At 38.7% G+C, this 419143-nt stretch overlaps 9 protein-coding genes and 1 pseudogene across 34 annotated transcripts; 5 read left to right on the top strand and 5 right to left on the bottom strand.

The window, feature by feature from the left end:
- Positions 1 to 2137: 2137 nt before the first annotated feature.
- LOC123835588 (lanosterol 14-alpha demethylase) lies at positions 2138 to 21931 on the bottom strand. Of its 3 annotated transcripts, none has more exons than XM_045864733.3 (10): positions 21896 to 21931; positions 20046 to 20144; positions 17336 to 17512; positions 16002 to 16128; positions 13795 to 13969; positions 11758 to 11877; positions 11153 to 11348; positions 9825 to 9920; positions 9079 to 9247; positions 2138 to 3115 (listed from the first exon to the last, which is right to left on the bottom strand). In XM_045864733.3, exons 3-10 carry the CDS (start codon positions 17486 to 17488, stop codon positions 2937 to 2939), a joined length of 1215 nt encoding a protein of 404 aa, XP_045720689.1. In that variant the 5' UTR covers positions 17489 to 17512; positions 20046 to 20144; positions 21896 to 21931; the 3' UTR covers positions 2138 to 2936. The 3 variants fall into 3 exon arrangements, with proteins under 3 accessions (XP_045720689.1, XP_045720688.1, XP_054361281.1); XM_045864732.3 differs by lacking the exon at positions 21896 to 21931 and adding an exon at positions 21480 to 21820; XM_054505306.2 differs by lacking the exons at positions 2138 to 3115; positions 21896 to 21931 and adding exons at positions 8007 to 8971; positions 21480 to 21822.
- Positions 21932 to 22051: 120 nt separating this feature from the next.
- On the top strand, positions 22052 to 116437 carry LOC123835587 (CUB and sushi domain-containing protein 1-like). 6 transcript variants are annotated; one of them, XR_010406541.1, is made up of 7 exons: positions 22052 to 22165; positions 27951 to 28063; positions 67081 to 67249; positions 68866 to 68952; positions 85048 to 85200; positions 110176 to 110279; positions 116183 to 116437. XR_010406541.1 is itself a non-coding variant. In XM_064575296.1 (5 exons), exons 1-4 carry the CDS (start codon positions 22314 to 22316, stop codon positions 110214 to 110216), a joined length of 303 nt encoding a protein of 100 aa, XP_064431366.1. In that variant the 5' UTR covers positions 22227 to 22313; the 3' UTR covers positions 110217 to 110231; positions 116183 to 116437. The 6 variants fall into 6 exon arrangements, 2 of the variants coding, with proteins under 2 accessions (XP_064431366.1, XP_064431367.1); XR_010406540.1 differs by lacking the exon at positions 22052 to 22165 and adding an exon at positions 22227 to 22375; XR_006788781.3 differs by lacking the exons at positions 22052 to 22165; positions 67081 to 67249 and adding an exon at positions 22227 to 22375.
- On the bottom strand, positions 38276 to 83819 carry LRRD1 (leucine rich repeats and death domain containing 1). 4 transcript variants are annotated; one of them, XM_045864731.2, is made up of 6 exons: positions 60062 to 60149; positions 56620 to 58615; positions 52282 to 52480; positions 41714 to 41875; positions 39285 to 39402; positions 38276 to 38650 (listed from the first exon to the last, which is right to left on the bottom strand). In XM_045864731.2, exons 2-6 carry the CDS (start codon positions 58534 to 58536, stop codon positions 38464 to 38466), a joined length of 2583 nt encoding a protein of 860 aa, XP_045720687.1. In that variant the 5' UTR covers positions 58537 to 58615; positions 60062 to 60149; the 3' UTR covers positions 38276 to 38463. The 4 variants fall into 4 exon arrangements, with proteins under 4 accessions (XP_045720687.1, XP_064431362.1, XP_064431364.1 ...); XM_064575292.1 differs by lacking the exons at positions 41714 to 41875; positions 60062 to 60149 and adding an exon at positions 83705 to 83819; XM_064575294.1 differs by lacking the exons at positions 41714 to 41875; positions 60062 to 60149 and adding an exon at positions 67863 to 67904.
- Positions 60110 to 61802, top strand: LOC123835806 (mRNA turnover protein 4 homolog; annotated as a pseudogene).
- Positions 79966 to 118218, bottom strand: KRIT1 (KRIT1 ankyrin repeat containing). Of its 2 annotated transcripts, none has more exons than XM_045864729.3 (17): positions 117808 to 118218; positions 114080 to 114208; positions 112987 to 113146; positions 107414 to 107506; positions 106156 to 106285; positions 104383 to 104626; positions 104056 to 104171; positions 103680 to 103823; positions 97113 to 97269; positions 95706 to 95813; positions 93521 to 93677; positions 92596 to 92747; positions 89625 to 89791; positions 88812 to 88899; positions 88072 to 88278; positions 83705 to 83821; positions 79966 to 83089 (listed from the first exon to the last, which is right to left on the bottom strand). In XM_045864729.3, exons 2-17 carry the CDS (start codon positions 114179 to 114181, stop codon positions 83021 to 83023), a joined length of 2211 nt encoding a protein of 736 aa, XP_045720685.1. In that variant the 5' UTR covers positions 114182 to 114208; positions 117808 to 118218; the 3' UTR covers positions 79966 to 83020. The 2 variants fall into 2 exon arrangements, with proteins under 2 accessions (XP_045720685.1, XP_045720684.1); XM_045864728.3 differs by having other exon boundaries at positions 117770 to 118217.
- A 319-nt stretch (positions 118219 to 118537) lies between these two features.
- ANKIB1 (ankyrin repeat and IBR domain containing 1) lies at positions 118538 to 264961 on the top strand. 8 transcript variants are annotated; one of them, XM_064575290.1, is made up of 22 exons: positions 118538 to 118827; positions 167926 to 168204; positions 181041 to 181341; positions 192633 to 192815; positions 201197 to 201247; positions 202641 to 202758; positions 209813 to 210021; positions 211452 to 211540; positions 216930 to 217074; positions 219180 to 219346; positions 234769 to 234857; positions 242636 to 242766; positions 248880 to 249014; positions 250005 to 250091; positions 250182 to 250248; positions 252401 to 252546; positions 253561 to 253739; positions 254674 to 254725; positions 259090 to 259204; positions 260594 to 260727; positions 261062 to 261837; positions 264647 to 264961. In XM_064575290.1, the coding sequence occupies exons 2-21, from the start codon at positions 168017 to 168019 to the stop codon at positions 261803 to 261805; spliced, it is 3330 nt and encodes a 1109-aa protein (XP_064431360.1). In that variant the 5' UTR covers positions 118538 to 118827; positions 167926 to 168016; the 3' UTR covers positions 261806 to 261837; positions 264647 to 264961. The 8 variants fall into 8 exon arrangements, with proteins under 8 accessions (XP_064431360.1, XP_064431359.1, XP_064431357.1 ...); XM_064575289.1 differs by lacking the exon at positions 264647 to 264961 and adding an exon at positions 262397 to 264231; XM_064575287.1 differs by lacking the exon at positions 264647 to 264961 and adding an exon at positions 155435 to 155575 and having other exon boundaries at positions 261062 to 264231.
- A 10976-nt stretch (positions 264962 to 275937) lies between these two features.
- Positions 275938 to 296997, bottom strand: LOC123835805 (protein lifeguard 2-like). Its single transcript, XM_045865026.3, has 10 exons — positions 296733 to 296997; positions 296019 to 296200; positions 292457 to 292535; positions 292199 to 292277; positions 286515 to 286662; positions 285561 to 285598; positions 285390 to 285477; positions 283295 to 283384; positions 280509 to 280556; positions 275938 to 276107 (listed from the first exon to the last, which is right to left on the bottom strand). The coding sequence occupies exons 1-10, from the start codon at positions 296995 to 296997 to the stop codon at positions 275955 to 275957; spliced, it is 1170 nt and encodes a 389-aa protein (XP_045720982.1). The 3' UTR covers positions 275938 to 275954.
- An 8904-nt stretch (positions 296998 to 305901) lies between these two features.
- GATAD1 (GATA zinc finger domain containing 1) lies at positions 305902 to 317628 on the top strand. The gene is made up of 5 exons (XM_045864720.3): positions 305902 to 306348; positions 307137 to 307262; positions 309097 to 309156; positions 314152 to 314335; positions 316245 to 317628. The coding sequence occupies exons 1-5, from the start codon at positions 306097 to 306099 to the stop codon at positions 316433 to 316435; spliced, it is 813 nt and encodes a 270-aa protein (XP_045720676.1). The 5' UTR covers positions 305902 to 306096; the 3' UTR covers positions 316436 to 317628.
- Positions 317629 to 346769: 29141 nt separating this feature from the next.
- Positions 346770 to 417495, bottom strand: PEX1 (peroxisomal biogenesis factor 1). 5 transcript variants are annotated; one of them, XM_045864713.3, is made up of 28 exons: positions 417317 to 417495; positions 410026 to 410181; positions 408363 to 408467; positions 402809 to 402960; positions 400221 to 400325; positions 383700 to 383843; positions 380648 to 380731; positions 380119 to 380233; positions 379317 to 380023; positions 377867 to 377986; positions 375035 to 375158; positions 374721 to 374821; positions 373731 to 373813; positions 372441 to 372573; positions 366861 to 366957; positions 365479 to 365649; positions 363674 to 363828; positions 358973 to 359162; positions 358604 to 358770; positions 357056 to 357190; positions 353792 to 353856; positions 352749 to 352891; positions 352566 to 352669; positions 351759 to 351935; positions 350334 to 350564; positions 349263 to 349460; positions 348860 to 348990; positions 346770 to 347092 (listed from the first exon to the last, which is right to left on the bottom strand). In XM_045864713.3, exons 2-28 carry the CDS (start codon positions 410051 to 410053, stop codon positions 347008 to 347010), a joined length of 4050 nt encoding a protein of 1349 aa, XP_045720669.1. In that variant the 5' UTR covers positions 410054 to 410181; positions 417317 to 417495; the 3' UTR covers positions 346770 to 347007. The 5 variants fall into 5 exon arrangements, with proteins under 5 accessions (XP_045720669.1, XP_064431340.1, XP_064431342.1 ...); XM_064575270.1 differs by lacking the exon at positions 417317 to 417495 and having other exon boundaries at positions 410026 to 411975; XM_064575272.1 differs by lacking the exons at positions 377867 to 377986; positions 417317 to 417495 and having other exon boundaries at positions 410026 to 411975.
- Positions 388843 to 404668, top strand: RBM48 (RNA binding motif protein 48). 4 transcript variants are annotated; one of them, XM_064575275.1, is made up of 5 exons: positions 388843 to 389091; positions 390075 to 390265; positions 391913 to 392058; positions 400084 to 400144; positions 403147 to 404668. In XM_064575275.1, the coding sequence occupies exons 1-5, from the start codon at positions 388981 to 388983 to the stop codon at positions 403175 to 403177; spliced, it is 540 nt and encodes a 179-aa protein (XP_064431345.1). In that variant the 5' UTR covers positions 388843 to 388980; the 3' UTR covers positions 403178 to 404668. The 4 variants fall into 4 exon arrangements, with proteins under 4 accessions (XP_064431345.1, XP_064431343.1, XP_045720675.1 ...); XM_064575273.1 differs by lacking the exons at positions 400084 to 400144; positions 403147 to 404668 and adding exons at positions 393735 to 394108; positions 396791 to 397517; XM_045864719.2 differs by lacking the exons at positions 400084 to 400144; positions 403147 to 404668 and adding exons at positions 393540 to 394108; positions 396791 to 397517.
- Positions 417496 to 419143: the final 1648 nt, after the last annotated feature.

Genomic DNA, 419143 nt, shown 5'->3' with positions numbered 1-419143 from the left:
AGAAGTATTCTTGCTGTCCAAGCCAAATTCCAGATTGGGAAGCTCTCATAGAGATAATGTAAATCTCAGCATTTCTGAACCAGAATCCTCCCTGAAATACGGCATCTCACTGAAACAGCAAGAGGAATAGCATTTAATGCTTACATCCTGAAGATTTTGTCTTACCCCTGGACATTCTATGAGTTTATACCAACAAACAGGCTATGGTAACAAATTCTGCATTCTCGGAGATTTCTAATTACTTAATTTTTCCATATTAGCAGCTGGGTTCCAGTTAAGGAGTTCCAGAAATAACGAATGTATCCCAAAGCATTTAATTGAGTAGAACCTTTTTTAGTTAGTATAGCTTGCCATTCAAGGCCCCTTCTGCAGTGAGAGAGAATGGAGAAGGTAGCAGATGGACAGGTGTCCCATCGTCTGACCATCAGCCCTCCTATGACATCACATCAGGCCTCTCCAGTCCAACTTGTCGATGCTTCTCAGTCATGAGTCAGTGGTTAAAAATTAAGTCTATTCAAAGCCAAACTACGGAAAGAGCCCAGATATCATCGACGGATGAATGGATAAAGAAGATGTGGTTGTGGAATATTATGCACCCATCAAAAAAACGAAATCTTGCCATTTGCAACGATGTGGATGGAACTAGAGGGTATTATGCTAAGCGAAGTAAGTAAATCAGAGAGACAATTATCGTATCTCACTGATATGTGGAATTTGAGAAACAAGGCAGAGGATCATAGGGGAAGAGAGGAAAAAAGTGAAACGACGAAACCAGAGAGGGAGACAAAGCATAGGAGACTCTTAATCTCAGGAAACAAACTGAGGGTTGCTGGAGTGAGGGGTGGGGTGGGAGGGATGGGGTGGCTGGGTGATAGACATTGGGGAGGGTATGTGCTATGGTGAGCACTGTGAATTGTGCAAGACACAATTGTGAATTGTGCAAGACATAATTGTGAATTGTGTTGAATCACAGATCTGCACCTCTGAAACAAATAATACATTATATGTTAATAATAAGAAAAAAATTAAGTCTATTCAAGTCTAAAACAAACTACTCACTAAACACAGACTAGCCTTACTCGGGGTTTGCGCTTTTTTTGTGCCATGAACCTCTCTAGAAGTCTTGGTGAAAACTATGGGACCCTTCTGAGAATAGTGCTTTTAAACATGTAATATGTATGGGGTTGCAAAAGAAACCAATTACACAGAAATAGTACATTTTTAGGGGTGCCTGGATGGCTTAGTCATTAAGCATCTGCCTTCAGCTCAGGTCATGATCCCAGGGTCCTGGGATCGAGCCCTGCATCAGGCTCCCTGCTGCGCGGGAAGCCTGCTTCTCCCTCTCCCACTCCACCTGCTTGTATTCCCTCTGTCTCTCTCTGTCAAAATAAATAAAATCTTTAAAAAAAATAAAAGTACATTTTTAGAAATAAGATCTAGCAGTTGATCTAATAACTCCCATCATTTTAAAGTAATGATGGAAGTAAAAGACATTTCAGGAGATCTGAAACATCTTAATGTGATACAGAAAATCTGTGATTTTTGTTCTCAAAATCATGGGTACTGCTAATACTAGTAGAGTTTGTTGCTTCATAAATAAAGGAAATACTAAATTACAGTTTGAAATTAGTACAAAGATGGAATTTTTTTTTCCCCATCCAAGTTGCTAGATTCCTGAATTCTATTCAGTGAAGCACACCACTTTACAATTAGTGAATTAGACTATATTTTTTTTCTCAGAGATAATGTGAAAAACTCAACAGCAGAGATTTCACCTTCACAAAGAGTTTAACATGAGTCCTCTAGCAGCTTTCCCGTATATATAAAGGAAAATATTTTGGCCTCATCCAGTAAAAACAGATTATGTGGTCAAATTATAACAGGTATATATAGTCAGGTCCCCAGTTATACTTTGAATTGATTCTTGAACACAGGCTGCAACAATGCGACCAATCATACTACTCCCAAAGACCCTACACTTCACATTATCTTAAAGCCAGAGTTCCTGGTCTCTGATTTTGTATTTTTTTTTTTAAATAAAAAGGTTGTTAACCTAAATTAAGTTTTAATAAACAGAACTAATAACAGAAACATCCCTAATTAGATTCTAGAGAGGAAGCAGGAAACCACCTAGAGCCAAAGAGAACAAAACTATTCCTTAAGAACTTTATTTTGGGCTTTCACATTATGTCACCACGTGGAACCAGATAGAAGTTTATCAGGTAGATAAATATGTAATATTTAGTAATTAGATCAAGATACATGTGCATTCTTTAGTAGTAGTATTTTTTAGGAAATGTAATTAGTCATTGTCAGATCTCTCTGTTTCCTGGAGACAAAGCTCCTTCCAGATAAAATTTGAAAGAACATTTTTTTTTTCTACAGCATAGCTCCATCATTGCTAGGTTTCATCATACCAAAAAAATTGATGGGATTCTTTTTTATCCAAGGCTTTAAATTAGATTATTCTTTACCCACCCATCCTCACTCACACACACAAACATTACCCAGTAAATAAATAATCTGAGCTTTCCAAGTATCTCCCTGGGCCTCTAGGCCTTTTTATACTTGCAGCTCTAGTCCAAGATGTAAATACCCTGAACTTACTTTCCAAGAGCTACGTTTGTTAAGATTAATACCTGGAAACTGTTTAGAATCTGTCAATTACCACGATCCCCCTAAATAATTTCATACTAATGAGTTTGGTTTCCTTAATAGCCACCATAAAACTATTAAGAAATATCTGAAATGCGATTAGATTTGATGGAACCACTCAGTTAAGAAAATAAAAAAACCGTAAGTTAAGCTAGCTGTCTTTTAAAATTATACTCAAAAAAAGAATACACCAGGAGTTGTTTCATAAACTTCATTCTCTTCGAATGCTTTTGCAGTTTACAGTGATGTTTTACATGTTTGTTAGTTCCCTGCAGCCCTTTTCATTTTGATCTTCGTTCGTATCGGATAAGTGGATTTTCAGGGGTGTGAATCATGGTTGTATAATTCACAGTGGGAAAATATCCATCAATGAGATCAAATTCATATAAACGAAGCATAGTGGACCAAATTGTCTTGATTTGAACATAGGCAAAATTCTCCCCAATACAACGATGACGCCCTGTTAAAAAAAGAAAGTTTTCTAAGAATCAATTGAAATTCTTTTTCCCGTCTTTTCTCCTGGAATGATAAATTTGTTTACAGTTTGGAGGGACAGCAGATATAGAGATAATATAGGAAAAAGATGACATTCTTTTCACATAAAAGAAGAATGTAAAATAAAATAGTTAAAAATCTCAGGAAAAAAAAAAGGGGCGCCTGGGTGGCTCAGTCATTAAGCATCTGCCTTTGGGTCAGGTCATGATCCCAGGGTCCTGGGATCGAGCCCCACATCGGGCTCCCTGTTCAGTGGGAAGCCTGCTTCTCCCTCTCCCACTCCCCCCACTCTCTCTGCCAAATAAAAATCTTAAAAAAATAAAGTAAAAATCTAAGGAGATTTTCAAGGTTTCTTTTTAAGGGAAATAGCACTTGGATAATTATATAATCACTTTTCTAATTACTTTTTTTGAAATGTCACATCTATCTAAGTTTAAATATATGTAAGATTTGAAATCTATGATGACAATCTACTTTGGGAATATACTAGAATATTCTTAGCTTCTGTCCCAAGAGAGCCCTAGTCAAAAGTCAATGTGAACCCGCCAATCAAAATTTTAAATGCCAGGGGCACCTGCCTGGCTCAGTCAGTGGAGTGTGTGCAATTCTTGATCTCAGAGTTGTGAGTTCGAGCCCCATGCTGGGTGTAGAGATTACTTAAAAATACAATCTTTAAAAAAAACTTTAAATGCCATTTCAAAATAATAATGGAAGAAAAAGGGATTTAATAAAATAGCAACACAAGATCAAAATTTAAAAGGTTATATACATGTAAAAACTGACAAGTTGATTCTAAAATACATATGGATAAAAAACACTAATTCAAAAGGATACATGCACCCCAATGTTTACAGCAGCATTATTTACAATAGCCAAATTATGGAAACAGCCCAAGTATCCATCAACTGATGAATGGATAAAAAAGATGTGGTACATATATACAATGGAATATTACTCAGCCATAAAGAATGAAATCCTGCCATTTGCAACGATAAGGATGGAGCTAGAGACTATTATGCTAAGCAGAATAAGTCAGAGAACGCCAAATGCCATCTGATTTCACTTGTGGAATTTAAGAAACACCAAACGAGCAAAGGGGAAAAAGAGAGGCAAACCAAGAAACAGACTCTTAACTATAGAGAACAAACTAATGGTTATCAGTATGGAGGTGGGTGGGGGAAAGGGAGAAATAGTTGATAGGGATCAAGGCATGTAGTTGTTGTAATGAGCACTGGGTGTTGAATGGAAGTGTTTAATCACTATACTGTACACCTAAAACTAATATTACACTGTATGTTAACTAACTGGAATTCAAATAAGAACTTTTTTAAAAATGCATATGGAAATGCAAAGGAGGACCTAGGATATATGGAGCAGTCTTGGGGGGAAAAAAAAAGTTGTAAGACTTAAACTGACTTCAAATTTGACCTCAATACTAAAGGTATAGCAACTGTGATACTGTGGTTTGTAATAAATATATATTTGCTCTTTCTCCCATCCCTGGCACAGAGCTCCTCAAACACCTTGGAATTTCTTAAGAGCAAAGAGCAATAAAAGAAGTCAGAAGACTTTTGTTATTCATAACAAGCCCCTTTCAACCACACTTGAGTTTGTTAATGAGGGGACTTTTGGAAATCCCCTCAGGGTAGGGCCTGGCTGCCAAGGGAACCAACCATGTGCTTAAAGGGTTAGAACTTATAGCCCTAACTCCTGACCTCCAGATGGGAGAAGGGGCTGGAGGTTGAATTACTCACCAATGATTTAATCAATCATGCCTACATAATGAAGTCTTCACAAAAGTCCCTATAGTATGGAAAATTGAGAGAAGTCGTATTCAGAGAGCTTTCCAGGTTGGTGAACATATGGAGATGGTGGCATACCCAGAAGGCATGGAAGCTCTGTGCCCTTTCCCCCATACCTTGCCCTATGCATCTCTTCAATCAGCTGTTCCTGAGTTGTATCCCCCACCTTTGTAATAAACTGTTAATCCAGTAAATAAACTGCTTTCTGAGTTCTGTGAGCCATTTTAAGAAACTGTGGAACCTCAAGGAGGGGATCAAGAAAACCTCTGATTTACAGCCCACTGGTCAGAAGAACAGGAGACAACCTGGACTTGCAATTGGTATCTGAAGTGATGGGGGGCAAGAGGGAATCTTGTGAGACTAAGCCCTTAACCTATGGGGTCTGTGCTAACCCCAGGTGGATAGTGTCTGAACTGAGTTGAACTGTAGGAAACCCAGTGGGTGTCCAGAGAGAATTAGTGTGAGAAAAACAACATTTGGTGACCAGAACTGTTGTCAGAAGTGTTCTAAGTGAGTGTAGAGTAGAAAGTGGGGTGGTTTTTCTTTCACAGCAACCAAGACAATGTGGTTCTCGATAGGGCTCAACAAACAGAACAATGGAACACAGCAAAGAGCCAAGACATACTTTTATAGTTATTTGATTATCAAGAAAGGCAGTAAATAAAGCAAGCCAATGGAGAAAAAGTCTTTTCAACACATGGTATGGGAATAACTATGTATCTAATATTAAAAGAAAGCAGAGGTGGTGCCTGGGTGGCTTAGTCAGTTAAGCGTTCGCCTTTGGCTCAGGTCATGATCCCAGGGTCCTGGGATTGAGCCCCGCATCAGGCTCCCAGCTCAGCCTTCCCTGCCTTGTACATGCTCTTGCTCGCTCTCTCAAATAAAATCTTTTTTTTTTTTTTTTAAGATTTTTATCCATTTACTTGACAGAGAGCACACATGAACAGGGGAGGGACAGAGGGAGAAGGAGAAGCAGGCTCCCCGATGAGCAAGGAGCTCGATGCGGGACTCAATCCCAGGACCCTGGGATCATGACCTGAGCCAACGGCAGACACCCAACCGACTGAGCCACCCAGGCATCCCAATAAATAAAATCTTGAAAAAAAAATAAACCAAAAACCCTCAATTCCTGTCTCACACCAAACTCAAAAACTAATTCCAGATGATCATAGGCCTAAACATAAATGCTAAAACCATCAAATTTTTTTTAAAGATTTTATTAGAGAACAAGAGAGGGCAGAGAGCACAAGTAGAAGGGGTGGCGGAGTGGGGGAGCACAGTGAGAAGGAGAAGCAGATGCCCTGCTGAGCAGGGAGCCCAATTCAGGGCTTGATCCTAGGACCCTGAGATCATGACCTCAGCCAAAGGCAGACGCTTAACCAACAGAGCCACCAAGGTGTCCCAAACCATCAAATTTTAATAAGGAATAAGAGATGAGAATGTCTTCATGACTTGGGGCCAGACAAAGGTTTTTAGACAGGACCAGGAAGCTAACAATTTTAAAAGTCAATAAATTAGGTTTGATTGAGGTTATTCATTTGTCAAAACAATACTGACTTGAGTATTTCATTGTAAAATTTTACATCAAAACTAGAATACTGAACTTTATTATATACTTGCTGAAAAATTCAGGAAGACATATACTGATGTATGCAGTTTACTTTGAAATGCACCTGAAAAATAAATGGATTGATGGACAGGTATGTGATAAAACAAGTGCAAGTAAAATGTTAATGGCAGAATCTACATAATGGGTATATGAATGTTCAGTATAAAATTCTTTTGACTTTGCTTTGAAATTTTTATTAAAATGTCAGAGAAATTTTAATAATAAAAAATATAATTCGTGTATTTTTAAAAAGTTATATATAAAAGCCAGAAAGACAAACTTAATAAAAGATGGTATCAGAAATATTTAAGCCAGAAAGAACTAATGCCTTCCAATCTCTACAGCCTACCAAAACCTCATAAAGTAGTAAGCTCAATAACAAAAGATGGCTTTTCAGGGAATACAAAAAGATCAAGTCAAATTATTAGAACTGAAAAAAGCCTTACTAAGCCTTGGTTTCCATTTCTGAAAAATGAATAAGACAGTCCCCCTTCCTCATAGTGTGGTTGTGAAGATTAAATAGAAAAAAAATTAACAAAAAAATGCGTATTATTAAGCACAGTGCTGTGTGGCCCATAAATGCATTTACTTCTAAGAGCCCTATTTAAGAAGGGTGTTTACAAACCATTCCATATTCAAATATAACAACTAAGGAGAGGGTTGGCTTACTCACAGGGAGATTAAAGGATTATTTTTAATAGCAGGAAACTAGAACTATCCTAACTATGAATTAATAGAAAAATGGATATATTCTGATGATTCACAAAAGGTAATAATATGAAAATGAATAAGCCACATGCTACATGCACCAACACAGAAAAAATTACACAAAGTCATGATTGAAGAAATTGGACATACTTAACATGATGATCAAATGGGGTAGAACAGTGTCCCCCCAAAATTCATGTCTACTCAGGAATCAAACTTTGCAGATATAATTAGTTACGATGAAGTCATACCAGGTTAGGGTGAGCCCTAAATCCAGTGCTGGTGTCCCTCAAAGAAAGCCATGCACAGACTCAGACATACACAGGGCAGATGGCCAAGTGAAGATAGGCAGTGATCAGAGTGATGTACCTACAAGCCAAGGAATGCCAAAGATTGCCAAGAGCCACGGGAAGTTTGGAACAAAGCAAGGAAAGACTCTCCCCTAGAGCCATCAGGGAGAGCAAGACCCTGCCAACACCTTGATTTCAGACTTCTGGCCTCCAAAAATGTGAGAGAATAAATGTCTATTGTTCTAAGTCACCCAGTTTGTGGGAGTTAAAGTAGCCCTAGGAAACTGGCACAATGATGAAAAATTTGAGGGAACATTAGATCTTATATTCAGATAGCTCAAAGATATACAATATAACTTCAGAGAACACAATTAGGAGATGTTTAAAACACAATGGGATGTTAAAAGGAAACAGATTACAGCTTTTTTTTTTTTTTTTTAAGTAGGCTCCACACCCAACATAGGGCTTGAACTCATGACCCTGAGACCAAGAGTCACATGCTCTACCAACTGAGCCAGCCAGGCGCCCCCAGATTACCGCTTTAATGTAAGTTTTTAAAAATGGGAGCTGTTCAAAAAACAAAAGGAGCTGCCATAGAAGGTGACTGAGAATCTATTACCTAAAAAAGTTCCAGTGCAGTCCAGGCAATTACCAGTTTAGAAATGATTCCTCTTTGGGGCAGATTTTGGGCCACAGAACTAATGCCCCTTCCAACTGTTTGAACAATCTATGACTCTTTTATATGTGATGTTATATACCATATTATTAATTTTTTTATTAGAGTTACTAAGATCTGAAGTTCCTAAAGGACTTTATACTTTCCTTTACATGTGGAAACAGTGTGACCAGTGACAAAAAAGTTGTGCCACTTCAAATCTCTTTGGAAAGACTAAACAAGAAGTCATAAAATGTAGTTTAATCTGTAGAGTACCAATGAACAGAGAAATTACTGCAGGAACAAGGGTCTGCCTGCATAATTTAAGAGTGGTAATTGAAATGCAGAAGTTTGCAAACCTATGTAAGACCTGCCCAAATTTAAAGACCCTTTTATCCTAAGGATACAGACAGAGCACCAAAAAGTTGACTAACAATCCAGAAAAGCTTCAATTTTAACAAGACTGCTTTTGCTCTTTTCTGAAACACTGATAATCTGTTATCATATTTAGCCTGAAATAATTGCCTAAATGGTGTGCTAATTCCCGTGGTTCTTTAAAACAATTCACAAAGAGCTTAAAATACTATTGTAAGGGAAAACAGGGTGGACTATTAAAATTAACCCTGAAAAAACTAAATTGGTTAGAAGGTAATAGAGCTTTATATAAGGATTCACAAAACTATTTCCTTTAGTACAAACAAAATACTTTTCCAACTTGGCAAAGATTATACTCCTACAAATGTTTACAGCAATGTCCCTATGAGGAAAGGAAAAGATATTTATAAATAAAATTCATATGGATTATTTTGACAGACATAAATATATTATCAGAACAAACATTTCAAATGTAAAATGGTATCTTACCAGCTCCAAATGGCACGTAAGCAAACTTCTCTCCTGATGCTGGATTGTCCTGTAAGTAGCGATCAGGATTAAAGTCCAGACGTTCTACCCATGAGTCTTTAAGTCTTTGATTGACAGTGGGAGAGACACACACCTGATGTCCTGGAGGAATGGTATATCCTGCCACGGTCTACAAATGAAAGCAACACATTTCATTAGATAATATAAAACGATTCTACCAAATAACCAGACTATTGTGTAATAAAGCATTAACACACATGTGATATACATATATTTAAAAACTAGCTAGATGATAGGCCAGCTGAAAATTATTTTAACTCAAGATGATTTCCAAGTGACCCAACATTGGGCTGGAAACTTAAAAAAGCCATAATGCCTCAGAGGTAGCAGAGGGATATCAAGGAGCCTTTCACAATCTGATTTGTTTATTTCCATACTATCAGAATTTTTAATAAAACATGCTTTTTTTTAAACCAGGAAAAAAATACACTACCATTTTTAAAACCCTAACTGTTAAATAAAAATGCAGGGAACAGATTAGCATGTATACTCTCTAATTATATAAAAATATCTATATAAATAGAATATATAATTACATATCAGAGTTCGAATATAAAAAATTGAAATTATGTGGAAACGATTATTCTACTGTTTTAATTTAAAAAATTCTCTTTGCTGTTATATTTCTTCTTTCTGATAAATAAAAACTGGGGGAATGGAAGGGGAGATCTAACCAAGAGACTCACCTGAGGAGTTTTGGCCATTCTCATCATGGTCATTATAGGAGGTCGAAGTCTTAATGTTTCTTTTATACAGCGATCAAGTAAATTTAGATCCTTCAGCTAAAAAGGGAAAGCATTTCCGGAGTTTTAGAAATATTTAACTTACTTCAGCAGTATGTGTTTAAACTTATGGGTTATAATAAAATAGTTTCTATTGTGGTAGAAGGGCAAAGAGGTAACTGGTTCAGTATCTGAGATTATCTTGTTCTGTCACTTTCCATGGTCAACAAGGGAAAGAGGGCAAGATACCATCAGTACAAGAGGTAATCACTCTGAAGAGTGGCATAGTAAGGGCCTGCAAAAATCCACTTGTCTAAAAAGTGAAAACACTAGCAAAAATCATGCTACCACACAGATGAAACTTGAAAACATGCTAAGCAAAAGAAGCCAGTCACAAAAGACCACATACTGTATGATCCCGTTTATACGAAATGTCCAGGATACAGCAAATCCATACAGACAAAACATAGATCAGTGGTTGCCAGGGGCAGGGGAAATGGAGCGTGACTGCTAACAGGTACCGGCTTTCTTTTGGAAGTGATTTAAATGTTCTAAAATTGTGATAGTTTCCACAATTCTGAATATATCAAAAAACAGTAAGTTAGATCCTCTAAATGGACTGACTCTATGGTATGTCAATTATATATCAATTAAGCTATTACTTTAAAAGTTACAAAATCAGGAATGAAAGAGACATCACTGCTGGCCTTACAGAAATAGAAAGGATTGTAAGAGAACACTGTAACAATTACAAGCCAACAAATTAGGTAACCTAGATGAAAATGGACAAATTCCTAGAAGGACACAAACCAAAGACTCAAGAAGAACCAGAACGTAGGAATAGATGTATAACAAGTAATCAAACAACTTCCCACAAAGAAAAGCACAGACTCCAATGGCTTCACTGGTGAATTCTAACCAGACATGTAAGAAAGAATTAGTATCAATCCTTCACAAACTCTTCCAAAAAAATAAAAGAGGAGGGAACACTTATAGACTCTTTCTTTGAGACCAGCATTACTCTGTATTACCAAAACCTGTCAAAGATCTCATGACAAAACTACACATCAGTATCCCTCATGAACACAGATGCAAAAATCCTCAACAAAATACTAGCACACTGAATCCAACATGAAGACATTTCAAGGAGGGCCATGGGGACTTTTCTAAAAAAAAGCTAAGCAATTTAATCTATAGTAAATAGAATATATCAAATTGTCCCCTTTAAAAACTAGCCACTCATTAGATACTCAAAGTCATAAAGCAGCAGTGAAACTAAAAATCCAACAAACCTGGTCATAAGTTAAAGGAGGCAGATCTTCTCCACAGACTGTTTTCTGTTCTAAATAACATTTTTCTTGAAGTGTTTTGTCTCTGGCCAAGAAGAAGCCCATCCAGGCACTAGTAGTTGAGGACGTGTGCTGGCCTGCCAAGAGCAGTCCAATAAGCATGCCTGCTACTTCGTCATCTGTCAGAGGGCGCCCATCCCTAAGGAAGGAGTCACACACAAATTTAACAGTTTGGCAGACCACTTCATGCCTTCACATTTAAATAAAGGGTCGTAGTGAATAAACTTTTCAGGTGTAATAGTCTCTTGCATTTGCCCATCACAAGTGAGAATTTTTTCCCCTGCGGGGAAAGAGACAGACCAAAGAAATGTATGATTTTCATTACAAAAGATGTTGCTGCAGTTTGTCAGCAGGCGTTGCCCCATGCCTGGTCCTTGGGCTCCAGGAAGGCAATGGGATCCCATTAATTCGTGTCTCATCCATTTAACAAGCCCAAGGCTCATAGCTACTAATTTTGTCAACATCACTACTTTTTAACTGGACATATTTTTTAACTTTGTATTGAAATTGCCTGCTTCAGCTTAACATGTGACCCGAACAGCTCTTACTTGTAAGTAGAATCTAGTAAAGTTTGGAGAATGTCATCAATTTTTTCTTCTGACTGTCTGCGCTTCTGGATTGCTTTATAGAAAATATTCTTGATCTCTCGATGAGCTCTGTCCCTGCGTCTGCAATTCAAAGACAAAAATGACTAAAAAATAATGTCATACTTTCTGGCATCAGATTCATTTTGAAAATAACCAGGACCTAGCTTAAGAATGACTCAAATAATTGACAAAAAACTCAGAACCAAAAGAAAAAAAGAAGTCAGACAAACCATGAGAGACTATGGACTCTGAGAAACAAACTGAGGGTTCTAGAGGGGAGGGGGGTGGGAGGATGGGTTAGCCTGGTGGTGGGTATTGAGGAGGGCACATTCTGCATGGAGCACTGGGTGTTATGCACAAACAATGAATCATGGAACACTACATCAAAAACTAATGATGTAATGTATGGTGATTAACAAAAAAATAAATAAATAAAATCTTATACTGTTAGAAATTTCTAGCATCCTAACATATATATCCCTGATTCTTAACATACTTCCTATGTTCTAACAAAAGGTCTAAAGCAAGACTGATTATTCCTTTAGAATCATTTTCCAGTTTAACAGAAAGCAGAATACTTTAAATTAATGAAATTCCAATTTTAACCAAATTAATTCTTGAAGCAGATGGAGAGTGATTCTGGTTTTTCTATAGGATTCAGAACTTGAATAAACCTAAGATTTATTTAGGATGACCTAAATCTAGGATGTAGAACATGATGACAGTATACAGGATTTGATTCTACTTTTCATCTTCTGAGACAACATGGTTTTGTAGGGGGCAAAAATACTAGGAGGCAGAAAACAAACTTCAGCTCCCCAAACCTTCCCTTTAAAGGCGGGTGCTCACTAGGTAACAGGTACTCTAAGTGTTTCGGAAAGTGAACTGGCCACTTTGACCTCCCGTGAGGTAGATGCTCTTAGCCTCACTTCGCAGGTAGCTGCACAGTTCCACACAGCCAGAAAGCAGCGGAGCTGCGACTTCAAACCAGGCGATCTGACTGCCTAGCCCCTTCACAACTGGGCTTCCAGTAAAACTGCTGCTCTGCTGAGACCATGTGGGCAGAAGATGTTTACTGACAGGAACACAGCAGTGCCAGGAAAACGTAAGGCCTGTTTTAAGAAAGGGCATGGACTAATTCGGTTCAATCATTTGGTCTGGGCAAGGCAGAGAAAGACTGGGCTGAAAGGAAGTCAGGAATTTCTGATTTCATCCAGGAGATAGAAAAGGTAAAAACGGGCTTGTTGCACACTTCTGGAGAACCCTCTACAGGCTACGGATGAAAGCATTTTGAAAAATGCAAAGCTCCTGACAAATATCAAGTATTACGAGTTCCAGAGAATTCCAGAGAATCTCTCCTGGCTTTCCCTTTTTCTCCCCCTCTTTATCCTGTAACTATATAGAAGTAGCAGAACTAGAAGGAAAAGGGAGTACCAATTTAACTCCTCCCCATCTCTCACCTGAACGGAAATGAATCAACAGGTAACAGAAAGCCCACTAATATGCAAGACACTAAACTATATGTCGAGTCCTATAAGCAATATTTCTTTGTATCAGATGGTCCCTGACCTTAAGGAAATCACAGTATAGTTGTAAGAAAACAAAGAGAAAAGTAAAGAAAGGTACTTACTACTTCAAAACAAAGAAATTTCACAATAGACTATAAAACAGTCAAATATTTTCAAATAAGTACCTAGAGGGGTGTATCACTTTTAGGAAGAGTCCAGAGACTTTCCTGAGTAGAAGGAATATGTGAGATAAGTAGGTTTTAAATTAGAATAGCTTGACAACAAATGACCTCTTTTATAAACTGAAACTGAGCTTAAATGAGCTCACTATATAAAGAAAACCTGTCTTGAATTCTTATAGAAGAATTGGGGCTCATAATCTCCCTAATTTGTCTGTTTTATGTTTATTTTTTATCTTGGTTAAAGCAAAGCATGCCAACACTACAGCAATTCTACAGTTAAATAGCAAGTATAGGGTCTTTAGCCATACCTGAAACTAGGCAAAGGGAGCCAGCCTGGCAGTAGCCAGGCTGCGTGGCTAAAACCTCCATCCAGATCTGCATACAGTTGTGCCACTTTCTCATTGAGTTGACTTCTGATTTCCTTTCCATGTAAACAATGGCTAGCTGTTAAAATTATGAGCTCCGAAAGAGCTTCAAACAAATCTAGAGGAAAAGAGATCATTCCCATTACTATTGCCAAATATTCTTTTGAAATTTTCTGCTTAGAGATATAAAAGTATTACAAAGGAAAAGTGAGAATAAAAATTCAAGAACCAACAAGAACCTGTTCATATCATCAAAAAAAGCCTACAGACATATGGATACAACAAAGAGAGACAAGAAACTCATAATGGGAAGCACCTCTGTACAGCCAAAAGAGAGGCCACAAAGGCATCTCTAAACCTCACTCATGACTCTTCAACTTGAAAAGATATACTGAAGATAGGGCGCCTGGGTGGCTCAGTTGGTTAAGCGACTGCCTTCGGCTCAGGTCATGATCCTGGAGTCCCGGGATCGAGTCCCGCATCGGGCTCCCTGCTCAGCAGGGAGTCTGCTTCTCCCTCTCCCGCTCCCCCCTCTTGTGCTCTTTCTCTCTCTCACTCTCTCTCTCAAATAAATAAATAAAATCCTAAAAAAAAAAAAAAACCCTAAAAAAAAAGATAAACTGAAGATAAAAATGAATATAGTGAGGGGCGCCTGGCTGGCTCAGTTGGTAGAGCACGCGATTCTTGATCTCGGGGTCGTGAGTTCGAGCCCCGCACTGGGTATAGAGATTACTTAAAAATAAAACTTTTTAAAAAATGAATAGAGGGGCGCCTGGGTGGCTCAGTCATTAAGCATCTGCCTTTGCTCAGGTCATGATCCCAGGGTCCTGGGATCGAGCTCCACATCCAGCTCCCTGCTCAGCAGGAAGTCTGCTTCTCCCTCTCCCGCTCCCCTTGCTTGTGTTCCTGCTCTCGCTAACTCTCTCTCCGTCAAATAAATAAATAAAATCTTTTTAAAAAAAAAAATGAATAGAGTTACAGAAGTTCCAAGTCGCAGTGTAACAAAAGCAGCAAGAAGGTGATTTAGTGCATATGAGGTGCTTCCCAAAGAACAGCAGTCCAAAAACTGAAGAATGGATTGTTTCACAGGTCAAAAGCAGGAAGACCAGGACTAAAATTTGAGGTCTTGACTATATATAAAAGAAAACTGTAGCTAATCATCAACTGGTAATATCCCAAACTAGAGACAGATACATCAGGGAAGCACATTTCGATGACATTTAAAAGTCATAAAAATTACCCAATTAATGCCTTGTTCTTTAATTCCGTGTTTACCAAATGAACTTCCAATTGTCCCTTGGCTTTCCAGTTAGATTTGCCAATGAAGTTTATCAAATTCTGGTGTTCTCAATGCTGTAACTTTGTCTCACTTGTATTTATTAAGTTGGCATTTTAGTTTGTTTATACATCAGCTTCTTGTATGGTTAGAAATATATCACATCAGCTTTCGGTGGATTACAGAAACTGAAGACCACACCCAGAACATGGGGACCCACACAGAGGTCTTAATGCCCTATGAGACAGATGTTGCGTCCTGCTTTGGGGGGGCAATTTTCTCTGAAAGGAACACTTAATTGTCCAATATAAAGAATGGATTCACATAAATATCCAAAGAAGATCAAGTTATACTCACTATACTCTGTACATAATGCAAGAAAGCATATAGTTGGTGGTAGACTAAGCCTATGTATTTAAATTTACTTTTTTCATGAACTAAATCATTCCCATACAATATCAGATAGATAGGGTATTACATACAAAATTAAATCATTTAGACTTTTACTTGCTCATGGGGGTTAAAAAAAGTTATTTATTGTCTTAAAATGACCTTGCAAAAAGCCTTAATTCAGTTTATTTCAAAATTTAATGAGTTATTTTGATATTATTTGTACAAATGAGCTGAATAACATGCACATTAACTAACCCATTTTAAGGTTTTGCTAAGTGAACAGCAATAATCACTTCCTCTCAGGTCTTTTTAACTCTGTGGTTATCAAAACATATTCTTTCCATTAAATCTAAGGTGATTTTTACATATGTTGCAGTTGGTTTTTCATTACACACACAGACACTCACGTATTCTTATATTTCTAGTCATAAAAAAAAGTAGAAATACTAGGACAAATGCAAAACCAAAACAGTTTGCTTACTTTTTTCTCCACTTTCTCCCCAACTCTGAAAGTACTCCTTTGTTTCTTTCTCAATTATAGAAACGTGCTGTCTGAAGTGGGCTATGTTAAGGCCACTTTTTAACATTTTCTTCTGCTCCAAAAAAACCTTCAAAATATTAACAGTATAATACCAAGCATTAAAACACAATTTTGTTTTATCAGAAGATTCATTTGGGTTATTATATGTAACACTCAAAGAAAAGAATATTTTTAAAAAAGATATTGAAAATAAAAACAGTAAAAGGGTTTTTTAAAACTATACCAAACATGGGAAACTTAGAGCATTTATATGGATCTGAAGTAACATGTAGAGGTAACCTGGTATGCAGGCGCTCAACTAATGATAAATTAGGAATCCCACTGCCTTTCCTTCCTACATATGCATTTTCCCACTCCAGACCGCAGGGCTTCCCTTTCCTGTTATCTTCTAGCATCCCCAACCCAACCCAGATACCAACACAAGCCCCCAAAGGTTCATTATGCTTCCATATCATTTTTACCCCACTTCACATACTCTCCCATTCCATTCCCAAACAAGTATCATTCCTCTCACTATCTTCCAGAAGTTTAATGAGAATTCAATATAGTCTGATTGAAATAAATTCACACTAAGACAACTAGTGGTTTTAACCCATTGGGACATTTCTATTTTAAGAATCTGATTAGCAGTGTGAAAAAATGAATAGATAGATCTGACCAGAGAGATTTTCTAGGGTTCTTGCTTTTGGCCTTGAGGAGCCACTCATTCCCCACACCTCGCTCATCCCCAGAAATAACACTTGATGTCAACTCTTAACTGCTACACTAGGATACTAGGGCATGTGTGGTACGATCTCAGCCAGAGCCCACACCAAGCTATTGAGCCAATGATCTCATTTGTGTTTTGCATCAATTTGCAGCACTCTAATATTTGACTTCAGGAGGGGAAAAGAAATCACACGAACTTCCAAAGCCAACAATCTTTAGCTCAAAAGAGCTCTTATGCTAGAATTTCAGGCAGGAGTAGAGGCATAGGAGGCCTTTTGATGAAATAATGGGATTTTCTTGTTACCCACTCGAATCAATGCCCTAAGTTCATCATTGATTCTCTTTCTTTGTACAGGCAACCTTTAAAATTGCTTAGCCCATGCCTGCAGCTATAAAACAGAATACCCATTCTTTGTCAGTTACCAGGCCTTTTCTTTTTAATGTCTCATTCTTCAGATTTCTGAACCAAAGAATAAATTGTTTCTACATTCTAAATGTACAATATTACACTACTAGCTGTAACTATTATATCATAGATTTTTCTTGAAGGTAACAGGGTCACCTACTGGATTTGGCACATCATATGCAACTCCCTTCCCAAACACAGGTGTTGTCAGACGACTGTAGACATCTTCTGCATTCAGGTCCTCATTTTTACTATTAAAAAGCAGTGCAGCAGCATCACTCCCCAGAAGGTAAGTAAATGTCTTGCCCACCATGGTAAAACTAAATACAGGTCCATACTAAAGAAAGAAAAGTAGCCACAGTGATGGTACTGAAAAATATGTATCACTAAAAGAAACACTAATTTATTAATTCACAAAACATTTTTGAAAATTAAAACATGCATAAACCTTAATGCAATTATTCACCCAGTCTTTGTCCAAATTTTTAATTATTTTCATCCAGTTGCAAGTGAAATATAAACTTTTTATTCTGTTTTCAATTTATACTGAAAATATTTTCTATCCTTTACACAGACATTATAATTTTAATAATTATTCTTTCATTATTGGACATATGGGTGATATGTCAGTTCTTTACTTATTATGGATAATTTTGCAATGAGTTTCTCTGAGAATACAGATTTTTTACCCCCTTGGTTAAGGATAAACTTATAGGAGTCACCAAAGGTTATGACCTGTCCTATTGTATTTGCTATGTGAAGACATCAGAAGTTTATTTAGTTATCCAGTTTACTACTATCTCACCAACACCAAATGATTTCTTTTTTTTTTTTTTTTAAAGATTTTATTTATTTATTTGACAGAGAGAGACAGAACAAGAGAGGGAACACAAGCAGGGGGAGGGGAGAGGGAGAAGCAGGCCTCCCGCTGAGCCGGGAGCCCGATGCAGGGCTCGATCCCAGGACCCTGGGATCATGACCTGAGCCGAAGGCAGACGCTCAACGACTGAGCCACCCAGGCGCCCCTAAATGATTTTATTTTTAATTTTCCGTTAATCTGGCTGAGTGTTAAATGCTTTACCTTGCAGTTATCTGATTATTATTAAAGACCAGGCTCTGGGGATACAACTGTGAACAAAAATACTGTCTCTGACTCATGTAGCTTAGTCTATTGAAAAAGATACAACTTAATCAAATAATCACATTAACAAATGTAAAATTGCAAATGTGACAAGTACTACAGGAAGGAAAGCAATTCTGGGAGAAGAGAACTGATAAAAGAGAGACCAAAGAGAGGAAAGGCCACCTAAGCTGAGGCTTGAAGGATGAGGAGGAGTCAGCATGGCAGCCAGGCATGCACAAAGATCCTAATGGGGGGGAGGACAAGATGAGAGCTGAGTCTGCAGGGCCTAGACCATACATAGTCTCATAAGCCATATTCAGGAAGTGTTTTCCTTACAAGCAATAGAAAGCCATAGAAGATTTTCAACTGCATGGGAGGGACACACTGCTATATGCATATTTTAAAAGAAAGATCCCTCTGGCTGCTATATGGAGGGGGGAGGAACAGGAGCAGAAGGAATGTCAGAGGACCAGTTAGAGCCTATGCAGGAACCTGATGATGAAAACTTGCTACATGGTAATGATGGGGCAGTGCAGAGAGAAGCAGATGGATACTGTTTTCCAGGCCTCTGGAAAACAGAAAAATGATGAGAAGAGAAAACAGGACAACCAGGATTGAAGAGAGAAAAACCAAGGGTTAGCCTCCAGAAATGTTGGACTTCAGGTGCCTTTGAGACAACGCAGGAAAAATCATGTGGGAGTTGGGACATCCAGGTCAGGAGCTGGAGAAGAGACCTGAGCCAGAGACATTAATTTGGGTGTCATCTACCTATGGCTGATAACTGAAGCTGCAGGTTAGAGATGAGATCACCTAAGAAAGACTAAAGGCCAAGGACCAAACCTCCATGAACCCCAACAGTAAATGCCCAGGCATAAGCCCACTACTGAGTTAGAGAAAAAGCAGTCAGAGAAATAGGGGTCAGGGGGGGATGAAAGAAGCCACATTTAAGGAGGGAGGAGTTACCAGTGACAAATACAGCTGAGGGATCAAGTTCATTGAACTAGGACACGGAGCTCATTAGTGAAGGGGCTGACAGGCAGACTAGGGTAGACTGAAGAAATGTATGGTACTGGCCACAGTGGAACTGAAATGATGGACCACTGTCCCAAACTGGAAAACGAAGCAAAGAAAGGAGGCTAATAGATCAGGAGAAAGTAAATGGGACAATGGACTGGAAGATCTAATGAGGTCAAAGAATGGTTCTAATGGAAGTTGCTGCGGAGGCAAGAGGCAAGCCAAGAAAAGAAGGGGTCTAAGACTAAAGCGTCTAAATTTATATTGTGGAGCTGAAAGAGTTAAGAGTGACAACAATTCATAGTGGGACTGTGGAATAAATGGCTGAATTGGTATCAGAAAGCTCATGAGAGAGAAGAGGGGCAAAGATCTGACTTGGCCATGGTATCTTGTGGGTCATCCAAGTGAAACTGAAGTCACAGATGTGTAGAGCAGGTTAGAAAATTCCACAGGTGACTGGTTAAGAAAAATAAGGGTCAATCAGTATCAATCTTAACTATGATCAGTAAGAACAAAATTTAGGCTAGTGATGTCTCAGAGATCACCCAGGACACAGGAGAAGTTACGAGAGTCTCCAAGACCCCTCCAGCTCTTAAATAGGAGTAGCTCCAATTTAATTGGTTTCCTATACTCGGGATAAGCCTAAGATTACACTATTTTTAATGTTCTGCCATTTAAAGAAAAGTTTGAAAAGCACTAATTTTTTTTTCCTATAATTATTTGGAACACTTACCTTCTCATATGCATTTTCTAGGAATTCAATTGGACTTTTCCCAAATGCTATGGCATGTCCAAGGAATGGAACTGGAGAGAAAATGTATGGTGGACTTTTCTGCAAGAGAAAACAAAAAATTGGGGGTTCACATTTCATTTTGAGATACCCAGTTTAGTTTCCTGACCAAACAAATGAAATTTACCACTAATACTAAAAAGTTACCAAAAAATAAAGCATCAGCAGTAACTTAAAAACAGCCAAACTGCAAGTATCTTAGGAGAGTGGCCATAGTCAAAAGAACAGAAACTCAAAACATGGTATAAGTGACTAGACAAACACAAAGGTGTTGTAATTACACATGCTGAACACTATCCAGAATATGTCCAATATTATTTATTGGTGGGCTCTAGGCAACTTAAACATTAGCAAAAAAAAAAAAAAAACCACACAGGAAAATCAAACTATATTGTCTTTACCACTACCACTCACAATTTTAGTTCCGGAATCTTGCCTAAAGAAGGTATAGAAAAAGACGAACAGTAACTTGAGGTATAGAAAGATGTGAAATGTTTAAGAAGCTACATTTATCAGGAAAGAGAACACATCTCATCCACTGATTTTATTTTTTAAAGTAGGCTCCACACCCAGCGTGAGGCTTAAATTCACCACCCTGAGATCAAGACCTGAGCTGAGATCAAGGATCAGATGCTTAATCAACTGAACCACCCAGCGCTCCTCATCCACTGATTTTAGAGAGAGTAGATCAGCACTAGCAGGAACTCCTCCACACTCCTTGTAAAAGGTACTTTAGATGCCCCAGGTTTTAAAAACGACTTGGGTCAATAGTTCATACATTCCATTGTCAGTAAAAGAGCAGTTTTAAACGCTACCTGGTGTATGAAGCTAGTGGTCGATAAAGACACTAAATTAAAGAAACTGATACTTCTTAGCATCATAAGAAGGGACAATCCAGTTACTCCCACCCTGCCAAACACTCCCCGCTTCATACAGATATAAATCGCCATTAGGGGCGATACGACAGCCCACAGGATGCCCCACCAGGGCAGTCCCCAAGATGACGGCCACCAGGGCGCTCAATGCCACATCCATCAGTCTGGCCACGGCCATTAGGAGCACCAGCACTTCGGCCAGCACAGCCGTGACCGCTACAAGCACGACCCCCACCAAGACCAGACACGCGGCCACCGCCAGAATCGCTACAGACTTGAGAGCCCCCAACACCAAGGCCAGAAAGGCCAAGGAAGTCGCGACCACAAGCTGCAGAGCTGCGGCCACCTCCCCGTCCCCAGTGCGCCCGTCGCCGCCGCCCAGCTGACCACGGCTTCGGCAGCCACTCCCGCTAGCCCTTTGGCCGCCTTTGTCGTCGCCCCGCTAGCCGTTAGACCACAGTAGTCCCTGCGTCCCCCCCCGGATCCCCCAGGGTGCACGTACCGCCCCGGCGGGCAGGGGGGCCAGGTGGCCGACTGCGAGGCGGAACAGGTAGACCAGGCCAAGCGTGAAGGCGCAGGCGATTAGCAGCATGGATAGGAGGTTGCCGCCGGTCACCCGCTCCATCGCCTGCCCCAGCACCGACCCGCCCGCCTGCAGTAAACCCAGCAACATCATCCTGACCGCCGCAGCAGCCACTACAGTTCGCCGGAGACGCTGGAGGCCGAGGTCGCCGCCGCTCCTCCTAATCGATGGAGCGAGTAAGGCCGGCAGATGGGCGTCGGGAAGCGGCCCCGGCCTCCAGGTCTCCTACTAAATCCAGTCCCACCCCCTACTCTCGGCTCCCACGCGCGCCACCCTGTATGTCACAGGACGGGGCGGGGCCAGATGCTGGCCACGCCCTACGTGGGACTACTTACGGCCGAGGTCTCCTTACGCCAGGAGAGAGGCCCTGAAAAAGCAGGTTGCACCTATGGTACCAGTGGTACAGAGACAGAGGAGAACGAGAACTTAAGAGGGGATCATCCCTCTGAGAATCGCGGGCCACCTGAGCCTGCGTGCCCGGGTGCGGAGCACCACGACGCGGCGCCGGCAAAGGGCGGGCGGAGGGATCTCAGAGCGAGGTTTGCGACGGGACGGCAGCGGCAGCAGCAGCAGCGCGCTCTGTGATTGCACCGCTCGCGCGTGAGGTGATCTCAGCTTATGTGGCGTCAGCCGGGCGGGTGGCTTGAGTACCGCCCCGGTGGTGCGAGCACCGCCCTCTCGCGGGGGCATGCGGGCCCGCTGCCGCTGAGCCTCTCAGGGCCGGCGTCCTGAAGCGGTGGAGAGATCCCCAACATGGTTGGGGAAAGGGAGGTTGTGAAAGACGCCGTCTGCCCACGGAAGGGTGGGACGATGAGGTCAGTCCCCTGCCACCCCAATTAAAAGCAGTCTGACAGGTGTTAATATAGGGCATAACGTTAACAAAACTTGGTTGCTGTCTGGATTATACGGAAACAGGTTTTCCGAAATAAATTTGAATATTATAGGCCGTCGCGGCCTATTTGAGACAACATTCCCCAAGAACGGCACTTACTCTGTCCAGAAAGATTTTAAAGCGGAAGTACAGTCCTAAAGCCACAGTCCCTTGGCCGCCCGCTCCTGCGGTCTCAAAGAAGCATGTATATATAATGACCACCGAAGTAAATTCCCCTTCTATATTGCTCTCACGAGCCCCCGACCATATTCATGTATTTATTCAGTCACTGTGAAGAGCTAGGGATTGTGCTAGGTAGGCACTGGGAATACAGCAGTGGGTGACAAAACTGCAGGGCCCTCAGGGAAGGAGCAGGAGTGTCTAACTGCCTGCTCAACACCTCTGCCTAGACGCTTAACATTTATCTCATTGTCAGTAAATCCCGAACTGAATTTACCTCCTCCCACCCCGCTGCCATCCTGCCCCTCCTGTAATGCCCATGTAGGAAGGGCACCACTATCCACCCCATTGCCCTCCTTCTTCATTCCTCATGTTTAATCAGTCACCACATCTTATAATTCCACCACCTTGAACGTTTCTCCATTCACCACTACCTTAGGTCAGATCTCATCGTTGCTTGTCTGCCTTTCCAACGGTACATCTGGTACTTGTCCATTCTCGTCCTTAATCTGGCCTCCCCACGGTTGCCATTTCTTGTATCTCTAAAGCATGTTGTAATCATCTCTGTAGGTTTCCTCTATTAGAACATGAGCTTGAGAAAAGGGATCACGTCTTAATTGTTTTTATATTCTGCCTTTATTCTCATACCTACCATAGCAGTTCTCAAATTGTGGTCCATAGCCTTCTGGGTATCCCCAAGAGCCTTTCAGAGTATCTGCAAGGTCAAAGCTCTTTATAATAATACTGCTATTTGCTTTTTCACTGCTGGAATTTGCCCTGATAGTGTAAAATCAGTAGTAAATAAAAACTTCTTGGGCCTTAGCACAAATCAAAGGCAATGACACCAAACTCCAGCAGTCATTATTCTTCACTGTCATGCACTTGCAATAGAAAAATAAAATTATCTATTTCAGTTAAGAATGTCCTTGATGAAATTGTGAATGTTAGATTTATTAAAGTTCAACCATTGAATACATGTATTTTTTTTTTTTTTAAGATTTTATTTATTTATTTGAGAGAGAGAGACTGAGAGACAGAGAGCATGAGAGGGAGGAGGATCAGAGGGAGAAGCAGACTCCCCGCCGAGCAGGGAGCCCGATGCGGGACTCGATCCCGGGACTCCAGGATCATGACCTGAGCCGAAGGCAGTCGCTTAACCAACTGAGCCACCCAGGCGCCCCGGAATACATGTATTTTTTAACTAGCAGATTTTTTCATGGAATAACATTTTGCTTGAAAGAATGACTGCCAAACTCTAGTCTTTCACATTTGGGTATTTGACATTTTCTTGAAAATGAAATCAACCTGTCCTTTTAAAGAAAACCATTGACAATATTTGTTGTCAGTGATAAAATTAAAGCTTTCCAGGGCGCCTGAGTGGCTCAGTTGGTGGATTTCGGCTCAGGTCATGATCTCAGGGACATAAGATTGAGCCCCATGTCAGGCTCCATGCCTGCTTAAGATTCTCCCTCTCCCTCTCCTTCTGACCCCTTCCCTCCCCACCCCTGACACTCTCTCCCTCTCTTTCTCCAAAAAAAAAAAAAAAAGCTCTCAAATAAAAATTAAGAATTTTAGAAAACATATCTACCACCGTAAACTTGACAACATACTAATTCTTGAGACTTTTCTGCAGAGGAAAATTTAGTAACAAAAGGATTTTATATAATAAAATGTGTCAACATTAGAATATTTGCATAATTCATTGAACAAGTATTTTCAAATGACCAATGCATGATGTTACAAAATCATGTGTGGGTAAAACATTCATTCAAAGTACAAATTAGACCAAAAGATTTTCATAGAATGTAAAATGTTAATTGATATACCTCCAGATTCTACATTGCCACTAACTTTTAAGATACACCACTTATAAAAAAAAAAAATACCTATAATTATCTGGAAAAGTTATTAAAATATTCCTGCTTTTTCCAACTATACATCTGGGTGAAGTTTATGTACTTCAACCCAAACAATGCACATGATTGAATACAGAAACACATATGAGAATTCAACTATCTTCCATCAAGCCAGGCATTAAAGGGATTTGCAAAAATCTAAAATAGTACCATGTATCTCACTTATTTTTTTTTTTTTGAGAGAGAACGAGCACAAGCAGGAGGAGGGAGGGGCAGAAGGAGAGGGAGAGAGAATCCTAAGCAGGCTCCATACCCAGTGTAGAACCCCATGGGGGGGGGCTCGATCTTTCCACCCTGAGATCATGACCTGAGCCAAAATGACGAGTCGGAGGCTTAACCAACTGAGCCACCCAGGTGCCCCACTCACTAATTTCTTTTATTTGAAAACATAACTATGTTCATTAAAATGCATTTTTTATGTTAACATGGGCTTGTTATTTTTAATAAACTAATATTTTTATTTCTCTACCTTAATTTGTATTACTGTAAATACGTATAGATATACACATTTTTTAAAAGTTCTGTAGGACTCTTAATAATTTATGAGATTGTGAATGAGTCCTGAGGCCAAAAAGTTTGAAAACTGCTAACCTAGAATATGAGTTGTGGGGCTTTCAATTTTTGTTCTGTGTGGAATCACATCGCATACCATCAGTATGACCTTCGTATGAAATAGTTTTAAAACAAGACGTTTGATTCATTAAAACTCCAAGGTAGGCCTCATTATTATATAGCCATAGCTTTTGTTATTTTAATATGAGTTTTCCAAAGTGATGTTTCAGAAGCACATCATAAAATGAAAAGGGAGATTCACCATGGATTCAAACCTACTATTATCTTATTAGTTGAGTATGGTAATTCATCTTTTTCCTATGCTGCCCATACTTTTCATGAGACCACTCTTAACGTTATTGAAATTAAATTTAATTTCTTACTGTGAAGTGAAATGCTGGGTGATAATCAAGCATTTGTGAACAAAACCAAAGTTTTTTTGTTTAAATATAAGGTTTAAATAATAAGATGCTTGACTGAAAATTAGCTAGGATAATTTTGTTGGAAAATGTTTTTCTTTTCTTTTTTTTTTAAGATTTTATTTATTTATTTGACACAGAGAGGAGGGGCGAGAGAGCAAGCACAAGCAGGGGGAGCAGCAGGCAGAGGGAGAAGCAGGCTCCCCTCTGAACAGGGAGCCCGATGGGGGGCTCAATCCCAGGACCCTGGGATCAGGACTGGAACCAAAGGCAGCCGCTTAACCGGCAGAGCCATCCAGGCACCCCAGAAAATGTTTTTCTTAAAAAAAAAAAAAAAAGAATGTTTTTCTTTCTGTAATCTTCCTCAGATATATCTGGGAGGGGGAGGAGGATTATATTAAGTGCAGTACAAATTGCAGGATTATATTAAGTACAGTACAAATTGCAGCCATTTCTCCAGAGAGCTCTTCTCCCTCTCAGCTTGGCCTTGAGCCTCTGCTCACTTTCCCGTAATTCCTCAATAAAATGCTGCTCTCTGACAGGAAAGGTGATTCTCTTTTTTTTTTTTTTTTTTTTAAAGATTTTATTTATTTATTTGAGACAGATAGAATGAGAGACAGAGAGCATGAGAGGGAGGAGGGTCAGAGGGAGAAGCAGACTCCCCGCTGAGCAGGGAGCCCGATGCGGGACTCGATCCCGGGACTCCAGGATCATGACCTGAGCCGAAGGCAGTCGCTTAACCAACTGAGCCACCCAGGCGCCCCAAAGGTGATTCTCTTAAAATCCCCAGAACCACACTTTGGACATACGACCTTACCTTTACAACTTTACTGAAGGATTGTAGATAACAAAGTAAAATTTTAAAACCCAAGAGAACTAAAACCATATGCTAAACATGACTGTTCCTAAAGTAAAAGGAAAAGAACAAAACTTTAAACATGTCATGGGGACTGGGAGTTAGTTCCCTTCATAGACACCGAACATTATCTGGTTTTCCTATAGAAAATTTACTTCTATGCTGCTCCTCACTGAAGGGGGTTTCTTTATTCTTTTTGAAGATTTATTTATGTATTTTAGAGCGAGAAAGAGAGCGAGAGCAGAGGGAGAAAGAATCTCAAGCAGGCTCCACACCCAGCGCAGAGCCTGACACAGGGCTTGAGCTCAGGACCCTGAGATCATGACCTGAGCCAAAATCAAGAGTTGGTCCCTTAACTGACTGGGCCACCCAGGCACCCCTAACGGGGTTTTCTTTAATCCCTAATGTAAAAAAAATCTCCATTTCAGAGAATTCTACTCCCTACCCACAGAAACTTATTTCACCCTAGGATCCACAGCCCACCCACACCCAAACCCCAATCTGCCCCTCCCCAAAAGGGCAGTTCACAGGACACAATTACACAAAACATTTCCCTAGGTCTGAGTTTTTCAGTAAGAGGCAGTTAAGCAAAACTGTCTGATTTGACACATCAAATTAAGATCCCTCAAGTTTCTACACCAGTGTGAAATGAAATGTACATCTTCATTTCTCCTGTAGTTTTGTGGTAACTTATTGGACCAAACACACACACCAAGGACAAATATTTTTCAGCTCTGGGACAATGCAAGGACAAATAAAGGAAGAGAAACATTTTCCTAAATGCAGCTAAATTCACACAGATTCCGTTGCTCTTAACAGAGATGGTACTATATGTGATTATGCAGAGAGAAGTGGTTTTCCCATTGTGCATCCTCAGAATTTCAGACCTTGCTAATTAGCGCATTTGAAATAATCGGATTATCTATTGCTGATGGATACTTTTCAGTGACACCAAAGATTTGGCGTAGCTTTGAGATTATATCTTTACAATAATAAGTCAGAGAAAATTATCACTATTTCCTCTTTGTTGTTTACACTTGGGTGTCATATGTAGAAACTGTTGCCTAACCCAAGGTCATGGAGATTTATGCCTATGTTCTCTTCTGTGATTTTTATAGTTTTACTTCATATGTAGGAGTTCAGTAGATTTTTAATTTTTGTATATGGTATGAAATAGGGCTTTAAACTCATTCTTTTGCATGTGGATATTTGCCCCAGCACCATTTATTGAAAAGACTGTCCTTTCCCCATTGATTTATCCGAACACCCTTGTCAAAAATCAATTGGACTGTATATGTTAGGGTTTAATTCTGGACTCTCAGTTCCATTCCATTCATCTATATGTCTATCCTTAGCTTTTGCTTCTCAGTAATATGCACACACATTCATAAATAAATGTATATTTATATAAACTTACAGCAATTTCTTTGAATGAGTGACTTCTAATTAACATGTCATAATTTCATATATTTGTGTGTGTGTATTTGTGTACTTATTTATACAAAGCTTGGGGGCTTGATAAAATAACTTTTAATGCTCTTTCAGCTCTGTTAGATAAAATATGACTCTAACAATTAATTTTATGTATGTTTTTAGGTTAACAGGATTCCATCTGCTGCCATCAGAAACAAGTACCAAATCTGTGTTCTCACTATATTTGACCACTGATTTTGCAGTTAGTGTTCATGGGTTTAAAGTTTATTGTGAAGGTAAGTGATGATAATGTAAAAGGACCATTGCCCAGTTTAATGTGGTCAAACCAAAATTCTCCAGGGTGGAAATGGAAGAAGAACCACAAGGAAGGAAGATACAGTTCATCGTCTTATTTCAAATCTTGTTCTAAGATTCACCTTCTTATTAATTATTAATATATAATAAAATGTTAGAATTAGTGGGCTTTAATGTTTTGTCATAGTGTGCCTAGACAGAGGAAAATCTTTCTTAGGAGAAGAGACTATGAAATCACTATAGACCTAGAGATTAACAAAAGGAAATGAAATGTGAGACTAACAGAAAACTAGGCCTGATTTGAGATTCGGGCCTCACAAACTCCACCTTATTCTTCTCTGTGCTCTACCTCTCAGCCAGGATCCTTACCCGTAGGAATATCATACCCGATTTCAACTCATCTCCCCAGGACTATATTACCAGAATGCATCACATCAGGTCTGATATCATCTTAAGAAACACACAACTATTACAGAAGGGGTGGTTACTTTCTAAAGCACATAATTCAAAATATGAGGGGGTTTTTTGGCTGAAACAACAGAATTTAATATTCTCACAGTTCTGGCTAGAATTCCCAGATCAAGGTGTTAGCTGATTGAGTTCCTGGCAAGAGCTCTCTTTCTGGCTTATAGATTACCTTCTCACTGTGTCCTCACATGGTTGAGAGAACTCATGTGTCTCTTCCTTTTCTTATAAGGGCACCAGCCCTGTTGGATTAGGACCCCTCCCTTATGACCTCAGTTTACCTTTATCAGCTTCTTACTGGCCCTCTTTCCAAATATAATCACATTGAGGTTTAAAGGCTTCAACATATTAATTTTTTCTTGAATCCTGTACCTTTGTAGTAAGTTTGAAGTTGGGAAATATGAGTTTTCCAACTTGGTTATTAATTTTCAGGTTTGTTTTGACTTTTCTGGGTCCCTCATTTTTATATGAATTTTAGGATCAGCTTATCAATTTCTACAAAAAGCCAGCTGTCTTTTTGATAGAGATTACATTGAATCTATGAATCAGTTTGGGGAGTATTGCCATCTTAACAACATTAAGTCTTAGAATCCATGAACATAGATGCCTTTCCATTTATTTAGGTCTTCTTTAATTTCTTTGAGTGATGTAAAGTACTCTGTTTTCAAGCCTTCCACTTCTTTTGTTAAATGTATTTATAAGTGTTTATTTTTTTTGATATTATACATAGTGTTATACATGGGATAATTTTCTTAATTGCATTTTCAGATTGTTCACTATAACTGTATAGAACTCATTTACTAGTTCTAATAGGTTTTTAATAGTTCATCAAGATTTTCTGTATATAAAATTATGTCATCTGCAAATGTAGTTTTATTTTTTCCTTTCCAGTATGATTTCTTTTATTCTTTTTCTTACCTAATTGCTATGGCTTGAAACTCCAACACAGTGTTGAATAGAAGTGGTAAGAACAGACATCCTTATCTTGTTCCTGAAACTAAGAGGAAAACATTCAGTGTTTCACCACTAAGTATGATACTAGCTGTGAGGTTTTTTGTAGATACCCTTTTTCAGATTGAGTTAGTTCCCTTCTAGTTTTAGTTTGCTGAGTGTTTTTATCTTGCAGGAGTATTGCATTTTTTTCAAATGCCTTTTCTGTGTCTGCTGAGATCATGTGGTTTTTGTCCTTATTAATATGTCATATTACATTGATTGATTATCATTTGTTGAACCAACCTTGCATTCCTGGAATAAATCCCACCTGGCCATGGTATATAATTCTGTTTGTATGTTGCTGGGTTTGGTTTACTTGTATTTTGATGAGGATCTCTGCATCTATATTCGTAAGGGATATTGATCTGCCCTTTCTTGGGATGTCTTTGTTTGGTTTTGTTATCAAGATAATACTGGCCTCGGGGCGCCTGGGTGGCTCAGTCATTAAGCGTCTGCCTTCGGCTCAGGTCATGATCCCAGGGTCCTGGGATTGAGCCCCACGTCCGGCTCCCTGCTCCACAGGAAGCCTGCTTCTCCTTCTCCTACTCCCCCTGCTTGTGTTCCCTCTCTCACTGTGTCTCTCTCTGTCAAATAAATAAATAAAATCTTTTAAAAAAAAAAAAAAGATAATACTGGCCTCATAGAGGATATTTGGATCTAATAATTTGGCCTGCTGTTTTTTGTTTTGATTGTTGTAGGCTGTCTATGCTGAGGATCAGCCTGAGGTTTAAAATTAATGTCTTTTCTGAGCCTTTTCCTAGGCATATATGCTCACTTTCTAAATTTCCTAGTATATGCAGTTGTTTGTTTTTAATGTCTGGCTCCCAAAAGAGGAAAAAGAGAAAAATGAAGGGAGGAGGGAAGTGTACCAGGCCTTTAAATCCCAGGGAAGTCACTTCAGCCAGAGGGGGAGGGGCTTGCAACGATTGGGGGAGGTGCAACAATGGCCACCCATTTTTTGTCTGCACCTCTCTGTTTAAAAGCAGCAAGCCGGGGTGCCTGGGTGGCTCAGTTGGTTCGGCATCTGACTCTTGGTTTCAGCTTGGGTCCTGATCTCAGGGTCATGAGATAGGGCCCCATGTCAGGCTCCAGGAGCCTGCTTAAGATTATTTCTCTCCCTCTCCCCCTCCCCTGCTCTCTCTCTTAAAAAAGAAAAAAAAAGCAGAAATCAGCAAGAAGAGCTCAGATATCTGATATTTGGAGGACAGGGTCCTTTTACTGCCCCCTGGCTCCTGCAGGTTTGGTGCAGGCTGCTCCAGGAGCATGTGTACAACTGCCAGTCAGGGCATTGGAATGGGGAATGGTAAATACATGGGTTACTTTATTTTATTTTTATTTTTATTTCAGTATAGTTAACATAGAATATTATATTAGTTAAGTACAACATAGTGATTCAACAATTCTATATATTATTCAGTGCTCATCAAGATAAGTATACTGTTAATCCCCTTCACCTATTTCACCCATGCCCCCACCCACCTCCCTTCTGGTAACCATCAGTTTGTTTTCTATAGTTAAGAGTCTGTTTTTGGGTTTGTCCCTTTTTTTCTCTTCAATTGTTTGGTTTCTTAAATTCCACATATGAGTAAAATCATTTGGTATTTGTCTTTCTCTGACAGACTTATTTCACTTAGCATTATACCCTCTAGATCCATCCTTGTTGTTTTAAATGGCAAGATTTCATTCTTTTTTATTGCTAAGTAAAATTCCATTATAGATAGAGAGATAGGTATAGAGATAAACACATACATATATACTACTTCATCTGTTCATCTAGTGATGGACACTTGTGCTGCTTCCATAATTTGGCTATTGTAAATAATGCTGCCCATAAACACAGGGGCGCATATATCCTTTCAAGTTAGTGTTTTTATATTTTTGGGGTAAAAACCCAGTAGTGCAATTACTGGATTGAATTACTGGATCATATGGTAATTCTATTTTCCAATTTTTTTAAGGAATCCTGTTTTCTACAGTGACTCTACCAGTTTGCGTTCCCATCAAAAGTTCATGAGGGTTCTTTTTTCTCCATATCCTTGCCAACAGTTGTTGTTTCTTGTGTTTTTTATTTTAGCCATTCTGACAGGTGTAAAGTGATATCTCATTGTGGTTTTGATTTGCGTTTCCCTGATGAATAGTGATGTTGAGCACCATTTCATGTGTCTGTTGGCTGTCTGTATGTCTTTGGAGAAATGTGTGTTCATGTCTTCTGCCCATTTTTTAATTGGATTGTTTGTTTTGCTGTTGAGTTGTATAAGTTCTTTATAGATTTTGAATACTAAACTTTTATTATTTTTTTTTAATCTTTTTTTTTTTTTTTTTAGATTTTTATTTATTTATTCATGAGAGACAGAGAGAGAGAGAGAGAAGCAGGCTCCCAAGGAGCAGGGAGCCCGATGCGGGACTCGATCCTAGGACCCTGGGATCATGACTTGAGCCGAAGGCAGACGCTTAACCATCTGAGCCACTCAGGCGCCCTAAACTTTTATTGAATATGTCATTTGCAAATATATTCTCCCATTCAGTAGGTTGTCTTTTAGTTTTGTTGATTATTTCCTTCACTGTGCAAAAACTTTTTTTTTTTTTAAAGATTTTTTTTATTTATTTGAGAGAGAGAATGAGATAGAGAGCATGAGAGGGGGGAGGGTCAGAGAGGCAGACTCCCTGCCGAGCAGGGAGCCCGACGTGGGACTCGATCCCGGGACTCCAGGATCATGACCTGAGCCGAAGGCAATCACTTAACCAACTGAGCCACCCAGGCGCCCTGTGCAAAAACTTTTTATTTTGATGTAGTTCCATTAGTTTATTTTTGCTTTCATTTCCCTTGCCTCAGGAGACATATCTCGAAAAATGTTGCTATGGCCAATGTCAGAGAAGTTACTGCCTGTGCTCTCAGATTTTTATGATTTCAAGTCTCGCATTTAGGTCTTTAAGCCATTTTGAGTTTATTTTTGTGTATGGTGTAAGAAAGTGGTCCAGTTTCATTCTTTTGCATCTCGCTGTCCAGTTTCCCAACACCATTTGTTGAAGAGACTGTCTTTTTCCCATTAGATATTGCCTCCTTTCTCAAAGGTTAATTGACCATATAATTATGGGTTTATATCTGGGCTTTCTATTCTGTTCTGATAATCTGTCTGTTTTTGTGCCACTACCATACTATTTTGATTACTACAGCTTTGTACTATATCTTGAAATCTGGGATTGGGACACCTCCAGTTTTGTTTATCTTTTTTGAGATTGTTTTGATTACTTGGGGTCTTTTATGGTTCTATACAAATCTTAGGTTTGTTCTAGTTCTGTGAAAAATGCTGTTGGTATTTTGATAGGGATTGAATTAAATCTGTAGATTGCTTTGGGTAATATGGACATTTTAACAATATTGCTTCTTCAAATCCATGATCATGGAATATCTTTCCATTTGTGTGATCTTCAGTTTCTTTCATCACTGTTTTACAGTTGGTCTTTTCACCTCCTTGGTTAATTTTATTCCTAGGTATTTTATTATTTTTGGTACAATTGTAAATGGGATCATTTTCTTTTGGGGGGATAGTTTTCTATTATATGTGCTGCCGAAGCGAGCACTGGGGGGATTGTTTTCTTAATTTCTCTTTCTACTGATTCATTATTAGTGTATAGGAATGCAAAGGATTTCTGTATGTTGATTTTGTGTCCTGCAACTTAATTCATTTATCAGTTCAAGTAGTTTTTTGGTGGAGTCTTTAGGATTTTCTATATAAAGTATCATGTCATCTGCAAATAGTGAAAGTTTTACTTCTTCCTTACCAATCTGGATGCCCTTTATTTCTTTTTCTTGTCTAATTGCTGTGGCTAGGACTTCCTAGTACTATGTTGAATAAAAGTGAGAGTGGACATCCTTGCCTTGTTTCTGATCTTAGGGGAAAAGCTCTCAGTTTTTCACCATTGAGTGTGATGTTAGCTATGGATTTTTCATATATGGCCTTTATTATGTGGAGGTATGTTTTCTCTAAACCTACTTTGGTAAAGGTTTTTATCATGAATGGATGTTGTACTTTGTCACATGCTTTTTCTGCATCTACTGAAATGATCATATGATTTTTATTCTTTCTCATTGATGTGACATATCACATTGATTGATTTAATACTCTGGTTTCTCTTCAGATCGTATAAATCTTTTGCCTTTTATATTGATTGATTTACAAATATTGAATCCCCCTCACATCCCAGGAATAAATCCCACTTGATAGTGGTGAATGTATTATCGGATTTGATTTGCTAGGGATTTTTGCATCTATATTCGTCAGAAATATTGGCCTATAGTTCTGGTTTTTTGAAGTGTCTTTATCTGGTTTTGGTATCAAGGTAATGCTGGCTTCAGTACATAGGTTAGTATTATTATAAATTTGGTTTGTGACTCTACTTTTTGTTTTCTATATGATTTAAGAGATTAATACACTTTTAAAAAATTAGTCTAAAAGCTAGTATTATTGTAAATTTGGTTTGTAACTCTACATTCTGTTTTCTAGATTAATGCTTTAAAAGAATTATTAGTTTATGTTTTGGGGCACATATTGTGTAAATATGTAATTTTGTGACATAACAACCAAAAGCGGCAGGGATAGAGCTCTAAAGGAGCAAAGTTTTTGCATGTTATTGAACTTAAGCTGGTATAAATGGAAATTAGAGTGTTACAACTTTAGCATGTTAAATGTAATCCCCATAGTAACCATGAAGAAAAAAATAGCTATGGAACATGAAAGTAAATAAAGGGAATTTAAACATTTCACTGCAAAAAAAAATCAGCTAAACACAAAAGAAGACTGTAAGGCAGGAAATAAGGGTCAGAAATGCTCTATAGCATATAGAAAACAAATAGCAAAATGATAGAAGTTAAATCTCCCATCAATGATTATTTTAACTGTAAATGAATAAGCCAGTCACAAAAACATAAATACTTTGTGATTCCACTTATATGAAGTACTTAGTGTAATCAGAATCATAAAGACAGAAAGAATGGTGGATGTCAGGGGCTAGGGGGGAGGGGGAATGGGGAATATTATTTAATGAGTTTCAGTTTTATAAGATGAAAGTCATGACGATGATAGTGATGATCACACAACATTGTTCAGCATATTTAACACCATTGCACTGTATATTTTTAAATGTTTGAGATAGTAAATTTTGCTATGTGTACTTGCCCAACATTTTTAGACTACAGTTGACCTTTGAATAACATGGGTTTGAACTGCATGGGTCTACTTACATTTGGATTTTTTTTATAAATACAGTATAATACTGAAAATGTATTTTCCTTATGATTTTCTTAATAACATTTTCTTTTCTCCTAGCTTACTTTATTGTAAGAATACAGTATATAATACATATACAAAATATGCATTAATCGACTATGTTATTGGTAAGGCTTCTGCTCAAAAGTAGGCTATTAGTAGTTAAGTTTTTGGGAAGTCAAAAAGTTATATACAGATTTTCAACTGCGGGTCTGCTGCACTTTATTACTATATTTCATAATGGAATATTAATGGATGGAATAGCTACCCAAATAAAACTATGAAGACCATATAGGAAAATGGGGAAATATGATAAAAATTTTAATATATATTAATAGTTGCTAATTATAAAAACATATGTGCTAAACACTGTTTTGATTTTTTTTGCATTTAATACGTTATATACAGTAAATTCTCATTATAGCACAACACCTTAGGAATTTTTTTTTATCAGAAGGGAAAAATCAAGGCACAGATTGACTTTCACAAGACCAAGTAGCTAATTAGGGGCAGAGGCAGGATGCAAAATTGTTGGTTCCAAAGCCCAGTATATTTACTGCACTGCTATTATATAAAACAAACTATGTGCGTATGGTTATAAACACCAAGGTAAAAGATAACTTGCAAACATTAAATTGGCTGTGTTAAGAGAATAGGATTATGTGACTTCTTTTTTACTCTTTTTGTAACAAATACTCATTGGGAAAAAGGTGGAAACTACAAATAAGCAAAAAATTAAATAAATAAAAGTTAAGTGTTATCTCAGTCCCCCCAGATTTAATCACTATTATGTTGTTTCCTGTTTAAAAACTTATTTTACTGTTGTTTCACCATGTTTTTAAATTAAAATATAATAAAATAGAGGTATAGTGCACATGATAATAATCCAAGGTACACTGTGGAAAATTCAGCTACGATTTCTTCACAGGGCATAATAGGCAGTCGTAAAGATTAACAGGGCTTAAAATGTTTAAATGTTAAATGGAACTCTATTAATAGCTGCTATTGATTAAGTATCTTCCATATACTAAACACTTTTCTTTTGGTGACTTATATAGAAAATTCAGCCTTCTCTCAGTTTTTCTAATTCTTCCTTTAACTCTACCAATAAGGAGGAATGCTAATATAAATGAAGGTAAGGTAAGGGTATTTACTGCATCATAGAACCCTTACAAATTTGTTTCTTTTCCACAACTTTGGCACTAGGACAGTCCTGCATCTGCCCTATGCCCTATGCCATCTGCCCTAAGCCTATGGTTAGGGTAGGGTAACTGTTAGAACAAAACACCCGAAAACCTCAGACCCTCACTAAGAGTTTATTTCTCACTTATTCAGCAGTGCAAAATAGCTATGCCTGGTTGAGGGGCTGTCTTCTGAATTGAGACTCAGGGAGCGAGACTCCCTAGTTTTGTGGGTCTACCACGCCCAGGACCTCCAGCCAGACAGGGAATGGAATGTCTATTTAGGAGCTAGGTCTGAAAGCAACTTACATCATTTCTGCCTACATTTCATTCAGAGAAGTCAATCACAGGAGCCCTATATAATCACAAGGGAAGCTTGGAAATGTAGTCTGGTAGGATGCCAAGAAGGAAAAGAGGATGGGGTTTGTTGTAGAGGTAGCAGTAGCAGTTACCACATACGCCCTAACCTGGCCTGGGGTGAGTGGATGGATTATGCTATGTTCTAGGCTTTAGGATGAACAATTTCCTTTTGCTGGTATTTAAATGTTTCTTTCTTTATCATCAGCATTGTGAAAATAAGGTTAGGGATTAAAAGATACTCACCTGTTTTGGTTATAATCCACTAAGATATATCAGTACAAACCAAACTAATTGGACTCCTTTTCTAGAATACCATATACAAAGAAAAAAATCAACTCTTTTTTTATGAGCTGCCAACAGGCATCTTATGTCACAGAGAAGAGCCTGAGAAAATGAAGCTAAAACATAGACTCTGAGACAGGAGAAATGCAAAGCATCCTGATTCTGCTCAGTTTCTGAATGTAGTTGTGAAACAAAAGCAGAAAGCCCTCATTCTTTAGGAAAAAAATATTAATATTAACTTCCTCTTTAAGAATGGAAATTAGCCTTTTATCAGTAAAATTTGTTAGCTAGATAGGAAGCCAAAGAAATGCATTTTTGTTTTGAAAACCTACTTTTCACAAGATAAAAATTTTCTTAGTGCAACTAAGTTACTAGTTTACTTTTCTGTTACACAAATGAAACCTTTAATTGATTTCATTGCTTCAAATGTTTGTGAAAAATTGTTTAGCTAAATTAGAAAAGCCACAATAATAATTGTGAAAATAAGATAAGGTTTTGAATTGTATCTGTTTATGTAAATTATTCAACAGTAAGCCTCCTAAGCTATTTTTAAAGATGCACTGTATTCACTGACTCTAGAAACTACAGTTTTAACTATTCTCTTTTCCTCCTACTACAGCAGAATTTTATTTATTTTTTTTTTAAAGATTTTATTTATTTGTTTGACAGAGAGAGAGAGAAAGTAAGAGAGGGAACACAAGCAGTTAGAGTGGGAGAGGGAGAAGCAGGCTTCCTGCTGAGCAGGGGGCCCGATGCGGGGCTAGATGCAGGGCTCGATCCCAGGACCCTGGGATCATGACCTGAGCCGAAGACAGATGCTTAATTGACTGAGCCACTCAGGCACCCCTAAGTAGAATTTTAATAAAATGATTTTAAACAGTTTTTGCCTCCAGAACCCAAACACAATGCAGTGTTTTCTTCCTCACAGTTAACAGAAAACTAGTTTTTCACCTGGGTCTTCTCTGGCTTCAGTTACATGAGCAGGGGTTTTTTTGTTTTTGTTTTTGTTTTTTTTAGCTTAACTAGATAAAGTTTCTATCTTTTGCAATGGAAAGAGTTTTGACAAAACAGTGTTTGCTTGATGTCTAGGAACCCTTATCCACTGTTGGTGGGAGTGCAAACTGGTGCAGCCACTGTGGAAAACAGCATGGAGTTTCCTCAAAAAGTTAAAAATGGAACTACCCTATGATCCAGTAATCACACCACTGAGTATTTACCCAGAAAATACAAAAACATTAATTCAAAGGGATACATGCACCCCTATGTTTATGGCAGTATTATTTACAGTAGCCAAATTATGGAAGCAGCCCAAGTGTCCACCAATAGATGAATGGATAAAGAAGATGTGGTATATATTAACTACTTTTTTGACTTTTGTTATTTTTCAACTTCAGTGGGTTTACTGACCTTGGCTCTGCTTTATGCTTAACAGCGCTATCCCATTCCTCATGGAGAAACAATAGGTATAGTACGTTCATTTCAGCTTCTAAGCTGGCATCTAAAATGAAATTGCTCTGCTTTCTAACTCCAATGCAAGGTACTAATGACGTTATTACCTATAAATCTTGGGTTGTATAAAGGCATTGTATAACAAAGAATTTTTAAATGGAATCATTACTTTTTAAAAATTATTAACATAATTACAAGGTAACAGAACGAGTATACAAAATAGTGTCTCTGATATTTTATTATGATAACATTTAAGTGGTAGCCATAAATTGTCATTATCTCTTAGGAATGCATGAAAAGACACATGACATGTAATTCTCTTGTATCCAGTGTCAATTATATAAGTACCTCATAAATTTTCAGTTTTTATTATGGGTACACTGTTCAAAATTTAATTGCACATGTAAAAAGTTTTAAAGCTGTTATTTTGTCCATAATTTCATATGCTCCTATCATAGTTAGTGCCCGAGTTAGTTGGTCTCCTAAAGCAGCAGTAGTTAGTGACAAGTTGTTACTTTCCATTTTCCACCTATCAAGTGCTTGGCGGACTCTCTCATTTAATGAAACAGTGCTGAAAATTTTAAAGATAATATTATTTTAATCACCAATTAAGAACATTTAAGTTACTTAAATATTATATACCTAAGTTTTCAAATCAATTTACCAGGTTGAAGTGAAGATTAAATTATTGGTGAAGATTGTTCGTATAAAATTAGCACAGAGCTTGGCAAATAGTGAATGTTAGCTCCATGCCAACCCTTGTTTCCTTGTAGAAAATCAATTCAATCAACATTCAGTTCTAAGAGAGATTTACTCAAGATCTCACAACAATAATTGTGGGTTATTTATCCTAAGGCAGTATATTACTGCTACAGTACTACGTGCTTTATAACTTGATCTCATGACAACTCTCTTAGGTAAGTATATCCATTTTACCAGTGGAGAAACTGAAGTACCTATAGGTTAAGGGACTTATCCAAGGTCACAAAACTAGTTGTAATTTAAAGCCAGACAGTCTGCCATGAGGGCCCTTACTCTTAACTACATTGTCCACATGGTTCTCAAATATCTAATAAACTAACGTCAGTTTTTTACAGCAAATTAGAATTCATGTTAATCTGATGTTTCAAAACCTTATAATATCAAAGTGATATAAATCAGAACATAAGAATAAGCTTATACCACATGTTGTTCTTCATACATACCTCTTTGCAGACATATCTGTTTCTGAGATGACCAGGTTTAATTTTTGACACAAAAATTTAAAACTTGTTTCAGTGATGTTATTGGCAACTATGTTGAAGATCTTCTCTAGGATTTTCTCTACATTTGAACATAAAAAAAATTTAAGTCCTTTCTTTTGAAAAACATACTCTATTTTGAGTTATTATTTTATCTGAGCCCCTTATTCTGTGCTCCTATCAAATGTCTATGTCAAGTAAAATTGAAAAGTAAGATGCAGACCTAATATACAAACTGAAATTTGAACCATTTGTTCTATTTCTTCCAAAATCTGAATAATCAACATGTAATGGCCGTTTAAAAGTGTATCATAAGCAACTACAAAATGATTTTCAAAAACTTTCTTAAATTCTTTGAGGATTTGAAATGAATTTAACTCTATCCTTTGATTCAAGCTTTTTAATGGGCTTCTTTATGTACCATCTTAAAAAAACCCAAGTTTACATCTACTATAAATATAGTGTATATGTATATATTTTATTTTCAAATCACTTTAATAGAGTGCTGGCTTAGATATAAGTAGAGAGTTTTTAGTTTTTTTCGTTTTTGTTTTTTTAAAAAGCTTCCAGCTAACTTGGACTAGATCTATTTTTTGTTATTGATTAAGGTACTTTGGGAATTTTTAAGAACTAGCAATCTCCCACCCCCCTGTAGTCATCTCAGCCCCTCAGGCTAGATTGTATGCTAATGATATAAATGAAAGTCCAATATCCTAAACAAAATTTTAAGGAAGGAACCCCATGTTTTTTGCTAATTGGAGAATAAATGTATCTCCCATGATGACTTCCTTCCCCTCTCTCTGTGTACCTGCAGTATGAAGGCCCCTTGGGTATAAAGAAAGGATATAAATGGCTAGGGTTCTCTCATTTTTGCCAACTTTGATCTGTTGCCACTTCTCTAAAGTCTCTTCCTGCTTTTTTTTTTTTAATTTTCTTTATTTGCCAGAGAGAGAGAAAGAGAGAGCACAAGCAGGGGGAACAACAGGTAGAGAGAGGAGAAGCAGGCTCCCCGCTGAGCAAGGAGCCCGACGTGGGACTCGATTCCAGACGCTTAACCATAAAGTCTCTTCCTGTTACCTAATAGTAATACTTTATGGATTCTTGGAAACTTCTAAAAACTTTATTTTATACAAGTAGGTATCACAGGAGTGCCTGGGTGGCTCAGTCAGTTAAGCGTCTTCCTTCAGCTCAGGTCATGATCCCAGCGTCCTGGGATCAAGCCCCACGTTGGGCTCCCCACTCAGTGAGAAGCCTGTTTCTCCCTCTCTCTGCTGCTCCCCCTGCTTGTACTCTCTCTCTATCAAATAAATAAATAAAATCTTAAAAAAAAAGAAGTAGTTACCATAAAATATTCCTTTTTAATGATAATGAGTAGAAACAACTTACATAGCAAGTTAGAAAAAACAGCTACTGTGACTTTTAATTTTATCTCTTAGGTTCCTTCCATCAGTGAGGCCCAAGTCTTAGAGAAATTTTTAACTGGTAGCCATGCATGGATGTATATTGTGACTTAAAGAGAACTGTACATTTTTAGTGACCATCTCACTAGATTATGAAATTATGCTGATATAAGCTCCTGATTACAGACAGGGAACATAATAGAATGATATAGAGGGATGGTTTTGTATATTTCCCCAAATCTGGATCCATACTTATTAAATTGACTTAATACTTTATAAGTACTCATTGAATTGGAGGACCAGACTCTGGATCCAGTCTAAGGATTGACAGTGAGAAGCAAAGTCAGAGTCCCGGGAAAAAGCTTAGTTGTTCAGAACTTAGCCCCAAGGCAAGAATTGGACAGTGAAATTTCCCTGCCAGAGGTTTGGAGAAACCAATCTCCATCTGATCCAGTGGAAGGATATTTAAAGAAAATGGACCTGTTATCTGAAACAATCAGGGACAACCAAAGGAATGCTTAGGGACGAAGAATGAAGACTACCCATGACTGCAGACAGGTGATCATAGTGGGCCAAAAGCTGATTGGCTTCATTGGAAAAGGTCTAAGTACTTTCTTCAAGGCCAGATGAGAGTTTTAGAACAACTACATGTGGTGATACAGATCAGAACCCATGAAGAAGTTTTTGTGTGGAATATCTAAGTCTGGGCACAACCATGATGAAAAACCTGTGGAAGGGTATTGAGGCCAATAGGTGGATAACAGGCTACTCCTCCACTTGGGTTTGCCTGTTTCCAATGGTTTAGTTTGTGTGGACCCAGATTAAATAATCTGAATTATCAAAATAAACTCCTAATCCTCAGAAAAGGGAAGATGATAAATATTTTAATGCCTCTGCCAGATTGAAAACTTCTATAAAGCATACTATCTTTTAATTTATAGATGATACTAGAAAATGACTTATAAGCTAGTAGGTCACCTTCTCATCACCTACCATCTCTTTGATCTACCCTCTGTAGATAGTGTGCAATAGTATACAATTGTTTTCCTTTGCAGATTTCCATTGGAGGTCTCAGCAAAGGGTTATCATCAAAATTTATCTCCTTCAGTGAAAAAAGGTTGTGGATACCATTAGGCAGAACTGTCAGATTATTTCCTAGTAGAAAAGAAGTTATAATTGAATTATACCTTTCTGTATAAAGAAAAATCTGAAGATAAATAACAACTACTTATGGGGCATTTACTGTGTCTCGCTGGCAACATACCAGATACACCAAATATAAATTCTTGTCATCGTTTCCTTGCTAGGAGTGAAAAGAAGGAAGTATAGAAACAGAGCTGTGGTTCTTTTCTCTCAGAGGATGGCAAAATGAGATAGGAAGCTGTTCTCTTATAGTACAGGAAATGACTTTGTGATGGTAATCTTTTAAATAAACTTTTTATTTAAAATAATTTCAGATGTACAGCAAGTTGCAGAAATTGTAGAGAATTCCTGTATATTCCTCATCCAGTTTTAGTTTCACCTGATGTTACCATCTCACATTATTGTATTACATTTGTCAAAACTAAGAAACATTGGCACATTACTATTAAATAAACTTAAGACAATTTTGGATTTCATTAGTTTTTTCTATCAGTATCCTTTTTCTGTTCTAGAATCCATTCCAGGATAACACACTGCATACAGTTACGTCTTCTTCGTTTCCTCTGGTCTGAGACAGTTGCTCAGTCTTTTCTTGTTTTTCATGATCTTGACAGTTGAGTAGTACTGATTAGGTATTTTTATAGAATATTCCTTAATTTGAGTTTATCTGATATATTTTCTCATAATTAGACTGGGGTTATGGGTTTCTGGAAAGAATACCACAGAGATGAAGAACTCTCATCACATCACAGCAGGGGTACCTGATACCCATATGGCTTAACTAGCAATGTTAAGCTTGATCCCTTGGCTAAAACAGTGTCTTGCCAGGTTTCTCTGATATAATGTTTTGATTTTTTCTTGTCCATACTCTATATTTTTTGGAACTGAGTTAAAAGGTCTAGTCCACCCTCAAGGAGTGGGGGTTAAACTCTACTTCCCTAAAGTGTAATGTTTTCAAGACACCTTAATCCAATATAAACTGACGGTAAAAAATAAAACTGTGGTGACTAACAAGGTAAGACTTTGTAATCATTTAGAGAGGAACTGACCTATAAGTTTGCCTTTCTATTATTTATACATTTATAGTTATATTATTTATAGTCATAAAGGAACCTGGTTCATTTCAGTGAAGAGTGGCATTCAGAAACCAAGATCAGGATACTAGTTTTTCTCATTGCTTCTGGGAGTGTGTACGTGTATATATATATATAGGTATGTATATATATATATATAAGGGGTTTTATAATGTACATTATAAGCTCATAATTATAAATATATATGTGTTAATGCATATGTATACACAACATATAGTATTTAGGGTCTGGCTTCTTTCATTCAGCATAATGCATTTGAGATTTATCGGTGTTTAATGACATATCAATAGTTTGTTCCTTTTTATTAATGAGAAATACTCCATTATATGGATGTACATACATCATCCATTCGCTAATTAAAGGACATTCTGAATGATTCCACTTTTTGGTGATTATGAATAAAACCACTCTATATATTTACACTCAGTTTTTTTATTGAATATACATTTACATTTCACTTGAAAGAAAGTGTAGTTGGAGTGTGATTGGTGGGTTGTATGGTAAATATACATATAACTTTATAAGAAATTATGAAACTGTTTTCCAGAGTGTGTATCATTTTGCATTCCTACCATCAATGTATCAGAGTTGAAGTTATAGCTCTTGGTATTGTCAGATTATAATTTTAGTTATTCTAAGAGAAAGATTTCATTGTAGCAGCTCTTTCTGCCCACAGGTCCTGTCCCCATGCTTTAATAAGGGCTCCTTTTTGCATGCACACATACAAAAAAATCTCATTGTAGATTTAATTTGCGTTTCTCTCATGACTAATGACTTGAGTATATTTCCTTGTGCTTATTTGCCATTCATATACATTCTTTGTAAAGTATCTGTTCAAAATTTATGACAATTTTTATTGAGGCAACTGTTTAATATTGACTTTTGAGAATGATTTTTTATGTATTCAGCAAATATTTTCTTCTGGTCTGTGGCTTTTCATTCTTTTAACAACACCTTTTGAAGGGCAGAGGTTTAATTTTGATGAAGTCCAATTAATTTTTTTGTGGATTGTGATTTTGGTGTTGTATCTAAGAAATCTTTGCCAAGGTTACAAATATTTTCTTCTATGTTTTTATCTAGCAGTTTTATAGTTTTAGCTTTTACATTTAGGTCTGTGATTCATTTTCAGTTGTTTTTTTATATGGTATGTGGTATGGATCAAAGTTTTTTTGTTTTTTTTTTTAATGTTGCAGTTTGTTTTGTTTTTTGGCTTGTGGCCATCTGGTTGCCCTAGCACCATTTGTTGAAAACACTACCTTCTTGGGATGCTTGGGTGGCTCAGTCCATTAAGCGTCTGCCTTCTGCTCAGGTCATGATCCCAGGATTCTGGGATTGAGCCCCGAGTTGGGTGCTGCACTCACAGAAAGCCTGCTTCTCCCTCTGCCTGCTGCTTGTGCATGCTCTCTCTCTCTCTGGCAAATAAATAAAATCTTTAAAAAAAAAAGAAAAGAAAAGAAAAGAAAAGAAAGTACTACCTTCTCCATTGAATTACATTCACATATTTGTCAAAAATCAATTGGCCATATATGCATGGGTCTGTTTCTACACTCTCTATTCCATTGATCTATGTCTGTCATTTTGCCAATTGTACACTGTCTTTACTACCATAGCCTTTCATAAGGCTTAAAAATCAGGTTGTATGTATCCTTCAACTTTGTTCTTTTTTCAAAATAATTTTAACTAGGGGCACCTGGGTGGCTCAGTCGTTAAGCGTCTGCCTTCGGCTCAGGTCATGATCCCAGGGTCCTGGGATCGAGCCACGCATCGGGCTCCCTGCTCAGTGGGAAGCCTGCTTCTCCCTCTCCAACTCCCTCTGCTTGTGTTCCCTCTCTCATTGTCTCATTGTGTCTCTCTCTGTCACAATAATTTTAGCTATTCTATTTCTTTTGCCTTTTATATAAATTTTAGAATTAGCTCATTGCTTTCTGAAATAAAAAACCTTGCTGGGATGTATATTGGAAATGAGTTGAATTTAAAAATAAGTTGGGGAAAAGTGACATATTAACAATATCAATTCTTCCAATTTATGAATACTATATTTCTCTCTATTTAGGTCTTGTTTGAGTCATTTTGTCTATGTTTGTAGTTTTCAGCATACAGACCTTACATATACTTTGTCAGATTTATACCTATTTTATGTTTTTGTGTGTGTGTTATTTTAAATGGTACTTTTAAAAGCATTCAATTTCCAGTCATTCATTACTAGTACACAGTTACTAGAAATACAACTGACTTTTGTATATTAACCTTTTATATGGCAGTCTTGCTAAACTCACTAATTCAAGAAGCTTTTTTTGTAGATTCTTTTTGATTTTCTACCTAGACAGTCTGTGTCTATAATCAGAGACCGTTTTTTTCCTTCTTCCTCTCCAATATGTTTACCTATAATTTCTTTCTCTCCTTTTTTTTTTTTGTTGTTGTTGCACTAGTTAGGACTTACAATATAATGTTGAAGGGGAGTGGCAAGAAAGAGCAGCCTTGTTTAATTCCTGATCACAATGGAAAATAGTTAAGTCCTTTACCACTGAGTATACTATTAGCTGTAGCTTTTTGCAGATGCTGTTTCTCAGATTGAGAAAGTTGCCTTCTATTCCTTGTTTTCTGAGAGGTTTTGCTCATTTGTTTTGTAAAATCATAGATGATACTGTATTTTGTCATGAGCTTTTGCATATTTACTATGACGTACATATGGCTTTTCTTTACTCTATTAATGTGGTGAATTACCTTGGTTAGTTTTTGAATGTTAACCTAACCTTGCATTTCTGGGATAAATCCCACATAAGATATTGGTCTGTAAGTTTCCTTTCTTATCATACTATCAAGGTAATGGTGACCTCCTAGAACAAGTGGAGAAGTGTTTTATCATCACTTTTATTCCTTCTTTAAATACTTGATAGAATTCACCAATGAAATTATCTGGGCCTGCTTTAACAAATTTGGGCTATCTGATAGCCCCAAGTGATGCCTCTTGTTACTCACCACCTTGTATCGTCCCTTCCCATATTATAACAAGATTGGTCTATGTGATCCATAGAATAGAGTAGAAGTGATGGTATGTCACTTCCAAGATTTGTTTTAGTAGCTTTGGATTTTTTTTATTAAAGATTTTATTTATTTGAGAGAGAGAGAGAGCGTGTGGGTTGGGGGCGGGTGGGAAGAACAGAGGGAGAGAGACAAGCAGACTCTGAGCTGAGCATAGAGCCTGACACCAGGCTCCATCTCATGACCCTCAGCCCAAAACCAAGAGTCAGATGCTTAACTGACTGAGCCACCCAGGCACCCCAGCTTTGTATTTTTTTAAAAAGACTTTTTAGGTTCACAGCAAATTGAGTGTACAGAAATTTCCCGTATACTCACTGCCCCCAGACATGCATAGCTTTATAAAGCAAAATAGTTTTGCTATTTTGGTGTAAAAGAACCCAACTGCTTCTGCTTGCTGCAGTCTGCCTAGTCTGCGGGGTGGGGAGGGGCTCTGATGAGCCTAGCACCTCCTGAGGCCTGGTGGTGGCCACTCAGGATTGGGGCCCAGTGTTGGCTTTGCCAGGTGAGCCACCAAGCTTCCTCCTTGTGGCTTCTAGAGCCAAGTCACAGATGATTGTGCCGCTGGAGGCCTGGGAAGCTTCCCAGCGTAGCCATGAATGGGAGAGTAGACTTCGCAAAAAAGAAGCTTGCCCACCAATGACCCAGGTCAGCCTTGGGGGAGACCCAGGTGGTGAGGGATGGTTTTCCCAGGATACTCTGCACTTCCGCAGGAGCTGTTACTGGAAGTGGAGCCCAGGCAGTGCCAGTAATAGTTGTGGGTGGCCACAAGTGAGCCGCTGGAGGGGATGGCTGCCATGCTGTCATTTGTGGGCTGGTGGAAACCTCGGCAGAGACCCCTCAAGGGCCTCAGGGCACTATCACAGGTAGCAGGGACAGGGACACTTATCACCAGATTAGGTTTTTAAAGACAGTGCTGATTCTGTCTTGGGCATATTTCTTGGACGTATTCTCTCTCCTACTCTCTGGTATCACTGGCTGTGGGGGAAACGAGTTGCCATGTTGTGAAAAGGCTCATATGGAACTAAAGCCTTCTGCCAGTAGCCACATAAAGAAGCTTTGAAGCCAATCTTCCAGCCTCAGTCAAGCCTGACTAAAGTCTCAGCTTGACAGGTTGGCTACAGTCCCATATAAGATACTGAGATAGGACAAGGCAGCTGAATTGCTACTGGGTCACTGACCATCAGAAACTGTGTGAAATAGATGTTTATTTAAGGAGATAAACTCTGTAGAAATTTGTGGTACAACAATAGATAACTAATATAACAACTAATGGCTAAAAGAAAGAAAGAAAGATATAGGAGCTGCCAACTGCAGGGAAGGAGTTTATATTTTTAGTCAAAACAACTTAAGTACCTGATGAAGCAACAACAACAAAAATCATCATTCTTTGGAGAGAAACAGAATGGAGTATAGGGTCCAGGAGCCATAAATAGAGAAAAAAGAAAATGTGGCTCACCCCTAAGAGAAAAAAATGACATTTAAGAATTTTAAAGCAGCTAATATAACTATGCCAAAGAATCTAAAGAAAGATATGCATCATAATCAATGAATAAAATAGGAAATCTTAGGGGAGATATATAAACTATAAAAGAGAAATAAATGGAAATTCTAGAACTGAAAAATACATTATCCATAATAAAAAATTAACTGGATGGATTTAACAGGAGAATAGAGATGGTAGGCAAGGCAGTGAAATTGAAGACATGATCGCTAAAGCTTTGTGTACACACACATGCGCACACACAAATTAGGGTTTTATTTTATTTTTTAAAAAAATTTTATTTATTTATTTATTTATTTATTAAAGATTTTATTTATTTACTTGACAGAGAGAGAGCGAGAGAGGAAACACAAGCAGGGGGAGTGGGAGAGGGAGAAACAGGCTTCCCGCTGAGCAGGGAGCATGATGTGGGCCTCAATCCCAGGACCCTGGGACAATGACCTGAGCCAAAGGCAGACACTTAACGACTGAGCCACCCAGGCGCCGCCCCCAAATTAGGGTTTTATAGGACAATATGAAAAGGTAATTGGAGTCTCACAAGGAGAAGAAAGAGAAAATGAGGTAGAAAAAAATATTTGGAAAATATAATGGTTGAAAAATTCCCAAATTTGATAAATTACATGACTATACAGACAAGATGGGGCACCTGGGTGGCTCAGTCAGTTAAGCGGCTGCCTTCAGCTGAGGTCATGATCCCAGGGTCCTCAGATCGGCCCGACATCGGGCTCCATACTCGGCAGGAAGCCTGCTTCTCCCTCTCCCACTCCCCCTACTCTCTCTCTCTCTCCCTCTCTCTCTCTCTCTCTCTCTCTCGCTGTCTCTCTCTCTCTGTCAAATAAATAAATAAAGCCTGCTTCTCCCTCTGCCTGCTCTGCCTGCTGCTCCCCCTGCTTGTGCTCTCTCTGACAAATAAATAAATAAAATCTTTAAAAAAAAAAAAAAAAGCAAAGAGAAAAAAGAGAAAAAGAGAGGCAAAACAAGAAACAAACTGATGGTTACCAGAAGGGAGGTGGATGGGGAATGGGTTAAATAGGTGATAGGGGGCGCCTGGGTGGCTCAGTCGGTTAAGCGACTGCCTTCGGCTCAGGTCATGATCCTGGAGTCCCGGGATCGAGTCCCGCATCGGGCTCCCTGCTCGGCAGGGAGTCTGCTTCTCCCTCTGACCCTCCTCCCTCTCATGCTCTATTTCATTCTCTCTGTCTCAAATAAATAAATAAAATAAAATCTTTAAAAAAATCAAAATAAAATAAATAAATAAATAAATAAATAAATAGGTGATGGGGACGAAGGAGTGCACTTGTGGTGAGCACTGGGTGATGTATAAAAGTATTGAATCACTATGTTGTACACGTGAAACTAATATTACACTGTATGTTAACTAACTGGAATTTAAAGAAAAACTTAAAAAAAAAAAACACTACAAGACTAGCATAGGTTTGACATACAGACCAATGGAATAGAATTGAGAGTCCAGAAATAAATCCATATATTATGGCCAATTAATTTTTGACAAGGGTGCTCAGACCATGCAAAGGGGAAGAATAATGTTTTCAAAAAATGATGCTAGAATAACTAGAGATCTGCATGCAAAAGAATGAATGTGGATCCCTACCTCACAGCATATACAAAGATTAACTCAAAATGAATCAACAACTTAAACATGAGATAAAATTTTTAAAACTCCTAAAACATGGGGGGGAAGTCCTTGGATTTTGATAATGGATTAGTAGTTATGACACCAAAAACACAAGCAACAAAAGAAAAAATAGCTAATTGGACTTACCAAAATTTAAAACTTTTATGTATCAAAGGACATTATCAAGAAGAAAAAACAACCTATAGAATGGGAGTAAATAACTGTAAAACATATATCTAATAAGGGTCTAGTATTCAGAATATATAAAGAACTCTTTCAACTCAATAACAAAACAACACAATTAAAGCCCAATTTAAAAATGGGCAAAGGACAGGCACCTGGGTGGCTCAGCTGTTAAGTGTCTGACTCTTGGTTTCAGCTCAGGTCATGATCTCACGGTCCTGAGATTGGGCCTTGTGTCAGGCTCAGAGCTCAGTGCAGAGTCTGCTTGTCTGTCTCCCTGTGCCCCCCACCCCATAAATAAATAAAATCTTAAAAAAAAAATAAAAATGGGCAAAGGAATTCAATAGCCAATTCTCAAAAAAAGATACACAAATGGTCAACAAACATCTAGAAAAGATGCTCAAATCATTAGTCATTATGGAAATTCAAATCAAACCCACAATGAGATACCACTTCACATTCACTAGCATAACTGTAATCCAAAAAAATGTAAAACAAAATATTGACAAGGATATGTAGAAATTAGAATCATTGTACATTCATTGTGGGAATGTGAAATGGTTCTACCTCTGTGGAAAACAATTTGACAGTTCCTCGAAAAATTAAACATAAAATTACCATATAACACAGGAATTCTATCTCTAGGATATACCCCAAAGAATTGAAAATGTACTGAAATAAACACATGTCTGCACATGTTCATAGCAGCACTATTCACAATAGCCAAAAGGTGAAAGTAGCCCAAATGTCCATGAGAGGATGAATGGATCATCAAAGTGTAGAAGATTCATACAGTGTAATATTATTTAGCCATAAAAGGAATGAACTCCTGATACAAGGTACAACATGGATGAAGCTTGAAAACATTACACTAAGTGAAAAAAGCCAGTCCAAAAAAGTCATATATTGTACAATTCCATTTGTATGACCTATCCATGGTATTAGGTATGTCCATAGAGATGCAATGCACATTGCTGGTTACCAGAGGGAAAGGGGAAGGGGAGAAGAGAGAGCAACTGCTTAATGAGTAAGGGTTTCCTTTGGAGTTGATGAATGTTTGGAACTAGATAGAGTTAGTATTACATTGTGCTACCTTGTTAATGTGCTTTAAAACTGTTAATTTTAGATTGTGTGCATTTAACTTTAATTATAACCAAAATAAACCATACTTAGGCATGGCATAGTCAAACTGCTGAAAACCAAAGATGAGAAAATCTGGAAAGCAACAAAAATTTCCTTCTTTTTTATGGCTGAATAATACTCCATCGTGTGTGTGTATGTGTGTATATATACACCATATTTTTTTCATCCATCAATCCATTGATGGACACTTAGGTAAATAATGCTGCAATGAACATTGGGGTGCATACGTCTTTTTGAGTTACTGTTTTCTTTTCCTTTGGATAAATACCCAGAAATAGAATTGCTGGATTATATGGTAATTCTACTTTTAATTTTAATTTTTTGAGACAATGTGTACTTTTTTCAGTATGTATTTATACTTTAAAAAGTGTTTTAAAAAACTGGCAACAACAAAGGGCAGAGAGAGAGAGAGAAAGAGAGAGAGACTATAGGTAGGAGTCCTTTCAGCGGCTGTTAACGTTAGTACATGTGAGCAGTGGTGCTATTCAAAATATTTGACAACTTGTTTGGCACAAGCACTGACTCATCGGAATAGATGCCATCTGTAAACAAAGGATACAACAATGATACTGTAACTAGCTGTTACAGGTAGAAGATGAAAGCCTGCCTGATAGCATTATCAGTGCCTGTAGAGATAACTATGAGGCAAGAGAACTGTCTGTCCTTTTTCCAGCGACAACCACAAGCAGTCTGCATGTCAATCTACATTCCTTTCTTTTTCTTTTTTTTTGGCTCCTTGGAGAGAGGCTCTCACATCTATTTAAAACCTACATCGCTTTCTGTGCTTAGTGATTAACTGTTTAATCCTCACAGTTCAAAGAATATAAATTATTATTTTCATTTACAGATTAGGAAAGAGAAGATTAACATTAAAAAAAAACCAAACTTCCCATTGAATGATGGAGCTAGAATTCTAAGATCTGTCCTACTCCAAAGCCCATGCTATGAGGAAAGAAAGGAATCAATCTCTAAATCCCTTTCATTGGTATATTCCCTCACATTTGTGAAAATATTTCCATAAATTTTATTTAATTATATTCCCACAAGTCTGTGAACAAGCAGAAGTTATAGCTTTCCTATCTTGCTGATGAAAACACGGAGGTTCAGTGTTTTCAGTCTTCCTAAATTCACTAGTAACAGAGAGAATTAATTCACAAGAGTATATGAACATTTTTTTGCTTGAATGATGTTTTCACATATGCTACCTGCTTTCAAAGTCTCATTCAGTTCGCACACCAAATCTACAGCATGGGTATTCTGGTTAGCTTCACTTTATAAATGGAGGAAGCAGACTAAATGAGAAGATTGAACTCAGCCCTTCTAACTTCAAGTCTGGCAGTAAAAGCTGGTGACTTGTAGCATACTAATTGTTTAGTGATTGTCTCTTAGCTCCAAACCTACTTCTGTGGGTTTCTTGACTGTTTTTCCTTTTAGTGTCATCCCAGCAACACTCTTACCCCACCAGCAGCATGAACCGCAGCCTATAGTTTTCCCAACCCTCCCAGAACTATGGCCAGCCCTCTCTCGTGCTCTCACCCCTCCATACTGCCTCTGTCTGTCTGTCTGTCTGTCACTCTCTCTCTCTCTGTCTCCTCTCACTCACATGTTCAGGTTCCCCACGTGGGTTATAACCTCTTTCAGGAAAGCAACTGGACCTTATGCTTTGCTCTCATTTTCTGTACCTAGGAAAGTCATTTCCTTCCACTGCGCACTTAATACATTATGTTGGCTGCTGTTCTGTCTTGTCAGCAAAATTTGCAACCTAGACCATGAATACTCTAGTTGTTGATTATGCTTATTGATTATGCTTGACACTTACCACTCAAGTTTAGTTGCTGGAGATCATTTAAACATAGAAAAGATGGTGGCAGGTAACTTATTTGATTGTTGCATGCATTTAAACTAGCCAAGCTTCTCAATTCCCCTATATTTCTTGGAATCTCTCTGATTGCATTATTTGAGATATCAAGTCTTTTAAGTTGAGTCATGTTAGACAGCTCTTCTGGAAGTCTTGTTAACTGTAACAAAGATTAAACAATTACATTTTTAATAAATGTTTCTATGACTAAAACTTTGTCTAAAATTAAATGGAGGGATGGTTTTTTGGTCTTAAAAAGGGATATTTTCACTATGTCACAAATTCTTTGTGACTTCCTTCTTTGCTAAAATCCATAACATATTGTGTGGCATCCAAGTACCTCCCCAGTCTAACCAATGCTACCAATTTAACCATATGGCTTATTAACCCACTTTCCTTACTCTCCCAGCACTTAGTGTTCCTTACCACCTATCCCTTTCTTCCCTCCCTGAATCTGACCTGCTCTGGTTTCTTCTCCTCCCTGAAGTCTTTCCCAACTATTCTGTCCCATATTTGATAGTTTTATTCTCATCAACAGTGCTTTTTATTACTCCCTTGTGTGTATTTTCCTTGGATTTTTAAATGATGTGATATATGTTTTATACTTTTTTGTGTACATGTTCCCAGTCAAGATGCATTTTGAGTAAGTGCTCAGTAAACCCCTTTAGAATGGACTCACACAGCTTGGCATTGTAGCCTCAAAAAAAACTCCTAGTACAAAAAGTGTTGCAAAATAACAGGAATTAAGATACCCTGCTATGGTGAAGAACAAATGCACATATTCAGAGAAAATATGGCCATCACAAATGGCTTTTGAAATAAAGGAAGCTCTATGAGTGAACCAAAGAATTTTGAATAAATGGGCCCCTCTGAAATAACCAAACAACAATGTAAATACTGAATATTGTGCTCAGTGTTCTTCCATATATAAAAGAAGCATAAGAAACAGTCCCTATGGGGCGCCTGGGTGGCTCAGTCGGTTAAACATCCAGCTCTTGGGGCGCCTGGGTGGCTCAGTTGGTTAAGCGACTGCCTTCGGCTCAGGTCATGATCCTGGAGTCCCGGGATCGAGTCCCGCATCGGGCTCCCTGCTCGTCAGGGAGTCTGCTTCTCCCTCTGACCCTCCCCCGTCTCATGCTCTCTCTCTCTCTCTATCTCATTCTCTCTCTCAAATAAATAAATAAAATCTTTAAAAAAAAAAAAAATCCAGCTCTTGATTTCAGCTCAGGTCATGAATTCAGGGTGAGTTCGAGTCCCTCATCAGGCTGCACGCAGTGTGGAGTCCACTTAAGGATTCTCTCTCTCCCTGTCCCTCTGCCCTTCCCTCCTCTCATGTTCTCTCTCTCTCTCATTCTCTAAAATAAATAAATAAATCTTAAAAGGAAAGGAAAAGAAAAGGAAAGGAAATAAAACAACCCCTAACTTCAAGGAGATTAAAATTTAGTTCAGGGGACAAAATACACACATAGGAAGCCATCAGGAAACAGTATTAAACAATAGGTAGTCCAGTGCCAAATAGAGAGTTAGAATGGCTATATGGAAGTTTAGAGAATGTATATCAGTACACGTCAGAGCACTAAAGGAAAGCTTCATGTAGCAGATGGGACTCGAATGGCCTCTCTTAAGAATGAATAGGATTGAATGGAAGTTACAGGACACTTAAGGCAAGACAAATATCATGCATAAAAATGGGCCAGTGAGGAGCTGAACAGTAAAAAGAGGTCCTAGGAAGCAGAGGGAGATATGTTTGGAGAAAGAATGTGGAACCGGGCCTTGGCAGCCCTTGACAGTTGGCTCTAGGACATAAGAGTCAGGTCAAGACAGGTGAGTAGGTTCATAATTTAGAACATAATAAAACAAATATTCTTTTAACTATTTGCTCAACATTTATTAGAGGATGTACCTAAGAACCATGTGATAATAGAGCTACTACAGAAGGAAAACTCATGTTGGGTACTCTTCACTTAGCAAAATAAAAACTCTGTGATTAACCTGAGCTCATTTTCTTCAAATGACTGTTTAGTGACTATCTGCTGTTATAAATTAACCCTTTGGGCATCTTATCTCTACCCCAAGTGGGTTATCAAAGTGCTTTTTCTTTTTTAAGGGTATCCAGCTTTATTTTACATGGTTGCCTACTCTTTTTCTCTTTAAAAAAATTTTTTTTCTGTTTCCTGTGATCTTTGTTTTCTTTATTATGTTCAGTTAGCCAACATACAGTACATCATTAGTTTTTGATGTTCTTTTTCTTTTTTTTTAAGTAAGCCCTATGCCCAACATGGGGCTTGAACTCAGGACCCGAGATCAGGATTCACAACATGCTCTACCACTGAGCCAGCCAGGTGCTCCCATCTGGTGACCTTTGAAGTGAGGTTGTAGTGATGTGGACTGGTGCCTTTGACAACCACTTGCCATGAGTAGGCAATAGATAAGCAATCTGGGTTCCTGAGAACAGTTCTCCATAGTAAAATCTGATAACTTTGACAAGTCCTGATGAGAGAAAGGAGACTGAATCAAAGAGAATAGTCAAGAGGCTCCTAGGCATGAGGTAAGTGATGACCATGGACCAGGTTGGAGATAGTGACACTGGAAAATGAAGGAGTTGATCCAAGAGCTTTTTCAGAGGAAAACGTTTCAGTATAACTAGTGATGGAAAGGGAAGAAAGATGATTTCGTGACTTCTAGATTTGTAGATCTGAAGAAAGTGACATCACAAACAGAAATGGAGAAGTTGTGAAGGGAGTTACGTTGGAAAAAAAGATGAGTTTGATTTTGAAATCATGTTGAGTTTGAGACAGTAGAAGAACAGAGAATTTCCAGGGAAACTGGGAACTGTGGGACTAAAACAGGGATGAGAGATCAGCTCTAGTTATACAAAGTTGAGGGTCATGTGCATGGTATAGTAAGAAGTTAATAGAAAAGAAGAATTAAGGATACAACCTTGTAGACTTGCACAGTAAGATATAGGAGGAGAAAGTGAGAGGATTATAAATCAGCCAAGAAATTAGTTGGTGATTTATAATGCAGAACCAAAAAGTATCCTTTAGTGCAATAACAACTTGAAAAACACATATATCATTTTCAATTCCAGCTACTTAAGCAGGTATTCCTTGGAGTAGCCTTTCTGGAAATGTATTATATAGCAAGTGTTGGGTTTAAAAGGGTAAGTAAGTTTGGGAAATGTTGGTTAAATAGAGACAAATCAATTTCTTTAGTGCAGAACGCTTCAGAGCTTTTAATACACTAACATTCATTGTGATTCTCTAAGAGAAGAAACCAGTGCTTCTCAAAGCTATTTGATCACAGGAACCACCCCTCCCCCCCTTTTTAAGGAGCAATTCATGGGACTAGGTGTTTTTAAGGACAGACTTTGGGAAATCTTGTTCTATATAATAGTCCAGCCTCTATCAAATGATTTTGATTTGACTATAATGACCAAATTAAACATAGCCAGATAATAGCTCTAGGGCCCTTTTCATTTAAGATCTTAATATAAATTAGCAATGTTTGATTTTTTTAAACTATTTCCATAAAATTCATTCTTACAGTTCAAGTAAAATGAAAAGCTAAACTATTAACATTCATGTTGATCTAGCAATTCTTTAGGGAAAATTCTCTAAGAAAATAGTAAAATGTGAAAAAGGCTGTATTTATGAAGAAGTTCATCACAGCATTTTATATGATGATGAAAAATTACAGCATCCCTAAATGCTTAACAACAGATGATTAGTTACATATATCATGTATTAGCTATAACAATTATTGGGAAGATTGTGTTATATTATGGGGAAATGCTTTTGTTAAGTGAAAATAGGAGAAACTAAAATTAAAATTGACTGTAGAATCTTTTTATACTTGCTTATAAAACCATATACATAAAAAGAGTAAAAGTAAGTTGTATCAACATATGACCAGTGACCAATAGTTATATTACAATGGTATGCTTCTGGAATGATTTTTTTTTTACTTCATTTCTCAATTTCTTAAATTTTCAATAATGTGTTTATATTATAATCCATAACTTTAAAACTACTTTTACAATTAAACTGAAATAAAAAGGTATCTATAAAATTGTCAACTTTAGTTACTTGGAATTTCATTTTAATGAAATATTTTCCCTTGAAGCTTTCATGTTGAGAAATATACTTTAAAGCCATGTTTGGGGTTAAAAATTTAAAAACCTATTCTTTAAAAAATAAAATATTCCAGCTAAATTTAAAACACACACATGCTACAGTTTAGATTCTAATCCCCTCCAGTGCCAACTTCCCTCCAAAGCCCAAAATATCAATCTCTTACCTTTCTTCCATTTATCTGACTTATATTCAGCTCTTCCAATGATTGAAGTTGGCACAGTTCAGTAGGAAAATATACAAATTGATTGCTTGAGATGTTTAATTTCTGGATTCTTTTTAGATTACAGATATCTGAAGGGATATTCTGTATTTGGTTTAGTGAAAGATCAAGTACTTGCAGATTTTCTAAAGTACACACTTCTATAGGGAAAGCTTCAAATTTATTACAGCATAAAATAAGAACATGGAGTGATACCATATTGGAGATAGATGGTGGAATTTTCCTTATTTGGTTTTCACTAAGATCCAGGTATTCAAGATTAATAAGAGAACATAAGTGTTCAGAAAATATGAGGAGTTTATTTTTATTTAACTCTAAATTAATTAGTTGTTTACTAAAAGATATATCCACAGGTATTTCCGAAATATAATTTCCATTAAAATTCAAATAATAAAGAGAATTTAAAGCACACAAACCTACTGGAAAAGAAATTATTTTATTATAACTCAATTCAACTTTAGTTATTTTTTTGCAATTTTTCACTTCAATGGGAACATCTGTGATTATATTTCCTGAACATTCTAGAATGAACATATTATTAAGATGGGAGATCTCATCAGGTATTCTCACTATATTATTTCTGTTTACATAGAGTTTTCTTAAATTTTTGAGCTTATAGATGTTCTTAGGAAGTCCTGTTAATTTATTATAACTAAGACTAAGACATTCCAACATTACACAATGGGAAATTTTCTCTGGAATTTCTTTCAATAGATTTTTATCAAGTATTAGAATTTTGAGTTCCTTAAAATTCTCAATTTTGTGTGAAATAACTTCCAGTTTATTGTCAGTTAGTTGGAGTTCTTTCATTTTGAATAATTGAAAAATTTCCACAGCCAAAAAGGTAAGTTTATTATGATCCAGCAGAAGTTTTTCTAAATTTTTAAGCTCCCTAATTTCTTTTGGCAAACTGCTTATCAGGTTTCCAGTAAGGATTAGTGAAATTAACTTTGGAAGGAAGCACAGAACTTTAGGAAATATTGTTAACTGATTATATTCCAGATTGAGAACCTTCAAGTTTTTAAAACTAGACAGAATATCTGGTATATGTCTTAACTTATTTTTAGCCAAACTTAAAATTTCTAAGTTTCCAAGACTTTCTAAGCCAGAAGGAAAATTCTCAATGTAATTGTTATTAAAAAAGAGTTGCCTGATATTCCCGAGCTGTGATATTTCTTTAGGTATATGTGATATTTGATTGTGACTGACATTTAATATCCTTAAATTATGAAATAACTGAATTTCAGGTGGAAGTGATGATAACCCATTTTCTTGCAAGGATAGAATTTCAAGTCCCAGCAGGTCACCTGAGTCTGCCCCTTTAAAACTTTTGATTTGGTTCTTGTCCAAATATAGATATTTTACATATTTGATTTTTAAAATGTCCTTGGGGAATTCTTGTAAACCCTTGGCCTTGAGGTTAACTGTAAAGTTATCTGATCCTAAGCCAAGTCCTTTCTGATTTTCTTCAGAGGGTTGTGGACTAGTTGTTTCTAATGTTTCATGAGATAAGAAGCCAGTGAAAGCCGGATACTCAGCAACCATCTCAGTTATTGATAATGGTGGACTTTGTGGAATATCACTTTTTAACCACAAGCTGTCATATATAGTGATTGTTTCAGAAAATTGAAGAGTTTTCCTTTGTTCTTCATCTCTCTTAGACTTATTTCCAGGGGACAGTGTTGATGTATCATCATGTATACCTAATTCATCATTTCTAGGATGTGTTTCACAAGCTTCCTCTAATGAATTTGATGTTTCTTTAATAAATTCAGGTTCCACTGACCATGATGTAGATTCTGTCCTAAATTGACTAGTGATATCTTTTAGCTCTTCTGAAGTACCATCATTTTCAGACATCTTATTTGCTCGTATGTTTTACATCAATACATGATTGTGACTCAGTTTTAATTTTCATGTTTAATTTCCTCCTTTGAACCTACAAGACAAATATTGATATTAAAAGAAGACATAAGATAAAGATGTTGAAATTACAAAAGAATTTTATAATAATTTTTATTCTGTAGTGAATAATTTAAGATATTAAAACAATATATTTATAATTTATTTTTATTTTATAAAACAATATACTTATAATTTATTATTTATTTATAATAAGCTAATTTTATATATGATTACTAGTTAAAGATAGTTTATTGATTGCATGCATTTATCACATGATACTCTTGAAATCACATTAAAATTATAGAAAATGAGAAAGGAGGCATAAAGGAATGGAAGAACTCAGCAAACTTTTGGAAAACAGAAAACCAGTGGCTCCCTGACATGCAGAGGGTGCTGTTTGCATTGTGTATATTGTAGGTTTACATATGGTACTGGAGTGTCTTGTCCCAAGACACTGATAATTTTCTAATAGGTAGAAGTAAAATATCTTATGAAAGAGATGCTTTCTGTAAGACTAACTAGAAGCGGGGCGCCTGGGTGGCTCAGTCGGTAAGTGTCTGCCTTTGGCTCAGGTCATGATCCCAGAATCCTGGGATCAAGCCCCGCATCGGGCTTCCTGCTTCTCCCTCTCCCACTCCCCCTACTTATGTTCCTGCTTTCACTATCTCTTGCTCTCTGTCAAATAAATAAATAAAATCTTTAAGAAAAAAAAGTTAAAAAAAAAAAAGACTAACTAGAAGTAAAACAACTTTTTCAAGAACTAAAGCCTGACTGTAAGTCTTTTGTGTGACTCCTGAAGTATCTGTGCAGCTGTGCAGCACCCATCCTCAAAGCTCTGGATCCCAGCTTTGTCAGTGTATCTTCCAGGTCTGTAGTTTTTAATAACCCAACCTCTTTCCTTCGTCTCTTCATCTTAGGGGTGGTATTTACTATCTCTGTGTTACTGAAGTTCCCCCTTTGCCTTTTTGGTTCTCCAATACTTGTCTACACAACTCACTATATTAAATCCTTTCTATTAAACTGGTATGGTTTCAGTATTTCACAGACTCTCAAAGAGAATAGAAAAAGAGGGAACATTTTCCAGCTTGTTTTACGACATTAGCACTAACCTTGACAACACATAATAAGGACAATATGAAAAATTACAGGCCAACTTTACTCAAGGCAAAAATTCTAAACATTACAAAACTAAATATTATAAATATTATAAAAACCAGCAATATATTAAGAGAATATTTTGTGACTAAGTTGCATTTGTCCCAGAAATTGAAGGTTGGATTTTAACATTAAAAAGTTATGTGATTTGCCACATTAAGATTAAGGAGAAAAACCATATGATCATTTCAATAGATGCAGAAGCACTTGATAAATTGCAACATTTTTCATGATTTTAGAGAGAACTTTTAGCAAACTAGGAATAGATGGGAATTTCTTTAAACTGCTAAATGGTGTCCATAAAAAAAATCCATAAATATCATACCTAGTGGTGAAACAGTGAAAGCTTCCCTTTGCTACTGGAAGCAAGGAAATGTTGCCCTGTATCATCACTTCTATTCAGTATTGTACTGGAGATCTTAGTCAGTGGCATAATGCAAGAAAAAAGGTATAAAAATTATTAAAAAATAAATAAAAATGTCATTATTCACAGATAATATAATTATGTATGTAGGAAATCCAAGATCATCTACAGATACATTATTACAATCAATAGGAACATTAAGTAATGTTGAATATAAAGTCAATATACAAAATTCAATTTCCTTCCTTATGTTAAAAAAAAAGATGTTAGAAAATGAAAGTTTAAAGAGGTATCATTTATAATCAAGAAGTGTCAAGTCCTTAGGAATCTAACAAAAAGTATATAATACATCTACAGAAAAATACTACTTCATATAAGTACAAATGTAGTGAGAGATATTAGAGAAGTCCTAAATAAATGGAGTGGTATTCTTTGCAAATTGATCTCTAAAGTCGGTCTTATTTTTTTTTTTTTTAAGATTTTATCCATTTATTCGACAGAGCTAGAGAGCACAAGCAGGGGGAGCAGCAGAGGGAGAGGGAGAAGCAGACTCCCCGCTGAGCAGGGAGCTGGACATGGGGCTCGATCCCAGGACCCTGGGATCATGACCCGAGCTGAAGACAGACACTCAACCATCTGAGCCACCCAGGTGCCCCTATAAATTCAATCTTATTATAAATTCAATTCTAACCTTATTTTTGTGGAATTTAAGAAGCTGATTCTTAAAAGTCTTTGGACAAAGGGCCAAGAAGAGTCATGATATGCTTAAAAAACGGAAAACCAGGTAGAGGGTTTGTTTGTTGAATATGAAGACTTCTTATGAGGCTATAGTAACTAAGGTGATATGGCACTGGCACAAGAATATTCAAATAGATCAATAGAATATATAGAAAGCCCAGAAACAGACATTTGATTATGACATATGGATACTTGGTTTTTGAAAAATACGAGACTTCAGAGCATTGAAAAAAAGATAGTCTTTTCAATAATGATGCTAGAACAACTGGATAGTTACTACACTGTAAAATATGTCTGAAAGATATATCCAAATCCAACCACAACAAGAAAGTTTCCTTAATCAAAACTGCCAAGAAAGGCTTAGAACTGAAACAGAACCTGATAGAAGGGCTTCAGAAATGTGTGGACATACACAAGTACCTTTTCGTCTTCTCTGTGGCCAACAGAGAGGAACAGCAAGCTGAAAGACATCACATCACAACACCTGGAAGCACAGCCAGATGTTCTTTGGCAAAAACAAGGTGATGATGGTGGCCTTGGGTTGAAGCCCATCTGACGAGTACAAAGACAACCTGCATCAGGTCAGCAAGAAGTTGAGGGGTGAGGGTCAGTCTCCTTTTCACCAACTGCACCAGGGAGGAAGTGAATGAGTGGTTTACAAAATATACGGAAATGGACTTCGCTCGAGCTGGAAACAAAGCAGCTTTCAGTGTGACCCCTGGAGCAGTTCCCCCACTCCATGGATCCTCAAGAGAGGCGTGATGACCCTGCTATCCAACAATGAGGTGTGCAGGGAGGGTGATGTGCTGACCCCAGAGCAGGCCCATGTGCTGAAGCTTTTCGGGTATGAGATGGCTAAATTCAAAGTTGCCATCAAATACATGTGGGATGTGCAGTCCAGAAGTTTCCAGCAGATGGGAGATGACCTGCCCGAAAATGCGTCCTAGTAGGCAGAAGAATTGGGCTCGGGGGGCGGGGGAGAAAAAGGCTGACGGGCACTTGGGGCCCAGATGTGTTGGACCGCCATCCTGTGGGCCAAACAGCAGCGAGGGCGAGAGGGACAGATTGCTTTTCTATAAGGAATAAAACTGTCTGCAGGGTGGCTCCCTGTGAACAGCAAAGAGGACTTTTCCTAGAAAAAAAGGCCTTGACTTCAGGCTTTTGTTTGGATTCCCAGGGTTCCTTTTGTTCACCTTGAGCCAGCTTTCAGCACTGGTTCCTGCATGATGGTTGGGGACGTGAGAGCCACCATCAGAGCTGGGGCTTCTCTCCTCTGGTCTTTGTGCCCCTACTGGAAATGGGGTTTGTCAAAGAATAGAGGAACCCTGGCCACCCTTCCTACCCTTTTCTTTCTTCCCCCCTTCCCCCTGCCCCATCCCCCACCCACACCAGGGCCAGGAGTCTTAGACGACAAGACAGGATGCTTTCACTAAGACAAGAGAAAAGCCACTTCTGAAACCCAGAGCAGATATTAAAACTGTTCCACAGGAGGGAAAAAAAGGGAGGGGAAGGAAAAATTAAAAAGTCAATAAAATAAGATATATCCAAATGTGGTAAAGATAGAGAAGGAGATGGAAAATATAAAGAGAAGGAGTAACATATATTTAATTAGAGTTCCAGAAGGAGAAAGTGAACATAATTGAGCAAAGGCAATATTTAAAGAAATACTGGCTATGGATGCTCCAGAACTAATGAAAAATATGAATCAAGAGATCCATGATATACAACATATCCAAGCAGGATTAATAAAGAGAAGTGTCATTCTCAAACTACAAAACAGTAGAAACAATGAACAAATCATGAGAGCAGTCAGAGAGAAGGGAAGGAACACCTATAGAGGAATGACAAGATGAGAACAGATGTCCTAGCAAATTAAGTGAAAGCTAGAGGACAGTGGAATAACTTATTCAAAATATTGATAGAAAGCCCCTATCAACCTTGAATTGGGATCCAGCCAAATTATCATTCAAAAATAAAAGGAACAGAAAAACATTTACACATAAACAAAACTGGGAACTTCAACCACCAAGGGACTTGCTCAAAAGGAACTTCTAAAAGATATACTTTAAGAGGAAAAAGATACCAGAGGATGGTCTGAAATTCAAGATGGAATAGTGAGCAAGTAAAATGGTAGTCACATACGTAAATTCAAAGAAATAATGGTCTATATAAAACAATAACAGTGCTTCATGTATGGCATTTAAAAAGAACTGGAATATTAGGAATAATGTATGAGTCAAGAATCTCCCTGAATATTACAGAGGATAATGATAACTGCAGTGCAGAGACCTTTGCCAAGTGATTAAAGTCAACATCATCACTACATTATGTACTTCAAGATATAGAGGACTGAGAAGGGCTAATCACTTTGTGGTTTTCTTGCCAAAAATGCATAACCTCAATCCAATTAGGAAAAGACATCAGACAAATCCAAATTGAGGGACATTCTGCAAAATAACTGATCAGTTCTCTTCAAAAATGTTGAGGACATAAAAGACAAAGAAAGACTCAGAAACTGTCACAGATTGTAGGAGACTAAGGAGACGTGACAACAATTTTATATGAGATCCTGGGTTAGACCTCTGGTACAGAAAAAAAAAATTACTGTAAAAATGTAAATTTCAAATAAAGTCCATAGTTTAGTTAGTAGTATTATACCAATGTAAATACTGCAACTTCTCTATAAATCTAAAATTATTTCAAAATAAAAACAAAACCTGAGCTAAAGTGTTCTAAAGTCTTTTTTATGTGAGGTGGATGAGAAGTTGTTCAGCTTTAAGAATGTGTTGGGCATGCTTGATAAAATTTGATAAATTTTTAAGAGTTATTAACAATAAAAATAGAGGGAATAGATACCAGACTTATAAAGAGAAAAACTTTAAGATGAAATACACAAAAGAAGAACAATAACAATATTTAGAGAGATTTTTTAAGTAAAAAAGGAGAGAAAGAAATTAGAAAAAAATTTAAAAGAAAGTATAAACAAGTCCAAATATAATCAAAATAAATGTGAATGGACTAAATAACCAATTAAAAGTCAGATAAAAAAAAAACCCAAGTGCTATTTATGAAAGATGACTCTAAAGCATAAGATCACAGAAAGGTTGAAATTAAATGGAGGAACCCATGTTATATATGGACCTTGATTTATGACAAAGGTGGCACTAAGATCACTGTGGAAAGTATGGCTTTTGATTCTGGGTCAACTAGGAATCCATATAGAAAGAAAAAGATATTTGACCCCTATCTTGCCATCCACAAAAATCAATTTTAAGTGGACTATAGATTTAAATGTAAAAAGTAAAACAATGAGAAGACATTAGGATAGAGAATGAATTAAGTGAACAGAAAAAATATTGTAATAGTAACAGATTGGAAATAACATAAATGTCCATAGTAGGAAACATATTAATAAATTATCTTCTATCCATGCATAGAACTAACTCGAACAGAACCTTAACCACACCAGGCCAGGCTGGGGTTTAATCAACATATTTTTAGCTTTTGCTTTAACTTAGTGTTAAAGATTATTAAAATTACTGTGTCCAAATCATCTCCACTCAAAGTTTCTCAAAATGTATGGCTTACGGCTTTCATTTTAACTATGGCTGAGTCAAAGCATTTGGTTGTATAATTTTCTATTTCCACAATATGTTTTCTCATATTTTAATTTTATGGTTTTTGCCATTTGTGCCTTAAGAAGTTCTTCTATATTTACTTCTCTGTTGGTCAGGATCCCACAGGAGAACATGCTTCCCTCACATTGAGTAATTTGAGGAAAGTTTACCAGAGAGTTTATTTACAAAGGTAGAATGTAGGGGAATCACAGAAGATAGTGAGCTCCACTGTTACTCCTAAGCCTGGTAGGGGACAGAGAACCCAGACAGTGCACTGTGGACAAAGGCCACCTGACTGGAGCTTGGACTTTGGATAAATAAATACAGTCAGCAGCAAGGCTGCAGCAGAGAGAGCTAGAGGAATAAATCCCCACTCTCACTCTCCTCCATTCTTATCTTATTACAAAAATGACCACAAGTTTTTCCAGTGTTTCATGTGTCTCAAGAAGTAGAGTCTATTTCCTCACCTCTTGAATCTCACTTTGGGCATGCGACTCAAACTTTGGCCAATGGGGCATTAGCAAACATACACAAGCAGAGGTTTGAAAAGCACTCGGACACCGCACAGTTTTTGAGACCCCTATCAACTATGCAGTGTGAAGTCTAGTTAGCTTACTGGATGATGAGAGACAGTTGGCTCATTATTCCAGCCTTAAGCCAGCCAACACACAGAAGCAGAGTGACCTAGCTGACTGTCAGCTGACCACAAATGCATGGGTGAACCCAGCCACCACTATCAGAAGAACTGCCTAGCTGAGCCAACCCTAAATGGCTTAGTCACAGAATTGGGAGCTTAAAAAAGTGTTTGCTGTGCAGCAAAGACTAACTGGTGTAAGTGGCAAATGGAATATATCCAGCACAAATGTTTAAAAAATTTATGCTTTGCCTTTCACAGTTAGTTCTTTAATCCATATGGTATGGATTATTTTGTTTATGGTATGAGGTAGGGATCTAATTTAATTTTTCTCATATGTCTAGTCAGTTGTCTCTGCAATATATTCAATAGTAAATTCTTTCTTCACTGATTTCTAGTGCTGCCTCATTTATATATATGTGTAGAGCTGTTTCTGGAATTTCAGTTCTATTCCTTTTACCTATTTGTCTAAGTTTGCATCAATACCACATGTTTTGATGATTATAACTTTATAATGAATCTTGGTATCTGGTAGAGAAAGTCTTCTCCCCTTATTCTTTTTCTTCAAAATTATGATGGTTATTCTCAACCCTTTACATAGCCAGATCAATTTCAAGACCTGTGCATCAAGTTCCACAAAATGTCTTGCTTGTATTTCAATAAGAATTGAATTAAACTTGTGAACTAATTTGGGAAAGAAGTGACACATTTATGATACTGATTCTTCCTATTTAATAACATGGTATATCTCTTTTGCTATTGGGAATGATATCTGATTTCTATGTCTTTTTTTAGTTTTTAAAATATTCATATATAGGAACACTATTGATTTTTTTTAAATATTTTTTTTTATTTATTCATTCAAGACACGGAGATACAGAGAGAGAGAGAGAGCATGAGCAGGGGGAGAAGCAGAGGGAGGGGGAAAAGCAGACTCCCCGCTGAGCAGGGAGCTCGATGCAGGCCTCGACCCCAGGACCCTGGGATCATGACCTGAGCCAAAGGCAGACGCTTAAGCATCTGAGCCACCCAGGCACCCCAAAACACTATTGATTTTTATATGTTGATCTTGTCTCCAGCAATATGACTGGGCTGTCATATGAGTTCTAATAACTTTATACATTCTACTAGATTTTCTATAAAGACAATATTACAAATATTGGCAGTATTTATTTCTGCTTATCCAATTCTCTGACTCATTTATTGTCTTATTGAATTTGTTAAGCCCTTCAGTAAGAACAATGTGGGATAGAAGGAATGATAGCAGCTATTTTTGTCTTATTTTTTAATCTACTAATGTGGTATATTACATTAATAGGTTTTCTTTATTGAACATCTGGCATTTTGAGGGTAAATCAAACTTGGTAACGATATATTGCCTCTTAATTCACTTTTGAATTAAATGTAACAGTTACTGAGAATTTTTATACCTGTGTTATTAGTAATTTTGTTGATAATTTCCTTTTCTGTAATGTCCTTATCCAGTTTTGTTGTCAAGGTTAACCTCATAAATTGAGCTGGGTAACTTACCCTAGTTACCTGTTTGTTGAAATATTTTATATGTTATAGGGATCATCTGTTCCCTAAAGGTTCTGTAAAATTTTCTTTTTGATCTCTTACTCATTAGATTTGATGGTTACTGGTTTGTCCAAATTTTCTTTCTCTTTTCTTTTCTTTCTTTCTTTTTTTTTTTTAAAGATTTTATTTACTTATTTGACAGAGAGAGAGAGAGAGAGTTAGCGAGAGCAGGAACACAAGCCTGGGAGTGGGAGAGGGAGAAGCAGGCCTCCCGCTGATCAGGGAGCCCGATGCGGGGCTCGATCCCAGGACCCTGGGATCATGACCTGAGCCGAAGGCAGACTTTTAACGACTGAGCCACCCAGGCGCCCCCTTTTTCTTTTCAAGACAGATGGTGAAGTAACTACTTTCTCCTGGATTCATGTTTCTATATAGAGGAAATTCTAACCCTTATTTTTATCTTATTTCCACAGTATCTCCTCTACAAAGAAGACTTGAATACCTGATAAGCTCATCTCCTTCTGGGTTCCCCCCAGGTCTTTCTGCCTGCCAGATTTGTGTTCTAGTGAGCTGTCTTCCATAGAATAAGAGGGTTGACTACCTGTTGGGGGAGCCGAGATTGTCCATCTGTGTGATGACAAAGTAATTACGTTGAATTCAGGGGGGAACTATCACAAGTCCACTTAGCTACACACCAAAGCTCCTTTCTCTAAACTGTTTTATCAGTAATACAAATACAAATACATTTTGACCCCCATCTGCTTGGTTATATTTAATGATAAGGAACTTGGGAGGAGAAGAAAGGGTGTTATTCTTTGACTGCTCCTCAAATGGCAACATCTGGTGCCTTGGCTGAACACTTTGAAAATAAATACAACTGGAGAAATTAAGTCTCTAGGGTGGTAAGGGTTCATGGCTTATGGCTGTAGAGTTTTGACCTCAACATTTTGTAGCAGCCCAGATTGTGCTTTTGGCTTTTGTGGGGATGGCGTTTTCAGGTGGCTTAAGCCCTTGGGCCTTCTTTAGTAAGCATGGCCTACATGGGATTGTGATCTTGATGGGTTACCACAGTTTATGGTAGTTTTGTCTCCAGGTGTTTGGTGGTTTTTCTGCAAAAGGGTACTTTTTGTTTTATTTTTTTATTGTGGTAAAATATATATAAAATTTATCATTTTAATTATTTTCCAATGTATAGTTAGTAGCATTAGGTACATTCACATCATTGTGTAACAAGAGTGTAAGATGAAAAACTTACTAAACAAAGGCTGCTCTGGTCTCCGTGTCTGGGTACCTACAGACTGACTATGAACGCTGCATCCAATTGGGACTGCTAATAAAGGAGAAACAGAGTCAAAGATGAGATCTCCTATTCTATTGGCCCAAATTAGTTCAAGTGCCTAACCTTGAACCAGTGACTGTGGCTAGGAGTCAGAGTAATACTATTTTAGATAGTACTACATGGCTCACCCCTACAGCCAGGGGTGGCATTTGCCCACCCCAAATATCACAGGGGAAATATATATATATGCATGTATATATTTATATATATATATGCATGTATATATTTATATATACATAACTGAGAGAGCAACCCAAACCCAAAGGAAGAACAGATGCTGGAGAAGCAACTATGATGTCCCCTTTAACCACTTCTTAGAGATAACCAGTGATAAATACCATACATATTCTTTTTTTTTTTTTACAAAATTGAGGCCTTACTATGCAGTATCCTTGTCTAATATGGTAACAGTAGCTATATGTGGCTATTTCAATTTAGATTAAATAGAATTACAGTTTAGCCTCTCAGTCACACAAGCCATACTTCAAATGCTTAATAGCTAAATGTGTCTAGTGACTACCTTATTGAACAGAGCAGATACCGAACATTTCTAACATCACAGTATATATATATTGTAGTTAACATACCGTGATTTGAAATAAAATATTTGAAAAGCTTATCTTTCATGCCTGCAAAATATTCCATTGAAGTCTGTGTTATCATTTGTATGACCATTATGTGAACATTTTAAAGGCTGATAAATAACATTCTAAAAATGTATAGGAGAAAGTCTTTTTCCCTTCGTCCTCACAAGCACTGAGAGACTCATTTAAAAGTAAATACTGCCAGTCGAATAGGCAAAAACAGATCCCAACTCTGTTTTTATAAATATTAGTTAAATTGAAGAACAACCCTCTGTAATTTGTTACATATCTGAAAGACACAGGTATTAACCACAAGACATTTTTATGTCCTGCAGTATCAACAAATTGTTTCCTGGAGTGTAGAATAAAGGCCACTCAACAGAGGCTAAAGCAACGCGGGACAGGGTGCACACACGCCAGAGGTGGGTATCCTTGGGGCATCAAGAGGGAGGACGTAAAGAGCTGTAGATGTTGAGGGGAAATGGGAGAAGAAAACCTGGGTTTGGCTTGTCGGGTGGCCTAAGTAATAGTGCGCTTTGCTTCACCTGGAGCCTTTTGCAGCGACTGCAACTCGGGTGGCGGGCAGGGCGGGGATGCGCTCAGGGGAGCATCCAGCACCTCCGGCGATAGCGGTGGCCTGCGGCCCCGCATTGACGCGACCCTGTGCCGCGGCGACCGTGGCCGAGCGCCTGGGATGGGCCGCGCCCCTGCGCGTTTGTGAGCTGGCCCCGGGTCACACTAGGACGCCTGCGGGGAGGCGTGGGGGGCCTCCATTCAGTTCCCCAGGCGGGACGCGCGCAGGCGGCCACGTATGGGGCAGAGACCTCGATGTGCTCCTAGATGTGCTCCTACCGAGCTTTGTTTTCCTGCCTGCGAGGCTAACAGCAGGTGATAGAGGCATGGTGAAAATGGCACTTAGTGACGTGGAGGACCCATTTCATAGAGCCCGGCCTTTTCTGTCTCGGTTATCCATGGGGCCATTCTTCAGCGCCTGCGGGCTCCCAACCCACTAATCAGTGGGGGCTGAAGGTACGCTGCCCGGGCCCAAGAATAACCGAGCCTGCTCATCTCGGGGAGGTGGCGATTGTGCCACTGTTGAAAGGGATCGCCAACATCCGGAGGATTGGGAGATTTGCAGGCAGGAGTTCTGCCTTTGCATTTACCAGGAAAAGTACTGGGAAGTGAGTCTAGGGACAGGAGAGGTGGCTGTGCTTTGAGAAATCTCCCGAGGTGACTGTGACTTGCCTTCTCCCATCATCTAAACAGGACAAATTGAAGTTCCAAGACTGTTTTAGTCCTAGCCTAATACAACCAAAAACACGGCATTTATCAGAAACAAAACAAAACAAAACAAAACAGGAAGTCTTTGTAGAATATGAGGAGGTAATTGAAAACCAGATATAGAGCTTTTAGAAAAAAGAAATGGAAAACTTAAAAAGGATCTTGTTTGATTTACTAATACAAATACCTAAAATATAACAAAATTGAAAAATCAATGAGTTTTACCATGATTGAATAAAGTATTCTAAAAATGCCACTTGAATTCATTCATATCTTTTGATAAACACTATTGCATCCTGTTAGAAGGTGATGGTTTAGAATATTCTTTTTTTTTTTTTTAAGATTTTATTTATTTGAGAGAGAGAATGAGAGAGAGCACATGAGAGGGGGGAGGGTCAGAGGGAGAAGCAGACTCCCTGCCGAGCAGGGAGCCTGATGCGGGACTCGATCCTGGGACTCCAGGATCATGACCTGAGCCGAAGGCAGTCGCTTAACCAACTGAGCCACCCAGGCGCCCTACCTTCTTGATAAAAAAAGAAAAAACTTGTTTCTCTTTTATTCTCCTGTGATCATCTTTATTAACTCTACCTTGCCATTTTCTGATGGACATTCAAGAAGTCTATGAACCAAGAAAATTAAAAAATGAGAGGTTGCAATATACACTTATAATCTCATTGTAAGATCTTTTATAAAATACATAATTGGCTATAAAGTAGCATGAGGTAGTTTGTTTTTGGTGGCCTTCCTCCAGAAGCATTTAGCAACTGTACAATACTAAAAAGGCCTGTCATGTTGGTCTGGGCTCAACAGTTGTATTAATCAGTATTTATTCAGTTTTAGGTGATAGAAACCTAAATTATACTGCCATTAGTTTAAGAAGGTATTCGTTGGCATAGGAGTACAGCTAAGTTTGGGTAAGACTGACTTCCAGTGGCCGAATGCTTTCATTAGAAATTTCTCTCTCCATTTTTTTTTTTAAAGATTTTATTTATTTATTTGAGAGAGAGAGAATGAGAGAGAGCACATGAGAGGGGGGAGGGTCAGAGGAAGAAGCAGACTCCCTGCTGAGCAGGGAGCCCGATGCGGGACTCGACCCAGGGACTCCAGGATCATGACCTGAGCCGAAGGCAGTCGCTTAACCAACTGAGCCACCCAGGCGCCCGGTTTAGAATATTCTTATTAGAGTACTAAACTAACAGAAAACCTCCAAATATATTATCCATAGACTCATGTCAAAGGCTTTCCTTTCATTTGCAGAGGACCTTGTCTGCAGAGTAGGGCACTTGACCTTGGTGAGGAGTCACAGCCCTTCTGGTTATCAGGGTGGTTGGCGCACCACTTTCCCCAGCCCTTTTCCATAGCCTGCAACTGTTATCAAATTGTTTTAGTATATGGACCTCCCAAACCCTCGCATCACCACCAAATTCCAATTTGAAATTTAAAGTTGAATAATGGGCAGCAGCAGCTCTTTCTGCCCACGGGTCCCATCCCCGTGCTTTAATGAAATCACCATTTGCACCAAAATAAATAAATAAATAAAGTTGAATAATGAATGCAGTTAACTTCTCAGAATTTATGAAAAGCAGTGAGGTTCCCTTTTCTATAATTCTACATGTGTAGCCTTTTCATATCCCATTCTATGGATTGAATTTGCAAGTTGTCATCTGCCTAGTTAAGAACTTTGTGCCTAATTGAAAATACATGTAATTTGCTGGTGTTGCAGAAGTCCATGTTTTGTCTTTTTTTCTAAACTGAGATATAATTGACATATAACATTAGTTTCTGGTGTACAAAATAATGGTTTGATATTTGTATATGTTGCAAAATGATTTACCACACTAAGTCTAGTTAACATCCATCCCTATAAGGTTACAAAAATCTTTTTCCTGTGAAGAGAACTTTTAAGATCTACTCTTTTAGCAAATTTCAAATATACAATAGTATTAACTATAGTCACCATGCTGTACATTGTATTCCCATGACTTATTTATAACTGGAAGTCTGTACCTTTTGGACTGCCTTCACGCATTTTCACCCACCCCCTCACCCCCTGCCTCTGGCAACCATCAATCTGTTCTCCCCATCTATGAGCTTGTTTTTGTTGTTTTTTAGATTCCACGTGTAAGTGAGATCATATGGTATTTTTGTTTCTCTGTCTGACTTACTTCACTTAGCATAATGCCCTCAAGTCCATCCATGTTATAGCAAATGGCAAGATTTCTTTTTCATGGCTAAATAATATTCCATTGTAAAAATATAAAAATATGGCACTTTTTTTCCTATCCATCCATGGACATTTAGGTTGTTGCTGTGTCTTGGCTACTGTAAATAATGCAGTGAATATGGGGGTACATGTATTTTTTTTTGAGTTAGTATTTTCATTTCTTTTGGATAAATACCCAGATATGGAATTGCTAGATCATATGATAGTTCTATTTGTAATTTTTTGAGGCACCTCCACACTGTTTTCCATAGTGGCTGCACCAGTTTACATTTCCACCAGCAGTGCACAAGGGTTCCCTTTTCTCCATACCTTTGCCAACACTTATAATTTCTTTTCTTTTTGATACTAGCCACTGTAACAGGTATGAGGTGAGATCTATTGTGATTTTGATTTGCACTTCCCTGATGATTAATGATGTTGAGCACCTTTTTATGTGCCTGTTAGCCATTTGTATTTTTTGGGAAAATGTCTATTCAGATCCTCTGTCCATTTTTAAATCATATATATATATATATATATATATATTTTTTTTTTTTTTTGCTATTGAGTTGTAGGAGTCCTTTATATACTTTGGATATTGAGTCCCTTATCAGATATATAACTTGCAAATATTTTCTTCCATCCCATGGGTTGCCTGTTCATTTTGTTTATGGTTTCCTTTGCTATGCAGGTTTTAATTTGATATAGTCCCATGTTTATTTTTGGGTTTTGCTGCCTTTGCTTTTGGTGTCAAATCCAACAAGTCACCCAAGACCAATGGCAAGGAGCTTACCTTCTGTTTTCTATTTAGAGTTTTATCATTTCAGGTCCCATGTTCAAGTATTTAATCCACTTTGTTAATTTTTTTGAGTAGGCTCCACACCCAGTGTAGAGCCCAACGCAGAGCTTGAACTCATGACCCTGAGATCAAGACCTGAGCTGAGGTCAAGAGTTGGACACTTAACCGACTAAGCCACCCAGACACCCCTGTGTTAAATTTCTGTGCATAGTGTAAGACAGTGGTCCAGTTTCCCCAGCACCATTTATTGAAGAGTCTTTTTCCCATTGTATATGATTGGCTCCTCTGTTGTAAATTAGTTGGCCAAATATGTATGGGTTTATTTCTGGGATCTCTATTCTATTCCACTCACTCATATGTCTGTTTTTATACTAATACTATACTGTTGAAAATATATATAATTTGCTGATATTCCAGAAGTCTATACTTTTTCTTGTTCTCTTAATTGAGGCATTAAAAGCTGCTGCTTAGTATACTTAACTTTCTTTACTCAGAATAAGGTAGAAATGAAAAAAGCTTCTTAATTTTAATATGGCAATTTATATTACCTTTGGTCTTTGGACCAAAGTTTTCTTATCCTTTTCTTTCTTTCTTTCTTTTTCTTATAGGGAGTTTACAAAGTTTCTGACTTGTGATTTAAACTCCACATTAAAAAGCAAATTGGATTATCTTTTCTTAAGAACTGTCTCAAAGTTTATTCATAACTAGAAAATAAATTTCAAAAACATTTTGTCGTGCTCTCATCATAATGTTTATCTAATCTATCTTGGAATTTTAAGTGTGAATGATATATTTTACCATTCATTTCAATGACTGATTATGACTAAGAAAGATGGGAAACTTACTAACTTTATAGCACTCAGTAAAGCCCTACTTTTACACTGTTGCAACATAAAATAATATGTGGTGTATGCACATCCATCTATTTTAAAGTAGTAAATATCAAGTAAGCCAAAGTTCAGATAAAGTTAATTAAAATCTAACTTTTTTTTAAAGAGGACTCTTTTTTTTTTTCTTTTAAGATTTTATTTATTTGTGTGTGTGAGAGAGTGCGAGCAAGAGCGCAAGAGCAGGGGGAGGGGCACTGAGCAGGGAGTCTACCCCAGGCTCTGGCTCTATCCAGGACCTTGAGAATCTTGACCTGAGCCCAGGGCAGACGCTTAACCAACTGAACCACCCAGGCGCCCCTAAAACCCCACTTTTAACTATATACAGTTAGTTACTTCTGAGTAAAATGGTTGAAATAAAAGCCTAAACTGGCTTTTCTTCCTCCTAGGGTTATGTGTACAAAACTATTCAATATTAATTGGGAACAGACAATCTAGAAAGGAAAAACAGCACACATTCAACTTAAGTGAAAATTGTTTATCCATTTTTGTCGGCAGATGACTTAGATTCTTTCCCTTTCACTGCCCTACTGGTATATATTCAGTAAATACAAGCAAAAAGTATTATCAGCATCTGTAAAATATAACTAGGAAGGAGTGTTATTAAAACATCGCATAGCACATTCCAAAAGTCAACAAATGATTTGCTAATTACTGGTGTAGGACTGTACTTGTGTTATTTGCTCGTATAATTGAGTTGATGACATAATTACATGATTTTATAACAAAGCATTTCGTATGCTCTGAGGGAGACTTCTTTAAAAACAATTGCTTTGGATATGTATTATATTTATTTAAAGGTTTTATTTATTTATTTGAGAGAGAGAGAGAACAAGTGGGATGAGTTGCAGGGGGAGAAGCAGGCTCCCCACCAAGCAGGAAGCCCGATGCAGGGCTCGATCCCAGGACTCTGGGAACATGACCTGAGCTGAAGGCAGACGCTTAACCAACTGAGCCACCCAGGCGCCCCAGGATATGTATTATTTTTAACTGTACAATTTTGCTACATTTTTACAGTAATGTTAGAAAACTATTATTTTTCCCCCTGCTGAATTGGAGTACATATAGTCTACTCCCTAGGCAAGTAGGGGAAATTATACCAGTAAAGCAATGCAAATCAGAAAGTGGGGGCAGCGGGCTCAACCTTTGAGTGTCCTCAATGTAGGATCATCAGTTCAAAGGGGGTACGAATTTTCTAGACTGTTTTGCCAAACAGTCTAGAAATTTTCTTCAATCTTCAATTTTCAGTTGCAACCCAAAAATATTCTCATATGTTGTCTCAGTCCTGTGCCAACATTAATTTTTATTAATGTAATTAGTTGAGTTTTATTTCATATAATTTAAACTAATTTAATAAGGGTTTACATTTTTGTTAGCAAAGTTTTATTTTTATTTAAATTCAATTAATTAATCAATTTATTATTAGTTTCAGAGGTAGAGTTCAGGGATTCATCAGTTGCATACAACACCCACTGTTCATTACATCATGTATCTTCCATAATGCCCAACACCCAGTTACCCCATCCCACCACCCCCCTCTCCTCCAGCAACCTTCAGTTTATTTCCTGTGGTTAAGAGTCTCTTATGGTTTGTCTCCCTCTCTGATTTCATCTTGTTTCATTTTTTCCTCCCTTCCCCTATGCTCCTCTGTTTTGTTTCTTAAATTCTACATATGAGTGAAATCATATGACAATTGTCTTTCTCTGACTGACGTATTTCACTTAGCATAATACCCTCTAATTTCATCCACGTCATTGCAAATGGCAAGATTTCATTTTTTTGATGGCTGAGTAGTATTCCATTGTGTGTGTGTGTGTGTGTGTGTGTATATACATACACACCACATCTTTATCCATTCATCTGTCGATGGACATCTGGGCTCTTTCCACTGTTGGCTATTGTGGACATTGGTGCTATAAACATTGGGGTGCAGGTGCCCCTTTGGATCACTACATTTGTATCTTTAATTATTTATAATATATATATATATATAAATATAATAAATGTATATTTCCCCATATTTTAAAGTTGTCTGCATTTCTGAACATAGACTCTCTGTTAACCTTTGACCACTCCCTATTGGAATGTGGATACTGACTTAAATTTCTACTAAATTTTTATATATTTTTAGTGAATTTTCAACACTTGTATAGCAAGTTGTGATCTTTTCTTAAATATGCTTTTAAAATTTACATATAGTAAAATTTCCTTTTTTGATGTACAATTTCATGAGATTTGACAGACACTATTTGTCAATCACAGTCAAGATACAGGTTTTTTTGTTGTTGTTTTAATATTTATTTATTTATTTATTTGCCAGAGAGAGAGGGAAAGAATAAGCAGGGAAAGTGGCAGGTAGAGGGAGAAGCAGGCTCCCCGCTGAGCAAGGAGACCAGTGCAGGACTCAATCCCAGGATCCTGGGATCATGACTTGAGCTGAAAGCATGCACTTAACCAACTGAGCCACCCAGGCATCCCAAGATACAGTTCTTTTACTTCCCCAAATTCCCTCATGCTTCCCCTTTATATTCCCACATCCCCTCACTCCCATCCTTACCCTCTAATAACCACCATTGCTTTCTGATCCTATAGTTTTGCCTTTCCCAGAATGTCATCTAAATGGAATGTTGTAGTATATAAACCATTGAGTCTGGCTTCTTTTAGTTAGCATAATGTATTTGAAATTCATCCATATTGTTCATCAATATTTTATTCTTTTTTGTTGCTGAGTAATATTTCATATTGATATATCTGAGTTTGTTTCACTCACCCATCAAAGGATATATGGGTTGTCAGTTTGGGGCAGTTATCAATAATTATATTTCATATGAATTGTGAAAAAATGAAAAGTGTATCCTATAAAAGTCTGAATACAGATTTTTGTGTGAATATGTTTTTTTCTTCCTTGATAAATACCCAGGAGTGGAATGACTGGGTTCCATAGTAGGTGTCTATCTAACCTAGAAAACTACCAAACTCTTCCAGGGGCATCTGGGTGGCTCAGTTGGTTAAGCATCTGACTCTTGTTTTTGGTTCAGGTCATGATCTCAGGGTTGTGGGGTTGGGCTCTGCCCTGGGCATGGAGCCTGCTTAAGATTCTCTCTCTCCCTCTCCCTTTGCCCCTCCCTCTCTCTAATAAGAAAAAAAAAAAAATTAGAAACTACCAGACTCTTCCAAAATAGTTTTGCCATTTTGCATTCCTCTTAGCCATATATAGCCAAATGTTAGCCATTGTGCATTTCTGTTAGTTGCTCTAAACTCCTTGATTCTTTTGCCTTCCTTTATATTGTATACATTTAAAAGGCATTTTAAACACCTGTTATCTCTCATGATACCCATAAATGTACTGTCACTAAAATATACTAGTCTGTTTTTCTCTAGTGATATTAAAGATTTTTTTAATATTTAATTTTTGGCCATATGAAATTTATTGAATATACAGTATGCAGGATGGTACCAAGCTATTTCTTTTGCATACTGATACCATTTGCCTAATGAGATGCTTTGGGGCTGCTCTACTTTTGCCCATTTCTCAATGGAATTCAGTACATTTCTTCAAATGGGATCCTCCATTCCTTATCTTAGGCAGTTTATGATACCATTTTCCCAGTTGCCCAGGATGGAAAGAGGGGATTTATGATTCCTATCTCTTCCTTAGTTCCCATATCCAAAAGGTCACTGGGTTTCGTCAAAACATTAATCCACTTCTCCCCATTGTCTTATACTTTCTTGCTCAGATCCCTTTGAGCCCTTCTGTACACTGGCCCAGGGTGATCTCTTAACATACAAATCTGAGCTAGTCAAGTCCCAAAGGCTCCAGTGGCTCCTCATTAGCAGGAAACACAACATCCTTCAAAATATGGTCTTTTTTTTTTTTTTTTTTTTAATCCTCCCCAGCTTCTTCTCCTTTACCTGACAAATGTCTGAATACAGAAGCCAGGCTGCCAGATTTTAAACTATGACTCTACCACTTACTGGTTTTTGACCTTAGACAAGTAACATAACCTCTCCATATACAATTGTATTCAAAGTAATATAGTGTATGAAAATGAAAGTATTTACAACACTGTGTTAGAAAAGTTTGACTTCTAACCTTTTTAGAAGAAAACAAATATCTTGTTATGTTTTTATTACAATCACATATCATGTTCCTGATCCATTAATACTCTGGAGCCAGACTACCTTGATATGAATCTCAGCTCCACCACTTAAGTTATATTCTCTTTGGCAAGCTACTTAACTTTGTTTCTTCATCTGTAAAATGGGAATAACAGTATCTGCTTCATCGTGATTATTGTAAGGGCTAAATGAATTAATATATCTAAATGAATTAATATATCTAAAACAATGCTAGTAAGCACCATTTTAAGTATTAGCTATTGTTATTATTTAACTGATGGGTAAGTCAGTCCCTAATTTCCCATCCATTGTTGGTGTCCTTCCAATAAATCCCGAACAACCAGTGCATCCTTCTTTTTTTTTTTTCAAAGATTTTATTTTTTGACAGAAAGAGAGACAGTGAGAGAGGGAACACAAGCAAGGGGGAGTGGGAGAGGGAGAAGCAGGCTTCCCACCGAGCAGGAAACCCAATGCAGGGCTCTATCCCAGGACCCTGGGATCATGACCTGAGCTGAAGGCAGACGCTTAACGACTGAGCCACCAGGCGCCCCCCCCCCTTTTTTTTTAAAGATTTATTTATTATAGAGACAGTGAGTAGGGCTGGATGGGGACAGAGGGAAAGGAATCTCAAGCAGACTCCCTGCTGAGCATGGAGCCCACAAAGGGCTTGATCTCACAACCCTGAGATCATGACCTGAGTAAAACTGGAGTTGGAAACTTAACCAACTGAGCCACCAAGGCGCCCCCAGTGCTTCCTTCTATCATAGAAATTAGTACAATGTATTGAAATTACTTTTCTCACATTTTAAGATGTCTTAAAGATATTTCCTTTGCCTCAAGCACTCTTGCCTCTAAGAACTCCCAGGGCTTGCCCTTCTTTTGCCTTAGGGCTTTCTCAGTCAGCCTACCTCTGCCTCTCCAAATACTCTAAAGGCATTTGACCTTATGAATACAAACTTTAAATGAGAATCATACCATCACAGATGGATTTTTATTGAGAAAGTATTTTTTGCATGAACTCAAGCCACCTTAATTCATCAGTTTTCTACAAAGCACAGCAAAAACTATATTTTTTCCATTTCATTTTACTGAAATTATTTTCATTGGGAGTATTTTTCTGTATAAATTATAAAGCAAGGAATTGATTCATCAATCAGTTTTTTTTTGCATATATTTAATACTGCCAATTAGTTTTTGCTATTGAGTTCCTCAGGATCAAATTAAATTCTAAATTTTATTGATCCAGTTCATCTATTAAATTTGGTCAAGAACTGTGGCCAGTTTGGGGCACCTGGGTGGTTCAGTCCTTAAGTGTCTGCCTTTGGCTCAGGTCATGATTCCAGGGTCCTGGGATCGAGCCCCACATTGGGCTCCCTGCTCTGCGGGAAGCCTGCTTCTCCCTCTCCCACTCCCCCTGCTTGTGTTCCCTCTCTCGCTGTATCTCTGTCAAATAAATAAATAAAATCTTAAAAAAAAAAAAAAAAAAAGAACTGTGGCCAGTTTTACTTTGTTAAATATTTCCATCAGGTCTAATGGTAGGGGTGGTCAGTTTTGGCAACTTTTAATCTTAGGTGTTCTTCAAGTTTTTTCTAATACGTTTGTCTTTGCAGTGTTAGCTGTTCTGGTTTTATTTCTTTTATTTTTTTCCATTTTTATTTATTTATTTATTTATTTATTATGTTATGTTAATCACCATACAGTACATCATTAGTTTTTGGTGTAGTGTTCCATGATTCATTGTTTGCGTATAACACCCAGTGCTCCATGCAGTACGTGCCCTCTTTAATACCCAACACCAGGCTAACCCATACCCCCACCTCCCTCCCCTCTAGAACCCTCAGTTTGTTTCTCAGAGTCCATAGTCTCTCATGATTCATCTCTCCCTCCAATTTACCCCCCTTCATTTTTCCCTTCCTACTATCTTTTTTTTTAAACATATAATGTATTGTTTCAGAGGTACAGGTCTGTGATTCAACAGTCTTGCACAATTCACAGTGCTCACCATAGCACATACCCTCCCCAGTGTCTATCACCCAGCCACCCCATCCCTCCCATCCCCCACCACTCCAGCAACCCTCAGTTTGTTTCCCGAGATTAAGAATTCCTCATATCAGTGAGATCAGAGAAAGACATGTATGATATGATCTCACTGATCTGGTTTTATTTCTAAAATGGAAACTCATTTGTTGTGATTTGGATAATTGTTTGAATTTACTTTTTAGCTAAAAATGAGAAAATTTTATCAATTCTTCAGGACCATTCTTGGGCTCAAAACATCTCACTCCATTTCCCTTCTCCCTTAAATGTCTTTATACCCTTCTTTCTCACCCCTCAGATGCCAGCTCAAGCATCACTTGCTCAGGGATGCCTCTCCTGATCTCTAAGGCTAGATCAAGTTTCCGACTTTATGCTTACATAATACACTTATTTTTCTTTCATCACTTATTGGACTTTATAAATATGTATTTCCATGAGTATTTATTGTATCCCTCATTAAACTTTGTTCCCTAAAGGCAGGAGCTTTGTTTCTCTTACCACTGGATCCCTAGCACATAAATGGCACTCAAGATTTATTGAAAGAATGATGAAAAGGAAAATGGTATGGACATACAATGTCTGACCAATACTAGGCATTCATTAAAACCTGCTTGTTTGTATTTCTATTATTGTTTATTTCTGGTTATGCTCTGACAGAAAATGATCATTTTTTTCCCTCAATACTATATTTGAAAATTGACTTTCTAATGCTATGTATTTTTAAGCCTTTAATACCAAGCTACTCTAATAGTCTTCCCTTCTCTACTGGGTTGCCATACTGTGTAAGTCCAGGAGGGTACACTGTATTCTACGGAGCAGGGAGTTGTTTGATGTAGTATCATTGCATCCTCACCTCCCTCTGAGAAAGGGAAAGCATTTAGCTAATTCTTCAAGTTGGTTATAAGAGCAATTCTAAATCCTAGCTGTACATCAAAATTACATGGGACACTTTAAAAACAGAAATCCTGGGGCGCCTAAATGGCTCAGTTAGCTAAGCGTCTGCCTTCGGCTCAGGTCATGATCCCAGGGTCCTGGGATCCAGCCCCGCTTCTCCCCCTACCTCTGCTGCTCCCCTTGTTTGTGCTCTCTCGCTTTATCTCTCAAATAAATAAATAAATAAAATCTTTAAAAAAAACCCCACACAAACAAATCCTTGAGCCCCACCCTACATTTATTGAGTCATTATTTAGTGAAACTCCCCCCATGACTTCAGAACCAGGGTTAGGAAACACTGGGTTGGAGCACAGGATGAGTGTGGGAAAGGTGGTTACACATTAATCTGGATAGGAAGGTTAGAGACCATGTAATTAGGGGCCCTGTATTCAATACTAAGGAAATGGAATTTAATTCTACATATACTAAGGAACCATGAAAGGTTTTCAGAAGGTAATGAAATTATCAGATCTGTAAGAAAGGTGAACTTGGCACCAGTGTGGCTGATACGCAGGCAGGGTGTAGAACCTCAGCCAGGGAAAGCCAGGGAGGAAGTTAAACAAACTTAGGAACAGGTGGTAAGGACTTGAACTAGGGTAGATACAGTGCAACCAGGGAGGAAGGGAATGGGAAAGCACTCACAAGACATTTGATAAGACCCAATAAATGGAATGTCTAGGATAAGAAAGGAGAGAGAGGCTGAAAACCACTCCAGGATTTCCAGGCTAAGCAACTGGATGCAATTTGATGATGCCACTAACCAAACAGAGAATTCAAGTGGAAGGACAGAATTGAGCAAGCAGAGGAAACAGATTCTGTTTCCAGCTATGATGAAATAGAAGTTCCTTTTGTACGCCATTTAGGTAGAGCTAGAATAGCAGGAAATTGGAAATTAAGATCTAGAATTCAGAAGAGAATCTGAGGCTGAAATTTTAGGTTTGGGAGTCATCAGGGTATTTCAGTTGAGGCCATTGGAATGAATGAAACCGAACAGGGCATTGTCTATGTAGAATCAAAAGTGCTTAGCACAGAATTAGAGATAAAGCAGGCTTTCTCATTCAATTTACTTAACCATATAATTTTAATAAGGCTCAGAAAGAGCACCATTTGAAATAAGCAGAAATTAATGTGAAGTGTAAATTACGATGTATAAAAATTATCTGCTATCTTTAGGACAACTTCAAATATGACTACTGTATCTCTGTACTTAGAATACATCAATCTGCTAGCTTGGAAAAACTAGTTTCTAAACTTATTAAATAGCAGATTAGTCAAGATGAGTCAGACGACTCAGATTACGAGTCAGTTAGCTCCTCATCTATGGTATCAGTACTCCCCTAAATGAAACAGATACTCGGTGATCTACTTCCTACAATGTAAAGGCAATATAATTCATTAAGCCAAATCATAAAAATACAACATTTATGTAATAAATGCAACCACTTATATCCAGAGATTGTCACTTAATCTGTGTCTATATATGTGTATGCTTGTATGCCAGGCACTTTTGTGTCATTTATTTTCATACAAATTCATGACTGGGTCTGGAATTATTTCAATAGAAAGCAAGCCAAATTTAAGATTCCTAGGACTGGCTACTTTTAGACAGTGAATGAACTTGTATATACTTAGTCCCAGAAATCTTTGTTTAAAGAGGGATCCAGGTTAATTATGAGGCAGGGGGTTTCAAGAACTATACTCTGGGAAATACTAATTTATACTAGTTACACATTTTAACTAAGACTTTTAAAAACATGTTGAGAAATTTTCTTGGATTACAGAAAAATGTTTGAAATAGCAGTGTTATGTGGTTTAAATAGGAAATATATTTTCTTTATTCAACTTTGTTAACTTTCAGTATATTTTGAAATGACACACAAAGTTATACCAAAGCTATATTTTAATTTCATTACATTGCACTCCAAATTCTTTACCATTTACGAAAAATAACTTTTTATAAAGCATACTGTTTTGTCCATTAATATACAAGTGATCAATCTACACTTTTTTGCATGTTTCTCTCAAAAATTAGAATAGCTTATGAGGATATTATATAAAACTAACTGGTATATTACACACCAAACAGAAGTACAGATTCTGTACAATGTAATAGTATACATATATATTACAAGAGACTAAATGCCTTGTTAAAAGTAATAGTTTAAGAAATCTTTCATGGAAAAAAATCTGCATTACAAAATTTGTTGGCTTAAGTATCAGCTGCTTTCCTCTCATGAATTTCTTTCGGTCGGCATTAACTGTCCATTTAGCTTCATTAATAGTTTTACCACAAGGCCAGCCTACAAAGTAAAATATATGTCGGCAGTAAATATGAAACACATAAGAATGGGTAAATGACATACATGACAGTGGGCAGTTCCCTATCTATCTGAAAAGGAAGGAACATTCTTAGTAGGAAGCAGCTTGTCAAGAATAAAGAGAATACTTAGACTTTGAAGGGATTTAAGAAGCAACCTACCGGATGCAGCTAGTGGCTCAGATACAATACTGGTTAAGAAGAGGTAAGGACTACCTAATACCTTGATAAAAGAGATAGGGAATACTGACCAGACTTAAAGGAAATGGCAGAAAAAAAGAGTTTCACTGTTATAAAACCGAAATAAATTATTCAGATAAGTTTCTGGCTTATTTGCTTAGGAAAGGCCTGCCTTTTTCCCCTTGGTCTTAAATATCTTAATTTCATACGATATCAAAGGTTTTCCTTGAAGCAAAATGGATTGTCACTTAAAAAAATTTTTTTCCTTTTTTAAAAAATTCAATTAACCAACATATAATACATCATTTGTTTTTGATGTAATGTTCAATGATTCATTAGTTGCGTATAACACCCAGTGCTCATCACATCACTAATACAGTAGTTCATTAGAAGTCCAAAGTAAATGATAAGTACTTACCTGTTTTGTGTGTACTATAAAGCTCATTTTATTTTCCATACTATGGATCTGAAAACATGTATCAGCATCCCCCAATTGCCACATAAAACAACCATACTTAAGACTGATGAGTAAAGCCTGCAACATAATTAGAAACTGTTTTATTAAAATATATATTAAAAACAACACCTATCTTCTCTTACTATCTACAATGTCTAACTATGTCTTACTATCTACAATGTTTAGTCATGTCTAAACATAATGGTTTTGAATGTTAGAATAAAATCTATTCGAGGTACCTACATTAACTTCACACAGCCTAAAGTACAGAGCCACACAGATGGTAGACTCTCAGGAGACTGTCTTAAGCAATGATAAATTGTTTGTATCAGACTGACAAAATATTTTAAAGATGCCTGTTCTGTGGTATGTATACACACACACACACACACTCTCTCTCTCTCTCTCTCTCTCGGGAATATTATTCAGCCATGAGAAAAGAAGAAAGTACTGCCATTTTCGACAACATGGATAGACCTCGAGGTCATTATGCTAAGTGAAATAAGTCAGAAAAAGACTAATATTACAGGATATCACTTAATTCGGAGTCTAAAGAAGCTGAAGTCACAGACACAGAAACAGAATGGTGGCTACCAAGGGCTGGGGGATGGGTGAAATGAGGAGAAGTTGGCCATAGAGTACAAACTTGCAGGTATAAGATGAGTAAGTTCTGGGGAATCTAACGTACAGCATTGTGACTATAGTTAACAATACTATAATATATACTTCAAGTTACTGAAAGAGTAGATCTTAAATGTTCTCATCACAAAAAAGATGGTAATTCTGTAACATGATGGAGGTGTTAGCTAATGCTATGGTAATAATCATTTTGCAATATATAAGTATACCAAATCAACCCATTGTATACCTTAAGCATACTCAATGTTATATGTCACTTATGTTTCAATAAAGCTGAGAAAAAAGATGCCCATTCTCTCAGTGACTTTCAAGAAAATTAAATGTACAGGTTTTTACTTTCTGCATATTAAAAACATTCCCTTTAACTTTATTCAGTACCTTTTGAATATTCACATGGTACTTTCAGATCTGAAATTTATGTAATGAGGTAGCATGCTGACTTAGGCAATTCCATCTCACTGAAAATAAGTACAGTGATACAGCTATTGTAAAAATAAGTATAATTTTTAAAATAACATACCCTTCATAAATTCATCAAATTATTTAAAACAAATATTAGAATAACCTATTCCTATATTTTCCTAATGAAAAGCTATATTTAAATAGGCATTCAATGTATCTTTTTGATTTTTTTTTTTTTAAGATTTTATTTATTTATCTGACAGAGACACAGCAAGAAACAGAACACAAGCAGGGGGAGTGGGAGAGGGAGAAGCAGGCTTCCCGCGGAGCAGGGAGCCCGATGCGGGGCTCGATCCCAGGACGCCGGGATCATGACCTGAGCTGAAGGCAGACGCTTGACCGACTGAGCCACCCAGGTGCCCCTCTTTTTGATTATTTTAAAATAAGTCTCTCCTAGCAGTAACTTTCATTTTCTGGCCCTAAAAATATATTCTTTATATACACATGTACAAAGAAAGTATTTGTGCATCCTTTAAAATACATGTCTAAGAACATCTGTATTCTGACTAGCAGTGCTTAACATATTGATTATAAGCAATTGAAGTTATATGAAAAAGATATGGTTTAGGGCATTTTTAAAGTGAGGTTCTTAAATGAAACAGTATAATTAATTTTCACGAGTGTACATTATGTATAATGGGAAACTAATAATATCTTCTTTAAAATTAGCCATCCACATTTATACTGTAAAATACAGCTTTATAGATAGGGTATGCTAAAATAGCTATTTACCAAGGTACACACTGAAACACTGAGTCAAGATATAATACCTTAAACTGTCTATCTTTTGGATCAGTTGTTTGAAATCTGTTTAATCAAGATGCAGAAAATGTTCATTAGTATGGCCTCAAAACAGTTTAATTTACAGAAAAAAAAAGAAACTTGTGCTACAAGCCCTCAATTATATGGCCAACATAAATTCGTATCAGCAAAGGGTAATCTGTTGCCTGGGTGTGGCAGTAGTACTATTATGGTTAAAGATAATATTAACAAGTACAGTTCAGTGATGAAACAGCAATACATTCACTATATAAAACACTGATCTACAACACAGTGTACTATACATTCAACAGTGTCTACATTTTATGTAAGTAGGACAGAAAAATCTCTGATGAGCATATGAAATTGGCTGGGCTATACTTTCCAATGGGAATCTCTCATTATTTCAAAGAGAAACAAGATATAGATGATAGAAGTAACTGATACAAAAAACACAGCTATATTCTATCTATGGCTTTTCATAGATTTAATCTCTGAAGCTATTATATCCCAAGTAGAGTTTTAAATGTAAATGAAGGTATTTTTGCAAATGAAGATGTTTATTCTCTTAAAGTAAGCTTGTCAAATTCACCCCTAGCCTATCTTGATGACTGTAAGACAAGGGAAGACAAGCTGACTGCTCCCACCTTTGATGATTAGAAAATATAATCAACTTAGAGCTTTCATAGGTGCTGTAAATTTATCAGTGGTTTACAGAGCACAAGGTAATAGTTAGATGGACAGAAAACATTGTTACCCTTTGGTTTAATCCCTTCTTATAACCAAAGACAGTATTTTTATTTATATTTCTAGAAATCAAACATCTTATCCTAAAAAAGCATACTGTTAACTAATAATATTGTTATCCTCTGCCTGCTACTGCAATCTCACTTACTCCTGGACCAGAATATTATTCATAATGTGAAATGTTTTAAGATAATGCTGACCCATCATATGGGAACTAAATAACACATTTTATCGTTGCCTAAACTTGGGATGCTACCAAAAGTCAAACATACACTATAGCTTACAGAAGAGGCTTGGTGTCATACCCACAGCATCACATTTAGTTCAATAAAGGATTTGTAAATGTTGTATAAAATGCTCTGAAATAGCAGAGGAAAAATTTCTTGAAATGCTTGTAAGGGGAATTTCTCCTTCAATTTCCTTTAACAAACTTAATACAAAAGAAATAGAAAAATGATTACAAACTAATAAGAAGCAGCCTATTTTGTATGAGTAAAGTAGCTTAAATAGAAAATGATAATAAGCAAATGACCCAAAAGCAAGCTGGTATCAGAGACTTCAAAAAAATCAAGTTCCAGATAAACTCCTGAAGTCAGTCCCTATTCAGCTCTATGTCCCTATATATTCTCTGTCTCCATTCACAGGCATATCCAAGAGCATGGGAAAATAGCTGTGTCTGGAGTTATCACAAAATGACTGAACTACTTTCAGAAGTTATGTGATTACACAATAAAAGCCTATGAAAATGATGAAAATAAAAATTAGGCTTATGATAAAATTTCCTAATCTAAAATGCCTTTTCTAACATATAAGCTTAGTTATTACCTCAACTGATCTATTCATAGACAAATCTGAATGAACAAAATTAATGATTTTTCTTAGCTTCCTATTACAAACTAGAAAGCTGTTAATCCTGATAAATGTGTTAAATATGCTGAAAATAATTGATAATCCCAAATTTTATATTATAATGACTCTGATTAGAAAAAGGAGTATAGAAGAGTAACAAGCCTCTGATGGAAAAGCTCTGAAGTGATCTAAGAATAGTCCCTTCCACACTTCATCTTGCCTGTTCCCCAAAAGGCTCTTACTACTAATTCTGATTTTCAAAGTGAATCCCTTGTATCAGATATTATATTTTTCTTTTTTTAATCTGTATTTTTTTCATTTAAACTTAATTGAATTGTTTGAATAGGTAATATTATCACGGTTAAAAAAATTTTTAAGTTGCAAAATGGTACATAGTAAAAAGTCTCCCTTCTACTCTTGTTCCCAGTTACCTGGTTGCCTTCTCTAAAGGCTTTATGAATTTTTACTCATACACAAGCAATATGTATTTATGTAAATATAGTCTTCACTTCCCCCATTTCTACACAAATAGTAACCTATTACATATGGCTCACCACTATGCTTTTTCACTAAATATATCTTGGAAATCATTCTATACGTTCTTCATTCTTTTATATGGCTGCACAGTATTTCAACATAGAAATGTACTATAATTAATATAATTATATAATTAGTATATGTTAATAATATAATTAACCCTTACTGACAATCATTTACTTTTCATCCCTCATCCTTTGCTATTACAAATGAAATTGCAATGAATAGTCTTATATATTTGTCATTTCTAGATTTTTCATATAGGCTGGTACCATTTTTTTTTAGACATTATAAAATGTAACTGGTCAAAAATAGCTGAAAAGCTGAAAATCTACCTTAGTTTCCATGTTGAGGAGATGAAGTCCTTTTATATTCACTCCTACATACACAGGGATGACTTTATGATTGCTGGGGCTTGCCTTTGTAAATATCTGTCCTGTGAAAAAAGCTGCTCCATATGTAGGAATTTCCCAACAATTCTGTAAGAACATGCGCTGAAGGTGATGCATTTCTTTACTGACACCCTCACTTGTACTAAGATTCTAAAAACAAATAAAGTAAAATAAAAGAGATGTGAAAAGAGAACATACTTTTGATAATCCAAATAGGTCAACTAAGCAGTTTCTAAAATCATGGCTGCCCCCAAAGAAGAATAAAATTGTGACATTATCCCAAGAACAAGTTTTCTTTTGAGATGTTAATATTTAAAAAAGTAAAGAAATATCATAATCTAAAAATACTGTTTGTCTATTCTATTAGGTTTTAAGTGCTCCTTGGACAGGGATAGTGTATAATTTCATGTGTGTGTGTGTGTGTTGTGTGTGTGTGTGTGTTTAATCTCTAGTCCTTACCACAGTATCCAGCATACAGAAGGTGTTCAGTAAAAGATTCCACATTATTAAAAATAAAAATATGCTACTTCCAGTTTCATGTGAACTAGAAAATCCATTTTTAATTTCAGGACTGTAAATTTAATGTACTATATTTAAAACATATTAAACAATTTCAAACAATTTAATTTACAAAATTTCAACTAGGATATAAAATGTCTTTTTATTTCTATTAAACAGCTTACCTTGTATTCATGAAGTATTCGGTTTGTCCAGTGAGGTGCCTTACTTTTTAGTTTGGTAACAGGTACAATGGATTTTAGGTTTTCTTCACTGTAAGCAAATATGCCAACATGCTTTAAATAAATCATTTTTAGCAGTAAGTACATAAATCATCCAGAAACAAACTGCTTTAAGTAACATGATTTTTGAGCTGAAAAATCTATATTGTACAATAACTCTCAAAATTTTAAGCAAAAGGCCACAATCCCAACATTCTCATTTAAGAGAAATGTTTCTTCAACAGCCACAAAATATTTTTGAAAATTGAAAACCACGATAAAGCTTCAGTGTTTAAAACTTCAGTGTTTTCTCTCAAAGACTGAACATGTAGCTAGTTTTTGTGGTAGATCTTAAATACATCTACTTACCGAGTCAGGTTTTAATGAACTTATTTAATGTAATAAAGAGAGATAAAGAAGAAAAAAATATAAGGTATATCAAGGGGTGCCTGGCTTGTTCAGTCAGTAGAGCATACAACTCTTGATCTTAGGGTTGTGGATTTGAGCCCCACGTTGGGTGCAGAGATTACTTAAAAAAATAGAATCTTTAAAAAAAATAAGATATATCAAACCATAGTCAAATATAAGAAAAGTATCTTTGCAGAGAGTATAACTTTAAGAATGCTTTACTATTGTTCTGTTTTTTCCTTATTCCATGCCTTGTATCCTTTAGTTCCAAACCAAAGTATAAATATTTCTTAATAACATTTTTAAACTTTCTCAGTTAAACAGAATCTCAAGCACAGCACAAGACCACATGTTGTATTAAATACTTACTTTAGGAAACCTTGCTTGTGTTTCTTACTCTCATAATTTCCATAAACTATTTGCAACAGTAGACTTGCCAATGTTATCAGTTTAGCATCAGGAGCTGTATAAAAGCCCTTCAATAAATTATATCTGGCTTCATCAAAGAGAATAAGAATAGCTAGTGGGTCTTCAATCTTCAAAGGAAAAAGTATAATTTGGTTATTGGGCTATAATTTCCTGTTACAAAAATACAACTTATCACTTTCTAATATATATAAATGAGCTGCTATTGATTTAGAGCAGAGGTTGACAAATTTTTCCTGTTCAGGGCCAGATAATAATATTTTAAGCTTTATGAGTCACAAAGTCTTTCTTACAACTACCCAACTCAGCTACTGTAGCACAAAAGCAGCCACAGACAATCTAGTAAGACACGGGTGTGGCTGTGTTCTAATAACACTTTTTATATATGAATACTCAAATTTAAATTTCATAAAATTTTCACATGACATGAGATATTATCCTTTTGATTTTTTTCAACCATTAACAGCTTGTGGGGTATATAAAAATAAACAGCAGGTCAAATATAGCATAGGCTATAGTTTGTTTATCTCTGATTTACAGTCTAATAAGAGATTATCATTGGTTTATAGGTATGGATAACTTCTAGCACAATTTTACCTAAATTATATTTATATGCCTCAAACATTATTCTACATGTTTCACACAATATAGTAGTGAACCTCAAGGAAGATAAAAGGAAGCAAGTTAATTCCTAGAAGGGCACACGAAGTTTTAAAAAACCTTATTTAAAAACTTTTTTTAAAATTTTATTTGGCTAAAAAAACTTGGCACTTCGAAATAACACTAAAGGAGAGCAGAAGACTTTTTTTCTAAGTTTCGAACTCTATAAAGTTTCATTTTATCCAATAAGATTAACAAAGATTGAAAAGCTAGCCTACAGAATATACTTCTGCTCCAACTGGAAACAGTTACATAGAGTTTCTGAATGAATACTTAAAGTAGTTCCAGGGCGCCTGGGTGGCTCAATCAGTTAAGTGTCTGCTTTCAGTTCAGGTCGTGATCCTGGGGTTCTGGGATGGAGCCTGGAGTTGGGCTCCCTGCTCAGCGGGGAGTCTGCTTCTCTCTCTCCCCCTGCCCCTCCACCCAGCATGTGCTCTCTCTCTTGCTTGCACTCTCTCAAATAAATAAATAAAATCTTAAAAAAGTATTTCCAAATATAATTCAAAGTGATCTCAAATCCTTATGGTAAAAGTTATTTTGTCTAACTAAAATAATCTTATAATGCTCTATATAATATGAAAAAAAAACTGAAAGAGAATTTCATGGGGAAAAAAGATGAGAGGATTATTCTAGATTAAAAGAGACTAAAGAGATAACAATCAAATACAAAGTATGAACCTTGACTAGATCCTACATATGGGAGCTATATAAGATTTTTAAACAATTGGGGAAAATCTTAATGTGGATCACATATTAGATATTATTATGTACTTTTTTAAATTTAATTGCTCTGGTTAGAACTTCACTACTATGTTAAATAGCAGTGCTGAAAGCTTGCCTCCTTGTCTTGTTCCTGATCTTAGGAGGAAAGCTCTCAACATTTCATCGAGTATGATGTTAGCTGTGAGTTTTACATAAATGCCACTTATCATGTTGAGGAAGTTCCCCATCTATTCCTAATTGTAAGAGTTTTATCATTGAAAGGGTATTGGATTTTGTCAAATGCATTTTCTATGTCAATTGAGATGATCAATTGTGGTTTTTTTCTTAAGATTTATTTATTAGAGAGCATGAGCACAAGTGGGGGGGGAGGGGCAGAGGAAGAAACAGACTCCCCACTGAGCAGGGAGTCTGACGGGGGTGGGGAGGTGGAGGGGTGCGGGCTCCATCCCAGGACCCTGAGATCATGACCTGAGCTGAAGGCAGCTGCTTAACTGACTGAGCCACCCAAGGCACCCCTTCCTCTGTTCTATTTATGAAATTCTAACATTTTTTTATGAATAATCTAAATCTGTTTTTGGTAAATTTCATACAGATTTTTATGTAACTCCCAGTATATGTCACTGAAAGGATCATATCTATCTTTGGTTTGATAATATAAGAGGGACAATATGAGTGATCAGGTATAAAACAGTTACCAAGTTTGTACATGGTCGATGAACCTTTTATATACTAAAATTTCCTTAACTTTGTTTAATATTTCCTTGGATAAGAATCAGGAAATGCATTGTATGTTTTTTCTTTGCCAAAGTTACGAGCCCTTGGAACTTTTTTTTTTCAATTTTAAAAAATTTTTAGACTATCACACTAGTTTAACTTGTAATATCCACCTTAAGTTTCTTTGTTGTTCATTCATCCTTCAGATAGCATTATCCCACCTCTCCTCCAAAATCTACAGTAATTCAAATTCAAATGTACTTGTCTGGAACAAATCTTTTTATCACATGTAAATTCTATCCGCATTTTTTACTATCTATATAATTCTCTGCTTGATTTGGAAACTTACTAACTATTGAGAATAACTTTTTATGTCCCTTTTGCAAATATAATCTTCTCCACTCAGAATGTATTTTGTTCTCCTCCCACACCAACCTATCTCTTTGCTCCTTTGAAATTTACACACTGATTAGCCCTTTATTAAGTTTATCTTTGATAGTATACTTCCTAACTATTCTAAAATTCTTTTTGGTATAATCTGTCTTCCATCTGGTTGTTAATTCTCTTTAGGATAGACTCTCTATTTCTTTTGTTTCTAAAACAATGGAGGTGGAAATAAAAAAAAAAACAACTAGGGGCTTTGTAAGTAGACTAACTCAAACTCTACCATTTACCCTAGGGATGTGAGGATTAAAAGAAAAACAAAAGTAAAACCTCCTCATATAGGAAGAGAACAATTTCTGTTTCTAGTGCCTACCACAGAAATTCAATAGATTCTGTGCATTTATATGACTATAAATAAGATTTACAAGCAAACCTTTTTTTCAACTTCCAAAGGAAGTCTCACATCTCTTCTTAGGAAAAGCTGTGGTGTTTCCCTTTGGGGATCCAAATTAGTCAATTCAGCAAGTATTTCTGGCCAGTCACGAACATGTTGCAAGGGTTTATGATAAGGCTTGAGTTGAAGGCCTGAAAAACATCTTTCCTTTTATAAATAATAATGTAAAAATAAGTTACATCAACACATAGAAAATTTGTATTGAACTATCTGTACTTAAGTGCTGAATACACACAAATTAAATGTCTAAATTTAAGTCACTGACTTTATAACCAATTATATCACAACCCAATTTTAGGTTAAGAGCTTTTGTTTTTAAGAGTATAAGAATTATGAGAATTCCTAAAACAAATAAAACATATCAAATGTATATAAGATCTTTAATTCCATTATAGTCTATTTAATTATGATCCAATCAGTAGGATCTGGTGTTTTAAAAAAAAATACAATTAAACATTAAATAACCAATCACAATAACTTCAATGTATTTGCAATACTTTGCTTGAAAGATAAATCTATAGTGGCATCGGGTTGGTCTTAAAAAAAGAATTTGATGGAAAACTAATATAAAGAAAAAGGAACATTTACATTATTTCGGGTGAAATGAGCACTGAAAATAAAGGCAAGTTGGATGAGCACTACATTTAGTGGCATTCAAATCAAATTCCATTGCCAGAGAAGAAACGTTTTCAAATACTTAAAAAATGCTTTAAATGAAGGGGGGATGAGGGGTCCCAAAGGCTTACCTGTTTCAACAGTTGGAACACTAGTAATTTATATAAAAGAGAAGATCATTGTAGCACTTCAAAATTTAAAGTCATTAAGAAACTGATGCTATACTTAAGTTTACCAATCCACTCTCACAAAGGAATAGGTTTACACAACAGAGTAACAACTTTCTTACTGAGGTTTTCTGAACAGATCCAAATAGTGAAGTATTGCTGTGTTTCTTGAGAGAGACGCATTCCTTCCATTATCTGCTGCACTGTGGTATTATTTCCATGCTTCAGTTCAACAGAACGGTATGATCCATCCATTCTGTATATTCGAACCTTTTCATACTAGGACAAAGAACAATAATAAATTATGCAACCTGGTTAGAAGTTATATATCCCAGCCTAACAAAATGCTTCAATTTCAACTTCATATGTTTTATTATAGATTTCAAACATGGAAAATAACAGAAAACTGCTTCGAGTATCTGTTGGCACGGTTTAAAAAAATTTTTATTTCCATTATGTTTTCCAATGTTTTCCTCTGGATGTTTCAGGTCATATATAAGGCAAATGGCTCTTAATAAATACTCAACTTCAAATTCTTCTGGGAGATGTTTTAAAGCTGTTACTGAACTAAGTAGGTATCATATGGGACACAGAGACTTGGTTACCGAGTCTAGTGTTAGTCAGGTATCTCATGAGTCTACTGGGCCACAAATAATACTGTAGAAATGTGTACTAGAAATAATTTTTCCTAAGAGGAATCTGTGATGGAAGACTGCCTGTGAAAGTTATGGAACAATGGACCCTGAGCCAGTTTCTTTCCTCTTGTTCAGAACATCTCAGAAAGTAGTAATATTCTCAATATGTTTTATTAAAAATCCCTGTCACCTATTTTGCCCATCCCTCACCCATCCCTACTCTCTAGCAATCAACACTTTGTTCTCTATATTTAGGAGTCTGTTTTTTTTGTGTTTGGTTTTTTAGATTCCACATACAAGTGAAATCATATGGCATTTGTCTTTCTGTCTGACTTATTTCACTTAGCATAATAAATACCCTCTAGGTCCATCTGTGTCGTTGCAAATGACAAGATTTCATTCTTTTTTTATGGCTGAGTAATATTCCATTGTCTATATATACCACCTCTTCTTTATCCATTCATCTATTGATGTACACTTAGGTTGCTTCCATATCTTGGCTACTGTAAATAATATTGCAATAAACACAGAAATGCACGTATCTTTTCACACTTGATCTTAGCCAAAAGGCTGAGGAGCAATTGCATGTATCTTTTCAAATTAGTGTTTTCATTTTCTTTGTGTAAATACCCAGTAGTGGAATTACCAGATCGTATGGTACCTCTATTTTTAATTTTTGGGGGAACCTCCATACTGTTTTCCACAGTGGTTGCACCAATCTACATTCCCACCAATAGCAAGGGTTCCACTTTCTCCAGCACTTGTTATTTTTTACCTTTTTGAAACTAGCCATTCTGTCTGGTGTGAGGTAATATCTCATTGTCATTTTTCAATGTAGTCTCTATACATTTTATTGCCCAAACAACTTCCAGCTCAGTTCATTTTGGATGGAAGTACTAATTCCTCTTATCTTGTTCATTTAGAATATAAAAATTATGCCAGGAATAATAATGTGTCCTATACAATTAAAAATAAATTGTAATCAAGTATAATATAAGGGTGCCTGTACTGCTTTCCTTAACTTTGTCTTGTGCTCATGGAATAGTATTTTGACAAAATCTGTTGAGTGTGTGGTGAGTGTGTATGTTAATATTCCTTAAAGGCAGAGATCACATATTTATTCTTTATCACCTGTCACTTTCAGCATTTCAAAGTGTTAAATTTACAGAAATACTCCATAAATACTTATTGCCTAATTGATGGAAATGTCTGGAAAGGCTCAGAGATTATATCTGTTGATATCAAGTTTTAATACTTTGGTATAAATCCTTTTATCTGGTTTGCAAGTTTTCATACAGTTTTTAAATTGATGACAGTTTTCTTGTCACTGTAACTTTTAGGTGAACTGAGTTTTTTCTAATTGTTAATTCTTCTCTATCTTAATGTTACTGCTTATTATTTCAGACAGCATCAAGTATTACGATTATACTAGAAATTAGGTTAATATTAAATGTTTTAAGGATTTATTTACTTATGCAATTTTTATTTTGGTATGCAAGAATAAATGTCTGAATGTTAGGGATGATAACAGATTTAATACTTAAGAGATCTAACCATGAGGTTTTCTAAAAGCAGTAAAGAAACCATCCATCCATTCCTCTTGCCACAAATACTCAAATTACTTATCAATTTAAATATTTGGGTTAGTTCTATTCCTGAAGGTAATTCTTACTGGTTTGTTAATGGCTTCCTTCAATAGCTTTGCAGCTTCTTCCCAGTTATTTTGTTTGTTTTCTTCACAAATATTTAAAGGGGATCTTCCTTGTTGATCTGTTATGTGCTAGAAATTTTGGAAAAAAATACGAAGAAAAAAAGCATTACAAATATATGGCATTATATGTGAAAATGTTATTCAATCAAAATTTCATAAAAAATAGACTTTTGTCAAATATTAAATATTAACCATACTTAGCATATACTATACTTAAACATTACTTGATAAAGATGAAAGACTGAAAGCACTAATAAATGTGATTATTTTTTAAAAGTTCTGATTATAAGATCCAACAAAGGTTTTGTTTAAAATTATTTAAATGATTATTTCCCCCTTTAAAAATATGTATTAAGGGCGCCTGGGTGGCTCAGTCGTTAAGCGTCTGCCTTCAGCTCAGGTCATGATCCCAGGGTCCTGGGATCGAGTCCCACATCGGGCTCCCTGCTCGGCAGGAAGCCTGCTTCTCCCTCTCCCACTCCCCTGCTTGTGTTCCTGCTCTCGCTGTCTCTCTCTCTGTCAAATAAATAAATAAAATCTTTAAAAAAAAAAAAAAAATGTATTAATACAAATTCTGGAAAAATGCATAGAAAATCTTTTTCCTTCTTAAGGATGTTTTTTGAGGAAATACAGTATAACACAAAAAGAGGTTAAATTTTATGTATATGCAGGAGATGGATGATAGTGATGATTGCACAACAATGTGAATGTATTTAATGCCACTGAACTGTACACCTAAAAATGGTTAAAATGGTAAATTTTATGTGAGGTACATTTTATCACAATAAAAACAATTATAAAAGCAAATTTATACATAAATATTACTCATACTATATAGATGGTATAATTTTTTAGTTGACTTCTCAAGTATACAATTGAACTTTTTTTTTTTTTTTTTTAAAGATTTTACTTATTTATTTGACAGAGAGAGATATAGCGAGAGAGGGAACACAAGCAGGGGGAGTGGGAGAGGGAGAAGCAGGCTTCCCCCCAAGCAGGGAGCCTGGTGCAGGGCTCGATCCCAGGACCCTGGGATCATGACCTGAGCAGAAGGCAGATGCTTAACGACTGAGCCACCCAGGCGCCCCTACAATTGAACTTTTTTTTTTTTTAATTTTTTTTATTTATTTATTCATGAAAGTCAGAGAGAGAGAGAGAGAGAGGCAGAGGGAGAGAAGCAGGCTCCCCGCCTAGCAGGGAGCCCGATGCGGGACTCGATCCCAGGACCCTGGGATCATGACCTGAGCCGAAGGCAGACGCTTAACCATCTGAGCCACCCAGGCGCCCCACAATCGAACCTTTTAATGTCATTACTTGTTATTCATTGTCTGAACATAAAAAAAAAAACAAACCTGGAAAATAACTTACTCTGTCAACTTCTGGATGGTTTAGGAGAATCTGTACTATTTCAGCATGTCCTCCTCCAGCAGCAAAATGAAGAGGAGAACTAAGCTGTCCATTTAAAAGATTTGGATTGCACTTTCCTTTTTCTAACAAAATGCGAGTGGCCTCAACTTTTCCATACCTATAAAAAAAAAAAGATAAAACTTACCCAAAAAAGTCATATGAAATGTTTTAAAAATTCAAATTTTAGATGATTATCTCAAAGAAATCTAAGATTTTTTTTTTTTTTTTAGTAAGACATTGACATAGATGTTTTCAGTGCCTAGGGATTTCTTATGAATTCTTCTGGTTCAGTTCAACTGTTTCTGTTTCTCATCAAGTGGGAGGAAATATAACTTCAAATACAAGATAGAGCAGATGACAAAGAACTCCCCCCACGCAAAGTACAAAAATTATGAATTAGGGAGATAAAATTTTTAGTCAAAAATAGGTTTAGAATCAGAAACTTCATAATGCTTTCACTTAGGCCTGATTGTGATTTGCAAAATAGGCCCAAAGATAGAACTGGATATGTAGCTGCTGTGTTGGGCAGCTACATATCCAAAGATTTTTGTGTCTCCCACACTGCAGTATTTAAATACTTAAATATTAAATATTAAACATTTAAACCATAAGATACATAAGACCATAAGATACATTAATAAATCTTAAATATTAAAATTTAAATATTAAATATTTAAACCATAAGATACATGGTTTCTGCTCTAATAAAGGCTTACAATGTAATAAGAGAGATAAAACAAAAACATGGGATAAGTTACATTATGCTGTAAAATTTAAGTAACAGTTTAGGATAGCAATCAACATAATAGGCGCTATATATTTGTCAAGTCAAAATAGTATATAACTAATGCTTTTAAAAATGTCAGAAAAGATAGGACTTTAGTCTATGACTCCCTGAATTGATAGAACAATTTGAAGTGGATTTTAAGTAGGAAGGAACCAAAGAGATGTTGAAGAGAGGTAAAAATATTTTAGGTAGGGGGGAAAGGACTAAGCAAAGCAAGGACCCAGTAGAGTACAAAGCATGTGTCGGACATAGTTGAGTCCACCATTTCATCAGAGCCAAAGACTTATATAAGGCTGCAATCTGAAGCAATGGTGGAAAAGTAATTCACTGTTTGTAAATAAATGGGTGGGAGGGGGGGAAAGGGGATAGGAAATTTGCTTTCAGATATGGTACATTTGAGGGGAAAATAATACATCTTTAGAAGTTATCTGATTTGCCATCAACTTTCCTTTCTTCCCCTCTATATACCCTTATACCCTGAACCTGCCACTTGTATGCTACCCTTTCCGGTTCATTTGACTTTTTGCTCATGTTCTTTGCTGAGATGTCCTTTTCTCCCTATCTCATTTTGTTTAGGTTAAATTCTGTTATTTCTCTGCAACAGTTTAAAATCTACCTCTTCTATAGTTCCACTACATGTAGCATGTTTTTTGCTTCTTTTATGGGACTTCTTTTATCTACTTTCACCCTTATTTATATACATCTCTAATAGCCTGGAAATTCCTTGAGGGTAGATACACTGTCTCTGCATTCTCTAAACTGCCTTATAGACAAAAAGAGAGTGACTAAACTGTTCAGTAGGTATTTGAAAATGCAAGCTTAGTACTCAGGAGGAAGGCAAAGGCCTGGAGTATCTATCTGAAAATAAGCAAATTCATCTAACTGAAAAGAATTACTGTTAAGGCTGGGAGAATTTAGGACACCTGGGTGGCTCAGTCTGTTAAGTGTCTGCCTTCAGCTCAGGTCATGATCCCAGAGTCCTGGGATCGAGTCCCGCATTGGGCTCCCTTGCTCAGCAGGGAGTCTGCTTCTCCCTCTGTCTGCTGTTCCCCCTGTTTATGCTCTCCCTCTCTTTCTCTCTCTCAAATAAATAAATAAAATCTTTAAAAAAAAAAGGGGGGGTGCCGGGTGGCTCAGTCGGTAAGCATCTGCCTTAGGCTCAGGTCCTGATCCCAGTGTCCTGGGATCGAGCCCTGCATCAGGCTCCTTGCTCAGTGGCGAGCCTGCTTTTCCCCCTCCCTGTCCCTCTAACTCCTCCCCCTGCTTGTGCTCTCTCTCACCCTCTCTCAAATAAAATCTTTTTTTTTTAATTTATTTATTTGACAGAGAGAGACACAGCGAGAGAGTGAACACAAGCAGGGGGGAGTGGGAGAGGGAGAAGCAGGCTTCCCGCCAAGCAGGGAGCCCGATGCGGGGCTCGATCCCAGGACCCTGGGATCATGACCTGAGCTGAAGGCACACGCTTAACGACTGAGCCACCCAGATGCCCCTCAAATAAATAAAATCTTAAAAAAAAAAAAAAAAAGGCTGGGAGAATATGAAAAATGAGTATCTTAGAACAATGAACTGCATCTTGAAAAATAATCTTTCAGGACAGGAAAAGATACTTCTAAGCAATTCAACTAATAAAAATAATATAAATGTACATTTTGTATGATGCTTTTAAGTTTTCAACATACTTTCTTATATAATTACTTAATATAATCTTCAAAACAACCTATAAGGCATGCAGAAGTATTTTTATGACACAGTTAAGAAAAATGAAACTTGAACCAGGTAAGTAACTTGCTGAAGGTCCCATGGTTACTGACTAGTGTTAGAATCCAGGTTTCTCAATCTTAGTATAGCAGTTTCCATACCATACCACATGCTTAGGTCACAGAATGGAAGCCAATATTTCAATAATGATCATGTAACAGTAATATCTTGCATTCGTACTGACCTTCATTATAGCTCCATTATGCCCCTTCAACTCCAATTTGTTCTTAGAATGAAGGGGTTGGTCAACAGTATTAATGCTGTAGAGCGGTGAAAGAGATTATAAACTCAGAAAAGTTTAAGAAGGTTCATGAAGAGTGAAAAAGAGACAACAGTGAGTGTGGCCCACTCACCTTTGAAGTCTGGCTGTGAAAGGAAGGAAAGAAACAGGACAGTGGCAGAGGAGGGAGCAGGGTCAAATTAATATTCTTTTCAAGAGGAAGAGAACCATGTATGTTTGAAGGCAAGAGAAAAGAAAGTGCAGAGAGTGAATTTATGGTAAACAAGGATTTCTACTTGCATACCCCATGATACAGGAGAGAGATGAGAACAAAAACGACAGAGAAGAAAGACATTTCCGATGGCTTCAATTTTCTTTGAAAATAGGAGGTAAAGCTATCTGATGAGAGTAGAGAAAGGAAGTAGTGGGAATTTAAGTGCTTAAGAGGAGAAAGGTTCAGAATAGCTCATAGGGGAGGACTAAAAGGCTGACAGGATGAATGAGACGAAGAGGATAGACAGCTAAGCTACAGTGAAGATGGGATAATTTGAAGGGAGTCCAATCATCATAGCTCTAAAACACTCTCTAGCAATAACACGAAGCCTAAAAGTAGGATCAGAGAGTGAAGACACTGATTTGAGAAAGGTCAGAGAATATGTGATGTCAGTGAAACATTTACTGAGTGGCTGATTAAGTTGCCCATATGGGGAGAAAGCCAACTTAAATAGTTTTGGAAAATGGTGATTCTAGTAAAGAATGGTTTTCAGGTACATGGCCACCAATATGAGAATTTTAAAAGCTTGCAGCAATCTTAGGGGTTGTCCTCAAAAAGTGATCTGGGAAGCCCTAAGAATCCCTGAAATCTTTTCAGGGTATTCTCTAGATGAAACATATTTTCATAATAATATTAAGATGTTAATTATCCTTTAAACTCTTTTTTGATCGTAAGTGTACAGTGGGGTTTTCTAGAAGCCATGTGCCATATAATGTTGCAGCAAATTAAATGCAGAATCAGATGTGAGAATCCAGCTATCCTCTATTAAGCTAGAGAATAAAGAGATTTGCAAGAATGTAAAATAATACTATTCTAGTTAAATTTTTTTATTTTGGAAAATATGGTATTTTTCATAAAATTGTTATTTATGTTAATATGTTTATTGTTATTTTTAAATGAATTAATACTTAAAATATTTTTTGGGTATAACTTCTAACATGTTAAATGACATTAGATATAATTTACATAAACAAAACTCTTTGGGATCCTGTAACTTTTAAGAATGAAAGGCGGTCCTGATACCAAAAAGTTGGAGAACCACCAATCTAATAAAACCCTCACTTTAGGGCGCCTGGGTGGCTCAGTTGGTTAAGCGACTGCCTTCGGCTCAGGTCATGATCCTGGAGTCCTAGGATCAAGTCCCGCATCGGGCTCCCTGCTTGGCGGGGAGCCTGCTTCTCCCTCTGACCCTCCCCCCTCTCATGTGCTCTCTGTCTCTCTCATTCTCTCTGTCTCAGATAAATAAATAAAATCTTTAAAAAAAAAAAACAAAAAAAAAAACCCCTCACTTTAAAGATGAGAAAACAGACCAAGAGGGGTAAAACATCTTGTCTAAACTTATAGTCTCTAATCTCAGTCTCTTAAGAGATGGCCTATTATTCCCCTCCTTGATCCTTATACCAATTAGTGAATAAAAGTACATTTCCAAGATAAAGTAATTTAAGTTCTTACTAAATGGTTAAATCAGTCTTCATTCAAATTCACATTAATCAAATGATCTGATTAAAAGTATTGCAAGATGACCCATATTACTCCTGGTACATTAAACTTAGTTATTTCCAACTGACAAAATTAATTTTATCAAAGGATAAAACTCTTTTCCTTGGTATACTGTAGTAGTAAGATTTTCTAATTAAAAATACTATGAATTATGAATTTCAGATTTAGACATCAAAATCTTTAAATTTTTATAATACCTTAAAATAATAATAACAGCCAACATTTATTGAGTGCTTATTATGTGCCAGGTATCCTCAAAGCACTTATTTGCATTTTCCCCTTTAATCTTAAGAAATGTACTATTATTAAATCCATCTCATAGATGAAGACAGGTCCTTAGAGACATTAAATAACTTGCCAAAGGTCATACTTTTAGGAAATGAGAGTTATTAGGACTGAAACCTAAGGACATTTCAAAGAACATTAAATACCATACTTCTGTTTTTATGTAATATGTACTTAAAAATACTACCATTTTTTTTTTTTTTAAGATTTTATTTATTTATTTGACAGAGAGAGACACAGCGAGAGGGAACACAAGCAGGGGGAATGGGAGAGGGAGAAGCAGGCTTCCCGCGGAGCAGGGAGCCCGATGCAGGGCTGGATCCCAGGACCCTGGGATCATGACCTGAGCCGAAGGCAGACGCTTAACGACTGAGCCACCCAGGCGCCCCAAAATACTACCATTCTTAAAATATAAGTATTACCATTCTTTTATTAGAAAATAACCAATGCCACAAAAAAAGGGACAATATTAACCAAATACAAATTTGGGATTCCTAAACTAAAATTCTCTGCCTCTGTCTTCCCAGTTCCACAGTTTACTTTTTGTTTAGCTCCAGGTAGGATATGTGATTCTTTCAGTACTGCTGCTACCAATATTTACTAGTAATCTGAAGAAACAACTATAAGTTCAGTTTAAAAAGATTTAGGGTAACTCCAAATATGAGAAGAAAATTCCATGTTAACAGGAAAACAACTAAGAACACACATACAGAATAAAGGAGCCTATTTTTAAGGAAACAGGAAAAAATTAAGAGCATATTTCTTGAATAAAGGAGCCTATTTTTAGGGAAACAGCATATTTTTAAGGGAGAAAAGATGGATATTAAAAGCAACTATATTTAGCTACAGGATCACAAATTTTGGAATCAGTGAAATTAAAAGAATTTTGAGCTGAAAAGAACTCTAGCAATGATCTAATTAATGCCTTTACATATGGATAGACTGAGATATAGAGAAGTGAAGTATCTTGCTAAATGTTGCTCAGCTAAGAAGTAACAGACATTTAACAAGCAGTGAATAATGTAGGCACTTCTTAAACTAGCCAAGGAAGATCACTTTAAACACTAAGTCAAAAGCAACTTTTGCATAAGAAATAATGGTAAATAACTTCATTACATCCCTTCTAGAGGATAAACTATAGCTGACAGTTAACTACTGCTATGAACACAAATATAAGAACTCAGATCAGCTGAGGGGAAGAGTTACTATCATGTGGGAAGAGTAGGAGAGCAAGAGCTAACCCCAATCTTGTGAGCTAATCCCTCTCATCTTAAAAAAAAAGAAAGAAAGAATGGCATTCATTCTAATTAAGGATTTGGGGAGTTTCTTGATGCCACAGCTTCCCCAAGAACTAAATGAATATTTTTCCAACATGATCAATCAATGTCAAATCATAAGCAGTTACATCATATAAATTTTATAGTCAGGGTAAACAAACTTAATATAACTCCAATACAAAACAATAGAAATTACAAGGGTGAATGAGGGACCTAGTGCTGTATAATGATACTTTTCCCATGGGGCAGACCTTGTAATTCTGAACAGTGGTACATACAAACAGTAATCAAAGATCTAAATAGAAAGCCCGTAAGGCAAAATGTAGTAGAGAAAGGTGGCTGGAATGACAACAGTTCTGAAAAGAAGCACTAACATTTATAACTAAGGATTCATTCCTTCTAAGAAAAAAAAAAGTAATCCATTTACCAGCATGCATAATGAATGGGCGCCCAGTGGTCACTATCTAATTGGTTGACAGAAAATCTTTCATTGAGAAGACGGTTTAGTAATTCTGAATCTCCTTCACAGGCACTTCGATGGAGAGGAAAGTCATCTACCCACTGTCGTTCCCTAATCATTAAAAACAGATAATTTTTTTTTTTAAAAAGCACTGTTGAAATTCAAATTGTTTCAAAATAAACATGACATATCTATGAAACCCATATATCACTTAGCAGCTGCAAACTAAATCTTTTATGCAGTGGTTACATTGCATACTAACTACATATATCATTTTAAACAATATTTTAACATTATAATATAAGTTTTAAAAAAGCAATGTGGAGTAAAACCAAAACAGTACTTGTCTTCTGTGACACTGCTCATACTTCTCTGCCATTTTTCCTGTTTGGGAATTTGGATTTTTGAGTAGTCTGGAGCTCCTAGACCAAAGTATGGATTTATTACCACTTTATCTACCTAAAAAGGGAAAATAGAAAAAACAAAAACAAAATCCCCTTAAGAGCTTTAGATACTTGACTTTCATTGATAAAACACAACTAAATAAATACAACTAACTAGATGTCATCTTAACATTTACAATTAGTAATAGGTATATTTACTTTAGAAAAAAATTATATTTCAGATAAAATGTCCTTGAAATCAGAGCCAAAATTCATTCAACTCTTACCCGGTTTGTATATTGAAGATCTGATCCAAACAAAGGGTTGTAAATACAAGTATCTGCCTTCTCTAGGGCTAACATTTTACTCTTTATTTCTAGTGCACTGTAGCCCATATGTAGTGAGTTTTCTGTCTGACCTGATTCAGTTGCATATGCAGGGTTTATGACATTAGTTTTTATCCGCTCAAGAGGAGAAGGTCGGAATAAAGCTGGAATAAAGTGAGATTGTGCATGACGTTCATCTAACCACCTGGAAAAATAGAAAGAAGAGGTCACAGAAATATTTGTTCAAATATGAAGATGAAAAAAGACCATCAAACTCTGAGATGTGATACGTTCTAATATTACATTCAGATTTTTAAATTTTTAACTAGTGTTCATTAAGTACTTCATTTACTAATAATAAGTTAATAGACTCAGCAAACTATTTTTAAAATGCATATACCATTATAATAAAAACCCCTTTCAAAAAACATGAAGTACTTTTAAAATTAGAACCACTGAGACAGAGGTGACATTAGCTCTGTAGTTACAGAAGGACAAAGGCATGATAGGCTAAACAACTTGTTCACTGCTAAGAGTAACTCAATACTAAATCTATCAGAACTTGAGGAACCATGTGACCCAGCATCAGGGAAAACAGAAAGAGAACTTTAGTCATTCGCTTACTTAACTATTTTTTTTTAATTTTATTTTATTATGTTATGTTAGTCACCATACATTACATCATTATGATTCACTGTTTGCGTATAACACTAGTGCTCCATTCAATACGTGCCCTCCTTAATACCCATCACCAGGCTAACCCATCCTCCCACCCCCTCCCCTCTGAAACCCTCATTTTATTTCTCAGAGTCCATAGTCTCTCATGGTTCATCTCCCCCTCTGATTTCCACCCCCTTCATTTTTCCCTTCCTACTATCTTCTTTTTTTTTTTTTTTAACATATAATGTATTATTTGTTTCAGGGGTACAGGTCTGTGATTCGTCAGTCTTACACAATATTTAACTATTTTTTAAATTAACATATAGTGTATTATTTGTTTCAGGGGTACAAGTCTGTGATTCATAAGTCTTATATAATACCCAGTGCTCATTACAACATATTCACTCCCCAATGTCCATGACGCAGTTACCCCATCCACCCCTCCAGCAACCCTCAGTTTGTTTCCTAAGATTAACTATTTTTAAAGACATAATTAGTTCTATTAAAATAGTGGAGGAAGGATGGAAATAAGGGAACTAGTGCGAAGTAGGAGAGGATATAAAGGCAGTGGTAACTCAACTTGAAAATTTAAAAAAAACCCAAAAACGAAATCTAGTTGTATAACAAGGAATCTTAATTCTTTTTTTTTTTTTTTTTTTTTTAAGATTTTATTTATTTGACAGCGAGAGCAGGAACACAAGCAGGGGGAGTGGGAGAGGGAGAAGCAGGCTTCCTGCTGAGCAGGGAGCCTGATGCAGAACTCAATCCCAGGACCCTGGGATCATGACCTGAGCTGAAGGCAGACGCTTAACGACTGAGCCACCCAGGCGCCTAGGAATCTTAATTCTTAATCCAGGGCAGTCTTTGTCATTTTTGAAAAAAGATCAGCTATTGCAAGCAAACCAGGACAATCTTATCTTTGGGGCTTTTCATTTTTATATCGTACTTCAAAAACATAACATTATGTTACATATATTATTAATTTTATTATTTTCTTCTGTTCTATCAGAGCTAATTTCTACTATGAACCTGTATTTGATTTATTAAAAAAATATTTTTAGTGGCATTTCTTACTTATCCAAGGCTATTAACATCCTTGCTGTAAGTGTAGCAAAATGAGTGCTGGATTCACTACAGACTCGCATAATATCTTGTAAGCAGTAAAAAATTGGGCATCCTGGAGTATACGTATATTTAGTATTATCTGAAAAAGAAAATGAATAATGCCATCATATAAAAGGTTTACAACTGCATGTTTTTCATTTAAAACTATATATTTTAAAAAGTAGTTAAATGTAACATGAATTCTTTTAGATTTGGATATAGAAAACCTTGATTAAATTGATGACCAGTTCTGTGACCTTATCCATTTGGAATTAGAAGACCTATATTCTTGAAGGATTGCAGAAATTGTTTCCTCTTTCTCTTCTTCAACAATATTGTAAAACTCTGATTAATAAGATTTCCAACACCATTTTAATATATTGTACTTTTTAGCCTAAGTATGGCTGGGGAAAAAAATATGTATCTGGAATGCTAGAGCTGGCTCATAAAATACATATAAGTACCGTGTGAGCAGCAAGATGATGGCATATCCACACTGGGTCATTAATTTATCTTCAGTCTTATTGCTGCCTTATAGGAGGCCAGTACTCTAAATTTAGTTTCCAAAGTGGTTTTCATATCTAATACCTCATTGAATTCTTCGAGCACAATGAACTTAGTAGAAGCAGATACCTATCTTACAAATAGAGCTGAGGCTTAAAGAGGTGATTTGTCCAAAGGCACAAAATTAGTAGGCTGAAAGGTCTGCACTGAAATTTAGTATTTTTCAATTATTCCAGGATGTCAAAGGCTCAAATTAAATTTTTTACATTAGATCTAAATTCTTTATATATTACCAATGCTGTCAGGCAGAGTATTTTAGAACTATTATTAACACCTTCTTGTGCCAAATACCAGATAGGTCCTGATCATAGTCTGTTAATGTTCTAAAATACTGAAATATCTATTTCTAGTCATATCCTTTGAAAAATCCCTTATTATAACCTGAAAATTTTTAATTTCAATTATGGCTTCCCTCCTCACTTCTTTATTCTACTTTTAAAACCAGAAATAAAAACATTACTGTTTAGTCCAGAAGGTGAATATTACTTTGAAATCAAAATACCTTTTTTTAAGTAATAAATTTCCTCATCTTAACTACTAACTGAAAAATAGGTATTTTAAAACAGTACTATAGTAGTAACTATGAATGTGAGTTACTAAATTCCTCAGTAGACTTTAACTTAGCATCAAAAGTACATAAAGATTCATAAAACTTAGACTTTACCTTTGACAACTGATGGAACAATAAATAATGCTGCTTCTCTGCCCATCTTCTCCCCATCCAGAGGAAATTTCTTCATTAGTACCACTCGCTTTCCTAACCATTTAAAAAATCAGTAAAGATAAAAATAATGGGCTTTTAAATTTTATAAATTTCCTTGAGAATTAGAAAAAAAATTATTTTAATTCCAGTGCAGTTAAAATAGTGTTGTATTAGTTTCAGGTGTACAATATAGCAATTAGACAATTCCATATATTACTCAGTGCTCATCAAGATAAGTATACTTTTTTGTGCTCACAAAATTTTTTATTTTATATTTTATTTTATTTTTTAAGATTTTTTATTTATTTATTTGACAGAGACACAGCAAGAGAGGGAACACAAGCAGGGGGAGAGAGAGAAGCAGGCTCTCCGCCAAGCAGGGAGCCCGATGCAGGGCTCGATCCCAGGACCCTGGGATCATGACCTGAGCCAAAGGCAGACGCTTAACAACTGAGCCACCCAGGCGCCCCTGTGCTCACAAAATTTTGTAAAGTTCTGCATGTTATAAAAACATCAAATGAAAGAAGAATGTGTAATATTTAAAAATGCATCAAAATAACAGATCACCATCCTCACTAAAGAAAACACAATGATTAAGAAAAAAAATCACTAAATAGATAAAGAAATTCTATAGAGGCAATTCACAAAAGTGGGCAATTCCAAATTTTAACAAACATTTTAGAAACACCATCCTCACTAGAAACCAAACAAAGGAAATTAATAAGTAATGATATAGAATGTTTTAACTTGTAAAAGACGGCAATTTAAAATATAAGGTACCCTGGAAGAATGTTTGCTTTTTCAGATATTGCTGGTAGAAGTGCAAATGGCTATCTAAACTTTTGGAAAGGAATATGTCAGTATGAATCAAATACTTTAAGAAATACATAATAATAACGTAACCAATAATATTGTATAAATTTGAGTACATTTATGTTGAATGAGGTTTCAAAAACTATGAAGCCACATATATGCGAGTATATAAAAGTAAAATCACATTAAATGGAAACAATATCTATTCCCATAATTGGCTAGCATAGTGTACCTGGCATGTAGAATTCAGGCAATAAATATTTGTTGGATGAGTGACATACAGACATATTTTAGCAATGCACAGGACCAAAAAAAAAAAGAGGCTAGAAGGAAAATATATGTTTATTAAATGCTAATTTTGCTTTAAAAAATCAATTTCATTTAAAATAAAAAGTAGCATAAGGAAAAAAAAAATCACCCATAATCTCACCATACTAAGATAAGTATACTCTTAATCCCCTTCACCTATTTCACCCATCCTCCCACCCACCTCCTCTCTAGTAACCATTGGCTTGTTCTCTATAGTTAAGAGTGTTTTTTTGGTTTGTCCCCCCGCCTTTTTTTGGGGGGGGAACTAGAAAATGTTTTAAAAGGCAGCATTAAGAGGAGTTAAAATATAGCCAATTTTATTATATGCCCTAATAAAAACTGTTCATTCTGATAATAATGCAAATCATTCTGTAGACAATGAACCAGTAGATTTATGGTACTGGTCTTGACTCACTAGAAGAGAAGCTTGCTTGCTTGCTTTTTTTCTTTCTTTTTTTAAGATTTTATTTGAGCGAGAGAGCGAGAGTGCGCGTGTACGAGCACAAGACGGGTCAGGGCAGAGGAAGAAGGAGAAGCGGACTACCGGCTGAGCAGGGACCCTGACTTAGGGCAGGATCCCACAATCCTGAGATCATGACCTAAGCCAAAATCAAGAATCGGAAGTTCAACTCACTGAGCCACCCCATAAGTTGCAAAGTCTTAAAGTTTAGTAGCCCTTCATTTAACATTCAACCTCCACCCTCAATTTCAGTTGTTTTTTTTTTTTAAGACTTTTATTCGAGAGAGCATGAGAGAGAGAGAGCGTGTGTGCCCGTGCGCACACATACAAGTAGGGGAGTGGGGCAGAGGGAGAAGCCGGCTCCCCGCAGAGCAGGGAGCCTGACATGGGGCTTGATCCCAGGACCCTGAGATCATGACCTGAGCCAAAGGCAGACGCTTAACAGACTGAGTCACCCAGGTGCCCCTTCAATTTCAGTTTTTATTAAAATCTGATTGGGCTATGAACTACTGTTCTGAATTGTAACCTCCATTCTTAATCTGTTTTTCCTGATTTGGCCGCAAGGGGGATATAAATAAAAACCTACAAGTCATGCACTTTAAAACTTCTCATCTAGACACCTTTACCATTATTTTTGTCAACTCTTCCAATCTTCCCACTCCAAGATAGAGAACCTTGTTCCTGACCCAAGTAGGAATGTCTGGCTGGATGCCTTCTATGGACAAGTAGATAATATAAGAGTTCAAGCAGCTTCATTTATGCACAAAATAATGGAGTCAATATTTTTATTATGGCCATTATTATTATAGTCCCCAAACAATTATTTTACAAATTGGACATTTGTAGAAAATATAAGTGTTAGATACAGAATAACAACTCATTTCAGAGGCAATTTCTTTTGTCTAACCCAAGGCATTGTCCCACTTAATCTTTCCTGCCTTGCTGCATCCCTAAACTCAGTTCTGATCCATTGCTTAACTGCCTACTTTGCAAATTATAGATGTAATGAGATTTTTTTGTGGGGGATAAAAATAAAAGCACTGACTACAAGTTGGGAAATGAGGATTCTTGTCCTAACTCCTCCACTAATGGGAATACGATTTTAGCAGATAACAACTTATATGTGCATTTCCATTTACAGATGTGAAAATGACCGTATACCAACTCACAGGACCAATTTGAGAATTTCATTAATAAGTAAGTGTGGTGATGCTTTATAAACGATACACAGCACTACACAAAAAGGTAAGGCATAACCACTGCTATTATAAAGTCATTTGTGATTTTTATGTGATGCTTATATAAGGTATCCTATTACTCTATAAAAATATTTCATACATTACTCAATAAATAGGATAGTCAGGATCTGGTATGACTCATTAATATAACTAGTTAGTTTAACTTCTCCATTTTAATTTCTTTTATTAAAAGCTGCCAGAAAATCTTCTAAGAGTACTACCCCTTTCTCTGGGCCAGAGGACATCTTTGTTAACACTGACACCACTTTCATCCCCCTTCTGGGTGAATGGACCAAGTGATAGATTTTGGCTAATTGATAGCAAATTATGACTTGTCTGTCTTAGCTCAAATATATGATTTGGGTATATGTCTCAGGAATTTGATCTAAGGATATATCCTGGTAACTATAACAATTTAGCGACAGTAAAACAAGTCTAGATGAAAATTTATCAGAAGGCCAAGACTGAGGTAGAAAAGACTGACAAATTTGTGGCATCCAAAAACAGCCTTTTACATGCCTGGATCACCCATAAGGAGAGTCCCCTTTTTAGCTAAGATCAATTTCTAGACCATTTTATTAAAAAGTCAACCTGATAATTAGGGAAAGGATATTCTCTTTGTGGGACTCAGAATGTTATCAAGGATCTGTAAATTTATGCAGTAACTTATTATAATGTTGAGTTATAATGATTAGAGCCCCAACCATTCAGGCCCTATTGGGGAGGTTACCTATTGGAAAGGTTTAAAAAATGGTGAATGATAGCTCCAAAAATTATGAATCAGAGGCTTACAGTTCAGCTATCTCTATAGAACAAATACCCAAAATAATAACTTGAATCACAGGATTCAGCCCTATCTCTGCAACAAAAACAGACTCTTTACTGAAACAGATAAACTAGACAATCTCTAGAAAGATTAACAGAAAAAAAAAAAAAAAAACACTAAGTTTTAAAAAAACAAAAGGTAGGCATAGAGAGGTATGCTTTACCTCATTACAACTGTTTTCAACAGCTATTTGACTGAAATTAGCTTTAGCATCTTAATGATAATGTCTGAATAGTGGATACAGTTTACAATTTCTCTAACTTTTAACTGCTATCCACTTATGAGGCTACAGCCTGAGAAAATTATCATTAATTTTTAAATAGTTCCCTAGGCTATATATTACCTAATATTTTAAATGGGGTCTGAACCTTTCAAGGTTAATACTTCAATAATTCAGTTTGGCTCTTTGAAAAGGGTCTTCTTCCTGTGACCAAACAGGAAGAAACCTCTGTTGCCTGGCAGCTTATAGGATTCTAATTCATGAATCTTAACTTTCACTTAGTTATGAAGCAAGGTTTTTAGTTCCCTCTGTCCTAAAGTAGAGAAATAAAAATAGTAGTTCAAAGATACTTAACTAGAGAACTATACTTCTAGCAAAAGTGATTTGTATTTTCTCTTTGTTTTCAAGCTACTCTTTGGTTTCCCATCTCTGCTGAACAAATCATAACACTGCAACTTATTTATTTTTCAACTTAAAAAAACATTATAGTCAAGTTATTTCTTTCTTTTTAAAAATTTTTATTTATTTGACAGAGACACAGCAAGAGAGGGAACACAAGCAGAGGGGAGTGGGAGAGGGAGAAGCAGGCTTCCCAGTGAATGGGGAGCCCGATGCGGGGCTTGATCCCAGGAGCCTGGGATCATGACCTGAGCAGAAGGCAGATGCTTAACAACTGAGCCACCCAGGCGCCCCTCTTTTTTTTTTTAATTTAAGATTTTATTTCTTTATTTGAGAGAGAGAGAGAGAGTGAGCTGGGGGGGGGGGGGGTGCGGGCAGAGGATGAGGGAGAAACAGGCTCCCTGGGGAGCCCAATGTGGGACTGGATCCCAGGACCCAGGATCATGACCTGAGCCAAAGGCAGACATTTAAAAGACCGAGCCACCCAGGCTCAGTCAAGTTATTTCTTGAAAGGCTTTGCTATACCTTAAAAGATGTTTTCTGAGTCTTTTTCAAGTTTTCTTTTAAAGATTTTATTTATTTGTTTGAGAGTGAGAGAGAGTGCATGCCTGTGAAAGCAGGGTGTGGGGTGGGGGGAGGGAGAGGCAGAGAATCTCAAGTAGACTCCTTGCTAAGTGCGGAGCGGGAGGCAGCTGGATCTCAGAACCCTGAGATCATGACCTGAGCTGAAACCAAGAAGTGGACGCTTAACAGACTGAGCCATCCAGGCACCCCTCAAGTTTTTTTTATTTTACTTTTATTTTTTTAAAGATTTTATTTATTTATCTGACAGAGAGAGACACAGCGAGAGAGGGAACGCAAGCAGGGGGAGTGGGAGAGGGAGAAGCAGGCTTCTCACCGAGCAGGGAGCCCGATGCGGGGCTGGATCCCAGGACCCTGGGATCAAGCCCTGAGCCAAAGGCAGACGCTTAACGACTGAGCCACCCAGGCGCCCCTCATGTTTTTTTTTAATGGAAAGGAACATAAAAAGAAATTGATCCCCTCCCTTTAAAAAAAAAAAAAAAAAGATTTTATTCTTAAGTAATCTTTACACCCAACATGGGACTTGAACTCACGACTCCAAGATTAAAAGTCTCACAGTAATGACTCTGAGCCAGCCAGGCAAACCAAAAGAAACTGATCTTAATACATTTTTAAAAGTATCTTTCTCTACAAGTATTTAAAGCAAACTGTATTTAAAAAATAAAAAACAAGAAAAAAGTTTCCTACCTCTAATACCCTGGTTTGCAGGAGAAATTGGCTTGGTGGTTTCTACTACATAATCCAATATGCCTTGTGTTATTTCACTGTTGCCTTGAAGTTTAGTTTCCAACAAAACTTTCTTTCTCTTTTTTTTCTGTCCTTCAATGGGAACTTCATGCAACAAAATCTTAGATGAGAAAAGTTTAAAGAGAGAAAGTTTAAAATAAAGTTTACTTGCCCTAGAATATAATAAGTCAGCAGTCTTTCTTAACCCCAGCTTCATATTAGAATATCCTGGGAAGCTTTTAAAACAATAGCAATGTCTAGCTTCATCTTAGACCTATTAAATCAGAATGTCTGGGGAGGGGGGCCCTGGTACTGCAAGTTTTAAAGTTCCCCAGATGATTCAACAGTGCAGCCAGGATTGAGAACTAGTAAACCAGAGCACTGCTGAAGCAGCAGCCTCCTGAGAGTCTCTGCAATATCCTTTAATAGGTTTCAGATAACTAACCTTAAAAAAGCAATTTGAGCAAAGTGCTAGAGCAATTAGTTGGAGTTAGGTTAGAGTAGAAGTATTCTATGATGCTTGGAATCTGTTGCATAAAAAAGATAATTGTGTTTTAGGGTTTTTCGGGGGTTTTTTGGCTTCAATCACATCTACTAATATATTTAATACAATTCAGGACTACAGAGAAGTAACTTAATTGCCTAAAACTTTAATTAAAGGTAGAAAGATATTTTAAAATGAACTGTTAAAAAGAGTTCTTTAGGGAAATAACCAAGAACAATATTTACAGTGAATTTGGAATGAGCTGACTTTTGCAATTTTTTTTAATTTTTGAGAGCCATTTCATAAATTGTACTAAAAACTAAATCTATATAAGGAAAACTCAAATGACTACCTTTTAATATCTAATAATTTATACCTATCAATCAATAGAAAAATGGTCAAAAAGCATGCAACAGACAAAAAGACAGTGTTGGGCAAAGATCTAGGAGCATAATTCTACCTTTTCAAGATCTAGGTTGTCAAGAAGAATTTAGAGGATATGGTAAGACTTTATGTAAATGAAAATGACATTCAATGGTAGCAAATAAAATGTTAGTAAATTGTTCTCACTTCATATGACTTAGCTCTGTATTCCCGAGAATTGAGACTGGCAGTATTCTTTGGACGAATAACAGCAACATACGCATCTTCTATGTTTTCTGGATTTCCCATTGTTTTACAAAACAAACACAGAAATCCCTTGAAATATTAAAAGACACATAATCAGCATAATCACTTTGAAAAACAATTTTAAAAATAACATGTTTATTTTTCTATCTTGGAATATATATACTACCTAAAAGACAAGCTAGTGATGACTATATCTTAATCCTGAACATTCAAACCCTTAGCTTATAATTTTAAGATTTCCTCTTGGTCCTTTTTTCTTTTTCTGTGAAAGGTAAAAAAATTTTAATGGAGATGCATACTTTTGTATGTCTAAACTGCATAAGAATCTGCCTTTTGGACCTAAAAAAAAAAAAAGTGATATGATTATAAATACTAAGCAAATAATGACCTGAAAGAGTGATTTGGAATATTACACACTTATTTTCCATAAATGACACAAGTAAATGTCATATTGTTAATAGTTTGGAAGCTGGAAATAGGCAGCTGCCATTGACATTCTTTCCAAAATCTTTTGAAAGAACTTTGATATTTAACATGTGGATAAGCTAAAGTATACCTTATGATTTTCCTTGGAGATGCCTACCACAGAGTCAAAAACATGTGGTCAGTGGATAAAATCTTTCTGATGTTGACTTACAAATATTCTCCACTTCCATTACCAATTCCCCAGGTAACTCCCAACATTTTCTTCCAAATATGTATTTTATACACACACACACACACACACACACACTTTTCCCCCAGACTAATTTTAAGAATCCATTGAGGAATTTCCAACAAGCATCTGTATTTCAAGCACTACCTTCCTTGTTTAAAAAAAAGACCTTGTATTGTGAATACACCGTATAACATATGTAGCACGATTACACAAACTTTTTTTTTCTATTAAGCACCTAAAAGAGAAATCAAGTAATCCTTAGTCTTCTAAACACAATTTAAAGCAATCAATCCCTGTGAGGGTCAACTTACAATAAAAAAAAAAATCTGGGACAATGCTTTATTAATACTCATCATTTCTCTGGAATATTTAGTACTGCACACTACACTCAACTTTTAAAAGATAAACAAATATGATTAATAGAAAAAGGCATAACCATGAGGGTTATAGTATTTTGTTTTTATACCATTTAATGTAAACATATCCCTGAAAGATTCTAAAAATTGATTTTCAAGAAATATTCATACTTGAATATTTGAAATATACATATACCCTGTGACATGAAAGAAGAAAACAAAGGCTTAAGTTAGGAAAAGAATGAAAGCTACTAACGTATTAAGGCAAAACTGCTAAGGCAGAAACACATGCAGGGGGACTGGAAAAGACAAACTTCAGCTAAAAATAATAGAGAAAGGCAGCACTAAAGTCAGCAATATGTTTAGACTGAGTTTTAGATAAAGGTTCAAGTGACTAAGTATAGGAAATAGGTAGCATTTTGTTATGGCTCATTCTATTCTGAAAAATGCTTAGGCATAAATGATAATGTTCCAAGCAATGAGGCCTTACAAATATGCAGATGTGGTTCTCAACTGGGGGTGGTACCCTACATGGGATCATTTGAAAATATGTAGGGACATTTCTGGTTATCACTATGCCATTTAGTCCCCATGGGGCAGGCTTGTTAACATTTCTTTGCTATACCAGACAGTCCTGTTTAACAAAATGTAAATAATATCTTCAATAAAACCATTTGCTGTATTGAGTACTGATTAACAAACTAAAGCCTTTTTACACCAGAGAAAAAGAAAAGATTCAGTATGTGAATATGGGTATTGTAAATTTAATAAGCAGAAGTCAAAGTGGACAAGAGGATTTACCAGTCTGCAATGTGCATGCTAATAGAAATTACCAGCAATGATCGGAAAGTGTATCTTGATAAATAAAAACTAAAAAATGGGACATTATCTTAGGTCTCTGTAAAATGTTCCTGAGACAGAAATGATCCACCTTCTTCCATCCTTAAGCAATGTTCCTCAATCTTTTAAACCCATGTCAACTTTATTTTTATTTTATTTTTTTAAACATTTTATTTATTTATTTGACAGAGAGAGAGAGAGAGAGACAGCGTGAGGAGGAACACAAGGAGGGGGAGTGGGAGAAGGAGAAGCAGACTTCCGGCCCAGCAGGGAGCCTGATGCGGGACTCGATCCCAGGACCCCAGGATCATGACCTGAGCCGAAGGCAGTTGCTTAACCAACTGAGCCACCCAGGTGCCCCATAAACCCATGTCAACTTTAAATAACCAAACCAAGCCAAACCCACAAAACCTTTCTGTCCACATAGTTGAAAATCATTAATAAAGCATATTTTTATTCCCTTGATTTTATCAAGCTGTCCTTAAGTTTTTATTGCTTTTGTTTTCTGAATACAACATTGAATGTTTGTAAAATAATGTGAACAGCTAACACTGACAGTGCTTATTATGTGCTAGACGCTATGCTAAGTGCTTTACATATATTAATTCATTTTATTCCCCCTAAACTTAATGAAGGTAGATATCATCATCATCCCTGTTTTACAGGAAAAAAAAAAAAAAAAGCTGAGGTGGAGTAGCTAAGTTACTTGATCCTTCCGCATTCTCCTAGAACAATTCACTATTTTAAAGCATTATAACATTAAAAGAGATGGAGACTAAATGTCAGTAAGAATTCCTCTACAGGGATTTGCTGACCATAAAAATCTTTTATTTTTTGCTACAAAGAGAGTAAGTATTAATAAAGGAGAATAGGAAAGAACCATCGGTGCTACTTCTAAGTTAGCTTGCTTTCTCCTTGTCCCTTCAACCAATTCTACTAATCATCACTTATCAGGGTCAACAGGTGTCACTGATAATTTTCAAAGATTTTCTTTCTGTTAAGTGACATTCTGTTCTGTAATTTAAGATATTTAATAATCTTCAAATTGCTTTTGAAGGCAATTACAATGAATTTGGCTAATACAGAAGGAACTATAAGTAATACTGGCATTGGGAACCAAATGAAGTCCTATGGTGAATACCAAGGTTATTTAAGGTTATTTGGAGGAGCATGATTTCATCCTTAGCATATCTAAATATGCTATATATCCAGCTGCTGCTGTAGTTCTGCAACCCAATTTTAAGGGAACGAACTAATACAGTAGCATGGGGTTAAGGGGCAAAGATCATGGAGTGAATTGTTTTTATATTTTTGTATGGAAACATATCTGTATTTTTGGCATTTCCCCCAAATAAGATGACGCCATCAAAGCAGTTAAGAGACTGTAGATGCAGAGAGAAAGACGCATTTGCAAACAAACTGAAGGCACAGAAGCTCTCCAAGAGAGTGCAAAGGGAATGGGAGGGAGATACTGAGTCAGGCCAAGCTACATGAAAGATTTCTTTTGAAGATAAAAAACACCATGAATAAAAAGCAAAGAAAGCCAAAAGCCTCAAAAGATGGAAAGAAGTGTAGAGGCGAGTTGAACTGGAATGACAAGTTGTGAATCGCTTTCCCTGAAATGACAAAAATAAACAATCTGCCTAGGTTTTTCCTCTGCCACCACCCATCAACGTCCACTGCCAGGAAAGGACGTGCACGCCTCTTTGCTCAAAGAGCTGCCACCCCAAGAGTGGCTCTGGCTTCTTCGTTACTAGTAAGAAATAAATTCCTTGCCTGGAGAAACTAGATGTGGAGATAGTTCAGCCTCCCACCTCTGTTTTCTCTCGCTGTAGTCTGGTTCTCGCTCCTCCTCGTCTCACCCGTGAGGGCGGCCGAGCACCTCCCGGGCCGCTACATTCAACTCACTGGGTGGGACAGTCACCTGCGGGGCGGGGTGCCGTCACCGCTTTCTCATTCCTCCTTCCCTTCTGTTTCCCAGCAGCCGGGCCTAACTTCCTGTGACAGGAAAACCCTTGGTGGCCACCAGAAGCCGCCTGGCGTGTTCGGCCGCGCTTTCCAAAACGCGCCTCAAGAGCCCGGGTCTCTGGACTCGGAGAAACTCTTGCCGACTAGTTCTTTATTGTCCTTCCCTCTCCTCGCACCTCAGCACGATATTACCCTCTCCCGAAATTAGGGGTTTCCAGGTCTTCAAAGTCCTTTGCTTTCCATCCCGCCGCTACCGGGGCGAGAAAATCACTTCCGGGTTTACACCCCTTGCAGCGTCGCGGTTGGCGGCGGAAGAGCTTCCGGGTCGACGGACGAGCTGCTGCCGTTCCTGCTGCTTCCCGCTGGGGCTGCGGGCTGTCTGGGGTTGGTGGCGGTGCCTCGAGGACAGGGGTGGCAGCGGCCGGCACGCCAGCGGCTGAGCCGGCAGCGGGGGAGGGGAGGAGGACGGCCCGGGCTGCGTGCGCGCGCGCAGGGCTTGAGCATGAGCCGGACTTGACCGCGAGGCGGAGGCAAAAGCCACCGCCCCCTCTTCCCCTCCCTTGAGTGAGGCGGCGCGGCGGCCAGAGAGGGATGGGGGGCGCCCGCCTAATCTGAGCCTCGTCGCGGGAGCCTCCGTCTCACGCAGCGTTCCTCGCGGGCCTCTAGTGCGCACCCTCAGCCCCAGCAGCCTCTGCCCGGCGGGCGCACCCGGGCGGGCGAGGAGGGGGCGCCCGCCTGGGTGGGTGGGGTGGGGAGGGTACCTGAGGTCACCTGCTCCGCGCGAGAGGCAGAGGCGGCCACGGCGGTGGCAGAACTGCAGAGCTGCGGGGTCCACCCGACCCTTACCCTCAGCCCGGGAAGTAACCGTAAGTCTCAGCTTCACCATACGAGTGTGTATGAGGCTATCTCAACCCTTTTTGGCTCCGAGTTCAGCGCTGCCTAGTTCACGCCCTCACGGGTCTTCCACTAATGTGTCTCCTTCCTCTTGTGGAGGATTGTACCCCTCTCTGTCCCCATCCCTGAACAGGCAACATCCTCTGTCGGTCCCGTGGGGCTTTTCTCCTAGCGAATTTGCAAATCTCAGTGGCGCGTCCCATCCTCCCCAGCCAGATGCATCTCCTTGTCCCTCTGTCCTCAAAGATCTGTGTCCTCCCTCCCTCTCTTTCTCTCTGTATCCCAGACCTCGGAGCCTCCCCCGCCCATCTTTTGAGACGTGGAAAGCCACGGGTTCGGCGGATCTGGTGGGCTAGAAGGTCTTGAGCGGATGGATGAAAGTGCTGTGCATCGTTGTGATGGGTGGGGATAGGTGCAGATAGCTCTGATGGACCTTTATTTTTGCAGCGTCTGCCACCAAAACAAAAGAATGGGTCGCTCCCTGGACCTTCATTCCTCTCCCTTCTTAACTGTGTATAAGCTCTTTTCTGTACATTGCTGTTAGAGTCGCAGGAAATTGGAACTAGAGCTGTAATTAAGCATCTCCTGAGGAGGTTTTAAGAATCTCACAAGCTCTATTCACACGGAATTGACATATTAAACAATCTTGTATTGGAATGAAGACCCATTCCAGAATAGCTTTGCTAGTAGATCTAAGAAATGAATGTAAAAAACAAAGGGCTAATATTTCCAATATGTTTTTATGTCTTTAAATAATTTTTGGTTTTTTTGGATTTACATTTAGTTCTTAATTTACGAAGTGTGTGTGTGTGATGTGGAAAATTTTGCATTGGAAAGTTTTGTTAGTGGTTAAAAAACACTAACCTGATTTTTAAAGATCATCTCAGATTGTATTTGGTAAGATATTATTTTAAGTCGTTCATTTCAGAGAGACTTTTTTACTGATTTAGATCAGCCTCCTACAGATGTTACACACTTGTGCCTATGACCTTACTGCTTCTTAGTTTGAAAAAGGAATTAACTGTGGATATCTTCAATTGTATTTCCAGATTAAAGGCTAGGCATTTTTTCTTTTTGAATTTAGTTTGCTTTTTAAACTGCCACTGCAGAACTTTCCAGAAATTAGATTTAAAAATAACTGTAATGCTGTCAGTGCCTGAACAATAGCTCTTAACACGACTTCATGCTGATGACACTTTCCAGGACACTATAGGAAGCAAATAAGTTTTTTTCTAAGATTTTATTTATTTATTTATTTATTTGACAGAGAGAGAGACAGCGAGAGAGGGAATACAAGCAGAGGGGGTGTGGGAGAGGGAGAAGCAGGTTTCCTGCAGAGCAGGGAGCCCAACGCAGGGCTCGATCCCAGGACGCAGGACCCAGGGATCATGACCTGAGCCGAAGGCAGACGCTTAATGACTGAACCACCCAGGCGCCTGGAAGTAAATAATAATTTAAGAATAATTTTACTCTGCATATTGCAGTTCTTTGTTACTATTCTGTAAACTGTTCTGTAATGTACCTGGTAGCCTTGGTTTATTTTTTTTCTGAAAACATAGTCATTGTGTTAAGAAACGTAGATGTGTTTAATGATGATTTTTGTCGTTGTTTTCAAAACTTTCTTTTAGCACTTGATTTGGAACTGTTACTTGATTTATAACTTCGTATTGTTCACAGATTTTAGTTTAAAGTAGGCTCAGGAGATGTAGCTCCAGCTGTCTATCTGGAAGTATACTTTACTGGCTTGTTTCAGAAGCCAAGCTCTGTACAGAGTTGAGTGTATTATTAAAGGTATGGTTTTGCTTTTCAGAAAATTGATGAGTTTCCAAATGTGAGGTAATTGGCCATAACTTGGAAGTCTTTTTTTCCCTCTTCTTCTTTTTTAAAAAGTCTATTGATCCCTGTTATCTTTGGAAGTAGTGGGGAAGATAGCACTGTATTTTCATAATACACTTTTTCCTTTGCCAACTGCACTGGGAATTTTGAGTTTTCAATCTGAAAATGTTCCCAAACCATGCAGATTATGCCATAAGGGTGAGTTCTAACAGGTGGCTGCTGAAACAAAAGTTTTTCTGGTTACTCTTTTGTACTCCTATAGCACTGCCCACTTTTGAGAGAGCTGATTTTCTTTCTTTCCTCTTCCTTTACTGGAGTGTGCAGTTGAACTTGTGAAAGTGAAATCTGTGTATTTACAATGTACTTGTAAGTAAAAGTTCAAGCTAATTTGCATATATAAATAGATGGAAGAACTTGAATTAAGCTCATCTGAGTCTCCTTGAGTGGAAGTTAGAAAGATTCCTCAGTGTTTTGGGTACATTTTTCCTGTTTGAGGATGAACACAACATTTATTTAGATGAAATTTTACAATACTTTTCTGTAATATTAGACTTATATGTGACACATTTGCCAAAACAGATTTGAAAGTGGCTCAGTCATTATTTAAAAGAGTCTGAGGGGAGTTTCTGTGCATGGTTTTAAAAATGCTTATGTATTTTATTTCCTTTCTCAAAGTGACTTGCTTAGGGAATAATAATTTTTGGACTCTAAGTTTATTTTTCAGACAGTCTCAGACTACCGTTTTTTCTCTTTTGAGTTAACTTACTTTCATACTCAGTTCATTTCAGTAAATCTTTATTGAATGCCTACTGTGTATGCCAGGCAGTATGTTAGATTCTGGGACTGCAAGTATAAATAAATTACAATAGCTTTCCTCATTGAATTTGCCAGTCTAGATACTTGACTGTGATTATATCCATTTGCCTTTACAGACATCTCTAATAGGTTTTGAAGTCACTTTACTGTATTTGGGGGTTGTTTCGTATCCTTTCTATAAGAATAAATACATTAAATGCCATTTATGAGTGCTTAACTTGTACTGGCCACCATGCTAAATGCTTTATATACATAATTTCATTCAATTCTTACAACAGTCTTAAGGAGTTTTTTATCTCCCATTTAAAAACCACACAGATTCTGATGTATAGTAATGCTGAATGTTGTTTTTACTCGAAATATGCTAGAGAAGATTCAACCTTAAGATTCCTCTGTAAGAAAAAAGTTGTAATATAGTTATAGCAATTTTTAATTCTCTAATAATGCTTTGCATAGATTCTCATTTCATAAGGTATTAATATTGTTTATTTTCTAAAGCACATGAATTATATTCTATCAATGTAATATTCAGTAGTTGTTGAAACCTTAGAAAAGACAGTTCTGAAGTTCATTATGGTTAACTGTAACACAGATCTTCAGGCATATAGAACTTTTTTTTTTCTAGTTCAGCAATGGGACCAATACTGCATTTCTTCTTTTGCCTGCTTTCTCTCTGTTTCCATACATACATTACATACATGTGTGCATATGTGTGTAAAAACACATGCATACAGGGCGCCTGGGTGGCTCAGTTGGTTAAGCGACTGCCTTCGGCTCAGGTCATGATCCTGGAGTCCCGGGATCGAGTCCCATATCGGGCTCCTTGCTCAGCAGGGGGTCCGCTTCTCCCTCTGACCCTCCCCCCTCTCATGTGCTCTCTCTATCTCATTCTCTCTCTCAAATAAATAAAAAATAAAAAATCTTTAAAAAAAAAAAAAAGAAAAAAAAAAAAAAAAAAAACACATGCATACATACCCATGATTATAGTCTTTTTCTGAACCTTTTGGGGCAAGGAGCAGACATGGTGTATTGTCACCTGTAAACATTAGTGTCTATTTTTTCCAAAAGCAAGGCACTCTCTTATATAACCAATGTATAACTCTCTAAATAAAAAAATAAGCATTGGTACAACACTATTGCCTAGTCCACAGAGCCTATTCATATTTCATCAACAGTTGGAACAATATCTCTTTCTTTTCTGGTCCAGGATTCTATCCAGGAATACATGTTGTGTTTAGTCATCATGCTTCTTCAGACTTCTTCAACCTCAATTTTCCCTCTTTCACGTCCATGACAGTTTTAGAAAGTACAAAGCCCTACATTCTGTAGGATGACCCTCAACCTAGGTTCATGTAATATTTCCTCATGACTCCAGTCAGTTCATGCATTCCTGGCAGGAGTACCACAGAAATGAGTCTATGTTCTCTTAGCACTTTGCTTCCAAAGGCATATGATGTCAGCCTTGCCACTGCTGGTGATTAAAACGTCGATCAGGGGTGCCTCGGTGGCTCAGTGGGTTAAGCGTCTGCCTTCAGCTCAGATCATGATCTCAGGGTCCTGGGATCGAGCCCCGAGTCAGGATCCCTGCTCAGCGGAGAGCCTGCTTCTTCCTCTCCCTCTGCTGCTCCCCCTGCTTGGGCACTCTCACTCGCTCACCCTCTGTCAAATAAATAAATAAAATCTTTAAAAAATAATAATAAATTGGGGCGCCTGGGTGGCTCAGACATTAAGCATCTGCCTTCGGCTCAGGTCATGATCCCAGGGTCCTGGGATTGAGCCACACGTCAGGCTCCCTGCTCAGCGGGAAGCCTGCTTCTCCCTCTCCCACTCCCCCTGCTTGTGTTCCCTCTCTCGCTGTGTCTCTCTCTGTCAAATAAATAAAATCTAAAAAAATAATAATAATGTAAAAAATAATAATAAATAAAATGTCGATCATTTTGGTATCCTTTTGTATTTGATCAGTATTTGTGGAGAGGTATTTCAAAATTACGCCAGCATCTTGTTTCTCATCAAATGTCTCTAGTCACTAGCCTTAATGTAAGTATCAGTGAAGACTGTCACCTTAATTAACCACTTCTATGATGATTGCCAAATGATATTACTCTCTTATTTCTTCTACTTGTATTAGTTGGGATTTTATCCTTTCTCCCCCATTTAATTGTTTATTTATTAAATCAGTAAGGACTTGTGGATTTCTATCTTATTTAATTTGTTGTGATTTGTTACTATTATTACTTATTTTGCTGTTTAAATTGTTCCTGATATAGCCTGCGGGAGCCCCTTCAAGCTGGCTCCTATGCCTATTTATCATGCTCCCATCTCATTCATTGTGCATTTCTGGCAGAACATGCTGTTCCTTGTTCATTCTGTACTTTGCCTGGTCTAGCCCTGGAATCAGCCATTTCTCCAAGGAATCCTGTTTGGTCTTTGTTATTGTTGTTTGTTTTTGTAAAAAATGGTATTTAAAAACAAAGATTTAGGGGCTTAGTGTGCTCATTGCTACTGGGGTGTCATTACTTACAGGAACTAGGAAATGTATGACTCTGAGTATGGTTTGTATACTCAGACATATGTAACAGACACATATATATTACCTATAATTATTTCCGTACCTGGGTGTATATATGAATTAAACCATAAGTTTGTCCCTATACTTTCAATTCCAGTCTAATACTCCAGGGTTCTTTCTAGCCTTCTTCCTTTCCACATTTATAAATGCCTTCTCTGGCAGTAGGAAACTTGGCTTCACATTAGCCTCAGTGTAATTATCATTTGCCCAGTTGTTTGACTTAATTCCTCAGTGTGCTACCATTCTCCCTGCCATGTAGACCGTCTTCTACCACGCTGCGTCACTGAGTGCTGGGCCTGCTGGCCTGTGCCTTTTTGTGGATCTACAACTCCTGACTAGGCCTACAACTCTGCAGCTGCCCATCTCTACACAACACCCATTTATCCTCGCCTCTGACTAGTTGGCTCACAACTCTGCTGGCCTTCCTAACATGCCCTCAGTGCCCTTTATCCTCAGCCAGCATGCAGACTACTTTGTATGGCCCAGTATTTCATTAGTTTAATTTTTAAGTGTATTTCCAGGGTTTATAAACATACATATATGTGATGAAATGTATACATAATTTTCCCACATAAAAATGATAACATACTATATTAAATGTTCCACACTTTATTTTTTAATGACAATATAATATTCCATTGTGTGCGTGCATGTGTGTGTGTGTGTGTGTATCCAGACACACACACACATACACCCCTACCTACCTGTGGTGAATGATTAACAACCATAAATTCCTTTCATCCTGGTCCATTCTCCTTTGTAGTGTGGCTTTGCTGCTTCTCTCTAGGGGCATAATCTATTTCTCCATCTCTTGAGTCTTGGTTGACCCTGTGATTTGCTTTGACCAATGAATATGGTAGAAGTGATGTGTGAGATCTGGAGGTTAACCCTTAAGAGACCTTCAAGGGATGATTTCCGGCACCTGCCATGTAAGGAAGCTGGTCTAGCCTATAGGAGGATGAGAGGTCTCTTGGAAGTGAATCAAGACTCCCCAGTGGACAGCATCTACCAACAGACATGAAAGTGGACTCTTGGATCTGCTAGCGCAGCTGACTCTTTAGCTGAATGTACCCACAGAGGAACCAGAGGTGAAACCAGCAAAAAAAAAAAAAAAAAAACCCCTGCCCAGCAGCCTCCCTAATTGTGAGAAATAACAAAATTGTTTTGAGGCATTAAGTTTGGAATGTAGCAATAGATATCTGAAACCATATCTGTGTTCATTTTGGACATCTAGGTTGTCTCTAGTCTATTATGAACAATATTGCAATGAGTATCTTGTACACAGTACATGCTATTTTAATTTTAAATAATGCCAGATTATTTTTCAGAAATGATATAATTCTTATTGCCATCATTAATGTCCAAGAGTATTTCTCCCACAAACTATTGCTGGTTTTTGTTTTTGTTTTTGTTCTTGCAATAAAATGAGTAAAAAGTTTCTTTTGGTGCTTAATTCTGCATTTCATTAACTTGAAATGAAGTTGAGCATCTTTTGTGAAGTGAAGCTGAGCATCTTTTGATATATTAGTTGGTCCTTTTGATTTTTCAATTCTATGAATTGCTCATTCATACCTTTACTCATTTTTTCCTATTGGATTTTTTTCCTTATCAATTTTTTGGTTCTCTTTGATATGTTATCAATGTAATCCTTTAGCTTTCTTTGCCAATATGTTTTGTCAGTCTGTCTTTTTTTTGGTCTTAGTGTATGGCATCATTTGCCATACATTTGGGTGGGGGGTATTTCATATAATCATTTGTGTCTGTCTTTTTCTCTGTGGATTCTGCTTGTTCCTGTCTTGAGAATATCTCTCTCCTATATTAGGTAATATAAACTTTTTTCCTAAATTTTCTTCTAACTTTGTATTGTCTTAGGAATCATGTTCAGTTGCTCTAGAAATCCAAAAAAGAGTGATATAAACAAATTAGGGGTATCATTTTCCTTAAATAATGAGAAATTAGCGATAGGCCATCCAGAGCTGTTATGGTGCTTCCACAATGCTGTCAGGAATTCAGGCTCATTTGTCTTTCTTTCAGTCACCTTTTGGTCTCAGGTGGCATTCAGGCTGAGAAATAACTTCCTTCTGTTTTTTCTTTCATCATTCATTGCTCTGCTTGTTTTAACTGAGGATCAACTCCAGTTTGGTGACTGTAACTTCTGGGGGATGAGGCCAAGACAAAGCAGGTCCCCCAAAATAGCAAGTTCTTCTGAAATATTTTCTCTGTTCTTTGAAAATAATAATACTGATTTTGCTTTCTGTTTCATAATAAACGTATGTGCAGAATAAGGCCCCAGAATCTTTCTCTTTAACCCATTAGGCAACTATGGGCTTTTTTCCAAAGTTATTTATAGGCATACAGGGAAATAAACATTATATTCTCAAATTGGAAACTAATGATTTTTTTTTTTTAAAGATTTTATTTATTTGACAGAGAGAGACACAGCGAGAGAGGGAACACAAGCAGAGGGAGGGGGAGAGGGAGAAGCAGGCTTCCCGCTGAGCAGAGAACCTGATGTGGGGCTCAATCCCAGGACCCTGGGATCATGACCTGAGCCGAAGGCAGCCACTTAACGACTGAGCCACCCAGGTGCCCTGGAAACTAATGATTTTAAGAACATAGGACTTTATCCTTATGTTCAATAAATAATATTAATTAAAGGCATTTTATATACCAGTAACTATGGTAAACAGTGGATATAAAACTCAGTATGATGTGACCCTTGTTATCAGAAAGTTTACCAGATAATTGGAGAAGCAGATTAAATATTTCATTATAATATTAGGTGGTAAATTGACTGTTATCAACTTAGGGAGGCAGGACATCTAACTGTGTTAGTTGAGGGTTGACCAGCTATGATCAGGGAACTTGATGGAGAAAATGGCTTTTAAGTTGAGACTTGAATGACTTGTAGGAGTTAGCCTATTAAGGAGGAGCTTGTTAAGGGTATGGGAAGAACTTCCAGGAGCTTTAGTAATTCAGACGTGGGTCTGAGTTGTAAGAGATAGGCTGGGATAAGATAAATTCTGGTTTGGGCAGGGACTTTTCCTTAATTCCAGGGGCTGGAAGTCTTGGGAAGGTTTTAAAATGGAACTGGGCAAGATCAGATTTGTCTTTTGATAAAGGTAAGCTAGTTGTAGTTGGTGGGAGGTGCTTTGGGTATGGGATCTGGAAGCAAGGGCACCTACTAGGTAGGAAGTTTATGTGATACATTAACATCTGTTCCATATTAGGAGCGACTGACTGGCTCAATGGGCAGAGTATGTGACTCTTGATCTTGAGGTGGTGAGTGGGTTTTTTTTGTTTTTTTGGTTTTTTTTAAGATTTTATTTATTTGAGAGAGAGAGAGAGACAGCGAGAGAGGGAACACAAGCAGGGGGAGTGGGAGAGGGAGAAGCAGGCTTCCCGCAGAGCAGAGAGCCCAATGCGGGGCTTGATCCCAGGACCTTGGGATGATGACCTGAGCCGAAGGCAGACGCTTAACAACTGAGCCACCCAGGCACCCCGAGGTTGTGAGTTTTCATTCCCATGTTGGGCATAGAACTTACTTTAAAACAAATAATAAAATTTATTCCATATTAGTTAAATAAATATTTATTGAACACCTATGTGAATATGATGTGGGTAATACAGAATTATATAAAACATAGTTCCTTTTCTCAAGGAGTTTATATTTTAAGATAACTAAAAATAAATATATCAACAATATGAGGCAGTATACTAATATGGTTTCTATCCTATAAAATGAGGGCAAGTAAGGACTCGAATTAAAACTCGAACCCAGTTTCATGGCTCCAAAGCTCATATTCTTTCCATGTGGAAGGCTGTGCTACCTTCCACAGCACTTATTTCCCCTTAGCTTATTTAATTATCAGTATGTTGCTTGTAAGTTACCTCCGAACCCTTGTGAACTAAGATTAGAGGACAATTAAAATGGTTTTCAGCTTGGAACACAAAATATCAAAGGAGCTACACTCTGGCTTTCTCCAGGCAGTCTCCGTGGTGAATGGAGTATAACCAGGAAGATAGAAATGTTGGTTAGAAAAATTGCCACATTATCTGAACAAAACAGTTGTTATAAACAGTCTTGAGATTTTTTTCTGGGAAATTTAGTATTGAACTGATAGGACAGTGGAGGACAAGACTCTGGCATGGCATGGCATAAGAATACAGTATATAATACATATAATGTACAAAATGTGTGTTAATCAATTTTTTATGTTATCAGTAAGGCTTCCACTCAACAGTAGGCTGTTAGCAGTTATGTTTTGGGGGAGTCAAAAGATATATGTAGATTTTTTACCGTGTAGGCTCCAGCACCCCAACCCCCATGTTGTTTAAGAGTCAACTGTAATCTTCTGAGGGTTTTTCTTGCTCTGAAATGTGACTTGACATGACATCTACAAAATTACTTGAAAAGTTAGCATATGATATTCTGATTGAAAAAAAAAATTACCTTTTCTATAGAATAGGGAGGACAAGAAAGGAAAGATAGAGGTTGCATTGAGAACTTGGTATCATAGAATGAAGAAAAACATTCTCCAGAAATTTGGAGGGAGGTGTTACTTCTGATTTTTTAACTATTTACAACTTAGAACGTGGGTTAAATGCCAGATACATAAGGCAGTCAAAAGTGCAAAATAATAAGGTTGTTATACTCAAGGATTATAGTTTAGTAGCCTTTTCAACTGATGCTCCTTGAGAAAATTAAACCTTAATGTTCTGAGCTAGAGGTTCTCAAAGTTGAGCATGTATCATAATCACTGGGAGGGCTTGTTAATACACAGATTGCTGGCCCCACCCCCAGAGTTTCTGATTCAGTAAGTTTGGGGTGAAACCTGAGAGTTTTCATTTCTAATAATTTCCCAAGTGCTGCTGATGTTGCTGGCATCTATTGTGTGAAATTAATTTATTTCTCCCTTAGGCTTCTAAAATAGTACTAGTTGTATAGAAGCACTTGGAGAATTTTAAAAATTGTTCTTCAAATCATTTTTCTGTGTCCAGAGTTCTTTAGATGAGGAACTCTGATGGGGGGAGATAAAATGAAGGAAACTATAATTCCAAACCTTATCTTAGAAGGTAAAAACACAGTTGCATGGACACAGGAAGATTAATAGGTGCAGGTTAGATTAAAGTTGGAAAAAATAGGGTTCAGGTCCATTTAGTTAGGAACTTCTCTTATCCACCTGCTATCTAGAATATGACTTAAAATTTTGAGAACTCTCTTCATTTGGAATTTTGGGCCCTTAAACCTAGGCAGCATCAACTACATGTCAAGGACCAGTTTTAAGTAGAGTATGTACCATGATGTCAGTGTGCTGATGTATAACCTATAGCCTAGGGGCACCTGGGTGGCTCTGTCAGTTAAGCCTCTGAATTCAGCTCAGGTGTCCTGGGATCCAGCCCCACATCAGGCTCCCGGTTCAGTGGGGAGTCTACCTTTCTCTCCCCCTCTGCCCCTCCATCTGCTCATGCGCACATTCGCACTCTCTCAAATAAATAAATAAAATCTTAAAAAATAAAAATAAAACTCATATAGACTAAAAGTCTCTGTGATTCCTTTCACCACCTTCCTTTTTCATACCCTTTACTCCTGATGTCATTTATGTATACTTCTTTCTCCCTAATTGGGTTTCTGGCTTCTATGTTTTTGTATCCTTTTTAACATTGTATATACTAAATAATTTATCAGTCAGTAGTCTCCATTAGATTGGCTGAAGAAAATTTTCAACATTTTAAAATTGGGAAAATACTGTAGAAAACGTCATTGGCTTTATATCTTAATATTAAATTGCTTACCCAAAAAGCATACAATCTATACATTGTTAACTTCCAAACTGTATCTCCAGCCCAGACCTTTCTCCTCAGCTTCACACTTGTATAGCCTACCTGACATCTTGTTGGCCTCTCAGATGTAACAGGTTCAATTTTAAGCGGATCCCCCACCTTCCTTCCCACTTGTACTTTCACCGCCTGCAGTCATCCCCTCTCAGTTATGGTCATTCCACCCTTCCAGGTGCTCAGGCCAAGAACTGTGGACTCCTTTTTTCTTCTCCCTCACTCCCACTTCCAGTCTATCAGCAAATCCCATCCTTACCTTCAGAGTACATCCAAAATCTGATCAAGTATTCACCACCTCCACTGCCACCTCCCAGATCCAAGCTACCATCAACTTTTACTTGGATGACCGCAGCCACTTCCTAAATAGTCCCCCTGCTTCTAGCCTTGCTGCCACTCCTGTTAGTCTTCTTAGACAGCCAGCCAGGGTGGTCCTGTTAAATATAAGTCAGGTCTTTCATTCCTCTCCCAAAAACACTTTAGTGGCTTTTCTTTTTTACCAGAATAAAAGCCTAGTGATTTATGATGACCCTATAAAAGACCCTGAACAGTCCATTTGCCCCCATTACTTCTCTTGACTTCATATCCTACTCCTTTCTTCCTCACTGTACACTACGATAATACTGGCCTCCTTTCTGTTCCTTGAATGCATAGGGCATGCTCCTTTCACTGGCTTTTTACCCTGCCCGGAATACTCTTTCCCCTAAGTATCCCACAGTTCACTACTTTACCTGTTTTACTCAAGTGTCACATTCCCTGATCATCCCAAAACTCCATCCCCTTCTTGGCTTTGTCATTGTAACACCTTACCTGAATATATTGTAAACTCCATGGGGACAGGGATTTTAGTTTATTTTGTTTTTGTTCTCTTTCCCTACATGCCTGGCAAATGGCAGGTGCTCAGTAAATACTTGTGACATGAATTTATGATTTTATCTGCCTAGAGGAGTATGCCTTTCCTTTGAGAAATGCATCCAATAATCATGTGCTTCCAGCATAGGCTACCAATCTTTGCTTCTAGCACTTATTATTCTGCTGGTCCCTCTTCTAAAAATGATACATTCATGCTTCTCTTGTTCAATTTGAAATTACTGTTTGATTTTTATTGCAATATACAGTTTGCATAAATTGTAATTCCTAAGTTCATATATTATCTTGGGAAATAATTAAGCATTCTTTAATCCTCTGTAAAGTATATGAATTATTCATTGTCATTGATTGTGGTGTTTCCCAACAGTCATAGTGCTATTTTGGTATGCATGTTGCTTTTACGTGACTCTATATCATGACTTATAACTTTATACCATAGCCAAGAAAGGTCAGTACCTGTTTCCCCTTGTAAACCTGGATTGAGAGTACGTGGTCCTGTTTTGATTTTTCTTTCTTTCTTCCTTTCTTTTTTAAAGATTTCATTTATTTATTTGTCAGAAAGAGAGAAGGAGGGAGAGAGCACAAGCAGGGGGAGTGGGAGAGGGAGAAGCAGGCTTCCCACTGAGCAGGGAGCCCGATGCGGGACTCGATCCCAGGACCTTGGGATCACAAGCTGAGCCAAAGGCAGACACTCAACCGACTGAGCCACCCAGGCATCCCCCTGTTTTGATTTCCGAGAGTTTTGTAGGTTTTAGTGTTTTTTGTGTAACCAGTGCTTCATAACTACCTTTATGGGATCAGGTAGGTCCCACAGACACTCCTTGCTCTCTTACTCATTTTTTCTGGGCTCAACAAGATTTGACTTTTATGTACTTGTTATGGAAGTCCTACACTTTGGATTTTTCATTTCGGATATTGTACCCTATTGTCGGGTCACGTTTGGAATCATGGAATCATTTGAATCTAGCTGATAAGTTTTTAGTCTGAAATCAGAGTCACTGCAGCACTTATGTTCATCCAGTTGCCGTTTCTTCAGGATGCAGGAAAGCGTAAGTGGCTCAAATCTCAATTCTTCGTATCTTTTTTAGGTGTTAAATTCATTTAGGTGTTAAAGGTTGTTATATTCCTATGTCCTTCATTACTTCATTAAGATATGTGGAATATAAAATGAATTTAAAAACATTAAGTCAAATACATAAGACTCAGTTTCTTGTTTTCTGATATTGGAGAGTTTCCAGTCTCAGACTGCGGGTGGCTATGATTTGGAAAACAGGGAACAAACATGAGGAAGTCTTTAACCTTAATTATATTTCATTGCTGTGGCAATAGAATGTAATAGAACTTAGTGCTAAGATTCACTATCGGTAGCTAAAAATATATAAAGTATAAATGAATTCTTTCTTTCAGATGCAAACCAATACTTGAATGTCAACATGTAGTAGTTGGGGCTTTGCTGAGAACACATATTGCTACATAGCTTAAGACATCCGTGGGGGAAAAAAAGCATAGGTTCAAAGATACACATAAGTTTATCCATAATAGTGGACACATTAGAACCAATTTAATATAAAGCAATGGAGAACGGACTAAAATATTATCTGTCAGATTTTGATATTACTAAAATTATGTATTCAAGGAATATTTAATCAAATGAAAAATGCTCGTGATAAAACCTAAATACAAAAGAAAGAAGTTCCAATTTTATTATATGCCTTGATCCAGTTCTTCACTTGAAAGAAGGCTCTATACATATAAAAAACATGCCAGTGTGTGTTTATTGTGATTATTACAGGGTTTGAGGATTATAGTGATCTTTTTATTTTATTCTTTATACTTTTCTATTTTCTATACTTTTCTTTCCAATTTTATGCTCTCTGTATAATCTTAAGTATTTTTAAGGAAGGAAAGAAGTTTTTAGAACTAGACATAGCTATGATCCTAGGCAAGTTAGTAATAACGATGATGACTACATTATATTGAGTACCTACTATTTAGCAAATATTGGAATATGTTTTATGTATTTTTGTCATCCTATTTTATTATAGTCCAGCAATGGAAGCTTAATTATCTACTTTTACATATTAGGGAAGAGTCTCAAAACTTTCGAGTAGCTTATAAGCTAGTAAATGTTATAGCAGGATTCAAACTGAAGTTTATACAATTTTCTAAATATACCAGAAGGCCTCTCCAAAATAATTTAACTCTCAAAGCCTGTGTTTCTTTACTGTAAAATGTAGGTGGAATTGTTGTGCAGCTTAAATGACACAGGGTACATAAACCACAGGACAAGTTTTTTTCCATGAGATCTTCTTATAGTTATAGCCTTCTGGCTTTTTTTTTTTTTCCCCAGTCTGCTTCTGCACATGTATTATTTAAGCTGTTGTTAAATATTTCCATTAACAACATTATCTGAAATTTAACTCTATACAGTAAATCTGTAAGTTGCATTTCCTTTTTTTTTTTTTAAGATTTTATTTATTTATCAGAGAGAGAGTGAGTGAGACAGAGAGAGAGAGAGAGCACAAGCCGGGAGGTGGGGGAGAGGCAGAGGGAGAAGCAGACTCTCCACTGACCAGGGAGCCCAATGCAGGGCTCGATCCCAGGACTCTGGGATCATGACCTGAGCCCAAGGCAGATGCTTCACCCACTGAGCCACCCAGGAGCCCCTGTAAGTTGCACTTCTTTAAAGAAGAGCAAAATTAATCCATTGATTAGCATTTTGTCATTATAGTTTTAATGTTTATATACTTCAGTTTTGCAGTCGGTTTTGGAAGTTTCATTTTCATGAGAATCAGTGGTACTTTGTTAAAAGGGATAAAGCTTAGGTTTTTCACCTTCCTTAAAAGATGTTTTAAGAAACTTGGTGGGGGGTGTCTGTGTGGCTCAGTTGGTTAAGCCTCTGACTCCTCATCTCAGCTCAGGTCTTGATCTCAGGGTTGTGAGTTCAAACCCCAATGTTGGCTCTGCACTGGGCGTGGAGCCTAGTTGGGGGAAAAAAAAAAGTTTGGTATTTTGTTGAGTTTGGAAGGCTCTCTGTTCCTTGCCTGAGTTCTGAACCAGGTGAGAGGTCAAAACAGTAAACATACCCAGTTTTTTTCTCTCCAGATTTTTTAAAGTCCCTGAGGTAGATAAGGGACCAGTTGCCTTGCAAATGGAGGAAATCATTAGGAATGGAGGGAAAGTGTACTCTCAAAACCTTTTTCAAGTTTCGTACTTTTGTTTAGAAGTTAGTGTAAAAGGCTGCTGAAACACCTAAGTTTGGTGAATTGAGTCTAGCTGATAGCTATTATTGTCAGCAAAATGGATGGATGGATGGATGGATGGATGGATGGATGGATGGATGGATGGATGGATGGATGGATAGAGTTTGCTTACTGTGATGTTCAGAGTTACACTGTTGCTTATGGGTACATTAAACAACTTCAGAAAATCCAGGATAAGTATGATTTCAAGTATTACATTTTAGGCTCTGTATTTTTCTCCTCAAGTGTCTTAATTTTGGATTTAGAAAATATGGATACTCTTATCTATAGGAAATGCAAGGAAGTATGAAACTGTACTTAAACCACAAATTTACATTTTTGACTGATTAAAAGAAAAATTCCTTTAGACAGTGATCATACGGATTTTACTGTATGTTCTAGCTACTACATAGTTTTCTGTTATATGATTAACCACCATTTATTTTTCTGTTCTGCTGATAAATAACTAGATTATTCCACAGTTTTAAAAAACCAACTTCAGGGGCACCTGGGTGGCTCAGTTGTTAAGTAAGCACCTGCCTTCAGCTCAGGTCATGATCCCAGGGTCCTGGGATTGAGCCCCACATCGGGCTCCCTGCTCCGCGGGAAGCCTGCTTCTCCCTCTCCCACTCCCCCTGCTTGTGTTCCCTCTCTCTCTGTGTCTCTCTCTGTCAAATAAATAAAATCTTAAAAAAAAAACAAAAAACAACTTCAAATTGGTTTTTCCTGGAAGAGAGAGGGAGGGAAAGACTTGTGGCAGTGGGGATACCTAATTATGTGTTATATCTTTGAAAAATAAAGAGATTTGAAACAGTTATGGAGGAAAAGACATTGACATTATAGGCAGGAAGTAAATTAATGTTAATGTCTTGTTTAAGATATCTTTATTTACCCTGCAGTTATGAAGATGTTCCCCCATATTTTCTTCTGAAAGCATTATTGTTTAACTGGCAATTTCACATTTAGATCTGCAATTCATATGGAATTTGACTTTTGTGTGGGGTTTTAGGTAGGGTTCAAAATCCTTTTTTTTCCCCCTTGCGTATACAATTGGCCAAGCCTTTATTGAGAAGACCATTCTTTAAAGGAGGAGATTTTTAACGATGGAAAATAACAGAACATGTTTGCTTGTTGAAAGGTGATCTAGGCCTTCATGACTTTCTAGATTCTGGGGAACTGATGGCATAGGAATAGGATAAGTAAATGAAAGAACATAGTTTCTAAAGGGGAAAGAAACATTTTTGCAAAGGAAGGGATCCATAGCATATTTGTCTCTGCTTTGAAAGGGATGCACTCTCATGCTAAGAAGAGAAAATGAATGCAAATGCAAGTTGGTTTATAAGCTTGACTATGAGAAGATGAAGGAGTTCCATCTGTGTGTTCTGCTTTGTTCATGAAGTAAGGGTGTTGAGATGGTAGGTGTAGGAGGGAAGGGTTGTGGAGGATTAAAGAGAAGTAATAAAGTATGAAAGACCAAAGCCCAATTCATTCAGTTCTTTCTTTCTCTCTCATACCTTCAAATTCTGTGAGAGAGAATTTGATTGGTTAAGTTAGTCACTATTCAGTATAGAGTCCCCTCTTCGGGTATGAAACTCTTGAACCAGGCCTTGTAATAGGCAACTAGCTTGCCTAAAAGGTTCATTTTGGATCAGATGTCCATCCCTAGTCCTAGGTATCTCTAGGTCAGTGGTAATGGGGGAAACACACATGTCTATCTTTTGTTCAGAAGGAAGCACTCCTTTCTTGGTCCCTCCGACCAAAGTCCTAGATTTAAGTCAGTGATCCAGTTTGGATGACATGAACAATGGCTGTGGTTAGGTGAATAGAACTCATTAGCCAGATTTGCTCCTTATAACCTTCTGCCCCCTAGTGGAGTCAGCCCCATCTAAACCCTGTCTTGACTGACGGAAGGGAAAGGTTTCTCTAGGAAAATTGGATTGCTCTTACCAGAGAAGGATGAACAGCTGCCAGGGAAATAAAAATATATTGGAATTTAATGGAGAAAAGTATTCATAGACCCTTGATCTTTAAAGGAGTATAATAGTCTCTTAGTAAATGCAGTGAATTAAGAACTGAAGCAATTCTACTGTAAAAAGCTTTAATCTTGTTTTAGAATTTGTCTTCACTGTTAGTCAGTGACTTTTGACTTAATAGCAAAACCACCACAATGGAGTGTGGGTATTTCCACTCAGCTTGCATCTCTTCCTTCTTTATCTTACATTAGGTTTTTGTTGTTTGTTTGTTCAAAGGATTTAAGGAAGAAATACCTTTCATTATTAGACCAGCTTGCAGTAGGGTATTTGGGGAAGGACATTACTCTAAAGTATAAAGTACTCATCGCAAGAAGATACGTTTGCACACATGGCAATGAACCACACAGTGTTTGCCAGACTTAATGTTTGACTTTAAGCACAAAGAACATTGGAAATGGTTATCTTTCATCTTACAGTTGAAATACTTACAATACCATTACGTGTAAGATAGTTTAACTTTCTTCTGAAATCTCTTCCATAATAGCATCTTTTTAAGATTGAATCAGTAGGAAAACAATAAAATGTCCCCAGATTCTAAGCCAGTTTCCTTAAGTTGAGGGCTATAGTTATTTAGCAGTAGAAGAGTTTGGCTTTCACCAGGTATGGGTATGATTCTGAAATGATCTTTCATTTAGAAAAAGGAAGTAGAACCAGATAGAAAAACAAATGTTTTTGTATTGTGATTTACTCGGTAAGTAAGAGAAAGGAAGTAGAACTAACCACATAGAAAAGTATCTTTGTAATATCTTGTGCTTTGCTTGACACATAGTGATTGTTCAGTAACAGCATCTAAATTTGTAAAGAATGGGTAAATATGTGAATTTTTTGAAAATCCTTTTCCTATTAACATTTTATTTGGTGGGATCCTGTAGCCCTAGTATGGACAAGAATTTTTCTGACTTTATTCTGCATAAACCTAAGTCATCTAGGTTCATTGATAACTTTCCAAGGTGTTAGCCATCATCCCCCAAAATATATTGGTTACATCAGCATCATATTCTTTTCCTTTCCCACAACTGAAAGCATTTCACTATTTTCTTGCCTAACTACAATTTCCACTCTTAACTGTGAATAGTGAGCCAAAAAGACATTTGAGGAACGTGTGTACCATAATAGACGTAGGGGAGTCCAGATGACTTTTCCATAATTCAGAGAACAGAAGAAATCTTTTAAATTTAATTTTTAAATTATCATATAGTAATATTGACTTTTTTGGGTATACAGTCTAACATGTTAACACATACATAGATTGGTGTAACCACCATCATAATCAGGATGCAGAGCTGTTCTGTCACCCCCCAAAAACTTCTTTGTCCTGTCCCTTTATAGTCTTACCGTCTTCTACCCCTAACCCCTGGCAATCACTGATCTGTTCTTCACTGTAGTTTTGTCTTTTTGAGAATGTTGTGTATATGGAATCATATCGTATGTTGAACCTGGCTTCTTAAACTCAGCATAATGCCTTTGAGATTCATCCACTTTGTAGCATTTCATTTGTTGGGTAGGTGATTTGTGAATATTTTCTCCCATTCTATAGTTTGTCTTTTCAGTCTCTTAAGAACTGTCTTTTGCATAAACTATCACTTTTTCTCTTTTATAGATTATGCTTTTGGTGTCTATAAAGAACTCTACTTCAAATTTCAGCTCATGAAGGTTTTCTCCTGTGTTTTCTTCTTAAAGTTTTATAGTTTTTAGTTTTACTTTTAGATCTGTGAACCATTTTTAGTTTTACTTTTAGATCTGTGAACCATTTTTAGTTAATTTTGTGTAAGTTGTCTTTGCACCTTAGGTTATGGTTCTGTTCTTTTCCTTTCTTTTCTTTTCTTTCTTTGTATGTGGATATCTAGTTGTTTGAACACTACTATTTAAATAAAAATCTCTCTTTTCTCTGTTGAATTGCTTTTGCACCCTTGTCAAAAATGAATTGACCATATTTGTATGAGTCAGTTCTGGACTTTTGTTTTCTGTTCCATGAATCGTTTTTTCTTTCTCTTTGCCAGTAGCACACTGTCTTAATTATTATAGTGTTAGAGTAAGTCTTAAATTAGTATTTTTCCTACAGCTTTATTCTTTAAGAACTGTTTTTAATTATTCTAGTCCCCTTGCTTTTCCATATAAATTTTAGGATTAGCTTGTTTAAATCCATAAAAATTCCTGCTAAGATTCTGCTAGGATAATTCCTGCATTGACGCTGTAGGTCAGTTTGTGGAGAATTGATACTCTAATTCTGTCGAGTCTACAAAAGTTTTTAAAAAGACTAATAATCTTCATAGAGATGAAATGTTACATCCATGATCCAAAAATAGAATACTAATAGAATACTATAGGAAAAGGAACAACCAAATGACAAGAACGAACTATGAGATTTAAAACATGATAACTTAATCCCATAAAATAGCTGGAAGATAAAGTTAAGGAAATCTCCCTGAAAGTAGGACAAAAAAGCAGAGGTAAAGGAGGAGAGAAATATTAGAGAATTAGAAGATATAGCTAAGAAATCCATTATCCAAATAATAGGAGTCTAGAAAGGGAGAATAGAAATGGAGAGACAGAGATGATCAAAGAATTTGTCCTAGAACTGAATTAAGGACATAGATCTCCATTTTGGAAAAGTGAATTTAAAAAAGAACCACACAACTTTATAGAAACAGAAAATAGGATGGTGGAAACTGGGGAGAGTTTAAGGGGGACAGACTTTCATCTTGGGAAAATGAAAAAATTCTGGAGATGGATGTTGGTGTTGGTTACACAGCAATGTGAATGTACTTAATGCCACTGAACAGTACACCTACAAATAGTTAAAATGGTAAATTTTATATCAAAAAGAACAAGAAAGGAAGCAGTAGCAGATGAAAGACTTCACAATGTTTTAAAATCCAATATTACAGTTGTGAAAGAAAAAAAAGGACAAGGGGCCCCTGGGTGGCTCAGTCGTTAAGCGTCTGCCTTCGGCTCAGGGTCCTGGGATCGAGCCCCGCATCGGGCTCCCTGCTCCGCGGGAAGCCTGCTTCTCCCTCTCCCACTCCCCCTGCTTGTGTTCCCTCTCTCGCTGTGTCTCTCTCTGTCAAATAAATAAATAAAATCTTTAAATAAATAAATAAATAAATAAATAAATAAATAAATAAATAAATAAATAAATAAAAGGGTAAGCTGATTTGTGTTACAGCACACCCAAAAAGTACAGGAATTGGACGCACAGGTAGCTCAGAATGAAGAAGGGATATGGCTAAAACAACAGCAGAGATTTAAAAATCTTATGAGGAGCAAGAACCAGACAGATCCTCTGTCCATTCTGTGCAGCTATTGCTCCGTTTCTGTTCTGGAAGAACACAGGAGATACATCATCTACACAGTTTGCCAGAAGCACAGGGACAGGCAGCAAAGGGTGATGCACCATTTTGGAAATGGCATTAGGTGGAATTATACATACTAAATGGTAAGACCTCCCCCAGCTTCCTTCCTCCAATTAGCCTGAAAGAATAGACCTAAACATTCTGTACTTGGGGTCCACAGTGAAAAAGCCCAGCCAGATTCATGCTACACTGCAGCCTGCTTGTTGCCAAGCCTTACTACTATAAATAATGCAAAATAAACATCAATGTATAAGTCTCTTTGTGTACCTTCCAGGGGTTATCCTAGGACAATATGTTAAATGTTTTATAACCATAACCCACAGGAAGAAGTAATTTTATATATCATAACTTGGGTATACACACACACACGCACGCTTCATACGTTTGTATGTGTATATATTTATTTATTTGAAACAAAAGTTTCACAGAACTACCCTTGCTACATACATATGCTGTGGTATTTTTAGCTTTTTTAAAAAAATAAGTTGGCCCCGTTGTACCTCATTTAAATATAAAAGTAAATTGTGGTCATATACAGATGACTATAGATAGAATTCCTAGGCCTACAATATATTCATCCTCAAAATGAAAAAATATTACAAAATTATAAAATCATTTTCCAAATTGTACTTCCCACCAGTAATGTTTAAGCATTTCAGCTTGTGTTTCCAGACTCTTCTTTTTTTTTTTAAGATTTTTTTTTTTTTTTGAGAGAGAGAATGAGAGAGAGAGAGCACATGAGAGGGGGGAGGGTCAGAGGGAGAATCAAACTCCCTGCTGAGCAGGGAGCCTGATGTGGGACTCGATCCTGGGACTCCAGGATCATGACCTGAGCCGAAGGCAGTTGCTTAACCAACTGAGCCACCCAGGCGCCCCTCCAGACTCTTCTACTAATCTAATAACTAGAATGGCATCTGTGACAGATACTGTGTGTATGCTGACAGTCTTTATTTTTTAATCTTTTCTTTCTTCCTGTGTCAATTAAGGAAATGTTAAAAGGTCAAAACTCTATTCCCTAGCTCTTCTTGCAGTTAGAGGTAGTTGTGTGACCTAATTCTGACTAATGCAACACGCCAAGCTTGCAGTCTGGAGCTGTAGCAGCCATTTTATGACCACATGGGTGAAAACAGCATGCTGAGAATGACAGTATAAAAATGGGAGGGGGCACTCAGGACATTGATGACATTGTCTAGCTTATATAAGAACTCTGGGTTATCTCCTTCTGAATTTATAGTTACACTATTAAGGATAAACCCTTACCTATTTAAGCCACATTTATGGGTTTTGGGGGTTCACTCCTCTGTCAATTGCTTGTTAGTTCCTGTAATAGTTAACTTAGACTAAATTATTCTATGGCAACAAATGACCACAAAATTTAAGTGACTTATAACAAGAAACATTTCTTTTTTCATTCACTTAAACAAGTCAGCTGCAGATCTGCTTTAGATATGCTCCCATGTCTTCATTCTGGGACCCAAGCTAAAGAAGTTGCTGCCTGTCTCTTGTGACGATGAGAGAAAGAGCAGTGGTCGAACCACAAGATGGCTTTTAAAACTTTGGTTCAGAAATGTCATACTTCATTTCTACATACATTTCGTTGGCCAACGCAAAATAAATGTCCAAAAGTGGTGTAAATGGGCAGGGAAGTATAATCTTTCAATAGGGAGGGCAGTGAATAGTTGGGGACAGTAATACAAATATCACTGTATCCTTTTGCATTTTTGTTCTTACCAGTATTTAAAAGTTCTTTATACATTCCGGATACTAAACTTGTGAGTTTAGCTTTTACGCTTAGGTCTGGGATCCAGGCTTGAATTAAGTTTGCGTATGTTCTGAGGTAAAGGCCAAGGTTCAGTTTTTTCCATATGGCTACCCATTCATTCCAGTGTCATTTGATGAAAGGACTTAACTTTCTCCCATTGGATTGCCTTGGCACCTTTGTTGAAAGTCGTAGTGCTATTTAAGTGTAAGTTGATTTCTGAGCACTTTATTCTTTTACATTAATCTATTTGTTGAACCTTATGCCAGTACCACACCATCTAAAGTAAGTCTTGAAATCAGGTGATAAATTTTCTGATCTGTTTCATTTTTCAAGATTGCTTAGAATATTCTGGGATTTTGCACTTCTATATCCAGTCTTCTAGTCTATGAACATGGTTTCTCTCTCCATATTTTTAGGGCTTTAATCCCACCAATACTTGTTTCAGCATAGAAGTCTTTCACATCTTGTGTTAAATTTGTTCTTAAATACATTTTTTACACTAAATGTAAATAAAATTTAAAATCCTTTTTTTCTAGTTGCTTGCTGCTACAATTTGTTTTTTTTTTCTTTTGAAGTTTAATATTTGCGATTTTTATTTTGTAGGAAGTAAATTACTAAGATTGTGTCAAGGTGAAAAAATGTGACCATCATATTTACCAAATAATCACCTCTATTTGGTACATTTCTTTTTCTCCCTCTCCTCATGGCACTAAATAATTAATTAATTTAACATTAACATTGTATATGTTTAAGGTATACAGCATCTTTTTATTTTTAAGATTTTATTTATTTATTTGAGAGAGGAGAGCAGGGGGAGGAGCAGAGAGAGAGGGACAAGCAGACTCCATGTTGAATGTGGAGCCTGATGCAGGGTCAGTCCCCCGATTCTGAGATCGTGACCTGAGCTGAAACCAAGAGTCGGACGCTTAACCAACTGAGCCACCCAGGTGCCCCAACAGCATGTTACTTTGATACATTTATATATTGTAATATGATTGCCAATATAGTGATGTTTATCATATAATTACAGTATAATTATTATTGTCTGTATTCATTATATTGTGCCTTAGATCTCTGTGGCTTATAGATTCCTCATTACAGGTTTGTACCCTTAAGTACCATAACTCTTATCCCCCACCCCTGTAACCACTATTTTATACTCTTTTTTTAATAGGTCCGTTTTTGGGGATTCCATGTATAAGTGATATCATACAGTTCTTGTTTTTTTCTGTCTGACTTACCTCTCTTTGGATAATGTGCTCAAGATCCATCCATGGTGTTGCATATGGGAGGATATCTTTTCTCATGGCTGAGTAATATTCCATTATGTATATATAACACATCTTTTTTTATCCATTTTTCCATTGATGGGCATTTAGGTTGTTTCCATATCTTGGCTATTGTGAATAATGCTGTGGTAAAAATAGAAGTGCATATACCTTATAAAAATCCTATTTTCATTTCCTTTGGTAGTATATACCCACTAGGGGAATTGCTGGTTGTTCTTTTTGTGTAAGTATGTGCACTTTTCTTTAAAATTAACTAATTTTAATCAAACATTTTCAAATGAAGTAAAATATCTCTTGAGTATAGAAACTATATCACATAAACATACCAGTAGCAAACATGGGTTTGGATTGATAGTTCTATGAGTTCCCTCTATATTATAGAAATCTCATTTAATGTTACTCAGATTCCTTAACTTAGTCGATGTAAAAGACCTGTTTTAAATTTTGGTGTATGCCTGGCATGTATTTTTTTGTCTATTTATTTACCTTATTTTAATGCACATGTGTATTCAGGTTAGATTAAGTAACTAGTTTCTAGGACTATTTAAAGTGAATTGAAAGGAGGTAATGAACACACAATTGGAAATTGTTGCACAACTTGGGTTTGGACAGTCATTCGTCATTTGTCTAGTGGTCAGATTTTGAGCTCTTTCAACTGTCCTAAAGTTATGAACCAATAAGCAGAAAAGTTTTCTGGGAAAAAAAGCAGGCATGGGGAGTATGTATTTATTAAATGCCTTCTATATTAGACACTGTGCTAACTACTTACAGTTTTGTGGGGTTTTTTTGAAGATTTCATTTATTTATTTGACAGAGAAAGAGACAGCGAGAGAGGGAACACAAGCAGGGGGAGTGGGAGAGGGAGAAGCAGGCTTCCCACAGAGCAGGGAGCCCGATGCGGGGCTCAATCCCAGGACCCTGGGATCATGACCTGAGCTGAAGGCAGACACTTAACAACTGAGCCACCCAGGCGCCCCTAAGTACTTACAGTTTTATTTCTCACAACTCATGCCCATTATATGGTCAAGGAAACAAATGCAGAGAGATTAACATAAAGATTAGGATTCAAGTTGGTTTTTTTTTTTAAGATTTAACTTTCTTAGAGCTTTTTAGGTTCACAGCAAAATTGAAAGGAAGATACAGAGACTTCCCATATAGCATCTGGCCTCCTCCATCAACCTATAAGGCTTTCCCCATTATCAGCATTGTGTATTTGTTACAGTTCATGAATCTACATTAAAATGTAATAATCACTCAGTGTCCATAGTTACCTTAGGGTTTACTCTTGGTGTTGTGCATTTTATGGATTTGGATAAATGTATAATGATATGTACCCATCATTATTATATGCAGAGTATTTTCAGTGCCTTAAAAATCCTCTGTGGTCCACCTATTCATCCCTCTCTTGCACTCAATCCCTAGCAACCACTCATCTTTTTCTCTGTAAGTTTGCGTTTTCCGGAATGTTACATAGTTGAAATTGTACAGTCTGTAGCCTTTTCAGATTGGCTCTTTCACTTAATAATGTGCACTTAAGGTTCCTCCATGTGTTTTCATGGTTTAATAGATCATTTCTTTTTAGTGCTGAATAATACTCCGTTGTCCGGAATAGCACAGTTTATTTATCCATTCATCTGTTGAAGGGCATCTTGTTTGCTCCTAGGTTTTGGCAATTATGAGTAAAGCTGCTATAAACATCTGTGTACAGGTTTTTGTATGGGCATAAGTTTTCAGATCCTTGGGGTAGACACCAAGGATTGTGATTACCAGATCATATCCTAAATGTATGTTTAGTTTTGTAAGAAGCCACCAAACTGTCTTGCAGAATGACTGTATCATTTTGCGTTCCTACAAGCAATGAATGAAATTCGTCTTGTTGCATATCCTTGCCAGCATTTGGTATTGTCCATGTTCCAGATTTTGGCCGTTCTAATAGATACATAGTGGTAATTAGAGTTATTTTAATTTGCATTTCTCTCATGACATGATTTGGGTTATCTTCTAATGTGCTTATTTGCCATCTATATATCTTTTTTGGTAAGGTGGCTCTTAAGATCTTTAGCCTATTTTTTTAAATCAGAAATTTTTTTTTGTTGAGTTTTAAGAGTTCTTTGTATGTTTTGGATAACAGTCCTCTATTAGATATGTCTTTTGCAAATATTTTCTCTTAGTCTATAGCCTGTCTTCTCATTCTCTTGACTTTGTCTTTCACAGAAGAGAAGGTTTTTATTTTAATGAAGTCTAGCTAATCCATTATTTCTTTCATAGATTGTACCTTTGGAGTCATATCTAAAAAATCATCATTGTGGGGCACCTGGGTAGCTCAGTCAGTTAAGTGTCTTACTTTGGCTCAGGTCATTATCTCAGCATCCTGGGATCTAGCCCAGCATCCAACTCTGCGCTCAGTGGGGTGTCTGCTTCTCCGTTACCCTTTCTCTCTCCTTCTGCCCCTCCCCCTGCTCATGCTCTCTCTCTCTCTACCCCCTCTCTCTCATATAAATAAATAAAATCTTTTTAAAAAATAAATATAAGTGGCGCCTGGGTGGCTCAGTCGTTAAGTGTCTGCCTTCAGCTCAGGTCATGATCCCAGGGTCCTGGGATCGAGCCTCACATCGGGCTCCCTGCTCAGCGGGAAGCCTGCTTCTCCCTCTACCAGTCCCCCTGCTTGTGTTCCCTCTCTCGCTATGTCTGTCTGTCAAATAAATAAATAAAATCTTTTTTTAAAAAAAGAAAAAAATATATATATATAAAATAAAAAATCATCACTATAGTTCATCTAGGTTTTCTCCTATATTAAGTTCTGGGAGTTTTATAATTTTGAGTTTTACATTTAAAATCAATGATCCATTTTGAGTTAATTTTTGTGACGGGTGTAAGGTCTTTGTCTAGATTCATTTTTTTGCATATGGATGTCCAGTAGTTCCAGCACCGTTTGTTGAAGAGACTGTCTTTGCTCCATTGTATTGTCTTTATTTGTCAAAGATCATTTGACTATACTTACGTGGGTCTGTTTGGAGTTCTATTCTGTTCTGCTGATCTATTTGTCTCTTCTTTCACCAATACCACAGTTTTGGTTTTTTGTTTTTTTAAGATTTTATTTATTTATTTGACAGAGAGAGCTCACAAGCGGTGGCGGGAGTGGGGGTGGGGAGGCAGAGGGAGAGGGAGAAGCAGGCTTCCGGCTGAGCCGGGAGCCCGATGCAGGGCTCAATCCCAGGATCCTGGGATCATGACCTGAGCCGAAGGCAGACACTTAACAACTGAGCCACCCAGGCACCCCAATACCACACTGTTTTGATTACTGTAGCTTCATAGTAAATCTTGAAGTCGGGTAGCACCAGTCCTCCAACTTTTCCTCTCCTTCAGTATTGTGTTGCCTACTCTGGTCTTTTGCCTCTCCATATAAACTTTAGAATCATTTTGTCAACATCCACGGAATAACTTGCTGGCATTTTGATTGGGACTGAATTGAATCTTATAGGTCAAGTTGGGAAGAACCTACATCTTGACAATATTGAGTCTTCCTGTTTATGAATATGAAATATCTCATTGTTTTTCATTTTTTTCTTTGATTTCATTCATCAGTTTTGTAGTTTTCCTCATATAGATCTTGTCTATATTTTGTTAGATTTATACCTAAATATTTCATATTTTTGGGTGGTTCTATAAATAGCATTTTTTATTTTAAATTTTACTTGTTCATTGCTGGTATATAGGAAAGTAATGGACTTTTTTTTTTTTTTTTTTTTTTTGAGAGAGAGATTGCATGCACGCATATGGGAGAGGGACAGAGAGAATCTTAAACAGGTTCCATGCTCAGCATGGAGCTCAATACAGGGCTTAGTCTCATGACCCTGAGATCATGATCTTAGCTGAAATCAAGAGTTGGATGCTCAATCTACTGAGCCCCGCCAGCACCCTAGCAGTTGACTTTTGCATATTAACCTTGTATCCTGCAACATTGCTATAATTGCTTATTGGTTCCAGTAGTTTTTTGTCCATTTTTTTGGTTTTCTGCATAAATGATCATGTCATCTGTGAACGAAGATAATTTTCTTTCTTCACAATCTATATACTGTTGATTTCCTTATCTTGTCTTATTTGCATTAGCTAGAACCTCCAGTTTGATATTGAAAAGTACCTGTTCTTAGTGAGAAAGTTTCAAGTATCTCACCATTAGGTATGATTTTAGTTGTAGGTTTTTGTAGATGTTCTTTATCAAGCTGAGACAGTTCCCCTCTATTCCTAGTTTATTAAATAGAATTTTTATCATGAACGAGTGTTGGGTTTTGTCACATGCTTTTTCTTCATCTCTTGATATGATGTGTGATTTTTTTTTAGTCTGTTTCTGTGATGGATTACATTAGTTGATTTTCAAATGTTGAAACATTTTAAAAGCTTTTTTAATATAAGTGTGTCCAGTCTCTAAGACAGCATATAGGTTTGGTGATATGCTAGGGGGACTCACAAGACTAAGCTGTACTCACAGCTAAGACTTATTATAGCAAAAAGATTCAAAGCAAAATCAGCAAAGGGAAAGATGCATGGGGCAAGCTTCCAAGAGTCCTCTCCTTATGGAGTCAAACAGGATGCACCTAATTCCTCCAAGATCAAATTGTGACATGTGTGAAATGTTGCCTACTAAGAAAGTTCACTAGAGGGGCGCCTGGGTGGCTCAGTTGTTAAGCGTCTGCCTTCAGCTCAGGTCATGATCCCAGGGTCCTGGGATCGAGCCCCACATCGAGCTCCCTGCTCCGCGGGAAGCCTGCTTCTCCCTCTCCCACTCCCCCTGCTTGTGTTCCCTCTCTCGCTGTGTCTCTCTCTGTCAAATAAATAAATAAAATCTTAAAAAAAAAAAAAAAAGAAAGTTCACTAGAGACTCAGTGCCCAAGCTTTTACTGAAGGCTGGTCGCATTGGTACCTTTTGCCTAGCATATACCAAAATTCCAGACTCCCAGAAGAAAAGGAAGTGTTAAGCATATACTAGTGTTTTTAGAAACAATTTAGGTACACTGAACCACTCCTATCAGTTAAGGAATGGTGTGAAAGCTCATTAAATCTAAGTTTCAAGACACCTGTCAAGGGCTCTTCCTTGCAAGCAGGCCTTTATAAGGATAGCGGTCTCAAGCCTGTTATGTTAACTTTTTCTACACAGTCCATGCCTTTGGCACTTGGTCAAGGCATCTTTATACCTATGCTTTTAAGATGTTCAGAATTTAGACTGAACCTCTAATTGGTAAATTTAATTAACCAGAAAAGTCTGTCTCAGAAAGCTAGGTGGCTTCTCCTTAAGTTTTTGTATTTAAGTTTCTTTTTTATCTAGCCCAAGGCATCAATTAAGACACAGCACAAATCTGATAAGTTGAAGTGACCTAAATGCCTTTTAGGGCTGAAGCAATGTCCTCAATAGTCAGCATACACACAAAGAAGTGCAATTCTAGAGGCCATATGTAATACCCCTAGAAACAAAGAATTCACAGTTGTTAGGATAGTCCCAACAGGACATTTTTAGGCAGTACAGGGCCCCTAATGTGACCGCCTACTCTCTGGTCTTTCACCCTAAGGTTCTCCATCCAGTCCAGTTAATTCAGTCCATTATTTGGTCTCAGGACTGCCTGAAGGCAGACAGTTCCAAACAGATTTGCTTGACCATGACATCAGTTTATCTGCCTGGTTAAGTATGGACCACATCTAGAGGTATTCTACATGGAAAGTACAAGAAATAGGGTACCCTTTGCTTTCTTGTCAGGACTGTCGGGTGTGATCATAGCTCAGCAGTCAGTTTGAATTGAGTATGCTCATAGCCTTTTGGAAAGGCAGCCTCCTTCAGAAAGAGGAGAACACCTCCAAGTATAGTTCCCAGAGACAAAGATCATGATACTCTTTCCCAGACCTCCCCAGGTGCCAGATTTTTGTTTTGTCTCTTTCATTACAAAATCAGTGTGTCTCATTTAACAGTCATAAGTTTACATTTTTTTCAATCATTCCCTGTTCTCACCCAGTCTTTTATCCACAAGGATTGGCTACAAGGACAAAAGCATTTTTATATAATTTGACCAGAAAGACATATTATTATGTTCAGGAATTGGTCAGGATTTAAATCCGGACTTTTCAGAATTTTTCAAAATGGGATAACTTTCCCTCTCTTTTTGTCCTGGCTAATTAACTAGTTAGCAGCCTAGAAAAGATCAATCCCTTTTTCTGGACAGCTGTATTTAATAATCAGAGTGCCTCATTGGGGCGTGTCTACCAGGAGAAAGGTGATGGAATTAGAGTCAGACTCTTAGTCCATTGTCGTAAATTATAACTAATTTGGAGGCCTGAACACAAGTCACCAACAGTGGGCCATCCTCCAGAGGAAGTCCAGAATCCATTCTGTCAGTACTGAGTGGTGGGGTCACACTCTTTGTGATGTGCTCTCCTCCAGCTTGCAGCTTTTGGCAGGAATCACAAGTTAGGAATGCAATTAGCCTCTCTGCATCAGGAATATAGACCCGATTAGTAGCCTAATTTTAGATGGTCCCATCAGAGAATAAGACGTTTATTGTGGGCATGTGGATGTGACCCAGACAATCCAGCTGGCATCCATTGATGTTTTCATAGTTTAGGGCCCCACAGAGGAGTGTCCTAAATCTACAGCACTCCCAGAGTCTGAGTTCTGTTCATTGAGCCTCTGCTTGCTTTCAGTTTGGTGGAGCTTGTGCTGAGGCTAAAACAGCCTATATCAGACAGCTTCAGGTTTTACTAGGGTCAGGCTCAGGCAATTAGGGCCTGTAAATTCAGAATTCCAAAAAAGCTAGTAGCTAGTCTTTTGCAAAGGAATGACTCTACAAGGCCCAACAGCTATGCTCCAAATCCAAGCAACAAGCAAGGCTTTCTTTTTTTTTTTTTTTTTTTAAAGATTTTATTTATTTGATAGAGAGAGAGAGAGCACACGTAGGCAGAGTGGTAGGCAGAGGGAGAGGGAGAAGCAGGCTCCCTGCTGAGCAGGGAGCCCGATGCTGGACTCGATCCCAGGACCCTGGGATCATGACCTGAGCCGAAGGCAGACGCTTAATGACTGAGCCACCCAAGCGTCCCAAGCAAGGCTTTCTTATTAGCCTTTTTATCTTATCAATCTTAGAGTCCAAATTGACCCACTAAAAAATATGTACATCAGTCTGAAAAATCATCAGCCTCTAATGATCAGAAATTTTATTTCATAAGAGCTCATTAGTAAGTAAAAACTGCCTTTTAAAACTCCAAAATTGTACCTACATCTAGAGATTTCTTCTTTTATGTTGTCTTCTTTTCTGCAGAGCTTCGAATAGGCAAAATCATTAGTTATGGAGATTTAGTCTGTTCCTAATATTCAAAGAGTTTAAATTTGATCTGCTCAGCAGCAGCAAAAAAGCAAGGAAATTTTGTTCCATTACCATTTTTTCTTTGCAGCTTTTCCCGATTGGGATGATCTCTCTAGCGTATGTGAAATTACAAGCATATAACATATACATCAGTGTTATCATACATCCATATAGATATAATACCCACAAAATACAAAGGTATTTTGTAAAAATTTACCTGTTGTCTCATTGTTAATTTATTTAAATATTCCTAGAAGGAAATTTAGCATTTACATAGTTAACATTATAGGGGTGTGTGTGTTGGGCTAGGGGTACATCTGGGAATGTAGGGGTACATCTGGGAATGCCAGAGGATTTGGTTGCTGCAGCAGCAGCTAGGTTAAAGAAACTCTTGGAAAGCGGCCCCCTACCCCTACCCCATTTTCCCCCTCTAGGTTTATCTAAAGCTTTGCTCCAGTCCTGGGAGCTGATGTAACCTTTTTTCCTCTCATTTGTAGGAGAGAACGCTACAAATTTTAACATTTTTAAGCTATCCAAAGCTCACCTTTGGGAATATTTTGGGGCCCTTTATCCTCCAACCTGCAGGAAAGAACAAAAAAGATATCTCAAAAAAAAAAGAAAGAACTAGTGTTGTCAAAGATGTGGATAAAAAGGAACCCTCATACACTGGTGGGAATGTAAATTAATGCAACCACTGTGGAAAACAGTATGGCGGTTCCTCAAAAAATTAAAAATAGAGATACCATATGATCCAGTAATTGCCCTACTGGGTATTTACCCAAAGAAAACAAAAGCACTAATTCAAAAAGATATATGCACCCCTATGTTTATTGCAGCATTATTTACAATAGGCAATAGATATAGAAACAGCCTAAGTGTCCATTGATAGACAAATGGATAAAGAGGATGTGATCTCTCTCCCACTCTCTCTCTCTCTCTCTTTCTCACATACACACACACACACACACACACAGAGGAATATTACTCAGCCGTAAAGAAGAATTAAATCTTGCCATTTGCAACAACATGGATGGACCTAGAGGGTATTATGCTAAGTGAAAGACAATACCATATGATTTCACTTGTAATGTGGAATCTAAAAAACAGAAAACAGAAACATCTTAAATACAGAGAATAAAGTGGTGGTTGCCAGAGGAAAGGGGGTGGGAAGGATAGGCGGAGTATTAAAAGTGGAGTATTAAGAGGTACAAACTTGTAGTTATAAAACAAATAAGTCATAGGAATAAAAAGCACAACACAGGGAATTATAGTCACTAATATGGTAATAACTTGTATGGTGACAGATGGTAACTACACTTAACGATGAGCAAGCTTAATGTATAGAATTGTCAAATCACTGTCATGTATCTGAAATTAAAATAACATTGTGTGTCAACTATACCTCAATTAAAATTTTTTAATTAATTTTTTTAAAAAAGGTATTACCTGGGATGTACTCCTCTTCTTCCCTTTCCGTGCCCACCCCTGGTCCCCACCCTTTTTTAGCCAATATAGCCAAAAGCACCCAGAAGATCAGTGAGCCAACTTTCATGGGGATGAGTCTATAATTTTCACATTTCTTAGGCAACCTTTATCTCTCACAGTGCTGAATAATCAAGAGACGCCAAAGTTGCAGAAATTAAGCTATTTGCTGACAGCACTATAGCATTAGAGACTGAAATGTTAATTTTTCAGCACTGTGAAATTCTGAATTCAAAGTATGAAAAGTAGTGGTGAAGGGGAAGTTCGAATATAACACATTAACATTTTAAGTAGTTGGAAAGTCAAGTATATGAAAGCTGAATATTGCCTAAGAAAAATTTCAGCTATCTGAAAAATTTACTTGTGTGGAGAGTTCTGAGTTCTGTGATCATTACAGATAATTATGTTTTAATGGGAATAGAAAAGTAAAAGTAATGTTTTATAGACTGGTTATATCCCAAGTTTGGACAATTTTCTGCTTGACCTCATGCTGTTTTCAGTGTTCATTTGATGGTTTGGCAAAGAGAGGCAGTCAGGTGCTGCCCTTGGCAGCGATGTTCATTTCTGCCTTTTCTGACTGCAGCATCCTTTTCCACAGTGAAAGCTGTATGGACATAAAAGTTATCCAAGAGAGGCCAGAATATGTTGGATTATCTCCTTTTCCTTGGTTGCTGAGAAACCTCAGGCAGCCAAACTAACACATTGAGTTTTTTAGTACTGTCATGATAATACTTTTGCATTTATATAGCCATTGTATTTTGAATGCTGCCATAAGAAGATACTGTAGTAACACCAAAGTGCATTTTTAATTCAGGAATGCCTATTAATGAGAAGTTGCTTTCTTTGTTAAAAGATTTTTCTCAGCTCAGATCATTTTCATAACACTACTGTCTAATACTCATAAGTTTTCCTGTAAACTGGAGGTATTCATGAACTTCTGGGAAGCCACCAAAGGTAAAGCCACATTTGACTTTGACTTAACATGCAGTTAGGCAAGCTAACCCCAAAACTCTTAAACCAGACTTCATTTTTAACAACATTTTAAGACTAAGACCGCTTACTTCCTGCCAAAGATAGGGGTATGTGTGTATGCATGTTTACAGTAATTTCTAATGTGAGATTCTCTTTCCTGGCTTTGTACTCAATTCTATAACCCTTTCACTTAGTGTTTGTAAGTGCAGTTACATAGGAGAAACCTTTATTAATATTGGCACTGACTTACAAATATAATGAAAATGGAATTAACCTTGGTTCAGAGGAAATTGAAAAAACAGAGGTGTCTGTTGGCAAGTTTAAATTTATCAGGTGTCTGTTGGCAAGTTTAAAAACTGATAAAGTCTAGACTACCGGTTATGTATTATTCCTGATATAGAACATAGAGTTGGTGACATTTTTCTTAAGGTTTCATTGTTAAAAAGAATGAGTATTGAGTTCTTTAAAGGCAACAACTGAATCTTTATTAATGACTTACAGATCCTGATAGAGGAAGGGAGATAAAATTTATTGAGTACCGAGGGTCGTGGTATTGAGCCCCGAGTTGGGCTCTGTACTCAGCAGGGAGTCCACTTGAGATTCTCTCTCCCTCTCCCCCTTCCTCCCACTCTCTTTCTAAAATAAATCTTTTTTAAAAATCTGTTGAGTACCTACCATGTGACAGGCACTGTATTACATACTTTACCTAGATAATCATGACAATGCTGCAAGGCAGGTGACCTTATGCCTAAGACTTTAAGGGATTTGTGCTAGAACTAGGAAATAGTAAATATGGGATTCCAACCCAAATTGTTCTACTGTGCTGTACTCCTTCCATCAAATCAGGCGTTGACAAACTACAACCCATAGGCCAAACCTCCTTGCCTATTTTTATAAATGAAGTTTTATTGGAACCATTCTATGACATACTGCCTAGGGCTTTCAAGCTACAGCAGCAGAGTTGACTAGTTGCGACTGAGATCATATGATTCACAAAGCTTAAAATATCTACTGTCGGGCCCTTTACAGAAAAAGTTTGCTGTGGGTAGAAATATTAGGGAAACCAACTTTTGAACAGTAGGAAGGAGGAACTACCTGATCAAGTCTGCCAGCAAAGGTTAGAAAGCGTTCTTAGATGTGGTGCCATGTTAACATCCAATTTGATAAATATTTGTGCTGGGCACAGGTATAGGTCCTTAGCAATAAGGAGAAAGCAAACATATGGTTGAGGTCTTTGAAGCCCATAAGTGATTAAAGAGGAAAAACAGGTAAAGTAAGTAGACTACCGTGATGATCACTATGATGGAAGCCTATGGAGTAGACAGTTATTTCTGAGAGATCAAGGAAGGCTTCACAGAAGAGGTGATATTTGAGTTGGACCTCAAAGATGAGACATTTGACAACTGGGAAAGATAAGGTATTTGGCAGTTATGAAGGGGAATCTGTACCTTCCAAGCAAACAGACCAGTGAGGGCAAAGGCACAGAAGATTACCTGGTGTCCCCGAGAAGGATAAATAGTCCACTATAGCCAGAGTAGAGGATTTTTTGGAAAGGAGTATGGTCAGAATTGAAGTTATCAATGTAAATTGGGATTAAACTGTATAAGGACTGATATTCCAGGCTAAGGAAATATTGTGTATGTATTGTGTTTCACACATAGCATACAATGATTCTTGAATTCAGTGATATTTGTCTATTTGTGCATGTGTGTGGCTGTGGTTAGGATGTGTATGTTACATTTGGAGATGATTTTTAAAGGTCCATTAAGGCAAGGCAGTTATCAAAAATTGGAGCCAAAAGGGGCACCTGGCAGAGCATATGACTCTTGATACATGACTCTGATCTACAGGTCATAAGCTCGAGCCCCACGTTGGGCATAGAGATTACTTTAAAAAAGAAAGAAAGAAAGAAAGAAAGAAAGAAAGAAGGAAGGAAGGAAGGGAGGGAGGGAGGGAGGGAGGGAGGGAGGGAGGGAGGAAGGAAGGAAGGAAGGAAGGAAGGAGAGAGAGCCAAAAGAACTGTTTAGACCTCAGGCTCAGACTTGAACTTCTGAGATGTTCACCAATTCCACAAGCCCATAATTTAATCATAGCATACCAGAATTGAAAAGGGAGCTTAGGAACCATACATACATACATACACTCAATTATCCATTCAACAAATGCCTGATACTACTCTTGGGGCTGGATATGATAGTGAAGCAAATAAAGACTGCCTTCATGGAACTTGTTTTAGTGGAGAAGAGAGGAAATGAGTAAATCATTAGTTACTATATCATTACATATGTTTTATGAAGAAAAGATAAGCAGGGATAAGTATTAAAAAGTGGCCAAGGAAGGGCTCTCTGAGGAAGATCATTTCCGACTGTGAAAAGGCCCCAAGGCCAAAGCATGTTTGTAGAAAAACTAGAATGCAGACAGTATGCAACTAGAGCAACACCCTAAGGGGAAAAGAAGCAGGAGATAAGGGAAGAGAGGGGACAGATGAGGCCAGAACACACAGGGCCCTAAGGTCCATTTGGCTAGTGAGAAAATGAGACTGACTGATAGCCAGGACCACATAGCAAGTTAATAGCAAGGCCAGAATTGGTACCATCCTGGTTCATCCTCCTTTCCTTTGCTGCCCTCGTTGCTGGGGTCATTGAGAGATTATTTAAGGTATTATGTGTGTACACCTCAAGCATTCTGCAGAGAAGCTGTTCCTCAAAGGCCCATTATGAATGCTTTCTTCCTTTTTTCTAATTACCTAATAGCTAACATTTGTTGAGTGGGTTTCTGTGTGCCAGGTACTGTGCTAAGTGTCTTTTAAAATTACTTATTACTGTATGTGAATCTACAGTTATCTCAAAATAAAAAATTAAGAAACTAAAAAAGGAAACATTTGCTGACACCTGCACCACTCCATACATTGCTTAGAAGTACTGTGAACTGATTGTGCATTCAGTAATATAAATTTGAATCTTACTGAAGCATTAGACTTAGACAAGAACAATAAAATAGGTTCCCCATAACCTAATGAGGAAGACAGACAAACTATTGGCTGTCCTTTCTATGCCTGTGATTCCATGCATTCGTTAAAAATCAGTGCTTGTAAATCATTTCAGTTTTCTTGTGATAGCAAGCCTAAATTGCTTTTCTTTCTTTCTTTCCTTTTTTTTTTTTTTTTTTTTTAAGTAGGCTCCACATGTGGAGCCCAACAGGGAGCTTAAACTCACGACCCAAGATCAAGGCCTGAGCTAAGATCAAGAGTTGGACACTTAACCAACTGAACCACCCAGGCACCCCCTAAATTGCTTTTTTTTATTGTTTTGTTTATTGGTAAGTATAAGTTAACAAACATTTCAGTAGTATATTTATGACATTTAAACTGTATCCTTAGTTGTGTTAATTAATGATTGCATTCAGAGTTTTTTGTTTATAATAAAGTAATATAGCTTTCGTTTTTTAAAAAATTATTTTATTTATCTATTTGAGAGAGACACCGAGAGAGCACAAGCAGGGGGAAGGGGCAGAGGGAGGAGAAGCAGACTGCCCTCTCTGCGGGGAGCCTGATGCGGGACTCGATTCCAGGACCCTGAGATCATGACCTGAGCCAAAGTCAGAAACTCAACCCACTGAGCCACCCAGGCACCCCTAGCTTACATTTTAAAAATCTGTTACAGTAACAGAATTAAGATAAAGGGATTTATGTTGAGGGGTCAAGGGTGCATAGAAACCAGCTGCTACAGTGAGTCGTAACCTTACAGGCGGATGGAAGATTCCTTAGTAGATTCTCACTAGCTTGACATCATATTTCTAAAGGCCTTCTTTATCGTCATTTGGGCAATCATATTCAGCCTTTTTATCTCAAGTCATTTTTCCTAAGGAACTATGCCAGTTTCATGTTACTGCAATACTTTCTATTGTTATTGTTGCTAGTTGCTAAAATCTGCATGGATTTTTAAAAACGGCAGTTTGGCATTCCAGTTCTTAAAAGAATAAAACGTGAACATTAAGTCATGTTAAATTTTAATAAGTCATGTTTTCCTGGCATTATCTTTTGGGGCAACCTGTATCTCATTAAATGCCTATGATATTCTAACATCCATATGAAGTATGAAAGAGTACTAATTACATTTCATACAGGATTTCAGTGATCATCTTATGGTCAATTTCAGGATGGGCTTTTTAGGTTATCTAATGTGAAAGGCATTTACTTACAAGCCATTAAATCTTTTATGGTTAAATCTTGGGAGTATACGCTGATAGGATTTAAATGTAGTCCTTTCTATCTCTGATCTTATGAGTTTCATTAGTAAAAATTCAATACTACAAACATTCTTCATATAGAGAAATATAAGGTATTTCTTGTATGGGTGTACTTTATAGTCTTTAGTGGAATAGAGGATATGTTGTGTCAATTATTTCTTATGAGTTGTGGAACTTTATGTACATTATTACGTTTAATCTTTACAATGGCCCTCAGAAATGAGTATTATTTTCTTGACAAGAAAATGGATGTTGTCATTAACAGACTTGCCAAGATTCTAGGTCTTTCTAGCTTAAAAGCTCTTTCACTACACCCCATTGCATTTAATCGGTCTGTCAGAGCAAACAGGATATATATATAACACTAAATTACACTGGCCAAGTTTAAAGTCAAAATTATTATTATATTAATATCATATAATAATCCTATCATTTTCAGAAGTGCGAAATATCATTAAGAACTGTGATGATCTGAAATTAAGTTGAAAGCTGAAGCCAAACTTAGGACAGGAATCTAAGGGTCCTGTCCTACCTAGCTATTCAGCCTTATCTTAGCTTATTTCCTTATGCAAATCCCCAACTCATTGTTTTTGAAAACGATTTTATGGTACAGCCTTAGGTATGCACTTCCTGAGAATTTGACTATAATCTGTCATTTGTAGGAAGCCATTGAAGATTTTACAGAAAGTAAATCCAAAAGACTACCACTACCCCTTCACCTGCATACTTCTATGATCACATCCTTAAACCCTGTTATCACTGAAGCTAACTCTACACCTTAGGCTCTAGAAGAGGGCAAGACAAGCCTTTTTCCTTATTCCTCTAAAAGAAATGTTTTAACATCAAGGAATTTTTAGAGATATAGTTGGGCCTCTAGGGTTTGTACGTTTTGGTACAAAGTGACAGGAATGTAATGCATTCAGACAGCTAGTCTTAACCTTTTTTCCCCTTTCTCTTTCTCTTCTCACCATCAGAGAAATCTAAGCTAGAGGGGCCAGTGGACCTTGTGATTTACACATGGCACAGCTAAATACTCTGGGTTAAGAGACTGGGTAGGGGTTAGACGTTTGGTACCAAAATTAGTAATAAATAGCATTGATTTTTCTTGGAGTGTCCTTTCTACTCATTTTCTAGTGGGGAATGGTTCTTCAAGGATTTGGGAATAAGACGTTGTCCTTATTTTATTCCTTTTGTTATTTTATTCTATTGGATAATTAATATCCGAGACTCTTCTGTTTCTACACTCTTTAAAGCTTTCTTTCAGGAAATAATATTCAAAATAGATCTATAATGCAAATACTTTTCATCACCTCAATTTGTACCATCCTGATCTATGAAACTAATTTGTTTGTTTTAAGATTTTATTTATTTATTTGCCAGAGAGAGAGCGAGCACAAGCAGGGGGAGTGGCAGGCAGAGGGAGAAGCAGGCTGCCCACTGAGCAAGGAGGCGGATGCGGGACTTGATCCCAGGACCCTGGGATCACTACCTGAGCCAAAGGCAGACGCTTAACTGACTGAGCCACCCAGGCATCCCGAAACTATAATTTGTTAACTGGATTACCCTAGCATCCTCCATATCATTCTCCCTATTTCTGTCTGTGCCTTCCTGTGGTCTATTCTCAACCCAGAAGCTAGGAGAATTTTTTTTTTTTCACCTTTTTATTTTAAAGTAATTTTAGACTTACAGAAAAGTTGCAAAAATAAGACAGAAAAGGGCGCCTGGGTGGCTCAGTTGGTTAAGCGTCCTACTTTAGATTTCGGCTCAGGTCATGATCTCAGGGTCCTGGGATCCAGCCCCATTATGGGCTCCCCACTCAGCAGGGAGTCTGCTTGTCTCCCTCTCCCTCTGCTTGGTCTGTGTCTCTCAAATAAATAAATCTTTAAAAAAAAAAAAAAGCAGGACCTAGACTTCCTGCCTACCCTTTACCCAGCTTGCCCTAATGTAAACATCTTGCATAACCATGCTACAGTTATCAAAACTAAGAGATTAACATTGGTACAATATTAACTAAATTATATACTTTATTTGGTTTTCACCAGTTTTCCGTTTATGACTTTGTTTTCTGTTCTAGAATTCAATCTCAGATCCCACATGGCATTTAGTTCTCACATTTCCTTAGTCTCCCCTAATCTGTGAACAGTTGTACAGTCCCTTCTTGTCTTTCATGGCCTTGACACTTTTGAAGAGTACTGGCCGGTTATTTTGTAGAATGTCGCTCAATTTGAGTTTATCTGATACTTGCACATATTTAGGTCAATGTTAAGCTTTTTTTTCACAAGAATACTACAGAAGTCATGTGCTTTTTTTTTAGTGTACTAAGAGAAAATGATTTATTGGTGATGTTAATCTTAATCACTTGGTTAAAGTGATATTTCCCATGTTTCTTCATTGTAAAATTGCCACTTTTCACTTTATGATTATTAAATATCTCCCCTGACATATTTATATACTCTGTACAAATAATCCTGTTTTTCCTTAAACTTTTGCTAACTAAAAAATCAATCTACCCAGTATAATAAAGCAAGAAAAAGAAAAGTCATGTAGATGTTAAAGGAGGAAATAGAACTGCCTCTATTCATAGAAGACATGAGCCTACTTTAGACAATCCCAAAATATCTACCAAAAAACTTCTAGAATAAGTGAATTTAGGAAATTCATAGTTTTTAAGGTCTAATCTGTGAATTCAGTTGTATTTTCTGTATACTAGCAATGAACAATAGGAACTTCAAAATTTTTTATAGTACTATTTATAATAGCACCCCCCAAAAATAAATACTTAGGTATATATCTAACAAAATATGTATGCCATTTGTGTGATGCAACCAACTTACAAAATACTGACTGAAAAATCAGTCAAAGTAGACATAAATAAATAGAAATACCATGTGCATGGATTGGGACAATCAATATTGTTAAGATGTCAGTTCTTCCAGTAACCAAGATAATAGAGTGTTGCTGAAAGAATAGACACACATAAAAACGAAAGAGTCCAGAATTGGATGCACATAAATATAGCAACTGTTCTTTTTTTTAATTGAGGTATTATTGATATACAGTATTCTATTAGTTTCACCAGTCTATTGTCTATATCTGTGAGCTTGGCGTTTTTGTTTGTTGGTTGATTTTTAAGATTTCACATGTAAGTGAGATCATACAATATCTTTCTCTGTCTGACTTATTAAACTGAGCATAATGCCTTCAAGGTCCAACCATTTGTCACAAATGGCAAGATTTCATTTTTTTTATATGGCTGACATATATATATGTGTATATGTATATATTCACATTTTCTTTATGTATTCATCCATTGGTGGACACTTAGGTTGTTTCCATATTTTGGTTATTGTAAATAGTGCTACATTGGGGTGCATGTATGTGTTCAAGTTAGTGCTTTTGTTTTCTTTTGGGTAAACACCTAGAATTGCTGGATCATATGGTAGTTCTATTTTTAATTTTTTGAGGAGCCCCCATAGTGGTTTCCCTAGTGGCTACATCAATTTGCATTCCCACCAGCAGTGTACAGGGGCTCCCTTTTCTTTACATCCTCACCAACACTTGTTATTTCTTGTCTTTTTCATAATAGCCATTCTAACAGATATGAGGTGATGTCTCTTTATGGCTTTATTTGCATTTCCCTGATGATTAGTGATGGTGACAATCTTTTCATGTACCTGTTGGCCTTATATCTGTATGTCTTTGGAAAAATGTCTGTCCAGATCCTCTATCCATCTTTTGACTGGATTGTTTTTTGTTATTGAATTGACTGAATTCTTTATACATTTTGGATATTAGTTCCTTATCAGGTAAATGATTTGCAGATATTTTTTTCCATTATTTAGGTTGCCTTTTCATTTTGTTGATGGTTTCCTTTGCTGTATAGGAGCTGTTTACTTTGATATGATCCTACTTGTTTATTTTTGCTTTTGGTGTCTGTGCCAAAAAATCATCATTAAAAGTGATGTCAAGGAGCTTGCCCCCTGTTTTCTTCGAGGAGTTTTACAGTTTTCAGGCTTTATGTTCATGTCTGTAATCCATTTTGAGTTAATTTTTTGTGTATAGTGTAAAATAGTGATCTAGTCTCATTCTTTGGCATGTGGTGGTCCAGTGTTCCCAAAACCACTTATTAAAGAGATTATATTTTCCCCATGGTATATTCTTGGAGTCTCTGTCATAAATTGATTGACCATATTTGCATGGTTTATTTCTGGGCTCTCTATTCCGTTCCATTGAGCTGTGTGTCTGGTTTTTTTTTTTTTTTTTTAAGATTTTATTTATTTATTTGACAGAGAGAGACACATTGAGAGAGGAGCACAGGCAGGGGGAGTGGAGGGGGGAGAGGCAGGCTTCCCGCCGAGCGGGGAGCCCGATGCGGGACTCGATCCCAGGACCCTGGGACCATGACCGGAGCTGAAGGCAGACGCTTAACGACTGAGCCACCCAGGCGCCCCTGTGTGTCTGTTTTTAACGCCAAGACCATACTGTTTTGATTATGTAGCTTTGTAATATAGTTTGAAATCAAGAAGTGTGATGCCTCCAGCTTTGTTCTTTTTTCTCAAGATGGTTTTGGCTATTTGGGGCCTTTTGTGGTTCCATACAAAGTTTAGGATTGTTCTATTTCTGTGAAAAATGCCATTGGAATTTTGATAGGAATTATACTGAATCTGTAGATTGCTTTAGGTAGTACAGATATTTTAACAATATTAATTCTTCTGATCCATGAGCATAGAATGTCTTTCCATTTCTTTGTGTCATCTTCAATTTCTTTCATCAGTGTCTTATAGTTTTCAGTGTATAGATCTTTCACCTCCTTGGTTAAATTTATTCCTAGGTATTTTATTCTTTTTGATGCAATTGTGAATGGAATTGTTTTCTTAATTTCTCTTCCTGATAGTTCATTATTAGTGTATAGAAACAGAACAGATTTTTATATATTGATTTTATATCCTGCTATTTTACTGAATTCATTTATTAGGATAGTTTTTGGCAGAGTCTTTAGGATTTCCTATATATAGTATCATATCATCTGCAAATAGTGACAGTTTTACTCCTTTGTTTTTAATTTATTTCTTTTTCTTGCCTAATTGCTTTGGCAAGGGCTTCCAAAACTATGTTGAATAAAAGTGGCCTAGAGTGGACATCCTTGTCTTATTCCTGAATCTAGAGGAAAAGCTTTTCAGCTTTTCATTACTGAGTATGATGTTAGCTGTAGACATTTCATATATGGCCTTGTGTTGAGGTATGTTCCCTCTGTACCCACTTTGTTGAGAGTTTCTATCATTAACAGATGTAGAATTTTATCAGATACTTTTTCTGCATCTATTGAGATGATCATATGATTTTTATCTTTCATTTTGTTAATGTGGTGTATCACTTTGATTGATTGGCAGATGTTGAACCACCATTGCATCTCTGGAGTAAATCCCACTTGATTGTGGTCTATATGATCCTTTTAATGTATTGTTGAATTCAGTTTGCTACTCATTTGGTTTTTGATAAAGGTACAAAGGCAATTGAATGGAGAAAGGACATTCTTTTTAATAAAGGGGGCTGGAACCATTGGATGTCTGTACATAAAACATAATGAACCTAAATTCATACCTCAATCTTTTATAGAAATTAATTCACAATGGATCATGGACTCAAATGTGAAACCTAAAACTAAAAAACTTCCAACAGAATATATAAGAGAAAATCCCTATGACCTGAGTTAGGCAGAGTTTTACATATGACTCCAAAAGCACTGTCCGTAAAAGGAAAAAAATGATAAATTTTACTTCATCAAAATTTAACACTTTTGGCCTGTGAACACTGTTAAGAGACTGAAAAGAGAAGCTACAGACTAGAAGAAATATTTGCAAATCACATTTCTAACAGAACGTTTTTTATAGAATATGTAAGGAACTCAAATTCAACAGTAATCCATCTTAAAAATTGTCAAAAGATCTAAACAGACATTTTAGATATAGAATCAAGATACATTCGTGGCAAATAAGCATATCAAGGCATGATTCATATCATTAACCATTAGGAAAATGGGTATTAAAACCATTATGTGGGGCGCCTGGGTGGCTCAGTTGGTTAAGCGACTGCCTTCGGCTCAGGTCATGATCCTCGAGTCCCTGGATCAAGTCCCGCATCGGGCTCCCTGCTCGGCAGGGAGCCTGCTTCTCCCTCTGACCCTCCCCCCTCTCATGTGCTCTCTCTCTTTCATTCTCTCGGTCTCAAATAAATAAATAAAATCTTAAAAACAAAAAAACCATTATGTGATACCATAATACATCCGTTACGGTGGCTACCAAAAGAGAAAAAAGGGAGGAAAAAAAAAAAACCAACTCCCAAAAAACTGATAATTCCAAATGCTGACTGAGATACAGAGCAGCTGTAACTCTCATACATGGCTGATAGGAATGAATTGGTACATCTGCTCTGGAGAACAGTTTAGTGGTTTCTTTCTTTTTTTTTTTTTTAAAGATTTCATTTATTTATTTGACAGAAAGAGACACAGCAAGAGAGGAAACACAAGCAGGGGGAATGGGAGAGGGAGAAGCAGACTTCCTGCTGAGCAGGGAGCCCGATGCGGGGCTCGATCCCAGGACCCTGGGACCATGACCTGAGCCGAAGGCAGACGTTTAACGACTGAGCCACCCAGGCGCCCCAGTTTAGTGGTTTCTTATGAAGTTAGACAAATGACTTACCACATATCCCAGCAATTCCATTCCTGGATATTTGCCCAAGAGAAATTAAAGCATACATTCACATAAAACTTGTACGTGAATATTATGATAGCTTTATTAACAGTTGTCAAAAACTGGAAACAACCAACATGTCCTTTAATATGTGGATAATCAGTGGTACATCCATGCAGTGGAATACTACTCAGCAATAAAAATGATTGAACTATTGATTCATGTATCAACATGGATAAACTATGAATGCAGTTTCTAAAAATGCTAAAGCCTGAGAAAAATGTAGCTCCAAACCTGTAATAACTCCTTGTTGCACACAGAACAAAATCAAAGCCTTACAGTGCTTATCTCTACTCCCACTAGAATATAAACTCCATAGGTGCAATGATATTTATGTTTGTTCATTTATATTTGTTGACTGAAGAAAGTAGATATTAATACTACTGGTTTGCAGATGAGGAAACATATCAAAAGTTAAGTTACTTCGTAATATAAAAACAGAATTTGAGCACAAGTCTTTCCAACTCCTACACTTTTCCTTGCCATCACACTGCTTACCAGTACCTTTGGCTTAGCATAGTTTCAAAACTAACCCATGGTCCTCAAGTCTGACCTCCATGTTACAGTCAACTGGGAGGTTTTTTAAATTCTCTTTCTGGCCTTTTGGTCCTTAGACCAGGTGAAATCACCTCTCCAGGTGATTCTGGTGCCTAGTGACAAATGAAAATAACTACAGATTAATAGTGCTTGTTGAATTAGTGAATGAACAGAGTTGATAGCTTAACATATGACTTGCCCACGTTTTTTGTCTGCTGTGTGTATTGACTTTTCCTGGCTTTTTTCTTCTGTCCTTATTTCTTGTTTATTTTTTAATTTTTACCTTACCCTTTGAAAATTCTCTTAGAGTCTGTTTTTAAACCATCCTCTCCTCTAAGTATTATTGTGATAATAATTAAACATTTCTGTGGATGTAGAGAGTTCTGGAATCTTCTTCCTTGAGGTACATCTCCCTGATTTCAACCTAGAGTGGAGTGGGCTTGGGACTTGACTGGTTGAATGAACTTTCTGCTTGTTTCTATTCTGGCTAAAGAGACCTTTAGTTGTAGAATTACAATTGTTATTCTTATCAGTAGTGCAGACAGTTGCAGAAGGATGAATTAGAAGTAGATGGTCAATGTGTGTAATGGGTTTTCTTCTAGGTAGGTGAAGAATGGGAACCAATTATTTCATTTAAGGCAACAACTTCAATCCATAATTATGACTTTAAAAATAATTTACTTCTGTGGAAACAGAGAAGCTAAGAGCAAGTTATTTCTGAAGAATTTTATATTCTATAAAAGATTTCTGGTAGTAGTTTATTAATTTAGGTGCACTTGAAGTTTTGTTGCAGATTATTAACCTGTGAAAAGGGAAGCTGAGAGACAATGATTTAAAGCAAGAGTTACAGAGCCCTTCACAATTAAAAGTTAATCAGAAATTAGGGAAAGCTTTCTAGAGTCCATTGATAAGATACATTTTTCTTACTTTTTTCATTAAGTGACTTATCAAGTGCTGTATTTTACCACTGAAAAATGATGAATTTTTGCCTAGATTTTCCTGTAAAACTTAAAAGCCCCAAATAAGGAATTATTTTCACCTCTTTGATAACCCTTCACCTGCCTCATGAAGAGAGAGATTTATCTTAAGTTGGGGAAATAATACTTAAGAATTTGATGCAAAGAGGGAACAGTCACTTCAGGTTATACTAGCTGTGGCTATGAATAAGTTAAAAGACACATCTGGCAAATTTCTAGATAAGACTTGTAAGAATAATCTGAGGGAATGGACCTGTGACTTTTAAATGATGCATTTCCTGCTAACTTTCAGGTTTTATTGAACTCAGATTTTAAAAATGAAACAGACTTGAGAACCACAAAAAGGTTTCTAGATGCCATTATGCTTTTTACCATGAGTGACAGTAATGATTAATGCACATTTAGAGTATTATTGATTTTTTAAAAAGATTTTATCTATTTGTGAGAGAGAGCACGTGCATGCGAGAGAGAGCACAAGCATCAGTCAGAGGGAGAAGGAGGCTCCCTGCTGAGCAGAGAGCCTGATGCAGGACTCCATCCAAGGATCTTGGGATCATGACCTGAGCCAAAGGCAGACACTTATCCGACTGAGCCACCCAGGTGCCCCAGAGTATTTTTTTTTTTTAAGTATCTTGTTATTTAAAATAAATACCCCAAGATAGCATTGATTTCTTAGATATTTCTTTTTTCACATCTTGGATAGAATTTACTTTTCTTATAGAACATTTGCTAAAGTATAATGTAAATCAAAGAAAATGTGGTGTTTATTAATCTATCCAAACTCCAAAAATGTTTATAATTTGAGCTACATTCTAACAGGGAAGAAAGATAAGACCAAACAACTATAAGTTTTCATATCCTGAGGAAAGACCTTTTAAAATCTACATGATATGTTTTATGTTTGGTTATAGATTGAAATATATAGTAAACTGAATGGAGTTCTCATTCAGAATAATAAGTCCTTAAAATAGTTAAAGCAGTACTACAGAACACAGATTATTTCACTGAGAATAAACACATGGCTCCTAGATCTGAAAAACAAAAGAAAAAAAAATACAAGGTGTCCCTGAAAAATCCCAAAAGTGTCTTTAGTATAAGTGTAAAAGTTTCAGAGGGAAGGATTTTCTTCTCTCATTTTAGATGAAATGATAAAGGAATAGTACTCTAAAGATTCAGCAAACCTCTGAAAAATTAAATAAAAAATTTAAATTATGGGGGCACCTGGGTGGCTCAGTCGTTAAGCGTCTGCCTTCAGCTCAGGTCATGATCCCAGGGTCCTGGGATCAAGCCCCGCATCCGGCTCCCTGTTCGGCGGGAAGCCTGCTTCTCCCTCTCCCACTCCCCCTGCTTGTGTTCCCTCTCTCGCTTTGTCTCTCTCTGTCAAATAAATAAACAAAATCTTAAAAAAAATATATTTAAATTATGTAGTGATCCAATTTATATATATACATACTTATACAGTATATATTATGCATAAAACAAATATTTATATACATTATAAATAGGGTGGTTATTTGTCAAAATGCTGTGATTATCTTCCAGTTATCTTTTTCTTTACTCATTCTACTATGCATATGTATTTGCATATTTAAAGTAAAAATGTCAGTAACAAAGAGCCCTTAAAAGACTCAAATGGTGACCTTATCAAGTATAGATGTGGGCCAGAAAATACACTACTATAGTAAGTCAGTGGTTAACACCCATCTCTAAAATAGGCTTAGCATTTGTCTTATCCTGCCTGTTCATCTTCGTCTCCATACTCAGATATAACCATTTGGCTGGAGGGAGTTAGGAGCTGAAATGCCAGTGCCCTTGTGCCACCCCCTAGAAACGGATTTAATTACTCTGGGGTATATAGCCTGGCTAATGGGACTCTTTTAAGTTCTCCAGGTTAGTCAATGTACAGCGAAAGAAGGATGAGAACCTCTGTTTTATAGGAAACTTAAAAAAAAAAAAACTCAGGGGCGCCTGGGTGGCTCAGTCGTTAAGCGGCTGCCTTCGGCTCAGGTCATGATCCCAGGGTCCTGGGATCGAGCCCCGCATCCGGCTCCCTGCTCTGTGGGGAGCCTGCTTCTGCCTCTCACACTCCCCTTGCTTGTGTTCCCTCTCTCGCTGTGTCTCTCTCTGTCAAATAAACAAATAAAATCTTTTAAAAAAAAAAAAAACTCATTTATTTTTCAGTCTGTTAATTTGTATTCTGTTGAAACTGTTACTACCTGTACAAAACTTGTGTTGAACGAATTACATTATTTTCAACTGTTTTCTTAAATAAGCTACGTTTTAATGTCCAGCCTGCCACTGAGTTAATTGGGTAACATGATGGACTGTTGTATTCTGCCTCTATCTTTTCCTCCCTCCAGTCTGTCTTCCATGCTGTCCAAATGGTTAATTTTCTAAAGCATAAAATAATTATATCACTGCCATGCATAAAAGACTTTAATTATCCATTCTTTACAGATTAAAGTATAAGTTTCTTAGTTGGCCCCAACTTGTTTTATCTTCTGTTAGTTCAAAACTAGAGATCCTGAACTCCATGTGTACTGACCATTCCTTGAACAGTCCTTTTATTTCATACCTGCCTTCACATATGCTATGTCCTTTATCACTAATTTCGATCATTGTTCAAGAGTAGGTTCAGAAACATTTATTGGAATGGAGCGAAAGTAGCATTTATTATTGAGCATACTAGCCAAGGACTGTGGGGTTTTTTTACTGTAACTTAACACCTATTCTGAAGTTCATATATGAGCAAAATTTCCTACATTTTCACTCTCCCACAAATTGGCTGCATCTATTTTATACATAATTTATACAGAGATTTAAGTGTATTCAACCATAAAATTCAGTCAAGTAATTTCCTGCCCATGTGAAAGGGAAAATTGAAAGGCTCATACATGTAGATAACTTTCATAGTACAAAGTGCAGCCTGTGAAAACTTAACAGTCTCTGTGTGGATAAATGTTACAGTTTAACAAGAAGTTAGTTTAGGCAATGTTAAAAATTTGAGATTTTTTTTTTTGTCTATTAAGATAAATTTGGTAAAATGTAATTTAGTTTGTTCTTTTATATATGCTTCCTAGGTTTTCTTAGTGTTGCTAATTGTGTTTTTTAACTGATGTTTTACAATCTTAATTTGATAATTTTTTTCTTCCATTAGAATGTGAAACATGGTGCAGAAACATTCAAGAAGTGGCTGAAGGGAGAAGGAAAAAAGTGCCACTGCCTATCAGAAAAAAACAAAAGAAAACATGGGAAATACAACCACCAAATTCCGTAAAGCACTCATCAATGGTGATGAAAATCTGGCCTGCCAAATTTATGAAAACAACCCTCAGCTGAAAGAATCCCTTGATCCAAATACATCTTACGGAGAGCCCTACCAGCACAATACTCCATTACACTATGCTGCTAGACATGGAATGAATAGAATACTAGGGTAAGTATTATTCTAAACCAGTTAATAATAAATTAGTGAAAGGGAAAAAAATCCTTGATCTTTGAAAATATATACATACATATGTGCATGTTATATGGTATTATAGTGAATTATATCCACTTTTTTTTTTAAGATTGATTTATTTATTTTAGAGAGAGCTCAAGACAGGCCCTCAAGTGGAGGGGGGAACTCAAGCAGACTCCACCTAGTGCGGAGCCCAACATGGGGCTCTGTCTCACAACCTGAGATCACAACCTGAGCCAAAACCAAGAGTCGGATGCTTAACCGACTGTGCCACCCAGGCGCCCCAGTGAATTATTAAGTATGATTTTTTTTATTATGCCTAAATTAGACCAAAAGTTTTAATAGTAAGGTTGGTTCACATAGTCTTATGGCTGTAAATACATTTTGATCCTCAGTATGTTTCATAATATGATATCTTGGAAATATTTTAGTGTTTAATTTATAGCATTTGAATTCTAGAAAAGTACTTATCAGCTATCAAAAAATTGCAGGGAATTTTGCCTACAGCGAAGTTTTCAGCTCCAATTAGTTTAAGTTGAAAAAACAGATGTATTTGCCTTATCTAATCATGATCGGGTTTGAGTTTCCTTTCTTTTAATGGGGTTCAGCTACTTGAAAAGACTTCTAAAAGCAAAACATTTCCTTAAAACCAAAAATACTGAGAAAACTTAGAATCTCTCCAACAAGAAAGCATTAGTTGACAGCAAACACGTTTATATGAAGATTCTTACCTCATTGCATGAGAATTAAATTTTATGTTTACTAGCTTATAAAATGACAGGAGCAGAGGATAGTAGTTCTAAAACAAATTTAGTGTTTTAAGAAGTAGATTATGCAGCTGTAAAAGTCTGATGCTGGAAGAGAAGAGACATTCCTTTGCTTACATAGTGAAATAAAATTCATAAAGCAGTATTTGAAGCTCTTTAGAACTTGATAAAAAATGTTCAACCTTTTCCATATTTCTTTTAATACAAATTGTTGTTCAAATTAAGCTGCTCCTTTCGGTTTCTTTGAAACATGTCATGTATGCTCTTTTTGCCATGTGCATGCTGCTATCTCTGCCAGGAGTCTCCTCCCCCACCCCTCTCAGCTTTCTCTTTCTTATCTAAGTCTTATCCTTCCTTCAAAGCCCTGTGCAGGATTTATCTGTCTTCCTAGCCTGTCACAACCCAAAAGAACCTCAATCTTTCTTTTTAGCTTCTGTGGCTTTTTTTGTTTGTATGTATTACTTATTTGCTATATACTATATCATTGTGCTTTATAACTTTGTGTATCTTCTCTCTACCTAAATTACTACTTTTTAAAAATGTACCTTTTTTGTACTTCTAGCATCTAGCATAGTGTCTTACACAAAGTAAATAACAGTTTTATAAAATCATTGCACAAGAAAATATTTTATGATCAGGATTTGTGAATGAGAAAAATTCCATGAATGAGCTAAGTCATCCAGACCCATGATTTTATCAAGTAGGAATCTCTGTAACCTCTTAAAAATAAAGTAGGTAGGGTGCCTGGGTGGCTCAGTTGGTTGGGCAACTGCCTTTGGCTCGGGTCATGATTCTGGAGTCCCTGGATCGAGTCCCGCGTCGGGCTCCCTGCTCGGCGGGGGGTCTGCTTCTCCCTCTAACCCTTCCCCTCTCATGCTCTCTGTCTCCCATTCTCTCTCTCAGATAAATAAATAAAAATCTTAAAAAAAAAAAAAAGTAGGTATTTCTTGACTTAGTATTTCCATAACCTCTCCTTTTTGCATTTAGTTTTTGTTTTCATTTCTCTAAAGATACCTACTTAAAAGCCACCTCCAACTCATCTTGTTTGAAATTTTTTATATTTTTTCTTCCCAAACTGGGTTTTCCCTATGTTAACAACACTAACATATTGTGCTGATATGATAATTGCAAATGTGTGAGTGCTTACTGTTTTCTAGGCACTATTAACAGTGTCTACATGCATTATCTTATTTAATCCTCATCACAACTCTGTGAGGTAGTTTGCTGTCTGCATTTTAGAGGTGAGAAAACTGAAGCACAGAAAATTAAGCCACTTGTCAGATCTCTAGCAGCTTTTAAGTGACAAAGCTAATTGCCCAGGCAGATGACTTTAGGCTTTAGGCTTTTTAACCACTGTGATAGCCTCTTCTCTCTATGGTCAGATAAACCTGTGTGTCAGGGCTGCCTAAGCCACTTATTAGCAAGGCAAGTTATTTTATCACTCTGGGCTTAAGTTCCCGTATCTGTAAAATAGATATCTATTACATACAGCTTGTGGAACGATTAAATTAATTAATGTGTTATATGTCTGTCATGCTGCCTAAGATACAATATGTACTCAGTAATGTTATTGCTTCTCATTTCTGTAACCTTAAATATCTTCAAATTGTCCTTGACTTACTCTTCTCCTTTACCTAACCTGCTACTAATACAAAGTTCACTAAGTTTTATCTCTGGAATTCACTTCTTTCCATTCTCATTGCCCCAAGCTTAGCTCACTCTTATCAACCTGTGCTCCCAACATTGAAAATATCTGATTCCTGAATGTTCTTTTTCCAACCATTTTCCTCTCATAATCTCATATCCAGATTAATCTTGCTCAGTAATATCCTTTTTAATATTTTTTCTATCATGGCAAAACTGTAACAATACCCTATTGTCTGTATTATTCTGTTTGGCCTCTAATGCTCCCTTGACCTTGCCCTGATTCTACCCAGTCAGCCCAATTTCTCATTACTCTCTAAGAAGCTCTTATCAGTGAGACTTGTTGATTGACTTCCTTTGTGCTCTCCCCACCTTTAGAAATGCCACCACCACTGCGTTAGTTTTATTCCTGTTGCTCCTTGATTCTCAAATGTCTTCTTTCTTCTCTGATTCCCTCTCCTTTAAATCCTAACTTGGTTTCTGCCTTTTTCATGAATTTACCTACAACTACTCTGACCTGCAGTATTTTTTTGTTTTCTGAAATTCCTACAACTTAGATTTTAAACCATCTTATTGTTATTAAACTCATTTTCTCCACTCGATTGTAAAGATTGTAAATACAATGCTAGACACTTAGTAATGTTCTCAATAGATTAACTATTGAATGCTTAATCCATTAAAGCTTTTTTTTTAAGTTGAGTATTGTCAGTGAGATTACAGAACTGTTGTATTGCTTTAGCTTCCTCACATTGAACGCTACAGTATTATTTAGTATCAGGTCTTGTTATATGATTAATTAAAACTTGCTTGAAATACTAAAGTAAAATATATTTAAGTATTATTATTACTAAGATAATATGTATATATATATATTTTTTTTTTTTAATTTTATTTATTTATTTGACAGAGACACAGTGAGAGAGGGAACACAGGCAGGGGGAGTGGGAGAGGGAGAGGGAGAGAGAGAGAGAATGAGAGAGAGCACATGAGAGGGGGGAGGGTCGGAGGGAGAAGCAGACTCCCCGCAGAGCAGGGAGCCCAATGCGGGGCTCGATCCCAGGACCCTGGGATCATGACCTGAGCCGAAGGCAGACGCTTAACGACTGAGCCACCCAGGCGCCCCGATGATATGTGTATTTTAACATAAAAGAAACCAAGTAGCAAAATGTTTTTAACCATTTATAGTATAATTTACAAATATACTTTCTAAAATTGGAAAACACTATTAAGAAAGTTATCTAATGCAGTGATTCTTAAAGTATGTCTGAGGACTCCTAGATCCTGAGATGCTTTTAGGAGGTACATGAAGTCAAACCTATTTTTGTACTAATACTGAGGTATTACTTGCCTTTTTCACTGTGTTGACATTTGCAGTGAAAGTGCAAAAAATGGAAGCTAAAACTACTGATGCCTGTAGATGAATTAAGATTGTGGTACCCAGCCTTCCTAGTAATCATTGTATTCATCACTGCCGGCCACTTGCAGTTTAAAAAAAAAAAAAAGGCCAGTTTCACTTAAAAGTATCCCTGATGAAGCAGTAAAAGTTATATCTTTTAATAAAAGTTACTATTTTTAATTAATCTCCATCCTTGAGTACAGTACAAAAAAAGTTCATTGATGTGATTTCAGTTTTTACATCGCAAGTAACCTGAGAAATGGCCACTTGTTGAATTTTTGGTATAGTATCGAATACGACTATTCATTTAGCTGAAAAGGCATTTTATTTTATTTTATTTTTTTTTTTTAAGATTTTATTTATTTATTTGAGAGAGAGAGAATGAGAGAGAGCACATGAGAGGGGGGAGGGTCGGAGGGAGAAGCAGACTCCCTGCAGAGCAGGGAGCCCGATGCGGGACTCGATCCAGGGACTCCAGGATCATGACCTGAGCCAAAGGCAGTCGCCCAACCAACTGAGCCACCCAGGCGCCCTGAAAAGGCATTTTAGAATACTACTTCTTTTTCTATCTATATAGAGGCTGGATTTTCTTCATATGCTTTGAACCAAAACGACATATCACAACAGATAGAATGCTATGAGAATTCGTCTTCTATTAGCTAGACATGAAAAGAAATTTTTAAATGTGTAAAACAGTGCAATTCCTCTCACTTAATTTTTTTTTAAGTGTAGTGTTTTTTTTTTTTTCCATTTTAACATGTCAAGAATATTTAATATGTAATGGGGTCTTTTTATGAATAAGTATTTTTTAAATGTCTGTTTTACTTTTTAATACAAACATAAATATACATAACCCACATAAACAAAAGCTCTTAGGAAACTTCACTGATTTTTAAAGTTGTAAGAGACCAGGGGTGCCTGCGTGGCTCAGTCGTTAAGCTTCTGCCTTTGGCTCAGGTCATGATCCCAGGCCTGGTCCTGGGTTCGAGCCCCGCTTCGGGCTCCCTGCTCCGCGGGAAGCCTGCTTCTCCCACTCCCACTCCCCCTGCTTGCGTTTCTGCTCTCACTATCTCTCTCTCTCTCTCTGTCAAATAAATAAAATATTTTTTTAAAAAATAAATAAATAAATAAAAATAAAGTTGTAAGAAACCTGTGACCAAAAAGTTTAAGAATTGCTGATTTGGTCAATATTCTTGACTCTTCGAGGCCAGAATGTATCTCTTTCTCCGTCATGTGGTTATCATTCTATTGAATGAGTAAAGACCTATAGAAAAGATGACATATATTCTCTTTAGTTACCAGTTTGGACTACTTTTATGATTTGGCCATGTGTTTTATATTTAACTTTATACTTATGTTTACTTTATACTTTCAATTTCAGCCTAAAATTTTTGGGTATTTTCTTCTTTATTTCCTTAAGTGGCTCATAATTTCTTTATTAAAGCCTTTAATATCATATACTAGAATTAGAAATTATTGTTCTCCTTTCCTAAGAATAAACAACTCTGATTTCCTTAATCTGTATTTTTTTTGTTTTTTTAAAAATTTATTTAGATAGTTAAAATCACAAATCAAATTATTATATTAAATGTTTCATTGCTTTTGGAATTAAGAAGTTACTCCCCCTTTTTTTAAGATTTTATTTATTTATTTATTTGAGAGCTGGTGAGCACATGCGAGCTGGGGAGGAGCAGAGGGAGAGGGAGAAGCAGACACCATGCTGAGCAGGAGCCCCAGACAGGGCTCCATCTCATGACCCTGAGATCACTACCTGAGGTGAAACCACTAGTCAGACGCTTAACCAACTGAGCCATCCAGATGCCCCCAAGAAATTGCTCTTCTTAACACTGTCATGTAGAATAAGGATAAATAGCATTTGTTCATCAGCATTAAATAAAATAGCAAGTCTCTTAAATTATTTGTGGTTTTTTTTTTAAAGATTTTATTTATTTATTTGATAGCAAGAGCAGGAACACAAGCAGGGGGAGTGGGAGAGGGAGAAGCAAGCCTCCTGCAGAGCAGGGAGCCCGATGCGGGGCTTGATCCCAAGACCCTGGGACCATGACCTGGGCCAAAGGCAGAAGCTTAACGACTGAGCCACCCAGGGGCCCCTATTTGTGTTTTAGATAGCTTCAAATATTTCACTGTATTTAACCTTGCTAGACTTTCTAACAAACTGATGGCCATTATTTTCTTATGATGTCTCATTTAATTTCAGGTGCCACTCTACTGGCTTCAGTACAGTCCCTTGCTCAGCTTGACTAGATTCCTAATGCATGAAATATATGGATAGACAAAGGTGTATATATATATATATATATATATATATACTTAGTCAAGGACCTAGTGGCCATAGAGTAAAGCCTCCATGTGGGATAATACCTTGATTTTATCACGTTTCCTTTAGCTTTATGGTACCTGCAACAGCAGGCATAATTTTCCTCTATTCTTAAGCAGATAATATGGTAAAAGTAGTTTACAGTTTAGCAGCTAGTTTGCATCCATGTCTCTCTGAACCCAAATGCTGTTTATTTACATTATACCACACCATACCTCATGCTTCCTTCATGAGAAACTAAATCCATATTCATAAATAGTTACTACTTAATGTAGCAAGAAGACTGTTAGATTTTGTAATCAGTGTGTCCTAGTTGGGATACTTTTTAGTTATATCTTCTGGAAAGTCATGTATAAAATGGGAATTATGGGACGTCTGGGTGGCTCAGTCGTTAAGCATCTACCTTCAACTCAGGTCCTGATCCCAGGGTCCTGGGATCAAGTCCCACGCTGGGCTCCTTGCTCCCTGGGGAGCCTGCTTTTCCCTCTGCCTGCCTTTCCCCCTGCTTGCGTGTGCTCTCTCTCTCTCTCTCTGACAAATAATAAAATCTTAAAAAATAAAATAAAATGGGAATTATAATACTTAGATTTTACAGAGTAGCTTCTTTTGCTTCTTTGGAAATGAAAGAGACCTGTCTTATACTATAAATAAAATATAAAACCTTCATTAGAACATACATTAATATCAAGCTTTAGGAAGTAATAGAGTTCCTAATTCTTGATTTCTGTTTTTTGACTCTTATATTTTAGGAGTTATTAAGTTCTTTTAATGGGTTAAATGGATTTAAAGGACTGAAATTCTCCTGTCCTTCCCCTCCTTGCCTGTAAACTCCATAAGGACAGGAACTTAATTTGTTTTCTTCACAATATGCCTAAGCTTTAGAGTAGTACCTGCCAAATAACAACTGCAGTACTTGTTGCATGAAAGGGAAGATTTAAAAGGAAGTGAAGGTATATGTATGTGTTAGTACTGAGAGAATAAGAGTGTTGATGGCAAGAAATTGAGGCTGTGGCAGAGCAGACTGTTATTTTGGAGGGAGCTCAGTTGAATATGAGATGATAGTGGAATATGCAAGAGAAAGGGGCCTATAAGGAGTAAGAATATGGTCTAGAGGTCAGATGAGAACTCAGACAGGATGATAGAGCATTAACAATTATCACAGAAGTAATAATAGAAGACCTTTAAGAGAATCATGATTCCACCACCACTGTCTATAATTTGGATTCTGTTAATAACTTTATAGTTTACAAAGTATATTCATAGAAACCATTGAAAGATAGATGGCTGTGAGAATAGATTTGCTCTCTAAAAGGAGGGCATATGTATGAAGAGGAAAATGGATTCAGAACTGAATTTTCTTCCAGTAAGGGGTTAGGAAGTGGAGCTGTTACCATGGGTAAAGAGAAGTTGTGCTAAAAAAAAAATTAAGAGGTATTTGAGAAGGGTGTACTTATGGAAACCAAGGTAATAGAAAGGTCAGGATATAAATGGATAGTCAGGGGTTCCCGGGTAGCTCAGTTTGTTACGTGTCTGCCTTTGGCTCAGGTCATGATCCCAGGGTTCTGGGATCGAGCCCCACGTCAGGCTCCCTGCTCAGTGGGGCATCTGCTTATCTCCCTCTCCCTCTACACCTCCTCTCCCCCCCACCCCGGCTTGTCGCTCACTCTATCTGAAATAAATAAAATCTTAAGGAAAAAGAAAAGAAAAGTCAACTATTTCAAGCTGAAAGCAAAAGTTAAGGACAATGATGATGAATTTAGCTCTTAGGAAATTCCTGGGGATGTGAAGAGTGCCATTTCAGTGCTGTGATAAGCATAGATCATTTTGAAGTGGAGATTACAGAAGAAATAGAGGTAGCAGTGATAAACTGGCCATTTGGGAATTAACAGTAAAGAATCTAGAAAAACAAATGGCTCCTGGATAGGTCAGTAGGGTCAAATGAAAGGGATTATTTTCCAGGCTAATGTTTTTCTTACTCCACCTTTCTACTAGTTATCTTCTGCCCCTATTCCAAAATTAACCTGTGCAAGTAGTAAAATACACTTCATAATTACTGACATAGTTACAGAGAGGGGCCTATCTAAAACTTACATATCAACTAGTTATTATTCTATTATGCATTCATGTACATTAAGGAAGACTCTACTTTTGATATTAAATAGGTGATAGAAAAGAAGTAATATGAATCAATAAAATTAGAATATCCAACTTTTATAGTTTTAGCACAAAATGTTTATGCAGGTGTGGTATTATGTCTAATAAATTTAAGAATCTTTCCTGAGTAAATATGTATAAAAGCTATTTTAATATTTTCACTTGAGAATAATAAACTTTTTGTTTGATTAATCAGAGTCTGGCAGATTGGATATGAGAACATTTGCAAAATTATTTATCTCTTCTCTATATTGGGGAGGATCTAGAAATGTTTAATATGTGAAAGAGAGAGCTCTCTCTGTATTAACAGACATCTTTCCAACTTGCATTAAATCCTTTGGTGTAAAGGACCCGAGATCTGAAAGAGAATAAATGATATATTGAGGGCGCCTGGGTGGCTCAGTTGGTTAAGCGACTGCCTTCGGCTCAGGTCATGATCCCAGCGTCCTGGGATCGAGTCCCACATCGGGCTCCCGGCTCAGCGGGGAGCCTGCTTCTCCCTCTGACCCTCTCCTCTCTCATGCTGTTTCTCTCTCGCTCGCTCTCTAATAAATAAATAAAAAAAAAAATCTAAAAAAAAAAAAAATAAATGATATATTGAAAATGGGAACAGGAAGGGCTGGATAAAAGTGGTTTACACAGAATCTTACAGAATCTGAATTAATTTTAATAATTTCTTCCTAAATTAAATTTTTAAGAAAATGAAATCATTTTTGTTAATTCAGTGCCTCCTAGGAAAGGTTTTAATTTTGAACACATTTTTAGAGTATCATTTTAATTTTAGTTATCCACTACAATCCCACTATAATTCAACCATTATAAATACATACTATCAACAGTTGTTGACATGGGGAAAATATTGTGTTTTCCTTTTTTTTTTTCACTATTAAGCAACATTGTGGTCATATAAGGAAACAAAACTAACCATATTCCTGCCTCCTTTAAACAACTGTTTGAATTATTCTGTGTTCCCTTCTAGTTTGAGCTGTAAACATTCATAGACTTTGTAATGACTTTATAATTTTTTATTTTATAGATATACTATGATTTGTTTCCCATTTCTCCTATAAACCAGACATCTAAGTGATTCCAAATTTTTTTATTCAAAGTAACACCATATTGAATGTCATTGTTCCTATAGATTTTTATTTCTTTTTTTTTTTTTTTAAGATTTATTTATTTAGAGAGTTTGTGCACGTATGTGTGTGTGTGCAAGGGGGGGAGAGGGAGAGAGAGACTCTCCAGCAGACTCCCTGCTGAGGGAGGAGCCTGACATGGGCCTCAGTCCAGTAACCCTGGGATTATGACCTGAGCCAAAATCAAGAGTTGGACACTTAACCAACTGAGCCACCCAGGCACCCCAAAATTTTTATTTCTTTTAAGTTACTTCCTTTAGGATAAATTCTCAAAAGTAGGTTTACCTGGTCAAAGGATATGAACCATGTATTAGTTGTTAATGAGCTATTTATTATGTAACTTGCCCAAGATCACATAAAGAGTGACAGAATTAGGATTAGAGCCTGGCAGTCTATACTAGATGCCATGTTCTTGATCAGTCTACTGCACTGCTGTCTTGAGAGATCCCCAATGCTATGTCATCAATCTAGACCATAAGAGTAAAATGTATTCAGTTCATCTTGTCCACGTTATAGCGAGAAATTGGTGTGTCTGACAGTATGTTGAGGATTTCAGAAAGAACAGGATGTAGACCCTGCCTTAGAAACCTATGAACTAAGTGGTAGAAGGAAACAGATATGTAAGAAAGTAACTGTGATACAGTGTAATGAGTTATATAATTATGATGCTCTATGAAGACAAAGAAGGGAGTGGCCAAACTGGAGGGGGAAGCATAGTGTAAAGAGACTTCTAAATAGGATTGGGTTTGTTTAGATAGTCTCAGTCAAAACAAAACAGCAGAGCAAGCAATGAAGAGCCTACACATGTACGTGGGGATCAGAAGGCCATAAAGGCTATGTTGGATTGTAGAGAAAATATGTACAATTAGGACTTTCTGAGGAAATTTTACTGGAACTTGAGACCTGGGCTAAAAGAGAAGCTTTGGAAGTTAAACAGTGACTGAATAGAGATTGAGAACTCCAGAGAGATTTACCTCCCAAGAGATAGATAAGTTTACATCTGAAGGGTTATGAGGAGTGGGTAAGACCTGAGACCATGGAGACATTCCCTAAATCATAAAACTCAGAGACACTAGTCTTTTCATCTCCCTAGAGATACTTTACATTTCAAAGGTAAGAACCCAAGATCTTCCCTAGGATCTTTTGTTTACACTCCAGAGGGGAGGAGTCTGCTACATAATCCTTCCAGAATCTTATTTTCAGGGCTCCTTGCTATGTTAATTTGCTATTGCTGCTGTGACAAATTATCACAAACTTAAAGACTTAATACAAATTTTATTATATTAAAGCTCTAGAGATTAGAAGTCTGACGTGTTCCTACTGGACTAAACTCAAGGTGTTAGCAGGGCTACGTTCCTTCTGGAGGTTCTAGGGTAGAATCCCTTCCCTTTCCTTTTCCAGCTTCCTAAAGCTGCCTGCACTTCTTGGCTTGTGGGTCCTTCCTGCATTTTTTAAAAGAAACAGCTTAGCTTCCTTCCATCTTCCAATCTCTCTTTGACTTTTGACCCTCCTATCTTCCTCTTAGAAGGAAGGACTTGTGATTACATTAGGCCCACTTGGTTAATCCAGGCTAATTTCACATGTCAAGAACCTTAACTTAATCACACCTGCAAAGTCCTTTCACTGTATAAGGTAACATGTTCATGGGTTCCAGGGATTAAGACCTGGATCTTTTTGGGGTGGAGGCATTATTCTGCCTGCCATACTCACCTGTAGTGCAGACACCAGTACATAGAATGATGTCTGGTCTGGCTTTAATTGCAATTTCTGGTGGGAAGAGTTGAGGTATGAGGAACTGACCTAGTTATTATAAGTACTAATAATTTATTTGTTTCTGCTTCAGAGACCTCATGTCTACTTTCAGGACAGTTCAAATCAATGTAGTGCTAAAAACCTAATAGCCTGGTTTTGAAGGACCCTACAGCTGAGCTCTCTAGACTCCTGAATGATAAGAACAGGAAAAATCCAGAGTTGTATGGGACTTTCTGCCTTAGGACCTCTTCCTCAACCTTTTCCTCATAAAAGTTTTCCAGCTTGGCTAACTCATTCAAATTGAAGAGTCTATCCTAGCTCCTTTATGGTGAGTTTTTTCTGTCAGACCCATATGTCTAAGCTAAAACTAACCTAAACTCAATCCAGATGTAACTAGGGGTTAGAGTTTGGCTCTGCTGCCTTCCCATTGCTGTTCTGTACTTGGGCATAGAAATGCAAATGATACCAGCCCTCCACAGTAAATGTAGGCACTCATCTTCAGACATTGGGCTTATATTCCTGTTCCTCAACATGTATTTGTATGTTTTCTAGTATAGGCTGACTGTATTATAGCAGGGTTTTGTTGTTGTTGTTGTTGTTTTTCAACTCATTTTCCAGTATCTTATTATAGCCACTGAGATGGCTCAACTATTAATCCTGTGATCCTAGTTCAAGGATGTATTAGGGAGTTGGGCCTAACTGTCAGATCTAGGTTTGGCATTAGTTAAGGGAGCTCACCTAGACTTATCATTGGTAAAGCCTACCTCTTTGGAATTAGATCTTGGTCTTCTAGAACTGACCACAACTTACTCCCCTCAAAAAGTATTACACTGTGGGGGCGCCTGGGTGGCTCAGTCAGTTAAGCAGCTGCCTTCGGCTCAGGTCATGGTCCCAGGGTCCTGGGATCGAGCCCCACATCGGGCTCCCGGCTCCGCGGGAAGTCTGCTTCTCCCTCTGCCACTCCCCCTGCTTGTGTTCCCTCTCTCGCTGTGTCTCTCTCTGTCAAATAAATAAAATGTTTAAAAAAAAAAAAAAGTATTACGCTGTGTAAATAGTGCTGGCCAATGACTTTCAGGTAGAAAAATTTTTTTCTAGATTTAAAAATTAGTCCTAGACTTATGCACTACTTCCTGTGCTTATATTAATTGTCACCCTCTTTATTAAGTAAAGATGTAACTAAGAGAAATAGGGCAGAACAATAAAGAAAAGATAAAAGCTGGTGTGGAATGTTTAATAATGTACCCTCAGGCATTCATGTGATTGACATATGAGTCTCATGTGGCCCTTCCTGTTCCTTTCCTCCCTCTGCCCCTTCCTTTTTTCTTGTCTTCCTTTTTTCTTCACTTCTCCTTTATTTTTCTTCCCTTTTCTTTTCTCTTCTGTCCGTCTTCTTTTATTAGCAAATACCGTAAAGATATTCAGCTTTCTTTTTCTTAGTATTTTGTTCTAGAATGGAGTTTTTTATAACTGTACGAATTAATCATTCGCCTTATTTTGAAACAGGACTTCAATAGACATTTTATTAACAGCTTAGAAGTAGAGTTTATTTTTTAAATTTATCTTCTGTGTGTTCTTATTTCAAGACAAGGAGACACTGATTTTCATTTTTTCCTTTACCATTTTAGGACTTTTCTTTTTGGTAGAGATGGAAATCCAAATAAACGGAATGTGCACAATGAAACATCTATGCATTTGTTATGTATGGGACCTCAAATTATGATATCTGAAGGAGCCCTTCATCCTCGCTTAGCACGGCCCGCAGAAGATGATTTCAGAAGAGCAGATTGTCTGCAGATGATCTTAAGATGGAAAGGAGCAAAACTTGACCAAGGAGAATATGAGAGAGCAGCTATTGATGCCGTTGATAACAAAAAAAACACACCCCTGCATTATGCTGCTGCCTCAGGCATGAAAACCTGTGTCGAGGTAAAACTTTGTTTTCTCGTGTTTTTCATTCTGTAAAATTTGTGTCTTGGTAATATGTAATAATCAGAGTTTTCTTTGCTTATCTTAACAGTTACTTTAGTCCTTTTTGTCCTCTTTGTGGTTCTAAAAGAATCTGGATCCCTTTTAAATAAAGTCATTTTTGGGCAAAGATTAAAAAGAAACCCATAGTTAAACAGTCCACCTTGGGGATAAAATGGGATCAAGAGCAATTAAAAATTGGCTAACATTCCTGAAGATAACAGTCCTCAATTAAACACTTGTCACTTAGAGTAAGGGTTTTAGTAGAGATATGTTCTACTTTTTGGCTGATTTTTAGAAGCCAATTTATACATACTGGATATGGCAAATCTTAGCAAGTGGGACTTAAAGCCATGTTACCTGGAATTGATCAGTTCCCTGAGCAAGGGATAAGTATTAATGAATATATTTATTTTGGTCTTTTAGAAAACCTTTGTAATTTAAAATGTGCTGGTTTTTCTGTTTAACCTGCATTAATGTTAAGGTTAATGCATTTGAATTTTTCCATTTATATATTTCGTATATAACAATAGGCTTAGATAAAATCAGCCATATAATACAGGATCTTAACTAAACTAAGAAATCCTTACTCTTCATGTTATCATCAGTACATACAACAGAATGGATTTTTCTCAACTACATTCATATCAATCTATACTTACTTATAGAAGTTCTTTCGTATAGATCTATGAAAGCATGAGTGGGGAGCATTATAGAGTGGATCACAGAGTATCTATGTTACCAGAACTGTAGACTTTGATGGAAGAGCAGTGATCCTAATCAGATTAAAATATGTATCTGAAAATTTAATATTTCTTTAATGTTACTCATATATATTTTATACTTCTAAATTGATAAATATACTAAACATATGAATGTCTTTCATTTTCTTACTCATTTTAAAAGATTACAGCCACTTACAGGATTTCTTTAGTGTATCTGAAGTGACAGTTCTTTTTATTTTAAAAATCCTTCTGATCTTATTTTTAGTTTATTGCTATTATTTGTGACACTGGTTAATCTTTTAGAATCGTAGTCATATTAACTCTTAGGGTTGTGTCACCTTTGCCCACTAGTAAGTTAGTGACAGTCATGAACTTGAAACTCTTTATTTAAGCAGTGCTTTCTAACATTGATTTACAGTGTGATAGAAGGATGTCCTAGGATTGGGGGATACGGGGTGCCTATTGGTAGAAATCCTAAGGCTTTTTACACAAATCTTTTTGTATATTCTATGCTCACCTCCTATGAAAGAATTTCTGCTGAAGTGACTCATCATTATTGATGGGGTTGCATCATATTTCTCAAGTGAGTTAGAGTAGAAATTAGCTTATTCTTGATAGTAGTAATAATTTTATTTTGCTGCTTTAATATTTTGCTTCCAAAAATTCTCTGTAAGCATTGTTTTAGTACTTGTTGATTTTGAAATATGTTTACAATGACATGCTTATTAAATTGTTCCCAAAAATTGAGTGCAGTGTTTTTACCGGTATTATTTTTTGCTCAGTGAAGGAAATTAGTGCTAGGTTTATTCTGAACTGACAGGCCTGATGATTTGCTTTGTGTGAATGAATGTGTGTGTATGTTTTAACTGTTTGGACTGTCAGCATATCACATTCAGAAACCACACCATTTGGTAACTTTTCATTTTTCTGTATTCAGAGGAGCTCTTTGACTTAATGAAACATGCCAAATAGAGCCCTGTAAATACCTTAGTTGCATTTATTCTAGTTTTCCTCAACAAATTCCAGCATATCCTTTTACCTATATAAAGTATAAAGTTCTCTTTAATCTCTTACGTATACTTGACTATACACTTACCCAGCCTTAGGCCTTGATTGACTTTTGATAATGTTTACTATTCATTAAACTAGAAGAGTTTCCCTTGGAAATGTACGTTAATTAATTTCCTGAGGTCTTAGTGTGTTTCCTAATACTAGTGCATAAAATAAATGCATTGAAATTTAGAACCTAGTAACTGTACATCTTAGAGTATTAGTTTATAGGTATCTTCATGTGGTATCATACTCCTTGAGTTAAAAGAGTGTTATCAGGTATTTATTAATTTTTTCATAAAGCTAAGAGGTCATAGTATAGTAAAAAGGGTACTGGTTTCTAGTCTTGGTCTTCACAGTGACTACTACTAAACCTTTTTGAGATTATCAATTTCAGCCATCCAAGAGAAAACTATCTCCAAAAGACCTCTTTTAATATTAATTTTCTGTTGATCTTTGATTGCTATAAAATATATCCCATTTTCAGTGTATAGGCTTTAAGGCTAAATTGATTACTTTATTCCATAGTTAAGGCCAACCTGTTTTGTTTTGTTTTTTGTTTTTAACTCTTATATCTATGGAAATATGCCTTCTCTAGTTGTTCAAAATGTTTTTCTCTCTGTGTTTATTTAAAGACAGACTTGGTAAACTCATCGGGTGACAATTTCATATGTACATTTAATAATTTAAACAGTTCCTTATGGCTCGTTATTTTGAACCATAGAAGTGAAATATTAACTTTAAAACTTCCCCTTCTCCTTGTAGTAATTGTGTTCCATAGTAAGCTAACGGTACATATCACACACAGACACACACATACACAATATATATGTATATAACATAGCAAAAACCTCTTAATTATGAAGTTCTTCTGGAAACTTCCAGGTGTGAAGGTATCAATAGTTTCATATAGGTTATTGCAATGGAATGTCTAGCCCTGAAGTTCCTTGTGTTATATTGCTGCCTAGTTGACTTCCTTGTATTGATATTCCAAGAGTCTGTCAAATTCAACATACCAGAAACTACTCGGTCTTTCTATCCTCTAGCCCCTCCTTGTGACTGCCTCTTTTCTATTACTGATGCCATCATTATACCTATATCTAATCTTGATACCTCGATTTACCCTGGCCTGGTTTTTGTCTTTGTTTTTGTCTTTTTGCATCAAACTCATGCCACTCATTTGCATAATAGAGCTCTTCCTTTTCTCTTTTGGCCAGCCCTCCTATTTATCTCTGTTGACTACTCTCTAACACCAAGTGCTGACGTTGAATCCTCACTTTGGTGTATAAGCGTCTGCCTTGGGCTCAGGTCATGGTCCCAGAGTCCTGGGATCAAGCCCCACATCGGGCTCCCTGCTCAGTGGGAAACCTGCTTCTCCCTCTCCCACTCCACCTACTTGTGTTCCCTCTCTCACTGTGTCTTCCTCTGTCAAATAAATAAATAAAATCTAAAAAAAAAAAGAACTTCCTTAAGTAGGAAAATCTGGCGTTTCACAAATATTAATGATTCAGAATTATTTAAGAGATAAAAGTAACACAGAGAGGAATGGGCTGCAATTGTTTGAAAGTTAAAAATGCTTATATGTTAAACATTTATTAAAGACAAACTAAATTAAGCCCATCTAATTCTAATTTTTTCGTATTTTAAAGAATCATTCCAAAGGTCTGCAAACTTTTTTCTGTGAAAGTCAAATGGTAAATATTTTAGACAGCTGCTCAACTTTGCCATTGTAGCCTGAAAGCAGCCATAGACAGTACGTAAACAAATGAGTATAGCAGTGTTCTCATAAAACTGTTTATGGATACTCCCACTTGACTTTCTTCTGATCTCCACATATCATGAAATATTCTTTTGATTTTTCTTTCAACCATTTAAAATGTAAAAGCAGTTCTAGTTCACCGACTATATAGGAACAGGCATCAGGCTATATTTGGCCCACAGTTTGCACTGGACCCCTGTATTATGCAAAGAATTGGAAGAGGAAAGCAAAGATGACTCCACACTTCAGAAGCGTATTTTAAACATATAAAATAACATTTATGCATTAAGTCCTATATGCTTTAATTATACAAAAATTTTTAAAATGCCGTGTAATAGATGCCCAATGCATAAAAATGGAACTCTGTTAAAACAAATCTTAGAAGAATTTAGTATAGTAAATAATACACTTTTTTCTTAGTTGCTGAGTTTTTGTTTTTCTATTTCTTTGGAATACAGATGGACTTTGGAGAAGAATGATGGGTTAGGTCTATTAGCATGGCCCAATTAAAATCCCAGTGATTTTTCTCCCCTTGGCCAACTTCCCTAAGAGCCAGCCTAGTCATTAAGACTCATTTTATTTATATTAGTCTTTTTCTGTCATAGTGATTCAATAAATGGTTGATGTGCAGAGGTTATTGCTTTTGATAGTGTTTCATTCTTTGTGAAAAGCATTTTTTAAAATGAGCATTATCTTAGATATTTCCTGTGCACCCCAGTCCTAGTTGCTTATTCAAAGCTTTAAGTGTAGCTTCTTATTGTCAGATCAAATAGAAGTCACTAGAAAACTAAAAGTGGTAAGTCACTTTTCCCATTACAGCCATAAGGCCTATTTGACACTTTGGCAGCTATCAGAGCATTTCACACTTCAATGAAAAGCCATAAAAACCATTCACAGGTCAGACTGAAGAGTTTGTGTGTTCTTAGCACCTGGAGTTTTAAAAGTGAAAAGAATACAGAAGTTGTAGTCCCAGCTCAACAACTTAGTAACTTTGCCTATCTGAGCCTCAGTTTTCTAATATTTATTCAAGAAAGTTATGACTTCATTATTGCCTCCAAAATATTAACGATGCTAAGGGCTATATTAATTATTTGGGCAGTAAATATTATAGGCATTGAAGGGAAAGGAAGACCATTTTAATTTTACTTATCCTGGAAGATTTAATGGGTACTAGTATGATTTGAGTGGGTAAGATTTCAGTATTTGGAGGAGAATACTTAAAACATGCCCCTCAGACCTGCAACATCAGTTACTCCTGGGAGTTTGTTATAAATATGAAATCTTGGACCCACCAGGCCTCCAGATTCCAAATCAGAATCTGTGGGGGTAGACTCCAAGATGTTTTAAGCAAGTCCTTCTGGTTATTTGTTTACGTGTCAGAATTTGAGAAGCACTGTCCTAGGTCTCAGACATATGCAGGTTAAAGTATTTTGCAGAAGAATGATAAGAAAGATGACTTAAAATGAAGATAGAGACCATACCAAGTAGAAAATACTAAATGTCAAAGTCAAGAATTTAGAATTTGTTTATAGCATATTGAGCCACTGAATATTTTTGATTAAAGAAGTACTATTATGAAAGCAAATATAGCAAGATTAGCCTAATGGTTGTTATGTACAATAGATTTGAATGGGGTACTTGTAAAACTGTTTCTTGAAGCCTTGCTACACAAAGGATGGCCCTCAGACTGGCATTGGCATCCATTATTTAGAAACTTCTTGGAAATGCCCAATCTCAGGCCTCATCCCAGACCAAATGAATCTGAATCTGTAGTTTTGTTTTTTTAAGATTTTATTTATTTATTTTGGAGAGAGAGAGCAGGGGGAGGAGTAGAGAGAGAGGGAGAAGCAGACTACCCACTGAGCAGGGAGCCTCATGTGGGGCTCAATCCCAGGACTCTGCGATCATGACCAGATCCAAAATCTAGTTGGATGCTTAACCTCTGAGCCACCCAGGCACCCCCTGAATCTGTAGTTTAATAAGATTCCATGGTGATTCATATTCACATTAAGATTTGAGAAGCCCTGGCTTAGAGCATAGTCAGTGGGACACCTACAATGGAATCATACCACTTTTTATAAAAAAGTACATATATCTAATCCCCACCCTGGTTCCCCCCAATATGACTATCAGGCTACCCGGATGATTCTTACACAGTGCTGGAATAGTGGTTGTAAACATGGCTGCACATACAAAAAAAAAATCCCGTAGTGTAAACCATATCTCAGATCAATAAAATTGGAATTTCTAAGGTTGGAGCTCAGACATTAGTGTTTGAAACTTCAGATGATTCCAGTGGGCAGCCAAGGTTGAAAACCAACATAGTAGAGGGAGTGATAGGCATTAGATTATTGCACTGGTCCTGGTAGGAACTGATAAAGAGCCTCGATTTGTGTGGTAGTACTGGAAACAGAAAGAGTAAGGCAGATGCAAGGGACATTGTGAGGACCTGGTAGCATTTGGTGACTTGGTCAATTGATACAAGAAAGCGGGGGAGACTGAGGATTAAAAATGATGGAGGCTTTGGGGCGCCTAGGTGGCTCAGTCGTTAAGCGTCTGCCTTCCGCTCAGGTCATGATCCCAGGGTCCTGGGATCGAGCCCTGCATCACGCTCCCTGCTCCGCAGGAAGCCCTTCTCCCTCTCCCGCTCCCCCTGCTTGTGTTCACTCTCTTGCTGTGTCTCTCTCTGTCAAATAAATAAATAAAATCTTTAAAAAAAAAATGATGGAGGCACCTGGCTGTTTCAGTCGGTAGAGCACAGAGCAGATAGAGCACAGAGCACGTGACTCTTGATCTCAGGATCATGAGTTCAAGCCCCTCATTAGGCTTAGAGCTTACTTAAAAAAGTAAAATGTGTGCATTTAAAAAAAAAAATGGAGGCTGTCTTTGCGTGATATAATTGTTCTCTCATTGGTTTTCCACATTTTCTATAACAATCTGCTATCGTTGTTTGTACTTAAGGTAAAATAAATTATTTTTAAGTAGAATGAGCATGGTTTTGAACCTGGGTCACTTTAAAGCCTCCTGACAATTAACAGACATTTAAAAAGTAAGATGAGGTAAAGGAATTAGTTGAAAGGAAGGGAGACAGTATTGAGTTTTCATGTAGAAGGATGGAGATTGAGGTCTTAGATGAGCTACATGAAATGGTGTTCAGGCTATTGAAAATTAATACTAGTTGTTTGGGAGTAAAGAATATAGATTTAGAATTGAGTGTCTTCTGCATGGAGTTGGTAACTAAAAACAAGATAAGGCAGAGATGAGAAATCCAAGGAAAATATTTTAGATTATAGAAAAATTAGAATTAAAGTCACAGCACCCATTTGGAGAATGCCTGTGTTTAAAGCGAGTGAAAAGAAGTGGCCTATAAAGCAAATAGAAAAAGCAGAGAAGAGAACTGAGATAATACTGTCAGGGATGCCAAGAGAAGATTTCAAGGGGAGGAGGTAATCAGTCATGTGACATGCTGCAAAGAGGTAAAGCAAATAGAACACTAAGAGAGGCTGTTGAATTTGAGAGTACTAATGATTTTCAGAAATACTGTTTTAGTGAAATGGTCAGGGTAGACGTCAGACTGCTGGGAGTAATTGAGTCTTTTGCTAAGGAAGTAGAGAGACAGTGGGTGTCTGTCACTAATTTGAAAAATGTGGCTGAGAAAGAAAGGAAAATATTAGGAAAGTAACTGGAAGGATAACAGAATTAAGATAAAGAACGCCTGTACCAGGAGCCCTTAGAAAGTCAGAGAGTGGAGATAGAGGGGTAATGGAGTGCTCGAGGTCACACAGGAAATAGAGATGATGAAATGGTAATTTTCAACTAGAACAGACTTCAGCAGTCATCTTGTTTTGTAACATCTTTTCTCAGGATTATATAAGCCTCATTTTACAGATGGACCTGTGTAAATTGAGACTTAAAGAAGTTAATTGATTTGTCCAGAGTCCCAGCTCTTTAGATTATGGATCAAAGGGGTGGAAGGGATTTGTCTTATGTACTAGGGGCTGTCCTACCCCTCTTTCTCTGAGATTGGAAACAGAAAGGAAGGCAAAATAAATGAACAGATGTGTTGAGATAGTGATAATTGGATGTTTCTTTTAAGGTAGAACATTTTATGTACCACCGAGTGTGCCAGAGAGGCTAAAAATCACATTTGAATATTCAGTTCTCCTTGCTTTAAGAGTGAGGAAAATGATAGTTAGAATGTTTTGGTTGAAGCATTTAAAAACTCTCTCTTCAGAACCAGATATAACTCCCTTATTATATCAAAGCAAAACCCCTGACTTTTGCAGCATCCAGTTCACTAATATCCCTACCTAATACATCTTTCACTTATTGGTGTTCCCAACTTCATGCCCCAAATGTCAGTAAGCTGAAGCCCTTTTTTTAAGTACTGCTCCAGTGTCAAGCTCTACTGCCGTTTAGCTAGCTTCTGTACCAGAGGTACACAATGCTGATTTTCCTTGCCGAAACAAATGCTGCAAACGTGGACCGTGCATTTCATCACCAGTTACGAGTTTCTCTCCAGGTGCCAGTTGCAGCAATGAGATACAGGTCTTTGTAGTCACTTCACCTCCACTCCAGTCATTTGAGGACCCCTTTCAAAGACAGATTATCAATGAAGTCAAGAAATCTCACCCAAGTTCCAAGTATGTTCAACGGTGACTCTCAACAAGGACTTCTCACACATACCCTCTTCACACACCCATTTTTTTTAAACGCCAAAGAATGCAGTCTATACTCCAGCATATCCTTTTAAGAAGGTTCCCCTTACCAATATTCCAGAATGGCACAACCTCTTAAATTTTGTTGTCTTTCCTTTTGTTAAAGACTGGGGCATTAAGTTAAAGATGATTTATCTTCTTCGCTAATATTTAGAATCTCTTCTGTGGTAATATCTGTTGTAAAGTAAACCAAATCATGGCTTTGAAAGCTTTCCCAGTGTGCATTTCAGAAATCATTTTCTGCTACTCTAAATAAAGAACCAGAAAATGAAGTTGGCTCTCCTAATTCCATAGTAGTCAGAAGCAAATAGTTAATTCTGTTAGGATTGGCTAAGCTGTGGAGCAAGCAGAAAGGCTAAAAACAGTAATAGACTCTGCTAAAGGTATGGTAAGTCTGTGGACTTTCTACAAGTCCCCAGTACCTCAGTATGTTAGGTCATATAAATATATCCATTTCAACAGCAACATAGGTAGTAGTCTAGGGTCACTGCTTATCAAGATTTTTTTTTTTAAAGATTTTATTCCTTTATTTGAGAGAGAGAGAATGCGCGTGCAAGAGAGAGCAGGGGGAGGGGCAGAGGGAGAGGGAGAAGCAGACTCCCCGCTGAGCAGGGAGCCCAACACGGGGCTCGATCCCAGGACTCTGAGATCACAACCTGAGCCACAGGCAGACGCTTAACTGACTGACCCCTCAAATTTTCATGTGCATAAGAATCTCTTGAACATCAGAATCAGATTCGGATTCAGAGGCCTAGAGTGGGAGGGGTTTGGGTGGTTATGCTGAGATTCAGCATTTCTTTTTTTTTTTAAAGATTTTATCCATTTATTTGAGAGAGAGAGAATGAGAAAGAACACATGAGAGGGGGGAGTGTCAGAGGGAGAAGCAGACTCCCCGCCGAGCAGGGAGCCCGATGCGGGACTCGATCCAGGGACTCCAGGATCATGACCTGAGCCGAAGGCAGTCGCTTAACCAACTGAGCCACCCAGGCGCCCCTGAGATTCAGCATTTCTAACAAACTCCCAGGTAGTACTACTGATCCCCAGACTTTGACTAGAGAGGTTCTGGGTGGTAAATAGCATCTAATATGACCTTGCCCTCAGGCTCTAGAATGTGGCTGCAACAGTGACTGCTTAGAGCTATGCCTAGCAAGTTTGTTTTTTGTAAAGGGCCAGGTGTGAAGAGTAAATATTTTGCACTTTGTGGCCATTAGCCATATTCTTCTTGATTTGTTTCTATGCTTGCTTTTACAATTAAAAAAAAATTTTTTTAACCGTTTTAGCTCTGAGGTATACTCTCAGCCTCAAGCAAGAAGCTAAAGTCATATCCATTGGGCTTGTCAAATTAGCCCATGGCTCTCAGCCCCGACATTGATAGAAGTCCCTTATTTCATCAGGCCTCTTGGGATGACTACAGAGGAATCGTAAGGATTCCAATTCCAAAAGCAATAAAGGAACTTTGTAAGAAGAAGATCTCTATGTTTATTGGAGGGAGGGGAGATAAAATTATATGGAAGAAAACTACCTTTTTATTTGATGCCATAATAAATGAAAACTAAAGCTATTCATATTTAGATCATAAGTAAGATCTGAGTAGAACTTTACCGTGGACCCAGGATACATTTGACCTATTTTAATTTATGTGATCAGCCTATTCTGTGTGGCGGTACAATATCCAGTTACGGTTATAAGAAATTGGTCCAACTTGGGTGTGAATCCCAGTTCTTCTGCTTAATAGGTGGGTAGCTTTGGTTAAGTTACTTAACTTTTCTGAGACATCATAATGTCCCTGGGGTTGTTTATAAATAAGTGTGTGTATTTGAAATACTTAACATAGTGCTTGGAACTTAGAAGACAATAAATGGTGGCTGTTACTATGTTATTATGGTCATGACTGAATTGTATAAAAGAATCAGCTCCATGACTAATTGTCAGGATATTCTTTAAGGTAGATTATGTCCTAGATTATGGTCCTCATGGCATTTATGTCCTTCCTAATGTCTCTGCAGACATAATGGGGAAATTTGAACCGACAGCCTTTAGTAACAACATATTAAATTTTGCAAAACCATCAGAAACCTCAGTAGTAAACAAGTCAAGTCACTCTTCCATGTTTTGTTTTGTTTTGTTTTTACTCTTTCATGTATTTTTTTTTTCTTTCATGTATTTTTAAGGTGAGATTTCTTTGGGCAAAATCCCACCTTTAAAAATTGAAAGATTGGGACACCTGGGTGGCTCAGTCGTTGAGCGTCTGCCTTCGGCTCAGGTCATGATCCCAGAGTCCTGGGATCGAGCCCCGCATCAGGCTCCCTGCTCAGCAGGAAGCCTGCTTCTCCCTCTCCCACTCCCTCTGCTTGTGTTCCCTCTCTTGCTGTCTCTCTCTCTGTCAAATAAATAAAATCTTAAAATAAATAAATAAATAAAAATTGAAAGATTGTTTGATATAGTGTCTTCCCAGCTTGGTTATTAGTGCTTATTCTCATCACTTATTTTGAGGAATGTTGGAAACAGTTTTGCTTCAGTGATTTGCTCATCCTAATTTCAGTTCAGTGTTGGACTGGATAATGAGGATACAAATGAAAACTTTTGTCTGCCATGTCAGGCATTCAGGCATTAGTGGTAAAAGTAACAGTATCAGCAGTGTTCTTGTTTAAGAAAATTTATGGAAATTTATAAAATCTAAAGCATTGAGTAACCATAAAATGTTTTTATTTTTAAGTAAAACTTTATTTTTTTGATTGGACAGAATGTTTAAGTATTTCTTTTTAAAGTAATAAATTGGCTTTTGTTGTTATTGTTTTTAACCAAAGGAAATCATCCTAATAAACAAGACTTGCCGTCTTAAAATCAAAAGCCACTGGTATCTAAATAATTTTTGTCATTGCAAGTACTTACTTTTATGTTTTTGTTGTGTTTCATTATATTGTTAATTTTTTCAAATATGTGGCATGAAATAACTTGTTTAAATCTGTGGTTGCAAATTTTTGAAAAAATCTTTTTTAGCTTTTAGTAAAACATGGAGGAGACTTGTTTGCTGAGAATGAAAATAAAGACACTCCTTGTGATTGTGCTGAAAAGCAACACCATAAAGATTTGGCTCTCAATCTAGAATCACAAATGGTATTCTCACGAGATCCTGAAGCTGAAGAAATAGAAGCTGAATATGCTGCATTAGACAAACGAGAGGTAAGGTTTTATTTGTTTTTTTTTTAATAAAAAAATTATATGGATTTTTTTCTTTTCATAAGTACTAATCTTATTATATGGCTTTCATGTTAAATTTTATTTTTCTACTTTAGAATCCAATTCATGTGGTCTTTGCAGTGTGCTTAATTAACACCCTGTCATCTACATAGCCATGATATGAAAATACAGGTAGAAAACCTAGAAATGGTAACTGTCCTCTAACATATGTAAATATGTTTACTTATTTATTTATTTATTTTTAATTATTTGAGAGAGAACCCCGTGCACAGGGTAGGGGGAGGGGCAGAGGGAGAGAGAAATTGAAGTAGACTCCGCGCTGAGCGTGGCACCCTACACAGGGCTCAATCTCACGACCCTGAGATCTGACCTGAGCCGAAACCAAGAGTTGGACGCTTAAGTGCCACCGAGGCATCCCTGTTTACTTACATTTCAATAGAGAGGCTGATGTGTGCGAAACATTGTTCCCTTAGCTTCTGGGACATTGTTCTTTGGTTTCCTTTGGGTCTTTCTTGTTTCAATAAATAGTACCTCCGTACTGAGTTGCTCAAGCATAAATGGTCAAGCTTTCTTGATTCCTCACTTCTTATGTCCAGACAATCTGGGAATCTTGTCAGTTTTACCTCCAGAAGTATAATCTAGATCCATTTACTCTTCCTGGTCTCTACTCCTACCTTCCAAGGCCCTCTCCATCTGAGTTTCCTAACTGGCCTCCTTCTTTCTGTTTTGGTCCCCTTAGAATCCATTTTGTACACATAAGCCAGAGAGACATTTTTAAACTTAAATTAGATCATATAAATCACTTAAATTACTCAGTGACTTTTCATTGTACTTAGAATAAAATGCAAACTGTTTGCTCAGATACAAGACCTTATATGGTCTCACCACTACCTACCTCTCCCAACATCATCTCAGATCTTTCTCCCCAGCTCATTTTGCTCTGATTATAATACGTAGAGTACACTGAGGCTTTTGCATTTGCTGTTTCCTATATCAGAAATCTTCTCCCAGTTTTTCTCTTGGCTGGCTCAGTAGTTCTTCAGAGAGGCAATCTTGGACTATTCTTTCACAAATAGGTCCCTCTCCTTCTATTATTCTTTACCATAATACCCTGTCTATTTTTTATAACACTTAACACATGCTATAATTATTTTATGTATTTATTCATTTTTTACTTTTCTTTCCTATTAGACTATCAACTCCATGAGGGCCAGAATCATAACTGCCTTAATCAACAGAGTATTTTCAGTGTCTGACACAGTGGACATCCATAGAAGTATTAAGTAAATTATAAGACACAATAAATGTTTTCCTCCCCAAATTATTCTGGTTCCTCCATGTTCAATGCCAACTTGATTCTAAAAGGACTTATACTAACTATTGTTTCTATGTGTTCAGAAAAATAATTGTATTGTTTGGGTTTTTTCCCCAAGAATTCCCAACAGTTTTTGAACTTATGTATTCCAGATTGTTAAAGGAACTGAGTTTCTTGGAATTCAGAAATTTATATTTCTTTACCCTTTGTGTTTCTTAGGTTAGGTTATTTTATGGGAATGCTTATTCAGATTAAGTACACATAGAAAGGGAGGCAGATGTCCTAAGCACTTTCACATGGTTGTTGAATCTACACAGTAACAGTCAATAACAGTTATGCTCCCTTCTTTTTTTAAGTGAGGAAGATAAATCAGAAAATAGTTGAATAATGTACCAGGATCAAAGTGAGCTAAACCTGATTCTTCTGACTTCTCTATTTGCTATACTGCCTACCTTTTCATAATCCATCATCTTGAGTCAGACATAAAAACTATTACTGTAATAATATAATAATTTAGTCAGAAGACAACATTTGATCAATAATATTCTAGAAATAATGTGATGTGATTAAATTGAAAGACATTTGTGACTATATTCAGGCTTTTTTATCAAAGATACTATCTTAACATAAGTAAATCAGAAAATAATAGTATTCGTTTTCAATTGATTGAAGATCTAAATGAACTTAATATAACTATAATAAACTATTGAGTTAAAAAGAAGTTACAGAATAGTTTGATAAGACTAGTATGTATTGAGAGAAAATTGAAGTATACCAAAATGGTAATCATGGTTATGGATAATTTTTTTACCATTATTATTTTTTCTATTTGCATGCATTTCTTAAAAGTTATAATGAGCATTTATTGCTAAAAAAATATAAAAAATTTCCTCCTTTCTGACTCTACCCCCACAGTGGTAACAGTTTCTTGTGTGTGCTACCAGACTTAAGCAAACATATGTGATATAGAATGTTGAATGCAAAAGTAAGGTCATATAGTATATTGAGTTCTGCTAAAATATTTTTAAATTTTTTTTAATTGAAGTATAGTTGACACACAGTGTTACATTAGTTTCAGTTCTACAAAATAGTGATTCAACAAGTTTATGTATTAGGCTGTGCTCACTACAAATATATGGTCACCATAAATTGCTACCATGTCACCATACAATGCTATTATAATACCATTGACTTGATTCCCTATACTGTACCTTTTATTCCTGTGACTTATTCATTCCACAACTGGAAGCCTATTCCTCCCACTCCCCTTCACCCATTTTGCCCACCGCCCCCCCAACATCCCTCCCTCTGGCAACCATTAGTTCTCTGTATTTATGGGTATTTTTCTGCTTTTTGTTTGTTTATTCATTTGGGCTTTTTTTTAGATTCCACATATAAGTGAAATCATGATATTTGTCTTTCTCTGTCAGACTTATTTCACTTAGCGTAATACCCTCTAGATCCATCAAAGTTGTTATAAATTGCAAGAGCTCATCCTTTTTTACAGCTGAGTAATATTCCATCAGGTATGTATATGTACACCACATCTTTACCCATTCATCTATCAGTGGGCACTTGGGTTGCTTCCATATCTTGGCTATTGTAAGTAATGCTGTAGTAAACATAGGGGTACATATATCTTTTCAAATTAGTGTTTTTGAGTTCTTTAGGTAAATACCCAGTAGTGGAATTACTGGGTCATATGGTATTTCTATTTTTAATTTTTTGAGGAACCTCCATACTGTTTTCCACAGTGGCTGCACCAATTTACATTCCTACAAACAGTGCACGAGGCTTCCTTTTTCTCCACATCCTCACCAACTCTAAAATAGTTTTTCAACTTAACAATATATCATTAACATCTTTCCTAAGTCAGAACATGTGATCTACATATTTTAGCCATTTACTGACGAATTTAGATATTTTTTATTATTAAAAACAAGGCTAAAGTGAATATCTACTTGTTACATACATATCTTTATCCAGTTGTGTGATTATTCTGGTTTAAAACATGGATCTAAAGCCACACTGACTGGATTCATATCTTACCCCCATGACTGACTTATTATATGACCTTGAGTAGTTTATTCAGTCTCTCTGCTTCAGTTTCTTCTTCCTTAAAATGGAGATTATAATGGTCCCTACTTTGTACAGAGTTGTAGTGATCCTTAAATGAGTTAATATATGTAAATACTTAGAACAGTACCTGGGTCATTATGTGTGTTATCTAAATGTATGCTATTATAATCATGATCATCATTATTGTTAATGGATGTGTATACACACTTTAAAAGTATATTCTCTATAAATGTGTAGAAATTGGTTTGATGGATCTTGAAATATATACATTTAAGATGCTGTTAAACTGTCCTAAAAGATTATATCAATTTATTTTCTTCTAGTAGCTTATTAAAGAATATTAAATATTAAGATATTAAAGAATATTAAGAATATAAATATTAAGAATATTAAAGAATTTCCTCACATTTCTGCTAGCATTAGATATTATCATTGTTTTTATTTTTTGCTAGTTTAGACAAATGGTACCTATTTGAATTTATTTATTTGATTATTCTGTGAATTGATTATTTATTTGCTTTTTTCCCTATGGATTGTGTTTTCTTAATGCTTTCCAAGAAAACTTTGTGTATTTTTCTGTATCCTACATTTTTCACTTAGGATATTCACAGATGTAAATTTTTCTTTCTCTATGGCTTCTGAATTTTTTTCATGTTAATATTATAATATATGCCCCTATATTTTTTCTAGTTTTATAGTTTTGTTTTAATCCATATTAGATTATTTTAGTCTATTATTTCAAAATGTAAAAAACAATACTTTTGTAACTACTTACACACAAATGTTTATAGCAGCACTATTCATAATAACCAAAAGTTGAAGACAACCCAAATCTCTATCAACAAATGACTGGATAAATAGTGTGTGGTATACATATACAGTGGTATATTACTCAGTCATAAAAAGGAAAGAAGTACTAACACATGCTACAATATGGGTCAATCTCAGAAACATTGTGCTATGTAAAAGAAGGCAGACAAAAAGGTCACATGTTAAGTAACTCCATTTATATGAAATATCCAGACTAGGTAAATCCATAGAGACAGAAAGCACACTAGTGTTTGCCAGTGTCAGGGAGGAGGAATGACTAGGGAGTGACTCCTTAATGGGTATGGAGTTTTATTTTGGGATGGTAAGAATGTTTGGGAATTAGATACATATGGTGGTTGTACAACACTGTTGAACTGAATTGTACATTTTAAAATTGGGTTTTTTGGGGGGCGCCTCGGTGGCTCAGATGGTTAAGCGTCTGCCTTCGGCTCAGGTCATGATCCCAGGGTCCTGGGATCGAGCCCCGCATCGGGCTCCCTGCTTGGCTCTCTGTCAAATAAATAAATAAAATAAAATCTTAATATATTATAAATAAATATAATATAAAATAATATATTATTATTTTATAATATAAAATATTATATATTTATATTAAAATTATAATATTATATAAAATATAATATTATTTTATAATATAAAATAAATAAATAAAATCTTAATAAAATAAAATAAAATTGGGTTTTTTGGGGGCGCCTGGGTGGCTCAGTTGGTTAAGTGACTGCCTTCGGCTCAGGTCATGATCCCGGGGTCCTGGGATGGAGCCCCGCATCGGGCTCCCTGATCACCGGGAAGCCTGCTTCTCCCTCTCCCACTCCCCCTGCTTGTGTTCTCTCTCATGCTGTCTCTCTCTCTCTCTGTCAATTAAATAAATAAATAAAATCTTTAAAAAATAAATAAAATAGGGTTTTTTTTAAAAAATGTTATTTATTTGAGAGAGAGAGAGAGGGAAAGCACAAGTGGGGGTGGGGAAGCAGAGGGGGAGGGAGAAGCAGACTCCCCGCTGAGCAGGGAGCCCAACATGGGGCTCTATCCCAGGACCCTGAGCTCATGACCTGAGCCGAAGGCAGATGCTTAAATGACTCCGCCACCTAGGCACCCCTAAAATTGTTATTTTTAAGTAATGTGTGTTTCATAACAATTTAAAAAAATAATACCAAAAAACAATGCTTTCTTTAAAATTCATTTTATACCTTCTGCTTTGACCCTAATCAACTTTTGGATTATCCTGCCTATGCTAATAGTTTTACATGGCCTGCTATGTAATTGTATTAAACTACATAATTAGGTAGTTTAAAAGATTCATATTCCCGAGGTGTCTATTTTAATTAAGTTTCTCAATTCAGTTAATGATCTGGACACTGTATAATATTATATCTCTATAATTTCTTCTTGATACATTTTAATTCTTTCCTTCAGATTAGTTTATAAATGGATAAAATCTATTTCTTCATCCCATCACTGAACAAAACTCTTGAGTGACTGACTGCTCTGCCAGACACTGTTTTAGGAGCTTGAGGATACAGTGAAGAACAAAAATAAGCCCCTGCCCTCTAGGTGCTTATGTTCTAGCATCGATATAGACGCACATAAATAAGGTTAAAAAGTAAATACAATTTGTGAGAGTGGTAACTGCTATAAGGAAATAAAAACAAGGTGATGTGTTGGAGTGATGGCTGGGAAGAGTGTATTTAATTTACATAAACCTTTACAGACAGAACAGAGAAACTAGTGAGTGTTGGACCTAGTTGGGGTCAGGCTCTGTAGGAGTAGACTGTGTGACTGTATGTGGGTAAATGAAGGGAAGACAAACAATATGTTGCTCTGAAAGCCATCGAAAGAATTCCCGCCTCCCAGTTCCTCTCCCAGTTTATAACTCAGGAAAACTCAGGCTCTTTTTCTGACAGGGAACGCATATGGTGGACATGGCCTTAGCTGGCTTCCCTGGTGTGCAGGTCTAGCCTACTGTGCGAGAGCAGCTGCCTTCCTCTTAGATCAAAGTACAGATCAGGGTGGACCAGGCCTTAAGTCCAGGGGAGAGCAGCTGAGTAAGAAGAGAGGAAACTGAAAGAAGGGGAAAGGTCTGAGAATCCTAAGACTTTCTCTTCCAGGCTAAGCTCATGGATCAGCTAATGAGAGATTGATATTAGGAGGAATTGGAAATAATTCTCTTTGTTCCAAGTGCCTTTCACATCTTCTAAAATTAAAGCAATTACTAATACATTTAGGTAAATGAGTACCTGTTTTTCGTTTTTTAACAATAAGTATGTTTTACCTATATAATTGGGGAAAGCTGTTTTCATTGTGGAAAGAAATAAAAACAAATTCTTCTTTCATAAATACTTTGTCATAGTCTTTTCTGAAAGTTTTTGAAGATGCTATCACTTTATACATGATAGTCAAAGAGGTACAGTTTTTATATTGGGATCTTTCACATTTTTTCAGTGATATTTTTTCAGTGGTATTTTGGTAGCAGAAGTATGCACGGATGCAAAAGAGGTACTTTTATTTGCTCTTACCTTTTTAAATTAGTTTCCGTTTTCTTTCTATGTATCAGTACTGACTGCTTTGAAGGTTATTGCTAGATTGTGTTTAATCTGAAAATAGAAGCAGTTTATCTTTGCAACAAGAAAGAGAAAGGCACCTTCATTTTAATCCTTCTTACAGAAGAGAGGGCTAGTGCCCACTTGGGACTGAGCAATGTATTGAAATGCTTCACATGACCTAATTACAGTTCTGTTGCAGAGATTTCGGAGTGAATATGTTATGTGTTCATGAAGGCAATATGTCTTTCTCCTTCAAGAACTATTTTTCTTCCATTGTAACCTAAATTTAAAACTGAATTTTTTTAAACTTAAATCTATGTAGATTGCTTTATACGATCTCTTTTTTAACCTATCTAGAATCAAATCTCATTTGGCTCACATAAATAAAGTAGAATGATAGCTAATCTAAAAAAGAGCATTTAGACCGGGTATTATAAGGAAGTGTTGAATCACTGCATTGTACACCTGAAACTAATATTACACTCTATGTCAACTATAATTCAAATAAAAACTTAAAAAATAAAAAGAATATTTAGGAAATAATACCAGGAAATATACAATTGCCACCACTAGGAATATCAAGAAATACCTATTCTCATTGCTGAGGCAGGAGAGGTACCTGGAATCCCAAGTCTGAACTTGGAACACATTTTTTAGAAGTAATGTTCTACATAGTATGTAAGTTCTATACTGGAGTGAGTACTATAAATTTAACCATAAAAGGATTTCTTAGATTTTTGCAAGGGAAAGTGTGGTTCATAAATTAGCTGAAAAGCAAACTGTACATGGTAATTTGGGGATTATAAAGGTCAGGAAATTTGTCAGATCAACTGAGAAAAATTATCCCTATTGAATAGAATCCTATTCATAAGTGGTTAAATAAGAATTGGTGAAAGGAGGGCGCCTGAGTGGCTCAGTCGATTAAGCCTCCAACTCTTGGTTTTGGCTCAGGTCATAATCTCAGGGGTATGAGATCAAGCCCCCTCCCTTCCCCATTGGGCTCCCCATTCAGTGGGGAGTCTGCTCTGCCTCTCTCCCTCTCCTTCTGCCCCTTCCCCTACGTGTGCAGTCTCTTTCTCTCTCAAATAAATCTTAAAAAAAACAAAATTGGTGAAATGGTTTCCACGATACCCCCCCAAAAATGAAGCAAGAAATACAGTATCTTATTCTAAAATATCTGTAAATCAGCTAAAATGGATGAGGTTTGCTAATTGCCCAGAGTTCTCTGGAGACTGTGATACGTGCTGCAAGAGGACATCCTCAATTCTTGGGAATTTCTACTGTTTTTTAAGCTTTCGTCTTTGTCCTTTAGTCTATGCTTACTGTAGTAAGCTGGTTAACAACTGTTTAAAAGAATTGAAATAGATAATTCATCAATGTTAATAACACAATATTGAGTAAAAATAAAAGGAAATTGTCTAAATATATATAATGTTATGCTATAATGTTATGACAACCATACATCAAATTCATGATAGTGATTTCCATAGGCAAGGATGGGGAGACTTAGGGAAATGTAATGGGGAAAACATGTCATGGATTATTTTAGCTTTTACATAATCCTCCCCCTTGTCCCCTCGGTCTGTTACCTGCAGCCAACTGCAATCCAGAAGCAAATGATCTTCCTTCTGACATATCCTCAGAAGGTCAGTAGTAGCCTAACACTATATCATAATGCCTATGTTATTCACCTCACTTGATCTCATCACACAGGCATCTTATCATCTCACTTCACAAGAAGGGTGAGCACAGTCCATAAGATATTTTGAGAGAAACTATATTCGTACAACAATTACAGTGTATTATAATTGTTCTGTTTTATTATTGTTAATCTCTTACTGTGCCTAATTTATAAATTAAACTTTATCGTAAGTATGTATGTATAGGGAACAACAGTATACATATATAGGGTTCAGTACTATCCATGGTTTCTGGGATCCATGGTGGGGAGTATTGGGACACACATTCCCTAATGGATGAGGGTGGAGGGGAGACTACTGTATAAAATTTTGCTTCTTTTGTTTCATTTTGTTTTAAAAAGGACTTGAAACAAGTATGACCAAAATGTTAACAGTAATTGTTTCTGAGTAGTGAAACACTTGTAATTTATATTCTTTATATGTTTTCTGTTAAAAGCAAACAAAGATAAAAGATAACAAAAGAATAAAAAACTTGAGACAATATAGTACCTATATAAAGAAAACTATATTTATAGTACCTATATAAAGAGCATTAATGAACACATGAATAAAGAGAGATAATATGTTTACGATAAGAACTCTGAATAGTATGGCATAGTCACATTTCCCCAGGTTAATTAAGAAGTATCATATAATGCCACTAATAATCCAAATTAGATCTTAATAAATGTAAATGTTTGGTGGTTCAGTGGTTAAACTCAATGAACAGGGCGCCTGGGTGGCTCAGTCGTTAGACGTCTGCCTTCCGCTCAGGTCATGATCCCAGGGTCCTGGGATCGAGCCCCACATCGGGCTCCCTGCTCAGCGGGGAGTCTGCTTCTCCCTCTCCTACTCCCTCTGCTTGTGTTCCTGCTCTTGCTGTCTCTGTCTCTGTCAAATAAATAAATAAAATCTTTAAAAAAAAAAAAACAAAACTCAATGAACATATATATTTACATATATAATTGGTTTGTAAAAAGCAAAGACTGGATAAAAATACTTGAGAACTTTAGTCATGATTATTGCTCAATGGTGGTATTACAGGTTTTTATTTCGAATTATTTTTTGTATTACCCAAATTTTTAAAATTGTAAGATGGTTTGTCATTATAGTATGGTGCCTTTATTTTAGAATAATAAGGTTGCATGAGCCTTGGCATTCCACTTTCTAGCTTATAAAAGACTTGTGAAACAGTAGTTTGAGGTCCATGATAGTGGAGCACACAGACCTTTTTAACTTCAGTAATCAAAGTGAAACAGGAAGATTGAATTAAATGATTATCATATATATTTGTTTATAGGCATTTAGGATTTCCCAAGAGTATAACAGCCAACTTAACTTGATTTTCTTCTTTTCAAAGCCATATGAAGGATTAAGGCCTCAGGATCTTCGTAGATTGAAAGATATGCTTATTGTGGAGACTGCAGACATGCTTCAGGCTCCACTGTTTACTGCTGAAGCTTTACTTCGAGCTCATGGTAATGAAAAATGTCTTATGCTTCTGATAACATGAGTGCCTTTTGAAACTTTTCAGAGTTAAAATATGGCTATTTTACTATTTCAATATAAAACAAAATAGTTTGTTAAACAAGCCTAAATTGTTTTTTGTGTAGTGGTTACTGCGGTACCCAGCATCCTCAGAACATTCTGTATTTTGGAGTGTGAATTGGCTATAAATCATAGAGGAGAAATAGGAAATTTGTGTTTAAAAACCAAGCTACTAAATGATCTTATGGATTGTCTAATTTTAGAAATGTGCCTGACTTAAGCGGGGTTGAAAGTTGGAATCCATAGTCCTAATCCTAGTTTTAACATTCATTTTTACTAAAGTCAATTAAATACCTAACAGTTGTGTTATTAGTACTGTCAGTTATATTCATTTTATATAAAAGCTGTTTCTCACCATGAAGTGTACAAAGCGAAATTATGGAGTCAATACAAGAATGTACTATTCCTTTTAAGTTTTTTTTGCGAGGGGGGGTTGTTGTTGTTGTTGTTTTAAGGACATTAACAACTTTACTTAGGAAAACTACTCAGCTTGTTTTAAGTTCTCTGTGATACTTAAGGCAGCCATTCTGGTAGTTGTCACATGCTGAATTGGACCCTGTCATTGCACAGTTCGTATGTGATATTTTGGGTGGTTTCAAAGATAAGTTTTTTCTGATTTAAAAATTATTTTTAAAAAGAGAAAGGTAAATGTCTCTTCTGCCTGGTTTACCTGTCTATTTGAACTATAAGTCTGTCACCTATACTAAAATAGAATGTCGGGGCGCATGGGTGACTCAGTCATTAAGCGTCTACTTTCAGCTCAGGTCATGGTCCCAGGGTCCTGGGATTGAGCCCCGCATCGGGCTCCCTGCTCGGCCGGGAGCCTGCTTCTCCCTCCCCCATTCCCCCTGCTTGTGTTCCCTCTCTCGCTGTGTCTCTCTCTGTCAAATAAATAAAATCTTTAAAAAATAATAATAATTTAAAATAAAATAAAATAGAATGTCAACTTCTAAAATTTTTTATATAATTGTTTGATCAGAAGAAAATTTAAAATTCCATATTTCATCATCCCTTGGTCATCACTGTGAATAATTTGATATATAACTTTCTAGAATCCCTACCTCAAATATCAAATATTGATATTTCCCAGGGTTCTGTACTTGAGATTATTTCCACTTTATATACCAGTGGCTCGTAAATTTTAGTATAAATAAGGATTACCTGAGAAACTAACCGGAGAGTCCTAGACTATTTCTGGAGAGTCTAGGTCATTAGGTGAGGGGTGAGGCTTAAAAATACAAGTTGTAAAGACGCCTACAAGTGGACCAGTCTCAGAGAAGCATTGCTATACACATTTATCTATTGAAACCAAAGGTTTCAAAAATCATCCAAACAATAAAGTATATCTACAACCTGACTTTAATAAAGTATTTGAGGTTGGGTTTCTAAATGTCTGTTTAACATTTTTTCCTCAATCTAAGGATGTCCACACCTAAACTCCTCTTTTCTCCCACTGTCTTGATGCACGAGCGTCACATTCATCAAACTACCCTGCCAGAAATGTGAAAGTCATACTTCACTCCTCCGTGCTTGTTACATTTGGCCACGGTCTCATCATTTCTTAAGTGTCTCTCATCTTCCCATCCCCGGCTCCAGCTCCCTCTCCAGCTCTTTCCATTCCCATTGCCACTGAGTTAAATTCAGGCTGTCATTAGTTTCCATCTAAATCATAGTCTCCTGAGTCGTGGTCTCCGGTGTTGTCATTCTTCTTTTACCCTATTAATTTTTCATATTGCCATTAGACTGTTCTTTTAAAATGCACATTGGAGCATGTCACTCCCTCGCTGAAAAACCCTTCACTACCTTTCCACAGACTTAAAACCATCTAAACTCTTTAGTAGACCTTCATGACCCAGATTTCTTTACCTGGGCTGTCATCTCCCCCTTTCTTTAATTACCCACTCTTGCTTGTCCTTAGTAACCACATCTTCCAGGAAACCTTTTCTGCTTATGTGTTCCCAAGTCTGCACTGAGACCCTTCCTGTCTATTCCTACTACATCCTGTGTCATACAGTTAGAATACAGTTTTATAGTAATCTCTTTATTTGCTTTTCCTCTAGATTAACCTGGGAGGTCTTAGAGGGAAGCTTTTAATGTTTTTTGTTTCCACAGTACCTGACATACATTAAGCTCTCAGAAAAAGGTTATAGAATGAATAATATATAATAAATAATATACCTGAAGTGTTATTTATATATACGTTACTCCTGCACACATTCCATTGTCCAGAATTCAGTCAGTTGGCCACACTTAACTGCAAGCAACAGTTCTACACTGAAGCATTTTTTGTATACTTATAACCATTTCTGGGTAATGTATCATAACTCTGAGTAACAATATATAGAGAATCTAAGTTATATGAAGTATCACAGTCTAAGTTACAATATATAAAGAATCTAATCTAACTTTACCAAAAATTTTTTAAAGGAACATTTTCATCTCTATTTGTTTACATTGTGTCATCAAGTATTATTAAATGATCAATTCCAGGGGCACCTGGATGGCTCTGTTAAGTGTCCAACTCTTGATTTGGCTCAGGTATGATCTCAGGGTTGAAAGATCAAGCCCCACGTCAAGTTCCATGCTGAGCATGGAGCCTGCTTAAGATTCACTCTCTCTCCCCCTCTGACCCTCCCTGCCTAAAAAAATTATCAACTCCATTTTTACTCCATTGATATTTTCCTCAGTTACTTCTTTTACATAATAGGGGTCAGTTCTAATAAGGTGATAATCTAATTGAATTTTCTTATTTGGTATTATCTATTCTGTGATAACTTTTTTGATAACTTACTTAATAGGTCTATATTTCATTTCCCTATTTAGGCATAAAATAGAGGCTAGCAGGTTTTCAAATGGACATCTCTTCTATACTATTTGGATAATACCAGTAACAGTGACATTTGATAATCAAATAAGATAGAGATAACTGATGTTAGTGAATAAAATAGTGCACAGAACTACAATTTCTACTAATTGCTCTCAAAACAGGGATAGGCTGTGTTTCAGAGTTATTAACTGAACTACTTAGAAGATTTATAGATTATATCCTGGGTAACATTCACTCAGCTTTACACAGGAAAGTAGATTTGAGTATTATATATTATCTGTTGTCAAATGTAGTCCCAAGGTAATGAAGTTGATCTAGATTAAGCAGAAGACAGAAATGTTTGGCAGTATTTACTGAGCAGTAATTGAATTTTAAGGAAGACTCTGTTAGGAATACAGAGGTCATTCTCTGAGTATTTCCTCAGTAATACAAGTAACATAATGGAATGCTACCTAATAAGAAAATAAGTAAAATTTACAAAATACGAGACCAAAGGTAATTTGCTTATGCTTAGAATTAATTTATATTGAAGTATTCTTTAAGCTCCTTTGAAGACTCATCATCTTCTCTAGGTAGTTAAACATCAGTGGTCTATATCTTCTCACTCTGCTCTCTTCCTGGGAAATGATATCTTCTTCCAAGGTTTCTATAGGTAAAGATTTCTCCCTCTGGACTAGACTTCTTTTCTTAGCTCCGCACCCTTGTATATAACTGCCTTTTTTTTTTTTAAGATTTTATTTATTTATTTGACAGAGAGAGAGAGACACAGCGAGAGAGGGAACACAAGCAGGGGGAGTGGGAGAGGGAGAAGCAGGCTTCCTGCAGAGAAGGGAGCCCCATGCGGGGCTCGATCCCAGGACCCTGGGATCATGACCTGAGCCAAAGGCAGACGCCTAATGACTGAGCCACCCAGGCGCCCCTATAACTGCCTATTTTAAAGCATCTCTAGGATATCTCAAAAGCATCTTAAACTCATTATGTCTGAAACTAAAATCATGCTCTTCCATCTGTACCTGATTCTTTGGTATTCCCTATTTACATAAATGGCACGAACCAACCAGGTGGGTAAACCTGGGACACCAACCTTGATATATCCTGTCCTTCAGACTCTATGTCCTATTGTCGCCAAATTGTCACTTCCACCTTCCATGTGTTAAACTCCTCTCTTTCTCTATCTCCACTACAACCAACCACCTACTTCTAGCTTCCATCATCTCTCACTTATACTACCCATTCCCCTCCTATTTGGACTGTGTTCCCTCTACTCCTGCCCTATCTAGTTTCTTTGTTTGTTGTAGTCAGAATGATCTTTTCAAATCTGATCGTGACAACCTGTCCTTCCTAACCCCAAACTCAGCTGCTCAGTGACTTCCTATCACTCCTGAGCTGATGATGGAAGTGTTATTAAAAAGTCCTGCATGATCTAGCCCCTGCCTATTTTTTCAGCCTCATCTCATGCAGTGCTTTCCTTCTGCTGTCCGTGCTACAGCTACATTGACCTTTTTAACTTCACAAGGATGCCATCTTCCCTCCTACCACAGGGACTTTGAACATGCTGTGCATTGCCTGTCTAGAATGTCTTTCCCCCTCCCTTTTACTACTTAACTCCCACTCATCTTTCATTTGTCCACTTCAAGCTATTTCTCCAGAGTCAGACCTTCTCTGACTTGGGATTCTCTACCTGTCCTTCATGGCACCCTGACAGTGATGATTCTTTTACTTAACGTCTTTCTCCTTGCTAGACTGTAAGTTTCATGAAGGCAGGAATCTGCCTGATTTTTCCTCCCATTGTATCCCTACTGCCTGACACAGTGCATGGCACATAAAAGACATTCAGTAAATATTTGCTAAGTGAATGATGTGATAGAATCCAAGCAAAAGTTGTGCTGAAAAATATTTATAGTAAATAAGATTAAAATTTAACATATTTAGTATCTGTTTATAGAAATTATAGTAGTTCTTTTTTTCCTTTATTAAACAGTGATATAATGGATACTTTTGAAGAATAATCTTACTGTGCTAAGAAAAGTAATTTTAACTTTTTAAGTAAGTAATGACATATCAAAACACTAACATCCAGGACACATGGGTGGCTCAGTCATTAAGCGTCTACCTTCAGCTCAGGTCATGATCCCAGGGTCCTGGGATCAAGCCCTGCATCAGGCTCCCTGCTCCGCGGGAAGCCTGCTTCTCCCTCTCCCACTCCCCCTGCTTGTGTTCCCTCTCTCACTGTGTCTCTCTCTGTCAAATAAATAAATTAAATATTAAAAAAAAAAAAAAACTAACATCCATGTAGCAGCATTTCCTGGAATGCACCCATGCAGTTTTTTTCACTTGTTGGATTTTTTTCCTCTTTGTAATCTGACCCCTTTCCCAATCTTATTTCCCATCTTGTCAAACGACAACATGGTATGCTGTAACTTTACAGAAATGCTCACGTCTCTTCTTTATATTTCTGTGCCCTGCTCATATGGTTTACACAGCTGGAAATATACTCGTTCTACCTGTATTGCATGTCTAAATCATAGTCTGCTAAACCACCAAATACACTGATTTAATATGGTTGAGAAAAGTCTTGCATAGAACATTTCCACAGCTATTTGTATTAGAGATGTAAAATTGTATAGAATGGGCCTATGTTGAATAATTGACTCTATACTACTCATGACCCTATACTTCATTGTGCTACAGTGGAAAGAAAACAAGTTTTAGAAGCACAGAAATTGGTTTTAAATCCCTCACTATCTGTGTGAGCCTAGGCAAGTTATAGAATTTTCCTGAGTCCTCATTTCTTCACCTAAATAATGATTGAAACATTTGTTGGGAGGAACAAATGAAATAATGTATGTAAAACAGCAAAATAATTGGATGTATTTATTTATTATTTTTAATGGGTTAGGTTTTTATGGCTCTGAACTATGTAACAACATGCATCACTTGTCTATTTTAAAAGTGTTCATATTAGGAAGATCATCTTTTTTAGTTAAGTCAGATGTGAACTCACTTAATACAGAATGTATACCTAATGCACTAAAACTTTATAACCATAATCCCTTCAGAAGTTTCTTCTGCTCTCAAGCTGTTTATCAAATGATTTTTGGACTCGTTGGCATTTTGATGTGTTTATAGTAAGCTATGTAATCATTTTACAACTTGACACCAGTGAAACAAATTGCAAATTTTACATATTTTTCTTGAAAAGAGTAAAATGGCTAAGTCAAATCTATGCCATGAAAAATTTAGTAACTTCCAGAAGTGATGTGTGAGGCACCTCTTTTGATTATTAGTAGAAATGACTGGAAGTTTTGACAATATTTTAGATATTGACACAGTTGTAAGTCACAGTAGATTATAAAAGTTTAAATTCTGTTTTAAAATATTCGGGGGTGCCTGGGTGGCTCAGTCGTTAAGCGTCTGCCTTCGGCTCAGGTCATGATCCCAGCGTCCTGGGATCGAGTCCCTCATTGGGCTCCCTGCTCAGCGGGAAGCCTGCTTCTCCCTCTCTCACTCCCCCTGCTTGTGTCCCCTCTCTCACTGTGTCTCTCTCTGTCAAATGAATAAATAAAATCTTTAAAAAAATAATAATAAAAATTCAGGGTGGAGCACCTGGGTGGCTTAATCGTTGAGCGTCTGCCTTCAGCTCAGGTCACGATCTCAGGGTCCTGGGATCAAGCCCTGCATCAGGCTCCACACTTTGCAAGAAGCCTGCTTCTCCCTCTCCCACTCCCCCTGCTTGTGTTCGCTCTGTCACCATATCTCTCTCTGTCAAATAAATAAATAAAAATCTTTAAAAAAAAAATATTCAGGGTTTGGGGTACTTGGGTGGCTCAGTCAGTTAGGCATCCAACTCTTGATCTCACCTAAGGTCTCAATCTCAGGGTCATGAGTTCGAGGCCTGTGTTAGGCACCACGCTGGGCATAGAGCCTACTTTAAATAAATAAGTAAATAAAAATAAATATATATTTACTTATTTATTAATGGATATAATATACCTGAATATTCATTTGTAATTACTAATTTGGTATAAATAATTTTCCTTCCTTTAGGTGGCCTATATCTCTTTAATTTATCCTCACTTTATTTTGTTATATGAAACTCTTAAAAAACATCACCATATTTCCTGTTTTTGAGAGATATCATTCCATTTTTCTTAAAGACTGGGATAGGGAGAAATTACTTGAAGCTTGGATGTCCAACCCAGAGAACTGCTGCCAACGATCAGGTGTTCAGATGCCAACTCCACCACCAAGTGGATATAATGCCTGGGACACACTCCCTTCTCCAAGAACTCCAAGGACTACACGCTCTTCTGTCACCTCTCCAGATGAAATAAGTTTATCTCCTGGGGATTTGGACACCAGTTTGGTATGGTCCAATATTCAATGTACTTCCCATAGTTTTGTGTTTAGTCTTTTAACTTTTAAATTACTTAATATTGTTTCATGGAAGGGGCACCTGGCTGGCTCAGTTGGTTAAGCAGCCAACTCTTGGTTTTGCCTTGGGTCACTATCTCAGGGTTGTTAGATTGAGCCCCATGTCAGGCTCTGTGCTGGGTGTGGAGCCTGCTTAAGATTCTCTCACTCTCCCTCTCCTTCTTCCCCTGCCCTTCCCCTTACCCCTGTGCTTTCATTGTCTCAAAATATAGGTATATATATAGTTTCATGGAACCCTTGTAATTGAATCCTATACCCCTCTTAAAGGATTCAGTTATTTCACCCTTTGGTACAAATATTTATTATCACAGAATATTTTTGTTATCTCTGAATTACAGATTGAAAAACAAAGGGTTTTCTTTTCTCATTTCAAAACAGAAAACATAAAAGAGTTTGAGAAAGCCATCTACTATATTTACACTTAAAATCTCTAAGTGCCTAAAGTTTTAAACACACCATACTGAAATATTAAAAGTTGAGTTTGTGATAGGCACCTTAAATTAAAAAAATATGAAAAAATTTTTATGTTTTCTTGAAAACACTTATAATGTATTGATAATTATGTATTTGTTTCAGTTAAGCTTTGGAGTATATCATCTAGATATATTTGTGGAATAAATGTTTGCTTTTTATTGAGAAATAGTACTGCCATTGTCTACATTTTTAATTGGCATACCATTGGTATACTGTTGCAGGAAATTTTGACGTTTCTTTAATGGTTCAGCCACTCAAAATGTGTGATAAAAATGAAAGCATTCTGGGTTTTATCTAGGCCTTCTTGGAAAATAAAATCCAACTTCTCTAATTTGCATCTGTAACATTGGAATGTTTGCTTCTAATAAGTTATTGTTTAGAAGATACATAGTTTTGTAGCAGAGTTCCTTGGGTAGAAATCCTTAAATTCCTACTCTGAATATCTGGGAATTTTTATCTTGAAAACACAAAGTTGCTCTGTTTTTGTAGATTTTCTGGGATGAGAAAAGGCTAAAGAACATGATATTGAAGTGGTTATTTTGCAGTGGACAATTTGATCTTGACCTGAATAGATTTTAATGGTTTGTTTCTTATACTTTTTTTCCCTAAATGCATAGTTGCTGATTAATACATAAATTTGGAATTTAAGAGTTTGACTTGTGCATTAAAACATTTAAGTCCCTTAATAGTTTATAATGAAGTAGGCATGGTATTTGTTATTCAATCAGAAGTAGGCACACTAACTTTAACTTCCCTTATAACTTTGAAACACTTAACTTTATAGTTACTATAGTAGTATTTTTGCCTTAAGCCAGTGAATAAATAAATATATCATTCTCTATCCGAAGTATGACTTTTGTTTAAATCATTGCTTTTCTTCATTTCCAGTGTGACATTTGTATGTGCAGTATTTCTGTATTTGAAGACCCAGTGGATATGCCCTGTGGACATGACTTTTGTAGAGGATGTTGGGAGTCGTGAGTATATGTGCAGCTTAGTATTTCTTACTGCATGATAGCACTCTGATTTGGTAATAAAATTGTCTGCTTTTGATATTTAATGATATGGATTATTCATACTGGTTTCAGAGTTGCGCTAAAATATACTTTTTTTCCTCATTTTTACATCTTCCCATTCAGTAATTAATATTCTTTAGCTTAAATGGAAGGTACTTTTGGTAACAAAGCAGGTATATGGAAGTAAGTTTTCTTAGTATTTAATTTACATTACAACTAATGTAAATTTCAAGCCTACACCTAAGTATTAAGAATAAGGTTTTTTTTATACTCTTAAGAATTTGTAAGCATTGGGGTGCCTGGGTGGCTCAGTCGTTAAGCGTCTGCCCTCAGCTGAGGTCATGATCCCAGGGTCCTGGGATCGAACCCCGCATGGGGCTCCCTGCTCGGCAGGAGGCCTGCTTCTCCCTCTCCCACTCCTCCTGCTTGTGTTCCCTCTCTCACTGTGTCTCTCTCTGTCAAATAAATAAATCTTTAAAAAAAAAAAAAAGAATTTGTAAGCATTTGTTTTATGCTTTCTCTAAATTTTTTTGTGACAACCAAATAAATAGCCTTTGAAATCTATAAGAATACATATAAAATTCCTTTTCAGTCAATTCATAGGTTAATGTCTCTTCTAGACATGGTTGGGTACAAATGGGAAATTTATTTTGTTTCTCATGTTTGTCTCTATTCTCCTTCCCATTATCTTGCCAAGATTTATACTCTTATACCATCCATTAACTTTGCTCTAATGTTGCACTTTTCAAGGGAGGTTTATAAACAAAACAAAGGAGAAGATCAATGTAATTAATGAGCAATACAATATCATGTTATCTCTGGAGCACAAAAGTCTACTGACTAATGACCTAAGCAAAGCATGTCATTAGTAATTAAGGAAATCTTAAAACTCGGAAGATTTCAAACTATTCTTTTCCATGGAGTTTCAGGTACCAAGTGTAGGGAGCTGGGGAATACCATGTTGGGTGAGAGAACAAGAACCTGAGCAAATTTTCTGTTGCTGTCTTAAGCAATTTTGCTGAGTATAATTGACATATAATAAACTAAATATTTAAAATAAATAATTTGATAAGCCTTGACATATGTACACACCCATGAAACCATTACCACAGTCAAAATAATGAATATATCCATTACCCCAAAAGTTTCCTCATTTCTCCTTGAAATCCCTCCCACCCTTCTCTGTCTGCCTCCCTCATCCTCCCACCACCTCCTCCCTCCAATTTTTTAGACAACCACTCATCTTTCTGTCATTCTGGTTTCATTTTGAGTGCATTTTCTTTGTTTTCTAAACCAGGATATGGGGGAAGATTTCATTTGGAGGGGAGAAATATTACTGCTTCTTAAAAAGTCAGAATAAATGAGAATATCTTGTCTTTTTTTTTTTTTTAAGATTTTATTTATTTATTTGACAGAGAGATAGAGAACACAAGTAGGCAGAGAAGCAGGCAGAGGGAGAGGGAGAAGCAGGCTCCCCGCAGAGCAGGGAGCCCGATGTGGGACTTGATCCCAGGACCCTGGGATCATGACCTGAACCGAAGGCAGCCGCTTAACCGACTGAGCCACCCAGGCGCCCCTGTCATTGTTTTTAAAACATAGACTAGACTTTACTCTGAATCTAATTAGATAAGATCAAATCGGTACAGCTGATACAGGTTAAAGTGACTGGCGAGGGGCAGGTTTACAATCCAAAGCTAACTTTGACCTAGTTGTAGATGCAGAAAATTTTCCACAGATGCAGTAGTTTATTTAGCTTAAAATTGTTAACTCTGTTGTATTGGGGAGTATTTTCTGGGTTCTACCAAGTTTGCTACTGTTGACCGTGGTTTCTGTGTGAAAAACTAAGCCTCCCCACGGGATTTACTTGAATTTTTTTGAACTTCCTTTACCTCCCTCACCAAACTTATGTCACAGGAACCATCTCCCATACTCAACACAGACTAGCCATGGGAAGTTTATGGTAAGATTTAAATTTGAAAGATCTAATGATTATTTTCTCTGTTACTTTATCAACCTATCTAGGATTCCCCTCCCATCATCCTGCCCGTAGTTCTTGTCAAATCAAGCAGCAGGAAAACCAAGTTCCAGGTTGGGTGATTTATACATTGATAAAACCATTTTTAAATGAATTGCAGTCCTTTCATAGGCATATAGAAAAGAAACTTCTTTGTTTAAGAAGCAAGGAAAAAACGTTAAAGGTCCTAGATTGTTCAAAAACTCTCAATTTATTTTACTCTTCCCTACTCCGTAATGTCATCAATCCAGCCAGATGCTTTGAAGCATCTACTCCAAGGGCTTAAATGAAAGGGAAATTATTATTTTCTACCCAGCCTAGATTATCCTTCCTGCTACTTATTAGTTGTTGATTTACGTAAGTGGTAACCTCCCTGTGCCTCAATTTCCTTATCTATAAAATGGTGATAATAGTAAGTACCTCATATTGTCAGTATACTGTTAAATGGCTTAATATATGAAAAATATTTAAAATGAACAGGGCCTGGAGCATAGTCACTACTCAATAAATGGTAGTTATTATCCTCTTCCTAAGGATGGCTGACCTACAAGATAAAAACATAGGTAAAGTCTGCCCCAGAGTTCTCTCTGTCAACCTTTTTCCTTGACATGACAAGCTCACTTAATTCATTTTCCAAAAAAGTCTATTATAAACCCAAGTCCAACTAATCATTGTTTGTGGCTGCTATTTCAAATAAAAATAGTGTTCCATGATAAACGCACATAGGTCTACTTGTAGCTTGAACAATTTCCTGAGTGCTTTCCCTCGAGACAACCACCGTGCTTTGGTATGCAGCAGCAGAAGTTCATTATGCTTACCTCCCATTTCTTTGCACAGAATACTCAAAAGATGTGTACTTGTGAGTTAAGATTTAATAAAATAAATCAATAAAATGTATTAATAATTAACCAATAATTCATATTTTTATTACTCCATCAAGGATATTCTTAAGTGAAACTGGCTTTTTTTTCTTTAACTGCAAGTGCAAAGCAGTGAAGAATATAAAGTCTACCAGTATAGTTTTAACACCACTGCCATGATTCATGCTAAGGCACTAGCAGTTTTACCTAAAAAATAAAGCAGTTTTAATACCATTATGAAAATACTTTTGACCTCATAAACCCCGTGAAAAGTCTCAGGTCCACAAATCACATTTTGAGAACTGCTGCTCTATAGTATTTCCCCTGAACACTTCATCCATCTTTATTTCTGCCAAATTGTTTTTCTCGACACAGAGTAATACAGGTCATTTTTCCCTGGTAACTAAGATACAGAATGCCTTTCTGTTGGGATATGTCAGAGTTTTGTGGAGCGTGTGCGGTTTTTAAATCATATTGAAAAATAGAGGGCAAGATTTTAAACATGTTGAATTTTAAATGCATATGAGACACTTAAACAAAAGTATTGTGTGTGGTCAAGATCTGTAGCTAAGGAGGGAGATCTGGGCTTTAAACCTCAGAGTCATTAGTGTATAGGTGGTAGTTTAAGTTGGGACTATTTAGATCACCCAGGAAGAGTGAATGAAATGAGAAAGGGGGAAGAGTTTTGGTGTGAAAACCCTAGAGATCAGTAAAACATAAGTGATCAGGAGAGTAAAAAGCACTAGTGAAAAAGATGAATAAGGAGCAACCAAAGGTAAGAAGAATGCCAGGGGAAAATTAAGTCCCAGAAGCCAGAGAAAAGAGAGAATCTGAAAGAAGGAACTGTTTAGCAGTGTCTAATGCTCCAGAGAATTCAAGGCAGATAAAAACTGAGAAGTCTTGAATTCTTGGGCTAATGGGTAGTCTTAATGGCCTTGTTGAGAGCTGGCTATTCAGTGAAGAGGTGACAAAAGCCAGAGTGTTGCCGATTGAGAAGTGAACGGGATGGACTTGAGGAAGGAATGACAAATCATCAAACTATTTTGTCAAGAAACTGATGTAAAAAGGAAGGGGAGCTAGAAAGGATCATTTAGTTGAGAAATGTTTCAGGGTAGGAGAAAACTTGAGCATATTGATAGTGCCGAAGAAAAGACCCATGAGAGAGACAGACAAACAGAAAGACAGAGACAGAGAGAAAGGATAGGTTTCTGGACTCTGCAAGTTCTGGAGCTGGCCAGAGTACGGATTTGCTTGGGGGGTAAAGAAGGAAGCCTCTTTCACTGAAGTTGAGTAGTGAGAAGGCAAAGATAGCTAAAGACATAGCTAGGTTCAGGGTGTGATAGGGAGGATATTAAGAGAGGTCTCTGTTTTCTTCGAAGTGCCAAGATGAAATTGTCGAAGAAGGTGGAAATGGACCAGAGGGAGCAGATCTGATGAGATCTCAGTTAGCTTGATTTTTTTTTTTTTTAAGTGTAGTTGAATTAAGACACTGAGAGAACCAAAGGAAAAATACTGCAGGTAGAATAATCAAACTGTTGATGGTGATCACTAGAGAATGGTGACTTAGTTGCCTGGTTTTCCATTTATTTTCTCTAGGTTTAAGTGTTAAATCACACTTCAAAAGCTAATTTGTTTCTTGTTTTTCCATGGGGAATAATAATAAAAATAAAGCTCTAGCTAAAATTTATAAATTCTTATTCTATGCCAGGCACCCTGCAGATATTCATACACATTATATCTTATAATCTGTGTAACAATCCCAAGAAGTGCTTATTATTATCTCCATTTTACAGATAGTGAAACTGAGGGGCAGAGCAGGTAAATAAATTGCTGAAGATCATATGACTTGTTAGTGGCAGACCTGGAATTCTCTAACTCAAAATCCTGCTCCTTAACCACTTACTTCACCTTGGGCTAGATTCCTGCCACTCTCCAGGATACCTTTTCCCTACTACCTCAACTAGTGTGCCTAGAGTAGGACATGCACCTTAATACTCGTCTAAATGAAATATAAGGGGATAGTCTTTTCTTCAAAAAGGTATGCTATCTTCCAATGCCACTCCCAAATCTCTTGGATTAGCCATGATTTAATTCTATATAATTGTTTCTTTTTCTCGATAGAATATCGAGAATTGAATATGATCTTTCTAAACCACTCATTTCTGAAATTTTAATGTTAAAGATAATGTTTCAGATTTTTAGAGAGGATAAAGCAAAAGAAGAACATTGTAAAAAAATAATGTGTATATAACAAACACAAGTATATGTGTGTATAAATGAATGAATGAATGGTTGGGCAGGTAGTGAGTGTTCAATAATATTTGTAAATTATATGAATCAGTGTATTACAATTAATATTTCATACTTTGTTCATTGGTTCATTTCTAACAGAAAATTCAGCATAAAGAAAAAGTTCTTAGAATGTGCAAATAAATTATATTCTTCCTTTTTTTCTGTCAATTGATAATTTTAACAGGTTTTTGAATCTAAAAATTCAGGAAGGTGAAGCTCACAACATTTTCTGCCCTGCATATGATTGCTTCCAACTTGTGCCTGTGGATATCATAGAAAGTGTAGTTTCTAAGGAGATGGACAAACGATATCTACAGTTTGATATTAAGGTATGCTGCCAGTTATCTGATTTCATTTTCATTTTAATTTTATTAAACTGTATAACATTTTATTTAATTTTTTGTTTTATTTTTGAAAACACATAGAACAATGACTGACTTTTGTCTCCCAGAAAAACTGCATGAAGGAATGATGGCATTAATTAAAGTTTTAAGCTAAAGCATTATTTTTTTTAAAAGATTTTATTTATTTGAGAGAGAGAGCATGTACGTACATGCGAGTATGGGGAGGGCAGAGAAAGGAGAGAGAGAATCCCAAGCAGGTTCCACGCTCAGCACAGAGCCCAACGTGGGGCTTGATCTCACGACTCTGAGATCATGACCTGAGCCAAAATCAAGAGTCAGACACTTAACTGACTGAGCCACCCAGGCTCCCTAAAGCATTATTTTATGGTCATGATAGATAAAATAAAAATAAAAATAAAAAATTGAAATAGTAATTTACAAAAAAAAAAAACTTGGTCAAAACTATTTACTGATTTGCCTGTTGAACTTTTAAAACTGATCAAGGCAGTGTTCAAAGTAAATAGTACCTATTTGCAGTTTCCCAAAAGGTATATTTTAGACTTCTAAATGTAAATATTCAGAAATAAAGATTATCAACTTGGAATGGGTTTTTTTCAAAAAATAGTTTCATATGATGAATTATAATGTTTCTCTTTTTTTCTATATTTATTTGCATTTAAGAATTGTCCAGGGGCGCCTGGGTGGCTCAGTCGTTAAGCATCTGCCTTCAGCTCAGGTCATGATCCCAGGGTCCTGGGATCGAGCCCCGCATCAGGCTCCCTGCTCAGCGGGAAGCCTGCTTCTCCCTCTCCCACTCTCCCTGCTTGTGTTTCCTCTCTCGCTGTGTCTCTATCAAATAAGTGAAATCTTTAAAAAAAAAAAAAAAAAAAAAAAGAATTGTCCAGAAGTATGCAAGTTACTTTCTTGTGTGGTTTAAAAATTATACTTTGGGAGTGCTTGGGTGGCTCAGTCAGTTAAGTGTCTGACTCTTTTTTTTTTCTTTTTTTTAAGATTTTATTTATTTATTTGAGAGAGAGATAGTGACAGAGATAGCAAGAGAAAGCACAAGCAGGGAGGAGAGGGAGAAGCAGGCTCCTGCTGAGCAGGGAGCCCAACGCAGGGCTCAATCCCAGGACCCTGGGATCATCATGACCTGATCTAAAGGCAGACACTTAACTGACTGAGCCACCCAGGCGCCCTGGGTGTCCGACTCTGGATTTCAGCTCAGGTCATGATCTGTGGGTCGTGGGATTGAGCCCCATGTTGGGTTCTGTGCTCAGTGGGAAGTCTGCTTAAGATTTTCTCTCTCCCGGGGCGCCTGGGTGGCTCAGATGGTTGGGCATCTGCCTTCAGCTCGGGTCGTGATCCCAGGGTCCTGGGATCGAGCCCCGCATCGGGCTCCTGGCTCGGCAGGGAGCCTGCTTCTCCCTCTCCCTCTGCCTCTGCCTCTCCCCCTGCTCATGCTCTCTATCTCTGTGTCTCAAGTGAATAAATAAAATCTTTAAAAAAAAAAAAAAAAGATTTTCTCTCCCTCTGCCTTTGCCCCTCCCGCCATAGGCATGCACACTTGCTCTCTGTCTCTAAAAAAAAAAAAAGTGCAGATTTTTTTTGTAGTCTAAGCCATATGACATACAGACTTTTCCAAAAGATGTCCTGCTGTTTTGTAACGAAGCATCATAATCCTGATTTTTATGTATTATTGGGGTGCCATTTAGAAATTTACAGTACCAATGCAACTAATAATCATATAATTATTTTCCATCAGAAAAGCAGCACATTGTATGAGAAAACATTTTTAAATTACACATTTTCTGTGTGAATAATTGCATTTTTACTTCATCATCTACCTGGTTTTTAGATTAAAGAAAACATAAATTTAAAAAGTCACATTGTTACTAAGGTAATTACCTCTTTTTTCCTTCTTACTAAGTTCCATACTTTCTGGTACTATTTTAAGTATCTCTTGAGACTGATTATTCCTTTTTTTTTTAGTTCACCCTTTTTTCCCCTCTAAAGTAAATTGACATGGGATCACTCAGAATTAAGAGTTCAAATAGTTCTGTTGTATTTTATTATTGCTGTTTCAACAGGCCTTCGTTGAAAATAATCCTGCCATTAAATGGTGTCCTACTCCAGGCTGTGAAAGAGCAGTCAGACTTACAAAACAAGGGTCAAATACATCTGGGTCTGATACACTCAACTTTCCCTTGCTCAGAGCTCCTGCTGTGGACTGTGGAAAAGGACACCTCTTCTGCTGGTCAGTATAAGACAAGTTGGAATCAGCCTAATCACCTAACAGTTTTTAAAGAGACTTTGCACCTTGAATTAGGCCTTTGGAGTGTAGTATATTTGACATCATTCTTATTAATTTAAAAAATGTGTGATGAGTAGTCATAATTTATATTTATTGTGTGCTTGATTTGTACCAAATTTGTATGCCAGATATTTTCACATATTGAATTCTCCCAATAACTCTATGAGTTGAGTGTTATTATTATACCCATTTTACAGATAAAGAAACTTAGGCATAGAGAAGTTTCCCAGGGTTATGCAGCTAAGAAATGGCAGAAATGGGATTAGAGCCCAGCCTTGATTCCAGAGCCCATGCACTTAAACTCTAGTAACAAATTGCTGAGAATAGATTAGAACATGTTTAGAACTTTATACTTGTTTTCTTAAAATTGAAGACTCCGGCAGTGATTCTTTTTTTTTTTTTTTTTTTTTTTTTAAGATTTTATTTATTTATTTTGAGAGAGAGAGAATGAGAGAGAACACATGAGAGGGGATAGGGCCAGAGGGCAAAGCAGACTCCCTGCCGAGCAGGGAGCCCGATGCGGGACTCGATCCAGGGACTCCAGGATCATGACCTGAGCCGAAGGCAGTTGCTTAACCAACTGAGCCACCCAGGCGCCCTCCGGCAGTGATTCTTAACCATGGATGCCCAGAATTAACTAAGACCCGTTTTCCCAAATTTTGATCATAGGCCCCAACAAGTAAGATTTTGATTTAGTAGGCTTTGGAGTAGGGCCCCCAAAAAGAAGCTTATAGGTGGTTCTAATGCACAGTCCTAGTTAAGAATCACTTTGTGTGTCTTGTGTTTTTTAACTATATGTCTGACATCAGCATTTAACTGTATGTCTGACTATCAGCATTCTGCATTATTCAGAGTAGATTCAATGATAATTAGCTGTTGTTGTTTATTTAGGTAATTAAATGATCAGAAAAAGAAATAGTATTTGTTCTCCTTTTTTCTCATTTCCAGATTTATCACGTATGCAAGGGTATGCCTTAGATGAATATAAGACTCTACTTATTTACTTATCAGAAACCAAAGTCAAATTATAGCACTGCTAAATAGTTTTAAAAAGGCATAGTTATGGAAATATTCCTACCCTGAAAGGTCTATTTCTTACCCTCGTCATCATTATCATTAGCTAAAAATATTTCTTGAATTGCCAGGCTATGTATAGCACTGAACTCTCTAGGTCAGGTGTCAGAAAACTACTGTCCCCACCAATTTTTATTGGAACATAGCCACACCCGTTCATGCCAGTTTATTTTCTGTGACTGCTTTCAGGCCATGGCAGCATTACATAGTTCCGACAGAAACCATATGGCCTACAAAACCCAAAATATTTGCCATTTGGTTCTTTACAGAAAAAGTTTGCTAGACTCCTCTGCCAAGTGCTTGAATGAAGTGATTAATGAAAGGAAAATCATATTGGCTACTTTGATGGCTAAATCAGACTCAGCAAGGAAAATAGCAACAGAATATTGAATAATAGATTATATCCACATGCCTTATAGTAATTTTTCAAAACATTTACAAGACAGATTCATAATTTTTAGTTTTACATGTTTTACTATTTGCTGATTGGTTCTTAACTCCACCTCACTACCTCACTAGAAGAGTTCAGGATCCAGCTCAAGAGTGACAAGTGAGTTAATGAATACACATAAGCTTAATTTTTCATAAATAAATAGTCCTTAGAGGAATATGAACCCACTTTACTATAACATAAGAATACTACAGTAAAAAAAAATAAAGGAGCAAATAAATAAAATCTTTAAAATAAATAAATAAATAAAGGAGCTTCCTCTTTTGAGTTAGTGTGGAGTTTCTTCAAAAACTTAAGCTCATGTGCCCTAAGGTACCCCACTGTGTGCACCCTGTGCATCTAAGATGGTACTAATCAGAGGTGCCTAGGCGGCTCAATCAGTTAAGTGACTGACTTTGGCTCAGGTCACAATCTCAGGGTCCTGGGATGGAGTCCTGTGTCATAGGCTCCATGCTCAGTGGGGAGTCTGCTTGCCCTGTCCCCCCCGCTTGTGCACGCTCTCTCTCTCTCTCTCGTTTTCTCTCAGGTAAAGAAATAAAATCTTTATTTAAAAAAAAAGCCTGAGGGCGCCTGGGTGGCTCAGTTGGTTAAGCGACTGCCTTTGGCTCAGGTCATGATCCTGGAGTGTCTGGATCAAGTCCCGCATCAGGCTCCCTGCTCGGCAGGGAGTCTGCTTTGCCCTCTGACCCTCCCCCCTCTCATGTGTTCTCTTTCATTCTCTCTCTCTCAAATAAATAAATAAAATCTTTAAAAAAATTTAAAAAAATTTAAAAATTTTAAAAAGCCTGAAAGGGGGTGCCTGAGTGGCTCAGTCAGTTAAGCATCTGCCTTCCACTCCCATCATGATCCCGGAGTCCCCAGATCCAGCCCTGCCTGGGGCTCCCTGCTCAGCAGGAAGTCTGCTTCTCCCTCTGCCCTTTACCCTGCATGTACTCTCTCTAGCTCTCTCTCAAATAAATGAATAAAATCTTCAAAAAATAAAAAATAAATTTAAGAAGCCTAAAAAGTAAATAAAATAAAATGGTACTAATCATGTATTATCCTTGGGAAAATTTAGAAAAGTTATCACATAAATCGATTTCTGAGTTCTCTGTTCATGTAAACATCCTGATTGAAAAAGGCTAATTTAAGAGGATTGGTGGAGAAGCTACAAAAATAGAAAATATAAATATAAATTAGTAAAACACTTAGAAGATAAGGAGAAGAAAGCATTTGCTAAGATCAGAGAATAATAAAGTTTTGAAGGGAAAAGAAGAACCTGTGATTAGCATTGTCTTCTTAAGCTCTGTGGTTTCTATGGTCTGGCTTTTACTAGTTTTTACTACAGATGAGCTTTCAATTTTTTTCACTTTTCACTTATTACTATAAGGCATGTGGATATAATCAATTATTCAAAGGTATTCTTCCCTACCTTTGTGCATTACAAGTAATAAGTTTGGTTTGACTAAACATGACAAAACTAGTGGAAAAACCTACCAATATAGGTTAGACTCTAAAAGCTATATGAATGAGTCTATAAATATATATGGTGCTATAAATGTACATTTCTAGACCAATGTTTGGAGAAATATATTCACTTATTTTTTCTCACACCCCAAAATATCGGGCTGGTTATACTCAAGATTCACTGGAGATGATATATCAAGACCACAGGCCCTCTTTTGACTTTTATCCCAGTTCAGGGGATCTATGAATGGCCACATGGATTCAAGGTCACATTTGGTAATTATTTACTCTTTCTCCTGTTCATAAGGGTAGTAGAGAGCTTAGCAAATAAAACCATCATTTACTGGACATAACAATTCTAGTTCTAATTCTAAATCCTATTCTAGGATTTTTACATTGCCTGCTTTAACTCTCTAGGCATTAATTTGCAGTCTCTGTTTTTAAAAACATTCTTATCTTCCTACTCTTATTCATATAGTATAAGAGCTTTGCCTATAATCAGAAATTTCTTTTTTTTTTTTTTAAAGATTTTATTTATTTATTTGGCAGAGAGAGACAGCGAGAGAGGGAACACAAGTAGGGGGAGAGGGAGAGGGAGAAGCAGGCTTCCCGCCGAGCACGGAACCTCATGCGGGGCTCGATCCCAGGACCCTGGGATCATGACCTGAGCCGAAGGCAGACGCTTAACGACTGAGCCACCCAGGCGCCCCTATAATCAGAAATTTCTAAAAATTAAAAAAAAGAAATTCTAGGAATTCTGCTGCCCTTATCTACTATTTCAAAGAGAGGCAAAATCTGTATGCAAAAGGAGGCTTTATAAGAGATATCTTCATAAAATAAAGGCATATGATTCTGGGGTTTGCTTCTTTCTTTCTCCAGAAAGCTCAGAACTATTCTCTAAAGATGATTACAAAAAACACAAGAAAAGGCAATAATAGTTCTTTCTTTTTAAGAGCTGCGTGCTATGTGTGCCTGGATATAACTGAACGTATTTATTGATAGGAGGGAAGGTAGGAGTAGACATTCCCCTTCCCACCACAGTATAGCCCTTTCTCTTTTTTTTTTTTTTAAAGATTTTATTTATTTATTTGAAAGAGAGAGAGCGAGAGAGAGAACACAAGCGGGAGGAGTGGGAGAGGGAGAAGCAGGCTTCCCGTGGAGCAGGGAGCCCAATGTGGGGCTCGATCCCAGGACCCTGGGATCATGACCTGAGCCGAAGGCAGACGCTTAACAACTGAGCCACCCAGGCGCCTCTATAGCCCTTTCTCTTGTAACTTGTTCACCCACCACTTCTGTGCCTTTATTAACTAAACCTAGAATGTTTTCTCCCCCTAGCCTATATAATTATATTTTGTCTGATTTGACAATATTGTCCCTGGACAGTGTTCATAACTTGAGCCAATGACCATCTCCCCTCTGTTTTTATTAAGTAGAATATGCTATTGTGTAACATCTGTGCCCTCTGAACAAACACAGTCTTTCTTTTCTGAGGCATCTCTTTAAAGATTTGCTCTTGGGGGTGCTTAGGTGGCTCAGTTGGTTAAGCATTCGACTTTTGATTTTTGCTCAGGTCATGATCTCAGGGTCCTGGGATCAAGGCCCACATCAGACTCTGCACTCAGCGCAGAGTCTGCTGGTCCCTCTCCCTCTGCCCCTCCCCCCGTTTGTACTTTCTATCTCTAAAATAAATAAAATCCTTTTAAAAATAAAAAATAAAGATTTGTTGTCAAAAATGCTTCTTCATACCACCCAAATTCTAATCTAATCTAATCTGAGGAAAAGAACTCAAATTTAACCTTATGTATAGTGGTCATTTCTCTCCTGTTTCGCCTCATAGTGTCCCCAGTCCCTTTAATCTCTAGCGTTGCCACTGCAAATGGAGAGACTTAAATGGAATTCATCTCTTCTAAATCCATAGACAGTCAAATATAAGAGTTATTCAATAAAATTGACTGGCATGAATATTCTAAACAATAATATTGTGTGGTTTTTAATATATCACCCAGCTGTGGAACATTTATTTACTGAACTATGCAAAGAAACCTTTTAATAGTGTCACCATCACCATGAAACAAATTGAACCCAGTAAGATTTGGATTACAGAGATACAACTGATGAGAAATCACAGCATCAGGTTTCTAGTCCACTGAAGTTTCCAGTGAATCAGAGTATAATGTGCAGACTTGTCGGGTATTTCGGGAAATTTCACAAGTGAATGTGCATTAATACATTAATATTGTCATCAACTCGTTCTGTTTTCCTCCAATATCCACAATAAGGATTTTGATAAAACCTACTCTCCTGTTAGGATCATGAATCTTGATTGAATTAAAGCATAGCTTCATGCTTCATCTCCTTCACAGACTTCACAGACAGTGGACTCTTTAAGAGTCCTCTGGGCAAAATAAATGTTGTTCTTGTTTGTGGGCCCTAATAGTTGAGTCTTATCTTCGCTTGCAAAATTAGTCTCAGTTCCTTAGCTTAATAGCCCTGGTTCTGGAAAAAGATTTTTCCAGACTGGCAGTATTTAGCTATTTAAGTATCAGAGCCCTGCCAACAAGCAGAACCTATTCTCCAGCTTGTCCGTAGACCCAGAAATGAAACATGATATTTATGTGATAGAAATTGATCATAAGACCCTGTTTAAATATCATGTCTACTCTATACAAAGTATCATACTCATCTAAATAAATACTGTTGAAAGTTCAATTTATCAGGCTTTAGTGGAGCACATGATTGACATTAATCGGGAGACACAGGGCCTACCTTTGAGACTTAACTGCCACTAACTAGCTGTGTGACTTGATGATAAACAAGCATCCTCTCTTATAATACAGTAATACAGTTGAAGCCTTTGTAACTGATGCAATCAGCACAAAATGTACTAGTTCCAAAGCCAAACTATTTGGCTTCAAATCTCAGCTCATCTGCTTGCTATCTGTGTGACCTTTGGCAGAGTACTGAGCCTCTCCATGCATGTAAAATGGGGATAATAGTACCAATTTCAAACAATTGTTATGTGGATTAAATGAGTCGGTACGGGGCGCCTGGGTGGCTCAGTCATTAAGCCTTCGGCTCAGGTCATGATCCCAGGGTCCCGGGATCGAGCCCCACCATCAGGCTCTGCTCCGTGGGAAGCCTTCTTCACCCTCTCCCACTCCCCCTGCTTGTGTTCCCTCTCTCGCTATGTCTCTCTCTGTCAAATAAATAAAATCTTTAAAAAATAAATAAATAAATAAATGAGTCGGTACATGTAAGGAATTACAGCATTGCCTGATATACTCAAAAATATTCTTGTTTAGGGCGCCTGGGTGGCTCAGATGGTTAAGCGTCTGCCTTCGGCTCAGGTCGTGATCCCAGGGTCCTGGGATCGAGTCCCGTATCGGGCTCCCTGCTCCTTGGGAGCCTGCTTCTCTCTCTCTCTCTCTCTCTCTGTCTCTCATGAATAAATAAATAAAATCTTTAAAAAAAAAAAATTCTTGTTTAGAGCGAGAGAGGCAGGGGGAGGGGCAGAGGGAAAGGAAGAGAACCTTAAGCAGGCTCCACACCCAGTAAAGAGCCAGATGTGGGGCTCAGTCTCACAACCCTGAGTTCATGACCTGAGCCAAAATCAAGAGTCGGATGCTTAACTGACTGAGCCACCCAGGCACCCCAAAAATTTTGTTTTTTTTTAAATTATAATTCTTAATTTGTTAATTAAGGGAGAAAGTTGTCTAAAGGAGGAGAATCATAAAATGAGGATATCTACTTAGGATGGGTCATTAATAAAGTTCTAAAATGGCAGTGAACTGAAATTGTCAACATTTTTTTTAAGAGGGAGGCGTTACCTTTATTTTTTTTTTTACTGTACTATAAACATGTAATGTGATAAAAATTGTTACAATGGCAATCCTATTAACAGTGCATAAATGTATCAAAGTGGCACACGTGTATACTTTAAATTCACACAGTGTTACGTGTCAAATATATCCCAAAAAAATTGGAAACAAAAAAAACCCTTTTTTTAAAAATTTTGTCTCTTTATTAGAGAAAGAGAGCACAAGTAGGGGGGAGAGGAAGGGAGAGGGAGAAGCAGGCTCCTCGCTGAGCAGAGAGCCCAATGTGGGGCTCAATCTCAGGACCCTGGGATCATGACTCGAGCCAAAGGCAGACACTTAACTGACTGAGCCACCCAGGCACTCTAAGAAAAAAATTTTTTAATTAAAAGCTTGCATAAATGAAATGTTTCAGATCATGCTTTCAAAGTATTTTATAACATTTTATAATAAATTTTTCCCACCTACTTGGTTTTTTTAATTCAATTAATTTACATATGTATTATTAGTTTCAGATGTAGAGGTCAGTGATTCATCAGTCTTATATAATACCCAGGGTTCGTTACATCACGTACCCTTCTTAACGTCCATCACCCAGTTACCCAATCCCCCTACCCACCTCCCCTCCAGCAACCCTGTTTGTTTCCTATGATTAAGAGTCTCTTATGGTTTGTCTCCCTCTCTGATTTTGTTTTATTTTTTCCTCTCTTCCCCTATGATCCTCTGTTTTGTTTCTTAAATCCCACATCTGAGTGAGATCATATGATAATTGCCTTTCTCTGATTGACTTTTTTGCTTAGCATAATATCCTCTAGTTCCATTCACATCATTGCAAATGGCAAGGCTTCATTTTTTTGATGGCTGAGTAGTAGTTTAGAGTGTGTGTGTGTGTGTGTGTGTGTGTGTGTGTACCCCACATCTTTTTTATCCATTCATCTGTCTACGGACATCTGGGCTCTTTCCATAGTTTGGCTATTGTGGACATTGCTCCTATAAACATTGGAGTGCAGATGCCCCTTTGGATCATTGTATTTCTATCTTTGGGGTAAATACCCAGGAGTGCAGAAATTGTCAGCTTCTTGGTAGGAATTTCCCATCAGGTTATGAAACTTTAGTAGAACGTTTTTCCTTTTCCAGAATCCTTTGGAGCCAGTGTATGTTCCTGCCAGTGGTTGTGCATAGTCACAAATTTTCAAGGAAAGAGCCATTCCTTTAATCTCTTGATATTAGTTAACCATGATATTTGGACAGGGTTAAGGATTTTATATTAGTCTTTTTTTTCCTTTATAACGAAGCACTTTTTCCCCTTAGTGAACCCACTCTACTGGTGTGTCTAAATTTCAGTTGACTGTGTGGCAAAATTCTTCTTCCAGTTCCCTTGGTTTTAGTGACATTTTGAGGTACAGTCTCAACAACAGGTACTAGGCCTCTCAGAATATTTGTCACCAGTCATCTGTGTCTTGGTTAAAACTTTGTTCAGGAATTTAGCTTTCCAGTATCTACAGAACATTCCAGTCTCTTTATTACTTGTCTCAGAATAACATCTCTCCTTACACTTGGCATAATTCAGATTATCAATCACATAATGTCTGGTAGCATTGTTATTACCATACTTTGAAGTAGTTGGGCTTATTTTCCCAAATACCTTAGTTTTAAAAGGCAACCTCTAGCTCCCTTTTTAATTTATAGGCCTTGCTTCTTTTTTATATAAAAAGCCTCTCCTTTTTATACCCACTCTTAGCATTGCATTGGAAACTGCCATCAAGTTACAACCTTCAGAAGTGATCCTGCTGATTGGGCTAGCACGTGAGGAAGCAGCAGGTCTGTGTCCTCCTGTGAGGTTCTGGAAAAGAAAATCTGTTGCTGTGTAATGCAACACAGCCTCAGAGACCAAGCATACCAATAAACAGTTAGGGCCTTTTGAAGAGACAGCATTTATTTTTTCAGACTCCATTTGAAAATATTGGGCTTTCCTCTCCACCGCCTCCTCCCCTGAGTATTTTCTCGGTTCTGTCAGAAAATGTCCTAACACCAGAGCCAGTCATATTTGGTATTGATTCTAGTAGGAAAAAATACCCAATGTGCTGTTTAATCTTCAGGGGGAAAACTCTTAAAATTAATGGAAATAATTTATTACGCTAACTTCATTTGTTTAGGTACTGCAGATAGAGAAGTCTATTTTATACCTAATTTTTTTTAGTAAGTCATGAGAAGTCTAGGTTCTGTATTCCTGCATGTCATCTCAAGCACCATGTGGAAACACTGTTCCTAGATCTGTGGCATATTTTTTACCCTGGTGTGTACTAGTGAATGTGCCAAATTAAAGGTAACAGCTACCACATCTCTCCCTTACATTTCTGGGAGCAGAGTTCATTTTAATACGTACTAAAGGGAATGTAATATATCTACTTCCATTTTTTTAACTTCCATTTTTAATCAACTCAGTACTTTTTGAATGACTGTTACCACTAAGTTACTAAGAAACATTATAAAACCTCAGTTATGGAAAAGATTTTCCAAATGCCAGATTCAGTAATGTCAGGAATTGAAGCAAACTAAATTACTCTTTCAAGATAATTGGGTTTTTTTCTTCAAAACATTTTTAAGTATATAATTCAGTGGTATTAAGTACATTCCTAATGTTGTGCAACCATTTCCTCTCCATTTATAGAACTTTTACCTCATACCAAACAGAAACTCTAACCATTCAGCAATAAATTCCCCATCGTCCCTTGCCCCTTAGCCACTGGTAACCACCATTCTCCTTCCTGTCTCTGTGAATTCCCTGTTCTGGATATTTAATGTAAGTGGAACCATACGATATTTTGTCTGACTTATTACACTTAGCATAATGTGTCAAGATGCATCCATGTTGTAGCATAAATCAGAATTTCATTCCTTTTTATGGCCTACTAATATTCCATTGTGTGTATATGTACCACATTTTATTTATCTGCTCATTATTGATGGACACATGGGTTGTTAACCGTATTCTGGCTATTGTGAATAATACTGTTGTGAACATTGGTGAGAAAGTTTGTCATTGCTTTCAATTCTTTTAGGTACATCCCTAGAAGTGGAATTGATAGATCATGTAATAATTCGATTTTATATAGTGAAGAACTACCAAACTGTTTTCCATAGAAACTGCATCATTTTAGATTCCTACCAGCACTGCATAAGGGTTCAAGTTTCTCCACATCCTTCCCAACACTTGTTGTCTTCCAGTTTTTTGATAGTAGCTATTTTAATGGGCTTGAAGTAGAATTGTTACATTCTTTTTAAAAAAAAAGATTTTATTTATTTATTAGGGAGAGAGAGCACAAGTGGTGGGGAGAGGGAAAAGCAGACATCCCACTGAGCAGGGAGCCCGACACAGGGCTTGATCCCAGGACCCCGAAATCATGACCTGAGCCAAAGGCAGTTGCTTAACCAACTGAGCCACCCAGGTACCCTGTTACATTCTTAATACAGTAAAATGTTACTTCTTAGTTTGTAAGACTACCTGCATCAGCAGGTGTCTTAACAGACTTAAACTTTGCAAATAAGATCTTTGTTTAAAATAACACATCATGGGGCACCTGGGTGGCTCAGTCAATTGAGTGTCTGTCTTTGGCTCAGGTCATGATCTCAGTGTCCTGGAATCGAGCCCTACATCGGGCTCTCTGCTCAGCAGGAAGCCTGCTTCTCCCTCTGCCTGCCGCTCCCCCTGCTCGTGCTCTCTGTCTCTCTATCAAATAAAAATCCCTTAAAAAAATAAAAAATAAAAACAAATTTTCTTTTCCAGAACCTCACAGGAGGACATAGATCTGCTGCTTCCTCATGTGCTAGCCCAATCAGCAGCCTTCCTTAAACCACTCAAACTAGATTTTAAACCAAAGACTGAAATAAGAGATGAAGAAGGACACTATATCATAATAAAGGGATCTATCCAACAAGAAGATCTAACAATTATAAATATTTATGCCCCTAAGTTGGGAGCAGCCAAATATATAAATCAATTAATAACAAAGAAACTCATTGATAATAAAATAATAGGGGACTTTAGCACCCCACTCACAGCAGTGGACAGATCATCTAAGCAGAAGATGAGCAAGGAAACAAGGGCTTTGAATGACACATTGGACCAGATGGACTTAACAGATATATTCAGAGCATTTCACCCTAAAGCAGCAGAATACATATTATTTTCAAGTTCATGTGGAGCATTTTCCAGAATACATCACATACTGGGTCACAAATCGGGTCTCAACCAATAAAAAAAGATTGAAATCATACCATGCCTATTTTCAGACCACAATGCTATGAAACTTGAAGTCAACCACAAGGACAAATTTGGAAGGACCACAAATACATGGAGATTGAAAAACATTCTACTAGGGGCGCCTGGGTGGCTCAGTTGGTTAGGCTACTGCCTTTGGCTCAGGTCATGATCCTGGAGTCCCGGGATCGAGTCCTGCATCGGGCTCCCTGCTTGGCAGGGAGTCTGCTTCTCCCTCTGACCCTCCCCCCTCTCATGTGCTCTCTCTCATTCTCTCTCAAATAAATAAATAAAATCTTTAAAAAAAAAAAATTCTACTAAAGAATGAATGGGTCAACCAGGAAATTAAAGAATTCTTAAAAAACGTGGAAGCAAATGAAAGTGAAAACACAACGGTTCAAAATCTTTGGGATGCAGCAAAGGCAGTCCTAAGAGGGAAGTATATAGCAATACAGGCCTTCCTCAAGAATCAAGAAAAGTCTCAACTACACAACCTAACCTTACACCTAAAGGAGCTGGGAAAAGAACAGCAAATAAAGCCTAAACCCAGCAGGAGAAGAGAAATAATAAAGATTAGAGGAGAAATCAATGATATAGAAATCAAAAAAACAGTAGAATACATCCACAAAACTAGGAGCTTGTTCTTTGAAAGGATTAATAAGATTGATAAACCCCTGGCCAGACTTATCAAAAAGAAAAGAGAAAGGACCCAAATAAATAAAGTCATGGGGGTGCCTGGGTGGCTCAGTTGTTAAGCATCTGCCGTCGGCTCAGGTCATGATCCCAGGGTCCTGGAATCGAGCCCTGCATCGGGCTCCCTGCTCAAGAGTGGAGCCTGCTTCTCCCTCTCCCACTCTGCCTGCTTGTGTTCCCTCTCTCGCTGTGTCTCTCTCTGTCAAATAAATAGAATTTGAAAAATAAAATCATGAATGAAACAGGAGAGATCACAACCAACACTGCAGAAATATCAACAATTATAAGAGAATATTATGAGCAATTATATGCCAACAAATTAGGCAATCCAGAGGAAATTAATACATGCCTAGAAACATAAACTACCACAACGGAAATAGGAAGAAATAGAAAACCTGAACAGACCCATAACCAGCAAAGAAATTGAATCAGTAATCAAGAATCTCCCAACAAACAAAAAAGAGTCCAAGGCCAGATGGCTTCCCAGTGGAATTGGAAATCCCAAACATTTAAAGAAGAATTAATACCTATTCTTCTGAAGCTGTTCCATAAAATGGAAATGGAAGGAAAACTTCCAAACTCATTCTATGAGGCCAGCATTACCTTGATCCCAAAACCAGACAAAGATGCCACTAAACAGGATAATTATAGACCAATATCCCTGATGAACATGGATACAGAAATTCTCACCAGGATACTAGCTAATAGAGTCCAGCAGTACATTTAAAAGATGATTCACCACAACCAAGTGGGATTTATTCCTGGGCTGCAGGGGTGGTTCAACATTTACAGTCAATCAGTGTGATACACCACATTACTAAAAGAAAGGATATGAACCATATGAGCAAAAGCATATGACAAAGTATAGCATCCTTTCTTGATAAAAACCTCCTACCATGTAGGGAAAGAGGGAACATTCCTCAACATCATAAAAGCCATATAAGAAAGACCCACAGCAAATATCATCCTCAGAGGGGAGAAACTGAGAGCTTTTCCCCTAAGATGAGGAACACAACAGGGATGTCCACTATCATCACTGCTGTTCATCATTGTAGTGGAAGTCCTAGCCTCAGCAATCAGACAGTAAAAAGAAATAAAAGGCATCCAAACTGGCAAAGAAGTCAAATTTCACTCTTCACAGATGACATGATACTCTATGTAGAAAACCCAAAAGACCCCAGTAAAAAATTTCTAGAACTGATACAGGAATTCAGCAAAGTTTCAGGATACAAAATCAACACACAGAAGCTTGTTGCATTCCTATACACTAACAGTGAAACAGCAGAAAGAGAAATCAAGGAATCGATCCCATTTACAATTGCACCAAAAACCATTAGATACCTAGGAATAGAACCTAATCAAAGAGGTAAAAGATCTGTACTCAGAAAACTATAGAACACTTAATGAAAGAAATTGAGGAAGACACAAAGAAATGGAAAAACATTCCATGCTCATGGATTGGGAGACCAAGTATTATTAAAATGTCTATGCTACCCAAAGCAATCTACACAATCACTGAAAAATCCCTATCAAAATACCACCAGCATTTTTCACAGAGCTGGAACAAACAATCCTAAAATGTGTATGGAACCAGAAAAAAAGACCTCGAATAGCCAAAGGAATGTTGAAAAAGAAAAAGCTAGTGGCATCACAATTCCGGATTTCAAGTTCTGTTACAAATCTGTAATTGTCAAGACAGGATGGTACTGGCACAAAAACAGACACATAGATCAATGGAACAGAATCGAGATCCCAGAAGTGGACCCTCAACTCTATAGTCAACTAATCGTTGGCAAAGCAGGAAAAATTATCCAGTGGAAAAGTCTTTTCAACAAATGGTGTTGGGAAGATTGGATAGCCACATGCAGAAAAGTGAAACTGGACCACTTTCTTACAGCATACACAAAAAAAAAATTCAAAGTGGATGAAAGACCTAAATGTGAGACAGGAATCCATCAAAATCCTAGAGGAATTCACAGGGCAGCAACCTCTTTGACCTCAGCTGCAGCAACTTCTTGCTAGATACATCTCCAAAGGCAAGGAAAACAAAAGCAAAAATGAACTATTGGGACTTCATCAAGATAAAAAGCTTTTGTGCAGCAAAGGAAATTTTGGTCAATAGAACTAAAAGGCAGCCTACGGAATGGGAGAAGATATTTGCAAATGTCTTATCAGATAAAGGGCTAATATCCAAAATCTATAAAGAATTTATCGAACTCAACACCCAAAAAACAAAAAATTGTCAAGAAATGGGCAGGAGACATGAACAGACATTTCTCCAAAGAAGACATACAGATGACCAATAAACACATGAAAAATGTCAACATCACTCAGGGAAATAGAAATCAAAATGACAGTGAGATACCACCTGACACCAGTCAGAATGGCTAAAATTAACAACTCAGGAAACAACAGATGTTGGCCAGGATGCAGAGAAAGGGGAACCCTCTTACACTGCTGGTGGAAATGCAAGCTGGTGCAGCCACTCTGGAAGACAGTATGGAGGTTCCTCAGAAGGTTGAAAATAGAGCTACCCAACAGCCCTGCAATTGCACTATTAGGTATTTATCCAAAGGATACAAACATAATGATCCAAAGAGGCACCTGCACCCCAATGTTTATAACAGCAGTGTCCACAATAGCCAAACTGCGGAAAGAACCCAGATGTCCGTTGACAGATGAATGGATAAAGAAGAGGTGGTATATTTATACCATGGAATATTACTTAGCCATCAAAAAGAATGAAATCTTTCCATTTGCAATAATGTGGATGAAACTAGAGGGTATTATGCTAAGGGAAATAAGTCAGACAAATACAAATAGTATATGATTTCACTCGTGTAATTTAAGAAACAAAAAGAACATGGGGGAAGGAAGAATAAAATAAGATAAAAACAGTGAAAGAGGCAAACTATAAGAGACTCTTAACTGTAGGGAACAAACAGGGTCGCTGGGGGCGGGGGGAGTGGGATGGGGTAACTGGGTGATGGGCATTAAGGAGGGAACTTGAAGTAACGAGCACTGGGTATTGTATGCAACTGATGAATCACTAAATTCTACCCCTGAAACTAATAATACACTGTATGTTAACTAAATTGAATATAAATTTTTTAAAAAATTTTAAGAAGAATGTGATATAAAATAGTTTTCAAACTTTAAAATGCAGAAGGGTCATGTGGTAATTTTGATAACATGTGGATTCTAATTAGTTGGTCTTATGGGCCTGCTCTTCAGCATGTTTAACAAGTTCCTGAGCGGTGGCAAGGCTGCTCGCCCAGAGAACAAACTTTGAGTACAAGAATTTAAAGTATTAGTGAAGACAGACCCTAACTGATAAAAATATTACAGCTCTTCTGGCATGCAAAACTAAATTACAAGTATTAAGTAATCTATTTTGAACGTTTAACAATGTGTAAATGAATGTACTGATTAAAAAAAAAAAAATTGGACCTGGTGATATGAAGCTCTGGAATCACATTTTCAATTCCTCTATTGAAATGTTTCTCTCACTGGTCATTGTGCCTCAGTTTTTTCAACTTTAAATTTGGAAGAGTACTTTCCGTCTATTACCTTGATGTTGATAAAGAATTTTTTTAAATTGCCTCTTCTCTGTTTTCTTCCTTAGGGAGTGCCTTGGTGAAGCACATGAGCCTTGTGACTGCCAAACATGGAAAAATTGGCTACAAAAAATAACTGAAATGAAACCGGAAGAACGTAAGGAGAATCTTAGATAGCTATACTATATATATTCTAATAGCATTCAAAAGATAATGTAGTCCTATTACTTAGAGTCTTCATTAAGTAAGTTTTCAAGTTGTTAATGCTGTAGCTCTCCAGTTTAACATTATACCTCTCACTAACACCCTTTTGGACATCACAAGGTTTTTGCAGCGGGGAATCACAGACAGGTTCCATGTTTCTAACTAACTGTTTTCAGTTAAGATAAGCAGGGTAGGGCGCCTGGGTGGTTCAGATGGTTAAGCATCTGCCTTCGGTTCAGGTCGTGATCCCAGAGTTCTGGGATTGAGTCCCGCATGGGGCTCCCTGCTAGGGGGGAGCCTGCTTCTCCCTCTGCCTCTGCTTCTCTGTCTCTCTGACTCTCATGAATAAATAAATAAAACATTTTTAAAAAAAAGATAAGCAGGGTAAACAGGATCACATTAAAGCCCTCCTCCCACGGCTGGGTGGAGGGCTTTACCCTGGAGTGGACCACCTAGCTTTTTTATACCTTAAGGAAGAAATGTATACACTGTAGTGAGAGGAAGCTTCTTATTTCCCTGGAAACTTCAGTGGATGATAAGACAAGTTAATTTCTTGACATTATGTGGCTCTGTAGATTTACTTAAGTGGCATGTCTAACTATTTTTACTGAGATTTCTATAAATACATATTAATCCTACGGAAATGCTATGAAATTGGTGTTAGTAATCCCATTTTGTAGATGAAGTAATTAATACTTAGATTGGATTGAGTGACATCAGGGACAGGGCATGTGCCTGGAAACAGAATGGATTTTAATTAGCCTTCCTAATAGTAATTCCTGCATTTAACAGGAATTGCTTTGCAGTTATTTTTCATCCCCTGAAGTGTTTTATGACAACTGTTTTCTTTCGAATTAATACAAAAGTTAATTTCATTTTTTAACTTTTTATATAATTGAGTTAGTTTGAGGTATTACAAATCAGGATTAAGAATTCCCTCAGTGATTCTGCACTTACTATGAACAAAGCACATGATGATGATGATGATGCCAGCCTTCAAAAGTATATAAGCTAGAAGGGAAGCAGTCAGATCATTGCAGTATGATATGATAACTAATACAGTTGGGTAAAGATGAGAGTACAAAAACAGGAAAACTAAATCAGGTTGGGAAAGCAAGAAAACTAAATCTGGTTGGGCAGGGGGGTGTCGGAATCCTCCTGAAGGCAGTGAGATAGGAATTGGGTTTTAGCATACCTGCAGGGCAGAAATGTGGTAGGTATTCCTATCAGCAGCTAAAGTGATGCTGGGAGAGCCTGGCTGACAGCTCTGAGACCCTACAGACTTGTATTATATCGGGCAATATACCACTGCCCAAGAACTGGTCATTAGCATTTTATATTCACGAGATTCATTTTGTGCACTGACTCAGGGTTATTCAAATCCGTGAAGAAGAGACTACTATGTAAACCAGAATATCAGTTTATTAATTGATAATGAGGGGGATCCCTTTCACATGATGAGAAGGTTTATGTCCGTTATCCAGGAGCAAAAGGAAATGGATAATCTTAGGATATTTTATAGGGAGATCTGATTAAATATTCTTGCCCTGTACATTCATCATTCAATCAACAAATATTTTTTTGAGTACCTGCTATGTGCTAGGAACTTCCCAAATTAAAAACAGCCACATGGATTGTTTTTGTTCCCCAGGTGCATTGTGTCTCTTGAATGCCAGATATAGCCTGCCATTGCTCCCTTGACACCCACCCATTTTCCCTATTCTCCTGATATGTATGGGTCTGTGTATACGTGTGAGTTCCATAAACAGATTAATACCATTATCCTGCAACGCCTTTAAACATGACAAGACCATTGGATTTTGCTCTCTTGTTTTGCTTCTGGCACCAAGAAACATTTATATTTCTATTAGACATGGTTGGCTATTGCTCACCTACCTACATTTCTTTATACCTTTATATGATGCTTAACATTAAGGTCCATGGGAGAAATTGCAAGAGATGAGGCTGGAAAGGTAGGCATTGCCAGATTGTGAGGATTTTTGCCAAATTGTCTGAAGCTATCTTACTAACAGAATAAGCTGTATGATAACATTTTTTAAGTAGGAAAATAGCATTATCTGAGATATTTTTATGAAGATAACTGATGACTGGGCAGGTGAGACTGAAGGATAGAGAGATCAAAATAGGGAGGTAAATTTTTAGTTTGAGTCAAAAGATGGATGATTGGTCAACGTAGGAAATTCAGATATGAGATTACCTTTCAGGGGAAAATAAATGACTTGTTGTGGACATTGTGAACTTTCAGGTACTTATAGGACATATATGTGGAGGTGTGCAGTGGGATTTTAGAAGTGCTTGTTTGCAGCCCAGAGAGATGCTGAGAAGACTTAGGAATAACTTACTGCTTTTAAGTGGTATCCATATTATTTATGTAACATTTATTGAGTGCTACTTTATATTAGAATATGGAAATAAGGTGCTGCCTACTTTCTTGAAATTTACATTTTAGAGACGAAGACAGCAATATACAAAACTAAGAAAAAGAAGTATTATTAATGCTGTGAAAGAACAGCATACCTGTGGTACATTGTGAGAGAGGGGAGAGATCAAAGAGAAGATCAGTTTTCTCTATGAGAGGGTAAGGAAAAACATTATGAAAGAATTGATGCACAAGCTGCATCTTGAGAGCTGATAAGATGTTCTTCGCACAAACCGGAACAGGAAGGGTATTTGGGCTTCAGGTGAAAGAGAGCTGTGAAATAGCGTGGCATGTTCAAGGACTGCAGATTCTGCAGTACAACCAGCGCAAAGAAGGTGCACTGCCAGATGAGACCGCACAGGCAGAAGTCCCAATCCGGTGTCAGGGCGGGGGTTCTATGGAGTGCTGGGAGGTCTGACTTCATCCTGAGACACTGAAAAGCAGTTCTGAGGAGGAGAATGAGAATTGAAGATGCTTAGGTCACTCAGGTAAAAGTGTGGACGGTGAATAGAGACTATTGAGAGACAAGTAAGAATGCTGTTTCTTAGAAAACTTCAGAATGTTTCTTAGAAAACTTCAGAATGAGAGGATAATGAGGGTTTGAACAAGACAGGGGCAATGCAAACAAGAGAGGAGAGGTATACAGGAGAGTTAAAGAAGATGCAGTTTTATTTAGTTGTAAATATAGTGTACTTACCAGTTGCCTGGAAGTGTAAACGCACCACAAGAAATAATTAGCACAATATATTATTTATTAATTATTGAGCAGAAAATGGCTGTAAGTGTCCGATTTAAGATATGAAACAAACATTTTGAAATGGGTGTTTTTACTTATGTCTTACCATTGTAAAATTGGTCATTCATTCCATACCCACGAATAAGTTTTTACTAGGGCGAAAGAGAGAGAGAGAACAACCTGGCTAGTAAGTACAGATTATCACTGGGACTGTGACAAAATACCCTTACATATGACCATGATCCTGATAATGAGGACAGAAGAGAAATAGAAGAACTAGAAAATGGTATGTATGGTGTATACACAGTTACTTCTGGTGGCCAGAGACAGGGAGACCTCAAGTGAAAAACAAGACTTCCTCAAACAGTCCTAAATGGGGTTTTAATTCAGAAAGACAGAGGAACTTGAGAAAATTGGATAGAAGATAAGGGACTGAGGACACCTGAAAAGTTGTCTGCCATAGAAGGACCAAAGCCAAGACTGCAGAGTAAGTTCCCAGTTGCTGAGAAAAACCTAGGAGTTTTCTCATTGTCCTCCAGACAGAAATGTGATGACCAGCTGACTACTATTAATGGCCACTTAAGTTTATGAAATTTAGGGTGAGGCTTAAAGCAAATAATACTAGGCCAACTGTAAGGCTTAAGCGGAACATCATCATTAAATACATAAAAATAATATTCCAAGAAAGAAAAGTATGATTTAATGCTGTATTGTTTACATATTAATTTGGGTCATGGTCACATACATACTTTTGGCATAAGCATTTACAACTGAACTTGTCGATTCATGAGATCATTTTCTCCCTTATGCCTAGTTTTCCAAAGTCTTTGAATTATGAGACTCAAAAGGAGTGACAAAATCTAATTAATGAGAAAAAATGCTAAGTGCATAGCATTATATACTAAGATTCGTTCAAAGAATTCCATATAAAGATTCAAATACTATTTTTCAGCACTGAAACTGCCTCTGTTATGTCTAATCAGACAAGAAGAGGGAGTGATTATATTTTCTGTGAAACTGGTTATTTTATAAAAACTCTGAGACCAGTTTTTCCATAGTACATAATAAATGATTACTGAACGGAATTCAAATATTCTTCTTAAGAAGTCAGTCTTTAAAATCAATTTTGTGAACGCCTGGGTGGCTGTCGGTTAAGCATCAGCCTTCAGCTCAGGTCATGATCCCAGGGTCCTGGGATCGAACCCCACATGGGGCTCCCTGCTCAGCAGGAAGCCTGCTTCTCCCTCTCCCTCTGCTTGTGCTCTCTCTGTCTCTCTCTCTCTCTCTCAAATGAATAAATAGTATCTTTTTTAAAAAATTTAAAAATAAAAATAAAATCAACTTTGTTTTGGGCAACACTGTCAGGACCCTTCTCACTCCTGAGAGATTTTTCTGTATCCTTTTTTAACAAACTTCTGTCGCTTTACTCACTCTCAAAAAAATAAATAAAAATAAATAAACCAACTTTGTTTTCACTTGCACACATATTGATTCTATTAGTAGATCTTAGATTGTTAATGCACTAATACTTGATTAAATGAAGCTAATATTTCTTACAAGGAGACCTAAGCACACTAGATTATTGAAGAAAGAAGATCAGGATACAATAGACATATAACTGAAGTCAAGGGAAGAGTCTGGAACTCAGTAAGGGTGAAGAAAACTCACCAGGTCGATGGAAGGGGGAGATAAGGTAATGTAGGTATGAAGCAAAGTGTATACAGAAGGCAGATATGTGAAATGACTTTGTTTGGAGAACTAGAAGGAAAGGCATTTTTTCCAGTACAAGTTTTTGTTTTAATAATAGTAAAAAAAAATAATAGTTATTTCCTGAACACAGTTTACTTTATACAATCCTCTAGAATGCAGTTAGGAACTAGCATTCTCTCCAAGGGTGGGAGAAAAAAACTGTTACGTTGCAAGTCACACAAGCTGCTTTGTTTTAATGGCTTTGTGCTTTATTTATTATAACAATGGACAATAAAGGTCATAAGAATATATTAGAGCCTCTGAGCTAAAAATAATGTTGATGCTGAAGGGAGGAGACAGGCCACTATTTAAAAAAAAAAAAAATTAGACATTATACTTAGTGATTAGGTTTTAAAGCAGTACCCTCTGTAAATGGCATTACCTCCACAGCTTGACCGGATTAGCCGTAAGTTAGTAAGTTCCTCCTGAAACTCCTGTTCTCCACCAAATTAACTGAGAATTCTCTAGCAACACCCTAATCAAACCATCTTCTATCAAGTGGGTTTAGAACTGAAGTGGGTCTGATCACTTCATTGCTGCAGTTGTTTCTCTTTGCTGTATGGAACTGAAAACCAGTGCTTCCCAGTCCAGCACTGCTGTTCTGTTGTTGAACAAACTTAAGTGTGTAGGCACCTTGGTGTTCTTTGTGGCAAGACAGCCCCACTCCTGCATTGGTAAGGCTCCATCAAAGGGCTGCTCCTAGTGCTCACCTCTTCCAGTTCATGTACTGAGCCACTTTCCAGGGGTCACTCAACCCAAATGCTTGTCTCCCTTCCCTCTCCAGGGTTGGGTCACTTTTCCTTTTAAACCTCAAAACTCGGGGCGCCTGGGTGGCTCAGTTGGTTAAGCAACTGCCTTCGGCTCAGGTCATGATTCTGGAGTCCTGGGATCGAGTCCCACATCGGGCTCCCTGCTCAGCGGGGGGTCTGCTTCTCCCTCTAACCTTTCCCCTCTCATGCTCTCTGTCTCCCATTCTCTCTCTCAGATAAATAAATAAAATCTTTTAAAAAAAATAAAATAAAATAAAAAAATAAACCTCAAAACTCAAGGAGTCTGATTTCTCACCTGCTTTTAACAGAAGTGCTAACTCCTTTCCCCATCCTTTTGAGAGTGTCTGCATGTAATCAGGGCCTTGATTGGATGGGCCACTTTCAGTGATTTCAAAGTAATTTTTGGACATCTCTTTCAGGAAAGAAAAGGGAGAGCTTTCCTATGCACTTAAAGCTAGAAAACAAAACAAATTCGATTACTGACAAGGAGGGAGAAAGTAATTGTGCCTCTGGACCTCTCTCTAGTACCTAACTCGCTCCACTTGGGGTGCTGGGAAGGGTGTGGGTTTATGAGATTTAGAATCATTTAAAATCATGACATTCCTTAAGACTGCAGATCTCAAATCAAAATAGAATAAATTGAGTTTAAGATGAAGAATATAAGATTGGCATGGGGTTAGAGGGAGGGAGAATCTTGCCAGGTGGACAGTGGCCAAATCATGAAGGTATTTTTTGCTAAAACAATTTGATTTTATCTTGCAGTCAGTGGGGAGCATCTAAAAGATTTCAAGGAGATACGTATTCCTCAAAGATCACTCTAGGCAGTATAGTGGAAGCTGGGGGCATAAGGAGCTGGGGAGATGGGTTGGTTTATTAATTGTCAAAGCAGGAGGTGTGGAGGACCCTAGCTAAAGCAGTAAGAAGTAGAAATGGAGAGGAGACAGATAAGAAAGAGAAAATGGTAGAAACTATGGAATGTAGCAGGTGAGGGAGAAAGGAGGGTATCCAAGATCATGCTCTTCCTGGATTGATTCTGAGTAGATGACCATATCATTTACCAGGACAGGGAATAGAGAAAGGAGCAGGTTTAGGGGAAATGGTAAGTTTAGTTTTAGACATGTCACAGTGGATTCATTTTTAGTTTATCTGAAATAATCATGGGTAAAAAAAAAAGATAGTGAGGGCGCCTGGGTGGCTCAGTCGGTTGAGCGACTGCCTTCGGCTCAGGTCATGATCCCGGAGTCCCAGGATCGAGTCCCACATCGGGCTCCCTGCTCGGCGGGGAGTCTGCTTCTCCCTCTGACCCTCCCCCCTCTCATGTGCTCTCTCTCTCTCATTCTCTCTGTCAAATAATAAATAAAATCTTCAAAAAAAAAAAGTGATATTTCAATATAATTTTCGTGTTTTTTACTATGATGAAGAGTATCTGGTCATTATGTTTGCAGCTGACCCATTTAAGAAATTATTGTCTAAAATTACCATTCTTTCTGTAATTCTCTTTGATGCAAGTTTTTTTTTTTAATATTTTATTTATTTATTTGACAGAGAGAGACACAACGAGAGAGGGAACACAAGCAGGGGGAGTGGGAGAGGGAGAAGCAGGCTTCCCGCTGAGCAGGGAGCCCAATGTGGGGCTCGATCCCAGGACCCTGGGATCATGACCTGAGCCGAAGGCAGACGCTTAACCGACTGAGCCACCCAGGCGCCCCGATGCAATAGTTATTTTAAACAGACAATAATATATTGCTTTTTGTTAGCTTTAGTTCTTTTCTTCCCCAGTTTATTTGGACACAACTTTAGAGAAAAATCTCCTTTAAATCAGATTTCATAAATAGAACTTTTGGAATACAGCCCCTTATCATACTATAATCATGCTATTCAAAATGAAGCAGTTTAAAAACTTTGCCATATACCCTAATAGGAAAATAAATATATAGTTAAAATTGAGAGACAATCTGCAAAGAAAACTTTGTGGGGGACGGGGTTCCCTCTGAAGTTATACAGTAACTCATGTGTTTTGTGTTTGTGTCCCAAAGTTGTAGGAGTTAGTGAAGCTTATGAGGATGCTGCCAATTGTCTCTGGTTATTAACTAACTCTAAGCCTTGTGCTAACTGTAAGTCTCCGATACAGAAGAATGAGGGATGCAATCACATGCAGTGTGCTAAGGTAAGAAGCTTTAAAGAGGATTTTGCATGTTTGTAGTTAGAATCTTAATTTGACTTTAATCCAAAGAAGAAACAAGCATAAAACTGTTGCTGGGTTTCAGATGGATTCCAGGAGATTACATTCTATATTCTTTGTTGAATAACGTAAGTATTGCTTTATACTACTACCTTTTACACTCATAATGAATGTTAAAAATAAGTTAAGGATTCAGTGGTATTTGGCCTGAAGGTGAGAAATGCCTGAATCGCTTCCCTGCTAATCTCTCCTAGTGAGGATCCTGAAATCTTACCTGCTGATCAACAAGCCCCTCCCCACCCCTGCCCAGTGAGGATCCTGAGAGAGTTTTGTCTGTATATAAAAAATAATATTAGGGGCGCCTGGGTGGCTCAGTCGGCTCGGGTCATGGCCCCGGGATCCTGGGATCGAGCCCCATGTCAGGCTCCCGCCTCAGCAGGGAGTCTGCTTCTCCCTCTGACCGTCACCCCGCTCATGCTCTCTCTCTCATTCTCTCTCTCTCAAATAAATAAAATCTTTAAAAAATGATAATATTAAAAGATAAAGTGCTATTTTATATGAGATCTCTTACAAAACTGGCTTTTGAGCACACAGCTTAGATTCAAGGCCCAAGTCAGGCCCCAGGCAATTCCCCTAAGTCCACATCTAAGTTGGTGTCTGTGTATAGGTGGCTATATAATAAAAGTACCCAAAGCAGTGGACAGACTTAGGTCTGCTGTGAAATCATCAGTTAAATAAATAATTCATTCATTACAGTATTGAAAATGCCAACAAAGATCTTCTTGACTGAAACATAATTAATATAAATAATTACTTGTGGAAGGCTACCCTCCTGGCTTAGTTGCATAGAAAGAAACTGCCATATTTAAAACAAATATTCTGGGGTGCCTGGGTGGCTCAGTCGTTGGGTGTCTGCCTTCCGCTCAGGTCATGATCCCGGGGTCCTGGGATCGAGCCTCATATCGGGCTCCTGCTCTGTGGGAAGCCTGCTTCTCCCTCTCCCACTCCCCCTGCTTGTGTTCCTGCTCTCGCTATGTCTCTCTCTCTGTCAAATAAGTAAATAAAATCTTTAAAAAATAAATAAAACAAATATTCTGGAATTAGGTTAATATTTTATTAATCCATGCCTACATTTATGAACACTTTTGTTTTAAAATTATAATATTCCAATTTTTTTCTTTTTCATTGGAAGTTCCATGTATATAAAAATAATTATTTAAAATTGAAAGAACAATGTAACTTTCAATTTACAATGTAAAAGAAACCCAAATAGTTAAGAATATTCCAATAACAAAAATCTATATCTTCTAAGTATTACTTGATTTTTAATGTTAAAGCTAATGATCATTATCACTATTACATTTAAAAAACAGCAGTTACCAGATCATTTTTATAAGCCTATTATTACTATAAAATTAACATAAATGAATTCGCTTAGTGAGATAGTAATAACGACTTCCTAAGAGAGAAGAGGAAAAACATAGTACAGTGTTCTGAGCAAAATGCTCAAAGGTGCTTATTAGTTCAGCTGATCAGGCCAAAAATATTTTATTTGTGGTCTTATCTCTAACATCATTATTAGTTTTTTCTTGGAAAATCTGATATAGACTATATAGATGTATAAAGAAACACAGGTTGACCATAAAAATCGGCCATTGGGCTACTAATAAAAAGGGCAAGATCCAGTTATCCAGTTACCTTTATTAACTTCAAAGCACCTACCAGTAGTAAGTAGTTGATAAATACGAATATTTTTATGAATTCATCAGGCTCATGATATAAGATAATTTATCTTAAACAGATTTTGCTTAAGCTTCTGTTGCATTTAAAAGAAACATTTCACAGCGCTTACCAGAGCACATACCCTCCCCAGTGTCTATCACCCAGTCACCCCATCCCTCCCACCCCACCCCCCACTCCAACAACACTCAGTATGTTTCCTGTGATTAAGAATTCCTCATATCAGTGAGATCATATGATACATGTCTTTCTCTGAATCTCAGATCTGTACCTCTGAAACAAATAATGCAATATATGTTAAGAAAAAAAAGAAGAAGAAGGTAGCGGGAGGGGAAGAATGAAGCGGGGGAAATCGGAGGGGTAGACGAACCATGAGAGATGATGGACTCTGAAAAACAAACAGGGTTCTAGAGGGGAGGGAGGTGGGAGGATGGGTTAGCCTGGTGGTGGGTATTGAGGAGGGCACATTCTGCATGGAGCACTGGGTGTTATGCACAAACAATGAATCATGGAATACTTCATCTAAAACTAATGATGTAATGTATGGGGATTAACATAAGAATAAAAAAAAATAATAAAATAAATAAAATAAATAAAAAATAAAAGAAACATTTACTTGCACACTATGGAAATGTAGTAGTCTTATCTGATATACCATCTGAAGTATTTGCATTGAACGAAAGAAACTATCAGGTAATTCTTAGGACATAGAAGAAAGACATCTAGAAAGTAATAACCTTGCTACAAAAAAATTTCATACTTTTAGAATTTTTTTTATATGGGAAGGTGGAACAACAGATCATATGTAATTGAATCCATGCTCTAACACAATGACTAAATCATGATATACTTTTATTACTGCCACAGTGTTGATTATGATTCAATACAGTTTTTACTTTCTGGAATCAAATTATTAAACATTTTAGAAGAATGACAAATTTGGCCTTATAAAAATAGTTTTATTTTTAAAAACTTTATTCATTTCCCTTTAGCTAATTTTCAGGAACTATTTAAATTTTGCATTCTTACACATTTTAAATCACTTATAATAAGTAATTTTCCTCATCTGCCTCTGTAAAACTGTATGCTGCAACTAAAAAATAAAAGTTACTAAAGTTCTGTATTCTTTTTCTTATCATAGAATATAAAATATGGCTGTTTTGTAGAAAGTTCTGCCACTAATTTGAGACATCAGTAGAGATGTACTGAAGGGTAACTTGTATCAAACCAGGCACAAAGTTTGCTTATACCAAGCAATAAAAGAACTTGCATGCTCTCAGAACCTTGATATCTACAATTTATTGTATAAGTACCTGTTAGTGAAGGGCTAATGAGGACACAAATTTTAATTTAGTTCTCTGTCTGTGACCTATCAGGTAGAGAAAAAATTAATAAAGATATAGAAGACTTAGCATAATGACTAAGATATATCTGATTGCTATATATTCAGACTTTGTATCCTGAAAACATGGATTACACCATGTTTGCAAGTATCCGTGGAGCAATAGCAAAAAATTTGACCATTGATCATCAAAGAAAATCTCAGTAATACTTCAGAAAATAGAAATGGTAATAGCAACATTCTCTGATCATAATGGAATAAAATAGAAATTAATAATAAAGTTATAAAAGGCCTCTTCATTTGGAAATACTACTTTATCAGACCCTGAGCACCTGATCTAGAGCAATGCTCAGAAATGTGCATAGCCTCATTAAAACAATACAAAATAAGGAATGAGTTAAGGATATGACTCAAAAAATTAGAAAAACAGAATAAACTTGAAGAACACCAGGAGGAAGGATTTATTTTTTTTTAAAGGTTTTATTTATTTGACAGGGAGAGAGAGCACAAGCAGGGGGGGCAGCAGGCAGAGGGAGAGGGAGAAACAGGCTTCCCGCTGAGCAGGGAGCCCAACATGGGGCTCTATCCCAGGACTCTGAGATCACGACCTGAGCTGAAGGCAGCCGCTTAACCAACTGAGCCACCCAGGCACCCCAAGAATGGTTCACTATTTAAAAAGCTATTGCTGGGCGCCTGGGTGGCTCAGTCGTTAAGCGTCTGCCTTCGGCTCAGGTCATGATTCCAGGGTCCTGGGATCGAGCCCCACATTGGGCTCCCTGCTCCGCGGGAAGCCTGCTTCTCCCTCTCCCACTCCCCCTGCTTGTGTTCCCTCTCTCACTGTGTCTCTCTCTGTCAAATAAATAAATAAAATCTTTAAAAAAAAAAAAAAAGCTATTGCTATACCTCATCTTATTAGTAGATCCAAAGAGAAGAATCATACATATGTTCTGTAGTTGCTAAAAAGGCATTTGACAAAAAATCAACAACCATTCTTTATTAAAACACTCAAAGATGGACTCTTCCTTAGTATGATAAAAGTAAATCTAGTTCAGTGCAAAAGTTAGCATGATAACTAGAGGTACTCTCACTAAAATCAAGAACAAGATAAGGATACTCTCAATCACAAATATTGTTAACATTGGACTAGAGATACCAGTCAGCATATTTAGACAATAGGAAGAAATTAAAGATGTAAAAATTAGAAATGAAGTAGTAAATTTATTTTTTTGCAGATAGCATGATTAAATGCCTAGAAAACCCACAAGAATCAGTTTAAAAACTAGTAACAACAAAATTCAATTAATTAGCAGAGTACAAAGTTAATATGCAGAAGGCAATAGCCTTCATTTGTACCAAAAACATCCGGACAAAATATGTACTGAAAGAGGGCGCCTGGGTGGCTCAGTTGGTTGAGCGACTGCCTTTGGCTCAGGTCATGATCCTGGAGTCCCTGGATCGAGTCCCGCATCGGGCTCCCTGCTCGGCAGGGAGTCCGCTTCTCCCTCTCCCACTCCCCGTTTGTGTTCCCTCTCTCGCTGTGTCCTTCTCTGTCAAATAAATAAATAAAATCTTTAAAAAAAAAAAAAATATGTACTGAAAGAGAAGATCTCATTTATCTAGAAAAAAACTTAAATGTACGAAATTTTTATAAAGAAAACTTTAAGACCACTTTCTGTAGGACACAAAAGATGACAAACAAATGGAAAGGTACCAAAGTTGTTGGATAGAAAGTTTCCAGTGAAAATACCAGCAGGTTTTGTTTCTGCATCTAGATAATTCTAATTCAAAAGTTCACGTGGAAAAACAAAGCAAGAAGAGCTAGGAAAACTCTGAAAAAGAACAGTGAGGAAGAACTAGCCTTGTCAAATAGTGAGCCTATTGTAAAGGCTCAGTAATTAAAACAGCATTGTGCTGGCACATGAATCTAGAGATTAATGAAATTATAATAAAAAGCCCAGAATATAGAAATATGTGGGAATTTAATATATGGTAAAGGAGGATCTCCAGTAGGGGAGAAACATGGACTGTTCAATAAATAGGATTGAGACAACTGGGCAGTTGTGTGGAAAAAAATAAAGTTGAATTCATACTGTATACTGTATACCCATGAACAGCGCAAATATTTAAATGTTTAAAAAGCAAAGAAACAAACATAGAAGTACCAGAAGAAAACAGATTTGAAATGGGAAGATCCCTCTGACCCAAAATCCATAAGCATTAAAAAAAAGGTGTATTTTCATACTGTAATGCTCGTATTTTTGGTATTATTGGCCAATTATGGTAATAAAATGAAATTTTCTTAAAAATAAGAAACAGATTTTATGGGGCGCCTGGGTGGCTCAGTCGTTAAGCATCTGCCTTCGGCTCAGGTCATGATCCCAGGGTCCTGGGATCGAGCCCCGCATCGGGCTCCCTGCTTGGCGGGAAGCCTGTTTCTCCCTCTCCCGCTCCCCCTGCTTGTGTTCCCTCCCTTGCTGTGTCTCTCTCTGTCATATAAATAAATAAAATCTTAAAAAAAAATGAGTTCCTTTAAAAAAAAAAAAAGAAACATTTTATGTCAGTCTTTCTACTTGGAAACCTTTTAAACTTGTTCCTAGTTTCAAAAACAATTTATCAAAGTCATAAAAAAACTTCTTCTGATGAAGACTGGTGAAGCTCTATGTACCAAAGTAAGATTACCATGCACTTGAAAAATGAAACATTGTCAGTATTTGTCTTTATTGTGGGAAAGAATATCCTATTGATATTTTTAAAGATTCCTTGATATTACTTCATAATATTATGATTTACGTTTTAATATATCCTTATAAGTGGTCATTTTAAACTACCCTCCACATCTTTCTGTAGTACAGATAAGGTCTCCAGAGGAAACATGAAAAAGACGGCATGTCTTTAAGATTTGTTCCTGGTCACACAGGCAGAATTGCTTGATCTCTACAAAGTGGTTGACTAGAAATCAGAAAATAATTTGAATGTTAACACAGGGCAATGTTTGCATATATGTTTTCTTTTGAAGTGCAAGTATGACTTTTGCTGGATTTGCCTAGAAGAATGGAAAAAGCATAGTTCTTCCACAGGAGGTTATTACAGATGTACTCGCTATGAAGTCATTCAGCATGTGGAGGAGCAATCCAAGGAAATGACTGTGGAGGTGAGAACTGTTTAAATTAAGGCCTCTGGCTAAACCACTTAATACCATTGGGAATATTTTGCATTTCTTCATTTTCCTATCTTTTGTAGTAATGAGGCATTAAATTGAATACACTTTATTTTTTTTCCTTACCCCCCAGATTGAATACACTTTAGAGTAGCCTTTAATTTAAATAAAATAGGTCTGTCAACTTGAGAGCTTTCTTTTTTTTAATTTTCCCTTTTTTATTTTGTTAAAGTCTTATATATCCCTGTCTCTATAATGACGTAAAAACAATTTTAACATAATATCAACAATACAGTATTCTGTTACAGCATATAGTAAGTCTCTTCGTCTGCTTGGCTTCCGTAACAAAATACCATAGACTGAGTGGCTTAAACAACAGAGATGTATTTCTCACAGTTCTGGAACCTAGGAAGTCCAAGATCAAGATTCTTGCCAATTCAGCTTCTGGTGATGACTCTCTTGCTGGCTTGCAGTGGCCTGGCTCTCTTTGTGCTATATCCTCACATGGTAGAGAGCGAGAGCTCTGGTGTCTCTTCCTTTTTTTAAAAGAGCAATGATTCTACTGGGTTATGGCCCCACCCCAATGACTTTATTTAACCTTTATCACCTCATAGGCCCTATCTTCAAATCCAGTCATTCACATTGGGGGTTAAGGCTTCAACGTGAATTTTGGGGACATACAGTTCAGTCCATAGCAAAAGCAATATAATAAAACATTGAAGATCTGTTAAATGTAGGTCTTGAGGGGCATCTTTGCCTTATGCTCTGGGATCATAGGTTCAGTGGTTTATCATAGAGAATACAAATGCAAGACTTTGTTCTGGTAGCCTTAAAAATCTACTGTTGGTTTTTTTTTCCTCAAAATAATGAAATCTGTATGCACAGCTACCTATTAGTAATAAAAATTTTAAGTGACAAAAAGTCCCCAATTTTAATAGCTAGTACCTTATTTATAAAAGTCGTTTATGGACTTTTGTTTCCTAGGCTGAGAAAAAACACAAACGATTTCAGGAACTTGACAGATTTATGCACTATTACACAAGATTTAAAAACCATGAGCATAGCTACCAGGTATGTCCCAAATCATTTCAAATGCTCTGACTTATACTGTTGTGTATAAATAAAGAAAATTATATAAATTATTTATTTCTATTCCTTTAGTTAGAACAACGCCTTCTTAAAACAGCCAAAGAAAAGATGGAGCAATTGAGTAGAGCTCTCAAAGAAAGTAAGTTATAAGTGGTATGTGTGATAATTAATCTAAAATAACCTTACATGCTTAAGTCACTTCATTGGTAGGAGGTTAAGGCCCTTCAAGGAATACATTATTATCTGCGCTGCTCATTCTGGTACTGCTTGGAGTTCTCAGAAGCCCAGAGTGCAGCTTAGCATTTGAGGCCTCTGTAATGAGATTTTCTACCCGGCTTAGCTCATAATGTTCCTCTTAATGCAGCCTATATTGTTAGCAGATAAACACACATCATGGTTTTGCTTACTCTGTGCCACCACTGATGCTCTCCAGTGTCTGGAACAGTGCATGAGCCCTAAAAGGCATCCCTGACCTCGTCAAAAGAGCAAGATTCATGTATCACCCAGTTGTAGTGTGACTAAATTCCCAAAGATTCTTGAGAAAATTGAGCAGACTGCTTAATGGAATGGAAGTCAAATACAGTTTGGGGAGAAATCTTCTCACTGATAAATAAAGGACATTAGAGTCTGAAAGCAAAGACAGGAGATGGGGCTGACTTATGGATCCTAAAATGGAAATTCAGAAAGAACATTCCTAAAATGTATTGAGTATTGATTGCATCATTAAAATATAATATCTCACAATGACCACACAGAGTATAGGTTCTACCATGTTTGTTTTAAAAAGTCACATTTTAAAATAATCATAGTTTATATATAAAAGGTTTTCAGCCTAAAAATGCAATTATATTTGCTCCAGTTTGTAAAAGTAAGACCCTTTTCATGAGGGTAATTCCCTAATTAAGATAGTAAGCATAAATGAAATAAATTAGAGTAGGAGAAAAAGTATTCAATAGCAGCTTTGTCTCCTTGCTAATATTTAGTTTTTAGACTTTAGGAATGATGTAACTATATCGCCATTATCAAACTCTTGAAGTACTGTCCACAGTAAAAATGAAAAGGAAAAAACCCTCACCGGTTCTACAGTTCTTCAACGGGGATTTTTGTCTCTTACATCACTGGGTTGTCCCTAATGCTTAGAACAGTGCCTGACACATAGTAAACATTCGATAAATATCTGTAGATGTGAATTACTGCTTCTTTTCAACCTTCTGGAGGTTCGAGACGGAGACCACATAATGAGATATGAAAAAGAAATGTTACAAGGATTGGAAAGGAAGAAACAAAACTTCACATACTTCTCACACATGTCATAGTGGGTTTGTTTTGTTTTGTTTTTCTTTTTTTACATCTTCTTAGTTCAGATCCCTCTGCTAGGGTAGATATTTGGGGATGGTCTGTACATCAATGTGTGTATATACACATGTAATTTCTTTCCACAAGCCTGCAGAATAATGTTACTTTCAAAAGCACTTATGAATCTAGACTCTACTCCTTAGTTTCCCTTTATTTGCAGTTAAGGAGAAAGCTAGAATGTTATAATGATACTTGGAGAAGGAACGGTCTCAGATAGTAAGGCAGTTTCTTCTCCCCTCTTCCTCAGTCTCCCTCCCTTTCTTTCTCTTCTTGATATATTTACTAGCATTAGTTATCCAGTTGTTCCCCAGAATGTTGTATCTTTTTTCTTACAATGTTTTTGCAGAAGCATAATCATAATTTGGTGGGGGTTTTTTGGTTTTTTGGTTTTTGTTTTGTTTTTTGGCAAACAACTGAGCAGGGCATTTGTTTTAATTCTTTTTTTTTTTTAAGTTTATTTTTTTTAGTAATCTCTATACCAAACATGGGGCTCAAACATATAACCCCAAGATCAAGAGTTGCATGCTTTTCTGACTGAGCCAGCCAGGAGCTCCCGTTTGTTTTAATTTTTAATCAGCAAAGTTTCACTAGAGATAACCTGAAAAATATAGTAAAGAAGAGCTGACCTAAAGCTAGATTTGTTTAACCAACAGGGTGAGAACAGAATCCAGAATCAGGGTATGCATTCCTTAATGACTACCATCAGTGCTCCTGGGCAACTGCAGTGTGTGCTTCATTTATAAATGCAGACAAGCCACGCATGAGTGTTTTGTGTAGGTGTTTAGTCTAGTTCAGATAATTACTATCATACAGTTACTTCAAACAGTTTTTTCAGAGAGATCCTTTGTTGTTGTTTTTTAGGAAAACTCAGTCGTTTAATTATAACACATATTTGCAAAACAATTTTTTTTCACTGTGCCTGATTTACTTTATAGCTGAAGGAGGCTGTCCAGATACCACTTTCATTGAAGATGCAGTTCATGTGCTCTTAAAAACTCGACGCATTCTCAAGTGTTCTTACCCATATGGATTTTTCTTAGAACCTAAAAGCACAAAGAAAGAAATTTTTGAACTCATGCAAGTAAGATATCTTCTTAAAATTAAATTTAAATGCAATTTTTATAAAAAACAGATTTTGTCCTTTTTCAACCACTTAGCTAAGTTTTATCTTATTTGGCTGTGACTAGAAAACAATTTTGTTTTCATTTTTAGAATGGTTTTTAAGTAAAGGAAAAGTTACCAGTAATAAACTGAAATTTTTTTGTATTTAAATTTACCACTGCAGATCCGAGTGAGTTCTGAGCGATGTAAACATTTCCTACCACATTTGTTTATTTGTTTTAAACTGGCTGATGTTGAAATCTGGCCTAATTCTTAATATGTAATTCCAAATTTTATCTTCAAAGATGAAACAAACCACATTACATACTAGATGGGAAAGTTGCTGTTTACTAGTTTATTTTAAAAGTACAACTGAAAAAGTTACAGTATTTAAAAAGAAAAACACCTAAGCCAACTGACATCACTATAGCTGAACAACTTCATTGTACTTCTTTTTTTTTAATCCACCAAACTTTCTTCTCTTGCCACAATTTCCTTGTCATCCCTTTGAGCTGTCCTCTAGTAATTTATATCCTACATCTCTTTTTAAAAATGCTCAATATTAATTTTCTCCATGAAGCCTTTCAGATCTAACCCCAGATCACAGGGATCTTGCCTTACCTCAAATTCCTTTAGCATTTACATATAGTTTACACTACACAGTCATGTATTTGCATATACAATGCCTTGAAATTTACTTTTTTTTTTTTCTACATAGACAAATGGTAAATTCCCTGTAGACATTTGGCATACTCACTGTCTTTGTAATCTGTACCAACTACATTGTTATAAATGCCTTTCAAAAGAGTGCTATTTTCCAGAAATGTACAAAATAGAAGTATATATTAAATAGGAAGTTATTTTATAATTTGGATTAATTTTTTACTTCAAAAGAATTAGATTTAACTGAGAAACCATAGACAGGGGATTTGCTGCTGACTAACCTACTCAGCCTATAATCCTTCTTTTTTCTCTCTTTCTTTTCTTAACATAGACAGACCTAGAAATGGTCACTGAAGACCTTGCCCAAAAAGTCAATAGGCCTTACCTTCGCACACCCCGCCACAAGATCATCAAGGCAGCGTGCCTTGTACAGCAGAAGAGACAAGAATTCCTGGCATCTGTGGCTCGGGGAGTTGCTCCTGCAGACTCACCAGAAGCTCCAAGGCGCAGGTAAAAAGGATGCATGCTATGGAAATCATCCTAGCTCCAGCCACAAATGCCACCAGGTTTATTTTTTTATCTAACTAGGGTTCATATTCCTGGAAGTTACTCATATCTAAAATACAGAGAGCTGATAAAAGCATGTTAACTTCTTTTTGGGGATTTTTCCCCCCCAGTTATATTTCTATCTTTCTTATATTTTGTTTGTCTTTGTGTAGTTTCTTGGACTAAATTAGGCTAGGTTAATTTCATACTTCAGTGAACTCGTAATTCAAAGTATTCTAATGCATCACTTCAAATATGTAATATATGTAGTGATCTGATAGTCATAAATATCTTACAATGTTGAATTTGGAAGCCTTGCCAACTTATTATGGTCTTATTTATATTTTTATATAAGAGGTTATGAAGAAATTAGAAATCTGATATTAATAAAGTTATTTAAGTGATTCATATTCATCCATTAAAGAACAGTTGAGTTTTAGTTGTTTCTTTCAGATACTTATACTACTGCCATTATAAATTGAAGCCTATTTCCTTATTCATAATAATTATAAGCATTAGAAATTCCTTTGACCCTATTTTCATTACATAAACATTTATAAAATAAAAATAGAAGGAATCATAAAATATTCTGATATGGCATGATGAATTTTATTTTTCTACCATTTTACACAAACATAAAGCAATTCAGAATTTGAAAGAAAGTATTTTTTTTTCTGGAATTTTATTATGTTATGTTAATCACTATACATTACATCGTTAGTTTTTGATGTAGTGTTCCATGATTTAAAGTATCATTTTAATTATATTCAGCAGTTGATCTACTATGGTTAAGCAAGTTCCAAGCAGAGGACTTAAAAGTAATGTTCATTGGGCGAGGGTCTGATTGTACTTTGTAGTGCTGATAATAAATCAAGTGGTATGTCTAATTTCTTTGTAGCTTTGCTGGTGGAACATGGGATTGGGAATATTTAGGATTTGCATCACCTGAGGTAATTGTTTTATGGGGGGAGATGGGGTTTGTTTTGTTTTTTAATTATATTTTTCCTTCATGAAATCCTGCTTGTATTTCCACCCTTATCTATTCTAAAGTCTATTGAGATTGTCAGCAGTGTTTTCTCTTTCGTATATAATAAAAATGCCTCAGCAGAGTCTACATTTAGCTATTTGTGGTATCGGATTATCATCACATTTTTAATGCATCCCCTTTTTATTATTTTTAATTACTGAGGAGTCAGAATTAAGGCCAACTTACAGCATATATTTTGGAACATCACTTCACATTGGTTAATGAGATACAAGTTTTATTTATCAGAAATGTATTTTTTGTTGTAATATTATTTCAGTCTGAATCTATGAAAAACCTGCACAATCTGTTTTTTTAAAGTTATTACAACAACCTGATTGAATTGATTTATAATCAGTTTCTAAGGTGGAGACTTGACATTAATAATGTTTATGCAGAAAGAAATGCTTTGCTTAGTTGCTTTCTGTTTCTCTTTAAGATTTTCACCCTCTTCTTGGGTTTTTTGGCTGTTGTTATTGATAGATTTTAAAATACAGTCTAAAGTACTAACACTGCAAATAGCAATTACCACAAATAAAAATAAGATAGAGTGAAAATCTTAATCACATTGCTATTTTCTGAGATTTAAATTGCCACTGTCACTGGTGAGTCTGATTTTAAATGGTTTTAGCAGTTCTATTTCTGTCTCTCCTTCCTTACTCTTTAAAACAATAGTATATATCTAATGTTTATGTTATAATAACCTTTTAACTTAGTTCTTGGAAGGGAGCAGGACAAACAATGAAACCTTTGTTTATCATTTACAGCCCATTTGATATCTGAATGAAATCGCTTATGATCCAGAAATGACTGTGGCTTATTTAAATCAGATATTTTCTCTTTTCAGCTGCTGAGGATACTTGCAATCACCTTGTGGCCTTTTGTATTGGTAGATATATCCAAGAAAACATTGACTTGAGAAAACAATTTGTGCTTTGGAAAATTTTAAATTCACTTAAATTGCAAAAGGAATTCAATATATTAATGAAATTTATGTTGTAAAACAAATTATGAACCTTTTCTTTACCTGATCCTATGCTTATTATTCTGTTACAATTACAGCTTTGAGGATAATATGGAAAATTTCCACCTAAAAGCATAAATAAAGAAGCTTCAATTATCAAAAAAAAAGTACTAAAGATTTCAGTACTTCAAGGTAGAAACACAATTTAGCTTTATTTGAGCAAAAATGAAACCTTTACCACTGTACTCAGAGTCATGTATACATCATCTTGCAGCTTCTAGCTCCGACAGTAACTTTAGGATTCCTAAATATTTGTCCTTGAATATTGAAGGCCTGCTAATGTGACTGACACAGATTCATTTTATAAAAAAAAAAAAAAGGGAAGCTTGCCACCTCACGTGTGAATATTTATAAATAAAATTATTGAACTATTGTTCTCCAGAGATTGAGAATTGTGAAAGTATAAGTGACTTTTCCTTCTTAAATTTATTTTTTATGTGTTAATAAGTTTTATAAGAATTATTTAACTACTTTTGTTTTTCTCTTCTCTGAAGTCTTTGGCACACTGAAACACCAAGCTTTTATGTAAATCTTATTGCAAGTCTAAAGAATTAACATATAGTGTGAAACTAAAATTCTGCATGTGTGTGACTATCAAGTAACTGCCAAAATAATATCTTGAAAAATTAGCTCTTCGCCTTCATATATACTCTGAAAAAAAATAATGTTACCGAACTCCAGTAGACTTTTAGGTTGAATTTATATTTTTTCCATAAATTCCATCTTATTCTTTTTTTAATTAAATTGAATGAGTTAGTGACAATCGTAAGTATTTTGTACCACTTTAAAGGCAGTGGAGCCCAGAGGAAAGAGCATAGTGTTAAAGTCTGAGGACACCTGAATTCAAGGTCCAGCTTTGTAACTTACTAGACTTTAGGCTATATTCTTCCTTAAATTTCTCCTCTTTAAAATGTGGATGGTGCTATCTACTTCGTGGAAGTTCTGGAAGGATTAAAGCGTCCCTTTAAGTCACTGACAGATTTGGTGCTCACCAAAAATCTCCTGACCGCTTTTTTCCCCTATGAATCTCAAAATTTCTCAATCTTCTCGGTAACCTTAATACTCTCGAACCATTTGGAGTATACCAACTAAAGCCTTTTCATGTATTTCCTTAAAAATCTAGGAATTTGGGGGTACCTGGGTGGTGTAGTCAGGTGGGTGTCCCACTCTTGGTTTCGGCTCAGGTCATCATCTCAGGGTTGTGGGGCCCTGCACGCAGTGGGGAGTCTGCTTGGGACTCTCTCTCCCTCTCCCTCTGCCCTCCCAATACATGCACTCCCCCCCAAAATAAATAAATAAATCTTTTTTTAAAATCTAGGAATTCGGGCGCCTGGGTGGCTCAGTCGTTAAGCGTCTGCCTTCGGCTCAGGTCATGATCCCAGGGTCCTGGGATCGAGTCCTACATCGGGCTCCCTGCTCAGCGGGAAGCCTGCTTCTCCCTCTCCCACTCCCCCTGCTTGTGTTCCTGCTCTCACTCTCTCTCTGTCAAATAAATAAATAAAATCTTTAAAAAAAAATTAAAAAATAAAATAAATAAATAAATAAAATCTAGGAATTCTTAGGAATTTTCTGATAAGTTTAATTTTATGAGATCAGTTTTTTAAGCCTGTTGCATCATGAGAGAATGCCATTGAGTTTTCTGTCAGAATAATTATAAATAAATCAAGTTTCTTTTATAGTTGTTTTTAAACCAAATTTTAATTTTCTTAAATTAGGAATGTGTATATTCTGTGGTCAATAATAATTTGTTTAATTCAGAATAACTTTTTGTACCATCATCAAGTGTACAAAGTAAACGAATTCTCCTTAAATATAAGCCTTGAGGGGCTGCTGGGTGGCTCAGTCAGTTAAGTGTCTGACTCTTGGTTTCCATTCAGGTCATGATCTTGGGGTCATGAGATTGAGCCCCACTTCAGGCTCTGCACTCAACATGGAGTCTGCTTGAGATTCTCTCTCCCTCTCCCTCCCCCTTGGTCCCTCCCCTGCTCAGGTGCTCTCTCTCTTTCTAAAATAAATAAAACCTTTAATTAAATAAATAAACAACAAACACTGAACTGAAATAAAATTTTCATGCCATCTTTGTCTAAAAAATGTGATGTTCCTTAGTGGTCCAGTGAACCATGATGACATGTGATAGTCATCCAGTTTGGGATCATGGGCCTCCAGGAAAAGAGGAAATCATACTGCAGCTCAGCAGGAAAGTTTAAAGAACCTAAATAATCCCTCTGAGAACCTGTAGTATCTTTCTTGGTTTCTAACCTGGTAGGATGCCTTCCACTTCTTATTAGAGTCCCAACTGCTTATTTATACAGATGGAGTTTAAATAAATTTAACTTGAATGGTATGATGTGAACATTTTATTTGTGATGTAAAACTTCTCTTCGTTTATTGCAGTACTTTCCTAATATAAGCATATTGAATATCCTAGGATAACCAGGATGATCTTAAACCTGAGTATCTTTGCACTTACCACTGAAAGATTCTATAATGGTTCTCAAAATTAGCCTATTTATGCTGGTGTCATGCACACCACCTGGCCTCTCTTCTAGTCTTTTCTGTCTCTAAAATGTGGAAAAGTATGTTTGTACCCAAGTAATAGCAGGTAGTCACAGGTTCTGCCTCTGCCCAAATCTGTGTTCTTCCCATATGCTACACAGAAAACACTCCCCCCACCTGTGTTATAGATAATCCCACATATTAGCTAATATAGGAAGGAAGCCAAGTAACATCTTGTTTTAAAGCTAACTTCACATTTTTCTTTTAACCTAATCATTTAACTTCTGAGTATGGTATGTGGTTGTCCCAAGGAATACAAAATCTAATGGTCTGACAAGTACTTGACAGTGTATGCTCTTCGTTTTCTTTTTTTTCTTTCTATTGCACATATCACAGTCACTTTTTAAAAACCAAACCTCCAAGAGCCTAGCTTATATTAGTAAAATCATTATGGTATTAGTTATAACATTATGTGACAAGACCCAAGCATATGAAATAAGGCTCAGTTACGACCAAGCATTGGAGCTTGCAAGTATTCCCAAGTTATCCAGGCAATCATAATGACTATTTAAAATTTTTCTTTTTCCATTTTACCTTTTCTGTTTTCTTGGCATGGCAAAACCTGAAGTTTCTTTTGTTAAAGCCAAGTGATTTTATAATATGTTTATAAAATCACACATTTTTTTCTTGGAAAAATGTGTATTATTTGTTTTATTTGCATCTAAAAAATTGCATGCTCTCCTGTATTTTATAACCTTTGGTTTATGCAGGAATATGCTGAATTTCAGTATCGGAGGAGGCACAGACAACAACGCCGTCGAGGAGACGTGCACAGTCTGCTCAGTAACCCTCCAGACCCTGATGAGCCGAGTGAAAGCACTTTAGGTAAGCTCTTGAGTTGGCTATGTTTTCGTCTCTTCAGTCTCCTGAATTCATTCTAAAAACTGGCTAATCTAAATGTTTGTGAAATAGTTTGTAGTGCAGATATACAATCAATGTTCAGATGCTTCAAATGTCACAGGACACAGAAAACCAGGGAGATTAAGAACTTGGGCTGTGGAGTCAGCCAGACCTGGATTCGTGACCCCTTCTCTGCTGTGTGTCGGTGTGAAACTTCAGTCAAGTTCACTTAACCTCTCCAAGCTTCAGTCTCCTCATTCCAAAGAAGCAATAATAACAGTGACACTTTGCGGGCTCACTGTGAGCATTAAATGAGAGAATGCGTGTAAAACCCTTAAACACTGGTAGCACCTAGTGAGCACTCAGTAAATTGTAGCTCTTGATCACTGTTACTATGTTCATGAAATATTTTTCTCCTAGCCTCAGTCCTCCTCTAAAACATTCTTTAAAAGAGAGAAGATTTCTGGTATTAGAGATAAATGATTTTAATTATCAACTTTTTAACTTAATGTTAAATTGTTAATGGAAAATCTTCAAACTATAATGTCAGCAGATCATCTTTAATAAATCAGGATCAGGGGCGCCTGGGTGGGTCAGTCATTAAGTGTCTGCCTTTGGCTCAGGTCATGATCCCAGGGTCCTGAGATTGAGCCCCACATCGGGCTCCCTGCTCAGAGGGAGGCCTGCTTCTCCCTCTCTCACTCCCCCTGCTTATGTTCCCTCTCTCACTGTCTCTCTCTGTCAAATAAATAAAAATCTTAAAAATAAATAAATAAATCAGGACAGTGAGCCTAAAGATTTGTTCTTCGGGCTATTGTAATTTCAAAATTCTTTAGTTTTAAGAACTCTGAGAACTAATATATCTTTATTTGTTATTGCTTAAGGAAAAAAAGAGGAATGGGTAGTAGCACTTGCATTTATGAATAGAACTATATATAGTGTAAACAAAAATGTAAAGAACAATCATGTGTTTGAAGTAGTAGTATTAGATATATATATGTATATAGAAATATACATACATATATATACATAAATATATAGAGAGAAACATATATATATATATATATTTTTTTTTTTTTTTAAATAAAGGAAGCCAGTTAGCACCCCCTTTTGGAGCCCAATGTAGGACTTGAACTCACAACCCTGAGATCAAGACCTGAGCTGAGATCAAAAGTCGGATGCCTAAATGACAGCCACCCAGGTGCCCCGGTATTAGATATATTTTGATGAGATAAATATGGAGGAGAAATCTCTGAAAGATTAAGTGAACACAGGTTTTCAACAGCACTGAAAGAGAAGTTGTTGGCCGAAAGAAAAAGATGGGTGAAATCTTGTGTGACTGACTTGTCTCTGGTTCCACTTGCATTGAAACAGACATCACAGATGGTGGCAGTGGCCGCAGGCCTGGCGCCTCAGTGGTGAGCTCCGCGTCTATGAGCGTGCTGCACACCTCTTCCCTGCGCGACTACACCCCTGCCAGTCGCTCGGAAAACCAGGACTCTCTTCAGGTAGCCTTCCTGGGCAGCCTCGTCACCCTGTTCATGCTCTTTCTCTGTTTAGCCCGGCTTCCTATTTTTACTTTCCTTGTTTTCCTTTTTCTTCTTTTCATTCTAAAACCTTTGTTTCAGAGATGTAATACCAGAGTTCTCTTAAGGAATTTTTTTTCTCTTTAGCATGGGCAAGGAGAAAATTAAAATAAGATTTGAGTAGATAAAAAAATAATTCTGTATAAACAGAGGTAATATTTATTATCTTTAGCAAAAGAATAGTTGGTAAACCTCGTTGAGTTAAATAATTTTTCCTTTTAAAGTTTAAAGTGATTTTTACTTTCTGTCACCTCAGGCTCTGAGTTCCTTGGATGAAGATGATCCCAATATACTTCTTGCAATACAGTTATCACTGCAAGAATCCGGGCTGGCCATTGATGAGGAAAATAGAGACTTCCTCAATAATGAGGCATCCTTAGGAGCGATAGGCACCTCTTTACCTTCTAGGCTAGACTCGGTCCCCAGGAACACAGATAGCCCTCGGGCTGCGATGAGCAGCTCTGAGCTGTTGGAACTTGGTGACAGCCTCATGAGATTAGGAGGAGAAAGTGACCCATTTTCAACTGACACTCTGAGTTCACACCCTCTCAGTGAGGCAAGAAGTGAATTCTGTCCCTCATCCAGTGACCCTGACTCAGCTGGCCAGGACGCCAACATCAATGACAATCTTCTTGGCAATATCATGGCTTGGTTTCATGACATGAACCCTCAGAGTATTGCCCTGATTCCTCCAGCAGCTATAGAAATCAGTGCAGATTCCCAGCTCCCCTGTGTCAAAGATGAGTCAGAAGGTGTGAGGGATGTGGATCTGGTGCCACCGGAAGAAGATTCAGTGTTTGAAGATGCTGTGGTCAGTGAAGGTAGAAGAACCCAAATAGAAGAAGAAAATCCTTTGGAAGAAAATACTCTGGCTGGGGAGGCAGCATCTCCAGCTGGTAATAGTGGTAATGAGGCAGCCAACAAGGGGGATGGTTCAGATGTTTCAAGTCCAACACCTCAGACCTCAAGTGACTGGCTTGAACAAGTCCATTTAGTGTGAACTGAAGACCTTGGGCTCCAAATGAATCACAGGTACAGATGGTATTCTAGTGGAGTATGCTTTATAGAGACTTGATCCACTCAATTCCAACTCAGTTTTAAACCACTGACGTTAGGGTTGAATACGAAGGAGTTCCTTGAACGGTAGCTTCATTTCTGATATTAACCTTACAGGGAATTTCTTTTGTATTTAATGGGATAGCTTTTCCCCTTTGTGCTGACAAAAAAGAAGAGTAAGAGAAACACAAATGGAATGAGTAGGCCAGATTCCACATTCTGAGAAAATGCAGTCCTCCGTTTAGCCTAAGGTTGACAATACTTAAATTGAACATTTAAATTAAAGGCTTACTCCCTAATCCTTGGGTGGTTTTTCCTCTTTTAAAGAAAAAAGTTTTCTTCATTTTAGAAGTTACTTTGAACAGATCTGATAACATTTCGTTCCTCAGTCTGTCTGTGCTCTGCCATCACTTTCTTCCTTCCTGTCTGAGCAGTGTGAATTGAGGTGTCCAAGGCTTCTCCTTAGTGCTACATCGACCACAGTGTAGTTTTCATATTCACATGAATCAAAAATTTCTTGTCATGTCTATTACAGTCCACTTGTGCCAAAATGACTCATGCGCTGAATAACGAGGCGGTAGGCGTGCGGTGTCCTGAAGGGCTCCAGAGGAGTCTCGGCCTTCTCAGGAGTTAAAGGTGCCACTTGGTAGCAGTGATATTCCAGAATTGAATGGGCTTTTGTTGCCATGGAGACTGCATTTAAATAAATGTAGCCTGTAGCTTAAGTTAACTAAACCTAATGCTGCTGTTAAAAACAGTTTATTTTAATATTAAAATACAGTTGATTAGCAACAGCGGTGCTGTATTTTAAGAGACACTTTATTGGAAGTGCAATCATAGTTCTTTGTTTTCACACTTTTACAGTGCATTCTAATTACTAATGGGTGCAATTACTTTTAATGGTAAGTGTTTTATAAAATAGAAAAAAACGTGGAGTTTTCATGAGTTATAATAAATCCCACAATTATTAAAAAATTCAATAAAACATCCTGCGCAACATGTTACCGTGCCTTTGCCTAACTAAATGGATAGTTGCCAGTTAAATAAGTGAGTAATTCAAATTTCAGTGTCTCTTCTGAAGTAACTATGCTATGAATTGCAAAGACCTCCATAAAACCACCCATGGCCTTGCCTTTACAGTAAATATAACAACTAAATGTTCAGTTTGTTTGCCTAAATAGCAAATGCTGACATGTGTTTGTTCTATTGCACAATACTCATTTGCTGTGTGATTACTGTTTAGTGTTGAAAAAAATCAATTTCCTAGTTATCAGTGTCTTACTGTGAAGAAAATACTGGTCATAGTTGTAATTAAGATACAATGGTACAGTGTGTAATTAAAACTAGAGTAAACTGTTGGAATGGCTGTTTTACTTACATATTATCAAAACTAGCATAACACAAACAAAATAGATATGCAACATTCCGTTTAATGTTTTGCCAGATTCTTACCAGAAATCTACAGATACCAAAATTTCAGTACTGAGTGTGTACAGGCAAGTCCTGGGCTAGGTACAAGGTTATATTAGTATTGATATCCATGTGAGTTGTGATTATGGTTTTTGATTAATTTTTTTCTTCTCCAGGAACTGCTTTTGAAATTCTTGTCCTTTGAATTCATATGGCTAGGACATTATATTAGAGTAGTTAATATTCCCCAGGTTCCCTTGGAATAAACTGTATGTGAATTGCTCCTATGCCATGGATATCAAAGATCCACATTAGCTTTTATTTCCCCAATTATCAGAAATGTCGATATCAATCCCCATTAAATTAGTTGGGGAAAATATTAACTTTGTCTACAGTGTATTACTGTATATTAAACTGAAACAGTCCATTAAAGGATTTTTTTACAAATTTATTTTGGATTAAAAATAGCGACACCAATCAGTTTTTAGACCAAGTTGTAATTTTTCAATAGAAAGAGTCTTTGTATCACATTGAGCATCTAGCAAAGCTGCAATAAGGTGAGGAAGAGTGGTCCGTGTGAAGACAGTGTATGTGATGGGTTCCGGCTCCTTGCACCTTGTGCAGTCCCCTTTGTTTCTGTGCTTTTATCTCCTGAGCATGAAAAATGATCATTATTCAATTTGTATTTCCTTGGTACATATTTTAAAAACAACACAGTCATTGACTTTACAATTCAGAAATAAAGTTTGGCAAAGCCTATTTTGTAAACAAGTTAATTTTATAATGTAAAAAAAAAAAAATTACTCTAACCTTGACTTGTTATTTGCACTTTCATAGTCTATACTTGATACATTCCCACTTTATATACAGTAGGATTCTACAAACGTGTAGATGTCTGGCCAAATGAATGCTGTTAATAATATGTAAAATTCTTTGATTAAACATTTATTACTTAAACTACTTCACTTTTGTCTCATTACATTATAGACTTTGTTTTAACCAAGTCAGGAAGCTGATTTTCTTCAAATTAAATTCCCTCCAATATAATGGGATTAATTTGGTTCTGACATGTAATTGATTAGTGCCTAATATTTTTTTTACACTAGCCCACTTCCTGAGTATTTTATACCCCAAAGATAAACTCCAAAACACTGCATGACAATGTGTTAAAACATTGTGACTTCATTGCTCCTTTTATTTGCATCACTGTAGCTTTCAGGAGAAAAGTGTTATGATTTTTACTTGAAATTTCCAATAGAAACACACAGAAAAAGATAGAATTTTAAGGTATTTTGTAAAATTGCTTAGGACAGGAAACATTTTGTATGCCGTATGAATAGAAACACCATCATTTTATTATTCTGTCCCTTCTCAGTTACCGAAACAGCCTTTGCATCTGAAGTTCCAGTTTCGTGAAGTCTGCCGGTGAGAACCACTTAGTCATGTCATTGTATTTATGCTTTTCATTGTGTGGATCTGAAGCTTAACCACTAATGTCCATCTGCTGAATTATTCTTCAGATGTTGTTTACTGCAGCCACTGATCTCATTTTTGTTCTTTTAGTCCTCAAATATTGTTGTTTACCTGTCATGAATTAAAACCTAAGACTTACCGAAGTTTGCTTGTAATCTTAAAACAGTTATAGTGAGTGTGTCTCTGAAGAGTAAAATCTTGGAATCTAAGTAACAAATTTGGGGAGTTTTTTTAAGGCTGAAATAAAAACTCCATAGGAAAAAAAATTGTCATGTGCTCTGCACTGGGGCTGAGTGGTATTATCTCAGCATTGGGCCATCGGGATAATCACTGGGTCTTCTCCTTAGCAACAGTATGTTACTGCCTTGTCAGCCATCACCCTCTCACCACAGTAGTATAATTCTTTCTAGAAAAATAGAAGTGGCTCTTTCTAGACTATTGAGTGGCCATCCTTATTTTAGGAACGGCAGTCATCATAGTTCTTAAAGAAAGATGGGCCAGAAAAGTTTTCTTTAGCTCTCTGTTCCACTTAAGACTGACAGATGGCTGACAAAATGTGAGTGGTGGGCAAATTTTGAAGGACTTATCCTTCTTCAGTCTTTGAAACTATAGTTTGAAGATATTCTAGATTGGGCTGTATATCATTTTGTACTATTGCACAAGGCATCGGTTTACAGAGTGAGAGATACATACATGAAAGGACAAACAGAACACAATATAGGAAAGGCTAATTGTCAGACAAGACAGTCCAGTTCTCTTGCACCTCTTCTGCGCCCACACACTTTGCTGGGTGTCCCAAGACTGCAAGGCCTGACAACAGTTTTACCTGGGTATTTCTCAGGGTTTATGCAGTTAGTAACCTTGAGGACAGGGAGCAGGTATGCTGTAAAAGCAGTGGATTCCTCACCCTCAGTGTTCCTCAGCTGGATGCTTGGCATCCATCCGGGCCCATTGCATTGCCCCTGTGGAACTAGGGACAAGGGGAACTGCCACAAACATGCCGATGTTCATTCTGCAGGCTGTGTCTGAATGCGAAATGAAATCCTTGGCCTCTGACCCAAGAATCTTGTGTCTTCTGTCAGCATCCATGATACCGTGACAGGCCAGCTTACTTACTGGTTCTTACTGATAGGGTAAAAATCAAATCCCAGACCTGACAGTTTTGGCAGTGGGGATGGAATGCTGACAGAGACATGATTTTTCTGGAAGAGGGACCATGGGTCAGATTTGGGAATACGAGACTCCCTGGAATCTATCTGGTAGTGAATGCTTTCCTCCAAATGATAGATGAGGGGTTAGGGGGAGAGTAAGGGTTCCCACTGTCCTACTTATTACTGAACAGAAGTTGAGCTAATATTTAAAGGCTTAGCCAGAAAAGCTAAGATTGAAACAAGCTGCCCAAATGGTGCCTTGATGGTTGGTGACTTCTGCAGGTAGGCAGGCAGAGGAAGGAATATTTTCATGACAAGGGATCAGCAATTCCTGTGACTATGCGAAACGCAGATATAGTTCCTGAATCAAGGAGTCCCCAAACATAAAATAAATGGTATCAGCGATAAGAACCTTGCTTTTTGATTGAGAGCTTTGGGTGGCCCAAAAACTTTAGAAGTTGATTTGGTTGGGCTGCAAGCAATCGTGGCACTGTTCCCATGCAAAAGTGCATGCAGGACAGGTGGCCCTCACAGCTGGCGATGACGACAAGGTGCTAAGTGCTGGTGACAGAGTGGTGCCAAAGACTGCTGGGTGGGTGTGGAGAAGAAAGAAGCCCCTGAGCCCTGGTTCTTTCTGGATGCTGACGGGCATCAGCACCGCCATGGCAGAAGTAGTTGGGGCACTGACTCTGGAGAAAGGGGCTGAAGGAGAAAAAAGCCAACAGTTAAGTTCTCTCTCCACAGGCTAGCCTCCCCCACCTCCTCAGGTTTCCCACCCTCTTGGTTGGGGGGTAGCAGGATCTGGCACCCATATGCCGCCTGCTATAGCTCCTGACTCACACATTTTATACTCCTCAGTTGAGAAAGGCATTTGGACGAGCTCCGCAGCAGAGAAGGCAGGCTTCCCTTGTGAGTGAGGCCCTTTGGGGGATTCAATGTAATGTCACAACTTCCAAAACCGAATGTCTATTGGAACTGATGTGTTATGTGCCCAGAAGTACCTATCTCATAATTTTCATGGGGTTTCTCCCATTCAAGGACTGCCATATGTAGAGAAGTGACAGGGACATATAAATCACTCCCCAGTTAGCCTCCTTGTCCTCCCCTCTCCAGTGGTCCGGCAGAAACAATAAAGAACCCAGGAAGAGGGGCGCCTGGGTGGCTCAGTCGTTAAGCGTCTGCCTTCAGCTCAGGTCATGATCCCAGCGTCCTGTGATCGAGCCCCACATCGGGCTCCCTGCTCCGCGGGAGGCCTGCTTCTCCCTCTCCCACTCGCCCTTGCTTGTGTTCCCTCTCTCGCTGTGTCTCTGTCAATTAAATAAATAAAATCTTCAAAAAAAAAAAATTAAAAAAAAAAAAGAACCCAGGAGGAGAAAGGGAATGCACTCCTTCGGTTAAAGTACTTAGGCCATTTCCCAGCACAACATTGCCACCTGTCTGATGCAGCCACCAAGTACACCCATTTTGGGGAAATTCCACTATTAACCAGCTCCTAGGCTTTTGTTTGAAACTGAATGCCTGACCCATGGAGGCCTTGTGACTCACTGGTATGACATCTCCAATTTGGAGTGAGTCAACTGTACTTAGAATCTAATTAACCTGGGCCCAGCAGACCTTGCAAGTCAAATAGAAACAATGTTAGAAGAGGTATATTTGAGAGCGCGGCTAACCTGACTATAGCATAAATATCTCAATTTTACATGAAAAAAATTAGTAGCTACCCCTTCAGGAGATATTTTGAGCCCAACTTCACTGCCTGAAGCAAAGTCACTGGCTTAGTGGGGGGGGGGGGGAGGTCTCAGTTCATAGAATGCCTGTACTTGGTTCAATTGCTTGTCAGCAATTTCTACCAAGTCCCAGCAAAATTTTTTTTAATTTTTATTGTTATGTTAATCACCATACATTACATCATTAGTTCCAGCAAAATTTTCTTAAAAACTATAGATAACAATTCTAAAATTTATCTGGAAAGGCAAAGGAACTAAAATAGCTAAAAAGCTAAAACCTACTTTGAAAAGGAAAAATTAAGTGGAAGGAATCATTCTCAATTTCAAGACTTCAGTAGTCAAGACTGTGATACTGGTGGAAGGATAGACACATAGATCTATAGGAGATGGAGAATCAAAAACAACCCCACACAGATACCATCAACTGACTTTGACAAAGGTACCAAAACAATAAACAGAGGAAGGATAGTTTTTTCAATAAATGGTGCTGGAATAATTGGTTTTAAAACAGACAAAATTATGAACGTCTACCTAAAGCTCACACTTCACATAAAATTTAAAATGGATCACAAATTTAAATGTAAATATAAAACTTTCAGGAAAAAAATAGTAGAAAATCTTCATGATCCAGATTAAGCAAAATATTCTCCCACTTGATACCAAAAGCATGATCCATAAAAGAAAACATTGATAAACTGGACTTCATCAAAATTTAGCACTTTGCAAGAGATCCTTGTGAAGGTGAAAAGCTGCAGACTGAGAGAAGATTTGCAGACCACGTATCTAGAATATATAAAGAACTCTCAAAACTCAACAGTAAAAAGATAATCCAGTATAAAACGGACAAAAGACATGAAGAAACATTTTGCCGAAGAAGATACGTGGCTACCAAATGAGCACATGAAAAGTTCAACACATCCACCAGGAAATACACATTCAACAACATCCACCAGGAAATATAAAATCACAGTAAGACACAGTATGTACCTGTACAGCTGGCTAAAATAAACAGTATCAACACCAAATGCTGGCAAGCATGCAGAGAAACCGGATCGCCCAGGCACCACTGGTGGGAACATGATGGCACAGCCACCCTGGAAAATAGTTGGGTAGTTTCTTTAAGAACCAAGCGTCCACTTCCATAGGTCCCAGCACTTGCACTCCTGGAAGGAAAGTGAAAAACATGTCCACAGAAAAACCTGTGCATGGTTATTCATAGCAGCTTTATTTGTAGAAACCAAAAACTGGAATCCACCAAAATGTCCTCTAGTAGAGGAATGGCTAACCGTGGTCTCTCCATGCAGTGGAATGCTACTCAGCAGTGAAAGGGAATGAACAACTGACACGACGTGCAACAACGGGGATGGACCTCAAAGGCATTGTGCTGAGTGAAGAAAGCCAGTTTCAAAATGTCACCTACCGTATGATTCCATATATGTAACATTTTTTGAACTGACGAGAGATGCAAACAAATGAGTGGTTATCAGGGGTTAGGGATGGTGGGGGGCAGGGAGGGGTGTGTGGCTATAAAGGGGTTGCACAAGGGACATCTTTGTGGTGATGGAATGGTCTGTCTTGGTTATGCTGTCTACGTGAATCTACACGTGTGGCAAAATCACGTAGAACTACACATACATACTCTACTAATGTCAGTTTCCTGGTTCTGATATTGTACCTTATGTAAGAACCATTGGGGGAAACTGGGTAAAGAGTACACGGGGCCTCTCTACATTTTCTTTGTAATTTCCTGTGAATCTGTAATTATTTCAAAATAAAAAGTTAAAAAGAAAGATAGGCCAAATTTGGCATGCGGGCTATGTTTTGCTGACTGCATCTTTAGAGCAAAAATCAGATAAATAAAAGGTTATCTTAGTGCATTATGAGCTGCAACTTGGGAACCATCGATGAGATCTTCAGCAGTGGCTTTGTTTCAAAGACTGTGATTAAGTAAATATACTGAAACTGCCAACATTTGTTCTTGACTGTAGTGCCAAGTATATGCCATGGACATTTTGGCCACTGATGTTCCTTTGAGCCTCTGAGTGCCGGGGGGCATACTGATTTCAAAAAGAACAAGGCCTTTAACATGAGTAGTTTCACCAAGGCCCTTTTGTATTAGATAGATACGTGTGCTCATCGAACCTCACCTAGAGCTAGAGGAGGGAATACCCGTTTGGGATAATATAAGAACAGAAGTTAAAAGTAAATTATAGATTGCCCCACATTTGTGGGCATTATAGAAAGTATAACCTGAATTCTGTGGATTCTCCTGTTTCTTTTACTGTAAGCTTCCACTACCCTGTTGTGGACATCCAAAGTTGATGTACAAAGGTGCTGCGTATCACTGGATTTGAGGCCACTCCTGACAGATTTCCAAACTGGGGACTCTTCTCAAAAGATAAATTTCTTGGGGTGCCTGGGTGGCTCAGTCGTTGAGCGTCTGCCTTCGGCTCAGGTCACGATCCCAGGGTCCTGGGATCGAGCCCCGCATCGGACTCCTTGCTCAGTGGGGAGCCTGCTTCTCCCTCTACTGCTCCCTCTGCTTGTGCTCTCTCTGCATTTATACAAATCTTAAGATTTTATTTATTTATTTGACAGAAACACACGAGAGAGGGAACACAAGCAGGGGGAGCGGGAGAGGGAGAAGCAGGCTCACTGCCAAGCAGGGAGCCCGACGCGGGGCTCGATCCCAGGACCCTGGGATCATGAACTGAGCCGAAGGCAGACGCTTAACCGACTGAGCACATCCAGATGCCCCTCAAAAGACAAATTTCTAATATTGGGAATAAGTTAATCTCATCAGATAGACTGTTGCCAAGAGGTGTGGCTTAGAGTCCTTACTAAATGCAGAAGTAAAAAGATTGCCATGGATGTATTAGAATTTCTTTTAATCAAGTCACCGCTATGTAACGGCAGATACAGTAGACCCTAAATAGGCTGTGTGTGGTTGAGAACATTACCGAGACAATGGAAATGCCTGATGTGGTGCTGGGACAGCAGAAACTTAAGAATGAAATCAGCCAGCATGTCCCTGTTATATACAGGAAGGTTTTCTTGATGCCAGGAGAGTATGCAAAACCTCAAGCTTCCCAGCTGAATTTTCTTCTTTTATGGAATTAATTCACCAGGACTCTGGTAGCAAAGCGTTTGGCAGGTACACACATGGCAATGTTTGTTAATGTATCCAGACCCAGGAGCTTTAGAGGGTCCTCCCAGATTGTAAAGTCCCTTTCTCTTCTACTTGCTCATATTTCAGAGGTTACGCCCATCTTCAGGACTTTGCCAGTAAGTAATCAGAGATTATAAACCCAGTAAGAAACTCTACTATGGAGGTAGGGGCTAATCTGAAATAACAGGTTACCAAAAAGTCAGGTATATGTGACTGTAGTGCTTGTACTTAAAATTCAAATATCTTACTTGAGATCTGTAAATTCAGTTAAATCTAGAAATGAAGCTTTATGGTAAATCATTCCAGAGACGAGAAGAGACCATCTAATTTCCCCCATCCTACCCCTGCACAATTCATTCGTGCTGGGAACAGCCCCTTCTCGTTAGCGTGCCAGATACTGAAGGGGTTCAGACTCAAAAGGCTTCCCTGGGAGCAAATAGATTGCTTGAGATAGAATTTACATAATTACGGTATTATTATAAAGTATTATAATGATTCCTATAGAGTCAATTCTGTAGAACTTGAAACCAAAAATTTCCTACACTTACCAGGTGCTATATTTGTAAGAGAAAATATATAGAAGCATTCCCTGCATGTATATATTATACATAGCAGAAATCTCAAAAATTCAACTATGCGTATCTGGTAGTTAACAAAAACGTAACTTCCCAAAGCAATTTATGATAGCTTTTATACTTCAATAATATTACTTCAAACACGCTGTGCTTGTCAATTCATCCATTAGGATCTTAACATTTTAATCATGTAAATGATGGGTTGGCAAACCTTTTCTGTAAAAACCCAGCTGGTAAATATTTTAGACTTTGCAGGCCACACAGTCTCTGTGGCTACTATTGCATTCAGCTGTTGTAGCACAAAAGCATTCATAGACAATAAGTAAATAATGGCTGTGGCAGTGTTCTAACAGAAAAACAGACTAGATTTGGTTCAGGGGCCTTAGTTTCCTGAACTCTGGTATAAATGAACTGTCCATATGTATAATGTTTGTATTAGGAGCAGGTGCCAGGGCATTTAATACCTTGATAATATTTTCCCTGTAAGACCCTTCTCCAAAGCAGGCTTGCTTTCCCCCCAACCCCATCTCCGTAAGATTCCTTTACAGAATCTTTAATCTTCATTTTGCTCAAGATCCAGTTCAAAGTTTTTCTGTGTTTGTTGTTGGTTTACTGTATAGTTTCTGATCTAGGCTCAGTCTGTTTTCTTTCTCCAGTGAAGCTCTCCCCACATTGGGCATCTCTTCACTTCTGTGGCAGTAACAGGTTAATCTCATGTCAGGAACCTACCTCCCTTTGTACAAGTGGTAGCTTTTTGAGTCAGAATCCACTGGAAAGAAGGCAGAGGAATTTGGCTCAGCAAACCTCTGGAGATTCTAACTGAAATTAAAGTCCACTGTTACCTCCAGGCTCTCCTCAGTTCCACATCTCTCCAATTGGCTACAATTTAGGAAAAAGGGGAGGATGGGCAAGGGTCTTCTAGGTGTCTGGGGCTTGGCTTGCAGCAATTTGAGAGACATACACCCCCACTAAGAATTTCAGAATTGCACGTTGAAGGTTCAGCTCACTCAAAATTTGTCCCTACTGGCACCTGCTTTTCCTTTAGGAGACAAGGAAATGGCAGAAACTTTCTAAAGCAATGGTTAGGATGGCAAGGAATCCTAGAAAAGCTGCAAGATAAATGTCTGGCCCCAGCAAAAACAGGTGGTATTTGCAAATTATTTTGCCCAGTCAGGTTCACTTCAATTACATGTTAGTCTAATTTATGATTAACTTTGGACCTCTGGAGAACCAAGACTAACCTCCTCGATGGAAGGAATCAAACTTCCTTCCACAGTAAGCTTTTTATCCCCACAGCCTTGATTTTTCAATTTGATTCTATTTTATTTTATTCTATTTGTCTAATTTGCAATGCCGTAGCATCAAAACCAGACTACACGGGGGAGCCTGGGTGGCTCAGTCATTAAGCCTCTGCCTTCGGCTCAGGTCATGGTCCCAGGGTCCTGGGATCGAGCCCCGCATCCAGCTCCCTGCTCCGTGGGAAGCCTGCTTCTCCTTCTCCCGCTCCCTCTCTCGCTGTGTCTCTGTGAAATGAATAAATAAAATCCTAAAAGAAAAAAAAAACTGTACAGACAACGCTCGCCGAAATCTAAACTGCTGGCTAACTGATCCATTTCCGATTGATGATGAAAGAATTATGCTATCATGATCTGCAGCCATCACAGAATTATAATCCACTGTCATTTGAAAGTTTCCCAAACTAGAATTCTTTGCTCTTGATTGTGTCTATTTGGAAAAGCTCATTTGCCTTATTCATAGCCTTCTTTTCTCTAATACTTTCGATAAATGAAGTTTTCCCAGTCCTCTCATGCTGACTCCCGCATGCACAACCCTTGGCAGCCAGATCAAACCTCCTCTGCTATTCTCTGAGTCCTGATCCCCACAGCACAGCCTCTGCAGACCCTACTTCCTCTGCTTCACATCTCCCCTCCATTTCAAAAGAGGCTGCCACAGATAAATGTTCCAATCCCTCTCTCCAGTTTTATTTATTTATTTTTAAAGATTTTATTTATTTATTTGGCAGAGAGATACACAGCAAGAGAGGGAACACAAGCAGGTGGAGTGGGAAAGGGAGAAGCAGGCTTCCCGCCAAGCAGGGAGCCCGATGCGGGGCTCGATCCCAGGACCCCGGGATTACGACCTGAGCCGAAGGCAGACGCTTAACCACTGAGCCACCCAGGCGCCCCTCTCCAGTTTTAGAAAAAAGGGCCCTGGGCCTGTCAGGGGCCACCCCTCTTCCCGTCCCTACTCACTAGGATTTTTCTCCATTTCTCGTACCTTCATTTCCTTCTGCCTTCAAACATGCTCCAAATGTCCCCTGTCCTGGAGAGTGAAAAACCAAAAAGTAAAAAATGTACCACCTTTGCCTGCCTCTGCCGTTTCTCTCCTTCCAGAGGTGAAGCAACCAGACTTCTCTCTTGGGGTCTGGCCTCCCCTTCCACGATAACCGTTCCTGCCTCCATGAAGTCTGGACTCGGTCCTCTCTGTCCCTCCAAATCAGTGATCCAGTCACTGTCAAATCCACTGGGCTTGCTCTTGCTTTTATTGTGAGTTGCTTGACTTTTGGGTATAGATTTAATGAAACAGTGTTGTGTGTTCTTAAGGGTCTGAGACACCACAGCCCTAAGTGAATTATAGCCACACCTCACCAGTGCCTTCCTGAAAGGCTCTGCCAGCCTCCGTAATGTTACCCTCTCACTGTTGTTTTCATGACCCATATTCTTTTTCTTCCTTCCATCTACTAATTACGGGTATTTCTGGAATTTGGTCTTTGGACTCCCCTCTATATGTCATTCCTGACTATCTCATCCATTCTCCCTGCCTCGCTTCTCGCCTGTGATGGCCCCCAGTTACCTCTAGCCCCAAGCTGCAGCTCTTGAAACTGCCGGATTCATGTTTCCTGTTTCCACATATTCAAAATATCTAAACCTTTTATCACATCACAACTCCCCAAGCCATTTCCCTCTTTCTCAAGATGGCTTTATTTTAGTAAGTGACAATTACCCGCAGTAAATATGGGACATCCTTATTTCTCCCCTACCCTGAAGAGTCATCCAATCAGAGATCAACTTCCATCAGCCTTTTTTGTCCATTATCACGATCACAGGTGATTGACTCATTCTACCCCATTTATCATCCCAGGTCTGTTCTTACAGTGCCTTCAGTGTATGTGATTGCATTAGCTCTGATACAGCCTTCCTCTCTAACACCTCCCTCCTCTACCCTAACCCACCCACAATGACCAGACTAATTCTACAGCAGTGCCTTCACCGTGATACTGCAGTCGAAACCTTACGCCTACAAGATGGTCTGAAATCCTGAGCCTGAAAGTTGAGGTCCTCTGTCATCTGGCATATACCATCCCTCTACATAAATCTCTTCTCTCCAGCTCCCTCCCTGAACCACCTAAAGCACACCACAAGTGGGCCTGCCTCGTGCCTGCTCATCCTGCAGACGTGACTTATATGCTTCCTGCTGGGGCAAACACCAGAGACTGGCTGGACCAACGCTTGGAATTAGAAACAGGTGAGGCAAGGATGTAGCCATAGGTTCCTTTGGATGGATTTGAAAGTGTGAACTTTTATATCTCAGTGAAAATCTTCTCATCAGGCATCTCACACCAGCAAGGTATGAGACTCCAGGAGGGATATAAAGATCTGTCTAATCTATGACCTTCAGGACCATAATCAAACCAGTTATATAAGATGTGTATAAATAAATAAGTCATGGAAAATGTTATGAGACTTCTTGTTGATCAGTGGGTATGGAGTTTCAGTTTTGCAAGATGAAAACATTTTGGAGATGGGTTGCACAATACTGGGGATGTACTTAACACGACTGAGCTGTACACTTAAAAGTAGTTAAGATGGTAAATTTTGTTATGAGTATTTTATCACAATTAAGATCATTTTCTTAGTTGTTCCAGACAGTCAGGGGAGGCGGGCGCTGAGTTAAGCCCAGAAATATAGGTGAGACGGTGACAATATAGCTAACCCTCTATCCTGAGCCCTTTACGCACATTAAGTCTGTTCATTCTCTCTAACCCCTACTAGGGAGATGCTATTATTCTCCCCAGTCTGACCCTGGAATACAGGGAAAAGGTGGAATTCTTAAGTTTATCTTACTCTTAAAAAAAAAAAGTCAGATGCGAAAATATTCAAGAATGTCCACAGAATGTCCAAGAAAAGAGAATGGGTAAATATAGGTTTCTGTAATCAAATTTATTCATGTACAGAGATGTTGTTTACAGCTTTAAAGACTGCCTGGAACACTTCAACAGTGTTATGGACCTCTTGCAAATGTTTGTTAGTATGTAATTATGATACTCATCTTCTGAATTTACGAAAATCAGAAGTGTCCCCCAGAAAGTTTTGCAATGGGACAATGGAACTAAAAATATCATAGCTACAGCTACCATCTACTGAATGCTTGGTTTCATTTGACAAAAAAAAAAATAACTATCTTTAAATATTTTTTTGTACTAAAAGGCTAATGAAGTGGGGTAACCTCCGCATGTCTGAGCCTGGCAACATGTTCACAGGCATCCCTCCTTCCCTCTTTTCAACACGAACCAGTCTTGGCCCCATGACTACCGTCCCAGTCCAATCAGTTGCAAAATAAAAAGGAAGAGGTTGATGATATCCAAGTAGATGTTCAGGGCAGCAAAAATGTACTCTTCAGGGTGCAGATCAGAGTGATGGTGGCGCCCTCCCACCATGAGCTGTACATCCATCACCAAGTACTTAAAGAAAAGAAAGAAGAATTAGCTACCTAAATTGTACATTTCTATCAAGTAGGTATCCTAAATTACCTGGAAAAAATATTTTAGCATCCGTAAATATATTGCAGAAACTCAATTTGTGGCTGTATATATGTTCTTTTTACAGCCTCGACCATTCACTCTGTCCCCAAGTGCATCTTCTATCTATTACAGCAAGTGCTCCATCCTCCTGATGACTGGCACCAAGTCCATAAGCCTCCTTTTGCTTTCCAAATGCGGAAACCTTTGGGCCTTTAGCCAATGAAGTGGACCAGGTGGAACGATTGGACACAGAGATAAACTACAAAATTCCCTGTATTTGTGATTTCCCCACACGTTCTTGCTGAACAAAGAACGAAAATAAAGATGGTCCCTGACAATTAGATTCACACACAGCAATAATTCTGAATTCCTGGAGCTTTGGATGATAGCGTTTTTCAAACCTTGACATTGGGATGGTTTTATGATGCTGTTGGTATTTCCAAAACAGAAGGAGGGGAAGATGGGGTTTGTATATGGTGAAATATTTCCCAAAGTAAACGTTTTAGCTCAGCTACAGTAGGTAAAATTAGGAGTTCCTAAAACATCAAGGAAAAAATCAGGGAGCCCTCTTGCCCTTGTGCTTGCTGCCAGGTCAGCGGCCCCGGGCAGCAGGAGTTCATTAGAGGAGGAAAAGAAAACAAGCGGCCCCTCACTTCTTTGTATCCAGACTCTAGACGGAGTCTAGTGCTGTGGGGCAGAGCCACAGAGCCCCACCGGACAGATCAATGCTGGCACGACAGAGAATTCTTGGGGTGTTAAGGATGCTTTAAAATAACTCGTTTACAACAATATCCATTTCAGTAAGACCCATCCCAAGTGATTCTGGTATCAGCTCTCCGTGGGCCCCAGTTGCCACTCAGACTGGGAGAGACAAGGAGGAAGGGAAAGAAGACCAGGAGGAAAGGAAGTGGGCACTCCTGGGTGGCTTCATTCCAGCTCATTACAGACATCATCTCGTGTAAAATGTGACCCACCTGGTGGAGGCAGGGGAGATTAACTGAGCCTCCAAGAAGAGAAAATCACACTGTGGCGAATGGCAGAGAAGGAAGTCCAACCCAAGGCTGGGCAGGATGCCAAAGCAGGTGCCTCACCTTGACACTGAGTCCCTTCTCCTCACTGCTCCCCTCTCCCTCTGACTGATTCCAGCAACTTCGGGGGGTGGGGGATAAGCTAGGGTGACCAATCATTCCAGTGTGTCCTTGGAAAACGCCTCAGTGCTGGGCGAACCAGGACAGTTGGTCACCCTAGAAAACGGGCTGCCCAGCAGCTGAGCTTCCAGCCTTCATTTATCACCCTGGCGTCCTGACTTCTATGGAGAAGCGCTTTCTCTCTTCCTCTCCTCCGAGAACTCCTGACTTTATCTTATTTCTTCTTATATGAGGGTAATAACTTCTAATCATTTCACAGACACGTCTTGGTGGTTAGGAGTGCACTTCCCAGGTGAAATGTTTTTGAAAGCAGACAGAAGTGAGAGAGTAAGATGAGCTGGGATTCAGACCCCCAGGAGCATTTGGGGGTAACACCCTGCCTCACCCCTCCCTACAGCTCTCATGGTTAACCATCTCCTCCCCACCTCCCTGAAAAAAATTTTGATTTCCCTCTCCCATTATTTGTTTAGTGTTGGGTAGACCTGTCTGAGTCTACAAGAGTATTTGTTCTGCCTCCAGAAAGAGAAACAACAATGTACTTTTGCATGGAAACAAACTATGCCTGAAAACAGGACACAAGAGATATAAAGGCATGCATTAGTATGCAAAGGATGAGAGCAAAAGAGTAAAGGAAAATGAGCACAAGTCAGTTCTCTTCATATCAGCGGAAGGAGTAAGAAAACTAAAATGTGCATACGTAACATTAGCCTCCTGGTCTAAATTTTTCTGACATTTGAAAATAGGACATAATTCTAACAAAAAGGAACACAATGAAGCAAAATGTGGATATTTTTAAGCTGGGTGATAATGTGTGGAGTTTATTACTCCATTCTCTCTACTTCTGGGTGTGTTTGGAAATGCCAAAAATTAAAGAGAAAACCTAAAATATGTGACATGATAAAAGCATAAAATGGAATATCATGCAGCCTTTAAAAAAGAGTGAACTCAATCCATGTCTGCTAAAATGTGGAGACCATTATTTTTAAGTGACAAAGCAAAGACAGAACAGTCTTTTTTTTTTTTTTAGGGCCAGTCAAATTTAGCTGTGGGGGGGGGGTTGTATACCAACTTTAGTGTTAACAAGTTCTGAGAACCCACTATCATTGGACCAGCAAGACAGAACATTCTATATAGTATGACTACATTTTTTTTTAAATAAATGTGTGTGAATGGCCATCACAATACTGAAGGAGAAGAACAAAGTTGGAGGACTGATGCTACCTGACTTCAAGACTTACTATGAAGCTACAGTAAGTAAGACAGGGTGATATTGGTGAAAGAAGAGACAAATAGATCCATGGAACAGACTGGAGAGCTCAGAACTAGATGCACATAAATATAATCAACTGATCTTTGACAAAGGAGCAAGGGCAAGACAATGGAGCAGACATTCTCTTCAGTGGTGTTCAAACAACTGGACATCCATGTGCAAAAAACCCAAATCTAGACAAAGACCTTACACCTTCACAAAAATTAACTCAAAATGGATCTCTGGCTTAAATGTAGAACACAAAACTATAAAACTCCTAGAAGATGACATAGACAACCTAGATGACTTGGGTATGGTGATGACTTTTTAAATATGACCCCAAAGGTACAACCCATGAAAGAAATAATGCATCAGCTGGAGGTCATTAAAATGTAAAACTCCTGCTCTGTGAAAGACAAGGTCATGAGAATGAGAGAACAAGACACAGGGGAGAAAATACTTATAAAAGACACATCTAATACAGGACTGTTATCCAAAATATACAACAAAACAAAACAAAACAAAACAACCCTCTTAAAACTCAACAATAAGCAAACAATCCAATTTTAAAATGGGCCAAAGAACTTAAGAGACCCCTCACCACAGAAGATATACAGGTGGCAAATAAACACCACTAGTAGATACCCTGCATCATATGTCATAAGGGAAATGCAAATTAAAACAACAATCAGATACCACTATTAGAATGGCCAGATTCTGGAACACTTACAACATCAAATGCTGGTGAGGATGGAGAGCAACAAATTCTCAGTCATTGCCAGCGGGAATGCAAAACGGTGAAATTACTTTGGAAGACATTTTGGAAGTTTCTTATAAAACGAAACATACTTTTACCATCCGATCCAGCAATCATGTTCCTTGGTATCTACCCAAAGGAGTTGAAAACTTACAAAAACCTGCACACGGATGTTTATAGCAGCTTTATTCAAAATTGCCAAAACATGGGAGCAAATAAGATGCCCTTCAGTAGGTGGACGGAGCCATAAACCGCAGCACCGTAGAAAATGGAATGTTATTCAGCACTAAGAAGAAATGAACTATCAGGCCACGAAGACACACAGGGACTTTAAGGGCACATCACTAAGTGAAAGAAGCCGTTCTGAAAAGGCTACAGACTAGATTACTTCCGCTATATGACATTCCAGAAAAGGCAAAATTTGGAAACAGGAAAAAGATCAGTGGTTGCCAGGGGTTAGAGGTAGGGGGATGGGGATCAAAAGGTGGAACTCAAAGGATTTTTAGAGCAGTAAAAAAGACTCTGCGTGGGGCGCCTGGGTGGCTCAGTTGGTTAAGCGACTGCCTTCGGCTCAGGTCATGATCCTGGAGTCCCGGGATCGAGTCCCACATCAGGCTCCCTGCTCGGCAGGGAGTCTGCTTCTCCCTCTGACCCTCCCCCCTCTCATGCTCTCTCTCTCTCTATCTCATTCTCTCTCAAATAAATAAATAAAATCTTTAAAAAAAAAGACTCTGCGTGATGTCATACTGATAGAACATGTCAGTATATATTTATCTAAACCCAGAGAGTGTGCCACACCAGGAGTGAAGTCTGATGTAAACTCTAGGTGATTGTGATGTGTCCATGTAGGTTCGTCGTGGAACAAATGTATCACTCTGGTGGGGGATGTTGATCATGGGGGAGGCCATGCATGTGGGGGGGCACGGGGGGATATGGGAAACGTCTGTACCTACCTTCCTCTCCATTGTGCTGTGAACTTAAAAGTGCTCTAAAAATTGTCTTCATAAAGAAAAAGAAGAAGGATAGGAGGGAAAGGAGGAGGGGGAGGCGTAGGAGGGAGAAGTCTCCCGGAGGGTTTTCGAGTAGATTCCTGACTCTGCTAGACTCTGGGGCCAGCACAGGCTTAGGGGCACTGTTGATGCAGATACCATATGCACTTTGTCAAAGTGAGGGAGAAATGGACTTACAAGTGAGAAGATTATAGTTCCAAGGCCAGCGTACAACAGATGCAACCACTGCAAAGAGAAGAAACAATTGTATGTTAAGAACAAGATTCAGAATAATGAAAGGGCTCACCTGGGTCACTGCTGTCAGATAAGGACCCAATATTACAGAAAGTCAAATCTGTGGGGAAATTCATCTTTTTGAACATCGTGGTCCACAGCATCCACTCCATTCCATTCAGCCAACAAATGAAAACAACCCTTACCAAATCAGTTTTTTTTTTTAAAGATTTTATTCATTTATTTGACAGAGAGAGACAGCAAGAGAGGGAACACAAGCAGGGGGAGTGGGAGAGGGAGAAGCAGGCTTCCCGCCGAGCAGGGAGCCCCATGTGAGGCTCGATCCCAGGACCCTGGGATCATGACCTGAGCCAAAGGCAGATGCTCAATGACTGAGCCACCCAGGCGCCCCGCCAAATCAGTTTTATCAAGTAAGTGTTAAACATCTCATGCATGGTAAGGCAAGTAGAACATACTGGATATGTTTCACTTTCTGCACCATCACATAGCCCTTTTCCAGCACCTGCCCCTACACTCAGCTCTTGGAACAGGTCGCTCTGGGAAAATAGTGACCCTCCAGCGCCCTCGCTAGAGCTGATTGACAAGAGATGGAAGACATCCACTCCAACAGCAGTGACTCTCTTGACTGACCAGAAACCTTATAGGTGAGTAGGATCAAACAAATGCACCAGGCCGGTCAGAAATTCCCAGAGGCTGTTGTATCATCAGCTAGTGCTGGAGCTATTACTATCCAAATAGAGTTGGCCAGTCAGCTCAGGCCAAGAGAGGAAGGGGAGGGGATTTCCATTTCTGTGAATCCTGTCGCTTCTTCCTACCTAGGAGTTCCATGAACATCCCCTGAGTCTTTGCCTCAAGCTAGTCTGTTCAGTGCAACCAAAACAGCCCTGATCAGAATATAGGACTGATCTGAATGCCAAAGGGGTTGGCTTTACATGGGGGAGAGGATAAAGAGGTGGTGCATAACATATGAGAAAAATCATGTCATTCACTTTTCAGGACAAGAAAGCTCATCCTAGATAAAGAGAGCATTCTGCTAATCAGGGAAGATTCTTGGTGAAGGACATAAATTAGGAGTCAGTGACACAGTGTGGGAGGGGCAGTGTTAACACTAAGAAAACACCTGATGACTGGAGTCTGAAGAATTCAAAATTGCCCAAGTCAAACAAGCATGTATACTTACAACAAGGTTCTGTCAAAGTCTTCCGTTTAAACGGGTGTGTAAGATTATATATTGTAGATATTTGTGAAAGGAAGTTTACAGTGGGAACTGGAGTTCATCTATCTAGTAGGAAACACAGTTCCTTAACTGCACCTAGATGGTATTGTAAAGACCTACAGAACCAACCTAATAAATATTTGGGTTATTACTACCAGTATCTGGGCTACCATCCGTAATAATAATTGGAGAGCTGTATGGCCTCTTAAAGAACATCTTTGTGATATCTTTGAGTTTTTATCTCTAAAAGATAGATGCTAAACATAAATTAAAATAAATAAAATATAGATGCTATCTCCCTAGCTGTAAGTCTCTACGGTCATTCAGAAAGCTAAACCAATTCAGGCAGAACTGCTGGTTATGTGTCTGAAGATGACTGAACAAGTCCACTTGTTATCAAAGAAACTCTGATTCAGCAGTTGGGCCAAGCTGGCCTTGGGGCTTTAGTCCAAAGGTCACAGGCCGCAGGCCAGTCCCCAGTGGACCCGGCCGCCTGTCTCCACACAGGGGCCAATGCCAGCCAGGCCATAGGCCCAGACGCTCTGCCTCCACTTCCCCCACAGCCCTGCAGCCTCAGTCCGCAGACGGTGCGCAGTGCGGGAAAGGGCGTGGCCCTGGTGTCACACAGATGGGGCTTTCATCCCACCCCTACCACGTACTCCCCGTGTGAACTTGGAGGAATTATTTAATTTCCCTGAGCCTGTTTCCTTACCTATATAATATGTGACCTATGTACTTTTCAGGAAGGTCGTGAGAATTCGATGTAATGCCTATGTGAAAACCACAGGCTTGTGTCTAGTAAGAAGTCAGTGAAGATATAAAAGGAAGAAAGGAAGGAAAGCAGCAAGCAAAGCTGGAATTGGAAAACAAGGAGCCTCCTCTAGGCTGTTGTCGGGGAAAGTCTTAAAAAGCCCATGTCTCCACTCCTATCACTTCAAACAAGCGGCACCTAAGGATAGGAGTCGGAGTCTGACCTGCCCCGTGGGGAGATTCACCCCCTACACTGTCTGAGGGAAAGACATCTGTGGTCTAGAGAAGGAGCTCAGTCTTCATGCCCCACACTTCATGTCCTTGGCACACTGGGCAGCCACAAGGACAGGCCTCACGGACCTCCAGCTCCAGGGAGGGGCCTGGCTGCCACTTCTCAGTCACTGGGAAGTGACTTCCTGGGAGACACAGGAGTGCAGTCAACTTTAGCTCAAGGGCGCCCTGAAGGCCTTGATGAACCTGCCTTGACTTCCTGTCTCGAAGGCTCGAAGGCTCCCGCCACCCACCTTCCCCCTCCTTCACTTGGCGTCAGATACGCTACTGGGGTCGAACAGGTCTTCCAGCCACCAGCGGCTCCCCGGCCCCTTTCCTCCCAGAGACATTTCTCCCGTTTCAGTCCTCACGTGCTTCACGCATTTCAGGTCTGCTTCTCAGAGGATCCAGGCCAACACAACCTACACAACACAACCACGTCACCCTACATTTCTAACGATTCTCTGAGGTTCCCAAATGAGATCCCACTTACATATGATCGTATGAAGAGTAAGAGAATTCCATAGATAATAAGTACGAAGAGTAAAACAAACAGCATTCCATTGAGCATGGTGAAATCCCACTGAGGAAACACAACACAAAAACAACTCAGTTATCATCCATAAGGAATTTCAGGATGTTTAGAGACGCATTTTATACCCATAGATAGACACTGACCCGTTTGCTAATATTAACCCAGGACATTTCTGAGAACCATGGAAATCCATTTGCCCCACCACGGAAAAATGCTACATTAAAAAGCGTGCTGTTGACTGGAACTTGCTTCAGGAGGGAGGAGTGGGTCGGAGTATGGAGGAAATCACAGGAGCCAAGGATACATGAGGGTTCATTATACTATTCTATTTTGTATTTATATGAAGTTTCCCCTAATAAAAAAGGTACACTGAATAAGTAGGATGTAAATTTATATGTATAGTATGATCATAATTATTCATATCTTTATTTTTTTATTTTTATTTTTTTTTTAAGATTTTATTTATTTATTTGACAGAGAGAGACACAGAGAGGGAACACAAGCAGGGGGAGTGGGAGAGGGAGAAGCAGACCTCCCGCGGAGCAGGGAGCCCGATGCGGGGCTCGATCCCAGGACCCTGTGATCATGACCTGAGCCGAAGGCAGACGCCCAATGACTGAGCCGCCCAGGCGCCCCTATTCATATCTTTAAAAGTGTTGTGCATAGAATACAGTAATGGAATGAAATAGACCAATGTTAACTGGGCACCTTTTTCATGTTTGTATGCATATGTTTTAATAAAAATACACTATGCTGGGGCGCCTGGGTGGCTCAGTCATTAAGCGGCTGCCTTCAGCTTGGGTCGTGATCCCGGAGTCCTGGGATCGAGTCCCGCATCCGGCTCCCTGCTCAGCGGGAAGCCTGCTTCTCCCTCTCCCATTCCCCCTGCTTGTGTTCCTGCTCTCGCTGTCTCTCTGTCAAATAAATAAATAAATAAATCTTTTAAAATAAATAAATAAAAATAAAAATACACTATGCTTTAAAAAATTACTGCTAATGATTCTTTTGCAATTTTGAAATTTATTAATATGCTTTTTGGTTTTGCCTTTTTAATAAATCAGGGACCAAATCAGCCTGGGAAAGATGAGGATTCTTTTTTTTTTTTTTTTTCATTTGTCAGAGAGAAAGAGCACAAGCAGGGCGAGAGGCAGAGGCAGAGGGAGAAGCAGGCTCTCCGCGAAGCCGGTAGCTGGATGCAGGACTCGATCCCAGGACCCTGGATAAAGGACTCGATCCCAGGACCCTGGCTCCATGACCTGAGCTGAAGGCAGACGCTTAACTGACTGAGCCACCCAGGCGCCCCCAAAAGATGAGGATTCTTTTAAAGGAAGGGTAATATCATCTTCTGACCTGAATAAGGTTATGCAGCAAAAGAAGACCCTTGAAATCTCCGATATTTTGTCAGAGCGTTTTCCTACTTCCTCTATTTCCCCCCTCACTCCCTACCCTTTGCACACCAAGAGAGTAATCTGAAGTATTAGGTCTCCAAGGGTGGTTCCGCACCATCAGCATCAGCGGTGCAATGCAAATTACTGGGCCCAGCCCCAGGCTTTCTGAAGCCGCCACCCCAGGGTGGAGCCCACGGAACCTGCTTTCGCAAGCCCTCCAGGTGATTCTGATGGCTGTTAAAAAAATGTTTGTCTGCAGCGGTGCATTCAATACTTGCGGCTGGTGGGCATTTGAAGGGTGGCTCAAGTGAAGTGGGCTGTAAGTTTAAAACACACTGGATTTGAATTTTAGTTCAAAAAAGGATGTAAAATAGTAAAATGTTTGTTCTAGCGATTACGGAAACGGTAATCCCTTGCATATATCCGGTTAAATGAAATATATGATCAAAATTAATTTCACCTGGTCTTTTTTTTTTTTTTTTTTTTTGCCTTTTTAACGTGGTGACTAGCAAAGTCAGACGCCAGAGGGCGGGGAGGCCACGGAGGCGAGGCCCGCAGGACCGCAGTGAGCAGGAGGGAGGAGGGGTAAGAGCGGGTCAGCAGGGGCACCGGAACACACACCCGCACACTCGCCTAGGACGGTAATCGGAGCCGGTGATACATACTTTCGTTTGAAGAGCAAACAGAGTGAGCGATAACGTCACCACTGCGGTTGCAGCCGTTGCCCATAACACTTCCTCGGCGTTATAGAAACTGAAAGCAGAGACTGTGATTACTGTTGACATACATACAAGGAGAAGCACGCACGGAAAAGGAAATGTGTATCCAAGACTTACACTGATACGGCTCCGAGCAGCAGACCTTGAAGAACCGTCTAAAAACAAAATGCACAGTAAATCAGACCCCCGATTCCCGAGGCGCAGAAGCCAGAGGAGACGGCTTAAGGGGCGGGTGTTCGGGGCAGGGTCGAGGGAGCGAGCGGGAGCGCGGATAACGCCAGCGTGCAAAACTACCGGGAAGATTAATTACGGGAAACGGTGGAGCTAAACATTTTCCTAACGTTCCCCCCAGACTGACAAGATTCTTTTATTAGTAAAAATTCTTAGAACGCAGGAGTAACTTTCAACGTACTTAGGGAATTAAAGATGCATTCAATAGGAATACCGAAACCGTAATAAAAGGTTTATCTGTAGACCATATTGCCGTTGATCCCATGGCGCCAACCACACAGAATCCTAATTTATCAAAGCAGGATATGCTATTTCCACTGATGCTTCGCCAGCAGCCTCGGTACGGACCCTTCCTACAGTGGGTGAGAATTAAAAGCTTCAGACCTCAGAAGAGGGGGGAGGATGGAGGCCCTTCCAGCCCCGGGGACGGGGCTCGAGGGCAGTTCTCCACTGCGCGTGGAGCTGCACCTGTAGGTGCCAGTCTCAGGCTCAGAAGCGGGCTGCACCGGGGCCGCACCGGGGCTGCACGAGGCGGGAGCGTGGCCGCCGGCTGACCGCAGCCGGGGCGGCGCCGTGAGCCAGAGAGGCGCTCAAGCCAGAGGAGGAGCCCAACAAAGGCAACAGGGAGGGCCCCAGGGGCACAGCCGGGCTCCAGCAGCAGACAGGTGGAGTGCGACAGCAGTGAACAGTGGCTGAAGGGCCTGACGACATTCCCCAGCTGGTAGGGCGCCTCCACCAGAGGCAAGGCCGGAGCCTTGGCTCACTCTCTGGCCCGCGGCAGGAGCCAGGAGAGAATCCGCTAGAGCCCGGGAGTAAAAATGAAGACGCAGCCTAACCAACCGCGGGGCGAGGGCTGCTAGAGCGGCTTTGAGCTTCTCCAGCTGGCCAACGGTATCCGGGACGGGAGAGGAGAACGACCGCGGCCCCCAGAGTCCTGGATTGCGTCTCCGCGTGTCCCAACCCCGGTGAGTAGCTGCCTGATTCTCTACTTTGTTAAATTTCCCAGAGCTGTCTTTATTTCCGGTATAGGTTTAAAAAGCTCTGTTTGTTCCATGTACACGTGCTATTTGAAAAACGTGCTTGCTTCCAACCTTCCTCTTAAGATTTTCTTCTCCTACTTGCTCGATTGCTGCGTATTCCTCCATCTTTTGCAGCACGTGTGTGTGTGTGTGTGTGTGTGTGTGTGTGAGAGAGAGACAGAGAGACAGAGACAGAGACAGAGGGAGACCGAGAGAGAGGATGGCGGGAGGAAGACAGAGGTTGGAGGGAGAGGGAAAGATTTAAAGCGGGAAACCAGGGGCGCCTGGGTGGCTCAGTCCTTAAGCGTCTGCCTTGGGCTCAGGTCATGATCCCAGGATTCTGACTCCCTGCTCAGCGGGAGCCTGCTTCTCCCTCTCCCACTCCCCCTGCTTGGGTTACCCCTCTCGCTGTCTTTCTCTCTGCCAAATAAGTAAATAAAAATCTTTTAAAAAATAAATAAATAAAGCGGGAAACCACTCTTTCCGTCTTCCCAAGAGGAGAATGAGAAGTCAGACCCGCCTAATGGCTTCAAGAGCACAGAACATGGGCTCCAGGGGCTAAAATGCTATGGGACAAAAGGTGTCCTCAGGGGCGCCTGGGTGGCTCAGTTGGTTAAGCGACTGCCTTCGGCTCAGGTCATGATCCTGGAGTCCCGGGATCGAGTCCCGCATCGGGCTCCCTGCTCGGCGGGGAGTCTGCTTCTCCCTCTGACCCTCCTCCCTCTCGTGCTCTCTGTCTCTCATTCTCTCATTCTCTCTCTCGCAAATAAATGAATAAAATCTTTAAAAAAAAAAAAAAAAAGGTGTCCTCAGTGTGTGTGTTTTCATTTTCCCCTCAACTCCTTTTCTGAAATGGTTTTCTCCATATTTTTCCTAATACTTAGTCAAAACATAAAGTCTAGAAGATATAACTAATTCTTTGTCCCTCCACAATATTTTCTTAAGCTGTTACCTGCTTTGGGATACACAACAAAACCTCAGAGATGAGAGCTTCTTTTGAGACCAATAACTTTGATCTCCTGTAATAATTTAAATTTTTTTCTTGGAAATTTTTAAAATAAAAAATTCGGGAGTTTTGGGGAAAAACTTCCCCACCCTATTGCCTCTGCTCCAGGATTCCCAATATCTTTCTGTGTCTGGCTTTTAGCCCCCACTCCTTCCTGAGTGTGGTCTCTGTAGGAACTGGGAGAAACCACCTGCTCTCCTCAGCAATGAGCAGGGTATCCACGCCAGGTACGAAAGGCCTTTCAATGCTCTGGCAACCAAGGAAGTGCCCACATGTAAGCATCAGAGAGCTAGTCTTCTCCAGCCTCGGGATGAAGCTATTCTTTCCAACATAGAAATCACACTGGACACTGCACTATATGGATGCTGAGAATCTCGCCATTGGCATGTGTCCTTCCTCTCTTTGACCACCAGAAGGCACAGACCCAAATCCAGGTTTATCACACTCAAGTGTGTAGGACGATGCATTTTTTAAATTTTTAATTGAAGTATAGTTGACATACAATATTGTATTAGTTTCAGGTATACAACATAGTGATTTGACAATTATATACATTACAAAATGCTCACCACAGTAAGGGAGGTATCATCTGTCATCATACAAAGTTATCATGATAGGATTGACTACGTTCCCTGTGACTTATTTATAACTGAAAGTTTGTACCTCTCAAACTCCCAACACCTGTATCTCCTACTCCCTCTCCCCCCGCCGCCCTCCCCACTGCCCAACCTCTCACAACCACCGGTCTGTTCTCTGTATTTATGAGTCTGTTTCTGTTTTGTTTGTTCATTTGTTTTGTTTTGTGGATTCCACAAATAAGTGAGACCATATGATATTTGTCTTTCTCTGTCTGACTTATTTCACTTTGTACTTACCCACTAGGTCCATCCATGTTGTCATAAGTGGCAAGATTTCGTTCTTTTTATGGCCGAATAATACTCCATTGTATATATGTACCATCTCTTCTTTATCAATTCATCTATCAGTGGACGCTTAGGTTGCTTCCATATCTTGGCTATTGTAAATAATGCAGCAATAAACATAGGGGTGCACATATCTTTTTCAATTAGTGTTTTCATTCTTTGAGTAAATACTCAGAAGTAGAATTACTGGATCGTATGGTATTTCTATTTTTTAATTTTTGGAGAAACTCCATCCCATTTTCCACAGCAACTGCACCAATTTATATTCCCATCAACAGTGCAAGAGGCTTCCCTTTTCTCCACATCCTTGCCAACACTTGTTATATCTTGTCTCTCTGATAGTAGTCATTTCTGACTTGTGTGAGGTGGTATCTCATTGCATTTCCATAATGACTAGTGACGTTGAGCAGATCATCTGTTGGCCATCTTGTATGTCTTCTTTGGAAAAATGTCTATTCAGGTTCTCTGTGCATTTTTTCTTAGATTTTTTTGGTGTTCATTTGTATGAACAGATAGATAGATAGTATATACATATATATGATATTAACTCTTTATCAGCTATGTCATTTGCAAATATCTTCTCCCATTCAGTAGGTCACCTTTCTGTTTTGTTCCTTCCCTGTGCAAGAGATTTTTAATTTGATGTAGTCACAAATGTTTATTTTTGGTTTTGTTTCCCTTGCCTGAGGAGAATGATCCAAAAAGTATTGCTAAGGCCGATGTTCAAGAGTTTATTGCCTGTGTTTCCTTTTAGGAGTTTTATAGTTTCAGGTCTCACATTTAGGTATTTAATCCATTTTGAGTTTATTTTTGTGTATGGTATAAGAAAGTGGTCCAGTTTCATTCTTCTGCATGTGGCTGTCCAGTTTTCCCAGCACCATTTGTTGAAGAGACTGTCCTTTTTCCATTGTATATTCTTGCCTTCTTTATTGAAGATTGATTGACCATATAGTTGCGGGTTTATTTCTGGGCTCTCTATTGTGTTCCATTGATCCATGTGTCTGTTTTTGTGCCAGTACCATACTATTTTGATTACTCTAGCTTTGTAGTAGATCTTGAAATCTGGGCTTGTGACACCTCCAGTTTTATTCCTCTTCCTCAAAACTGCTTTGGCTGTTCAGAGTGCATAGGACTATGCATTTTGTATACAATCTAACCACTGGCATTATTTTCCTACCCTTATTTTATTCCTTTCATCAGATTCCCCCACCAATTTATCTTATCTTCTTATATTCATATTCTGGGTATTTTTATAAGCTCCCTTAAATCTGATGAAGAATTAATCAGTTGGTAAGTAAATCTTCACAATGGGAGGGTGCTGAGATCCTGGAATCCTGTGAGCAGCAGGGAAAGGAACTGGCAGCAAGAAAAAGAGCCACATGTTTTCTGTGGCCCAGAGCAGCACTGATCCACAGAGAAAGGACCAACGTGGCAAGGACTTGTGAGTAGAAGCCCCATGGGAGGCGCTGTGAACAGGGAACTAGACCATGCGTAAGTGAGGGGAGGAGAGCCAAGGACCTGGACACCCCCAACCCCCAACTCTCCTGAACTGAGATGCAAGGTGAGGAAATAGGGAGAAGCTGCGCTGAGATGGGTTTCTGCTCCCGGTGAGACTTGAAACAAATAAATCTTACAAAAATAAGGAAAATTACACTTCTCACCCACGAGTTTGTGAACCAAATGTGAAACCCACTTTCCATAACAAAATGGGTTTGTGGTGCCTGGCAGAGCGCCAGAAACAGTCAAGTTAGCTATTCCTAAAATGCAGCCCAGACTCGGAGGGGGCTCCCCCATGTGGCCTCTCAAGGCAAGTTTGCCCAGGGTCCCCAGATACTCTCTCTCAGTAAAGGGGTGTGGATACTGTCTCATAAGTAAGTTTATGACTTCATTACAACCAGAATCCAGCCAAGAGAACATCTCACAAATACTTTATCTGTATTATTCCACAGGAAGATTTTCCACAATAAAAGGAGTGGAATTACTAATGTGACAGGAATAGATTTCAGAGGCAAGCAACAAGGAGTGCTAACAAAGTCTACTTACAAATAATCCCAGGAGAATGTAATTCGCAGGCACCTGGCGGCGGAGCTTCCCGCAGCAAGCAAGTACAATCAGTACAACAAAAAATGCCGGCCTGAGGATAATTTAAAGCCACGTGTTATTTGCTTCCAGTGATTATATCACATGATATAGGAAGATAAATAGATAGAGATAGAGATACGTTATTATATGTTATCATCTGATACTAAGTATAAAGTAAACAAAAATATATGCAGATGATTACCTTTGCTTCTTTTTTTTTTTTTAGCTTTTAAAACTAACTTTGCTCATTGCCATCCATGGAACTTTTTAAATTTTATTTTGAAATAATTATAGATTGACAGGAAGTTGCAAAAAGACAGAGAGGTCCCATGTATCCTTCACTCCGTTTCCCGCAGTGGTTACATCTTACATATATATAGGATAATACCAACACCATTAATTTGACATTGGTACAATGTGTGTCTAATGCTATGTCATAGACCTATGACACAAGTCCGTGTAGGTATGTGTAACCAGCACCACAATCAAGATTTGAAACTATCCCATCATTAAAACATCAACAAAGATCTCCCTCATGCCATGCCTTTATGGGAACACACAGACACACACATACCCTAGCTCCTACTAACCACTAATTTGCTTGTTTCTCATCTCTATAGTTTTGTCATTTCCAGAATGTTATACCTTTACTTAATTTTTAATAAAGAACCTCAATCAATAGCTGGTAGAAAAATCACTTTTTATGAAATCCAAGAATACTTACAAGATTGCATAGGTGAACCAGGCATTCATGAGCACCCAAGATTTTAAACCCGTCCTGATTAAAAAAAAATTAATATAGTTTTAAACAATAAATTGTTTAATGTAATACTTAAGTAGAAATAAAACAATTTCATGAGAAAGGGGTAAATCCTAAATGACTGACAGTGACAAATGAGGAGTGAAATAATGAAACCTAGAACTATACCTTGCTTCTTAAAATAGACTCATAAAAAGACAGTCATGTAAGTCAAATTTGTATGAATGTACATGTTCTGGTGACGTTTTTATTTTTAAAAAATACTGAGGTCTCTAGGTGTACAAAGCAAAAAAAAAAATATCAACTTCTCATAAATTTGTTTTGTAAATAGAGATTTTCATAGGCTAAGTTTAAGCAGTGATGGATCATAGCCCCGAAATAATTTCTGCATTTAACCGCGTTCCAAGTCTCCAAAGCCTCCATAATCTCCTTCTTCCTTTTATCCACTTTTATCTGTGGAAATAGCTCAGGGGAAATAGAAAATGAAATAGTGCCCCAAATAAGAGTAAGACAAAAAGGTCTCGGCTTAGGAAGTTGAAGCAAAACCATAGAAATCTACCAACACCTCGGTCTAAGAGTTGCCTCAGAAACCACAAAGCTATAGAAATATCATATCCTATGGATGTTTAAGAGAAAACAGATAATGTTTAATGATCAGAATTAAGTCGAGTCGATTCAATAAGAATTAATGTGAACAACTTAATATTTAATTTACATTAGTAACAAAGACTTACCAGAAAATAAACAGGCTGACAATTGCCCCAGTGACCACCAGCTGAGCTGACAGGATCAGGAACACTTTGATAATGAAAGCTGAAGAGACAGAAACATTATTTTCATGACACAATATTCAAAACTAAAAATAGAAATGTAATTATTTATTTTTGATACTTAACAGAAAGAATATTTCCTCTGACTTTTTGAGGAGGGGAAAAGGAGCACTAGTTTAGGCTCAGCAGATGGAATAACCACAGAGATCCAGCTCTGCAGACCTTGTGGAAAGTATCCCGTTCGGATTGTTACAAGTGTTTTCCTGGAGATCTGAGGGTTTATCTGCGGAAGGCCCAAAATCTAAAAGACAAACAGGAATTTAATTCCTTATTATGCACACCCCATCCTCCTTAGGACTAAAAGTGACCTGAAAGTCCCTGGCTGTCACAGGCCATCATTAGGGGTCCGGGTCCACCCGCAGAAGAAATGGAGCGCAGGTAGAGAGGGCAGCTAGCCCTCAGAGACAGATGCGGGCTGCCAGGTGTTCACAGAGCCTTCCCACCACTTCTCTCGCCAGCCTGCCTCCCTTTAGCAATTCCCTTCCCTTCGACTTGAGCAGAAACTGGATAACATGAGGAATCATAAGAGCACAGAGGTCCCAGCGGCATGCCAAAGCTGAGTGCAGAGGATGTCAGTGTCTCTTTTTGCTTCCTTCCTCCTGCACAGCTCTTCCCGGAACCCTCTGAATATGGTGCTGAATATGATGACAGTGAGCTGTTTGGTAGCTCTGTCTCAATTTTAAAAGAAAAAAAAAATTCTGCTTAGAGTTGTCAACTGTGTCCTTTGGCTAGGTGGTGTTGATGCGTTGGAAGGGTGACAACAAAGAAATGGGATTGAGCTATCTTAATCAAAATACCAGAACATATGTGCCCCAGTGGGGCCTGCCTACGTTAAAATATTCATGTAGTCAACATTTATTGCACATCTACTATATATCAGAGACTGTGAGGGAATAAATATTAGATGTGGCCCAGCCTTATAAGACTAGACTAGACGTAAGATCGCTAGAATAGAATTGACAGTCCAGAAATAATCCCTTACATTTATGGCCAACTGATTTTTAACAAATGTGCTAGAACAATTCAAGGGAGAAAGAATAGTCTTTTCAAAAAAAGGTGCTGGGACAACTGGACATATACATATCAAAGGATGAATCTGGATCCTTTCCTCATGTCATACACAAAAACTATTAGTTTAAAATGGATCATAAACATAAACATAAAAAACAACTCTTGGGGTGCCTGGGTGGCTCATCTTAAAGTATCCAACTCTTGGTCTCAGCTCAGGTCATGATCTCAGGGTCTTGAGATCACGCCCACATCGGGGCTCCTCGCTCAGCAGGGAATCTGCTGCCCCTCTCCCTCTGCCCTTCCCTCCCTCCCCACCTCGCGCTCTCTCTCTTTCTAAAATAAGTAAGTCTTTAAAAAAAAAGAAAGCTCTTGGAAGAAAGCGTAGATGTAAATCTTTGTGAGCAGGAATCAGGCAATAAATGTTTTAGATATGACACCTAAAGCATAAGCAAAGAAAGAAAAGAACAAATTGGATTTCATCAAAAGTAAAAGCTTTGTCCTTCAAATGACACCATCAGAAAGTGAAAGAAAACCCCAAACTGGGAGAAAATATTTGCAAATCATGTATCTGATACGGGACTTGTACCTAGAATACACAAAGAACTCTCACGATTCAATAACATGAAGATAAATAATTAAAAATGGACAGAGCTTGGGCGCCTGGGTGGCTCAGTCGGTTGAGCGACTGCCTTCGGCTCAGGTCATGATCCTGGAGTCCCGGGATCGAGTCCCGCATGGGGCTCCCTGCTCGGCGGGGAGTCTGCTTCTCCCTCTGACCCTCTCCTCTCTCATGTGCTCTCTCTCTTTCATTCCCTCTCTCAAATAAATAAAATCTTAAAAAAAAAAAAATGGACAGAGCTTGTGTGGTGCCCCCCCCAACTGACACTGGGCTTGGCCACATGACTTGTGTTGGCCAATGAGACATCAGCATGCGTGAAGCCAGGAAAGGCTTGACAAACTTCTTGGCACAATGGGGCTTGTCTACCTGGTACTTGGGACCCAACTCCCAAGTGATGAGAAACTCAAGTCATAAAGAGAGAGCCATGTCAAGGAGTCGGAATGGCCACTCAGCCTCAGCTGCCATCTGATTACAACTGCATTAGAACCCCAATTCAAGACCAGCACAAGAACCACCCAACTGAATCCAGTCAACCCACGGACTCATGAGAGATAATAAAATGGTTGCTGTTTTTTAAAAAGTGGGCAAAGGATTTGTACAGATATTTCTTCAAAGAAGATATTCAAATGCCCAATAAGTTTGTGAAAAGATGCTCAACATCATTAGTCACTAGGGAAATACAAATCAAAACTACAGTGAGATACCACCTCACATACACTAGAATGGCTATAATAAGAAAGACAGACAATAACAAGTGTTGACAAGGACGTGGAGAAACAGAACCCCTCATACATTGCTAGTTGGAATGGAAAATGGTGCAGCCACTATGTTTAACATTCCTCAGAATGTTTATATTTAACATATAATTGTTTAATATAAACAATTCCTAGGTATCTACTGCCCAAAAGAAATGAAGACGTATGTCTACACAAAAACTCAAATATGAATATTGATCACAGCATTATTCCTAATAACCAAAAAGTGGAAACAGCCCAAATGTCTGTCAGCTGAAGAATAAATAAACAAAATGTGTTCTAATGAGGCGATGGAATACTATACGAGCATAAAGAAGGAATGAAGTTTGGACACATACTACAACACGGTGAACCTTGAACATAATGCTAAGTCTAAGTAAAAGAAGGCAATCGCAAAAGATCACATATCATATGGTTCCACTGATATGAAATATCCAGAATACACCAATTCATAGAGACAGAAAGTTAGTGGTTTTCAGAGGCCAGGGGGGAGGATGGGATGGGGAGTGACCGCCAATGGGTATGGGTTTCTTTTTGTGGTGACGATTGCACAACTCTGTAAATATACTAAAAATCATTGAATTGTACACTTAAAAGGGGTGAGTTTTATGATATGTAAATTGTATAAAGCTGCTTCAAATAATGATAGCCCCCCAGTCCCATAGCTTTTCATCCATTACCCTGCTGTGCTTTTCCTTTGTTTCCATAAGACTTTCATCTTTTTGCACACCATATTAATTTTTTTTAAGTGGGAGAGGGCCCAGCCTCTGCCCTCCAGGAGAGACAGACGCAAATAACTAACTCTAACAGTGGTGGGGAGGCCTTCAACCTGATTTCCTCATGTGTTAAATGACACTACAATGCTTTCACTTACAGGGTTGTTGTAAGGACTAAATGCAAAACTCTTCCTCTCGCGCAACGCCCGGTGCTGAAGGACTGGCACCAGGGGCAGAAGTGGCTCATGTGGTGCCATCCAGCCTCCCTGGCTTCCTCACCACCCAACCCCAATCTGGTTAAAGAGGACAATGGGCCCAACCAAAAAAACTACAGATGGAGGTGGCCGTGGGATCCTGGTAGGGTCAATGACGAGCAAGTGGAAATTCCTGGGTGTGGTTTCTAGGAAAGCCTCTGAAAAGAAGTCAGACTTGGCTTACTCTCAGGCCTCTGTCCATGAATAGCACCTCTTGGAGCTGTCGAGGCAGCAGACCAGGTTTAGCCTTTCTTTGCCTTTGCCTTTGCCTTTCCCCGCCTGGAAGGCTAGGGCTCCAAAAGGCATCTTTCCAGCCACAAGATGGGAAGTGAGGGCCACAAGGAGACAGCAGTGGGGTTCAAAACTCACAGTCCACCTGTAAGTTGTCCAGGCCCTAAGAGGGTCTAAGGATGACAGAGTGGTCACTCGGGACCGGTCGCATTTGCCTTGAACTGCATAGTTCATGAAAGAAAAAAGACGTTCATCGAAGCCACAGATTTTTAGGTTTCTATTGCTCACAGCTGAATGTATTTCCCATACAGCATTAATATCTAGGGGGCATTGAATTAATATGCTTTAGAACTAAAGCCAGTATAATGGGGCGCCTGGGTGGCTCAGTTGGTTAAGCAACTGCCTTCGGCTCAGGTCATGATCCTGGAGTCCCGGGATCGAGTCCCGCGTCGGGCTCCCTGCTCGGCGGGGAGTCTGCTTCTCCCTCTGACCCTCCCCCCTCTCATGTACTCTCTCTCTCTCAAATAAATAAATAAATCTTTAAAAAAAAAAAAACTAAAGCCAGTATCATAGCATCCCCTTGTAGGGAGGTGAGAACATTCTACAGTCGGTGGGTAGTTCATATTTCCCCAGGGAACCACACATTATTTACCATAATATATTTATTATGAATTTCTGAATACCCTGGACAACTAAGGGACCACCTACTACAGCAGCCCTACATCATGTTTCATGGTAAAGCGTAACTGGGAAAAACTAAAGGCAAAGTTAAAGCTTCTAACAATCCACTCTGGGAAAGCATTTTGAGAGAACACTTGCTTTTCTCTTCCAAAAAGGTAATTTTATGCTCACCTCTGCGGACCGATGAATCTGAGAATGGATTGGCTAAATTACTGCTGTCATTTGGGGTGGTCTCATCGGACATTTGTACCACATAGCTATCCACTCGCTCTTTCGTCTTTGAATGTGGATTCCCGCGAGTTTTTTGTGGCTCAGAAGGTGAAGTTGTGTAGGACTGACCGGACTTGATCTGGACGTTACTATCTGCTGCCTTCCGAACCAGATGCTGATGATCTCCAGAACTAAGGTCTATTGGTTCACTGACCTCCAAGTCCATTTTCCTGGAGGAGGAGAATTGTTATTCAAGTCCTTGTGCTCATACCACTACAATTTTAGCATCCTTATAACATTCAAATGAGTTTTCTATTTTTTATTTTTTTTAATTAAAAAAATTTTTTTAAGTTTTTTAGTAGGCTCTACGCCCAACATGGGGCTGGAACTCACAACCCCTAGATCAGGAGTCACATGCTATACCCGCTGAGCCAGCCAGGCACCCCTCAAACGATGTTTTCTTAATTTAACTCCCTTAGCTCAGGACTTACCAAGCCAGTACTTAACAAATAGTTATTGGGTGAGTGATGAACCAATACTTTTAAGAAGAGGCCTAGAGAGTAAAGTAACTTGCATTTTATAATGAAATGAATATGTTTATAAATTCATCTGCAAGGAGTTCATAAGCTCCCTCTTATGTGCCCGATGTGGAGCTCCCCTCATCACCTCTGCCCTCAAAGTGCTTATATTTTGGAGGAGAAGATAATCAAACAAGCAATAATATGAAAGCCAAATTAAGCAGGGTCAGGAACGATGGAAGATGATAATGAGAGCCCCTCATAACGTCTGGAGGAACATGCAGGAAGTAGAAGAGGTTGTCACAAGCTTCCAGAGAAAAGGAAGTTTCAGCCAAGGCTGAAAGATGAGTAGGAGGAAGAGGTGGGGAAAGGTTTTCCAAGGCAGGGGAGTCAGCCTGGACCAGAATGGGAAGAAGCAGAGAGGGCAGGTTCTGGAGCAGAATGAGGTTAGACAGAGGGCCAGTTAGGGCAGGTCAGTGAGGGACCGGCAAGCAAATTCATCCTGAAGGTCATGACCACGGTAGGCAGAATGAATGGCCCCCCAAAGATGTCCACACCCTAATCTCTGCGACTTGTGAATGCCCCTCACATGGCAAAGGGAACATTGCCGATGTGATGAAGCTAAGGACTCTGAAGTGGGAATAGGATCCTGGATTCTCTGGGTGGGCCCAACTGAATCATAAGCATCCTTATGATCATACTTATAAGAGGGAGACAGGAAGACCAGAGTCACGGAAGGAGAGATGACAATAGGAGCAGAGGTCCCAGTGACAGAGTTGCTGTCTCTGATGACGGAGGAAGGGGCCATGAGCCGAGGAATGCAGGAGGCCTCTGCAAGTTGGAAAAGGCAAGGATATGTATTCTCCCCTAGCACCTCCAAATCCTAGTGCTGGCACTTGGATTTTAGGCCAGGGAGACCGATTTGGGACTTCTGACCTGCAGAACTGTAAGAGAATAGATTTGTATTGCTTTAAGTCATTATGTCTGTAGTAATTTGTTACAGCCATAGGTAACTGATACAATGTGGAATTACTGAAGGTACTCCAGTAGGGGACCAGGGGATCTAACTAGAAAGACTGCACTAGGGCGCCTGGGTGGCTCAGATGGTTAAGCGTCTGCCTTCGGCTCAGGTCATGATCCCGGGGTCCTGGGATCGAGCCCTGCATCGGGCTCCCTGCTCGGCGGGGGACCTGCTTCTCCCTCTGCCTGCCCCCCTGCTTGTGCTCTCTCCTTCCCTCTCTCTCTGTCTCTCATGAAGAAATAAATAAAACCTTAAAAAAAAAAAAAAAAAAGACTGCACTAGGCGCAGTATGGAGAAAGGGCCAGAATAAGCAAAAGCGGAAGCAAAGAGACCAGAAATCCGGGTAAGAGTCTACGGTGGCTCTGGCACAGTGCTTTGGAGCAGAGCCCAGTTCTTAGAAAACCAGTACGAAATGAACCAAAAATGGCAAAGAAAAGCCCCCCGTTAGCTTCACGGGGACATGAAGACTCAGACAAGCCCCTGTTGCTGACCTGCTTCCCCACAGAAGATTGCTGAGAGGACCAGGGCTTGGTCAAACCATACCCCACTCGGGAATGGCATAAAAAGAAGGTCTGAACAGAACACCATGCTCTTGGAGAGGCAGACTCCATTTTACAAAGATGTCCTTCTCAAATTAACCTCTAAATTTTGCAAAATTCACTGGGATTTTTTTTTCAGTACTTGAAAACATAACTCTAAAGTTCATCAGAAAGAGTAAATATATGAGAATAATCAAGAAGAAAATTGAAAGAGAAGGAGCTGGGGAGTACTGATTTACCTTATTAGAAACCAAAATACCATGAAGCTACAGGATTAAAAGTATGGTTGTAGCACGTCAATAGATAAATGGATGGATGGGATGGAAGAGATGTAAGAAATAGACCCATGTGTATGAGAATTTAAAATATGATAAAGGGAGGTGCCTGGGTGGCTCAATCGGTGAGGTGTCCGACTCTTGATTTCGGCTCAGGTCAAGATCTCAGGGTCATGAGATTGAGCCCCACGTCGGGCTCTGCACTCAGAGGGGAGTCTGCTTGAGCTTCTCTCTTTCTCTCCCTCTGCTCCCCCACTCCCGCACTCACTCTCTGTCTCTGTCTCAAATAATCTTTAAAAAAATTTTTTTATAAAGGTGGCATTTCCAATTATTGTCCCATAGTGTTGGAACAAGTAGCTATGCTTAGAAAACAAAGTTCAATAACTATTTCACATCTTTTACAAAAATGCATTCCAGATGAATTAAAGATATTATCATAAATAATAATAGCCATAGATACTCTACAAGAAAATATCAACGATTATTTTTGTAAGCCTTTGTAAGAATGCTTGGAAATGCTTGCCAGATGTGTACAAAAAGCACTTTTAATATCATTACAAAATATACCAATAACTCTGAAATGCAAATTTGTGAAAATAAAACTTGCAATATTTACTATACTGTAAGAAGAAGCTTTTAACAAGGAAAAGATGAGCAACTCTTTAGAAAGATGAAAAAAGAATATAAATAGGCAATTCATAAGGGAACTTTAAGTGCTCAATAAACTTAGGAGATAATACCTCACAAATATCCATGCAATAAAAACAATTGTGTACTTTTTTCCCCCCCAAAAACTAAAAAGCTAATTCTCAGAGTTGCAAGGGTGTAGAGAAATGGATAACCTAGGGCCACATTCCAACTTGTGGGGGTCCTACATACATTTGCCTTTGGGGATCCCGTCTCTATAAAAAAAATATTTACATGTGCATTTTTTGGCTGCACTGGAATGAAAAAAATACAATCCAGGCTGGATTCATTGTACACTATTCATTATTATTATATTCACTTTTTTTCTACTGATTTGAAAAGAAACTGAAATATTTTCATGACCCTTAAAAGTACGTTGGGCCCTAGGCAATGTGCCTACTGTGCCTGGGGGCTAAGTCAGCCTTGAGAAAACCTCAAGCAGTTGGCAGGTGTGTAAACCTTTCTTTCATCAGTAATTTGGCAGCATCAGATTCAAAATGTGCATCACTTTACGCCCAACAATTACATTTTCAGGAACTTGCCCCATAAAAATACCCACACAAACAGGCAATGAGACATATATATAAGGAAGCTCATTACATTATTCACTGTAACTGCAAAAAAAATTTCAGACAGACTAAATATCAATCATTAAGGAATGGTTAAATTGATTTTGGCAAAGAAAAGTTCAATATATATATATATATGGATTCATGTCAGAAGTTCACTCCAACACACTTTTGAATAAAAAAAGCTAGAGAATAATAAGTAGTAGGATCACACTCATGTTTTATACACCGCACACGTACGCATTTTCAGAGGCTGAAGAGATATAGGACAAACCGTTAACCTGGGTATCCCTAACACTGCAGAGCTGGGGAGCATACTCTGAGTTGTATGAATTTTTATAATGAGCATTTATTATTTATATTAAAGAAGATATTTACATTTTGAAGAGAAAAAGAAATATTTCTCTTTTTGGTAAAATCTGGAGCTCCTCTGAGGGGAACTGTCCTCACACGCAGCTGAGGAGCCCCGCAAGATGCCAGAGTACCCAAGTTGGTCTCCTCCCCGGCGGTCCTGCAAATCAGAAGGGGGAGAGGCAGCGAGAGAGTTTCAAAGCACTCGGTACGAAAAACAAACAAAAATCAACGGCAGCTGAGCTTTCCTCCCGAAACTACAGTGGGCTGGTGCCTTAACCATACAGTGAGGCATTCACCTGGTCTCAGAATGCTTCCCTGGCTCGGGAGCCAGCGGTCATCCGAAGGGCAGGCAGGCCCTGGGGCTAAGAGGGAAGTTCTGCGTGACAGTTGGGGGAGTGGCAGTTGGAGCTCGGGGTGGGCTAGGCATCCTGCTGCTTCCAGAAGACAGGGCGTCATCACCTTCTCCCAAGCAGGAGGAAGACCCCCACAATTATTTCAAATAAGGAAGATTTGTTTATGACAGAGCAGGCGCTGGTTTTTCTGGGGGATGATAACGCGCCCCCCCCCCCCCCCCCCATGATATAGGGAGATGCCTTCCCGGGCCGGCAGGCCAGTGAGGAGCCGGGGAAGCCGGATTCGGGCTGTTGGTGAGAGAAGTCAGATGACGAGGTAGGAGGGCAGCAGGGAGAGGCATGGGAGCAGACACTTGTCCTGAACGGAGAGTGTTGCTGAGAACAGGCTGACTGACCTATTAACCCACTCACTACACTGCTCATCAGTGCGTGCCTACTGTGTGCGGGGCATGGAAGAAACCCAAAGAGGAAGAAAGCAAGCTTCCTGTTCTCAGCACGCTCACTGTCCCGTGGAGGCGACGTGGGTGCCAAGGTACACCGTGAGGTCGAGGAGGGAAGAGTCAGAGCGAGGAAGGAGTCGAGTGAGAGCAGAGTCGGAGAATGGAGTTGTGTCTTGAGCTGATTCTGGAGGGGACAGGGTGGGGTTTGAAGGGCTGGGAGGGAGCACATTCCAGGCAAAGGGAACACCCTGAGCACAGGGCACGGGGCTGGGAGCCGTGGGACACCCGCACAACAGAGTAATCGCGTCAGGTTCTAACACGGAAGGTATGTCCACAGAGGGAGATGGACATGATGAAGCCCCTCCTGAGGATGAAAAAGGGGACGGTCGGCAAGCTCATCTGCCTGGGCTCCCCTCTCCTGCACCTGCCCGCTCTTTCATGGGTCTCACTCACCCTCTGTCCCGACCACAATCTCTCTCCCTAGTTTGAAGTCAGTAGACAATTTGAGTTAATTAACGTTTTCCCAAAGTTGCATGTCAGGAGGGTATAATCAGTGACTTGACTATGATCAAAAAAATGCTTCCTGGGCGCCTGGGTGGCTCAGTCAGTTGAGCGACTGCCTTCGGCTCAGGTCATGATCCTGGAGTCCCGGGATCGAGTCCCGCATCGGGCTCCCTGCTCGGCGGGGAGTCTGCTTCTCCCTCTGACCCTCCCCCCTCTCATGTGCTCTCTCTCTCTCATTCTCTCTCTGTCAAATAATAAATAAAATCTTAAAAAAAAAAATGCTTCCTCCTCCTCTCTAACTGACCTCAGAATCAACCTCAATCAGGCACTTACCGAATGTAGACGTTGTTTACAACCTCACCCGCACTAACTCACCGACTCCTCACCTCGACCCTGTGAGGTGCGTGCTCTTGTCATCCTGGTCGGCCCGGTCAGTAAGCGGGGACACGGGCTCTGCCCTGGAGCTGCACAGGACAAGGGCGTGAGTGCTCAAGGAGTCCCACGCTGCCCATATCCACCAGGACACAAAATGGGATGAATAGTACCCTCTTTGAAACCAGACTGTGATATGTTCTATGCATCTGCTCTCCCCCCCCTTTTTTTTTTTTTTTTAATGTTTTATTTATTTATTCATGAAAGTGAGAGAGAGAGAGAGAGGCAGAGGCAGAGGGAGAAGCAGGCTCCCCGCCTAGCAGGGAGCCCGATGCGGGACTCGATCCCAGGACCCTGGGACCATGACCCGAGCCGAAGGCAGACGCTTAACCATCTGAGCCACCCAGGCGCCCTCCCCCCCTTTTTTTTTAATTTTAAGAGTTTTGATTAATGAACCATGCAGCACCTAAATCATGCAAATTAGCCTGCATGGCGGCACTGATAATCTCCTGGGGAATTCAGCTCTTTCCCTTGGTGTTAATTTGAAGACCCTAGGGGGTATTTATTCCTGTCTTCACAGCACACACTTGCTCTCTCTATCACCCACCCACCCCCCCACACACAGTGAGCAGAATTTTCTCAATTTTCTCAGGTATCCCCACAGGCACAGATCGTCTCTGTCTCTGTGTGCAGTTGAACCCTTCCTCTGCGTCCAGGCTGGTCTCTCTCTCTGTCTTTGTTTCAGTCTGAGATCTCTCCCTGGCACCTGGGCACCAGGGAGCCCAGCCCAGCCAGTTGTGACTCATGCTCTTCCTGAGGCCCCAGCAAGGGAGCAGGGGATTGGGTCACTGACTTCATTGAGTTGCCTTCCTGAGTTCTGTCCTCGCATCCATTTCCCTCACCTCCTGACTTGCCCCTCCACCCCTGGCGCCATCACCTTCTCTGCCTAGCAGCCCTGTCTGTCCCCATGGCACACCACTCTGTTACACCCTAGTGTGGTCTGCACAGGACTTGCGGCTTTGCTTAGAGAAGACCCACTTACTGACTTAAAACTATGAACCAAGTTTAAGAACAGATCAAATCTTCACACAGCCCTGAGGTGGGCAATACCGTCCTCATTTTACAGACAATGACCCGAGCTACGTGTGGAGGCCCGGCTGCCAGTCCTTGAATGAGACCCGAGCCACCATACACTGCTCTCTCCAGCTGGGAGAGGATTTCTAAGGCTGAAAACCTGCCGGTGTTTCCCTTTTCCCATTTGTGATATTTTCTTTCTTCCTTTTTTTTAAATAAAAGGAACACATGATGTGAAAAAAATTCAAACAATACAAAATGAAAAGTGAAAGTCTTCCTCACCGATTCTGTTACCATCAATTGACAACAGTTTTCTGTCTAAAGGACTAAAACAAGTATTCCATCACACACATACAGCTTTTATATTTCCATAAAGTGATCGTATTTTATACATTGTTCTGTAAATTGCTTTCTTTCCTTTATCTTTTCATTTCTGCACGCAGAAGAGCCTCAAATAGTTTCCTGTGTCACTTGGGATGTAATCCAAAGTCTTTACTTTGGCCAACATAATCTTGACGAAAAACTTGACAAAGATATTACAAGAAAGGAAAATTATAAGCCCATCTTACTCATGAACACATGCAAAAATCTGAAAAATATTAGTAAACCAAATCCAGCAATATGGGAAAAGGATAGTAAATCACAGCCAAGTTGGGTTCATTCCAGGAGTTGCAATGTTAATTTAACATTCAGAAGTATATCCACATAATGAACACATTAACAGATAAGTATTATGATCATCTCATAGAGAAAACCATTTGATAAAATTGTACACATTTGTGATGAAAACAGAAATCGAAGGGAAATTTCTTAACCTGACAAAGGGAATCTACGAAATCTACGGTGTCAGAAGTCAGGTATAGTGGTAAGGGGCAAGCAGGGGCTTTTGTGGTAGTAATGTTCTATTTCTTGATTTGGTGGTTGGAGTTACTTTGTGATAAAAGGGGTAAAAGTGGCCCTCTTCCTGATGATCTCAGAAGGGTGAAGGGTGTGACCACAAGCTGCAGGAGCTGACAAAAACAGGAGATGGAGATGGGGGCCGAGGAGGAATGGAGGAAACAGGGTGTTGGGTGTTCATACATGTGGATGTTGACCCACCCCAGGACAGTGTCCTATGATGGAGACGAAGCTGGTGAGCCACGGGTCAAGATTCTCAGTGAATGAGAGGGAGTAATTTGTGGATGAAGTGCAAAGAGAAGTATACACTGGGAGATGGAGACATGCATTAGGGGGCATGAAATTTACCACCTAGATGCCCTTCAGAGAGTGCATGGTTCTAAAATGAGACAACAGTCCTTATCTATTTTCCTCAACCACTTTTACGGTTGGTCTTAATCCCCATACAGGTCCTGGAAAGTAGTTAATATTTTGTTCTACTATTGGGGAAACGTAGACTCAGAACAAGAATGCCTGAGCCGCAGCCCAGGCACCAGGGCTCTTTGAGGGCCTTCGAATGTGGTGTCAGAGCAGAGGTTGTGTCGGCCAGAGGTCCAAATCACGGTCCCTCTGTTAATCATCAGTTAACAGTAAAACAGGGATAGTAACTCCTTTCAGGGTTGTCATAAGCACTATATGAGATTTTGTGACATCGTAGGCGTTCAATACAAGTTTTCTTTCTTTCCCTGGGCCATGCCACCAGCATATGCATTGAGATGTCTCCAGGTGTATCAAGTCTAGAAAACCCAGGATCCTGAAAACAGGTACCTACCACTACACTATGAAGTGAGGCTGAAAAGCAGAGACCCTTTTCCCTGGTGAGGCCCGTTCTAATTAGCGACATTAATAAGAGGGGAACTGGCTTGTCGTAATGCTCTTGTCTGGGCCAAACCAGTTGTTTGCCTTTCCACTCTCATGCTCACTGGTGTGCTGATCAGAGGCTACAGGACCTGTGATAACATCATCATCCAACGGCTTAGGAACGTGATTGACATTGTAGGCTTTAAAATGTGCTTCTACTCCTAATGCATAAATGTCCATGGATACAACCCATATAAATAAAAGTATTTGGGGTTCTAAATTATAATTTTTAGGACTGTAAAGGCGTCCTCGGCCAGAGTGTCAGATGAGCAAATAAAAATACAGCACACCTAGTTAAATCCGAATTTCAGATAAACAACGAACACCGCATGGGATACACGCGTATCAAAATATTATTCGTTGCTTGTCTGAAATTCAAATTTAATGTGGTGTTCTGCATTCTACCTGCCAATCCCAGGCCTAAAGCCAAAAAGTTCGCCAACATCTTTCGCCAGAAGGCGATCGAGGTCCGAACTACAGCCCACTTCCAGAGTCCCGGGTGGGCACTTCCGGTCGCGGGGGGGCACTTCCAGCGCGGCGCAGGCCCCACCCACCGCCGGAAGCCCTCCAGGCCAGGCCCCGCCCCCGAGCCCGCCTCCCGGCGCTGTGGGCTGCCCGAGGCTGGTACCGGTCGCAGAGCGGGTGGAACCGCCTTCCTGCCTCCAGGGGGCAGCGGCCTCCCTCGGGTCCCTGCGCGGACAGCTCGGCGCCCGCGCCGCTCTTCCTGTCGCTGGGAGTGGCGGGCCGACCAGCGGGCGGCCCGGGCCGGCGGTCGCCATTCCCGTGTCGCTGCGCCCGCGGGGGCCGCCCGAGCCCGCCACGATGCCACTGGGCCTGAAGCCCACCTGCAGCGTCTGCAAGACCACCTCGTCCTCCATGTGGAAGAAGGGCCCGCAGGGCGAGATCCTCTGCCACCACTGCACGGGCCGGGGCGGCGCGGGCGGCGGGGGCGCCGGCTCCGGGGCGGCTGGCGGGACGGGGGGCAGCAGCGGCGGTGGCGGCTTCGGCGCGGCGACCTTCGCCAGCACCTCGGCCGCCCCTCCGCAGAGCAACGGGGGCGGGGGCGGCAAGCAGGTGAGCTCTTCCGGCGCCTCCCGCCCGCGAGGCCGACCGGGCGTGGGGCGGGCGGAGGCCGGCGGGGCCGGGGAGGGGGCGCGCGCGTGGGCCTTCCCGGATCGCGGTGGCCGTGCCAGAGAGGGCCGCCCGCTCCCGCCCCACGATGAGATCTTCACGGACTTGGCCCATTCTAAGCACCTTTGCTATTGTGAGAAATTGAAAGTGTAAAGAAGCAAGACAATTTAAAGCCCTTCCGAAATCGCCCTCACTGTAGTAACATTTGCGGTAGTAACCAGACATCTCAATACACACACGTAAACGGGGTCGTGCTACTGGACCTACTTTCCCTGTTAAAGGTTATTTTATTATTATGTTATGTTATTAAGTAAGATTGTGTCATTGTTTTAAATGGCAGCATAAGTATTCCATTGTAGGGAAGTGCCACACCCAGCCCGCTCCCCGGGGTCGGAGAGTTGAGTTGTTAAGGGATGTTCCCCACGACAAACAGCAAACGAGTAGTTCTTGCCTTGGCCGAGACTTACTCGTGCACGTCCCCCAGTGCCCTATTGTACGTACTTCACACCTTTTTGGAGGCTCTGGAGATGCTTGTCTAGGGCCCTCCCTGTTTTAATTAGCCCAGTTCCTGTGATTACCCAGGGTAAAAAGCCACATTCTTACTTAATTTTTTAAAAGTCAGCTTAAAGTGCATACTCTGAAGTCCTTGTAAGATGGTTGTATCGGGACAGCAATCTTTCTACAATTTTATTTCTTTATCTTTTTTTGTTCTTTAATTGTTTATGTAACAGAGTAAGCAGGAAATTCACAGGCGGTCTGCTCGGCTCAGAAACACTAAATACAAATCTGCTCCAGCTGCTGAAAAGAAAGTTTCCACTAAAGGAAAAGGGAGAAGACATATTTTTAAATTAAAAAATGTAAGATGATTGTGGACAGTGTCTTTTACAGTAATGGCATCGTGTGTGTATGTAGTGTGTCCTGTCAGTGCCTTCATTTCTCATCTAAACTTTGCTCTTCCGAGCCTTTCTGCAGTATTCTGGGGAGTGGTCCGCACTTCTTAAAAGGAAGTGAGCTCTGTTGCAGGAGGCTTACTGTTTATATAAAGTTAATAATATCCTTTTTCTCTTCTTTTAGCTTTTAATTTTTTCCACTGGGAAATATAAAATATGAGTGTAAAAGAAACGTAAACCTTGAATGCATTTGATTGGGCCCTCCATGCAAGGAGGAGGTGGGATTATGGTTCTTGATATGGTCAGATATATTAGGGGGAAAATTTTTTTTTTATTCTTTAAAGATCTAAGTAAATAATACTGGAACTCATTCATTTCCATATTTGTTTGTTATTACAGCCCCAGAAAAAGTATCTTACTGATTTATGGTGATCAGTTTGATGAATGTGAATCAAAAATTTTGCTAAGCCTTTCTTCTGCTGTAAGAAACTAGATGGTTGAAAGACTTATACTGGGGGTAGTTGAAAGAACCTTTTGTTGCAGTAAATTCTCAGTATTTTTGTAAACACAAGGCGAAAATGGTCATCCACAATGGACAGTGCGTTGTAGACTACTTTTTTAAACCTCAGTATGGTGTTCTTTCCTTTTAGAACAGGAATGCTTCCCTTACCAGTGAAGGCATTTCTGAAATTGGGCGTATTCATTTGTGAAACACAGAGTGGCCCTGTAGTAAATTCTTGTGCCGCTTGCAGATCCTTACTCAGAATACTTGACTAATTGATTTAAGACTTTTATAATTTAGTTTTCTTAAAATGAGGCACCTGTTGACAAAGCACGTTAAGTAAATGTGCATGTGATTATAGTTTTATCACTTACACACACGTTTTCCTCTTCTGTGTGGTAGAATATGCTCTGCAATTATTTCAGTATCTATTTCTCTAGCAACCCCTCTCTTCAAGGATGGTACCAAGACACACTTGGGGAGGCCTGGTTTTTGTGTTGTGGCATAGAAGCGTGTTCTACGGCTTAAGAAGGGGATGCAGTAATGGCTGGGTGGTGGCAAATGACTAAGCACTCCAAGGAAGTTTCTGTAACCTTAGTTCAGCCTTGCTAGAAAATTACTTCTGATGACAAGTATCTCAGCTAGTTCCATAGTTAAGTTGAGATGGAAAATGTCTTCAAGGAGACACTTTTTCACATTGTGTTCACCTACACATTTTTTTTTTTTTAAAGATTTTATTTATTTATTTGACAGAGAAAGACACAGCGAGAGAGGGAACACAAGCAGGAGGAGTGGGAGAGGGAGAAGCAGGCCTCCCGCTGAGCAGGGAGCCCGATGTGGGGCTCGATCCCAAGACCCTGGGATCATGACCTGAGCCGAAGGCAGACACTTAACGTCTGAGCCACCCAGGAGCCCCACCTACACATTTTTTTTATTACTTCCTTTTTTTGTTGTGCCCAGGCCTTCAGAGCCAGGATATTGTTTATAACCAGAATGTTAATATGTAATAAAGCTTCGAGAGCGGTTGAGGTAGATCTCAGCAGCTTGTGCTTTAGTTCTCAGCAATTTTTAAGCTGATGGTAGCAGAAATAGCCACAGAAATATTCAGACTGTGCTTTGCCACAACATTCAGAAAATCATTTATCTTTTTATTGCACTTCTGGTCAACCAGCAACAGATTTAGTATTTCTTAAGTTACAGAACTCTTGTAGATGACTGGGAAAATGCCTGTCTACGCTACACACACATACACACTAGGAATGTGCTAATATTTTTACTTTTGTTTTTTTCTCCCCCTAGCCCATCAAAGCTCCTGAGTCCGTTTCCACTATAATCACTGCAGAATCAATCTTCTACAAGGTAAGCATCTGTAGGGTTACTGAGGGAAGGTTTGGGCCTGTCATAAGATACGCTGCCAAATGTTGGGTTAGTCCAAAGGCCTCTGCCCCTCTATATAATGTGTGATTGCTTTTTGTTCTTCTCTAAGCTAGTTTTTCCCGTAGGTGGCTGGTATAAAACATTTCATCCACAGCTGAGGTAGGAGGGGTAGTTGCTTATTGAAACATGGTATTTTGGGGGCGCCTGTGTGGCTCATTCGTTAAGCGTCTGCCTTCGGCTCAGGTCATGATCCCAGGGTCCTGGGATTGAGCCCCACCTCGGGCTCCCTGCTCTGCAGGGAACCTGCTTCTCCCTCTCCTGCTCCCCCTGCTTGTGTTCTCTCTCTCACTGTGTCTCTCTCTGTCAAATAAATAAATAAAATCTTAAAAAAAAAAAAAAAGAAACATGGTATTTTTAAGTATTTGAAGTATCTTAAAATGCTAAGGTATAGTGTGGCGTCCTGAAAGGGTGAGCCACTCTAGTCACTCTGCCGGTCACTGTGGGAGGAGCACAGAGTGGGGACTTGGATGAGTAGAGGGAGTATAGACCTGATACCTAGTGGGTAGAGGAGGCACAGAGATTCTAAAATGCCTTTAAGCAGAAGTGAGAGGAATAAGGGCAGTGGTGGGGATTAACATCTACTAGAAGTAGATGGTGAGAGAGTGTCCAAAATGTTTTGATAAAAGAGTGAGGAAGTCAGTTTTCCTAGGGCCAAAGCCCACAGACACCTGCTTCTCCGGTGGGAGACATGACATACCGTTATTTTTGAACCAGAAGCCTTAGGAAAGCAGTTGCAACACAGACACAGACACAGCCTCCAGAGCCTGGCAGGCCTGGCACAGGCAGCAGCCGTTACCTGCTGTTGATGTCTTGGAGGCTGAACTATCTTTTGGGGGGCAATGGCACGAGTTAGTGCTTCATACCTGACCCAAGTGGACCAAACCCTGAAAAACTCAAGTATGATACTCTGTGTGTACCTTTTTTGTCGTTGTTAGCCCAGAATCTGTGTAGTCTAAAACAGCCTCTACACAGGCAAACACCGTTCCTGTATTTCCAGCATTTCACGCATTGTTAATAATAAATAAAGTAGCTAAATTTAGTATGCGCTTGCTGTGCATCAGGCCCTGAGGTGAGCACGTCATAGGCTTTACTTCACTCAGTCCACTCCATGAAGTGCTGCTGTTATCCCCGTTTTATGGATGAGGACAGTGAAGCACAGCGAACTGCATGATCTCGTCAGAGATCCTATAGCCAACAAGTCATGGAGCGAGGCAGTGTGATGGCGGAGCTCAGCTCCTGGCCCCACCAGCAAATGACTGTGTGACTGGGCCGAGACCAAGCTCTCTGGTGTTTCCTCATCTAGAAAATAGGGATTGTAAATAGCAGCCACCTCAGTGGTTCAAGCGAGTTCATGTCTGTTAAACACTCAGCAGAGTAAGCACTCAATAGTAGAAATTGGCATCATCGTGTTTTCAGATGTGTGTATCACTCTCACAGCGGAACTCGCAGTTTACAGATTAAGTCCAGAAGCAACTGGCTAGGAGGCACCTGGTTGGCTCAGTCAGTAGGGCATGCACCTCTTGACATCGGTGTTGTGAGTTCAAGCCCATGTTGGGCATAGAGATTGCTTAAATAAATAAACTTAAAAAAAAAAAAAAGCAACTGGTTTGGCTAAGGATTTAGTGTACTAATGATTTCCAGGCATGTCTCAACCCAAAGGCGAAAGGCCTTTGAACAGGTGTGGGACCTCTTATTACAAGTTATTACATTTTTTTTTTTAAGATTTTATTTATTGGGGCGCCTGGGTGGCTCAGCCGTTAAGCATCTGCCTTTGGCTCAGGTCATGGTCCCGGGGTCCTGGGATCGAGCCCCGCATCGGGCTCCCTGCTCAGTGGGAAGCCTGCTTCTCCTGGTCCCACTCCCCCTGCTTGTGTTCTCTCTCGCTGTGTCTCTTTCTGTCAAATAGATAAAATCTTTAAAAAAGAAAGATTTTCTTTCTTTTTTTTTTTTTTTAAAGATTATATTTGACAGAGAGAGCACAAGCAGAGGGACAGAGAGGGAGAAGCAGGCTCCCCGCTGAGCAAGGAGCCCGATGTGGGACTCGATCCCAGGACCCTGGGATCATGACCTGGGCCAAAGGCAGCCGCTTAACAGACTGAGCCACCCAGGCGTCCCAGATTTTATTTCTTTATTTGAGAGAGAGAGAGCGTGTGTGTGCACATGCACACAGTGGGGAGCCCAATGCAGGGCTCTATCCCAAGACCCCAAGATCACTACCTGAGCCAAAGTCAGACGCTTAACTGCTTAACAGACTGAGCCACCCAGTCACCCCACAAATACCGTATTTCTTATTGCTGTCTGCCACCCCTGTTTGTTAGACAATAAGGACAAAGTGCAACAAAATATTCAGGTACGCTTCCGATACCCAGGATTGCAGAGGCTGCCCCTGCACGCAGCACCGGAGCGGGAGGACTTAAGAGGTCATTGCCATCTGCTGAACTAGAGCCCAGATCAGGCATGTGAGAGGGAGCTGAGTGGGAGCCACTGGGTCTGATGGCCAGGAGTGTGGGCACCCAAGACCCCAAAGGGTTGAATGGCCTCCCTGTGGCAGAAGAGCCCCATGAACAGCTCTGCTTACTCCTAATCCGGTGTTCTTCAGTATATTGAGTTGACCCTTCTTTCTTTTCTGCCAGCAGCCCTGAAACCTCCCTGCAAATGAAGGAACTCCTTAGATTAAGTGCCTTAGTCATGGTTAGCGCTTTCTGTATATACATGCACAACACAACACGTGCTAATAATCACTTAAACACGTGCCAGGTACTGCTCGCCGTTGGAATCAGGGGGAGGGGCAGAGGGAGAGAGAATCTCAAGTGGACTCGCCACTGAGTGCAGAGCCCGACGTGGGGCTCGATCTCACAACCATGATCATGATCATGATCTGAGCGGAAAGAAGAGTCCAGCGCTCAACCAGCTGAGCCACCCAGGTGCCCCTGGAATCTTTCAGTAAGACATTGTCTTTGCCTTGCAGTTCTATCTTCACACTATTGTATATTTTGAGTTAATATTCATTTAGCATATATTTGAGTGTCTATGATAAGCAAAGCCCTGTTCTTTGTACAAAAAAATGAATTACTCATTTATAATTTGGGAATAATGATTCTGCATGTAGACAAAGCAGACCATAAGTGCAAAGTATTTATATGACAAATAACTTAGAATGTTGAGTAGTGGCTCTGAGGACCAGCTGATGATGGATATGAACTAGCCAGTGGCAGATTGTGGCCCGCATTGACTCTGCCCGTCCGTAGTGATCCAGATGCTACCGTAGCCCTTAGACACACGGATGAAGGGTCCACCAGGAAAAGCTCCTTTCATAGCCCACTCACTGGAAGTATTTCTTCAGAATTATTTTTATGGTTGAGGGCACACCCCAGCACTTTACCTGCTGCCAAGGCCCTGTTCTGAGGGAAGCAGTGATAAATTGCACTTGGTTCCTGCAAGTCAAGGACACCTTCACCGGCTAAGAACCACACCCACCTAAGGGAGTGCTGAGTACCATAAAGATTTGGATCAGACATTATGGATGCTCAAGGGAGAAATTATTTCCTTTTGAAGACCTAGGGAAGGAGACCTGCAACAGATGGCAGAGGCAGGGTCATAGGGAGGGCTCGACATGGACGTGACAGATGAGTTAGTTGGCGGCGAAGTGGAGCAGGAATAAGACCGGAAGCCATGAATGCTGGAAACGCAGGTAATTGTCTTGTGGGAGGATAGCAGAGTGAATGGCACGGGACCCATCCCGGAGACTGGTTATGATCAGAAGAGTTTCTCATTTCTTTGGGTTGGAATGTGTGGTGTCCATTTTCTTTATGGATGGCCGAGGAGGGAGGAGTGTAGAGCGTATTCTCATCAGGTAAGCACTGCTTTTCAATACAGGACAGAGATGGACCCCAGAGCTGGTGAAGGAGCCCCAGCTGCATTCTCTGCCTTAAGTAGCCTTCAGCAAAGTCACTTCCCCTTTCTACAGCTCATTGGCTGTAGGGATAACATTGTTCTAATACGAAATCAAAGTGTCTTTATAAACAAATGTTTTCTCCAGATGCACATTTTTGGGGGTGTGTATAATTTTTATTCAAGAGTGAACAACTTCAGAATTGGCATCAGGGGCACCTGGGTGGCTCAGTCCGTTGAGCATTCCGCTCTTGATCTCGGCTCAGGTCATGATTTCAGGGTCGTGAGATTAAGCCCCACTCAAGATTCTGTCTCCCAAAAAAACAAAAAGGGGTGCCTGGGTGGTGCAGTTGGTTAGGCATCCAACTTGATTTCAGCTCAAGTCCTGTTCTGAGGGTCATGAGATTGAGCCCCAAATGGCTCTGTGCTCAGCATGGAGTCTGCTTAAGACTCTCTCCCCCTCTCCTTCTGCCCCTCCCAGTCCACACGAGAGCACACATGCTATCTTTCTCTCTCTAAAATAAATAAATCTCATATAAATAAAATAAATAATATAAATAAATAAATCTGCGCCTGGGTGGCTCAGCCGTTAAGTGTCCGCCTTTGCTCAGGTCATCATCCCAGGGTCCTAGGATCGAGCCCCGCATCGGGCTCCCTGCTCATCGGGGAGGCCTGCTTCTCCCTCTCCCACTCCCCCTGCTTGTGTTCCCTCTTTTGCTGTCTCTCTCTCTCTGTCAAATAAATAAAATCTTTAAAAATAAATAAAATAAAAACAAATCTTTAAAAAAGATTCTCTCTCTCCCTCTCTCTTTGTCCTTCCACCCCCACTCGAGCTCTCTCTCTCCAAAAAAAACAGAAGAATTGGCATCAACCATATAAACAATGATGGTCCAATGGGACCATCTTAAAGGTGTTTTACTGACCACTTTGCAAACTTTATTTCGTGTTAGGGAGGTTTCAGTTCATAGCTGGGGTGCTTTTTTCTGTTTTTATTTCAAATATGGGATTGTCTTCTATTTCCCCAAGGGAGTATATTACCAAATTGGAGATGTTGTTTCTGTGATTGATGAACAAGATGGAAAGCCCTACTACGCTCAGATCAGGGGCTTCATCCAGGACCAGTATTGTGAGAAAAGCGCCGCCCTGACGTGGCTCATTCCCACCCTCTCGAGCCCCAGGGACCAGTTTGATCCTGCATCCTACATCATCGGTGAGTTTGACAAGGGGTACAGGTTCTTGAACTCAGGTAATTCTCTGTTATTACATAAAAGAAGGTGTTAGTCTGCTCGGGCTGCCGTAACCACATACCACGGGCTGAGTGGCATAAACACAAAACCTATTTCTCATAGTTCTGGAGGCGGGAAGTTGAAGATCAAGGTGCTGTCAGGGTCACTTTCTGATGAGAGCACTCTTCCTGGCTTGTAGGCAGCCACCTTCTCGCTGCATCCTCACGTGGCCTTTTCCTCTGTGTGTGCACATTCCTAGCATCTCTTCCTCTCCCTAGAAGAACATCAGTCCTATCAAATTGGGGCTCCAGCCTATGACCTCATTTAACTGGAATTACCTCCCTAAAGGCCCCATCTCTAAATACCATCACACTGGGGCTTAGGGCCTCAACATACAGAGTGGGGGGAATATAATTCAGTCCATAACAAAGAGACATAAGCATTATTAAATATTAAAAAGTAAAGAGCTTTATAGAAAATAGGAAAGACATTTTATACAGTTGGGGTTTGAGTGCTTTCAGTTATTTTGAGTTAGGGCAGTATTTACCTACTAAAAAGTGATGTGGCTAAGATTTTTCTGAGGGACCCAGGGTTAAACTCTATTAATAAAGAATTTATTGGGGCACCTGGGTGGCTCAGTCGTTAAGCGTCTGCCTTCGGCTCAGGTCATGATCCCAGGGTCCTGGGATCGAGCCCCGCATCGGGCTCCCTGCTTGGCGGAAAGCCTGTTTCTCCCTCTCCCACTCCCCCTGCTTGTGTTCCCTCTCTCGCTGTCTCTCTCTCTGTCAAATAAATAAATAAAATCTTAAAAAAAAGAATTTATTGATCAGACATTAGGCTTATTTAGGCATATTTACTTATAAAAATCTAGTTAAAACTGATTTCAAAAGGAACTGTCCCCGTTATTCCTAGAATCTTACAAATCTTCATTATGTGTCCCTCTACATGTCACACACCTCATCCTAGACCTTTTATAACATATCGTCATGTACAGTTGAAATGGCAGCCACTGTGCTCTCACTCATTTCAAGGCTACAGAAGTGGTATAAATGTTTCTTGATGTAGATTCACAGGAAGAAGTTGCTGAGTCATACAATTTTAAAAGTGTCCAGAGTTTGGAAGTCACCCCATATTTTCAACCTTTCTGCAATGAGCATGCGTTACTTTTGCATACAAAAGTTTTGTTTTGTTTTGTTTTTCCAGAGGGAACTCGGGCAAATAACATACTGCTGCTAGTCTCACCTATGTGTGAAGTTTGATATATGAGCAGTTTTAGTCTTCTGCTTGTAGGTACATAGAAGAGTGGATTTTTATCTACGTGACCTATAGGACAGGATTCTCGGCAGAGGCGGTGATGTGAAGAATCACTTCTGAGGCTCCTCTCCCACCCCCTCCTCCTAATCCCTGGACACTGGAGCGGGGAGCACAACATAGGGGTTCAGAGCACACACTCTGGAGCCAGACAATCTGGGTTCGTAGCCCAGCACCTGAGACTAGCCGTATGGCTCTGGACAAGTTCCTTAATTTCTCTTGTCTCGTTTTCCTCACACAAAAACCAGGAAGAATAATAGTGGCTTCCTCAGAGCACAGTTTCGAGGATTCAAAGTATCGGTGTATATACAGTACTTAGAGCAGTGTGGGCATATAATAAGCACTGTATAGTACTAATATTATTTTTAGAATCCTTTCTATATTGAATCACTGTTTGGGGGAGTTAAACAGCTAAAGTAGAAGAAAATGATGGAGAGGGACTTCAGAATAATACAGCTATCGAGGACTAATGGCAGGGCACCACCAGAGTGGTTTCTCCTAGCATCTAGGCATTTTAATCTTTTATGAAAATGATATATATGTTCAAAAATGTGTTTGATCTTTCCGTCAACTGCCTTTTAGGACCAGAGGAGGATCTTCCAAGGAAAATGGAATACTTGGAATTTGTGTGTCACGCACCTTCTGAATATTTCAAGTCACGTTCTTCGCCGTTTCCCACAGTTCCGACCAGACCAGAGAAGGGCTACATATGGACTCATGTTGGACCTACTCCTGCAATCACTATTAAGGAAACAGTTGCCAACCATTTGTAGTTTAGAAAGTGAAACTTATTTCCAGTCATCTTGTAGTCATACTCCTCTAAGACATGCCGCGTGTTTCTTTCATGAAATTCTTAGATGGGAAGGTGACTAGAAATTTTTCCCTAACTACCCAGTAATCATTAGCTTGTTTATTACTAGTCACTTGGAAATTTAAAAGGGATAGCAAGGAATTAAATATATTCTATATATGTATCTTCCCAGGCAAAGGCTGCAATTCCCAAGGAGACCAGTAGGAACAGGTAGTATCTATTTTTTTCTCCATGATTTGTTTCTAGAAACTCATTACAATCAATGGATTGTATTTTTCTGCTAGAACAAAACATTAATTAAGATTTGGATTTCTGACCACGGACTTAATCAAATAAAATGTAGCTATGACCAACTGTGTCTATCACAAAGTTACACAAGGTTTATTTCTTCATCTAGAAAATGCTAGATAGACTGTTTAACCTTAAGGAAAGTGGTGGATGATTCTATTAGCCTGAGCTTTTTCCAACTTCATTCTGTAGCAAACAGATTCAGAATTATTTTGTTGATCGTCATTGTTTTCATCTCCCTTCTCAGTCAAGGTGAGGCTCCCAATCAAACCATAAAATTTTACAGTGCAGACAGCTTCATGAAGAGCACACAGGAATCACATCATGTTCAGGCATCCCCCTTGGCAGTTTCTTGACTACCATTAAAACAACCACTGGGCAGTCATAAAAATGACTTATAGTTCATATGCGTTAATATCTAAAAAACAGTTATACTTAAACAATCTGCTGTAGACTCATACTAACAGGCCTAAAATAAAGTCTTAGACACCCTGAATTGTCAGAATTCAGGTGTAGGTTCTACTCAAGTGCAGGTCAGCTAAGGGAGGGAACAACAATGTGGAAATGGGAGGATGTGGGGATTGCACACACGCACCTCTTCTTCTACCCTGACAACCCGCGTTTTTCAACCCCAGGAAAATTTGTCAAATCTAATTTAATCATAATGATTTTGAGTTGTAGCAGTTTTAACTGTTAACATTTTTCTGCACAGCTATGGTTTGTATGTTAGAAGGACGCAACTGTAGATAGCTCTGTGTTCAGAGTTCTCTCCACAAATGTTACTGTAAAGTTGATTGTAAATACCATTGTAAATAGCTAAGTGCCAATATTCAAACTTTTGGATTAAAATGTGTTTTTTACATTGTATTTACTTTGGGTTTATTTCATTTAAACAGTTAAATGTGGGGCTTTCTACCTAAAAATGGTATAAACAGAAAACACCAGGGTTCTTATAATTTGGAGCAATAGATTGATCAATATATAATTGATTTTAGGAAAATTTCAAAGAGTGGTCAATTGCTAAAAGAAATAACGTATGATACTTATTTAAAATGAGGATACATTGGGGCGCCTGGGTGGCTCAGTTGTTAAGCGTCAGCCTTCGGCTCAGGTCATGGTCCCAGGGTCCTGGGATTGAGCCCCGCATCGGGCTCCCTGCTCGGCGGGAAGCCTGCTTCTCCCTCTCCCACTCCTGCTGCTTGTGTTCCCTCTCTCGCTGTGTCTCTCTCTGTCAAATAAATAAAATCTTAAAAAAAAAGAAAGAGAAATAGTATATATACTTACCATGTGTTTATACATTGGTACATGTATAATATTTTTTTAAATAAAGATTAAATTTTCACTTTCTTCCTCAACAAATACCAATGGCTCCCACCGCCTACCGGGTAAATTCATTCCTTTTCTCCTATTATTGAGGGCCTACCCTGATATGGCCCCAGTCTATATTCCCAGCCTTGTCTCTTCCTTGTACCCACCACTGAAATGCTTCCCCACGACACCCTCCTCATTTTCCTGGCCAAATCCTTGTTCATATTGTTCCCTTGAACTCCACCCCAAAGGCCTTTCTTAAGGCCCTTGAATTCTCTTTCTCCATGAGACCCTTCCAGATGTCCATGGATCCTTGAAATCAATCAATAGCCTCTTCTATTGTTGCATTTAAGTTGCTGCTTCCATCACCCCTACCCCACCCCTGTGCTTCCGGGAGGACAGACATTGTTTGGTTTTGTTTTTAAGATTTTATTTATTCGTCACCATAAGCAGGGGGAGAAGCAGGCTCCCCGTTCAGCAAGGAGCCCAGTGCAGGACTCGATCCCAGGACTCTAGGATCATGACCTGAGCCGAAAGCAGATGTTTAACCCTGGCATCCCAGAGATGGTGTGTTTTATTTACTCATTTTTATAATTCCCACAGCACCTAACTTGGGTCCTCACTTATGGGAGGTGCTTAGTGCAGAGTCCAAGTTAGATGCTGTTCACTAAAATAAATGCCTGTTGATATTTTAGTTACTATTTAGTTAACTAGTAGTTAATACTAGTTCATACTAACTTTGGCTTAAATTTCAAATTCTCTTGCAGTCAAGTAGAATTTCAGATTGTTATTAGATTAATATTTTTAAGATTATTTTGACAGGAAGTTTTTAGGATGAGCTTTTTTTTTTTTTTTAAAGATTTTATTTATTTATTTGACAGAGAGAGAGATAGTGAGAGCAGGAACACAAGCAGGGGGAGTGGGAGAGGGAGAAGCAGGCTTCCCACCGAGCAGGGAGCCCGATGCGGGGCTCGATCCCAGGACCCTGGGATCATGACCTGAGCCGAAGGCAGACGCTTAATGACTGAGCCACCCAGGCGCCCCAGGATGAGCTTTAAATAGTTGCTGTACACAAATAAATCTTGACATGAGTATCTGGAAAATTTATTCCTAACCATTCAGGTTCTTGGCCGATGCAGGTTTGAGTTTGTCCTCTGCTTCACCTCAAGCCCATCTTCCATTCCAGTCCGCCTGCCCTGCTGGCCCCAGTGCCAGACACAGAAGCAAGAGCCTTGCACAGACTGTTCGACAAGCTCCCACAGCTGTGTAAGGTAAAATCTCTAACATGGATCCTTTACTCTGGCTTATCCTTAGTGGTTCTGCTTTTCTGATCAAATCCTGACACAGTTACTGAGACTCTGAAGGATAAAGCCAGGAACCACTGTTTTTCATCATAAGCTATTTAGAATTACTTGGCTTTTTTTTTTTTTCTTTACTATTCGTACTACTTTGATAAATGTTTTAAATTTAAAGGTAATGAGGAAGGGGCGCCTGGGTGGCTCCGTGGGTTAAGCGTCTGCCTTCGGCTCAGGTCATGATCCCAGGGTCCTGGGATCGAGCCCGCATCAGGCTCACTGCTCGGCGGGGAGCCTGCTTCTCCCTCTCCCTCCGCCTGCCGCTCTGCCTACTTGTGCTCTCTATCTCTCTGTCAAATAAATAAATAAAATCTTTAAATAAATAAAGGTAATGAGGAGGTCACCAAGGGAAAGCTGGACAAACTGAATTACAAGATTTTTATTTTTTAATTTAATATAATGTTTTATTTTTTAAGATTTATTTATTTATTTGAGAGAGTGAGCATGAGCAGGGGAATGGCTGAGGGAGAGGGTGAGGGAAAGAATCTCAAGCAGACTCTCTGCTGAACATGGAGCCTGACTCGGGGGTGATCCCAAAACCCTAAGATCACGACCTGAGCTGAAACCAAGAGTTGGGACACTCAACCCACTGAGCCACTCAGGCACCCCTATTTTTTAAAAATTTTTTTAAAGTAAGCTCTCTGCCCAATGTGGGGCTTGAACTCATGACTCTGAGATCAAGAGTCACATGCTCCAGGGGCCCCATTGCATAATGGGTTTTTTCATTTTTTTTTCTTAAGGAATTCGGTTATTCTCCTTGTCTTTCCTTTTTCTTTCTTTCTTTTTAATCAATAGGCATCTTTAATGTTTTTTTTGTTTTGTTTTTTTAAGTAAGCTCTATGCCCAACGTGGGGCTTAAACTCAAAACCCTGAGATCAAGAGTCGCGTGCCGTATAGACTGAGCCAGCCAGGCGCTCCATAAAATTTTAAATTTCTATCTGTCAGAAAAATGTGTATACAAAATAAAAACCAAACCAAAACAAAGGAGGAGAAATATTCATTCGTGTGGCTGTTGGCAGGAGGCTTCAGTTTTCCACAATGCTGGCCTCTCCATAGCTTTGGTCACAACATAGCTTCCACCAGAGTGAACAATCCATGATAGAGAAAGAGGGGGAGAACACCCATACCCAAGACAGAAGCCACCATCCTTTTATAACCTAATCTAGAAGGGACAGGCCATCACTTCTGCCATATGCTGTTGGTCACATAGACCAACCCTGGTACAGTATGGGAGGGGACCACACCAAGGTGTGAATTCCAGGGGCAGGGACCATTAGGGGCCAGGGCCCTAGGGACCGCTAGGAATCCATGTTAAGGAGATATGAAATGTAGACAAAAATGTGTGTAAGAAGAGGTTGTTTCTGGTATTGTTTAAAATAGTAAAAAGTAAGAAACAACCTGAAGATCCAAGTTCTGATATGTTTGTAATGGAATTTTATGCAATGAAAAATGCTTATAAAAACACTCACTGTAGGGTACCTGGGTGGCTCAATTGGTTAAGCGACAGCCTTCGGCTCAGGTCATGATCCTGGAGTCCCTGGATCGAGTCCCGCATCGGGCTCCCTGCTCGGCCGGGAGTCTGCTTTTCCCTCTCACCCTCCCCCCTCTCATGTGCTCTCTCTCTCTCAAATAAATAAATAAAATCTTTAAAAAAAAAAAAAAAAAAAAACCCGCTCACTGTAGGGGTGCCGAGTGGCTCAGTCGGCTGGGCGTCTGCTTTAAGCTCAGGTCATGATCCCCCGGGTCCTGGAATCAAGCCCTGAGTTGGGCTCCCTGCTCAGCCAGGAGTCTGCTTCTCCCTCTCCCTCTACTGCTCCCCCCTGCTCGTGCTCTCTCTCTCTCTCTCTCTCAAATGAATAAATTAAAAAAAAAAAAACTTTTAAAAAATGCTCAGTGTAAAAAATATAGAACTAAATGAACAATGGTTCTGATTCTGTAAAACACCTACATGCATATAAACATATAAAGAAGGGTGGAAATAAAATGTCAACAATTGACATATTTAGAATTAATAGTGAACTTTGTATTCTTATCTATACTTTCATTTTTTTGTATTTTGTAGTTTGTATTACTTACATCTGCTACTTATATAATCAGGAAAATACGCTATTTTAGAATGGATAATAAGGTCAAAAGATGGTGTTACGAGCTGAATGTTTGTGTGCCCCCAATATGTATATGTTGAAGCCCTAACCCCCACTGTGATTGCATTAGAAGGTTTGGGCTTTGGGAATTAAGAGTTGGATGAGATCATGAGGGTGGAGCCCCCATGATGGGATTAGTGTCTTTATAAGAAGAAGAAGAAGAAGAAGGGGCGCCTGGGTGGCTCAGTCGGTTGGGTGTCTGCCTTCAGCTCTCGTCAGGATCTTAGGGCCCTGGGATTGAGCCCCGCATTGGGCTCCCTGCTCAGCGGGGAGTCTGCTTCTCCCTCTCCCTCTCCCTTGTGCTCTCTCTTTCTCTCAAATAAATAATTAAAAAAAAAAAAAAAGAGGAAGAAAGACAAGAGCCTTTCTTTCTCTCTCTCTCTCTCTTTCCACCTTGATTCTGCCAGCACCTTGATCTAGGACTTCCTAGGCTCCAGAACTGTAAGAAATGTTTAAGCCACCCAGTGTATAGTATTTTGTTATTCTATCCTGAAATAAGACACATGAAAACAACCCAAGTGTCCATTAGCAGATGAATGGATACTCAAAATGTGGTATATTCATGCATCCAGTGGAATATTATTCAGCCATAAAAGGGCATGAAATTCTGATACTCGCTATGACAAGCATGAACCTTGAAAACATTATGGTAAGTGAAATAAGCCAAACACAGAAGGACAAACATTGTATACTACCACTTGAGTGATATACTTGGAATAGGCAAATTCATAGGGACAAGAAAGGGCTGGGGGAAAGGGGAATGTTATAGGTAGAGAGTTTCTGTTTGGGATGATGAAAAAGCTCTAGAAATGGATAGTGATGGTTGCACAACATTGTGAATATACTTAATATTATTGATTTGTACATTTTTAAATGGCTAAAGTTAAATTTTACATAATATCGATTTTACCACAATAAAAAATAGGTATGTAGGAGATAAAGTCAGTAGAATTTAATAACTAGTCAGAAGTAAAGAAGGAGGGAGAAAGATGAATTAAGGAAGGCCTGAGTGTTATTTTGTGATAGATAACAAAGAACAGCAGTAGCTTTCCAGGTAGAAGTAACTGACGAGTTGTATCTTGTTTTGTAATAGGAGGGCTGTGAGGCATTTCCTGGATTTCAGTATCTATTAGGTAACTGGAAATCCGGATGTGAGAGTTCAGAGAGAGGCAGTACAGTAACAGAACTCTCAACCCAGCCACTTCTGTTGGGGAGGCAGCCGTGTTGTTCTTGGTCCCTGGCCTCCAGGCCAGCATCAATTCTATGAGGTCACGTCTCACTCAGGCCCACCACAGCCAAGACTCCCTTTCTCAGTTCTGATCCTCCAGCACAAATATCCCAGGTATAGAAATAGTGCTTCCCTGTCCTTGTGTCCTGGATTATAAATCTAGGAAAGGCCTCAGGAATCCAGAACTAACAGCAAACCCCTGTGACTGCTGCATGCTTCAGGTGGCAGGGCATTTGGTAAAAAGGGGGCAGGCCACGGAAAGACAGCCGGAGAAATGGCTGCAGCAAGGCAGCCTCTTTCTTAGCAAGCTAGAGAACCCTGCAGCAGGGCCATGGCACAGGGGTTAGCCATGGAACCATCCCAATATTTCGATGCCCTGAGCATCAGAATAACACAATGGATGAGCACCCAAAGAGCTCACGTCCAGTTTTATAAGCTGAAACTTGCTAGATAAATAGGACTTAATTTTGCTAACAAATCTAGCTTTTTCAACAAGTGCAAATTCTCATAGGTGTTAGTAGCTCATGATCCATAGAAGGAAAACAGTTTTTCAGAGATTCGTGGATTTAGAGACCATCTAAACTAACTCTCTTACTTTACAGAGACGGAAACCAAGGCCTGAAGAAGTTAAGTAAATGTCATGGAAATGTCACTGCAGAACTTCCATAGGTAGGATCCAAAAGAGATTGGGAAAGTGCTATTTTTAGAGATACTATTAGCAAAAACACAAAGGGAAGTTCCTGGGATCAGGGATTGCAAGCTGTGAGCAGAAAGGAGGAGGGGGACGGAGGAAAGCAGGGAAAGAGTGTGTCTGTTTTGCAGAACAAGCAGCTCCCACTGAGGAGACAGTCCACCAGAGACCTCTTGCCTGAGCCAGCTTGAGCCATATGGGAGCTGAGGACCTGTGCAGAAGCCCCCCCTGAGTTGCCCTACAGTTACCTTTAGCTCATTATACTACTAAGATCTCCTTGTTCACATACAATGTATGCACTAGCATGTTGACATGGTAAGTGCCTAAGTAGCCAAATATGTGTAAGTTCCTTAATGCCTGAAGCTCCCTGTCCCTGGTTCCCTAGCACACTGAATAAAAGCCTCCTGAACTAACCCCACGGGAGACAGTGCTTTGGGAGCTACCTTCTCTTCTTACTTGTGACAAATAATGAAAACTCTACTTTGAACACTTTCTAGGGTTGTGCACCCCAAGCAGTGATCCCCCTGAGTTCAGTTACAGTACTAGGTTCCAAAGAATCTAGAACAACTTAAACATTTAAATTTTGTTTCTGAAATACCTCTGCATATGGCTGAACTTACATGGTTTCTCTCCCTTTCTTCCTTCCTCCCTCTCCCCCATCCCCACCGCTGCCATCTGTCTGTTAAAGAAGTGGGAACCGCTAACCAATATTTCTTTCTTTCTTTCTTTTTTTTTTAAAGATTTTATCTTTCTTTGAGACAGAGAGAGAGAGAGAGAGCACAAGCAGAGGGAGCGGCAGGCAGAGGGAGAAGCAGGCTCCTCACTGACCAGGGAGCCCGATGCAGGACTTGATCCCAGGACCCTGGGATTATGACCCGAGCCGAAGGCAGACTCTCAACTGACTGAGCCACCTAGGCGTCCCCACTAACCAATATTTCTTACTCAACATGACAGACTGGCAGGAGCTAATTACTGAGCCACAAGCAGAAAGCTTGCAATCATAACGTGAACTTCTTGTAACATCATCATTATTTTGAATTACTCTAACTTCCATTTTTCCACCTGCTTAGCAGAAGCCGGGTAAAAGGGAGAGGTTTACAACAAAAGCACCTTCAATACTTAAAGCACCTTAAATACTTCTCCCTGTAGCTAGGGAAGATGTGAGTAAAAAGACAATAACTTTAAAATAAAGGGTGTAGGTGCTGTTGGGGAAATGTAATTTAAAAAGAAAACAGGTCATTTGCAATGAGATGTGGATGGAACTAGAGGGTATTACGCTAAGCAAAATAAGTCAGAGAAAGACAAATATATGATTTCACTCATATGTGGAATTTAAGAAACAAAGCAGATGAACACAGGGGAAGGGAAGGAGAAATAAAATAAGATGAAATAAGAGGTAAATAAACCATAAGAGACTCTTAACTATAGGGAGAAAACTGAGGGTTGCTGGAGGGGAGGGGAGTAGGGGATGGGGTAACTGGGTGATGGGCACATGATGTAATAGGCATTGGGTGTTATATGCAACTGTTATATTCAACTGATGAACTAAATTCTACCCCGAAACTAATAACATACTATATATTAATTAATTGATTTTAAATTTTAAAAAAGTGGAAAAGAAAAAAAACGGGTGCCTGGCTGGCTCAGTCAGAGGAGTGTGCAACTCTTGATCTCAGGGTCATGAGTTTGAGCCCCACGTTGGGTGTAGAGATTACTTAAATAAATAAATAAAATAAAAAAAGAAAAGACAAAATCTTCTCTCAACCCAGAGTTGAGAAAACACTTATTGATTGAGCATTAAACCAGAACGGGATGTTCATCACACACAATTAGCTAAGAAACTGCAAGGATAGAAAGAAATCTCACCCTTTTATATAGTCAAACAGATACAACCCATCACATACATGTTCTCAAGATAAGCAGTAACTATTCCTCAACTCAGAGCTTGAGAGCACCAGTAGTCATGTGCAGTTCGTCCTAACTTGACCTGGTAATTAGGGTGACCGTCTGTGTGAGCTAACTGACTTGATCCGGGGTGGGTGGAGGCAAACTCATATATTTGTGACAGGATGTACTTACTTTTACAACTTGGAGCATTAAAGTTAGGTGCCTAGACTCCCACAGAAACTGGGGGAGAGTGGTATTCTCTCCTGAGGCTTACATTTCAGAGATGCCTCCCAGGTTCTTGAGAAAGACATTCCTGGGTCATAAAGCTGACACAAGGCTCATCGAGTTTCTAAAAAGAAGCACTGCAAAGAGACTGAGAAAATACATGCATAAGTTTTCTAAGGTAAATATAAGGTAAATATTCCGACAGGGAAGGGAGAGAAATCTCTTCCCTTATTTTCAACAAGGGGAATTAAGCCTCTTATTTTAAATTCATATTTTCCTGACAGTGCCCACTCTAATTTGGAACAGGGAGAACGGGGACAGTGTTTTTACTCAGGCCTCCATGTCAGGCTGCTTTTAGTACATTTTGGTATCTTTGCAAGAGTTTCAAGATGGCAGCCACTTGGTGAGAGACCAGAGGCTGGATTCCATTCTCATTTCACCCAAGAACATTTGGACAGGGTGTAACCTGCATGACCATCCTTGGTGGTTCTCATTGCGGCTTTGTTAACAGGTCCAAGCGGTTCTGAACCTTAAAAAGGCCAAAAATGTAATTCTGTGCCAGAGGGAAATTCATTTTCTATTAATTCTCCTCCATGAGCATTTGTCAGTGCTTTGTACCTAGCAGGTTCACAATGTCTGTTTTATATTTCAATCATTAATCATACGGATTTGAACATGTTCTTAGATTCCTTTGCCCTCCCCCACCTTTACGCCAGTGAATCACAAATACTTTAGAATCATACCTGCAGCTATAAAAACAAAACAAAACAAAAAAGACTGCTAGGAACATCCCACAAGTAACCAATTAAATCAGAGTCGCTTGAGAGAGTGTGGCCTCACTAACTTCCAAAAACTCTAATAAAATTTAAAAATAAAAAAACAAGAAAAAAACATTTAAAGTTCCAGAGGTGATTCTGATGTGCCGCTTAGAAATAACCACTTGCTTAGGCTAGCTCTTTCTTGGTATATAAAATACAGTTGATAAAAGCTCCAACTTCTACAAAGTGAAAAAAAAAAATCTGATAGCATTCTGTTTGGGGGCATTTCAAGAAGATTAATCAAAGGCCTATTTCGGGGCGCCTGGGTGGCTCAGTCGTTAAGGGTCTGCCTTCGGCTCAGGTCATGATCTCAGGGTCCTGGGATCGAGCTCCACATCGGGCTCCCTGCTCAGCGGGAAGCCTGCTTCTCCCTCTCCCACTCCCCCTGCTCGTGTTCCCTCTCTCGCTGTCTCTCTCTCTGTCAAATTAAAAAAAAAAAAAAAAAAAAGGCCTATTTCTAGCAATGACTCCAGATAAAGTTAATTAGCATATCAGGACCCACAAAACGGAGGCCGACCCGTATCACAAACCTAAAGCTAAGGCAGCCGCACCACGAGTAACACCTGGGCGGGAAAGCTCTCCGCCCTACGCCACACCCACCACGCGCATCCTCCAACGCAGCGGGAGCTGCTTGACTTGCCCTAGAAAACAGGACGGCTAGCCTATAAGGCAACGCCAACGCCGACCTCCTAGCCAATCATGCCCTGCTTCCGGGTTGCTGCTTCCGCCCGGGTATAAAACGCCGTCTTGCCCACCATTCCCTCAGGAGAGCGTTGTGCTGCTTGTGAGGCGCTGTGCTTTCCCCCAGCTCTGGGTTCTTTTCCCAGAGTAAGGACATCAAACTCGTTGCCACATTGTTTTAGTTGTGCCCTTGACCGTTTTAGCAACAAAATGGGACCCCAAAACAGCAGTTGAAGACTCTGGGGCGGCTGAAGGTGCCTACGGAGCTCTTTTGGCTCACTGCCTTTCCTGCCGCTCTCCGGAATCTGCAGGGAGTTTTTCTTGAGCTTAGCTTCTTTTGCGTTCTGAGCTCTGAGTTTGTCCTGATCCTTATGGAGACAGAATCGGTGTGTGAAAGACTCCAGATTTTTCACAGTGAGACCTGGTGGGCCAAGACATCTGGTTTGCGGTGGACCTCCTCTACAAGGTAAGTGCTTTTTTTTTTTTTTCCTGTGATGAGAAATTAAAGATTTACACTCTCAGCGATTTTCAAATATGCAATATAGTATTGTTAAGTGTAGTCACCATGCTGTACAGTACATCCCCAGGACTTCTTTCGTAACTGCAAGTTTGTACCTTTTGACCCTCTTCACCTCTTTTGCTAACACCCCCCCACCCCGCCTCTGACAACCATTAATCTGTTCCATGTTATGAGCTCATGGTGATTGTTTAGATTCCACATATAAGTGAGATCATACGGTTGCTCTTTGATTTTTTTCATGTAGCTTAATGTACTCAACATCCATCCATGTTGCAAGTGGCAAGATTTCTTTCCTTTATATGGCTGCATAATACTCCATGATACATTATATGTCGCTTTTCGCTTATCCATTGATGGACATTTAGGTTTCCATATGGATAAATACCCAGAAGTAGGATTGTTGGATCATAAGGTAGTTCTATTTTTAATTTTTCAGGAACCCTCAAACTTTTCCATAATGGCGGCATCCATTTACATAACCACCAACAGTGCACAAGGGTTCCCTTTTCTCCACAACTTCTCCAACACGTACTTGTTTTTCTGATAATAGCCATTCTAACAGGTGTGAGGTGATCTCATTATGGATTTGATTTGCAATTCCTTAATGATTAGTGATGTTGAGCGCATTTTCATCTCCCCGTTGGCCATTTGTATTTCTTCCCTGGAAAAATGTCTATTCAGATCCTGTGCCCATTTTTAGAGTGGATTATTTGGGGTTTTTTTGCTATTGAATTGTACGAGTTTTTGTATATTTTGCACATTAGCCCCTTATCAGATATATGATTTGCAAATATTTTCTCCTATTGTATAAATTGTCTTTTAATTTTGTTGATGGTTTCCTTTGCTGTGCTAAAGCTTTTTAGTTTAATGTAGTCCCACTTGTTTACTTTTGCTTTTGGTGCCTTTGCTTTTGGGATCAAATCCTAAAAATCATTGCTAAGATTGATGTCAACCTTAAAAATAAAACTGTCAGTTATTTTGCCAGAAAAAGTGGGTTTATTCGGGAATAGCAGAGAATTGCAATTCAGGACTATGCAATCAAGCTGTGGTAAAACCATAGGCAAGTCTGGAGAACAAAGGACAGCAAAGCTCATGTATAGAGGAAAGGGGAAATGGGAGGGACTGTTAAAAACAAAAAGTCCGTTGGAGTAAACTGAAAGTTGGGAGTATAGTGGCTTTTCGTTGGCTGAACTGTGACAGTCTCTCATCGGCTAGGCTGTTGACAGACAAGGAGAAAATCTTGCTTCCTCCAGTTCTGATAGTTAAGTATAGGTTTCTTCCTCTTGGGATCTGCAATTGATGGGTGATAGGGTGTGAGAGCTTCCAGCTCTGACCTCCCAACTCCATTTTGAATGAAGTTTCTTTTTATTAATTTTCACATGGTATATGTTTTTTCTAGGAGTTTTACAGTTTCAGGTCTTATATTCAAGTCTTTAATCTATTTTGAGTTAATTTTTGCATATGGTATAAACTAGCAGTTGAGTGTCCTCTTCTTTTGCACATGGCTGTCCAATTTTCCTGACACCATTTATTGAAGTGATTGCCCTTTTTCCATTGTATATTCCTGGCTCCTTTGTCATAAATTGACCATATATGTGTGGGTTTATTTCTAGGCTCTCTGTTCTGTTCCACTGATTTATGTCAATATCATACTGTTTGATTAATATAGTTATGTAATATAGTTTGAAATAAGGGACCTTGATGCCTCCAGCTTTGTTGTTCTTTCTCAAGATTACTTTGGCTATTCAGGGTTCCATAAATATTTTAGGATTCTTTGTTCTATATCTCTGAAATACCATTGATCTTTTGATAGGGATTGCACTGAATCTGTAGATCGCTTTGGGTATACAGACATTTTAACAATATCCATCCTCCCAATCCGTAAACATAGAATATCTTTCCATTTATTTCTGACTTCTCCAAGTACTATCTTTTTTTAAAGGTTTTATTTATTGACAGAGAGAGAGGGAACACAAGCAGGGGGAGTGGGAGAAGCAGGCTTCCCACTGAGCAGGGAGCCCGATGTAGGGCTCGATCCCAGGACCCCGGGACCATGACCCGAGCCGAAGGCAAACACCCAACGACTGAGCCACCCAGGTGCCCCTCAAAGTACTATCTTAACCGAACACCATGGAGGTTTTCGGAAATCTTGCATGTAAAGTTGGTCTTAGAATGTTCTCCTTGACAAACACAGAAATGGAACTAAGTGAACAGGGTAGAACACAGTAAGGCCATGGGGTTTGGACCCTAACAGTCAGAGTCAAGTACAAGGTTATTGAAATAATCTTGGACAAGTTACATACCTTCTCAGCGGGTTGATGTTAAATGTAATAACACATGTAAAGTGCTTAGGCACAGTGTCTGGTACATAGTAAATGCTCAACAATGCTACTGTTTAACATCTTAGGGCATCTAGTTAAGTGTAACATAAAGAATGGATTTTAAATAGAGAACGATGTTTGGGGATGCCATTCAATTCAGTTGGTGGCCATCCCAGTTAGGCTGGCCCTGTGCTTATTACCCACAGACGGGAAGAAAAAAAGTAAAATAGGAAACTCTGCTACTCTCCGTGGGTTAGTTTTGTGGGGGTTTTTTTCTGATGGGTTGCAGTGTCAATCTCACTTTCTCCCCACTCCTCCTTTGTGCGTTGATCATATAAGATACAAGAGGACGGGCTGCAGCCTCTGGCCCCCCGCCCATCATACTGGCAGTGTGCCTGAGAACCCCACCTGTGCTGTACCATTGGCCTCTGGGCTCGTCCCTTTTTGAAAGCAAAGCTTCTGGCACTGCACGGGTTTCTGAGCTTCCGGGAGGAGGCTGTGATCAGATGCCATGGTGCAGGTTGGATCCGTATCCAACCAGCTGAGGCCCTGACCTAAATCTTTGGCAATGTGGTTAAGAATTTCCCTATCCTCAGATTGTAGTAAACTTAAGTGACGTTTTACCCATTAGTTGAACTGACTGATCCATCTTCAGACATTGTCACCTGACTGTACTTGTATGGTTTATCACAATTTCCTTGGAAGGGAAAAGACCTCAGCTCAAAGAGTTAAAGACTGCTTAATTTAGATGTGGGATGATTTTTTTTAAAGTTTACTTATTTATTTGAGAGAGCAAAAGAGAGAGAGTGTACCCATGTAGGAGGGGGATGGCGCAGAGGGAGAGAGAGAATCTCAAGCAGACTCCCCCACGGAGTGTGGAGCCAATGCGGCTGGCTCTCAGGACCCCGAGATCATGACCTGAGCCGAAATCAAGAGTTGGATGCTTATCTGACTGAGCCACCCAGGTGCCCCACATGTGGGATGCTTTTCAAAATTGGGAAAGACGAACTAATTAGATAATCCAAATAATTTTACGGCGGGAATTGATTTAATGATGAACCCACTTATCTGTATATACTGGAAAATATGAAAGTTTTTCAAGTGCTACTGAATAAATTTGCATCAATGACAAAAAGATTTGGGGTGCCTGGCTGGCTCAGTCAGTAGAGCATGTGACTCTAGATCTCAGGATCATGAGTTTGAGCCCCACAATGTGGGTAGAGTTTACTTAATTAAAAAAAAAAGATTCTACCAATTGTAAATTTTATAACACCTTTGTAATACTAGGGTATGCTTCTACTTAGATGGGTTGTACTTTGCCAAGAAAGCAATAGGTTTAAAGTGGTGTTTTTTGTGTGTGATACATACATAAAATCATAAAATATAAAGCAGTTCTATATTCCATTACTTTTTTCCTTTTTAGGGCAATATTTTTCAATTTGCAAGTCTCAACCGATGTATGGGTCAAAACTAGCATTATTTGTATGAAATAGAATAGAATAAAAGGGAATAGAAAATATCAGAGAACATCACATGTACTAAGAGTAGGTATTGGTTTTGTAAATTGTTTCAGTTTCGAATGTATATGGACCTGATCTAGATGTAAAATGTATTACTCTGGATTGTGGACATCAGTGGTTTACATTTCAGCATTTTTTGTGAAGAAGCTATAGCATTCCCTTTAACGGACACTAACTAATTCCTACAAAATATCTGAGTAATAGGTCAGAACAAATGTCTAGGGCCAAAATGCATCATTTCAATATTCTGCCTGAAAGGGTAGGCAAGGGGCGCCTGGGTGGCTCAGTCGGTAGAGTGTGAGACTCTTTTTTTTTTTTTTTTAAAGATTTTATTTATTTATTTGACAAAGAAAGACACAGCGAGAGAGGGAACACAAACGAGAGAGGGAACACAAACGGGGAGTGGGAGAGGGAGAAGCAGACTCCCTGCCGAACAGGGAGCCCGATGCGGGACTCGATCCCGGGACTCCAGGATCATGACCTGAGCCGAAGGCAGTCGCTTAGCCAACTGAGCCACCCAGGCGCCCCTAGAGTGTGAGACTCTTGATCTCTGGGTCATGAGTTCGAGCCCCATGTTGGGCATAGATAGAGCTTACTTAAAACAACCCTAGGCAAAATTTCTCTGTCAATACATGGTTGATGGTAATTGTTACCCTGGAATATTCCTTGGCTTTTAGTTGATTTGATTCTTAGAAACTTTCTGAGAGTTGAGTCCTAAATCAGTTTTACCAAAAAACGTCATGTTGTCTAGGAAATAAGTAAACTCCATGGCCCTAAGGCCTTTGTCTACTGTTTTACATTTTGTATTTTTACTTTTTCTTCTTTATTTTTCCTTTATACTTACGAACATTTAGTATTTTACTATGGGAATGTAAAATGCCCATTTATTTTAAGAATCAATGCTGTTAGTATCTCCTGAAACTCTTGTAGATGTCCATTTTCCATTGCTTTTATAATCAAAACTGATTCCCAATCAATCATATCTGCTCTAATCCAAAAAAGAAAAGTTAAGGGCTAAAATATTAGACTTTGTTTTTTCTTTTTCCTATTTATTCAAAGGAGGATTATCCCAATTGGAGTTGAGAAATAAGAATGATTCATTCACAAATATTTATTATCATTGACTGATCACCAGCAAAAGGCACTGTTCTAAATCTACAGCAGTGAACAATGTGCACAAAAACCCAGCCCTTTGTGGAATTTCCAAGATAGTGTAGTGACAACTGGGTATGATTTAAAAATAAAACCTGCAAATTTATAGTTGGTACTCATGTTCAGTGTTCTCCCAGGCAGACTCTTAAAAGATGACTAGATTTCAAGTTATGAATTATTATACTGATTAGGGAAATAACAAAGGATGATGAGACCACCACTTAATATCTGAAATAAAAAATACAAAACTGAGTTTTTTGCTTACTGTAGTTTCTATGCATTCTGCTGGTCATGCCCAGTCTCCCTTAGTAGAGCAGACTGCTGATCTTTTTAAATTTTAATTAATTAATTAATTTTTATTTAAAACCAATTAATATATGGTGTGTTATTAGTTTCAGAGGTAGGGTTTAGTGATTCATTAGTATAACACCCAGTGCTCATTACATCAAGTGCCCTCCTTAATGCCCATCCCCTAATTACTCCATCCCCCCACCCACCTCCCCTCCAGCAACCCTCCATTTGCTTCCTATGATTAAGAGTCTCTTATGGTTTGTCTCCCTCTCTGATTTCATCTTATTTTTCCTTCCCTTCCTCTATATTCTTCTGTTTTGTTTTTTCCACATATGAGTGAAATCATATGATATTTGTCTTTCTCTGACTGACTTATTTCGCTTAGTATAATACCCTCTAGTTCCATTCACATTGTTGCAAGTGGCAAGACTACATTCTTTTTGAAGGCTAATATTCAATTTTACACACACACACACACCACATCTTCTTTATCCATTCATCTGTTGATGGACAGCTGGGCTCTTTCCATATAGCTTGGCTGTTGTGGACATTGCTGCTATAAACATTGGGGTGCAGGTGCCCCTTCGGAGCACTGCATTTGTATCTTTGGGGTAAATCCTTAGTAGTGCAATTGCTGGGTCATAGGGTAGCTCTATTTTCAACTTTTTGAGGAACCTCCATACTGTTTTCCAGAGTGGCTGCACCAGCTTGCATTCCCACCAGCAGTATAAGAGGGTTCCCCTTTCTCTGCATCCTCACCAACATCTGTCATTTCCTGAATTGTTAATTTTAGCCATTCTGACTGGTGTGAGGTGGTATCTCATTGTGGATTTGATTTGTATCTCCCTGATGATGAGTGATGTTGAGCATTTTTTCAATGTGTCTGTTGGCCATTTGTATGTCTTCTTTGGAGAAATATCTGTTCATGTCTTCTGCCCTTTTCTTGATTGGATTATTCATTCTTTGGGTGTTGAGTTTGGTAAGTTCTTTATAGATTTTGGATACTAGCCCTTTATCTGATATGTCATTTGCAAATATCTTCTCCCATTCTGTCAGTTGTCTTTTGGTTTTGTTGACTGTTGCCTCTGCTGTGCAAAAGCTTTTTATCTTGATGAAGTCCCAGTAGTTCATTTTTGCCTTTGTTTCCCTTCCTCTTGGAGACGTGTCTAGCAAGAAGTTGCTGTGGCCAAGGTCACAGAGGTTGCTGCCTGTGTTCTCCTCTAGGATTTTGGTGGATTCCTGTCTCACATTTAGGTCTTTCATCCATTTTGAGTCTTATTTTTGTGTATGGTATAAGGAAGCGGTCCAGTTTCATTCTTCTGCTTGTGACTGCCCAATTTTCCCAAAACCATTTTTTGAAGAGACTGTTCTTTTCCCATTGGATATTCTTTCCTGCTTTGTCCATGATTAGTTGATCATACATAGAGTTGAGGGTCCATTTCTGGGCTCTCTGTTCTGTTCCACTGATCGATGTGTCTGTTTTTGTGCCAGTACCATACTGTCTTAGTGATCACAGCTTTGTAATATAGCTTGAAATCAGGCAACATGATGCCCCCAGCTTTGGTTTTCTTTTTCAACATTCCTTTGGCTATTCAAGGTGTTTTTTCTGGTTCCATACAAATTTTAGGATTGTTTGTTCCAGCTCTGTGAAAAATGCTGGTGGTATTTTAATAGGTATTGCAGTGAATGCTTTGGGTAGCATAGACATTTTAACAGTATTCTTTCAATCCATGAGCATGGAATATTTTTCCATTTCTTTGTGTCCTCCTCAATTTCTTCCATTAAGTGTTCTATAGTTTTCTGAGTACAGATGCTTTGCCTCTTTGGTTAGGTTTATTCCTAGGTATCTTGTGGTTTTTGGTGCAACTGTAAATGGAATCAACTCAATTTCTCTTCTGTTTCATTGTTAGTGTACAGAAATGCAACTGATTTCTGTGCATTGATTTTCTGTCCTGCAGCTTTGCTGAATTTCTATATGAGTTCTAGCAATTTTGGGGTGGAGTCTTTTGGGTTTTCCACATAGAGTATGTCATCTAGGAAGAATGAGGGTTTGCCTTCTTTGCCGATTCGGATGCCTTTTATTTCTTTTTGTTGTCTGATTGCTGTGGCTAGGACTTCCAATACTATGTTGAACAGCAGTGGTGATAGTGGACATCGCTGCCGTGTTCCTGACCTTAGGGGGAAAGCTCTCAGTTTTTCCCCATTGAGAATGATATTCACTCTGGGCTTTTCGTATATGGCTTTTATGATATTGAGGTATGTTCCCTCTATCCCTACACTGTGAAGAGTTTTAAGAAAGGATGCTGTACGTTGTCAAATGCTTTTTTGGCATCTATTGAGAGGATCATATGGTTCTTGTCCTTTTATTTATGTAGTGTATCACATTGATTGATTTGTGGATGTTGAGCCACCCTTGCAGCCCAGGAATAATCCCACTTGGTCGTGGTGAATAATCCTTTTAATGTACTCTTGGATCCTATTGGCTAGTATTTTGGTGAGAATTTTTGCATCCATGTTCGTCAGAGATACTGGTCTGTAATTCTCCTTTTTGGTGGGGTCTTTGTCTGGTTTTGGGATCAAGGTGATACTGGACTCATAGAGTTTAGAAGTTTTCCTTCTGTTTCTATTTTTTTGAAACAGCTTCAGAAGAATAGGTATTCTTCTTTAAATGTTTGGTAGAATTTCCCTGGGAAGCCATCTGGCCCTGGACTCTTGTTTGTTGGGAGATTTTTGATGACTGCTTCAATTTCCTTGCTGGTTATGGGTCTGTTCAGGTTTTCTATTTCTTCCTGGTTCAGTTTTGGTAGTTTATAGTCCCTAGGAATGCATCCATTTCTTCCAGATTGCCTAATTTGTTGGCATATATTTGCTCATAATATGTTCTTAGAATTGTTTGTATTTCTTTGGTGTTGGTTATGATCTCTCCTCTTTCATTCATGATTTTATTTATTTGGGTCCTTTCTCTTTTCTCTTAGATAACTCTGGCCAGGGGTTTATTAATCTTATAAATCTTTCAAAGAACCAGCTCCTATTTTGGTGATCTGTTCTACTCTTTTGATTTCTATGTCATTGATTTCTGCTCTGATCTTTATTATTTCTCTTCTCCTGCTGCATTTAGGCTTTATTTGCTATGCTTTTTCCAGCTCCTTTAGGTGTAAGGTTAAGTTGTGTATTTGACTTTTCTTGTTTCTTGAGAAAGGACTGTATTGCTATATACTTCCCTCTGAGGACCACCTTTGCTGCATCCCACAGGTTCTGAACTGTTGTGTTTTCATTTTCATTTGTTCCCATGTATTTTTTAAATTCTTTAATTTCCTGGTTGACCCATTCATTCTTTAGTAGGATGCTATTTAACCTTCATATATTTGTCTTCCTTCCAAATTTTCTCTTGTGATTGAGTTTAAGTTTTAAAGCATTATGGTCTGAAAATGCAGAGAATAATCTCAGTCTTTTAGTACTGGTAGAGACCTGATTTGTGACCCAATATGTGATGTCTTCTGGATAGTGTTCCATGTGTACCCGAGAACAGTGTGTATTCTGTTACTTTAGGAAGAGATGTTCTGAATATATCTGTGAAGTCCATCTGGTCCAGTGTGTCATTCAAAGCCCTTATTTCCTTGTTGATCTTCTGCTTAGATGATCTGTCCATTGCTTTGAGTGGGGTGTGAAAGTCCCCTACTATTGTATTATTATCAATTTGTTTCATTAATTTTCCTATTAATTGGTTTATATAATTGGATGCTCCCAAGTTAGGGGCATAAATATTTACAGTTGTTAGATTTTCTTGTTGGATAGAACTTTTTCTTATACAGTGTCCTTCTTCATCTCTTATTACAGTCTTTGGTTTAAAAATCTAGTTTGTCTGATAAAGGATTGCTACTCCAGCTTTGTTTTGATATCCGTTAGCCTGATAAATGGTTCTCCACCCCCTCACTTTCAATCTGGGAGCGTCTTTGGGTCTAAAATGAGTCTTGTAGAGAGCCTATCTATGGGTCTTTTTTTTTTTTTCCTTTATCCATTCTGATACCCTATGTCTTTTGATTTAGCCCATTTATATTCAGAGTAATTATTGAAAAATATGAAGTTAGTACTATTGTATTACCTGTAAAGTCACTGTTTCTGTAGATTGTCTCTGTTCCTTTCTGGTCTTTGTTGCCTTTGGGTTCTCTCTCCACTCAGAGGATCCCCTTTCATATTTCTTGCAGGGCTGGGTTTAGGGTTCATGAATTCCTCTAGTTTTGTTTTTTGGATTTTTTTGTTTTTGTTTTTTGTCCTGGCAACTTTTTTTTTAATGTTATGTTAGTTGTTCTGGAAACTCTTTATGTCTCCTTCTATTTTAAATAACAGCTTTGTTGGATAAAGTATTTTTGGCTGCATATTTTTCTCATTTAGCACCCAGAATATATCATGCCAGTCCTTCCTGGCCTGCCAGGTCTCTATGGATAGGTCTGCTGCCAGTCTAATGTCTCAACCCATGTAGGTTATGGAACTCTTGTCCCAAGCTGCTTTCAGGATTTTCTCTTTGTTTCTGAGATATGCGTGCTTCACTATTATATGTTGAGGTGTTGACCTATTTTTATTGATTTTTTAAGGGTGGTTCTCTGTGCCTCCTGGACTTGAATGCCTGTTTCCTTCCCCAGATTAGGGAAGTTCTCAGCTATAATTTGTTCAAATAAACCTTCTGGCCCTTTCTCTCTTTCCTCATCTTCTCAGATCCCTATTATTCGAATATCATTTCGATTCATCATATTGCTGATTTCTCGAAGTCTCTTCCTGATCCAGTAGTTGTTTTTTTTTCCTCAGCTTCCTTACTTTCCATCATTTTGTCTTCTATGTCACTGACTCTGTCTTTTGCCTCATTTATCCTACTTGTTAGAGTCTCCATTTTTGACTGCATCTCAGTAATAACATTTTTAATTTTGGCCTGATTAGAATTTGGTTCTTTTATTTCTAGAGTAAGGGATTCCCTAGTGTCTTCTATGCTTTTTTTCAAGCCCAGCTAGTATCTTTATAATTGTTGTTTTAAATTCTAATTCAGACATCTTATATTCATATTGATTAAATCCATGGCAGAGAGTACTACTTCTTTATTTTGCAGCAAATTTCTCCTTCTAGTCATGGTGTCCAGAAAAGAAAGGAGGAAAGTAAAAACAAAACAAAAACAGGAAAAACAGCTGTAACAACAACAAAAATGAAAACTTCAGAAAGTGTTTCTGGTGTAGCTGTGTACACTCTGCTGTTGTGTTTTGGCTGCTCTTTCCCACCGGTCCTTCCTCTACAGAGTTCCTCCTTGCTTATAGTGGGGAGTGTTTTGACCTTTATGTAGGTGTGCTTTGATTTCTTTGTCAAGTCAAGCCTTGCGTCTGCCACGTTCTCTCACTCCAACTGTGCAGATTGTTTCCTTAATCCTGTGATCTTCTTCCTAGTTGTTCAAAATAATTGAATGTTGATATATCCTTCAGGACCCCCACTCAACGTCTCTTGGAGCACCCTGTCTTCTCAGACTACTGGTCTTATATGGGGTTTTTCAGGAAGCCAGAATTTCAGGAATGGGCAGATTTTGAGAGGTGTGAATGGGATGTTGTCATCCATATATGGTCTTTTGAGTGAGGTTGGTGTTGATTGGTTGGCTCTCAGAGGCCTATGTTTTGGAGTGGGAGCCCCTTTAAACCAGTTCCCATGTCACCCAAAGACTGGCCACATAGCCCTACCAGTTTCTGAGCATCTCTTTGCTTTCTGTCTCCAATACACTTTCAACAAATTTCCTTTCTGCTTAAGAAGGCCAGGGTTGGCTTCTGCTACGTAGGAATAAAAAACACTGGTGGATACAGAAAGCAGTGCCAGAAGTGGTCATAGGCAACAGACTTTCAAGAAAATAAGGGGAATCTGGGGACTAGTTTTCTACCCTAGTTAGTAAGTAAAGGCTGAGGGCAAGGAAAAGCCAGCTCCTATTAAGGGACATGAATTTGGCAGTCCACAGCACACAGTGGCAATACCGCTAACTAAACTATCACAAATTAAAATGATAATAATAAAATATCGCAAATTATCCCCAGGAATGAAGTCCTCATTGAAGGGGTTGCTGCTATAGAATAGTAGGAAACACATGAGGATTTCAAATGCGTGAGCTGACTACAGTACTAGAGAGCTTAAAGAAAGATGAGTTCAGGTGTTTATATTTTCATCGCAAAGCCTTGGCTGAAAATTAAGGATTGGTAGGACTGCTAAAAGAACTGCTTGTCTCTTGGAGCCATGAGGCTCAGAGCTGAAAATCAAATGCACAGGTTGATCCCACAACTTAGTGGATTACATTATCCATTGAATTCGGAGGCATATCGGATCTCTTATGGAAATGTTAAGGCATTGGGAAAATAGTAAAGACCCTGAAATACCCGCATCTGTGGGGATCAGTCTTGCAAAAGGAAGCTTATTTGTGCATTCCAACCCTCTCATCCTTTGTCAGAACCCAGCATGCCCTGCGGAGTGAATAGGTCAAACCTGAAGGAGGCGTCTTAGACAATAAAAGAACTATAATATTTTGCTTTTTCATGTGAAACCTGAAAAATACGCGTGGAGATAGAGCATGGGTATGGAATGTAGGTGCAGTAGGGAAGAACATAAATATTGGTCAGGGTGAATGTATTAATGCACTTAATGTTGGTGCAATTAATGCATTTAATTTTTTTATTCAATGTGCTGCTTCAGCATCTGGGAGTATTCTGATGATTCCATGGTTGGGTAACTGGAACCCAGATTCAATGACTCACATTGAATAAAGTTGACGATGCAGGCAGGCTGAGTCCAGGGACCCAGAGGAGGGTCCTGCAGGACCAGCCAAGAGGGTCCTTGGCTTTACAGAGAATAGAAATCAAACACAAGGCAGAGAAAGTGGAAACAGAGTTTATTGAATAGTGTATGAAGAGCAGAGCAGATGGAGTGTCTGGGGGGAAAGGAAAGGAGAATGAGACGGTCACTTGTCTCATTCAAGTGTACTCATTCTAGTATAAACTCCCAGTTTATACTAGAAAGGAGTCTAGGGTGCATGTTCCTCTGGGAATCAGGATAGGGTCCGACCAAAGGCAGGTGTCAGGTGAGCAATAGGTGTTACTCCGTAAATTACCGAAGGTGGGGGCATTGATGCCAGCGTCAGCCGAGGTTGGTTTGAAGCTAATATCCTGGAACATGGTTGGGATCCGGATCTTCTTAGATGTCATCAGGTGTGTGGGGCCTTGGACAAAACTCAGAGGAGGATTAACTTTCTTGCTTCCCTCCTGAAGTGGGAACACGGCTTCTCTGGCTTATTCAGAGGCAAAATATGGAACGTGAATAAGTGGGGTCTAGCAGAAAAACAGGAGAGACAGAGCCTTTCTAAGATGGAGTCCCTTCAGCTTTCCTATCTCATCTCCCCGCTGTGGGATTTTTATCCTCCTCATTCTTAAGGGGGTGTTGAAGAGCAAAGGTCTCATCTTGAACTTCTCAAGCTGAGAGGAATGGTAGAGCGTGCCTATTGGGAGGCATAAAAATCTTGAGCTATCTGATTAAATGAAGGTCTGGCTCAGAGAAGCAAATGAGGCCTCATTCTAAGAATAGGATATTTAGATTTGGAGGCCATGCAGCAACAAAGCATCCACAGCAAAGGAAGATTCCTGCTGTAATTGCTATTAATATTTTCTAGACGGGTGAACCCAACTAGAGATACCTTCAAATGTTACTGCCATGGGGATATGGCAGGGTGACTGGCAAAGGATTAATAATCCATATTTTGAGAACTTCTTAATCAGAACCCAAATGCCATTTTGAGCCTCCAGTCTTACAGGATACGGTCTTTCCCAAGGCTATTGTACACTTTGCTTGAGGGGAGAGAGTTATGGGAGAGACGTTTTTAGCCCTTGTAGGGATTTCTATTTCCCATACAGTGGGCTTTACTTTAGTGAGGATGTGGGGAGGGATTTTATCAGTTATAGTATTTTCACCTCCCAATTGTAAAGTCAAACTGGCTAACATGGCATGTTTTTCATCTTCTCTCAGCTCTAACATTCCCAAATGAAGTGTAGCTTGAAGTTTACAAAAGCAAGTCTCTCCCCATCAGGGGGCCGGGGCATTCAGGCACCAGGAAGAAACTATGTGAAGGCAAAGGAAAGCCCAGTGTGCAAGTTAAAGGGAAGGGAATAGCCTTACTTGTGGCTGCCCATTTACTCCAGTTAGAATACAAGATTGTCGAGACAGAGGCCCGCTGTGCTGGGTCGGGACAGTGAGGGGCTCCTGTGTCTAATAAACACTCCATCTTTTTGGGGCACCTGGGTGGCGCAGTTAGTTGAGTGTCTGACTCTTGGTTTCGGCTCCCATAGTAATCTTGGGGTCATGGGATTGAGCCCCATGTGGGGCTCTGTGCTCAGTAGAGAGTTTGCTTGGGATTCTCTCCCTTTCCCACTGCACCCCCCGCCCTGTCTTTCTCTCTCAAATAAATAAATATTTAAAAAACAAAAAACCTCTATCTTCTTACTGGCCACCTCAAGGATTACCCGAGCCTACCTGGAGATGTCCAGAAGGAGCCATAGGAGAGCTCAGGCCCCTTCAATCCTCAGCCTTTTCGACTAATGCCTTAGGGATTGGCCCCCTCTCTCTTCAGAGGCGGGGCCCATCCTTTTTTCAGTGGCCATCCTTGCTTGCATAAGGCACATTGATTGGAACCTAGCTCTTTGCAAATGGCGGGGGGCGGGGGGGGGGGGGCGGCTGGCTCTAGCCTGGCTTTACCAAGCTCTGGCTTCACAGTCATCTGGAGTGGGTATCCCTGGGGTGGCATAGAGCCCCTGGCAGCTGCTATAAATTGGGTCTGCCACCTGCTCTGAGTGATTTTTATCTGCTTCTTCTGACCTGTCCCTATTTTTTTAAGACTTTATTTGAGAGAGCACGTGTGCATGAGCTGGGGGAGGGGCAGAGGGAGAGGGACAAGCAGACTCCCCACTGAGAATGGGGCTCCGTCCCAGGACCCTGGGATCATGACCTGGGCTGAAGTCAGATGCTTAACTGACTGAGCCACCCAGGCGCCACTGCCCTGTCCCTATTATTAAATATGGCAAAGGCCATGTCCAACAGTTGGCTCACAGAAGTCTGAGGCACTGTGGTTGCCTTTTGCAATTTCCTCCTGATATCTGGGGCTGCTTGCACAGTAAAATGCAGAGCTAAAAGAGATTGTCCCTCTGGAGAATAAGGGTCAGTATTAGTATATTTCCTGAGGGCTTCAACCAATCTCCCTTGGAAGAGAGCTCGATTTTCATCCTTCCCTTGAGTTATGTCCCTCATCTTGTCATAGTTAACTGGTTTTACGATACATCGTCTCATTCCTTCAGTTAAATAAGTTATCATGATTCCTCTCATCTAGATCTTCTGGACCCCTCTGGTAATTCCACTGGGGGTCTGTCCCCATCTGGGTTCTTTCTCCTCCAGTGTGATACGTTGCATGTCCCTGATTATGGGCTGCCACCTCATTGGCATACTGCCGGGCAGCATTCAATATTCTAGCTTTCTCTCCTGCAGTGCAACAATGGGACAACAAAATTTGTAAATCTCCCCAGGTCAAATTGAAGGTCAGGGCTAACCTAGCAAATTCCTCAGAGAATTTGGCTGGGTCCTCAGAGAAATGGCCCAACTTTTCTGTACATGAGGACAGATCATTTGTGGAGAATGGCAAATGTACTCAAATGGTGCCTCCATCTCCATCTGCAACCTAAATGGAAATTGAGAGGCCTTGGGTTCAGTGTGTTAATGATGAGTGCCTCCATGAGTAATAGGACTCGGTTCCTGGAACAAAGGTGGATAAACGTGGGGCACCTCTGAGTATGAAGGAGTCATTGGATCAGAAAGGGGCTCAGCAGGACTGGTCTTTGCATCTGAAGCCTTATTAGATGCAGGGACCCTCCTTCTGGGGGGCGGGCCTACAAGGAGGGGGTCATCTAATCTATCAGAAGATTTTTTTTTCCAATCCTGAGAAATGAGCTGGGCACGTCCTACAATTATCCTTTAATTTGGGGTCTAGATACAGTGCCATAAGGGCCATTACATAAGGTATTTCCTCCCACTTACCCTCCCGTTTACGAAACAAATCAAGCTGTAAGATAGTGTTAGAATTTAAGGACTCATTCTTAGGCCAGACTTCTTGGTCTGTTAGTTGATATTAAGGTCAAATTTCATTGCAACATGATACTAATTTCTTTCTCTTTAAATTGCCCAATCTCTAGGAGGCACCCTAGGGGAGAGTCCTTTGGGATGCCCACAGCCGCCCCCATTTAGGACCATACTGCATGTGGGGATTCTTAAATGGCACTGGGGTTTCTCCTAGTCGCACAAGACCCAGATTTTGCACTCTTTTGTTTTCCTGCCTTCCTCTTTCTTCCAAGTACAAGAGGAGAGCAATAGCAGTTCGCTCTGCTAAGGTTTTAGATCCAGTCTGCTGGCTGATTATCCTGAAATTAACTGTATAACATAAGTGGACAGAGGAAGTTGGACTTGTTAGCTCAGAATAGGGAATCTGGCAAAACATGTTTTAAAAGGCACTTGAGGAGCACCTGGGTGGCTCAGTCAGTTAAGCGTCCAACTCTTGCTTTCAGCTAAGGTCATGATCGCAGGGTTGTGGGATCGAGCCCCGCGTCAGGCTCTGTGCTCAGCGGGGAGTCTGCTTCAGATTCTCTCTCTCCCTCTTCCTTTGCCCCTTCCCCCCCCTCATGTTGAGCGAACGAATCATGTATAACTCACCAACTTACCACCACCCATGTCCCCCAAGATAGTAGGGGTGTCTGAAAATACTCCTTCAAGAAGTCCTTAAGAAGTACATTGGTGTATTTGTTAGGATTGATCTTGGCTGTAACAGGAACCCTACGCAGAGAAGTAAACAGGTTTATCTGTCTCCAGTGTAAAAAAAAAAACCTAGGTGTAGGACATCTAGGGCTGGTATGTCACCTCAGTGATGCCATCAGGGAAACCGGCTCCTTGTCTTCGGTCACCTGTGGTTTTCACCCTCAAGTTTGCGAGCTGGTTGCTGCATCTCCAGACACTGTGCCCTCATTTCAGGAAGAAAGCCCACCCCAGGGACTTTTACTTACCTCTGCTTACTGTCTAGAACTGTGTCACATACCATGCCTGGCCGTAATGGAGATCATGTGACTCAGCCATTCACTTTCCAAGGAGCATAGGAAGGCAAGGGAGAGCGTGTTGGAATGGTTGTTGAAGGAGTCTGTCTGTAGACCCTGATGGATAGGGAGATGTTGCAGTGGAAACGGGCTTTCTGCTTTCAGTGGGGCTGAGTGGATCCCGGCCTAACAGAGGCCGGTGGCTGTGACGACCGTAACCAGCAGACTGTGCATTTGTTACAAGGATCGGTCTGCAGGGTTCTTCCGTGCTGCCTAACTAAGTGTGGGGTCCTTAAAACCAAAACAGATGGTCAAAGATCCTACTTCATTTTTTATAATTTAAAAATCTCCCTGTTAATAAACAAAGGTCTGATGTGAGGGGCGCCTGGGTGGCTCAGTTGGTTGAGCGACTGCCTTCGGCTCAGGTCATGATCCTGGAGTCCGGGATCGAGTCCCGTATCGGGCTCCCTGCTCAGCAGGGAGTCTGCTTCTCCCGCTGACCCTCCCCCCTCTCATTCTCTCTCCGTCTATCTCATTCTCTCTTTCAAATAAATAAATAAAATCTTTAAAACAAAGAAACAAACCAAGGTCTGATGTGAGTCCTCACAGTATCGTTGTGGCCCCTCCCCCAGTTCTCAGGTCTAGGTCTGACGGAGAAGGAAGAAGCCAGGTGTCTAGGGAAAGAGCCCTGAAATAATTTCATAAGTACTTGCCATGGATCTTGCTTCTTCCAAGTCTTCCCCAAAGGATCTGAAGCGACTCATCAGACCATTCTCCAGGTGTTCTGAGAAATAACCAGACATTCTGGGGATTATGAGACACTGGGTCTGCACTAATGTTAATTCCTAGAGACCCAGAGCTCCACCATGTCAAAGTGAAGGCATTACTGCTTTACTCAGGGGATAGCCCTGACAACCAGTGGAGACAGAAAATCCTCCAAGGTAGCAGATTTTTTTTTTTTTTTTTGAGCAGCCTGCCTCTTTCATTTTGCCAGGAGGTAGAGATGTCTGATACAAAAATCCATAGTCAGTGGCTAACAACCAGGTGATCAGAGATTTACAGAGCAGGAGTAGAGAACTGGCCAGGAGGATGCCCAGGGGAAACTATGGCCGGAGTTCTCAGAATGCACTCAGAGAGTAAGAATATGGATGATCGAGGTGAATGTTCAATTCAAAGTCCTCAGTGCTGGGCGCCTGGGTGGCTCAGTTGGTCAAAGTCCTCAGTGCTTTTAATCATCAGGAGTTCTAGATGAGCTCTCCACAGATGCTCATCTACTTTCATCTCCTGCCCCCCATGTTTGGTTAGTAGACTCATAAACTGGCCATGGTGGCAGGGATGGGGGTGTCTGTCATCTGTACGACACTGAGGCTGACCCAGCTTCTGTCCTGACGACCCCTGGTCTGCAGCAGTGACCAACCATGTAGGTGTACATGCAGGGGACACCAGCCCAAGCCTCGTGGAAGGTTGATAACGTGTGTCCCTCCTCTATCAGAGAGGAGGCAGCGATCTCTCCTCCCTGGAACAGACACATTCTGGGTTGGAATTTGCTTTGTCCTCCACACGTCTGCCAATACCATCTTTCAAGGACTTACTGATAGACTTTTATGTTATTATGCTGTCCCACAGGACCCTTGCTTTCTGATCATGAAATTCACCCTGCAGACTAAGGTGGTGGGCCTCGAGTGGAATCCATTGGACTTACTATAAACACTCATCACCCTGAAGCAGCTGGCCTTCTGGGGTGACGGCTCTCTGTGAGGTTGCAATAGATACAGTCCATCTAGTATATGCGGTGAATCAGGGACCACGGCCTCAGTAGACACAAGGATCTGGCAACTAAGGGGTAAGGGGGATAGCACTTCTCAGTTAATACCTAAGTGACCCCAAGTCTTTGTCTCCATCCCCTGTGATTGTGGGCTTTGCTGATTGAGAGGGAAGCAAAGGGAAAACACAAGAGGAACACAGTGGCTGGAAGGCGGGGGGAGCGTTACAGTGTTGGCTGAGGGAACACGGTCTTGCTGCTACACAATACAGGATGGGAGGGGTATGGATGGGACTTGGTGGGAATACTGAATGTCGTTGAGAGTTCATGGAAGATTTCTGTGATAAGCGGCCACCCATGGCTCAGATGGGAATGAAGTAGTTTAGACTATCCCACCTAGTAAAGCACTCCAATCCACCGCGGTGCTGGCTGAACTCAAGGAACATGGAATAAGTAATGGAAGAGAGAAGTCCGAAATACTAGCCACAGCCTCATGATTAGCTGCTGAATGGGCACTAGGTGCTACCTGTACATTTTTCTTTGCTGTTTCCTGTATTTATCATGTATTTCTACATGTCACCTAACCTTCTCCCTTTCTCTCTTCCCTTAAGGCCTTACTAGATCTGGTTTGGGTCGATGGTGGCTGACTTTACGTTTAGTTCATAGATTAGAGAACATCCGGACGATGTCGTGATAGAGCAGGGGAGGAATGGACAGCATTCAAGGACCTGGCCTGGGAGCTGCATATCGTAGATTAGGGGGATGCGATCTCATTTTTGGTGGAGGGAATAATTACATTTACTTGAATTTGTGGGTGAAGTCTACCTGTTCTGAGAGAACAGATCATTGGATCAGTAGGACATTTCCAAATGGTCATAGTTGCTAAGCCCAAGATTTGTCAAATGCAAGGAAGATGCTGAATATGTGAGTTCGAAGAAATGTATTTACTGCAGATGAGGAAAAAAATTAGTTACACCACTTGCACAGTATTAATTTTACTAAGGATTTAATTTAGATTTATAGGAAATAAGATACAGAATCTGTTATAAATATCCCAATTCTACCATATTAATTTCAAGTATTCCTGATTATTACATAATCAGAGGTTTACCAATCTGTGATTTTATAGATTAAGTTAATTTGTTAAAAAGAACTTTTCAGACACCATTTTTACTGTTACAACATAGGAACAAGCCAGCAAAATCACTGAGCATCTTTTATGCTAGAGTTACTTTCTGTCCAGGTCGAAACATTGTTCCACTTTGATTTTTTCTCTTCTTTGGATTTTGAAAGTTTTCATACCTTAAAAAAATGACATGATATTTAACAAATGTAAATGCTAAAATCACAAAAGGGAATTGTTTGCAGACAGATTATATTAACAAAAGGGAAAAAACTAACAGAAGTTAGAGTTCTTTATTTTTGAAAGTTGAACATTCCAATCAAAGGGGATAAAGACACAAGTTAGAAAAAACAGACATGGCAGTGACATTAAAGAACCTGTTTTAATCAAAGATGTAAATTTTTTTTTTTTTAAAGATTTCATTTATTTATTTGAGAGAGAGAATGAGATAGAGCATGAGAGAGGGGAGGGCCAGAGGGAGAAGCAGACTCCCCGCTGAGCAGGGAGCCCAATGCGGGACTCGATCCCGGGACTCCAGGATCATGGCCTGAGCCGAAGGCAGTCGCTTAACCAACTGAGCCACCCAGGCGCCCCAAAGATGTAAATTGTTAAACAAGATTTTTCTCCAAGTACATGGGCCAAGTTTAGAGAGAGAGGATTATGGCCGATGTTAGAGCGGTGCTATTCTCAATGTACTGTGTTGTGCAGTGTGTCTGGAAGGCAGTAAGCCTTTAAGATGTGAGCATCCTGTGATGTAACGATGCTACCTCAGCCTCAGCTGAGGCTCTGTGCAAACCTTCAGCTCCAACGGTGGTCATTAGCACACAGGTGTAATAGTGAAAACCTGGAAGCAACTTAAGTCCCAATACTGCACTATATAGCACCAGGTGCAGAGGGGCTTAGTGGGAAAAACAATATGCTTTGGGAGGGGTGGGAAGAAGGCAAATTTGTTTTCTTATTGTTTTCTCATTTTTCTACAATAAATACATAAGAATATATACTTATTGGGGAGTAGAATATGCCCCCCCAAAATGGTCCGCTTTGGCATGTGGACTATTTTGAGCTGAAGGGAATCAAGATTACCTTCCTTAACTACCTAGACGAATTTAGGTTCCCTATTGACCAGAGCGAACTTCTTTGTACTGCAGAGCAGGGAAAACATCTGCTCTTCTCATCTTCTATGAATTCCTTCCTCCCCTTTGAAGCTGCAGGCCTGTCTCTTTCCTTAGCTCAGGATGGTGTCTAAACCTTAATTGCCTGAGTTTCCTACTTTGTATGTATGAAATTATTTTTCTCTTATTTTCTTTCAATTAATTATTAGACCAGCCAAAGAACATAGGCAAGAAGGGAAGTTTTTTCTGCCCTCACAGTGTTCACACACCTGCCCATCTCAAGTACTGCAAAATGAAACTTTCAAGAAAGGGTTGTAACTTACTTACTAAATCCTTTACCTAGAGTGGTCGCCAATCTATGGGTCTAGAGCCAACTGGAAGAAACCTATAAATCCAAATGTGTGTGACCATGGTCCACAAGTGAATAAATTTGAATGTATTTATTTCGGAACGGTTCTGGCAAACTATTTGAGCTTTTAATAAAGCTTTTAAAATTAAATCAGTTCACTATAAATCAAAAGATGAATTTTCATTATCTGGTTCACTTGATATTTACTTCAATACTCAAAGTTTTGGGGTGTTTAAATGCACAGCTACTGGGCGCCTGGGTCCCGGAATCGAGTCCCGCATCGGGCTCCCTGCTCGGCGGGGAGCCTGCTTCTCCCTCTGACCCTCCCCCCTCTCATGTGCTCTCTCTCATTCTCGCTCTCTCAAATAAATAAATCTTAAAAAAAAATAAAAATGCACAGCTACTGTTCTGAAGGGGCCTTTACATATTCCAAGTTTAAGTGAACGGTCCCCTGTAATTTCTTTACTCCCGAATCCAGTACTTACAGTTCAGCAAAATTCTTCCAGTCATCTTCACTAATGGATGGCCTCGTGTGACTGAGAGCAGCCATTAAATGCGACTGGCTAATAGCCAGACTGGTTTTGACTGGTCCTGGTTGGTGAAGGGAGTCATCCTCCTTAAATAAAAAAGAAAACACAAGGTTAATATAGGGCTGTGATGGGAAAAGCTGCAGCCCATTTTTCAGGAGACTGTACATTCCCTTTCTCGTAAGATTACTAAAAATTGTTTCAAAGCGGGATGCACATAACCATTTGATCAATGTGTTTCAGTCCCTTCTTTATAAATAGAGCTCAGTTACTGACCGAAATACACATCAAAAAAGGAACAGTTTTTAGTCTTTACAATTATCAGGGGCGGGGGGGGGGGGGGAGGGGAGATAAGCCATACTCCACTGTGGCTCCGGTATCTGCCTTTGATGATGCTGATCTCTGCCCGCAGCTGCTCTCTTTGTTCCTGGGTGAGGTCTTGGTAACCCTCCTGAGAGGCTGTTCGCAACACCGGAGGTCGTGAAAACAGCTGCTCTTTCCCAGGAACTCCAGAAAAATCCTGCGTCATGGAGCTCGGTGCAGACAGGCACTGTGAGCTCTGCATAGTTAAGCGTAAAGGGAGGAAAAGAGCGGGAGAAAAGGGTATATGTATCAAGGATCAAATTAAAAATCTGAAGTAGTAAAACCTTAACATGGACAAGCTTACATTTGATTAACTGGAATTAAACAAGTTCACAGTATGTTCATCTTCTATATGCTGCTGAACCAACACAGGGTGAAAACTGCCACAAGGGTTTTTTAATGCTTGGGTAGTAATAAATCCACCACACTAATGCCCTCAGGGTAGGTTCCAAATGTGCCTTATTCTAAGTTTTGTATACTATAAGGTCTGGAACAGCTGCAGAGAAGTTAAACAGAAAACAAAGACTAGAGCTAGAACAACAGCTTACCATTCTTGGGAATAAAAATGGTTCACTTTTAGATTAAAAACCTGAATAAAGCAGATGTGCAAAAACCAAAAATAGAACTAAATATACTTAAAATAGCATTTAACACCCATCCTCCCAAAACTACTTTATCAGTACATGTAACATTTTTTAAGTTAGAAAAGCAAGGATATTGCCCCTATGAAATCTAAACGTTTTCCTTGTTGCAACATTACATCAAATTCCTCATTATCTTCAACTATCTTAATGATACCAGAGCGTAATATAAAATGGATCTGGTGCTAAAGATGTTTTAAAACCACTAACGAAGGGAGGTAGATGCCCAGGAAACGGAAGGCTCACCACCAGCTCCGCCTCAGAGCCCTTACACCAGGGACGAAAGGACTAGTTCGGGTCAGGAAGAACAAGACCACTTTACTGAAGAACCAGCCAGAAAGCACAGGCGGGGCTGGTTAGATTTTAGATTTTACACCACCCTACGGCTTCAGATATCACAACTGTACAACGGCTACCGCCCAAGATACCAAATCAGAGGAGGTTCCGTTTCCAAGTTCTGACTCGTAAGAGCTTCCAAAGTAGAGCCGGTACATATTGAATTTTGATTCATCTGGAAGCATCTCGGACATCTCTAGAGAAACCAGGGACTGTTCCAAGCCACACTCCCCGTCTCCAGCTGAGTCGTCAGAGCCGCTGCTGTGGTTAAGGAAAACCATTGAAGACAGACTCAGGTCACTGTCAGAGCTGGAACTTCCGTCCTGAAACACAAAAGGACAACGGTTGTAAAGACCTAAATAATCTACAACTCCGAAATAACACAGCATTTTCGAAAGTGTTGTGTTTGAACAGGGCTCTCGTCCACGCTGTGTCCTCTGGGAGCCCCTCGGGCCGGTCTGTAGGCTGCAGACGGCACGGGCGTTACAGCTCTCCCCACGCACGGTACGGCGGTCCTGCGAGCCCGGCCCCGACTGAACACTTGCCGCCCGAACGCCGTGTGAGCCGGCGTGGCCGGGACTCGGTGACCAGCGAGGCCGGCCGCCTGACACTTAGAGAAAGGAAACCACCTGCGCTCCGGAAACGGGCACTGAGCCAAACTCTGGCTCCAATTTTCTTATGGTTCCGAGGCACCTACTATTTTAATAATTAAAATCGAATGTGTACATGGGATTCAAACCCCTGCATTTTATTTGTATGAATCTTTCAACTATGAAATGATGAATCAACCACGCGATGCAGTGCTTTATCAGTCCAGTGTGTTCACCAACAGAAAACGTGTTTATAAGGGGGTGGAGAACATCAGTGGCTTGCCAAAACAAAGAGCAAAAACCTGACAGTATCTGATTTAGGAACGTTAGGCCCTGTGAGCATTTCCAACCGAATGTAGCGGGGAGGAGTACACAGGAAAACCCTTCCTCGAAAGTATAAAGTCTCTAATGTAGCAGAAGTCAAATTATTTGCTGCAAAAATTTAAATACTATCCTGAGAGGAAAAGGCTGATGCTAAGTCTGGGGTACGGAAAGTGTAAGGTAAACCAGAATACCTTGTCCCATCAGGAATAAAGTCAGTGATCAAAGAATGATGACACAGAAGCCATCCACAAGCGGCTCCTATGGGCCAGTTTGAGCTTCAAAATACTTTTTTTAAAGTATAAAACAATTAAAAATATTCTTCTGTTTATATTATCTAATTCATGATATCCCAGTTGAAATAATATCCTTCCATTCACCAACATTTTACTAGTAAGGTAACGTTAAAGAAATAGACACTGAACACTTCATAATTACAGATTCTCTGCAGAGCTAATAATTCCAACGATAGACCCATTTGCCTACAGGTAAATTTCCATACAGTTTTACTAAAGCTGTCAAAAAACAGCAATTATAAGGTTGACATGCTGACACTGAACTGCTCTTACGCTCTGAAAACCGCACGGCTCTCCGGCTGTGACTTACTGGGAGCCCCGAGGACAGCAGCTGTCCGGGTAAGGCCGCTAGCTGCGCGTTGTAAAGTAAAGCTTTCAGATCCGCCCCCGTGAAGGAGTCGGTCACTGAGGCCACGTGCTGAAGGTCCACATCGTCTGCCAGAGGTAGAGAGTCACTGAGAACGTTTAAAATTTCAAGACGTGACACCTGAAGGGAGAAAAGCTAATTGACTTAACAAATAAAGTTAAATATTATTTTAACCTGTATTATGTTTTTTTACAAATTAACTACATCTCTAATAAGCAGTACAAGCTGGAAGATGTCCCACTAATCTCTCTCTCCTCTGAAGCTTTTTCCCTAACAGCAGAGACAGGAAAATGAATGAAAATCAGTATTCTTAACCCTTCGGTGTAAATCCTTTCTTACTCACACAGTGCTGCTTTTCTGGATTTCGGCAAATGAGCCAAGAAAGTGTTTCAAAAGAAAAAATTTAATAGCTACAAGTAACATATTCGTTAGTTTCTAAATTTGGGGACAAGAGGGAGGACAACACAGACTAAGAACAGTTAAAATCTTACCTCTCTGTAACCTGTTTAGAGTCTTGCCAGGATAAGGAGCTGTGTGACCTTTGGACACAGGGAGTGTGGACAGACTACAGACTTTTCCGACTTGCAGGGAAATGGCTAGGTTTTGCATCTAATTTGGAATCTGTGACTAAAGCCTTGCCTAAAGCTGCTCTTCTAAGGACAACTGCTAGTACCAGGCAGAAGTAAAGTTCACGAGGCAAGAGTGTAGTAGCATTTGTTGGGCTTTAGACTCTAAGTAGGAAACTGTCACCTGATCAGGAGGAGGGCAGTATACGCATTTATCGAGTCGGCCAGGCCTCAGCAGGGCAGGGTCAATCAAGTCAGGGCGACTCGTAGCGGCCAATACATAAACACCTGGGGGGAAAATAGTCTTTACTTAAATCCTGGTGAAATAATTATTGTAATAAGATATTTCTGTATTTACAGTTATTACCCTGTAAGCCTTCCACTCCGTCCAACTGAGTCAGCAGCTGGTTAACCACACGATCTGTAACGCCTGTATTATCATGGCCTCGCCGAGGAGCAATGGATTCAAATTCATCAAAGAAAAGAATGCAGGGCTTGGCGGCCTGCGCTCTGGGGAAAACAAGGTTTCGTATTTGAATAAGGCTTCAGAGTTTGCAAAGTAATAATTGTGTGTGTGTATATATATGTGTGTAAGTCTTTATAGCAAATTCTTAAGGAAGGCAAACTCTGTAATTATCCTTGTTTTCAGTAAACTGGGTCTTTGAAACTTACTGTTGCTATGTATGGCCCATCGGGCCAGTTTTCAAAAACTATCCAGGTGTGCCTAAAAAGACTATTCTCCAGTTGTTGGGTACCTGTTCTACATATGCTTAGATCAATCTTGAGTATGTTGTTTAAATATTCGGAGACCTATGAAAATCTTCTATGAAGGTAGATTTATCCATTTCTCCTTGCAATTCTACCCATTTTTGCCTTAAATATTTTGAAGCTACCTTACTGAATACACACAATTTTAAAATTGTAAATTTGTCACCGTGTGGTGACTGCCTTTATCTGTAACTGTTCTGCTGCTTAAACTGAGTGGTGGAGATACAGGAGTTCATTTCATTTAAAAAATATATGGACATTATATTCTCCAAATGTATTTTATAATGAAATTTTAGAATGACACAAAGTAGTTTAAATTTAAAATCTTACTTTCATTCTTAAATACTAGCTTCTGTATTTTATACAAATGCCACAATAAATAATTTATAAAAGAAACTAACATTGCATGTGGCCAACTTAAACTGGAGTAATTAGTGCTTCATATTACTTGGAGATTCCTTTGAATAACCACTTATGATTTACTTTCAGCATTTCATGAATATTTCTATTGTAAATATTTCTATTGTAAATATAAAATTTTCAAAATTTAATATCAAAAATGTTAGTGTATTTGGAGAAACAATTCTCAAGCTTATTAATAAATCACAGTGTTGGTTACTTAAACCGTCACAGGGAACCAACCTAATAAAAATATCCCGAACCGCTTGTTCACTTGCTCCAATGTATTTGCTCAGTAACTCTGGCCCCTATTGGGTAAAATAAAATTAAGTTAGAATTGAAATAAAATTCTTTAAAAACAAAATATAATTGTTGTTTATGACTTAGTCCATTTAATATGATCAAACAGCTGTCTCAAATCCATCTTTAACATTATGTGGCTGGAATAAATATCCTATCACAGGTTCTACACCTTGTGTCTCCTCTGACAGTCTCAGGGCTTAGATCTCGGACAGAATGCCACATCCTCAGAAAGGCCTGGCTGCCGACCCCATCGGATCCTGCTTGTCTCTCTCTCTCCACCAGTAGAATGTAAGCTCCAAAAAGGCAGTTTTGTTTACTGAAACCCCAGTGCCAAAAACAGCATAAGTATTGAATAATTGTTTACTAATGAACAGTTTAAAAAGGGAAAATGTTCCATCTATCTCAAATCTTCGGAGACTCCAGAAAATGTGTAATGAGATATGAATTATTTTAATCAGCATTTTCAATTCCTGAAACCAATCTATTTGGACAGAAGGTGAAGAATAGTTTTTTTTTTTTTTTTAAAGATTTTTAAAAATTTATTTATTTGACAGAGAGAGAGCACAAGTAGGCAGAGCGGCAGGCAGAGGGAGAGGGAGAAGCAGGCTCTCCGCTGAGCGGGGAGCCCGATGTGGGGCTCGACCCCAGGAGCCTGGGATCATGACCTGAGCCGAAGGCAGACACTTAACCGACTGAGCCACCCAGGCGCCCCTAGATCATCTTTTCTAAACGTCAACTGAAAACCTTTCAAAACTATTCCTTTAACAAAATCAATAATGAGGACAGTCTTTTCTTAAATTGGGATCATTTTACAAACTGAATAGGCCCAGGGGCACCTGAGTGGCTCAGTCAGTTGAGTGTCCAATTCTTGGTTTTGGCTCAGGTCATGATCTCAGGGTGGTGGGATTGAGCCCTGTGTCGGGCTCTGTGCTCAACACGGAGTTGCTTGTCCCTCACCCTCTGCCCTTCCCCCTATTTGCACACTTGCTCTAATAAATAAAATCTTTCAAAACAAAACTGAATAGGCCCTAAAGTGATCTCTAGTGAAAAATCGTTACCTCAAAAAGACCAAATACTGATCAGGCTATGTGACCCCAATAAAGAATTTCTACTACTCACCTAGCTAGGTATCTATTGACATACTAGTATTTAATGAGATTTCCTAGTCAGTGCAGAACCACGGAGGATGGAACAAGAAACAACTAAGGCAAAATACTATGAACAAGCAACGTACTGGTGTCAGTGAAGGCCCTTGTCTTTGATGCATGTCTCCCAGGCTCCACCCTGACCCACCCCGACAAAATTGTCTTTACTGAAACCTTTCTGTTGACAATTCATTCCAAACCATGATTTGAAGGTTTACGAAAAGGGACAAGATGGCCTCCCCAATGGAACAATCTAAAATACAACAAGATGCGTAAGCTTTAATCCCGAAGACTGTTTTCCTTTAAATAGTGAAACTACATTCTAGTGACAAGCAAAGAGTATATATAATCACAGTTATTCCAGAATCCAGGAAAAGAAGGGAGGAAAATTTAAGTTACAGTGTTTCTCCATCACTGCCAGGGTAGCTGGTAACCATATAACCAGCTCATTTAGAAAAAAAAAAAAAAAATGTCATTACAAAAAGGGTAGGCATAACCCGATTGCAAATTACTAAACTGGCTTTCACATTATAAATCAACTTTGAAAAAGATTACAATCTGTATTGATTCCTTTCCCTTGACATCTAATGACTCTTCAGTGCACTACTATGGGGTTGCTGAAAGCGTACAAATAAGATACGGCACCTCAGGCTGCAAGGACATGCCAGCGGCCGACTGAGGCACCCCCCAACGTTGTCTGCCGGCGTGTCCTGTCATCCCCGCTTGCACCTTCTGAGGACACTCGGGCACACTGTGGCACACGCGGGGGTGAAACAGCCACCAAGGAATGGAGCTAAAAAAACCCGACTTCCACCTTAGTGTGGCCTCCGACCCCTAGTCTTCTAGGTTTTCTTCCCCCTTCAGGTGTAGTTTGCTCTTTTATCTGAGTATTTATGCATGATTCTACTTGATAATGCATGAAGATTTACATGAAGCAAAAACAGCATGAGCCCTACAACAGAGACGTGGCTCATGATGCAATGTCCCACACAGCCCAGTGTGGAGCCCAGTGTGGAGCCCAGTGTGGAGCCCAGTGTGGAGCCCAGTGTGGGGCTTGAACTCAGAAGCCTGACAGCAAGACCTGAGCTGAGATCAAGAGTTGGATGCTTAACCGACTGAGCCACCCAGGTGCCCCCTCCCACAGAGCTTTAACTAATAGATGGATCGCTGCTACTAGTTTTCCAAATATGAGACTAACCCACAATCAAGAAATATAAATGGTGTGGGCAAGGTTATGGAGAACCAGGTACACTCAGCATTGCTGGTGGGGCCATAAAATGATGCAGTCACTGTGAAAAACAGATCGGCAGTGCCTCAGTAAGTCACACCTGGAATCATACGCCCCAGCAACTACACCGCCTAGGTATATATTCAAGAGAAATGAGAACATGTCCACACAGAAATGTGTACACAGATGTTTACAGCAACATTATGCATAAGAGCCAAAAGGTGGAAATAACCTAAATATCCACCAATCATGAATGGAGAAAAACCTGACACCCACACAATGAAGTATCATTCAGCTTTAAAAAGAACTGAAGTACTGGGGTGTCTGGGTGGCTCAGTCAGGTTAGCCTCTGACTCGATCTCGGCTCAGGTCATGGTCTCAGGGTCGTGAGATGGAGCCCGCACTGGGCTCTGTGCCGAGCATGAAGTCTGCTTGAGATTGTCTCGCTTTCTCCCTCTGCCCCTCCCCCTGCTAAAATCTAAAAAAAAATGTGTCTTTAAAAACAACAACAACAAACTGCAGTATTGACGGCTGCTACCACTTGGATGAACCTTGAAAACATTCTAAGTCAAGGAAGCCAGTCACAAAAAGATGACATACTGCATGATTCCTTTTATATGAAATGTCCAGAACAGGAAAATCCCTAGACAGAAAGCACATTAGTGGCTGTCACGGGCTGGGGGGACAGGGAACAGGATGAAAAGTTTTGAAATAAGAAGAGCGAGGTGGTGGTTACACAGCGCTGTGAATGCACTACATGCCACTGAACTGTCTACTTTGTTACGTAAATTTACCTCCATTAAAGAGAGAAAAGGTAAATGCAGGACAAACCTTGACACTAATGAAATTCATCCCACTCTCCCGTGCGATTACTCCACCTAGTAAGGTTTTTCCTGTTCCGGGAGGACCATACAACAGTACTCCTGTTCTTTGTCGTATGGGCAAGTTTGCAAACAGTTCTGGGTACTGAAAAACACAAAAATATGACAAAGAGCTCAAGTCTAAAAAAAGGACTAAGCAGCAAAGTCAATGTACAGGAAGAAGTATTTGGATGGGAGTAACTTCCACCTTTACTAACCGTATAACGACAGAAAATGAAGTTCCGACTCAGTATATGAGTTCAAAGGAACTACCACCGATTTTTACCAATTAGACCACGGAATACATTCTTCATAAAGTGTGTATAACTGCCTCTGAACTTCCTTCCATTTTGTCATGTTTTTTAAAAATATTACAACAGTACTACATTTAGAAAATAAAACCCAATCTTTCAACAAGCATATACTGCCTTCCCCTTGTATGGTTCACAGGGCAACTTAGGATAGCTATGTATATTCAAATATAGTGAATCAAAGAAAGAAAAATAATAGAGAAGCACGTATAATGATAACCGTAAGCTCTCCCAAGAGCCTCCATGCCGAGCGGGTGACTGACTGCTTCTAAATTACTGGAGAGCAAGACTTTGTGAACAGAGGAGCCAAACATCAGGCTAATGTCAGCAATATCCTGGTCTCCTCTGTTAGGTATGCCTGTTCAGTTCCCCCTGCTGACAAAATTCTAACCCCATCTCTCTCTCCATTCTAATCTGAAGAGGCCCCAACGTCAGCCACTATGCAAAGAGCCTCTGTGAATCTGGGTGCCGATGCCCAGACCAAGCATTTGGGGGGCATGATCCTGCTGGCAAGTGCTTCCACACCCACCTTCTCTCAGGCTTTAACCTGCAGTCCTGGGCTGCCCTCAATATGCCCCGGGCCCACTGGCCACGGTTTCTAGGACGTGCCATTTAGTCTCATGTAACTGAGGTCCTTACCCATGTCTCTGCTCTTTGCATGGGTCGCCGATCTCACGCAATGATCCTTCCCTCGCAGGTTTGCGGTTCAAATGCACTACCACCTAGATGGTACCTTCTGATCTTCTGAACAATCTACCCCTGCCCCCTTTATCCTGCCACCTGCCTGGTCTGTGCTGCCTGCTACCTCTGTCTTTCTAGGACTGAGACCCAGAATCTGGAATCTGACTTAATCCCTCAGTTCTGTGGACCTAGATGACTCTTCCAGCTTATTCCTACCCGTTTCTGATCAAATCCCAGCTGACAGTTCATTTGCTTTAAGTATCATCTGAATGATTCAAGCAAAACACAAGATTTATGCAATTCACATCAAAATATACATACTGTAAATATCACCCCAGCTTTAAGTTATGTACAGGCAAGGAGTATATCAAATACTTCAAAAAATCTGTTAGAGTATCAAAAATAGTGCTGGCATTTATTTGGTAACTCAGTAAATACTTCTTGAATCGAACTGAGATTAGGCAAGCCAACACATAAAGGCATTCAGTGGTTCTTCTGGAAGTAAGTACTTGGTTTTTTTTAAGTACCTTGGCTGGTAACTGGATGGTATCCATGAGTATCTGCCGAACTTCATGTAATCCACCAATCTTATCCCAGCCCAGGTCCCTAGGTTTATGCAAGTTGACATTTCGCAGAGACACAGGAATAAATCCATGGAGAGCCTTTTGGAAGTCCAATGTTGTTAAAGCTAATTCTGTTTAAAAATAAACACAACTTGTTTTGGTAGTCATATCTATATATGAATCTTCAAAATTTGCTATCATCTTAGCAGGAGAGGCTGATTTCCTACTCACCTGCTTATCTGAATACTAAAATAGAATATATTTAATTCTTACTATATTAACTTTCTCTGCAATGGCAAGATTTCAAATTTTGGATTTAATAGGAACACGTACCTTCCCTGGTGGATATGCTCTGATGAGAGAGGTGAGAATGTATGGCTCGATCCACAAGCACTGTAAAATCTCTAGCCACAAACCCTTCAGTTTCTTTAGCTATACGTTTCAGGTCAAGATTAGTGAAATTGCTTATTTCACAGTCCAGTTTATTTTTTATTACGTTATACAGAATTTCACACCTTTGCTCCTAAAGAAAAAAACACGAAATTCAATTTTTTTTTTTAAGATTTTATTTATCTATTTGACAGAGAGGGAGAGACAGAGAGGGAACACAACAGGGGGAGTGGGAGAGGGAGAAGCAGGCTTCCCGCTGAGCAGGGAGGCTGATGTGGGGCTCGATCCCAGGACCCTGGGACTATGACCTAAGCTGAAGGCAGACGCTTAATGACTGAGCCACCCAGGGGCCCCACAAAATTCAATTTCTAATTTTACTCAAATGTAAACTCTAGTACATATATTTTCAGAAAAACCAGGTTGACACAATCTAGGGTAACAAAAAGAGATTGGCAGTTGTCTGCAGATGCAGTGGGGGAGGGACGGATTGCAAAGGGGCACCAGGAAACTTTTGGCAGTGATGGAAATGTCTGTTCCCTTAACTGTGGTGATGGTTTCATGACATATACACGTTAAATGGTATATACAGTAGATAATATATACATGTTAAACATGATTAAATTGTACAATTTTTTTTTCTAATTTTAAACTGTACACGTTATTTTTTTTTTAAAGATTTTATTTATTTGAGAGAGAGAGATGGTGACAGAGATAGCGAGAGCACAAGCATGGGGAGAGGCAGAAGCAGAAGCAGGCTCCCCGCTGAGCAGGGAGCCCGATGCAGGACCCGATCCCAGGACCCTGGGACCATGACTTGAGCCAAAGGCAGACGCTTAACGACTGAGCCATTCAGGTGCCCCTGGGCATCCGACTCTTGGCCTCAGCTCAGGTTTTGATTTCAGGGTTGTGAGTCCAAGCCCTGTGTTGGGCTCAGCATGGAGCCTACTTAAAAAAGAAATAGATATTCAATGACCAATACTACTACCATTCTGTTATACTTACTACTAGGTTTAATACTTTCATTCTTCAATAACAGGTAATTAGCACAGGGTCTGAATATTTAGGATAAGAATTTTAAAGGGGTGCCTGGGTGCTCAGTCGGTTAAGTGTCCGACTCTTGATTTTGGCTCAAGTCATGATCTCACAATTGTGAGATGGAGTCCCATGTCAGGCTCTGCGTTCAGCATGGAGTCTGCTTGAAATTCTCTCTCCCTTTCCCTTTGCCCCTCCCCTGGCTCGTGTGCTCTTTCTCGCTCTCAAAATAAATAAATAAAATCTTAAAAAAAACAAAAAGAATTTTAAAGAAGAGGTTAAAATGTGCTTGTCTGTCCTGGAACATACTTCTTTGAGCTCATTGCCTCTAAAACCTTCCTGAACGTGAGTCCCCAAAGGGGACGATGGGCCATGTGGGCTTGTGATATTGTGATTTATGATGAGAAATATAGATTTGGTTTTTGTCCCTGTTTCTGGCCCAGATCTCCTAAAACCCTTAGAATTTCTTAAGTGGTAAGAATGATAAAGGCGCCCTGATATTCACACCCTTTCCAACACACCAGAATTTATGTTAATGAGGGGGGCGTTTCAGAAAGCACCTAAGGCTGAGGGCTGGCTGCCAGGGAACCAACCATAGAGGGTTGACACTTGCAGTACCACACTTCGATTTCCAGGAAGGGGAAAAGGGTTGAAGGTTGAAGGTTGAGTCAATTGCAAAAGGCCAAAGATTTAATCGATCATGCCTATGTACTGAAACTTCCACAAAAACCCAAAAGGAGAGGATTCAGAGAGCCTCCAGGTTGGTGAACCAGAAAGCTTCCATGTGCCATCATCTTGCCAGGCCCTAAACATTACAAGGACAGAAGCAGCTTGGTGAGAACAGAACCTCATCCTATGTATCTCTTCATCTGGCTATTGATCTGTATCCTTTAATATCCTCTGTAATAAACTAGTAATCTACTGAGTAAACTAGCTTTCTTAGTTCTGTGAGCTGCTCTGGAAAAATTACTTAAAGCCAAGCAGGGGGTTGTGGGAACCTCTGATTTACAGCTAGTTGGTCAGAAGCATAGGTAACAAGCTAGACTTGCAATTGGCACTGAAGTGGAAAGCAGTCTACAGGATTGAGCCCTTAATCTGTGGAATCTGATGCTATCTGAGTAGACAGCAGAATTAAGTTGAATTCTAGCACACCCATCTGGTGTCTGAGAATTGCTTGGCGGTGTGAAGGAAAAACCCACACATTAGAATTGAGTACTAAAATCATAGAGGGTAAAGAATATTGGTGCTCGTAAAGAAACAAATGTTTAATCAAATTTTAAAAAAACATCTATTTGGATAAAAAAGGATAAAAACCATATGATCATTTCAAAAGCACTGGACAAAGTATAACATCCATTCTTGATAAAAACTCTCTGCAAAATACGTCTAACAGGGAATATACCTCAACATAATAAACGCCAAGAAAAGCAAAGCTGGAGGTATAATTCCAGACTTCAAGTTATATTACAAAGTGGTAGTAATTAAAACAGTATGGTACTAGCACATAAAAACAGACACAGAGATCAATGGAATAGAACAGAACACCCAGAATAAAACCCAGAATTAGATGGTCAACTAATCTTCGACAAAGGAGGAATGAACATAAAATGGGAAAAAAGACAATGTCTTCAACAAATGGTGTGGGGAAAACTGGACAGCTACATACAAAGAATGAAACTGGACCGCTTTCTTTCACCATACACAAAAATAAATTCAAAATGGATTGATGACCTAAATGTGAGACCTAAAACCATAAAAATCCTTAAAGAAAAAAAATCCTTAAAGAGAGCACAGGCAGTAATTTCTCTGACATCGGTCAATGCAACATTCTTCTACGTGTATTTCCCAAGGCCAGGGAAATTAAAGCAAAAAATAAACTGTTGGAACTACATCAAAATAAAAAGCTTCTGCACAGCGAAGGAAACAATCAACAAAACTAAAAGGCAACCTACTCAGTGGGAGAAGATAGTTGCAAATGATATATCTGATAAAGGGTTAGTATCCAAAATATACAAAGACCTGATATAACTCAGTACCCCAAAAACAATCCAATTAAAAAATGGGCAGAAAAAAAATGGGCAGAAGACATGAACACAAATTTCTCCAAAGAAGACATACAGATGACCAACAGATATGAAAAAATGCCCAACATCACTAAGCATCAGGGAAATGCAAATCAAAACTACAATGATCTAGGTATCACCTCATGCCTGTCAGAATGGCTAATAAAGAACACAATAAGTACTGACAAGGATGTGAAGAAAAAAGAACCCTCATGCATTGTTTGTGGGAATACAAACTGGTGCAACCATTGTGGAAAACTGAAGAGGTTCCTCAAAAAATTAAAACTAGAACGACTCTATGATCCAGTGATCACACTACTGGGTATTTACCATCAAAAATACAAAAACACTAATTCAAAGGGATACATGCACCCCTATATTTATGGCAGCATTATTTACAATAGCCAAATTATGGAAGCAGCCCAAGTGTCCATCACCAGATGAACGGATAAAGGAGATGTGGTACATATATACAATGGAACGTTACTCAACCATAAAGAAGAATGAGATCTTGCCATTTGCAACAACATGGATAGAGCTAAAGAGTACAATGCTAAGCGAAATACATCAGAGAAAGGCAAGTATCATGTGATTTCACTCATATGTAGAATTTAAGAAACAAATGAGCAAAGGAAAAAAAGGAGACAAACCAAGAAACACTCCTAACTACAGAGAAGAAACTGATTGTTACCAGAGGGACGGTGGGTGGGGGGATGGGTGAAATACATGATGAAGGTTAAAGAGTATACTTATGATGGGGGGGGAAAACAAATATGTATATATATATACACACACACACACACACACACTCGTAATTCTATTTGCATTTCTCACTAAATGCTCTTTCTTACTAAAAAGAAATCTTTAAAAAGGTAACTATGTAAGGTAATGGATGTGTTCAATTAACTTGATTGTAGTAAATATTTCATAATGTATATGTAAATCATATTGTATAAATATATACAACTTTGTTAATTATACCTCAATAAACTGGAAAAAAAAATTCGAATGTCCACGATGTATTTACAGATTTCACCAATGGAAAATAAAGTTCAGAATTTGTAGGGTTTTTGTTTTTTAAATGGAATAACAAAACTTCAATAATTTAAAAAAATGTTTTCCAAAAAGCCTTGGGAAGTACACAGTAACATTTCAGATGGTTATAAATGGAAATTGTGCGTCTGAGCACAAAATGCACCAAATGTCACCTTTTAAATATCCTTAAGCGTAAGTTTAAAGCCATAAATTAGTAATAAAATTAAAAAATGAGGGATGCCTGGGTGGCTCAGTCAGTTAAGCGTCTGACTCTTGATCTCAGGGTCATGAGTTCAAGCCCTGCATTGGCTCCAGGCCTACAAATAAATTTATTTATAAATATATTTTATATAAATTATATTAATTAATAAATTTAATTAATTTATAAATTTATAAGTACAAATATATATAAATTATTTAAAATAGAATTAATTAAATACATAAATAAAGTAAAATTGAAAAATGGTTTATATGAAGAGGGGCATATTTCAACACTCTTCACAAGTAGTATTACCTGATTAGGAGGTTGAATATGATGGACACACTGAAATACATGAATTCCTTGAGTGGAGACAAGCGAAGGATGCAGAGAATGTTGAGACTGGCTTGTGGCAATCAGTGCAACCAAACTTCCCATGGAAATAAACTCTTTCATCATATCACTCAAAGCTAGAATAAAGCAATACAGTGTAAAAGCTTAGTAAATATAAACATGAAATTTAAGAATTATACACTCATTAAAAATAATAACCTGGGGGCACCTAGGTGGCTCAGTCGTTAAGTGTCTGCCTTCAGCTCAGGTCATGATCCCAGGGTCCTGGGATCGAGCCCCGCATCGGGCTCCCCGCTCTGCAGGAAGCCTGCTTCTCCCTCTCCCACTCCCCCTGCTTGTGTTCCCTCTCTCACTGTCTCTGTCAAATAAATAAAACCTTAAAAAAAAATAAATAAATAACCTGAATTTGAGCTTTTAGGTGGAGTGCAAAGAGTATGGATCCTTCATACCTTCTAAAAATTAAATCTGCCACTCATTCACTGATTGATTTACTGGGGACCTAATATCAGCCCCACTCCAACCAATCTAATGGAGGCAGAGGAAGTACTGTAAACTCAGTCTGTACACTCAGAACAATGCCTAGGTGGTTCCTTACTTCTAGATCTTAGAAGTAAATCAACAGGAGTCTCTGAAATAAATACAGAAGGATGATAAATTCCCATATTGTGCTCTGTTGATTAGGCAAAACACAGTTCCTATTACAATGACTTCCTGAACAATCTCTTTCCACCCCAGGTCTTGCCAGGTTTGGTTATTAGGAGGTCAGAACTGCAACAGGCATTAATCAGGTGTATCTGAGTCTTGACCTAGAAATTTGCAGCATTCCATTAAACATTGCACTAACAAGTTTTGCAGATCCTACAGGACTCTAACTCTGAGATTAACATGGGTTTATAATAACCCAAGGTACTGTGGTTGCATTTTGTCTCTGTTCCAGCTGTCAAGAACCATGAGGCAGCTACATGCGGCCAAATCCTCTGACACTACCCCAGCTCCCTGCGTGAATTCTAAGCTCCAGGCACAGGGTAGTCACTAACATCCCACCATTTCTCATACCTCTGTGCCTTTGCCTGTGGATCGATCATGCTTCCTTTGCTTCCTCGTTAGCTGCTTCACGCTAATTTCTACTCCTCCGTCAAAATTCAGTTAACTGCAGTTATCAACTCCCCCCAACAGCCTTCTCTGCTAACTCCTTACCACCCCTGCCAGTCCCAGTTGAGGATGTGCGCTCCTACGGTTGCCCACGTACATCTCCAGCAGAGCAGATCCCCCCACCTCGGAGCTGTGCCACCCTGGTCAAATGACTTCATCTCTCCATTTTCATTTATTCACCCGGAGAATATTTGCATGTAGAGTACAAAACAATCCTAACCCAGAAAAGGCCCTCAATGCATGGTAGCTACCATTATTATCATCAGTATTCTGTACGAAAATTGTCCGTTTACTTTTCGTTCCGCTCCTAGACTTTGAGAACACACTGTGCGTAAGCATTAGACAAACATTTGTCAAATGAACAAAGCCAGAGTAAATCTGTACAACGAAGCAATTTCTAATAAGCACAGGAGAATGAAAAGACCCCAGAAGACTAATCACAAAGCTGCAGAATTTTCACACCGCACTTGTCTACCAATTTTACAAATACAGAAGCCTCAAAAGCAACACATAACATCGCATTATCTGAAGAGAGCAGATTTATCAGTAAGACTAAAACTGTTGGCTAACCAAAGGAAAAGGCCCACAGCCCTGAGCGGATGCGTTTCCATTACCATGTGCCAGCCGCTGGCTCTGCACGGCCTCAGGGCCGTGCTCATGTTCTGGGACAGCAGGCCGGCCTACAATGAGGTCAAGGTCGTCCAGCAGAATCACGGAAGGCTGCCTCCATGCCGCCTCGGAGAAAGCCAGCTCCAGGGTTTTTTGTACCTTTTCAAGCCTTTTCCCTTAATATGGGAGATATGAAATGGTTTTAATGTTATTTCAGGCCTGGTAAGTTCCAGCTGCCCTTTTGAGAGCATTAGAAAAGCTCAATATTGATTTAACTCTGAAAATTTCAGCCACATTTTGTCAATATACCAATCACTAAAATTTGTTAATCATTAACTTGGTTTTAATTAATGTAGTCTCAAAGGACTCACTAAAGAACTGAATTTTATAAAGTGGAAAAAAAGGAACATGCTACTGTAAGTCCTGTATGTATGTATTCTTACTGGGCCTTATATTCCACAGAAAATTTCAGATGGCATACCACAAAACAGTAAAACAAAGGAGGATGTGGAAGCACGTTAAATAAGAGTAGGGGATCAAGATTCAGATAAAATCAAACATAAATGTAGCTGTCCAGAGATCCTAGAGTTACTATATTTCAGTCATACATTGGCTTCAAACTTCCTGGTGAATTGCCAACTTTTAATTTTCAAAGAACAGAAAATACACAAATTCATAAGCCAAAATAAAGAGTTCCTGTTACTTAGGTCTACAACAAAACTTTCACATGAAGCCTCAAGTAGGACTCTGAGAGATGGACAGTCTCTCTAAAACCACCTTTGTAGCATACGAAGTAATGGGTTTTTGAAGGCTATTTCTTCGTTTCTTACCATATACTAGATAAAATACACAAACACAGAGCATGGGACTAATTGGGATGACACGGCAGAGGTAGCCAAGGGGGGGAAAAAGTTACTCAAAATAAAATCTTTCCAATCTTGTTTTTAAAAAAAATAGGTAATAAGCAGTAAAGACCTAAAAAGTACCAAAGTGTACATGGTAAATTGTAATTCTCCTCTTCACTGTCCATAGCCAGCCTTCCCCACCTCACCCAGGGTTTCTCTAGCAATTCAGGGATAATGTATACCCATTAGAGTACACCTTAGATACTAACGTTCCCAGAATGGTCTAAGTTGGCATTTTTAGGAATATAGTTTACAAAGAGTTTTGGCTAGGAAAAAAAGGAGGGGGCCTCCATCAAGTATGGAGAGTTTAAAAAATTTTGCTGAAAATATTAGAAAGCCAAAGATTTTAAATTTCTTAGGAATTTCAATGACTAACAGAAAAATTAAAGATCAGATATTCACATTTATTAGATGAACAGCATTAAATAACATTTCCGTCTTTCTAGCAAAAAAAGGTTTTATATAGAGTGTTATATTCATACCTCGTAAAGTTTTACAGTCAACTATCTCCACGTGGGCATCCAATATGTCAGATGCTTCTTTACAGACTGCCTTGGCTAAAGTTGATTTTCCAGTGCCCTAGAAAATAATTGCTTCGTAAGCAATATATTCAATCACAGAAATAACTTCTGTTACTGTGGCAACCATCAAGATTCAGCCTCACCGATCAAGTGTACACTACCCAATGTTCTATGTCTGTTATATCTCAATAAAGCTAGGGGTTAAAAAAAGAGAGAGAAAGGAAAAGAAACCCTACATCCCTGGAGCTCTAGGATCATATTATGGTGGGTGATGTTTAGTATAAACTAATAGGAAGGGGTGAAAATGCGGACTCAGGAAGTTTTAAGAGCACTGCAGGTAAGTGGGAAAGATTTCCTAAATATGTATTTAAGTCTATCAAAGAAAAATATGTAATATTCTGCAAAGAAACCAGGAGGCTCCAGCTTCCCAGCCTTCATATGGGAATCCCAGGATTCAAGTAGTACAGAAACACAGGCAAGGGTAATAGAGGACAACCCAACCTCTGGAGTATAAGCCGCCCAAAAAGGGGCATTTCCCACCCCAATTCCAACCCCAATTGGTACTGACACTAAAGATAATAAATTGCTTTGAGAAAGTAAAAAATGTATATACCAGTCTAGTACTGTGTGAAAAAGACAGGTGTTACTAAAATAACTTTTGTTTCAAGTTGTTAGAAGCTGGATGTATCCTATGTTCATTATAGGGCAGAGACAGAAAATGCACATCTAATTTGTTTTTACAATTTGTTAAAACAATCACTAATAATTTCTTTTACCTTTAAAAACAGGCAATGCTTCATTATTTACTAGAAGGGAATAATGTGAATATTAAATAATTTTTCTAGAGAAATGAACCCTAATCCCATTTAATTTCAACTATTTTTATCTTTTTTTTTTTTTTTAAGATTTTATTTATTTATTTGACAGAGAAAGACAGCAAGAGGGGGAACACAAGCAGGGGGAGTAGAAGAGGGAGAAGCAGGCTTCCTGCAGAGCAGGGAGCCCGAAGCGGGGCTCGATCCCAGGATGACCTGAGCTGAAGGCAGATGCTTAACGACTGAGCCACCCAGGCGCCCCTTAATTTCAACTATTTTTAATGGAAACATTTATTACCCACTTCCCTATTATCTTAAATTAACTGTAATTTTAATCCAGTTTCTTGATCATTTACCGTATTACCGTGACAACCAATTAGTGTACCATGTGGCCCTCAGAGACTCTTAAGGTGGGCAGAACTGTTTATTTTTATATTAAGTGACTCCCAGACTATATAGGGTTTGATCCTGGTTTATAAAATATGCAAAAAATACAAAATAATGATAAACACTTAGCAGAGAAAGATAAAAATGTTCTATAATCATCCCACCTCACAGAAGTAGCCAAAGTCAACTGTTCTGATGTTTCATCCTTCCAGACACTCCCCGCACATTTTATGAAAATTTATGAAGATGGGATTATTTGTGCAGGTTCATGACAAATCACCGTCCTCCTTATGGACAAATATGGAGCCGCACCCATTCCCCAGCACGCCGCTGCTGAGACATACTGGACTGAAACAGGTTCCATAAGCCCCTTCCTAATGTACATTAATGCTGCTTCCAATTTTTAACTATTATAAGTAAAGCTAAAATAAATATCCATATGCCTGTTTACTTGTCAGATTATATGTTCAGAATAAATTTCTAGGAGTGGAATTACTATATCAAAAGGTACACGTTTAAAATTTTGCTGAACATTGCTATAGTGTCCCCTAGAAAGGTTGACATTGGTAGGTTTTTATAATTCTTTTAATACAGGTTTTCTCCTTCAGTGTACTATTATTTCTTACCCTCGTTGCTTTGTCTAGCTTTAAGAGCCCTGCACTGGTTCTAATATTTTGTTTTTCAGCACCATGAGCTGGCAAAACAGCCAAGCTTGTTATACAAAGTCTGAAATTTGGCAGGCACTCAACAAATCGTACCATCAATACAGCTTACAGAATTGCATTTACATTTAAAGTCAATGGGCTCCAGGGGCGCCTGGCTGCCTCAGTTGGTGCAACATGCAATTCTTGATCTCAGGGTCATGAGTTCGAGCCCCATATTGGATGTAGAGATTACTTAAAAATAAAACAATAAAGTCAATGCTCTCCAAAGAACAGAAATTAGGGGTGCTGAGATACAGGTCCCCTGCCATAATCATTTTGCCTAGTCAGAGGGCCTTCTCCTCACATAAAGTCATTCACATTTGTATAATAGCATTTTTCAGTTTACAAAGTGCTTTCACACATATTATTTCCCTTAAGTGAAGTTAATCCTAAGAAGGCAGATAAGAAACCAAAAACCTGCCTGAGGTCACAGCCGGTAAGTACATGACAGAGGTGGGACTCAGATCCAGGTCTTCTCTGCTTGTTCTTTTTTTTTTTTTTAAACCTTTTTTTTTAGATTTTATTTATTTGACAGAGAGAGAGATACAGCGAGAGAGGGAACACAAGCAGCGGGAGTGGGAGAGGGAGAAGCAGGCTTCCCGCGGAGCAGGGAGCCCAATGTGGGACTCAATCCCAGGACCCTGGGATCATGACCTGAGCCGAAGGCAGACGCTTAACGACTGAGCCACCCAGGCGCCCCTGCTTGTTCTTTCTATTAACCATGCTACCCCTAGGTGAGATGGGGAAGAGAGAATATTGCTTTTTCAAAATAAATACTCTACAATGAGGATGCATTTTGAAATCTGACAAAGAAAATCTAGAAACCACATAGAATAGTTGCTATATGTCACCAGCCTTGCATATCTGCGATAAATCCCACTTGATTATGGTATAAATTCTTCATATACATTGGTTGACTTGATTTGCTAATATTTTGTTGAGGATTTCTGCATCTATGTTCATGAGAGATATTGGTCTATAGTTTTCTTTTCTTGTAATGCCTTTGTCTGGTTTTGGTATTAGGGTGATGTTGGCCTCATAGAATGAGTTATGAAGTACTCCTTTTGCTTCTATCCTCTGAAAGAGATTGTAGAAAACTGGTGTAATCTCTTCCTTATGTGTTTGATAGAATACACCAGTGAACCTACCTGGGCCTGATGCTTTCTGTTTTATAAGGCTATAAATTATTGATTCAATTTCTTTACTAGATATAGACCTTTTTATATTGTCTATTTCTTCTTGTGTAAGTTTTGGGAACTTGTTTCTTTCAGGTAATCGGTCCATTCATCTAAGATGGTTATCACATTTGTGAGCAGAGTTGTCCATGACTATTACTATTTTATTATCCTTTTAATGTTTATGGAAACTGTAGTGATGTCCCCTCTTTGATTTCTGATATTACTAATTTGTGTCTTTTTTTTTCTTAGACTGGCTAGAGGCTTATCAATTTTATTGATCTTTTCCAAGAAGCAGCTTTCAGCTTCATTGATTTTCTCTATTGATTTCCTGTTTTCCATTCACTGATTTCTGCTCTAATTCTTATTACTTCTTTTCTTCTGCTTACCTTGGATTTAATCTGCTCTTCTTTTTCTGGTTTCCTACAGGGGAAACTTAGGTTATTAGAGTAGTTGCTATATTTTCAATAAGAATCAGAAGAAAGCAACTGGGCTAGTAACAGGAAAAAAGTTATTTTACTGGAGTTAAAAGTGAATGGAATTGAAAAAGCCTTAAAATCTTGAAATGAAAGAAAGAACAAGCACTCACAAAGATCATACTGTACCCCTGAAAACAATATTGCATTGGCAGAGAATAAAACTGTAAGCCCTTAAAAGGACAGGGGAAACCCTAGCAAAATGAAGATTCCTTTTTTTTTTTTTTTTAATATGTATTATTTGAGAGAGACAGAGATAGTGAGAGAGAGCACAAGCAGGAAGGAGGGGGAGAAGCAGACTCCCCGCTAAGCAGGGAGCCCAATGTGGGGCTTGATCCCAGGACCCTGAGATCATGACCTGAGCTGAACGCAGATGCCCAACTGACTGAGCCACCCAAGTGCCCCAAAACTGATGAAGATTAAAGAGAAGACACAAATCACCAAGATCAGGAAACGGCCCATCACAACAGACTCCATAGCCATTCAAAGGATAGTAAAAGAAATACGGTCAACAACTTTATGCTCATAAATTTGACAATTTAGGAGAAATGGACCAATTCCTTCAAATTACAAACTACCAAATGTCTGCCAAGTTGAAATAGACAATTAAGGAAATTTAATTTATAATTAAAAAGTTAAAGGTGAAGTAATCTCCACACCCAGAAGGTATCACTGGGGATTTTACCAAACATTTAAGGAAGAATGAATACCAACTTTAGATAATCTCTTCCAGAAAATGGAACAGGAAGGAACACTTCTCAACTCATTTTATTAGGCCAGCGTTACCCTGATAGCAAAACTAGACAAAGACAGTATGAAAACAGAAAACTACAGGGTAGGGGCGCCTGGGTGGCTCAGTCATTAAGCGTCTGCCTTCAGCTCAGGTCATGATCCCAGGGTCCTGGGATCGAGTCCCGCATCGGGCTCCCTGCTCAGTGGGAAGCCTGCTTCTCCCTCTCCCACTCCCACACCCCCTGCATGTGTTCCCTCTCTTGCTGTCTCTGTCAAATAAATAAGATCTTTAAAAAAAAAAAAAAAAGAAAAGAAAACTATAGGCTAATATCGCTCATGAATTTAGATGTAAAAATCCTCAAGAGAATACTAGCAAACAATGGAGCACCTGGCTGGCTCAGTCAGAAGAGCATGGAACTCTTGATCTCAGGGTCATGAGTTTGAGCCCCATGTTGGGTGTAGAGATTACTCAGATTAAAAAAAAACAAACTGGGGCACCTGGGTGGCTCAGTTGGTTAAGAGTCCGACTCTTGGGTTTTGGCTCAGGTCATGATCTCAGCGTTGTGAGATCAATCCCTGTGTCGGGCTCCCTGACGAGCAGGGAGTCTGCTTCTCTCCCTCTCCCTCTGCACCCCCACCCTCACCCCCAATTCGTGCACGTGCTCTGTCTCTCAAATAAACAATCTTAAAAAAAAAAACTTAAAAAAAAAAAAAGAGTATTAGCAAACAAACTTGGCAATGTATACAAAGAATTATATACCACAACCAAGTGGGATTTATTACAGATACGTAAGGCTGGTTCAATATTTGAAAACCAATCAACCCTATCAACACCCTAAAAAGCAAAAATCATACAATCATATCAATTGGTACAGAAAAAAGGCAGGGATGGGGCGCCTGGGTGGCTCAGTTGGTTAAGCGACTGCCTTCGGCTCGGGTCATGATCCTGGAGTCCTGGGATCGAGTCCCACATCGGGCTCCCTGCTCGGCAGGGAGTCTGCTTCTCCCTCTGACCCTCCTCCCTCTCATGCTCTCTGTCTCTTATTCTCTCTCTCTCAAATAAATAAATAAAATCTTTAAAAAAAAAGAAAAAAGGCAGGGAGAATGTCACTTTATTCATCACCACTTTCTATATTTCCCAAGCAAATGTAGCCTTCCCAAATCTTGTGTTAACAACCCCATATAACAGATGATCAAAACCCAGAGAGAGAAAAAAAGTGACTAATGCAATGGGCACATTTTAACCACATACCTTTCCTCCTGTGAATAAAAGGGCTCCATTCCTAAGTCCTGCCACCAGGGACATCAGCTGTCGAGACAAAGGGCGTCCCAGGAGGCTATGAGTGATGTGTTCCATGGAGGATACACCTAAGGAATTCACTCCTCTGCAAAATATATACATTGTTGCATGATAAAACACTGAAGCAGGATAAAATCCAGCTGTAAAAAATTCTGTAACTTTCCTTCCCAGGCTGGTTAATGATTTTTAAAAGAGTAAAATGTGGAAATTTTCCCTTACTTGAAAGTATATTGAATTAATGCCAAATCTGAGTTAACACCTTTTAAAATTAGTTTTATTACTTTCAAACATGTACAGTAACTAGAAGTTTTGTCTGAACAGGGCATCTTAAGGAATTTGTCTTAACACACACGGACACCCCTCTCAAAATGATTTTTGGTTTGGTAATCAACATAATCATAAATGCGTGCATTTGAAGAGTTAGGATAATTGCAGACTGATTTCCTCTTAAACTCAGCCTTTGAAATCCAGTTTCAATTTGTAGATTATACAAGCACGAACTTCAACCTACTTCCTGACTCTAGCACTTTCTTTCTGATAATAAATATAAATTCCTAAAATCAGAGTCTGAAGAGATTTTACTTTCAACATGAATAATATGCTGTATTTAAACATTGTTACTTTATGGTTTAATCCTTTTATTAGCACATTTACAGACTATACTATTACAGGAAATCAAATCACTACCACTACAACTACAAAAAGCTTCTGTGAAGAATGGGAAGATGTAATGATTATAGGAGATTCTCATATTGCATAAGAGATAAAGAAATTAAAAGGGGGTTCTTTTCAGACTTGTTTGGTTTTAAAAGTTAAGGAAAACACAAATAATCCTAATTAGTAAATTAGTAAGATAGTTGAAGGAATAACTTAATTTGAAATATTTTTAAACATTCAAATAATATTTTTGGATTTAATGTTTAAAATAAATGTATTAGCTCTAAGAAGTACTGTTTTATTCAAGCACATATGATCCGAGTCATACCCAGTTGCTTCCTTCTCACAAATCAAATCTCAAAGCAAAATTTCTAATAAGCTTCAGCCCTTTATGTAGTTACCTAAGAAGACAAGGCAAATTACCACGCAAGGTGTGAAAATAGAAACAATCCTTGAAAAAGTATCTATAAATGCATTATTAAGATTATTCAATATTAACATCTACTTTAATGTTCATACATAAAAACCCTGCCAGATCATGTCAAACATGACTGTAAACATACTAGTTTGGCCAGAACTTCTTACCCCAAGCACTTCAGCTTTAAAAAAGGAAGAATAAAGTCAATTTCCTCACTGTTTTCTTCTTTTACCATAGGGTCTAGAAGGACCTATAGTAGCAAGGAAAAATCAGTTTTACATTTCAAAGTTATATCTTTGGCCTGTTTTTCTCAGGTCCCAGGAAACTGAATTACTGATTCTGTTACACAGAGAGAAAAGACACATTGTGCATGCAAGATCATTACTCAAAATAGCCTTCACAACAATAATTTACTCAACCAAGGAACAAAAATATTTATGGTCAACAACCAGTAAAGGATGTCATCTCCTTCATACATTTTAAGGACACATCTTTATTTGCAATTTTGATGTGTGTCATATATACTCTTCACAGGTCTTACATTTTTACCTCCTCTGAATGGTATTCTCCTTCAGCTTTATTTCAAAAGTAGAGAGACAATGTCTAGTTTCCAACCATTCAAATTCTAAACAACTAGAGCATCTTTAATCCTATAACAATAAGAGTGAATATCCTAACGAAAACCTAATATTCTAAAAAGACCACTTATAAAATCCTTCTGGAAGAAAAGTGATCTGATAATACTTGTTAGGAGCTGAGAATTTAAGAACTGCCAAAATAATATGGGTTATTGCAAATATGGGTTACAGCAAAGCTGCAAGTAAAAATATGAATTTAAAAAATCAAACCCCTAAAACTAAGTTTTCCTGCGCTTCAATACTAGAATAATATGAAATCATGATTCATTTGCCAGTTAACACAATCAATTCTATTCTTGAAACTTAATTGTGCATTGATTTTAAGTTTAGGACAAATCAATTTGTTTAGATAAGTTAAAGAGACTCTATAATAAAATATTTTAAATCAAGTTATTCCTTACTCTTATTCACATTTCTAACACACTTCAGGATGCAAAGTCTTACAGGTAAACTCATACTTTATTATCGATCCTATGTGCCAAATATTATTTCATTAAATATTCAATAGTACGTGATTACTTGTATTGTGGTCTTCTGCAGCAGACTAGTGCTCAACAAAAAAATGTTTTCTTTTTCTTTTTCCCAAGAATGAACTATATTTAGAGAAAACTCCTTCAACCCTATCAAAAAAAAAAAAAAGGCAATAAATGTAGAGTTAGCACTGAAGCAGAGATGAAATAATTTAAGATTTAAATTTATTTAAAGAAAGGTATTCTTTGATATGTAAAACCATTTACTTATCATTATATTTCCTGTCCACACGTATGACAGGTTGGAAAAATCACGAACACTTCTTCAATAGGAAAAATACCAAAATGACACAATGTACCCACCGCCTTCAATTCTCAGCTTAATGTATTCTTCCTCTGACAGTATCAAAGGAAGCGAAGTGGTAGTACGCTGCTGTAGCCATGAAGAGAACACAGTCTTTACATCTTCGTCACTTACACCTTTAGGCTGCCAGAGCAAAGGGAAGAACAGTAATGAATTATCCAAACACCTAAGTGAACGTTAACATCTAGCTTAACACCTCATCGTGCTAATGATATGTAAACCTCGATACAGCTGATGCACCTTAAACAAGCCTCTTAATCTCTCCGAGCCTTGTTCGCCTCACGTAAGAACCATTAGCTGGTGTCCATTAGGAGGAGACTGGTCAATTAGGTCAATCACGGAATATACCCATTCAGCAACAGTTGGGCACAAGTGATTACATGTGCTAGTTCAGGATGCAACGAGCCTGGCATGACCATTTATTATCTGTGTAAGTGTGTGCAAATTAGTAAAACTGTCTGAACCTCAGTTTTATAATCTATTAAATGGGAACTACTAAAAAATAATTAAAAAAAAAAAAAAAAAGCACACCTTACCAAACAAAACCAGGAAGGATGTTCGTATTTATAGGCACAGATTTGGGATTTGACATTACAGGACAAGCAGGACAGTGCAGCCTGAAGAGACATTTACAGGGGCGCCTGAGTGGCTCAGTTGGTTAAGTGTCTGACTATTGATTTCGGCTCAGGTCAGGATCTCAGGGTCATGAGACTGAGCCCCACATTGGGCTCCACACTGGGCATGGAGCCTGCTTAAGATTCTCTCTCTCCCTCTCCTTCTATCCCTTCACCCCCTCGCTCTCCCTCTCTTAAAAAAAAAAAAAAGAGCAAAAACAAAAAACCATTTACAGAAGTGGTGAAATTTTAAACACTCCTTATCTCTATGACCAGTGATACATGTACCATGGTTTGGCTCACTGGATCACCATTCCAACCCCATTCTCCCTTGCCTCCCTCCATTAACGAGGTGGGAAAGAAAACTCCATTCCCAACCTGGAGCTGTGTGTGCGCCTGCATTGTGACCAATGGTGTACAATCAGCAATCATTGGGAAGGGCTTCTCCTCCTAATCGAAAGGTAGAGAAACCTTGCAGAGAAGGCTTTTACTTTGAGCCTTTCCTTCTGCTGCCAAGAATGCAGATGTGATACCTATTAGTACAGCAAATGCCTTGCATCTAAGAGGAGGAAAGCTACAGGCTAAGGATGGCAGAAAGACCAAAGGAGCCTAGATCCTTGATGACATAGTTTAACTACCTCTGAGCTCCTCCAAACTTCTTCGTACATGAGAAAAATAGGCTCTTTATATGCTGAAGTGACTTTTTTTTTTCTGTTAAGCAGGCCACAGTGTTATACTCAATAAGTACAGTGTTAATAAACTGGAATGAAGAAATTCTAAGAGAAACACTATTAATTTTTAAAGTTTTAAAATCAGAATTAAGTTTTTAAAACCTATTTGAAGCTAAAAACAGGAATACCCAAAAATTCATGTAGGAAAGATCATTAATATGTGCCTAGGAAAATAAACCTCTATTCATTCTACCATTTTTCAGCTGGTCCATTTCTGTTCTCTCCTCATCCAGTGTCATGCTAGGTCTGCTGATTAAGCTCAGTTTAGAACCTGATCACTACAAAAAGCAAGCTAAACTAAGTACAGGCATTGCTTTCATACTCTTAAAGATCACAGAAATAGTCTGTTTGGATATTACTGGGCAATGGGATTAAAGACCTAAAGGAAGAGCGGCTGGCTGGCTCAGTCAGTGGAGTATGCAAGTCTTGATCTTGGGGTCATGAGTTTGAGCCCCACGTTGGGCACAGAGCTTACTTAATTTAAAAAAAAGCCAAATTATCCATGTTTGCATCGGCACAATATACATATGTGTTGCTTACTAAAGATTTCTTGGTTTCTCAAAAAGTTGAACAGAATTACCATAAGATCCAGGAACTCAGGGTGCCTAAATGGCTCAGTTGGTTAAGCGTCTGGCTCTTGATTTGGGCTCAGGTCATGATCTCAGGGTTGTGAGATCAAGCCCCACGCTGGGCTCTGTGCTGGGCGTGGAGCCTGCTTAAGATTCTCTTTCCCTCCCCACCCCCACCCAGCTCTCCCTCTTTCCTTAAAAAAAAAAATCTATCTATCTATCTATCTATCTATCTATCTATCTATCTCTCTCTCTCTCTCTCAATTCAACTCCTAGGTATACACCCAAAAGAACTCAAAGCAGGGACTCAACAGATACTTGTATACTAACGTCCATAGCAGCATCACTCACAATAGCCAAAAAGGTGGAAACAATCCAAGGGTCCATCAACAGATGAATGGACAAACAAAATGTGGTATATGCATAAAATGGAATATTATTTCGCCATAAATAGGAATGAATACATTCTACAACCTGGACGAGCCTTAAAAACATGTTAAGTGAAATAAATCAGATGCATGGGACAAATATTATTGGATTCCACTTATATGAAATAACTAGAATATGCAAATTCATAGAGAGAATATAGATTACAGGTTACCAAGAGCTGGGAGAACAGGGGATGGTGCATTATGGCTGAATGGGCACAGAGTTTCTGTTCGGGGGCTGGGAAAGTTTTGGAAACTGAGGGTGGCGATGATTGCACATAATGAATGTAATTAATGCTGCTGAATTGTACACTTAAAAATGGTTAAAATAGCATTCTGTTAGATATATTTTCCCACAACAAAATAAAACAAAGACTTCTTTGCCCTTCTAGCAAAAAGGAATACAACATTCCTGTTACTTGGCCAAAGCAGCTAGAAATTTTACATGACATGTAAAACAACTGTGATAGAACATAAATTTGAACTCACTAAGTTTTCTCTAGGTTGTAATTTTAGAGATCTTGGAATTTTAGGGGTAATTTCCACTGGAGTTATTCTGACTACTGCATGCATTTCTATATTTAGTCTCTTTCTCAGGTCATCTGGAATCTGAAATTTAAAAATAGATATATAAATATGTGAAAACTTGATTTAAAAATATCCCACAGCATACATAGTTATTAACTTCTATGAATTCAGGTAAATTGATGGAAGTTATCAAGATTCATAAGAGTAACCAGATGGGTATTCAGGCACTGTTTTATCACAAGCATTTCCATTTTTCCCCTTCGTTTCTTTATTTCCACACCCTCTTCGGAATGAGATCCATCAATCTGGATCTCTCAAGTCAAGCCTGCTTGAGGACTGCCACTCCTCGGTGCCCATAGCCACCAACCTTTCAAGTGGGGTGGGAAGTGTGGACACCTCGCTGCCATCTTATATGGTCCCTAGGCCTCCACCTGGCACTTCTTCACCCTGTCCTCACCATGTGTTTTCAAGGAAAAAAATGGGATTGCCACCAAACGGCAGAACCATTAATAGAAAAGAGAAGTCCTAACCAGTTCAGTGTTAGACATTTTTATTTTGAAGATGCAGCAGGATCTCCTAAACTAAGAGTTTAGAGCTAACGGAAAATAATGAGCTGACGGTCTGGAATTTTAGCAAACGATGTAGGCCAAAGAGATGAAAACTTTGTCAGTTGCCAACACAGAGGTCAGAAGTGAAACTGGCAATAAAAGAAATCTACAAAGGAGATCCCCTTCCTCTATTTTTCTTCCTTGTCCTAGTAATTTCCTCCCTTTATCACCATAAAGTCTCGCTTCACAATGGCTCAAATTAAGTTCAAATAAAAGGGGCTGGTGACTCGGTCCACATAAACTAAGCATTACTATCTGAGACCAGAATGAGAAGGTGGACACTGGTCACTCTCCTCCCCTCCACAGTCCCACAAAGAGCGGATTCCAGCAGGGTAAGCAGCTTCTGGGTACACCCCTCACGCTATGGGTCTCTCCCTACCTCGGTACTGCCCTCAAGTCACAGCAAGTCCTTCCTTGGCTTTCAGGAACTGGGGAACAAACCTTCTGCAGGCATTAAAGATGTGAAGCTTTGTAAGGCACCCCATGCTAAGCGTGAACTTGACAGTCAGCCTGCCTGGGTGTGAATCCTAGTTGTACTTACTGTGTGACTCAGGCAAGTAATTTTGACCTCTCTGGGCCTGTATCTTACAGCTGTCCGAGTTTCCTTAACCAGAAAATACGCAATCTTCACCCAAACAAGGACTTTACCTGCAATCATAAATGTGTCCCTGCAGGGACTTTAGACACTCTTTCTTACTGTACTGATTTTCAAATTGTATATAAAATATTATTCTAATACATAATCTGAAGAATTTCAAGCAACATGAAATTGCTTTCTCCCTAATAATACATTTTATACTAACCCAGACTTTCCCAAGATGAAGAGCTTCTACAGTTTTGGTGTATTTGATGGCATTCTTCAATTCCTCAAGTCCATTCCAGACTACCTGTAGCACACAGGCCTTAGCTGCTTCCGAGCTGATCGGGTTTTGATCTAGTGGTTCTAAGATCTGCTTCTCTTTTTCAGGTGACAGGACATTTTGTTTTGTTTTACGTTGCTTTGGAGAAAATAGCTTAATTAGCTTCCCGTAGGTCACAGTAAAGCTGGGCTCCACATCAAAATATTCCTGGTCCCATGGAAATACATGAACGGCACAGTGTCTGTGAAACTCCGAAGTTGCTCTTGTGTTACACATACTGGGAGGCTGCGATTTGCACACTCTGAAAATATTGTCTAGGGGAACAACTTTGGACTGCATAGTTTTGAATGCATTCATTTCAGTTAAACCCCAGGATAGCTCCGATTTCTTCTCAGACCCAAAAGAAAAAATGCTTCCTATCACAGTCCATAAGCTTGGCATGGATGGTGAGCCAGTGGTCACCCCTGAGTCTGTCTTATTAGACCCAGTGCCTGTTAATCCTTTTTGGTCTCCTCCGGAATTATGAAATTTCCCATGTGCATTATCTGCTTCTGAAAATGTATTCTCCTTGGCTTGGCGGGTCTTTGGCTGAATAAGGAGTTTAGTGTCCGTTTCCAGCCTTCCATAAGCAGCTGCTGGTGTTAGTGCAACTGTGTGGGGGAAGCAAGCCATCAGTACACATTCACCTCTGCCAAGGGCTCAATGCTACAGTGTAGAACACAATGGAAAGTCCAACAGCACCTACCAGTTTGGATAAATATGTAGGTCTGCTGATCAACCCAGACAGGAAAAACGGCTTTTGGAAAAACTATTCGAATTTGATCCAGAAGATGCTGTTCAAGGGAAGCAGCATGCAGCTCCTACAACCAACCAACAAAAAGATCTATTCACTTTACCTTTTGTCATTCCACGTCTAGGAAGGAAATCACAATTCATTCTTCTAACTTGAACCAACTCAGAATACATAATGTAGCTCAGAAAAGAGAAATCTAAAGACACTGATACTTTGGCTTCCAGTTATGGAATGATTAAGTCACAGGGATAGAAGGCACAGCATAGGAAACATAGTCAGTGGTATCATAATGGCACTGTCTGGTGACAAATGGCAACTATACTTGTTGTGAGCACAGCAAGACGTACAGACACTGAATCACTATGTCGTACACCTGAAACTTCAGTGACATTGTGTGTCAACTATACTTCAATATAAACAAACAACTATGCTGAAGTAGTTTAACGTTAAACTGGGCTGGTTCTCATTGTATTTTCTTTACCAGTATCTCCCAGTCATCTGCTGAGAGGGGTTCCACCTCGACTTGCTGACAAGACACCACATGGGAACACAGCTTGAGAAACACCTGGAAAAAATGGAAAATGTAAAACTACTTTTAAAAGACTTTTTGTATCCCTAGGAAATGAGAAGTTCTCTTTAGGTAAGTAAGTGTGAGCGAGTGAATGAGTGCGCATGTGTGCCTCTATGTATTGTATAGATCTCCACTGGACAAATATTTATTAAGCACTTATTCTTAGGTAGGCCTTGATATACTCAACATTTTAGGAAAAAACTGTCTCATGACTAATTATAGAAAAAAGGAAAATATATCCTAGCACAACATATTTTTTTTTAATTTTTTTTTTTTAAAGATTTTATTTATTTGCGAGAGAGAGAATGAGAGACAGAGAGCATGAGAGGGAGGAGGGTCAGAGGGAAAAGCAGACTCCCCGCCGAGCAGGGAGCCCGATGTGGGACTCGATCCCGGGACTCCAGGATCATGACCTGAGCCGAAGGCAGTCGCTTAACCAACTGAGCCACCCAGGCGCCCTAGCACAACATATTTTTTAAAAAATAAAGATAAGGGGCGCCTGGGTGGCTCAGTCTGTTAAGCGTCTGCCTTCAGCTCGTGATCCCAGGGTCCGGGGATCGAGCCCATGTTGGGCTCTCTGCTCGGCAGGGAGCCTGCTTCTCTTCCTCCCTTTGCAGCTCCCCCGGCTAGTTCCCTCTTTCTGTCAAATAAATAAATAAAATCTTTGAAAAAAAAAATGTTAAGAAGAAACAATAATGACATCAAGTCATGGCTTGATCTAATATATATACACTATTATTTATAAAAGTTTTTTTTTTTTTTTAAAGATTTTATTTAGTTATTTGACAGAGAGAGAGAGATAGTGAGAGCTGGAACACAAGCAGGGGGAGTGGGAGAGGGAGAAGCAGGCTTCCCGCGGAGCAGGGAGCCCGATGTGGGGCTCGATCCCAGGACCCTGGGACCATGACCTGAACCGAAGGCAGACGCTTAACAACTGAGCCACCCAGACGCCCCTTATTTATAAAAGTTTTATGACTTAGTTTTATAACTAACCTCAAACCATGGTGCTTCTAGAAAAGTAAAAAAAAAAAAAATGCAGAGACAGAGATCAGAGCCAATTACTTACAAGTATAAACATTCACAGCTAGAAGTAAAGTAAAACAAATGTGTCCTCATTCCAGTCTATGGATATATATGAAATGCTAGTGTATCTCAAGAAGCTGGAATCCACCACCTTACTTTCTTTCCCCCCTTCTATAGGCATTTCTGGAGATTGAGGAGTAAAATCCAAAACCACCAAGTGTTACAGGCTCCAGTGAACCAGCCCTTCCTTCTCTGCTTTTGTGGATTGGAGCCAAATTTCCCCAAATGCCTCACCATCAGTGAATCTCCCTTCAGCATCTCCCATATGCCCTATTTGAAAAAAGTGATTCTGGGGGTGCCTGGGTGGCTCAGTCATTAAGCGTCTGCCTTCGGCTCAGGTCATGATCCCAGGGTCCTGGGATCGAGCCCCACACTGGGCTCCTAGCTCAGCGGGGAGCCTGCTTCTCCCTCTCCCTCTGCCTGCTGCTCCCCCTGCTTGTACTCTCTCTCTCTCTGTCAAATGAAAAATTAAATATCTTTAAAAAAGAAAAGAGTGATTCTGGGAAAGTACAAAGCAGCTCCTGCCCACCAAGAAGCTATAATCCTGGGTAAGCCAGTCCACTTTGTTCCTATTCTTTGGGAGATAGTGCCTTAGGCACAATACACAGAGGATCCGCAGAAAATCCGGTAAAAGCTCACTCTGAAGCAAAGAGGCATTAAAAACACACAAGACTGTTCGGAGGCTGATGAAGACATCAAGGTTGGGAACAGGAAGCTGGTGTTTCCCACGGGGAAGGACCACATACTTGAAGCGAGCAGAACTTTAACTTGTTATGCAATCCTGGGCAAATTGTTCTATTTCCCTAGGTTTGTAGAGCAAGGCACCTAAATTAGTGATACCTAGGGTCGCTGTGGTGCTAAAGTTTTAAGATTCTACCAAAGATTTAGGGTGAGCAAAGGACTAATAGTAGGCCTATGGATTTGTCATTAGTGGCCTATTCTCATTATCAAAAATGTGCAAAATCAGTCTGTGTTCAAAACAAGTTAAAAAGATGTGATGTTCTTGGATACTGTTGTGGGAAACTGGAAATAGAATGCAATTTAGCCCCATTTACCAAAATTTTAAATATGCAGCCCCCTAGACTCTGCAATCCAATTTGTAGTATTTTATTCCATATATATATATATATATATATATGTATATGTATATATATACACAAAGATGTTCAATGCATATTGTTTGTAATACATGGAAAGGTATCTCTGATATACTTTGTGGGGGGAGAAAACTGCAGAAAATGTGTATGTTCCCATTCTTTAAATCCTAAAGGTGTACTGAGATCCCAACATACAGTACATACTCATTCTAAGGCTGGGGTTAAAGAAAGAGAAAAACATTTTTTTACTCTCACTTGTAAAATATTTGTAATGAATGTGTATTACTTCTGTAGTTTAACATACTTAGAAGGGAATAAATTGGTGAATACAATAAAATGAAAACACAGACATAAGTCCTAAACCTAGGGGTTTACAACCTAAGCATATTAAATTCATAGCCAAGACAAAAATAGAAAAATAACAACTCTTTTGTTGGACAGTTTCAAGTATGACCCTGGAAGGTTAGAAGATTTGCCAGAAACAAATGAAGTTCAATAACAGTAAGTAAAACTCAATAATTCATAAAGCAAAAATAATTACATACAAAATTAGAGAACCTGGAAAGTGAGTAAAATAGAACTCAAATTCAAGTAGGGAGCAGACCACAAGATAATGACTTAACAACAGTATATAGTTAACTTGAATATCCTGGACTGGTTACAGTAGCACACAAATTAGGTGTCATCTCACCTCCTTAAAAAAATTAATCTGAACATTTTCTTCCCATTGCTATATTATGTGACATTAGGAGAAAGTCATAGTCATCACATTTTGTACTTACCTGGTCCCCATTTGAGAGTCCAAGTTTCTGACCAACTTGTCTGTTAATTTCAGCCACATTTTCGCCTTGATCACTAAAATGCCTACCTTCCACCCAACTCAAGAATGCAGGCTGGTGACCCCAGGTCACTTCTATAGCTTGATTCTGTTTATTCAAGAAATAAGAAAGGGGGTAGGGAGAAGAAATAAGAAAGGAGGGGTGAGAGTTTTTATACGCTTTTCTGGATTCACATAAAAGATAAACTATTATTGCAACCCACACATAAAAAAAGAGTTCTACAGATGGATGGTAGCTCTCTGTTAGAGCATTTAAAAAGCTATAAACAGGACACCTGGGTGGCTCAGATGGTTAAGCATCTGCCTTCGGCTCAGGTCATGATCCCGGGGTCCTGGGATTGAGTCCTGCGTCGGGCTCCCTGCTCTTTGGGAGCCTGCTTCTCCCTCTGCCTCTCTCTCTCTCTCATGAATAAATAAATAAAATCTTAAAAAAAAAAACCTATAAACATTTCTAATAACCAAAGCTGGTGCTGCTATGGGTGAAACCAATACCTTGTTTTCTTATTATTTTTTAAAGATTTTATTTATTTATTTGACAAAGAGAAACACAGTGAGAAAGGGAACACAAGCAGGGGGAGTGGGAGAGGGAGAAGCAGGCTTCCTGCCTAGCAGGGAGCCCGATGTGGGGCTCATGTGGGGCTCGATCCCAGGGATCATGACCTGAGCCGGAAGACGCTTAACAACTGAGCCACCCAGGCGCCCCTCCCTTGTTTTCTTATGATGCAAATTCATTCAACCACTCCAAAATTCAAAATGGCAATAGGTAGCCAATGAATTTACCTAAACTCTGAGCCATGTATATATATATACACACACACACATACTTATTCTGAATTAATGATTCGAAGAAGAAAACCACACCAGAACGTATCTCTGCAGTATTTTCTATAACAGTGAAAACTTAGGACTGTCTTAAATGTCTATTAACAGGAAAATTATTAAATGAGCTACAAATTTACTATTTTAGTAAAGCATGAGTCAGTAAGTAGAAATATATGATCATTAAAAATGTAACAGTATTTGTTTATTAGAAGAGAATAAATGTACATGGTAAAAGCACAAAAATTACAAAAAATAAAAGAAGCTAGGTTCCTGTTCCCACAGGTAATTACTGTTAATAGTTTCTTTTTTTTTCTTTTTTTCTTTTTAAAGATTTTATTTATTTATTTGACAGAGAGAGACAGCGAGAGAGGGAACACAAGCAGGGGGAGTGGGAGAGGGAGAAGCAGGCTCCCCGCAGAGCAGGGAGCCCGATGCGGGACTCGATCCCAGGACCCTGGGATCATGACCTGAGCTGAAGGCAGTCGCTTAACCAACTGAGCCACCCAGGCGCCCTGTTAATAGTTTCTTATGTACATTTCCAGAAATTTTATATTACACAGCTTCTTAAATAATTCTGAAAGTTTTACAACTATGGAATTATAAGTACAAAAATCAAAATATAAAAGGCATTCCCATTAAGATCAATTATATGAAATAAGTTTGTGACTAAGGACTTAGAAAACAATGTTTTCTATGATTAAAGAATTACAAACTCATTACCGAAACCTTAAAAAATATATAAACTTGGAAGAAAAAAGGAATTACTGATACTCCCTCCACAAGACAACCACATGAACAATTTTGTCTAGCTAATCCTGTTTTCTATGCAAAATCTTTTAAATAGTTGTATATTATAGTCATGATTTAGTATCCTTTTCCCCACTTAGCATTGTATCCTAAGCTCTTGCGCACACATATCATTTTTTTAGTAAAAAGTAAGGACTTCATTAATAGCCATCAAAACTTACCCATCTCAGGGAGTTTTAGTATTTTGAAAGTCATTTACTTATATCAAAATAAATTCATTCATTTACATCAAACTTTACTACCTCAAAACTGATCATATAGGCCGCTGTTTCTTTAAATAGGAAAAATTTCAAAGGATGTTGGAGCCACTTCTGATGCAATATAACGTACTTTAAATTAGCCATGTTATTAAAATGTCATTAAAACTTTGTATAGAAGAAAGTCATCATGTACCACTTGTGTAATTTTTCCCACAATTCACAGGATAGTCCAACCGCTCAGGGTAACAAAACCCTTCCATCACGCACAGTGTGATAAAGTATACAGAGCCCTGGATTTGGAGTCAAATTCCAAATTCACTTGTCAGCTGTGTGTGAGCTGAGGTTACAAGGGTGAAGATGACCAACTGGCCATGTGCTTTCACACTCTTTCATCAGACTCTGTGGCATATAATTTCATGAGAAGAAACTTTCAAAACCAGAGATGTTAAGTAAGGAAATACAAAATATGCCCTGAAATATCAAAGAGGAGGGTTCCACCAACTCACTGGAAAAGGGGAAAATCAACTTTATTAAATAGGAAAAATACTTCAGCTATTCATTTGGTCAAAACGTAGTAACCAGCTCCATAGTCATAATATATGTTCAGTTGGATTTAGTAAACTTTGCAGACTAATATGAGTCCATTTTCATATAAAACCTTTCCCACCTGAACCACAGAACCTCAGATAAAGAGAAGAAACCAACAGACTGAAGAGAAAGGAGCCTGGGCTTCTCAGGAGGTCAATCAACAAAGACTGACCACCTGCTTCTGCCTATACCTGTGGTACTGGTATCACCTGGAGGGAACTTTCAGGTGGAATCACAGGTGGTCAGGCCTTAGGACCGGCCAGATCTGAGGCCTGGCTTCTCCCCTGCTAACACAAAAAGAAATGACAAGTCTGCACCTGGCCATTTCTGGAGGGCGATTTAGGTTTATCTGTCTGCATTCAGTGTGGATGTGAATCCTTTCCCCCATTTCAGCAATCACAGCAAGCACTGAGCCCAGCATACAGACAAAATAACTGAATTAAAGCAACGGCTCTCAACTAGGGGCGATTTTTGTTCCCCAGGACACATCTGGCAACGTGTGGAGCCACATGGAGACGTGGTTTTTTTTGCTATCACTACTGAAAAGGAGTTGTGTTACTGGCATCTAGTGGACAAAGATCAGAGATCCTGTTAAGTATCTTACAATACCCACCACAGTCCCCCACAACAAAAAATTATCCAGCCTAAAGTGCCAAGGTTAAAAAATCCTGAGTTAAAGCATCTACTGGGTATCCAGTCCTGAAATAAGGACTTGGATAAGCAAAAGACGATACTTGAAACACAGAGTACAAGTGAGATGTGTCACATAAACACAACAGTGAAGTTTTGAAAAGGAGACAAATGTGAACAACCCAGAATTTGAAAGCTAGGCAGAGGAGGTAAGATTATGCTCAGCTTTTGAAGGCATGAAATGAAGAAAAACGTTTTGGGGAGAAAGAATAGCATGAGTAAGAGTACAGAAGTAGGAAGGAGCTGGGTTATGAAAGAACAGTGAGAAGACCAGTCTGGATGCTGCAGAGTAAGAGACAAGAGGACAAATTACCTGGAAATGGTACCCACCTAGAAGGGCTAGTTTCCTAACATGTGAAAGTACAGAAATGATCTAGAAACCGCAGGTCCCTTTCGCCATCAACATTCTATGATTCTGTAACAGTAGGTCTCAATTCTTGTGCATCCAAGTAGCCCAAAGATATTTTTTAAATTACAGATGCCTGAAGCTCACTCCCCAAGATTCTGATTCAGTAAGTCTGAGAAAGGACCAGAACATTCGTATTTTGAAAAGCTTAAAGGTAAATCTGACACAGGCCAGGAAACTATTCTTCTGACCCTCTTCCCATTACAGCATTATAGGTATTATGTACTCCATGCTTCAGCCCAAATAAAACAATTCAACACATTAACTCCCAACTCATGACTTCCTGCTTTAATAATTACCTATGCCCTCTAAACCAATAATGCTAGGGGAAAAATAATCTAGAAAAATAGTTCCAGAAAAGTAAAGTGGAAAGGTGGGATACTTAAAATTAATGTAAACTCTTAAATACGCACTCCTGCATGATTAGCCAGTGGTGGGTACCATGCATCCAGGATTTCAAATATTCTATCCCTTTGCCCGCATAAGCATACTCAAGCTCAGAGACTATGTGCTTCCATTTCTAGTTATGAAAGCGCAGATGCTGTATCTCTTTTAATAATTAATTAGAAGGGTAACGGCAGGGGTTCAAGTATCCTACCTATGTACTTCCAAATATGCGTAATTCTGCGCATTTCTGGTACACCTCGGAACTGTTCCAAGCATCAGCGACACAGGGAAGAACCTTATTTTATTAACCTACCCCGCTCGGGGGAGACGGTGCTCAGTCCCTGTTAACGAACCCTGTTAACCTACTGGGACTCTGCAAACCAAATCTGCCCCTCCCTCTGGAGGCCGGGACGGCAGCCGTGCAAGCACCTGGAAATCACTAGCAAGAAAAACATTTTTTTTTTTTTAATTAAAAAAAAAAATTAGCGAATTTCCAGGAGCTTTTCCAAACTGGAGAAATATTTCTGAATGCAGACGTAGAGTATTAGGATGCTTGAAAGCCCAGTCTCACCGAGTGAAAACACCTGAAAACAGGGCAAGTTAAAGGCCCAAGGCTGCACTAAGCGTGGTGTGGGCTGCAGAGCCTGCCCCCGCCGGCCTTGCCCTCGAGCGGCCCTCAGTCTGGCCTCTGAACGGCTCGGTGGCGACGAAAGGCAGCCCGTGCCACGCCTCCCAGAGACGTGAGGGCCGCCGCGTCCCTAAAAAGTCTTGGCCCCGTCCGACCCCAGGCTGCCAACCAGGTGTCCCGAGTCTGGGCTGGGAGCCCCCGTCCAGGGCCGGTGCGTTACCTGCAGCAGGTGCAGCTGGGCCACGAGGCGCCGCGGCAAGTGGAGGAAGCAGTCGCGAGCGTTGGTGAAGACCACAGTTACCGCTACCCCACCACTCTCCGCACCCGCTAGGCGATCGCTGCCCCACATTGCGGACGAGCGAGGAGCAGCCCCCAGCCGTCCACTCAAGCCGACGGGGGCCACTGGGCAGACCGAGGGCGTCGGAGCCAGAGAAGATCGATCGGCCCCGCCCACCTCGCCGCGCGCGCCCGGACGAGGAGGGGCGAGCAAGCTGCTCCAGCTCTCCGAGGTCTCTCCGCCAGGCCGCTGGAGGGCGGCACCTCGTTCACCGAAGACTCACTCACAGGAAACGATGCCCGACGCTGTCGATTCTCCAGCCAATCCCGGCACGCCTTGACCCATCTTCCTCTCTTATTGGGTGAACAGGAACGCGGCGAGCCGGATGTTGTCATTTTTGCAAGGGCCAAAATAGGCAAGATGGCGTCGAGCGGCGGGGAGCTTGGAGGCGTATTTGACCACCACGTCCAGAGGGCTGTGTGCGACACGCGGGCCAAGTATCGGGAGGGGCGGCGGCCTCGTGCTGTCAAGGTAAAGTGATTTTGGTTTCATTCGCTATTCCTGATAGCTTTTTCTTAGCTCTAGCTCCACATGTCCAGTTTATGTAAATAGAGGCTTGAAGGGCTGCGGTCCTGTCCATCAGTCATTGGAGATGGGTATGAGAAACCGGTACTCAGTGACCAAAGATTCTCACGAACCCTTTGGTCAACTGCTATAACGTCAGCTCCGGAAGGACAGGGCTTTGTTTTAGTCATTGTATCTTCCGTGTTTACAGTAGTGCTTGGCGCATGGTAAGCACTCAGTGAATCTTTGTTCTCTCTCTCTAGTAACTTCTTCTGAGCCAACTTCTGCAAAATATGTCGACTGAAGATAGTCTCTGTTTTAATTAGAGGCCCTCACACGGAGGGGTGAATTTATTCTTTATTTTTTCTGCAGACCGGCTGAACGGAATGTTTCTTCTTTTCAGAGCTTTTAAGTTTTTAATTTTAATTCCAGTATAGTTAACATACAGTGTTATATTAGTTTCAGGTACAGTGTAATGATTCAGCAATTCTGTACATTACTTAGTGCTCAGCATAAGTGTAGTCTCTAATCCCCAGAGCTTTTTTTTTTTAATAGAAGATATGTCTTACAATTATCATATGGTTTCACTTATTTGTGGAACATAAGGAATAGCATGGAGGACATTAGGAGAAGGAAGGGAAAAACGAAGGGGGTGAAATCAGAGGGCAAGACGAACCGTGAGAGACTATGGACTCCGGAAACAAACTGAGGGTTTTAGAGGGGAGGGAGGTGGGGCGATTGGTTAGCCCGGTGATGGGTATTAAGGAGGGCACGTATTACATGGAGCACTGGGTGTTATATGCAAACAATGAATCATGGAACACTACATCAAAAACTAATGATGTAATATATGGTGACTAACATAACATAATAAAAAATTATTTAAAAAAAGAAGATATGTCTTAGGTTTATTCGGAAAATACCTTTTTATGTGTTTGCATTTCTTTTAGGTATATACAATCAATTTGGAATCTCGGTACTTGTTAATACAAGGAGTTCCTGCAGTGGGAGCAATGAAGGAATTAGTTGAGCGATTTGCTCTATATGGTGCAATTGAACAGTATAATCCTCTAGATGAATACCCAGCAGAAGACTTTACAGAAGTTTATCTTATTAAATTTATGAATTTACAAAGTGCAAGGTAATGTGCAAGTTAAGCATAAGTTTCATTTCCTCCATTCCCATTGCTATCACTTTGGTCCCAGTTGTCCCTCATTCATACCTGAATTACTCAGTAACCTAACATGGCCCTGTATTATTTTTATCTTACTCCAGTCTCAAATGTCATTCCCATGCTTAACAGCCTTTGGTCATGTATTGTGGTAGATTAAAAAATGGGTTTGAGGTAAGTTTTCGAACTCCACTGCTTACTAAAATCACGACTTTGGACAAGTTATTTAACCTCAATAAGCCTGTTTTTTCTATTCTATGAAATCTGTATGGTGAAAGAACCTATCTTGGGGGTTGTGTGGGGATGGTATGAGATAACCCATGTAAAGGGGCTAAATGTAGTGCTTCCTATGTTCAGAATGCAGTAAACGTTAGCTATTGAAGTTCTTAATGTTATGCACCTTTGTGAATTGACCTAACCTTTTCCAGCTTTCGGTATAACAAATTCTCTGCTTCAATAAGGCTGAACCATGAAACGCCTTATCTAGTTTTATGTTGACCCTATGCTTGTCACTAATCTGATCCAAGACCCATCCTTCTTTGGCTAGTACCATTCATATTTTCTTTTTCTCTCTCTTTTTTAAGATTTTATTTTTAAGTAATCTCTACACCCAACGTGGGGCTCCAACTTACAACCCCGAAATCAGGAATTGCATGGCCTACCAACATAGCCAGCCAGGCGCCCCACCATTTATATTGTCTTTCTGTACTACAAATAGCACTTGCAGTCTCCCACTTGATTTTATGGGGTCATGTATTGTTCTCAGTTTGCTGTCATATGTAATCTCACTTTCCTTAACCAAGTTGCCTGCCCCTCACGGGTCATATTTTCTAGAGCTTTTCCATCTCCCACAGCACGTAGTACAGTAGGCTGTGGAGTTCAGCATCTCAGTTTGAATCATAGCTCCACAAACTAGTGTGAGCATGTTATAAATCTCCCTAGGCCTCAGTGTCATCATATGGTTTTTATGAAATGTTAATTCACTTAGGGCACTACCTGGTGCGTGGTAAAATCTCAGTAAGTATTTTTATCATTATCCCTGGGCACAAAAGTACTTAAGTATTTATTGTAGTATAAGGCCTGGCCACTTATATATATTTAATAAGTATTTGTTGAATATCATCTTCTAACTTTCTCATTGATTAATTATGTATTCAGTATTTACTTAATTATTAAAGATTTTACGATTACAGTATTATTTTTATTAATTTTTATGTATGAATCCCATTGTGCCAAAAAGGCTAAATTGGGTATGAGCTAACTCTTAAGGGCCATTTAACACAGAGAGATCTCTATTTCATGACCACAGATTGTGTACCTCAGGTTAACTGCTGGCTCCTAAGCTAATTAAAGGGAGTCTGGTTATGTGTGGATGACTTAGCTCAAAACCTGTTCGCACTGTAGGGAGAGAGGATGAAAGGCGCAAAGAGTACGCACCACATCAGTAGAGTCAGTTCCATCCACAGGTAGAACATCTTAACTGCCAAACAATAGGATGTAGGTACACATAGCAAAACCTGAACTTTGCTCTTTAGATCAATGCATTGTATACTAGTTCAGCTTTCATCCTAAGTAAATCAGGATTAATAAACCATGCTATCATGTATTTCTGTTTAGGACAGCCAAGAGAAAAATGGATGAACAGAGTTTCTTTGGTGGATTGCTTCATGTGTGCTATGCTCCAGAATTTGAAACAGTTGAAGAAACTAGAAAAAAATTACAGGAGAGAAAGGCTTATATAGCAAGAACTACTAAAAATAAAGGTATGGAAAGCCAGTTACTAAACACCTCCTATGTGTCAGGCACTCTGCTAGGTATATCATCATGGAGCTCCCAGTCTAGTGGGAAGAGAGGCAGATAAATGATCACAATATTCAGTAACTGTAAACTGCAGGATTCTGTGCAGCACTCTTAAGTAATCTGGGCTGGAAAGGGAGAGATGTTGGTTTGTGGAAGAGTTCCTACAGGATGAGAAAGGTGGCCACTGAGTTTTGAAGGATAAGTAGACATTACTCAGAAGGGGAGAGGAAGTGAGGGGAAGGTAGGCCAAGTGGCATGAATAAATGAGCATCATGTGTTTGAAAGAACATGAATAGTACAGGATAACCACAACACAAGGGCTACATGTGAGAAATAAGACTAGAAAAGAGGACAGGAACTGAATCATGAAGGGCCTTGTATCCCATGCTAAGGAATTAAGGCTTGACCTAAAGGCAGTGAGAAACAATTATGATTTATTTGCAGACTAGTTACCAGCTGCCAATCTAAAACTGCTAAATTTGGAAAAATTCTACTTTTTACCAGCAGCTGGCCACGTGCTGAGTTTCCCTAGACACAAATTCCAGGTGCCTGGAATAGGGTCATGGGATCTGGTACAAGGATTGTAGGAACAGAGCACTCAGAATTGGACTAAAATAATGTATGTGGTCTGAAATCTGAGTAATACTGGAGGCTCAGATTGTCAAACTTCTGCCCTTTAGTTGAAAGACAGAGTCAGTGTCCATATAGTTATTGACTATGATGATTTTATGACTGATTGGGGAAGGGTGTGTGGCAGAGGTGAAGAGAGAAATAAGGTGGGAAGACTTTTGGAAAACTTACCTGAAAATTTGGCAAGAGAGCTGTTGAGAGTCCCTCGTCATTAGTAGACATTGAACATTAACCTGTGGGATATGTGAATAGCTCCAGGAAAGCTTTTATGGTTGTGTAACAAATAAAATAACAAAATATGGGTCCAGCATATTTGCCGCCCTTAAAAACTAACAAACACAAACTAAGCAGTATGATATATTCATATAGTAGAATACTCCAAAGCTGTGAAAAAAAAAAAAAAAGCATTTAATGTAATGACCTAGAAAAAAGCCTCTAAGATCTACAGTTAAGTGGAAAACGCAAAGGCACAGAGAAATGGATATTATGGGAGAAAAAGAGGAGTAGGTGGGAGGAGGAAAAGTAAGACATACTGGGCAGATAAATAAGAAAGTAGGGATTACTTATGGAGGAGTGGAAACCAGGCATATGGGGAGCAAAGAAAGCGAAGCCTGACACTAATAAACCCTTTATCCTTTTTAGCTTTTAAGCACATGAAGGTATTGCTGGCTCAAGAAATAAATTTTTCAGGGTAGCATTTGTTAACATTTTAAAGTAATGTTTGTTCTTAAAATTACACATTTCTGAATGATGGAAACAATAAATGAACTATTTTTTCCCCCTCTTCTCTCACCTTTTAAATTGTAATATAAAGATCATTACATGACAAAGAAGAAACTGGTTACAGAGCTTAAAGACACAAAAGATTTTAGACAGGACTTCCATTCAGGGACATCTGGATTTTGTGCAACCATGCAGAACACTTCTACTGGCAACTCAGATCCTTGTCTTCCTTATTCTTGTGAATTGCCTTTATGTTATTTTTCCTCAAAATGTGCATGTTCATCAGGGGAGCATATGGACAGGGAATCAAACTTCTCTCGGGATGGTAGAAACTATGCTGAAACAGTGGAACATTGTATGTACAATGACTCTTCACAGAAGATACAAATGAAACCTTTTAAAAATTCATTGGCTTGCCCTGGTGCACAGAAGGCTGTTACTTCTTCAGAGGCAGTGGACAGATTTATGCCTAGGACAACACAGCTGCAGGAGCGGAAAAGAAGAAGAGAAGATGACCGTAAAATTGGAACTTTTCTGGAAACGAGCACGAGTAGTAATGAGGTTATGATTGGGCCTCTGTTACCAGACATACCTAAAGTGGACCTGCATGACGATTCGTTGAATACAACAGCGAATTTAATTCGGAATAAACTTCAAGAGGTAAGATCATTTTTAAAAAACTGTTTTAAAGGGGGCGCCTGGGTGGCTCAGTCGTTAAGCATCTGCCTTCGGCTCAGGTCATGATCCCAGGGTCCTGGGATCGAGCCCGGCGTCGGGCTCCCTGCTCAGCAGGAAGCCTGCTTCTCCCTCTCCCACTCCCCCTGCTTCTGTTCCCTCTCTTGCTGTGTCTCTCTCTGTCAAATAAATAAATAAAATCTTTAAAAAAAAACAACAAACTGTTTTAAGGGTGCCTGAGTGGCTCAGTCGCTTAAGCATCTGCCTTCGGCTCAGGTCATGATCCCAGGGTCCTGGGATCGAGCCCCGCATCGGACTCCTTGCTCAGCGGGAGCCTGCTTCTCCCTCTCCCTGCCTATCTGTCTGCCTGCTTGTGATCTCTCTCTGTCAAATAAACAAAATCTTGAAAAACAAAAAAACAAAAACTGTTTTAAGAGACCGTTTGGTCATAGGGCGCCTGGGTGGCTCGGATGGTTGGGCGTCTGCCTTCGGCTCGGGTCGTGGTCTCAGGGTCCTGGGATCGAGTCCCGCATCGGGCTCCCTGCTCCTTGGGAGCCTGCTTCTCCCTCTGCCTTTCTCTCTCACTCTGTCTCTCATGAATTAAAAAAAAAAAAAAAGGACTAACAGCTAAATGGAGATTTGTGGCAACTAAAGTATTGTCATTAATTTTCTTCATTTTCAGTTTTTTTATTTTTCTTTTAAAGATTTATTTATTTATTTATTTGACAGAGAGAGAGAGAGACAGCAAAAGAGGGAACATAAGCAGGGGGAGTGAGAGAGGGAGAAGCAGGCTTCCCGCTGAGCGGGGAGCCCGATGTGGGGCTCGATCCCAGGACCCTGGGATCATGACCTGAGCCAAAGGCAGACGCTGAACGACTGAGCCACCCAGGCGCCTCATTGATGTGTTTTTCTACAGTTCTCTGTTGAAGTAACTGAATCTAACAGAAATGTATGTGCTTTGATGTCATTAATCCTTGCTTTAAACAATGAACATAACATATTTTATATCATTCTAGATCTAAAATAAAAAGCAGTGGTTTTAGTCATTGAGGTCAGCCTGTGAGAATGGAGCCCAGGCCCTCCCTTTTTAAAGCTCTCCAGATGGTTCTATTATGAGCTAAAGTACAGAACTATTGTGTTGAAGGAAAATTATTACAACTTATTTCTCTCAAGTTCAAAGTTATTACAAATTACATCAAATTAAAATGCTTTTTGCTTCTTTGATAAAAATAGCCATAGAATAAAGTGAGATTTCTAAAGACTAGGCCCTAAGGTCTGCATTTCAAAATGTCAACTTCTTAAATAGATTACAGTTTCATTGTGCTACTTAAGTAGTAATTTCTTTACATGTTATTTATGTAATCATTTGCCATTTTCTAAGCACAAATGAAAGAAAGCTAACATTTGAATTAGCTTTTGAAAGATACCTTTTTATGGGGCAAGCCTTTTAGAAATCTAATTGAGGGAGAAAGACCATTCTCCTAAACTTTAACTCTGAGGTTCAGAAAGTGCTTTTCATGCAGTTGTATATGTATTTTACAGTGTGATGAAGGGAGTCTAAGGTGGCTTAATTTATGTGTTGTTTTGTTACCTGAAAATTATCTGATTAAGGGTGAGGGCTTATTTTATAATAATAAAAATCTGTGAACACAATTTCCATGCTTAAACCTCTTTAATTTTTTTAGTTTGTGCTGGCCCCCTTCCTTCCTTCAGATATAGTTGAACTGAGGCGTAGATTCAGATACATAGCTCTCTTAGCCAGAGCTGACTATATTTTCAAGAAAAAAGTTGTTAGGGGACGTCTAGATGGCTCAGTTGGTTAGCGTCTGCCTTCAGCTCAGGTCCCAGGGTCCTGGAATCGAGTTCCGCATGGGGCTCCATGCTCCATGGGGAGCCTGCTTTTCCCTCTGCCTGCGCGCTTGCCACTCTCACACTTGCTCTTTCTCTCCCTGACAAATAAATAAAAAAACCTCAAGGGAAAAGAAAAAAGTTGTTAGGTCCAAATCCTAGATAAGGAAACAGTAGAACAACAAAATTGAGAAAAACTAACTACAACTTACTACAGTTTCTAATAATTGTGCATCTAAATGAAGACTGTCATACTCTGCTTTAACTCATTGTCCACTCTTTTTCTGATGGTGTGTTTGGTTTCCCTTCCCTAGGAAATTGAGTATTATACCATTTTCTGCTTATTTCTCCAAATTTCTCATCTCCCCCCAAGGCTCCATGTCTCTTAAATACATCAGATGTTATTAGTGTTTTGAGTTATGCAGAATCAGGATGTCTATCCGTATCCATCAGATAGCAAGTGACTTCAGATATATAAAGGATTGTTAACGTAGAGTATGTATTTACATTTCTCTCTTCCAATTTTTTTTCTTCTAAATGGCTTTAGAAATTTTACTCTCATCAGTGTTTGGACAGAAAACTGTGCCTAGATCGTAGGCTGTACCCTGAAATTGGGCTCACTCTGCCTCAAACGTGAGGGCAAGAATTGGACTACTACTAGATGAATATCCTACCTCTTCTTTTTATTTATTTATTTTTTATTATTATTTTTATTTTTTTATTTTTTATTAGTTATATCCTACCTCTTCTAATAGTTTAGTTTACTTATTCTTGTACTATAAAAGCTAATTTTGGTGGTTCTCTTTTTTTTAAAACTAGGTCATTTCATCTGTGCCAAAACCTCCAGAAGACAAGCTGGAAGATGTGCATACAAGTCGTCCATTAAAGCAAAGAAGAAGAATATAGACTGTCAGCAGCAAATTCTGTTTTTTACAGCACTCTTTATTTTTTATTTTTAGCCTATCATTTTAATTGTTGAAGAGATTCTACTGCTGGTATTTTTTAATGCACTCCTCTTTGTAATATCATTCAAGCTACTTACCTAATAAAATTTCATTTTTTAAAATTAGTTTATCATGGACAAAATACATGCCAGCCAAATCTGTTCCTTAAAAAAAGAAAACTAAACTTTTCCAGGAGCTCTACTCAGTGACTTTGGTTACATCTTTTTGGCTAGAAGTGGGCTCATGGCCGTTGCTAAACTGGGGAGGTCTGGCATTGTGAATGTTTACGTTTCCAACTTCTTTGGATGAGGAAGCAAGAGAAAAGAGGGTTGTGAAAGGCTTATTCACAGTATTTGCCACAAGAACCAAGCTTGTTGGCTAACTTAAAAAATAAAATTAGGGGCGCCTGGGTGGCTCAGTCGTTAAGCATCTGCCTTTGGCTCAGGTCATGGTCCCGGGATCCTGGGATCGAGCCCCGCATCGGGCTCCCTGCTAAGTGGGAAGCCTGCTTCTCCCTCTGCCTGTTGCTACCCCTGCTTGTGTTCCCTCTCTCACTGTGTCTCTTATCAATCTGTCAAATAAATAAAATCTTAAAAAAAAAATTAGTTTATCATTACTTATTACAGGTGTTATTTTGATCATACTTAATATTACAGAAACTGGGGATGCCTGGGCAGCTCAGTCGGTTAGGCGTCTGCCTTCAGCTCAGGTCATGATCCCAGGGTCCTGGGATCAAGTCCCGCATCAGGCTCCCTGCTTCTCCTACCTGCCGCTGCCCCCTGCTTGTGCTTTCTCTCTCTCTCTGACAAATAATAAAATCTTAAAAAATAGAAGTTACAGAAACTGTTCTTTTAATATTACTTGCCACATTGTAGTAGTTATATGTAAATGAACTGAAGCAAAGATAAAAACTTTACAATGCAAATGAAGATAGGCAGTCAGGATCTGTTTCTGATTTTAATTTAAGTATTGAGTGATTCACATTCAAAAACTAGAAGTCAGGATGTGTCTGAATGCCAGGGCTTCAAAATCAATACAATTCTGTAAAGTAAAAAAGGTAAACTATTAGAACAAAGCTGAAATTAGAAGCCTACATTCTTCAGTTAACTTGTAAGAAGAATTGGCTTATCTATGGCAGAAATGAATCTGTATTTGTAAATGCTAGACTGCTAGCCGCTACTTTTAGCATACCCACATTGCTTTTCCTGTCAGTGAACCACATAATTGGAAATTGGAATAAGTATGTTCAGGCTGTTGCCTTTTTTTTTTTTTTTTTTTTTTTTACTGATAAAAATAACTTGAGAAGGCCCATACCAAATGGTGGTCTGTTTTTCTTTTCACTCTATACCTAAAGACCTCTTGCCTATTGGATTGAATTTGAATATACCAGTTAGGAAGGCTCATCCTCAGTTATGACCTACTGATACAAACTTGCTGGGATTGCTCCAAGTGGTGGATGGTTTTAAAAGAAGGTGGGGGTTTGTGGCCTTACTTCCTTGTAAGGTAATTAGATATTTTTCTCCGCTGAACTGTAAAAGACACCTTAGAGACCCCAGCATAGAATTGGAAAGAGCAAGTTACTGTCTAGAACACGCTTCTCAGACATTAAGATGCTATGAATCTCTACCTCAGGGCCTTATTAAAACGCAAATTCTGATGGTAGTGGCCAGGAGCTGGAGGATGGTGGGAATGCAGAATTATTTAAAGGTACAGAGTTTCAGTTTTGCAAGATGAAAAGAGTTCCGGAGACTGTACAACATTGTGAATGTACCTGAAGTTACTGAACTGTATGTTGTTGTTTTTTAAGATTTTATTTATTTATTTGACAGAGACACAGCGAGAGAGGGAACACAAGCAGGGGTAGTGGGAGAGAGAGAAGCAGGCTTCCCGCGGAGCAGGGAGCCCGATGCGGGGCTCGATCCCAGGACCCTGGGATCATGACCTGAGCCGAAGGCAGACGCTTAACGACTGAGCCACCCAGGCGCCCCCTGAACCGTAGGTTTGTAATTAGTTAAGACAGTACGTTTTATGTTAGATGTATTTTACCACAATTAAAAAAAATTCTCTGAGGGAGAATTTTTAAATTCTTAAAGGGAGGAGCTGCTCAATGGGTTCTGTGTTGTTGAATGGATTTCTGATCTTTTCAGGATCTTTTCAGTGACTGTGTGGAGGCTAGCATGCCTCCCCATCCCCACCAACATACACAGTATTTGACCACAAGGACAGAAAGAAGAACCTTTGCTGTGTCAAGCATCAAAAGGAAGGAAGAAAGGAAGAAAGGCGAGGAAAGGAAAAAGGAGAGGAAAGGAAAAAGGAAGGAAGAAAAGAAAGGAAAGATTCTGAGGCATTTGGTTTGGGGTGGGGCCTGAGATTTTACGCTTCTCACAAGTTACTAGGTGATACCATCGCTGCTCATGCACAGACTACACTGAGTAGCAAGGCTCTGGATAACTGAGCTACTGAATTCTGGGAGCAACTGAAGAACTGTTGGTGTTCCCTCTGACCTAAGTAGTTACTCCATTCCAGTCCATTCTATACTGTTCCCCGTCAGTCTCAAAATGAGAAGTCTGCCTTTCACACATTGCATTTTACTACATATTTCCAGGCAGAATTAGAATGTGGGAATAAACTACAATGGGACAAATCAGAGAAATGAGCTGAGATAGCTCAGGAGAGCTTAACATTATGCAATTTCATGCACAAAATTGCCATCCAAATTACTACAGAGAATAAAAGGTTTCTACAGGTTTACAAAGCAGTTGATCAAAGGAAGAATTAAAGGAAATATTAATGTGTCAAATCAATTATTAGGCTGGCTGTTCTGGCTCAGAAAACTTGTGTCAAATTAATCAATGAAAAATCTTCATGAGCACAAATACTATAAAGTACTTTAAATGTGTCCAAGATTTTTAAAACTTAATTATTCTCATTGTTTGACAACATTTGAGTTGAAAGAGACCAAGTTTTGTCCTAGCAGTTTATGGTGGGTACTTGCTGAATACACTGTTCGGTGTTCTATCCCTTAAGCAAACCAATATACCTAGTTTTCTTTGGGAAAGTAACATTAACATAAAAGAAATCAGGAATTGTGTATAAGCTAAAGAAGTTACAAGCTCAAAAAGTCTGTTGAATATAATAAATAGTCATTATTGTTGGGTCCCACATTAGGATGGAGCGAAGACCCTCATGTTTGCCTGAACTGCAGCAGTGGGCCAAAACCCCTACAGAGGTGAGTTGTCTAGCAAGTATTACTTTCTCATCCCTTATAATTTTCTCTTAACCAATTTGAGCTGTTGGCACTGTACCTTTGCTTCTGGTAAACATGGTCCAAACACCTCCAACAAAAGTCTCTCTTCTTTTACTGCTTTTTCAAAGTCTGCAAAAGATATTTTGCCATCGTTGTCATAATCCTAGAGAGGAAGGTGATTTCTTAATAAATGATAGTTTTTAATTTTGCCTGGAAAATAACTCTTTGCCAAGGAAAATTATTAGTTACACTTCTGTGGACACTACTTACATAAATCAAAAGGTACTTTTTATCAAGTCTACTTATCTTATTCCTGTAAGTCTCTTTGGAATACCTGGTATTATGGGCTGAATGTTTGTGTCCCTCCTGCCTCCGAATTCACATGTTAAAGCCCCCAGTGTGATGATTTTGAAGGTGGGGTCTTTGGGAGGTAATTAGATTTGGATGTCTTGAAGGTGGAGCCCCCAAGATATAATTACTATCCATGTAAGTGGAGAGAGACCAAAGCTCCCTCTTTCTGCCATGTGAGGACACATTGAAGTGGTGGCTGTCTACAAGCCAGAAGAGAGCCCTCACCATGGAAGTGAATCAACTGGCACCTTATCTTGGATTCCCCAGTCTCAGGACTTTTCTAAATTTTATTTTTAAGTAATCTCTACACCGAACATGGGGCTTGAACTTACAACCCTGAGATCAAAAGTTGCATACTCTACCAATTGAGCCAGCCTGACGCACCCCCCCCCCAACCCCGCAGTCTCAGGATTTTGAGAAATACATTCCCGCTTAAGTCACCCAGTCTGGTATTTTGTTATAGCAGTCTAAGAGGACTAAGACACCTGAGTTACTTTAGATACATAAAATATAGCCCTGTCCCTAAAGGACTTACACTCTAATTGGGGGAATAAGACAAAAAATTAGAGGACACATATTATTATATTGCTACTTTTGTGATAAAAACAGTGCCATAGGGCATAGATTTTCAAGTTTAATTTGTAGTAGTAGAACTTGTTCCTCAAAGGATCTCTGACTTGGGAGCCCATTATGTGAAAACGGTAAAAGTGAAGTTGCAAAAAAAAAAAAAAAAGGTGAAGTTGCTCAGGTAAGGAGCAAGGCACTGAGAGCAGTAACAGTTCAGGATGGACTAGAATCATGAGAAGATGCTTGCAGACCACTGGGAGGTCTTTCAGGATGGTTGAGATGGCCTTTAGGTAGCCAGAGAGGTATGGGGAGGAAATGCAGATGAATGGCTCAACCTGAATTCTGACAATATGAGGGAGTGTAAGTCAGGAAGAAGACAGACCTGCCTGGAGCGTTGATGACAGGGACTATGGGAGATTAAACATAGGGAGACCATGTATGTAAATTATAAATGCCTTTACTTAATTGAATTTGGGTTTGATTTGATGGGCTCTTGTTTTTTCACTCTGGGCATTACTAAATCAGGGTTGCTGAGAGTCTAACTTAGAGAAAGGTTTGAATAATTATCAGAAAAAATTCACTCCATAATACTCCCTTTCAAAAAAGAAGGGAGTGGGTTTAGTATTGGGGAACATACTATCTCTCAAGAAGTCTACCCTCAGCCCTAGCAGCAGCTAGTGAGAGTATCTCTAATGGAAGAAGATATGCTAGAGTCTGTGTTAGCTGAATGTGAGACTCAGCAGCCCCCATCATCTATTTCCTTCCCAATCCGCTGAAGAGTAATGGAGGTGAGCTGGGTCCAGACTGCCTCAGAGTGACAAATTTTCAACGGTATCCAGGATAGGGTCATAGTAAGAAGAAGAGAAATTACTATGTTCATAATAAAGTGGTACTATTGGTTTCATTGAAAGAATTCTGCACCCCATTTTCTAGTGTGACCTTGGGTAAACCTATTTGTACTTCAGTTTTCTTATCTGTAAAATAGAGATCGTAATTTCTACTACATAGGGTTGTTTTAAGGTTAAAATGAGTTCATATATTAAAGTTCTGTGAAGGGCCTGGCATATAGTAAGTACTCTATAAGGGACAACTATTTCAATTATTATGTTATCTTGTTACTGTGTTTCGATGGATTGGAGGGTGAGGGTCATGAAGACAGATGAGAGTAGCATCCCATTTTACACAAATCAAATCTGCCGCACTACACCCACACATTAATGAGCTTTTATGGATAGTAAAACATTTTAAACTAATTAACATTCATTTTGTGTGGTGATTCATTTATTTATTTATTTAACTTTTTTTTTTTAAAGATTTTATTTATTTATTTGACAGAGAGAGACACAACGAGAGAGGGAACACAAGCAGGGGGAGTGGGAGAGGGAGAAGCAGGTTCCCCACTGAGCAGGGAGCCTGATGCGGGGCTCGATCCCAGGACCCTGGGATCACGACCCGAGCCGAAGGCAGACGCTTAATGACTGAGCCACCCAGGTGCCCCGTGGTGATTCATTTAATCACCCAGCCATTCCATAAGTATTTACTGAGCACCCACTATCAGCCAGGCATTGTTCTAGGCAATGGATGGAGCAGAAAACAAACAAACACAAAAATCCCTTGCCCTCGTAAAGGTTGCTATCATTATAGAGGGACATAAATCATTTCTTTGTCTTTAGCTTTCTCTAACATCTGCTTGATTGGATATAATAAGTTATAGGTTTTCATTCTTACCATTTTCTTCAGTGTTATATCTACCAACTCTTTTATTCCTTCATCACTCTCTTCTTCAGATGACTGTTGGCATAGACTGTTCTTCAACATGTCAAATATCTCTTCTCGAGAAATGTAACCGTCACCATTCAAATAGTAAACTTCAAAACAGACTGTCCAAAGCACAAGAAATTTAAAGACTTGGATAAGAACAGTTAAAATATCACTAGTCTTCCCCTTAGTTATTTCAATATATAGTTTTTTTAAAGATAAAAACAATTTATACAGTCTGTAATTATTGGTCCATATGATAGAGAGATTTTAAAATAAAGCACCCTTTATTATACTTCTTTCCACAGGATTAAATCCCCCCTTGGATGTGGATTTTGAAAGTGAGAGTTCAAAAATGTTATGAAACCTGAAACCATGAAATTCCTAGAAGACAACAGAGGAACAAAGCTCTTTGGCATGGGTCTTGGTAATGGTTTCATGGCTATGACACCAAAAGCACAAGCAACAAAATAAAAAATAAACAAATGGGACTATATCAAACTAAAAAGCTTCTGCACAGTAAAAGAAACCATCAACAAATGAAAAGACAACCTGTGGAATGGGAAAAAATACTTGCAAACCATATCAGATAAGGTGTTAACATCCAAAATATATTTTTTATTTTTTTAACATATTCATTTTTTTATTATGTTATGTTAGTCACCATACATTACATCGTTAGTTTTTGATGTAGTGTTCCATGATTCATTATTTGCGTATAACACGCATAGAACACGTATAACAGTGCTCCAATAACTCCTACAATTCAATAGCAAAAAACCCCAACCCAATTAAAAAGTGAGCAAAGGACCTCAGTAGACATTTCTGCAAAGAAGATAAATGAAAAGTCAACAGGTACAAGAAAAGATGCTCAACATCACTAGTCATTAGGGAAATGGAAATTAAAACTGTAATGAGATATCGCCTCATGCCTGTGAGAAAGGCCATCATCAAAAAGAGAGCAAGAGAGAGAACAAATGCTAGTGTGGATGTGGAAGAAAGGGAACCCTAGTTTACTGCTGGTGGGATTATAAACCAGTGCAGCCGTTCTGGAACATAGTACGGAGGATCCTCATAAAACTAAAAATAGAACTGCCCTGTAATCCGGCAATTCTACTTCTGGGAGTATATCCAAAGGTAATGAAAACACTAACTCAAAAAGATATCTGCACCCCCATGATCATAGCAGCACTATGTACAATAACCAAGGTTTGGAAACGATCTAAGTTTCTATCGATCAATGAATGGAAAAGGAAGTTGTGGTATATATATATTCATGTAATGGAATATTATTCAGCCATTTAAAAAATGAGGAAATCCTATAATTTGTAACCACACAGATGGGCCTTGAAGGCAGTATCCTAAGTAAAATAATTAAGACAGGGAAAGACAATACTTTGTAATCTCCCTTATATGTGGAATCTGAAAAAACAAAAACCAAACCAAACCAAAGAAACAAAAAACCTGACAACAAACTCATAGAAAAAGAGATCAGCCTTGTGGTGACCAGAGATGAGAGGGTTGAAGGAAGGGAAATTAGAGGAAGATGGTCAAAAGGTACAAACTTCCCATATAAGTTAAATAAGTACTAGGGAAGTAATGTACAACATGATGACTAGAGCTAACAATGATGTATGATATAGAGAAAAGTTGTTCAGAGAGTGAATTCTAAGAGTTCTTGTCACAGGGAGAATTTTTTTTCCTTTCTTGTCTTTTTTTCCTTTTTTTTGTCTTCTTATTGTATCTGTATGAGAAGATGGATGTTAGCTGAACCTATTGTAGTAATCATTTCACAATATATGTAAATCAAACCAATCTGTATTGTCTTGAATTTATACAGTGATGTGTGTCAATTATTTCTCAATAAAACCAGAAAAATAAAAGAATTTGGGGGGAAAAAGTGGTTGACAAAGATGCAGATTCCTGTTCATGTGTACCTAGATTGGAGAGGACACAGTTACAGATTGGATATCAGAATGAACTTTGTAAGAAACATTTGATATTAAGTCTTCATAATTAAAAAACAAATAAACAGAACTCCTCATTGAGATAGCACAAAGTAAGAGTCCAGATCCCTTGGTCGTAGCAGCTCAGGGAATGCTATTTTAAAATGTTCTCCAGGTAAAACTGTATTTTAAAATGTTCCCTAGGTAGGGACGCCTGGGTGGCTCAGTCGGTTAAGCGGCTGCCTTCGGCCAGGTCATGATCCCAGGGTCCTGGGATCGAGTCCCATATTGGGCTCCTTGCTCAGCAGGGAACCTGCTTCTCCCTCTCTCTCCCTCTGCTTGTGCTCTGTCAAATAAATAAAATCTTAAAAAAAAAAAAATGTTCCCTAGGTAAAACTGATGTAGCCAGTTGAAACCATTCCTCAATCCATATTGGAGAATCAGTCCTATAGGTACTTTACAACTAACTGTATTTTAAAAAGCAGCTCATTGGAAATTTACATATCTAAGATGTCTTGGCATTTGTGAAGTATATTTAAATATACTACATTATCTTAGTTGGTGACTTCTTGTTTCTGGTATACTTGAAATCAACGAGCTTAATTTAGGTACTTGAAACTATTTATAAACAAATAATATCTTCTGTATTCAAAGAGATATCAATTCCAACTTGTAAATATTAACAGTCTTTTTCCTCTTCTCTGTCCCCACTGTTCTTCCCTGTCCCCACTGTTATTTCCTAGATAACTTCAACAATCTCCTAAGAAACTCCCCTGCTTCCAACCAATATTTCATTATTTATTATAGTTGATTCACAGCTGTCCTCTTAGGGAGTGTTGGGGAGAGGAAACTGATCCTATTTGCTAAGACTCAACTTTAATGATATACGTTCAACTTACCTTATTAGCCCCACATCTCGATACCAATTTTCCCAACTCAACATGCTCAATAAGACATCCATGCTTTTATTCATACTGTTCCTACTGTCTAGCATGGTCTTCTTTCTAGTTTTTTTCTGCTCAAGATTTACAAGAACCAACTGAAAGGCTAGTTATTCTGTGAAAGTGTCTTCTGATCTACAAGATCCACTAGAAAGAACTTTCTCATCACTCCCATATAGTATTTTGAAAATACATAGATTTCTAAGCAATCCCATTATATTGTGGTTATTAGTTTATATGTATTGGGTGACCCAGAACTGAGCATCTCCTCTAGTAGAATGATTTCCTGGGTCTCAGGTAAAACACAAATAAAAGAAGAATTTTATAGACTTTGAAAAAATGTGATGAAACTGCAATAAAGGAGATATATAAAAATATTTTTAAAGTAAACTCTACACTCAATGTGGGGCTCAAACTCACAACCCAGAGATCAAGAGTTGCATTCTCTACTGACTGAGCCAGCCAGGTGCCCCTGGAGATAAATATTTAAACCTATGATCATTCAATACATATATACTCGTGTATACATACGTGTGTGTATGTATCTCAATATTATGATTCTCTTCTTAAATAGAGTATAAAAACTAAGTACAAACTTGATTACATAACTGACAAAGAACACTTTTCAATATATTTGGATAGTGAGTCTGTCATTCCCTTGGAGCCTGCCTATTGCACTATCCAAAATGATCTCTGTCTCCCTGGAGAGTGACTTCCATGACTTCCAACCATTCATTCATGCCACAGATAACCTTCCTCAGGTGCTAAACATACAGTAAAGGAGCTTTTCTGGAGTTTGTAATCTAGCTAAATGTTTTGGCAAAAGCAATAGAACCAGGTATAAAATTCCAGAGTATCAGATTAACTGTGCCTTTTTTGTTGAGGTACTTTAATCCATAGCACACATGCAGCACAATCCTATGAGAAGTAATATTTTCCCCAAGTTAACATATCCTGAAATGTATATGAAACATTTTTAGGAAAAGGGATTGGAGGAGGAAAATTCTTTGACAGTGTGATGCTATTCACTCAAGTATAACAACACTGGAGTCCCAGTCATTTTCCCTATGTACCAGCACAAGAATTTACATCCATGAAAACTTAAGCTTTTCACTTCTCAGTGAGACTTTTGTATAAGAAAGCTGCAACAAACTTAAGTGGCAACTATATTTAAATGTTACCCCCGTGAAAAATTAGACCGGAGAAAAGCTAAGGGAAAAAAAAGCCCCAACACAGGGGCACCTGGCTGGCTCAGTGGAGCATGCGACTCTTGATCTTGGGGTTGTGAGTTCAAGCCCAACGTTGGGTGTAGAGATTACTTCAAAATAAAATCTTAAAAAAGAAAACCCACATAATGTTGTATGTCAATTTCACCTCCATAAAAATAATTAAGAAAAAACCCCCACAAAACAGAGAAACAAAAATCATAAATACCAGAGAAAGTTGGTGGTTTTTAAAATTGTTGCTATTGTTTAAAAAATGTGTGTTTAATGTGGGGATCTTCTTTTCCACGTCCCAAATCCAAATTCAAGTGGAAGAACAAGGGACAAAAATTTGCTTACTTACTCAGAACGCCACAGCCTTTTCTTAAGCAATTTGACACTTTAAGCAATTTTGACACTTTAAGCAATTGTTCCCTTGAAGAATGCCATTTAAAACTGTTCCTATTCTCTTTCCAGTTTCCTCACCCCAAAACCTGGCCCCAGAGGTATAAAACATAGAAAATATACATCACACCAATGGTACAGTGAAGTGAGGCCAGAGCTATTTATTTTTAGGCAAAATTGTGAATAGGGAAATTTTTGTCTTTGGAATTCCTAACATTCCTGTCCTGTAGGAAACTCCTGTAACCCTTCTCCCTGTGGGCCTGTGGGCATTCTTTGTCCTCAACCTTCTTCCCTCTCTTCACTCATCTACACAAATTCTAACACTAGAGTATTGATGTCTGATGGTTAATGTGTGTTTCATCTTGTTTGTTTGTTTTTTAAGATTCTATTTATTTGTCAGAGAGAGACACAGCAAGAGAGGGAACACAAGCAGGAGGAGTGGGAGAGGGAGAAGCAGGCTTCCCGTGGAGCAGGGAGCCCAATGCGGGGCTCGATCCCAGGACCCTGGGATCATGACCCGAGCCAAAGGCACTTAACAACTGAGCCACCCAGGCGCCCCTACGTTTCATCTTGTTTTGTGTCAATCCCTCACATATATTTTCTTTGATCAAGAGACAAGGAACGGCCTCACTGTGACTTATGCACTGCCCTATATCAAGGTCCATTTCCTGCTGAGCCCAGAGGCAGCCACAAAAACCTTGGCCTTGTTGGCTGATTAGAGTTGGCATAAGCCCTGACCTTGACTTGCTGCTCTTGGCCTTAAGCCAAAGAGTTGTCCCGGTGACATTTAGGCATTATAGACCCAGTGAAGGAAGTGTTTGGGGTTCCTGGGTCTAGGGACTCTCCCATCAAACAGGCCACCCATTTCATGTTTTGATTTTTTTTAAAGCTGTCATGAACTATTTTTGAAAGGTTGCTATAGAGAACATGGATTTTGTATTTTTAAAAAATGTTTAAGCATTCATTAAATACAAAATACAAAATTGACAATGTATATTACTAAGTCAGTAATCACATATAGAAATCTTACACTTAAGCTTTTCTTCAAAAGTCCCTCGAAGAAACACTGATAATCCTTTAACCCACTCTTTCGCATTTATGCAGTTATCATTGTCTTTGTCAAATGCAAAAAATACTGAAAGAAAAATACCATAGAAGCATATTGTAATTTATAACTATTTTATAATTCAAAAGTATATAGTATATATGAAAAGATTTTTAAAACTTTCCTCCAAAACAAAAACAAAAAAACACACCAAAAAACTTTTCTCCCAAATTGAGGGGAAAAAAAGGTTTTGGCACAGTCTTTCTTAAAAGTCAAAATTACTAGGAATATGTTTCCCCCCGATTTTTGTAGAAAGAAAAGAGTAATTCTCCTTCATGATCAATGATGAACTTCACTTGTGATGTTTTGTACAGTTACTATGAGCCAAGAAGAGCAACAGTGGAGCTAATCAAGGTGATGATAATTTTTATTTTAAAAAGAGTGGCAGGGGTGCCTGGGTGGCTAGTTGAGCAGCCAACTCTTGATTTTGGCTCAGGTCATGATCTCAGGGTCCTGGGATTGAGCCCTGCATCGGGTTTGTGCTCAGTGGGGAGTCTACTTGAGATTCTTTCTCTCTCCTCTCCCTCTGCTCCTCCCCCTGCTTATGCTCTGTCTCTTTCTCTCTCTCTAAAATAAATAATTTTTAAAAAATAAATAAATAAATAAGAGGCAAAGGGGGCACCTGCCTTAGGTCAGTTGGTAGAGCATGTGACTCTTGATCTTGGGGTCATGAATTTGAGCCCCACGTTGAATGTAGAGATTACTTTAAAAAATAATAATTATTGGGGCACCTGGGTGGCTCAGTCGGTTAAGCAACTGCCTTCAGCTCGGGTCATGATCCCAGGGTCCTGGGATCAAGCCCCACATCGGGCTCCCTGCTCAGCAGAGAGCCTGCTTCTCCCTCTCCCTCTGCCTGCCGCTCTGCCTACTTGTGCTCTCTCTCTGTGTCAAATAAATAAATAAAATCTTTAAAAGATAGTAATAATATAAATAAAATCCATTTAAAAAGAGTGGCAAAATTCTGTTCTAAACAGTCTGTATAAATACATAAAGATAAATTACTAAAATAACATTATTTTTAAAATTACCAATGAAATCTTAATATCCTATAGAAAATAAAGTGTTATTGACTCTCTTAGGGGTGATGTTGATTATTTTGATTATGATTATGGTTTCAAGGTATACACCTACATCAAAAATTATCAAATTGAACACTAAAAATTTGTTAATGAAACTGGATCACATTAAATAATTTCCTATTTTTTTTTTAAAGATTTTATTTATTTATTTGACAGAGAGAGACACAGCGAGAGAGGGAACACAAGCAGGGGGAGTGGGAGAGGGAGAAGCAGGCTTCCCGCAGAGCAGGGAGCCCGATGCGGGGCTTGATCCCAGGACCCCGGGATCATGACCTGAGCTGAGGGCAGATGCTTAATGACTGAGCCACCCAGGCGCCTCTCAATCTATTTTTTTAAAAAAATTCGGAATCTTTGATGACAACTGAATACATACATACATATATATATATATATATAAATTTGCCATATATAAATTTGTCATTACAAATATATATTTGCCACATATTAATATATACACCATATATATTGCCATCTCAGCTTGGCTCATTTCAATTTCTTAAGACTCTTACCCCTATTCATTAGCATATCATCAGTCATTCCAAATATGCTGTGCAGGATCGCTCGAAAAGCATTACGATCTAGTCCAGAATTATTAAGTCTTACATTAGCTCTTTCCACCAAGCTGTGAAAAAGTCTTAGGAGACACTCTATTTCACTTTTTTTGACTGCAAAATAAAAATACAAATAAATACAGCTTAGACTTAGTCCTTGAGTACTCCAATCTAATAAAAAATATTTTACTAAGCAGCTCTTTTGTTCCTATGGTACTAGATGCTCTAGCAATTAAAAAGTATGACATGACTTGTTACTTGAGGGCTTACCTTTCTGGGTGTCACCCAGAAGTCTCATAAGATACTGTGTAAATTAAAAATTATGTAATATTAACACTCACCATTATAGACATGTAAAGAAAGAGAAATCAATGTGGGAAAGAGGAGTTGGGCCATTTTCATGGGAGCAGACTTTGAACAGAGACTTGAAGAATGCATAGCATTTATACAGGAAGGAATGTGTTGGGGGTAGTACACTAGGGAATTACAGGGAGAGAGAACATGGGTAAAGGAAAGAAGTAGAATTGCGGTTGGGTTTGAACATGCTTTATTGGGAGCACAGCAAGTTGAGAAGAGAAAAAACAAGATTGAAGACGATGGGCTAACGGCAGACGGCCTTGAAAGCCTAGTCAGAAAATTAACATTTACAGTTGACTTGAACCACATAGGTTCAAACTGCGGGTCCACTTAAATGTGATTTAAAAAACAAAACAAAACATAGTGCAGTACTGTAAATATATTTTCTCTTATGATTTTCTTTCTTTTTTTGAGAGAGAGAATGGGGAGGGGTAGAGGGAGAGAACCTTAAGACTCCATGCCCAGTGCCCGATCTCACAACCCTGTGATCACGATCTGAAGTGAAATCAAGAGTTGGAGCTTAACTGACTGAGCCACCCAGGTGCCCCATTCTCTCAGGATCTTCTTAATAACATTTTCTTTTCTTTAGCTTACTTTAAGTATACAGTATATAATACATAAAATGTATGAGATATGTTAGTTGACTCTAAGTAAGTTCAGTAATAGGCTATTGGTAGTTAAGGTTTTGGGGAGTCAAACATGGATTTTCAACTGTGTGGGGTTGGTGCTTATATCCTCCAGGTTGTTCAAGCATCAGCTGCATTTTACTGGAGCAGTGATTTTCTCATGGACCATCTTTGGACCATCTGTATGAGAGAATCAACCCCCTCTCCATTGTTTGTTTAATCCAGATTCCCATGTCTTGCCCCAGACCTACCAAGTCAGAATCACTAAGATCAGGCCCAGGAATTTGCTTTTATTTTTTATTTTAAGAGTTTTATTTATTTGAGAGAGAGCACAAGTGGGGAGGATGGGCAGGGGAGAGCAGGCTCTCCACTGAACAGAGAGCCTGACACGGGGGTGATCCCAGGACCCCGGGACCATGACCTGAGCCGAAGGCAGATGCTTAATTGACTGAGCCACGCAGGTGCCCAGGAATTAGCTTTTAAACAAGAGGTGGGTTGACTCTTCTAGGCCCTAAGGGTTGAGAAGTGGTTTAGGAAAATTCATCTGGCAAAATTATATTTAAGGGGAAAACTGGAAGCATAGAAGCCAGGCTTGGAAGTGATAGGGCTTTGGTTAGGGAGGTGGAAATGAGGTCAGAAAGTGGGAAGGGGCTGGAGATGTTAATTTTCAAACAGAAATTTCCAATATTCATACACTCAGGTTTCACTCTAGACTTAGGAAAAGGGTATTTTTAAAGAAGTGCATGGATGATTCTAATGCATTGTCACGACTGAAAATTAAAGGATTAGATTTAGCGGGTTGGGGGTACTAAAGTGCCTGGATTGTACTTCCATTTCTTACCTAAACAGTGGACTTAGACAAGTCATATAGCTTCCCTATGGCTCAGGGTCCTCACCTATGAAACTGGGTATTGTCCTAGATGATCTCTGAGATTCTTCGTTTCTAAAAGCCCAATTCTATGAATCAAAGATTATTTGAAAGAACCAGAAGAGTTAGGAAGGAAAGCTGGTTACTATTTTTTTTCTCCTCCAACCCCCTCCTCCTTTTTTTTTTTTCTTTTTATAGGGATAAATTTTAGATGCTGTCTTTGAGATGATTTCATGTCACCCAACTGAAATCAATGACAACACATAGCACATACGCAGTTTGCAACATTAGGGTTTCTACAATGGTCAGAATGATTTGGTTCTTAGGGGAATGGTTGACAAGTCTGAAGAATAAGCAATTACAAAGGTACCTATTAACACTGTTTTATGAACTGAATTAGATTCTCAGGCTCCACAGTGTAACTATAAGTCCTGAAATATGACATAAAGGTCATTTTTATCCACCTAATAGGCATTAATTAAGAGCCCCCTGTCAACCGGGCATTGAATACACCATGCTTCCTGCCCACCAAGTTGTTACACTTTGGCTAAGATATAAAAAAGTGCAACAAGGTATGACAAGCACTATGATTGATGGTGTTTGGCGGTGACCCAAAGGAAGGAATAATCAACTGGGGGAGGCAGTAGGAAATTAAAAGTCCCAAGGAGGTGTCACTTGAGCTAAGGCCTGCCAAAGATAAGCATTTGCCAGAGGGGGCAGCTTGGAGTTATGTTCTGAGAGCTAGCTGCAGATGATTTGGTGGGGCTAGGTAGCAGACTTGACTTTACAGACAATGAGGAGTTTCTGAAAAATTTTGGCTGGCAAGTTAACAGGATCATATTTGCACTTAAGGGAGAACACTTTGGTAGTAGATTCTTGAAACTACCTTATGAATGGTGAGTTCAGATGTGACAAGGTTGTCTTCCTAAAGACAATTTTAACAGTCCATCCCATCCCATTTGCTCTTTGTACAATGACTTTGATATTCCTCTGAGAGATGGAGTCTCTCCTTTACTTGAACCTAGGAGGGGGTAGGGTGTGTGTGGGTGTGTGTGTGTGTGTGTGTGTGTGTGTGTGTGACTGTTTCAATCAGTAGAGCTCAGTGGAAATGAGGCAATGTGACTTTTCAAGGCTAGGTCACAGAAGGGGATGCAGCTGCTCTGAGGACAAAAACTTGAAAAGCCGCCTTCTTTTTTTTGAATGTGAAGAAAAAGGAAGCTCAGGTGTGGATGCACTATATGGAGTGCAGAGTATGTTAATGATTGCCTGAAAGTAGTCCTGCTCAATTCTGAGGGAGAGAATTATCAATGAGTGGAAATGTTAGCACGAACAACGTGAAAATGGATCCCTGAGGAAAGGGAGGTTTTGGGTCAGGAGCTGCTCTGAGTCGAATACTAACAAGTCATTCAACACAGCTATCAGGGATTTTAGGCACAATCTTTAGCAGGTAATAACTTTTTCTGGGTTTTATCCATGTAAGCTCACATTTCATTATACCTAAAGACCTTACTCATGAGGTCAAGGAACCATTGTAAAAGATATGTGAAAGATCATAGGTAATGAGAATGGTGAGGTGCTAGAGATTGGCCCATTTTATTTAACTTCATTTTGGAATAATTTTAGATTCACATAAGAGAAGCAATGATGATAGTTTGCATAAAATCTTCACTCTCTCCCTGTTAACACCTTACAGAACCGTAGTACAGTTGGTACACATTAACTGAACTACAGATTTTACCAGTTTCCCACTAATGTCCCTTTTGGGGAGGTTCCAGAATCCAAGCCAGGATATACTTGGTTGTCATGTCTCTTCAAATCTGTTAGTGTTCAGTCTTTCATGACCTTGAGATTTTATTTTGCATAATGTTCCTCAATTTGTGTGTGCCTAATGTTTTTCTCATGATTAGACTGTGGCTAGGTGTTTTGGGAAAGAATACTAGAGATAAATTGCTGTTCTCACATGTCAGGGGGGGATATATATTAACAAGGTTAACGGCTGATAACTTCGATCACTTGGTTTAGCTAATCTACAGGGTTCTCCACTGTAGTTACTATTTTCCCTTTCCACAGTCTATTCTTTAGAAGGCAATTGCTCAAGTAAAATGGAATTCCACTTCTTGGGAAGGAATATTGATACTATTATTTGGAGTTCTCCTGAAAGGACGAGGTCTTTTCCCATTTACTTACTCATTTATATCACTATGGGGGGGTGCAGTCACATATACTTATTTTATAATAATTGTTAATTTTCTCGCTTAAATTATTCCAGTTTTGGCCACTAGGAGTTTGAGTCGGCTCTTGTATGTTTCACATAGCACAATCCATTGCCTTTTTCACCTCTTCGCTTCCTGGCCCTACTTGCCAGGTCAATCTCATATCACCCCTGGGTGAGATAACAGGAAATACATATATTGGTCCCTGCCCCTGGTTCCTGACACATAGCTCTCAAAACTCTTGGGATTTCCTAACTCATCTGAGCAGTAGGAGTATCTTTTGTTCAATTTAGTCATTGACCCTGGTTCTCAACACAAAGCTCCTAAATCCCTTGGAACATCAGGGGTGATAGGAATCTTTTGTTCTAGTGAGTGACTGCTGGTGGCTCCTGGATGGGAGCGGGTCACCAGAAAGACCAAACCATTGATTGAAAGCCTGGAACTTTCAGCCCCACCCCCTATTCTGCAGAGGGGCTGGATATTGAGTTAATGATCTATGATGGCTATGTGATGAAACCTTTATGAAGACCCCCAAAGTAGTGTTTAGGGAGCTTCTGGGTTGGTGAACATATGATGGTCCTGGGAGAGAGAATGGAAGCTCCATGCCCTTTTCCACACACCTTGCCCTATGCATCTCCTCCACCTGGCTCTTCCTGATTACATCCTTTTATAAGAAAACAGTAATCTATTAAGTAAACTGTTTTCCGCAGTTCTGTGAGCTGCTCTAGCAAATTAATTGGACCTCCAATTTATAACCAGTCAGTCAGAAGTGAAGATAACAACCTGGACTTGTGATGGGCATCTGAAGTGGGAGATAGTCTTGTGGAACTGAACTCAACCTATGAGATCTGATGCCATCTCAGGTGGTGTCAGGATTAAGAAATTGCTGGGATGTCACAGAAAATTGCTTGCTGGAAAAAACGACAAAGTTGGAGACCAGAAGTGTCAGAAGTATAAGTGTGGTAGTAATGTCAGAGTAAAAGAGAAACACACAGGTGTAGCATAGGGTTTCCTTTACACTCTGTACAGCTACTTCTTCAAGGAATCCTGGTTCTTTTTATTGGAGACTGGTATTTAGACACCAAGGTCTAGGCACTGGGTGTGCTTGTTACTACCAGGGTATTAGTATTTCTAAGCCCAATACATAATGGGGGAGGGTAGAATATTTCTAAGCCCTCTCGGCAGACATAGCTGGAAAATATGTATGTATACAAACCTATGTATGCATACATATTGGCCCATGTTATGTCTCACAAATAAAGTGAAATGCAAATACTGGATTACTAGGTCTATAGATGGTCCTGGGCTAAGTCCCAGAAGAGATGATCAATTGTATTAAAAAATTCATTGGGGTGCCTGGGTGGCTCAGTCGTTAAGTGACTGCCTTAAGCTTAGGTCATGATCCCAGGGTCCTGGGATCAAGCCCCGCATCGGGCTCCCTGCTCCACAGGAGGTCTGCTTCTCCCTCCCCCACTCCCCCTGCTTGTGTTCCCGCTCTATCTCTGTCAAATAAATAAATCTTAAAAAAAAAATTCATCAACACTCAGGGCCTCATGAATTCACAAGGGTATATCATACTGGGTTTAATTTATTTCCTCCTTTTAGTAGGAGTGGATCAGAGAAATGTAGTTCACAAAGTATTTGGATTTTAGCAAGGCATATGAAAAATCTCTTATCCTTGTATTAATTATCTACTCAGCATCCAGGAGTACCAAGCACAATAGTAGGTTCTCAAATAAATGTTTGCTAAATAAATAACCCCTTGTAAGAGAGGTAAAGGAATATACCGGATGAGTCAGGATCCGAAGTAACTTCTTGGCAAAATAATCACTTGAATCAAACAACATGAAATTATTGGGAAGTTTTAAAATTCTTCACTTAGCTTTAAAAAAGTTTTAATCTACTAAGTGTAAAAATTGTGGCTAAACAACAGTATGTGTGAAAAAGACTGGGTCAATTCCTAACTCACTATCAGTAAAGCTGGGATTGCTATTAGGCGGACAGAACTGAAGTTTCATGAAACTAGTGATATATATTGGCTAACTGAATTTTAAACTAAAAAAAAAAAAAAAAAAAATCTAAGGGAAAGATGGCCACCATGTAGTTAGCAATAGTATTCAAGATTCTAAAGAAGGAAGAAAAAAGTATGATTTTCTGAGTTTAAAGCACAAGGAAAGGCAATAGGTAGTTGAAACCCCTGTAAATTAGTTGTTTCTAAATGACAGGTTTGAAGGCTTAAGTGTAAAAATTAACCTCCAGTGTCAGAAATTACCCAGACAATAAATTAGCTAGGTTTCAAATTCTACAGAAACCAAAGAAAGCAAAGACTTAAATACATACACACACACACACACAAAACCAGATTGCCAAGGATGTGTGAATGTGCAACTTAATGTGTAAATTTAAAAGAATCAAAAGAAGAGATCGAACTCATAAATATAAAAGAAAAAGGAACTGAAGTTCCACTTGGAAAAGACAATTTTGGTCAGGAATTCTTAAGCTTTACTGTGTCTAATACATGGAGTGAATGATCTGGATGCTTGGCCCCCACTTGCAGATTTTTAAATGTACCTAGGGTGGTATCCAGGAATCTACATTTTCAATACGAATCTTTAGGTAATTCTGATGGTGGAGATACTCCTACCATACTATGAATAAGAGGTACACAGCCAAGATAAACTACAGAATTTGTGGGCCCAATGCAAAGAAAACATGGGACCCTCACTCAAAACATTAATTTTAAGTCAGTGTTAGCAGAGCATTGAACTAAGCGCAGGGCCCTGTCACAATGCATAGGTGACATACCCATAAAGCCACTTATTATGCCCTGAGGTAATGATCTGCCACCCCCACTAGATTAAAGATTTTAAAAATTCTACTTAATTTTAATTTACATTTAAACAGTCACACATCCACTTAAAGAAAATGGGGCACCTGGCTGGCTTGGTTGCTAAAGCATGCAAAGACTCTTCATCTCAGCGTCCTGAGTTCAAGCCCCACCTTGGGTATAGAGATCACTTCAGTTTTTTTTTTTAAGTAATAGCCACACATAGCTAGTGGTTACTGTACTGGACAATGCAGCTCTAGCTCTAGAATGTTTTATTCCAGCCAGCTGCCCCAAAACAATCCTTTCTTGAGAGAAGGCGGCCAAGACGGCACTATTTGTTAGCCCTCCCCACACCTACCTAAAGAACCAAATTCCAGGAGCACCTGGTTGGCTCAGTTGGTAGACCATGTGACTCTTGATCTCAGGGTTGTGAACTGGAGCCCCATGTTGGGTGTAGAGATTACTTAAAAATAAAACCTTAAAACAGCAACAACGAAATTAAATTCCAGTCATGAGAGGCCAGTGTCTATCCTGGTCTCAACTGAAGGACCTAAGTAGTGAGCCAAATTCAACTTTCATTCTGCACTTAACTATGGGATAATACTATACAGAATGACCATATGAGTCTAGAATGCTTAACAGTAGCATTAATTTGAGAAATAAAAACTGAGTGCAGGCTCTGGCATCAGACTTACCTGAGTTCTAGTTCTGCCTCCACCAGAAAAGTCCTCTGTAATTTTAGACAATTTAAGACTTGGGTTTCCTCATCTGAAAACATGGAATATACCACCTACCTCACTGAGTTTGTTTTGAGAATTGAAGATGAACATAAACCATTTAGCACAGCATTTTCCTAATGAAGAGCTCAATAAAGATGAGTTGTTAGTAATCTGAGTGTAAAATAGTAATCTGGTTACACTGGTGAATAGCTATAGCCTGAACTTTTGATCATAACTTCACATCAAAGCTTTGGAAAGGAACGCAACTCATTGCTCTTTTCAAGTAATTGTTAAGTATCTTCTTTGTAGGAGACTATATGGGATATGGGTCTGATCTAGTATTACATATTTATAACCTACAGACTTTCAGAGAATTGCTTTCAAATAACAAATTATGGTATCAAACACACATTTGGGTAGCAGACATTAATGAAAAGTTTCTTTAGGATGAGGAGAGGAGTTAAGATTTTTAAAGTCTGCAAAACTTCCTTTTGAATGTTGTAAAACTCAGGTTGTTCAGAAAACAGCAAATAACAGAAGATAACATATTCAACATTGGTTAAATCTGCCAGATGGATTTCAAGGGTTGTCTGACAGGATTAGAAAAACAGGCCCTAGAAGGGCCTGAGGAACTCATGTCATTTAAAATACACCTGGAGTAAAAGAAAGCTGAATTAAGTCTACAGTGAGATTCTTAGGGTGGTGCCTAATACTAGGACAGCCCCAATAATGAGGTTGTACTAGTGTCTGAATGAAAAGTAAATGCCTCCAAGTCTAAAGACATTCTCACAATTCTCAGGCAGGACTGCTTGTTGTCATGACCGAGACAAAATATAGACGATTACTTTTTAAGGTCTGTCAGGGCAATCAGGGCAAGGAATCCCCCCAAACCTGTTACATTACTTTTAATAAACACTTGCCATGTGCTATTTCTTCAACATCTAAAATATCTCCTGTAGCTCTATCAATCCCCTGCCTCTATGGGTTTTGTGCCAGAAAACTCAGGGAACTGGTCAGAGTAAATCTTCAGTAGTTTGAAATCTCTTATCAAATTTCAGACTGTAACAGAATCAGTACTTGGCTGGCACATAATCCTTTAGCACTTATGCTGTCAAGCTGTCAAATTACTCTTTCTACATATACAAATATATTTTAGGATTAAAATATTTTAAAATATTAAATATTTCCAGTGTAAGTGCAGGGATCTTTTAAGTTCACTTGTGATCTATTTTTTTAACTGGCCAAAATATTAGAAATTAGAGAAGCCCTATTTTGGGGGTTACAAAGAACTTGCTAATGTCAAGTAAGTCTATCAATGTTTCTATTTGATGGAATAAAGCTGTTCAGGCAGTGTTGGATGTCTGGTCAGTACTTACAGTTCTTGACGGTATTACTGATGGATTCCACCAGTTTTTTCAGAGTCTTCTGGTCCATGCCAAGTGTGGCACAATTCTCAGATATCCTAG

Source organism: Mirounga angustirostris, unplaced genomic scaffold (assembly GCF_029215605.1).
Source record: "Mirounga angustirostris isolate CCGP_5_RB_7025 unplaced genomic scaffold, mMirAng1.0.hap1 SCAF_12, whole genome shotgun sequence".
Lineage (NCBI taxonomy): Eukaryota > Metazoa > Chordata > Mammalia > Carnivora > Phocidae > Mirounga > Mirounga angustirostris.
The sequence above is the reverse complement of the archived record's forward strand: the minus strand, read 5'-3'. Positions and strand labels throughout refer to the sequence as shown.

Excerpts from the sequence above, each read along its gene's own strand:
- PEX1 (XM_045864713.3), bottom strand. The coding sequence starts at position 410,053 with ATGACTGATGATATGCTAATGAATAGGG. Across the intron at positions 372,574-373,730 it reads TTAAAGCTGAAGTGCTTGGG|AGGAGTGAATTCCTTAGGTG; the intron begins GTAAGAAGTTCT and ends TATATTTTGCAG. Across the intron at positions 365,650-366,860 it reads TGACTGTAAAACTTTACGAG|GGAAAAGGCTTGAAAAGGTA; the intron begins GTATGAATATAA and ends TCCCATATTAAG.
- ANKIB1 (XM_064575290.1), top strand. The coding sequence starts at position 168,017 with ATGGGAAATACAACCACCAAATTCCGTAAAGCACTCATCAATGGTGAT. Across the intron at positions 211,541-216,929 it reads TGTAGAGGATGTTGGGAGTC|GTTTTTGAATCTAAAAATTC; the intron begins GTGAGTATATGT and ends TAATTTTAACAG. Across the intron at positions 250,092-250,181 it reads ACCATGAGCATAGCTACCAG|TTAGAACAACGCCTTCTTAA; the intron begins GTATGTCCCAAA and ends CTATTCCTTTAG.
- LRRD1 (XM_045864731.2), bottom strand. The coding sequence starts at position 58,536 with ATGTCTGAAAATGATGGTACTTCAGAAGAGCTAAAAGATATCACTAGT. Across the intron at positions 52,481-56,619 it reads GTCAGATAAATGGAAGAAAG|TTAACAAGACTTCCAGAAGA; the intron begins GTAAGAGATTGA and ends TCTTTGTTACAG. Across the intron at positions 39,403-41,713 it reads GAGGGTAGATCAAAGAGATG|AGAAAATCCTAGAGAAGATC; the intron begins GTAGGTGATGAG and ends GTTCAAATGTAG.
- LOC123835588 (XM_045864732.3), bottom strand. The coding sequence starts at position 21,653 with ATGATGTTGCTGGGTTTACTGCAGGCGGGCGGGTCGGTGCTGGGGCAG. Across the intron at positions 16,129-17,335 it reads CATATGATGTGCCAAATCCA|GTTTTTTTGGAGCAGAAGAA; the intron begins GTAGGTGACCCT and ends AATATTTTGAAG. Across the intron at positions 9,248-9,824 it reads GAATGGCCAAAACTCCTCAG|ACCGTGGCAGGATATACCAT; the intron begins GTGAGTCTCTTG and ends TTTCATTTGTAG.
- GATAD1 (XM_045864720.3), top strand. The coding sequence starts at position 306,097 with ATGCCACTGGGCCTGAAGCCCACCTGCAGCGTCTGCAAGACCACCTCG. Across the intron at positions 307,263-309,096 it reads ATATTTTTAAATTAAAAAAT|CCCATCAAAGCTCCTGAGTC; the intron begins GTAAGATGATTG and ends TTCTCCCCCTAG. Across the intron at positions 309,157-314,151 it reads CAGAATCAATCTTCTACAAG|GGAGTATATTACCAAATTGG; the intron begins GTAAGCATCTGT and ends TATTTCCCCAAG.
- LOC123835805 (XM_045865026.3), bottom strand. The coding sequence starts at position 296,997 with ATGGACTTGGAGGTCAGTGAACCAATAGACCTTAGTTCTGGAGATCAT. Across the intron at positions 296,201-296,732 it reads AGATTCATCGGTCCGCAGAG|ATATTAATGCTGTATGGGAA; the intron begins GTGAGCATAAAA and ends AATGCCCCCTAG. Across the intron at positions 292,278-292,456 it reads AACGGGATACTTTCCACAAG|CTTTCATTATCAAAGTGTTC; the intron begins GTCTGCAGAGCT and ends CTGTCTCTTCAG.
- RBM48 (XM_045864719.2), top strand. The coding sequence starts at position 388,981 with ATGGCGTCGAGCGGCGGGGAGCTTGGAGGCGTATTTGACCACCACGTC. Across the intron at positions 389,092-390,074 it reads GGCGGCCTCGTGCTGTCAAG|GTATATACAATCAATTTGGA; the intron begins GTAAAGTGATTT and ends CATTTCTTTTAG. Across the intron at positions 390,266-391,912 it reads ATGAATTTACAAAGTGCAAG|GACAGCCAAGAGAAAAATGG; the intron begins GTAATGTGCAAG and ends ATTTCTGTTTAG.
- LOC123835587 (XM_064575296.1), top strand. The coding sequence starts at position 22,314 with ATGGTTGGGGAAAGGGAGGTTGTGAAAGACGCCGTCTGCCCACGGAAG. Across the intron at positions 28,064-68,865 it reads GTTTAAAGTTTATTGTGAAG|TATCAACAAATTGTTTCCTG; the intron begins GTAAGTGATGAT and ends TATGTCCTGCAG. Across the intron at positions 68,953-110,175 it reads AGGGTGCACACACGCCAGAG|ATGTGAAAATGACCGTATAC; the intron begins GTGGGTATCCTT and ends TTCCATTTACAG.
- KRIT1 (XM_045864729.3), bottom strand. The coding sequence starts at position 114,181 with ATGGGAAATCCAGAAAACATAGAAGATGCGTATGTTGCTGTTATTCGT. Across the intron at positions 97,270-103,679 it reads CCCATTCATTATGCATGCTG|GTATGGAAAAGTTGAGGCCA; the intron begins GTAAATGGATTA and ends TTTTTTTTATAG. Across the intron at positions 88,279-88,811 it reads GAATACTTCATGAATACAAG|AATCTTAGTACAAGTGAGGG; the intron begins GTAAGCTGTTTA and ends ATTTGTTTTTAG.